Source organism: Arvicanthis niloticus, chromosome 27 (assembly GCF_011762505.2).
Source record: "Arvicanthis niloticus isolate mArvNil1 chromosome 27, mArvNil1.pat.X, whole genome shotgun sequence".
In the NCBI taxonomy this organism is placed as follows: Eukaryota; Metazoa; Chordata; class Mammalia; order Rodentia; family Muridae; genus Arvicanthis; species Arvicanthis niloticus.
The window spans coordinates 28,060,337-28,618,949 of NC_133435.1; the positions used below are offsets into that span (position 1 = coordinate 28,060,337).

General features: G+C 44.3%; 5 protein-coding genes, 2 long non-coding RNA genes, 1 other non-coding gene and 1 pseudogene across 18 annotated transcripts; 4 read left to right on the forward strand and 5 right to left on the reverse strand.

Annotated features, from left to right (window-relative positions):
* Nucleotides 1–53,225: 53,225 nt before the first annotated feature.
* Nucleotides 53,226–337,696, reverse strand: Shroom3 (shroom family member 3). 6 transcript variants are annotated; one of them, XM_076926480.1, is made up of 11 exons: nucleotides 337,137–337,694; nucleotides 242,508–242,662; nucleotides 97,579–97,710; nucleotides 83,687–83,818; nucleotides 74,940–78,276; nucleotides 71,554–71,627; nucleotides 67,846–68,691; nucleotides 66,123–66,614; nucleotides 63,854–64,004; nucleotides 56,667–56,939; nucleotides 53,226–54,387 (listed from the first exon to the last, which is right to left on the reverse strand). In XM_076926480.1, exons 1-11 carry the CDS (start codon nucleotides 337,299–337,301, stop codon nucleotides 54,019–54,021), a joined length of 6,126 nt encoding a protein of 2,041 aa, XP_076782595.1. In that variant the 5' UTR covers nucleotides 337,302–337,694; the 3' UTR covers nucleotides 53,226–54,018. The 6 variants fall into 6 exon arrangements, with proteins under 6 accessions (XP_076782595.1, XP_076782596.1, XP_076782600.1 ...); XM_076926481.1 differs by lacking the exon at nucleotides 83,687–83,818 and having other exon boundaries at nucleotides 337,137–337,696; XM_076926485.1 differs by lacking the exons at nucleotides 242,508–242,662; nucleotides 337,137–337,694 and adding an exon at nucleotides 201,781–201,980.
* Nucleotides 116,321–136,956, forward strand: LOC143439851 (uncharacterized). Its single transcript, XR_013107873.1, has 3 exons — nucleotides 116,321–116,729; nucleotides 128,123–129,323; nucleotides 131,822–136,956. It is a non-coding gene; the product is annotated as an uncharacterized LOC143439851 (long non-coding RNA).
* On the reverse strand, nucleotides 306,750–306,853 carry LOC143439876 (U6 spliceosomal RNA). The gene has a single exon (XR_013107883.1). It is a non-coding gene; the product is annotated as a U6 spliceosomal RNA (small nuclear RNA).
* A 3,643-nt stretch (nucleotides 337,697–341,339) lies between the features above and the next one.
* Nucleotides 341,340–343,038, forward strand: LOC143439852 (general transcription factor IIF subunit 1 pseudogene; annotated as a pseudogene).
* Nucleotides 343,039–351,986: 8,948 nt separating this feature from the next.
* On the forward strand, nucleotides 351,987–411,030 carry Ccdc158 (coiled-coil domain containing 158). 6 transcript variants are annotated; one of them, XM_076926487.1, is made up of 25 exons: nucleotides 352,132–352,274; nucleotides 362,256–362,322; nucleotides 363,060–363,197; nucleotides 364,820–365,037; nucleotides 368,833–368,942; nucleotides 369,292–369,619; nucleotides 369,900–369,976; nucleotides 371,776–371,886; nucleotides 373,953–374,067; nucleotides 380,825–380,944; nucleotides 381,489–381,686; nucleotides 382,106–382,588; nucleotides 384,475–384,664; nucleotides 386,556–386,708; nucleotides 388,776–388,888; nucleotides 394,377–394,535; nucleotides 396,377–396,469; nucleotides 397,622–397,747; nucleotides 398,336–398,484; nucleotides 400,867–400,926; nucleotides 403,146–403,205; nucleotides 406,440–406,507; nucleotides 407,712–407,873; nucleotides 409,554–409,661; nucleotides 410,789–411,030. In XM_076926487.1, the coding sequence occupies exons 3-25, from the start codon at nucleotides 363,131–363,133 to the stop codon at nucleotides 410,863–410,865; spliced, it is 3,345 nt and encodes a 1,114-aa protein (XP_076782602.1). In that variant the 5' UTR covers nucleotides 352,132–352,274; nucleotides 362,256–362,322; nucleotides 363,060–363,130; the 3' UTR covers nucleotides 410,866–411,030. The 6 variants fall into 6 exon arrangements, with proteins under 6 accessions (XP_076782601.1, XP_076782605.1, XP_076782606.1 ...); XM_076926486.1 differs by lacking the exon at nucleotides 362,256–362,322 and having other exon boundaries at nucleotides 351,987–352,274; nucleotides 409,562–409,661; XM_076926488.1 differs by lacking the exon at nucleotides 362,256–362,322 and having other exon boundaries at nucleotides 352,089–352,274.
* Nucleotides 411,031–412,832: 1,802 nt separating this feature from the next.
* Stbd1 (starch binding domain 1) lies at nucleotides 412,833–416,369 on the reverse strand. The gene is made up of 2 exons (XM_076926492.1): nucleotides 416,081–416,369; nucleotides 412,833–414,556 (listed from the first exon to the last, which is right to left on the reverse strand). Exons 1-2 carry the CDS (start codon nucleotides 416,298–416,300, stop codon nucleotides 413,751–413,753), a joined length of 1,026 nt encoding a protein of 341 aa, XP_076782607.1. The 5' UTR covers nucleotides 416,301–416,369; the 3' UTR covers nucleotides 412,833–413,750.
* A 10,310-nt stretch (nucleotides 416,370–426,679) lies between these two features.
* On the reverse strand, nucleotides 426,680–467,696 carry Fam47e (family with sequence similarity 47 member E). Its single transcript, XM_076926494.1, is given in 11 exon segments — nucleotides 426,680–428,126; nucleotides 430,548–430,625; nucleotides 432,942–433,097; nucleotides 439,066–439,143; nucleotides 439,793–439,894; nucleotides 444,169–444,313; nucleotides 454,789–454,922; nucleotides 458,499–458,602; nucleotides 458,605–458,675; nucleotides 458,677–458,814; nucleotides 467,292–467,696. Coding segments are annotated over 11 exon segments (1,356 nt in total). The 5' UTR covers nucleotides 467,543–467,696; the 3' UTR covers nucleotides 426,680–428,027.
* A 7,247-nt stretch (nucleotides 467,697–474,943) lies between these two features.
* LOC143439857 (uncharacterized) lies at nucleotides 474,944–493,033 on the reverse strand. The gene is made up of 3 exons (XR_013107874.1): nucleotides 492,825–493,033; nucleotides 480,943–481,101; nucleotides 474,944–477,038 (listed from the first exon to the last, which is right to left on the reverse strand). It is a non-coding gene; the product is annotated as an uncharacterized LOC143439857 (long non-coding RNA).
* A 56-nt stretch (nucleotides 493,034–493,089) lies between these two features.
* Scarb2 (scavenger receptor class B member 2) lies at nucleotides 493,090–554,520 on the forward strand. Its single transcript, XM_076926493.1, has 12 exons — nucleotides 493,090–493,564; nucleotides 515,446–515,603; nucleotides 530,904–531,051; nucleotides 532,685–532,873; nucleotides 533,457–533,548; nucleotides 542,767–542,886; nucleotides 543,620–543,789; nucleotides 544,649–544,767; nucleotides 546,153–546,226; nucleotides 547,440–547,491; nucleotides 549,626–549,784; nucleotides 551,554–554,520. The coding sequence occupies exons 1-12, from the start codon at nucleotides 493,448–493,450 to the stop codon at nucleotides 551,590–551,592; spliced, it is 1,437 nt and encodes a 478-aa protein (XP_076782608.1). The 5' UTR covers nucleotides 493,090–493,447; the 3' UTR covers nucleotides 551,593–554,520.
* The last annotated feature ends 4,093 nt before the right edge of the window (nucleotides 554,521–558,613 follow it).

The following is a 558,613-nucleotide window of genomic DNA, read 5'->3' on the forward strand; positions in this document are numbered from 1 at the left end:
GGTGAGGGGAGGACATACTAGCTCTTAAAGTAAGGACTGTTGTAGACTTGTGAACACATTTCAAAACCATCACACACATTACATGTGTCTCTGTGTTTGGTGTGTGTGCGTGTATGCATGGTACACATGTGGAGGTCAGATGGCCATTAGTGGGAGTCAGTTTTTCCCTTTTACCACATAGGTTCTGGGGTCACCAGGTTTGGCAACAATAAGTGCATTTCCTTTACAAAGGTATTTACAAAGGTATTTCATCAACTGAAAGACTTCTGAACACCTCTTCCCATTCTGAATCTTGAATCTTCAAGCTAGTTTAAAATTTTAAATTTAAGCCGGGCGGTGGTGGCGCATGCCTTTAATCCCAACACTTGGGAGGCAGAGGCAGGAGGATTTCTGAGTTCGAGGCCAGCCTGGTCTACAGAGTGAGTTCCAGGACAGCCAGGACTACACAGAGAAACCCTGTCTCGAAAAACCAAAAAAAAAAAAAAAAAAAAATTTAAATTTAAAGTAAAAGAAATCTATTAGTGTCTAGATGGGGAAGCTAAGATGTAGTTTTTACATCTTAGGTTTCAGACTAAATTCCATGGGTTAACAATTATGTTAAATCAATGGGCAGAGCAAGGACAACCAAGTCAAAAGGGTTATGAGTCAAAGCATAAAGTAGTTGTAAAATGGGGGCAATGAGACATAGCTTGAGTAGACGCTGCTCATCCTTACAGGGGAAGGCCAGCTCCCTCCTTCTGTGTGACCTGACCATAGTGACTTCCTTGTAGAAAGCAGAGGACACTTCCTGCCAGCGGTGATGAGTCTCTTTGGTCACGTGTACCTTGGATGATGTAAGAAGAGTGGTACTTGACCTCTGCAGTCTTCCTGCCTGGTACACATAACCCAAGTCTATGCATGATGAAAATATTCGACAATTTCAGTAGAGATCTATCACATGTCTATCCAACACTCCTCAAAATAGTCAGAGTTATCAAAAGTGAATCAGGACAACTGGCTGGTGGTGGCCCATGCCTTTAATCCAAGCACTTGAGAGGCAGAGGCAGGAAGATCTCTGAATTAAAGGCTAGCCTGGTCTACAAAGTAAGTTTGAGAACAGCCAGGGCTACACAGAGAAACCCAGTCTTGGAAAACAACAACAACAAAAATACAAAAAGTGAGCAAAGTTGGAGAAGCTGTCACGGTAAGAAGACTCTAAAAAGAAAAGGACTTTAGTTAATAAAGTATGCTCATATCGGTTGATTAATTATAGCAAATATATTAATTATGATATAAGATGGGCCCCTGTGTGGGTGAGTAGGGAGTATCTGAACACTATATAATACTGTTGCTCAGCTTTTCAGTTAACCTCAAGCATCTTTAAAATGTCTGTTAATAAGGTCTTGGGTGTAGCTCAGTGGTAGAAAGCTTACTTACTGGGTCTACCATGTTCAAAGGCCCTGGGTTCCATTCTTGGCCTATGCATGTCTATGTTCTATTAGTAAATAAAAGAGATAGGAAACACTGAGGAGAGGTGATAAAATGCTAATATTTGAGAAGTGGAAATACAGGCTAAACAGGAGTGCTTTGTAAACTTTGAAGTTACTTCAACATAAGAAGTGCTTTGTTTTTGGTTTGGTTTCTGTTTTAAGTAACGGATTATCCATTTCTTGGACGACACCTAATCTAAATGTCTGCCAAGGTTTGATCCTTTGCTAGACTGAGGCAACACTATTAAATATGTTCTGTCTCAGCCAATGGGGCATCCAAATTACCTGTCCCTAGGCAAAGCATAGGGCTTTGGTTACTTGGAAGGGGACAGCTGATCAACGGTGGTCTTGAGCTAACCATTTGCTAGCCTGCAGAAAGGGTCAAGTAGCGTCCATGATGTCCATCCCAGCAGCCGGTGTGCCCTTCTCCGGTTGTGTGCTGCCCCGTCCTCCCGCTGGTGCTACCCTGAGGCCCTGCTTTCCCCACGGGCTGACAATTATGACATTTTGCCCTAACCACAGCCCTCCTCCACTAACTAGAGGGAGGCGCCCTCTGGGGCAAGGACAGGCGGCTGTCACAGAGGCATCAGTGGCACTTCCGTGTGAAGGAAAAGAAGTTGTGAGGAGTGGAAAGGGAGGAACAGGAATGAGGACCGGAAGAGAGAGAAGGAAGGAGTTACTACGACAGGTAACAGCAGCAGTATGGCCAAGGACGAACTTCTTGAAAAGTTTTCTTCTGACGAAGCTTCCTTTTGGGGTTTGGGAATTGCTAAGGAATCCTAGCTCCGAGAGAAGTGCTACGGAGGTCGAGCTCCGCACTGGGTGCAATGGAATGACGATTCCCTCTAGGAGTAGATGCAGTCTTCCAGCCTGGATTTCCTGTCCTTCCAGCCTAGACTCCACAAGCAACTCCTGATGTGTTTGGCATGTGCTGGGCCTGTGATCACATGGGATGTGTGGGTGTCCTACTTTCTCACCACTATACATTCACGGGCAATATGACCGACCCCCTGCCAGCCAAACAGGGAGGCTCTGCTGGAAATCTGTAAGTTTTTAATTGGTAAAATTACACTGAAGTGCCCATGAGACTTACTGCTTATCCACAGCCTAGGTCTAAACAGGGACAGAATCATAAGGCCTTGGTATTAGGAAGCAGGTTTTTTTTTTTTTTTTTTTTTTAAGCTTGTGTTTTTGACAGGAAGAACTACAAAAGGGGCCACGTTCAAAGGAACAGGTGATAGTCCCCGACCAACCCTTGTACAGTATCCTAAGGTCACAAGACAAATATAAAGCACAAAGGCTGCAGAAGTGGCTCAGTAGTTAAGATCACTGGCAGCGTTTCTGGAGGCCAGGGTTCTCTTCCCAGCTCCCACATGGTGGCTCAGAACCACCTGTAACTCCAGTTCCAGGAAATCACATGTTTTCTTCTAGCCTCTAAGGGCACCAGGCATGCATGTGATACACACATATATGTGCAGGCAAAGTGCACATGCACACACACACACATGCACGCGTACACACATATATATCTATATAATAAAACTTTTGAAAATTTAAATATCAAGCATAGGCACTTTCTGTCTCTATTTTTATTTTTCTATTTTTTTCTTAAGGACAATTAAACTTTTGTGAAGTACTCTATAAAACGCCCAGCTTGGCTGGTGGGGATATAGGATGGTGAGATTTACAGAAAGTATCTTCCGTAAGCATCGTTCGCTACACTGAGGCATGACTTAAAGGCGTGACTGAGAAGTGAGACATATAAAAGGCGAGAGGCAGACAGAAGAGAGACACTTAGTACTTGAGACTTGGAGCAGGTAACTTGTAACTTGGAAGGGTACTTGGAGAAAGGGCTAGGAATTAGACACTTGTACTTGGAAGAGTACTTGAGACTTGAGACTTGAGGCAGGTAACTTGGAACTGGGAAAGAGACTAGCAACTTAGAACTAGGATTAGGACTTGAGACTTGTGCCGAAGCCCAAGACCTGAGACTTGGTACTGTGAACTAGGGACTTGGAGAGAAGAAGAGAGACTGAAGAATAAATGGGACTGAATCACACTCTGTCTGGTCTCCATTCTTTGCGTCTGTCTTGCTGAACCCTGACCGAACCAGAGCACTTGGGGCAGTGTGGGCTCTAACAACTTAGCCCCCAAGGCTTTTGGCAGTACGGGTTCCAATACTGATAGAGCGGTTCTCGACACATATGCTTTTTGAAATTAAGAAGGTAATTACACTTACAATTGAGTAAATGAGCCAGGTATGTTGATATGGATCCGTAATCCCAGAGTATAAACTGGGGCAGCAGGGTCTCCAGATGAGCCTCAGCTGTTGTATGTATGAATGTAGTTTCCATTTTGACAAAGTGGGTGGTCCCCAGATTCATCGATGAACACCAAAAGAAAATGTGTGTGTGTGTGTGTGTGTGTGTCAGACAGTGTCACTGATAGCCAAGATATGGAATCAGCTTAGCTGCCTGTGTCAACAATAGAGCTTTGTTTAGCTATAATGAAGAATGGAATGTCAGAAGGTGGGTGGAACAGGAGTTATGTTTGTTATGTTGTTATGTTATGTCATGTCATGTCGTGTTGTGTCGTGTCATGTTAAGTGAAATTAACCAGACACAGAAGGAATGTGGAACATGTTTTGCTCATATATGGAGGGAGTGGGGGGACATGGCTTGAGAAGAAGGCAGACTTCCAGGGAAGGAAAGGGGGTTACAGGAAATTGGAAAGAGACGGAGCAGCAGAAAGGATGGATATGGTTAAACATGGCACCTGCCTGTGTGGTGAACCAAGTCTGAAACATCCCCTAGGGGCTGAGGTGTTGAACACTTGGTTCCTAGTCAGTGGTGTTGTTTTGAGACATCTGAAAACTTTAGACCAGGCCTGACTGAAGCAAGTAGGTCATGGGTAGGGAGACACGTCTTTGAGGGTTGTACTTGGACTCTAGTTTCTTTTTCCACCATAGAATCCTCTGAAACCATGAACCAAATAAATTATTCCTCCCTTGTGTGTGTGTCATATAAGTAAAGGTTAATATATTTTTTATAATTTTTACACAAACATTGAGTCAATAGAAAAATGACACTAAACTCAACATTACACATTAGAATTCAGTCTAGTTCTAATAATAAAAATATCACACACACACACACACACACACACACACACACACACACACGAGATTGTGAGCATGACTTTATTCCCAGTATCCCAGCAGAGAGTTGGCTGGAACTCTATGAGACTGAGGCCAATCTAGTCTATCTAGAGTTCCAGGAGTAAACAATGAGACCCTGTCTCAATCAGCATATATATATATATATATATATATATATGTGTGTGTGTGTGTGTGTGTGTGTGTGTGTGTGTGTGTGTGCTAAGTATATATGTTTATTTATGTTAAGTATATATTTTCACTAAAATGATCAGCATGAATAATTGTGTTGCATACATAGCTATATGTGTAATATATACCAAATGCTATTCTTCAGGGACTCCATAAATCAATTTACAAAGACTTTGTCTGAAGCAGTGGGATGCTTACTGTTCGAATGTAATGCCTGCTGGGAGCCATTCAGTGTCAGTTTCTCACCAGTGCCTTTCAGATGCTCCTCATTGAGCTATAGAATAAGGCACACACTTCCCTCTCCACAGAACCCTCTGAGCAAGGGGGTAAGCCTGGCAGCTAGAAAGTATCATGGTGGGTATGATATGGTACCCTTCTGCCCCACAGCCCAGGTACATCTGGTTTAGAACTGAAGGTCAGAAAAGATTTCTTAATGTCTGAACAGAAGCCAAAAGAGTGACCGCTTCAAGGTTAGAAATGGCCCATCTGAACTATCTCAGGGGCCATAACATCATCCATGAGAGAGAACTGTTGGGAACTTCCTCATAAAAAATATGGTTGCCATATGAGCCAGCAACCCTGCTAGGTATAAAGCCTGTTATGGTATGGGAATAAAATGGCTGAGAGAATGAACGCCCTACCCTACCAAAAATCCAGGTGTTGAGGCATGGTCTCATGTAGCCCAGGATGCGCCAAACTTGCTATGTAGCCCAGGATGACCCTGAGTTTCTGATCCTCCTACCCCCACCTCCCCCATGGTCTGGACCATGGGCAGATGCCACTGTATCCAACTTCCTATTTTTTTAAAGTTAGAGTTGAGGTTGAATCTAGTGAGAAACTGTCAGAAGCTCTGAGTTGCAAGAAAGCCCAAGACATGTGATGGATGGGGGAAGGGGACAGGACAGTTGGGAGCTCCCATGTGGGTGCTAGAAATCCAACCCAGGTCCCCTGTAAGATCTATTCAGCCCAATTTGGGGGGTGGGGGTGGGGAGGGAGGTATTTTTTGAGATAGGTTCTCATGTAGCCCAGAGTGGCTTCAAACTCCTAGATACCCAAGGACGACCTTGAACTCCTAATCCTCCCCTACGGCCTATGACCTTAGGTTTCAGGCATGAACCACTAGGCCTGAGCAACACACTGGAAGAGGCCATTCTTTTGCCCACTGAGTTGTGTCAGCACCCCGTGAAATCAGTAAACACAGATGTAGCAGTTCATTTCTGGACCTGTCTGTCCTTAGTTTGGGATCCACTGAACTGATTACTGTAGGTGACTATATTTAAAACTGAGAAGTGTACATCAAGTTTTACTTTTCTTTTTCAAAAATGCTTTGGATCTTCAGGGTCTGCCATACTTCTATATAGATCATAGGATGGACTTAAGAAAAAAAGATTTGGGTAGGTGTTGCCCTGATCCTTTCAACAGCTTGGGAAACACATGAGTACAGGATGCTTTCTACTTATTTAAGACGTGCCTGGGCGTGTACAAAGGCCTATCCCTTGCAACCCACAGACTTCCAGAAACATGTTAGAGTGTCGTAAAGTCTCCTCCTCTGGCATTCTTTCCCTAGCTTTCTCAGTTTTCTGGTCAGCTTCTGGCTGTAGTTACTCCCTCAGCCAGCTGTGCTATAGACTGGTTTTGACAACATTTCTAGGGACAGGATGCTTTGAGTCAACTCAAATAAAGACAAAGAGTTTAGAACCCAGTTCTCCAGGGAACTTCATAATTCAGCAAATGATGATTCTCTGAGAGGTATCCTTTTTGGGGTCTCAATCTTACTTTGCTCCTTTCTTAGGCTGCTTGCCTGATGGATTTCCACAGGATTGGCCTCCAGGCTACTGAGCTGGGGAGGCTGGACAGGACGAGGGTGAGTTAAAGTGTTTTGATACTTGGCTGTGACACTTTAGCCAATGTTTCTTGTGCACTTAACTCCCATGTCATCCTGTTCACTCGCTTCATATGAGCAAATTAATGGCTCTGAGTGTCTGTCCATTTGGGGAAAAACTGCAGATTGTAAGCATTCCTCTGAGAACAGTATATAGCACGCCACATACAGGCGGAGCCACTATGCTGTGCAGCTGTTGTGGCTCTGCACATCTGTGTGGAGGCTGGGCTCCTCCAGCTCTTCCAAGTCTGTCCTGGTTCTTTGGCCTATCCTAGGGCATCACTCCATCTTGTGGTTTGTGAAAATATACAAGGTCTACACCAGAAGCCAGCGCCACTCCACACACACAGTACACGGGCTCTACACTTCAGAAACCAACATCACTCCACATACACAGTACAGACTGTCTACACCTCAGAAGCAGATTCCCGAGTACCCCTCCTCTCACTAAGATCAAGCTAGAAAGAGCTAGAATGGCTCCCTTTCTCCCTTTCCTGAAGAATGCAAATAAATCAAGGATCTGAGCAAAGAGCAGAACGGTCACTTGACTATGATTACACAGATGATAACGTACAGACCCGGAGCTGATTCCTGGGTTAATGTTTGCATTCTGTTCTCTGGTGTCTGAGGGCCAGGACCTGGGATGGGAAGAGTTGTGGTAACATGTTTTCATTATGTGTGTCATTCTTACACCGTGGGGAAATGCACTTAATCTATAATTACAGCATTATTAATTCTCACTTAATAAACACAAACAAGGGACCTGTTTGATTTCAAGAAACATCCTGTTTACATTTCTGATCCTCGTTTGGTTTTCTGTTGCTATGATAAGACACTGACCAAAAACAACTTGGGGAAGAGCTTACGTGGCTTACAGGTTAGAGGCTATAATGGAGGGAAGCCAGAGGTGGAACTCCAGACAGAACTGAAGCAGAGGTCTTGGAGGAACGCTTCTTGCTGGCTTGCATGGCTTGCTCAGTTTGTTTTCTTATACAACCCAGGACCACCTTTCCAGGGATGGCATGCTTCCATTGGGCCAGGATCCTGAACATCAACTATTAATCCAGAAAATATGCCACAGGCCAATCTGATGGGACCAATTCCTAGATTAAGGGTCACTCTTCCCGGGGAGCTCTAATTTGTATCAAGTTGACAGTGATTAACCAGTGTTAGTGCTGTGGACTGCAGACAAGACTAAAGCTCTTTTTCAGAAGGACCAGGACATTTCTGCAGAATCCTATTCCACCCTCTCCAAAGATCACTAGTACGTGTGCCCTTTCAAGAACAGCAGCACACAGAGCAGATAATCCATGCACAGTTACTTTGGGAACTAGTGTGAATGGGAGGTTGGTTTATTCGTTGCTTTCAATGTTGACCTCAAAGTCTACTCATGAAAACTTCTCCACTGTTGAGTTGATTTTTGTTGCTGAGTGTCCCTTGGAGTACGTTAGCTTATCATTCATTCTCTCATTCATTCACAGTTTGAGAGATCAAACCCAGGCCGTGTGCTTACTAAGCGTGCACTCTGCTGTTGAGCTGTCCCTCCCTCCCCAGTTCTGGAGTGAGTCTGTCAGGATCAGCTCCACGGTGGTAGAGTCTTCTGGGCTCTTGGACAGCTGGAATTCATTTCTGTTGCTTTCTGGCACAGAACAACTTTGGTGGGCACAGACCCAAAAAAGGCTTTCTCTTTTAAGGTGTACATCACTTCCTCATGTTCACAGAAGCTTCAGAGAACAGCTCTGCATCCATGACAAGAGGGGCTTCACAGAGAGTGGCAGGCCCTAGCTTGAGAGTGTGAGGTGCTCTTGAGAGCACCCACAGACCAAATCTGCTGAGAAACAGTAACTCCAAACAGAGAAGCTGCAGGAAGGATCCTGTTTCTGTGGCAACATGAATAAAGCCTTTGAGTAAATCACCCTCCCTTTGCTGCAATTTCAGGTTCAAAGGTCTCCAAGGATCTGAGGCCTAGTCTCCTGCCCATAATGCAAAGGCATGCAGGCTGGCGCCCCAGTCAGACTCAGGGAAAAGCAGAGTGCAAAGTTCATTAACCCTTGGGAACCCAAGGCCTACAAACACAGTTCAAGTTATAGTCCACACATCCTCAAAACGGTGTAACCAATGCATATGGCCTCCTAAGTAATTGTCACACTGTAGTAACAGAAAGAAGGCTCATATCTCCAAATTGTCACAAGTCCCTTAGGAAGCAGGGACTCCTATAAGCATTCTTCTGTTGTTTTTGTTTGTTTGTTTTGCTTGCTTTTTAAAGACAACATCCCTCTACATAGCCCGAGCTGTCCCAGAACTCACTACGTAGATCAGGCTGCCTCTGCGTCCAGCTCTCGAGTGCTAGGATTAAAGATGTCTATCACCACACCTGGCTTTGTTTGTTTCTTTTTCCTTTTTTCCTTTTTTAGACAGGCTCTCCTACTCCAAGCTGAGCTCGCATTCACTATGTAGCAAGCCTGACCTCCCAGGAACCCCCGCCCTCTTGTCCCCACGTCCCAAATGCAGGTGTGTGTTGCCATACTGGCCTCCTAAGGCAAAGAAAGGACAACTCACGGACTAACATGCACCTACCTCACGGGCAAAAGGCAGGAATGGGAGGGGTCTGAGGTTCAATCCTTATCACTGCAAAGAAGGAAAGATTCAAAGAAAGAATGAATCAAAGAATCAAAGGGGAAAAAAATCAAAGAAGCGGGAGAAAAAAACCCCAAAGAACAAACAAAAAGGCAGATCCCTAGTTTCCACTCTTAGTCTTAGCAGGGGTTGGGTCTGTAAGAAAACCCACTGAGGCTGACACTGAAGAGTATGTGTCTTCCCACCACATACGTATACACACCCACATGCACACACTCACACACACATATGCACACACACTCATACATACATACATACATACATACATACATACATACATACACACACTCTCTCACACACAATACACACTCTCACACACATTCACACTCACATGCACACACTCACACACACCTTCACACACACTCATACTCACATACATACACACTCCTCTCATACACTCACATACTCTCTCTCGTGGACACACAGTTCTATGACTGACTGCTGAGGGTACTGTGGGAAGCCTTCTTTACTGGGCACACTGATGGACAGACGCCCATTTAGACCGTCTGGGAGCTAACTAGAGCATATTTACCTGCCTTCTCCAAGGCTAGTCTTTTCCTTTTCATAGCTTCTTCTGATACGTGTGAACACAGTTCCTTAAATTACACGTGTGTGAGGGAGGTTAGATGACATCATCTCTCAGGTCCCCTGCAGCTCGACAATTCTATGATCCTGTGAGAATTGTTAAAGAGAGGTGTTATGTCTATTAAAAACCTCCCAAATAAAGGACAAAAATATAATGCATTGCTAAGGAGAAAAGGAAGACTCGTGGGTTTTTTTTGTTGTTGTTTTGTTTTTTTTGTTTTGTCTGCGTGGGCACACCTGTACACAGCATTTAGAGGATTAACCCAGAAAAGTTTCTAGCCAGTTAACAGGAAATCCAACTTCCAGCGGCTTAGATGAATAGAGGTTTGTGTTTCCCGCCTCCCAGGAGGTTGGGAGGTCTGGAGCTTCTGGATAGACCTTTGCTGCTTTTCTTTTAATCTATGTGTGCTGTTCACACTCAGAGCCTAAGGAGGCCAGAGGAGGGCATTGGATCCTTCAGTGCTGGAGTTACAGCCAGCGGTGAGCTCCCCTGTGGTTCTGGGTCCTCTGTAAGAAGCACATGCGTGCTTAACCACTGAACATCTCTCTCTGGCCCTCAGCAAACATGACAACCATGGAAATGCATCAGTTACATCTCTGCTACATGATTGACAGCCCCAGCTGTGTGACCCACCACAGCAGTCACACCATGCTCTCCCAGCCAATATCCACACATCTGGGGTTTGGAGCCCTGACCTGCCTGCCCCAGAATGCTCCAGGGGACCTTAGTGGGACAAGGGCCAAAGTCTGAGGGAGAGCGTAGGTTAACATGTGCCAGTCTGTTCATGCTGGAACCTTGATTTCGATGACTCTTCCTTGGTTTATGGGAGTGAAGTCCTGGCTCCTGTGCACCGTGCACGGCAGGCGTAGGGTGATCACACTCTACTCTATAAGGCGCACTCAGGCAGTCCAGGGAAAGCACGCTGGGAGAGACACAGTCTTTAGCTAGAGTACAAGCATCTAGGAAAGCTAATGTAGAGATAAATCTGCCACTTTTCTGTAAGCCCGGATATCTCCAAGCAGAAATGAAACCACAGTGGCTGTGAGTCTGTCCAGTCCTGTGCATAAAAATCAAGGTGCACAAAGTCTGTTGTTAGCAGTTTGCTCTGTCTTGAATTTTATCTCCTTAGGATCACCGAGAACTTTCCATGCTAAGTTACCCAATGTCAACAATTACTCACTGCTCCTAGATGTCCATTAAACAAGCAGAACATTTATTATACGTTTTTCCTTTTCCTTTTCTTTTTTTTGAGGTAAGGTCTCCCTCTGTAGCCCAGGCTGACCTGAAATTCATTCTGTACTGTAGCCCAGGCTGGACTTGTGCTCTGGATAATCTTTCCTGCCTCAGCAGCCTGAGATGCTGGGGTTAGAGGCATGAACCACCACACACTCGTATTCCATAGCAAGCTTTAAATTTACTAGGGGAAGACAACAGGAAGCAGAGCTTGGCACCTCCCCCTTAACCTCTGACTGTAGGAAGCTGCTCCTACATCTGACCTTTAACCCGGCTCCAGACTCTGGGTTCTACCCTTGTTCTTGTCCCTTGGTCTCTGTACTGGTGTGTGTCTTCCTTAGGGTCAGGGACCTAAAGCTCTTCTGCATTAGACTTCCGTTAAGATTGTCCCTTCGTGGGGCTGGAGACATGGCACTGGCTGCTCTTCCAAAGGTCCTGAGTTCAATTCCCAGCCACCACATGGTGGCTCACAACCATCTGTAATAGGATCTGATCCCCTCTTCTGGTGTGTGTGAAGACAACTACAGTGTACTCGTATACATAAGATGATGATGATGATGATGATGATGATGATGATGATGATGATGCTGATGCTGATGATAAAATAATAATAATAGTGAATTGTCCCTTTGCCTTTGGTACCTTGGTTTCCCTTGATAAGATTCTTCTAACCCTGGACCTTGGCATTTGCTGCTCCGCTGACCAAGCCACACTACCCAAGAGAAGCCTCTTTGAGATAGGGTATGCAGCCCAGGTCGGTTTCCAACTTCTGATCCTCCTGCCTCTGGCTCCGATGTGCTGAGGTCTTGTTCCTAGTGAATTCTGAGAATGACTAAAGCATACTCTCCCACAGAAGAAAGGAATCCCTCTTCTCTTGAGGAAGCTGGCACAGATGTCGGAGAGGAAAGTGGCAAACTGCACCTAGGCATTCTGGGAAAACAGGTGGCAGAACAAAGTGGGAATCCTGATCTCAGCTGGTGTAAGACTAAGAAGGAGATCCTGGGGACTCGACACCTTTAAACTGCAGTTAATTATTTTTGCCAAGATGGACGGCACGTTGTAGGTTACAGGCACTAACAGTGTCCTGTGGTTATGACAGCTGCTGCATCCAGTCCTTCAGTAACACAGTCAGTATCAGTCAGTCTGGCAGAGATCCCTTGAAGGAGTTCAGATCAACCTTGAGAGTTGGCTCTTGTTTCCCAGACCTGTCCCCCAAGTGTCCTACTGTGCTATATCTCCTGTCTAGAGTGACTCATACTTTCTAGAAATGCTCTCCCACACTGCTCACTTCTCATAAAAAGCGACCCATTCTTTGAGGGGAGGACATCAAAACACGCATGAAACCATCTCAGCTGGCTCTTCTCCAAGCCGAGCAAACATGTCAATATCTAGACGGATAAAACAGAGATACTGTGGTCTACAGTGGTCCACAGTGATCCTCGCAACTGAGATCTGAGAACCACTGCTTCTTTCAGACCTGGGGTCTCCCACAGCCTTTACCAAAGAGGCAGTTGCTTGCCTGACTTCCTGGCACACCTAATGCCAAGATACAGTTTGTGATGGGTATTATTGTCAACCTGACAGGCTCTAGAATCACCTAGAGGAGACAAGCCTCTAGGCATGCCCTGGAGAGATCTTCCAGATTAGACTCATGGAGGTGGGAAGAGCCAACCTAATTGTGGTGGCTACGTTCCCTGGGCTGGAGTCTTGGATGGAATAAGAAGTAGAAAATGAGCTGTGTGATGGTTTTTATACGATCTGCCCAGGAGCGGCACTATTAGAGGATGTGACCTTGCTGGAGTAGGTGTGGCCTTGCTGGAGTGGGTGTGGCCTTGTTGGAGTGGGTGTGGTCTCTTTGGAGTAGGTGTGGCCTTGTTAAAGTGGGTGTGGCCTTGCTGGAGTAGGTGTGTTATGGTATGGGTTTAAGATCCTCACCCTAGCTTCCTGGAAGCCAGTCTTTCACTAGCAGCTTTCAGATGAAGATGTAGAACTCTCAGCTCTGCCTGAATCATGCCTGCCTGGATGCTGCCATATTCCCACCTTGATGATAATGGACTGAACCTCTGAACCTGTAAGCCAGCCCCAATTAAGTGTTGTTTGTCTAAGAGTTGCATTGGTCATGGTGTCTGTTCACAGCAGTAAAACCCTAACTAAGACAAGCTGGGTACCTGCATTCATCACCTCTGCTTCCTGACTGATGAATCATGTGACTAGTCTCTTCAAAGCTCCTGATTTCACGTCCTTCCTGCCATGTGAGACCTGTGCTTTTCCTTAAAGTTGCTTTTGTCATCATATTTTAGCACAAGAAAAGTAACCAAGGTATACCTGATTCACAAAACCAATGGGTGTACAGGTCTACTCAACTCCTGAATCAATATTCTGTGTGCTGAGTCAAGGCCAAGGGATTGATTCTTTAATCAGCCTTTAAGTGTCTTTTATCATCTGAAAACTGAGCCTACTGCTCCGAAAGCATATGTATCAGAGAGGCTTTTAAAACTAGGTCAGGAGAGCCATTTTTCAAGCCAACAGAAAATATGTGTCATAGGTCAATTGTGGACTGGCCAGCCTTGGATTAAGTGCCATGTTCTAGTTAGATCTGCTGTAACCAGTTAGGACGGACCAGGTTTTATAAACCAGGACAGCAGGCCGGTGGGAAGCAAAGCTCTGATGAGGTGAGGTGTCAGTGGTTTCCAGTTTACTTACCGCAAAAGGAATTGGAACTGGTATATGAGTGAAGCCAGAATGAGAGAACAAAGGCATCAAAACAAACAGACATTGCACACGAGCTTTTGTGAAATCTTTCTGCTTATTCTACCTTGTGCTGTCTTCAGCAGCTCCTTGAGTTTTGCCCTTTCGAAGGTGCTGAAAAACAATGTCTAAGTCCACATGGGAAGCTGTACCAGGTGCTATAAATGAGGTGTCTTGGCTCACTAACAACAGAAAGTTATTTCCCACAATTCCAGAGGCATCGGCAATCAGGAAGCAGAGAGTGACCAATGCTGGCACTCAGCTCGTTTGAAAACGTTTTATTCGATCTAAGACTGGAATCCACAGAATGGTGCCACCCGGTTAGGTGGAAAGTTCTTTCCACATCTACTTAATCTAGAAAAGCCCCCGCCCCCAGGCATGCCCAGAGGCTGTGCTGTCTCCTAGGTGAGTCGAATGCCTGTCCAGGTGACAATCATTATTATCCAACATAAGCTAAATCTTGGCTTTGGGCGTGTTGGGAAGCTCAGTTAGCGGCTGTCTCTTTTGTAAGATCTGTCACTTGATAAGGACCCACTGCCTAGTTTGCAGATCTGTGTCATCTGTGTCCTCATATGGTTGAAGGGTGCGAGAGTTCAGTTCCTTGGGCATACCCATGGTTATATCACATCCACAAAGATCCCGCCTCTTCACACTGGGGATCACAATTTCAACACAGAATTTTTGGAGGGGCATAAACATTCAGATCATTGTGAAGAAATGGAGAGACTATGAAAACTTGATTCCATTTTGCTTTTCTTTCATAAAATTCTTTTAAATGTGGGTGGTGAAGAGATTGCTCAGTGGTTAAGGATGATTCCTGGTTTGGCAGAGGACACTTCCCTTGTCAGCATACACATCACATAGCTCCAAACTGCCTGGAATTTATTTCCAAAGGATCTGACAGCCTCTTCTGGACTCTAAGAATAACATATAACAATATTTATCTCTGGGTATAAGCCTACAATCTTCTGCTTTAATGAATCCACATAACGAATATTTACTAAGCACATAGTATTATATATAATACGTCATGGTTTTTTTTCTTACTTTGGGATACATACACTAAAGGACCAAAATTCAAACTATTTTTCTTTTATGTGTATGAATATTTTGCCTTCATTTATTTATTTATGTGTGCCACCTGTGTGCCTGATACCCAAAGAGGCTGGCCGAGGGCATCTGGCCGAGGGCATCAGATCCTTCCAAGTGTTCTTAACCACTGACCCACTCCCCAGCCCTGCAAAGGATGAAAAGTCTGTCCTTGTGACATTTACCTTCCAGAAGGGTGTAAACTTATGTACCAGTACCAGAATGTCCATGCTGTGGACCATGACCCTGAAGCCACTCCTTGCCCTTCATTCTCTGGATGCTACTGTCCAGTGTTGGACTGACTTGCCATCCTTACACATCTTGACTCTATCTGGGAGAATGAAAGGTGAAATTTTAAGGGAGTTTTAGTTCGGTCCGAAGCCTTCCTGTGTCCTGAGGCTCCTTACTCAGCTAAATGTGGATACTGTGTTGCTAACTGTTTTTGAAAGTCTGGATACTAGAGAAGAACGTAGAAAGGCTCTTCTGAATCCTAGCTCAGCACTTGCTAGGATCCAGTTCTTTGCTCTCATTCCAGACAGGGACTGATGCCACTTTTTCCAGGTCTGTAGTTCACTAGCTGCCTCTGCTGCTGTCAAATAAAATATTCTTGCTTTTAAAGGTGGGAACAAAAGTTAAGTACCCTATCACAAGAGTGGGGATAGGCAGGGTGTGTTTTTGTAAGATAGGAGAAGTGTGTGAAAGAAAGGATGTGTTCTCTGGTTTCATTTTGATTTTCAGCCCCAGGACAAGCTCACTGGCATGGTAGGTGGTCTCTCTTCTTGCATAAAACTTGAGTGGTAGTGGGTGGTGGCGTGTTGGTGTGTCACCTGACCCATCTACCAGGCAAATGTGTGTTTAAGGAATAAGTGCAGTTGGACAGGGTAGTATAATGGTCAGATATGGTATGTGGATGCAAGCTTTCCAGCAAACTTTGTCAACAAATAGCAACCGCTCACCCTTTTTAGTCAAGTAACTGCACTTGTAAGAACGTACCCTGATGCAGTCTTATAGTTACACAAAGAGCTATGCAGATTTTATCTTCCTGCCATTTATGATAAAGAAAAGCAATGCAAATTTGCCTTATCACAGAATCAGTTAATGCACAAAGTGAGACCTGTGCATTAGAATGTGATCCATTAAAGTCATATTTAAAGGGCTGAAGAGATGGCTCAGTAAGAGCACTGACTGCTCTTCCAGAGGTCCTGAGTTCAAATCCCAGCAACCACATGGTGGCTCACAACCATCTGTAATGAGATCTGATGCCCTCTTCTGGTGTGTCTGTAGATAGCTACAGGGTATTCATATAAATAAAATAAATTTTAAAAAATTATATTTAAAGATTAATAATTTTAACCCAAGTGATGAATTCACGGGTTTTGCTATGATATTATTTATATTTGGGGATACAGTTGACATTTTCCACAATGAAAAATAAAAGCATGTTGACCTTAACAATGTTTATATTGAAAGCTGGGCAGTGGTGGCGCACACCTTTAATCTCACCACTCGGGAGGCAGAGGCAGGAGAATCTCTGTGAGTTTGAGGCCAGCCTGGTCTACAGAATTAGTTCCAGGTCAGTCGTGGCTATACAGAGAAACCCTGTCACTAAAGAAAAATGTTCATAAAGCATCACTAAGGAAAAACAGGTTACCTGACTGTAGAAGTCAGTTGGTTCCAATAGAATTCCAAATGTGTAAGACAGACAAACATGTCTGATATAGACACACACAACCACATATGTACATATATACATACATTCCCTTAAAATGTGATTCATATAGTGGCAACTTGAGGGAGAATGGCCTCCATAGGCTTGTGTGTGAATGCTTGGTCCTCTGGGTTTGGAACTGTGTGGGAAGGACTAGGAGGTGTGGCCTCATTGGTAAGGTGTGTAACTGGGGGTGGGCTTTGAGGTTTAAAAAGTCTATGCCTTTCCCAATCAGTTCATGGTTACCTGCTTCCCTGTCTTGAGCTAATAGGTCAAACATAAGTTTTCAGCTGCTATTCCAGCACCGTGCCTGCATATTACTGTGTTCCCTGCCACAATGGTCATGAACTCTACTACCTTCTGGTACCATAAGCCCCAAATTAAATGGCTTCTTGTATGTTGCCCTGGTCATGGTGTCTTATACAGTAGTAGGAAAGGAACTAAGACACATGTATAAAGCATATTCATTTTAAGTACATATATTTCCTGTCTGTTGATTTTATGTACAAGTTATCTTTAACCAGAGAATTTTTATAGTGATTTCTCTTTTTTCTTCGTTAATTAATTGATTCATTCCCGGTCACAACCCCCTCTCTGTCTTCCCATCCCAAACACACCTTTACAAGTCCCTCCCCCTATTTCCTTGACCCCTTCTTCTGAGAGAAGGGGAAGCTCCCTTGGGTACCACCCTGTCCTGAGACATCCAGTTGCTACAGGACCAAGTATATCCTCTCCCACTGAAGCTCAAGCAGGCAGTCCAGCTATGGGAAGTGTATTCGTGGCAGGCAACAGAATCAGCAACAGCCCCCCCCCCCCACACACACACACCTCATGTTAGGGGACCCACATAAAGACTGCCTTAGTTAGGGCTTTACTGCTGTGAACAGACACCATGACCAAGGCAACTCTTAGACAAACAACACTTAATTGGGACTGGCTTACAGGTTCAGAAGTTCAGTCCATTATCATCAATTAGACAAACAACACTTAATTGGGGCTGGCTTACAGGTTCAGAAGTTCAGTCCATTATCATCAAGGTGGGAGTATGGCAGCATCCAGACAGGCATGGTACAGGCAGACCTGAGAGTTTTACATCTTCATTTGAAGGCTTCTATGAGAAGACTGACTTCCAGGCTAGAATGAGTGTCTTAAAACCCACGTCCACAGTGATACACCTACTCTAACAAGGCTGTACCTCCTAATAGTGCCACTCCCTGGGCCAAGCATGTACAGACCATCACAAAGACCAAGCTGCACATTTGCTACAAATGTGAGGGGTGCTAGGTCCAGCCCCTGTCTGCTCTTTGATTGGTGTTCAGTCCCTGTGAGTTAACATAAGTGCAGGTTAGTCAACACTATAGGTCTTCTTGTGTATAAAATCAGAGAAGAAAATTATTTGTTTACAGTGAGAATGAACTTTCATGCCACTTTAAGATTAATGGGGTAAAGGTGTTTCCCCTTAGATACAACTTTAAGGGGAAATTATCATTTGGACTTGTTGAACATTGATCTGGGAAAAAGAACAGCAACGTCTGGCTGAGCAGCAGCAGGTAGAGACCTGCTGGAAATAGATGACTCAGAACCAGGGAGCTGATTCCTACCTGGGCTCAGGTAGATGGCGCCCAACTTTTAACATTTTGATCTTCATGCTTTGGTGACCTTTCCACATTATCAGGGCCATCATTCAGGGACACTGTATTATTTGTGACATTTTTATTAAAATTCTGTGATGTTCTAGTTCTGACTTAAAAATAGCCCCTTGTCCACCATGCAAGTTTGTAGCACTGCCTAATTCTTTTGTGGCACATTAAAATGAAATGGTCCATCCCACTAACTTTTATCACAGTGAAATGTCAGGGGGCTCACAGGCAGTGTTCTTTTGACTATATGGGACACGGGCAATGTGACTCAGAATGGGTGACATTCCTGGGTCTAAAGACTCCATGTTGCTGGTCCCATGGGCTTGCTGCTCTTTGTTTTCAAGTATCACCTGTCGTGTGGTGGCTGCTTCTGGCTCTGTGTGCCCAGTCTCCCAGTTCCAAGTCCAGTTAAGAGGTTTTTTTTTTTTTTTTTTTTTATCAGTACTACAGAAAAATCTTCCATAGTGAAAGATCGTTGGCACAGCTTGGCTTATGCCTCTCCTGGATGATTCACGAGTCCAAGGGAGACCGGATTCATCCTTTGTTTAGACCTTGAAGATACTGCTGTTTCTGAGATCTGGCTTTTGTGTATGGATTGAGAGTGACCAGAAGGCAAAGACTGCTGTCAGAAGAAGCTGTGCAAAGTCCATGTAGGTAAAACCTCTGGAGATTACAGGGGAGGCAAGTTTAGTTCCCTCCTCTCTATGTCTTTGGGGGAATGTGGGCAAGGTCCAGTTATAAGACATGACCAAAGCTGATGATCTGAATGCTGTGGTGTGTATCCACTCCCTCAAGGAGCTCATTCGAAGAGAACACACATGTATTCAGATGCCCTTCGCATGGAGTATGTTGAGTATAATGGAATAATGTAGACATGGAACTTGAGGTCGGAGAACAGAGGGACCCTATTATCTGAAAACACAGAGAAGGCTTCGGGTCGCACACGGCCTTGAAGGGCAGGTAGGGTTTTGATGGGTAGGGATTTAGGACTGGATTAGGGATTTAGTTCCAGCAAATACCCTGTGATTTTTTAAAAGAGAAGGGAGCTGGTGGTAGTGGCACTTACCTATAACCCTGGGCACTCAGGAGGCCGAGTCAGGGGGATTAAAAGCTTGAGACCAGGCTGGGATACATAGTGAGATGAGAGAAAGATTGCCTTGATTGTGTGTGAAGGAAGGAACAGTATTTCCATGTCATTTTGAACAGTGGGCATGTGGTAGCTTTGGGCAGCATACACAGTAGAGGTGTGTGTGTGTATGTGTGTTTATGTGTGTGTATACATGTATGTGTGTGTATGTCTGTGTATATGCACGTGCACTCACTGTGTGTATGTGTGTTTATATGTATGTTTATGTGTGTGTATGTGTGTACATGTATGTATGTGTGTGTTTATGTGTATGTATGTGTGTGTGAGGGCCCTCTGTGGTAGGGAGGCTGGCTGAGTTTTTAGAGCTGTGACAGTCCCTCGGAGCTTTTATTCAGCCTTCTAAAGAGTGGCCTAGGATGCTTTCTAATATCCAGGCTTCTGAACTGGTTCTACAGAATTGGGATCCTTGAAAAATAAATCACTGTACTATTTCTATCTCTGTGTGTTTCTATCTCAGGCTAAGCCAGGCCCATGGTCAGGTTCATTTGCATTTTCAGATTAACTTAAAAACCCTAGATCTCCTCCAGACTAAGACTCTTTGCACTGTTGTGCCTTACCTTATGGCCTGGGATGAAATCAGAGCCCAGAGGTCCCTGCCCCTAGGTTGAGAAGAGCAGAGCTGAGTGTGCAGAAAAAAGCAGGAGTCTCTGATCCACACCATCATTCCTGGACAGCTCTGTATGAGGAGACAGGTAGAAACCAGGAGAGGATTGCTAGCCTTGTTTGGAGGAAGCCAGACTGCATGACACTTGGCAGCAAGTCATCTCCAACTGACAGGCACAGTGAGACAGAGACTGGGGGGCCCACCAAGTCTTCCTAGCACTGAGTGGGTGCATGGTTCAGGTGAAGAAACACTTCAGTTTGATGTTTTCCCCTCAAGACTTGGTTTCTAAGTGTAGCAGCCTCAGCTGTCCTGGAACTTGCTCTGTAGACCAGGCCGGCTTCAAACTCATAGAGATCTGCTTGCCTCTGCCTCCCACAGACTGGAATTAAAGGTGTGCTGCACCACCACCAGGTGACTTTACCTACAATGTTCAGGGCTTATTTACTTGTTTATGCCTTGGCAATAGGGTCTGTGTTGTGCAGTACAACCACTATTACTGAAAACAAGTATTCAGGCCTGGGCACGGGTGTTTACAGTTCTCTGTGCATTTTAGAAATGATGACAGTGGATGTTGCCACTCCTTTTACTGAAATAAATAAATGATAAACTCATTTAAAACTTCTGCAGCTCTATGGGAAACTGAAAAGACAGAGCAGTCCGAGGTTGGGCTTGGAGGGAGGAGGGGACATGAGGTGGGGTGAGGGCATCAGCCTTGTTTTCTTCTCAGCTTATCAGTGTGGATGACTCTTGCCTGAAGCATCTGGTTGGGGTGCACTCTGCAGTTCTCCCATAGCTTCCTGCCTGCCTTCTCCTCAGCTGAGGTACCTGGAATCCTCTTCCTTGAGTAGAGATCCACACGGGTCCGCACTTACCTAGAGCCCAGGTCCCCAGGGCTAGGCTGCTTGAGTCTGCTAGACTGCCTGGGAGACAGGTTTGTGACATCTGAGCTGACCCACTTTGTGTCCCTGCCATTTTTCATGGTCTAACCTTAGGCTGCTTGCTTCGGGACAGGCAGACTCAATCTTTAGCTAACAAGCTGTAGGATTTTATTTAATTGATCATGAAGACTAGACAAATTTCAATCAGATCTCTCTGCACCCCAGGCCAGCTTTGAACTCCCGACCCTCCTGTCTCAGCCTCTCATGTGTGGAGAGCACAGGAGTGTACTACGTCAGCAAGCTATGAATTCACAGGAGTCTGTGCTGCTGTTTGGTTTGGCGGGCTCCACCGGGACGTTAACCTTCCTTGGCACATTTCCACCCCCTTCCTAGGCAAGCAGTTTTCCTTCCTTTGTGGCAGTTTTTGGTTTTGTCTTTTTGTTTTTTGTTTTTTGTTTGTTTTCCCCACTACTGGCTTTCAATCCCCAGGCAGTCAGCAGGCTGATTGACTCTTCCATTGTGGCTTGGTGTGAGCTCTTTCTGCTTCCTGGCTCTGCAGATGTGGCTTTTGGAATTTCTTGGCTTCCTGTCAGAAACACCAGCTCTTCCCCACCTCTGGTTTCTGGGGGCAGTGCCCTGTGCTTTTGTAAACTTTTGGTCATCTGGCTTCAAGTGTCACAGGGAATTTTACTGGCAGTCAGGTTGGCAGTGGAGCCCTGGAGCTAGAAGGTGCTTTAGTCAGGTTTCCATTGTGGACTGCAGTGGACAAAGTTTTTTAAAATGGGCATTTGGAGAAACTCACAAGGTTTCTCGTTGCGTGTTTAAAGAACCACATTCCAGTACCCCGCCTTCGTGTGCTAGCCCGCCTTCAGGTGCTAGCCCGCCTTCTAATGCTTTTCTCCTACCCCGCTGCTGTGCTTCAGCCCCACCAGCTCCTGGATGCTGCCTCCACAGACACACACACACACACACACACACACACACACACACACGTCTGTGTACGGCTGACACCATTTCAGCCTATATCCATAGCATTCATGTGTACTCCAAAAGCATTCTAGATCCTTCTCTAACAGATCTAATCTCTCTTAAAAACCCCCTGCACTGATGTTGTTCTAGTCTTATATCTCCCTTCTAAGAGACATAATTTTTTTGGTTACAATTATATCGAGACACCCTCCCCACTTTAAGTGAACCATTCAATGGCATTTAATATCACCGAAGAGTTGCAAAATCAGCCCACAGTCAGTTCCAGAATATTTGTATTGCCCTACAAGGCAGCCTTGTGCTGGTTAGCTCCCTTACACGCATCTCCGAGCCGAGTAACCATTAAACTACTCTCTGTAGATGTATGCATTCCTTCATAGGAATCCTGTGGGGCTGGATAATGGTTCAGTGGTTAAGAGCACTGGCTGCTCTTCCAAAGGTCCTGAGTTCAATACCCAACAATCACATGATAGCTCACAACCATCTGTAATGGAATCTGGTTTCCTCCTCTGGTGTACACCAAAACGGAGCACTTGCATAATAAAATAAATAAGTAAAATTTAAAAAAATAATCATAAAATAATGGAATCGTGAATGTATGACCAGTAGAGGCTGAGTTCTTTCAGGTGGCACAATTGTTTCCAAGGTGTTGTACACCTATGTTGTAACATGTATTGGCAGGAGTTCCTCACGAGCACCGTTGAAAACATTTTAGCATATCGGATGTAGAGATATGTCTTCAAGTCAGTGATACGCATAGTTTAATTAACAGCGTTTTTTCTCCTCATCATACTTAGAATAAAGCTTTACCTTCCAGTTGTTGATGTCAGAGGCTGAAATGTGCAGATTAAGCAGTAACTTCCCGTTCTTTCCTTCAGGCGGCCCCTCGCAGACTGTGAGATTGAGCACAGGTAGGACTTAGCAGACTGGAGCCTGAGATGGAGCCCTGCATCTGACCGTCCTTTACCAGGACCTTAGTCACAGCTTTGTAAGCTTATTGAAAAGCCAAACCTCCTGAGGGTCTGGAGCCCCTTTATACTCCCCAGCCCTTATCTCAGATCTTATGGGAGCCTTTCCACTGAGCCAATGACAGTTACCCAAAAAATTTATGTCTCTCTTTGTCTCTTAAGAGCTCACAGTGGGGGAGATGGCTCCGTGGTTAAGAGCACTGTCTGCTCTTCCAGAGGTCCTGAGTTCAATTCCCAGCAACCCCTTGGTGGCTCACGACCAACTGTAATGGGATCCAATGCTCTCTTCTCGTGTGTCATTGAGAGTTCACAGTGAAGCTGTAAAGACAAGGCGTTGAAGGATAATTATTCCAGATGACCAAGCAGTATCACTTCTGAGGATATTACCTCCAAAGAACTGAAGGATGGACACTCATATTTGTAAACTGATGTTCATTACAAAATTGTTCATCGTAGCAAAAAAGTGGAAACAAGCCAAATGCTTGAAAACAGATGATTGGGCAAGTTGTATTATACACATGCAACAGAATATTATTCGGCCTTCAGAAGGAATGACATTCTGACTCTAGAACACAGAAGAGGCTTCGGTGTGCAGACTATCCTCTGGGCCACAAGGCTGCCATCTTCAGGAGTTTGCTCTGTTCCCAAAAGATCGCCCCAGCTGGGCTTGTTGCCTGGGAAGAATCATGGGACTGTCACCTGAGTATCCAATTATTTCTCCCAATCAGTCATATGTAATTCTGCCCTAATAACACATGGCCTTGGGGTCTCAGGGAGTGGGTAGAGTATATAGGTGAGGAAGGAGTAGGGGAAGGTGCTCCAGCCACAGCCTTGGGGACATCATCATCCATGCTGGGTGGCTACGTTAAGGCCACTCACACCCCATCCAGAGCCCCTCACCCATGCTGTGTAAATAACCCTAGTAAGCTAATTGCTTCCTCAGGGTAATGTTGGGTGGAATTGAACTTTGTTTGTCCTTGAGATCCTATGAGGAAGGGGAGATGTTGCCTAGTCTCCCCCTCCCCCAAAAGGGTGAAAATTCTCACATCTAACTTGAAGACCACTTATAAGGTGGTTTAAGTGGTCAAATGCACAGAGGCAGGGAATGGAATGCCGCCTCTGCTAGACCAACTGAATGGAACTAGACGGAGTTAATGTTTAAGAGGTACTCAGTTTCAGCCTGCAAGGTGAGAAGGTTCTGGAGATAAGAAATGCTGATATGGGTGAGTAACAAAGTGAATGTATCTGATGCCACCCAACCGCACAGTCATCTCTGTGTGTGAAGTCTCGGGGCTGAGAAATGTATCTCAGTCGGTAGAGCGCCTGCTTAGCATGCACAAAGCTCGAACAAAGCTGATCCCCAGCACCAAAGAAAACTGGGCAGGGTGTGCCCACCTCTAATCCTAGTACTTGTAGGTGCGGACAGAAGGATCAGAAGTTCAAGGTCATTATTAGACACAAAGTAAATTCAAGGTCAGCCTGAGCTACGTGAGACCCTGACTTTAAAGGAAAGAAGTGGATATTTTCCTGTAATACTTAGACTAACCCTACACTCCTAGACTCATGCTATCCTCCTGCCTCAGCCTCCTGAGAGACTGGGACTGGACCACAGGAACACTCAACTTGCTAAGATATATAGTACAATTAAAAATGGTTAACATGACAAATCAGAGATACGGAATTCTCTCTCTCTTCCTCTCTCTCTCTCTCTCTCTCTCTCTCTCTCTCTCTCTTTCACACACACACACACACACACACACACACACGCGCGCGCGCGCGCGCGCACATACATACACACACATACATACACACACACACAGAATGTAGAGACAAAGGTAGCTAAGAGCCTATTAGAGTAGAGGCACATTCTTGGGAAAATTCTGTCTGCTCCTGTTCGGTGGCTGGTATAACCTTTGCATCTCCCCTGGTCCTTATCCTGGTCCTTCTGGATCCTGGGCACTGGGCTGTGTAAGATGCTGGAGGCGGCAGGAATGGGCTTGTTGCTGAGGGCTGTAAAATAGGCAGGCTGCCAAGGTCTGGGCAGGACAAAGTGCAGGCAGTCTGGGGCTCTGGACTGGGGGCCTGGCGAATCCATAGCCATCTAGGTGACGGAGATGAAGAGAGACGATGATGACCTGCATACAACCAAACCCAGTGACCCATGGGAAGAACGACATGAATTTGCTGTACCCACGGAGGCCCCAGGTTTCTGGACTGGGGGACTAGCTGCATGGGAGGAGATGTGGGCCGAGGAGGATGAATGTGCTTACAGGGAGATGATGAATTCCACTTCCTATTTTCAGATCTGCTGAGTCGAAGGGGCTCGCCATATAGCTAAGCAGCCAGCTCCGCGAAGGAAAATATCAGCTTCAATTTTATTCAGTGCCTCTAAAGGAGTCACTAGGAAAGCAGACTGAGATTTGTTTTTTGTTTTTTGTTTTTTGTTTTTTTCTCAAAAGACTTGTTCTTTAGCCTTCCAAAGAGTGTATAGGACCAGATGTGCCACTTGCATAATCCTGGCGGCTCCCTGTGCGCGGCCCACTTCCTGTTTATTTTCATCAAGGGACCCACGCTCCAACTCCTTCCTCTCGGTTCTTATTTGGGAATTCACTGATTGGGACCCAGAGCCAGTTACTTGATCTCCCTGGTAGGAAGCCAAGCTGTTGTCTCAGAGGCTTGAAGGAAGATACTTTAGCTGTAGAGCAGAGGTTCTTAAGCCGTGGGTTACTTTGGGGGTGGAATGACCCTTTCACGGTGGTCGCATATTCTGCATATCGGATATTTACAGTACGATTCATAACAGTAGCAAAATTACAGTTATGAGATAATAACTAAAATAACTTTATGGTGGAGGTCATCACAACATTAGGAACTGTATTAAGGGTCCCAGCATTAAAAGGGATGAGAACCACTGCTGTAGAGATATAAAACACACCCCAGCTTTTCTGTGGTTGAAATAGCCTCTTGATTTTGAAGCTTTGTCTTGCCTTCAGAAGGATTGTCACAGAAGAGACACAGCATTCATTGGCTCTGTTTTTAGATGGTTTGTTTCTCTCCCATTCTGAATCTACTATCTCTGCTGCTGCATTTTTAAGCTGTTACTTGGCAGGGTCTGGCTTAGCTTTATCAGCTGGTCTGTGTATCTCTCCCAGCTCCCAGAGGCTGGAGGATATACCCCATAAATCACCAGGCTCACACCTAAGGCCTTCCTCCTACTGCCTGAATTGGAACAGTCTCTCTCCACAGGCCACGGTTGTTTTCCTTCCTCTTGGAAAATGCAGTGGACAGGACACTGAAGGGTTAGAATTTGGGGGTTTGGTGGCAACTCATTGCTTCTCAGGTCTGTGACAACAAAACCCCAGTGGTCGTTTGCTTGTTGTACACTGTTGCAATAGATCAAGTTCTTCTACATTTGTTCTCATCTCCTCCTGGAACTTAGTTTCTTCATCTGTGAAATGGGGACAGTGTCGTCCATGTGTCTTTCCCACTTCACACACTCCTAAAGATCCTGACTAACATACAAACAGCTCCTGGGAAACCAGTAAATCTGACTTATTAAGATGGGTGGTATTTAACCGATACTCCTGTTTTTGAACCTGTTCCATAACCATGGCTTTTCTTGGAAAGTACTTACCAATCCCTATTTTGACAATCTGGGAGAATTATAGCACTCTCATTTATCAAGACTTACTAGGATACAAAAGGATGCATTAGCAGTCTCCTTGGACAAGGCATGGTGCCCTATGGTAGCACCAGCCAGCACTCTGAAGGTTAAAGAGAGGTGAGGGCATCTGAATTGAGGGCCAACCTGAGTTCTATAACCTACTCTAAGACTTCGTTATAATTAATGACAAAGTGCTTGCTAATCACACACAAAGCCCCAGGCTGGCTCCCAACCAGTACCTCAAAAGGGAGAAAAAAGTCCTCACTTGAGAAGTGGGAATAAATATGCCATTTTTTTTAGATGAGTTACTAGCCCATGGGGGGGTGGAAATGGACAACTTTAATCCACACCATGCAGAAGGGAAGAGGCGGAAACAGGTTTGAAGTGTGGCTCATCGTCTTCGAGCATTTCTTTCCTGATCCTCCTGCCTCTGCCTCCCGAGTGTTCCGATTAAAGGCATGGACCTCCAGTCAACACTGCCACCTCTGCCTGGCAACCCCTAGCACTTCACCGTAAATGAATCCTCTCTTTTTCCTACCTTGCTCCTCCCCACCCCTCTGCAAAAGCTTCTTTATTTGCAGGCTTTAAACAAGTCTGAAAACTACCGAGTAAATAAAGGAAAAGCCTCAGGCCAGTCACTCCGGTGAGAAGAGGAAGTGAGGGACAGAAGGGGCAGCAGGATTAACTAGTCAGAGGAATTCTGGAGTGTATGCTTTACCCCAGGCACCCCAGACGGGGTGACACATGCTGTAGTCTGCTTCCTGTAGAGGAGTGACTCGCCTAGTGACAGTGACATCTTCCACCTTAAAAGTCTTACTTGGCTTGAGGGTTGGAGAGAGAGCTGCAGGGAGAGGGGGCCCAACAGGAAACCGGGAGGGGAGGAGGTCGGGGTGGGGGTGGGAGAAGCATCTGGAATTCATCTCTTGGGGATAAGCCTAGGAGGCCCAGGCTCTGGGAACTCAGCTGGCCTCTGCCACACAGCCTTCTAGTCTTCTTTCTCTCTGTGTAACCACATGAGCCAGCATGCACAGCAGGCATTGAAAATATCCCAGCAGAGACAGAAAGCCTCTCCCTGGGAGAGAAGGGCTGCTTCCAAGGCTTAAAGAACTGTGGGTAAGCAAGTTAGAGAAACGAAACCACCCCTGGGTGTGTGGGACTGACTGGAGGGCAGCATGGCCTGCACATGTGTGGGCTCTTAGCGCTCGAGGGATGGTGTGAACACAGGAGCTGACAGAAGGAGGTCTCTGTTCTCCTGAGGGCCCAGTGAAGGAACGTGAGGTAGAGTGAGGGCACCATCTTAAGGTCTTTAAAGTACTCCAGGCTTGTTTTAGATTTGGAAAAAAAAAAAATTAGTTCTGGACTCATCTTGGGCTGTCCATGAAGTCGGGAGAAGCTGTTTTGGAAATGTGATCGGGTCATGTCATTTCCCTGCTTGGAAAACACCAGAAACTCCTGCTGAAAAGAGTTGTTCTCACTGGCCTTCCTGATAGGTTCCTGCCTGGGCTTCGTATCCAGCTCCCATCTGAAGGCTCCAGCCGTGTTAGCCATTTGGCCCTTCAAGCTTCAGGTTCAGGCTCTTCAAACCTGCTATGGATTTTGCATAGAAAAGTGGTGTTTCCGGTGCCTGGACGAAGCGTGTGAGCTATCTCTATGTACAATGCCATAAGACTTGCCACTTGGCCATAAAAATAATGGGATCTTGTCATTTCCATCAGCATGGGTTGAACTCAGAGGAATTTGTGTATGATAAGAGAAATCCGCCAGGCACAGACAGGCAAGGGTTGAGAGATGACACTCATCTGGAGAATATAAAAATCTGACCTCATTACAGTACAGGACAGTATAGTGGTTCCTAGAAGCTAGCATCAACTTGAAGAGGGTATAGCAGGTATCGATGGGTATAGACTTAAAGCAGATGAAAGAATCAGTTCTGCAAACTATAAGCGGGTGTCAAGACATCACATCTGTGCCCTTCAAATAGGCACACATCAATTAGGAACAAAATTAAGGGTTGGACCTGTTCTGAGCTTAGCACATAACAACAGTCTGTGGGATCAACGTCCGGTACCTCATTAACAAACCAACTAACGTCAGCAAATGGAACTTTCTGGCCTCAGAGGGTGGTTGTGCTCTTAAACTCCAGACTGCAGCTTGTTTTCGAGCTCTGAAGTAATTCAGTGGGACTTGTCTGTAATTGGGATCTTGAATGGGTCCTCAGACACCCGTGTGTTAAAGGCCTAGTCCCTGAGACGGGGCTCTCACGCAGTGATGGACTCTTTAGGAGTGGAGGTCTCACTGGAAGGTGTGGATGTGTCCTACTACCTCATGTCTCTTTCTTTGCTTCCCGGCTGCTGCGACATGAACCGTGTCCCCCACAGGCCTACACCAAAATGCTCTGTTTTACAACAGGCAACAGACCAACTGACTGTGCACCAGAATTTCAAACCTGTAAACCTGAGTGAGCTCTTCCTTTCTGCTGTTTCCCTTGTGATTTTAGGGATTGAGACTGATTTTTCTTTTTTTTTTTAAACCTGATTGGTATTTTGTCACAGTAAAGGGAAACTGCCAGACACAGCTCCTCTTAAGAATTGTATCTCACAGGACTAAAGAGATGGTTCCGTGGTTAGGAGCAATGGCTGCTCTTCCAGAGGTCCTGAGTTCAGTTTCCAGCAACCACATGGTGACTTATCACATCTGTAATGAAATCCAATGCCCTCTTCTGGTGTGTCTGGAGACAGCTACAATACATATATATATATATATATATATATATATTAAATAAATCTTTTAAAAAAACCCAAAACAGTGAATTATGTAGTGAGGGTAGGTATTGCTTTATGTATTCTGAGTGAAGTAAAATTAATTTCTTCAGTTTTGACAGCCCTTGGAGTTGAGGTCAGATAATCAGTCCATTCCCACGTCTCCACTTCGTCCTAATGAGAAGCTACTTTTGACTGAAGCACAGAGGTGCAATTAAGGGTGTTTGATAAAAGTGGATTGCACCTGGCCTCAGGGAGCATGGTGACCAGCGCAGTGAACGTTAAGGGTACCAGTACCAGGATGCACTAGAGTAGGAGGTTGGGGATTTGTGAAATGACCACAAACCCTTAGTTTCCCATCCTCTTCCTGCCCTTCCAGCATGACTGGTGCCTTTTCCTGTGGTAGGATGAAATCTATTTTTCCATCTCAGGGATTTGAACCAGTTTTGTGACTTGCTTTGTTTTTTGTTTTAGAGCCTTTTTTTTTTTTAAGTGTGTGTGTATGTGTGTGTGTATGTGTGTGTGTGTGTGTGTGTGTATGTGTGTGTGTGTGTGTGTGTGTATATGTGTGTGTGTGTATGTGTGTGTGTGTGTATGTGTGTGTGTATGTGTGTATGTGTGTGTGTGTATGTGTGAGTGTGTGTGTGTGTATGTGTGTATGTGTGTGTGTGTATGTGTGTGTGTGTGTGTGTATGTGTGTGTGTGTGTATATGTGTGTGTGTGTATGTGTGTGTGTATGTGTGTGTGTGTGTGTGTGTGTGTGTGTGTGGTTTTGTTTTATCATTGCCTTGTTTTTAGACAGAGTCTTGTTATTTGGTCCAGGTTGGTTTTGAACCTACTATGTAGCAAGGCTGTCCTCAGATTTCCAGTCCTCTTACCTTAGCCTCAAGGCTGAGACTACAGGGGTGTGTGACCATATCTAGCCCTTGTGACTTGCTGTGACTGATGACGTGAGCAGCAAATATGACAGAGACCTTGAAAGCGCCACACATCCGAGCTTGCCTGCTCTTGCTTTTGGGAAGCCTTGACCTTGTTCACAAGCTTGAGCAACTCCTCAGACAAGGAGGGAAGCCTGGCCCTGAGGTCCACTGCCTGACTGACAGCCAGCAGAACCAAAGCAAGCCTCGCTGAGATCAAGGTCAAGCTCAGAAGAGCTAAGCCATTTGACCTGCAAACTTCTGAGCAGAAAGCATGACTGTCGTTCCAAGTCACAGAGGAACATGGGAATAGGACTTGAAGCTTCTTAGGACCTAGGCAGAAGTGGATGTGAGATGAGGTGGATGGGGTGGGGTTGCTCAGTGCTTCTCCTCCTTGGATCTATGGCAGGCTATGTCCCTGGTCCTCTATTCTTGCATTTCAGGATAATACCAGAGTCCTGCTGACTGTACGTAATTTGTTGGGTAAGACGACCCATAAGACTACAAGTTAAGGCTCGGCAGTCGGTTATTGGCTCACAGCCTACGTATTACCTGCTTTCATGGTGTTGTTAGGACAGGGTCCATGGCTAAGAGCTCTATAGCAAGAGGCTGGAGAGACGTCTCTGCAGACGGGAGCACTTGCTGTTCTTGCAGAGGACTTGGCTCCGGTTCACTGTGCCTCCTCTAACCTTCAGTCCCAGAGGACTTCATGCCCTCTCTGGACTCCACAGACACCAGGTGCATATGTGGTACACATACATACATGCAAGCAATCGTTCACACACATAAAATAAAAAGTAAAATAAATCTTTTTAAAAAAAACAGTTTTATGACAAATGCTATTATTTAGCCCATGCAACATATTTATACATTTTACCTCAGAGATTACAAAAGCTAAGTTTTTCATTTCCCAGACTCCTTTGCAGCTAACAATGGCCATTTGGCTCACCACAATGTGATATCCATGGCAGGCTGCTGGATGTTGCCTGAGGAAAGTGATTTTCTAATGAAAGCAACTACTTGTTACTGTCTGTTCTCCTCCTCCTTCCCTTCCTACTTTGAATTCAGTCAACGGCAGCCGTTTTTTCGATAATGAGGCAAAGTCAAACAAACAAACAAACAAGAAACCTCAGAGACCCAGGCTTTGATAACTGGGAGGAGACAGGTATGTGTGTCACACCCTCACCACTGTTCATATGGAAATGGCTGAGGCCAACTTCAGAGTCAGTGGGACTGAGGACGGCACAGGATGTGCACACCAGAAAGTGTGATTCATTAGGGCCACGAATGTGACAATCTACATTTCTTCTTCAAGATACTTCATCTCCCTCAGCTGAAACTTGTTGCAGTCTCATAAGAATAAGTCGCTTGTCATCCGATGAAAGAATTCTGTTGAGTGTGCAAACCTATGATGTCTAACATATGAGTGGTATCTTGGATGTGACACTGTAGTTCAGTGTTGCATGTAGTTTTTGCTCTACCCACCTTTGCTCTGGGAAGTGGCTGAGCTACCAGCCCCCTCCCAGCTTCCCTTGAATCTGAGGATTAAACACACACACACACACACACACACACACACACACACACACACACACGGTTGTTCAATCTCAACTTGACTTCTTTGCACAATTGCTGGGTGCTACTATCGCCTGCCTGGCAAAACTTGCCCTTATCAGTTTCTTACCTCAGTCTCTCCCACCTGACCTAAACTTCAGTTGCTAAACTCATCTGCCCACCTGCCTGTAGGAGCAGCCTATTCGGCCATTCCATTTTGAGATCTTACATGGTTGCCCGGTTCTCCTCTCTCCAAAGCATGGCCAACACTGTTCTCCCTTGTGTCTGCCTCTCTCCTCCCAGGACCCAAAAGTCCTGCCTGTGCCTTTCATAAAGTAATTGGCCCATGGCTTTCTTTACTGACAGATCAAGAGCCAATTGGGGAATGGGACCTTAGCATCAGAACTGCCTCCCCCCCCCCCCCCCCCCCCGAGTTCAGTGCATCATCTGCATAACTGTATAAGGGCAAGTCTTTGTAGCCCACATCTGTTGCCTGTTGAGGTGGGTTCATGTTTTCCTTGTGTCAATGGGACTTCACATCTCATACTCTACCTGGCAGTCTATAAAAACACACCTTTTGGCCCTCTATCTAAATTTCATGTAATGGAACTAAGACCATTCATATGACCTGCCCAAAGTTACTTGCTTTATTAAACAAAGCAGAGTTGAGATGAGAACCCGGGTCTGTTTTCCTCTAAAATACACACTGAGCACAATGACAGAAAGATTTCTGAATCATCTGCATAGCAATCATATAAAGAACCCATTGAACACAGATATCTGGCACCAGCTCAGACTCACTGGCCCAAAGGTGAAGCTTTAGCCCTTACAGGCTATCTCTGTCTGCTCATGCTCCTATATAAGGTACCCTAGACCGGGGCACTTCATAAACAACAGACACTGACTGCTTATAGTTCTGGGGAGACTGGGAAGTCTATGGTCAAAATGCCAGCTGATTTGGTGTCTGGTAGGGTTCACACTGCCTCACAAATGACATTTTGTGTGTCCTGGGTTGGTAGATGTACCATGCTCTCTTTAGTCTCAGATACAGCAGCATAATCCCATTCAGAAGGCTGGAGCCTCACTCACCAAAAGGCCTCACCTCTTAACACCATCACATCCAGACCACAGCATATAGCTTACAAGTTCCCTCCTTATAGTTTTGCCTAGAGTGGTTCCTTCAGCTCTTCCCAGTATCCCTGCTCCCACCCCCAGAAGTGTACATACCACATGCATACCTGGACACACAGCTTTACATACAGGGTTCTGAGCTTACGAATTCCTTCTTGACATATCTCTGCCTCCTCCCACTCCCCAGTCTAGTAAAATTCCTCTTATTCTCCTGGGATTCACTGGAGTTGCATCCTCTGAGAGCCTGCCTTACTGTCTCTCCCCTGGGCTGGATGCTGCTTTTCTGAGCCTTTCTAGGTTGTGTCAGTGTTAGCGTTAACTCTAAACTTAATGAGAAGTCCATAGCTCATTCTCACATCTTGCTTTCTACAGTGTCAGTGAGGCATTAATATTCTCAATTACAAAGGTGATGTCAATGGATTCAAAGCAATATTTTCAATGCAAAAGCAATAATTTAGTGGCTATGTGAGTCTCACTTGACTAAAAAAAACAACAGTCAAACATGTACATAAAGTAAGACTTTTGTTTTTAGAAGACAGGAAATAGAGGGGGCTAAAGGGTTGTTTTCTCAATTTATAAAGAAAAATTTAGAACATTTTATTTTCAACCCTACTATTGAAAGTAAATATAGATTCAAGAACAGTTTATTTGTGTTTCATTTTTTTAATAACAGAAGTACAAACAAACCCAGCAGTAGAAGGGTTGGAATGACTCTGGAGTACTCACCACCTCTCCTGAGTAGTCACCAACGTTCTACTCAATGCTTCCAAAGGCTACAAACACTACAGCACTTTTATTAACTTAAAAATTTGTCAAACATTGTTGTGATGGTTGAAAAACCAGCCACGGGGCTGGACAGATGACACAGTGGTTAAGAGCATTGTCTGTTCTTCCAGAGGTCCTGAGTTCAATTCCCAGCAACCACATGGTGGCTCACAACCATGTGTAATGGGACCTGATGCCTTCTTCTGGTGTGTCTGGAAACAGCTGCAGTGTATTCATATATATAGAAAAAAATAAATAAAATCTTAAGAAAAAAAAAACACAGCTGTAAAAGCAAAACAAGCCCACTTCCTCATCAGGAACCAGGCAAAGGCTGTGGTCCAGGTCCTCTCTGAGAACTTGGGGGTCTCAGCCAGGTGTGGTAGCGTTTACCTGAGGTCCCAGCTCTCAAAAGGCTGAAACAGGAAGGGGTTGGTAGTGAGACTTTCTCTCAAACACAGACAAGGAATAGGTGTGTGGGCTCATTTGTTGAGCACAGGAAGGGGCTGACACCAGCTGTCGGATCATTTTGCCTCACTTCTCAGTATTGCAAGCATCTGGTTGAGGCCAGGTAAGAAACACGATGTAGTCATGAGGTCCTTCAAGGGGCAGTGGACAGACAAGGATTGCAGTTAGACTTTAGACAGCATATCGGGCCAACAGTCCAATTCCATTGGTAATGTGTGTTAAGAAAGGATTCGACTGATGCAAACTTTTCATTGTTCTACAATCTGTGTGACTTAGGGGACATGCTGGTTTTTCTTGTCTCTGTAACAAACAAAAGCAACTTAAAGGATGGAGACTTTGTTTGGGTTCACAGTTTGAAAGAGTGTAGTCCATGGTGGTGGGGAAAGCCATGGTGTGGGGGAATAGATGGCTGGGGAGTCCAGGAAGCAAGAAAAGCTGGCCATAGATAGCACCAATCTATAATCCATGAGGGCCAGCACCTCAAAATCCACCGCCTCTGGCTATGTCCCACCTCTTAAAGGTTCCACGACCTCTCAACCCAGCACCATGGGCTGGAAAACAAGCATTCAAACACATGGCCCTGTGGGGCTTTGTGTGCCTTACAATCATAACAGGGCATCCTTCAACTTTTAAGAATTATCAATATTTATCTGTGTGTTGTGTATTTGTGGGCGGGGTTTTGTGCATACATGAATGTGTACTTGTGTTCAGGAGCCCTCCTCACGAATAACGTCCATGTCCTTTGAGACAGGGCACTTCCTTTCCTTGGCTAGGAGCTCATCAATTAGGCTGGACTGATGACCAGAGAGCCCTGGGGATGCTCCTGCTTCTGTCTTCCCAGCACCTGGACCACACAGGCTTTAAAATGTAGGTTCCAAGGCTTTAACTAGGTCCTTATGACTTCGATATCCACATTTTTCAACTTTAATTAAAAAAAAAAAAATCCATTTCAGAAACTTCAGCAAAGGGCAGTGACCTGAGATGACCTGGCCTTGGAAAGCCTCTGTGGGGGTGGGCTCCACACAAGGCTTCTCTCCCAACTTTCCTCCCTAAAGCAGTTACAGGAGCAACTCCTGAATGGAGCCCACGAAGCAATGTTGAGATTAGACTGAGACAATATGGAGTCAGATGCTTGGAGGGGCAGCAAGGGAATGGAGTCAGAAAGATATTAAAGCAGACATGGGTGACCACATCTGAAGCCTGACACATGGGAATGGGAGGAGGCACATTCTCTTAGGGCCACAGAAGGAAATCTGGACTCTGATTTAAATAATTCATTTTGGGGGCTGGGGTCAGAAAATCAAGGCACAAAAAGCCAGGTTCTTGATGGTTAAAAATTTAAATCTGGCAAGCAGACTCCAAGATGCCTTCTGCATCTTAGAAGCACAGCAGGACCTGTGAGTGAGTGATAACAGGTGTCAGTCTCTTCAAGAAATGGAAACCCTCGATGTATATCTGCCCCATTTCTTCCCCAGTCCCTGTAGGCAGCTCCCATCAGGAAGCCCTTGAAAACCCAGAAGCCGGCTTCCCACTACCCGGCTGCTCTGCGTCATCACAACTAGAAGAAGAAGAATCCAGTGCTTCTCACTAGGTTCACTGACCCAAGAAGCAAGGCCAGGAAGAACTGCTGACTGAATTCCCCCTCCCTCCCAAGGAGCCCAGGGCACTGCAAAGTTGCAGGATCCTGGAGAGAGGGCAGCCTTTGTGCAAAGTGCAGGTTCAGCTGGATGCTTGAGATGACTCTCCAGACCGCCTGGCCTTGGGACTTCTCCAGGACGGATGGAGACACAGTGAGAGAAGGCCTGCACCCAGAGGCTGTTAAGTAACAGCCCTGAGAAGTCGCACAAAGCCGGGAGGCTGGGGAGCCAGATGAGCTCAACCCTTCATGCAGGTTAAATAATGACCAGCATCACAATGACTCAAAAGGGCTTCACCACTGAAGACTAGAGAGCTACTTTATATGCAACCACGATGATTTCCTCTGATTCTGAAGCATGCCAGAGGATGTGCAGGAGACTGGGGGGTATGGGAGGGTGGGGGTGTGAGGGAAATGGGGGGTGGGGGGAAGGGGGGTAGGTGGGGGAAGGGCTTTTGTAGCTGCATCAGTGAGCATGAGCAACTACAGTACATCAGAAATGCATTTCACAGAAATCTAAAAAGAAACTGATTTTTGTCACAGATTGTCGATATAATTATCAATGGTCTTTCTAAGCTATTTCTGACTTGCACAACTTAATTGCTTTGCTTGGTTTTGGCTTCCTAGAAATCTCTGTAACACACAAGCATGTGTTCTGCATGTAAGGAGGGAGCAGAATGCTGGGCCAGAGTCTGAGTTTATGAAACAAGCTGAATTCTTTTGATGTTTTACGCCTGAAGGAATCCACATGTAAATGTGGACCCAGCATGGACTTCTAAGGTTTTACTAAGTACCAAAGGCAGGAAACACTGAAGTTTAGTGGCTTGGGATGGATAATGTTCTTAGCCAGCCAACTTTTTTATTTTTAGTCTTTTGAGACAGGATTCTCTGTGTAGCCCTGCCTCCTCGAACTCAGAGACATGCCTGCCTTTGCCTCCTGAGTGCTGGGGTCAAAGTCATCCAGCTTACTTTTAATTTTTAAAAATTTCTAAGGCAGGTCTTTCTTGCTATATAGCCCTGGCTGCCCTGGTTCTCACTTTGTAGCCCAGGCTGGCCACAACCCTGTGGCAATTTTTTTGTCTCACCCCCTCTCCCCAAAACTTGAGATTACAATCATATATCACTACACCTAGCTTTTGCCAATTTTAAAATTTGCATGTATGTGTATTGCCACAGCTCATGTGTGGAGGTCAGACGACAGATGACCTTTCTGGGTCAGCTCTCCCCCTTCACCAGAATCGAACTCAAGTTGAAAGGCTTGTCAGCAAGTCCCTTTACCCACTGAGCCATCTCACCAGCCCCTTGTCAGCTGTTGTTAAGGCGTTTGGATTCCAGACATGGTAGAGAGGTGGGAAGCAGAAGGCATGAAGGGAGATGGGCTGTAAGAAACATCTTAGGGCTTAGTTAGCAATCCCCTTGCTTCCTGTACCCATGGCTGCCTCCTTGATAGGACTATTTTTGTCTCTGTTCTCCTTATGTCCTTTTTCAACTTTGCTCAGATTGTAGGCAGGCAGTGAGGCGTGAGAGTGAAGTCTCTAAACGGGGCTCCGTATCTCTGGAATCTCCAGTACTTTTCCATGAACTTCGCTCTCTGTGGTATAAGTAGACTCGGTTCTCTCAGCTGCCAGGCCACTTCCGCTTCCTTCCTCCCACATTTTATATATATGACTGGATTCGGGAAAAACGAGGGAAGGCTCAAGAGAGCAACAAAGGAAAGCTTCGATGGCCATTTGCTCTTTCTGCTCTCGGCTCCTTAGAGTGAGCTAACAGATAAGACATGGGTTCAAAACGTCTGAGGATTGGCTATAGGCTGTGGTAGGGGACCCGAAGTGAATGAACAATGGAGAAGTCAAATGGCTTGGGGTGGGTGTCCAGACTAGATCACCACCATAGTTTGTCAATACCACCAATATCGGTCCCTTCTGCTGTCTTCAGGGATTTAGTCAGAGGGCCCAGGTCCAGGGCATCCAGCAGGCAGGAATCAAGAAATAAGTGTGCTGGTTAGTTTTTGTCAACTTGACACAAACTGGAGTCACCTTGTGGTGGTTCAAATAAGAATGGCTCATATTTGAATGCTTGGTCACCAGGGAGTGGCACTGTTTGAAAGGATTTGGGGGTGTGGCTTTGCTGAAGGTAGTGGGTCACTGGAGGTAGGCTTTGAGGTTTCAAAAAGCCCACCCCAAGCCCAGAGCCCCTCTTCCTGCTTCCTGTGGCTCCAGATACAGACGTCTCAGCTACTTCTCCAACGCTATGTCTGCCTGCGTTCCGCCATGTTTCCTGCAAAGATGAAAATGGACTAAACCTCTAAATGCATAAGCAATCTCCAATTCAATGTTTTTTGTTTGTTCTTGTTTTGTTTGTTTTGGGGTTTTGTTTGTTTTTTTATGTTTTGAGGGTTTTTTCTTTCTTTCTTTTCTTTTTTTTTCTTTTCTTTATTTTTTTTTTTTTTTTTTTTTTTTATGAGTTGCTATGGTCATGGTGTCTCTTAACACCAAGACACACCTGGAAAGAAGGACCATCAATTCAGGAATTGCCTCCATCAGATTGGCCTGTAAGCAAGTCTGTGGTACATTTTCTTAATTGCTGATCAATGTGGGAGGGCCCAGATCACTGTGGGCGTTGCCAGCCTGGCAGGTGTTCCTGGGTTGTAAAAGAAAACAGGCCAAAGAAGTCACAGAGAGCAAATCAGTAAGCCGAGTGCTTTGCTTTCCTGACTTCTGCTTCAGTCCCCGACTCCAGGTTCCCGCTGTGAGTTCCTATACTGGCTCTCTTCACTGATGGACCATTCCTCCTCAGGTTGCTTTTGATCAGTGCATATCACAGCAACAAAGAAGCAAACTCCATCAGTGACACACTCAGAGTTGGCCTTCGTGTCTCAAGCACATGTGACTTTGGGAAGGGAGTTACCTAGTACCTAGTAGTGGCTACTAACCTAGTAGTGGCTACTAACCTAGTGGTGGTTACTAACCTAGTGGTGGTTACTAACTTAGTGGTGACTATTAATGTAGCCTGTTTTAGACAGTCCTGAGAATCTTCAGAGTGCAGAGGAGGTTTAGTGTGGCAATATACTTTCACATTTATCATTATTGTTAAAATTTGGGAGGCTCTGGGGACCCAGAAGAGGGCAGAGCCAATTGAGTTTGTGGGTGAGTGTGTGTGTGTGTGTGTGTGTGTGTGTGTGTGTGTGTGTTGCTCTTGGCTCAATTACACTCACCTGGAATAATTCTGAGCAAGAACTGTGGGAGCCCCACTGACTAGATGCTTCCTGCTTTCTTTGCTTAGGGTGGGTTACATCCTGATAAACTCACTGGAAGCTGAGAATGTTACCAGTAGAAATACATTGTATATATTCACAGGCTGGGCACAGTGGTCCATTCCTGGATGTCATGGATACTTGGATAGCTGAGATGGATAGGTCTTTAAGCCCAGGAGTTCCAGCAGCTTGGACAACTCAATCAGGAAGTATATTTGCGACACTTAACCTGCTAAACATTGTTTAGTATCATAGGGCACTGCAGAGCGCTGGCTTTTTCTCTTGTGTTTGTGTATGGCTGCCTTGGAGAACACTATACTGTGTATTACCAGCCCAGGGAAAGGCCAAAGTTGAAGTGTACTTTCTACTGAGCGCATGTTGCATAAAGTCAGGAAGTCGCCAGTCAGGGACCATCTATTGTTTAGTATATGAAATCATTTGCTCTTCAATATAAGCCTGAGTTATTGTACTCATTTCATAGATGGTCTGACTAAGACACAGGATACTGGTAACTTTGGGTTTGAGTGGGCTATCTGGCTACAAACCTGTGTTATAAATAGAGGAGGCATTTTGAAATGGGGGTGAAATGGAGCCTAAAGGCTTCAGAAATCGGGGAGCATTTCCCTTGGGACTTGTGGAATTGTTAGGAACCTTGTGTGGAGCCTGGGGTGGTGTCTTTGCTTTTATTTGCATGTAGTTGAGAGCAGGACATCCTCAAAGTCTGGCTGGTGTTTTGGTCACCATGGTTCAACATGATGCTCAACATGAAACTCAAACCAGAGTTTCAGTTTAGTTGCAGGAATTCTCTCTACTGTCCTCAGGATGCAGATGCTGTGTGTGGACACAAAGGGGCCACCGTGTTCTGGTATCCTTGTTCAGAATCAGATTTGGGTGGGGGCAGAGATGGAGTGCACACTTGGCAAACACACACAGAATGGAGTTGATTAGGCATGGCTTGCCCAAGTGTGATCAACTCCTGGAGTTTCATCATGATTCAGAATTAAAGGAATGACTCTCTAAGGATGGAATTTAAAGCCTGTGAGATGGGTCAGCAGGTGAAGGCACTTGCAACTAAGCCTGACCACATGCATTTGATTCCCCAGTAGGCGAGAGCTCTCCCTTGCAAGGTGCCCCCTCTTGACTTCAGCAAACACTCCCACACATATATATGTATGAGGAAACAAACATTAAATACATTTATGAGATAGATGATTGATAGCTAGATGAGAGATAGAGACAGAGGCAGAGACAGAGGCAGAGACAGAGGCAGAGATAGAGATGAGATGGAAATAGAGAGAATTTGGGTCTGGAGAGATGGCTTAGCAGTAAAGAACACTTGCTGCTTTTGCAGAGGACCCGGGTTCGATTCCAGCACCCACATGGCAGCTGGCAACTGTCCCTAACTCCAGAGGATCTGGTGCCCTCTTCTGGCCTTTGAGGGAATCAGGCATGCACAGAGCGCACATGCACACATGCAGGCAAAACACATAAAATAAATCTTAAAAACAAAAGGTGGACTTCAACTTAGAGGACAAGCAGGCAGGGAGAGAGAATAGCCTCCATTGCCAGTCGATTTCATCCTCTGAGGTTGGCTGTTAACTGTTCCCGGTATTTGTTTTTCCACTTTCTGTATATAAGTGGAGGCCATTTGCCCTTACCAAGGTCTCCACAACATACTAGGAAACATATACCACAAACATGACAAAAGTAACCGGATTTTGTATAAACGCGCACATACTCAGCGTCTAGATTCTCCAGCATTTCATCGTCTTGTTTTAACATTAATACAACAAGGACAGAGATCCTTTACTTGACCGTGAATTGTTTTTAATTATGGATGCACTTCAACAAAATACAGGTTATTTCCTTAATTCCTCAATAGCCTTGGGTTAGCAAAAAAAAAAAAAAAAATTCATTAATTTTTTTAGGGTTTGGTTTTCACATGGCATTTAAATTCAGTAAAAAAGCACACCTCTTGAATGTATGTACTAAAATTTCCCAGAATCATTTCTTGTTTGTTTGTTTGTTTTTGGTTGGTTGGTTTTGGTTTTTCGAGACAGGGTTTCTCTGTGTAGCCCTGGCTGTCCTGGAACTCACTCTGTAGACCAGGCTGGCCTCGAACTCAGAAATCCGCCTGCCTCTGCCTCCCAAGTGCTGGGATTAAAGGCATGCGCCACCACCGCCCGGCTCCTGAATCGTTTCTTATGAAAGAAGTTTCAAATATACATGAAGTTGGAAGTAGTTTTACAACAACTGTATTAATCATAATATAGATGTTTCTCTACATATTTTATTATATTTATAATATACGAATATCCATTCTTCTGTCTACTTAACTTTTTAGTTTAAATGCTTTATCTCTGTGAAATACTTCAGCATGAATGGCATTAGGGGCATTCTTTTGGTTTTCTTTCACATGATACAAAATTTGCAGCTGGGCAGTGGTGGCGCACGCCTTTAATCCCAGCACTTGGGAGGCAGAGGCAGGTGGATTTCTGAGTTCGAGGCCAGCCTGGTCTACAGAGTGAGTTCCAGGACAGCCAGGGCTATACAGAGAAACCCTGTCTCAAAAAACCAAAAAAAAAAAAAAAAAAAAGGCATGCATAATAGTAAAATACACATCGTGTGTTCTTTGAGATATTTGCCCTTGGGGGCTGAACTCAGGGCTCCACTGTGCTAAACAGTTGTTCTCCCATAGCTACATCACAGTTTTTCAGTGAGTTCTGAGGAGTCCCTACCAAGGTGCAGAGCAATCAGTCTCCTCCCCCCACCCCCTGACACACACACAATCAACCCTACAGTGTGTCCCACCCACTCCCTGCCCAGTTGCCCCAGAAATAATTCTGTTTTTTTTTCCTACCATACATTTGGTTTACAAATGACATCATACAGTCTCTTGTGTGCAAGATTTCTCTCAGCATTATTTTCGAAGCACTCTGTGCATGCCTGTTTCCCTCAAAGGCCAGAAGAGGGCGCCAGATCCTGGTAGAAAAAGTTGCCAGCTGCCATGTGGGTGAAGAAATTGAACCCAGGTCCTCTGCAAGAACAGCAAGTGCTCTTTACTGTTAAGCCACCTGTCCAGCCCCAAATTCTTTCTATCTATCTATCTATCTATCTATCTATCTATCTATCTATCTATCATCTATCTATCTATCATTTATCATCAATCTATCTCTATCTATCATCTATCTGTCATCAATCTATCAATCATCTCTATCAATCATTTATCATCAATCTATCTCTATCTATCATCTATCTGTCATCAATCTTTCAATCATCTATCTATGTATCTATCATCTATCTATCAATCATTTATCCCAATTTTATTTAATGTGTGTTTACTCATGCATATAGGTTGTATCAGCAGTCTATGTCTTTTGTCTTGGGAACTGCATCCAGAACCTCATATGTGTCAGACATGTTCTCTGCCACTGGGTTATAGCCCCAGCCCTTATGTCTTTTTCTTATTGAGCCATACTCCATTATAGGATGGACTAAGTGATCTAGTCTCTTGGTGGATACCTGGGCTGTTTCCAGTTTGGGTCTTCTGTTACTCTTCTATCCCCATGACCAAATAGCTGACTGAAATGAGAGAGGAGATGGTTATTTTGACTCCTGGTTCCTAAGAGTTCAGTCCATGGTCTCTCAGCTCCATGGTTTTGTGAAGCAGGACACCATGGTGGAAGGGTTCTTCATGATGGGCAGGAAGCAGAGAAAAGAAAAATGCAGGAAGATGCCAGGGATGTACTGACCTGTGTCCTTCAGTTGGGTCTACTCTCCTACCCTTTTATACTACTAAATAATGCCATTATCTTAGAGTCCACCGATAGATAATGCTGTTATTGTTAGAGTTCATCAAGGGAGTGATGTGTTTGTTAGCTCAGAGCTCTCAAGGTTTACCTGTGTATGGAAATGTCTTTCCGGATATACCCAGAGGAACGCAGCAGTGATTTCCCAGGGACTCTACCAAATGGGTGGTAGATACTGAGTGTCACAGTACAGACTCTCTAAATGGCCTTAGGCAAGTCTTTTGTGGATATGTGCTTTTATTTCTTCTGGGTGAATACCTTGGAGATATATAGGTGGAATATGAATGTGCAATACAGATATGGAATGTGCAGCCTGTAAGGCCTTTGTGTACCCATTAACCCAGCATTGAGTTCTGGTTGTTCATGTAAGATTGTCTGTTGAAGGCAGTGGAGGAATCCCTGATTGAGTGAAGTCCTAAGTTAATGTGCATTGTCGACAGGGGCAAAGTCATGTCAAGAACTCCAAAGCTTTGGAACTATGGGAAACTGGCAAAGCCATTACCCATATGGCCCGGGGTCAAGAGAAAGACCAAAGCTTTCCTTGGGAGTCTGCATGTTCATGGAAGATTACTCAGCGTAGGTAAAGACTAGCAATTAGAGCTTCCCACTCCCAGCTGCTTACAGCCTGAGACTGCTCACCTACAGAGACTCCTACCGAGACCAACTGCCCTCCCTCTGCCGTGTACAGTAAACTCATGGTATTTCAGATTGTGGCAGGTGAGGAAGCTCCCACCCGAATCCCTTTTCTGTAAGTGTTTGTCCTTCCCTCCCCGTCCTAGTCAGGGTTCCATGAGTCAACCTTGACCTTGGCAGCCAGTGTATTTAACTTTAGCCATTTTTGTGGGGTTGTAGTAACCACTCAATTGTGCTTTAAATTTCCATTTCTTTGATGACTAACCACAGTGAGCATTTGTTTGGTTTCGATGACTCCATATTGTGTCTCTGGCTTTGTGACATGTTTACTTAAAGGCCATTTGAAAGATTCTTTGTCTCAACTGTTAGAGCTATTCTTTTCGGTGTTATATGTAACTTGTGAATATTTTCTCCAATTGGTGCCCTCCCTGCCTTGCTATTTTAGTGACAGCTGGTGATGAACAAAAGTTTTACATTTTGGTGAAATGTAATCCCCGTTTTCTGTAACCAGTTTATGAAGCCCTTTTCTTCCTGAGTCACAAACATACTCATGTTTCCCACTAACGCGCCATATGACTACAGCATTTATCACTGTACCGATGATTCATTCAAAATTACTCTGGTGAATGGTATTAAGGACCAGATTTACTTTTTCTCCATATGGACATTGTTTCTTTATTTATAGATCAAACCTTTCTTTCTGTTTAATTGCTTTTGATGCCCTTTTGGAAAAGCAAGTGGGAATTTTAGTACCAGCCTATTTCTGAGTTCTTATCTGTTTCAGAAATCTGCATAAACAACTTTTTGGGAAAATAGAGTATTTACTGTGTGTCTTATTGTTGGCGTTCTCAGCATGAGCTGGAGGCATCAAAGCTGCTCTCTTGGGTCTAGGCACTCTTCCCTTCAGAGGATGCATGTGGTATTCCATCCATCCTGGAAGCACCTTGCCTTGACACTCCTCATGTCCTTTCTCTGTGATTGGCAGGAAAGCCACGGGTGAACTTCTGAAGGTGCAACCTGTGTGCATCTTAATACAATGCATTGCAAATGGTGACAGTTCCTCCATGTCCTGCTTCTGCAGGGAGACCAAAGAGAGGCCAAACCTATTTGTTAATTTTTAAATCAGTAGTAAACTATGTTTTGTGTCCTGGGAGGTGCTTGTTAGGGAAGCGCTTTTCCAGTGAGCTATACATTCATTGAATTGATTTACTCATTCAACTGTGTGTGTGTGTGTGTATGTTTACATTTATTTGTTTGTTTGTTCATTTATTTATTTATTGAAAGAGAGAATATGTGTGTGCAATGGCATGTATATGTAATGGTAGGTGTGTAACGGCATATGTGTAATGGCATGTGTGTGCAATGGGCATATGTGTGCAATGGCATGTGTGTGCAATGGCATGTGTGTGCAATGGGCATATGTGTGCAATGGGCATATGTGTGCAATTGCATGTGTGTGCAATGGGCATATGTGTGCAATGGCATGTGTGTGCAATGGGCATGTGTGCAGTGGCATGTGTGTGCAGTGGCATGTGTGTGCAGTGGCATGTGTGTGCAATGGGAATGTGTGTGCAATGGGAATGTGTGTGCAATGGGAATGTGTGTGCAATGGGAATGTGTGTGCAATGGCATGTGTGTGCAATAGCATGTGTGTGCAGTGGCATGTATGTAGAGGTCAGAGGACACCTTACAGAGGTTGGTTCTTGGTCCGTCCTCTCTCCCTACCTTCTGTAATCTGGGGATGGAACCCAGGTGGTCAGGCCTGGCAGTTCAATTTTACTCAGGGAGCAGTCTTGCCAACTCTGTTCAGTTCTTTTGAGATGGGGCCTTACTAAGTTGCTTGGCTGGCCTTGAACTGGCAGTCCTCCAGCCTCAGACTCTTACCTGCTGGGGTTATAGTCACATGCCACCAGGAGAGTTGCCTCATCCAGTGGCTCAGCACAGTGGCACATATGGGTTAGGCTGAGGTGGGTGGTCTTACTCAAGACCTGTGTGTCCATACTGAGATCTTAGCTATTATGGGTTTTGTTTGTTTGTTTGTTGTCTAATTTTTCTGTAAATCAGTGAAGGAGAAAGATTAAGGTCATAGAATTTGGGACTGAAGAGATGACTTACCAATTAAGAGCACTAACTGCTCTTCCAGAGGTCCTGAGTTCAATTTCCGCCAACCACATGGTGGCTCACAACCATCTGCAATGGGATCCAATGCCCTCTTCTGGTGTGTCTGAAGATAGCTACAGTGTACTCATATACATAAAATAAACACATCTTTTAAAAAATAATAGAGTTTTGTTGTTCTTTTAAAAAAATTGTGTATTTTTAGCACTTTAGTTGGTATGTACATATGATTTTCTGGAGACTCAATACTTTTATCATTGTGAAATATGTTTATGGTAATGGTTTTAATCTAGAAGGCTATATTTTCTAATATTACCATAGTCTCTCCAGTCTTTTCTTTTGTTCTTTTTCCTGAGACAGGGTTTCTCTGTGCAGCCCTGGCTGTCCTGGCGCTTGCTCTGTAAACCAGATTGGCCTCGGACTCACAGGGATCCACTTGCCTCTGCTTCCTAAGTGCTGGGATCAAAGGTGTGCACCACCACCACCTGGAATCTCTCCAGTATTATCCTTACAATAGCATTTGCTCTTTCAATCTACTAGTTATATATACATATTTGAACATATCATAGAAAAACTAGAGTTAAAACTTGCCTCTTAATTTCTTCAGAAAAACTGTCATTAAAATGTAGTGTAATGGGATCAGGGCTGTAGCTCAGCTGGCAGAGTGTTTACCTAGCAGACATGAAGCTCTCGTGTGAAGTCCTGTTCATACATACAGACGGACTGGTGACCCACACCTGTAATCCCAGCACCCAGAAAGTTGAGAGGGAGAATCCTAAGTCTAAGGACACTGAGGGCAGTGTTTGACAACCAGCCTGGGGTACACAAGGCCCTGACTTAAAAAATTCTTTAAGGCTAGAGAGATGACTCGGTAGTTAAAAGCACTCTCAGCTCTTACAGAGGACCTAGGTTCAATTCCCACACCCACATGGTAGTTCAGGCATCTCTAGTTCTAGAGGATCTGGCACCCTCTTCTGGCCTCCTGAAAGAAGTGCACTTCCATATATGTGGGCAAGGCATGCAAATATGTTTGTTTACAAGGTTGGACTTTGGATCGAACTGTGTGTAGCTTCTGTCTGTTCTCTCTGCTATCAACTCTGTCTATTTTCACTGTTTTCTTTGAGTTTGTTGAATGTTTTACCAAATTCCTATTTAAGTTCTAAACTGGTGTTGTACTTGAAACATTCCATTTCTAACTTGGTGGAGATTGCAGTGTCAGACTCTTGATCATATTTTTTCCATATTTTTCCCCCTTCCCTTCTCCCTCTTTCTCACTCTGACCCCTGCTCGCTCCGGCCCAAAGTATACTGTAGCTGTCTTCAGACACTCATAAGAGGGTATCAGATCTTATTACAGATGGTTGTGAGCCACCATGTGGTTGCTGGGATTTGAACTCATGACCTCTGGAAGAGCAGTCAGTGCTCTTAACCGCTGAGTCATCTTGCCAGCTCCAATTTGCTATTCTTAATGTGAAAATAAATACCTCTTTAAGGGTTTTAACTACATAAGGCAGGAATGCCTTGGTGTGGGCAGTTCCCTAAGAGTTTTAATAACATTAAAAACATGGCCAATGGCATGGAACTCAAAAGGAGTCAACAGTATCATCCATGGAAACCCTCTAGACAAGTTACAAACAAAAAATTACAATCATTTTGGGAATGAAGGAGCAAGAGTGACTAGTATAGAAACTGAAATAATGAAAAATTCACAGAGAGATTCAGAAAGCATACACACACACTATAGTCAGGTGAGAGACAAAGATTGACAGATACACAATTTCACATATCAAACTAGACCTCAGTCTTAAAGTTCGTCCGAAAAAAATAAATGGAAAATTAGTGAGAGAGAGAGAGAGAGAGAGAGAGAGAGAGAGAGCCTTGTTCCTTCAAAAATATGGTGTCTACTTGCTAATGCCTTGTTATGATTTTTTATTGTGTAGGAAATTGTTCATAGGGGTTGACAGGTACAGAATTGTATGACTGCAGAAGATACTGTCAAGGTAATGCTAATACCAGAAAGCTAGATTTGCACCAGTTATCAATGTATTGCCTCTCAGTTCAAATAAATGTCCTTTAGGTTAACACAAAATTTTCAGCGTTTTCAATAGAGGGCGCTAGAGCAGCGAGCCAGAAGGACTGCAATTACTCTTTATTAAACTGGAGTGGTGCCCAGAAAACCCATACCAATGAAAAATATGGCTAAGTTAAATGCATTTGATGCACTTAACATCGAAAATCTAAGCCTAACCTGTCTTCACCATGCTCAGGACATTAGCCTGTACTTGGGCAAAGCTGATCTTACACAGTCCTTATTTCCGAGTGTTCAGTTCATGTAGTTTATTGAAGGCTATGTCCAAGGTAAGGGGTAGTATAGTCGTGCAAATATATTTTTGTACCATTATAAAGCCAGAAACTTACCAACTGTGAACCGCTTTGTAAGTTGGAGTCTATCTGCACTCCTGTGCCCTGTGGTCAGTATTGTTGCCGTGAGGACATTTGATGGAGTCTCCAGCTCCAACTGTATCCCACCCATAATGTGGGTTTTCCCCAGCCACCCTGTAGCTTCAGCCTGTTATCTGGGCTTCGTGAATGCGTGCCTGAGCTCTGAAAGATTCTGCTTGCCTGAAACCCAGGGGACGCCCACTTGAATGGCGTGCTTTTCTGTGGACCCTGTTAACTGTGCTGGTAGGCTACATTTGTCTGCAGTGTGAAGGTTTGTTTCCTGCCTGCCTGGGGTGGACAACCTGGTCTAGCTCCTGCAAGTCACCTCCCTGCTATATGAGGTGAATTCAATTCTCCAAGGTCTGAGCATCCTTGGGGCCTGGAGGAAGGAGGGCAGTTTTGGCTTTGTCCTTCCTTGGGTATTTAGGGTGCTTAAGTAATTTCCTAGTATATGGTGGTCATTTGCTCTCCTTACTTAACATGCCCTTAGGTGACACTTTATCTTTCAGACTTGCTTTATACAGCAACACTGGTGGTTTGATGCACAGCTTTCTTCCCACTTATAGAGAGTTTATATATAACCGCAGCACCGGTGAATCAGTTTTTCACTGTTTTTTTTTTTTTTTCTGCCTAGTTTTGATGGGGGGGGGGGAGGGGTTGAAACTGGGTTGGGCTCTCATTCCTCAAAGGAAATGCACACACCCTTTGCTTCAATGGCTAGACAGTCAAGAGTGTAACTCATGTGTGTCGTCAGACTGGAGAGGAAATGAGGATCCCAGGGTCCCTACTGAAGAGGTCAGTGGTCATCCGTTCAGCTGGACAGCACTTCAAGTTACTGAGTGTGTGACAATGAGATTCTTGGGGAAAAAAAAACCCAGTGATGTACCATCTAGTCTTAGTTTGTTTAAATGTAAAATGGGCTGAGAAATGGGCGACTGGAGTGCAGGAGGCCTGTCATCAGTGGGGTTACACTAAAGCAGGGAGGACAAAAACGTAGCCAAACTGAGTAAATATGCCACGACTTTCAACTTCTGTTCACAATAGCCTTGTGATCCTAACAATAGAAACTGTACACATGACCACAGCAGTGGCTCTTACAAGTTAAGGCACACCAAAAAAAGCTAGAGACAGTATTAAGCCCCAGCCTACCCTGGTGTCTTAGTGATAGGCAGTTTTAAGGAGCATCCCAGGGGATGCTGAGGCAGGTGGTATCTTGACCATACTTTTGAGAAACCGGGACTTGGCATCAAGTGAGCTCTTATAAGAAAAGTAAGGTTTTATCAAAAAATCAGAATGAAAGTTATTTATCTACCAGGAAATGAGGCAATTCAAGCCAGATTAGATTATATAACAGATTAGATTATATTAAATATAATTTATTTATTATATTTTATTTTATAATTTTATTTATTATATTTATTGGGAAGTTGCTCTTGAGTGGGTTAGTTCTCTGGCCCCAAGGAAGGAGGCCAGAGGAGTCAGCATGAGAGGGGAGAGATGAGAGAATGAGGAGAGAAAAAGAAAGAGTGTGAGGGGTAGGGTGGGGATAGAGAAAACCAAAGCGTCTGGAGGAGCCTCTGGGGAAGGGCAGTCCAGCCCTTGGGCTGGGAAGTTCAGTGTTGGGAGCAGGGTGTGCCAGCTGGGACTGAGGGATGCTGGGAGAACCTGGAGGCCAGGTCTGTTTTATATGTAAAATATGCACCTCAGTCCCAGGTTCGAAACCAAACACAGGGTAGGTAAATGGTTCATGTATCCACTTACAGTATGAATAGTGGTCTGATGCTTCACCCAGGAATTAAGGCTGTACATCCTTTGCCGTTGATTTCTGTGCAGCAATGTCTTCATGTGGCCCTGATCGTTTTTAGACCTGTTTGATAAGAAGTGACTTCAGAGAGTCCTTTTTCTTCCTAGTAGGAAGGTGAATGAAAAACTAATTTTGAATTAGCAGGCTACAGCTACGTGGTATCGAATTAAAACTAGAGAGCAATGCATTTGGAAACACAAAAATAAAACCGAGTATTTTCTTAAGTATCTAGGGAAACAACTTTAATGCAAGATCCTTGAATACTTCTGCGTGGACAAGAGACGGCCTCCCAAGGCCCCACTCCTAGCGGTGGAGCTGTTGATGGTGGCTGGGTAGGAGGAGTCATTTTTGAGGGTGTGGCCAGTGGCAGGTTGCCCCACCCCCACGCACAGGTGGGTGGCAATTGGATTAAGTGGATGAGAGGGGTCGTGTTGAGAGGGTCCAGGGAGGCTCGGGGCGGTGGGAGGATAAAAGATATAGCTTATGTTTTAAGTTCTTAAATAATGAACTTAAAAAAACAGATCTGTAAGGTTCAATTATAGCATTTAACGCATATATGTCCTTTTTAGACTAAGTGAGTTTCGATCAGATATTAAGAGAGAAACAGGAAAATGGGCGGGACCTGCCTTGCCTTCTCACCTCAATAGTAGCTGCGGGTTTGACCCACGCTGGCCAATTTTTCTGTTTGGAAACCAGCTGTACAAAGTGAAACCTAAAGTGTACCCCAGGGGCAAAGGAAACTGTTGGGTATCTCAAGACATCTGTGGCTCCTCCCTCATTCTTCAGGGTGAGGCAGCTCCCACAAGGAACTGCAGAGGGACAGGCGCTGAGTCAGCCTGTAGGGGCAGGCTGGGACTTCCCAGGTGACCTGGCATGGTCACAGGATGCACTCTTTCCTGGAACTCCCTGGGTTTCTGGTGTATTCTTAGGTCACCGCGACACTACCACACCCACTGTACTGAGAAGCCGGGTTTTGAAGTCGCAGGCTCGAGCACACTGTGCCCTGTTGTGTTCTGAAGCCTCAGGTGAAGGAAGGCGTGGCTGTGTTCTCTGTCTCAGTGGCCGATCCTGTTAGGAGGTTTCTACAGTAAATTTAAAAAAAAAAAAAAAAAAAAAGTGAGAAAAGAGAGCTGGAACGGGAGGAAAACGCAGGCTTTCTAACTGGAGGCATTTAAAATACTTTGAAAGTGTAGTGGTTTCTTCAAAGTTCAGGGGTCAAGTTCAGCACAATGAAGACCACATCCATCTGCAAGCGAATCAGATTTCACAGTTCAGTGGGTACCTCGCTTATTTCATTGTAACCGGATAAGGATATTGATAAAAGCAACAGAACAGATGTCATGCTTTAGAAGGGTCTTCAGTGGTGGCATAATAATCCCGTCACCCTGCTGTTATGTGTCTAAATCAGAAAAGTCATCTTGACTGTGTGGATTGACTCCAGTCATCCTGAAGTGTTTGTACTTGAACACCCGAAGGCTAGGGGGCAACCTGAGGTGTCCTCTCTCAGGCCCTGTTTACCCTGTTTTGGGGCAGGGTCTCTCAATGGTTTGGAATTTACCAAATAAGCTTTGCTGGCTGGCCAGCAGGCCTATGACGTGATTGTGCCCACCTCCCCGGTGCTGGCTTACAAGTGTGCCCTCCCATGCCCTGCCGTTTTTATCTGGGTTCTGATGATTGAACTCCTGCTTGCAATGCACACACTTTCTGTCACCTTCACCTACTGCATGTGTGTGGGTGCACAGTGACAGCGCATACGTGTAGAGGTCAAAGGTCTATTTGCAGGGGGCGGGTTCTCGATTTCTTCTGTGCAGGTTCCGGGGACAGAACTCAAAGTTGTCAAACTTGGCAGCAAACACCTTTACCTGCTGAGCCACCTCACTATCCTTGATGAGCAATTTTAAACAGTGTTGTATCCGGGAGCCCCAGATTTCCTCCAAGGCATTTTACTAAGAGTATTTGTGTAGGCATTTGCTGGGAAAGACAATTACCCACGGGCATGGGTTTCAGGCTTCTGATTGGTCCGCATCTAACGAAATGTCAGTTGGTATACTGTATTGACTTTAAAACCTTGCAGTTCAGTGTGGCTGCTAAACAGGTGCTCTCTCTGGCCTCCTGGGTCAGATGGCCCTTGTGAATGGAGAACCCTGGGGAAGATGCTGGCCTGTCTGGATCAGAGCACTTGCACAGTATATGAGCTCCACAGAACAAAGTAATAGCTTTGGCTGATGGCTGTCAAGAAACTTCTGGGTGGCCTCTAAGTCAACAACAAGCAGAAACAGTTTGTGGTGTGCCACCTGCCCCAAGTATGAGGCTCTTACCTTCTCCAGTAGCTGTACACGCCTGGCTCCTGGGAGAGCTGCAGCCCCACTATCATCCCGATTTGTTTGAGTAGACTTACACCTTGGGACACAGAACCCTCACACGCTCTCATTGAAATTTGGCCACAGAAATCAGTCCTCATGATCTGCAGTCTGACATTTAGGAAAACGGTAGAGTGAAAAATTATAAAGACCATTTTATAAAATATATACAGGCTTTTTCTTTACCCCTAGACCTGAGCAAAAGAATGCAGGTTCCAGAAAGCGGAACTGAATGTAAGATTTCAGGCCTTCACTGCCCCGGATACATTCGAGGAAGAGCAACATTCCTCAAGCCTCAGGGGAAAAAAAACCCACCTATAGGTGGAGAAGGCCCAAAGCAGGAAGACACATCCCTGACCACAGAGAAAGATACAAGTCATCTGGGTGGTTCCAAGAACTAGCTAACTTTCCACTGTTCTTGGTTACCCTTCCCTCCCTTGAGGTCTTCTCAGTGTTACAGCCTGCTGATGTTCAAAATTTGTAAAGCAACCAATCATGTGTAACTGTGTGAAAATTTCTCCCATTCCCCACCCCGTGCTATAAAAAAGCCCCTCAGCTTGCTGGCCTTTTGTCAAATTCTGTTCTTGCGTGGAGGAGCAGTTTGACCGTTGGCTAGCCAACTCTCCCCAATAAACCTCTGCTGATCGCATCCAGGTATGGTGTCTTGTGATTTTTGGGTGGCCGTGATTTCCAGAGACTTGAGTAAGGGTCTCCCGAGTTTGGGGGTCTTCAAAACCAGCTTCTAAAATATATTAAAACATCCTGATAATGTAGCTTAGTTAAGTATATTTCCTGTATGGGATGGCAGCATGGATTTGGTTTTGAACTGGCTTAGACTTATTTCTTAGAGGTTTGAGAACTGTTGTCTTTGTCAATAAACTGGTGAAGAAGGTGGACAGCCCGAGAAGTCACCACTGAGCCGTCCTCCTGCAGAAATGTGGCAAGACCTGAGAACCATGGAAAGTGGGACCTCGCACAACATGACACAAGTGCAGAATGGCCACGGGTCTTTATTAACATCAGACAAGGGCTGGAGAGAGGGCTCAGTGGGTGGAAGGTATGTGACACACAAGCCTGATGAGCCAGGTTCAAGCCTCAAAACCCACACAGTTGTCTAACTCTAGACGCATACTGCGGCACCCCCAGCTACCTAACATCAAATATATACACACAAAATACATTTTAAAAAAAGCAAACGAGCAGAAGAAAAGCCCACAAAAATCTCTATATTCAATTTGACTATCTTTGGAATTCTTCATTAAGGTTTTCACGAAATACAAAGCTCAAACGTAATTGTCTACATCCACCACAAAACAGAATCAAGTAAGTGGTTAGCATACAAACATAATCATCTTTTTCATTTTTAAAAATATAAATAACAAAAATGTTTGGGGGTTTTACAGTTTTCTTAACGTGTGTGTCTTTTTAAGGCTTTGTGTTACAGGCTGGTACTTGTACACTGCCCACCAGCAAGGAAGGCTGCCGTGGATACATTCCTGAGGGTGCCACATGCTCATCTCTGCCACCTCAGCCTGGGGAACCGGCACCAGACACCCTCCATCAAGTCAGTGTCACTGACTTCCCTTCCACAGAGTGGGAAGGCTCTAGCAACGTGCGAGCTCGCAGAAGACCAACCGTAAAAGGCAAGAAAGACTCCTGGATTGTGTCTTCCCTTTACTCAGGAAGCCCCCAATAACCCACAACTCAAACCGCAGTTTGTAGTAAAATATCTTTCATATTAAACAGTGTTGAGCGTGGCATCTTTTGCTCGGGTCTTTCAGGAGAGGTCAGAGAGGAGAGGTCAACGTTGGGAAAATGCCACCCAATACAGAGCCGCCCCCAGGAGTCATATGGCTGGTGAGGGCAGGGGGCAGGGAGATGGCCCCGGCCTTGGGCCTGAAGTTCGAGGGAAGTGACTCCAGCAGACACCTGACCTGCTCCTGGCCCAGCTTTATCTTGTCATCCAGCTTCCGCTGTTCAATGAGGAGTGTGGACTTCATTTTCACAAAGTGTTGGTAGTCCTGGAGCTGCTCATCAGACAGGTAATTGGCCAGGATGTCCAGCACCACGCGCTCCCTCCGGTCCAGGTTCTCCTTGAGCTCCCGGGCATCCTCATGCTGCCCAGCCAGAACCTTCCTTTTCTCATTCAGAGAACTCTGCCAAGGTACAATGAACAGGTAAGTCAGCCATAACACAGTCCTGCCTCTCACCACCACTCTAGTCAACGGTGCTAAGGATGTATGTATGTATGTATGTATGTATGCATGCATGCATGCATGTATGTATGTATGTGTGTATGTATGTATGCATGCATGCATGTATGTATGTGTGTATGTATGTATGCATGTATGTATGTATGCATGCATGCATGCATGTATGTATGTATGTGTGTATGTATGCATGTATGTATGTATGTATGCATGTATGTATGTATGTATGTATGCATGCATGCATGTATGTATGTATGTATGCATGCATGTATGTATGTATGTATGCATGCATGTATGTATGTAAATCATTATTATTATTACTATTTACTATCCTTAGGTTGAACCCTCTGTGGTGGTCAATGCTGTGATAACAACCTGACCTTTTTAGGCCTACACTTACTGAGTCAATCCTCAAGTTCTCTGAGTACTTTGTGTCCCCTCAGTGTCTCTCCATCTACTGAATCAAAAACTCTGCAGGGGGCTGGAGAGATGGCACTTTGGTTCAGAGCACAGACTGACTGTTCTCCCAGAGCACCTGAGTTCAATTCCCACACCCACATGGCAGTAACAATGGCCTCTAACTCAGGACAACCCATGCCCTCTTCTGGCCTCTTCAGGTAATGCACACGGGGCACATATATATTATATTTTATATATATTCTCATACATATAAAATAAAAATAAATAAGCTAAAAAAAAAAAAAAAAAAAAAAAAAAAAAAAACTCTGCAGGCAGGGCTCATTGACTTTTTAGAAATACTTCATGTGTTCCTGCATCAAACATGCCGACACAGTGTAAACACCACAGTAAGTACTTTTTAAAAAATTTAAATTGAATAGTTTTCAGACCTTTCAGACCAAACAACTGAGAAAATGTAAAATGGAATTCAATCATAAAGCACTGTGACTTAAACGCCCCTCAGTACAAATAACCTTATTCAGGATGGCTAAAGGTTCATGTGACTGCCTCACGCCCCCAACTCTGGCTTGTCAGATCTTTTGAGATGGGGTCTCACTATGTATCCCTGGCTGGCCTGGAATGCCATGTAGACCAGGCTGGACTTGAACTCAGCAATCTGCCTGCCTTGGCCTCTGGAAGGGAATAAAGGTGTGTACCTCCACCGCCGCCGCTGCCACCACCATGCCAGGTAGCTCATGAGATTTCTATAGTAATAGATTTTTATAGTATAGTAAAAGTTAACAGGCGAATTGTATCACTATCCCCACTCTCGAAGTTCTTCCCCTAATTCAGTCTGAGGCTTGAATTAAACACTAAGGAGAGGCCTGAGGCCACAGCCTGAGCTCCTAGCACTGTCGGCATCAAAGCTTAACACACTTCTCCCTGTCCCTCAGATGAACACTGTGGCTCTGAAGCCCACGGGCATTCCTCCCCTATCCCAGGTCCCAGCCATGGCACATGAAGACCGGATTTGGTATTGATTGGGTCAGCTGTCCCCTTTCTACTGATAGTTTCAGTTTCCTAGAGAAGCCAAGCACTAATGCAGTATGGTCAGGATTCAGGGTGTGAAGCACGAAGCCCAGTGTCTGTCACAACAGCACTGTCCCTCCAGGGGAGGACAGTAGAGTCATGACAGTGTACCATATCTGGGTCCGTCACACAGATTCCAGGAGGCTCATTTCTACCCTCATACTCCAGTGGTTCTGTGGTCCTTCTCTCTCTTAAATGTCTAATGTGTTTTTACCTCTATGAGGAATCAAGGAAGGAGAGAACCACCTGATTCCTGCGCATCTGCCCTCAGTGTCCACACTGAGTCTTGCCCACCTGGGCCCTGCGCATCTGCCCTCAGTGTCCACACTGAATCTTGCCCACCTGGGTCCTGCGCATCTGCTCTAAGTGTTCATACTGAATCTTGCCCACCTGGGTCCTGTGCATCTGCCCTCAGTGTCCACACTGAATCTTGCCCACCTGGACCCTGTGCATCTGCCCTCAGTGTCCACACTGAATCTTGCCCACCTGGGTCCTGTGCATCTGCCCTAAGTGTCCACACTGAATCTTGCCCACCTGGGCCCTGTGCATCTGCCCTCAGTGTCCACACTGAATCTTGCCCACCTGGGCCCTGTGCATCTGCCCTCAGTGTCCACACTGAATCTTGCCTGGAAGATGCTCTCTCAGCTCCACAGCCATTGTTATCTGGGAGAAGGAACTGCCTCTGATGGCCTCTCTATGGACAGAGGGCTCAGATGGTAACCTGCTAGGCCACATACCCTTTCTTCTTTACTGGCGTCTTCACCAAGACCACTGAGGACGTTCTCCACGCGGGCGAGGCGTCCAGACAGGGAGAGCAGCAGGTTGACCACCTTGTCCAAGTCCCCTATGAACATCTTGTACTTGTCAAACTCGTTTGGTTTGCAGAGCTCACTGATCAGAGCCTCCACCTCTTCTCCCAGGGCATTGTTCAGCTTGATGTCCATGAGCAGAGTCCCCTTTGCTTCCTGGAGGGTCTCGAGCTTGTGGGTGAGGCTTCCAATGAGCTCAGCCTAGAAGACAGAGAGACACACAGAAAAGATGAGCAGAGCTGTCGCTGTGAGGTGATGGATGCTCCTGGCCCCACCTTGCCTTCAAGGCTCAGCTAAAAGCTCCTCAGCTCCTTGAAGACCGATGACTCAAATCAGAACTTTTTTTTTTTTTTTTTTTTTTTTTTGCCTTTCCAACTGTCTACAACTGTCGTTCTTTGAACCTATTCAGTGTTCTCCAGCCCACACCTGATTACACATGGACTGGTCATATTCCCCCACTGTATGCATACAGTTCTGCCTTTCCAACTGGTTTGTTAATGTCTCGAAGTCCTTTCATTCTTACTGGACACAATACCATGAGCAAGAAGGGAGGGGGCAGGGTGAACATCCTTAACTCGCTTGCCTCGTGCAGTTACCATGAGCTACACACTCTGGCTCATCTAGTCCTCCACACACAGTGGGTGAGGGAGAGACTTGAGGAAGGGCTCACATCCTCAGAAGGGCTCTCCTCACATCATCATTACAAACACTGACGTCAGACAGTGGATCAGAAAGCCACTCAGCTTTGCCTTTTAACTAAAAGACCTGCTTGCCATGACTATGTAATCAGACATTTCTGACCTCACAAGAGGAGGCTACACACACACAGCTTGTGTATTCTGTTGTTGTTTATTACAACCTCTGGGGGGTCTTGCTTTACAGCCCAGGTTTGCTTGGAAGAGACTATGTAGGCAACTCCAGCTGTGAACTTGTGGCAATTCTCCTGCCTCTGCCTGTTGAATGCTGAGATTATAGGCATGCAACACTATGTCCAGCCTTGGAAAACAGACTGGAGATGGGGGAAGGAAATGAGTATGAAAAGCTTCTACCACTGTTTTGCTCTGACCCCATCATGGTCAGGCATGCACTCGAGAGGAAAATGTTCTGCATAACCTACCCGCCACACACACCCCGGAAGCCAGAACTTCACGGTTCTTTGGTATCAGCAGGTTTACAAGCCCTTGAAATATCTATGCTCTGGCTTCAACAGTGACATCCTGTTGTCTGTTCAACTTTCCTGATCCTCATAGCTATAGGCAGCTAAAATGACATAAGCTGTCCTTCTAGGGGAAAAGCTGTGCAATGTCTAAGCATTTCCTGAACTGAAGACTCAACCCAGGGTAACACAGCGGGAGGGAATATTACTTAATATTATGTTAATTATGTTCTCTGTTACCCCACCCCCAAAGCATCCTCCGTTGGCACCCATCACTATGGGAGAGCATCACTATGGGAGAGGGCAGCAGACTTCACTACCAAGTTACCCAACAGTGCAGAGCTTGGGTGAGTTTGTGCCTATGAAGAGACAAGCTGAAGACAACTCTGAGGTGGGAAACAACAGCCACTGCCAGGCCACCCAATGCTCCAATGCATGACGATGGCTGACAGCTAGGAGACATCGACCCTGGTCTGTTTTAACCTTGCAGGTATAGCTGCCAGGCTGGGCTCTCTAAACATTAGCAGACAGTACTGTACTCAGCCAGGCTTACTGGTGAACTCCTGCAGTCCTGGCACTTGGAGGAAGGAAAGAATGGCTGCAAGTTCAAGGCTTGGAACATAGTGACTTCCAGGAGAGTTGTGGCTATACATCCAGACCTTTGTTCAGAAAAGCCCAGGGTGGTCAAGGTGGCCCAGCAGGTGGGGGTGCTTGTATAAGCCTTACTAACACTCTGGACCCCGATTCTTCTGCTAGTCTGCTGGAGTCAGCTTGCTGGCTCTCAGGCCCTGCTAAGCAGTCTGCAGGGCTGGCAGGAGGGATGGGAGGCAAGCTGCCTGGTGTATGGGACTCACATGGCACTCTGGGGTCAGGGTCCAGTCTAGTATGCTGGGTCTTTCTGTCCAGACCCAGCTCTGGTTTTTGAAGGCATGGACAGTAGGTAGAGCCACAGGTGCATAGCCTGGAAGCCTGTGCACATTCTGCACTTTACAGTAAGGTAGTGCACGGACTACTGAGCAGAAGCCTCAGTCAGCCCTGCCTCACTGTTACCTATGTGCACTTTACAGTAAGGTAGTGCACGGACTACTGAGCAGACGCCTCAGTCAGCCCTGCCTCACTGTTACCTATGTGCACTTTACAGTAAGGTAGTGCACGGACTACTGAGCAGACGCCTCAGTCAGCCCTGCCTCACTGTTACCTATGTGCACTTTACAGTAAGGTAGTGCACGGACTACTGAGCAGACGCCTCAGTCAGCCCTGCCTCACTGTTACGTATGTGGACAGAATATAGGCTTTTGTTCACCAACTCTTTAACTACAAAGATCTGCACTTGAGAATACAGTGAAGAGGGTCTGAGTAACTGAAGGCATCAAGGGGAAGGGTAGCTGTGCTTCCAACATTTCTTTGTCAGAAAGATCTCTTTTAAAAACAACAAAATCCAACCTTAACAGAATTCACGTAGGACAGGAGATCGGAAGAATTTTAAAAGAAAATGTATCTTTTAACCATGTACCTGCTTGTATGTATGTGCACCACATGTGTACAGATGCCTGTGAAACCAGAAGAGAGTCAGATCCCCTAAAGCTGGAGTTATAGGAACTGACCCTGGGTCCTCTGCAAGAGCACCAAGCACTCTAACGGCCACCATCCCTGGCCCGTGAAATAACATCCTAGTCTCTCACGGGAGTTACTTAACTGTAAGCCACTGACATTTACCCACTTAGCTTCTCACCTGACAAGTCTCACTCAGGCTGTGTGAGACGATATTTATATGGGTTCTTTTTCTAAACATAGTTCAACACACTCTTCTATCGATCCATCTGCACACGAAACATCCTGCTGGGTCTTCTCCCTCACCAGCAGAGGAACACAGACTCCTGAGTCAGAGACCAGCTTGACTTGATCACTGCCAGGTGGTCACTCACTTGTGCCATCAGCAAGAAGACAGCCCACCTGCCTAAAGCTAGCATGTCTTACTGATCTCATACTCTGTGCCAGGCAGAAGCAGCGCCTCATAACTCAATCACTGCTTTGACAACCCAACAACATAGGTGTTATTGTCCCAGCTTCACTGATAAACTGACACAGTGAGGGTATGGAACTTGCCCCAGCCCACACAGTAAGTGGCAGAGCCAAGCTTGTCTGGCTCCAGGGTGCTGACTTCAACCAGTACTTTAGAATTCCTCACAGGAGTGCTATGAGGCTCAAATGTATGCACACTGGAGGACAAACATATGGACACACCTTGTTTTCTGTGCTATCACAAGGTCAGGCCATAGTTCGAAGAAAGTCCAGCACTTGTTGAAGTAGGTGCCTGGGAGGAAATACCCAGCTCCCCATGCAGCAGCACTGCCTGCCCCCCCCCCCCCCCCCCCCCCCCGCTATGAGGCTTGTGCTGCAGCATCCCCCCAAACACCACTACAAACACTCTTAGCTTCTGTTTTCATCTCAAGAAAAATTTAGCACTTCTGGCTGGGGCAGTGTGGAGTTTAGGTGGAGTTTCTGGCTAAACCTGGCCAAACCATTTCTACCTGATGGGTTTGTTTCTTTTGTTGTAAATGCAGGATCCAGGACCTTGAGTGTTAACTGCTGCCTTTGGCTGAGCTTTAGAAAGTTGTGGCAGTTGCAGATGGTGACAAGGCCAGACCTCTATCCCACATCGTGTGATCTAATCCAAGCAGAGGTGGCTGGGCCTGATGTGACGTCAAGCATCTCCAGCACGGCCTCTGCTGAGAATCCTGCCCCCCTTCTCCTCCAGGGGGCTTGACTAGAATGTCACTGTATGTATTTGAGATGGTCTCTTGGTGCCAGTTAAGGTCAGGTAAGATAAGGGATGAAATGAACTTGCAAGGTCAATCATCTTTGCAGACAACACACCTGGAGCTGGGACTCATCCCGACCACCCTTCCTCTCCCACCCTCCACTACTAATCCACTGCCAGCTCCTGCCTGTTCTTAAACAACACAACACAAAAACTCTTGGCATCATGGCTGCACCACCTTGCAGTGACTGCACTTTCCTCCCATCCCACCCAACTCCAGACATAGCTGCCAGAGGGACTCTTCTGAAAAGCCGATCTGCCTGCCTTCTGCCAAGCCCCAGCAGGTGACCTCTGGTGTTGGCCACGATGTCATACCCACCACAGCTCCCCTCTTTTGCATGTTATGATTAAATCCCAGGGTTCTGGGGCATTCTGAGACCAAGAAGAGTGCAGCTTTTCATACCTTAACAACCTCAGGGCAAACTGAGAAAACCTTGTCTGCAGAGCCGGAGGAGGAGGCTTGGGTGAGCTGGTGCAGGAACCTGCACTTTCTCCTCTCCCAGCTCTGTCTCCACTGTGGCTCCACTCAGGTAGGCCCACCCCACAGTGGTGGCACAGATACCCCAGAAATCTTCCTGGGAGCTGGAGTAGGGTACCCTGGGTCTAGAGTGTGAGGGGATCCCCACTCTGCTTCCCTTCGCTTCACTAAGGAACTGCACAGCTGCACAGACTGCAATGACCGAGGGCCTGTCCAGCTTCAGGACTGAGGACAGGAATCTCTGGGAGCCAAAGACTGTGGGAAACCTCTGGAGAGGAGGGAGCTGGGCCAGAAGATGCTTGAAACTTGGCATGAACTCTTGGCGGGGGGGGGGGGGGGGGGGGGTCCTCACTTTTAATAGGCACATGTAGGAAAGACAGAGTACTGCAAAGGCTCTGAGAACTTCAGTGTATCAAAAATGTTACTCAAGTCCCAAACTACAGCCAGAGGGACTCAGTGAGGACAGAGTCACATAACATCACAAAGGCTTCCAAAACAGAATGGGTGCCGAAACCACCATCAAAGGTGAGACAGGAGTTACAGTCTGGGCCTACAGGAACAAGGCCTGCCTCAGTCAGCATTCTACAGAGGGCTGCACCAGGGCCCAGCAGCTGGCAGCACAGAATACAATATACAGTCACTCAGGTGTAGTGGACAGAAAAGGTACTGAACTGGTGCTAGACTGGAGACCAGTCTGACACTAGGATTACCACAGTCTTTAAAATGTTTTCTTCAATAAGCATTCTCTATAATAAGAGAACACACTTGAAGATTCAAGCAAAAAGAAACTAAAAAATGAAAATTTTAGAACTGAAAATGATGATAACCTGAAACACCAACAAAACCACTGGGAGGACTGAGCTAGAAAGTGAACCTGAGGCCAGACTGATACAAACTAACTAGCAGATCTTCCGGGATTCAAGGTATGAGAAACTCTAACACTGAATTGTTCAGCCCCTAAGAGAATTATTATACATAACTGATGTGTAACTAAAAAAAGAACGGTTGAAAATGCCCCATCTATGGACTTTGCATCCAGTGAACTCGTCTTTCAGGAACGAGAATATTCTGGAGACATGCAGTTGAAACCACATCACTGCAGATCTATTCTGAGGGAAATGCTAAAGGAAATCTTTCTCAGGATGAGAGAGGAACCTGGAACTCCAGAAGTGGAGCTCAGCAGAAACAGGAGGTGGTAGCCGAGAAGCCATGGCTGCCTAACAGGACCCACCATCAGCCACAGCTGTGCCCAAGAGCAACAGAGTCGAGTAGTTTGAAATGCTACTGTCATTCATTTCCCTACAAACCATGCCAATATGGGAATTGGTGGAAGTTTATGTTAAAAAAACAAAACAAAACAATACAAAACAAAACAGGGCCCACACAAGGCCCTACAGGCCACACACAAAGCAGAACTCACTAGAGCTACTCCATTTCCTCAGAGAGGACTTAATTCTGTAAATTAAGCAGCTACAACATAAGAGGAGGAAGTGGAGAGGAGGCTCGGTGGTTAAGAGCACTTACTGCTCTTGCATGGGATCCAGGTTCCATTTCTAGCACCCATATGATAGCTTAACCACCTGCAGCTCCAGTTCCAGAGGATCTGATACTCTAGTCTGACCTCCACTGGGCACAGGTATGTATGTGGGGTGTGTGTGTGTGTATACATACATACATACATACATACATACATACAGGCAAATCACCTATACAAATAAAATAAATCTTTTAAAAAATAAAGATGAGAAAATGTAATGTGTACTTTGCTTCACTGCTACTGTAATGCAGAGCTGTCTATATAGAGACAGCAGGACACAGGGAAGTATTTCGTTAAAGATAAGAATATATATATATATACACGTTTCTGTAGTGGCTGTTGCAGCATGCAGCCCTGAGCTCACAGTCTTCAGTCTTCTAACAGGATGCCTCTCAAAGCTTTCCTTGTTTCTGGGGTGTGTGTGTGTGCCTATGTCTTGTGTTTTCACCTAATACATTAGGAAGAGAGCCTGGGACAAGTATGTATAATAAATAGAATCCTGTATGCAAGTCCTCCTGGCATCAATGCCACCAGAGCACACATCCCATGCTTCCCTGAAGCAAGCCACACACGTCCTTTTGCAGAGGGCACGGCTGGGATCTACGGAGGGCTATAGGCAAAGTGGAAGGACACTCTGCCCTGCAGGCACAGCCTGGCCCAGATCTCCACAGTATGTAGGAGGCTGTGGCAACGGTGAGGTCACGTTGACATGTTTGACATTTAGAAGTTCTGTAGGACCACCAGATGCTACGGGTTCCACTTCAGCCCTGTGCTTTAACACTCTTCTCTGAGCACTGCAAGCGCTGGAAGGTGTGTAATCTCTAGTTTTGCTCTTAACATAAGCTCCCACCAGCTGCCGCGAACAGCGTCAGAGCCCCTGGGGTCCAGTCCCAGTTGTGACACCTCTAATAACAAAACCTTTCTAAGCTTTCATTCATCATTTGCAGAACAAGAGTGAGGGCAGTTTTCCTGCTCCATCTGCTCACAGACCTCTGAGAATGCCCAGAGCTTTCGGATGGGACAGGTCCATGTGCTCCCACCCCAGTCCTTAGGGGCTGATAGTTGCAGTCATGAAAAGGGCCTTGGATACCTGTGGGGAAGCAGAGCAAGCGTCCGGCCCTACCTTTTTCTCATTGACGTCCTCCTGCTCCTCCTCCTCCCGCAGCTCCTGTGGCATGTCTTTGATTTTGTTCAGCAGTTCCGCCTTGGCAGCAGAGACACTGTAGTAAGCAGGGCAGTTGACCAGCACACCCGCTGCCTCCTTGTGCTCGCTCCTGAAACACAGCACAAGCTCAGAGCAGCTCTTTGCCATCGGCTGTCTCAGAAACGTGCAAAAAGTTCTACTTAATGTCCCCCCAGAAATAATGACCGGCGAGCAATTTACTGATACTGACTGGGCTCCTAAGACAGGCAAACCCGGGATGCAAAGCTCCTAAGGGCAGTGCTGGAGATGGGATCAAGTATTTGAAACCAACCAAGGCTACTCCATCTCAAGAGAAATTTAAAAAAGAAAAGAAGGAAAAAAAAAGGCGGAGGGAGAAAAGAAAAAGTTTAGAAAGGAAAATCTACCTGCTGATTACACAGGGGGCCTGGGGGCCCAGGGCTTGTCCAAGAAAACCAGGAACTGAAAACCATGGTATCTCATGCTATTTGATTTACCACAGTGGAGCTGCTGTTTCATTTTTGTGAGGAGCTGGGGTGGACCCTGGATCCTCAGGCATGCTCAGTGCGGGTCAGGGCTCAGACACAGCCGATGAATGAGTCATGGAAGCAAGTTCCCTTGGAGACAGAGTTAACTCTTTGATGATACATTATTTAACTCTGACCCTGTGATTTTACTAAAGAGCCAGGAATACAGCATCTTCACTGACCTCCTTTAAGCAGTGCATCCTCCTGTAACCCAGTTGACTAGAAAGCTGGAAAAGCCTTCAGCTTTATCAGCTTCTATCCAGCGTTCCTGTCCTGACTGGGCTGCTCAGGAGTCTGACGAAGCCTCACAGTGCCATTTGCCACAACAGGACATTTACTTTCACCACAAGGTGGCGCGTGTTGTCTTTCTGAAACCCTCAGGAAGGAGCAGGACCATTTTGCCACCAAATTCATGAGGGAATATAAATTCTCAAAGATAATGTTTTTTCTAAGAATACTCTGTGAAACTACTCTGGGCCCTGCTGTCCCCAGTGAACCGCCCTGTATATGCAGTGATGCTTGCTATAGTGTGACTCTGGAGAAGTCACCACACCTAAGATAGTCTCGACTCCCCAAATCTGAAACTGAAGAGACAGGCAAGGAGACTGTGAGCCAGATGTGCTGAGAACATAGCCCACAAATGGCAGAAAACTATGCACGCAGCTCTTTTCTCTCTTCCACCCAAATAAAAATGTGTTCCTGCTACTGATTCAGCTAAAGTCAGCGGGAAGTTTCTAAACTGCAAACCCATATTTGGGTGAACTGTTCTGTTTGTATTTCGTCTGGAAGCAACGTACTGTTGAGTCTCAGTCTGTCAATATTATCACTAAAAACTAAAAAGGAAATAAAACCCACACTACATCTTTCTCCCGATAGTCCTTTAACCAAGTAAGTAAGAAATCTCAGAATATCTCAAGAAACCCACGCACTAGAAAACACAACTGCTCACAGTTCTCCCACTGTGGCTCAGCCCTGGGACAGGGTTTCCAAGCCAAGCTGAAGCCTCGAGAGCCTCCAAAGTGGGGTGGGATGGCTAAATGGCCCCAGCAGATCCAGGAGAGTGTTTCCCACTGAGATGTGCTCAGGATTTGAGCAAATGTTCACCTCAGTGCCTCCAAGTGAATGTCCTATATTATATAGTAAACGCATCTATTTCTGCAGGCCCCTCCCCCTTTCATAAAGACTGGTCCACTTTGTTCTTGTAGACACCCACATCCTGTCTTTGCTCCCTTCTCAGCACTAAGCCTAGGGGAGGTCCCTGAAAGTAACCTATGACAGGACAGACAATCCTGTGTTTACTCAGTTAGGGACACTGGATAGCTGCTGTGAGCTTCCACCCTCATGTGCCAGGGCCTGCTGTGGTGAATAAAGGCGTTAATACGCTTCCATGTTTCTGAGGTGGCTGTCGGCCCTCTCATGGGTGCACTGTGAAGATGGGGTGCAATAACGTTTACATAAGGATGTGTGACGACCAGAAAACGAACACTGGCTATTTATTAATGACAGCGGTTCCTACTGCTCTCATTTTACTGTTGAGCATTTGTCCCGCCTCCCACGCCTCAGACTCACTGCCCTAAAGCTGAGATGGAATGTCATTCTTTGTCAGTGTCCTGTGCTAGGGATACATCACATCCAAAACTATCATCACCCCACAGAAGGAGTTGAGTCGCAAGGCTCTTTGGGGTGGACTACAGGGGACTTACATCTTGGCTTCACATCCGCCATGCCTGGCGGTCATGTCTAAGGCTTTCCTCTTTGCAACACTGTCCTTCAGCACATTGGCATCTCTGGGGAACAAACCCTCCATCAGGTCCATCGTTGTCTTCATTCTGGAGTCCGGATCCAAAATGTCCGCCAGAGACTTGTCTTGGTGGACAATTTCCTTGGCAAGAGCCTCTGTTCGGATATCTTCTGAGGTCTTCTGAGGCTCAGCATGTATTTTCTTTCCTAGATCCTGAGTTCTGTCAACAGGTTCGTAAGTGAGGTTTTGTGTCTGGCTAGGACCGGGCTGCTTGCCAAGAGGACCACTGGGCTGAGGCTGGGCACCCACGCTGGAAGGTGTGTTAGACTCGGCTTCTGAACCTTTGGCTGAAGTTTGGGGTGGTGTGGCAGTCATTATCTGACTATGTTCGGAATGGACTGCCCCAGGCACGTGCCCTTCCCTTGTGACTGTCACCCTGGGAAGCCTGCAGAAACTGTGAAGGGAAGAAAAGAGAGAGTGGTTAAGGGGAGAGTAAAGATGCTGAGGATGATGGCACAGGAGATGTGAGGGAGGCACTTCCTCAAGACTACAGCTTCCCAGAGCAGAGTGGCTGGCATGATATCTATGGTATTCACTCTCCCACAACCACAGGGTTCTAAGGAGTCTTCTCCTGAGCCCAGGGCTGGTCCCTAGATACATTCACGTGGAATTCAGTTTTGACAAATGTTGCTATTGGGCTCCAGAGCTTTCTGGGGGGTACAGACAGGCAGAGGTAGTGGTAGTAAGTGACCTCTGTGGCATCCAGGAGATGATAACCCACAGAGGCTGTTTTGTTTCTGAGACAGGTATCTCTCTCTACATAGTCCTGGCTGTCCTGGAACTCACAGAGATCCACAGAATGTTTTTAACATTTATTTTATTTTTATATATATTTATTTAGGGCAGGCAGCATTGTGCCATAGTATGTGTGTGGAAGTCAGAGGACAGGTTCTCCCCTTCTACCAACTGAGCAAAGATACTGGATCCCAAGAGAGAATTCTGTTATGAGCAAGCGCTAGTCTCAGAAACTGTGTTGGGAAATGCTTGTTCCGTATCAGCCTGGCTTAACATCACCGGGTGTTAGCTCTATCCTGTACCTCTGTGGCGTGGAGTGTCTGCAGACAGGAGGTGACTATCGAAACTCAGCCTCTTTGAGAGGCTGCCTCCAGGCTCTGTGTGTGTGTGTGAAGCATTTCTGTATTTATTTGTTTATTTTAAATGTAGGAGTACTCTGTCTGCATATATTATCTACAGGCCAGAAGAGAGCATCAGATCCCATTACAGATGGTTGTAAGCCACCATGTGGTTGCTGGGAATTGAACTCAGGACCTCTGGAAGAGCAGCCAGTGCTCTTAACCTCTGAGCCATCTCTCCAGCTCCCACTACCCGCATCATATTCCATTTCTTATTTCTTTAACTGATCCAAAACTCAGTCAGACAAGAGGAACTGGGTCTTGGCTCTTTAAATTATCACTTCTCTGCACATATTAAATGCTAGCCCTGCAAGGCAAACGCATGAGCAGCCTCATGAGTGGACCTTGTCCTCATGAGGAATCTCTGTCCTCAGGCTCTCCTGTGAGCATCAGAGAGATGCCCTGGGAGCCTGCCTGCAAACACCTGAGAGTGGTGAAGGATGGCCACTTCCCCACACCAAAGGCTTGCCCCGGCTGCAGCTGCTCACTCACCCACTGCCAGGTTCCTTGGATGCTTCACCATCCAGCAGCACCTCACACATGGCTTGGGGAGGAGGTGGAGGAAAGTCATCTGAGCCGTTTGCTAGAGGTTCCTGGCTCGGTGGAGGAGGTGGCGGTGGTGGTGGGGGAAGAGCTTCAAATGTGGGGCTTGAAGCAACCTTGGGGTGTACGTCCTTCATGAAGACTTCATCATCATAGTCCCCCCGGGGCGGTGGGGATGCTTGAAGGGCTGACTCTGATATCCGGAGAGAGATCCTTCCTGGAGTGTCTGGGTCAGAAGTGCTGCAGGAACTCGGAAGACTCGGCTGCTGTTTACAGTGCTTCTGGCTTGCAAACTCAGGCACTGAGGCATCCTTGGCAAGGCTGTCCTCTTTGACTGCGTGGGCCCACTTCACCCAAGGTGGAGAGGGTCGCTGAGGCAGGGACACCCTCTTCCACATTCCCTCCTCTAGCCCATACGCTGGACTGTTGAGCTCATGGCTTCCTGGGCTGGGAGGCTGGGTCACTGCAGAAGCAGGAGATGGGAGAGGCTGTTGCCCAGTCTGCTGATCCATGGCAGGCTGTGAGCAGTAACTGGAGGGGACCCCTGATGGCAGAGGGGAGCTGAGTGGGGCCACCGAAGCAGCTCTGGCATCTGGGAAGTGGCTGTGTATTCCTGCCGAAAGCGGCCTAGGGCCAGGGGCTCTAAGTTGCTTCAGATGATCTGAGGCTCCAGAAGATTCCATAGGAGCTGAGGAACCCACAGCGGCTTTGCAGGATGAGCCATTCCAGCAAGGCATGGGATGGTACAGGGGTAATGGCAGCTCTTTTGGGCCTCTGTCTGAGCAGCTGAGAGACCTGGAATGGGGCACAGACATGAGGGTCAGAGCTCTGCAGAAAGGACAAGCAGTGAGACATAGCCGAGGACCTTCAACCCAGAGCTAAGTACTCTTCCTGAACCAAGTTAAACTAAGTCCCAGGCAGGCGGAGTCCCCACAGGCAGGGTCAGAGTCCTTTCACTAACCCTCTCTCACAGCCCCCCCCCCCCATCTCCTGCCATGGCACACATATAAAATGGCTTCTGAGGACAGGCTGCAGGACATGAAGAAAAACAACTCCTTTTTTCTTCAGCTCCTTTTTAGACTACTTAGGGGAACAGCTCTGGGCTCTGGGGAGATGGACTGATGCCTCTAAGTCTCTCTGAATCACCCCAGGGGAGGAGTCTGCCTGGAGCATGTGCGGCTGCTGAGTCCAAAGGTTCCTTCAGTAATAGCATTTTCTGTTTTCTAATCTCTTAGTGTTTCCATTTCCTAAGACAAAAATGAACAAATGAACTTTTAAAAAGGGAGGACGTGTCACCTAAGGAGCTAACTCAGTCTCCTCTGCTAACTGCTAACTCAGTTATCCTCAGGAGACTGATGATAATCAGATGATTATACACAGCCTCAAGCAAGTGTCTACACTCACCAAGGAAACCCAACAAGGAAGGAGGGCATGGAGGGAGCGGGGTAGGGAAGAGAAAGCGGCTACAGCACTGCTACCTTGTGCCTACGATGCAACGGTTAACATGAGGATTAAAAAGACAATCTCTAGCAAATCCTGCCATCTGTGAATTAGTCTGCAGCTTTGCAGCTGGCCATGGAAGGGAGAGCCTGGGATGGCGCTGTGACTCTTTCCTACATCCCACAAAACCTGGCACAAAACCTGTGCCACACAAGGATGACACAGCCTACCAGGGGAGACACATGCGGGAGACTCATGCTCTTATTTTTGTTGGATACAGATGGTTGGGTAAAGGGCCTCTCTCAGAGCTTCTCAATCTCAGATGTAGCCCTCCCCCAGGCTTCTCAATCTCAGATGTAGCACACCCCCCCTCCCCATCACAGACTCCTTCACTGAGTCACTTTTTCCACTAGGGACATCTATGGGCTATTCTGTACTTTGTGGTGGATTCAGAGGCAAATCCTTGGAACGCTTTTTATTTCTATGTCATGCATTTTGGGAGCCCTAGCACCAGGCAGAAAGTACCCTGTTAGTTTATGTCTGATGAAAAAGAATGTTGCCAACCACTCTTCAGATTGGAGGATAGGAACTATTTTAAACTTAGCATCTTAGCTGGATGTGGTATGCACACCTGCAATCCCAGGGCTGTGAAGGCTGAGGCAGGCAAGCTAGGTCTCTATAGCAAATCGCTAGACTACAGGGTAAGAATCTTCCCCAAAACAAACAAACAAAACCAACTGACCTAACAAACAACAATACTTAGCTTAGCATCCTCAATGGGCCAGCTAGGATCTGACGGTTCACGACTAACTCGGTGCCTGTAATCACCTATGTCTAGAGGCTGGTAAAGGGGTTATCACTCAATACAAAGTAAGATAACACCCAGTAAGGAGCCAGTCTTATAGATTTAGATGCTTTTAGTTTATGTTTGATCTCAGTTCACCATACTAACATTAAATCCCTTTGAAAGCAGGATTTAAGCTAAATGCTTCATTTGGTTGAGCTTCACAGTGACTGTTTTTTCTGTTTTTCAAAAACAATCTTACTCAAGTCCTTTCATCATGGAGTACTGATCCCAGTCTCCCAGGAAACCTGGTATTCAAGAACGTCAGTTTTTAAGAATTTACTTCATTTTAACTTTTTAACATAACATGTTTTAGATTGCACATGTGTGCGTGCGTGTGTGTGTGTGTGTGTGTGTGTGTGTATGTGGGAGTATGTGCACATGAGTGTGGGTGCCTGAGAAGGCCAGGGGCTGAGGTGGAGCAAGCAACCCCAGGAGCTGGAGTTACAAGCAACTCTGAGCCGCCCACTGTGTTCTCTGAAGGAGGAGCTGCACTACACCCCTGTCAGCCCTGTCAATCAGTGAAATCTGGGATCAACCTTCTCACATCCGGTAGTGGTGGTGACAGGGTCAGGGGGAGAATAAAGCCAGGGCACAGCTCCCTGATCCAGAGTGCTTCTAACTCTTCGCTCGCCTCCCAGAAGAGGGGAGTGTGGCAGGCAGGCACCGCTGCCCATGGCTCCACAGTGTTACACATGTTTGTGGGGTGGGTATAGCTTTGTCACAGCGGGCTTGCCTAGTGTGCAGAAAGGCTCTTGCTCTGTCCACCAGCACCTGAGGGGAAAATTCTCCTTGCTGTAAATTGAACCTCTAGAACGTTTTACATATTGCAAAAGTGAAGCCTACATATCCACTGAAAAACTCCGTTTCTCCCCTCACCACCCTGGGCAGTTACCATTCTACCTTCTGTTTGAGATTTTGGCCAAATGCCTCATGTAGGTGGATGCAGACAGTGTGACCCTTTTCATCTTATTTCATTTAGCTAATAAGGTTCACATTTGGTAGGAGTTCTTCTCTTTCTAAAGCTGGACAGTACTCCACCATGTCCACAGGATCTGTTTGTACAGTCTGGACAGTACTCCACCATGTCCACAGGATCTGTTTGTACAGTCATTCCCTGATGGAGACTTGAAGTCCGTGCCGATTTCTGTCAACAGTGAACGGCACTGCTATGAGCTTCCGCATGCAAGCCTTTCTCAGACTCCACTTTCAGTTCTTTGGGATATATTACTCAGGAGGGTCTCATGAAAGCTCAGTCTTTAACTCTGTTTTCTATATGGCCACCGATTTACAGTCCCACAGTGCACCGGGTTCTGACTTCTCGCCCCTCGCCAACACTTGCTGTTTCTCTATTACCACATGTAAGTACATACCTAGACCCAGGGCCAGCCAAACAACATGGATCCTTCACAAGACCAAAGCCACTGTCTTCCCTCAGGAGCACATCCTATAAGTACAGGAAGAGGGCAACATTAAATAGGTGTTTATATTTACCAGTACTGTGCAGGTAGGAAGAAGGATGGACAGCTGCGTCCTGGAGACCTACTATGGTCAGACACTCTGGTAGCACTCTTACAAAGGCCCGAGAAGTTGGGCTAAAATCACCGCACTGGTGAGGAAACAGGCCCACAGTCAGAAGTGGGAGCAGCATCAGAACTCCCTTCAGTTTCTGCAGGCGTATCCCCTCTCACAAGAGTGTTTGTCAAGTAAGAGAAGTCCGGTAAGAATTGTGGAGTTCATAGTCACCGCAACACATAAGTACTGTGATAATAACTTAAATTCAATGGACCAAACTTTTGAAACAGAAGGAGGCAGCGGGGAGAATGAAACACAACAGGAAAAGTTATAATTCTGAAACCTTTCATGCGTTCTGAGTAGGAATCTAGTCTGTAACCAGGCTACAGTAAACTCCCAAGTCTTACCTTTAAGTGGTGTCAGTAACTCCAGGGAGGGGGTGGCTTTCAGGGTAATTTTTGTTTGTTTTCACTATGGGTAGATATTGGTATCCTGAAAGGGTTAATACTATAATGCTGATGGTAGAGCCTATTTTAGTAACTTATTCACTACTCTTTCTAATGGGATAAATGCTTTTCATGTCCACATTTGTGTTTTTGTTGTCGTAAAAGAGAAACTAATAAGCACTGAAGACTCACATGTTGATGGCTACACAGATAACAAGCAGACCAACTGCTACGGTGGGGCTGCAGTTCAGATCCCTAGAACTGACATAATGCTGGTGGGCATGGTGGGGACCCACCTGGAACTCTAGCACGCAGAAGCCAGGAAAGTTGACTTATTAGTTATACTAGTGAGCTCTGGGTTCAACTGAGAGACCCTTTTAGTCCTCAAAGCCCTGCAAACATATACACAGGTAAACAAAACAGTCGAAGGTTGGATAAAGACACAGTTCAGTGGTAAAATGCTTGCCTGGCATGCATGAGGCTGTAGGTTCAATTCTCAGTACTGTCTCTCCTCTCCACTGCTGCTCCCCAAAAGTCAAAGGTGATTATAGGCAGAAGCAGTAAATGCCCAGATGTTAGTAATCTCACCATTCCCTTATCAGGTATACTACTGTGTGCCAGACACTTTGCTAAGTTTCCTGGGTGGGATACTGTCTGACTGACATTTCCATGGAAACCAGCACGCATCCATGCATGCATGCACATGAGTATGTCACGCATGCTCAAGTATATGTTTGCAGCCCAGAAACATTGCCAATTCTCCACATGCAATTAAATAAACAGAGGAACTAGGATTCAAGCCAGGACTTCTTCCACGACCTTTCTGTGGAATTTCAGAGGGTTAAATGCAGCTGATGGATACCCTGGTTTGAACACTTGAAGATGAATTCCACACACTGAGCCCCTGATTCTCACTGTAGAACGGAAGCTCCTGTTTTCATGACCCCTTCAGCCCTTTAAGTCTCACCCTACCACCCTTCCCTGTTGACACAAACGGACCAGGTTTTGCCAATAGTTAACTGGAACAACCTGATCGCCATCTGAGCTCCTGGCACTCAGTAGAGTTCAATTACATCCTTTGAATTTCAGTATATGAGTGAAGCTAACCTTCTGCATGTGTGTGATCTGGCTCTTGAAATGGTATTTATGTGGGTATGCATTTAAGAGGGTATGGGAGTTAAACCCAGTAATCAGCTATTGAGAGAATTTATCAAGTTTTCTGTTAATCAAGATATCCCTCCTCGATTCCACTACCACCCTCACCCCCAAAGTAATGGGCTTTGTACATGCCAGGCAAGTTCTTTACCACTGAGCCATACATATCCTCAAAAGTCATTGACAGAAGGAAAAAGTCTTCTCAACCTAGTAGAAACCCAAAGAGGATATTCTTCTTGTGTGTCTTCACTGTCAAAGTTTTGTTTTAACCACAAATAAGGTAAGAGATGAAGAGTATGCATGAAGTTAGCCCACAGGCATCTCTCTAGTCAGGCAGGACTAGCTGCTAGGCACAGGAGGCAGCTCAAGAATGTCTCAGAGTGTTGCTGTGAAGCTGAGTATTTCCCGACTATTCCTGCCTTTGCCTCATAGTTCCCAATTAAATATCAATTAAGTGTGGTGTCCCCTTAGTAAAAGGATGCCTAAATACCATTCAATGTTCAGTTACCTTTCTAAAACACGGTTTCTAAATAATACAACCAACTTAATTGGGGTTTGAGGAAACCTCACTGCTTTTCTAAAAAGTCTGCTTGAAGTCTATTTCCCAAGTGACTGGTTTATAAAACACTTAGGGGAAAGCAAAGCATCTAATCCATCTAATCCGCCCAGACAGAATAATGACATGTAACAGGAGATGTGGGTTTGCCTATGCTTTTCTATCTTTTTTTCTTTTTCTTTCGGGACAGGGTCTCTCTACGTAGCCCTGGCTATGCTGGAACTCAGTATGTAGACCATGCTGGCCTTGAACTCACAGAGATGCACCTGCTTCCTGAGTGCTGGGATTAAAAGTGAATAAATCCCCCTCCTTTTTTGTATTATCTTTACAATATCGGGAGAGAAGAAGAAATTCCTTGGTGCTCTATGTCCAAAGCTACTGTTGTACAAAGTAGTTGAAAAATCTTGTACCTACAAATAGGGAGGAAAACAGGACTGTGGGCTTTGAATCATCTCTGGTGGGAGTTACACCACGGAGAGAATATTCCTACATAGTTCTGAAAAGAAACTGCCTGAAGGAATACAGCATATTCTCTCAGAAGGATGTGTATGAGTGGGTCTGTGTATGTACGTGTTTTAACACACTGGGAGATGGGATGTTTCCTAAAATTTCACATACACACACACCCTACACAAAGTATCAAAAGCCAGACCGGGTGGCAAAGGTTTATTTCGACTAGTTGTAATTCTGAGAACGAAGGACTGAAAGGTTCAAGGCTAGCCTAGACAGCTTAGTGAGACCCTATCTCAACAGAAAAAGTAAGAGGCTGGGTGGGTATAGCTCCGTGGTTACAGTACTTGCATGGCAGGCACAGAACCCCGTGTTCAACTGCCAGAACGGTAATCAGCCATAAAACAACTATACATGTAAAAAACCAAAACAACTATATAGAATTTATATATTTTTTTGAATGGAAACCAGGAAAGGTTGAGAGGGAAAATCGCAGAAACAAAAAAATATTACTTTCTCAGATTTAAAATTTAAAAAAAAAAAAAATAACATAAAGGAGAGATTTTGGGAGAGCCCCTCTAAAGCTGTCAGAGTCGGAGGGGGCCAGTCCTAGGCTAGCTGGCTTGGCTGCACCTACCTGACCTTTCTTGTCGGAGGTGGGAGACGACCTGGACCTCACATGCACAGGGACCGCCAGGGAATCCGAGCGCTCCAGCAAATCCTCGGCTGACTTGGACTTCCCCGCCTTCCCGGCCACCATGCCCCAGGAAGGCGGCCCGCCAGGGGTCCTGTCCATCCTCTGGACACCCCTCGGTCCGCTGAGCAGCTGCCTGGGGGCCTGAGGATCCCAGCGTCGTCGCTCCCCGACTAGGCGTCCGCTGGCGAAGGAGCTGCTGCGATCTCGGGGTGCCTGTGGTCCATCTGCGGCGGACTGATGGGGGTGCTCCTTGCGGGGCAGCGCCTCGGGCTCCCGCAGCGAGCTCAGGCTGCAGGCGGAGGCCAGGCCGGGGCCTTCGGGCGCCGCGGGGCCCGCCTGGAGGTAGGCGCTCTGTGCGCGCTCGCGCAGCCCGGGCTCCGGCGTGCAGGCGGCTCCGGAGGGCCGCTTGCCGGTCTTGCGCTGGATGTAGTCGGCCAGGGCACTCTGCTGGAACTGCTTCAGCTCGGGGCCCGACAGGCTGAGCGTGGAGCAGGCCTTGCCGTCGCGCTCGAAGACGCGGCGCCGGTCGGCCACGGTGCTCTCCGAGAAGCGCTGCTGCGCGGGCCTCAGTGGGCCGCGGGGCGCGGGCTCGGCCTCCTCCGAGACCCCCACCTCGTTCATCTTCTCAGGCTCCGAGTAGGAGCGCTTCTTCTGCTCGGCCGTGAGCCGCCGGCGTGGCCCTCTGCGGGCAGCCTGGGGTGCGGGCGGGGTCCCCGCGGCCGGGGTCACACTGTGTCGCTCCCGAGGGGTGTGCGGGGAGGACGAGGGCGCCGCGGCCTCCGGGCTCCGCATCCCCACGTGGGCAGAGGCAGGTCGCGGGCGCCAGGGCCTCGAGGTCGCGGCGGTGCCCGGTTCCAGGTCTCGACGACGAAACGACGTGGCTCCCAGGACGCGGGACTGGGCGTCCTTGATGCTGTTCCTGTAGGCGCGGCTGAAGGGCGCGTCCAGCAGGGGCGACTCGGGGGTGCTGGGCCTGTCCTCCGGCCAGGAGGCTTCTTTCTCCGCCTCGCTGACGAGCTGAAAGGTGCTCTGGCTGCGGAGCAGGCGGGCCTCCGGCCTCGGGGGCTCACTGCCTCGGGCAGGAGGCCCTCGGCCATCTGCAGTGGCCCTCCTCGGCAGCTGGCCGCAGTGCTGCCAGGAGGCCTCTTCCTGCTTAGACTCCCCGTTTGGGGGGTTCTGCTCCCCATTGCGCAGGTGCTCAGTGGACTCAGGGCCATGGACGCTGCTTGCTTTTGGCTCGTCAAGGTCACTGGAGAAAGTACTGGGAGTCGGGCCGGTCCTACTGGGCCTGTAGCTGAGGCCGTGAGCGGAGCTGCCCACACTCAGGGGTCTGTGGCGCCCCTGCTCTCGCTCCTCTATTTTAGAAACCTTCTCCAGCACGGAGCAGTGGGGCTTCCTGTACTGCAGGGCAGACGTGCTGCTGGCGCTCAGGCGCCTCTGGCTCACAGTGGATGGCTGCTGCTGCTGCTGCTGCTGCTGCTGCTGCTGCTGCTGCTGCTGCTGCTGCTGCTGCTGCTGCTGCTGCTGCTGCTGCTGCTGCTGCTGCTGCTGCTGCTGCTGCTGCTGCTGCTGCTGCTGCTGCTGCTGCTGCTGCTGCTGCTGCTGCTGCTGCTGCTGCAGCGGTGGGGCCGGGGGCTCTTCATACCTGGAGTCTGCACTGTGGAAAGATTCTACAGCGTTCATTTTCCCCTCGGGCCTTGGATAGGAAACAGACCTATCCAGGAAGCCTCTGTGGTCGGGCCCTGCTTTCCTTCCAGGGTCCTCCACCTTGGTGGTGGGGGCACAGGTGGACCTGCCACCGGGGTAAACCTCCGGGGCTTCTCCGAGCTCCACGCTGCTTGGTCTTCTTAGACTCTCCGGAATATTCTGGAGAGATGAGAAGGCCGACTTGGTTCTGCCAAAGTTGCCTGACAAGCCCTGGCCTTGGCTTTCCCTCTCTACTTTCTGCCTGAGGTTGGCATTGTGATCTTCCTGAAAGTCTCCATCCCAAGGCTGAAAGAGCCTGGAAGGCTTCCTGTCATCACCCACGAGCATGGCCTGGGCCTGAGGGGATGCGAGACTGTGCTGATTAGAACATGGTCTGCTGCCACCATGAATGTTCTTTCTCTCACTGGGATATGGGCTATTGCCATGGGGAGATGTGACGTGTCTCTTTAGGGAAGAGTCTTCATTTTCAGGCACTGAAGAAAAATGGACTTTGTAGAGGTATTTGGCCGCGGGCTCTGGCTTTTTCTCCACAAGAGTCACTGAGTCCTGTTCTAGGGGCTGACAGAAGGCAAACCCAGGCCTGCTAGCTTCTTTTTGATTTCCGTTCTCATCTAAGGCAGCCATCTTGTTACAAGTTCCCTGAGCAGCTGTGTATCCACTCTCTTTGACTAGTGCAGGGTAGACTGTACCATTACTACTCACAGAGGGCTGGGGCACCTGGGCAAAGTGAGGCTCTGGAGAAGGTACCGGATAGATGCCAGTGGGCAGCAGAGGTTGGCCAGGCTGCGTCTTCCGGGTATAATTATGCTTAGGTTTCACTGGGGGGCTGTTCTCTGGACTCCTCTCTGGGACTGTATGCAGTTGTTCCTCCAGGAATGGGGTTTTCTGGGAGCCTGAAGAGTTTGTCTGAGGCCGGTAGAACCTCTTCTGATCAAGGCTGGACCAGGAGCTGGGACGCTCGCCATGGCGGAAAGCTGCATAACTATCACTGCGGGTTGGGGGCATGGGTGCACCTGCCTTGTGGGGCGGGTTGTCAGTAGCAGTCTCCAGGGAACCAGAACACTGCTGGCTCCAGGACAGGGAAGGCGTTCCCTTGCCCCGAGGAATGCTATGCCATTTAGCACAGCCCTGACTATCGGCTGAGGTGTGGGCATCCCTACCTTGAAGAAGCAAGGCTGAAGGGTTCACCTCATACTCAGAAGATACTCCCCTCCGGGTATCGTAGACTGTCTTGACATAGCGAATGTCTGCCTGCCTCATCCCTTCGAGAAGGCCACCCCGGGCAGAAATCATATCCGTGGAACTTGAACGTTCTCGGGCAGAGCCACCAGGGGGTGGGTACTCAAAGATGCTAGAACTGGTGGAGAAGGAGCTATATGCCGAGTCTCTCTTATTGTGAAGGTGGCCTAGCTGGTCGATGCTGCTCGTGGACTTGGCAGGAGAAAGAAGATGGCAGGGTGGGTATCCGCCACTGGGCTCCAGGCTTTCCATGCTCCCCTGGGAGCTGCACTGGTCAGGGCTCCGCCTCAGATAAGCATGGTCATAGTTGGAGAGGTCACTCGTAGAAGAGCTGGGAGAACAGGAGACAAGGCAGTCAGTCCGCTGAGGGGTTATTTAGTGGGCTCACAGACACAGGACTCGGTTTATAAATCCACTCTTATGCAAGAGGTTCCGTTTTCAGAAGGGTGGGTAAAAAGGGCCTTATTCGGGGCTTGTTCCACTTCCTTGTGTCACCACTAGGACTAATTGCTCAATGCTGTAACCTTATGTGCCTCTAATTAATCACCCAGGCTAACTAGAAGAGGCCGGCCATGGGCAGGGGCAGAACGCTGACACGACTTGCTGTGCTGTGCTGACATTTTGCACATGCCAAGAAACGAAGGGGGGGGGAGGCAAAGAAGGGAAGGGAGAGGGACAGAGGAGAGAGTTTTCTGTCTGTTGTAGGTACTTGTGGGGGAACCGAGAAAAGCTTAGTCAGCAAACAGGCATGTGAAAAGATGGGACTTGGGGAGCACACTCGTAGGACTTTAGTTAGTATCTTTCCTTTTTAAGGAGTCAAAAGCTAGACTCTGGCAACCTTCCTGGAGTCTCGACGATAGTAAGGACAAATTTGTTTGTGGGGAGAAGCTAAACACACAGCTGAATGGAGAAATCCACAGGGAAAAGAAGTTAGAGCCAGAAAAGGCTGGAGAGAGGGAGAGAGAGAGAGAGAGAGAGAGAGAGAGAGAGAGAGAGAGAGAATGAATGAATGAATGGAGTGGGGGTGGGGGTGAAAGCAGGAAGGAGAAAGGTTCAGGCAAGGGAGAGGAAGTCTTAGCCACAGGAGGTCCTTAGGCTGAATTCCACCAACAAAGCCATCCTCAGGAGAGTGTGACCTTTGTATTTCTAAGCTCCTCTGGGTTGGGGAGAGGGAAAGCCTTTCATATTGGCCTTTCATATCCCAGAAATTGGTGTTTAAAAAAAAAAAACCTGTTTTTGTTAATAATAGGAGAGTTTAATTTGCATGTGTGGGGACTGGGGAGTTTGGGACATCTTTGTAGCTTCAATTTTGCTATAAGCTTAAGACTGCTCTAATAATTTACTATAAGGGGCTGGAGAAATGACTCAGCAGTTAACAGGACCAGCTGTTCTTCCAAAGGACTGGGGTTCAATTTAGCACTTACATGGTGGCTCACAACTGTCTGTATCTCAAATCCCAAGAGATCTGGCTTCTTCTTCTGGCCTTGGCAGCCACTATGCATATATGAGGTACAAAGACATACATGCAGACAAAACAACTATACATATCAAGTAAAAATATGAAACATGTTTGGGCGAGGAGCATAGCTCAGTGGTAAAGTCCTTGCCTAGCATATGCAAGGCGCCAAAAAGAAAAAAGGAAAGAAAAAAAGAACTTATATGTCAATGGAGAAGCCATATTGGAATAAATAAAAGTCAATCAACAATCTCCTCATGTTAAACATTGTGATTTACTATTCTCCAAAGAAAGACAAATCTGGAGTTCTTACCTAGGGTTTTCATTTTTATGTGACTAGACATTCGAGTGCATTTAAAATCATGTAGCATATTTCTAGATATCATATAAAAGTCCATGGGGAGAAGTCAGAGCCAGGAGAGGCTGGGGCCTCCCTCCTGTAGTGGACCTCAAGTGGACAGCACCACATGAGGATTCCGGAAGACTACTCTCCTAGCTCAGAGGGCTCTGTCCCTCAAAACTCCTGTTCTCAGGCTGCCTAAGGAATATGAGGCATAATGTTGGCTTCTGAGAATACGTCATCCCACTGTTACCTGGAATACTCGTCTCTCTTAGCCTGGACGTTCCTGATTCTAAGATGAATTACTGGAGGTAAGCTGTGTAACAGTGAGGAACAGAATCTTCAAGCCTGCTGCAGTTTGGGTGCTAACACAGGCAGCCTTACTGTCAAGGAGTGACTTTAGTGGGTCAAAGTTCTTACCATGGTCTGGCTACTTCTCCAGTCTCATGGCCTGCTGCTGTCCTTGCCCAACCCCAGACCCTCCTGGCAATGACTCAAACACATGAGATGCCACATCCATCTAAGCCAGCACCTCAGTCTTTGTTGCTCTACCACATGGAGGACCCTTCGCCTGGCTCACTCCTTCCCTTACTTAAGTCTCCACTTCTAAACATCACCTGACTCTCCTTACATCCTATAAACACTGCTTTTATTTTCCCCACAGTACTTACTACCACTTGTATAGCTTTGTCTGTAAGAAAGCAAGCTCAATTCTATCTACAATGTTTAAAGAATGGAAGCACACACAACAAAATATTTGCTGAATCTGGGGCAGATACAAGTGTTCTATGATATTCTACTTTGCATACTTAAAAGTAATTTTTAGGGGCTGGAGAAATGGTTCAGCAGTTCTTACATCGTTGCTCCTGCAGAGGACCTGGGTTCAGTTCCTAACACCCACCTAATGGTTCACAACCACCATAAATCCAGTTCCAAAGGATCTGGCAACCTCTTTGGACCTGAGGGCACCAGGTATACATGTGGTACACATACATGCATATGAACAAAGCACTCGTATACTCACAAAATAAGATAGTTTTCAAAAAAAACTTGAAATTTTAAATGTTCAAAACATTGTGAAAAGCACACACACACACACACACATACACACACACAATATAAAAATGTCCTGATGTGCACTCACAGAACCTTAACTCCTAAAATGATCGAATCTGTTTTTAAAATACTGGGCTAAAGTTAAACAAGGTTGTTTACCGCCAGACTTCTCAATCCTCCCTAAACTATTATTCATCTGCTGCCTCTAAGGGGGGAAACACAAAGCAGTATTCTAAACTTACATGACTCTAGAAAACTTTCTGCCAAGGAATACTTAACAAACTTTCATTTTGTGGACAACTTTTTGAGAAACAGTATTATAATTTTGTATCTCCTTCAGGGAGTGTGCCCATCACTGAGACCGTCTGAGACACAGGGGTGCTCACATATGTCAGGTGACTGGATCTCAGTGAGTCCGGTACATTAGTGTTTTGGGAGTGCTACTCCAGCCTCTCTTCAGAGACACTATATGACTCCTCAGTATCCTCTAATACTTTAGAACCCATGAGTGGTACCTTTGTTAAGATAGCGGAGAGATAGTGCCAGGGGCCAGGCAGAAAGCAGTTAACATCAAGTTTCAGGGCAATTCCAAATCCAACCTCGCTCACAAGGCAAGTTAAAATCGGACTGGCCTCTCTGCCTCTGTCTTGGCCCTCCTGCTCTTCCCAATCCCTCACATTCTTCTCTGCATGAGAAAGAGATCCTTAAGTTAGACATGAAATTGGGCTTCAGAAACTAAGTTCAAGCCATCAGAAGGAAGCCAGCCAACTGAGCTGGCACATTAGATCACTAGATGCCACTGAGAGGCTAGGGACATACCAGAGGTCCTTTTCTAGCTGCAGCTGCCACTATAAGAATGTGAGGAAACTGGAGGGAGGGGATACCCTGTGACAGAGCTGCAGAGGTGCGCCTGAGCTAAGGTGGGAGAGGACACGAGGACACGTATACTCGAAGTATTCTGGGTAATGTGAGTTTGCCTTTCTCCTAGAGTCACATGGTGCTTTTGTGACAATAACCACATCAACATCAAAGGGGCAGGGGCTAGTCACCGTACCCCTCTAACCCACCTATGGGAGACAGGAGGAAGGGGAGAGGAGCAGCGTGGCCCTCAGAATACTGTACTTTGATGCCAATGTCCCCACTCCTGAGGGCCTATGGAGCCCAGCAGTCACAGCAAGCAGGTGTCCCACACACTGACCACAACAGTCTGAAAGTGAGGGTCTGGGAGGTTCTAAAAATCCCACCATCCAACAGCATTCTATTAAGATGCACCTATACTCATGTGTGTGTTCTGCCTTATGCTAAGTTCTTTAGCAGGCAGGTGTCACTAAATCCCTAGAGCTTCAGCCTGATTATTACAGTTGTCATGTATGGAGTGTTTGTACCGTATACATGCATCTCTCTATTTAATGCTCACAATGACCAGGTAATGTAGGTATCATTAACTTACATTTTAGAGGAGAGAAAGGCAAGATCAGAGAGTGCTCAGGCCCATGAGCAGGCTGGACTGAGAAGGAGCAAGGTCAACCTAAACCCTCAAGCACTCTACTATTCCACACCCCTCTCCCACCTCCCCATCTGTTGGGTACCCACACTTTGCCTTGCAAAGCCCCTGTAATGCAAGGGGGGGCTTGATGTGAGGGGACCGCGGCTCTGGAGCAGATGGCTCAGATGTGGTGAATTGGCCTCCTTAAAGGACTAAAAGAGCTACAACAGGGGAGAGGAAGGTCTACAGGAAGGAAAGTAACCAGGAGCCACTTCTTCCTCTAATATGATGGGAGAATTTTATCCTGTGTCTACCACTGAGAGGTCTGATTTGCCTTTGAGCAAATCATGGTCCTTAAGGGCTCTAATTGAGTCCTATCTTTCCCCAAAGTACAGCCACCATCTGTTAAATAATCCTTCCAAAAGCCTCCTAGTAGCTTAACACGCACGGAAACGCAAACGCCACTACCTGCATCTCATCGAAATGACCTTCCACCTCCCTACCATCGCCTGTCTCCGCATGACTCAAGTGATAATACTGTGTGGAGCCTGAGTCCTCACGGTCAAATGGCTACCTTGTGCACACATCTGCTGTGGGGAATCCCAACTCAGCCTTCTCTTCAGGTTTGGGTCCCCTTTCCCCAGTTCCTCTCAGATGCATGAAGCCCAATTTCTAGAATAGATCCCTTTGCCATACTCGTGGTGGCTCTGTTCATTCTTGAACAACCTTAACTAGCACCAGGGTGACTAAGAAGCAGAAATCTAACCTAGCAGCCATGTACACAAACCATGGCACCTGCCTCAGATCTGTCCTGACTCATATACTGATCAGCTGACCATACTTAGACTAGTTTTTGCCCTTCAACTTCCTGTTCTGCAAGTTGGTGTGAACTTGTGTGTTGTTCAAGTAGTGCTGCATACAGAAAATGAAGGGACCACAGGGGATCAACAAAATCACGTGTCACTGAGAGATCCTCCATCTTAGTCATTTCTGTTGCAGGGCCATGCTAGACAAATCAGTTTGATGGGAGGAGAAAAAAAGTGGAATGTTTAAATATAGAAATATCATCAATTCAGTTGTAAATATGAATAATTTTTTAAACTAGTGCAGACAGGACACTGAGGCACCCAGAAAGCAGTTTTCGGTTTCTCGTATATGGGATTATAATAGGTATTGAGAAACAGCTGACTGTGAATGAGTTCCATAAATATCTCAAACAACCAGCCATGACCACACGATTTCCAGACTCCTGCCAAACCAATCTAGTTTGGGATGTGATGTAAGGATGAATCACCGACATGGTTAGCATTTGAGGAGGATGAAGACAAAGACGTTTTGCGGGTGAAGATGACAGATGACCTTTGAAGGACAGAAACCCTTGGATGCTCGCCGTGGCCACTCACCTGGAATGGTAGCTCTGGTGCCAAGGAGGGCCCACTGTGCCCTGAGATATTTGCATCATGCTGACATCAGGCTGGGTCTCCCCAAGTTTGGTGGTATGCCAGGAGTGAGGGCGAGTGGCAGGTTCACTGCACCTGTGGAAACACAGGACAGGAACCCTTTAGCACCAGCAGCTTCTTAGCCGAGTCCCCTCATGAAGTGAGGTGGCCTGGGTCCCAGGGGATCACAAATGCTTACTTCTCGGAGTACTGTGTCCTTTCCGTCTTACTTCCTATTTCGACATCACATAGGAATGCTGCAAAGTCAGTACAACTTTATTTAGGCTTCCTACATGTTGGCATTTTACACCTTCTGAATATAAGGTCATGGATGCCTGGGTCTTCCTGAACCTCTAGTGTTACAGAAAAACAGGAATGCTAAAATTCCTTCCTATTTCCCCAAGGGGCTTTGCGTAGATGCTTGGTAAAACGTTTCCTGGGGCCTTTCTAGTCCTCTATCAGAGCCTGGGTGGACCTTGCTGCTGTTTCACTGTCTCGGAAGAATGGTATGGAAGTCAGAGACTGACCTGTCCTGACAGCGAACACTACGCCACAGTCTAGAGAACAAAGTGTTCTCTGAAAGGCTTTCTCATTTTGCAAGTTGGTGACTTCAACCTTTAAGCATCCTGCCCTTAAAACACAAAGATCTGATGGAGCCAAGGAGAAATCGTGGGTGTCCTTTAGACTGAACATGAATGAGTTCTACAAGGGGTCAGTGACTACAGAAAGCCAGGGTCACGAGTCAGCTGCTGTGTAGTACTTCTGGCATCAGAGTGAGATGACCATCCAGGCATCTATCTCATGCTGACAGCTGAGACTGCGGGGAGATATTGCTGTAGTTTAGACATACTTTGTGATTCAGGAAATCCCTTGATAAGATGAGGATGAATATATCCCAAGCCCTCACTCTTGCTGTCAATGAGTTGATGGAATGGAGCCTGGGGGGTGGGCAGGACACAAGCCTGTTAGACAGACCTACCCAAAAGGAAGGGCAAAAGGGGAGGAAGAAGTTGAGGATGGATGACGGAGGACATGGGAATGGACAGGAGAAAGTATTGATGGCAACCACTCTTCCAGATCTAAGAAGTATTTCTGAAGTGATTATAAAAATGGGGCGGGGCCAGCCAGATGGCTTAGCTCCCAAAGACACTTCCGTGCAAAGATGACAATCTGAGTTTGATCCCTGGAACCCACATGAGGGTAGAAAGAGAGAATCAACCTTTGACTGAGCCATATGTGCCCCCTCCTATGGAGAGTGCACACATCCACACAAACACAAATAACTATTTTTTTTTTTTAATGTAAAAGGTAATTACACAGAGACTGTTCTCAGAATTAACTGTGGTCAAGGCACACAGGGTCCAGCCATGGTGATGAGACAGGGAGCTACTATGGCTCTGCCTGTGGCCTGAAACCAGAAGGGTAAACACAGGCCAAACAGTGATGAACTAGAAATAGTGGGTGACATTGCAGAAAGCCAAGCCACCCTTGAGAGACTGGCTTGAGGTCACAGCCTGGCTTCTGGGGAACCTGATGTCCAAGGACTAGAAACAAGGGTGTCAAGTACTGAGGTGCTGTACTTCTGGCCTACAGCTCTCCAATACCACCCCCCTCCAAGAGCTGACTCAACACTGAGGAGGTGTGGGGTCTAATGGCTCAGGGGGTCAGAGAGGTCCACGGCAAGCTGGGATACACTTGTTCTGTTCTTGGTCTCTTGTTTTTTTATCCTTCATCTTGTTAGCCCAGATAAAGGAAACTTGGTTTCTACTCTAGTTTCTAAACCTGATACGACCGGTTTTGAGCTTTGGGTTAGGTATATGTTAAGTAAAATTTTTCACCTTGGCTTTCCTTCTGGTTATAATAGGTTACATATACAACACAATACTAATGGGTTAGGGTTATGGTTTGACCGTCAAATGTCTTCCTGAGGCTCACATTTTTGAGAGGCTGTGGGACCTTTAGGTCTAGACAGAGGGAGTGGGTTGTAAGGGGTGGGCCTAAGGGATTCTAATCCAGCCTTACTTCTGGCCCAGGATCTCTGTTCCGTGTCAAACGCCGAGCAACAAGTAGTTCCTTTATGTCCTTACTGCCAAGCAGAGGAGCTGGTCTCCGGGCCGCGCCCCGCTCACCATGATTGGGGTGTGCCCCTCTGCACTGTGAGCCACACTTACTTCTCCATGAAGTTGCTTTTGTTGGAGTATAAGAGGAACATGAAGGTAACTAAGACACTACTCTTCCTCGTTCTCCCTGGACACGAGGTGAGCAGCTGTGCATACACAACCAATGTCACTTACTGCCCTGCCACAGGCCTCAAAAGCAGCAAGGCCACAGACTGGAACTGTCTCTACTGTGAACTGAAATAAACCTATTTGTTTACTTATTATGGAGCCTTGCTAAGTGTCCCAGACTGGCCTGAAGTACCAAGCCTCCCACCCTGGATGCTGAGTACTGGGATTACAGGAAGGTATCAGCATGTCTGTCAGAAGCCTGTTCTTTATAGACTCCCCTTCTCCAGCACCCATTAGAGTGATAAAAGACTGCACAGTATAGCTCTGTAAGAGTTCACCAAGATCAAAGGCTGTGAGATATGGAAGTGAAGGATATTCAGGCAGAAGGAATGGCATAGCCAATATGGGAGAACACAAAACATGGCTCAGACATGGTCCAAGCGGCACATGCAGCTGGTAGGATGATGAGAAAGGAGACAGGAAACTCCTAAGTGTCTTACACTATACCACAATAAAAAGATGGCTGTGGCTCAGTGCCCCAGGCAGGGAGAGACAGGCTCCAATCTGAGTTTTAGGAAGGTACCACCAATAGCACAGTAAATAAATTGAATATTTTGCCAGCCAGGATACGAGACGTTGAGGGCCTGGGACTGAGACAGTGGTAACGAGCTTCAAGGAATCAAAAATCTTTAAAGTTATGGAGGCAGAAGAATCCTCAGTCTCAGTGATCACTTAGACAGTGTGTGCGTGTGCGTGTGTGTGTGTGTGTGTGTGTGTGTGTGTGTGTGCGCGCGTGTGTGCGCCTGTGTGTGTGTGTGTGCCTGTGTGTGCCTGTGCATGTGCATGTGTGTGTGTGTGTGTGTGCGTGCCTGTGTGCATGTGTTATTTAGTAAAGAAGGAACAAAGAATGCCACATCCCTGAGGTGAGAATAAGTTTGGAGTGTTTAAAACAAGAGTGTGGCCAGAGCCACAGAGAGAAGTGCTGATGGTGTGGGATTCAGACCACATGAAAAGCTTTGAGAGCATTCTAGCATAAGCATCAGATGTTTACTTGAATGGGGTCTGAAAGCCAAGGCTCAGAGGTAGTTCAGCTGTGATGACCCTGGAGGATTGTGATGCATCAGAAAAACAAAGAAGGTGACTGTGGTGGTTTGAATATGCTTGGCCCATGGGAAGCGGCACTATTAGGAGGTGTGGCTTTGTTGGAGGAAGTGTGTCATTGTGTAGACGGGCTTTGAGGACTCCTAGTGTCACCCAGTGCGTTAGAGACCCTCCTCCTGGTGACCTGCAGAAGACAATCTCTTGCTGCTGCCTTTGGATCCAGATGTAGAACTCTCAGCTCTCCTGGCACCATGTCTGCCTGCATGCTGCCATGCTCCCTGCATGATGATAATGGATTGAACTTCTGAAACTGTAAGCCTGCCTCAGTTAAATGTTTTCCTCTATCAGAGTGACCTTGGTCATCGTGTCTCTTCACAGCAATGAAACCCTAACTAAGGCCACACCTCCTAATAGTGCCACTTCCCATGGGTGACAGCTTTAGGTTTGAAAATAAGCACCAGAGGACTTCTGTTGCTGACGCTCTCTGAGGAGCCGTTATGACCGGACCTTATGGCCTTCCAGGTGCACTAGCTTTCCAAAACATGTTGGCTGTCAACCAGACAGAAGTCACAAGTATAAGATACAAACAAATTTAAAATAGATGTGAAACAGCTGGATAGAGTAGCATACACCTTGGGACCAAGGCAGGGAAGTCATCTGAACCAGAGTTTGGGGCCAGGTAGGCAACATAGCCAGTCCCATTTTAAGACAATATAAAATAGACAAGGAAGACTGCTGATACTACCAATCAAAGTGACCATATTTCTTAATCCTCTCACTGAGCGGTCTACCTGCCTGTCTACTGTTTAGTGTATCCATGACCACAGAAGACGAAGCCCACCATGATACATACCCACATGCTCCTTACAGAGAAGGAAATGTATCACAGTGATGTGTTAAGTGGTCTGTCAGAACTCGGGCTGAGGGTCTTCAGGCTCCCCTTGCCAACACCACCTGCTCAGCTGGGGATGGAATGCTGACTCTCAGGTTCTGTTTGTGTGTTGCTGGTAATCTTCCTCATCTATTTTGTGTTGTCTTAAAACAGGTCTATATTAAAATGCCACTACATCCGGCTTTTCTTTCATCTGTCTTAAAAATTGACAGGCACAAGAAATGTATTCACATTAATACAAAGACTACCTTATTTATGTATGGACTCATGACCAAACTTAACAAATCATTAGCCCCTCCCCATATTCATTTTAAGTACTCTTTTGAATAGACAATAAATTTACAAGAAAAAAACAAACGCCAATGTATAATTTTGCCCTACAGACCCCATTTCTCCCCCATCCCATTGCTAAATTCTTGTACAGCCTTTCCCAGGATCCCAGAATCCCATTATGTAAACACAAACCCATATAAAGGTGTGAGGGTGTGGCCCACGAGTAAAGAGCTTATCCAGTATGCACAAATCCCTGGATTCTATCTACCCCAACTACCTACCAAACAGCAAAAGACATAGATTGGTGGGAAGAAAGGTATTTATCTGGGGTAATACAACCCCAGAGGAACATACAGTCCTTTCTGGAAGAAGACGTTCTTTTTAAATGTCACATGTTCCCAAAGTATACTGGGGACTTTTGCTTTGCTGACTGAATAATGACAGTGAAGCCTACTAAGAGACGGACAGATAGATGACTAACACCACAGATTAGGAGAAAAGGTAATCCCCTTTCCTTGTACTGGGTTTCACCACACTGGCCCATAATGGTCTACACATCTCTTCGCTACCATGAAGTTTATTTCTCCTCACCCTCCATTTCTGAGACATGTTTATAGACTAACACATAAAAATAGTATAAACAGAGGGATTAGCATTTTTTTTAACTTAGTCAATAGTAAGTGGTGCCAAAATGTCCTTGTTCTCAATATTTCAATCCTGCTCTTTCCCCCTTCAACACACACACACACACACACACACACACACACACACACACACACCCCTCTACTGTGTATGCTGTCCAAACCTCTCTGTCGGCACAACTGGAATAACCCAGAGACTGTCAGTTTGGAAGCTTGGGAGAGCCCAAATAGCAACCAAGATATTCCAAATTCAAGCTAATTAATGTTATACAGTGCTTTATAGATGTTCTTTTTGGAGTAAATCTGATGCACGGTGCATGGTGCCGAGGCTTTCTCTTCATTATATTCTCTCCCCTCCCCCCCCCCATTAAAAGCAGAGAATACAAATAAGAAACTGAAGAGATAAGAAAAAAGATAAATGCCACTCTAAAAATAGTTAAGAAAATCTATTCTTTAAAAATCATACTAAATCTCGAAAACCAAAAAAAAAAAAAAAAAAAATCATACTAAAAAGAAAAACCTGTTCATTAAAATAAAGTTTTGACATAACTGGAACCCCAATAAAAAGAACAGTCTAGATCTGAGGGCAGAGCAGCTGAAAAAGAGGAAACTTCTAGAACATCAGCTCTGATTCCTTCCTTCCGGTTTCTTCCCTACCTAACAATGGTTCCATACTGAATTTTACAACAGGGAGGAGTTCCAACACCACAGCCTGCTAACACAGGACCTGCCATCAGGAGTATAATAAGAGTGATTTCTCAGTCACTTTCCGAGGACAGAATGCCAGATAAGACCTGAAAAACCAGCCCTGTGGTCTCTGGCATCGAGGGTATTTCTGAATGTGTGCACTCCAGAGTTTCTCTTACCATTCATGTGGCACAGCCACAAATAGCAATCACGACGAAATCAATATGCAATATGTCCAGAGCCCTAGGACACTGCCCAGACAGCTCCATTCACCTGTCCTTGGCCACGGCATGCTGCCTGAGCCAAAGCACCCCAGAGACAGGCACTGCACTAAGTGTAACAACTGACACAACCTTAAAATCACAACTTTAGTAGGGCAGAAGCAGGATTGAAAAGTCTGTGGGAAAGGAAAAAGGAAAAAGGAAAGGAAAGGAAAGGAAAGGAAAGGAAAGGAAAGGAAAGGAAAGGAAAGGAAAGGAAAGGAAAGGAAAAGGAAGTAACCATGCTCTCAACAATGCCAGAGTGCAGTCATGCACAGAGGTCCGGCCCAGCCAACACTTCCTTTCATGGACAAAGATGACTTTAAAGCTTAGTGAGAGGGCTGGATCTTTCTCTTAAAATTGAGAAGATACTCAGAGGTTCCCTCCCTTTCTCTCTTCTTACCTTGTATGTAAAAGGGGAGGCGGAGTTCCACATGGGCTGAACCTGCCTGAAGGAAATACCTCCAAACTGTGGACATCTTAACTCTTAAGAGGAAGGGGAAAAAGGTGGGGGTGGGGGGAGCCAGGCACCAAAACCAAAAGCAGAACAGGGCATCCAAGGCCTGAGAGGTCCACAGAAGGTGTAGAGTCCATACTGCAGGAAACTTAGGAGTACAAAAAGAAAAGGGAACTGACTCCAGGAATCTTTGAAGTTATGACTGGGAGAAATTGCAAGGCGATCCCAAATCCATACTCATGCAGGTAAGCCTACTTAAATGCAGTGGGCCACAAATACATACAAAAAAAAAAAAAAGCTGAAAGTAGGAGGGGGCTTTAAAGGAAGGAGACAGGATAATGGAACATGATATGATTAAAGTACATTATATGTACTTTGAAATGCACACAAGTGAAAAAAGAAACTGTAAAGGAGTAAACTTTTTTTTTTAAATTAGCACAACTGAGAGGGGCCTAGAGGAGAGAAATCACCCATGGAAGAGCAAAGGTAAGAATGACACACACCATACCCTCAGAAGCCATGTAGGCTGGAAGGGAGCAGAGTGAGGTATCGATTGTCGAGAGAGGAGGCAGTGGGGGGAGGGGGGGACTGTGGGCAAAAGTATGATGACAGGTATGTATGACATGCTGTGTTACCCAGGTGGTAGTGGCGCATGCCTTTAACGCTAGCACTCAGGAGGTAGACGCGGTCTGATCTCTGAGTTTGAGGTCAGCCTGATCTGTAGAATGAGTTCCTGGACAGCCAGGGCTACGGAGAAACCCTGTCAAAGGAAGAAAAGACAAGACAAGACAGACAGACAGACAGACAGACAGACAGACGATGCTCTAATTAATACCATTATCCTATATGCTCTATAAAAGCATAGTACAAAAAACTGCAAAAAGCAGAGCTCAGAGAAAAACTTAACCTGCCTAGAATTCTAAACCATATGGAGCATCTTCACAGGATTTGAGAAGCCAGGCGTGGGGGCACACTACTGTAATCCCAGCACTTGGGAGACAGGGGCCAGGAAAAACAGGAGTTACGGTTATCCTCTGGTTATACAAAGAGTTTGAGTTCAAGGCTAGCCTGGGTTATGTGCAACCCCGTGAAGGAGAAGGCAGGTGTGGTTACACACAAAATGCCAGCCCTCGGGGAGATGGATGTGAGGGGCCACCATGCACAGTAAAGCCCTTCTTGTGAGAAGTAAAAAAAAAAAAAAAAAAAAAAAAAAAAAAAATTCACTTTCCGATAAGCAGAAACCGGCATCAGAAAAGACAAAAAATGTGCAGGCCAGAAACTCATCTGCATAAAAACAACATCCAAGAAGGAATGGGCAGAAGCAAAATGAGGTTCAAAAACTTCCTTTACTTTATGGGCAGGTTGGCAATGGATCGTCGGGAGGTCTGCCCAGTCCCTCCTCCTGGGAGCACAGTTCTGAACGTTCCAGGGGAGCTGCAGTGGGAACCCGAAGGAGCAGCACAGAGCACTGCCTGATCTGAATGAGATAAGAAGACAGACTAGGCAGATGGATAAGCCCTGAGAAACTGGGTAGCCTTGGCTGTAGACAGTAGAGAGTGGCTGGAAATTCCCAGACAGAAGCACTAACTGCACACTGGACCATGTATGGCTTCTTAACTAGGCTGAAACTTAATGTGTAGTTGCTTATTTTTCTTTAAAAATACATATTCTTGGGAAGCTAGAAAGTAGGACGATTACGGTGAGCTGAGACCAGCCACACTACACAGTGAGTTCCAGGTCAACCTGGGCTACATGGTGAGAACTCTCAGGAAAACAACACAAGAACAAACAAAACAACTAAGACAAACAATAAAACAGCCAACCAACCAAAGAACAACAAAAACAAAAGTTAAAAAAAAAAAAAAAAGAGGCAAGAAAGGAAAACAAAACCCAGATAGAACACACTATGAAAAAGACATCAGAAAAAGGTTCTTGGGTTAGCGCCCTACAATATAAAGGTCCCGAATCTCATTCCAACAGTTTTCACTTACCCTGAGCAAACAGAAACATCCCCACAGGGCAAACCCCCTTCTGCTCCCTTCAGGAGCAGGGCGGAGAGCAAGTCACCCTCGGCTTAGGCTCCACCCACAGAGGCGGGGATCCCCAGCGATTCCCTTCCCAACAGGTGAGCTTGCAGATAAAGGGCAGGACAGCCTGAGCTCAGATCAGAGCAAGTGGGAGGGACTCTACCCCTCAGTCACCTATGTAAATACACCAAGGAGAAAGGGTGGCCCTTAGTACTTTTCCTGGGAAAAGCCAGCACACAGCTCTGAAATGCCAGGCAGCAGGAGGAGGGAAGCCAGGGAAACCTGTCCTGGAGGATGCATCAAAAGTAAAAGCAGGAAGCCTCCTCCCACTGTTTGTGAACTGCCTCAGCTGTTGAAGCATCAGCTCTCCTGCGGTCTCACCGGGGCTCTCTGAGCCATTATCTGGAGATGAGCAGGAGGCAGCTGGGGACCACATTCCTAGCTGAGAGAAAGTGCCAGAGACTGGCACTGGAGCTCTACGGAGGAGCTGACGCTAAGCGGGTCATCCCTTCACCTTGATTTAACCTCGCGGAGCAGAGGCTGTTTGATCACAGACAAGTTATTCTAAGGGTGATGGCGACTGGTAAGACCAGGACTGAGAAGGAGGCACTGGAGTGGAAAACCTTCGGTTGTAAGCTAGCATAACTGGTCTCCATTACCGACTCATTACCAACCACTCTGATCCAAAGCTCCACAGATTTTTTTTTTCTGCGAAGACAGGTCAGATCATAAGGATTCTCTCTTCTTCCCACTGGGTGTGGTGGTTCACATTCGAGATCACAGCAGAGACAGAGGGATCAAAAGTTGTAGGTTGGCCTAGGATACATACCAACACCCTATTTCAAACCAACCAAGGCAAAGTACTTTCCCTCTGTCTCTCTCCCTGCAATGAGACAAAACAAATATGAAGTCCTCAGATATAAATCAGTCACTGAGCCGGGCGGTGGTGGTGCACGCCTTTAGTCCCAGCACTTGGGAGGCAGAAGCAGGCGGATTTCTGAGTTCAAGGCCAGCCTGGTCTACAGAGTGAGTTCCAGGACAGCCAGGGCTATAGAGAGAAACCCTGTCTTGAAAACCAAAATCAATCAATCAATCAAATCAATCAATCAATGGATAAATAGATGGGAAAAAATAATAGTGCTTCCCTACAGAATTCCGATGAATAAATGTAGGAGTGAAAGAAATATGGAGTAGCTTCTAGAACGTTCCAGTTGTCTGAGATGATATCAACAGACTTTAAAGTCAGTGAAAAGAAAGTCTGAAGACAAACAGGGTATACATGTAGCCTCAACATTACTCTCCAGCGCAATTATGAAAAATGCAAAGGGGCACATGGTGGCCCTTACAGTGAGAGACATGGGAACCTCACCATAACCAAGTCACCAAAGTTGCCATCAGCCATAATGAGATGTCAACCTCACGTGGCCTCTGATGCCACAGTTACATCTGCCCTACAGCTCCTAGGAGAGACACAAATCATTAGAGTGGTATTGCCAAAAATACCTGGGCCTCAGCTTCACCACGAGAAAGCAACTGATATCTCTAAATCAAAGGCATTGTGCAAAGTAACGGGCCACTTGCCTTAAAGATATCAAGAACACTGCTGTAGGATGTAACTTTGTGGGAAAGCATTTGACAAGCAGGCAGGCTATCCAAGCTTGAATCCTCAGTAACGACTAAACAACAGCAATCTTGTACCATGGACTGTGGAGCACAGGCAATACTTTAGCGTTGGCAAAATGGCACAGTGGATAAAGGACCGTGTGGCCAAGCCTGGCAACCTGGGTTTGATGTCAGCATCCTGTAGTGAAAGGAGAGAACCAACCCACACAAGTTGTCCTTCGTCTTCTACATAAGTCCAGAGCACAGTGGTGTGTTCCCCTAAAGAAAGAATTGTTTTTTAAAAATGCCAGAGTCACAAAAACCCAGGAGAGATTTTAAAAGTGTCATAAATCAAGATACAGTGAAAGACATGTGAGAACTATAAAGTAGCATTTACAAACAGAAAAGGCTATCGGGGGAGAGGATGGCTAGCTACTCTTCATGAGGTCTGCCGTTTCTAAAGTCTTACATGTCGGTACTATCACCAATTGCTAGGGCCAGTTTTTTTTTTATTATTATTTTGATATTTCTACTGCTTATAAAAGATATAACATTAGAAAAGGCTGGGTAGCAGGTGTTGGGGAAATTAAAAGTACTATGTTTTGAGTCTTCTGTGATTTCAAAATAAGTAAAAGCTAAAACAATTAAGAGTTGGCGTCTGAAACATTTCAGTATTAATGTTCATTTTCATCAGAGACCTGTCTGCTCCGGACAGCTTCCTATATTGAATTCTAAGGAAAAAAAAAAAAAAAAAAGAGTTGGCGTCTGGGTACAGATAAGAGCCACTCCAATTTTTAAGTTCAGTCCTCCTCCCTGTCAGTCTGGGTGGATTCACAATCACCTGGGAGACAGACCTCTGGGCATACCTGTGAATGTTTCCAGAAAAGTCCAACTAAGAAGGGTGAGCTTACCCTGAATATGGGCTACACCAAACTGGGTGAGATTTAAGACTGATTTTAAAAATGGAAAAAAGGAAAGCTGGGGGGGGGGGGGTTGCAGGGGGGAGCACTGACTTCTCTTGGCTCCCTGACTGCAGGTGCAGTGTGAATAGTTGCCTCCCACACCCACTGGCATAGCTATGTAGGGTGGACTGGGCCCTCAAGCTGTGAGCCAAAAGCAAGCTTTTCTTCCTTAAGCTGCTTTGGCAGACACTCTCTCACAGCAACTGACACAGTTGGACGACCTCAGAGGACAGGAAAGAATTAGGAAGTTGATGACCACAAATTCTTATAACTAGAGCTGAGGAGACAAAGCATGCACATATAAAATCCAAGAGCACTGAGTCTGATGTTCTTTAAGACAGGTGCTACCTGTGTCCCAGGCTGGCCTCAAATTCTCTATAAAGCTGAGCATGCTTTTGAACTTCTGATCCTCCTGCCTCTGCATCCTCAGAGCTGGGATTTAAGATACCACTGTGCTCAGTTTATATGATGCTGGAGATGAAACCCAGGCTTCATCATGCTAGACCAGCACCCTACCAAATAAGCTCTGTCTCCCACTCAAAGCTCATGACTTTTTTTTTTTTTTTTAATGCTTCCATGTATTGGATTGACTGATTGATTTAACATATAAGTGCTCTGCTGCATGTACACCTGCATGCCAGAAGAGGGCAACAGATGCCCTTATAGATGATAATGGTTGCCAGCTACCTTGTGGTTGCTGGGAATTGAATTTGGGACCTCTGGAAGAACAATCAGTGCTTACCAGCCCCAAAGTCATGACTCGTAAGGAGGAAATTATCTGTCCACCTGGTCCTGTCTATCCTCTGTCTGTACAGACAGCACTGCTGACTCTGCTGACGTGATAACTGTGACTAGCTTTCTATTCATTTGCTTGCTTGCCTGTGTGAGAGAGGAGTTTGCTGTGTTGCCAGTTAGGTCTTGAACTCCTAGGAGCAAGATAGTCTCTCATTTTAGACTTCCCAAGGAGCTAGAATTACAGGTATGCCAGCATCCCTGGATAGCTTTAAGAATGGTTTATTTATGGTTAGGCTACCAAATGGATATATTTAAGTCTGTTTGCTTCATTCGACTTTTCAAGGGTTGCTTTACATATTATTTTCTGAGTGTTTGTGTTGTTTCATGTGTGTGTGCATATGTACAAACATGAAGGCCAGAGAACAGCAGCAACAGTTGCTCTACCGTCTCCTACAGAGCCCAGCAGCCATGAAACTCACAGATGTCCACCTGTCTCTGCCCTGCTGGCTACTGGGATTAAAGGCATGTGCACCACACCCAGCCTGGCTTCCTACTCTTCACCAGCAGGCGGTCTCTGCTCTTTCTGCTCTCCCAGTGTTGGCCAAGAGCCCTACCCATATCTCTAAGTCCCCCACAGCAGTGTCTCTGGAAACCAAGTGTCCTCTCCTTTCCCATACATGCATCTGCTCTTAACTCTTGTCTCTGTAATCCTTCTGGGATCTGTCCCGTCTCTTGTCCTGTGAGCACTGACTTGGTTCAGGATCTTGACCATTTTCTTCCCGGGTTAAAGCAGCTGTCCCAGTGAATGGCAACTTCCTGATCCCAGGGCTCTGGCAGTGCCACAAGGCTCACCTACACAGTCAGCAGAGGACTTGGTTTGGAGTCTCTGGGCAGTGAGGATACAAGGTGACCAAAGGGAGCAGCGAAGGCCTTGGGACTTCTGCCTGCACCTGTAGCAGGAGCAAGCCTGCAAACAGCTCTGAGCCTGTGCCTGGCCTACCCTACTCCCCAGGCAGTGGCTTCTCTGGCCCTCTAGCATGTTCAAACAACTTTTGAGTATCTTTCTTAAAATGGAATATAATAAAGAATCTTAATATAAACAACTACAACTATTGTTTTGGTACATAAGACATAACATCATTTCATGTATATCTTAAACATGGGAAATACAAACATGCAAATATAGATTCCACAGATCTAACTTCTCCCTCCCCCCCCGCCCTCCCTCCCAGCTTCCTTCCCTCCCAGTCTCCCTTTTTCCCTTCCTCCCTCCTTTCTTCCTTCCCTCCCTTTAAAGACAGGGTCTCACTATGTAACCCTGTCTGGCCTACAACTTGTTATGTAGACCAGGCTAGCCTTCAACTCTTAGAGAGAGTCACTTGCCTCTGCCTTCTGAGCACTGGGATTAAAGGCATATATGCTACTATACCAGTCCAAAATTCAAAAATGTAATGCCTAATAGCACAGTGGTAGAGTACTTGCTATTATCTTTTAAGACTGTGGGTTCAATATATAGGCCTAAAACGAGTAAGATTCCTTCTGCAGGAAGAATGTCTTGTATATTGTATAGATGCATCGTTTGTCAATTAAAAAGCCTGTGGTCTATGGCTCGCGTAGGAAACGGAAGGCAGGAAGATGTAAGGAGTCAGATACATGGTACGTGACCACAGGTAACCAGTCACATGGCAGAATGCATGTTTTAAAATGAATGGGCTATTTTAGTCGTGATATAGTCAGAGTAGAGCCTAGCTACATGGCCAAGATATTTTATAAATATATTTTGAGCTTGAGTCTTATTTCTGGGAGCCTAGAGCTGGGAGAAAGAACTGGGCATAACTTCAACATCCTTCTGAACTTTAACTTAGGCGACCTCCTTGTTGGGCCCCTTCCCTCTCCCACCAACCCCAGGCCTCTAACCATCTTTGCCCCAGTGCCCTCTCCCGAGAGTGGGCCAGTCTTTTCTTCCACACCGTTCAGTGTTAACCTCCTACCTCTGCTTTAGCCGAAGTTTCACGCCTCCTGACCATGTTGCTTTCCGGTGCTGGGGGCTGCAGGTGAGCAGCTCTGAGCTGAGGGAGTTAGAGGTGCCAGGATCTGCATGGCTCGGGGTTGCACACACATCTCTGTGAAAAACAGGAAAACCAACAGCTGAGCGTGACGGGGCTTTGTAGCAGGGAGCGCAAGTGGATCTCACTGGGAAGTACACAGACACGGACTGGAGCCAGAGCAAGCAGCTGAGCTGAGCGAGACTCGGTCTGCACACCCAAGCTCTCTGTCCTAAAGACAGCAAATCTACACAGGGCGTCTACCCTTACTGCCTATGGTGTTGTGGCTAATTAAGTATATCTGTTTATATATTACATCTTTATATATATTATGTTTTGCAGTCCTAGGACTTCGGATGTAGTCCTAGCATCTAACCTAGCATGCACGAGGCCCCAGAACTGCAGTCCTCGAGGTTGAAGCCAGGACTCTGTGCGCACTGGACAAGTAAGCGCCCTACCATCGAGCGGTTCCTCAGCCACATTAACTGTTAGGACCCTGGAAACTGAACTCACTGGTCCAAGCCATTACACTGTTTCTCTGAAGCCAGGTCGCAGATTCTATTTCTGGGCTTCAATGTGAGAAGTGTAGTCTTCAAGAGCAACAGACCCTGCGTTGCACAGTGGGTGGCAGCTCAGGAGGAACCCACGGCAATTCTTGAGCTTCAGCTGTTTCACATTGTTTAGATTCTATCATATTGGAAGGCCTTTTGTGCATCCATTGTGCTCCCGCCTTCCACCCGCAGGCCCGACACCATCCCTACACCATCCCTACAACTCTCTTCCATGCTCCCAGGGAGTTAGAGAAAAGTTTTAAGTCTCACATTGCCAGAGCCTGCTGCCATGGGAAAGGGCATCTTCCTCCTCAGGAGGAGGCTCAGGTCTAGGATGCTTCCCCTTTATCACACTGGCCCTGCTTCCAGCTCTGAAGTGGTTTAAGGTTTTATTTTATAGCATTATTGTGTGGTATAGAAATGTGAATAAGTGTGTGTGTGTGTGTGTCATGGCACACCCATGGATCAAAGGACAACTTTAGTGAGTCAGCTCTTTATCCCTCTGCCCGGCTGCTGCAGTCTCTGTACTGTGTCTTCCTGCTCTGCCATGTGCTCCAGGGTAGCAAGCCCAGGGGACTCTCCTGTCACACAAGAGTGATGGGGTTACAGACATGTACCCCTGCATCTGTCCTTTTGCATGGATTCCTGGGATGAAACTCAGGTGGTTGGGCCTGGGCAGCAAGCGCTTTACCCTCTGAGCCAGCTTGCCACCCCTCCCCCACAAATGGGTTCTGTCACCCTCCTGGTGGTATTTGCAGTTGGTCTTCAAGGGTTTTTCTAAGCCTCTGAGATCCAACTGCTGGACCTATGAGAGGCAGTAAGGCTGCTCCGCCTCTGCCTATGCCTTGGCCAAAAGCGGAGGATTATCAAGCCGCTGTCAAGATTAAGCCTGTCCATCTGGCCTCTTATTTCTTAGAACACAGAATGAAGTCAAAGAATGTTCTTTTTCAAACCCTCAGACGAATAAGAGAGCTCTTTTTGCCCGAAGGTACTGAGGAGGTGCTCCAGGGCTTGGTGGGCTCGGCTGGGTTTTCTATTCTTAGGGTGTAGTGTTTCTCTTTACCTTAGTTGTGGCCCGAAGAGGTCCTAAAGGTGCCTCCAAGGACTCATGGACTCTGTAGAGCAGCAGGACCTTTAAGAGGTGGTAACACATTGAAGGTGGGAGGAAGCATTCATAGCCCCGCCCTTGGAAAAGTGGGCTGTTATATACAGATAAACTCGGCCCTTGAATCATTATCCACCTTCCTGTTTTGCTCTTGATCTGTGCTCCCAGCCACGATGCAATCTGACAGAATATGGTACTGCCTGGAGGGCTCTCGCCAGAGACCAAGCCAAGAAGCCTGTCCCATTGGGACATTTAGCCTCCAGAACTGTGGGCTTAATAAACCAAGCTAGCCTGCCACGGGTATTTCATGATAGTAACAACAACAACAAAAAAGGATATAAGTATACTTTGTTGTATCTATGTGGCCCCACCTCCTTCTATATATTCAGTGTACTTCTAAATTTGAAGTTTAGGGGTTAGTTTAGAGTGTCTCAGTTATGATATTGATAGCACTGGGCTAGAAAACTCTGGGCCTGAGACTCTTAGGCTGTAGGAAAGGCAGAGTAAGGACTGTGCACAAGGGCTCAAAACTTGGCTCTGGAGGAGTCTTGACCATGGGTGACATGGCCCTCAATACACCTCTGCTCTGTCATCTATAAGATGGATACAAAGGAGTCACTCTTTTGTTATAGAAGTGTCTTAAAATAATTAGAACAGAGCCCGGGGCACAGTAAATCAGCATTATTATCACACCTGTCACGGAGCTGTTCGAAGGTCTAGATAGTGTATATGGATTGTCTGGCATATTGTCCACACATGGGATTGGCATATTAGCTCTGTATTTTCATTTCTGCTTTATAGTATCTTCATTTTAGAGCTTCTTTCAGCAGTTACACAAAGTAGCTGCAACTAAAAAAAAGGCCTGATTTATATGGAGAGAATAGAAGAGCGTTGGCCAATGAGAGCAAACAGGTCAAAACCGTTTACAAAATTCATGCACTCCTCACTGAGAAACTCTCACACAAGCCGGGCAGAGCCAATCAGACAAACATTTGGCTCAAGGTGCAAAGTAGACTCAAAGGAGTCTCCCCCATTCCATGCCCTAACGCAGAGATTTCATGAATGTAGACAGCACGCTCCAACAGCCGGCAGATGGAGCAGAGTGTGCCACTGAGCCTGATGACCCGAGCTCCGTTTCCAGGGCACAGATGACAGGAGAGACTCAGCCCCTGCAGAGTGGTCTGTGCTCTCTCACACAAGTAAATGTAATTTTAAAAGGTAAAGTAAAACAAAGAACCCTTCAGGACCACCCACTGGCATCATCCCCTTCTAGGGCAGAGGACTGGACTTTTCCTTTCCAAGTTTCCCCTGGACCTTAGAGTCCTCCCTCTACTGGAGAAAAACAACTGCAGCCAGGCCTTTCAGAGAGCCTTTGTGGCATTTAATAACTTCCTCGTTTTTTTACTTAAACCGCAGTTGTCGGCTCTGTCCTTTCTGTACAGTAGCTGAGGCACAAGCTCAGTCCTTTTCCTTCTCCCATTCCCTATCCCAGACACACCTAGAGATAGAGCCAAGGGCTGTGGATGCCACAGGCTATGGTTGGGCAGGAAGAATAGCCAATGGGAGAAAGATACAAGCACAGGGCACTTGGGATCACCTCATCTTTTAAGGCTTCTTAACGGCCGGAGGCCATTAAATGTAAATTCATATGTTCTAATGAACAGGAATGCTACCGGACACTAGGTGGAAGACAGTTCAAGAAAGAACTTGGGGAGGCCTGTCAGCTCAGCACCCTGGAATTATCTTTTAGTCTTTCTCTGTCTTATCTATACACAAAACCACTTACCTGCAGAGTAAGCCTCTGTCTGAACACTAAGCTCATGTCTCCAGAATGCCATCTCCCCACCCACTGCAAACTACTCTGCTGACTCCTCTCTGCTCTCACAATGGTAATTGACTGTCTGCAGGCACTTTGATCTCCACCAGCAAGTACTAATGGGTACCACATGCCTCAGGCGGACTGACCCAAGTGTTTCGTACAAAAGGATGTGCATGCTTCCCCCATATGTTGTGAGTTATTACCAAAACCCATCATGAAAGAGACAATAAGGGAGGTTTTTTTTTTTTCCCTAAGACCCATTTTCGAGAACACACCGAGACGACGAGGTTGTGTCTTGGCCCAGACCACACACAGAATTATATTCACTTGGGACTGGAATCCCAGAGAACTGCTCATTCTTCTTTCTTTTAATTCAGCAGTTTCAAAAACTTAATGTTTATGCCACTTTCTTTGTAGGCCTTAGGATGACTAACAGACACGAGCATGGTGATGACAAGCCCGCTAATTTAAAGTTACCAGATAGAATTATTTTTACTTAGAGTGTCCTGTGGATGCTTCTGGAGTCAGCAAAGTGAAAATACTGAAGTAACCTGTCTGCCCTCATGGGGCAGTGTCCCCGAAGGCCAATTCCCCACTGGCTGGTGTGGTCCCTCCATCCTCAGCCTGGATATCACTTCTCGAAGGACACCTTTCCCAACACAGTAGGGGTGAGTGAGGTAGGTTGAGTCCACTCTCCCTACTCCTGCCTCCCTACACAGAGCAGCACACACGCCGTGGGTATGCACATCACTTCTGTAGGCCCCACTTTTGCTACTAAGATAAGCAGCCCCACTGTGGAGTCTGTTGAGTGAACAGAGTACTGCCAAATGTCCGACACACCTGTGATGAGACCCAGCTCTGGAGTCGGTGTGTGGCAGCACCAATGAGATACTTCTGGGGTTGGGGGGCTGTTTTTATGTTGTCTCTTACTATTCTCCCGTCTCAGTATTTCAGGATCACAACCATGGGTGATAAACTAGGAATTAAGCCAACTCTGAGAAGGGTGAGCCAGGCTAAGAGTTATTGTGATCTACAACTGAAGTAAGGCATTGTAACATCTTTCTTCCTCATACTTAAGAAACAAGAAATCCAGGTCAACTCTTTCTACTTCCTAGGATGGGTACATTTTAATATTCCCAACTCCTGAACACACAATGACCACTTTACTGTGTGGTATTTTAATAGCACCCATTAACTACTTTCTGAACTGAGTTTCAGCCAATACAAGATAAAGTTCTGGATCATTCTGTTCCCATGGCTTGTATGAACCCTGTAAAAACTACACCAGGACTGTGGAGGCTGACAGAGAAGACACAGGGACCTGAGCCTATTAAAACGGCCTCTCCAGGTCCTCTTAGTTCCTTGCTTACACAGGGGTTAGTTTTTCTGTTTTGTCCTTAAATGGGAAGAAGGCTGGATATGGACTGTTACAACCCGCGGACATTTCCCTGTTGAGAGCAGCCACTCCCTCCCCATCCACTGCTGTCCCTCTAACCTAGTGTCTGTGGCCAACACAAGCTCTAAACACTTGAGGAAGTGTCCCTTAGCTCACACTCACCCTTCCATCCTTCAACCTTTCCAACTTCATCAGGCCCTCGCCTCGCCCAGATCTCAGAGGCCTCCTCAAACCCACTAGGCTCCTTCCTTACCTCATGTTCCATTCCCTTGGAACGTTCTTTCAATTTCTTGCCTGGCTATTTCTTGGCCTTCAGGTTCCAGGTCAAACATCAGCCTTCCTGGGCTGCCTTATCTGATGTAAACATTCTCCTTCCCGGCACCCAGCTTTCCCTTTATTACATTTCTCGCTGCGCAGAATTGCTCACTTGTCCAGCGGCTGCCTTTTGCAAGCAGCATGCACAGCAGGCCAGAGTTCCCATCTGGCTGCTTTTCCTGTACTACTCCTTTTGAATAACACAATCTGGGGTTAGCATATTGGTAGGAGGCCCTTTTCGATACATTGTATCTAAGATGTCCCAAATGAGGCTTTACACCTTAAACTTTCCAAGCCATTGATTGTTCAAAAGGAGCTATGAAGGGCTGGCTCCTCCCTTCCTGTGCTTTCTGCTCAGGCCAAGAGCCCTAGCTTTGGGTGCAGGCTTCCTCGAGAAAGCAGTGGCACTGCTGGAAACTGTGGCCAAGACCTTTGACATGAGGTTGGCAGGCCTTGATCTTCGCTTGGAAGCAACCAGCTTTTAGTAATTAAGTGGGCAGTTGTCTTAGCTAGGGTTTCATGGCTGTGAAGAGACACAGTGGCCAAAGTAACTATTATAAAAGAACATTTCATTGTGGCCAGCTTACAGTTTCACAAGTTGAGTCCATTACCATCATGGCAGTGTCCAGGCCAATATGGTACTGGAGAAGGAGCTGAGAGTTCTTATATCTTAATCCAAAGGCTGCAGCAGGAGACTGTTGGGATCATGTTGACCAGACATAACCATGCACGCACACACAAATGAGACCTCAAAATATCTCTGCCTCCACAGTGACACCCTTCCTCTAACAAGGCTACACCTCCTAATAGTGCCATTTCCCAGGGGCCAAGCATATCCAAACCACCATAGCAGTGTATGCTTATGCAGGGCTAAGTCAGCCCTCAGAACCCCGAGGATTTCCTGAGTGTACGCGAATGCTTGTTTTATGATAGTTTGTCCTCTATGAAATGCCACATTCTTGGTCTTCCAGTCACCTTTTGCTTCTCCTTCTGTTCCATGTCTTGCACGCCTCTCTGGCTGACCATTTGTCTTGAGCTAGCAAGTCCTTAAGCCATTGAAATAAGTTCCCCAGGACTCTCCTTCTTCCCCTCTCTGAGTCTCCAGGAGGCTGACAGGGCCTGGCCTCTTTGGTGTCTGAAGATGTTTTAAGAACTTCTGGGGGCCTGAAGAAATGGCTCAGTGGTTGAGAGCACCGGCTGCTCTTCCAGAGGTCCTGAGTTCAATTCCCAGCAACCAGATGGTGGCTCACAACCATCTGTAATGGGATCTGATGCTCTCTTCTGGTGTGTCTGAAGACAGCTACAATGTACTCATACAAATAAAATAAATAAGAATAACAAATAGATAGATAGATAAATAAATAAATAAATAAATAAAAAGAACTCCTGCCTTCACAGACTTCTGCTCTTAAACAGAGCTTCTCTTCAATTTCTGGCTGCTGACCATGTGACCATGGGTCAAAGGTTCTCCAGACATTCTCAATGCACTGCCCTTTTTCCAAAGGCCCCTTTACTCTTAATGCTGACCCTTGGCTACTTATTGATTGAAGCTTAACCTCTGGGTCTGGGTCACTGTCTCTTTATTACTCTCTCCTTTTTTTTTTTTTTTTTTTTTTCTTTTCTTTTCTAATCATTCCTTGAGATCAGTCTGCATCACCTCTGACTGTATGCTGGCCATAGCTTATCCGGTCCTTTTAATCACAGGCATGATGACATAAAATGTCATGAAGACATAAAATGTCTTCTTTTTTGCTCACCCATCCTGTTCCCACGACTTGCTTAGTGACAGGTGAGCCACACACAATCTCTCCGCCTTGGCTTTAAACATCTCAGGCCTAGGTCCACATGTACCTGTTCTGGCTGCCATCTCTTACTGCTCTGAAACATCAAGTGGACCCATGCTTATAATCTGTATCATTGGCACTTAATATATTTCTGCTTCTTTCTTAATCTATAAGCTTTTCCATTTCTAGATGTTAACCTTGTATAAAGATGGGAACAGGATAAATGGCACAGGGGCTGCGGTGTGACTAGCCTAATATCTTAGCTTCCTAAAAGTATTAACCTACTTTAATTTTTCTTTTTTGAAGTTCTTATTTGTGTGTGTATACGTGCACTGTGTGCCATGGTGTGTGTATTGTGCACACACATGTGCCTGTGCTGAAATTAGAGGGCAGTTGTGGGAGCCCATTTTCTCCTTCTACAATGTGGGTTTTGAACTCACGTCATCAAGCTTGGCAACAGGCACCTTTACCCACTGAGTCATCTCTCCAGCTCTTAACTTCAATCTTTCTACTCAACAAGCCCTCTAGCACATCTAGACTTAAGTAAAGGCTTAAACAACCAAAGGGCCCTAACCAGGGGCTTACAATTAATGAAACCTCTGCTAGGATCTGTCACCTGTAGCTTCAAATGCTCAAAGCTGAGGACTTGAAACAGCCCTGAGAAAAGTGGGGTTCTTGTACGTGTGCGGACAACAGGGATTCCAGAGGCAACATCTTGAGTTCTTAATCCAAATCTATTGCCTGGTAGGTCTTTGACCTTGGGCAAGACACTTAACTTTGTGGTTTACTTCCCTCCCTTACAAAATAGGGTTGACACTAGCCAGTGAATGGAAATAGTTAGAAATAGATTTGATACGTACAAAGCATTTCAAATAATGCCTGTCAATAAATGTTAACTTCTTGAGACTAATGTGTATCAGGCACATGGAGTGTTAGCTTTCTGGCATTAAGTCTGGGGAAATCTATCTAGTTTTTTAAAGGCTTTATTTTTAGCTCATAGTTTTGGAGCGTGGTTGCTTGGCCCTCTTGCTTGGGTTTACTGTAGCAAGCCAGGACAGGAGCACATGGCACTGTAAAACGTGTCAGCTTAAGGGTAGGAAGGAGGAGGGAAGAAAAGAGGAAGGGCTGTGGTCCCACTATGTCCTTCAAGGGTGTGCCCCCAGGGGCTGAAGACCTCTTATTTGAGCTTGCTTTCTCCGGCTTCTGCACCCTACAGCACCCCGTGGGGGCACTGACTTTAGAAGTTCCAGTGGCCACTGGAAATACTTGGAGTTGAAGCAGGATTTCTGGGAAACTAGTGTCACTGCAGAGGGGTGAATGCCTCCTGAGAAGACTCAGTGAAGATCTTCTTTCTCCAGTCTTTGCTCTCCAACAGTCACTGGCAACACACCCATGTCACTACAGCAAACTGATCTTCATGCTAACATCAGGTACAGCACAAGAAGAACTTTTCCAAAATTTCTGCTGGGCCCTCAAAAAGCCAGAAAGTCACACACAGCAGAGCTTATTCATCCCCATTTAAGAACATTACAGAGGGGCAGGTATTTCGCTCAATATCACAACTTGTTAGCTATATAGCTGGCACAGCAGTGTCCTTAGCTCCAATTTTCATGCATTAAAACTCTGAATCTGCACTCTTACTCTCTTACCTCTCTGTCCCTTCTCTCCCCATTCCCTGCCAGCCTCCCCCCCACCCCCGTGTGTGTGTGTGTGTGTCTGTGTGTGTCTGTGTGTGTCTGTGTGTGTGTGTGTACTCCCTTCCCATGCTCTAAATAAACTCTATTCTATACTAAAAATAAACAAACAAAAACCTCTGAATCTCTGTAGCTTAGACTGCCTTTAAACTCTATACTCCCAAAAGTTCTGTGAAAAGAGGTGGCAAGCATTTGATACCCAAAGCCTCTCTGCAGGGAATGCTCAAGAAGAAAGGGTAATGGTACTGAAATTCAAATGGGACTCCTCTCTCCCAAGGCCAACTGTCCCTACTGCTGAAACAATAAGGCCAGCACCAGAAGGGCTCCCTCACTCCTAACCACAGGACTCAAGCTGCATTCCTGCCTTTAGAATACTTCCTAATACTGGGCACACTGCTGAAAATAACTCAACTCGTACTGAGAGAGCTGGGCCATCCTGAGAACCAGAGCCTGGCCACTTCTATACCCAGTTCAACCATCCACTTGACTAATAGTCGCTAAGGGCCAACCATGGAACATATACTGCATCAGGCATTATACCTACAGTGGAGGCAAAAGGATAGGACCCCCTCTGTGCCAATAATTGTTCAATTATACACTTTGTAAACCCTCATACACGTGACAAGACAGCCAGTACTCGAGGGAACAGAGTACAGGAGACTGTGATCAAGCCCTTTCCTCTTCATTTATCCCTGTCTATACATGCTTGCTTCTACCAGTCATGGGGACAGCAGGTGACAGAGCAGCTATCCCGGAAGCTGTAGTTACATTACGGGGTACTTTGAGCCTAGCTGGATACTACCATCTGTCTTAGAGTAGTCACGACCACTCCTCAAGATGACTGTCTTTATGATATCCCTTTTTAGGGATGAAAAAACAAAGACAAAGAGAAGCAAAGGTGGTTGCCTAAGCCCAGTGGGAAAAGAATTCAAGGCTGGCTGACGGCAAGGTCTATGCTCTTAACCACCATGTGATACTCTTGGTCCTATTTGGGGCTCTCATATTTTTTGGCCAGTTATGGTCCTCTTTCTAGAGATGAATACCCAGTAAACGTTTATCTAATAAAAATTCTCTCTGGGCTGGGAGATGACTCAGCTGGTAACGCCTGCCATGCAGGCAGGAGGGTCTGAGTGCCGATCACCAGCACAAGGAGACCCCAGGTGCTGCACCACCAATCTGTAACCCCAGCAGGTAGAGACAGAGACAGGTGGATCCCTTGTGTTGAATGGGTCACCAGACTTGCCCAGGTCGACTGAGTGTTCTGAGCTGTCTTGTCATGTGTTATGTTATATCATGTTAATATGTTGTTATGGATGAGTCTGAGGGTCCCTCTCGATAGCCCATGAATGTAACTGGGGAAGGGGCACACTCGACAAATCCTGATAAATCAATGTCTGCAGCACAACATCATCTCATACTGAGTACTTCACGGGCAGGAGCCAAGGCTCCAAACTGGAGTTTACAGTTTCTGACTTCCCGGTCTCTCTGAAAAGACACACGATTTGGAGCCAGAGACATATGTTCTGGTTTGGGCTCTGCTCAGTCCTGGCCTCTGTTATGTGAGCCTCGGAACTTTGTATAAAAACCGAGTGGGGTACATCTACCATGGTAACTGCTGGAGGACGGAAGCTACTCGCAGTCAGTCAGCGCGGTCTACATAAGACAGATGAATGTGGGCATTCTCCATGCAGGGCAGAGAGCTACTGGAGTCGGGAAACTAGGAATGCCTAATGCATTTGGAGAGCTATAAATAACCCGAGTGATAAGGAGGGGTTTGGCGGTAAAGGACTGGTGATCTGCTGCACTACACAGGCCTCCAGGAAGTGACAGGCAGAGAGGGCAGGCACAGTGGGTGAGAGGAAACTGTCAAGGTCAAGGGTGCAGATTTAGCTTGGAGTCTTTAAATCCAGAGGCCGCAGCTCCAGCCCCGGGCTTCAGGAAGAATGATGAACCAGTGGATACACATTCATGACCATTTAGCGATGTCAGGATTTGGGATTTTCTATCAAGTGCATCCCGCCTCAAACTCTGGGGGAGATCCTCCTTCTCCTGCAGGAGAGCAAGATAGAGGGACCAAGACTCTGGAAGGACCCTGCAGTCCCGGTGCAGTTTATAGGAGCCAAGCTTTCTTCATCCTGTCTACAAGCAAAGAAGTTGTCCCAGCTTTAGGCTTTCCTAAACGAGTGGGGAGGACATTAGAAATATAAATAGAGGGGCTGGAGGGGAGGTGGCTCAGAGGTTAAGAGAGCTGACTGCTCTTGAGGAGGACCTGGGTTTGATTCCCAGCACCTACAGCTCATAACCTGCTGTAACTTTAGTTCCAAAAGATCCAATGCTCTGACTTCTGAGATCTCCTGTACACATATGGTGTACACACACACACACACACATACACACACACACACAGACACCATACCACACACGCCCATAAACACATACATATAAAATAAAAAAAAATTTTAAAACCTAAATGGAGGTTGTCGTTCACAGAGGAGATAGACCCCTTGCTAAGTCAGCATCAGCCATGGAATCTTAGCAACACTGAACTCACTGGCTTGTTTGGGACAGAGCCTAATCCTCATTTTGCCCAAGAGGATTACCAGGTTTTAGGAAGGAGCTCGCAGGCACTGTTTTTAAGCCCACGCCAAACGTGTCTGTTTCCAAGATTCATTTGCTTTTTAGGATGGGAAATAAGCATTCCGTGCTAACCCAACATCTGAAAATATCAAGCCTCAAGGTTTCCCACCTTGCTATTCCCCAAGCTTCTCCCAGCATGCTTCTCTCCCCGCTCAAGTTGTAAGGTAGGTGAGGTGTCTAAATGCAGCCAGAATGCAGGAAACTAACCAACCCACACATTCTCAAGGTGTGACTTTGCTTCTACTTGTCCCCATTATTCTTACTCTTCCTTTCATTACTGTGGATAGTGTAACATGGGTTAGGATGACCTCTGTCTGACCTGTGTGCTCAAATTTTGGGGTCCACTGGCACATACAGGTTGCACATTCTAATTTGAAAATCAAAATGCTCTCAAATCCAAAATTTTGTGACCACAGAGACTCACCTGCCTCTGCCTCCTGTGTGCTAAGGTTAATTGTGTGCCACCATGCCCAACTCCCAGTCATTTTTTTCAAAGATTTATTAAATACAGGTGAGTATGCTGTCGCTATCTTCAGACACACCAGAAGAGGGCATCGGATCCCATTACAGATGGCTATGTGGCCATGTGGTTGCTGGGAACTGAACTCAGAACCTCTGGTAGAGCAGTCAGTGCTCTTAACCACTGAGCCAACTCTCCAGCCCCTGCCCCCTACCCAGTCATTTCTAATAAGGGACATTTGGCCCATATAACACACAGAAGGACAGAAGAATCTGTGGCCTAGCTCTGGCCCAGCATTCTCGAAGTATCATTTGAAAATATTACAGCTGGCACCCGTGTGCGTTACAAAGGCTTTTTGCCCGGCAAGTTTAATCTTTGCAATGATGTAGACAGTGTTAGAGGCAACTGATGTTTAACATAGTTAGGGTCACACAGAGATGGTAGAATACAGAGCCTAAGCTACAGCAAGCCCCCAAGTGTGCTGTAACTACCTTTGCCCACTGGGCCACTGCCCGGGGGCTTCCTCGGGTACCTATAGGGTAGAAAGGTCTCTAAAAAACAGTGTCTTATGCTACATCAGTGGTTCTCAACCCATGGGTCACGACCTCTTTGGGGTCAAATGACCCTTTCACAGAGGTCACATATCAAATATCCTGCATTCAGATATTTATCTATGACTCATAACAGTAGCAAAATTACAGTTATGAAGTAGCAGTGAGATGATTTTATGATTGGGGGTCACCACACCATGAGGGACTGTATTAAAGGGTCACAGCATTAGGAAGGTTGAAAACAACTGTCTTAGAAGAGCCTGCGGATCCCTCTGGCAGAGCTGACGTGGGGTGATCTCTGATTCCTCTGATTCCCCCCCCCCCCCCCCCCCGTCTCTTCAGTATCAACTAAACAGACAGTTCTGGGATATAAAAGTCCACAGAAGAACAGGCAGGGAAGCCAGTGATCATTAGACTGGCTGGGCAGAACAGGGCCGTCCACACACTAGACAGAGGGAGTTGCCTTAGACTAAAGTTACACAGGGTAGTGACAGTCAAGCCAGGCTGGGGCAGGAAATACCCTGGGAGTTGTCTGTCAGTCCATGGCTCTCCTCCCACTGCAACCCTGACATGTCAAGCCTGGGAAAAGTACAGAATCCGGGGCAAAGGGGAGGTACTGGACTGTGACCCCACTTCACGATTCCAGCTGTGGATCGCTGGCCTCTGCCCTGGCCAGACCTGGCTCTGTAGGGGAGACAGCCTCCTCACACCACACATTCCAGCTGCTAGCGAAGAAGGGGTAACCATGGGAACCGACACAAAGGGCTGAATGTTGGAGGAAAAGACTGGAGGCGACTGTGAAGAGGCTGAGAGGGACTTCAGTCTTGCGGTCTCCTAATGGCAGCCAAGCCTACTGTAGTGAGCCGGAGGCTAAGTCAGGGCTTGCCCACAGTTAAGCCCCAAGGCCTCAAGGGTGGCAGGGCAGACTGGTGCTAATCCTGCAGGGCCCTCTTCAACGTTTTTTCCCCCTTTTGGTGTGGAGTGTCCTAAAATGCACCACTGAGATAATACAGTCCATTTGGAACCCCAGAGAAGGTGCACAGTGACATTCCCACCAATACAGAGACACAGACTACATTTTGCAAAAGGCTCCTCCTTCACTATGCAGCTCCTGCCTGCAGTTAGAGCTGCCCGCTGTGCATGCTGGTGGTGTCAAGTAGATACCCCTTAGGTAGTTGAAGTGGCCCTGAGATTCCATGTGTCTAGGGAACTCTACCTTATGAAGGAGAAATGGTAATTCCAAGTACCCAGACAATCAGGATGAGGGCTGCGGGGGTGGCAGTGGGGGGAGGTAGGTAGGTAACAGTGTCCTCTCCTGGTTAGCTTTTGTCAACTTAACGAAAGCTGGCATTACCTAGGAAGAGGGCCCTCGACTGAGGAATTGCCTCCCTTAGGTTGGGCTGTGGGCATGTCTGAGGGAGCATATTCTTGTTGAATGACTGATGTGGGAGGTGCCTGTTATAGGAGGCACCACCCCAGGGCAGGTGATCCTGGGATGTGTGACCAGGCATGCCAAGCAAGCCAGCCGGTGTGCAGCCTTCCTCCACTGTTCCAGTCTTGTCTTCCCATTCTGCTGGAGGATGAAAACTATTTTAGCCTGCACTGTTGATCCTCCACAACGAAGTCTAGGACAAAGGCCTATAGTTTCAGTTCATACTTTGAGGGACTGACTGGCTTACTAGTAGTTACTTGGAGCTCCTCTGCCAAAGTGTGAGGACCCTGTCAGACAGAATCTCTCTCACAAGTGGACTCCAGGGGGCAGAAGAGAAACAATACCTCTTTGCCCGGTGACCATTTAAGAGCACACTCAGAGCCCGGAATGATGGAACACAACTGTAGTCCCAGCTCTGGAGAGGATGAGACAGGAGGATGGAGAATTCAAGGCCAGCCTGGACTATACACCAAGACTGTCTCCAAAAAAAAGTATGTCCGCATGTGTGTGTGTGCACATGTGCATGTGTGCCTGTGTATGCAAGTGTGTGCACACACGTGTGCGCATGCATGTGTGAGCTGTGTGCCCACCTGTGCCTGTGCACACGTGCGTGGCTCTGTGTGTGTGTGTGTGTCTGTGTGTGCATGCGCATGGGTAGCCAGACACTCTCTCCTCCACCAGAGTTCATTTGCATGCAGTACGTGAGGGTGACACAAAGCCACCTATTACTGGTATCACTCTCTTCCTAGGATAACTGCTTCTCCACAGTACTGCCTTAAAGGGAAAGGTAGCCAACATCTGTTATGAGCTCCATCAATTAATTAAGAGAAAGGGTAGATTTGTCTCCATGCATTCTATATGCTACTTGATCTCAGCCATGTCTTGGTTTTACTCACTTTTAAAGGGAGGCAACAGTGCCTACCTTACAAGAGTGTGAGGAAGATCAAGGTGGTCAAGAGAACTGGCAGTTTCAAATGGGGCTGGAGCCTCAGTAAGTGGGTGTTAGCAGGTAAGTAAATGTCAGCAACTAGGCTGGCCAGCAATTTGACATGTATGTTGTCATTTTAATCCCTGTTCCTCCCTAGGTATGATTAGCTCTGCTTCACACAGGCAGAAATGGAGGTGGAAGGATTCCCTGCATCACCAGGAGGCATCCTCACTCAGGTGCAAACCCATGTCTTTCCATGGTCAGAGTCTGTGACCTTTCTCCTACACTCAGTGGCCTTTGTGTAAGACTGTCTTGTTGCTATTTTTAGTAAGGTATAATAAAAGAAAACCAGAGTAAGATCCAGTGTTTGAAGCAGTAACACCAATGAAAGACAACCAGGATCATACATCTTCACTTTAAGCTGGAGGCTTTGTAAGCGAAATGCAATCCTTGAAAAACTAGACTCTCTAAAGACAATGCTCTCAGTTCTGAGAAACGGTCCAGACAGAATGGTGTTCATGATCACATTGGGTCAGAATATCTACAAGCTCTAGAGCACAATGCCCATCCATTCACTGCTGCATTCCTGGAGACTGGTGACTTCTTGGGTCATGTCTGAAAAATGTTTACTAAATTAATTAAACCAATACAACAGCAAAATGCTTCTTTGTAGTTGGCAAAGCATATAACATCTTTCCCAAATACTTGAAATGAAAGAAATAATGGAAACTTATTGGGTTAACTATTGTCCTTCCTTCAAAAATTTTTTTACTGGAAATGCAAGTTAAATAATTCACTGCACACTCCCCTCCCCCCCACCCCCACCCCCAGTAACCCTGGCTGTCCTGGAACTCACTGTGTAGAGCAGGCTAGCCTCAAACTCAGAGATCCATCTGCCTCTGCCTCCCAAGTACTGTGATTAAAGGTGTGTGCCACCACTGCCCGGCTAGTCATCCCTTTAAAAACAAATAAACAAACAAAGACAATATCATATTTGATACAGAAACCTAGAAACTTCCACCTGCATCTCTAGAAAGATCATGGAAGGTGTCTACAGTTAATATGGCTTCCCACAAGATGCTTTTAAGCCATAGTCCAGAAGGAAATCACCTTGATGTACTATCACAAAATCCGTCTTCGATTGTGGACTTTGCCTAACAGACACTTCCTCTCTTTTATGTAGCTTAAAAGACAAGTCAAGTCCATATAATTCTTTTTTATTTTATTAAAACAATTTTTTTCAGTCTGGGCATTGGTGGCACATAAATAGCTTTAGTCTCAGACTCAGGCTAGTTTGAGGCTAGCCTGGTCTCTTGAGCCAGTTCCAAGACAACCATAGCTACATAGAGAAAACCCTGTCTCCGAAGGGGGAAAAAAAAAAAATCATACAATGTGTTTTATCAACTCCCCCAACTTCTTCTAGATCTTCCCAACTTCAATCATCCAGCCTCATATGATTTTCTCTTTCAAAACAAAAACAAACAAAAACCAGTAAAACAAAAATAATAAAACAAACCAAAAGCCCCACCCCCACCCCCTTTAAAAAAACACACACAAAAACCAAACAAACATGGAGTTTAGTTTGGTTTGGCAGGGGGAATGCCCTTGTGTGTGGTTGGCCTACCCAGTGAAACTTCAGAAATAATTGTCTCTTTACTCCTGGGTATCAATTCCAGATAGCATCTTGGTTAGGGGTGGACCCCTGTGACCTTTGGATCAGGCAGGCAAGACCTTTTTGGTGAAATTCTGACCAGACACAAGCAGAGATCTCAACTAACATGAAAAGGCAAGGAGTGCTGGGGGTAGCAGTTATGTTGCCACAAAACCTTCCCAGCCCTAGGAAAATGAAGTGGCTTTAACAAGAACTGTACGTTACTCACTGTACTCACCGCAGTGCACAGAAAGACAAATAAGGTACTGAGCTCAGACCAGGCTCAACACTTAGCCATTTGCTAACTCAGGCCTCCCACAGCCTAAGAAGGAGATGCACCAGCAGGTACTATCCAACATCCCCAGACTGCTCATACCTTGCTAAGGTAATGTTACACACACCTAAAGGCAGAAGTGGAGGGAAGATTGTCCCTGTGTCAACCCAGAATGGGAGTTCCTTTCCCAGTTTAGCTCATGTTGTGTCCCGTTCAACAGGGTTCAGTGACTGCAAACATCTATGTGACACTGAGTACAGAACACCAAACGTCTGTCACCACAGAAAGTTCTTTTTCCTTTCCAGTCTCTTTCCTGGGCAACCACTGGCTTTTGCTGTCATTGGTCAGTCCACAGATTGAGTGGTTAGGCTCAATGACATAGCTCAGGGGTAGAGCCGATGTGAGACGCCCAGATTCTAACCCACTGCACAGTATGTAAATAAACAGCTATATTTATCCTTTTTTTAATCTGACTTCTTTTAATTAAACCACAGCTTCTAAGATTCATCGAGGTTTGAGTATCAGAAACTCATTTTTGTTGACTGAGTAGTATTCCATTATATGGCTGCGTCACACTCTTTATCCATTCACTTGTTTGTGGATGAATGATTGATTATTTCCAGTTTATGTCTATTTGGTTTGTTGTGACATTCGTGAATAAAGCTGCTATGGATACTATAAACAAGTCTTTTTTTTTTTTTTTTTTTTTTAAATAGACATTTGTTTTCATCTGTCTTGGATAAATACCTGGGCATGTATATATTGGGTGGCAAGGTGGTATATATTTAACTTTACAACAAACTTATGTTCTTAACCCCTGAACTCTACTCCTGTAGAATGGCAGTAACTTATTAACATGTTTTATTTTTCATATATGGTGAGTTCCCTGAAGGTTTCTAGGATGCCTCCCACATGGTAAATGTTTGCTAGATAAATAAATGGCCATTGTCCTTTTTCTCGGTTGGTGTTATGATGGCCTAAGAAAATTAATTTGGGCCGTGCAAGGAAAAGCGACAATAAACCGAAGGCTGTGAAGGGGGTGGTGCTGCTCACCCGAGAGACACTGTCTGGTCAGAGACACTGTCGGCTGGTCGCTAGAAAGAGAGGCCCTCTGCGACCTTCCAGGAAGGAAAGCGGCAGCTCCTGGTCAAGTGATACTCAGGAAAGGGAGGAAGGTGTCACTGAGGCTGAGGTCACACCGTGGTTAGAATTACATACTTCTGTCAAACAGGCAGGCAGAGGGAACAGCAGTCCATGAAATTCTACCTTCTGGAAGGAACCAACAAAGCCAAGACAACCACTGGGGTCCTCCAACCCTCATTACACGCCCACTTGGTTCTGGTTAATGTACCATGAGCTCTAAGTGAACATGCAAGGCAGAAATACATTTTGAGAAGGAAACAGTGGTGTTTGGAAACCTAAACTACATGGAAACGATAAATTTCTGATCTGATTTGAACATTATATAGTATATACAGGTAACAAAATATCACACTGCACCCCATAAGTGCGTACAACTTTTACACATCAGTTAAGCACTGGTAATTAAAAACAAGATGTAACCCATATCGAGAATAACAGTCAGTTAAAAAAGAAGAGTGTAAGGGCCAGCACAGTGCTGTTCATCCAGACTCCTTCCCAGCCACTGGGGAAACTGAGGAAGGAGGGGGGCTTGAGTCCAGGATCTGAGGCCAGCATAGATTAGCAGCGATGGGAGAGGGGCTAAGGGCCGGAGGAAGGCTGAGGCAGGAGAAGAATACTTTCAGGCTTGTCCTCCTTAGAGGTTCACCACACAGGACGACACGCACCCTTTCCTACATTTAAGGGAAATCTTTTCTTTCCCATAAAACAATTCCTTTACTTGAAATCACAGAATTGCCTCTGTATTCAACCTACCACTTCCTGGAACAGAATGAAGCCATTGGTGGATTTTCTGTACACTACAGAAAAGACTTGGCAAGTCAAAGTGTTATCTAAAGTCATTCTCAGCAAAATACATTTGTTTGACAAAACAGGGCTTCACCTCGCCTAGACTCAGGTATCTTTTGGTCACCTCGGCTAGACACAGGTATTTTTTGGTAATCTCGCGGTCTTCTGTTCCCAGGGCACTGCAAATGGGAATTTGCTTAGAATCCGTCAACTCTGAGGTTGGGAGAGGTGACCCATCTTATTCAGGCTGCTACACTGAAGCCATCCCAGGCAGACGGATGTTTATCCTATTCTTAAAGTCTCCAGGGAAGTAAATTCTCTACAGCATCCCTTGGTAACCTTCTCCAGGGTTTTATCAAAGGTCTGGTAAGAAGCTCTGATGTAGAAACCAATAAAAATATTAACTTTATGAGCCTAGCTGGAGAGGGGTGTGTGTTTGGCATTCTGCCGTTAATGGTGAAGGGGTGTGTTTACAAAACAGGCTGGACAAACAGAAGCCATTTGCCGGGCAGATGTGGAAAGCTGGTTTAAGAGAAACTGCCACAATAAACTCCATTTCAACCTGGGAACCGTGTGAGTAAGTTACTGTTAGTTATAGCATTTTAAGTAAATTTATTTCCTTGCTAATTCCTACCTTTTTGTAGGAATTAACAAATTCCTAAATTTCTAAAAACAAATTAAGAATGGGGCGGGAGAATATTTACAGCTCTTAAGTTCTCAATTGATTAGGCAGCTATGAAAAGCCAGGTCTTAGGAAACAAATACACATCATTACCTTGGCGGTTTTTCTCTCTTCTATATATCCTTCCCCACAACAATCACATAACACTTTTAAAATCAGGAAATAGAAATGTTAAAAGAGAGAAAGACTTACGTGACCTGGAGAGAAACCAAATCAATAGAGGCCACGTACTTATTAAAAAGAATCACTGAAATTAATCGAAGTCTAGGCCAGCTTCTGGCGAAATTACTTGGAGGAAAGGTTAGCCATCTATCAAAGATGTGTTTTCTATTGGGAACTTAATTCCAGTAGCCTTTAAAGGGTCTTTGGAAGCAGAAAGCAAAGTGTCATGCATACAACTCCAGGGCAGCACAAGGATTGGGTGGGTGGGGGTTGGGGGATAATGCCAAAGGATTAGAGAAGGGAAATACACCCCACCCCTACGGCGAGGAAGTTTTAGGTCTTTCTGGCAACACAGAGCAAAGCAAATGTCAGCTGCAATTTCATTTTCATGCTACCTGACAGCGGAACAGACTCCTGGATATCTGTGCCTTGGAGCTGGAGCCTGTGGGGGAGGGGCACGCGCGCCCCTCAAAGTACTTTGGGGCCTCTCCTCTAGGGACGGCTCCAGTAACATTAAGGAAAGCAAGGCAGCCTAAACTCCCGCAGGGGCCCTGGTGGGAGGTAATTTATCAAAATTAAAGTATTTCACAGATCATTTCTTCTGAAGCGTTTTCACACTGTCAGTCACCAGCAATCCAGTTTGGAGTGGCAGCCCGGCGGACGCCCCCCACTCCCCCCGGTGAGAAAAGACCAGGCCTAGAGTGTCAGCAGCCCCTCGGGGACGCCACCTGCCCGCAGCAGGCAAACTAGGCGACCCGGGAGACCATCTCTAGGCCGGACGCCCCGGGAGAGCATCTCCAGGCTGGGCTTCTGGAAGTCTCCAGCCCGCCCCTGCCCGAGCCCCCGCGCCCCGCACTCACCATCGTCTCCCGGCCCCGCGGGATCCCGGGCTGCCGCCAAGTTCAAACCTCGCGGCCACGGCGCGCGGAGCATAGCCGGCGGCTGCGCGCGCTCGGCAACGGGCAGCGGGCGCGCCCTGCGCCTGGGCGCGCGGCTCGGGCTGCGGCTCCCGCTCCCGCTCCGAATGCGGTGACCGCTGCAGCAGCCGCGGGTCTCCGGCGCGCGGCTCTGTCCGTGCGGGTGTAGCACCGCCACGCCTCCCGGTCGGGGCCGCGCACGGGCCCGCGCTCGCGGCTCGCCGCCACCAGGTAATCCCCCAGGAAGCGTCCGCGATTGGCCGGCGCTCAGCGCCGGATTTGCATGTCAATGGCATGGCACAGAGGGCGCCCGGAGGCTGGAAGACCCGGAGCGCACTGGCCCTCTCCCCGCGGTCCTCGTAGGGTTAAAGTGTCGGGGCCCATGCACACACCCTCTCTCCCTGTCACTTCGCACCCCGCGGTGCCTTCTTTACTCACACCATACACAAGTAGCAACCACCAGGAGCGCGCGCCCGCTGTCTAGGGCCCATCTAGTTAGTAACTGACTAAATGAAGCATGATAAAGCAAGGTAAAAAGTTCTCAGTTTTTTAAAAGCTCACATTACAAGGAAAATAACCATCTTTTTTTTTCCCCCCTCAGTGGGTCTTCTTTTCAGTGGGTCAACCAGACAGATTCAGGTTGTCGGTGATGGGGTCCAGCTGCTGCCCCACCTCCCGCACAAGCCCCTTTTAGTTTCCTTGAGCATCATCTCAGACCAAAAACAAGGGTCGGTTATTTCATCCATATGTTCAGGAGAGATTTGCTTTGGCTTTCCACATTTGGGGCTTTTAAACATAATATACGTTTCTACTGGTACTGCACCCATGGCATGGTTGCTCAGTTAAGCTTCAGGAAAGCCTAGTGTTATTTTCAGTTTTGACTTTCTTTTTTCAATGGAAGCTAAGATCCCTACCCCCCCCCCCCCCGCCCCCAGCTACTTTTAATTGCTTTCACATGTCTCCTCCAGAGATTATAATAACAAGTACAGTTTAAATGGTTTTATTTTTGCTCAAGCAGAGTCCCTATTGCTCAATTTCCAGGTTCCATTTCTCTAGCAATACATCTGTATACCTAATTAGGTAGGAGGCAGCTGGTACCATTTGGCTGGACTGTTTGTTGTATCCTTAGGGGCCGCAGCCACAGACAGGCTGCCCCCAACTCCAAAGGTATTATCTCTGCTAAACCAGTATTTTCTTCTACATGTGGTATCACAAGCAGTTATTACCACATGGTCACAAGGTATCCACACTGTTGCTAGGCATCAGAGGCAGGCGGCCGATGTTGCTGTTTTGTGTTCTAATGACCTAGGGGGACCTAGTGTAGACAGGGGGCTCTATGAACTTAAGCTTGAAGAAGAAATAGTCTACAGATAACAGAGCCTGTTGCTTGGGTGCCGCCATGTTGGGAGAAAGCTTAGACTATATCTTGTTTCCTAAGTCCTCATGGTCTGGGGAAACTCTCCTTTTTTTTAGTTTGTTGGTTTGGTTTGGTTTCGGTGTTGGTTTTTCAAGACAGGGTTTCTCCTGTAGCCCTGTCTGTCCAGGAACTCACTCTAGACCAGGCTGGCCTCAGACTCAAAGTTCTGACTGCACTGCCTCCCCAGTGTTGAGACTTTAGTCCAGTCTCACCACACCAGGCTCAGGAGAACTTTGCTAAGAGTGGAACACAAGACCCCTCGATGCCCGTGTGACACATCCCTTTAAATCCACCATTCAAAACACACTTTGGGTCCAAATCTTAGCACTCACTCAGCCTGTACTGTGCCATGTAATTCATCTCTATGACCAGAGGGTTCCTAGAACAATACTTCTGTCTGCAGTTTAGAGATGCTGGGTATTTTTAGAGATGGAAGGAAAGCAGCCTGTCTCACGGGACCCAAGGTGAGACATGAAATGATGACAACCCGGCAAGAATACAGAATCATGTCAGTGTCTCTCTGCATACACTGAGGGCAAGTTCTCGAATGAGGTGTCTCCGGTCTACAGTGGTCTGCGCCTGCCCTCCAAGCAAAAGGAGCAAAGGGAGTGAGGGAGCAACATCAGTGCCCCTGTGCACATCGCTTACTAGAGATGTTCTCTGTGAAGTCGCACTGGCTTCAGCATCTTTATTAAGACAGCCTATAGAAAGTAGGTTTTACATTCGAATCGAAGCCTGTTCTTTAGAAAATTATAGTACTTTATGAGGAAATAGTAAGAAAAAGACAAAGGCTAGTGTGAAAACTGCTATTTGCACAGTTTTTCTTTAATATATTAATAGAGATAAAATTCATGTGTGTTGAAGTGAAAAACAAAACAAAACAAAAAAAAACAAAAACAAACAAACAAACAAAAAAAAAACCAGGGATATGGCTCAGCGGTTAAGACCACTGACTGCTCTTTCAGAGGTCCTGAGTTCAATTCCCAGCCACCACATGGTGGCTCACAGCCATCTGTAATGAGATCCGATGCCCTCTTCTGGTGTCTAAAGATAACAACAGTGTACTCATATACATAAAATAAATAAATCTTTAAACAAACAAACAAACAAAGCAAGCCATACTTTAAAAAGACCAGAAAAGCTGGGATAACTCCCCATCCAGAAGTGGGGAGCACCAGGTCCCTAAAGGTGCTGAGGGGACAGGAGTTGTAAGTAGGCTCATGGCTGCCAGTCTTGCCACTTCATGCAGTGACAGCTCAGATCACCTTCTGCCATCTCAAACATTCCCACCTACAAACCGTAACTTTCAGTGCAAGGTAAATAAGATAGCCTTTAATAAAATATGTGCAATCACATCACCTCACGGTAGGCTATCTGAGGGTCTAATATGATGTGGAAGGCAGGGTCCTGTAAGATGGCTTAATGGGTAAAGTTCTCCCTGTGCATGTCCGCCAACCTGGGTTCAATCCCCAAGGGTGAAAGGAGAGAACCAACCCTGCCCTCTGCCCTCCACATGTAGGCGGTGGCACAGATACCCCAACCAAAACCCAAAGTCAGATTTTAAAAGGAAGGCTCTAGCGCCTAGTGCACGCAGTTTGTTTTCCCAGTACAGTTGTTAGGTTCTTATCAGAAAGGACAAGCTTGTGAGAATAAGTATCTTTATCAAACAAAAAAGAGTGCTGGTATACATCTCTAAGTTCCAAGTTCAGCAGCGATCTATGAATTATTTCATGTTAATCTAACACATTTAATTAATTATATGTTTAAAGATTAGATACAGAAACCATACATAAGATTTATTTGTCTTTTTGTAATTTTGATAGTATACTTTTCTTTTAAATGTGTATGAGTGTTTTGCCTGCATGTCTGTCTGTGCACCACTTGTGCCTCTGGTGCCCAAAGAACCCAGAAGAGGGCTTTGGATCCCCTGGAACTAAGTTACGTTGTTAGCTGTTGGATGGATGCTTGGAATTGAACCCAGGTCCTTTGGAAAAACAGCTGGTGCTCTTAACCACTGAGCCATCTCCCCAGCCCCAATACTTTTTATAATATATATGTTGTGCCTTCAAAATATTAAGCTATATTTTACGTATAAACAGGCTGTCATTAGTTCTTAAGAACTCAGTGTGGCTTTTTTCCCCATACAAAAGTTATTATGTAAGAAGTATGTTTAAGCATGCTTTTTACACATACACACACACACAAGATAGAACCCTTCTCTTACTACAACAGTGAGATAAATACCTTGGTTCACCTGCATGCTGTTTTGAATGCTTACATTTTGGAAAAAAATCCATATCTGTTGAATATTCTAGGAACTAAGAGTTAATATCAACAGCATAAACCCAAGAAAAAGATTCAAAACTGTGAATTTACTGTTTCATAGAGAAATTTTTAGAAAGATCAGTGATAATGCTGCTTTCTGAAACAGTGTTTGGGTTTTATGTGAGCATGATACAACTTCTGGTATAATAGTCACTCTAATACATGTATATTTTTTAATTTTTTGAGAGACAGCAAAATGTGAAAACCAAACAACTTATTCCAGTGGATTAAATGTCGAAATAGAAGCTTAAAGCAAGGACACACATCTACAGCCACTCCTCATCTAAGAAATGCCTTATTTTACAGGTTGGGAATTTAAAGGGGGAAACAATTATATTTTATAACTTCCAAGAGACACTTTGTTCTCCCCCTCTCCTCCCGGGCCTGCTAGCACGGCCCCCTTCCCTTAAATAATGCTCACACTGAAAGCCTCTGAGCCCACCCCTCCCTTAATTCTCCCTCCTTACTTAAGGCATCTTCAACCCTAGCCAGCTAAATCCTGTTTACAAAGGCACCTCCAGGTGTTCTGTTCTTTGGAGCCCAGGGAACAAGGGCCCACATAAAGGCCTTTATGTAACCCTGGCTGTTACCCAGAAAGCTATGCAGGCTCTTTTAGAGGTCAGAACCCTAAGAAAAGACAGGGAGAGGACTAGGTAGGCAAGGTTCATTGATTACTGGGGCAGCAACAAATGCATTACTGCCATGGTCCCCTGCAGCAAGCATGGTTCGCTGGAGCAGAGCCGGGACCCTCTGTAAACCCCATACTGATTTAAACAGAAGCACAGGGAGGAAAAAACAAACCAGTGCTGATGGAGAAGGGATGATGCAAACTGATAAGAGACAGTTTTAGGTAAGGATGGTCCTTGTCCTCGTAGAAATGACAGGTCATTGTCAACATTATGAAGGTTGTTAATAAGTAACAGTCGCCCAGGGTCAGCGTCCCCAGTAACTAAGGAGACAAGAATTGACAACATTCTTTCTGGGCTGCCTTGGTTCAAAGATCTGAAGTTTATCTTAGAAACTGAAAGCAACCTGAATACTCATGTAAAAATGTACATTAAGGAGTAGATGGAAATAGAACACTGAAAGAGAAAGAGGCTGAGGGCTGGGGTTGCGGTTCAGTTGGGACGGCGCTTGCCTAGCTAGCATGCATGAAGTTAGATGTTTAATCCCTAGCATCCGGTGTGGTACCACATCTATAATCACAGCCCCCAGGAGGTGGAGAAGTACGATCAGAAACTCAAGAGATCCTTAATTATATTACAAGCTTGAGGCCAGCCTTGGATACATGAGATCCTATTTCAAAATTTTAAAGGTGGTATAAGCACGCAAGAGCATGCGCGCGCGCGCACACACACACACACACACAGAGAGAGAGAGAGAGAGAGAGAGAGAGAGAGAGAGAGAGAGAGAGCTGGACAGACAGACAGGCATATCACAGCCTAAGACCTCCAAACTTCACTGACACGCATAGCTTAAATACGTATTTGTGACCTGGTATCTTTGTGTGGAATCCAAAGTTTTGGGTTTATGTCCATTTTCTAGCATCCTGGATGGCAATGTCTAGAAAGCAGATACAATTCCAATAGAACGGCAGTGGCTGATAACAGCTGTCAGCAACTCGGTCGCCGCTCACATAATGCTTACTTACCATGTGTGTCACCAACCACATTGCACACTTCTAGACCCAAGACTTCAGTGCCTAAAATAATCAGACAGTCGAGTTCTAGACTGAGTTATACACTCGAGTGGCATTTCTACTTGTATTTTAGTTGACAGGATATAAGGGGTACTTTGTAGCAAGCCTGGGGGCCAGCCTGGGGGTATTAGATGGCTCCCTACTCAGTGGCAAACTCTGGTCTCTAAAGAAAGTTCTTCTAAGATGTGGGTGTCCATAGTACCAGCCCGAGGCTTTCAAAATGATGCCAGGTTGGCCTCCACAGCTGAAACCCTGTGGATGGAAGGGAAGGAAGATGGGTCTCAGTCCTCCCGAGATCAGCAAGGGAAGCAGTTAAGAACACGGATTATATTCCACAGCTGCAATAGATTGCCAGCTGAGGGCATGGTGAATGGCTCTCACCAAAGCCCAGATTTTCCTTTGTAAAATAAGACTAATTACCCCTCCTGCAGGTTATGATGAAAATTCTATTATTAATCATTGACTAGGTGTGTTTAAGGAAGGAGAGCTAGTGAGGTATCAGTTGTTCCCTTCCCTGTATTGAATTCCTGGTAGCCCCACCCCCCTCCCAGATTGTACCATTCACTGGCAAGGCAGGGATGAACTATCACAATCCATAGAAGTTTTAAAAGAAGCCTGTAGGCCAGTGGTTCGAAACCTATGGGTCATGACCCTTTGAAGACCAAACGCCCCTTTTGCAGGGTTTTGCGCATATTGAATATCCTGCATTTCAGATCTTTATATTATAATTCATAATAGTCACAAAATTACAGTTATGAAGTAGTAATGCAAACAAATAACTTTATGGTTGGGGTTCACCACAACATGAGGAACTGTGTTAAAGAAGCTGCTACATTAAGAAAGTTGAGAACCACTGGTCTGATCAGAGCCATTTTTCCTCCTACATCAAACATTACAGCTTTTTAGAACTAACATAGAAGGGTAAGGAGCGTCTCGGGGGCCAGAGGGACACTAGCAGAGTTCCAGGTCCTGGCTGGAGGCTCTGGTGGACATGAGTGGAAATCAAAGAGATACATGCCTGGGACGCTTGGCCTGAAGAGAGGTTGCCCTGTCCACCAACCTGGCTGCCCAGTGACTTAGAACAGGTACAAAGAAAGGTTTCTGCAAAAGCTAAATGGGCAGAGGCCTGGTCAATATGAGGTGACGGCAGACACCACTATCCTGGTTGGGAGCATGCTCAGATGCTGACACAGGGTGACTGCAACCCAGAGACCAGAGATATACCATCATACTCTCCCTCCAACACACACACACACACACACACACAGAGAGAGAGAGAGAGAGAGAGAGAGAGAGAGAGAGAGATATTGGGTGAGAGACAGAGACAGGGACATCTGGCCTTTGTCCAGGCTCCTTTCAACACAACTGCTAGGGGCTAAAGGAGACCCTAAGCTGGTTGCTAATAAGTCTCTGTCTCCTTCCAGAAAGAGATCTCCCAAAGCAAACTGCTCAGGTTTTTTTAAAGAGAAGAAACACTTATCTCTCTCCTGCTCTGTCAATGGCTCATGATTTGTACCCAGCAAATCATCAAAGGGTTTTCCCAGTGCATCTGTGTGTTGGTAGTAGGTTGGAGACAACGTTTGTGTTAGGGAAAACTTCAGAGGGCTGTTGAAAGGACCTAAGGGATGAGCAAGAGGAAGAAAGTAGGGGTTCAGGGACAAGTCTGAAGGCCCAGAGCATCAGCCAGCATGGGTCAATGGGGTTGTATAAGTAACTCGGGAAAAGGCAAGTAGCACCTAACAGACTCAGAGTGGACGGTGATGGCCTTGCAGGCATGCATCAGTGGGATTTAGATTGTCTGTTGTAGGCGAGGAGAAATCACTAAAACCTTTGTCCCCGTGTCATGGCGTGCCTGTTGTAAAGGTCCTGCTGCTGCATTTGGGGGACAGGCTGAACAGGATATGCTAGACTCACTGACTTTGGCCTTAGGCCTTAGCCACTAAGGCACAATCACATTCCAGCAGAGCCAGCTCAGAATGTACACTCTGGAAACCGCACAGACAATTGGAGCCGTGGATGCAGGCCTTTCTATGTGACCTTAGGCTTGTCAGTTCCCTCCAGGAAGCAGCTCTGCTGAAGTGTGAAACAGGAGCTGAACACTGAATCTGAACCATACAGCTTTTGGGGTCTCAGATCCAACACTTCATGGAGAGGCACTTAGAGAACAGCAATTGGTATAAAACAAATGCATGTTCAATCTTAGTTCCTACCATCACTTAAAATCGCTGAGTTTTGATGGAGGAGAGAATGGTGATTGTGTTGAAGAAGTGTTATATACAAGTCACATTGAATTCACGTAAATGTTCATCCCCATGTAAAATTTCAGGAGGAAAAAAAAAAAAAAAAAAGCCCACCTTGTGATGTCTCTAGCCAGAGGTAGACATCTAACTGCAATTCAGATAACCAGATCTCACCGGCTAGAACAGATTCTGTGGTTTATGCTAGAGAAAGTGGTTTTCAACCTTGAAGCTCTGAGCAGTACTAATGAGGAGAAGCACCTCCCATGAGAGGCAGCAGCCTTCAGGAGGAAGTGAAGTGTGTGTGGTACGTGAAGGGTACTGACTTTGAAGAGGCATGTGATCTAAGTGACAGTGGGGGGGGGGGGGCTATGACCTTGCCAGGTAAGACACCATCAGTGACAGGTCCTTAGTAGCAAGGGTTCAACTGGAGTGCATTCAAATCCTGATATATCCTTGTCAGCAAAGAGTGTGCACTGGGGAGGGGAGACGGGTGTGCAGGCCTGGACAGGACAGAGCCGGACAGTGTTCAGAACCCAAGCCGTCTCTCTCTGCTAGTGAAGATTTTACCAGATGATGCCTAGAAGACTGAAAGACTGGAATATTTTCTGGGATATAACCAAATGTTCTGGTGGGGATTGTAAATTTCTTATTTTTTTTCCCCCCAGAAAAAATATTCAAGTTTTTTAAGGCATAGATAACGAGGCAGATTGATTTGGGAAGGAAAGGCAACAGATTTAGAGGTAGGGTAATGGGGACAACTGTCACTGGATTTCCTTCTGTTTTTTTTTTTTTTTGTTTGTTTGTTTGTTTTTTGTTTTTTTTTTTAGATTTATTTTTATTTATTTGAGTACACTGTAGCTGTCTTCAGACACACCAGGGCATCAGATCTCATTACAGATGGTTGTGAGCCACAATGTGGTTGCTGGGAATTGAGCTCAGGACCTCTGGTAGAGCAGTCAATGCTCTTAACCACTGAGCCAGATCTCTAGCCCGCCCTTCTGTCTTTTAATGGGCATGGTTGTCACTTGGTATCTCTAAGGACAGGCATCTCCTGCCTCCCATCCCTCTGGCAGTCTGAAACTATCTGTGGCTATTGAAGCCTTTGTGTGAAATCCATTGTCTTTGCACATAACCTCCAAGCACCTTCTTTAGACATACTCAGCTCTGTATTCCTCATAATTAGCACCTAATCCTGTGTCCTCTGTGGAATGAGGAGAAACAGAGTGAATGCTGGGTACAGTTGCAACATCACGGGCCTGACTCCAGTTGGCTAATTTGGAGGCTTACTGTTCTGTGTCCCCTAGTGAGCCTGATGACTAGGTGGGGAGACAGTGCAAGAGATGAGAGGAGATAGAAAGAGCCCTGGGCCAGGAGGCCACCTGCATCGGAAGCCACCAGCTTGCCTTGCAGGCAGTAGGGGCAAGGTTTAAAGCCAGGAAGAAGTGTCTGAATCTAATCTCATTTCATAGATAAGAAAGGAGTGGAGGCAGGTGATTCTCTGGTAAGCCAGCCATGATAGATAAAAAAAATGACCTGCAGATAGCTGTGCTAATGACTAAAAGTCTCACGTCCCCCACTGCTTGCAGACCTGTGACTCACTGCTTCCCTGACTCATCAAAGACACCAACAATCACCTCAGAACTACACAAAATAGCAACAGCAAACCAGTTGCTTTTTAAAAGAAACTCAGAGATTTGTTCTGTATCCTTCCATCCTGTCAGGACCCTGGAAGCGGGTTTTTTTTTTTGCCCCCAGGGACTGGGGTGTGTGAGATTGTGGGGGTGTAAGGGGTGTCTGTTGTTACCTTAGCATCAGGACATATCTTACTATGCTTTCTTCCTCAGTCCTGTGTATGAAGCCTTGGCTACCTAGAAATACTTTAAGCTTAAAGGCCACCAGCATTACTGTTCTTTAAGATCAGTACTTTAAGGATACCCCCAGAGTGAAAAGAAGTAACTTCAAGAGAGAGATTGTTATTTAAAAAAAAAGTTTCTGGAGGGTAAAGGATTTGGGGGCTTTAGAGATGCAAGTGACTTTGATGACTGACCACAACTGCAGTGTGGAGCGGAATGTGTACTCGATTTTAAAAGCAGTGACATTGATTTAAAAAAAAACAAACCTACCTCCCTTCATTTGCAAAGTCTAATATTTATGTTTGAATACAAAAAAATGTCCACCAGCAAGCTGGCAGCCACCGAGGAGCTTCTCGAGCTTGAAGGGCTTTCAAAAGCAAAACAGAAGAGTTGAATGCGGCTGCTGCGGTTTCCCAGTCTCCATTTTCCTAACTGACCTTAAGGAACCAAGGCACTGCCCCTTTATTCTTTCAACACCTGCAGACAATGAGCCTCTAAAAGGATTCTAGCTGGGCCTGAGTCTTCCCAGGAGTCATCTTCCAGGGCCCCTTCCGTCTGCCTCATGTCACAGGGCTTTATTTTATACTATTGTGTGCAGATTCCAGCCTGAGGAAGGTCTGTCTTTACGGTCTATTTTATTTGTTTTTAAGCAGGACTTTCTCCTTGTAGGTGTTCAGGAAAGTGTTCTCTTCCAAGCCGGATGTCAGTGTTATTCCACATACCTGAATGCTCTTGCCCGGGAACCGGAAGATAAAACGGGAGAGTTTGTAGCCAGCACACTTGGGAGGCATCCAAAGGGTGCTTGTGTTGGCTAACGTCAAGAAAGTCACAGACAGCTTGAGCAGATACAACTGGCTCTTGATTGGTATTGCCTCATGGGAGAAATCAGGACTTAATCAGGAATTAAGAGACTTGCCCTGAAAGAGCTGAGTGACAGCCTGTATCAACCCAATCTGATCAACCCAAGAAATCTGTCTGCCTGAAAGGTGCTTCTATTTCTAAGGATGACTCTCATGTTTTGAGCAGGGTCTCTGAATGCGCTTTACCTTTTCTGTTTAAACTTCTTTTCCCCCCCAACATTTCTTGGGGGAGAGGTCACCACAGCACGCATACGAAGGTCAGAGGAAATGTGAGGGACTTGTTTCTCTTTCTATCATGTGGCTCCCGGAAATGTAGATAAGGCCATTAATACCTTTATATGATAAGCCATGTTGCTGATCCCAACCCCTCTCAACACTAAGGAACTTCCGGGTCCTCTCACTTTGTCCTCAGTCTGTACCCACCTGCCTGCTCTGCTGCAGTCCACCCTCATGGGCTTCATGCTGCACAGGAAGACCCTTCAGGGACAGGGTCACGTGTGCCTACTTATCTAGAATAGAACTGCAACAAACATTTGATTGGAGTTTTAAAACTACCAACTTTGTCATACAAATAATACTTTAAAATCTATTTGTAATAAAAATCCTATATCACTAATTATCAGTTGAGAACCTTCTCCTATTCAGATAGCAACTACCAGATTATGATTTTTTTTAAGCCAGCATGAGATTCCCATTCTATCTAAAAGGGATATGTCTTGGTCTTTGCTAAGCCTGCCTGTGCCTCCCTCTCACTCCCGGACCATCCCCACTGTGTTTATCTCTGGTCTACATTCATCCTTCTGTCTGAAGACTCTGCTTTGGTCGACAGTCATGCTTGTGTCTGAGGGAGTGCAGGTCTCTTTCCCAAGTGTAGGAATGAAAAAACATGACAGGCCTTGAAGCTTCCCAGAAGGAACTGTGTGAGCCGGTGATTTACATCCCTGGTTTCCTTATTAACTGACTGCCAGACAAGAAACTGGAGCCAACCCAAGTGGGGCCCTTGGCAGCTGGTAAGAGCTGTAGCCCAGAGACCAGTGTGGAGCAGTTGCTGAGAGCAGGGGACAAGGGCTATCGGGGGAGGCTTGGGGTAGGTTGGGGGTGTGTCTGGAAGGAAATGAATTGTTCTGGAATCCTCAGAGGTACTCTAGGTAAACGGGGTGGCTCTGCTTCCATACAGTTAGCAGAGACTTCCATGCAGGCTGTGTTGAAGAGAGACTAGGAGGCTGCTGAAATCCCCATCCTCCCTCAATATTTGAAAATATGTAGGAGACCAAAAAAAAAAAAAAATTAAGCTAGAGAAATATAGTAAGTAATCAATGTTACTGGAAGCAGGTTATCTCTCTCTCTCTCTCTCTCTCTCTCTCTCTCTATATATATATATATACTCACCCATCCCCCACACACATACACACCCATCCCACACACACATACACACTCACCCATCCCACACACACACACTCATCCCACACACACATACACACTCACCCATCCACCACATACATACACACTCACCCATCCACCACACACATACATGCTCACCCATACACACTCACCCATCCCACACACACATACACACTCACTCATTCCACACACATTTAAAAAACAAAGAGCAAGAAATAAAGAAAAAGAAAATGGCCAATTCCTTTATGAGAACCTGCTCCTGGGCTGTTAGGACCCGCCATGCTTCCCTCCCACCCACCCACCTGTCAGCTTTCTAGCCTGGAGCTTAGGAGTTACCCTTAAATATCCTTCTTTTTCTGTGGACAAAGCAGGGGAAATAGAAAGCCATGAGTTTACAGAAGCAGAAGGGGGCCGAGGGGCATCATGTAAGGAATCCTTCAACATTACCCACACAGAGTGAAGGGTAGAGAACCAGGTTTCTGAAACAGAGATTCTAGTCTATATTAAGTCCCTACTGTGTGCTTCCAACTTAAAACTCTGCTGCTAGTGGGAGGGAGGACAGTCACTCCAGCTGATGGCTCAGCAGTTACAAGCACTGGCTGCTCTTCCAGAGGAACTGAGTTCACTTCCCAGCTCCCATGAGGCTGAGAACAACCATCTGTAACTCCAGTTCCAAGGGCTCCTAAGTCCTCTTTTGGCCTCCATGGGCACCATACATTTATGCAGTGCACTGACATACATGTAGGCAAACACTTACACACTTAATTTTAGAAATAAAAAAAATACTATTAAGAAATTTTTAAAAAATATTTTATTTATCTATTTTATGTATATGAGTACACTGTCACTATCTTCAGACATACCAGAATGCCCTCATCAGATCCCATTACAAATGGTTGTGAGCCACCATGTGGTTGCTGGAAATTGAACTCAGGACCTCTGAAAAGTAGCTGGTTCTCTTAATTGCTGAGCCATCTCTCCAGCCCAAGAAATTAATATTAAGAAATTACTGCCGAGCGGTGGTGGCACACGCCTTTAATCCCAGCACTTGGGAGGCAGAGGCAGGCGGATTCCTGAGTTCGAGGCCAGCCTGGTCTACAGAGTGAGTTCCAGGATACCCAGGACTACACAGAGAAACCCTGTCTCGAACCCCCCCCCCCCCAAAAAAAAATTATTATTATTGGTGGTGGTTTCTCTGTGTATTCCTGGCTGTCTTAGAGCTCACTCTGTAGACCAGGCTGGCCTTAAATTCAGAGTAGCTTTTTATAGGAGGGGGTATAAATTTGTGTTACAATGTAGAATGTGCCACATGATTACCCAAATCAGCCGGGGGAACAGGGGAGTCACCCAACTTACAATAATAGAATGATGCAGAGTGAGAGGAACTTAAACTTTAAAAACACACAGCTGGGGGCTAGAGAGATGGCTCACAGGTTAAGGGTGTTTGCAACTCTTCCGGGGAACCCACATTCATTTCCCAGCACCCATGTTGGTCAGCTTACAAACCTGTAACTCCATCTCCAGAGAGAACTGACGCCCTCTTCTGGCCTCCAAGGGCACCTGCACCCATATCAACACACACACTCTCACACACACACACACACACACACATACACACACACACACACACAGAATATACATTTAAAACAAATCAAAATAAATCTTAAAAACACACACAGGCTCCCATACCAACAATAAGAATTTTTTTTTTTTTTAATGTATTATCTTAGGTCCTGCCTTTCTTTTGGTCTGTTGTTGATATTCTGAATCAGTGTCTCTCTGTATAACATAAACTAGCCTCAAACTCATAATCCCCCTGTTGTAACCTCCCAAGTGCTAGGGTCACAGGCATGCAATTCAGATTCATTATTATTTTTGTTGCCTTTAATTTCTCGGTGTAGCTCTGGGTGTATCAGAACTTGCTCTGTAGACCAGGCTGGCCTTGAACTCAGAGGTCCGTTTGCCTCTGCCTCCCAAAGGCATGTAGGGACCAAAGGCATGCACCATCACATCCAGCCACCGGTATGCAAATTTAAATTAATTTTAAATAGTAGTCAAGCCTGACTAGCTCTGGCTATGTCTCTTTGGATATCTGTTTATCTTCCAGGTATGTTTCATTGAGTACTCTGCCAGAGTGCTGTCCTATGCAATCTGTCCAGCAGACTGGAAGAAGGCATCCTTGCCTGGACCTGAATGATACCCAAAGCCGTTACACTGAGATGAGAGACTCAATAGGAGATTGAGGGAAGGCAGCTATGTGGCCCTCAGAAGAGAAGATACCATGGATGAAGGAGGATGGGAAGGAGCTGGTGGCTAAGGGCAACAGACAGTGTCTGGGCACAAAGGCCTGGCAGGCCCTAATTGTGAAGGTCCTACCAGGTCCTAGTTAGGACTTCAACGTTTATCCTAAAGGCAACTGGAAGCCATTGGAAAAGTCTTCAAGCAGAAGGACGGGATTCCTCTCTAGAGGCCATTGGTAGAGATGGGTCAATCGGGACTTGACTCCAGAGTGTAGCCTGGAAATGAAAGTGCCCTTGGGCTTGGAATGTAAGCGCCACCAGGCCAACAATCACTCATCTGGTGTTGACTTTCCTATGGCTTCCACCCTTATGACTAGGCCTCTAGCAATAGGTACCTGGCACCCAGGCGCCTCTCAAAAATATTTGCTGAACAAACAAGAAGAATCGAATGGCTGAGCTCGGCTGAGGCAGGAGATTAGAGGATTGCCATAGAGGAGGAGGAAAGGCAGATAGGTTAAAGGTCATGACCTGCCCATCTGCGGAAAAGTTTTTTAGGTTTCCTGATCGATTTAAACAGCTGTGCCCCATTCTTGTTCTGTTTTTTGTTTTTTGTTTTTTGTTTGTACACAGGGTTTCTCTGTGTAGCCCTGGCTGTCCTGGAACTCACTCTGTAGACCAGGCTGGCCTCGAACTCAGAAATCCGCCTGCCTCTGCCTCCCAAGTGCTGTGATGAAAGGCGTGCGCCACCACCGCCCGGCCCCATTCTTGTTCTTAAGGTGTCTGTATGATTTCAATGTGAAGCATCAAAAATCTTAGAATGCTCTTCTTAAAGTCCACGGATCAATTCTTTTCTTTTCTCTTCTTTTCTTTTTTTCTTTCTCTCTTCCTTTTTTCTTGTAGTGTGTTTTTTCCTTCCTTCTAGCCGTTTGCAGCCATTGTCACCATGTTCCAGCTTTAGGATATTTTCATCACTCTGAAGGCTCCCTCACACCCCCCCCCCTTCCTGCTCCACCTCTAGCCCAGCCTATCCTCCTTTTAGCACTGTGGATTTGTCTTTCTTAGGCACTTTGAGTAAACAGCCGTATAATAAAGACTTTTAAGTGGCTGGCTCTCAATAAGGATGTCTTTGAGATTCATCGGTGTCATAGCAAGCGTCCCCGGTTGTTCCCTTTTATTGTTGAATGGTGCCCCATTGTATAGATGTACAGCACTGGATTTATTTACTTACCAACTGATATATGGCCTGACTTTTGTCTGTTGTGAGTGATGCTGCCTTTTACACTATGTCATTGTCTGTGAGTGTCCAGGCAGAGAGAGCCTGCTGAAGTCGACTGAGAACAGTAGAAAGGGTCAAGGAAGACGGCCGGATTTGAGCTTTAACAACAGAAAGCGTGATGATACCAAGTTCATCGAGACCGGTGTGACAGGGGAAGAGCAGCTGCGGCAGGAAAGATGACATCATTTGACACAAATCACCTGTGACGTGTGCAGGTGGGCACAGGTGCCAGCATGGCCCTGGAACTTTCTGTTAGCTTCCTCAAAACACCTGACAAACTTAGGCCATTATTTTGAGCAGCCAGTTCCACGACATCGTTCCCTCCCTGGGCCCAATTATAGCAATCTCCTGTGGCACGAGCAGGCTCCTCGATGAATCCAACGACAGAAGAAGAAGTTCATATAGTTTCCCATTAAATGCTCATTTGGGTTTGCCTGACAATTATAACATCTGCCACATCTACAGAACCTCCATTTCATAAATCGTGGTAAGTATAAATAACAAGTGTGCCTTGACCACAGCCGCACGAAGTGAGCCTGAGAACTTTCTCTAGCTATAAAAAAAACACTAGGTACCACAGGACTCTTGAATGCTACACATACAATATTAAAAAAAACTGTGCATTTTTGAAGGCCTTTGGAAGAATCCCTTTAAACCACCGAATGCTTCCTAAACATTTTCTCAGAAAATTCTCTTCTTTCCCTATAATCCACAAGGTCACGCCGTGACCTGGTTCTGTTTGGTTTTGCGATAAAAATGTCTGGCTGGGACTTCATCATGCATTTCAAGTTTTCTGTAATACTCAGGGTCAGGCAGGTCAGAGCTGATACTGTGGAATTTCAGGACAGCACTTATCAGAGAAAGAAGGGATGACATGGGGTCAGGATGTCACACCTGATGGCAAAGAGAAAGACTACACCAGCAAGAAACAGGGAGATGTTTTGAATTTTGTGTTACAAAGGAAGGATGTAAGCCATGTCCGAGCATCTCAACCAAAACCTGTTCTTTTTCACAGATGGACAAAGCTGACAGTTCTTAGAAAAATACCAGCAGGGCAATGTATCCATTCTATCAGACTCAGGAAGATTGATAACACACACCAGAAATTAAGATAATAAACCCAGCCAGCTTCAATAACCATAAATATCAGTAAACACAGTTGAACTGTTGAACAAAGCAGAAAATCCATAGAACAGCCCAGGCAAGGCTGAGAAGCTCACTGCTCCTGGGATAGCAATGTACATTTGGGCCTTCCAGCACCTTCTCCAAGTGGCTGGTTTTCCTGACAAGACCATACATAGGTCCAGGGTGCTCCAGGAATGCCACAGCTTCCTGGTATACCTGCCCAGATGCCACACCTGTAACTGGTATGGAAGGTGGGTCAAGAAATTAAACACAAGCTATCAAAGGTAGGGAGATAGGAAATTCAACCGAACTTCCCTGGATCCCTGCCTGGTCATATTGGCTGAGTGTAACATGAATAAGCACCTTCCATGCAGAACTGCTGCCAAGTTGAAGTGATTTCTCCATTTGAGGCCCAGGGCAGAAGACAGTTATTGCTCAAGAACACATGCAGTCCAGTCCTGTGTTGTTATATGGGCAATAAATTTATCCTGCCTAATTTTGAATGGCATTGGCAACTATAGTAATCAAATAACCGTAAAAGCCTAGAATCTGTTTGGGGTGGGGACACTGGTCAAGGGTCTTCAGTTTGGGCTCATTTGAATTGCCTAGCAAGTGGCTTTTAACACATGACTCAGTCAGGATCTGAGGGCTGTGGAAGTAGAGAACCTGTATTGTAGTGTGTATGTAGCTAGAGTTGGTTTTTAGTACACATGACATTGGTGATCCATTCATAATACACAACAATATGAATATACTTTGTTTCTGACGATGCTGGGGATAGAGCCCAAGGTCTTGCACATACCATGTAAATGTTCTATCACTGAGCTACGTTCTTAGTCCTACAGCTGAAAATTAGGTCAGATTAGTAACTAACGTTATATGTATTTGTTCATGTATTTATTTTTAAAACCACAAACAAAAGCAAAGACATAAATTGCACTGGTTTCAAATCAACTGAATTATAGTTCCCAGGAATAGATTCCAGGCATCGCCATTATCACTGATCATTTAATAACAGCACAGACGTCATTCATTATCTTTGAAAGTCCTGTTAGCCTCCTCATGTAGAAGCAAGACAATCAGACTGTTTCGAGCTGGAGAGGTGGATCAAAGGCTATGAGTAATGGTTGCCATTACAGAGAACCTGGGTTTACTTCTCAGCACCCACATGGCAGCTCAAAACCACCTGGAACTCTGGTTCCAGGGCATTCAGTGTCCTCTTCTGGCCTTTGCAGACACCAGCAAGACTACTGAGATAAAAATAAAACCAATAGTGTCTGAAAATAAAAATAAGATTATTTGATCAAAGAATCACAACTATCAGTTAACTATACATTTTGGCTACATAAACTAAAGAATCACCAATTAAAAGTAGTTATAAAGAGGTGATACAAAGGTTTCCACAGTGTTTGGTTCACTGAGCTCTTTAGGTTTTTTATGTTTTGGTTTGGTTTGATTTTCGAAACAGGGTTTCTCTGTACAGCTCTAGCTGTCCTGGAACTCACTCTGCCAGACCAGGCTGGCCTAGAATTCAGAGATCCAACTGCCTCTGCCTCCTGAGTGCTGAGATTAAAGGTGTGCCCCACTACAGTCAGGTGAGCTCTTTAGATGGGAAACTGGCTTTTCCAACTAACCTGACATTATGAGTATAAAATGTTTTCTTTATTTAAGTGCCTAGTTTTCTGAGCTGGTGAGCTGGCTCAGTAGTTAAAAGTACTACCAGGTAAGTAAGCCTCATAGCCAGAGATGGATCCCCAGAACACATGGAGGAAGGAGAGAGCTGACTCCAAAAAGTTATCCTCTGACTCCCTCAAGCATGATCCCCCACACACCTCAGAAACATACACAATAAGAATAATATGGTTTTTTTAGTTCATAAATTTTTGAATAAGCTAGTTTATGAGAAAAGAGGTATTCTCCAAAGTTACACTAATGCTGGTAACTACAAGAATCCCATGTAGTTCACCCACAGTGTACATCTGCCTTACAATCTACTACTGCCAGGAAATGGGATCCAAGCATGCTCGGTGTATATAGGCCAGATAAGAAACTGTTTGGACAGCCAGGCAAGGTGTCTCAAATCAGCACTGGAGGTAGACTACAGAGGAACAGGAGGTACAGGGTAGAAACAAGCCAGGGGGTGATGGTTCTCTGAAATGCCCTCATCCTGTCCAGAGAGGCTCTCTAAGGATCATCGCCTTGTGGAATGTGTGTGTTCCCAACATCTCAGACCAACTTCTTTTTTGTGAGGGATTCTTTTTTTTTTTTTTTTTCTTTTTTCTTTTTTTTGTTCTTTTCGAGACAGGGTTTCTCTGTGTAGCCCTGGCTGTCCTGGAATTCACTCTGTAGACCAGGCTGGCCTTAAACTATAGAGATCCTCCCGCTTCTGCCTCTTGTAGTGCTGGAGTAAAGCTGTGTTTGCCTTGTGTTTTTTGCCTTGTGTACCTTGCCTAGTGTTTGGTTTTTTAATAAACCTTTTAATAGGTTGTCATGTTTCTAGCAAGATTCATGTGACTTGATGAGTGCCTGTGGTGTGTGCAGTCACGTGCACACATGTGTGTATGTGATATGTACTCCAGTGCAGAGGTCAGAGGGGCTCTGTCCACCTCATTCTTTTGAGGCCAGGCCTCTCACTAAACTTGAAGATAGGCTACTGAACACTGAACCTCAATGATCTTCCTGTTTCTGGGAGTGGGGGGTATTCAAAAGAGGAGGGGACAGTGGAGTGAGGTGGAGTGAGGTGGGAGTGGGGGGTATTCAAAAGAGGAGGGGACAGTGGAGTGAGGTGGGAGGAGGACTTGCATGAGGGGTACTGGGAGGAGAGGAAGGGCTGATATTGGGTTGTAAAGTGAATAAATAAATACATTTTTTTTTTTTTAAAAAAGAGGAGGAGAATGGCACAGAGACAGGAGGATCTCAGCAAGTTCTAGGCTAGCCTAGTCTGCATAGAAAGTTCTAAGCCAGCTGGTGCGACATAGTAAGTGAGACCTGCTCTCAAAAAACAAAAACACAGAGGAAGTAAGGAAAGTGGAGGCAGAAGGGGAGGGAAGGAGACTAAACAGGGAAAGGGAGTAAAACAAACAAATAGAACCCACACTGCAGGCCAGTCGGGCCGGTCCCTAGGGAGGGACTACAGTCCCTAGGGAGGGAAGCTGCACTCTCGAATGGCTCGGCAGGATACTTCACAGCCAACTCCTCAGGGATTTTTTCTTGTGAAAATTAAGGCTTATGAAAAGTGTCACAAAGGTCAGGTCTATGATTCTTTACTTCTGAGGGTACGGGGCCTGAGGTCTTCCTGCACAGTCACTCAAAGAATAGAGACTCCAAAGATCTTATCAGCTGATTAGGGCCTGTCACACCCCTCTGCCTCCTTCTGTCCCCGGGTTGGTTCTGAGCTGATCAAAGATAAAACTTTCCTTAGAACAAATATATCCAGTTGGACATTTTTTATTTTGAAACTTGGAAAGACACTGTAATGCACAGGTGACTACCAGTATTTTCTAGATTACCAGAGACTTATAGGTTTTAAGTTAACAACTCATAGGCACCGGAGCATGAAGACAGACATTTTGCAATGCAAGGTCTCCAGAAGACAGCAGTTGATGTTCTAGGCAGGAACCTAAAAACATGGCTTTAAGCATTAACTTCTTGGACCTCACTCGATCGAAGACCTGAGAACTTTTCATCTTTAAGTTCTGTTATTCTGGTTACCAAATGTAAGCTTTTAGAGCCAGACATGGTGGCTCACACCTGTCCTCCCAGAACCCTGGAGGCAGAGGCAGAAGGAGCAGTGTGAGTCATCTTTCCAACCTTTAACTTTAAATAAGGAATTATTAAAGGCAACAAACAAACAAACAAACAAAATGGTAAAGGATTATTCTTGAAACCAAGACATTATGGTTCTTTAGGTAGGAAAATATTCAGATTGGACATTCCTACTCCAAAACTCTGAGATGCTTCAAAATCTAAAACTTTATGACCACCAACATGACACAAGTAGAAAATTTTATACCTAACTTCTTCTTTACTGATTGCAGTCAAAGTACATGCTCACAAAAAAATACTAAATTAAATGATTTTCATGCTACAGATAGAAAGTGTATATGAAACATAAAAGAATTAGTATGTAGACTTAGCCCCTTAAAGTATCTCCTTTATGTGAATCCAAATGTTCCAAAATATGAAACAATTTGAAGCCTGAAACATGCAGGTCCTAAGCACTTTGGACAAGAGACACTCGATTCGGACACAGGCTCGCAAGCTGTAAGAGAACTGGTGGCAAGCATGTTGGTGTTAAAGTTCATGTGTGTGCTGTGGTGCCAAGGAGTTAAAGCACATGTGTGCAGGCTGTGGTGCCAAATTCTAAAGATGGCGCCAAAAATGCTTTTGCAACCCAACACCAATTTAGTTACTACCAAGAAGGGAAATTAGAGACTGGGGATAGAGCCCGGTAGAAGAGTTCTTATTGGCAAAGTGCAAGGGTGAGGGGTGGGGAAGTGGATAGGAGACTTGTCCAGAAGCTCTCTCAGCCAGCTAAGCTTGGAGGACACAGCACAGTGACAGAAACTAGAGAGACCCTCTCTCAGCAAAACAGATGACTCCGGGACATTTTCCTCTGATCTCCACATGCGAACTGTGCCCCTCCTACCGCCACCAAATAAGTAAATAAAAATTAAACAATAACAACAAATGGAAGTAGAGATTGTCTAGGTGGATCTGGGCCTGACTAGGAACACCTTGTGAAAAGCAAACCTCTCCTTTTCTAGCTGGTGGCCGAAGTCAACGGGATACAGAGCAGGAAGGGGCTGGGCATGTCGTCAGGATCAAGGGCAAAGGTGACAGCTGGGGAAAAGATGGAGACTTTATCAGATAACTATAGGATAGGCAATTCAACCAACAACTTGAATGGTTTGGGAAGTGGATATTACTCTAGGCTCTCCAGATAAGAACCCGTTCGATCTACACTCTGATTTCACCTTCAGAACCTGAGCGGAAACACAGCTGAATCCTGATTGCTAACCTAGAGTTGTGAGCGCTTACCTGTATGCTGCCTTCAGATGCTCTGTCTGTGGCAGAATCCTCAGTGATAAAAAACGAGCACAACTGCCAACAGTGGGGAAGGGTATGGGAAAATGGAACCCAGATTGTAAGATGATGTAACCTCTTCAGGCAATAGATATAAGTCTCTTATAATATCAAACCCTATCTGCCCTATGGGTCCCCATTTCAAGAGAAATGAAAATATGTGTCAATAAAAGACTTATTCACTAACACTCACAGCAGTTTCATTCATAATTGCCCAAGACTGGACATAGGTCACACGATTATCAACAGAAATTAAAAACAATGAACTATGAATACTGTGATGGTTTGTATATGCTTGGCTCAGGTGGCACTATTAGAAGGTGTGGCCCTGTTTCAATAGGTGTGGCTTTTTTGAGTAGGCGTGGCACTGTGGGTGTGAGCTTTAAAACCTTCACCCTAGCTGCCTAGAAACCAGTATTCTGCTAGCAGCCTTCGGATGAAGATGTAGAACTCTCAGCTCCTGCACCATGCCTGCCTGGATGCTGCCATGCTCCCACCTTGATGATAATGGACCGAACCGCTGAACCTGTAAGCCAGCCCCCATTAAATGTTGTCCTTATAAGAGTTGTCTTGGTCACAGTGTCTGTTCACAGCAGTAAAACCCTAAGACAAACACAAATATAACTGAAGTCCAAAAATAATGATGAGTGGGAAAATACCGAAGACAGTATGGTGCTCTTTTAGTTAACAATGCTCTAGAGAGGCTGGCCACTGGGTGTGGCTGGGATGCATCCACCAAGACCGGTTCAGTCCCCAGAACTGCACACACCTATCCTCCCAGCACTTGGAGGAGGAAGAGGAGCGGGGAGAAGGAGTTTCTTTTCTAGACTAAGGAAAAGCATTTCTAGGAAGAAATGAACAGGAACAACAGGCACCTCAGGGCCCCCCCATCGGGGGTGATGAACAAGATCTTCATCTTGCCAGCGATCCAGTTACATAGGTGGGTATATCCATTGTTAGTGTTTTCAGAGGCCTCTAATTCAGCTCCTAGCACTCACGCCAGGAGGCTCACACTGCCAGTAACTCAGTTCTGGTGGATCCAATACCCTCTGGTCTCCACAGGTGCCTAGACACACATGGCAGACATACACACAAACACATTCATTGTAAGGAGTAAGGTACACACATTTCGGTTTGTAAGTTATCTGTCAATAAAAATATTTTTAAATAAATTGGGGAAGGGAATTTAACTCCATATGTTTATAGCCTCTCACATGGAAAGCATACACTTTATGGCTAGCCCAGAATTTAATCATTTCTCACATCATAAGCGGCTTCCCAATTCTCAGGAGTCATTGGTTCTCTATTCTGGTATTTATGTAAGGACCCTAAACACAGCCAAGAACTGCTAGTTAAACTCTATTATTTAACACAGTAGTTTCTGGGTTTTTGTTTGTTTGTTTGTTTGTTTGTTTTGTTTGTTTGCTTGCTTGCTTTGGTTTTCCAAGACATGGTTTCTTTATGTAGTCCTGGCTGTCCTGGAACTCGCTTTGTAGATCCACCTGCCTCTGCCTCCCCAGTCAGGGATTAAAGTCATGCACCACCACCATCTGGCTTCAGTGGTAGTTTCTGAACCAAAATAACCATCACAATGACACGTGAGGGTTAAAATGTGGACTCCAGTTTCCCCAAAGTAGCCCAAATAGTTACATGGCAGGAAGGAAAGAATTCCTAGTCCTGACCTGTGGCCACCTATTAGACACTGTCCTCAGAAAGTTCCACACATACACAGGGAGTGGTGCATGGAACCCTCTCCAATGAATTCACATAGATATGCAGTCACCAGGGTGGGTCATGAGTATCTACACCTGAAAAAGAAGGCACACCGGGAAAACTCTCCTGTTAGATGCCAGCCCAGGAGGAAGAAAATGTGAATGAGACTCTTCCATAGATGAGTCATTTTTTTGTTGTTGTTGTTTAATCGGAAAGATTATCCCCAAAACCTTTATTAGCTGAGTCAGTAATGGTACCGGCTCTATGTATCACAAATAGTTACAAATTATTAGTTGTTGCAAATTCTCTAATTGTTTCCAAGAGGGGGTTCATTATAAAATGACTCAATGTGAAGTTGAATCCTTGAGTCTTGTTTCTGTGTGTAAGTGTGATGTGTATGATGTGTCAGGGTTACCACATGCTTGGTTTTGAAATCGAGAGATGATTGATAATTTGGCTTTGTGTTGAACTGAGACTATTCACTAGGTTTATCCTAAGGTGTCCATGTCTAGCTATTACTTGGATCATAACACACAACACACATACAACCACACCACACACAACACACACACACCATGCTGAGGAAAAAGAACAATACTTGTAACAACTGCTCAGCTCTCTAGCCTTCTTTGGACCAGAGGTCTTCTATACATGCTTTGTCTTGTTTGTTTTTAATCTTTTGTTTTAAAATTGCTTTTTAAAATGTGTGTGTGTGTGTGTGTGTGTGTATGTATCTGCCATGTGTACCTAGGCACCTGTGGAGACCAGAGGGTATTGGATCCACCAGAACCATCTCTCCAGCATCTGCCCTTGCTTTCTTGAGTATCCTCATACTTAGTAGGAAAAAGTAAATACTTTTTGCCTTAGTCTTTTCTGATCTGGTTTCTATGGAGATAGAAACGAGTACTATACCTTACTGTCTACCTAAGAAGGAGGAGCCTGCTACTCACTCCCTGGTGGCTCGTCTCCAACCATGAGTCCTCTCTTTGATCTCATCATTCAATCTTCTCCTCAGGGCACCTCTGGAAATGTTGCCCTGTGTCTGTGATGCCTGGGTTCCTTCTAGCTGGGGCGGTGAACATAAGTTACTGAGCTCTGTAGTTTGGTGCTCCATTTCCTGTCCTTAGTTTGATGGGTGTTAAACTCTTACAACAGTTTTTATATGATTGTGGGGATTTATAGTAAGCTCTACAGAAAAGCCATTGGTAGCCATAAAAGCAAATACTGGCATCATCTTTATCACTGTGGAAAGATCCAGAAGAAAAGAGAATTACCTTCTTTAGTGCATTCAATATGTCTATACCAAACCAACGGCCACCTGCAATCCAGAGAAGAGTTTGAGGCCAGATAGGACCGACTCCCACACAACCAGAGAGATGACACAGGTAACATTGGTCTTAATAACACATCAATGGAGAAGGGTCCTGAAGCCAGCCCAGGCTTCAGGGGAGCAGAGGCCGTGCTAGCCACTAGCCTGACTTCCTTAAATTCCCAAGTACTTCCATATCTCTGTATCCGAAAGCCCAAGAGTCAAGCAGCTTTCTTCTCTAATTAGTAAACAGGCCAATGGATGTCACTGTTGTACTGCTGGGACAGAACAGGGACTCCACGGGGACCTTCAGCAGCTGCACACTCAAGCCTTTCACTTTAAGAGAACAGATTCCACTCTGGATGCAAGTGAACAAAGAGGAGACAGTAACCGAGCATCCATACTTAGAACTAGTGAAAACAACTATGTGTGAACACAATGAATAGTTGTACCTAAGCATACATGTCACCAGATGAAAAGAACCAAGCCCGGTCCTTTGGCTTCAAAGACTTCCGAATAGCATGGTTGCATCTCACACAAAATGCTCAAAATTCATTTTTAAATTGTATATATATTATGTTTTGCTGCTACTGAGCCCTCTCTAAAATAGCCCAACATGAATATATACATTTAGCTAAGTGTGGTAGCCCTCACCTTTAATCCCAGCACTGGGAAGATGGGCAGGTGGCTCTGAGAGTTGGAATCTGGACTACTCTATGTATAGAGTTTCAGGCCAGTCTGAGTTACACGGTGAAACCCTATCTCAAAGAAAGGAAGGAAGGAAGGAAGGAAGGAAGGAAGGAAGGAAGGAAGGAAGGAAGAAAAAAGGAAAGAAGAAAGGAAAAAAGAGAGGGAAGAAGAGAAGGAGGGATGGAAGAAGGAGGGAAGGAAGGAAGGAAGGAAGGAAGGAAGGAAGGAAGGAAGGAAGGAAGGAAAAAAGTAAAGCAGGGAGGGAAGGTAGAAAGGGAAGGAAGGAAGCAAGCACGCAGCAAGCAAGCAAATTTCTGTTTCTTCAGTAGGACTATCAAAGGAATAAATGTACCGACCAGGCACATATGGACCAGAAACTGTTATGCTTCTCACAAGTCCTGAAGTAAGAGCTATAATGTCCTTTTTTTTTCTTTTCTTTTCATATGCTATTTAGTTAGTTAGGTTGGTTGGTTGGATGGTTGGTTTTTGTCAACTTGGACCATCTGGGAAGAAGGAACCTAACTGAGAAAATGCTCCCCTCTGATTACCTTGTAGGCAAGTCTCTGATGTATTTTCTTGATTGATGGTTGATGTGTGAGGCCCAGCCCACTGTGGGCAGCTGCCACCCTTGAGCAAGCTGTGCAGAGCAACCAGTAAACAGTGTTCCTGCATGGCATCTGCTTCAGTTCCCACCACCAGATCCCTGCCTTGAGTTCCCTTCATAATGGTCTGTGTAAGCCAAATAAACCCTTTCCTCCCTCCCCAAGTTGCCTTCACTTACTGTCTTCATCGTAGCAGTAGAAAGCAAGCTAGGACATGAGGACACTTTGGCCCAGCCAGAACAAGTGTCTTTTCCATTACACAGCAGTAACATAGTGCCAAGGCCTTATCTTATGGCCTGTCAATCCTCAGGCCCCGAGACTAAATCAGGAATATTTAGAATCATCTAGACATAGGCACACCCCTATCCTGCAGATATCCTCCAAGTGGTATTAGCATTCTTTGACAGCTGTGTCCCTCACTAATCATACTACAGAAATCAGAGGTCCCTTCTGTTCCTAAAGATACTGTGAGATCTTTCCCCGACAGTCATAGTCCAACAGACAGCGATGGACTCAGGACACACTATGCAACTTACTGGGTTATCAGAAATTGCCGAGAGAAGTACCTCAAACAGATCTGTTCTGTGACTAGAATATGGCCAAGGGTAATATTAGTTTAACCTAGAGCGACATTCAGGTTACCTGCAAGTTAAAGTTTAGATAAGATCGTTTTTAAAAGGGTTTTATTATTTTTTAAAAAAATTTAAATTATTTTAAAAATAGAACTGAGTATGAGCAATATGATTAAAGCAAGCTACTGCCCAGTTAGTTTCTAAGGTGGAACTCAGGAGCAAGTCCTGCTTTGGGACCAGTAAGTGGACTCTGGTACCATAGATACACCAGAAACATTCCCATGACTTCCCTGAGGTTAGAACCCAAGCAGAGAAGCAGAGATGGGAGAGGAGGCTTTCTGGTATATTCACTCTTCCCGGAACATAGACTCCAGATCAAGTCCCACCCAATTCTGAAGGTCAAGCACCTCAGCAACATGGTCTGTGTGAGACGGAGCCTCAAATGCACAGCTAACATGTGTAAGCAGCTGTGGGAAACTGGAAGGCACTGAATCTTCCATCCAGACCCAGAGCTGTCTCTTCCCCACAGTGAGATGGAAGGTGATCCTCAGCCATAAACACCAGACATTCCCTGGCTATTCGTACAGGTCCTTTGAGTTGTTCCAAGTCACAGGCTATAATCATTCTTCAGACTTAGCTGGTCTTTTGGGATACTTTCTAAAAATATAAGTAAATACTGCAATATGATATCTTGATTTTTTTTTTTCTAGGAGCTTCGAAGTGAAGATTTGGAGAAGGAAAGGTTAAAGAGCAACCCTAGAGAAAAGTGACAGAGGGAGCTTAGCCACACCCATAAGGGTCTACCTTGAGCCCAGTTTTTTTCTTTCCCTTATTTCTTCCCATGGTCACTCCTGGTTCTAGTCAAATTAGTATCTTTGGACAGCAGAGCTGCATGCCGGCCTGTTGGCCTAAGATTGAATGTTGAGGCTAAAATATTGTATAAATCAGTGAATCATTGACAAGTGTTTATTACAACTTTGCCCTGGGCTCTGCGTCTAGAGAGACAAGGAGAACATTTAAATACAGAAGCAGAACAATGCACAGTAGAGCCTCAAGCCTTTACTTGTTCCTACAGAACATGAGAAGAAGCCGAAGCTGCAGCTCACATGGGTGACATTTGCATATAATGTTTGGAGAGTTATTTGTTCTCCCTGATATAGAAGACAGGAAAAAAGATATGTAAATATATTGGCACCGTTTTCATTAAAATCATGTCTCCCTTCTTGAACGACTGAGCACCTGCCAGGCATAAAAGCCAACTGTCTCCATGTCTACTTCTCTTTCTGAATGGAGCCATCTTCTTGCCAGCTTTCACCACACTCAACCAAAGCAAATAGCATGACAGGCTGGAAGTTGGTGAACAAGCCCCAAGTCCCCTGCCCACTGCTGTCACTGTGCATTGATGATTCTTCTCTGAGCTTCAATTTTCTTATCCATAAAGTGGACGTAGGTTAATATGCTACCATAGACAATATCTCCTCTCTCACTGGATACTTCTCACTGGGCCTGATACCAACCAGGATGGCACTCACCTTAACTTTTTCTCGTTCTCATCTGTAGCACAAGTCCTAATGTCATGCTTTTTTTTAAACACCCACTCTCTGCACACTTAGCTGAGCAGTTGGTTTTAATAAAATCACTCATACTCTCATTTGAATCCCTCCCGTGGTGTCCTGCCATTTAGAATAGCAGTTCTCAATCTGTGAGTCCAGATCCCTTTGGCAAACCTGTCTCCAAAAATATTTATGTTACAATTAATTCATAACAGTAGCAAAACTACAGTTATGAAGTAGTAACAAAAATAAATTCTATGGTTGGGGGTCACCACAGCATGAGAGATTGTATTGCAGGGTCGCAGCGTTAGGAGAGTTGAGAGATACTGCCTAGGATGAAGCACAGAGGAGCACATGATGAAGTCTGTGCCCTTCCCCCCAACTTTCCCCATTCCCTGGAAACCCTTCATGTCCTCAGAAATTGCTCTGAGCAACTCTCTGTCCCTGATCATGAGGAATATAAGTCCCCAGTCCCTCTGTATGTCTCTTTCACCGTATTTACCTCTCCGATTGGTAATTTGTTTCTTTGTAAGTTTCCTTCTCTGTTAGACTCTTCTCTTTCAATAAAAACCATGACTTACTTACTCTTGTATCTCTACCTCCCAGCACTATCCAAGGTATATAAAAAAGTTCAAGAAACAAAACCGGGAATGAAGACAGTAGGAGCTCTGTCTCTGGCTCATGCTTTTTCCGTTGATGACATCCCATCACAAACATTCATGTGTCTCTAAGAGTGGTTTGCAGCCAGGGACAATTTTGTTTCTAAGTGACATTCTGCATGTATCTGGAGACACTTGGCTTGTCAAAGTTGGGATGCTATCAATTACAGAAATCAGGGACACTCCTAAGTAGCTTAAATGCCTGGGGCAGCCCCCGTTCCTAGGCAACAAAGACCTACCTAGCCTACAATATTAATGATGCCCACATGGAAAATTTCACACCAGCCCAGTTTAGTGTTCCATATCCTTAATTCTAACACTCAGGAGGCAGAGAGAGTGGATGTCTGTCAATTCAAGGCCACGGTGGTTTCTATACTGAACTTAAGGACAGCCAGGGCTACATAGTGAGATCCGGTCTCAAGTTCTAAAACAGAGTCTGGCACATGGAAAACCCACAATACAGTGTCCCTAAGCCTGGCAGCTCAGTTGGACAACAGTAGAAATGACAGCCAGACTAAAGAGAAACCAGACAGTATGTCAATGTTTTAGTTTGTTGAACTACTTTGCATAGTATTAGTTCTTTTCCCAGCATCAGAACCAAGGGGGTTCAATCTTACTTTATAAGTAATACTTGAAATAAAAGCCCTATTCAGAATTAGTAGAGTATGACACATGACTCTTTCTTCCGACTTCCTTCTACCCTCGTTCATATGTGAGGTAGGTGAGTGTGTGTGTGTGTGTGTGTGTGTGTGTACCCCATTCCCCAATATTTTGCTCCATGCCCACATCCCAGTACCACCCTCCAGAATGCCCAGACTACATGTGTCAAGAAATTAGTTTATTAGTTGATATTGTCAGATATGCAAAAATATGCAAAGAAAAATCTAATTGTGTTTCACATTCTGTGTAAACTCACATCCTGGTACCCCTCTTCAGGAGGGCCTGGCCTCTTGGGAGCATAGGAAATCACAAAGATGAAAACTGGCAAGCTGTTGGGCAAATTTTATTGGTCACATGACACAGCACAGGTAAGGAAAGCCTGTGGCATGGGACACTGGTTGACCTACTTCTCAAGGACCTCACCATCACAGTAACTCTGTGTCACCTGTAACGTGTTCGTATTCAGCTAGTGTTTTCAAGTATGCATGTTTCCAGGAAGCATGATGAAGGAGGCTGGCCCGATGTCAGAATCAGGATGGAAATCCGAAAGTCACCACAGTGACCCTTGCCTCTAATCAAGCCTCATGACCCTGTCTGAACCTTGCGGTAGATTTATGATCAACGCCTCCTGGTTATCTTTAGCTTTCCCCTGATTACCTTCTTATCCATCCAGCTGTCTCTAGCTCCACGGAGTCACCTTTCTTGTCTGTGAGCCCTGTTTTCTGTTTACCAAGCTCAAATTATTAAAGCCTCAAACCCAAACACCAACACAGCAGGAATTTGTCTTTGCTTACCACATACAGAAGTGGCTGTGTGCCTTTTCATCCTAAAACAGTCAATTCATCCTAGGATCTCCAAGCCGGCATGTGGCATTCTGAGTCCTGTCTGGTAATCCAGAGGCCTGGTATAGGTAGGAATGACCATGACAGACGTTACAAAACATTTTCAATCCTGCAACAACGGCACTGGCCACCTCTACAACCATAACCGGGCAGAAGTTCAGAGACAGCAAAGTGGGAAAGTACGAAGCTGCCTTTGCCAATCAATGCCTGACTAGCTAGGTAGATACCTAGTGTCCCAGAGCTGAAGCCTATGGTGGAAAATGTTCTGGGGCAGCCTGGCTATGAAAGTGACCTTCCGGGGTTCGGGTGAATCTGCAGTGTAGAGGTCTCTGTACTAATGCCCCACGGCTTGGACAATAAACATGTTTACAGACCGAGCAGAAAATGCAGTGCTCCCTCTTAGGTTTCTCCACGTCTGTCAGCTAACCTACTCAAGGGACTTCTATTGACGGGCATGTGTACAGGAAGCTCAGCCCTCTGCCAAGTCCAGGAGTTCTAGACCGACTGCTTTATTATGAGATGGTTTTATTACCTAAATGTTTGGACCCCCCACCCACCAAAAGTATTGAAGCTGTAACTCTCATTCTATGTATATTTGGGGAAAAGAGGCCCTAATAAATAACCAAGGGGCTAGGAAGATAGCTTTAGCACACAAAGACCCGAGTTTGATCCTCAGAGCCCATGTTAAAAAAAAAAAAAGAAAAGAAACCAAAAACTTGGTGATTGAGAACATTTATGACCCCAGAGTTGGGGTGGAGAGCAGAGACAGGGGGATTTGTGAGACTCCGTGGCCAGCAGCCTGACCTACTTTTCAAGGTCCAGACAAATGGAGGCTGCCTCCAAAACAAGAGAAAAAATTTGAATGGCACCTGAGAAGTGGCTCCTGAAGTTGGCCCTCATGTGCATGCACCTCATGTGTACATGCATGTATTTGTGCATGTGTGCATGCATGTATTTGTGCATGTGTGCATGCATGTATTTGTGCATGTGTGCATGCATGTATTTGTGCATGTGTGCATGCATGTATTTGTGCATGTGTGCATGCATGTATTTGTGCATGTGTACATGCATGTATACATGCATGTATTTGTGCATGTGTACATGTACACACAGAGAAGGAGGTTAAATGAGATTGTAAGGTCAGGGCCCTCGTCAGAATGATAAGTGCACTCACAAGAAGAGACACTTAGCCTGTCTACAGCTCACAGCAAGAGCACACTGCCCAGCAAGCAAGCAGGAAAGCACTGGGTTGGATCCCCAGCAACACAAAAGAAATGCAGGAATAAATAAACTACAAAGCTAAGTCCCCATCCCTCCAAGTGCATCTGCCTGGGCAAATGTGAATACATGGTGAGAACCAGCCATCTGTGAGTAAGAAGACAGGCCTCACCAGAAACCAAGTCCTACGGGGGCTCTGCCAACGCCAGAACAAGACGCACTTGGATTTCTCTTGTTTGAACCCCAAGGTCTGTGCTCAAGCAGACGAATACAAATGGCTGTGGCAAGGTGCGCTAAAGACTGTACAGCTTGCCAAGGCGATAATTACAGTCACAGTGACCACCCAACTGACCACCCAGCAACGGCTGCTGTGGGTATCATAGGTTGCCCGGGGACACCCACCCCTGTGTATGAGTGTTTGTACAGGTCCTATGTAGCACTTTTTGTTGCTGACTTTCTAAATGTTTCTATCTGTGTTTTGTTGTTGTTGTTTGTTTTGTTTTAGGATATTAGCTCAGGATTATGCAGTACATTTCTCCCAATAAGTTCAAAGGATTTTGCTCAATTTCTCTCACTGGCATTGGCTGAGGCCTAGGGGTCTGGAAAAATGACTGCTCCCACTGAAAATGGTTCTGCTTTCTCTTGGCATTTGAGAGAGAGCCGCCCTTTGATTTCGGAAATCTTTTTAAAACTGACTTTGTTCTTTTTTAATCTCAACTGCTCCTGGCATCATTATCTCCGTCTGATAGAAGTTTCAATTTCCTTTTATCCCTCTGAGATGAGGGCCAATCCCTCAAAGCACTGCCTTGTAATTGGACAAGAAAAGGTCACCCTTTCTAAGAAGAAATCATATCACACATTTTACAAAGTCAGCGTGGGCCTTGGAGATCAGAAGGGGCAGCTGCTGAGGGTAGATTCATTTTCCCTGGCGAAATGTTTAAGTAGCTGGTGGCATGTGATTATATTTCCAGCATAATTACTATATAATTACACATACCCACTCTCATCCAACACATTCCCTACTATAATTAGCTGGCCTTTATTTCAAAATCATTTGCCTTTAAGATTTTATTCTTTTTTTTTTTTTTTTAATTCAGATTCTGTGATGAATAACAGACACTGTTAGTTTAACAGTGGTTTCCTTACATGTAATAATCTTCTGTAATGGTCTCCTATACAGGTGATTCAATCACACATATGCTTTTTAGAAAATAAAACAAGGTGGGGGGTTGGGGCTGGAGATCTAGCTCACTTAATAGAATGTTTGCCTCACACATACAAGGCTCTTGGTTCAATTCGTAGAACTACATAAAATTATAAAACCGGGTGGGTATAGTGGGGCACCCCTATAATCCAGCGTGTGGGACACAAAGGCAAGAGGATTGGAAGTTCAATGTCATTCTTGGCTATATAGCAAGTTTGAAGCTAACCCAGACCAGAGGAGACTTTACCTTAAAAAAAAAAAAAAAATACAAGCCTGTCAGTGTATTTTCCCTGACTTTCTACATCTCCTGACATAAGCTGGCTTCTCCAAAGAAGTTGTTAAGGGCATAATCAGATCTCACATACACACAGTCAGAATCCTAGCAGAAGAAAGCTTTTGAGGTTATTCCTGCCCCATCAGTTCACTTTCAGTCCTAGAGTTACAGAGCTAATATGGGTCTGCAGTGGGTACCACATCCTGTGCTGTGGAGGAAGAACCGGGCCCTTTCAAGGAGAGAGGTAGAAACGCAATTCCATGAAGGCAACAAGGTCAGGGGCTTCAAAGAGCCACCTGCATAAAGCACACACCACAGTGCCACTTGCACAAAGAATATGTCACAGTGTCACTGGCATAAAGCACACACCACAGTGTTTTATGTCTTTGTCTTTTGAGATACAACCTGGCTTTGGGCACATCATCAGTGTTTTTACTCTGTACTTAGGAAAACATAAACAATATTTTTTTATACATTTCCAATATTACAGATGAGATGAACAGCTAAATACAATTACCAAAAGTGTGTTGGGGACATAGGATGCCACAGCATGCCAAATGAAAAGCCCATGACCTGTTCTTTTCTTCCTGTGTTATAGCTGGGAGAAAACAAAACTAAACACTCCAAAACCTGTTTTTAAAAACAAACTTCTCAAAAAAAAAAAAATCCTTTGGTTTTTCTTGTTTTAAAGAGCTGGTTGAAACCAGGTTAGCACACTTGAAAGAAGGAAACCAGGCAGAACAAGGGGAGTAGCTATCTTCTTCTGTCTCTGATGCCACTGTCTGAGAGCAACAGGAGCAACTCAGACCATACTCAAGGAGGAGAGACCTTAATGGTGGGGACCCTAGTTCATGTGTGAGCAGAAGGATGGTTCTTAACAGCCTGGGACTCTGTGCCATGTAGGAGTAACGGATGAAAGACTCCAACTTGGAAAAGACAACGTTTGGCAGGGAAGCAACGGCCGTCCTCAAAGGTTGGAAGATGATAAAGTGAAAAACCCTGGAGTTTGGCTCAAAGGATGAAAGGAGCAGCATTTTAGGACAGCAGGTGACGGGGTTAATAAGTGCTGCCACAATCCAGCATTGTCTGAGCAGAAAGCATGCAAACAGCCTGCTGCTGATGGACGCTGGTTAGGAATCAAACCCAGGTTTCCTGGAAGAGCAGCAAGTGCTCTCAGCTTCTGAGCCATGTCTTCAGCACTACTGATGTGTGTGTGTATGTGTGTGTGTGTGTGTGTGTGTGTGTGTGTGTGTGTATGTGTGTAATATATATATATATATATATATATATGTCACTCCTGATATACATGTATATATATGATATGTGTGTGTATATATGTGTATGTATATATATGTATACACACATACACACACACACACGTTTCTAAGAAGAGATTTATTTAGTTCCTAGTTTGGGGAACTATAAATATAAGATTAGCCATATGCTTGGTTTCTGGAGGACACATGCTGGGCCACATCCCATCATGGCTGATAGCATCCTGATGGCATCATGGTATGCCTAAGAGGGACAGATTACAAGGAAACAGAAGAAGCAAGGGCCAGTCTTTCCTGTCTGTAACTAGTCAAGCACCACAGGGTCCCAAGAAAACTTAGTTGTTTTCAAGGTCACATGGTTGATGACCTATCCATCTCCCATGAGCCTCCAGAGGATCCAAACACCACTAATCCAACCCACTGAGGACCAAGTCTTCAATAAACTCATAAAGGACATACCATATCCAACCAACCAGGGAATGCGCTATTAGCCTGCAGGATCTGTTGTTAGCCCTGAGTAGCTTGTGTCAGGAGTGAGTTGAGCTGAACGATGCCCGGTTGGTGTCTAGAGAACAGAGAGGGATTTCTTGGTATGGAACAGATCCATACTTGGTATCACAAGTGTTAAGAATACTAAAAACATGTTGCATATTTCAGGAAAAAAAATAATTTGACACAATAGAACTTGGAATAATAAAATAAGGCAAATCTTTGTGGGTTTAGGTACCCAGTAGCGTGGGACTGTGTGTGTGCCTTTGTGTAGTCTCCTCTAGCTACAGCTAAGGGCAGGGTAACTCATGTGGCTCACTTAAATGAATCTGTGTTCTAAATCAGTGTAGCTTAAACAGACAGAAACAAAACAAAAAACCTGAAGGTCTCTTATGGCTGTTTTTACCAAGGCTTGGCTGTTTTAGTGGGCTCTTTGGAGATTTCTGTGTGGGTTTTGCTGGGTGTGGATAGATATAGTCTTTCTGTAGGCATCCTACTGCCCAGTAAGAATGCAAACAACACATGGGCCAGGAACCACCATTCATGGCCTCTCAGAACAACTGGCTGATGCTTACTGAGGTTCAAGGATGAGCAACGGATCAAATTCTAGGCTCAGGCCTTGAGAGGAGGGCAACAGAAAGCAGCAGTAGCAACGGTTCAGACACCTCCCTTCACACACTAGCTGCTGGTATTTGTGAAGTGTGCCGTACAGAGAAGCAATGGAGTTTTATTGACTTTTACTCTACAAGTGACCTCCATATGTTGCTACAGAAACCACTGCATTTAAATCAGTTTAAGGAAGAGACTTGTATGTGCCATAAAGAGACAGGGCGCTCGCTATTAAATACACAGGCTCTCTAGGGTCACTGAAGTGGGTTCATCTCAGGCTTTCTAGACTTTCTGCCATCCCAAGCAAGTAGGTCTCTTAGCTTCTCCAGGCCTCAGTGTTGCTGTCTGAAAGACAGGGCTAGGAATGCTTGCTGCTTTAGAGTTTACTAGATAAACACTAAGCTTCTATTATTTACACAGAAACCAGAAACCCAGTCCCACTGAAGCTGGCTTCTCCTTGAGTCATATCTAAGACACACAAGGAAACAAGAGTTGGTAGCATTGAGGGCGAAATCTGGGTCACATCAGATATATTGCTCTGATGATCAGTAAAGACCAGCATCTAGGCTGGGTACCAGTGATGTGCACATACATCATATGCAACTTTTAAAGGAAATAAAGTCGGACAAAACCGTGTGTGGCAGCACAGCAGAAGGTCTTAGGTTCAACAAAAGCTTCCATTACAGAGTAATGGGATCGTCCTTCGGAAAGGATTACTAGGACATAAACGATGAGACCACACCAGGCTCTCCAAAAGAAAAGAGCCTGAAATTTTTCTACCTCAAGATAGATAATGTGACTTGGGGGCCATGGGGATTAAATGGGACCCCAACTCTATATATCCATTGTGTCTGTAAAATTTGAATTTTATACTGAATATTTCTTTTCTTTTTTTTTTCATAAACCAGTGTTTTAAGAGACAAAAAGGGACCTGGAGAAATGGGTCAGATGGTAAAGTGCTTGTAAGATCCCAGGCACTCAGGTAAAAACCTGACTGCATTGGCACATACTTATAATCTCAGTTCTGGGGAGACAAACATAAGAGGATTCCCTAGGACTTGCTGGACAGCCAGCCTAGTTAAATCAGTGATCCGAAGGTTAAGTAAAAGATCTTGGAGCTATCAGGGAAGACACCTTATGTGGGCTTCTGCCCACATGCACATACACACACACAGTCCACACCCTACACACACACACACACACACACACACACACACACACACACACACACAGTCAAAGGAAAAAGCATATTAACCCATTAGATTTTAAATTCCAGTAGTGCTGATCTCCTTAACTGGAGTAGGCAATTAATAACGATGACAGATAGGCTGGCTACGAATCTCTGATCTCCTCTCTAAGAGATGATAACACACATCACTTTTAACATTGCTTTCATCGTATCGTAAATCTTCCCACAAACCTATTTAAGTGAGCATTTGTGGCTAAGACTTGGAGCCGCACAGCCTTACATCCTGTTCAAATCCAGCTCTACATCTTAAGGACTGTCTGATCCAGCGTAATTTTCTATCTCGCTCAGTGCCTCAGTTGATTTATCTGTCAAATGGGAATAATGGGAGTACTTCAAAGGGGCATTGTGAGGATGACTTAGATGCCACATGTAAAATGCTTAGAACAGAGGCTGCCATATGATGAACACTGGGTAAACACTTAGCTATGGTTATTTTCCTTCTCTCTGGAAGAGAACATTCTAGATACAAAAGATATGTTTATCACAACCTCCCTGGCCTCCTGGAAGCTCTAATTCATTCTGGAATTCCACCACATGGAGTACTGAATGCTGCTGGTTATTCCTTCCAGGTGCTGGCCTGTGGCACCACATGCTGCAACCCATCTTGCCTGGCACTATCAGACTTACTGCTTTTGAACTTTCCTTTTATCTCTTTACGGCTTGATTGAAACAGCTTCAATGGTTTCATTCTGCCAAAACTCTACATCCCTAACATCTCTGTCTGTTTGTACTCTGGACACGTTTCCTGTACATGAGTACTTCAAACATGGGCTCTGCTCTAGCCACATGGCCCGCCCACTGTGCTCCCGGCTCTGAGAGAGCATCCTCAACTCTGAGGTGTTGACTCCAGCAACTGGCCAGCCCACTCCTAATTTCATCCTCTCAGGAGGGCAGACCACCTAGACCCACCTTGTAACAAACCATCTGTCTCTACCTTGATTCCTGGCAGCGTCTCATATGCTAGCCCTGGTTCTCATTTGACACTCATTCATAATCATGCTCTGTGTGTGTGTGTGTGTGTGTGTGTGTGTGTGTGTGTGTGTGTGTGTGTGAGAGAGAGGGAGAGAGAGAGAGAGAGAGAGAGAGAAAGAGAGAGAGAATATGTGTGTGTATGAGAGTATGTGTGTGTGTATGAGAATGTGTGTGGGTGTGGTATGAGTGTGTGTGAGAGTGTATAAGTGTGTATATGAAAGTGTGTGTGTATGAAGGTGTATGTGTGTGAGTGTGTATGCATATGTGAGAATATGTGTAAGTATGTGTGTATGTGTGAGAGTGTGCATGAGTGTGTGTATGCATGCATTGAGTGTGTATGTGTGAGAGTTGTGTGTGTGAGTGTGACCATTAGTAAGTCTTTGGGAATTCAGAGATTAAAAGGCAAAGTTCAAGCTGGCTGTAGCACAGTAGGGAAGTGCTTGCCTACATGTGTACGACCCTGGGTTTGATCCACAGTCCTAGTGTTAATAATGACAGGAAGAGGCTGGGGGCATAGCTCAGAGGGACAGTTCTTCCTTAGAGAATTTAAGGTTTTATCCCTAGCACCACAAAGAAAATAAATGGCAGAAAGCTGATTGATCACCAGACTTGGCGGTCCGTGTACAACCTTGACATCTGAGAGCAGACGTAGGAGGATCACTGAGTTTTAGCTTAAGGCCAGGTTGGTCTACATAACAAGTTCTAGGCCAGTGATCGTTTCATGCATGACCTTATCTAAAACATAAAAAGTCAAGTCAAAAAAGAACCACCTAAGTGAGGGAGAGTCAGAAGACTTGCTAGGCCATGGCTGGCCATTCGTTCTGTTGTTAGAGGTGGACAAAGTACACTGGTGCCTCAGAGATGACAACAATTACAAAGAAACGGACCAACATTGAAAGCATAGAAGGCTGGACTCATCTTTCCCAGCCAAATCCACCCTTCCTTTGGCTGATCAAAAATGCAGAACTGGATCTGAAATATGTTGAGATCCTGTCCTACTTAGGCTCTCAAAATGACCAGCTCTGACCGGTTTTTCCTCCCCAGCACTGGCCTCTCCCTGGAGTATATTTCCACCTTCCTTTCTACCTAATTCACCTCTATCTGCCTATTTGTTTAAAATGTGAACCAACTGGTCAGGTACAGTAATCTAATTCTGCATTTGGTTGGAGGCCAATGCATTGAGAGCATTTCAATAAATAATGGTGCCTGGTGTGTCTTTCCTAGGTTCTGGCTGCTTGCTGCTTGAGACGAAGCTGGGATCTTGGGGGGCAAGCCGGAGAGACTAGGGATGAAGCTACAGAGTGAGTGGGGGCAGATTCCCAGGCATTATACACCTGCTGTTGGGCTGCTTGGGTAAGGCTTACAACATGTACAGGCTTCTCCCATGAGTTGGTGAAGGTGTGCCTTCTTCCTGACAGAATTTTCCCCTGATTCAATCTGGGTAAAAGTGCATGAAGGCTTCCTGCCTATGGGCACACGGTGTTCACTTGCCGTCATTAAGGACATTCTTCTTCCTGTGAGTGGGCAGTCCTGGGAGGAGCAAGACAGGTGTCTTTTGGCTGTATGGGCTGCCCCAAGGGAGGAAGAGCTGGGAAAAAAATCTCGTGGACAACGAACACTCATCAGAACAGAAGACTGACCACTCTATCCATCTACCACGCTGCTCCCAGTGAGGACCCGAAGACAAACGCCACAGGAGAGCTCATGGGAAACACTCAGTGACTTAAACTCATGCTTTCAGCTTTCATTGGCGATCTTTTCCTATGAAGGAGACTCTATATTATCTAAAATACTTTATACCATCATCGAAGGAGACAGTACAGCCTCAATAAGAAAAGTATTCCAACATACTCCTCCATCGCTGGAGTGGACCTCAGATTCTGTTTCCCTTTTTCCCCAGCACCCATTCACATATACATGAAACCCTCTGGGGTTTTATTTTTATTTTTTCATTCCTCCAGGCCTCTGAATGGTAATTTGGGCAACCCTGGGCAGTTGTGAGCTAGCCTATGGCTTGCCCCTTTTGTCAGACAGGAAGAGGTAGGCCACAAGTCCAGGGCTTGGGCTCCAGTTCCAGCTGACCACTGGCTCTGGGGCAACTTGGATATCCTGCTGTTATCACCCACTCTCTATCTGTATAAATGGCCACGGTGCCAACCAGCTCAGACGTGGGGCAAAGGCTAGTGAGCTCACAGCTAGAGAGAGTGACACACCCAAGAATAGCATAATACTATGAGGAGACACTGATTTTTTTTTTTCTGGTCCTTCCACCAGCCTCACAGTTTCTGGCTTTTCTGCCACTGTGGTTTTGTCACATTGCTTTTAGAGCCCTGAGTAGTGAGAATGACTCGTCTCCTCAAACACACACGCGATTTAGAGTGGAGCTGGCACAAACAGTAACTCTGCCTGCAGCTGGTGCCCAGTCAAACACAGCTGGCAAGCGAATGGGAATCATCTGGGAGAAGGACGTCGGAGGTAGGGTTTCTGGAAGCATCGCTCAGAGTGGATTCAGCTCAGCTACAACTTTGGAAATAATTCCACTGCTAAGCAAGAAACAGGACCTCGGGCCTAAAAATGCAGTCTTTTCAGATTACAGCCACAGATAGCAGCCATGAGAAAAATCACAAACACACGAGTGCACACACACACACTCACACATACACTCAACTCACACACACACACTTGCGCACATACACACACACACACACACACACACACACTCACACATACACACATACCCGATGAATTACTCCCCTCCAACCCCCATCGGAGTACATAAATCAAATTCCTTGAGTGTCAACTGTGGGACTCCCAGTAGAAGAAAATTCCCCTTTATGGGTCAACTGTTAAAGAAGTCAGCAGTGTAACACAAGAGAGCAGCTAAACCCAAAGCAAACACGACTGTCCCAAGCAAATGGGAATCAGTGACATCAATTCCTAAAGCACATGACTGGTGATTTTTCAAACATGAGAAAGGACAAGCAGACATTGTTTCTTTAAAAAAAATAGAAACTTCCAGAAATAAGATTCCCTTAGAGAAAAGACCATTACACCTAACATTAGCCCAAAGGTGACGCAAAGGTGCACTCAGTTTTATATAGTGTGCCAAGCCAACCAGCACTTTCTGTCCATGTCTACCTGCCAGAGGAAGCAAGGGCCCTTTCCCAGTGCCCTCAGAAGGATACTGGCTAAACAAAACAGCCCACGAAGCAAGCCCTCACTTACAACTTCTGTTGTCTTCTTGAGTTTTGGGTCCCGAATCTGGGAAGCACGAGAGCCAGGCAGCCCTTGCTCCTCACCATGTCTGGAACACTGCAGTGGCAAGCTCGGTATGAAAGAACATCCAAGGGAGAAGGAAGAGGTGCTTACTCACCTTGCACGGAGTGCTGGCACCTGCTATAAAAACAACACAACTCCCCCGGGGAGGCGCACCTCCCAGTTACCTTGCCTCATCTCCAATTTGCAGCAACAGAGCTGGCTGGCTGGCAGGGGTGGGAGGAAATGGCCAGCAGTCAGACAACAGGCTAGAGACCCCCATGCACTCCTCAGAGAGTCATTTCAAGTGGGCTTGGACACCAGGGCCTGTTTCCTGTAGAGAAGTGAATTTCTCCAGGGCTTGTAAGGTACTCGGTAAAGGGCTTTTAGGGGTTGCTTAGATTGCTCCTCTGTAAGTGCAGCCAGCCAGTGTGGTGTGGATGGGGGTCCAGAGTCACAGGAGGGAGTGGTTAAGTTGTTTCTGGGACTCACCCCCATGATCACGACTACTCAAGCATCCTGCTTCCCAAAAGCATGTGGATAATGGGATTCTCTCTTCTTCCCACATCTTTTAAACATTTAAAAACTTTACTATTATTGTTGTTGTTGCTGTTGTTATTGTTGTGGTGGTGGTGATACTGGTGGTGTGCTTGATATGATGCATGTGCCATAGTCATTCATGGGGAGGTCAAAGGACAACTTTCAAGACTTAATTCTCTCCTTCCATTGTGAGCCGATTCAAACTCAGGCCATCAGATTTGCATAGAAAGTGCTTTTTACCCCCACGGCCACTTCGCTGGGCCTCATTTAACATCTTTTGCAAATATAAACATATAATATCAAACAATTTACTTCTGAATATTTTTATATATTTAAAGTTGTTTAAAAACTTAAGATTGCATAGAAGCAGAGAACCAAGGCCATCTATGTTGCCTCTGCTAACAGGCTGGGCCCAAGCTAACTTCTTCCAGCAAGACATCCTCATATGTGGCCAGCTGCTCCACCTTACCCCAATTCCACCAAGGGTTGGGTGGTGGTGTCTACTTCCCCTGAGCCATCCAGATGCCATTCATTACAGAGATTCATAGTCATTAAATGCTGCCAGACCTGACCTCATGACCTGGGAGGGAAAGACACTCTAAGGAGAGGCTCTGAGCCCAGACTCTCACACCCTCCCTTTCAGGGCATTCTCCTAGGCTTTAGTTCCTAATGCCTAGACTTAATGCCAGGGTGTTACCCCAGTGCAGTCCACTGAGCCATGCTGACTAACAATATTCCTCAAACTCCTGAAGTTTGGTTTTCCTCTGAAAAGCATGCACAGTTTTTTGATGATCTGTAAGATGTTTTTCCACTTTAAAAAGATTGGCCTCAAACTTAGTAAGTGGCTAAGGATGACCTTGAACTTCTGACCCTCCTGTTCCCACCTGCAAAGTGCTGAGATTACAGGCATGTGCCATCATGCTCAGTTTGTGTGCTGCTGGGGTTTAGACCCAGGGGTTCATGGTGTCCGGAAAACCTTCTACCAACTGCTATATCCCCAGTATTATTTTCTAACTTGGTGGCTTGTTTCTCCATCAGTAAGTCTGTCATTGCCAAGTAGAACTAGAGACTGTAAGGTCTCTTCCAGTTTCTAGGAATCCCACGCACAATCTTTCTCAAAAAAATTGTTGAGGAGGCTAAGGATATGGCTCAGTGGTAGGGTACTTGCTTTACATGTATGAAGCTCTGGGTTCAACAGTCAGAACTTCAAAAAACTCCAGCTTCAGGGGAACTAATGCCCTCTTCCGGTAATCCACAGGTACTGCACACACACACACCTATGCATGAATAAAATTAAAATACACCTTTATTCAGTCAATAAAGGGCTTAAAATTCCGAGGGGGGGGGGGACACAGTAATTGTAGGGTTTAAGAGATAGCTCAGTGGTTAAGAACTTGTGTTTTTGCAGAGAACCTGGGTTTGATTCCCGACACCCACATGGGAGCTTACAATTGTCTATAACTTCAGTTGCAGGGGGCCTGATGCTCTTCTGGCCTCCACAGGCACTAGGCATGCATCTGGAACTCAAACATATAAGCAGGCAAACATTTACATACACATACACACACACACACACACACACACACACACACACACACACCAAAAACAAATCTTTAAGAAAATAACAATAATTGTACAAGAAAAGGCATCACATAAAAAAGCCGTGTACATGGAGAAGCATGCCTAAAATTGGAGCACTCCAGGGGTGCAGAGATGGGTTCCCTCAGCAAGTTGGCTAGCTAGACTAGCCCAGTGCATGAGCTCTGGGTTCAGTGAAAGACTCTGCCTCACTAACTAAAGTGTAGAGCCTTTGAGTAAGACTCAATCTCTTGCCTCTGTGCACACACACACACACACACACACACACACACGAATATGCACACTTGCACACTGCACACAAACACACAAACTTAAAAGAAATAATATGTTATAGAACTATCTTTAATATAGGAATAAATTCAATGATTATTACCTTTAGGTAAGTACAGGCAAATGCCAGGTACCTTAGGAAGAGAGATTTAAAGTGAGTGGTTTTTTTTTTTGTTTTTTTTTTTTTGTTTTTTTTTTTAAGCAATTTTAGGGCTGAAGTTCCTAGCTATATTTTATGTAGCGGCAGCCATGAAGAATGTCCATTAAACAGTTATTTGTCCATTAAAGTAGTATTTTTTTCCTCTCAGGTTACTACTTGTTAGGGTATTTGTTAAACCAGTATTACCTTGGTGTTGTGAAGTCCATTGAAGGTTTTTAAATAGCTGTTTTTAAGTAATGTTCCTTCAAATATTCATCACAGGCTGTTTCGAACAAATATAGATAAATTTCGAATGTTAGAATCCCCACAGAAGAAAATGAACGCCCAGTGAAACAGAAGGGATCAACCAACATTGTACACACTTAAGAACTCTGTTCAGAAAAAAAGTGCTCAGATACTACACAGAGAAACCCTGTATAAAAAAAAAAAAAAAAAAAAAAAAATACAACAAAAGTGAGACCATAGTCCCAAGTCTTAGCTGTGAAAGCCTAATATCAAGAGAATTAGTTGGGATCCCAGAAGCATAACTTTCTCAAGACACACCAGGACAAATGTCTACAGGTTACACACAAGGATAAGGGCAGGCATCGCTCGTGCCAGAAGCTCAGGGCTGATCTGAGAGCCCAAAGCAAACAGCAGAGTTCTGGAGTTCTGCTGTGTCTTCTGTTCCTATGGTGGAGAGGCCAGGGAGTGTCTCTGAGCAGCTTAAGTTTATTCAAGGACCTAATAAAACCACAGAGGGAAAAGGTCTTTGGAGGTTTCCAGGGCTGACTCTAAAGAGGACCCAGGGGCAGTGCCTTAAAAGCACAGGCTTCTTTTTTTCTGGAGTTCTTCTAGACCTCCTTTAGGTGAGACAGAAAGAGCATAGGAGAGTCAGGGTCCTTCTTAACTTCCACATTTCGAAAATTCTGTAGTCAGTGATAGGTCTGTGTCTGGGCCGTGCTCTAGAAGTCAATGATTCAACAAGAGATTGGCTACCACTCTTTTCTCTGTGAACAGCTTCTGCCCAGTTCTTCTAATGAAAACAATCGCAACGGGATCCCTAGGAGAGGTTCCATCTTCTCTCTAAGGAGAAGGTGGGTCTCAGTTCCTCTACCATGGCAGATCCACAGTGATTCTTGTGTGATTACAGAACGGCCACCCCAATGAAAAGACAGAGGCAGGACAACCAAGATGGTGCAGGGTGGGCCCTCTTCTGACTCTGTCTACCTTGACTACTCCAAACCTGTGGAGACACAATCTTCCAGGGTATTTTAAAGCCAGGAGTCTTAAGGTTAGAATACCAACTCAATAAGAACGGCTGGGATTTTTGCTAGTGTATTTTCAGCATTAGAATAATTATTGGAATACATAGTGGACTCAACAAAGTTTTTGCAGGCTAAACACTTGTATGCTACAGTTAACAGTTGCCCACGGACATCATCAGGAAAGAGACAACATCAACACAAAAAAGAAATAGCTCAACAACCTCCAACCTAGTGTTTACTTAAGAGCATGCACCCCATCTTGTGCTTCCATAATCCTTTGACTCAACATCATTTAAATTCTCCCGTTCTTACTGTGTTTTTATGTTGCTTTTTTCTTAATTAGAAAAGAAAGTCACCCTTTGAAGAAGTTACCCCTCACACACATGAAGTCTGTTTGGAGATGGTCCCTGACTATTCGGAATTCCGGGGTGCTTTCTCTTTTTGCAACACTGCAGATGGAGAATGTAGAATTTGATAAATTATAAACTTAATGAGGCTTCTTAACTCCTCTAGCCAGTCATTAGCTGCCAGGAAATGATCGCTGTTACTTAATTATAAGATGAAACTAACCATTGAGAAATGCTGAAAAGTGATCTGATTGGCCCGAACACTGAGGACTAAGTCCACAGGCATGCCTCTATGTGCCAATTAAAGCTGCATCACCTACAGTAAAATGCTGCATGTCCCTGGCTAGGATGTATGCTGTCATTTTCAGATTAGGACAACAAAAACAGAGCCAATCTAGAGCACTTCCCAAGCCCCAGTGACAGCCTTTCTAACTCTGTTGCTGAGGTTCCCTCTGACTGGCTTCCTTCCCCAGGAAATATTCTTCCTTCTCACTTGGGCCCCACCTGGAGAGAGAGACAGGCTTAGTCATCCAATGAGTCGCTGGTTTTCATGGCTGACCTTAGGCACATACCAAAGAACTTTCCAGAGAGCAAGTGCATATAAAATCTTCATTTTGATTTTGTGGGGCAGTTCATTAGCAGGTGGGAAGTAGGTAACCTACAGGGCTAGCATTTGGCCAGTGCAGGTTCTGTTGGCATTCAAGGTGTTTTTGTTTTGTACTGTCTTTAAACACAATACTGAGTTTGCAGAATCAGATTTTCAACTGCAACTCAATGTGGCATAATTTTATGCAATTCTGAGCCAGTGCTGACTTGATCAAGTGTTGCCTGCTTTTCCTTTCTGGATCCCCCTTTTCATAAAAAAATAAACGGGCTGATACCAGAGCCTGGAGTTCACAGGCCGTCTAGGTTCTAATTCCAACACTGTCGTTTAAACTTGGTATGAGGGTCAATGAGAGAAATGGCTTATGGGTAGAGATGCTTGTGTACAAGTCCAAAAACCTGACCGGAGAATGTACCCAACACACACACTCTGACATCTGTGCACATGCTCAAATACGTATCACACGCACAAAATAAATAAAATCAATAAATTTTAAAGATAAGCTTAGCACTTGATGTTTGGATACAAGAGACAAGTTAATATTTTTGCTAAATATAAAGACCCCCACCCCTAACTGCAGTACAAGGTGTGTCACAAAATTTTAGTTCTAAATGGATCACCTGGAATTTAGAGGAGGCAGCGGTGACCTTATCAGGAAGAGACTGTACAACCCCCACCCCACCACCACAGGAAAGGCAGAGCCTGAACAGGTGAATCCCAAGATCTCTAGATGATGAGTTAAAATACTGCAGGTAGAGCTGCAGGGAACCAACCCAAGGAAGTGGTGTGAAAGAATGTGGGTGTGGCATGGACAAGCTTCAAGGTGACTGCAAGGAGTCTAAGCTACATAGCTAACAGACAGAACCGACCTATTAAAAGCCAGTGACTAAGTCTAACAAGGCCACTGTCTGCGCCATTGCCAAACACAGGCCTTCAGATTGCCCACACTCGCCTCCTTGTTCTCCACACCTGCACACTTGCCTCCTAGTTGGCAGAGCTTGTTCTCCACACCCCGCCCTTCTCAGTCACTGCCAACTTGCCAAGGTCAAGGATTTGTGTTCACCTCAGCCCTCCCCGGCAGCACCATCATGAACGACTAGGCCTTTCTTCTTGAAAGGGTCTTTGCTTGACTTCCAAGATGCTGCAACCCTCCTGAACATCCTTCTCCCAACTCTGGTTTGTTTAAGTTGGCTGAGCCCACCTGTCTCCAGAGTGTAGAGCCTGGAGCTTGATCTTATTTTCTCTCTTCCCAGCTTCTCCTCTCTCCTCAGATGAGTATCTCTAGTCTAAGGACCTTAAATACTACTTACATGTGTGTGACTCTCAATTTCATCTCCTTGTTCTATACTCTCAAAGGCAGCCACCTACACAATCATTGGATTGTATATTAAACAGATTATATCTAAATAGGAATGCTCCATTCTGTACTGCTCCCCCCCCCCCAAAGCTGGCCTGTTCCAGTTTTCCCTCTGTTTCCCGGTTCCATTATCACCCAGAATGTTTAGCTAAAGCTCAGGTCCCCATTCTTCTCTCCCTTAATCCCGGTACCCAGCTCACCTGCTCATCTCTCCATCTTATCAACCCAAATCTCATCCCTCTAGCCATTTCCACTGCTCCACTGTGCTGTCCCAAGGCAAGCAAACATCACCTCCCTGAGGCAGTGAGATGGCTTCCTAGCTGCTTTCCCTTCCTGCCTCCACTCCTGGCCCCCTACAGACCATCCCTTTCCCAAAGAGAGACCCGAGCTGTTGTTTCACTGAGACCGATTTGATATCACTGTCATTTTTCAAGGGCCCCATGTTATGCTTAGAAATCCCTACATGACAGGGCCCCATGTTTCCCGATCCCAAAGTTTTGGCTCTTCTGGCTTTGGCACTCTAGGACTATTGCCAAATGGCAGCCCCTCTCTTGACCTTTGAGGTCGGTCACACATGCCCCACATCTCCATGTGACTGGCTCCTCTTATTAGAGCTTCAACCCAGTCATTCTCTTCCCCTACCCTATCATTAAGGCAGATCTTGTTCAATCTCTTTTTCTTAAGTCTATCTGAAGTTGTCCTCTTCATTTGTTTATCTGCTTACAAGTCTGCACCTCCAGAGACTGGAAGGCTGCGAAACAAACACCTCCTTATCTTATTTACAGCTCCATTCCCGTGGCCACCAGGCATTGGCTACTCTACCAAGATCTGTTAAAGGATTAATTACCTGTAAGTGTAACTGCAACTTGCAAATTACACATAATGGCCCATTGGAACCCAACAGCTAATCCAGCTAATTCACCAATAGCTGTGAAAGTACTGCAGTCAGGGAGGAATGGAGACAGCTGACTCCACGGAGTTGCCAACATTCTTCTGAAAACCTTATCCCCTTCCTCACGGAGTACAGAATACAAATAGAGAATGCGGTGCTGTGTGGAGTCTCTGCTAGAGTGCAGCTTTTAGAATGTCTACAGAGCTGAAGGCCCAGTGTCCTCAGACGTTAGAGCTAAGTCAGCTGTAGCCTCTGAAGAAATGACTCTTGGGCTGTGACCCACACACAGTTCTAAAGGGTTTGCTTAAGGACCCTCCTTAGCTACTCAAGGGTCCCAGGCTCACCACCCTGTTCTTCCCCAAGAAGCCACCACCCTCCTAAGGCTCCTGGGTCCATTTCCAAGAATTACCTGGAATTGGTAGAAAGTCTGAAGGGAGTTTTCAGCAAACTCCCTGAAATTCCCCTAAAGAGTTTATTTAACTCTAATATTTGCAAACACTAAGGGGTGGCTACATATGGCCCATACACAGAGGCTATGGAATTTATCTTGGATTTTATGGAGACAAAATCTCAGATCAGCATCTTGGTAACTCCTCAGCTTTTGGGATTTATTTGGAAAGACATTTATAACAGCTGAGTTAAAATTCCATAGTTTTAGCCAGGTAGTAGTGGTACATGCCCTTAATCCAAGCACTTGGGGAAGCAGAGGCAGGCCGATCTCTGTGAGTTCAAAGCCAGCCTGGTTTAAAGAGTGAGTTCTAGGACAGCCAGGGCTACAAAGAGAAATCCTGTCTCAAAACAAACAAACAAACAAAAATTCTACAGTTATGCCAATATTTCCTGGGGCCAAATACCCAAGAGTAACCAGGCAATGCTACAGGTGATGGCCCATCAGTCACTGCGTGTCATGGAACTACAAAGTGTGATGTTCTAAAATGATAGAGATATATGCAGTGGAGGAAAAAGAACAAGGGCTTAGGAAAAAATAAAGTTTCTAATCCTGTGTCCACAACTTATTAGATGATCTTGGTCAAGATCTACCTCTCAGTGCCTCAGTTTCCCCCCTATGAAGAGAGAAATCATCATCTGTATAGCTGACCACAGGTGAGACAAATGGAAGAACTGGCAGTGACAGGCTGTGTGGTGACTCTATTAGATAATTTCTGCCTATGCTAAATTAGAATTGTGTCTTTACTCTAGTACTTTCTTAACTAAAAGCTCTGTCATCCGAAGTTTTCTTTTTGTTGTTGTTGTTGTTTTGTTGTTTTTGTTTTTGAGACAAGGTTTCTCTGTGTAGCTGCTCTGGAACTCGTTATGTAGACCAGGCTGGCCTCAAACTCAGAGATCTGTCTGCCTCTGCCTCCCAAGTGCTAGTATTGAAGGTGTGCTCTACCACTGCCCGGCATGAACTTTTTCTTATTCTTAATTTGGGAAAGGCTAGTAAGCAGTGTGTGCCTAGACAGCAGGTACAACTCCTTCAGAATGAACCCTTCGAGGCTTACACCAGACAATGAACATCAAGGCAGATTCAACTTTTCTTTAATGTCATTAAAAATAAGAGGCAAATTTTAAAGTAATTTTTACCTAGCGACAGACGGTCCTCCTACCATTAGCATGTGATGGGGTCAGTTTTCCTTCCTCTGGCTTCCTATCACCGGCCTCAGTGGGTGAGACAGTCTTGTGTATATGCCCAAGAACACAATTCTTTGGTGCTTAGATTTGAAAATGTACATGGTGACATTCACACCTTTATTTCATAAAGACCAGTGTTAAGAAATACCCTAGGACACATTCTGATACACAAACCCCTATCTTTTCCATGGGATTCCCAAGGTTAAGAAGTTTCTCTGCATGTGAAGCAAACCAAATCACAAGTAGACACAAGGGAGTCTCCAGCAAAAATTGACTTCTAGCCAGGCATGGTGGTACACACCTGTAATCCTGACCCTTGAGAGGCTAAGCAGGGGATTACCATGAGTTCAGGACCATGACTGTAATTTTACTACTGATTATGAATTGTAATAAAAATATCTGATACACAACTTTATTAGAATATCAACCCACAGTTGAAAACCACTGCTTTAGAGAATCATTGCTACAAGTCAGCTGGTACCACACAACAAGCCCCTATCTCAAAACAACAATGAGTTACCGTTGTACAGCAGGCTCTGCTAGGTTTTAAAGGCTTCAAAACTGACAGAGACATGGCTGGATCTGGCTCAACTGGTGCAGGGCTTGCCTGGCATAGTTAAGCCCTCAGTTAAGATACTAACTAGCACAGCATAAAATCAGGTGGGGTGGCATCCCAGCACTTGGTAGGTAGAAAGGCAGGAAGATCAGAAATTCAAGGCCAACCTAGGATACCAGAGACCCTTTCTAAAAATAAATATGGACATAAGCTTAGTTCACCAGTTAGAGTAGGAAGGGGAAGAGGGGCAAGGTTGGAATACCTCTAAGAACAGGGCCTTGATGTCATGAGAATGTGCCCAGCCACGAGGAGAATGGTGTGTATTACATTTCAGTTACATAAACACATGAGGAGGAACACTCCCCAAGAACCGCAGGTGGCTTTGACAGAAGGCCTTCACAGTTGGGGAGGGACTAGAAGGGCAAACTTCTTACCCTGGCCATAAGTCTCAGCTACATCTTGATGAAATGCAGATCAATAAAGCCTTTGAGCAAAGTCAGAGAGGAAATACAGAACGGGAGGGAGGGAGTGAGAAAGGGAGGGGAGGAGGGAGAGGAAGAGGAAGAGGAAGAGGAAGAGGAAGAGGAAGAGAGACAGATTGAATGTCAGTGTTAAAATGGATTTATCTTGTATCCCAACCCCCACATTCTCCTACACACACAAGAAGGTTCCCTTCTGTTTCATTTTGACTTAGCTGTATAAAATGAAGTAGCTAGCTATTTGGCTTTAGGTTAAAAAAAATTTTTTTCCCCCAAATGAAACATTGAATTACCAGAAGTTTCTTACCAGGTAGTTTTGCACCATGTTTAATATTTCCTATGAGGACTAACCTGATAAAACCGACTGACAGTGGAACTGGAACTGCAGTGCCGCCATGATTGTGATCTCCATACTGTGTCAGCTTCTTGGGGATACAAAACTATGGATGACTAGCTCACTGGATACAGGAGCTGTATAGAGTAGCAGTCTGACATACAACAGTTCTGGTCTCCTGATACAATTTGAAGCTGACTGAGTTTCCAGCTAAAACCTTTAAAATTCTAGTAATTAATATCATCATGTGTAGGTTAATTAAAAAATAGTAGGCTTATAAGGGCACATATTAGAAACGATATGCTATTTATTCCTTTCAATTCAGAAAATTGTAAGAATTTATGACTGAAATCACATCAAAAGTATTTGGCAGGGCTGGCAAGATGGCTTAGCAAGTAAGGAGCTGCCACCAAGACTGAAAACTCAAGTTTGATTCCCACAACCCTCATGATGGAAAAAAAGAACTGAGTCCAGTAAGGTGTCCCCTGACCCATACTTGTGCACTGCAGTGCATATGCTCCCGACTGCCACCCCTCACACACAAATACATGTAATACAATTATCTTTTTGCAAATATGCTTAGTCTCATCTCGCTATAATTTGAGCAATCTTTCTTCCAGTGTCCTATAATATTAAATCCAAAGGGATCCGCGGCAGCTCTGAAATGCGTGGCATAGACAATTTATAGAAGTTCAGACAGTGACAAATTACTCATGTCCTTCAGTAAATCCTGTTTGGTTGTGTGAAGCCTGATTTTAAAAAGTACCTCAAAAGCCAGAGTTCAGGAAAATGTGACAGAGAATCACGTGGCACGGGTTTTGACGCTGAGTGGTAACTGGCCCTGCTGGCAATTCTCATGCCCCTCACCCACCCTTAGAAACATGAACAACAAAACAGGCCCGAGGGCCTTCTGAAATCACTAAGGCCGGGCAAGTGTTGCACATGCTTCATCTCCCAGGAAACACAGAAACCTTCCAAGAATGAAGAGACAGGCAGAGCAGGCTCCCGGGAGCTGTAATATACTGTCTTTTGCAGACAACAGTGCTTCAGTGTCAAAGCCACAAGACCAAGGGCAGGCACCTATTCCAAAAGAAAACCTCCATCAGCAAGCACACGGCACTGATCACAGCAAGTGGCCCCCAGGAGAGGCCACAAGTGCAGGGGGGTGGGGCTGAAACCCCTGAAGGCAGAGAGCATGCCCGTGGCCATTTCTCATCCTGGCACTTTCCTGAGAGATAGAAGGGGGATGTGAAAGTTTTATGGTCATTTTATTTTATTTTAAATCCTGGGTAACTCTTTTACAGTCGATCTTAGCCAGAAAATGGAGGTGAAATTTGAAATTAGCTAAGTGTAGGCGGGCACAAGTTTTTCTAGGAAGTGTACCTAATTTTTCTTCATATACTGCTTTAGCAAGAAGATGTACATGCCTCAGTCAGAGCTCGATGGATGCCTCCTTTCAGATCACAAGAGTGCCGTTGTAACTGCAGATTTGTGGCTTACACTGCTGAAAACATTTCTGTGTAGGGATCTGAAGCTACCCTGGAAAGGAGGAAGGGGTTGTCTCAACACAGCCATCATGAAAGGGAAAAGGCCCTTATTAGATTTACCATTGAATGGGGAAGAGGGATGCTTTGGACATTTCCCACTGAATACTGACTTATAAAATATCACCTTCTTAGAGGCAATAAGTACACAAAGTTGGGTAAAAACAAACCATAAAATATTCTAACTCCTCAAAGAGCCAGGTCAGGGGTCAGGCAGCCATTCTGACAGTCTGGTCCATTCAGGATTCTAAGCTAAAATCAGAGTGCCTTCCTGGGGTTTTCTGGGGTTGGCTGAGAAGCCAGGAAGCAATTTTATAAACTGTGCCAGGCCCTGGCAGACAAGCTGCCACTGTAAGGTAATGTGTCCAGTTAGACCCTGTATTCTTTGAACTTAGAGGTCGCTTGTGATCCAAGTACCATCAGACATTCTTAAAGGTGGTAGGTACACCGAATGACCAGTTGACAGGGGGGTTCTTGCTTTGCTGTTCAAGGACTTGATATAACTAACCTGAGATCTTTGGGGTGAGGGGAGCAAGAAGAAATTAACCTCCCCTCCCCCCAAGAAACAGCTATCTCAAACATAAGCATCATAAATCAAGCCAAAAGCACAAACTAGGGGCTATACTGGCCTTCTGCCCTAAGATAAACAAATGCATCATTGAGAGCAAACAGAGAGAGTTAAAGTTAACGTCTTATGCCTAATGCATTCTTGGAGTTTCTTTCACAGGACAAGCGCCAAGGAGAGATGGACTTTCAGAAACCCAGTGGACTGGGGGTGGCAGGAAACTGAAGGGAGTTGTTCTGCTTCAAGTGATAAGATCACCCACGACTACCCCAGTAGCGTTAGCAGCTAATGGCCCTTTCTCTAGGCTCTCAAACCATAAACTTCAAGTAGGTTCTTTGAGCAGAATGTCTGAAATTGAGCAGGGGGAAAAAAAAAAAACTTTTGGTGGTTTTAGCCATCATCACAGGCAACTGAGGCAAAGACCAAAAGGGAACAATCAGGGTGATCATGACTGTATGAGTATTATCTCCTTACAAATATCATTACCTTCTGTTTTACCTTCACATACAATGGGTGTGTCCACGTTACCCGATCAATGGAAAACATGCCTTCCATCTCTCTGTCTCTCTTTCTCTCTGTCTCTGTCTGTCTGTCTGTCTGTCTGTCTGTCTCTCTCTCTCTTTCTCTCTCTCTCTCTCTCTCTCTCTCTCTCTCTCTCTGTGTCTCTGTTTCTCTCTCTCTTTCTCTGTCTCTTTGTCTCTCTCTCCCATTCTCCCCCAAAATCAAATTATAAAATTAAAAAATAACAAATTTTTGCCTTCAAAAAGGTTTCTGGAAAGCGAGAACCTTTTTTATCTGCCTATGAGAAATGGAATTAACAGAAAACCAAACAGAAACTCTGGTGAGAATTCTATGGTGAATGGTTAAATATTTACAACATAAGAAGCAGTCCATCTGAAAACAAACGGACAAGTGCCTGGCTTCGTTCCCCGTCTCAGGAATCAAGAATGTTCCCTTGCTGAGAGCTGCCATTTTGTTGACATTCAAGTAAAAGATTTGGCTCCAGGGAGATGTGGCAGTGAGCACATGAAGCCCAGTCTGGAGAACCATTGTCATAACAGATGAGCTCATTCTGCACAGCTATGCCCGAAGACCACAAATGAACAAAGAGACCCCAGAATAGGAAGTGCTTTCTCAGCTCAGCTCTGGGTCCCATCTGCCCAGTGGATGCCTTCACCAACAAAGCCCACCCCTCAAATCATCACGTTGCCCAACAAGATGACCAGGTCACCACACAATTCCACAAGTCACTGGGGTATCAAACATGTTTCATGAGCATTCATAGTTAGTGATCAAACACCTTTTACTGGGTTTGCTGTTATTTTGGTTTGGTCTGTTTGGTTGTTTTAGGTGCTGGGGATAGATCCAGGGCCTTTACATGTTGAGTACATTCAATCTCTGAGCCATATCCCCCTACTTCCTTCTGCGCTCCAAAGCCCACTGTATCTATCCTGTCTTCTCCATCCTGCCCTCATTCAACTTTCCTGTCCCTTTCCCAAAAGTATCACATCATTTGTTTCCCTACCATGCATTCTTCAACATTGTGAAGTCTGATGTTTCTATTAAACTCCCATTTTTATACCAAACTCCTGTTTTTATACTTCTTTGAAAGTAAACAATCATGGGGCTATTTGGTAACTTTGAAGATTTTAGGAATAATCAAATGTTTGCGACTTTCATCATGATGTGAGGAAGTTTGATCAATGGCTTTACTGAACCTCTTTGTGGGAAGTGTGTAACCTTGAGACTAGATGGGGGTGACAGAAACCTTGTGGCCCGGGTCCAAGCCACCAGGCACAGACTACATATATAGCAACATGCTCAGGGTTAGAAAATTCAACAAAGTAAATGATTTTTCAAACATGATACAGACAGCAGGTCATAGAGGTGCAGGTCTGGAATCCAGGTCAGGAGGCTGAGGTAGGAGGATTGCACATTCAAGGCTAGGGAATTCTGGGTAAGTTAGTGAGACCCTGTTTCAAACTACAAAAGTCAGGGAGATGAGGGGTGCACAGCTCAGTGGTAAAGAGTCTGCTCACCACTCACAAGGCTTGAGGTCTGATCCCTTTTATGGCCAAAACAAATAATACAAAACAATGTAGGCCAGAAAGTTAAATTAATAAGTGTTCTCGGTGTCTGTTGAAACAAAGGACAATTTTTTAAAAATGACTCTTGTTTAAGAAAGGGTGTCACTAAACTAAGGCTAAAAAGATGACCATTAAATGTAATACTTGGCTTGGGACTCAATTCTGTTTGTACTAGAAGAAGGAGCAGGGGAAGAGGGAGGGGAGGGGGAAGAAGGAGGAATCGGAAGAGGAGGAAAAAGAAGAGGAAGAGGAAGAGGAGGAGTAGGAAGTTGTTACAAGCAATGTTATTATATAACCTGACAAAAGTTAATTCAGACAACAGATGAGACATAAGTATATTTTAATGTTAATGTTACTAGTGGTGGGGCTAGAGAAATGGCTCAGTGATCACAAGCACTTGCTTCTGTTCCAGAGGATCCAAGTTTGATTCTCAAACCCAATTGTCTGTAGCTAAAGTTTTAGGGGATCCAAGGACCTCTCCTGGCCTCTGTGGGCCCCAAGCATGCACTCGGTGCACATATATACATGCAGGCAAAACACTCATACACAGAAAATTTAAAAAAAAAACAATGAATCTTAAATTACTAGTTGTTAATTATGCTGAGACTATGAAAGAAGTCATCTGTATTGATAGAAAATACCCACGGGAGGGATTAGCTGTAAAAGGGCCACTGCCAATATCAAATATGAGGTTAAGAACTCCTGCACTTAAATAACCTCAGCTCCTACTCAATGTTTTATACACTTATCTAAAACTGAACAGAGTACTCTTTGATCATGTCACCTCATCGAAAGTCCAAGTCCCACAGAATACAAATGTGAGCCACTTCCATGCTATATAGAGTGATTCTGTTCAACCAGTGTGGTCACTGTACCAAGGACAGACACCCCCTTTCCCCTGGACCTGCCATCAACATGATGCTTAGGTCAGTAGGATATACACCATGGCAACTCCTGCTGGCTTCTCCTCTGGACTGTAGTGAAGAGCTCACACTCAATCATGTCTAGAAGTCTTTGTTGTGCAGCAGCTGCTAAGCAGCAGAATGGTTTACTTTCAGCTTCAAGCAGGACCTGTAAACACCATGACAAATGGAGAGAATCCTGAAGCTATGTTTTGCCAAAGGGTCCTCCAGCACACCACACGGCAGGCATAGATCATTCACTTCACATCAGAACTGATCATTCCCAGACCTCCTGTCAGGCATCTTTCCTGTTGATCCCCAGGAGGAAGACAAGTCAGAATAGAATTGACAGCCATGTCCCAAGGAGCCTTTGGGGGAAGGCCGCGTTTACAATAGGAATCGAGTAAGGGGACTTGAGCCCAGCACTAAGACCAGCCCAGGCAACACAGTAATAGCATCTAGAAAAAGATGGTGGTGGTGGTGGCGGTGGTGGGGATGTGGTGATGGCACACACCTTTAATCCCAGAACTCAGGAGGCAGATCTCTATAAGTTCAAGGTCAATCTGGTCTTCATAACCAGTTCAAGGCCAGCCAGAGCTACCTAGTAAGACTCTGTTTTTTTTTTTTTTTTTAAATAAATAAATAAAAAGCAAGAAGGGTGGTGATAGTCTGTTTTATAGTAAAATTTGTGGTACATGTGTCTCAGTACAATTAGAAATGAATAGAAACAAACCTCAGAAAACAAATGAAATGACTGTCCCTGCTCCCTTCCCTGCAGACTCTGTTTGCACATGGACTCAGGTAAGGAAGACCCTTTCTTCCCTTCAGGATAAAGTCAGGCTTGAAGGATGACTTCCATCATACTATCTGATTTTTCTTTTATGTTAACCCACTCTCGTGTGTTACAGTTCTACATATCACAAGCAATATTGTTGTATAACCTGACAAAAATTACCTCAGACCACAGATGAGATGTGACTGTCATTTCCGTGTTACAGTTCCTAGGGCAGGGGCTGTACAAAGTCCAAGCAAAGGATGCTTGGTGCTGATGAGAGAGTAAAACCTTTTTATCCACTGTAACCACAGGGCTCCTTTTGGTTCCTGTGAACTCTGCCACAGCATTAACAGCTTGTGGGAAATCTTTCTGTGGGCTATGCACCTGGGTTCAGACGGTGACAACGTAAAAGAGCCAGGAGTGTCCTCGGCGATGAGTGGGCTCGGTGTTTATTACAGCGAGAGCAGAGGGTTCTTAATTTCAGTTTTCTGATCGTTCTAGTCACTCAGGTGAGGAGGGAGAGGCTGGGCAGATGGATACATGTCTGAAATAGGCACAGAAGAGCCTCTCAAATTGTGCACAGGAATGAGAGGAAACTGGGAAACTGGATGGAAACTGCCACTCCTCCAAACTCCTCCCTTCTCTCTTTGGTCTTCTCTCTTCTGGGGGTTTTGTCTGTCTTTCTTGCTTTGTTTTATATGTGCTCTGGAAGGCCGGTAGCTTTGCATTTACCCTCTTCCAAGGTGCTAGGGTGATTGTCATTACAAGGGTTAGTCTCTACATTGATTGGTTTTTAGGGCACTTGTAACAGGTAACTAGAGCTTACCTGGAATGCCCTTATTTGTCAATTTGGATGTTAGGCCCTCTCCCCCAAAGGCTTGTAGCTGGCTACAGAGGTCTAAGGGGTGGATGTATCCTTTAATAGGGGAGAGTGGGACCTGGTCTTCTCTTCATCTTTTTTGGTAGACTAGGTCTAAGGTGAACAGTTTGCTAAACCATATGCTCACAGGCTCACAGCAGCGAGGCCAACCAACCATAGATTATAGCCTCAAAAGCTGCAATCCAAAATACAGTGTTTGCTCATAGAAGTTGATCATCTCCCACTTTCGATATAGAGATGAAACTCTGACTAACACATTACATTATATATGATCTCTCAACATAGAAGCTCAAATACTAGTAATTGCTATAAAATATGAAAGCCCAGCCAGATAAACTCCCCTTAGGAGCGAGCAACTTAGCATCTCAGGGAATTAATTCCCAGGATTCATTAGCAGTTTCCAGGATGTTAAGGCCAACGGAGCCAAGCAGCCTCCTGTGTTCTGATGTCACGGCCAGGTTCTAAGGACTCCTGTATTGTGGCCACGGAGTCTAATTAGATCTGGCTTTGTACCAATACCATCTTCTTAGCTAGAGGGTGAACCAGCCCTGCCTTAGGGCCAGTAGCTGCAGGCACAGTATCAACAACTCAGAATTCTCCCAGAGAGTCTAGGATAGAGGTATCTATGCTAATGACAGAGGTTGGAGGGGGTGTTGTTTGGATCATAAAGAACTGTCTAAGTCTTTCCTAAGGGAAAATGAATGAACTGTTCCAGGTGTATTCCAAGAGGAAAATGCATTAATTCTACATCAGACTACACACTGGGAGGAGAAAGCTGTAATCATCAGGGTTTTCTCAGTCTCCAGAAGAAGCAGCAGAAGGTGTGGTCTGCCATGAGGCCAAGATAGAGAGAGGCACTGTGATCCATGTAGAGATCATGGCATGCAGGTACCGGAAGTAACAGAAAAGAATGTCAGAAAGAATGTCAGAATGTCAGAAAAGAGTGCTCAGGTGGTGGGAACCTAAGGGCACCATGAACTGAAGTTTTTATCACTAGAAAGCAGCTGGAGAAAAGAGGGAAGGAAGGCATGGGAGGGAGGGGGGATAGAGGAGGGAAGAGAGAGAGGGAGAAGTAGGGGAGAGGGAGGGACAGAGGGACAGTGGGTATACCTGGACATAGTCAACTGGAATGTGGAAACAGAGGCAAGAAGTAATTATGACAACACTCATCATTAAGACTTGCAGGTGGAGGTTGGACGGATGGCTCAGTGATTAAGAGCACTTACCGCTCTCGAATAGGACATAGGTTCAATTCCCAGAACCTGAATGGTGACTGGCATCAGTCTCTAACCCCAGTTCCAGAGGATCTAATGCTCTCTTCTGGCCTTCTTGGGCATTGCACATGGTATATACAAACATGCAGGCAAAACACCCACACACATAACAATAAAAATAAATACATCTTAATAATAATAATAATAATAATAATAATAATAATAATAATAATAATAACAATAATAATAATAACTTGGAGGTGGAGATGAAGGTCGGCTACACAATTTAACAAACTTTAAAATGGTCAATTTATGTTATGCATATTTTACTACTTTCTTCTTCTTTTTAAACAGGGAAAAGATCATCCCCATTCCTTCAAGCCAGTCTCTTCTTCAACTCTCACCCACACAGAGAACAAACAGATTGTGTTCTTAGGCTTCTTACACTTGGACAAAGGCTGTGAACTTAGGTGGAATGAACTTGGTGGAGCCTGCTTCACCAGCTGCCGGAATCTCTGCCCCACAGTCTCCTCCCTGTTTATTAGTGAGGCTTGCACAGAGAGACTCCCCAACCCAACTTTGACTCTGGACCTCTGGGACAGCACAGAGGGGATGTTAAAATTGCCTTTGGAGAGGAGAAACCCTAGAGCCCATCTGCAGGGAAGCCAGTAGAACAATAAAGTGAAGCCCCAGGTAAAGCAAAACACGGGAGGTCCCCTCACTAGGAAGAACCAAGAATCACTGTGACACATGTGACCAAGAACACATTAAAGGAGTGGGGAAAAGTGTTGAAAAGAGGAGTTTAATCCCCAGTCTCATATGAATATGTAAAACGTTATCCCCTCCATTCCTGCTTTGTTTTGCTGTTTGCTTTGTGGATTTAGGAGGAGCATATTTAGTTGTTTGGGTTTTGTTGTTGGTTTTGGTTCCTGTATCTTTATCTTCAAGTGAGAAAAAAAAAAAATGTGTCAAAAATTACTAAAAACCACGTTCAGAGTCTATCACCACCTTTTCGGAAATCCAAGAAAATCACCAAAACCAAACACCTGTGACATTGCTAAGCAAATAAAACTTTTCCAACAATACTGCTGTTGAACTCATAGTGTGCCAGCAAGGGCAGAAGACCACATTTCTTTGCACACATTTCTGCTTTTCCTTGGCTGTGCCAGCACCACACATGTTTGTCTGCGGTTCTGGTTTTACAGTTAGGAACCGCTGGCCTGGCCTGCCGGCTTTGGCTAGACAGATGATGGCCGGGCACTTGAGATGGTATCTCCATTGCCCTTTCAAAGGTAAACAATCAACTTGCTCTCTCCTTTCTCGCCTGGTGGATTCTTTCAAAGCCGGTCACCTTTTGTTCACCAGAAGCTAAATGAAAATATGGCAATCTGGTTGTCAGGTGCCAGGGGTTACCTGGAACAAGTTTACAGAACTTCCTCAAGGCTCAGGAGCACAGACTGAAAGAGCAACTCCTGCTCTTCTGTGAAGTCCAGGCAGGATCTAGAATGGCTTGATAATTCTAGAATTTTTTTTTTATACTTAAGCGCTGGGGTGTTCTTAGATGGGTACAAAGTCTGGCATCTATTCAATTCCTTTTGAAAGTAAACACTCAAGGTTAATTTGTCTTGTTACTTATATATAAAAAAACAAAACAAAACAAACAAACAAACAAAAACAAACAAACAAACAAACAAACAAGACTGGGATCTTAAAGAGTCAGTCCAAGACAGATTCTGGGGATATCCTATAGGGACTGAGAAGGGGACTAAGAACCTGGAAGAATGATCCTGTGGTTTCCAATGAGCAAGATAAAACAGCTGTGCTCCCACAGGCACAGGGAACCAACAAACAAACTTTCCTAAGCTGCACTGGGAGCAGAGGAAGGCTCCTGTTAACCCCAGCTGCACTGCACTCAGGGAGGGACCCTAAATACAACCTGTGTGTTTTCAAAAGTGGGAGGCATACTTGAAACTATGCTGAACACTGCTTTTCTATTTAAGAACTACTGTGTGATAGTAACCACTGTTACCAAGTTAGCAGTTCAAATGGACGGCAACGTCTGTCAGACTCGGGAAGCATCGCACCTTTAAGTAATACCTAAAACTCAGGTTGTGAGTTAGTTCCCGTTCTTAGACTGTGTCTTAGTCCTGAGATGACAAACCAGAAAATGTTCTGGGAGTTGAACTCTCTGCGTTTCATGTAGGCTAGGCAGGCACTCAACCAATTGAGCCATAGCCTCATCCTGTGTGCTGTGTGTGTGTGTATGTGTGTGTGTGTATGTGTGTGTGTATGTGTATGTGTGTGTATGTGTGTGTGTATGTGTGTATGTGTGTGTGTATGTGTGTGTATGTGTGTGTATGTGTGTGTGTATGTGTGTGTATGTGTGTGTGTATGTGTGTGTGTGTATGTGTGTGTGTATGTGTGTGTATGTGTGTGTGTATGTGTGTGTGTGTATGTGTGTATGTGTGTGTGTGTATGTGTGTGTATGTGTGTGTATGTGTGTGTGTGTATGTGTGTGTGTGTGTGTATGTGTGTGTGTATGTGTGTGTATGTGTGTGTGTATGTGTGTGTGTGTATGTGTGTGTGTATGTGTGTATGTGTGTGTGTGTGTATGTGTGTGTGTGTATGTGTGTGTACTGTAGGGCTGAAGAGATGGCTCAGCAACTTGTTGCTCTTTGCAGAAGACTGGGTTCAGTTCCCAGCATCTGCACAGTGGCTTACAACCACCCATAACTTCAGTTCCAGGGAATCAGACACCCTCTCTGACCTCCAGGGGTACCAGGGACACATGTAGTACACATACTTGCATAAAGCAAAATGCATATCAAATTTTTAAACATCTATAAGTATTTAAAATTGATATTTGAGAAATATCTCTGCATTTCCTCTGTTTCTGGACTGATTACTGTTCTACCTGTCTATAGGACCTGGAACTCAATGTATAAACCAGGCTGGCCTCAAATTTACAGAGATCGACTAGCCTCTGCCTCCCCAGTGCTTGGGATTAAAGGTAGACACCACCACACCTGGCTACTTTGGCCATTTTTTAATGAAGTTGTTTTTGTTCCTGTTGAGTTCTAGGACTTCTTCATGGACTATGATTGTGAACATATGATTATATGTGTGTGTATGTGTGTGTGTATGTGTGTGTATGTGTGTGTGTATGTGTGTGTATGTGTGTGTGTGTATGTGTGTGTGTATGTGTGTGTATGTGTGTGTGTATTTATAAATCATCATTAAATAGATGATTTATAAATATGTCCTTTTAGGCCTTGAAGCTCTTCATTTGGGGCCTGGAAATTTGAATTTCTAACAAGTTCACATGTGATGGATGCTACAGGTCCATGATGCAGAATCAATCTCTCTCTCTCTCTCTCTCTCTCTCTCTCTCTCTCTCTCTCTCTCTCCCTTCCTTTCTTTCCCTCCCTCCCTCCTCCCTCTGTGCTGTTGAGCCTAGGGCCTGTGCCTGCTAGGCAAGCGCTCCATCACTGAGGGCTAACTCACACCATCTCACATCACTATTCTTATTTTACCAAGGAAGAAACATTCTCAAAAAGGTGGCCGAACTTGCTCAAAGATACTGCACTCAGAGATAAAGCAGGGGTTTCACTTCAAGCCTTCTGACCTAAGACAAGGCTACCCTACACAGTCTCTGCCCAATGTAAAATAAGGTTCCCAGAGACTATACCAATCAGTCACGTGCACAGAGAGAAAGGGTAGTCTCTTCAAGTTTTGCTTCCCATCCTTTTAATCAAAACTAAAACGTTGGAGCCCTCTCCTGGGATATTACGCTCTGGCTTCATTAAGGTGAACCCACAGTAGACCATGTCTTGCACGCAGAAGGCCCTGGGTTTAAAACCAGGCACTGAAGGAAAATACAAGGTGTTGATGAATGAGCAAATGCTCTAAGCAACAAGGAGAATGATGGTGTACGGAGTCTGACAAGCAGGGGAGGATGGGTCAGTGTAGAAGCTAAATGTTTATCTTTAATAGATTAAGCAGGTGTTGGGCCTTTCTCCCAAGGTTGACTATGTTTGGACAATCCCGATAACAGCTCTATGTGGTCAGGTCCACAGCTGGCCCATCTGGGGCTTCTCTTTGTGTACACAAGAAGAGGCATGTCCCAGGTTGTGTAGTTGGAACTTGAGGTGCCTGCCCAGGCCTGGAACGGGGGTGCAGTCCACACCTGGGCACTGACAGTAGTGAAGAGCCTGCCCATCTAGATAGTCAAGTATTCTAACATGAGCACCTCATGGCCATTGTGGCTACAATTTAACAACCGAGATAAACATTGTTATTGGTCAGATGGAGCCTGAAGTGAACATGGCCTCCTGCTCAAAGGAGAGCTCTGCTCACTCACCCCATGATCAGGATTCTTTTAAAAACTGGGAATTTATCAACTAGAGTATGAACTTCATGCCACTGATGACCAAGTTGTGTTTTATTCTAAATATAAAACTTGGTACTTGGAACTCTTAAATATAAAGATGAAAAGAAACCTACCGACTCACAGAAACTAGGCCCAAATATATTCTCACAGAACCTGGAACTTTGCCTTGGACTTTACAGCTGCAAACTCAAAAACACGGTGATTTGTAGGCAGTCATAAATAGAAGGTGCAGAGGTCCCAGAATGAAGACGAGGGCAGTATTTGTCTATTTGTCTCCAGATAGTGACATCCCCTGAGGCCTCCACAACAAACAGAATTAAGATGCAAAAGGAATTCAGGCCCTTCCTTTGCTATCCAAGCCTGGGAATCTTTTCAAATTTAAATGAATATCTGTCAAACTAATTAAGAGAAGATGTCAAGCTCTTGCTCTGTGCTCATTAGAGAACAACTTACTGGCCATAAATTCCCCAGGGAGTAGGAGTGAACAGTCTCCACGCTTGCTTAAGATTCCTGGCTTTGTTTATTTCCAGTTCAGCCTGTTCACCTCCCCAACCCACAGAAAACCCACAAAATAGGCATTGAAGCAAAATTTTAATTTCATAAAATGAGAAATGATACAAGGTGGTAAGGGATGCTTTTAGACTGGAGAAAACAGCAGTGGTCATTTATATTTGAGAGACATCCCCTCCCTAGATGCTTTACACCAACGAGGGCATTGCAGATCTCACATGTTTCACACACATAGTCATACATGTAAATTGGACACACACACACACACACACACACACACACACACACACGAGTGAGAGGACAGAGAGTTTTCCCTCGCGCTTTTGCAAACTTTGGACCTGAAGCTGACGAAGCTGATTTGGGAGACCTCTAATCATGCCAGGGTTGGCTAGAGTTTAACATCCCAAACCATGTGTTTGTGCTTCTACAGCAGTGACTGACTGAACTCTGTCAGACAGCAGAACAACACTATGCTGTTCCTTACTGTAGCATAACTATAATTAATGCTCCCCGTAACTCTGCAGGCACATGTTCTCACTCTCATAGAAAAAAAAAAAACCAACAGGGCTGGAGAGAGGGCTCAGGGGTTAAAAGCATGAGCTGGCTTCACGAAGGACCTGGTTTCAGTTCCCAGCACCCCTTGATTGATCTCCAAGGGTACTTACATATATGTGGTGCACAAAAACTCACACAAATACATACACATAGATAGAAAATAAAAATAAAGGTTCTTGAGCTGGAGAGATGGCTCAGCAGTTAAGAGCACTGACTGCTGCTGTTCCTGAGGTCCTGAGTTCAATTCCCAGCAACCACAAGGTGACTCACAAACCATCTGTAATTGGGATCTGATGTCCTCTTCTGGTGTGTCTGAAGACAGCTATAGTGTACTCATATAAATAAATAAATCTTTAAAAAATAAATAATTAAAATGGGTTCAGGGCAGTTAACTTCAACACTGAGGTAAGCAGCAAACTCAAATATTTGTATATTTGCATTGTGCCTCTCACGAGTTTTGAAGGTTCTGAAATACGAACATAATTATGGATCTAAAGTTTTATTATTAAAAGCAATATTAACTGTAGTTATTAGAATTTCCAACGAGGATCACATTTCACAAGACATGGGCTTTTATTCACCGATTTAAATGTCAGATGGGGGAGCTGGCTCAGTGACTAAGAGTACCTGCCACTCTTCCAGAGGACTCAGGTTCAATTTCCAGCAACCACAACACAACTTGCAACTGTCTGTAACTCTATATCTAAGGGGTCTAGCACCTTCTGCCAGTATCTCCTGGCATTTGCCGGCAACCCTCACATTTCTTCCTACACACACACACACACACACACACACACACACACACACACACCCCTTAGTACTAATCAATAAATCTTTTGATAATTCCCGTGCTGGAGCACATGTGCCCCTGAAAGGCTTTTCTCCCTTTCCAGAAGCACCGCCACTCCTTTCTCATGGCTGTCACTGAGCTCAGCCGCACGGCGTCTGCACACTAAGGCAATTTTGTTTGGCTGTTTATCGTGTCTTCCTCATGCTATGTACATCTTAAGTAGAATTATAATCACTTGCACTTACCTGTGGAGTACAGTGCACACAGGTTGCAGCACCTGCCAAATTCAAATCAAATTTATTTACTAATCCCTGAGCCTTCTTTCCAGCCCAGTTGTTTTTCTATGAGATGAAAGAGAGAACATGTGTCTATTGATTACAGGTGTCCCACAGTGAGGTGTAGCATAGGATTGAGAATATTTGTTACTTTCCCAACTTTTCTTAGAATTTCTGCAACGAGAACGAACTTCTCCCACTACTGTGTAATCAAATGTCCCTCCAGAAACCTCTGCTGGGCCAGATGTCATCTCACTGTTTCCTGTGTACATTTCTTCTCCATCTCTTCCTTCAGGCTTTGATTGAGGTTCACTCTGCTGCTGCTGAGTGCCAGACCACGTCACCAGAGTGAATCCTCCTCCCAACAGCCTCCCCACACGCTTTCAAACTGATGCTTTTATCATCACGGACACCTTCCTTTTGGAGTCCACATTTGAGTAGTAGAAGAGAGTGCTTAAGTCCAGGTCAGCTTTATGTGTGTGAGTGATATATTGTTCACTACTCTATTAAACTACACCTCCTTTGACCATGGAGGGATTCAATTGGAAAAAAAGCAAAAAACAAAAACACATTAAAGTGAGTCACGCATGGCAGAGACAAACCAAGTCCTACAGATCAACTCCTCCACATTTTGGATTCTAAAGATGAGGAAACTGGTTATTTATTAGAAATCCAACCGAAAAAACTATACTATATATACTATATAATTTCTATACTATATAATTTCTAGAAATTATTTATTTATTTTATATTTCATATGTCTGCACTTATACATATGCATGTGTACCATGTGCGTGCAAGAGCCCGTGAAGGACAAAAGAGGGCCTGGGTCTCCTGGACGTGGACTTACAGGCGTTAGTGACCTGCCAGGTGGGTGCTGGGAACTGAACCCGGGTCCTCTGCAAGATCAGTTAAGTGGTTTTTTGTTGTTGCTTTGTTTTTTGTTTTTTTTTTAAGATTTATTTATTTATGTATATGAATACACTGTTATTCTTTTAGACACATCAGAAGAGGGTATTGGATCCCATTACAGGTGGTTGTGAGTTGTGAGCCACCATGTGGTTGCTGGGAATTGAACTCAGGACCTCTGGAAAAGCAGTCAGTGCTCTTAACCACTGTGCCATCTCTCCAGCCCCAGTAAGTGTTCTTAACTATTAAAAACATTATTTATTTATTTATTTATTTATTTATCTATTTATTTATTTATAGACCTGGTCTCTCTGGCTGTCTTAAAACTCACTATGTTTATTAGGCCAACTTCAAACTAATTCAGCTAGACTGGCTGACCCCAGGGATCCCATCTTACCTCTGCAACATCAGGATTAGATGTACCAGGCTATAATGGATGCTGGGAATTGGAGTGTGTTAGCACCATAGTTCTGTGTTAAGCACTTTACTAAGTCATACTTAGCCCCAGACACCCTAATTCTGACATCTCATTTGAATAGTGAATTTGACTTAAGTATCTAAACCCACAATAACATTTACTATAGTGAACAACCATCTGCTTTCCTCTAAGAGGGATTTAATTTAAAACTATTACATTACATATTAAGATTATTAATTACCAGGCAGTGGTGGTACATGCCTTTAATCCCAGTACTCAGGAGGCAGAGGCAAGGAGGATCACTGTGAGTTCCAGGGTAGCCTGGTCTATACAGGAAGTTCCAGCTAGCCTGGAATACATAGTGAAACCCCCATCTTTAAAAAATAGAAAAGAAAGGAAAAGCAAAGCAAAGAAAAACAGATTATTAACTGCATGCCTTCTGGAAAAAAAAAAAAAAGCAATCTTACAGCCAGTCTGACATTAGCAATGAACTCTCATTGTCCATAGTTAGAATATTTATCACATGTATGTGTTACTGGCAATTTGTGGTGCTTAGCAGGATAAGGATGCTTCAGGGGATGAGAACCAGTTCAGGGGAAGGGAACTGAGAATGATGCAGGGAGAGTGCTCTCCCTCTGCCCTGTCTGCCTGAGAAAGAAGGTGCCCTGGACTGAGGGAGGGAAGGAGCATTCACAATTCTTAACTACATCACCTTCTCTTCCACGCCTTCACTCTTACATTCCCGTATTTCCAGCACACTTGAAACCAGTTTTAGAAGATAAAATTACAAAAAAATAAAAACGTATATTTTAATATCTCACTGGCTTTTTCTAGAATCGTTTCCATGCATATAAAGACTTGCCCACACTGCCTCAGGTAAGAGGGGCCTCCACGGGTTTTTGGAAAATGGGCCCATTTCCAAGCTCGATGACACAAAACCTAAGTTCTCTAACTCTGTTTTGCTTTCATCAGTGCAAACAGTGGTCTCCCATAAACCGTTTTTACAAGCCCACACCCTTTGGCTTTATTTCCTCGGAAAGTAAACAAGACTCTGAATCTACCCTGCCCAATTCTCTCCCTCCTTTCCTTTTCTAATAGCTGTAGCTTCACTGATGTGGCCCAGGCTGGCCTGGAACTTGAGATCTTTCTACCTTGGCTCCTTAGTTAAAGGACATGTCCCATTTAACCTGTTCATTTCTAACCAACGGATTTTCTGCAAGCCATCATATTTTAAAGTTGTAATACAAGCTATGAACTTTTACCCGTCCCCCCCCAAAAAAGATTATTTGCTATAATTAAATTCCATCTTGCCTACTGTGCACTGACATGGCCCACTAATGGAGAACGAGGCTGGGGTAGCTCTCAGAAGGGAAGCAAAACTTTTCTACAGGAAGCTAGACCATGAAAATTAACCTTTGGCTGTGACACCATTCATTATAACATGCATATTCTTAGTTTCTCAATAAAGACAAATGCATGGCAAAGGGTTCACTGTGTGCTCTGTGAGACAACGTCTAGAGGAAAAACACTAGCTAACGTTTCTTCCCTGCTTTGAGGTAAGCTGATATTGACAGGGCTTAATAATTGTCTTCCACCTAGTCTTAAATTCCCTTTTCGTATCATGGATAAAACTAATCACAGGGGTTGGGATGGTAAATACTCGATAAATGACTTGGAAATTCAGTCACGGGAGAGAGAGAAGAAAGAAGGTAGGCAGACTGTGACAGTTGCCTCTGGCTGGCTTCAGGCTTGGCAGGCATTTGAAAAACCAACTTCCCTTTCCATGGAGGACAGTTGAAATGTGCAGGCATTTGCTGGTGGGGCCTCACCTCTGCTGCATTCCCTGATCGGGGCTCTGCTGCATTTCCTGTCAGTAGCTCACTCTGCTTCCTCAGTACCAAGGAGCCACTGTGTGCACAGGGCACTACTGAGAACGCAGGGGGAACCTGAAACAATCTAGTAGGTGTTCTTTCCCCTACAGTCTCCCTAGCACCTGGCTTTATCTGTCAAGCAAGAAAACTTCCCTATACAGTCTGGGGAACATAATTTCAATTATCAGAAAGCAATGGGAGCTACTTTTCTCACCAACAGAGACTGTGTCTGTGTGTGTGTGTGTGTGTGTGTGTGCACGCGCGTGCGAGTGCATGTATGTATGAGTGTGTATATGTGTGTGTGAGTGTGTGTATGGTGTGTATGGCATGTGTGAGAGGGTATCTGGTGTAGTGTGGGGGGTGTATATGTGTGTATGAATGTGGGGAGTATGTGCATGTGGTGTGGTGTGTGTGTGAGTATGTGTATGGTGTATATATTTATGTGTGTGTGTTGTATGGTATGTATATGTATGTGTGGTGTACATGGTGTATATGTGTGTGTGGTGTTTCTGTGTGTGTATGTGTGTGTGGTGTGTGTGTATGAGAGAGAGACACAGAGTGTCTGTAATGAGGATGTATGAGTTCAGGTGTGCCCATATCATAGTACATATGTAGAGGTCAGAGGACAACTTTAGTTGTCAGTCCTTGCCTTCCTCGTTTATGCAGACGCTCTTGGTCTCTGCATATGCCAGATTAGCTAGCCCTTCTTTTGTTACGTTAAGCCATAAAAGCATTTCTAGTTTGTGAAAACATAAACAAGATCCTTTCTAGAAGTGTCTCTGTCATACCTATAAGCAATGAAAACTGGCAGGACCCTGAGGGACATTCCAGAGCAATGACTGAAGTGTACGACAAGGCAGTTTCTTGATAAGAATATTGAAGTGCGTTTTCTTGGTGCTATTAACTATGGGCAGCTGGGCCCAAGTTCACAGTAGTCTGAGTTGACTACTGTTAATTGCTAATGTAGCTTCCGTGGCCTCTAATACTTAGGAAAACACCTTGGTCATGTGAAAACCAACCACCATGTTTTTCTGCCTTTCTTCTAGTGGTTTCTGTACGTTGGAGATCTGCTTTTCCAAGCCAACTGTAATCAGTACAGTCTCTCCCAGCCTATCAGGAGGGAGCATGTGATGCAGGAAACCTGCTCTCTGACTCACGGGGCATGCAACTCCTTCTCCCGGGCCACCACAAAGGCTCTACAGTCACTATCTAGTAGATGTTTATAGCCCAAAGGACTAAGTGAATCAACAATGCAGACCATGCCTTTCTTGATGTCTGAAAATTGCCCTTCATAACAAGAACAGCAACAGTAGTCATTTGTAGCAAGAACAGGGACACTGTCTACACTGACAGTGTTCTGATCACGGCCATCATAATAAGCACATGCTGTCAGGAGGGATGTTGCCGGTTAAGTACAATATCAAACCCAAGATGCTCTCAGAGGGCATGGGAAGGGGTCTGGAACACTCTGTGTTGAGGTAGGTTCTCCCTATGTAGCCCAGGCTGACCTTGAATTCACACTCTTCCTGTCTCAGCCTTCTGTGTAGCTGGGATTAGAGGTAAGCACCACCGTATCTGACAAAATCATAACTTTGAGAGTTTGAGATGAATGCTAAACAGGAGGATTTATTTTTCTTTTGTGGGGTTCTGGGGGTTGAGCCTGAGGTGTAGGGCATACTTGGTAAGTGTTCTGCTTAACCAGACTACATCCCCAGTCTCAGGCTGGGAAGAATAACCAAAGGCCATGAAGCCACTGGGCATTCTGTGCGTCCTACTTCGAATGGCCTGGTTTTACACTAGGGGTTTTGCTCTACTTGCACGAAATCCTAACCCAAAAGACAGCTATGATTTCCTTCCATAACAATTGGTTATTCTCCGAAGGGACAGAGCGCAAGACCAGTGTGTTTTTCCTCTGGTATTGAAGCCCTTGCTTTTAATCTTTAACCACAGCACTTACATAAGGAACTTTTATTGTTCTTATTCAACAGTGAGAACCTGACCACACACTGTGTCAAAGTTCTTGGGTTTATCAGTCCTTGCAGGATTAGGGCAACCTTGCACTGGGCAGCTGACCTAAAACCCTGGGAGTCACATCTGTCCTCTCACTCAAGCAGCTGCCTGTCACCCCATCCCCATAGGCCACCCTGCAGGGAGCAAATGTACTACTGTCCCCTGCCCCGAGTGTAAGTCAGGTCCCCATCATTTCTCACCCAGATCAATCTCTGTGGTTTAACTCCAGACTCGCCCAGCTCAAGTCTACCTTCTAAAGTGAAGCCAGGCATTGGGGATGCTACTCAGTGGTAGGACAATTACCTAAGATGTACATAGCCCTGGGTTCACACCCCATCGCCACAGAAACAAAGCACAATGAAAAAAGGCACAAGATACGGTCAGAGAGGTCTTTACAAACGCAGCTCTGCAGTTGTTTTCAATTGGATTGTTTTTGATCTGGTTACCTCCACCTCCACACTTCCGGATCCTGCTTAGTCCCAGGAGAACCCTCATGCAGATTCCAGAAAGGACAGCTGCACCCAGACAGGCCTACCCTAGCTCATTTGGCACCTGTGCCAATTAGGAAACGGCATCTTTGGACCGGAAAGCAAAGCCCAGGCTGGACTGTAGCAACTACTCCCACTCTCTGGGCAGCCCTATCCTGATCTTTTGTTTTGTTTTGTTTTGAAAGCACATCTCAAATGAACCTTTCGCCTTCATCCCTGGCTTGAGGCTCTCTTCACACATCTCTCTGCTTTTGAACAACCTGTTAACTTAACTCCTATCCGCATTTCCAGAAACCAAGATAGCCATGCTTCTGTAAGAAGCTTTTACTGGAGCTGGGGAGATGGCTCAGTGGTTAAGCACACGCACCATCCTTTCCACTGGAATCGGGTTCAGTTTCCAAGTGTACATGCTGTCTTACAACCATCTATAACCCCAGGACCAGGGCATCTGATGCCCGTTTCTTATCTCTGTGGACCCCAGACATGCATGTGATACACACACACACACACACACACACACACACACACACACACACACAGGCAAAACACTTATATATTTAAAATAAATCTTCAAAAAAAATATTTTTTTTTTTTTTTTGGTTTTTCAAGACAGGGTTTCTCTGTGTAGCCCTGGCTGTCCTAAACTCACTCTGTAGACCAGGCTGGCCTCAAACTCAGAAATCTGCCTGCCTCTGCCTCCCAAGTGTTGGAATTAAGGTGTGTGCCACCACTGCCTGGCCAAAAAATTTTAAAGATTATTATTATTACTGTTTTAATGGTATGGGGGATTGAACCCAGGAACTCATGTGTACTTAAGACATTCTATATCACTGACCTACATCTCCTCCTTTCAGAATTCTGGATGTGTTTTTATTTATTTTATGCTTATGTTCATGTGCACATGGGTGCCTTTGAATATCAGAGATCAACCTGGTTTAGTTTTTTTGATTTTCTTTTTGTTTGTGTGTATGGGTATGCTGAATATATGACAGTACCATGTGTGTGCCTGGTGGCCTGGTACCTGTGAAGGGCAGGAAAAGGCCTCAGATGCTTTGTGACTAGAGTTATAGAAGGCTGCTGGCAATGAATCCAGGAACAAGTAACCACAGAGCTACCTCTTCAGTTTCCACTGTTTTATTATTTGTTTGTTTGTTCTGAGACAGGGTCTCTCCCTGGCCTGGAGCTCTCCCATTAGGCTAGGCTGGGGGAATCAATAAACCCCAGGGACCTACCTGTCTCTGCCTCCCCAGAGGAGAGTTTACAAGTGTGCACTGCTACACATTAGGCGAGTTTTGAATATCAAACACAGGTTCTTATGCTTGCATGGCAAACAGTTTACTGACTGAGCTGTGTCTTCAGGTCTAAGACCATTCTCATTTTTATTCTATTATTTTATTTTCTTTTTGGTGGCTGTTAGAATTATAGGTTTTTCTAATCTATTCCCCACATTAGATACTGAGTTCTCTGAAAGCAGGACCCTTGCCTTCGGGTCTGTGTGCCTGCAGGCCTAGCATGGTACCTAGTTAATTGTAGAAAGAAATTGCTGAATGCCAGATGAACACAGCTTCTTGCCTTCTTAGGCCCATCACGAGTAAGATGCAGGCCTTTCAGTCACCCCCACCCCAGCAATTTGGAGATTAGGACATGAGGTCTGCTTCCTCAAATTACATAATCCCTATTCAAATAGCTAGAAGGCAGGTCTCACTTAGCAATTACTTCATTAACCTATGATTAAGGAGAACAAACATCTTGGATTTCAGCTTCCTGTCCCCTCCTGACAAGTTCACCAGTACAACTGTCACTGACTATGTTGTTTCTTACTAGGGCCTGCTCACTTCTGTCATCTCCTCCTCCCTGGTCTTATTCTATTGAACATGAGTCGTCTCATTAGAGGTAAGGTAATGTATTTGCATAAACTTCAGATGTTTTCTCAGTATGTTTTTAAAAAAAAATTTTTTTTTAAAGCAGTATTTTTGCTGCCCCACATCTGACTCAGCATTTTACATTTCGATTCTTCCTGGGACTCTTTATCATTAATCCAAACAGCCTGCCCCTGATGCCTCCTCCATGAGATCACTAAGCCTTATCAGTTGCTCTTGGATATAAAATTGTCATCTATATCAGTCATCCCTAGAGAATAGTCGGACCAGATTTCAGCTTCTTGTCCAAGGCACTGATGTATCTGAAATCAACTCATTTTTACCTATGAAAACTGTGCTTTCCAATTGGCTGGCCTCCTAAGCAGTTATTTTAGGAAGAGCTGGGAAGACACCATATGTATACAATACAGACAGAAGTCTGTCTCTCACATGGATTGCAGCAGAACATAGTCCCATGAAGCATTTGGTGAAGGGTAGAGGCTGGAACTGTCTTCTTCAGAATTAGGCAGGTGGAAAAGTCAACAGGGTCCCAGGCTGTGAGTCCATATGATGAGACTCCAGAGTTGTAGACTCAGAGAGCCAGAGACATCCACCAGTAAATATGGAAGGACAGGAGATTTTGTTGTTATTGCAAATGACACAAGTAGTATTGAACTCACAGAGATATTTAAGGGGAAAAAATGGACTTAAGTCCAGGAATAGAGAGATCCTCAGGGGATGAAAATATCATCAAATTCTCCCTCAGCCAGTCAATCTGGCACCAGCCCTTGGTCGATGAGGGTCTGTCCCCTAGAGACCTCTCTCCCTCTCCCCATCTCCTGTCTTGTGTGTGTGTGTGTGTGTGTGTGTGACAGAGAGAGAGAGAGAAAGAGAGAGAGAGAGAGAGAGAGATGAAAACAAGGTATACATATGCATCCATTCTTCACTTTTCTCTATAATCAACATAACTCAATGTATGTGTATGTGTGTTTTGTGTGTGTGTGTATGTGTACATACATCCATATATTGGGAATACATATGTATATAAAAAAAAGCAGAGCGAAAGCTTCAAGTTGATCCCATCCTAAAGTCACCACTTCAAAAGGAAGTGACTGTCTTCTCCTAAATTCATAATGTAATCACATAGTCTGGAGAAGTGCTTTGGTTTGCCTGGCCTACACACCCACTCATCTGACACGGGCCCATGTGATTGAATACTCAACTCTCATTGTCCCTTCTTTCCTTGCACATGTAACCCTGATTCTCATGCAATATCAGATGAGCCTGAGCTCAGGATGTTGCTCCTCTTATGACCCCAGGAGAGTCATGCTTCATCTACACCAATCACAGCCATCAGACTCGGTAGTTGCTAGCATAGACATGGGTATGGGACATAATACTAAATAGAAAACCTGATCCAAAGCAGAGCTGACATCGAGGAGGAATGGGAAGATGGACTCCTCATCCTTTGTTTCCTCTTGCTCCAGCACTATGGATAAACCCAGCAGGTCCTCACACATTCTGAACACATTCTGTCTACCACCGAACAACATTCCCTCAAACTATTTCTCCATCTCGACAAAACATACAAAACTGGGACTCTTTCCTTAGGCACGGCTGTATAAGGGCATGGTACCTAGAACTCATGCAAAGGGTTTAGAGAGGAAACTTAGGCAATTCCTCAGCCTCAATGGCCCCACCATGCCATTAACACCAGCATCATGTTTCCAGGAAGCAGGGAGGTAACAGGATTGACAGTCAAAGTCAACTGAAATGAGCAACCACATAATCCACACAAGAGCCCACAGCCTCCTGCTTTCTAAATAATCATAGAGCTAAAGGTAGCTGGACACAGTGATGCATGCCTGTAACCCCAGCACTAAAACGGTTGAGGCAGGGGGATTGCCTCAAATTGGAGGCTACACTTAATATAGATGGTTGGGGGTGACGGGATAATTTATTTAATTCCTATTAGTATCAGGCAATATTTCAAGTGTTTTAAGCAAATTTACCTCATTGAATCCAAACAACGACTCAAGACTTAATAAGATAGGCACTGATTTCTCCCCACTTTTCAGATGGATAAAGAAGGTCCAAGACACAAGAAACTTAACTAACATTATAGATTCATCAACGAGAAGGACTGAGGCTCATACCCAGGCTTCTGAGAACCCTTAATCTCTGGAATAACATTCAGCTGGTGCCTGCTCTCAGATCTGCACAACCCAGAGACTGAGCTGAGCTAGCCAGATTTTCAGGGGTTTTAGTGTGATTTTTTTTTTTTAAATAAAAGATAAAGTTTCTCTGTGTAGCCCTGACTGTCCTGGAGCTCACTCTGTAGACCAGGCTGACCTTAAACTCAGGGCTCTAACTCCCAAGTGTTGGGATTAAAGGCATGAGCCACCAAGCCCAGATGTATTTGTTGTCTTGTTATAGTAATCCAAAGTAAAAGAATAAATAGTACTTGATGGATAGATAATAGATAGATAGATAGATAGACAGACAGACAGACAGACAGACAGATAACATCATTAAACTAGATGCTCAAAACATCCAGTAGAGATTGGCTATAGAAGTCACCTTTAAGGCCTTAAGGCAGTCAGCTGGAGCTCCCACAGAGAAAGTCCCAGTTAGAGCAGAGTGTCCCTTCAGGTGAGAGTTCCAGGCAAAAGAATAAACAGCAAGAGATAGAGGTGACATCAAATCAGGGCTCATGATATCCGGCAGGAACTGCCTGGGTAAGCTGAAGCAGGTAGGTGGAGTTGAGAGGGCCTTTCCCCCCCATCCTCACGGATGAGCTTCCCATGGGTGGGCTTCCCATGGGTGGGCTTCCCATGGGTGGGCTTCCACCTGCCTCTTATTACAGGCACTTGCATCATGGGATGAATAATAGTAACCTCTTGGAAATGGTTGACTTTCTAGCTGTTCTCAAGGACACAATATTTTAATTCTTGGGGTGTTTTGCTGGTCTCAAGGGCCTTGATTTATGGAGACAGGGTTCTTCAAGAATCCCATTTTGTTCCTTTTCCAAATGTCACACAGCAGGTGTTGGTTTGACATCAGGGTCGTTCTGGGGCTGTACGTCCAGTGCTGATGCAGTTAATTCATTACAGTATCAATGAGCATATAATGGAGAATGAAATTGTCAACATTCATTCATGTCTGGTGAGAGTCTCACTCACTGCCTCTTTATGTTGGTTTTTTTCCACCTTAACTTTATAACATGGAGTTTTGCACAATTACATCCTTTAAATGTCTCTGCATCTGGAGACCGAGAGGCATTTCTATGGCCTTAATGCTATTTATAGACGCCACACATTTACTCAATAAATATTTGAGTACCTGCATGTGCCAGGCACCAACCTAGACACTGGGAATCAACCAGCTATGTTCTCTATCCTCACAGAGGTCAATACAAGATAATGATATATCATATGACATTTTTCCTTTTAACCAACAAGAAAGCTATAACAATTATAAAAGGTACATGAGGTTCAGGATGTAGCTCCATGGTAGAACACTTGTCTACCATACATAGTGTTCTGAGTTTGAGTCCCAGAACCACAAAACTGGGTGTGGAAGGCACAGCCATAGACAAAATGCTTTGTGAACAGAATGTGGCATGGCTGTTAAGAGAGCCTACCCACTGGTAGACAGCCTCAGTTCAAATCCTAACTCGGACACATGTGATCTGGATTAAATTCTTACCACATAACTAAATAGTTTAACCTATGGAACTAGAAATCATCATTTTGTCCCATGGCTATGTTGAGAGCTAGCTTTTTTTTTTTTAAAGTCATTCAGAAGACAATAAGTACTACACAAGTGTTAGTTCAGAAAAGAACATGAACTCTACCACTGACCTTAACAAGTAATCGGCAGCCAGCTGTGGTGATACGACCATTCACTGGCCTTGGGAACTACAAAGGCCCACAGCATCATCAAAGGCTCCAGGCAGCTAGACCTGGGTGGCCACTGCAAAAGGATGACTCCCCTGGCCACTAACCTGAAGTAAATCACAGCTGTTCCCCTCGGCAACTTCCTGCTCTCAGAACTAACGTGTGAGCCAGACAACTCCGGGTGACCGTTCCAGAAGAATCTAAGTCTTAAGAAATATATTGTGGGGAAACATGGATTTGGAAGGAACATGGGGGTCAGGTTCTCATCCAAACGTTGGAGAACCCCTTGAGTGACTGAAGTCCTTGCCTCTCTGACAACATTCCCCATGATGAAGGCTTGTGGTTTTACATAGACTCTTGTTACTTACTGAGCATTCATTCCGCCTGGCTCTGGAGTAAGGGTAATTCTGACCAATGATAGTCTTCAGATGCTTGGAAGGAGAAATTTCCTGTCTTCTTGAAGCCTCTTGAGCCAGTCATCACTGGCCATGACTTGGGTAACTTGTTCAAGTTCACAGAAAGAAGTCAATAAAACCAAATCTAGGCATTTAAAGGTGGGGTGTCTGGAAGACCATTCTGAAAGGTCTTCAAACGGTTCTGAGAGGTTTTATGTGGGATGAGAAACACTTTAATTCTTTGTCATTATATCTGCAACAAGGTCCTCCCTATCCATCCTGTGGCCTAGGATCAGTATCAAGACTCAGACACCCTCATGTGAGACCAGAGAAAATCAATGGAATCCAGCAGCTTTTTAGCGGAAATTGGCACCTGATATCTCAAAATATAGCTGTCCCTGAGAATGAGAACTCAGTATTTGTATAAGAACAACAATTTCTCTTCCACTATGGCAGTTCCCTTTCCACCTCCTTTTTTTTTTTTTTACATGTGTTGCACATGTTTGTGTATACATGGGCTGTTTTTGTTTTGTATATGTGTGGGAACATATTGTGGACACCTGAAGTTGATATGAAGACCCATGCTCCATCCTTCTTCTTATTCACTGAGGCGGGGGTCTCTCAATTAAACCCAGAGTTTACTAATAACTATCACTCTCACTAGCTAGCTTGCTTCTATTTCCTGTCTCCACCTTCTGCTGCTGAGACTACAGGTAGGTGGCCACACCCACCTGGCATTTCCGTGGGTTTCTGGGCATCTGAACTCTGACCCTGTAGAGTGAAAAATTATAAAGGCCATCTAATCAAATATGTGTAAATTTTTCGCCTTAGACCTTGGGCAGAAAAGCACCTGCCAGCAGGTTTGGGTCCATCTAATTAGTTACAGAGGAGGGGGGAGTTACAGTACAAAGGCCTGTTAAGAACATCCCAGAAACTGACTGGCCAAGGGAAGAACTACACCCTGCCCCATGGTACGGCCTACTAGTGTTCAAAAAAGGTAAAACAACCAATCCTGTGCACCCGCGCGAAAGTTCGATTTTTCCCTACCCCGCCCATATATAAGCGCTATGCCCCTGAGCCACGAGGTCAGTCCCTCTATCCCCTATGTGAGATATGGGGATATGGGCTGGCCCAGAGCTCTGATTTAATAAACCACCTCATGTGCTTTACAGCAAGACGGTCTCTCGTGTGTCCTTTGGGTGCGTGTTATCCTGTGACTTAAGTGGACCCCTTTTTTGGGGAGTCCCGGACCTTTCAACCCTCATACTTGCACAGCCAATGTTTAACCACTGAGCGATCTCCTGGCTCCAAGCCCGGTCTTTTCTAAATAAGTTTTTTCTTCTATATGTGAGAAGAGAGAGTTGAGACCTGATCAGCCAAGAGACATGAGTAGTAACGAGTCCAAGGCCTGAGCCTAGTCCTCACAGGAAAGCTATGATAGATCTTATACGACAAATTCTCAAGCAAATGCTCCAGCATCCCCCCGGACCATGGGTCAACCAACAGCTTCTCCTGCAACATTTCTGGTGGCAACTGAAGCATCTTCGGACAGACCACAACTCTATGTCATATACTTACTCATTCTGTCTCTGAACCTCAGACACAGCAGCAATAAACAAATGGACAATAGCCAAGCCAGTATAAAGAAGGTTTTCTCAGGGCCAGGTACCAGGAATGACAAACTACCACTGAATCCTTACAACTGCTCTCTGAGGTCAGTCCCCATAGGCACGGACAGAGGCTTCCACATGGCCAGCCTTCTCTAATGTTTTCTCCTGAGGCAGCCAGCTCCCCATTCATTGGTTCATTGGCTGCCTAGCCTCTTCCTCATTGGCTGTCCAGCTCTTCCATCAACACTTCCCTTTGTAGATGCTGTTCTATTCTTCAGGCCAATATATATACATATATACGCAGATAGATAGATAGATAGATAGATAGATAGATAGATAGAGATAGATGTCCACTTATCTTTTCTGCATCTATTTCCCTATATAAATGGCTATTTTCAAACCCATCAGCACAACTGAATGATTTTCTTTTTGGTTCATTATCTGTGATCCTTGACTAAAATGTCCACTTTTGTTCACAACTCTAAACCCAGAATCCAGAAAGACAACTGACACACGGCAGTCACTCCATAAATATTTGCTGTTTAAATTTAACATAAGAGAGAACAGGGCCAGAGCAGCCAAGTGGACATGCCTTTCACAGAGAGCCTGCCTTCGTTAGGGACTCACATTCCAGAAAACAAACTCAGCCAGTGCCTTTTTCCTGGGAATTAGTGGGACTGCCCTAAACCATCAGGGGTGGGACACTGAACCTGAATAAACACACTCTAGGAATCAACTTAGTAATGCATGTGTGCCTGTGTTCAAAATTTGTATACTCAGAGAGCTGGAGAGGTGGCTCAGTGATTAAGAGCAGTAGCTGCTCTTCTGGAGGACCTGGTTTTAATTCTCAACATCCACATGGCAGCTTACAACTGTCTGTGACTCCATTTCCAGGGATCTGACACCATCACACAGACATACATGCAGTCAAATAACCAATGTACATAAAATAAAAATAAATTATTTTAAATATTGTATGCACATAAGTCAAAATCACCTGAAATATTTTGTGCCCCCACTGGGAAATTTTACAAAACGTAGAGATGTCAACATTCTCCTGAAAGTGGTTTCCATAGTAACGTAACAGCAGCGCCCATGCACAGGTGAAACTACAACCATTACTTCTTTTCCCTCCTGAGGTCCACAGTTGCCCAGATTCAAGAAATTCCCTCCTTGGACACATATATTGTCACAATAAAATTAATCTATTTGAAGTTCATTTCATCTACTAAAGGCCCAGGCTAGAAAGCTCACATTATTAAAGGGGGTGGGGATGCATGCAGCTGCTGACCCGACTGTGAAGAACAAATGATAGGAAATCACAACACTATGACCATTTTTTTCTTTTTTTTACTCAAGCAATAATTTTATTTTGCCAATTATTTTGCTCACAGCTTTGAGCAACTAGTTTTCACCTCCCTCCTCCTCCTCCTTCTTCTTTTTTTTTTTTTTTTTTAAACAAAACATTCTACCCCTGGGGAGGAAAAATGAAGACCTCAAAAGCAAGTACAAATTGCTCATTTAAAGAACAGAAATTAAGGATGCGGGGGCTTTTCTTCCTGAAACGCTCATCATTCTGCAGAAAGAATCCGAATCCTGTCCCGATTCTTCTTGGGCAGTGGAGCAATTTTGGGTTTTGTGTTAGTTAATTTTAATTTACAAAGGGGGGGCTCCATTCTTGAGACACCACCGTTGCTATGAGACTTCTAGGCCACAACAGATGGCCACAAGAACAGTTCTCAGGCCAAGCCGGATCTCTGAAGCCCGCCACTCAGGCATACCATTAACATTCCTGGCATGCCTTCAGAGGCAGCTCCCCCAGCCACCTTCAGACTGGCTCTCCCGCAGCTCCTACATTGGCCTCTCTGGTCAAGGGACCTTGGTGGAAATTTGTTATAAATGACAGGATCATACATTTTCAGGGAAAGGGTGCTGCCTCTCTTAGATGTGGCTCCAGGTGGGCACACCTGTGTATACACCCACGGACACACCCACGGTAACCAGTCATTTGTCTCTAAGCTTTGCCTGACACCAGGGCACTTGCATTCTTCTCAACTGAAGCAGATTTAGTGCCAAGACAGAGGGGCTAGGGGAAAGAAAAGTTGAAGGATTTCTAATTTCGGTTTTTAGAGAGAGAGAGAGAGAGAGAGAGAGAGAGAGAGAGAGAGAGAGAGAGCTGGGACCCAGGCTTGTTATCTCAGTACTTTCAGAGGCAAGAGGGTCACCAGTCCAAGGTCATTTTCAGCTACTTATTAAGTTTGGGGACAGCCTGGACTACATGAGGGAGGGAAGGAGGGAGAGAGGGAGGAAGGAAGGGAGGAAGGAAGGGAGGGAGGGAAAGGAGGGAGGGAAGAAGAGAAAGTGGGTGGTATTTTTTATTCCACATTGTTATCATAACTGAACAAATCACTCTGCTTTTGTCCCTTTCTTCCCCCCCCAACTTTTTTTTTCCAAAGTAAGATAATGATCCTGACCTACCTGCTCTCAGATGAAGAAGTCAGTGAGGCATGATTAATGAGCAACTGAGAAATCATGGCCTAAAAGTAAGGTCACTAAACCCTCAGCTGCTGAGAAGCAAAAGATAAGGGCAGAAGCTGGCTGCTTGCCTCCCCTTGATGTCCAGCTGCTGAGCCCACCACCTGTGGGCAGCTGCCCCCAGTGCTGACCCGAAGGCTTCACTGAAGCAAGCCATAAACCCAGTAAAACAACAACAACAAAAAAAAACCAAGGCAAGCCATAGCTTGGGGTGGAGTTCATTTACATTCCACCCCAGAGTTTTCTTGGCCTGCAGTGCAAAAGCAAAGTTGTCCTTGGAGCCTGTTGCCAGGGCTCACCTGACCATTCGGGGACAGCAGAGCAACTCTCAGTTTCCTCTAATGCATCTGGTTGTGGAGGGAGGGCTCTCCTGTCAGTGGTGTTAGCAGATTTACCACAGATACACTGCTGCCCTGGCCTTTGGCTTTCACCCCAGAATCCAGTCTGTCGATCTTACTTAGGTCTTTCGCCTTTCAAAATCTTCCCATCTGAGATGATAGTTTCCCAACTGTCCCAGAATAGAACCATTTGAATTACTGTATGGTTTGTTTGTTTGTTTATAAAAGCATGCCTTTGAAACATTTGGTCTAACCAGATGACAACCAGTGACATTTTAATGAAATCCAGAGGTGGTGGTGGGGATGCTGCCATGTCCAGGGTAGCTGAACCTCAGTTTACCTATCAGATTCCTTGGCTGAATCACACAGAGGACCCTGGCCAACTGTTCAGCTTTTGAACTTATGGTCCTCCCTGGCTCTGAATGACTGGGCACAGAGGCAGAGGCAGAGGCAGAGGCAGAGGCAGAGGCAGAGGCAAAGTGGTTTAAGAGGAAGTATCTGCCAGCTGTAGCCTTCAGTTCATAGGGCTGAACCTTTCAAGCCAGCCAGTGGGGCGCACCATGTGTGGAGGGGGCTGGGCAGGTCTATTGAGCTCCATTGTGTGTAGTCCACAGCACCACACAGCCAAGGAGGGAGTGAGCAGACATTCCACAGCTCCAAGAAGGAGACTTAAAAATGGTCGTCTCCAGGGAAACAATAAATTTAGATACTTAATCCCCACGCCCTCCAATCTAGCCCTCTCAAGATACTGTTCTTGGAATGAAGTAGCTATGTGTCTACCCCAGTTACTACTGACTGGGTTCAGTTATATATTTGTGGCTTCCTCCTACTCAGCACAAACGTACCGGGACTTTCCAAAGCTTTTCAATTGACTTTCTCCTGTCTGCATCTTTTAAAAACACTGAGATTTTTATGGTGACTTTTTTTTTTTTTTTTTTAAAGAGTACCGACTAAAGATTGCATTGATTCCTTCCAATACAAAACTTACGACTCTTATTTCAGGACACTGCTTTTGATTTCTATATTTTCTTGGTCATAATTCATAAGCCAGGGGTGGAATTTCAAAATAAAAACTGATGCTGGATATTCACCATTTACTTCGATTTCAGGGCCTATTTCTTTCCAACGCTTTCCAGCACTTGGTATTATCTGACTACCACCACATCAACCTATATTCCAAACTCTCATCAACCAAACATACCAAACGCACACATATTGTAGTAACATGCCTGTGCGGTGATCACATTTTCCCTGACAAGTGATACCAGGCTGGGGCTTTTACAGGTCAAAGCAATCATATTTAGTGTTCACATTTATTACCTGTATGTCACTGCTATAGGGAAATGTTTTTATAAAGATAGGCTAGCTAACAGCAGAGATGGGAAACTCCAACTGATTAAAATACTGGAGAAGATTCATTTCAGGATGATTAACAGCGTTTCTGCTGGAAGGTTCTCCGAATGCTTATCGCCTTCCTTCTACCTTTATCTGTCTTCCCCACGGTGGTTCACTACTTCTCTCTGGGAACTGGTAAACAACTCCCTTCAGGGAGGTGCTCAATATCAGCCCAGAATCCCTTGACTTTTAAAAGGACCTTTGCCTATTTGTAAACTAATTAAAACTCAAGATTAAACTACCCCTGCTAGTCAGAGCAAGACAGGCAGCACTGGTTTCGAACCCACTAATCTTTTCATTGACTCCTGGATAACAGCTGCCCAAGTGGGCACATAGGATGGTCCTGGAAGGACTTGTCGAACAAATGGGAGTAGGTATAAGCAGAGCCGGGGCCCACCATTCCTAATCTTTACTGCTCCAGTTTAGTCTGGAGTCTAACTTCTGGAACACAGGGAGGGTCACACCCCAGCCCGGTGATACCATCTGATCCCCTCCCTAAAGTAGAATTCGCCTAAGTCACCTGTGCTGAATAAACCTGGAAAGGAGACGTGCCCCTCCCCCCAATCCCGCCACACCAGCTGAAGCTAAAGAGAACTGAAAAACACTCAAATCAGAACAGGAAGCCTGGAGGTCGGACCTCAGAGCCACCAAAGTGCCCAGCCTCACTTTGTATTTTCACAAAAGTCAGTATATAGATCTGTTGGCTTTAATAAAAAATCCCTTTACTCTCACAGAGTGAGTTCTCACCCAGTGGCAGTAAGCGAGTGGCAAGGGTCGCTGCACTCTGTCAGGTCCCTCTCACCCTTTACAGCTCTCATCGTATCATCTTGCTGGCTTATCTGCCAGCTGCATAAGCTGGTTTCTTCATAAAAGCCTTTGTCTCTATTTTCTCCATATTGTCATTTCTATCAAGATCAATGTAGAAGTAACGTAGGGGAGAAATAACCGATTTAAACAGACCTCACCTCACAGAAGTGGAACCGCAGGTATCTCCACTGTCCTCAGTTATCTGCTGGATACTTCTGTCCGGCGTGACACACAGCCAAGCTGGTCCACCCGGCCTTGGAGGCTTGGGCAGGTGGCACAGAGGCCAACTGCACACTGGAGAGCCAGCTCTAGGAAGGCAGGGCTAAGACACAGGTGTCTGACAACCCAGGCACCTCAGCTCCTGGAACCTGTGCTGCCCTGATTAGCTAAGTACAAAGGCAGTTCGAATTACTGCCTCTCCCCAGCCAATCACCTACCTCCCTGGCTGACAGGAGCAGGCTCCTTGATGTCAGGGACATCCACTCACTGGCCAGAGCTAGTTTCTACCAAGCCTGAGGGCAATCCTGCTCCAGGCACCTTAGAGCTGTTTGTCAGGGTAGGAACTCTCTCTACCCGCCCTCGGTGCCGCCCGCCCCAGGGTCCTCAAACACGCTGTGCAATGAAGGCAAGGCCAAGCAAAGGGTGTGTGTGTGTGTGTGTGTGTGTGTGTGCGCACACACACAATTTTTAATTAGCTGTGGCTTTTTGCAAGCGAGACTTCCTTACAGAAACTGGGAGACAAGGAGACATGACTACAAAGAAAGATCTTTTTACAGTCACTGTTCTGAACAATGAAATCCAATATTGGAGGAAAAAAGATCACTTCAGATGTGAAAAATGGATAAAACTACTAAAAAAAGAAAGAGACAAAACACTGCATTTTCAACTCCAGGGAAGTGGCACTGCAGCCCACCTCTGGGCAGAGCTGTCCCAGGCACCCTAAAATGCAGTCAGCTGAAGCCTTTGTATGCCCCTGAACCGGCAATCCTTTGCAGCTGTATGGCTGGGCAGCGCTTGATTCAAGTTTGGTATTTGCCCCAGACTGTAGGGGTCAGCTTAACAGTAACCATAGACACAAAGAAAGAGAGAACAGCGCACACAGAGAATGGGGGCTCCAAGTGTGTCTGAGTCTATGGGTATGTAAACAAATTTTCATTTGTCTGGGATGCTATGGCGTGTGCGTGGAGGGAACATTTAAGATTCACAGACAATTCATGAACTTCCTTAAACAAGAACGGAGATTGATTTCAGATTATTTCTTAGGTGAGGAAAAACTGAGCAAACATGCACAGATATCCTAGCACCTTCACAAAGGACATCCGAAGGCACACTCAGCAGCAAACACGGTCCAAACACCGAGAAAGTCTAAAGTGTCTCCAAGATGTCAGTGTGCTTCAAATATGAGAAGAATTTCTCTTAAAGACTCATTCCCTATAAAGGTTGTCTCTGGTGAACGCTCGGTCCACTCCGCCTCCAGAGCTACCTTTAGCTCTTACTGTGAAATGCAAGAAGTGAGATGCAGGTAGGTTAGAAACAACTTGGGTGGGGGCAACCAGACAATTCTGATAAAACTCTTATCAGAAAAAGAGAACGTCTGGTAGATTTTGCATTATAGATATAGCCTTACTTTGAAAAAGCAGCCTTCTGGAGGGGGGTGTGGGGTGTGTGTGTGTGTGTAGGGATAGCCTAGTGACACAATACTTATTTAGTCAGAGTGAGAAAGGTGGAGTTGGATTCCTAGAAAACACATATGCACACACACACACACACACACACACACACACGCACACGCGCACACACACACACACACACACACAATTCTACTCCTACTTTTCCTTTTAGAAAGGCGAAGTTGTGCTGGGTGCGGTGGCACACGCCTTTAAACTCAGCATTCAGAGGCAGGCAGATCTCTATGAGTTCGAGGACAGCCAGGGCTACACAAAGAAGCCCTGTCAAAACAAAACAAAGATGGCCTTGTTTTCCTGTCTTATGACCCGCCAGATTTCAAGAGCATCCAGGGTACAATTAATCTTGAATATATTTAATTTTACAACTTCCTGCTGTCGACCAAGACCTCATCTCCAACTCCAGGGTGCAGAATGACCAATGGTTATGTCTGACATCTGTCTATCCAGCAGCCTTCTGGTGGGAATGCCATTCCTCAAACAACAATATTCCTGGGGGTTGGTGGGGGTCAATATATATATGGCACATGTTTTTATAGATGCTCTGTTATAGTAATAGAAATCTTGGTGAATTTCTAGGGAAGCTAAAACAGGCAAGAAAAGAACCTCTGTAAACTTAGTTGAATTAAAGGCCTGCCCTTTTACAACTCATGAGTGGAGAAAGTGAACCACTATGGCATCTACAAAGAATTGATGCTGGTGCATGGGGTGTGGCTCGGTGGTTGAGGGCTTGCCTAGCATGTGTGAGGTTCTGGGTTAAGTCTCCAGTGGGTGTGGTGAAGGCGGGTGTGTGGCCCATCACAGAATGAGATTGCAGCATGTGACCTCTGACGCTGGTCCACTACAAAAGCAACAGCAATCACTTGTTGTTAAACCTGTAGTTGTTACCATGCCTGTAGCGACGGGAAGTCATGTTCTTGAATCATCATTTAAACAACAGTAATTATTAGTCCAACCTTACAGATGAGGAGGGTATGAGTAACCTGTTAAGCATTTCATAGTGTGTAGTAAAACAGCTGGGAACAGGCAGGTCTACCTTGTGGTAGATGACCCCAAACCCTACATATCACCCATCATCCCCTGTGATTCAGACTGACGTTCACTAGTGACTCCACACAACCTGCTAAATGCCTTTGTTTCTTTTCCTCTGAAACAAACACCCATCCAATGTGGGGGCTAGGGATGATAATATCAGTAACCCACTCAGCACAATGCCTGGTCCATGGCAGAGCTCTGGGTTCCCCGAGAGAAAGGGCTGTTCTCCCCTCCTTCATCACAACCTGAAGTGAGGCAACAGAGTGTGTCTCTTCACTCTGAGTAGTCATCAGTGGTCAGGTCATCTCTCACAGGCAGGACAGCAAAGCCTGGGGTCCTCCAGTCAGGCAGCAGTGCTGCTGCGGCCCTCACAAAGTGTGTGTCCCTCAGAGCTTGTGTGTCAGACGCTGCCATCGTTGTGATGATGTTGGTAGGAGCGGAGTGTGTGTGTGTGTGTGTGTGTGTGTGTGTGTGCACTCGAGTGCATGCACATTCTTGAGCTTATAACCTTTAGGAAGAGTCTTAGGAAGAGTCTAGTAGACTAAAGTAATGGACTGAGCCACTGGGTGGGAGTCCTACCTTGAAAAGCATTAATGGAGTTCTCAAGAGGGTAATCTCTATCTATCTATCTATCGATCTATCCATCTATCCATTCATAATAATGTATGGATAATAATAATGGATAATAATAATATTAAAGATAATATCACTACTATATTAATCTTTATATATTTATGTTAATATAAATTTTAATGCCAGGCATGGTGACACATATCTTTAATCTCAACACTCAGGAGGCCAAGTGGATCTCTGTATGTTCAAGGTCAGCTTAGTCTCCATAGCAAGTTCCAGGCCATCCAGGGCTACAAAGTGAGACTCTGTCTCAAAAAACAATATGAATTTTTAGGTTACTATGCAGACTGATGTGTTCATCATGACATCCTCATGCATCTATGTCACACACTTTTTTCTCATTCATTCCCTGCCCATTGTCCTCCTCCACGTTCCCTTCCCAACTTCAGGTGGCTTCTCTTCTTCCCTAGTCTGTCCCCTTTCTTCTTTGTGTATTAAACACACCACTTTATAAAGCACCTGGACTGTATTTTGCTATAGCAATGGGAAGTTGTCGAGTACAGATACTCTTCACAGTCACTATAGACGACTTTGATGCAGAGAAGCATCTCACACTGTGATGTATACAAATCCGCTTCATTTAGCAGAGGAACTGGGTACTCAAGACTGCTTGCTTCTCTGTCCAGCATCGCCCATAGCTCAGATAAGACCCTGCCCATGTCTTCCTTATTTCTCGACAGAGTTCCAGGGCACATCTAGGACACGTTCACAAATATCTTCACTCCCCATTTCCTTGCCTAGCTCCTTTGGCAATCAGTGGTGTTGCCCTTGTTAGAAGAGGGATTAACATCCACTCAAAGCAATGGAACCCTCAGACCAGAAGGGTGGGGGCTTGCCTTCTCTTCCTGTTCTGCCATTGATTGGCAAAAGAACTGTGAGCAAGTCACTTAACATGACACACGATGCCTCAGCCTTGGAGGGTCCTGGTCCAGATCATCACCGTGTATCCTCCCATGTCATTTTCTTTCTTTTCTTTTCTTTCTTTCTTTCTTTCTTTCTTTCTTTCTTTTTTTGTGGTGAAGAAGGAATTAAAGACAATATACTAGGCAAGTCTTTGACAGAATATGATGTTTTTATTTTTCCTTTTCCCTAAAAGCCAGTAGCCCCTGGACTGTGGCATACCCCGTTTTCCTAACACCTTTTCAAAAACAAACGCAAAGACTGGAGGGTTTCATGTCACCCTGCAGTCTGTGATGGATAGCCTCAGAGTCTGAAGGATGCCTGTTTACAATTGGAGCTGAAGGTCCGCAGTGGGAAAGCTGCACCAGAAGCCAAAGCCTGGTTCCCTTACTGGCCTTCTACTCTCTGGCTGGACTCAGCACATTTACCTTTCTCTAGGAGTTGGGGGCAGATGGAGATTGTATGTAAGGTGGATTTGGATGCCTGTCAGCTCTCTTGACTGCATATTTGCCACACATTTCCAAAGTTTAAAGACCTTCTCCTCAGTAGGTTTTTGAAAATGAGAAGTTTGTCCTTAATACTCTCAGGAGGAATGTAAGGAATTTTATGAATGGAGGAGACAGAAAAAGCCTCTTGGCTTTTGACCTGCTTTCCTTTTCCTAGAGCACGCGCCAACTTCCAACATGCTGTGTGCACTGTCCGCATGTAACTGTGTGCATGTTGTATGTGCTGTCTGTTGCCTGTGCTCACAAGAATGTCTGCTTGTTTATCATGTCTGAGCCCAGTTACATACAGTTGCTGGCTTGTATTACATGCTCATTCAGTAAATTAGGAATTAAAAAAAAAAAAAAAAAAAAAAAAAAAAATCAAGTAAAAGGTCCAGAAGAAGTGGTACTTTTCACATATCACTTATAGAATTCACAGTCTGTATATGTGTTTGTGTGCGTGTCTGTTCATATGGGTGTGGGTGTGAGTGTATGTGAAAGGGGGAAGGCTATGTCCAGCCAGGTAGTGGTGGTTGTGGCGCACACCTTTGATTCCAGCACGTGGGAGGCAGAGGCAGGCAGATTTCTGAGTTCTAGGACAGCCAGGGCTACACAGAGAAACCCTATCTTGAAAAACAAAAACCAAAACAACCAAATTCTATGTCCAGTTCTTTTCCTTGATCACTCTCAACCTTCCTCGTTTTTAAGATCATGCCTCTCAGTGACCCCCAGATAAGTTCCCAAGGTTATGCATGTCTCTGTCCCCAAACCCCAGCACTGGGTAACAGATGAGTAAGCTTTACATAAGTGTTTAGAATCTGACCTCATGCTTCGGCAACAAGGACTTACTATACCAACTTAGCCACTTCCCCAGCTGGAAGACAGAAGCATTGTCCAGTGGATCACAATAGTGGGAGTGACAATGGCCATGGGGATGAGGATGCGCAGTTGAGAAAAGGCTTCGGTAACAACCACAGTGGCTTTCAGAATTACCTCAGTTGAAGTTCGTGAATGCTCACATGCAGGCTCCAGGTTGAAAGAAACTGACTAGCAAGCTGAGAGAGGAACCTGATGACCTAATTTTGTCTCTTCCAGTCCATTCCCTTTTACGATCATAGGAAACTGTATTTGTTAGAGAACGCCAGAGTGTCTGAAGGCGTCAGGTTTTCCAGGATGCTCGGAGCTGGTGAACTCATTGGCAAGTAAGCCGATGCTGCTTTGAACGTGGCTGAACATTCTGTCTGTCTGTCAATCTCATGGCACCTCAGCACGAACAGGGTTGACGAGATAAAGTGAAGATGCCGGGCAAGGCCAAAGTGTCACTCCTTCCCTGACTGATAATTATAAGACACACTCTACTGATGACACAGAAATCAAAAGGCATGCTTTTCACTGCTGACGTAAGTGATGACAGTCAATAGCCTACTTCATTTCATTCTGCCTCTAGGCTTATGGCCCAAAGTAACCATATCAGTCCTGTTCTTTCTCTCTCTTCATATTCTATAATTCTTTGGGGGAAACCAGGGAACTCTCCCCATAAGAATGAGAGTAGGCAGAAGGTAGCAAAAACCATTGAGCTAGTATCCCCTCAAAGTCTCCAACATCCCAGGTAGGAAAGGTAACTCATAGTCAGTGTTAAGAATTAGGGACAAGGAATTACACTTAGGTTCAGAACTTAGCTCTATGGACAAAAAGGTTCTAGAGAAAAAATAGGCATGCTGGGAGGTGGTGGCTCACGCCTTTAATCCCAGCACTTGGGAGGCAGAGGCAGGAGGATTTCTGAGTTTGAGGCCAGTCTGGTCTACAGAGTGAGTTCCAGGACAGCCAGGGCTACACAGAGAAACCCTGTCTCGAAAAACAAACAAACAAACAAAAAGCAAAACAAAACAAAAACAAAACAAACAAACAAACAAAAAACAAAAAACAAAAAATAGGCAAAGTAAAAAACCCAGCAGAATGGGTTAGCTCCTCTTATATACGTTCTCAGTTGTTCACAGGGTACTTACTGCGTATCAAAGGACACGAAGTACTATATAGACCGTTTGATTCTGTTTTGTGTGAGACAGAGTCTGATAACCTAAGCTGGCCTCTAACTTACTGTACAGCAGACGACGGCTTTGAACCTCTGATCCTTTTGCTTCAGTCTCCACGTACTGCAATCAGACAAGGGCTACTATACACAGTTTGTGTGATGCTGAAGACCAAAACCAGGGTTTTGTGCAAACTAGTAAGGACTCTACCAACTAAGCTACATCTCCAACCAGGAATTTTGTTTTAATGCTATCAGTAACTGTACATGGGGGGCATTTATTATGATTATTATTTCTGTTTTACAACTGAACAGTCTCAGACACAGAACAATGAAAATTTGCCCAATGTCACAATACTAACAAACAGTGCCAACGACACTCAAACCTGGACAGCCTGGTTTTCCCTATATGCTTTGAAAGCACCGATGTGGATGTTGGGTGTACTCTCTAAAACTCAAGGGTGTTGTTGGCTAGTGGAATTCCTCATTTCTGCCTCTCCTAGCCCAGTATCAGCAGAGGAGATCAGCTCTGTGGCGCCAGCCAGCAGTGTGGAGAGAGGTTGTCAAGCAATTAGCTTGATGATAATTTGCTATAATAAATTCTGCTTCAGATCACTGAACCTGACAGGGAAGAACATTTCCCTTCCATTAAGGGGAGGACAGGTGCTGGAGAGACGGCTCAGCACGTAACAGCATTGGGTATTCACCAGAGGACCAGGGTTCGACTCCTCAAATGGCTACTCACTGCCTTCTATAGCGTCAGTTCCAGAGGATCCAATGCCTTCTTCTGGGATCAGAAGGCAGCAGGCATATATGTGGGCAAATCATCCCTATGCATAAAATAATTTTAAAAATGTTTTTTCAAAATAGGAGAGGAGAGACTACCTGAGCTTGAAGACAGCAAGCCCAGAGGAACAGGAACAATCAAAAAGGGACAAAAGATAAAATAATAGTTAAGGTGCCAGTGGGAATTTCAAGACTTATTCAATAGTCAGAAAAGACCAAATTGATGATAGGAGAAGAATATCTTTCTAAAAGCAGAGAAAACATCTAAAATAGAACCACAACAGAAAACTTCTTAGAAAAGGAGATGCCAAAATCAGATACAGGAAGCACATCAGATACCAAAAAGTCAAGACCACAAAATAAAACCTCCCAACTACAATTAAAGCTTCGCATATAAAGAACAAAGGAAGAATATTGACAGCAGAAAAAGAAATCCACTCATGCCCACAACAGACCTGTCAGAGTAGCTGCAGATGATTTAACTGAAACTTTAAATGCCAGAAGAACTTGGAATGATGGCTTCCAAATTCTGAAGGTCAACTTCCAACCCAAACTACTACCCTCAGCAAAGCTGTTACAATTGAAGGGAAGATGAAAACTTTTCATTATAGAGCATAAAACCAGCTCTATGGAAGATACTTGAAGGAATTCTTTGGAGTAAAAAGGAAGACTATGGGAAAGCACAAACCATGCTACAAAGAAGAGTTAAGCAAAAGAGGAAGGGAGAAAGCCAAGCTCCGGCAAATCAACAGAATAACAGGATGCAGAACACACCTTCCTTTAAAAACATTTATTTTGGAGCTGGAGAGACGACTTAATGGTTAAGAGCACTGACTGCTCTCCAGAGGACCTGAGCTCAATTTCTAGCACCCACATGGTGGCTCACCAACCATTTACAACTCCGGTTCCAGGGGACCTGGCACATTTTTTTAGTCTCCAAGGCAGTCACCAGACACACATATGGTATACAGACATACATGCAGACAAAACACCTATACATAAAATAAAAATTTTAATTTATTTTATGTGTATGGGTGTTTTGCACACGTGTGTCTATGTACCACAAGCATGCCTGGTGACCCAGGAAGCCAAAGAGGGCATCAGATCTCCTGGAACTGAAGTTATAGGTGGTTGTGAGCTGCCATGTGGATATGAGGAATCCAACCCAGGTCCTCTAGAAGAGCAGCCAGTGCTCTTAACCACTGAGCCATCTCTCCAGCCCTGTATACACACACTTCAATCACAACCCTGAATATTGTTGGTCTAAATTCCCCAATAAAAGGCACAGATGTATAGATTAGACTAAAAAGCAGAAAGCATCTATTTGCTGACTCCAAGAGATGCACCTCAGATAGATATGCCCTTCTGGTAAGAGGAAGTGGAGGTGGGGGGAACATCCCAAGCAAATGGGCCTAGTAAAAAGCAGGTGTCATAGTTCTCAGATCTGACCAAATAGACTTTAAACCAGAAGGAGTGAGAGGAAGAGGTATAGAAGGTCATCCTATTGGTTCAGGGAACAATCAAAGAATAGACTGTAACTTGCTATGGTTCAAAAAACAATCGATCAGAGAACAGGACAATTCTAAGTATATTCTACATTGTATACACTCTACATGTATACCCTAAGAGGAAATAAAAACAATTCTATAAAACAAATATTATTAGGTGTAAAGCCACAGATCAACCCTAGCACAATAGCAATGTGTGACTTCACTAGCACACTCTCACAAGTTCACAGGTCTTTTTGACAAAAAGTAGAGAAATATATGAATTAAATTATATGCTAGATCAAGCAGACTTAACAGAAATCTACAGAGCACTCCATCTAAACATTGCAGAATACACATTTTTTTTTCCCTCAGCATTCCTTGGAACTTTCTTTAAATTAGATTTTACACTAGGGCACAAAGCAATTTTGAACACTGATGAAATTCATTATATTTTATTTGATCACAATGGAATAAGACTACAAATCTGTGGTAAGAGAAATCCTAGAATGCACACAAACTCCTGGAGTCCAAACAGCACACTGTTGAATGGTAAAGGGATACTTGAAAACCTAATAAGTATACTTTAAAATTCTCAGAATTAAATGAAAATAAAAACACACTATAACAAAACCCATGTGACATAATAAAAACTGATCTTTAAAAGAGCGTTTATAGTTCTGAATGGCTACATTGAGAAATTGCAGATAAACAGCCTAATAATCTATCCTAATCGATTATAAAACCCTGGAAAAGAAAATAAACCAAATCTCAAACAGTAGATGGAAAGAAACCATTAAGATCAGGGCAGAACTTAATGAAATGGAAATGGCGATGACATCATAGTGTTGGAAGGTGCCATGCCTGCTGCTGGAGGAGACAACTAATCACCAATCTTAGCCAGCTGAGAAGTCTGACCTATAATAGCAACCAGCCTGCCAAGATGTGTCCCCTGGTGCAATAGTGGCCAAACATCATGGGCAAAACCAACTACTTTCTGATTGGATTTAAGGCCCACTCCACAAAATGAAACCCATACCTGGCAATGTTATTGAGCAAGAATCTATTGCTAGTCATAGGTGCTAGAGGAGAGCATATTGTTATTCTGATAAATGGGCATGGCATTAAACTTGCAATGACTTACTGTGATGTGATAGATTATCACAACTCTCAACCCTCATCAGAGTAACTTCTCTTTTCAGATGGTGATTAAAAAGAGGCCCCCAACTGATCACGGTGCAGAAACTGGGAGAACATGGGATGCTCAGCCCTCAATGGAACATCTACATCATACCTTCCCTCCCAAGACTCAGGATAGAGAAGTTATAAGAGCCAGAGGTCCTGGCAGACTAAAAAGTAGTGGTATTTTCCAGTCAGGGAAACAGGGCAGTTGTACATATGAACTCACAGCAGTTATGACAGCACACACAAGACCTGCACAAGCTCAAGATAGACACAATCCCAGCATGGAGAGGAGGTGGGTACAAAGTCCCGACGTCGCTTAGGAGTTATTTGCAATCAATAAGTGCTGAGTGAAGAATCTGTTTCCTTTAAGGGTGTGGCACTGTTGGCTGCCCAAGCTCTGGTGGAAAAGCACACATGCAAGTCTATGAGCAGCACAAATACCACTGGGGGGGGGGGCAGATGTAACTGGGTGGGGAGGTGGGGTGGATCTGGGAGGGGTCAAGGTAGGAGAGTGAATATGATCAAAATACATTGTATGAAATTCTTTTTTGTTTTCTTTTGTTTTTCAAGACAGGGTGTGATGGTTGGTATATGCTCAGCCCAGGGAGTGGCACTATCAGGAGATGTGGCCCTGTTGGAGTGAGATCCTCATCCAAATTGCTTGGAAGGTAGTGTTCTGCTAGCAGCCTTCTGTATTCATGAAGATGTAGAACTCTCAGTTCCTGCACCATGCCTGCCTGGATGCTCCCATGTTCCCACCTTGATGATAATGGACTGGACTTCTAAGCCAGCCCCAATTAAATGTTGTCCTTATAAGAGTTCCCTTGGTCATGGTGTCTGTTCACAGCAGTAAAACCCTAACTAAGACACAGGGTTTCTCTGTATAGCTCTGGCTGTCCTGGATTTGCTTTTAGACCAGGTTGGACTTGATAAACTCAGAGTTCCACTTACCAATCAAGTACTGGGGTTAAAAGCACGTGCCACCATGCCCGGGCAGATTGCATGAAATTCTAATGAAGAATTCTAATAAGAAAACAAGAGAACATAAATCTGCTATGACAAAAAAAGAAAGAAAGAAAGAAAGAAAGAAAGGAAGGAAAGAAGGAAGGGAGGGAGGGAGGGAGGGAGGGAGGGAGGGAGGGAGGGAGGGAAAAAACAATCAGGGCTGTCTCTTTGAAAAGATAAACAAGATTGACAAACTTTTAGCCAAACTAACTAAAAGTAATAGAGAGAAGACAACAGAAATGAATAAAAAGAAGAAAAACCATTAAACCATAGAGAAAAAGAAGAGAACCATTACGACATATTCCGATGAAAGAAGAGGGAAGCGGCCTTGGAGAGGGTAGTAGAACACATAAGATGTAAACGTGGGGGAGCGGTGGTAGAACACATAGGATGTAAACACATTGTGTGTATGTGGGTGCTGGGAGGAAAAGGCTTAAGTAGGACGAGGAAAAAGGGAGTGAGAGAGAGGAGAAGGTTGTGGTGGTAGTTAACCCAATCTAAAGATCTATAGATAAACTATACAGGAAGCTACTGCTTTGTAAGATATATATATATATATATATATATATATATATATATATATATATATATATATATATTTGAACACAAGTGCTGCTCTTTCCCCAGGTGATTATTAAATGAAAATCTCAATGCCAGGTGTGGAATGCTTCCTCAGGAGTCATCATTGGTCAGAGAGGTCTCCATGCCCCCTCACTCCCAACAAGCTCTTGCCGTTGCTCTTGACTGTCCAGAATAACTAGATAGTGAGCCCCATTGCCTTAGACACAACACAATTCGGTTGCATCACATAGAGAAGCCATGATGGGACTGAGCACAACACTTCCTCCCTGGTAGCTAAGTGTCATGGTGCAGCCCACTGGAGAAGAAAAGATTTTAAGTCTTATCCATTTAGAGTGGACCCTGAAGGCTGTAATACCAGCCTGCTAGGTAAGGCGCACCCGCTTAACCACTGCATGACTGCAATGGAGTAAATGCTACTGATTGAATATGAGGCTGGCTTGGCAGGAGTGAATTTTATACTAAGTCCTATAAACTTGGCCGATGCTGCATGGCTGGGGACGTCCTGAGTGGAGGACCTAATATTATTGTTTTTCTATACGGACATGTAGAAAAACCTCCTCCTAAATATTTATGTTTGCATCAACAGACTAGTGCTGCTTTCAACCTTTGTTAGAGAAGCTTCTTTTTTAAGTGGACGGCAGTCAGTTGGGAGACTCATAGCTGGTCCAAGTGCTGAAACTAAGACAACTGAGTGCTTAGCCTCACATGGGGTGTCTTTATCGAATTCCCTACAGCACAAGGAACACTGAAGACAATGAGAAAGGATGGAGGATAGGAAGGAAGCCTGTGAAATGTCTTCTGGACATGGCATGATTGTTGAGCTAATGAACCCACACTGGCCTTGGACACTTGCACAAGACTGGTACAAGAACAAGCCAGCCAAAAACTGACAACATGAATGGGTTAGAGGCTCATGGGGCTCTACGCCTAGCAGAGGAGCTATTGGCAATTGATGGCTGTTCAGGGAGGGAAAACCACTTTTTTGGGAGGGTTGGCCATGGTAGATTGACCATGCTCATTCACACAGCACTTATTGGACTCTGGATTATTTTTTTAAAAGAGGACTTGAACATGGAAGGGACAGGTGTGGGGCGTTCTGGGGGAGTAAGATCTGGGAGCTGGGGATAGTCATGATCAAGATAGATTTCATATGTTTGAAGTTCTCAAAGAACAAATAAAATTATTAATAAAAAGAAAAAGGAACTGTGACAAAAAGCAGGCACGGGCAAGCAGGAGGTCCCCCACGCAGGGTTTCTGACTCTCTCAACAACACTATGGGTGCTTGAGATGGCAGTGGGTACTGAAGAGAGATCAAAGGGAATTAGACAGGGTCCCTCCTCTGGATTAGCATCAGGACTGTTCTCAGGCCCTCTGTTGCAAAAGGCAGACATGGCCGGTTGGAGATGGTAGACACAGCATGGAGACCAGTATATGGATCACCAGGCTGGCAAACTCGAATATCTTCTTACCAGGAAGGTACACACAGCAGTGTAGAGGGGATCCCTCTCCTGATTCAGGCTCCTAAAATCCTAACCCACAAACGACAGACTGCTCTCAGTTTATCTCATTTTTCCCAAGTTCAAAAAAATCCATATTATGTAAAACTTCCAAGTTTTTAATGTGGTAAACAGCTAGAAGTCAAAGATTTGTATAAGATGTTACTTTCAATGTCAAATATACAAAGAATATATTATATGTGCTGCATTGAATTTTAATATTAAAATTAGGAGCTGGAGATAAAGCTCAGCAGTTAAGAGCCCTTGCTGCTTTCTGCAGAGGACTCAGGGTCCGTTCCCAGCACTCACATGCCAGTTCACAACCATCTACAATTCTCACTCCAGGGGATCTGATGCCTCTTCTGATTTCCATGGGCACTAGGTACACGCATAGTGCACATACATGCATGCAGAGAGAATATTCAGACACATAAAATAAATAGAACTAATTTTATTGAATAAATGAAATGCAAAATTAGATAAAGAAGACACTGGACAGACGGCTCTATAGGTAATAGTGTGTACTGCTCTTACAGAGAATCTGAGTTCTGTTTCCAGCACCAGGATGGGGGAGGGGATCAAAACCGCTTGCAACTCCAGCTCTAGAGTTTTCCTGAAGTCTCTGGCCTTTGTAGGCACCTATGTCCATGTATACATAGCCCATACTCACACTCAGACAGACAGACAGACAGACAGACACACACACACACACACACACACACACACACTTAATAAATATTTAAGACAAGTTTTTAACTAGTTGTCTCATGATTTTAATCCCAGCATTTGGGAGGCAGAGACAGGAGCATCTCTGTGAGTTCAATGCCAGCCTGGTGTACAGAGTGATTTCCAGTACAGCCAGGGCTACACAGAGAAACCCTGTCTCCAAAAAGCACAAAACAAAACAGAAACCTAACTAACTTTGACCTGGACAGGGAATACTTACTTAGAATGCATGAAGCTATGGGTTCCATCTCTATATAACTTGTGAAAAGTGACTATAACTTTCATGGTAGATTTGTATTTGTAGAAATTTAGGTCCTTAGCTACAGTGTAACCGGACATCGTTTGAAGGTTGAGTTCTGGGAGAATCATTGCCTGATATGTAAGAAGTTCCCAAATTATTCCCTAGCAACAAGCTTGTTTAAAAGTGCTAACGTATAATACAAGCAGAGCATGTGAATTACACGAACTTCTATAAAGAACAAAGTTTACATAGAACATTCCTTGTAGTGACAAGAAACTTCCCAGACTCTGGAGCCTGCTTCTGGCCCTCCACCATCAATTGGGTCACTGCTGCTTCTTGTCTCATACAAACCTTTACCATAAAAAAGCGATCACAGATTTAATATGCTGAAACAAATAAAGCCAGATTTAATAACAAAGGATTCAGGAGAACAGGATAGGTGTCTTAGTTGGGGTTTCTATTGCTGGGGGGAGGGAGAAGCGGGGCGGGGCGGGGGGGGGGAAGCAAGAAACCAGGACAAAAAGCAACTCAGAGAGGAAAGGGTTTTTATTTCAGCTTACAGTTCCACAGCACAGTTCATCAAAGGGAGTCAGGGCAAGAGCTCCAACAGGAGGAACCTGGAGGCAGGAGCTGAGGCTGCAGCCTTGAAGAAGTGCTGCTTCCAGGCTTGCTCTGCCTATTCTTAAATATACACCCTAGGACCACTTGCCCAGTGGGCCCGCTCTCATCAATCACTAAGAAAAAACAAAGTACAGACTTGCCTGCAGGCAAATCTTCATTGGCATTTTCTCGATTGAGTGTCCATCTTTCCGAATGACTCAAGCTTGGGTCAATTGACATAAAATCCAACAAGCACAGTATATAGAAGGGTCTTTAGCATATGCAGATTTGTTTGGAGGGGTAGTGTTTTCCAGAACCAATCCTCTGTGGGCAACTATATCTTTGTAGATACTCCCTCTGAGGGACAATGGTGTTTCTGTATCTCATTTAAAGCATCATGAAACATTCTATGACATATACTCCAGCTGTCAAACGGGAAGCTGAGGCTACGGTAGACAATGCGCCCAGAGCTGAAGGTGGGAGTATTCCAAAGCCCATGTATCTTCCCACTGTCCTATGTCGTCTCCCCACAAAATTATTAAATAATGTACTTTCAAGAGTTTGGTAAACTTCATTTCTTAATCAGGAACAAAAAAGAAACTCATTCTCTTTAGACCCTCTGGTTTATTCACATTGTAAACACTGGTGGTGGAAGGTATTAGCTGTCATTTAATATGTAGCCCCTCCCCCTTTTAAAGCAACTACATGAATGCAGTGTGAGGGGAAGAAAGGTACAAGTGCCTTTATAAGCATAGATCTTTTCAAGCTGCAGTTACCTAAGCTAAGTTCCTGGCTTATGACAACATAATATATTGAGACAAGAAGGAGATCTACATGTCTAAAGGCTTCCTCTTCTCTGGAAATTGGTGTAGCATGGAACAGGGGCTAGAATGGCGGCAGTTGTAAGATCATAAAGGAAGAACAAGCCAATGAGTGGCAGCTGGAACAGTTTTCTAAGGATATGTTTATGCCTGAGGATCTATTTCATTGGGAAGACAAATGATGCCAGAAGTGGTCATGAGGGAGGGAGGAGGTGGCATCCATGTGACAACTAAGTGACTGGAGGAAAAGAGTAATAAGAGATCCATACAACTTCTGTCCAAATCAACAGACGTAGGTAATTGCTAGCCCTTCTCAGTGGCTTACCTTCTGCCCCATGGGAGGAATCACTGACCTCTCAATATGTAGAAGATACAGGGTAGAGACAAGAGTTATGCAAAGTGACATTTAGCCAAAGACAAAGAAACATTCTAAGTGCAGACTACGCGGTGTCTATAAAAACACATTGAGAACAGCTGCCCTATTTAAATTTTAGGATAATTTATATTTGACAAGCATCCTTTTATACATTTGGTAGTTCAGAAACTCAATTATGATTTACTAAAAAGACCCAAATTTACCAGCAGGAGCTGTTGCTGTATTCACATATGACCCTTAGCTGCCAAGGTTGTGTTTTGTGGCTAACAGCTAAGTGATTTTTCTTAAACGGATACCCATTGTCAAGAATTTATGCCATCCTTAACTCACAGGCTTGATGTTGTTTTAACTACCCAAATTCTAGGTTTTTCTCCCTTGTTTGTTTGGTTTTTGTTTTGTTTTTGGTGCCAGGGACTGAACCCCACCCAGGCTAGGCAAATGGCTCACCACTGCAACATGCCTCATGCAAATCTTCAATTGCGTCTTTCTACTTTTATTTTTAAAAGATTTGTTAAAATGAACATAGGTGTTTTGCTTGCATGTATGTCTGTGTGAGGATGCCAGATCCCCTAGAACTGGACTCACAGACAGTTGTGAGCTCCATGTGGGTGCTAGGAATTGAACCAGGGTCCTCTGGAAGAGCAGCCAGTGCTCTTAACCATCGAACCATAGCTTTCCCATTCTCAGTACTCTCTTTATACTGGAGAACTAGAATTCTGTCCCCATTCAACAGTAAGTCCTCTGATCCCCGCTCTGCTCTGTCTCCAGGAATTTTATTATTTAGATATTTGTAGAATTCCTTGTCTTCTATAACCAGTTTATTTCACTAGCACTGGTTTGTCAGTAGCATGTGTAAGAGTGTCCCATATTTATAGGCTGAGACTGCTTTCTGTTTACCGTACATGTCCAGTTTATCTAGTATATAATCAATCAGTTAATTAGATTAAGAAAGTTACCTGGTCTGCAACCCATGAGAGAAGGTGGTAGACAGAAAATTTTGGGAAATCTGTAATGCCCATGGCTCCTGAAGGGCTAAGAGGACCCCAGCTGAACCTTTGTGAACCCTGGGTGCTGGGCTTGAATCCCAGTTTCTGATTCAAGGGGTTTAGAGAATGGTCTAGGAATTTATATTTTCTAAAACTTCCTGGTCCAAGGCCACACTTAAAACACACACACACACACACACACACACACACACACACACACACAAAAACACTGTGTCTTGTCCTAACCCCTACATAGAGAATTCCAATCACTAATTTTTCCCATAGTGCAAAGCTGATGTCCTTCCCACCTAAGACAAGAAGATTACGGTTGGAGGGGAGGGGAAAACAGTAAAAGGAGGGCCACCTTTTCGGATCCTCGTCCTACGTGAGAAGAAATGAGTGAACCATGACAAGGCACACCTAGAACAAAGTTCTCCCTTCCCCTTAGGCCCTTGGAGGGAGGGCAGGTATGGGTGTAAATACAGGAAGTGAGAGCACAGGGTGCTTTGGTTTCAATGCTCCAATTGAGATCCCAGGAGACAGCATGTGCCCACCTCCATGCAAAGGTCCCTAGTAGTATTCAGAGAGGATTCTCTACTATTGGAAGCTAGGGAGCACACTTGTGATGAATTTCCTGTAGGGTTGAGATGAGCTGAGGGTGGCTCAGAACAAGAGATAACTGGGACTTGACTCAGGCTGACCTGCCTGGTCTCATGAGAACAGAGCAGGCTGAATCTGCAAACCAGTCATCTCAGGGACATCACCCAAGACCAAAGTGACCAGAGAGTCAAAGGCTACTAAGTTTTGCCTGGAGGTCAGGAAGACTACACGTAGAGCCTAGGGATCAGGCCCTCAGTGAGCACTGACCTAGACTCAGCACCATCCAAAAGTCCTAAATCCTCACCTCTTTTAACAAGAAAACTGGAGCGCAAGGAAGAAGGCTGACAGGAGAGAGTTAAGCATTATTTTAGAGACAGACTTGAATGCAAGACGTACCCAAATGATCTAGCCGTGGTAGCGTTCTCCCTGACTAACACAAAAGGTGTACTGCTTCATTTATATCTCTAACTAGCAAGAGTGGTCTGTATGGAAGACTAGATTAAATTTAGACAAAGCAAAAAAAAAAAAATCCACATTTCCTTGTTCATTTAGTTTGCTCTGTGTGCTAGATCGCTTCTCATTGTTGGGACAGATTCCAGAGCAAATGGCATGCATATGTGTGATCCCAGCACCTGGGAAGTGCAAGAAGGAAGGTCAAGGCAAGTTTGAGGTCAGCATCTTGACAATAGGATGCAGAGCAGAGATCCTTATCTGTGGCATCCAGGAAGTAGAAAAAGCCATAAAGGGGCCAGGACAAGATATAGCTTCAAGACACACCTCAGTGTCTTGACCTCAGTGACTTACCTCCTCCAACAGATACCACCTCCTAGTGTGTTTTCAGCTATGAATTTATCAATGGTGAAAACCATGGACATTCAATAGCCTCCCTATACAATCACCTATCAATAATGCCATCAACTAGGACTAAGCCCTCAACACAGGAGTCTTCATTACAAACCATAAGAGGATAGGATGGGGGAATAGACATATTTACACACACACACACACACACACACACACACACACACACAGAGCATTCCCTATTTATTGGAAGTTCAAACTGTACTTTTATTTGCCAAATCTGGCAACCTTACTTGTAATCTACAAGTGCATGATTACATGGGATGATGGATTGATCGGCCATTCATTAGGTCTCCCTTCATCCTGCTGTTTACTGTAGCCCAGATCTGAAGGGTGCTGTGGTCTCATCACTGGATTAAATGAGGACAATTACTAGATCTAAACTCAATTGTCATCGGATCTTCGGCCTGTGATAATAGATAATATTTTAGTATGGTTGGGTGGGACAGAAAATGAAGCTCAGGATAGTCCTTCTATGTGACGGTCCACAAAGGTGCCAACCCACACAATGACACAGTTCTGAGCTTGGGAGATGCTGTTCACTGTTCTTCCAAAATGGACAAGACTCAGAGGAACACATTGGAATCATCTCAACTCTCTTAAAGATGATCTCCACAGTTGTGAAATAAGCCCTTACCTCCACTGTCAGGATACCTGAAATCCCATTTATATTTCCAGGAGCCACTAAACTGAACTGAAGCTGACAGCTCTGCCAGAGGGCCTGGGGACATCTGAGTCACACAGCAAGCTCTAGACATTGTTAACACCCAGGTTGACCTGGCCATAGCCAGCCTTCAAGGTCACTTTTGCCCGACTCGAAGGTTGCTTCAATGAAAGAACACACACAGATAACAGGACATACCTTTCTATGTACAGATAACGCCAATAACTTATCACTAAGATTATACTACTGGACACTTACTTCTTTATGGATAAATATTGATCAACTGCAAAATGACATTTAAAAACACAAATAAGCCTAGCTAGGAACGACAAAGGCACAAAGTCCCAGTTCAATCCCTAGGTCTGCTTAAAATGGGCATGTAGCACAGAACCATTATTCTAGTACTTGGGAGGAGAGGCAGGAGGAGCTAAAGTTCAAGGTCATCCTTGGCTACACATTGAGGCGGAGGCCAACCTGGTCTAGTTGAGAACCCCTCTCCCAAGTCTGTGTGTGTGTGTTGTATCCTCACTTTAAGTCAATATAAGATTGTGTTTGTTTTCAAGAGATTTTTTTAATAGAAGAAAGGAGGAAAAGCAAGAAACGGACAGAAGAATTTGGTAGCGAAAACAAGAAAGCAATAGCTATTGAGAAACAAATGGGGAGGCCGCAGAAAGAAAGTGGGGAGGCCCAGAGCTTCCTTGTGGAACTGGTGGTGACCAGCAGCAAAGACAACACCAGTACCTTCAGAAGCAGGGCTGGAGTTGAGCGCAGTCCAGCCTTCCAGATACAGGGGGCTTCTAGGACCAGTGGAGCGCACCAGCAAGTCTGTTTGGGAAATGACAAACATCTCTGGAAGTCTACAATATTCTCTTACAAAACAATGATTATGCCAATATTGAGATACTAAAGGTATTTAATCGCTTTTTTTTTTGGTGGTGGTGGTGGTGGGGTTCCAAGACAGAGTTTCTCTGTATAGCCCTGGCTGTCCTGGAACTCACTCTGTAGACCCAGGCTGGCCTCGAACTCAGAAATCTGCCTGCCTCTGCCTCCCAAGTGCTGTAATGAAAGGCACGCGCCACCACTGCCTGGTTTGTTTGGAACCGGGCTATGAGATTTTGTTTTGCTTTATCATGGAAGTAGGATAGAAAACAATGTGCCCTGCTCATCTCAGTGAGCCACAGAGCTCTGCCCTTCTCCCTTCTGCTGGGCTGCTTCCTCCATTCCTATTTTTATTGGCCTGTAGACTTGTTCCCATTAAACAAGCGAGACCAGATAACAAGGCTAATTTACTTAAGGCGATGCAAGTCAACCCACCTAGGAAAACAAAAGCTCCCAGTGTGTGCTGTTTTCAAAGGAAAACAAAGGAAAGTGCTGTCTGAGCCCAGAGTGTGGGTCAGCCAGACCCTGGAGCTGCTTCAAGGTTGGGCAAGCACAGAAAACCTGCCAGTCAGAACACACACAGGTAGGGCAGTTTAGACTGTCAGACGCCTGAGTTCAAATCCATACTTAGCGGACGATGTCTCCTAAGCTACACTATCCTCTCGAAAGTCTAGAAAGTCCTACTTCTTCAGCTATAATCAGTGTTATCTTAAGATCAGAGTGTGAAAGTTCATTTTGTTTCATTTTGTTCTCTCTCTCTCTCTCTCTCTCTCTCTCTCTCTCTCTCTCTCTCACACACACACACACACACACACACACACACCACACACACAGATAAGGCCTCATTATGTAGACCTGGCTACTGGCTAGTCTGGAACTCACTCTGTAAACCAGGCTGGCTTTGAACTCACAGAGATCCATTTGCCTCTCTGCCTCTCTAGAAGGCTGGGATTAAAGACATCCTCTACCACACCCAGCTCAAAACTCTAAGTTTTGAGTACTTATTAGAATCATGTATTCAGAATGACTGGCTAATATATGAATCAAAATTGATTCCTGTAACCAATATCATAAGTTTGGTCCAAAATAATCTGCTTCTTCAGAAGGTATTTCAAATCTTATGAGTGTGCGTGTGTAGTTGTCCAGTCCAGTAATTTTATGTCTATTTAATGTCAAGTGCCCTTCTTCTATCCCAGTTTAAGTTTAGAATGTCAATCTCAAATTCTAATATGATTTATATAGTCTGCATATTTGGGGACCAGGAAAGCCTAAACACAAATTATTAGATACAAAGAACAAAACCAAAAACCAACCAAACCTCCCTGGGAGAGATGGCTCTGTGATTAAGACCACTCACCCGTTCTTCTAGAGGACTTTGTTAAAAAACAGGTTTCAGAGGGTGTCAGGGAGAGCTCGCAAACGCCTGTAACTCCAGCTGGATCTGAGGTTCTTTTCCAGCCTCCGTGGGCGCGCGCGTGCACGCGCCCACGCACACACACACCTGTACAAATAATTTCTTTTTTTTTTCAATAAAAAGAAAAGACCAATTTTTATTCTTTCCAGGCTCTTCTGAAAATATCATAGCAAAGATAAGTTAGATTTTTTTTCCTGAGTATTTGACGTTGACAGGTAAAGCTGTAGCTAGTGGATGCTTCGTAAGCCCACGAGCATGCAAGAGGGGACGCACAAGATAGGTTACACAAAGTGAAACCTTGTGGCCCTTAAGTTCCTGAAGGTGAGCTCTTTTTTTTTTTTTCTCCTTAGCATCTCATGGGCTGATAAGGAGGCTTTGACGTCCGCCCTGACCTGGAGACAGTGATGGGAAAGATGGATAAGCCAACGGTTAAAAGGGCCTGAATCTAAACAGCACTGCTAGGGTCTGGCTGTTGCCCAGGGATCATAGCCCTCCACCCCGCAGTGAATCTGACCGAGAATTCCCACAACTTCCTGTAGGTCCTCCTGTCTCATCACATAGGCACTGTCCTTGTGAAGGTATCAGAAGCAAATCTGTGTAAACAGACTGAACAGGAGGCCATTCCTGTTCAGTGACCTGTACCAGAAAAGGTCTAATTTTAGAAACTTCTGCGGCTTGACATGCCCTTGGCAAGAGGGCAAGCGACAAACACTTGGTATTTACAGAAAAAATAAAGAGACCAGCATTTGGGTTGTGTTCTCAAATACTCATGGGTAGCCTCAAGAATAAGAAAGCTCCCCGATGTCTGACTGAAGTTCGAAGTTCAGTTTTTGAATTTTGAACTTTCCTTGCACAGCAGGGGCAAGAAGAATCATCACACCAGAAAGCTGAAAATGACTGTGGGGTCACCCATGCAGACAATGATCCCATTCTTTGTGTCTTGTCTAAGCCAGGGAGAGGAGGACAGAGTCCACTACCCTGCAGGCTGCAAGCTTTAAACCCTTCGGCAACTCTGTTAAAAGCAGGCTTCCCAGGCTAGCAGCATGGCTCAGTAGGTGAGGCACCCATCAGCAAGCCTGGTGACCTGAATGAGATCCCCAGAGTGAGTGTAAAGATGGAAGAAGAAAACTAACTCTACAAACATGGTCCTTTGAGCTCCACACATTGCCTTGGCACATGTACCCTCCATCCAACTTCGTATATTGAGATGATGATGATGGTGGTGGCGGTGATGATGTTGATGATGATGATAAGCCAGCTTTCCTGCCAAAGAGTCTGACTTACTGCTGGCACCATAATTGCAATGCTCAATTAGAACTAATGAATTGGGAGCAGGACATTCTGGAGAGACTTTTGTTGTTAATACAATATTTTTCTGTTAATTCTTTGGGGGATATTATACATGTGTACAATGTATTTTGGTTATATTCACCCTTACTCCTTCCCTAATTCCTCCTGGATCAGAACTTCCAACCAACACCTCCCAACTCCCTCACCAAGTTCATGTCTGTTTGTTGTTGCTTTAAATCTTATGGAGTCGAATTGTGCTACTCATAGACTGGTGTGGAGTGTGAGGCCACTTACTGGAGCATGCAATCTACCAGGAGCCTTAAAAAAACTGACTCTCCCTCCCCCAGAAGCCATCAATAGTTCTTCAACTGGGGGTGGGGCCTCATGAGCCCCTCCCCATTATTTGATGGGCTATTGACTAGTTTGGTCTTGCATAGACCTTGGGCAGGCAACCACAGCTGCTGTGAGGCCATGTGACCACATGTGCAGAGGTCCTGTCATGTCTAGAAGACACTGCTTCACCTTAGTCCTCCTAAACCTCTGGCTCTTGAAATCTTTCTGCCTCTTCCAAAATGTTGGTGGAAGGAGCTATGACACACCTGTCCCATTTATGGCTGAGCACTCAGTACTTTGAATAGTGTGAGTCTGCCCCTTTATAGATTCATGTGTTTGAAGGCTTGGCCCATAGGGAGTGGCACTATTAGGAGGTGTGGACATGTTGGAGTAGGTGGGGCTTATTAGAGGAAGTGTGTCACTGTGGAGGCAGGGCTTTAAGGTCTCCTATGTTCAAGCCATGCCCAGTGACACAGTCTCCTGCTGCCTGTGGATCAAGATGTAGAAATCTTGGCTCCTCCAGCATCAAGTCTATCTGCATGATGCCGTGCTTCCCGCCATGATGATGGACTCAACCTCTGAAACTGTAAGCCAGCCCCAATGAAATGTCCTTTATAAGAGTTGCCTTGGTCAAAGTGTCTCTTCACAGCAATGAAACAAGCAGATTTACAGTACCAGCCATTTATTTCTGTCTATAGACCAGGTCTTAAATCTAATCAGAAAGTGTTAAGTGCTCAGTTTGTGCCCCTATACTGCACCCATGTGCATATCACACCAGGTCAGCCATAACTGTAGCTCACAGGGCACACAGCTGGGTAGAACTGAGGACACTCCCACTACCTCCAAGCAGCCTACAGAGCACCTTATGGTATTATAAAGCTAACATTCACACGATTTTTCTTTTAATTTTTTTTTTTTTAAGGTTTAGTGTGGGCAGGAGGGATGGATGGTTCAGTGGTTAAGAACCCTGGTTGTTCTTCCCAGTACCCCCATAGCAGCTTACAACTCTCTGGAATTCCAGTCCCAAGGGAAATGACAGTCTCTTCTGACCTTTAAGAACACTGGGCACTCAATGTAGTAGTACACATACATACTGTCTTAGTTAGGGTTTTGCTGCTGTGAACAGACGCCATGACCAAGGCAACTCTTGTAAGGACAACATTTAATTGGGGCTGGTTTACAGGCTTAGAGGTTCAGTCCATTATCATCAATGCTGGAACATGGCCGCATCCAGGCAGGCATGGTGCTGGAGGAGCTGAGAGTTCTACATCTGAAGGCTGCTAGGAGAAAACTAGCTTCCATATGGTTAGGAGGGTGTTACCTACACCCACAGTAACACACTTCCTCCAACAAGGTTGCACCTACTCCAACAAGGTCACACCTTCAAATAGTGCCATTCCCTGGACCAAGCATATTCAAACCAGCACACGTACATACAGGCAAAATACACATACACATAAAACACAAAATAATTTTTTTTGGTGCCACATGCCTTTAGTTCCAACATTCAGGAGGCAGAGGCAAGTGGATATCTGTGAGTTAGAGGCCAGCCTGGTCTACATATTGAGTTCCAGGACAGCTGAAGAAACATAATAAAGAGACCTTGTCTCAAAAAACAAACAAACAAAAAATAGTGTGTCAGATGTGACAGTACACACTTCTAACCCCAATACTTGGAAGACAGAGACAGATGGATCTCTGTGAGTTCAGGGCCAGTGTGATCTACAGTGAGTTCCAGCCTAGCCAGGGCTACACAGTGACTCTGTCTCAAAAAACAAATAACAAACAAACAAGCAAACAAAAACCAGTGTGTGTGTGTGTGTGTGTGCATGCGTGTGCACTTGTGCACACACATAAAGAAGTCCCCGATCAAAGTCTCAGGGGCCTGTCCTTGATTACTGCTTATCTTTATTCTTTTGAGACACTTTCTCTTAGAGCTTGACTCATCCTTCCCAGTTGGCCGCTTCTTTTTATGTGGGTTTTGGATCTGAACTCAAGTCCTCTTGCTTGCAAAGCAGGCGTTTTGCTGACTGAGCCATCTCCCCAGCCCACAGCTGACTGTGATGCACCACTATCTCAAGTCCACAATGTAAGGAAACGAGAACAGGAGAGAGACTTGGGTGACACATAAGAATCAACCATCACATACAACACATGAGGGCCGGGGGTGCCACTCTCAGTATACCCTGGCCAAAGGCCCTCAATAGGACAGTGAGGCTGAGAGGTGAGGGCTCCAGCTTGGAGCGGGCATACCTAACAGCTGAAGTACATGCTGTTGTTTGGGGTGCTTTTGTGTTCATTCACAAATATTCAGCGAGTATGAATCACAGGCTGGCAGACATACCAAGCTCAAAGAGTGGCACACTAGGTAAGAGCTCAGTCATTTGTAGGTTTGTATCCTAAGGAGAAGAGTATATAACTGTCTCTGGCAGGAAGGAAGGGAGGGGGAGGGAGGAGAGAAAAGGAGAGCTGAAGAGGGCGAGGAACATCCATTGGGATATGTAGGGTATGTAGGAGGTTGCAGTTTGACTGGCTGGGCAAGGAAGGCAAAGGCTCTTGCAAACCCCAAATAACATCAGAACAATCAATCAACATTTAAGTTGGATTAATCAGTGCACCCTGGTGACATGGAACTGCCAGTGGGAAATGCTGCTTGTCTTTCCCTCTTGTTCCTTCGAGTTATGAGGATGGAGGACGAGAGGTTGTGGAAATGGGTACCGGGACAGTCCTGTGGAAGACTGTTTCAGGTGTTCTGGGCTTAGGGACCCTGTCTACTTACAATCAGTAAACAGTGGTGGCTGATTCCTAAAAGACACCTTTGGGGAAACATAGCAAATAATCCTTTTACACTATTTCTCCAAGAACATCAGCCTCCAAGAACACAGTCCAGTACCTTCCCATGGAAACAACAAATACATTGAGTGAACAGGCGTCTCCCCAATACTCTCCTCACCCACTAAGCAACCACAACCTGAATTGAGCATGACAGTAGAATTTGGGGACAGTGGAAGAAAGGTGTGTGCCACTGACACGGAGCTAAGTAGCCCAGTAGCCCAGAGGCGGACCTGTGAGGGCCGCTACATAAGACACAACAGTTTAGCCAATGTTTTGGTACCAGGAAAAACATGGTATAATTTAATTAAGAACTGACTGGGCGCCGGGCGGTGGTGGCGCACGCCTTTAATCCCAGCACTTGGGAGGCAGAGGCAGGCGGATTTCTGAGTTCGAGGCCAGCCTGGTCTACAGAGTGAGCTCCAGGACAGCCAGAGCTTCACAAAGAAACCCTGTCTCGAAAAACCGAAAAAAAAAAAAAAAAAAAAAAAAAAAAAAATAACTGACTGGGGTCTTTAAAGCGGCCTCCTCTGAAGATGACTAAGGCAGATGATCCTGAGGGAACAGACAGTAACAAGCACACAGTTAAGGCAGCTCACTTTAATAAGCCATAGTCACAGAAAGGGACCCTACTGTTCACACCATGTCATATCTGGAGATTTCTCTGCCAACTGACAGTTAAGAGGGGCTCTTAGAAACAGTCAAACTTATTCTTTAAGACTCTTCCCTAAGACCTAAAAAGAACATTTGTCATCTTGAAGGAGTTAAAATGGTCAGGAGAGACTGGGTATGGTGGTATACACTTATAATCCCAGTCCGCAGGAGGCAGGAGGCAGGAGGCAGGAGGCAGGAGGCAGGAGGCAGGAGGCAGGAGGCAGGAGGCAGGAGGCAGGAGGCAGGAGGCAGGAGGCAGGAGGCAGGAGGCAGGAGGCAGGAGGCAGGAGGCAGGAGGCAGGAGGCAGGAGGCAGGAGGCAGGAGGCAGGAGGCAGGAGGCAGGAGGCAGGAGGCAGGAGGCAGGAGGCAGGAGGCAGGAGGCAGGAGAATCAGGAGATCAAGGTCAGGGGCTGGAGGGCAGGTTCAGAGATTAAGAACACTTACTGCTCTTGCATCGGACCAGAGTTTGGTTTCCAGCACATACAGCAGGTAGCTCCCAACTACTGTGTAATTTCAGTTCTTTTTTTTTTATTTTTTTTTATTTTTTGGTTTTTCGAGACAGGGTTTCTCTGTGTAGCCCTGGCTGTCCTGGAACTCACTCTGTAGACCAGGCTAGCCTCGAACTCAGAAATCCACCTGCCTCTGCCTCCCAGTAATTTCAGTTCTGATCTGACTGCCTCTTCTGACCTTCACAAACACACAGTGGTGTATATATTGACAGAAAATGCACATACATAATGCATAAACAGAATAAAAATTAAAAAAGAGTTCAAGGTCAGCCCAGTTACATAGTGTGTTTAAGACCAGTCTGAATTATAGTCTGGGGAAGAAGAAAAAGGCAGGGGAGGGTTGTTAACCACGTGTTCTGACTCCTAAACACCACACTCCATCAATCAGTCAGTCAATCAATCAATCAATCAATCAATCAATCATCAGACATTAATATATATAATCAAGAAGAAAGGGGGTAGGCAGTGAAACAAAGGATTGTCCAGACTAAATCAAAACCAGCAGAACCTCAAAAGATCTGTTTATTTCTACAAAGAACATGAGCGAGGGGTAGATGGTAACCAACACTCCATTCCCAGGAGCCATTATGAAGTCAGGGGCTGATAAGTAAATACCTACACCATAGGAAATCCTGGCTCTGTGTCCTGTCTCTTTGGCCCCTCTGAAATGGTCTTGAATGGTTTGCCCTGTTAGAGGGGACCCTGTGGCACCAAGCCACCTTTCTTGTTTCATGTTACACCAACACGGCAACTGCAGTCAGATGGACTTGGTCTTCTCCCCTGCTCCAAAATGGATGAGGTGAGCTCAGAGCAATGGCGTGTGGTAACGACTGTGGTGAGCCGTTCAGGAAGCTCTGCAAGTGCTTCTCAGTGAAAGCTTTCCTTGTTCCTGTCCGTGTATCATTCCTCATTATATTATATTATTTAAAAATATAAAAAAAGAAGAGCTGGACATGGTGGGTGGATAACTTAGGAAGCAGAAGCAAAGGGATTGCTTGAATCCAGCTCCTTGAGCCCAACCTGGACAACACAGTGAAGACCCTACTTCTTTTAAAAAGATGGGGAGTTGGGGGTGTAACTTAGTTGGTAAAGCACTTGCTTAGTATGCTGAAGCCCTGGCCTCTCTCCTTAGCATCGCCTAAACACTCAAGTTTGATGGCTCATGCCTATAATCTTAGCACTTGACCTCAGAAATCTGTTCAAGGTTATCTATCCTCAGTTACAGAATGAGTTGGAGGCCAACCTGAGCTACATGGAACCATATCTTCCCTACTCCCCTCCCCCCCCCCCAAAGAATTGAGTTATTTAAACCATACCATCATTTAACAATCATAGAAAATAAAGCTCACAGAAAATGCAGGCACACGGGCATCCCTGGAGGAGCCCTCCTAGGCAGCTTCTTCAGGTCCTAGCCAGTTCAGAGTCTCTGGCAACAGGATCCTGTTACACTTTGTGCTCTCTATTACTCCATAAGCAAGGCCTTACCCTCCTCTCAGCCCTCTTGGTGTACAGCCTTGATTCTCAGGCACCTGCCCTCCTTCCATGCCCCACACCCGCCATCTTTCTTGGACTCTACTTTCTTTCTCCTCTCTGCTTCACCTTACAGTGGTTCTCAGACCCCACTGAGAGTCTGGCATGTATGCTGCATTTCAGTGTCCAGCCAATCCAGTGCTTAGACTCCCTGGAAGTTGGAGTTAGGCATTTAATTCTAGAATGCAGAATTCCCAGTATCTGGTTTTCCTTTCTATTGGACCCATCAAATTGTCTGGTTCTAGTATCCATCCATACTTGGAACCGGGATTTGGCCCTGACTTCTGTGTGAGCTCAGAACTCAGCCCTCACGTTCAAAGGCTCAGACAGATATTTGAGGGTCATTCTTTAGCGACCAGGCAACTCCAGTTTGGAATACATTTGTCTGAAATAAAACCATGGTATCCCAGGAATGAAATCAGGTCTTTTATCATCAAGTCTCCTTCTCTGGGAAACAAATAAGGCATTCCTTTGTATGTGGCTAGCATTCGGTGAGCACATGTAACCCCACTGGATAAAAATAGTAGCTACCATTATATGCTTGGGGGGGGGTGAGGGGTGAGGGGGTGGGGAATGCCCCTTTACTCATTACAGTGAGGGAATCTTATTGCATACCTCCCAGGAAACCCAATAACGTGTTACATGAATTTTCCACGGAAAGGAGCAACTGGTGAGGAAATAAAATCCGGACGACTACATCGAAGCCCAGAACTCCAGGGAGGCCAAACATGCTCTGCGTATGGTCCCAGCAGGATTGAAATACCTCCTCAAAGCACACGGTGCAAATTCCCATGATGCCAGGCCTCTTGGAAATGTGCCCGAGGACCAAAGGCCACTACAGCTGCCGCCGCTGCTCTGCCCAACCCCCCGCCCCGCCCCCGCTCGCCCCGGCCCCCAGCAACCACATGCTCAAAGTGGGAAGAAATGTGTAGAGGCTAAGTTACCAGTTCTCAGTTCTACTGACTTTGCCTTGGGAAGTCTAATGCTAGGCCCTAAAATGGGTGCAAGTAGTGCTACAACTCGGGATTTACACTCCTGTCCCAGCCCCTTGTCCAAATTAAGAATTTTAAAGAGCACAGGATCCTGTGGTAGGAGAGCAGATGAAGCAGAGGAGGCACTCATCCACCGGGGAGGCACATGTGACTACTGAGAAGAATCACACGGGAGCTGAAACTGCCCTCGACATAGATGTCTCCAGTGCAGTCTTCCCAGGGCTAGTGTGGACACACCCTCTTCCTTTACGATCCGGGCACTCATTTGCACTGGAGCTTGATGTGTAGCCCAGAATGACCTTGAACCTCTGATCCCCCTGCCTCCACCTCCCAAGTGCTCCAAAGCTACCTAAACTAGTTTTGAGCTGTGGGTTGAAGCTGGGTGGGTTTCATGCATGCTAGCCATCTCTGAAGTTCAACACGCCTTCCCCTCTTCCTATGTGTCTATGGAGGATTTACCTCCATATACCTTGAGAGATGAGGTAGTCGTTAGAACTTTCATGAAGCAAAAGCATTTCTCAATTAACACCTGCATGCAGGTGAGGTAGAGAAGCCATAGTTGTGCACCTTAAAGAGTACTTGAGTTTCAAGAACACACTTGTGGTGCTGTAGAGATAGATGGTTCAGTGGTAAAAAGCACTTACTGATCTTGCAGAAGACCTGGGTTCGATTCCCAGAACCCACATTGTAGCACACACACATCAGTAACTCCAGTTCCAGTGAATCTAATGTTTGTTTTCTGGCCTCTGTGAATACCAGACATGCACACAGGCAAAACACTCACACACATAAAATAAAAATAAATCTTAAAAAAATAGAAACTTTGTAGCTGCCTTTAAAACAAATTCTTTCACCTTTTCTGTTTGTCCTCAGCTCCTACTTGCTAGCCCAGTCAACACTTCTCTCCATACACCTTACTTCCACCAAAGACATCATACTACATGGTCCAAAGGGTACATCTTCAGATTGCCCTGCCTGTGTGTGAATAATCTAACTGGTTTATCCCTCTGATGTATCCTTGGAATCAAAGAGCCCCCAGAAAGCACAGAGCAATTGGTGAGTCCATCTTCTCTTTTTGGAGCTCAGTCTCCTGCCACAAGCTATGACCAGAACTCTCCCAACTCAGGTTCTCCAGAGAAGACTGTCTTTTTGTCAAAAACCCCCCCCCCCCCCATCCCAAAACAGGCCCTTTACAAGTAAGAACCTCTAAGCACAAAGGTTTATAGTTTTTTCAAATCTGCTGTATTTTTATGAATTAGCACTAAACAGTATAGTCTTAAAATATTTTTATGTTATGGCGGTAGTGGTGCACACCTTTGATCCCAGCACTTGAGAGGCAGAGGCAGGTGGATCTCAAAGTTTCAGGCCAACCAGAACTCAGAGTGAGTTCCAGAACAGCCAGGGCTACACAGACAAACCCTGTCTCAAAAAAAAAAACAAAAAAACAAAAAAACAAAAAAACAAAAAAACAAAAAAACAAAAAAACAAAACCACCCAATATATTTATATTTAATATATATATTTATGAGCTCTACAAAAGAAAGTCCTCATGGAACACTGATTGTTTGTTACAGTGAAAGATTTTCATATTCATAACCTATGTCACAGCACCTCAATACAGAAGATGTTATTGCTTTACCCCTCTACTGTAAGGAGAAACGTACAGAGACTAGGTTGTCTTCATGGCATTTATAGCCAGAACCCAGCAGTGCTGAGATCCGAATCTATCTCTGAAGTCTTCCTCATATTGTTGCCATTTTCACCTCGGATACCTGGTACATCCTTGGTATTCCATCTGGTCTGCAGACCTCTATTTATGAGACAAGAGGTCCTGAATCTCAGCTTCAAATTTTCTTGCTTTTAAAATAGGGAGGTTTTAGCTAGGTATGGAGGCACATGCAGGAGGCAGCCTGGTCTACACAGTAAGTTCTAGGACAGCCAGGACTCTGTAGAAAGGCAACAAGAAAGGAGTTTTATTTCAATTTCTTCCTTTGTTGAACTCTTACTGCAAAGTGCTTTAAAAGACTGGTTTTGTTAATGGTTTGGATCTGAACTATCCTCTTAGCTCTCCGAAGGCTGGGTCCCAGTTGCTTGGTCCATTTCAGGAGTGGTGTTTGGGAAGTGACTGTAGCTGGTCTCATAGATGGATTTTTCCCAAAATAAAACTCTCCTTGTTTAAAGCTAATTTTCTCAGGCATTTTGTCACAGTAATGAGAAGCGAACACACTGTTGATCAGAGCAAGTTGCTTTGAGAGGGTCAAGTGCATTTTCAGGAAATGGAGTTAGGCAGGTAGGGGGAGATGAGACTCCCCTGTGAAGGATGAGGGGAGGTATTCAGTCTAAGAAATAATTTCTCTCATAGAATATACCCATGACAAAGAAACAGGTTTGACCAACCCTTCTTTATTAATAGTTAATAGAGTTAATTCTGTATCCATTAAGCCAGACTTCAACAGCATAGCATTCATTGTAAGACATTTATTTCAAGATCGTTGATTTGCAAATCTTGGGCAAGCTGCAATTTCAGAACTTGATCCAGAAATAAAAAGTCAAAGGGAGCAGACACACGGAGGCAACAAATGTTGGAGCCAGTCATTCCGATCCAATAACGTCATCACACTCTTTATATGAAGAATCAATTCCCTAGACCTCAGAAATGTGGGGTGGTCCCTCCGGGAGCGTGTGGGGCCCAGGGCTGCAGTGAAGAAAAAGGGAGCAGCTGCTGGAGCTACTCGGTTTTATTTCAGGGGTTGATGTTGGAATTTAAGTCAGCTGAGTGTCCCGAGCTCCGTCGGGAAATTCAAGATCAGAAGGAAATGTCCTCTTCATTTACAATACTGTCACAGATGAACTAAAAATTAGATTTTCTTTTTGTCTTTTTGTGTTTGTTTTCTAGTTGCTTTTTCCACAACACAAATCTATCAGCTCCTGAAAAAGCAAGTGGTTTCCAGTGAGTTCCTCCACATCTGTGGATGTAGTTCCTTAGTTTATATTTTTAGAGAGCCTGGTCTGGCCTGAATTTGCTGTAGATCTGGCTGGTCTTGAACTCTGCCTTAGCCTCTGTTTGCCAAGTGCTGGGATTAAAGGGGTGCACCACCCCCATAGTCTAGAACTCACAGGACTGAGAGGGACACTTGTGCCTTTCTACACCAAGCAAATCACACAGCCAGAGCGTGTGCACAGGTACACACGTGCAGTGCTTTAACCCTCCAGTCTCTCTCCAGTCTCTCTTCCCAGTGAAATATGAGAAAACCTTCCTAATGCATTTTCAGCTCAGGGTAAAAGCCTCTACTAAGCTTGAAGAGATACGGTTGGGAGGGAAAGATTCCAAACTGGCTTGGAGTCCATGCATACAGCCCCAGGATTTGGGAAGCTGAGGTAGTATCCCTATGAGTTCAAGGCCTACCTGAGATACAGAATGAGACTCCCATCTCAAAAAAATGGGAAATGGGCTATGGATGTGTTGCGGATGGGAGAGTGCTTACCTGGTGTGCACAAGGGCTGACGTGTGTAAACCAGGCAAAACTGCACATGCTGTAACTCTAGCCCCAGGAGGGGTAGGGAAAAAGATCAGATGGTCAAGTCTTCCTCGGTTATATACCGAGTGCCAGGCTAGCCTGGGCTACATGAGATCTTGTCCTCAAAACAAAATAAAAAGCAAAACCTAATAGTAATATTTCACTTCGAAAAGGAATGCTGTCTGCGTGAATGGCCACTGTCTGCCCTGAATGAGGTATGCTCCTTCCTCTGTGGAGAAGGACCTTTTCCTGCTTCTTACCTCAGCCAGGACCCTGGTTTGTACACTGTGGCCTAGCACTAAGGTGGACCTTCTCAAGAATGTAATTTACTTAACAAATACACACTTTATTCTCAGATGATCCGTGCTATACTCACCATACTAAATACTGCAGTCATACATTTCTCTGTTAAGCTGCACAGAGATTGAATGGTTTGCCCAAAATTCCACAGCTAGTACCCTCAGTCCCTCCAATCCAGGCAGCCTCAGCTTGGCCATTGTCTGTGCATCCTAATTCTCACTTATCTAGTATAAGTTTGTTAAAAGCACAAAACTGTGCTTGGTGTGGTAGCATATCTTTAAGTCCAGCATTTGGGAAGCAGAAGCAAGTGGATTTCTGTCAGTTCAAGGCCAGCCTGGTCTATATAGCAAGTTTCAGGCTAGCCAGGGTTACAGAGTGAGACCTTGCCTCACAAACGTAAACAAACAAACAACAAAAACTCAGACAAAACAGTTACTAAAATAAATAAATATAATAAGATAAAAACGGACAACATACCATAAAAACTACTCAGTTTTTTCTTACACACTAAATATAAACTGCTTAACTAACAAGTGTTTGTGTGTTCACCAAGTTTAAGAACAGAATACTAGCCGGGCAGTGGTGGTGCATGCCTTTAGTCCCGGTACTTGGAAGGCAGAGGCAGGCAGATTTCTGAGTTCGAGGCCAGCCTGGTCTACAGAGTGAGTTCCAAGACAGCCAGGGCTACACAGAGAAACCCTATCTCGAAAAACAAAACAAAACAAAACAAAACAAAGCAAAAAAAAAAAAAAAAAAAAAAACCCACAGAATACTATTTGCCAAAATAGTACCTTTTTAAAAAATGAATGTTCGGTATGCATGTATGTATGTATGTATGTGTAGGCCGTGCTTGCATATGTGTGCAGGTGCAGGCTGAGGCCAAAGGTTGACAATAGGAGCTGCTACAGCATGTGTGGAGGTTCTACTGCTGTGTGGATCTTCCTAACCCATCCTTCCTCATTTTTTGAGTCAGAGTTCCTTGCCCGACCTGTTGCTGGTTGACCGTCCAGCAACCCCCAGTGATTCTCCTGTCTCTGACTGTCTAGTTCTGGAAGGGGACTGAACTCATACTCGGACAGCACTGACTGAAGGGTATCAGTCACAGTCTTCAGATACAATTCAGCCTTACAGGTTGGAGGCACAGATCATGCTCTTGGTCCCCAGCACCCACACTGGGTGGCTCACAACCACCTGCAACTCAGTCCAGATGGTCTGATGCCCTCTTCTGGCCTCTCCCATAATGAACATAAACCCCGCCCCCACACACCCACACCCACACCCACACCTACACCTACACATACACATAAATATAATACAATATAAAGTGGACAATAAAATAAATCTTTTGGGGGATTGTTTTAAAAATATCTATTATTTTTACTACTGTTTCTTTGAAACAGTGTCTCTCTATGTGGTCCTGGCTATCCTGGACCTTGCTACATAGACCAGGCTGGCTGCAAACTCACAGAGATCCACCAGCTTCCAGAGTGCTGGGCTTAAAGGCATGCACCACTACAAGAGACAAACCTTATTTATTTTATGCATATGGATGTTTTGTTGCTTGTGTTTCTGTGCGTCATCATGTGCATGCTTGGTGCCTGAGGAGGTCAGAAGAAGGTGTTGAACTCCCTAGGACTGGAGTTACAGATAGCCGTAACCTGTCATATGGGTGCTGGAACATCAACCCAGATCCTCTGGAAGAGCAGCCAGTGCTCTTAACCACTGAGTCACTTCTTTAGACAATTTTTTAAAAAAGCATCTTGCATCATATACAGTTCAATTAAATCTGAAGATCTTTCCCTTTTATCTATCAGTTTCCTTCTGAAGGTCACCTGGCCTTCAGACAAGTATCTTACACATGTCTGCCAAGTAAAGTGTGTGTTGATTTCAGACAGGATTTAGAGTGTTGACTCTCACTGTGTGTCTTACTCAAATTAACACTCTTTGTATGGGCTTTAGATGTTCACATTCCATAAAGGTTTCCCCAGCTGGGAGATGTTTACTTTCCTTTTGCAAGGCCTTTTTTAGTTTATCATATCACCCCCATTATCCACCACCAGCTTAGACTGTGGCCCACGTGCAACACAGGGTTCTCCGCCCCTGAAGGCTCCACACTGCCCTTTTGCTCCCAAGAAAGGCTAAGCTCCGCCCTCTTCATGGGTCAACAGAAATCCCAAGATCTCTGACCCGAGGCTCACTGGGGACTTTGCATGTCTCTTGTCATTGCAGCCTTTTAAGAAGGTGTTTCTACTCCGGCCTGTTCTCAGTCACCCTGAAACTCACACAAACACTGTCACTCTTGGCATTTTTATGTGGATATCCACATAATATTTTTGCAGCTGTTACACTCACTCACCCAGAATAATTTTAAAGGAGGCAGGTAGAGGTGCCAGCAGGTACATAAACTTTGACTATACAAGTTAGTTGTTCTCCATAGACAGCCACTAGCAGTTATATTTCTAGAAAATCATGTAACATGTACTACTAGTAGCAGCAGCAGCAGAAGCAGCATTGGTATTGCTTATGAAGGAAAGCAAACTACTAAATGAATTATCACAAATCATTTTTGTCAAAATGGAAAGGAACAAAATCTCAAGCTGAGGCCAGGATATGAAGGCTGGACTTCAGGATATGAAAGCAGCGCGGAAGTCCAGCACAGGGCCCTGCAGTGGATCTGGAGGTATGGGAGGACAATGCCCTTTCATGTCTCCTGCAGTTTGCCCGTGAGAGGGGTGAGGCAGTGTTAGAGGCGCTTTTGCCTCTAACACTGAGAGTTTACGCTAAACATGGCTGCAAAATGGACAAGCTACAGATCCTCCAGAGACACAATGCTTCCCACACCAGTTGCAGCTAGAGTGAGACTGCCCATAACCTTATCGATTTCATTAACATATCTAAAGAAAGAATGTGCCAGTCAGAGAGGGGATTTGGTGGCAAGGATTGAAACTAGAAAGGGGGACAGTGTGATCCCCTGGGGCCCAGAGGGGAAAGGCCTTGATGTCCAGTGGGTGAGTACAGCATCTGGCCTTCAGAATAGATGGCACCACACACATCAGCTCCTGTAGGCAGACTTCCCCTTAAGTATTCCCGTAGGGATGAAGTATATCAATTCCCATCCATTTAGAAATGTCCATCTTGCCGGGCAGTGGTGGCACACTTTAATCCCAGCACTTGGGAGGCAGAGGCAGGTGGATTTCTGAGTTCGAGGCCAGCCTGGTCTACAGAGTAAGTTCCAGGACAGCCAGGGCTACACAGAGAAACCCTGTCTCAAAACAAACAAACAAACAAACAAACAAAAAACAAAAAGAATAGAAATGTCTATCTTAAAGTGAATTAGCACATGGCCATGGTGGTTAAGGCAAATAGTTGCTTCTGGGTTTATATAATGTGACTTTACATTGCTAAATCCCACAAGTGCTGAGACGTCAGCACCAACTTTAGGCCTATAAGCAGATCACAGTCCCCTAAACCATAATAAATTCACCAAGAGAATGAAACTGGGGCTTCTGGATAAGCAGGCAGCTACATATGAGGCCATATGACAAGGCAATAGTCCCACATGACTCCCTAGCCCAGTTGAGAACAAGCAGGATGGACTACTGCCCATGTTCTATGCACATTACCTTTATCTATCACAGTGAATATAATGTCCTTTTGAGGAAGGAACTATTACTTGTGTTTTATTGAATAAATGAGGTGAGTGAAGTTTAGAGGGTCATAGAACCAATTGGTCAGCAGTACAGATGGAGTTCAATCTTTTATGCCAAGTTAAACCCAACTGGCAAAGATTCCACTAGAAATGGCATGTTATCATTAGACGGCACATCTAGAAACCTGTAGGAACCAGAGTCCTGTCAGACACATCAGGAGTGTGGATTCTATGATCACACATCACCAGCACCAGTGTTGTCAAGCTGGAGGGTCATACAAAGGTGACTTAAACCTCCAACTCTTCTCTGGAAGGAAGAAATGGACCCCATTCCTCTAAGCCTTTCAACTCATCTGAAAACTCAGGCACCATATTTGAAATGTCTATGTGCTTCATTTAAATCTTTTTTTAAAAATTGATTATATTTATTCATGTATTTATTGTGCATGCATACACAGCACAAGATGCTAGAGACCCAGAGGATCACCTGCAGACGTCTATTGTGTACTTCGTCACGTAGGCGGGTAGGTTTAAACTTGAGTTTAAAGTCGGGTTGTAAACCTTGGTTGCAAGTGCTTTTGCCCACTGAGCCATCTCATAGGCACTTAAATATTGACCTAGTAAAATATGCTTATGTATAGAGTCAGACAATAATAATACAAATAGTAGAAGCCTGTCTTGTTACTATGTAGACTATATAGTTTACTCTTGTCAATCACCTTGTAAAATACACTGCCCCGCCCCCCACATTAGTGACTTATAACTAATAAAAGTTGTATAGTGTTGGGGATGTAGCTTTGGAGTAGAGAACACTCTTAATATGAGTGAAGATTAGATTCAATTCTCAGCACTCTCTACTAAGAAACTGTAGATATTCAAGATGGGTGGTGTAATGATCGGATATATGTATGCATCATGTAATGAGCAATCAAAACTAATCAAATGAATCAGTGCACACACTACCGAACACTATTACCCTTGCACCATGTGTATGTGTGTGTGCTAGATGCATCCAGGCTTGCTTGTGGTGAAGAGTTATCTTCCTAAATTGTAAATACATAACACAGTGTCAGTGATAACGATCACCAGGCTACAGAGCATGTCCCTAGAACTTACTTGTCTTAGTTGCTTGGTTGCTTTTTGGAGACAGAGTCCCATTGACCCCAGTTGGCCTTAAACTCTACAGTCAGGCTGGCCTCAAACTTACTGAACTTCCTCCTCCCAACTGTAGGACTCAGGTTTTACCATAACTGGCCTCTTTCACCTTCTAACCGAAGTTTGTGCTCTTTAACCAATATCTTTGCATTTCCCTTGGGCTTCCTCCCAGGCAACTGCTATTCCTCTGCCTCTAGGAATTCTACTAGCTAGGTTCCAACCAGTAGATCAGAGTATGTCTTTTGAACTCTTTCTGTTATGTGGAAAACATTATGTTCTCCAGTTTTGTCTATGTGTATATATATATAATGATATAATATCCCTCTTTTTGGTGCTCTATAATATTTCAGTATATGCATTTATATTGCAAGTTATATGATTTACATATGTGAGTTTGTATGCATACACCACATTTTCTTTATCCACCTCTCATTTGGTGGACACAGATTATTTTCATATCTCGACATAAAGCAGGTATTTTAATCATCATGTAAAGATGAAGAAACTATACCAAGATGCTGTCTGAGAAATATTTGGGCTGGAGAGATGCTTAGTGGTTGAGAGCACATGATGCTCTTGCAGAGGTCTGATGGCTCACAACCATCTGTAACTCCTGTTCCAGAAAATCCAACACCCTCTTCTGGCCTTCTTGGGTACTGCATGCACATGGTGCATATACATGCATGCAGACAAAACTCACACATAAAAAGTAAGAAATCTTAAAACAACAACAACAACTAAAGATGGGCTGGTATTTGCCTATAACCAAGCACTTGGTGGGGGGTAAAGACATGAAGATCAGTTCAAGACTAGCCTTAGCTATATATTGCATTCTAGGTCAGCTATGTGGGACCCTATCTGAAAACAACAACAACAATGAAGAAGAAATCAAATCTCCACTGATGTTAAATAATTACACACAGAAGGCAATGACCTAAGTATTTGGACCTTGCTCTAATCTGACTGGAAACTTTACTTACAGCCACTCTGTACCACTGACAGCCAGAGAAGCAGCTTGAGGCTGATGGTCCTGATGATCCAGCAGACACACCAGCACACTGAGCAAAGTCATCACCATAGAGAGACAGGGGTAGGCAGTTTTTCTGGATTTATGTCTTGTGATTGGGAGGATTCCAACCATGATTCACCAGGGAAATGTCTGCTATGGGGAAATGAGTTGCTGCCAGAGCAGGGAGTCTCATAAGAGACCACATGGGGCAACAGAACGCCACCTTACCTTCTACAGCTTGAAAATGGGGCCTGATCGGTGTCCCCTAAAGTTGTAATGGAAAAGAACATTCTCAAATACTGTAATGCTGGATTCCAAGAGAGGCAGAGGAAACCCTATTAGTAAAGGAATATCCAAGTATACAAAACTTGCAGGCTCATGGCTCAGGAGTCCCTGTGTCACAATGACAAAGGACCAGGCAGTTCAGTCTACTCTACCTTATAGCTTGCCAGCTTTCAGGAACTTATTTTACCACTTGCCTGCAATGTGGAGATAGTGAGGCTACCTCAAGAGGATTTCTTTTAAAATCAATTTAAAGTTGCACTTATTTATTTATTTATTTGTATCTGTGTACACACACATGCTCATGTGCGTGTGTGTGTGTGTGTGTGTGTGTGTGTGTTTGTACTATGGCAGAAGTACAGAGGTCAGATTAGGATCTGGTTGGTTCTTTCCTTTTATCATTTGGGTCCTAGAAATTGAACTCAGGTCATCAGGCTTGGCAGCACACATGTCTACCCACTGAGCCATCTCTCTGGCCTCTTCTCTTGGGGTTCAAGTGTAGGTTAAATGAATAAACATATGAAAAAGACTTCAAATATGCTTTGTTTATAACAGGGATGAATAAACTGAGTCTAATTTCTATATATAATTCTGTTCACCAAGAGTTGGTTCGTAGACATCAAGACCTTGTTACTGTGAGACATTAAAACTGCGAGCAGTGGGCTGAAGAGACAGCTCAGTGGTTAAGAACTCCTGCTGCTTTTGCAGAGGATCTGGGTTTAGTTCCCAGTAGTCACACGTTAGCTCACAACCTGCTGCAACTCTAGTTCATCAAGATGCCCTCTTTCTGGCCTCCTAGGGCTCCTGCATGCACATGGTAAGCATAAACTCATACAAGCACACATGCACACATACCTAGAAATAAAATAATTAACTTAAAAATATTGCAAGCAAGTCTTTCCCACAAAAGGACCCATCACTGCTAAGATGACCAAACAAGAGGAATCCACCAGTCTTTTAGCCCTGTGTTGTAGGCATGGCTAACAAACTATTGTGTAAATTAGCTCCAAGTCTATCACTTTAGGTCCAGAACACAGGGCTGCTTAGAGCTGCAGCCACACCAGGGATGCGTTGGTATTCATCAAACCTAGAATTTAGGAAGTACAGCGAAGCTCCTGTGTAACAAGCCAATACTAACTCTGAAAAACAGGGTTTCAAAAGAGAGACAGTGTCCCCTTCCTGCTCCACACGACAGCATGGGCAAGAAGAAAGAAAAAGAAAAACACGAATAAAGACAGCACCTCTTCCACTAAGACAGCATTAAAGATAAGTTACTTACACACTGTATCAGGCAGGGCAGGAAGGTGACACTGCGGTGTTTAGAAGGGACCGGGTTGGCATGCCAGCCCACTCACCTGCGTACCACCAGCCGGAGGGTCTTGTAAGACCCTTTCACCAGGGAGACAGCCTCTTTCCTGGAACTGCTCAGTGCCACCTCATTGATGTGTGTGACTTCGTCCCCAGCTTGCAGTCCAGAGCTCACCGACTCGGCTTTCCCACCTTCTTCAATCTGCTCAGAGAGATGAGAGAGAGCCATAGTGACCTTGTGTCCAGCCTGAGTCAATTCCTTTGTCCTGAGCCATGTCTGAACAGATGCGGAACATGGCAGACCAGCTGCAGCCATAACCTCGCACCCGGCCAAAGTGTAATCTTTAAGAAGTAAAAAGCCGGTTTCTCTGCTCCATAGTCTCTAGTACCTGTAACTCTGCCCACACACGGCACTCACAAACATTAGCTGAATGGATGAACACAGTTCTGGAGATCACTAATCCAGAGCCCCTGGACACCCCCTTCCTGCTCCAAATCCTCTTGGAACTTCTGCTTATTCCTTTAGAAATTGAGGTGGTTTTGTAGTTGTTTCAATAGGTTGGTCATATATCCCAGGCTGGCCTTTAATCTGCTATGTAACACAAGAATGAACTTGTCACTCTCTGGTTTCCACTTCCTGAGTACTGGGGTCCATGGGTATCCACAACCACTCTCGGTTTGTATCCAAACTGATTGGTTTTATATAACTCACTTCCTACTTTTTGGTTCAAATTATAGCCCACTGGATAAGCAAAGTGGTATGAACAGTGGAATATTATTCAGTATTAAAACAGAAATGAAAATGACAGAGGTGGCAAGAAGGCAATCTCAAAAAGCTACATACTCTAATTATATGACATTCTGAAAGAGGCAAAGCCACAGAGATGGTGGAGGATCTGTGGTCACCAGAGGTTAGTGGAGATAGCACAGAAGCCTTCTGAGTAAATGAGACTATTTGTGTAACACTGTAATGGTGTACTTTGGGTGATATGGTGGTTTGATTATGCTTGGCCCATGGTCTAGTACTATTAGGAACTGTGGCCTTGTTGGAGTAGGTGTAGCCTTGTTAGACTGGGTGTGGCCTTGTTGGAGTAGGTGTGGCCTTGTTGGAGTAGGTGTGGCCTTGTTGGAGGAAATGTGTCATTTTGGGGGTGGGCTTTGAGACTCTCCTCCTAGCTGCCTGGAAGACAGTAGTCTTCTCCTGTTTGCCTTTGGATAAAGATGTAGAACTCTCAGCTCTTCCAGCACCATGCCTACCTGGACACTGCCATGCTTCCTGCCATGATGATAATGGACTGAACCTCTGAACCTATAAGCCAGCCCCAATTAAATGTTGTCCCTTATAAGAGTTGCCTTGGTCCTAGCGTCTGTTCACACAGTGGAAACCCAAGACAGGTAAGAATAGTGTAAATATGTGGATGGAGGAGACTAGGTATATGCAGGTACAGGAGGCATATGGGCAAATGGTACCTCCTACTCAGTTTTAGACTTTAAACTGCTCTCTATATAGTATATTTTTAAATTATTTTAAAAGCCAGGTAGTGGGGACAAGCACATTTAATTCCAAAACTCTGAGACAAGGCCAGGCGGATTTCTGAGTTCAAGGCCAGCCTGGTCTACAAAATGTGACAGCCAAGACTACACAGAGAAACCCTGTCTCAAAACAACAATATATTTTAAGGTCTGGAGATAGCTAAGCAGTTAAGAACTCTTGCTCCAAAATCAGCAGTGCTGAGTCTGGATCCCAGCACCCAAGTAACAAGCCGGCTCTTCCCAGGATGCCTGCAACCCCAGTTCCAAAGCAGTCAGAGACAATCTCTGAGAATGGCTGGATTTCAGTGCAAGCAACAAACAGTAAGCTGAGTTTAGGGAGAGACACCGTGTCAAATGAAAAAAAAAAAAAAAAAAAAAAAAAAGAAAGAGATAGAGGATACCTGATGTTCTCTTCTTGTCTCTGTGCATATATACTTTCCCTCTTTCTCCCTTTCTCTTCTGTCCATCTCTTCTTCCTCCCCCCCTCTTTCTCTCTCTCTTTCACACACACACACACACACACACACACACACACACACACACACTCACTCACAAATAAGTACATCTGTTTTTGTTTGTTTGTTTTCAAGACAGGATTTCTCTGTGTAACCATAGCTGTCCCAGAACTCATACTGTAGACCAGGCTGGCCTTAAGCTCACAGAGACCTGTCTGCCTCTGCCTTTGGGGTGCTGGAATTAAAAGGATGCACCACCACGCTCAGCTGTTCTTCTGTTTTGTCAGTTAGACTGACAGGTGCAGGGAGAAAAACAAGCAATGAGAACATGGAACAGGTCCATGATGCAGCGAGCAGGACACTGACCATGTGTTTTGGGAGCGAGCAGAGGGAAACATTGCTTGGTCCAGCACCCGAGCACCCGAGTGTTGGTGGATGGTAACAGATCAGTCATGATAAAGTGATGCAAAGAGGAAAGCAAAACACACTTAAAAGCAAGGGAACAAGGCCTGAGTTGGGTTTTCCCTTTTTCATCGTTACTCTGAAGAACTGCTTCTATAGCCAAAGACCTCCAAGAGATGTAAGATCTTTAGAACGAACCAAATAGCAATTTGTGTTGCCTTCAAAATTATAAAATAAAGTTGTCGATTTTGGGCTTCCTTCCTTCCTTTTTGAACAACAAGAATAGTATATGCTAAAACCAATGCTTTAGCTAATTTGCTAGTAAACACTTGCATACTTATTATAGTTAGAGGGAGAATCATGCACAAAGGTATAAAGGTATCCACCCTGCTTATTCATATCACACTGAAGAAGTCACTGGAACTCAGAGCCATGAATTCTATGTGCATTTAAAACATTTATTTAACAAAAACGCCGTTCCATTTTACTCCCTCGTCAAGCTTCATGGAGAGGCTTTGCAGGGAGTGGCTGAGATCCTGAGTCACACTGATAACTCTGAGACAGCTTAGTTTTCTGTTCTCTAAGTTTCTGACTGTTCTACACTGTGCACATGCAAGGTAGAGCGGCAAGATCCACCGTGTGAACCGCCAACCGCAGGTGCTGGCATCCTGAGAAATATCAAAAGTGGGAATCATTGTTTTTCATAAGTCATACAGTATGAAGACACTGCGATTCAAAATAGCCCATCGTATGTTATTGGCTGCATGACACTTGAAGGTAGAGATGTCACACACTGTATTTAGTCCTCTTGCATTGATGGCCGTTTTTGCCTATTAAACTTCCCTGCCAGCCTGGATACCCAGTGTGGTCCTTATATACTGAACAGACTACCCAAGGCCTGTGTCAGATGCTCAGGTTTGCCTCTTACCCGGATCTCTCTCCTTTCTCAGCTGGACTGTGGAGCCGTCTCCAAAAGCCACAGTAGACCATGCTGACAACAGCAGAGTCAGACTACATGACCTATTTCTTAGTAGCTATGTGGCTTTGAACGTGTGACTCAACCTCCCTGTGCCTCAGTTTCCCCATCTAAATGATAAACATTTACCACACATACAGTGGGAAATAAATGAGGCCATGCTAGCCCAGGGCTAAAACAGTGTCTGGAGCACAGTGCATACTCAGCAAAGTTCAAACCACTGCTTCAGGCCAAGTTCAAGTTCCATCTCCTCTAAAGCTGTCCCAACTTCTCACCAATACCCACCCCGACTCCTTCACCTCTGTATTTGCCCATGAAGACAGTCCCTCAGGTTGAGAGTGTAGCTATGTAGCAGAGCTCTTGTCCTGCATCCAGAAGGTCCTGGCTTTGGTCCCCAGCACCAAAGAGAGAAGAGCAACAAAAATAATGAACCCCACCCCCTCGCATTTAGAGACCCAATGAACAAAATAATATAGAAATATAATATGACATTCAAACAGTTTACTGCCTTAGCCAACTTTAACATAGAGCTTATTCCCCACATGATCATCAGCAACGTTATTTATATTTTGTCTGTTGCCGGTCCATAGGCTCACCTTCCCCGGCTTGAACTGTGAGCCCTTTGAAGACAGGACTCAATCATGACTCCATCTCTAATTGGGTCAAAATGTAGGACTTCCTGAGAAAGCACAGCTTTGCCGCTGTAACAAAATTCCGAGCAAGCAGATCAGAGATGAAGGTACAGTAATAAACGAAATCAGGCTCTCCTCAAACGCAAGTTGTGGAACCAAGTTCTGACCACGTTACTCACCAACAATTTGAACAAAACGAACCCTAGGAAATGGTCAGTGGTGTATACGAAGACGGAAATCAAGTTATAGAATCAACGGCAGATGAGCAGATAAAGACAATCCGGGCTACACACACAATGGAGTGCCGCTCAGCCATGAAGAAGAACAGGATTACGTCATTCTTCAGGTGACTGGAGGCTATCCTGTTCTAGGCGCAGAAAGATGAATATCACACACTTTTTCTCATGGGGGGGGGAATCTCTCTCTCTCTCTCTCTCTCTCTCTCTCTCTCTTGGTTTTTCGAGACAGGGTTTCTCTGTATAGCCCTGGCTGTCCTGGAACTCACTCTGTCGACCAGGAAATCTCAACTTTTTTAAGTGGCTGTTTTGGAAGACAAGGGAGACCAGTGGGACAGGAAGAAGGGCCAGAGAGGGTAGCAGAGGCTGAATATGATAAAGGTACATACATTACATACATGTGAAAATAATATAAAACAAAGGAGCCAGAGGGATGCTTCACACCTGTAATCCTGTCACTCAGAAAGCAGAGTCAGGAGGAGCACACCAAGTGCAATGCCAACCAGAGCATCCAGCGGTATATACAGAGATTGCCAAAAATCCATATACCTTTATTTTCTATAAGTTAAAAAAGGAAGAGGAAGAGAAGGAAGAGGAGGAGGAGGAGGAGGAGGAAGAGGAGGAGGAGGTTCATTGTAGAGTTTTCTTCCTGTACAATCAAGACTGAGATGAAAGCAAACATTAGGAAGAAAAGTTGGAGACTTTCATGTTGTCCAGTTGTTTTGTCCTTTTTGGTTTTTCTGTGCAGGGATGTGACAGAGGAGTAAGCCACATTCCGAGCCCCCCACTTTCTATATTTACAGAGTCCCCCAAACTCTTCACTTCTTACTGTACTTCTAGGTTTAAACTGCTTACTTTTTATTGTTTACTAAACTTTTTTTTTAATTAATTAACTTATTCATTGAGACAACTTTTAACTAGATAGCTCTGACTGGACTGAAGTTTGATAGACAGCTCAGGCTGGCCTGGAACTCACAGACAGCCACCTGAATCTGCCTCCTCGGTGCTGGGATTAAAGGTGGATTACCACCACACTCCAGAAAAAATATTTCTACTGTTTAATGTTTTTGTGGGGCTAGAACTTACACAGCGCTAGGCAAGTGCTGTTTTAATTCCATCCTTAGCTCAATATGTTTACTTTAATTTTTTTAATTTTAAAAATTTATTTACTATATATATGTATACATATATATATGTGTGTATACACACACACACTATATATATATACATATATATATATATATATATATATATATATATATATATATATATGCACTGTTACTCTCTTCAGACACACCAGAAGAGGGCATCGGATCCCATTACAGATGGTTGTGAGCCACCATGTGGTTGCTGGGAATTGAACTCAGGATCTCTAGAAGGGCAGCCAGTGCTCTTAACTGCTAAGCCATCTCTCCAGACCCCTACTTATTTTATTTTATTTTATTTTATTTTATTTTATGTTTTGAGACAGAATCTCACATATCTCAGGATGTCCTTAGAGTCACTATACAGCTAAGGGTGATACTGAACATTTGATCTTGCCACCCCTACCCCACCAGTGCTAGGATTAGAGGGTGTACCCCCCCCGTGCCAGTTTGTGTGGTGCTGGCACTCAAATGCAAGGCTTCATGCATGACAGACAAGTGCGCTACGAACTGAGCTTCATCTCCAGTCCCCAAATGCTTACCCTAACTGGTTTTTAAATTTTAGGTTTATTTTATTACTTTATGTTTATCACAGTTTTGCCTATGTCTTAGTTAGGGTTTCATTGATGTAAAGGGACCCCAATGACCAAGGCAACTCTTATAAAGGAAAACATTTAATTGGGGCTGGCTTACAGTTTCAGAAGTTTAGCCCATTATCATCATGGTGGGAAGCCTGGCAGCATCCAGGCAGGCATGGTGCTGGAGAAGCCAAGAGTTCTACATCTTGATAGAAGGCAGCAAGTAGGAGACTGGATTCCATAGCGGGTGGAGCTTGAGCATAGGAGACCTCAGAGCCACAGTGACACACTTCCTCCAATAAGGCCACACCTCCTAATCATGTCACTCCCCATGGGCTAGGCTTTCAAACACTTGAGGTATAGGGACCAAACCTATTCAAATCAGCATACCCTGAATGTATATATGTATATTATGTGCATACCTGATGCCTGGAGATATCAGAAGTTTTCAGATTGCCTGAGACTGGAGTTACAGACCATTGTGAGTTACCACATGGGTGTTGGGAATCAAACTTGGGGTCCTTCTCAAGAATAACAAGTGCCCTTAACCTCTGAGCCAATTCTCCAACTCCCGCACATGCTTACTTTTAAAAAGTTAATTAACATATTAATTTATGAAACTGGAGAAGCAGAGGCTGAGATAGTGTTTTGAAATGGTATTTCTAGGCTGGTGAGATGGCTCAGTGGTTAAGAGCACTGACTGCTCTTCCGGAGGTCATGAGTTCAAATCCCAGCAACCACATGGTGGCTCACAACCATCTGTAATGAGATCTGATGCCCTCTTATGGGGTGTCTGAAGACAGCAGTGTACTTACATATAATAAATAAATAGTTTAAAAAAAAAAAAAAGAAATGGTATTTCTGTAAAACATTAGTTGAAGACCTCCTTGGACTTGCCTGCTTTTGTTTTGCATTGCTGGGAGTGAACCCAGAGGCTCATGCCCTGTCACTAGGTTACACCCCCAGCCTCTACTTCCTGCTTTGATTCCTTAACATCCACACACAGTCTCTGGGTGAGTCATGGCGTCTTAGGGGTTTAGTTATCTCCAGAGATATTTTCAGGTCTTTGCTCCAACATGGACCTTTTTGTAAGCCCTGGGCTTTTATTTTCAGCTTCTTGCTCTCTCCTCTTTTGTGTTCCTCCACTATAACAGAGCATTCTTGTCAGCTCAGACAGAGCCTGTCCATCTCTACTTAGACCTCCCATGAGCAGCTCCTGCCTAGCTTGAGACAAGACTTTTTTCTCCATCTTTCTGATCATGCCCCATTTCCAGCACTTAAACTCCTGAGGTCAGAAACTTGAGGTGGGGGGGGGGGGAGAATAAGACTTATCCATCCACCCAGTCCACACATGGTTTTGAACATCTAACATTCTCAGGCATTCTCCTGGATCCAGGAAATAACCTGTATCCTCTCCTCTTTCCTAGAGTTTACATTCTAGCATATTTTTAGTATAGTTCACATCTTTGTCCTTAACTAAAAATGCTGGTGCCAGAGAGGCAGCCTGGTAAAAACAGGCTGGATTTTTTTCTTATCTAAAGGGAACTTCATCTGATCCGTGTAAGCAACTCTCCCAGGAGTCAGACAATTTCCAGGAAATGGAGGAGGACTCTGGGAAGCCTGCTTGGTGTCTAGATCTACCCAGGAATGTATCCCAACATATGTGTCTCACCCAAAAGATCTACCCTAGGTTTTGAATGAAGCTAGTTTCACTAGTGTAGAGCCCCAAAATAACACATTTCAGCCATTTAGGGAAAATAAAGGTTGCTGTTTTGTCTGATAATGCCTTAGGCTGCTCATAGCCCCTCCTCCCACGCTGCTGACAGCCCCTCCCCTGCCTGTTCATTTGCTAGCACAAAGTCAGTTGACACTGTTTGTTGATGGTTTGGTAATTAACCTGGTTGCCAAGCAAGTTGAAGCTACTGACTAGAACAAAGCTGTAACTGACTGTATCAATATTGTCTCTGTTTATCATAACAAATGATAAATTGAACTGTCCAGAAGACAAACTGATAGCAGTCAAGTCAGTTTGTGTGTGTGTGTGTGTGTGTGTGTGTCTGTCTGTCTGTCTGTCTGTCTGTCTGAGTATGGATTTGTGGGCAGAAGAGTGTTGGTGCTGGAGGAGGCTAGAGGTATAAGATTCCCTGTGAGGCTGGAGTTAGAGGTGCCTGTGAACCATGTGACAGGGGTGCTGGGAACTAAACTCTAATCCTCTGGAAGAACAACCTACCCATAGTTGGAACCTCTGAGCCATCTCCCCAACCCCCAAAGCTCATGTGATTATTGACAGTATCCAAAATCATTGTCATGTCTTCAAAAAAAGAATATTTACAATCTTTTTGAACTAGTCATCAAAGAGAATAATTCCCCTAACCCCATGCAATGCTGACAGGGTCTGTCAAGATTCACTGGGGAAAAAGCTTATTGTTTTAACCTTTGGACTGATACAACAGCAGCTGACAAGGTCACCGGCCTTCTTTATCCATCACCTGCATAGAATTGACTAACTCCAGGAATGTGACTGTCAACAGGTTAAAGAGCTTCAGGTAACACCAGGCAATGCTGACTAAGATATCCCTAAGCCAGCAAAGGAGGTGGAGATGCACACAGGAGAGCCCACAATATGGATGTGCTTTTTTTTTCTCCCTCAAGATCTTAAGTTTATCTACACCTATAGAAGTAAGTTGAATTGATTTTAATCATTTTTAAATGGCATTTTATTTATATGTGCAGGTGGGGTGGGAGACATGTGTCAGAGAGATTTTGGGGGTCAGTTCCCTCCTTGTGGTAGACTATGGAAGTATCACTTCAGGGATCTATCTGATGTTAGCTTAGTCAGGGAGGTTTTGTGCCAGGTGACCATATGACTTTATCATTATGTCCAAGCTAGAAAAGGTATTTCCTAGCTAACCGTTTACAGCTAGAGACGGTACCCAAGGGCTTGCACCTGCTATTCAAGTGTCTTACCACTGAGCTACACCACCAGCCACACCCCTTCTAAGTCTTCATCTTCCTTCCCAACGCATTTTCCTCTTAGCACTTAATCCATGAGCAGCACTTAATATGTATGCACATTTTACCCATTTATTCACATAAGCACGTATGTAGGTAGGACATGTGTATGTGGCATAGTGAGTGTGGAGGTCAGACAACTACTTATAGGAACCAGCTCTTCTCTGCTATCATGTGAGATTAATGGCGAGTACCTTTCTTCACCTGTCAATCATCTCATCGGCCCCATGACCTATATATAACTTTTCTTATGTGTATTCCTTATTACCTATTATTAGTCTCTTACTCGAGTATCAGTCTATGAGAAGTCTGGCTGATGCCTGTCTTAATTTGTTTCCAGCACGCAGAACAGTGCAGGAACCAAGATCCAGTGCCCAATAGTAATCATCCAGATGAGCAACAGGACATTGTCACAGTGACCAGGTGTTATTGGGTGGCTCATATTTCAATAACGGAACTATATCAACTGGACTCTCATGAGGTCTTTGTAAGGTTAGTATAGGCGCTAGGTTTATAATAAATCTACATAAATTCTCAGCTATAGAACAGATCACTGATGCTCAGAAGGTGAAACGGCTTGTGCATGGCTGAACATTAGGAAGACGAAAGAGTTGGGGTGGAATTCCAGACAGACTTCACATCTCACACCCTTCAGTCTGCTGCCTCTGAGAACTCCCAAGATCTTTGTCCCAGACTCATACTTCTTCACTTGTCAGTCTAATCCCTCAAGTGCCCAAGAAACCTGACACTTCTGTGCCCTGATCCTTCTCTTTCAGGAGTCCTAAGAACTGGAAATGTAGAGTGAAAAATTATAAAGGCCATCTTATCAAATATGTGTAAATTTTTCGCCTTAGACCTTGGGCAGAAAAGCACCTGCCAGCAGGTTTGGGTCCATCTAATTAGTTACAGAGGAGGGGGGAGTTACAGTACAAAGGCCTGTTAAGAACATCCCAGAAACTGACTGGCCAAGGGAAGAACTACACCCTGCCCCATGGTACGGCCTACTAGTGTTCAAAAAAGGTAAAACAACCAATCCTGTGCACCCGCGCGAAAGTTCGATTTTTCCCTACCCCGCCCATATATAAGCGCTATGCCCCTGAGCCATGAGGTCAGTCCCTCTATCCCCTATGTGAGATATGGGGATATGGGCTGGCCCAGAGCTCTGATATAATAAACCACCTCATGTATTTTACAGCAAGACGGTCTCTCGTGTGTCCTTTGGGTGCGTGTTATCCTGAGACTTAAGTGGACCCCTTTTTGGGGAGTCCCGGACCTTTCAGAAACTGATTACATAGGCTTACAGGTTTAACAGCAGCCACAGATCATCCATGAGAAAACAAGCTGGCATCCGCTGGCCAAGCAGTAGGAGGTGGCTACACAAAACTGAACACATAACACCTTCTGCTTAGTCTCATCTCTATCTGGGGTCTGATTAGAATCCTGCTCATCCTGCAGAGGGCAATCATATCTGAATTTAACCGCGATGTGGTGTCTAAACCTGGGGGATTCCTTTCCTTTTCCTCATAACTCTTTCCTGCGCACTGGCATGGCGAGGCTCCAGGGAGGGATGGGTAGTTCAGTAAAGCTACAGCTCATGCGGTGTAACACGAAGTCTGTTTGCTACTTTCTTGGTGAGTTGAGAACAAGTGTCCTCTGTTAAGAGAAATAACTGCATTAACGTAATAAGCAAAATAAAGAAAGATTAAAACGATAAAGGATTTTGTGTTTTGAATGTGATCGGCTCATGTGTTCAAACACATAGTCCCTAGGTAGTGGTGACATTTTGGAGGGTTGTGTCACTTTTAGGAGGTGGGGCCTCACTTGAGGCAGTGTGTTGCTGGGGGTGGGTCTTCTGGTTTTACAGCCCAGCCCCACTTCCTGTAAACTTTCTGTTTCCTAAGTAGTCACTTTACTGACTTGCTGCCCCTCTTCCCCAACTTGAGGGATGTACCCTCTCAGTTAGCCTAAGGACTGATAAGCCTTTTCCCTCTTTAAATTGCTTCTTGTCAGGTATTTGGTCACGGTAACAAGCAAAGTGATATATAGTATTTAGTAGATAAAAAATAAAGAACCTTTGACTGTTCTGAATGTTACATTCTGTTCTCTGGGAATCACTGTTACTCATAACCCACTGGACAGTCTTGATTTTGAACTGTACGTAAAATATGGACAATGAAATAAATACAAAGTTCCCTCCAAAATCTGTACCTGGCTTTCATGTTCTATGAAATTACACAGCCTTTCAAGGGACCCAGAACTAACTGCTGGGCTATAAACAAACAGAAACGATTCTGTGAACTGAATGGCGTAACAGTGGTCCTGCCCTAATGCCTCCCATTACCTGCCTGCTTCTCTTCCAATGGTGGATAACTAGGATTCTTCCATTGAGGCATCCTCATCCTCTGGGTCATTCAGTGGTATGTCTTGTGAGTCAGGACAGTGGCCTGGGACTCATGAATCCTATGCTTTAATCCCAGCTTTGAACCTCTATTACAGAACCCTGGATGGGCCTCTCATCCATAAACCATGGATAATGTCTCTTCTGTACTGTGGGACAGAGCCTTACATACAGACATGTGTGCCCCATACTATAAAAGTCTACAGCTTTATTTAGATTGGTATACATATGTACTGCTTAGTATGTGTGAGGGTTTGAAAAAGAATGGCTCCCATAGGCTCACAGATGTGCATGGTTCCTCACAAGAGAATGGCACTATTTGAAAAGATTAGGAGGTGTGACCCTGTTGGAGGAAGCACATCACTGGGGGTGGGCTTTGAGGTTTCAAAAACCCCACACCAAGCCTCTTCGTCTCCTGGCCAGTGGATTAGGATGTAGTTCTGCACTACTTTCCCAGCACCTGTCTGCCTGTGTGTTGCCATGTTAATGAACTAAACTTCTGAAACCCTGTCAGCCCTCAATTAAATGCTTTCTTTGATAAGAGTTCACCTTGGTCATCTTGTCCACAGCAATAGAACACTGACTAAGATAGTGTAAAAGACCATGTAAAAACCTGCTTTTGTTATTTTTTTTTTTAAGATAAGAGGTATATTATTCTCTCTTAAGTTTAATCATCTAGATGGGAAGCCAAAGAATGAGGAAGAGGCAGCGTGATGGATAAACAGTAGACTATCCCGGTTTGGACCAGCACAGGACAGATTCTCCCTCCCCACATTGGATGATATGCATCTTTTCTGACCAGGCGCTCCCTTACCTAATATAGGACCACAGGGAACAACACTAAGGTTGTGTGAGGGTCATGTGAATAAAGACATAGGAAACTCTTTCATAGGGCAAAGGTTCCTGAGACATGCTTCATGGACTGCGCAATCCTGGTCAGTCAGTCAGCTTTATGCTTCTCTGACCATTTATATCACAAGAATGTAATGTAGTGTTAGCATCTGGAGAGATCCAGGGCAGGGGCTGATGGAAAGGGCAGAGGTTATTTTATTTAAAGTTCTAGACTGAGCGTTAACTTGATTTATAAATGTACAGAAGGGGGATAGTCTCACTGTCAGAAGGAAGTTTCTGTTTCCCAGAGAGGTCCCAGGATTTGGGGTCACTCAGCACCTCCCACATGGAGCAGCCGACTGATCCGAAGCCTCTGAAAACCCAGCCAGGCCAAAGTCCTTGATTTTCTGCTCACTAAGAGGAAAGATCTAACGACAAAGCAAGCCAATGGCCAAGCTTCACCAGGGCAACCATGCCCACTCAGCTTTCCTCATTTCGAGAAAAGTGCCCAGACTCCAGCTTCTCAAGGTGGTTGATTCCAATAAAACCAGTTTGGGGCAACTAGAAAGTTGAGCAGTCTGTATTGGACGCCATTTGTTTATTCATCCTTCTCAGCTCACAATGGAGTTGAGGTGAGGCCCTCCTTAGCAACATACACAGACAGAGGAAGCAGACCAGGGAATACGAGCAAAATGAAAACCTAATGAAAGAAGAAGCAAGGATACACTCCGTGGGTGGGGGATTTTCATTACCAACCTGGGTATTCATTATTCATGTGCCTACTGGTACATGGTTCTGTAGGGAGGGAGAGTCAGCCTCACTCAAAACTTCGGAAAGCAGCTGTGATCTATCCACTCCACAGCCCCTGGTCTCCAGCTCCATGTCCTGCAGTCCTGCCATGGTCAGCTTGGATGTGGGAGGGCAGACAATTCAACAAGCCCACAGTAGTTAACACAGGATATAATTATCCAACGGTTAGCCAATGCTATAATTATACAATAGTATGGAGTTAACCAATAGCATAGTGAACTTGGATATCTTTCCAAAAAAAAAAAAGAAAGGTGAAATACAAAAGATAAAACATTATCTTAAAAGTATGTAAAGAAGTCAGGGTGGAAAATAGCTATCCTTGTAGAGAGGATATCTTGTGTACTGTATGGATGCACCACCTGTCAATTTAAAAGCCTATGGCAGGAAACGAGAGGTAGAACGTCCGGGAGGAGAAAAAATTCTGGGATAGAGCCAGATGAGAGAGCCACTAGGAAGATATGACAAGATGGACTGAGGGCACCTGAGCACAGGTAACCAGCCACGTGGTAGAATGCAGGCTGGAATAAATGGGATATTTTAAGTTCTATCTAGTCAGAGAAGAGCCTAGTTATATGTCAAGGTATTAGTAAATATATTGTGAGTCTGAGTCTTATTTCTGAAAACATGGGTCTAAGAGGAAGAGCCAGCCAGGGCCTAACTTCAACAATCCTTCTTTATTATTCCAAGCATTAGCCAGGGCTGTAATTGTAACTTCTTCTTCTTCTTCTTCCTCCTCCTCCTCCTCCTCCTCCTCCTCCTCCTCCTCCTCCTCCTCCTCCTCTTCTTCTTCTTCTTCTTCTTCTTCTTCTTCTTCTGAGTAATGTTAAAGATGCTTGTTTTCATAGATGTTTATTTTGATTTTCAACTTTCTATCACTTGAGATCACATTTTGGTCACTGTTTTAAAGCAAGAAAAAAAATGTGCAACCAACTCCCTGGAGTGCCCCATGGCACATATTTGGCTCTAAGCCTCCTGGAGACAAAAATCCCAAAATAAACGTGTATTTACCAAGCAGTGATCACTGTGGGACACAGGGATGCTACATTCAACTTGGCCATTGGGGAAGCCTGGAGCCCCAGGGTCACTAAGACGTCTAAGAAGGCAGAGATGGTCCTTCTCAATTGCCTTTCTTTGCTTTAACAGTATCAAAAACTAGATGTCTGGGCTGGAGGCATGGCTCAGTGGTTAAGAACACTGGCTGCTCTTCTAGAAGTCCTGAATTCAATTCCTAGCAACCACATGGTGACCCATAACCCTCTAAAATAAGATCTGGTGTCCTCTTCTGCCAAGACCAAAAAACTAGATGCCTGATGAACACAGTGGTGTCATTAATGCTGTTCACTGAGAATTCTTGAGGGTAGGTCTGATGGCACAGGTCCAGGATGCCAGCTACTCTGGAAGCTGAGGTAGGAAGATTGCAAGTTGAAGGCTAGGCTGGACCACCTAGTGAGACTCTGTCTTAAAATAAATAAATAAATAAATATTAAGAAACTGGAGTCCTAGATCAGTGACAAAGCAGTTACACAAGCATTCGTGAGACCCTGAATTCAGTTACACAAGCATTTGTGAGACCCTGAATTCAATACCTAATACTTAAAAAAAAAAGTTCCCAGCTTCCCACCTTGGCCACAGTCTGAGGCTAGACACAGTTGTGTGGGTTAAGGAAGCCATTTCTGGGTTTTGAACAGGAAACCATGTTGCCTCTACTTCTCCAGGTGTTCCTTCCTTGGGCACAGTGGCTGACAATGTTGGAATAGACAATAGGGGCTAGTCCCTCTGTCATTAAGGGCTGAGTAGCTAGGTGAGCTGCTGTCCTCAGACATGTCGTGGACATAGAGAATGAGCAAGAAACAGGAGGTGGGAAGATAGCTCAGCAGGTAAGGTGCTTGTTCTGAAAGCATGAGAGCCCAGGTTCAGATCCCAGCATCCACATGACTTCCCTGTGGGCACTGTGGCCTGCTTGTAACTCCAGCACTGAGAAGCTGAGACAGGAGATCCTAGGAGAAAGCTGGACCCTAGACTAGCCCTATTAGTGAGTAATAGGTTCAACTGAGAAAGCCTGCCTCCTGCCTCCTGCCTCCTGCCTCCTGCCTCCTGCCTCCTGCCTCCTGCCTCCTGCCTCCTGCCTCCTGCCTCCTGCCTCCTGCCTCCTGCCTCCTGCCTCCTGCCTCCTGCCTCCTGCCTCCTGCCTCCTGGCTCAGTGAATAAAGCAGACAGCCATCAAGGAAGAAACTGGTTGCCAGCCTTTGGCCTCCGTGTGTGTGTGTGTGTGTGTGTGTGTGTGTGTGTGTGTGTGTTCCTATATACACATATGCTACCACATATATGTGAACATACACACATGTACACATACCACACACAGGCACATAAAAACAAGAAGAAGCAGCAAGGGATAAACTTGTGTTTAAGCTGTAGAGACTCCCACTTCTATTCCAACCAGACAGAAAGCTATGATAAATGTTTTTTTATTTAAAGACATGTATTTTGTAGGAAAAAATATGACTGAGGAACCCAGGGTTCCTCCCGCCATGTTGTGGGTAGTCAGTTGGGTTCCTCCAGCTGGAAGTTGGGCCCGGCTGCTCATTAAAGGCCTCCCCACGGTTCCTCACGGCGCGGGCGCAGCCCCAACAGACGAGGAAGTCCTTGGGTTTCCAAAACCGGTTTATTGTCATGGCGGATGGTGGATGGATCTGGATGCATACCCCCTAAAACCCAGGGCAGACCTGAGTTAAATAGGGAGGGGAGGAGGGGTGAGGGACTGGAAGGATTGTTTAATCGGCTCCACCCTCTGGCAGGCCCCTGTGTACATGACTGAAGGGTGAAGGTGGAATGGAGGTTAGACTTCGCGTTAGGCCCGACAGTATTTCTATTTTATAACCATTTCTGAACAATCCAGGAGTCTTAGCATATTCATTCCATGATCCTAAAAAAGACCTGCATTACCCTAGTTTGTTTACACTTAATGTAAATAATGTTTCCAGTCCATCCCATATGTATCTATCCTCAGACCAGCTATTATTATGTACATAGACAAAATGCATAAGACATGGGAGCCAGACAGGGTAGTATGCACTCCTGTAGTCCCAGCACTCAGGAAACTTGCAGGAGGAACACCATGAGTTTGAGGCAGTCAGGACCAGATTGAGTGCCGTACAGACAGGGTTACATAACCAGACCCTTCTCAAGACAAATCAGCACAAAAGGAAGAGAAGGTCTTACTAGCCATACCGACAGAGTAGGTTCCTTGAGAAGGAGATAAAATGTGTAAATTGCATATGTATTTCATATGTTTTATACGTATGTAAAATGCATTATAAATAAACCTGGCTTTTGTTTTGAGACAAGTTTTCACTATGTAGCCCTAGCTAGCCTGGAACTTACTATACAGACAAGGCTAGCTTCAAACTCACAGATATATACCTGCCTATGCCTCCCCAGTGGATTGTTGAGATTAAAGGTGTGTGCCATCATTCCTGACCATAGTATTGTTTTTAATATTTGTTTGTTTGTTTGTTTTTGTTTTTCGAGATAGGGTTTCTCTGTGTAGCCCTGGCTGTCCTGGAACTCACTCTGTAGACCAGGCTGCCCTCAAACTCAGAAATCCGCCTGCCTCTGCCTCCCAAGTGCTAGGATTAAAGGCATGCACCACCACTGCCCAGCTGTTTTTAATATTAATATTGGTCTCTTTGTTTGTTGGTTTGTTTGTTTGAGTGAGGGTCTCACTACATAGCTTTTGATGCCCTGGAGTGTTCTATGCAGACTAGGTTGGCTTTGAACTCACAGAAATCTGCCCGTCTCTACCTCCAAGTGCTGAGATTAAAGGTGTGTGCCATCACACAAGGCTTAATATTAATATTGGAACTTGGCTTGCAACAGACAGGAATGTCTTGTAACAAGGGTGCCTACTATTACCATTGTCTCCAAGGAAATGGCCTCTTTGTCTCTGCAAAAGAATTCTCAGAAGTGGCTGAGCTACAAGGTAATGTCAAAGATAACAATAGTATTCTATTAGTCACCACCGAGTGCCTCCAATATTTACAAGCTGTGGGAGATTCCAGAGGCCAGAAAGATACCGGAGCACCAACTGGCAAAAGGGTTTCTTCTCTCTGTGGTTCTCAACAATGATTCGTTTACTTACCATCTCTCAGAGGCCATATGGGGTTAAACTTTACAGCCAGATGGTAGGGTTCAAATCCTCCCCCAGGCTGAGAAGTTATGTGACCTTCAACAAGTTATTTGATCTCTCTGACCTATTCCCTTCATATGAGATAAAGCTAGAAGTACTTCACAGAATTGTTAAGAGTATTAAGCCAAGGAATGCATGTAAGCAGGAAAATACGCCCAGCAAACATCAAGAATATTCTGTCATTTGTATTCTCCTTTGTAAATCAGGAATACAAATACTTTTCTGTAGCCTGAAGTAAAAGATCAGAAATGCTTTACAAAGTGCTTGAGGTGTTTTGTTTTACTTTTTGCTAGGCTCCACCACTGAACCACACCTCCAGCCCAATTTAAAACAAAACAAAACAGCCCAAGCCATTGAGAAACTTACAAAGTATAGCCAAGTAAGTGATCACAGTAGCTCAGTTTGGAAATTTTCAATGATGCCTAGAGAGGATGTCTGATCACCCATGGTCCCTGGAAGTGCAGGCAAGTGGAACAGCAGGAGAAGCCACAGAAGTAAGGAAGAAAGAGGAGAAGACATGTGTGTGTGGGGGGGTCCAGCTCACTGTGGCTGATGTATCTGAGTGCTATGTGGGCTGAGCAAGTCAAGGGAAAGAGCATGGGGGCCTGCCTCCAGGTCCTCGTCTGGAGTTCCTGCCTTAGATTCCCTTGTATGAAAGACTACATACAAGCTATAAGCCGAATAGACCCGTTCCTCTCCAAGGTAGTTTTGGTCATGTTTTATCACAGCAATAGAAACTCTAATTAAGACAACGCCCAAGTTGACAGAGTTATAAATAGCAAAGCCAAAATTCAAATTCAGACTTAGACCTGAAGCCAAAGTGCATTATAACCTCCCCAGTATAGTTTAAACAGGCAGCCCAACGGAGCTGCTACTGAGGCAGCTGCTTCCATAGTGTAATTACACAGCGGAGGCCAGTGGTAGGGGGAAAGCCACCCACTGATCACCATAGCCCTCCAGCCACCTCCAGGGCAACATGTCCTGGCAAAACTGCTGGAAATGAAGTCATTATACAGTCTCTGGACACCGAGGCCATCAAAGTCCCCCCACCACCACACCCAGCGTCATCTACCAAGAGGACTCCATGAATAGACAGTAGTGCCAGCGACAGAGCAAACGCATGCCGCATGGATAGGTTAGCGGAGGAAATCAGCATACATTTCAAGTCCTTAAGAATTTCTTTGAAGCCGGGGGTGGTGGCGCACGCCTTTAATCCCAGCACTTGGGAGGCAGAGGCAGGCGGATTTCTGAGTTCGAGGCTAGCCTGGTCTACAGAGTGAGTTCCAGGACAGCCAGGGCTATACAGAGAAACCCTGTCTCGAAAAATCAAAAAAAAAAAAAAAAAAAAAAAAAAAAAAAAGAATTTCTTTGAGTCCTTCAGACCCAAATCCCAGACTACCCTCTAACCACCCCCTGGCTTTGAACTTCCTGTGTTATAAGAATTCCCTTCCACTCCCCACATGCAAGACTTCCTGTGGTATCCACAAGCCCTCAGGTCCTCCTCCTCATTCCATGGGAACTTCTCCTGGATCCAGAATTATTGCCAGGGTGACTCCTGCTACCACTCGTGATGCCCATGACCTATATAACCTCTAGAGCCTGTCTCCCTGGGCTTCCTGCCTAGGCATCTTCCATACTCAATTCCAAGGTCAGGCTCTAGCTCTGGACACCTCCACTATGCCATCCCTGTCTCAACTTCAAAAGTTTCTCTGACTACCTCTGCTTATCTTGGCTTATGTTGGCTGTTGGCAGCTTTACAATGTAATTTAGATGCTGTAAAGTTCACCCTTGTAAAATACACAACCCAGTGGGGCTTTAGTTTATTCATGGAGTTGTAGAAACATCATCATAAATGACTTTAAAAATTCTTTTTAAAGAGTGATTGTCTTTCTCGCTCTTTTTTATTTTTAAGGAATTATTTATTTTATGTATGTGAGTACACTGTAGCTGTCTTCAGACACACCAGAAGAGGGCATCAGATCCCATTACAGTTGGATGTGAGCCACCATGTGGTTGCTGGGAATTAAACTTAGGGCCTCTGGAAGAGCAGTAGGTGGCAGGCCAACTGCAGGAACCTGGGAAGACCGAGGCTTGCACCTCCCAATGGGGGAGGGGAGATCGTGTTGCAGCCAATGTTAGCATGGATTGCTTTAGAATAATTGCATGCTACATTTACCCTCTGCCCTCAGAGTGGTCAGGCTACATTCCTATATAGTTGCACCTCTCCTCACCCTCACGGTCCATCTTCCCTTACATTCTGTCAGAGTTCTGGGAGGACCTTGGCTTTGTTCTACTCTTGGGGTTCTGGTGGCCCTTTGTCTTTACTGGGCATTTTGTCTATATCCAGGTCTTGGCCTCTCTTTTGTGGCCTCCTGCACTTTTCAGAACTTCTGTTCCTTTTTCCCACAATCCTGAGAAGCTTCTTCCATGGACAACACTTAGTCTTTGCCGTCCAAAGATTCCTGGGTTAATAACGTTATTAATAGCAGAGCCAAAATTCAAATCCAGAGTTGAAGTCAAAATCCATCATAACCCTCTCAACTCAACTCTAAAACAGGCAGCCAACAGGCAGCCTTTTACCAAACAGAGGCAGATGTTTGATAATGTAACTACGCAACAAAGGCCAGAACGATGCTTGGCTATCTATCATAGACTAGACTTAGGTGATGCCTTTTGCGAAGTACTAAGGTCAATACTTTCCTATATCAGACTAAGGAGGTAATGATTGATTACCAGACATTCATGGTTGAATCCTTTATTTTTAAAGATTTATCTATTATTTATTTTTATGTTTATGAGTACCCTATCTGTAGTTACTCCTATATGCCAGAAGAAGGCATCAGATCCATTTTATAGATAGTCCTGAGCCACCATGTAGTTGCTGAGAATTGAACTCAGGACCTCTGGAAGATCAGCCAGTGCTCTTAACCGCTGAGCCACCTCTCCAGCCCAAGCCCTTAGGTTTTTGAGACAGTGATTTCACATACCGCATCTACTGGATTCTAAAAGAAACTTAGTTTCCCTATCCACAGCCTGCTAAGGTGGGAGATGCACAGTGTACTAGGTCTTAATACCCCTCACCTCTCTCTCGAACATCTCCAGGCTTGCTTGTTCTCTGCCTAAAATAGAATGCCAGCCTCTACGCCTCCACTGCCCTCTTTGAGACTTCAAACTTTTCATGTGCCTTCGCTAAATGATGTGGATTCTCCAAACTTCTTGAGAGGGAATAGGAGATGTGGTCTTGTTGGATTAGCTGTGGCCTTGCATGAAGTAGGAAGTATGACACTGGGGGCATGGTTTCAAGGTTTCAAGAGCCTAAGTCAGGAGCTGTGACTCTCTTCCTACTCCCTGCAGACCTGGATGTAGAACTTTCAGCTCCTTCTCCAGCACCATGTCTGCCTGCTTGCTGCCATGCTTTCTGCATTGATGACAGTGGACCAAACCTCTGAAACTGTATAAAGCCCCAGTTAAATGCTTTCCTTATTAAGAGTTGTTGTGGTCACAGTGTCTCTTCACAACAATACAACACTGACTAAGTCAGGTGATAAATTTATTTGCTAATGTGACTATGTCTTACAGTATGAAGAAAGGAAATAAAATAAAAGGGAAACAGAAGGGAAAAAAACGCTAGAAAGATGCAAGAATGGAAATGACATGCTTTCAAGCCATGCAAACAAGACTTTGTGTCTAGAGGTCAAGATGGCTGGGTATGTTTCCAGAATGGGAGAGAAAACTGGAAAGCCTAAGCAAGTCACCAAGCCTGAGTAAGTTTTATGAGACATGTGCCAGATGGCACTTGGATATACTAAGCAGGATTTATTTCAAAGTGTCTGCATTTGGGTGCTAGAGAGAGCGAAGAACACTGGATGCTCTTCTAGGAAGCTTGGGGTTCAATTCCCAACATCCACATGGTAGTCTCAAACATCCATAACTCCAGGCACAGGGGATCTGACACCCTCTTCAGCCTCTTCTCGCACTGCAAACGTGGTGTACAAGCATACATTCAGATGATGTATCTACACACATAAAATGAAAAAAAAAAAATTACGTATTTGGGTTTTGCCTAAGCTTTATCTAAATATTACACAGTAACTAAAAGTGCCAGAATGGAGTAGTTGGCCTTCTGGGTGTTCAACAACCATACTTGGAGGCCTATACTAACATGTGCAGAAATTAAAAGAGACAATATTGTGCCCCTTACTTTCCAAGATCAACTAGGTTCCAGAGGACTAAGGGATGTCTCTTAAAATGTCCTATAATCCCTGGTGAGTCACCTGTTCTTTTGTTAAGGGCCATGGAAACTCCGCCAAGTGATCTCTAACCGGTGTCCATTCTACAAAGAGGAAGGTCCACACAGGAAAAATTTCGTCATCATGTTTCCAAGTGAAGCCACACCTTGGCTAGGTTTATATCAACCAGCCGAAAGCTTTAGTCACACGAGAGGATAGAACGTCAACTGAGAAAATGTCTCCATAAGATCAGGCTACAGGCAAGCCTGTAGAACATTTTCTTAATGAGTGACTGACAGGGAAGGGCTAGTCCCTTGTGTGGAGCCACCCTGGGCTGGTCATCCTGGGTTCTATAAGAAAGCAAGCTGAATAAGCCATGAGGAGCAAGACAGTAACCAGCACCCCTCCGTGGCCTCTGCATCAGCTCCTGCTTCCAGGTTCCTGCCCAGTATGAGTTCCAGCCTGGACTTCTGTCTTAGTTAGGTCAGGGCTTTACTGCTGTGAAGAGACACCATGACCAAGGCAAGTCTTATAAAAAACAACATGTAATTGAGGCTGGCTTACAGGTTTAAAGGTTCAGTCTAGTATCATCAAGGCAGGAACATGGTAGCATACAGGCAGACATGGTGCAGGAGTAGCTGAGAGTTCTCCATCTTCATCTGAAGGCTGTTAGCAGAATACTGGTTCCCAGGCAGCTAGGAGGACAGTCTTAAAGCCCATGCCCACAATGACACACCTACTCCATCAAGGCCACACCTACCAATAGTGCCACTCCCTGGGCCAAGCATATACAAACCATCACACTTCCCACAGTGTGATGTGTGTGTGTGTGTGTGTGTGTGTGTGTGTGTATGTGTGTGTGATTAATGATTAATTTTGGCTACTTACATGGTCTTTCCCATTGGGAAACTATTTTTGGATTTTTTTTTTGAATAAATTTTAATAATTTTGGATAATTTTTGGATAAATTTTAATAATGGATAATATAAAGTAAACAATGAGCCCACTGACATGTGAGGTAATTTCAGCCATTCCAGCTATAACAAAATCAAAGGACTCTCGTCCTTTTCCTAGCCATAAGCATATTGCTGTTTGTATATTTATTCCTGATAATTCTGCTTATGTTTCCTTTGCTTTATAATATCTACACATCAGACTAAGGCCATGCTATGTCAGTTCCTTTTCTGGTGCTATGGTAAAATACTATGATTAAGGAAGGCAGTTTACAGAAAAGAGTTGGTTTTGGCTTATGGCTCCAGAGCAATAGGGTTCATAACCAGAGGGACAGCATGGCTTCAGGAGGCAGATATGGTGGCCAGAGCAGGAAGCTGAGAGCTCATGTCTTCAAACCACAGGCAAAAAACAGAGAGGGAGGGAGGGAGGGAGGGAGGGAGAGAGAGAGAAAGAGAGAGACAGAGAGACACAAAGAGAGAGAGAGACTAATAGACAGACAGACAGACAGACAGACAGACAGACAGAGGAAAAAAGAGACAGAGAAAGGCAGAGCTAGGGAGAGCCAGAACAAGGAGGCTTTCATTCTACAGCCTGCCTCCAGTGGTACACTTCCTTCAGCAAGGCTGCACCTCCTAAACCCTCCCAAATCACACCACCAAATGGAGAACAAGTATTCAAATATCTGAACCTATGGGGGACATTCTCATTCAAACCGTTACATATGACAAACGCCACCACCCTCTCATTGCTTAACTGCTGCAAAGCTCAATTTCTGGACCTTCATCAGGAAAGTGTTAAATCTGTTTTAATGTTAACGCTAATGGTGTTAATTTCTGGACCTTGTGAACTCAACTGCTGTCTTAATTTCACCTACTTTTGTTTACAGTTGAGTCATAGTCAGCTGGTCCCAGGACAATCTAATTCTATCGGAGTCCCCTTGATCACTCTCCAGGGCCTGAAAGTCAACTCGAATAGAAACCCTAAACCTCCCTATACCCCCAAAGCTAGCTAGAGCAGTCAGATTAATATTCTAAATGATTTTAGAATCACAACTCCTGAGGGGAGGATGGTAGGTAGCTAGACAGATATTAGCAGGCTTGGAGATCATTGAGGAGAAAACCCCCTTCTTTACAGCGCCCTTACCCTTAAAAATTTCCCATATCAAGAACCTGCTCGTGAGGATGTCAAGTTAGAAATGAGCTAACTCCACTGTGTTCCTTTCTCCCTCTCTGTAGAAACAAAAGTCTAGAACACTAGCCATGACCATATTACTTTGAGAACTTGTTCAATTTTTCTTAGTGACAATTTCCCAAAACCATAGTAGTTAGCATTCTAGAACTAAAGCCTAGATTCCTGCTGTACCCCGCTTGCAGGCCCTGATGATGCTGACTGTAAGATATGTTCGTTGGTCACCAGACATTCTTTTCCTCACACTTCTAGTCTTCTACCCCTAGCAACTGTCAGTCTCAGGTCAGGAAAAGGCAGAAGCTTTTCATTCTTCTTCTTTGTAATCCTTTCTACCTCCTGACTACCTGGGCTTGTAAGTGGAAGACAAGCTCTGGTTTTTACAGATACCATCTGTGTAGCTTTTTTCACCCAAGAAATACCCATACTGTCTTTAAAAAATAAAAATAAAAAGCCTATGAGCCAGAGAAATGCCTCATCCATTGTTTAAGAGCACACACTGTTTCTCTTCTAGAGGAACTGAGTTTGGCTCCCAGCACCAGCATCAAGCAGCTCACACCCGCCTGTAAGGGCAGCCCCAGGGAATCTGACACCTTCTTCTGGTGTCTATGGGCACCTGCACTCAGGTGCACAGACCCACACATCGTCATACAAATATACATGCCATTTAAAAATTTTAATATATCTTAAATTCTAAAATAAAGAAAGAACCATCGAGTGGTTCCTAATCTACTTCAAAGCTCATGAATTTGTTTTACTATGTAGTCCAGCCTGGTCTGGAACACTTAGAATTAAACAATCTTCTCCCATTCCAGCCTCACCCTTTTAATGGCCTCCTGTGCTGACCACCGTCTCCAGTCTGTCCTCTGTCTCGCCATAATGTCTTCTCCAACTCTCCTTGCCCCAGGGTTTCTTCACATTAGCCTCACTTCTCCCCTGACACCCTCCAGAGAGCTGCCATGGTGAGATGAGACAGAGACTGGAATAGCAGGGAGGAAGGAAGAGAGAAAGACATGCAAACTCTGAAGTTCTCCTAAAGCCAAGGACTTGTTACTTTGACTTAATAATTACAACCTAGGAGATAAGGATAATTGCAATTATTTTTACAGATAATAGGGACACAAACTAGGATTAAAGTCATATATTATTTTTTAAAGTCTGTAGTCATTGTCAAATATCCAATGAAAAAATCTAGCCCAGGGCTACAGCGATCGCTCAATGGCTAAGAAATAGAATTTAGGTTCCTGTAGAGAACTGGAGCTTGCTGCCCAGCACCCACATCAGGACGGTTATAACCACCTTCAACTCTAGTGGATCTGACACTCTTTGCTGGCCTCTGAGAGCATTTTTACATATGTGTCAATTCCACATGGGGACACACACACACACACACACACACACATGCACTGAATTTAAATGGTGTCACCATATAATAAGAGAGACAAAACCCCAATTCGACATTCTATGTCATCAACTAGAACCTCCAGTGCAAGGAATGGGTTGCATGTTATTGAGTCATTGGCCAAAAGTTCAATAGATACCTTCTTCCCCTAAACATCACAAGCTATTGCTAAGGGCATTGATTAGTCTCCACAATCTAATGATAAGGCCATGTTGCTGAAGACAACACTTACTTATGTCACAGAAGTGAAAAACCAAGCTGGTGTCCAACTAGAAGCTTCATCCCCTACTGACTAGCATTCATGCTACCAGAAGGTACCCTATACACTATCGGGGGAGAAAAAAATAACCAATAGTACTAAGCTACAAATCCTGTATCCTAACAACATCCAGGGCATACAAGTACAATAGTGGCACAAGTGTTATGGGGATAACCAATCACTTTTTGGTCGGTTTTAAGGCCATCCCATGAGACAAAATCCATATTGTTCAAGTAGTCAAGACCTGAGGCTAGTAAGTTATGGACCTAGAGAAAAATCTAATATTATTATTCTGATAAGGAACATCACAATAAAATGACTCCTATTAACATATTGCTATACTCATAGACGAGTGCATCACTCACTCAGCTCTTCAGTCAGAGAAGCTGCTTCTTGCAGCAGATGGTAATCACCACAGAGACCAATTGGCACTGGACAATGTGCAGAGAGAGAGACTTTATAGCACTCAGTCCTTTCATCAACTCCCTCCCCTCGGGGTCAGGGATCTCTGTAGAAGAGGAAGTGGAAAGATTATAAGAGCCAGAGGTGACAGATGACTCCAAGATTACAGCATCTTTCAGACATAACAGGATTGATATACATATGAACCCAGAGATTGGAACAACACACACAAGATCTGCATAGGTATAAACCACACACAATCCCAGCACTGAGTTGTGGACACCAAGTCTTACCCTAACCATGGAGTTACTTACTATTGACACCTGCTGACAAAGGGGAAAAAAATCAGTTTTCTCCAATGCAGTGGCAGTATGTATATCAACCACATACCAGGGCAGGCCCTATGACCAAGAGAAGTCAGCAAGAGAAAATAAACTTTTTGTCTTGTTTTAGTAATTTTTTATTTTGTTTTTATTTTTTGCTTTCTGTTCTTTTGTTGGTTTTTTGTTTTTGTTTTTTTTGGATAGATTCAGCAAGCATGAACTTGGGTGCTGGGGAAGTGGACAAGCTCTGGAACATAATCAAAATACACTATATGAAATAGTAAATCTACCCTCAAAACCATCCTTGGGCCATTGCTTTACAAAATTTCAACCTCCCATTTGATTGACAGCAAGCTAGGAATGCGTGTCTATTAAACAACTCAAATATTTGCAAAAGTAAGGGAATCAATACAGTTTTTTTGGTTAATTTTGTTTTTCACCAGGACTCTAAAATGAAACCTTTATGTTGTCAGCTGAGTTTAATTAGATTCCAGGGATTCCTGGCATTCTTTCAACTCCTCATCCAGTACTACCTTCTGCAAGATAAAAATCCCATCAAGTGGCCCTCTGTACTGATGCTTGTCAGCAGACGTTTGTAGTCCCATCAAGCAGGCATAGAGAAGGTCTCGCCGTCTAAGGCAATGAAAGGAAAGCAGTTGGTCACTGGCCCCACTTGAGTGCCCTTCCCTAACATTGCACACTGGCGGCCCAAACATTTCTGTGCTCTCCAGCCACCCCTTAACCATGGCATCTCTCGGCTTTCATTTTCAGCTGGTCATTTCTTCCTTCTTTTCTGACCCAGCCTTTTTCCTTGACCCCTGGAAACTCGGGTTGGCTTTTTCCTGGGTGGGATTTATACCCACAACAACTCAATCACTTAAAACGTGGTGCTGTGTGGCGTGTGGCTGTGGGAGCAGTGTATTCCAAGTCACTCTGTCAGGACACTATCTCACCCCTCCCCCATCCCGCACTACTTGACGATAATAGGTTAGCTACTAGACACCCCCGAATCACAGCTGAAGGGCCAGCTTCTATGCTAGCTGGTTTTCTATACATATTAAATCAGCTCAATGAGGGCGCTCCTTGTAAATGTTCTCTGTGATGTTCACTGATAAAGTTTGAGATGAAATGGCCAGGCTACTTACCCACTTAACCACCTCTGGAACCCTCAGTGTTTGTATTCTTCATTTTATTAAATTATATAACCTCTTGAAAAACCTTTCCTTCCAGACTCCCAGTCACTCAAGTTTAGAGACTGGAAACTGGAGGAGCTGGGGGCTCACAGTTCCACATCCTTCCTTTAGGTCTTTATTTTCTCGACCAGACGGAATTCCACTAGGGCAGATACCTCAGTCATTTTTTTGGATACACATTGCCTACCACAGTTTGTGGCTTGTCTGAAATGCTCACTAAATATCACAGGATTCTTTGCTTGTCAGTGTGGGAAGTTCGAGTGGTGTCTATTACCAGACAGAGTAGCTGCAGGAAAACAAATTATTCTCTGGGGCAGACAGAACTGGTTCCATAGCAGGCGAGTGAGCTCACAAACCACAGTGAGAGCTCCACAGCTGGAGGCAGGCAAGCAGGATGCAGTGCCTGGATGGGAAGAGTTCACCAGTACTCACTGAGACTAAGAGAAAGGAGGACTAGAGTGGCTTGGACTGCTCACCTTCCAAACATCTATCTCCTATTGGCCAAAGCCCACCAGTGGTTCATTGCTTCAAAGATGGAGGAGCATAGTCTACAGGGTGAGCTACCTGAGAGCAACAGGAATGGTGCTGGGCATAATTTTAGGGTTTTATTGCCGTGACAAGACACCATGACCAAAGCAACTTTTATAAAGGGCAACATTTAATGGGAGCTGGCTTACAGCTTCAGAGGTTTGGTCTGATATCATGGTGGACTGAACCATGATAATCTATTATCATCCACTAAGCACGGCAGAGTCCAGGCAGACGTGGCACTGGAAAAGGAGCTGAGAGTTTTACATCTTGAATAGAAGGCATCCAGAAAGAGCCTACTGTCCACAGGTATCCAGGAGGAGGGTCCCTTTTGCACTGGATAGAACTTGAGTATTAAGATCCCTTAAAGCTTGCCTATACAGTGACACCCTTCCTCTAACCTCTTAATAGTGCCTTCCCACAGGCCAAGCGTTTTCAAACCATCACTGGCACCAGCATACACTGCATTTTTGTTGTGATAATGATCAGAAACCATGAGCCAGCCAAGCATGCTAACCACCTCCTGGGCTGGGTGACCATAACAGGCATTTGTCGTTTGGTGTCAACTCATTCTGTAGCCTCCATTAGGACATCACTCTTCTGCTAACTTGCAATTCCTTCAGGTCAGTCTAAATTGGATGACACTGCACCCTTCTGGATGTTGCAGTTGCCAATGACAACAATCAACATTTATTGAGAACTGACTTTTGCCTGACATTATGCCTAGCTGAACTGGTGAATCCCAGGCCAGCAAGATGCCTTGTCTCAAAAGAAACCCAAGGTGAATAATAACCAAGGAACAACATCTGAGATTGACTTCTGCCCTCTACACAGACCCTCACACATGTGCACCCCATACACATGTCCAAACTAAGAGAAGAGGAAATATCTGTTTGTTCCTTTTCTTTTCTTTTGAGATGGGGTTTTAATGCATAGCCTTGGCTGGCCTCAAACCCGTGGAGATTCTGCGTCTCCAGTGTGAGATTAAAGGTGTGTGTTACCACATTCAGTTCTACTTGCTATTTTTCATATCCAAAAACATTCAAAGGTATAATTTTATGTATTTATTTTGAATGCTTTAAATACAAAAAAATGCAGGGCAAACTTGTTTTAAACCGTCTCTGTCCAACTAAATCCATCCCCAGCTTTACCACAGCATCATTCTGTAAAATGATGTTGATGTCTGACAGGCTCTGTCTTCTGCCCATAGCCTTGATGCTCATGAGCTACTGGAGCCCCTGGTGCCTAGACAACCAAAGGGAACCACCTGAAAACATGAAAGCACTCCGTCTTACTTTCAGTGACAACCAGCATTGAATGTCTTTTGGGAAGCTACTAAATCATCTTCCTTTTTTTTTTTTTTTTTAAGTGCCCATTCTAATTAAAATTTTAAAAAAAGATTTAAAAAAACTTTAAGTGTATGAGTGTTTTTGCCTACATGTATGTCTATGCACTACATTAATGTCTGGTATCAATAGAGTTCAGCAGAGGGCACTAGATCCCCGAAGCCAGAGTTACAGACGGCTGTTAGCGACATGTGGATGCTAGGAAATGAACGTAGGTCCTCTGGAAAAGCAGCAAGTACTCTTTACCTAGTCCCTGCCAATTTCAATTTAATACACTTGCGCCTCTTGTTAATGGTCTTAACACCCCTCTGACCTTAACGTATGTATCCCCTCGGTATAATCTAGGAAACAAAGTACTGCGAGGTTGCTTATCAAGACAAGGTACATGTATAAAAGTAACCATCTCAACCCAGACTCTTTATTTACATCTGACATGGAGTGTAGTCAGATTTCAAATTTGGGAGTGGGGGTTTTATTATTCTCAAGGGAATGGGGATCTAAAGGTTTGTACTTTTCCAACTACTTACTGCAAAAGGAAGGAAGCCTTTAAGAGTGAGTTGACAGACTGAGCTGGAGTTTGTTCCATATGACGTACATTGAGGATGGCCTGGCCTTCCTGGGGCGAGCACCTTGTTTAATGCTGTTCCTCATGGCTTTTGACATTCCCTTCATGCACTGGTGTGGGAGGTAATTTACATTCTGATATTCTTTTCCCAAGGCAAACTAGATGGTAGGGCTGATGGAGAGCTACATGAACCAGACACCCGGCAATTGGTAAGTGCCACGCCGAATGCCTTGCAGAAATTTGCATTTAATCTCCATGGTGAAAATGTAATTATGGCTGACAAATGAGAAAGCTGGGAGGTTTCAGCTTCTACATATTATAACAGTCATCAAGATGAGTCCTTCAATCTCCCAGCACATCTAAAAACCACTTCACCTTGCACTAAAGGGAGAGCTCTGTACGCAGGGCCAATTTAAAAGGTTTTTTTCCCTTCCCCTCTCTCTCTAGCTCCACCCTCCCCTCACTCCAGAAACACCCCTATCCCCCCCCCCCACACACACACACTCACTACAGCCCCCTCCACTGGGCTCCTTCAGGGTTATGCTGCAAGGTTGCATCAAATTATCTGCAAGCACTTATAAAATCTTTACAAATATTTCCACATGGACATGGCTTTGTGTATCCCACATCAGACTCGTTCTCCCTATCTAGTGAGAGGGTAACCTTGAACTTTTTATCCTCCAAGCCTATTGCTTTGTTTGAGATAAAATCTCTTTCTATGCTGCCCAGACTGATGTTGAACTCCCCAACCATCTCATCCTCCCAAGTAGCTAGGATTATTATAGATGTATTCATTTGTTTGCTTTTTTGATGCAAGATATTGAACAGGGGCTTACAAATGCTAAATCCATGCTCAACTACTGAATTATAGCCTAGGATTGAATTTTCAAATGTCCCACCAAAATTCTTTCAGGGTCAGGGTCACTGTTTGGTTAATGTTTTAATAAAAATCTTGTAGCCAGAAAGTGGTGGCACAAGCCTTCAATCCCAGAACTTAGGAGGCAGAGGCAGGTAGATCTCTGTGAGTTCAAGGTCAGCTTGGTATACAGTGAGAGTTCCAGGACAGCCAGAACTACACACACACAAAAAAACCCTGTTTCTAAAACCAAAAAATATAAAATAGAATATAATCTTATACTGTCATTGTAAAAAAGTATCCAGCATATGTTACATTCAGAATACTGAAACCAGAAATGGCAAAGCTAAGCAAACATTACTGCCATTGGTCACAACTCAGGAAGCAGAGCATCACAGCGTTCCTGACAATATGTCAACATTCCTCACCAAATGTCCCTCTCTTAGATAGCTGAGTCTACTTCCCCTAAACACTACATACTCAGTGCCTGGTCCCCAGAGCACTGTTCATGTGACAGCTCAGGGAGACACTTCTACACTGGGGCACTTGTCAATCTGCTCCTCCTTGCTCCTTGCTCAGTTCCATGGAAGCCTGTATGAGTCAGAAAGCTCCTGTGGCCCGAGACAAATGCTCTCCCTGGATCTCTTTCTCAGTTACACTCTCTACCTTGTGTTTGTAGCTTCTTTATCTGGAGCAGCTGACAAATTGTCTGCCTATAAAAGACAATGGCAGAGACTGAAGGCAGACACACACACACACACACACACACACACACACACACACACACACACATCTTCCTCTGAAGGAACCGCTGCCTGTTTGAGGGAGTTGTCTAAGGAAAGCACCGGACTGAGGCTACAAGCCTATGAAGACAAGATACAGCCTGAAGGATGAAGTCAGGCTGCGCTGTCCACTGACCTTCTAGAAGCCGATGTAGCTTAATGCTACAACCATAACTTGCAGGATATTCATGAAGCCGATGACACAGGAAGAGAGAAACGAACAAGAGTCGTGACTTGACAGCCTCCAAGTGTGTAGCTAGACTTTACCTAACATTTACTCGACACTGTGTTAGTCTGCACCACGTAAGAAACCACAGAAGCCCCCAAAGTTTTTTCCAAATGCCTTCTCGTTTGTCCTGCCAGCAATACTACTTACAGACAGGGCCTTTCTCGTTCTCTTATTTTAATAAGTGCTGAGGACAAAACTCAAGGAATATGTTACACAAACACTTCGGCAATGAGCTAACCTACAAACCTGTCTTCTTTTCACTGTTAAAAATGAGAGCTTCAGTTAGATGTGGTGGTGCACACCTCAGTCCCAGCACTCGGGAGGCAGGGGTAGATAATCTCTATTGTTGGGAGCCGCAGTGCTAAGATGGTGCGGACATCCTGTCCTCCCACTTGTAAACAACTGACTGCGCAGGTGCAAAAGGCAAAAGGCGCGCCAAAGTCACTGCCCATCCCAGGGCGTAATATGGGGTGATGAGTGAACAGCCAATCAGAAGTGAACACGCCACTCTAGGGTATATATAGCCGTGCCATTCCCGGGCTTGGGGTCTTTTCCGCTTTTGCTGTTACAAGAAGTAAAGCCTCGTCTGTAGTGATACCCGATTACTGCCTCCGTGTCCTTATTCGCGGGCGAAGGGGACACAGAAGAGGTGCGCGCAACACTCTATGAGTTCTTTGAGGCCAGACTGGTCTACACAGTGGGTTCCAGGACAGCCAGGGCTACAAAGAAGAACACTGTCTCAGAAAAACAAAACAAAACAACAACGAAGCTACACACACACACAATTAGGACTTCCAGGGAAAAGGAGAAGCCTGCCACTTGCAGAACATGAGGGCTCTCTCTGCTTGGTGCCTGAAGCTTGACTTAGAAGACAGTTCAAACCTGGTATTCTCAATATACCCCAGGGTCACCATCGCGATTTAGGCTCAAATATCCATAATGTCATTAAATATCCATATATCACTTTGTCTGTAGGGATCCTTGAGTAGACAAAGCATGGAGCTTTGAGGGTGAAGCTTGAACTGTGGTGGAGATCACAGGGTGCTGGGAATGTCACGAATGTCGTTTAATGAAGCTGAAGGTGCACCACAGAGCTCGTCCAAGAGAGAGACCTGCTTCACAATGCCTGGTCCCATAGGCTTCTCTCTGGAACCTGAGTGTGAGGCTCCATGATCCCATAATTCCTGCAGTCTCAACGCTACAAAATAGGCACCATGTAGGCAACACAAAGTTTTAATGTCAGCTTGAGATGTAGCTGGGCCTCCTGGACCAGTCTCTAGGTACCCAGCAGCTGAATCTGGTTTTTTTATTTCTATTTAAATATTACTTATTATTTTATGTGTATGAGTGCTTTGCCTGCACATATTTCTGTGTACCACATGTCTGTCTAGTGTCCATGGAAGCCACAGGAGAATGTCAGATCTCTTCTGTGACTAGCACTACAGACAGTTTTGAGCCACATCTGGATGCCAGAGAGTCAAACCTCTGCTGAGCTGAAGCTGGCTTTCTTGAGCAGCCCCTTTCCAGCAGGGTACCACCTTGGCTTTTGTTGGGATAATCTTCTTGTGCAGTGTGTAAAGGTTGTCTTCATATTGTCCTAATGTTGATTTCTGTACCGGCAGAGTTGAATACAGGCTGGACCTTGGTATTATTTTTATGAAGCATCACCTGTTCCAGTGTTTCATAAACATCATTCTTCATCACCTTCTGATTGGTTCAATAAAGCAATGACAGCCTATTGCAGGGCAGGAAAGGTGGGACATCCAGGCAGAGATAAGAACTCTGGGAAAGAATCAGGTGCAGGAGATACACCAGCCAGCTAGACAGGGAGGAAGGAACTGGTGCCAGGATTGAAGGAGAGGTCATGGGCCACGTGGTAGAACTTGGATTAGAACAAATGGGTTATTAAGTTATACATTATAAATTATATCAATGCTCCTCACCAAACTAAATAGAGATTTTTTTTTTTTCAAGACAGGGTTCTTCCATGTAGCTCTGGTTGTCCTGGAACTTGCTCTGTAGACCAGGACCCATCTGCCTCTGTGTCCCAAATGCTGGGATTAAAGGTATTCACTACTCCCGCTGGGCAGAATAATGTCTTATATGTGTGTGTTTGTTGAATCCTTAATGGAGTGGACTAAGTCAAGAAAATAATGAAAGATACTAAAGGAGTCAGCGTGGCTGCTTCCAGGTCCGGATGTCAGGGATGGAAGCAATAGAAACTTCAGTTGGTTTGGGGAATGTCAGAGTAAGATTTGAGGCTCAGCTCCCCACTGGAAATTCTGTAAGGAAGTATTCTCAGAGATCTGTAGGTCAATATAGAGGCAGTTAGAGTAACAGTAGTCATGGACATGTTCAGTGAGAGAGTGCACTAGATAGACAATTCCACCTCATGCTTCTCCCATACCCATCGGTTCCATGGAAGAGCCCCTGAGGTCTCTTTGTGGCTCCCCACATCCTCCTTGTCCATTTGAGTAAGAGTTTGGCTGAGGAAAGGCCGACGGAATGGGGGTGCTCTGACAAATCTTGGACTAGGAGCCAGAAGGAGGGTGAGACTGTGAGCGTTAGCTGGGGGTGGAACTTGGGGCAGAATCCAAAGTGAAAGCTATGTCACAAGAGATGTCCTCACAGGGGGACTTCACAGCCTCTGGTGTTGTGATCTTACACAAGAAACTGCAGAACCATGAATGGGAAGAAAAGGAAATTTTTGAATTGACTAAGAACTTATAAAAGATGGAGTTGTAAGCAAGAAGTAACTGAATTTATCTTCAAACAGAAAAGACACAGTTTTCTGTTAGTAAGTAGAAGTTAGGGCTGATGAGTGAATTTAATTCAATCACAGAGACATAAAATTACTTCTTAGTTCACCTGCCATTTGGCACTGTGCAGCTTTATCCCTGCCTGTGCTCACACGCTTTGGTATAAATTATTTCATTGTTACTTGGATGTTTTTACCTCACGTTTCAGAATGAGTTAAATTCTCTCTTATTAAGCAAATTTTATCTTCAATTTGGAAGGTAGAACTAACCTTTTAGAAGATGTAGTGGTAACATTTCGGTTGTTGTCCTTGTGTCTGCCCTCAAATCCTTCATTGTGAACACTCATGATGTTGAAATCATGAGCAGAGCAATTAATCGCACCGCCCTGCTGCTAGAATCAACTCAGAAAGGCAAGCCTAGGCCAAGCGGCCCTTGACACACCCTGTCTGTACAACTACTCCTGGGCCCTTCAGACAGCCCCTGGACCCTCTTCAGGAGTTGTAAGAAGAAAGGGGATGCTTTTGGGAGATGAACGCTGAGACAATGGAGCAGGCCTCTGATTGAAATTGATACCATATGGGCTGGAGAAATGGCTCAGCAGTTAAAGCACCAATTGCTCCTCCAAAGGACCTGGGTTCAATCCCCAGCACCCACATGGCAGCTCACACTTGTCTGTAACTCCAGTACCAGGGCTTCTGACACCCTCACACAGACATGTGCAGTCAAAACATTAAGTAAAACAACAACAACAAAAAGAAATTGATATCATACAAGGCAAAGCATGTCTGGAAATTTACTAAGTCAAAGCAACCCTGGCCTTTTCACTTCTGAACTGTTTAGAGCTGAATTAATCAAGGTTTAATCAAGGTCTGGTGTTTCCTCACCCAGGCTATTGTTGATTTTTAATTATATGTAGGGGAGAAAAAAAAAAACCAACCTTCAAATGTTATATTTGGAGAAGGCAACTTACTCAGCTCCTAGATCTAAACAGATGATCTCAACTTATAATAATTACATCATCCCTCAGTGCTTTGTTGTAGAAAGGATATCGTAGAAAGGTTGAGGAAATTCAACACTGAAATGAAAGGAAAGTTCTGGGTAGGGTATGAACTCAGCTGGTAGACTGCTTGCCCAGCATGGCTGAAACCCTAGGGTTCCATGCCCAACACCTCATAAAGCAAGTATAATCTCAGCACTCTGGAGCTGGAGGCTGGAGGATCAGACACTGAAAGTGCCATCCCTAGTTACACAGGGAGTTTGAGGCCAGGTGGGGGATATACTGACCCAGTGTTCTAAAGGAAAGAAGAAAATAAGGAAGAGCGAGGGGACTGGAGAAAGGGGTGGGGAGGGAGGAACTGAGGAAGGGTCTTGAAGGGAGGAAACATTCTAGGAAGTGAGAAACCCCGGTTTTGTATTTCCATTCTCCGTATTTATCTTCCAACAGCTTTGTCACACTTCTAATGACCCCTGTACAATGATGGGTCTATCTTTTCTACTCTCTCTGTTCCCGTTTTGTTTTTTTTTTCCCCCTCCCCCCCGCTCAGAGTTAAGAGAGAACAGAAGGAGGAAGCAAGGAAAGAAAGGCATGTAGGCTGGCATCTGCTGTGCTCCCTGCCTCTGCTCAGCTGGGTGGAGCAGTCCTTATTAGTTCTTACATAAAACTAAGAATGTGTGTTCCTATTATTCGGGGGATATTGGGTGACCACAAGAGAACAATCCATTCCACAAATTCCACTGCCCCTCATGACCAGGTGACGCAAGCTCTTGCACACAGGGCAGGCTGATTGTTTGCTCTGTCAAGGATATCTCAGCGGCAGTCCTCGCCCAGATTCCTGCTTCCTGTCACTCCTGGGCTCTTCCGGTAATCTCTCTGACCAGAGTTTAGAATAAGCCAGTGAACAGGGCACTTATCAAGGGCAAACGTTTACTTTATGATGTGGCAGTTAAAAATAACCTTCCAGAGACATTGACTGCCTAAGCAAAGGCTATTGTCCTGGTAGGCAGTACACCTAATACTTCCTCCTGTGGCTGTCTCTCCCACATGTCCATATTTCCTGGTTACCGCTGCAAACTGGTGACATTCAAAGGAGAGCATGATTTTTCAGAAGGCCCTGTTTCTAGAGTCTACTACCATCTTAGTTACTTTTTTTGTTTTTAAATTAATATGATAAGGCATCATGACCAAGGCAACTGGTAAAAGAAACAGCTTATGGAGGCTTACAGTCCCAGAGGGTGAGCCCGTGGCCTTGATGGTAAGGAGTACAGCATCAGGCAGGCAGGCATGGCGCAGAAGCAGTAGCTGAAAGCTTACATACCTATCCTTAAGGAGGAGGCAGAGGGAGCTAACTGGAAATGGTATAGGCCTTTGAAACCTCAAAGCCTACCCCCAGTGACACACCTCCTCCAATAAGGCCACACCCCCTAATCCTTCCGAAACAGTTCCATCAACTTGGGATTTGGTATTCAAATACAAAACATGAGCCTACAGTTGCCATGTTCATTCAAACTACCATATCCTCTTTCCCATTTGCTCAGGATGAGAGAGACATACTCTGGTTAGTACACTAGAGGCAGGGGTGGGGTGGATGCACAGGAACTACCTAGCTTCTATGTTTTACTTCACAATACACGTGGGTCCAGGGGAAGATGTCTAATTTCTGAAGTTTTCATGCAGTTCACACCACATCATGAGGTCCAGAAGAAGCTTAGACACAAGATCCAGGCTGCTCCTGGGTTTCAGGAAATGGCTGAGGAAGCAGGGACTCAGAAAAACTGCACGGTGATACCAGGAGCGCATGACTGTGCAGAATAGTGAGAGGGCTCATATCCATATGGAAGCAATTGCAACCTTGGAATTGACAGTGGACAGTGCTCTGAATGATACTGGGCAAAGTACTTGAAGCTGGAGCATGACCATGACCCCAGCACTCAGGAGACTAAGGCAGCAGCTGCTTTTAAGGTCCACTTGGTCTAGATAGCAAGTTCAAGGCTATCCTGGGCTACACAGTAAGACTTTATCTCAAACAAAACAAGACAAGACAAAATAATTTTCAAACTGCTTTAAGAGAAGAATCAGAGGTGAGGATGATGGCTCAATAAACAGCACTAGTTGCTCTTAACTGGGTGTGGTGGCGCACACCTTTTATCTCAGCACTTGGGAGGCAGAGGCAGGTAGATGTCTGTGAGTTCGAGGCCAGCCTGGTCTACATAGTGAATTCCAGGACAGCCAAGGCTATGTATAGAGACCCTGCCTCAAAACAAACAAACCTACAGACAAAGAAACTGGCTGCTTTTCCAGAGGACCTGGGTTTGATTCCTAGCAACATATGGCAGTTGATAACCATAGGTAACCCCAGTCCCAGGGCATCTACAACGTCTTATGGCTCCTCAGGTGCCAGACATGCACATGGTTCACAGGCATACACACAAACAAATCACTCATACATAAAATAAAACAATCTTAAAAGAAAACAATCCCATTAGAAAATGGGCAAAAGATAAGAAGGGTTTATTATCATAAATACATAAAAACATATTCAACATCATTGGCCGTTAGGAGAATGCAAATTAAAACCACATCAAAATGTCATTACACAGCTGCTAAAATAATTAAAATAAAGATTTTTATCAAATTCTGGCAAATATGGGAGAAACCTAAAATGTGATTGTCAGTCACTTTGGAAATAGTTTGGTAGCTTCTTTGAAAATCAAACATATACTTACCCTATGATCCAGCAAATGTACTTCCAGAGAATTAACTCAGAGAAATGGAAATTCATGCACACACAAAAAAGTTAAATGGTCAAAGAAACTGTTGAACATTCAAGCCATGAACTATTTATTGCTCAGAAATCTAAGGGAATATTTGTATAACATTTTTTAAATAACAAAATTAGAAATAGAAGACATAACAGTGGTGGCCGGGGTTAGGGACAGGGAGGAAGGGAGGCAGGTCGATTGTACCACTATAGTGTCACATACATTTACTGTATGTGACAGTTTTGTGTCCTGGTTGTGCTACATGAAATACATGTGTGCACTGTATCAGCATCAAATCCTTGGCTTTGATACTATTCTATAGTTCTGTAAGATTGAGCCATCAGGTTAAGGGCACAGCAGACTCTGGCAGTGTCATGTCCAACATTCTACATCTACAATTAGTTTTACAGTTTATCTAATTTTATTTTCTGATACAAGGTCTCATATATCCCAGTTTGGCCTCCAACTTGGAATATAGGCAAGGATGACTCTGCATTTCTGATCTCCCCTCCACCTACCAAGTGTTGGGATTACAGGCATGTGTGTCACTGTGCTCTGTTTACCTGGAGAGAAAACCCAGGGCATCATGTATGTGACACAAATACTTTACTAACCTTACATTGTCAGCCTTGAAACTTAAAAAAAAAAAAAAATTTTTTTTAAGTCCTATTGAGGGTTTCTGAACCTAATCCAGATGCTGTGAACTTCTGCGGTTTAGACCCTTTCACACGGAACAACTAATTTCCTGTCAGCTGTGCCCAGGTTTCCATCACTGGGTACTCCTGTCCAGCCAGGGCCAGGATAAGCAGTAACAGTACCCCGACCCTGTCAGTCTGGACGTGTGCTGTGCTGAGGTGCTCGGCTCATCTGGAAGGAGGAAGGCTGGGGAATAACACAAAGCAGCTATGAGTGGCGTTCTTATCTGGGAAGCAGAACTAGGAGGCGGGGAAGGAAGCCAGTGTCAGAGGAAACGGTTTCTGCCTGAGTTCAGTCATGCCAGTCTTTGGATCACTGTTTCTAGAAGCCTCCATGCATGTTAAATTCCACAGCGGGAGCCTGTGGTGGGCCACTCTCACACCGAGGTATTTCAAAGTTAATGTAAGTATGGAGAACGGTTGTTCTCTTTTTTTTCCAAAACCAAGCTCTCAGGAGCCGCCCATGTTCTAGGAATGATGAATGGCATGGACACCCGTTTCCCTGGCGTTCTGGCTATGAAGTTATAGAAGCTGCTCTGGATTTCACCCTGCCTGGCTGATTCCTGCCACTCACTCCCTTGGGTCTTCTGTTTTGTAGGTTTTACCTCATCATCTCCATGAAGAGAAGACGAGGCTCTTCCCACTTAGCCCCGAATCCTGTGTGTCCTAGGACTTGCTTCATCCATCACTGCTGCTCCCTGGTGACCATTCCAACCCTCTGAGGAATTCTTCTCCTGGGTAAACACAGAAGTCTCTCTCTTCAGAGAAAACCAAAAATTTGCCTATAACCCTCTGCTCCCCATTAACGGCTGCCCTCTCTCCCCTTGCTAAGTCTCACTTCTCACCTGGCTTGCTCCTTGTCCCACCAACTTTACAGCTAGTTGTCTCCAGCCTTCTCCATCCCCCTCTAACCTGACACCAACCCTCAAACAACCATTTGTCCAGGTCACAGGTCCCCTGAAGTTCCACTGCCTATTGGTGTTCATGATAAAAGCTCAGTTTCTCTGTAGAATGAATTCTTGCCTGTGTCCAGCCTCCATTCCTGCCGTATGCACCAAACACTCTGGCCATCTGGCACCCGATTCCTCCGTGGCCCTGAAGAGTCTTCCATTTTGTTACTCCTCATGGAAACTCATTCTAAGTTCCTAAGCTGTGCCGGCACTTCTTACCCACTGCAGTCTTGCACAGTCACCACCATAGTGCCTGCCCTAAAACACCCTGAAGGCAAAGGAATGGTTTTTCTTTGTTATTATAATGGGGTTCCCTCCAGTTTTTATTTTGAAAGATTTTTTACTTTAATATTCCAAACCTTTGAAAAGGGAAGGTTCAATAAAAATTTTGGACTCTTCACCGTTTAAGGCTGGGTACATAGCTAAGCGCTACAGCAGTCCCACTGTGCACGTGGCCCTAGGTTTGATCTAACATGGAAAGAAACCACATGTTACTATGCTATGCATCTTCCTTCCCCTTCCTGTCTTTAAAGTAATTATACTGGTGCTCCTAGCCTTACCACAGGGCTATGTCTTGATAAAACCATCGTAAGTGGAAACTAGGCTAAGTCAAAATGCACTCACTACACCTAACCGACTGAACCTCAGCTCAATGATAAAATCAGGACCTACCCTCATCTGTATCCACATTGTTGCAGTTGACAAGACTTTACTCTTTTTATGAATGAACAACAGCTCTTTTATTATCTGTAGAAAGTTTTCTTTATTCATTCATCCACTGAGGAGAGTCTAGGTTGGGTCCATACTTTAGCTATTGTGAATAGTGCTTCAATAAAAATGGGACGTACAAGAATTTTTTTTTTTTTAAGCAAACTTCAGATCTATAGTCAGCAGTAGAATTGATGGAATATATGGTTGTTTTAGTTACAGTTTTCAGTTTTGGAAAGATTTACCTCCATACTATTTTTCATAATCTCTTAATACTTTATATGTTCCAAGAGAAAAGACAGTTTCTCATATAACTACAGTATCACATTGAAAAAGCTTACATGAGTGTTCTACTATCATATATCATAGAGTATACTTTCAAACTTCCCAAGTTATCAAGAATGGCCTTTATAGCTAAAGTGACAAAACAAAACTAGGACCCAATCAAAGATCATTTCTCATATTTAGTTACCATGTTTTTAAAGATTTATTTTTAATTTATAATAAATGCTTGTATTTTTACATATGGGTATGTGTACATGAGTTCAAGTATCAATTGTCCAGAAGAGGGTGTCGGGTGCCTGGAGCTGGAGTTACAGGGACTGTGAGCTGCCTCAAGCCGGTGCTAGGGACTGAACTTAGGTTCTTTGCAGGAAAAATAGGACCTCTTAAGGGGTGAACCATCTCTATAGCCCCTAATTACCAATTTTTCTAAGACTTCTTCTTCGCTGGGCGGTGGTGGCGCACGCCTTTAATCCCAGCACTTGGGAGGCAGAGACAGGCGGATTTCTGAGTTCGAGGCCAGCCTGGTCTACATAGTGAGTTCCAGGACAGCCAGGGCTACACAGAGAAACCCTGTCTTGGAAAAAAAAAAAAAAAAAAAGACTTCTTCTTCACAATAGCCTGACTTTTGTCATATTTTTTCTTTCCAGATATTAACTTTTCCTCTAGACGTTAACTGTTTTATAGAGTTCAGTTGTCGTGTTTGTTTCCACTAAACTTGTGTTTGATTATCATTTCCTCTTGCTTAGATTCAGATTAAACACACACAGCAAAGAACTATGTCTTAGGGTTATCATTGCTGTGATAAAACACCATGACCAAAAGCAACTAGGGGTGGGATGTTATTCGGCTTACACTTCCACATTGTTCACTGAAGAAAGTCAGAACAGTAACTCAAGCACCACCAGGAATCTGGAAGCAGAAGCTGATGTAGAGGCCATGGAAGAATACTGCTTACTGGCTTGCTCCTCATGGCTTGCTCAGCCTTTCTTACAGAACCCAGGACCACCAGCCTAGGGATGGCACCACTTACAATGGGCTGGCCATTCCCCATCAATCACTAATTAAGAAAATGCCCAATAGTTCTGCCTACAACCAGATTTTACGGATGCATTTTCTCAATGGAGGCTCCCTTCTCTCTGATGACTCTAGCTTGAATCAAGTTGACATAAACTAGCCAGCACAAACCACAATGGTGGTTTAAATGAGAATGGCCCCCATGGGCTCAAATAATTGAATGTTTGGTTCCCAGCTGGTGGCCTTGTTGAAGGTGTGTCACTGGGAGTGGGCTTCTAGGTTTCAAAAGCCCACACCAGGCCCAATCAGTCCCTCCCTCTATCTGCTTCCTGCTTGTAAGTCATATATAAGCTCCCAGTACTGTTCCAGAGCCTGCTGTTACCAGGTTCCCTGCCACCATGATGTTTGCAGACTCATCCTCTGAAACTGTAAGCAAGCTCTCAATATAATGTTGGGTTTTTTTGTTTGTTTGTTTGTTTTTGTTTTTTTGTTTTTGTTTTTTTTTTACCAGTTGCCTTGGTCATGGTGTCTGTTCACAGCAATAGAACAGTAACTAAGACATATAGCATCAGGTTAATGGAAGTCTAGATGGTATTAACAGAAATCTACAAAGTAGAAAAATGTAGTTCATGGCCAGACAACACCTGTAGGACGGTATCTACTTCCGAATTTCATTCTGAGAGATATGGAGACTACCAGGCTCACATATCTTTTAGCAATGGTGATAAGAGAGGAGGCCTAGGAGCCAGAGTTCTTGGTTCACAGTTAGACTCTGCTCCTTAAGAGCGGTGTAGCTCTGAGCACCCTGTTTAACTTCTCTAAGCCTCATTTTTTCCCAGAAGTTCGACTTCTATTTTTATATTATTATTATTGTGACGTTCATATAAACACATATTCAAATTAAAATATGACCATATGTTGATTAGGGTAACACCTGATATATCATAGTCTGCAGCATATCCTACTGGTGTGTGCCAAGAACCGGCACCATACCAAATTCTATCCCTGATAAATGTTGGTATCATCGTGATCGTCTTCACCATCAGCAATTTGTAAAAATGAAGCAAGAGAGAAAAAGGAGACCTGGAGAGACATGCTTGGCTCTTCAAAGTCTTGAAACACTGCCAAGAGACAGAGAGATTAGATGGCTTCTCTCTGACCCAGGAAGTAACTATAGTATCAAGGAGTATAAATTATATGAATCTAGATTTGATCTCCATCTATAGAGAACATAACTTATCAGTCAGCATTATCTGTAGATCAAAGGCTTGCTTTGGGTATAGACATCCCAGGCAGCTGGAGTATTCAGTCTCATCTTGGATGGTCCTCTGGGGTTTAAGAACTACCTGGGCAATTGAATTAGACGACCCAATGAGATCTAGTTCTTAATAAACTACATCAATTAGCCCAGAAAGTACACTTTGAGAAATGATTAAAATTTAAGATGCTCAAATAAAAACATCTCTGCTTTCAATGCTGTCATTGCTCCATCATTCCTCATTGCTCCGTTTTCCCCCTGTCCCCTGTAGCCACAAGAAGAAATGAGGTCATTCCAAATGGTGCTCAGATGCATGCATAAAAAGCACCGGACAGCTTATGATCCTAAATTTAGTCACTGTCCAAAATCATACATAAACCAAATGCTCTGGGCGATCTCAGGGAGGTCTCTCTTTGGCACCTGTCGCTCTGTATGTCCAGCCAGCAGTTTCCCTCTAATACTAAACTAGGCCTCCAGTTTAGCAACAGATGAAGGTATTAGGTGGAGCTTAACTAATAAAGTGTGTGTTCTGTGTTCTCTCTCTCTCTTCCTCTCTCTCTCTCTCTCTCTCTCTCTCTCTCTCTCTCTCTCTCTCTCACACACACACACACACTTCTGAAGATGACTTAACTCCCTGGCCCCTGAAAATGTACCCTGCTCATGCAGCAGACTCCCTTCTGGTAGTAGGCATCCATTACTTGACAACTGTGCTTGTCCTTCTGCATCCAGGAGTTCTCAGAGGCTACCAAACAATCCTAGTCCATGACCCAAGCAGAACCAACCAGAGGCTTCTTTCTGGTTTTCTATACTTCCAGATAGACAGAACTTTTTAGTTTCACTATAGTGTGCTGTATCTGGAGCCTTGGAAGCCATGTTCCCAGTCTGTGGGCACAAAATGACAACCAGCTTTGAGAAATTGTGGAGAGACGGACAGTAGGTTTTTAAAAACTTCATCTTTCCCCAGATTCTGTGACCTTCGCTGTTCATGATCTCTTTGCTTCCCATTGTGAATTCACAAACTTGCTTTGTGTTTGAGCGAGTTTGCATCACTTACACCAAAAGGGGTTTTTACTATAGCCCTCAGGCTCTGTCAATGTTCACGAGCGAATGAGAACCCACAGAAATAGACGTGGATGCCTGGGGGTCACGTTCTTGTAGAGCACAGGCTTAGAAACAGTCATTTTCAGACACATCCCCAGAGTACTGCTGAATATACAGAACCAGCCCTGGTCCTCTCAGTCACACAGATGATGTAGTGAAAGGGAGTAGGGGTGCGGTGGGGACAAGAACATGAATGGAAACCCTGGGCTTGAATGAAACCTTTCTGCTCTTTGCTTCCATTTTTGACGTCATTAAAAGCTCCATTCAACCACGGCAAGCACTGGCCAAATGCATATGTTGAGAGAGGGGCTAGTACAAGGTAAACGTATAGATGAATAATTGTGGTCCCGGTTTTCAGAGAGAAAGTCATAAAAGATCTCAGAGGTCGTCAGGTCTAAACATCTCTGCCGTACCTCTCATTTACACCTCAGGATATAGGGTCGTTTGATATTTTGTAATGACTACTGAGAGTTGAGCTCTTACTGCTTATTAGGGACACCCCTCCAGTATAACCCCACAGTTTCTGAGACTCAAGTAGATATTTCATTAGAGCTTGAATATAGTTTAAATAACTCTCCTTTTATTTATTATTAATTTTAAAATTACATGTGTGTGCTGCAGAGCTGTCGTGGAGGTCAAAGGACAACTTGCAGGACTCAGTTCTCTCCTTCCACCATGTAGGTCTGGGGGTTTAACTCTGTGAGGCTTAGGGGCAAGCGCCTTTACCCGCCTTACTATCTTCAGCCCATGAGCTCTCAGTTTAAAAGCTTTTCCTCTGCACTAATAAAATGTGAATTAGCCGGGCAGTGGTGGTGTACGCCTTTAATCCCAGCACTTGGGAGGCAGAGGCAGGCGGATTTCTGATTTCGAGGCCAACCTGGTCTACAGAGTGAGTTCCAGGACAGCCAGGGCTACTCAGAGAAACCCTGTCTCGAAAAACCAAAATTAATTAATTAATTAATTAAAATGTGAATTAAGGAAATTTAGCAAATCTATTCTTTACCTCATAAGGAAGAGTTCCTTGTGTCATTCCTATGTCATTGACTATACCTGGTGTCCCAGTGACCCAGGCTTTGATAAGTGGCTCCTTGTATCTCCTTTACCCAGGCTATGGCCTAGAGCCATCTGGTGACAAGTCCTGGCTCAGGGTCCAAATCTGCAAACACCTGGTCTTTCCCTCTCTCCACTGATAGACATTGGCACTGGAATTAGCAGACCAGAACTCATATTTCAGAAAATTGTAAAATGACAAGCACACAAATGCCCCGAAATAGTACTTCTACAAATCCCCCCTGTAAGTCAACTAAGAGAGGTTCCTCAATTTTAGCACAAATAAGAATTCTGAGTCCTGTGGCTCACTTAGTATATAGAAAGTTGGTAGAGCCCACTTAGTATACAGAAAGTCTTGGGTTTAGTCCTCAGTACTGAAGAGCCCTTAATGTCAGTACTGGGACAGTAGAGGCAGAAGGGTGACAAATTCAAGGTCACATTCATCTACATAGAAAGTTTGAGGCCAGCCCAAAATACATGAGACTAGAAATCAGAGAGAGGGGGCAGGGAGAAGAAGGAGAGGGGAGATACTAAATCATATCCTTCTAGCATATTTTCTAGAAAGAGCTAAGAAGCATATATCCCTGAGAAGCCCCCAGGACAGTTTAAATGGGGAGCTGAGTGTTCACTTGGCCCGCAGGGGGACTCTTCTATCAACTATAATGGGATCAATTATAATGTTGAAGGTGGGGTCTGAGTCTCTGGGGGACATTCTATGTTTAAAAATGGAAGTAATGTGCCTCAACTCATTCAAGGATACCTGAGTACACTGGAGTGACTTGTTAGTCCCCAGGCAAGGAGGATGGGGCACAGGATGGGCCAACACACTGACTATTCCCTTCTGCTCACAGAAGATATTTTCCCCTGAGAGTTTCTTACAGTAGAAATGAGCAGGCAGCTGTCACTCAAAACCTTATCACTGTCCTTGCAAGTGTCCTTTGGGCACCAGAACATTTAAGGTTGTTGATTTAACAGAATCTAGAATTGCCAAAAAAGACAAGGCCTGTCTCTGGGAAGTTTTCTTAGACTGGGTTAATTAAAGTGGAAAGATCCATCATAATGTGGGCAGTACCAACCCATGAGCTGGGGTCCCAGCTGCCTAAAAGAAGATCATGTGAGACTATTATCAACATTCATCTCTGCTTCCTGCATGCAGATGCAGTGGAACCAGCTGCCTCAAACCACAGCTTCCCCCGCATGACACTGTACCCTCCAACTGTGAGCCAAAATAAACTGTTCGTTCCTGAGTTGTTTTTGTCGGTTACTTTGTCACAATAATGATTAAAGTAAGGAAAACAGGGATGAAGCACATAGCCCTTTACATGTCCTCCACTTCTGGGGGACAGCAGCTGGAGACCTGTCTGAAGACAGTTTGAATGTCAGTGCAGAGATGCACAAGGAGGAGGATTGTGTTCTTCCCCCAGCCTTGAGCAGGCCTGAAAGACCTTGTTTACCACAACAGATCAAGTGGTAGGATCTAGGTGGGTTTACCCATCTTGGCTGCCCAGAACTTAGAAGAACTGCCCCTGGGTTTGCCTTGAGATATATCTCCAGACCGAGAACGGATTATCCCACCCATCTCCGGTTTAAACCAGAAAGGGTTTTGGTAGGGCCTTTCCCCTTTTCATTCCCAGCCCCACTTTCAGGTGAACCCAGTTGATCCGGGGCCGCAGGCAGCTACAAGGGATTGCCTTATGTGAGCACACAAGTAACTCCATCTTGAGTTCTAATGTGATCTGAAACTGAAAATATGACTGAGCTTGACTAGCTCAGAAGGAGTTTCCCCTCCTGCCCCCCCCCCCCCCCCCCCCCCGCCCAATCCCAACAGATTTCTGGAGCTGGCACCAGCAATGAACTGTGGGACTACTTCAGGTATTCATCACAGAGGATCTTTCAGCTGTTGGCACAGGCGCAGGGGTGTGGAGGGTGACTCCTGTTTTAGTTTTTTAAAAATTCTACCACCTACCATACATTGTGGGCCAAGTGCTGTCACCCAAGGGTGTCCACTGACATGCTATTCTGAACCCATGTTCCTGCTGGGGACAAAGAAGGTAAAGTCCAATGTCCCTACAATGGAGCCCCGGGGGCAGGAAATAGAAAGGACGCGGGTGGAAGGAGCAGCCTCTTCCAGGAAGGCTCAGGATGCGCGCATCTTTGGCTCTTGGCTACTCCCCACCACTTTACGCTGACCTGAGCTTTCCCAACCTCTCCTTACCTTTGTTTCCTTACGTGAGGCCATTCTCCATTTGTGCATTTGTTTTCTGTAGCAGGCCTATGCCAACACCTTGCAACTTCTACCCATTGGGAGTCTAAGAATAGGTCAAGGCTGATTCGTGCCCAAGACCTGAAATGAATTATTTACCGGGCGGATGTGAATTTTAGAAAAGAAGACCAGCTGCTGAGCTTCTCAATGTGGCTGTAAATAATTGAGTTGTCAATGGAGAACCTACATCTAGACAAGTCCCAGCTTTAGTTAGGTTATGTGGTTTTAAAGATTATTTTTATCGTGTGTGTGTGTGTGTGTGTGTGTGTGTGTGTGTGTGTGTGTGTCTGTGCGCGTGAGTGCGCACGCGCCTGTGTGTGTATTCATGTGAAAGTTAGAGGGAATTGGCAATTTCCTTCTGCTATGTGTGCCCCATGAATCGAGCTCAGGTCCCCAGGCTTGGTGGCCAGCACTTTAACCTATAGAGCTATCTCACCAATCCCATTAATTGGTTTTGAGATGTAAAACCCAACCCCAGTCATTAAATCATGTTCTAAACCCAAAACACTTTATAGTCTCAGCCTACTAATTGCACTGGGAGTTGAGGAGCAAAGCCAAGCAGAGCACAGTGACAGGCCTGGTGGGGAAGGCCAGTCTTCCCAGCTACTCATGGGAGTGAGGCAGGAGGATTGAAAGCATAAGGCCTATCTAGGCTGCCAAGTGAGTTCAATGCCACCCTAAGAAATTGGATTTTTTTTTTTTTTTTTTTTTTAAGTAAAAAGAAGTCAGGTGGAGGCAAAGACAAGCAGATCTTTGAATTTGAGGCCAACCTGGTCTACAGAGAGAGTTCCTGAACAATGAAGACTACACAGAGAAATCCCATCTTAAGGGGGAAAAGTGAAAAGGGCCCTGGGGATGTAGCTCAGTGGGAGAGCATTTATCTAGCACACCTGAAGCCCTAGGCTCAATCCCTAGCAACCTCCACCCCCAAATCCAAACTACTGAGAAGTTTAAGGCCAGCAGGCAATCAAAAACCTAAAAGTAGTGTTCAACTTCTGAATTAAAAGGCAATCAATAGATAATAGCCTTTTGAAAACTGAAGAATTCAGAAAATGAGAGAAATGTTCAGTTATTTTACAAATCATGGAAGCGGCCTCTCTCTTTGTCTTAAAGTATTTCAGTGTTAGCCGGGCAGTGGTGGAGCACACCTTTAGTCCCAGCACTTGGGAGGCAGAGGCAGGTGGATTTCTGAGTTCGAGGCCAGCCTGGTCTACAGAGTTCCAGGACAGCCTGTCTCAGAAACACACAAAAAAACCCAAACAAAAACAAACAAAGTACTTCAGTGTTTTTACTTTGTGTGTGGTGAGGAGGGTCACAGCATGTGTATGGAGGTCACGGGACAACTTATAAGAATCCATTCTCTCCTTCCTCCCCATGGGTCCTAGGTATCCAACTTGGTGGCCGGTACCTTTACCTGCTGACTGGTCCGTCTTACTGCTTTTCTCTATTTATTTTGTATGTGTGTAGGGGTGCCCATGTCTCATGATCTATCTATGTAGATGTCAGACTGGGTTCTTTTCTCCTACCATGTGGGTCCCGGAGATCAAACCTGGACCATCAGGCTTGGTGAGCTGGTCCCCCTTCCTCAGGCTTGGTGAGCTGGTCCCCCTTCCTCAGGCTTGGTGAGCTGGTCCCCCTTCCTCTTCTTTTGCTCTCATTTTCTTTCTTGAGTCACAGAATTGTCCTCTTCCATCTTTTCCTATTGTCTTTTTCTCCATCATCACACTTCACTTATAATTTTAATTGGGAGCCGGAGAGATGGCTCAGAGGTTAAGAGCATTGTCTGCTTTTCCAGAGGTCCTGAGTTCAGTTCCCAGCAACCACATGGTGGCTCATAACCATTTATAATGAGATCTGGTGCCCTCTTTGGTTATACAGGTATACATGCAGGCAGGGTGCTGTATACATAATAAATAAATACATTTTAAAAAATTAATAGTAATTGGACAATTGGATTATGTTTTCCATGGTGTGTGTCTGTGTAGGTGTGTGAGCATATGCTTGTGTGTGCATGCACACATGTGTACACAAGCATGAGAATGCTAGGACCCAGGACCTCCTGCATGTTAAGCTATTCCATGGAGTTGCAACCTCAGACTATAATATTTATCTTGAATAAAATCTCATGCTTCATGTTTTAATGAGATACAACTTGTCAAGCAGTGGTGCATACTTTTAATTCCAGCACTTGGGAGGCAGAGGCAGGCAGATCTCTGAGTTCGAGGCCAGCCTGGTCTACAGAGTGAGTTCCAGGACAATCAGGACTACACAGAGAAACTATGTCTCAAACAAACAAACAAAAACGTAAATTAAATTCATACACCATAGATTCACACTTTTTAAATTGCATGAGTCAAGAGACCTTGGTCTATACCGAGTGGTGTCACAGCTGTCTAATATTCTCAGTTCCCAAAGGCACCGCATTAGCAGTTGTTTCCCAGATTTTCCTTGCATTTAGCCTTTAGCACCACTAGACTCTACTGCCTGTCTCCACAGCTTTGCCTGTCCCACACATTTCACAGAAGTGTGACCATACAATGCATGATGTTTGTCTGTGGCTTCTGATCAAAAAATTTTAATATGATTTATTTTATTTTTATTTATATGTGTGCGTGTGTGCGTGCATGTGTATGTGTGTGCACCTGCATGTCGGTGCTAGAGGGACCAGAGGAGAGCCTGGAGCTGAAGTTACAGATGGTTGTAAGCTGCCTAAGATGGGTGCAGGGAGCCCAATTCAGGTCCCCTGCAAAACCAGCAAACTCTCCTAACAACTGAACCACCTTTCTATCCTCAGCACAGACTTTTAATCCCCTCACATTGTAGGGTATCTTGATTTCATTCTCTTTTCTTTTCTTTCTTTCTTTCTTTCTTTCTTTCTTTCTTTCTTTCAAGATTTATTATGTATACAGCATCCTGCCTGCATGTACACCTGCAGGCCAGAAGAGGGCACCAGATCCCATTATAGATGGTTGTGAGCCACCATGTGGTTGCTGGGAATTGAACTCCGAACCTCTGGAACTGCAGCCAATGCTCTTAACCTCTAAGCCATCTCTCCAGCCCAATTTCATTCTTTCTCTAACAAAATATCCCATTGCTGTGGCTATTCCACACTTTACAGAAATTTTGGAGTCTTTCCAGTTGGGGCCTTTTTGAATTATGCTGCTGTAAACATCCATGCATACACTTGAATGAAAGTATGTTTTCATTTTTTTAGGAATATATCTAGAAGGTTTCCTGTTCACACAGAAAATCTACGTAACTGCATCTTTCTGAGGTATCCCAAAGGGACTTCCAAAGGGGCTTCATAAGGTACGTTGGCTTCCAAATTTTCCCTCAAGCACTCAGCTAGTAAAAGGCTTTTAGAATTTTTTTTTCAATGTGAATTAAGCTATTCTTTGTTTCTCTCTAGTCTTTGATTTTAATGTAGGTCATAGTTCCTCATTCATCCCAAGATGGCTGCCTACTCCAAGCAACAGAACACTTGATGTGATCACTTAATACAGTGTGTGTCACCTTTTAAAGACCAGTGTGTAGCCCAGGTAAGTCAATCCAAGTTTTAAGTCCTTGATTTGTTCTTTACTCTTAATATCGTTCCAGAGCCTATCAGCTAGGCATAGAGCTTTTGTGGGTGTCCACCATATCAAGTATTTTAAACTTTGTGTGTGTGTGTGTGTGTGTGTGTGTGTGTGTGTGATTAAGGATGGGGGTAGGGAGAAAGGAAGGGGAAATGAAGGGAGAGAAAGAAAGCGAGCATAGAAAGAGAGAGAGGAGAAAGAGAGAGAGAGAGAGAGAGAGAGAGAGAGAGAGAGACCCAGAGAGAGAGAGAGGTCTCATGTAACCCATGCCAGCCTCAAATTCTTCCTGCCCCCACCCCCAGATCAGGTCATTTTTCTTTTAAAGGCTTCAGTCATTACTTACATGGTTTCTTTCCCACTCAAAGCCACTTTATCTGTAACTGTGATACTATAGCTTTGTAGCCCAACCCAACCCTCATACAGCTTCCCCATCTCCTACTTCTTTTAAAGATGGGAACTCAATGTCTATCCCAGGCTGGCCTTAACCTCATAACCTTGGTGATCTATGCTGGGGTCAATAGTCATGTACCACTTGGCCAACTCCCACCCCCATCTCCTACAGTCAGCATGAACATCATTTTCTCTCCCGTTCTGAATACACAATCAAAACCTCCTTGAGAGAGCCAGGAAGGGCTTGACCGTGTGATAGTTCTACAGAAGGTCCTCAGAACACAAGGAAAATCAGGAATCAGATGCAAGGTTAATTAATCCCTTACTCTAGTCCTCCTGGCATGCTAAGGTGACTCAGCGTACTTGCTTGCCCGAGGGGATGGTTGCAAGTATTTGATAGGACCTGATAGAGCTTCAGGTAGTTCCACAGCATTGCAAAGGAAGACCATTATAACCCAACCCAGCTTCTTCCTTCCTTGAACTTTAGCAAAATATTAACTAACCATGTTCCACCCTAGTTCCATAAAGCTTTCCACTTTTGAAAAGAATTTGGGTTCACCCAGGCATGGTGGTGCACATCTTTAATCACAGCACTTGGGAGGTAGAGACAGGGACAAGGGCAGAGGCAGGAGCAGGGGCAGAGGCAGGAGCTGAGGCAAGTGGATATCTATGAGTTTGAGGACAGCTTGGTCAGCATAGTGAGTTCTACGACAGACATCCAGAGCAACATCGTGGGATCCTGTCTCAGAAGGAGAATTGAGTTAGCGAGGCACACCTCACTAAGAGACTTTGCGGCACCCTACTGTCTATCATACTAAGTCCCCATACTAAGGATCAGCACAGGCTCCCATTCCTATCTTGGCCTGTTAACCAGCTCAGGAAGCCACAACTTACATAGCACCTACCAAGAAGGCCAAGAACCTCAAGGGAGAATCTATCGCTTTATGCTCTCCAGCTTGCAGAGGGGACAGCTCTAACAGGGGTGTGTGATGCACTGAGGAACTTTGACCCACACTCCAGATCTACTTTCTGCTCTCATTACCCGGCTGGGAGAAGGAAGGAGGTCTGCTCTGGAAACCAGGGCCCTGCTCCTCCCTGCCTTCTGAGATGCCCACTTCCAGATGGTCTTCTTAGGAAATGCCCTGTACAACATGGAGGAGGATGTAAGTACAAGGAGAGGTAAGCTCCCAGGTTGTTCACACGTCAATCTTCTGACACACGCAAACTGTTCAGCACAGTCCTTGAGGTTTTTTTTTTTTTGCCCTTCAGTTCTGTTTCCACTGTGCTGGATGTTCCCAAATTCCCTGGAGAAAAGGGATCTTTTAATGTAGTACTCATGCCAGTTTCCCTCCATGTCATGTTAAGATTCTTCTCTAATGGGCCATCAGCCCACAACCCGGCTTCTTCCTGAAATACCATTAGAATCACCATCTCCAGCTTTGGATGCTGGTCCTGCGTCTGCTTCCCATCTCATTTCGTGCTTGGCTTCTACCTGCTCCTTCCTTCTCGGCCTCACCAGCCTCAACCAAGGACCAGAGCTTCCCAACCTACAGATGATGTCACTTGTAAATGGACCATATCTGAGAAGACTGACAGCATACGGGTATTCTGTGAGATGCATGATGCATTGGGTGAGCGTCACTACGCATCTACAACTCAAATCCTCTCCTATTCGAATGAAAGTTTTCATCTCCCCCTCCTCAGGCCCCTAGCCTGAGGATAAAAAATGGTTATGGGTAAAAAAATGGTTAACCGTGTAAGGTTTTGGGGGGATCGGAAGAACAGGGAAATCCTGGTAATACCATATGCATTATTCTAGGCACATTAAGGCCTCATGGGGACCCCCAAAGCAACAATAAACCAAAGCCATTTGTCATCTTTATTTTATAATATAGTTTAAGTTACAGAATGCCAGATTTCCCTAAGAGGCAAATGGCAGGCCAAGGTCTTGTCTCCTGGTGCCACCTTGTGTTTGTGAGAAGTACGTGTGAATGTTCCTACATTTCAGAGCCGGGATGGAGCTTGGAAATTCTTTAGTCCAACTTTGATTCACAGATAAATGGAAGTTCAGACTGGAACAAAAAACACCCGCTCACCTTTCTCTGCAACGCACACCCATCATCTGCGCACATCTGTCCTCTACAGTTAAGGTTACCGATGTGCCTGCCAGCAAAGGCCAGTGTGCACAATTGCACACACGCGTCTTTCATTCAGTGAAACATACATTCATGTGTGACTGGGCCAGCTCACCAGTGACAATAAGAGCTAGCACAGAGCACTGGCTATGGATTAGGTGCTGTGCTCGGTATTTTTATAACTCGCTGAGTGTTTCCCGTCTCCCTAAAGACAGTAACTATTGTGAGCCCCGTCTTACTTTTAAGGAAACTGAGGTTTAGACGGGCAGAGTAACTTGTCCCAAATCACACGAGTGTATTCTGGCAGAAAGAGAATTCAAGCGAGTCTTCACTGGTTTAGTCTGTGTTCCTCACTGCCGTTATTTTATCACACTGACTTTGCCATATGAAGCTTGGTTTCCACATGGAGGTTTCAAACCAGCAGAGGTCCTGTGAGCCCGTCCATTTATTTATAACCCTTTCCATCTCTATTCCATGCGGCTTCCCTTTTGCCTTTTGGTTCTAGGACCAGCAGCTTCAGCATCAGGACAGATCTGCGGGTGCTTAGATCTCGGACTCACAGCTGCTGTAACTGTGAACAATAAACTCCTGCCAGTTATGAACTTCTCAGTCTAAGCTACTACAGGACAGTAGCAAGAACTAGGAAACATACACTCAGAAAGTTGAAAATATTCAAAGACACTGAAGAAAATACAAATGAAAGGGGATCTGGCTCAGTGGTTAAGAGCACTGACTGCTGTTCCGGAGGTCCTGAGTTCAATTCCCAGCAACCACATGGAGGCTCACAACCATCTGTAATGGGATCCAATGCCCTCTTCTGGTGTGTCTGAAGACAGCAACAGTCAATTTATGTACTCACATTAAATAAATAAATAAATAAATCTTTAAAAAAGGGGGGGAATCTTACATGAATGGATCAAAGGCAATAATGTTAAGATGCTGACATTCCCCAAATGGACCTACAGATCCAGTGCAGCTACCAAAATTCCCATTGTTCCTTTGCAGGAATTGATAAACTGATTATAAAATTTATATGAAAACTCAAGAATATCTGGAAAAGTCCTGAAATAGAAAAAGTTGAAAGAACCATACTTTCTGGCTCAAAATTTAATATTAAGCTGATATTCATGAAGACATTGTCCCAAAGGACAGGCAGACATCAAGGGACTAGGATGCAGAGATAAGAGTGAGTCTTCACATTTATAACCAATCTCTCAGTCCTCTGGGGGGTGCTCCTGAGGGTCCTCCCCATGACTGTGATGAAGAGAGCAGTCTACCCTAACAGCCTACACCAGTCATTCCTCACATAGCTCACTTGGTGTCTCTACAGACACCTTTTCAATTATCTTCATGATGTTGTTACTCAGATGTCTGGGTTACCAGGTGGGCTGCAGAACACAAAGTGGTCCTGCTATATATAATGAAATGCTATCCTCGTTGCACTTTCTCTCATGTCCACATGAGGGCACCAGTGCTCACAGTATTTAAGTCCTATGACCAAAGGATGAAAAAACTATGTAGTGTTAAAGTGATTATATTCAAGAAACGTTGGAAACTCACAAATGTGTATTTCCCATAATGCACCAGCCACATGAAAGAGACACCAGACAAACCACTCCATCTGGCCTCTACAGAGCAGTGGTGATGTGCAGATGCAATGATTCCGTGGTTTTCAACCAGGAGGCAGTGATGGAGCTGAGAAAGATGGATCAGACTTTAGGAATGAGCGTATATTGTGGGTGTAATTTGGAAAAAACAAATGCTAATTCTATATCAAATTTTATATTTGGAAAGTAGTTCAGTGTTTTTATAATGCAAATATTAAACAAAGGCACAAGGTAGATTTCTGTGCTTAGCTAACAGAGATGTGAGTTTGAACTGGTGAGCTCGGCCTCTTCAGTCAGCTTGTGATGAGCAGAATGTTTCAGAGCACCATGGTCTCTAACACTCATCTCTTCTGTCTGTCTTTACTGCCACTTCTCTGTTTCAGGTCCTTGTTTGTCTGGTTTTTATTATATACCGTCTTTATGAATTCAGAAGATAAGAGCAAGGAAAGAACTATTGCATTAGATCCCAGAGCTGAGCCAGAACAGAAGCAGCATCTTGAGAGATGAGGAAGGAGCTGTGATCACAGTCAATGCACACTGAAGGTTTTGGTTTTATTGTTTTATGAGATAGGAATCTCTCACATAGTCCTGTCGTGGAGCTTACTGTGTAGATCAGGCTGGCCTTGAACTCACAAAGATCCATCTGCCTCCACACCCCAAGTTTAGGGATTAAAGGTGTGGGACATAACACCTGGCCACTCGTGGTTTTAAATAAAGTTTTAGTAACTTGGGACAGAAGGACACCCCCTTAACAATAAAGAACATCCACAAAAAGTCTCCTACAAATATTATGCTTTAGAATTTGTAAGATAGGATCATAAGATGACACATGAAAGAATTATTATATATGTATACAATGGCAAAAATAAATACAAAATAAATCAATTTGTTTACTCCAGTAAAGAAAATATCTGAGAATAAATCTAATAAAACATATATAAGACCTTTAGATTGATAACCACAAAGTAATACTGGACAAAATTAAAGAAGACCTATACAAATGCACCAATATTCTTGGGTTGAAATGCTCAATAGTGCTAAGATGATATTTTTTTGCGAATCAACACTCAGACACATCACAACTGTAATAGGATGCAAGCATTCCTTTTGTTGGAAATTGACAAGATGTTTCTAAAATACATATAAAAATGTAAAGGACAAAGAATAGCAGTTGAACCAATTTTTAAAAAGAAAGCCAGAAGACTTACACATACAGACAATTGTTAAACTCACTGTAGCACCTCACACCTTATACAAAGGTTACCCTGAGGTCTGTTTGAATACTGAACACTGCTTGAAGCAAGTGCAGCATTGGCTGATAACTCTAAATTCCAAGATGGCTTGCTTCTATTCTGCATCACTGGCAACAGCAAGGAACCACTTGTGACTATCGTTTACTGAGCACTGGGCCTGAGCATCATATGCATTGGCCTGTGCTTCTTTTGACCAGCCTTTGACATGGGGACAGATGGAGAACGCAGAACTCAGAGAGATATGCTCACTGTCCCGGCCACAGTGGGTAGTAAATGCAGAGCTATGATTTCCACACACACCCTCTCGAAGTCTGTGTTACTACAGCTTTGAGAAATCTGTGTCCACTGAGTCAGGCGTGAGCAAATGCCTCTCGGCTCTATCTGCTTTCTTCATTTGTCTGATGAGGGAGGGCTAGGTGACCTCTCAGACTTCCCCAGATTCAAAATGTATGTATGGCCTTTTGTTTGTTTGTTTTGATGAAGCTGCTCTGACTCTTTATCAAGGGCTTGTGTTGGTTTCTGCTCGGACGTTTCTTTCTCCGGGAAGATGCAGGTGCTCTTGGTTTCCATCACACAAACCCGGGAAGCAAGTCCAGCAAAACTGCTCTCTAAAGGACTCAGGTTTCAGGTCTCCAGTTTCATGGCTTACAGTGGCATCAACAAGAGTATAATTTGTGTTTGCATAAAACCAGAACACAAAAGGAAAGGTCCTGGCATTACTGAGCATTCGGGAAAGAGTATTCCACACCAGGAGCATACAGTTCAGTCTTGTTAGGTTCTCTCATGATCTGCAAATATGCCTCTCACCCACCGCTCTGTCCTACTGCCAGCTCCCTCTAACTTTCTAACTGCTTTTGGGAGAAAAATAAACCCTGATTTCTATTTTGTTAAACAAGAATGTATGTGATGAGAAAGGGGTAGGAATTAAGGAAGCATCCAACCAACTAAACAATTCCAGAATTCCATATCAGCGATTCACAGAAAGAACCCAAAGTACTATATGCTGCCTGACAAAGGAAGATACTCTCCCGTTTCTTTCTCTCTGTCCTTCCCTCCCACTCCATTACCCATCTGCCTGTCCATCTCTTCTCCTATCCATCTGGTCCATCTATCCACCCACCAGACACCCTCCCATCCAGTCTGTCCTTTCTGTCTCCTTATATTTCCTCTTCCCCTGTGATTCAGTCCAGACTGACGATGCAGGTGCACCTATGATCACTGTGATTAGGGCAAAGCAGCCTCCACTATCCATGTGAACATTACCGAACTGCTAAATGCAAACTCTCATTTTACAACTTGGCCAAAGAAGCAACTTCTCTGGTTGCATAAAACTTGATTTTTTTTATCTATCAGCTGAAAAAAAAAAAAAAAAAAAAAAAAACCAAATCTGCATGAACAGAAATGAGAAGTTTCTCTAAGTGAAATTCTTCACAACTAATGGATGATTAGGAGTTCAAGACCAGCCTCAGCTATATAGGGAATTTGACGCCTACCTGGGCTACATGAGACCCTATTCTAAACAAATAGTCAAAAACAAACAAGCAGCAAACAAGAATTTCTGTGAGAACCCTGTTGGTTAGCCCGCAGTACGTCCAGGTGTTTGGCTGGCGTGCTGTAAGTTCAGAAATCACTAATTATCAAAACCAGTAAATAATTCTTTTCCCTAATGAGCTCAAGTGGTTGGTCTGAGGCCATAGCATGGGGTGGGGGTGGGGGGACCAGTCTAGGAAGAGAAGTGGACTTTCTGACTCCCACGCGGATCAATTTGTTCTAGAAACATTTACCGAGCACATTCTTTATGGAAGGCACCACGCCAGGTACTGGGGATACCTACAGGGTCCTTCCCCTTAGAGAGGTTACATTCCGCCACGTGGCACAGACTTGAGCAACAAATTACTCATTTTGTTTGCTTCACTACAACTGTGCTAAGGGACACAGGAGACCAGGGTACACTGAGACTGTATGAAGGGGAGGATTAGGGCAGTGGACCATACCACCAGACAGAAGAACTGGAGGGTTGAAGCAGGTTCAAAACCCCAGGGGATCTCAGAATTGAGAACAATAGGTATGTAACCAGCTCCCTGCCAAGTTCTACCTGTCCTGGAACATGTAACCATGACACCCCCACTGAGAGGACCATGACAACCAGTCATGTAGCTAAAAACCTGGAGTTCTCCATGTAATTAGATAAAGGTATCTAGATAGTCCCGGAGTGTTCAGCCAATGAGCTTCCCTTCCTGGGCACTCCTTCCTGAGAAAGGTATCTAATCCCTGGTTCACAATGAGTAAGACTTAAGCATGAAGAGCCTCACCTAAATCTCCCCAAGAAGGCCTTCTGTCTTCCAGCCCCTCCATACTCTTGGCACTCACTGGGAACCAAACCGGATTCCTCCCTCCCTTCCTGCCTGGTTCATAGGGTAAGTGAAGACCAAGATACCACTCTCTCCCCTCTCCACTCCCTGCAGTCCCCAGCAGCCTTGGGGTACACAGGAGATTGAGAACCAGTGTGTCCCAGACTTCACTGTTTCTGTGTTCTGTCTCCCCTGAGCGGCAGGCATGCCCCCAGCACCCCAGCAGCAGCAAGGCAGATGCACAGCCCAGCAAGATAGTCCTGAGATACTCTGAGGGAAACCAGAAAGAAACCTTTTAGCTCAACCCAAAGGATGAAAGGATGATTTGAATGAGGAAGAGGCTGGAAGATCCCACAGAGGGAAGAGCATGTGTCCTTGGTACCAAGTTGCTTCTCCTGTATTGTCCTTGTTCCCCACACCCTGTCAGCAAGGTGCTCAGGAAATAAGGATAACAAACAGAAACAAAAGTGAGAGTCAACAGGGCTAAGTTCTCCTGAGCAGGAAGTGTTAAAGAATGTTAACTAGTCCGAGAGACTGCGACGCCTTGAGAGCAGAAAGAAGGGGAATGCAGAAGGTGCTAACACGTGTACATTCATAGGAAATCCTGCATCTTCAGTAATTTTTCTGCCCACAGCCATCGTGAACATCGCCTTTGGCCTTAAAGCTTAGATACAGGAACTGACCACAGCTTCCACGCTTGGGGCAGGTAAGAGGGTGGTCCACCCAACTCCCTAACGCTGCAGTACTTTTATCTCTCTACGCCTCACCTGTGCCCACAGCACCTTCTCCACCTGACATGAAATAAACATACTGTTACACTTGTCTGCTTGACTGAAGCAGTATCATGTAGCCCAGGCTGTCCTCAAGTTCACTACAGAGCCAAAGCTTGAATGGTTGGTCTGTCTTCCTCTAACGTTGTCTGAGTGCTGGGGCTATAGCTGTGCACCACGGTATCAGTTTTCCTTGGGGTCAAATCCAGGGCTTTATGAATGCAAGGCAAGCGCTCTACCAACTGAGGTACCTACACTCAAATCTTACACCCTTCTATTCCAAACTCAAAGCGCCCTCTCGCAACACCCTAATCTTGTCGTGCGTTCTCTGCAGTGTGCCATGGCCCACCCACACCACCATTTGCTTTCAAACTGGTCATCCCTTCACAAGATAAAGTCATTTATTCTCATGCCAATCCCTTGACTTCCTGTGGCATCCGTCCATCAGAATGACAACCTTACACCACCTACTCCCAGGTTTTTACGTTTTATTTTAATTCATTTTTTATGTATATGAGTGTTTTGCCTACATGTTTGTCCCTGTGCCACATGCATGGGAAAGCCAGAGAGGGCACCAGATTCCCTGGGACTGGAGTTACAGTTGGTTGTGAGCCACCATGTTGGTACTAGATATCCAACTCGGGTCATCTGTAAGGGCAACCAGTGCTCTTCACTACCGAGCCATCTCACGGCCCCTACTTCCTGCTTTCTACACTCTAGGCTGTGGCCTGCTAGAGAAAATGAAACCACCGTCCAGGCTGGCTCCCCACACGGATATCATGGTCTCTCATCTAGGTTTACAATCAAATACCATTCCCTCTCTCCACATCAGCCACCCAACAGTATCCTTTACCACTGTGTCTGCTGTCCTTCTTCACACCAGGAGACATGAGCCCAAACACCAGAACGCTCTGTACTTCCTGCTCCTACAATGCCAGGCTGGGGTTCTCAGAAGTAGAGCCAGAGCCTGTCACAGGAAGGAGGACATTCTTGGGGAACCCTGGAAGGAAACAGAAGCCAGATGGTCTGGAAGTTGAGCTGAAAGAACATCGGAAACTTGTTCTCAGCCTGTTCCCACAGGGTCTTGGAGACACAAATAGCATATCTGAGGCAAGAGGCCACATTTTAGAAATTAAATTGTTGAAGGGGGTCACTCTGAGAGGAAGGCACCTTTAGACCTTAGAGTGAATGTGAGGGGTGGAGATGGGTGTGGTACATGTGTGTGAGGAGAACACATGAGCCAAGGCACGGCCTGGCATGTGGTAGGCCAAGCTCTATCCCTTGCCCTTTTATTTTGAGACAGGGTGTTGATGAGTTCCCTGGGTTGGCTTGAATTCACTCAATAGCCCCAGTGGCCCTTGAACTTTTGATCCTCTTACGTCAGGCTACCCAGTAGCTGGGATCTAGTCCTGTGCTACCAAGCCTGGCTAAGAGTATACTTTCTCATAGGAGCATAGCCAATAGAGTAGCTGGGGACCTGGGCACACATATCACCAACAGCAGCTCTTTGGACATCTAAGGCCACCACTTCTGCAGCATCCACCCCTTCCCAACACACCAGCTGCAACCTCTTACCTCTGTACTCGGTCCTTCAGTGGTCTGCTACCTTAAGCTTGTGAGGTGCCAGACAGTGCCCATCCTTTCTTCCCAGCGTTTCCAGTATCTAGCCCATGGCATAAAGTCGGCTGAGTGAATACTGTACTCATCGGTGTTTCTAGAAGGAATTTCAAGCCCGGTAGGTCCGAGTGGATTGTCAAGGTTTGGGTGGTCCTTGGGATTGAGTCTAGCACTTCACGCATGTCAGGCAAGTACTTTACCACTGACCTACATCTCCAGCCCAAGCTTCACCGTCTTAAACAGAAGAGTTGTTCTTTTGCACTTTCAATAGGTTGCATGGGTGACAAACTTCAGCAGCCCCCTCAGAACTGACCTTGAGCAATGACCTCCCAATGACCTCTACCTGACAAAGTCCTTATCTCCCATATTGAGCATCAAAGGTCCCAGCCTAATAACCACTCAGTGTGTAACTGTGAGACCCCACAAAGAGCCCCTCCTGCTACTCTCCTTGCACTGAGTACTTCACAAGCCAGGCTTGAGGGAAAGGTACCCGAGCATCAGGCACCTCCCTGAGTGACATCCAAAGGGACTTGAGTGACAGGGCCTTACTTCTCTTAATGCTGCTTTTAGCCGAAGGGCCTGGTGGTCCTGGTTTACCCTCTGGGAGAGATGACCTCCATGCCTTGATCTTAGCCGCTCCCTCTAGTTCCTAGGAAAGCACAGTTGCTCAACCAGAGGTGCTAAGTGATCTTGTTTGACAAACAGGAACAAACTTAGCAGTGTACAACACTGATACCACCCCTGGAGCACCACAGGCAAGCTGCAAACTGGAGTAAGACCCCAGAGCTTGTCTCTTCTGTATCAGTAGAGGAGACTCCCGCTTTCTCCTTCTGTAGAGATGGTCTCCGTGGACAAGCGCTATGCAAAGTACCAAGTGATGAGCTGGAATCAAATCTGAAAAGGCCCAAAAAGCTAGGAAGGAATGTGGGAAATGTGGCAATCACTTTCCTGTTGAGAAACTGTCTGCAGAGCAGGGAATCAATGCAAGTCACTCCGGGCACAGGTCAGTCCAGTCAGAGAAGGAGCAGACACAAAGGGTGAAGACGGTGAAGAAGGGTCAACCTGTCTGCTGCAAACTCCAGAACAAGGACCAAAAATTAAAATAGAAAACAACAAACAAACAAACAAACAAACAACAATAAAGCCAAGACTGAACATCATAAAATGTTAACATTTTCACTTTATGTTAAAGCCAAGAGTGAAAAAAGAGGCGGGTAAAAGAGAGTAGACTGGCTGGCTCTGTGTTGGTAGAGAGGAGAGTGGACTGGCTGGCTCTGTGTTGGTAGAGAGGAGAGTGGACTGGCTGGCTCTGTGCTGGTAGAGAGGAAGAGCCTCCCTTGAGGAAATGCCTCCATGAGATCCAGCTGTAAGGCTTTTTCTCAATTAGTGATTGATGGAGGAGGGTCCAACCTATGGTGGGCGGTGTCATTCCTGGGCTGGTGGTCCTGGGTTCTACAACAAAGCAGGCTGAGCAAACAATGAGGAGCAAACAAGTAAGCAGCACCCTCCATAGCCTCTGCATCAGCTCCTGTCTCCAGGTTCCTGCCCTGCTTGAGTTCTTGTCCTGACCTCTTTCAGTGCTGAACAGCAATGTGGAAGTGTAAGCCAAATAAACCCTTTCCTCCCCAATTTGCTTCTTGGTTATGGTGTTTCGTCGTAGCAATAGAAACCCTTACTAAGACAAGGATATTCAGAAGAAAGACAAATTGTTCTCTCCTCATCTATGTTTCTGAGGATTCTCCTAAGATTCTCCTGGGACATCAGTTATCAAACCTGGAATCCTCCACGGTCCTCCTGCACACCAAATTGAGCAGCTTATGACTGCTACCAGCCATGGCTCCTCCCAGGAGTTCAGGTTGGCAACTTAGCATACGCAATACACGGTGCCCAGTTAAATTTGAAGTTCGGATTAGTAACCAATAATTTCTTTAGTATAAGTATGCTTTATGCAATTTTGGGGACACAACACTAAAAATAAAATAGGGAGCCCCCTGAGGTGTCCCAAACAATACAGGCAATTGCCATTGTTCTTAGTTGCTCACCAGAACTGGACGGTAAGACTGTAGTGTTGAAGACACCACATACTCTGGGTCACAGGATACAGAAAACTTAAGCTGGAATGGGAGAGCACCAAAAGGTGCTCTGTAGGCTGCGGGGAGAAATTGTTGTCAATAGCCCAACCTAGCTATGGACCCTGTGCTATACACACCACTGCTATGACAGGGAAGGGAGCTCACTGGTGTATCAGTGGCATGCCTGTTATGGGTGAGCAACTGACCCATTCCACAGGAAGGAGTTCATATCTGGTATTGTAAACCTGGAAAAACACTAGTGGTTGTAGGTGTCGTAGGCTTTACCGAAAGAAGCTACTGGTGCTGTTTTATTCAAAGGATATGCTATACCTGTCAAATTACCTCCTGAAGAATTAAACTTAAGCCCGAGAAGCATCTTGAGTCTGATTTGCTTCCTTTGCAGTTGGCAGTGATAATTGTACAGATTCATAACTGGTCAGGATAGTGCTTAGCCAAAATGAGAATCTGTATTATCCCCTCCAAGGCTCAGGGAACAGCGGGAGGAGGAGGGTGGGAAGCATTTTAAAGCTAGAAGAAAGGGTGGAATCTTGTGGGATGCTGTCTTCTGGGCCTGGTATGGCCACTGTTGTCTTGAAGTAGCACAGTAGCTATGATTACACACACCAGATCTGCATTAAGACTAGGCTTGTCAATAATCTACCTACCACAGATGGTGGAGGGGCTCACGGGGCAACTAAAAGTTCCTGAGGGATGGGGAGATGCTTGATTTAGTGGTGTAGCCACTAATAAGGTGCCCATGATTCTGTAAATAGCCCCTCATCGGAGCTCCTGTAAGCAACCCTAATGAAAAATATCACTGGGTCACAAAAAAGAAAAAGATGGAGGAAGAGAAGGAAGGAGGAAAGGAGTGAGGGAGGGAAGGAAATGAACACAGAAGGGGAACTAGTTGGGAAAAGGAAGGGAATCAGTAGGAATCGGGGGACACAAAAGAAGAAATGGGAGTAAATATGACCAAATTACATTATATACATGTATGAGAATGTCGCAATCTTCATGCATAATTAATGTACACAAATATAAAACTTAAAAAAATACTTTTAATCTGGAACTCCAACTGAACTGAGTACCCTGTCTTCTACTGAGAATCTCACTACTGAGACTCCCATCAAAGCACCATTGTTCTGTGTGGAGATGCATTCTCTCAAGGGGAACTGTGGGGAAGACCTGCCCAAGCCAGATGTAGGAGTCTCTGTCTTTTTTTTTTTTTTTTTAAATATGGACCGCTTCACGAATTTGCGTGTCATCCTTGCGCAGAGGCCATGCTAATCTCTGTATCGTTCCAATTTTAGTGTATGTGCTGCCGAAGCGAGCACGGGAGTCTCTGTCTTATCTAAGAAACTTTTAAGTTTGTGTGCACAGAATCTTTCACAGGACTCAGTCACTTCTATTGACAAACATAGAAGCTTGGAAAGATTACACCATTTCCCCCCATCTCACCATTTCCCCAAGGCAGCAATTATATATCCAGAATCAGGGTTAGAATTTCTACTAATGCTTGCTTGCCTGCCTTCCTTCCTTCCTTCCTTCCTTCCTTCCTTCCTTCCTTCCTTCGTGTGTGTGTGTGTGTGTGTTTGCTTGCTTGCTTCCTTTCTTTGTGTGTGGGTGTCTGCATCTGTGTATGCTAATAGACACACTGTGTGTGAGCACACCACACTTGCCCCACTCAAACCCAAAACAAACATCACCAGAGTTCAAAAAACCTTTCTCAAGCAGCTTTAGCCCCTGAGCTCAGTTCCTCTCATGGCTCATGCTGTCTCCCCGTTACTATTCCAGAGGTCTCAAATTCACCACGGAGTCCCGTCCCCACTCCAGATCCAAGCAGTGTTTGCCACAGTGCCGGATCCTCTTCCTCCTCATGAGTTTTACAACTCTTTTCCCTTCTGGTTCTTGACCCAATCAGATTCTTGCCTCACAGATGAAACATCGAAAATCTACCCAGCCATAGTGTCCCCAGCCCAAGTTTCCTATTTGGAAAACTTCATTAGTCCCAGGAGACATTCCAAACTGTCACTGGGATCTTTAAGGTCAACACAAAGGGCACAATGAAGACGAAAGTGAGCTTCAGAAATAAAGGGCTGTGTGAGAGATATCTTGTCAATCCAGTTCTAAGATAAAAGTGATAGAGCAGGACTGGGGAGATGGCTCAGTGGTTAAGAGCACTGGTTGCTCTTCCAGAGGTCCTGAGTTCTATTCCCAGCAACCACATGGTGACTCACAACCATGACAGATTTCTGTAATGAAATCTGGTGCCCACTTCTGGTGTGCAGGCAGAACACAGTATACTAAATAAATCTTTTTTTTAAAAAAAATGTGATAAAACAGAGTGTACATGGTAAGTGTCTATAATGATAATTTTGGGAAAGGAGGATAAGAAGGTGACTCAGTCAATAAAATGTGAATCATGAAAACATGAGGAAGTGAGTTTGGATTCCCATCACCCAGGTAAACATCTAGTCAGGTTTCCATGCACTTGTAATCCGAGCGTTGGGAAGGCAGAAACTAGAGAATCACTGGAGCTAGATGGCCAGCCAGTCTAGACAGGTTGGTGAACTCTTGTTCTGAGATAGATCTTGTCTCACAATGAAGGAGGGGAGTGATAGAGGAAGACTCATGACACACATACACATGTGCATGTACACATACATGTACATACACACAATACACATACATGTACATACACACAATACACATACATGTACATACACACAATACACATACATGTACATACACACAATACACATACATGTACATACACACAATACACATACATGCATAATACATACATGCACACGTATACATATGATGCATGTATCACTCATATTAGCAAACTAACAAAATAAATAAATAAATACAGAAGAATTTTGGTTTTGTTGTTATTCTTGTTCTTAAAATGTGTGTTATGATAGGCACATGGGTGATGTATAAAAAATGCCTTTGTCTTCAACCAGCTGGTTGAGTTCCTGCAATAAAATTTCACTTGCACTATGTAAATGTACCTCCAATCTACAGAAGCTATGCCTTTCATAAACAGATCCTGTCCTTGGTGGTACAGTTTCAGCTCAGTAGTAGATCACTTGATAAGCATGTGCAAGACCCTCAGTGCTTTCCCCAACACCACAAAAAGAAAGCCCCACCCCCCTTCATCCTATAACATGGACAGGCATGGTCAGGGGAGGCTAACACAAGATGCTAAGGCTCTTACCAAGTAGACACACCCATTAACATGACTTTAAATACAGGCTGCAGTCACACTGATGTGTATATACCCCGGAAAACAAATATCCACACAGTATACTCTGAAGGCTCCCAGGAAGCAGTATTCATAATAGTGGAAAGTGGAGGCACCTCATTTTATCTTTAGGAAGGCCTTCTCCTGCTGGGACTTCCAAACCTGCCTCGGGACTTGACTGAGCTCTGTGGCATACCATGTTTCAGAGGCAGCTTTGCTTGCCCATCTTCATCAGATGTCTGTACAGCTTCAAACAGCAGAAATGAGAAGGCCTGTGAGGCCGTGGCTTTCTAACACCATAGTTACATCATTTCTTTACATTTTAAGTACCAGAAATCCAAATTCATGGCAGATAATTCAAATGTAATAATACAAATTACTTCTTCCTATTTGGTGATGGTCTTATGATTTAGCATTTAAGACTTAGCTGTTCTTTGTTTTTGTTCATTTGTTTTTCACTGATTTCCACAGCCCAGCCGTGCCACATAAGAATTTTGCATATCTAAGGCACCTTTGACCTCTCAATTTGCCCAAGCAGCAAAAGACAAAACAAAGCCCAGGTTACTGGTTTATGTGGGCAAAGTGCTGGCTAGGAACTAGAAGTCTCTGCATCCTCCGGGCTATGGTTGGGCACCATGGGCAGACATAGAAGCACTTCCAAGTTTCTGAACACAGGTACTAGACCACCCGGGTTCCCATTGTGACTATATGACCTCAAACAAGTTCCAAAGCCCATCTGTACTTCAGTGCCCTCACCCAAACGCTTCTGTGTTCCTGGGATTACTGTGAGAATCTCCTGAGTGTAGGCCTACATGGAGTTAGAGCGGTTCTGACACAGATTGAGAGCTAGGCAAGATTGAGCTCCTGTTATTACTAATACTCTTGTCCAGGGCTTGGCCACCTATCAATAGTCTTGATGGCTTGCTGGAACGCTTCCTGAACATTCCTCACAGTTCTCTATTCAAAACCTTGGGCCAGCCTAAGAATCAAGCAGTTTTATTGTGTAGAAAAGAGTCTAGGGAAAATGGACCTTGGAAGGGGGGATGCTGGCTTCAGTGGGACTAACGCTTCAAATTCCCAAGATCTGCCACTGCCGAGCTTACAGGAGACCCCAAATATTATTCCTCTCTAATGAGACAATGTTTCCTTTAGGAGTCAAACAACATCCCCTCCCACTATCGTGTACGTGTACACTACTAAATGTACATGTCATTAGGAAAGTGTTAACTCCTTCACAGTTTAAACAGACCTTCAAGACCAGACCTCCAAAAGTGAATCAATTCGAAGAGGCCAACTCTAAGATGAAGTTCATGTCACAAATTCATAATCTTAGAACCTGTGTTTAAAGTTAATACGGTGAGCATATTGTCTATTTAAAAAGCTTGACAGTCCTTATTCCTACTTGTTGGCTCGCTCTGTGTGTGTGTGTGTGTGTGTGTGTGTGTGTGTGTGTGAAGTAATTTGCCTCCAAATGATTAGCAATTGCTTTTATCATCCTTAAAATCTAACAACTGTAGCAGAATACTACTAGATGCTGATCCAAAGCAGAAAGAAGTGGGCTGTGGCTTCTTCTTTAGGGTTTCAAGAGAAGCAACACAAGTTTCCAGGGTCATAAAAACCAAGACAACACATATATTCCACATTCTTTTCTTTTCACCCAGAGACTATAAAAATACTTGGCCTGAGTCAGCTGTGTTCTTAGTGCAGTAAGTAGTACTGATGAAAAGCAAAGTGGCCAAAGAAAGAGGGGTGCTAAAAGGAACTAAGAGAGCATGAGCCCTAGAATAATCTGCTGCTGGCTCTAACCATCCTTTGAGAGTCAACTAATGAAAACAGGGAACCTCTGTTTCCAGTCTATAGTCCCAGTCCCGAGTGAATACTGTCTCTGTTTAAAGTGCAGAAGCAAACAATAAATCAGGGTGAATTCAATGTAAGGACAACCCTGTCCAATGAGACCAAATGTTTAGTACAATTCAATTCTCTGTGCTTCATCTACTGGCTCACAACAAGGGTAGGCATGGTGGGAGGAGGCTGGGTGCTAAGGCTCCAGCCAAGCAGACATATACCATTAACAAGATGGCTTTACATATGGAGTGTAATCACATTCCTATGTATCTACTCTAGAAAACAAATATCCACACAATACGTTCTGAGTGTTCACAGTAAGCACATTCATAGCAGGAGAAAAGTGGAGTCAACTCACATGACTACTAACAAATGCCCAGATAAACCGCAGTTCAGCCATACAATGGGATATAACCTGGCAATAAGTAAATGACGTGTGATCGTATCCTCCTTCGCTGTGAATAGATTCAAAACACTGGGCTAAGGAGAAGACGTTGCTCGTAAAGGCCTCATACTGTGTGGTTCTATTCATCTGAAATGTCCAGAATGGGCAAATATATAGAGAACAGAGACCAGACTCGTGGCTGCCAGGAACCAAGGACAAGAGCAAGCAGTATAACATGACTGCTAATAGACGTGGGTTTGGGAGAGAGGGAGGAAAAAGACAAAATTTTAAGTTGATTACAGTAAATTGCACTACTGCACGAACATACTAAAATACTGGTTTGTGCAACTTTAAACTGAGGACGTTAATGACATCAACAAGGCCTTCTTTAAGCTGCTTGTCTCTCCCTTGTTCACCAAACCGATATTTAGAAAGTAGTTAACCCAGAACGGGCTAAAAAGTTAATAGGGAAGTATATAAGATACACAGTAGACCTTTGTCCTTCACAGGGGAAAATTCTGGAAACATTTCCAAATTGGCAAATAAAAGATTACTGCCAGAGCTGAGACATTACATAACTACAGGGGGTGCCGTTCCTTCGAAGTTTGTGCTGAATGGTGCCCCCAGGAGCTGTCGGAGCAAAACATACATGGTCACAGGGAGGTCCTGGCTGCACCCAAGAAACCAGTTCCTCCTCCAACCAAATCCCCTCATGGTTTCACACCCCCTACATGAGAACACGCTACATTTATCTCCCCTCCCCACCTCCACAGGAATGACTGGATATGTGGCACATACTGGGTTTTAACAGTGGCCATCAAGCACTATAGTTCTTCACCACCAGCAACTGCCAGCACTTATGAGGACCTCCAAGGAGAAGCTCTGGGATCAGCCCCACAGACTCACTCTATTACCCAGACAGTTAAGAAAGAGATACATTCTGTCTTGTTATAACGTGTCTCTCTCGTCTACTTATAGATTACCTTTCTCTACCTACAGTAAAATTGTACTATTGCACGAACATACTAAAATACTGGTTTGTACACTTCAGACTGAGGACGCTTATGATGTGAGCTGTGTCAACAAAGCCTTCTTTAAGCTGTTTGTCTCTCTCTTGTTCACCTTTTCTAAATTTAGTAACTTACCTACTATCTGCACTGGCCTTCCTGAACTGTGTCAATTAAATGAACAACTAGAGACACAGGTCAGCAGTTAAGAGCCCCTGATATGCTTCCAGAGGACCCACATTCCATTCCCAGCACCCACACTGAGCAGCTCACAGCCGCCTGCAACTCCAGCTACAGGGAGGTTGGGCATCTGACACCCTCTTCTGGTGCCTGCACTCATGTGCATATATCCACTCATGTGCATGTACACAAATACAAATATAATTAAGTATAATACATAAATACACAAGATAGAACTGTCTGCGCTTTTGAGATAGGTATAAGTAGCAACCCAAGTGTATATGTGTATGAAAAAAAAAACTTGTGTTCATGCCCAGCCTGACCCACAGAGATGGAAGCTGCTGATCCTCAAGCAAAGGTTGCACCACCACCTCCTCCTCCTCTTCCTCCTCCTCCCTCCTCTTCCTCCTCCTCTTCTTCCTCTTCTTCCTCTTCCTCCTTTTTTATTCCTTCCTCCCTCCTTCCTCCTCCTCCCTCTTCTTCTTGGCTTTTTTGAGTCAGGGTCTCTTTATGTAGCCCTGGCTGTACCAGAGCTCACTCTGTAGACCAAGCTGGCAGTGATGGGATTAAAGAAGCAACTAGCCCCATCCAAGAATAATAAATGCAAAAACAAAGGGAAGGAGGGAGAAATTCCATTAATATTTGAATAGGAAATCAAAGGGGGGGGGAGAGGAGAGGAAATGAGCAAACCACGAACCTGTTTGAATCCAATACAGGATTAATTCCTCAAAATAATTTGTTCTATTCAGTTCAGTTGGTTTCTTCCTGGGAAGGGAGTTTAGGGGTAAAGTCAGAGACTTGAATATTAAACACACACTCTAAATCTGGGCTCTGCCCTCTGTCCTTATTTAATAGTGCTTTCATTGTTATTTTTAATAATTACAGGGTATTTCTGACAAGTAGTTAAACACTGAAGCAGCCCACATTGTCTAAGCAATAAATACCAGTGGAGTCCAGGATTCCATCACTCTTTTTTTTAAGTTTCTTTTCAAATGATTTGGGAAAGAACAAAGAGAGGGTGCCTAATGCACTGGTGTTGGGGTGGTGGACACAACTGCAGAGCAGAGCAGGCTCAAGACCAAGCTATCTCTCTCCAAAGTTGCTGCTTCTGTTGTATTAAGGGACTGCCTAGCCCAAGCTAGCCCCGTTTCCCAAGGCCTTGATGGCAGATATCCCAGGTGTTTATCACTCATATCTCTTACATACAAGCATCAGAGCCTCAATAAAAAGATGAACAACAACAACAACAACAACAAGATGTAGGGGAAAGCAAGGGCATGGAGCTAAGGCCACAGGGAAGCTGCTAGATATGGCTGGCCCTCGTTCAACGTCCCCACTACTTAATCTCTGAGAATATAGCATAGAACACCACAGGCATCCACTGTGACCTGAGAAGGGAACGGGTTCCATCATGTGACGTGGCTGTCGCCCCCCACATTGGACTTTACTACTGATACACCTTGGGCGGTTACATTCTGCTGGGCAGACCAGAGGCTACTTTGCAATGGACAGGCCTGGCTGGGCACAGAGGCCTGGACTTTTCAGAGGGAAATGGAGAAAGCTGAGTAGGCCATGGGGAGAGGAGAGAAAATGGCCAGATCTGTCTCTTTTCTCATCTTTTCTCAGGCCCATTCATGGAGGCTCAGAGCTCAGATCCTAATCATGCCTCTCTCTCTCTCTCTCTCTCTCTCTCTCTCTCTCTCTCTCTCTCTCTCTCTCGGTTTGAGGTTTCTGCTAATAGAGGTTGGGTCCCCAACTCAGACTGTCTCAACTACAGTTTTACAGAGTGAAATTCATAGATTTCTATAGGAGGGACAGCAGACAGCTGCCTCTGCCAAGCCGTGATTGGCTCCCTGAGACTTTTGTTTGGCTTTTGTTCTGTGTTGTTTTCAACTTCCTTGTGCAGGACAAGCTTGAGTGTTCCCATAACGTGAAAGAAAATGCTGGCAGAAGCTTATGGACAGAAAGAAAGGCAGCCTGCACAGGCCACCAATTTGTTTTGGGCTTTGAGGTGGAGCTAGCCTCAACTCAATCCTCCTGCTTCAGCTTCCCGAGTGTTTCAGTTACATGTGTGCACTACCAAGCCTGGCTGATTATGTGTTCTTCACCACGTGTATTTGTATCTCACTTATTTCTGAAAACAATTATAGATAACCTGATAAGAAGTATATATGTGTACATAGTTACTCATGTATGCATGTGCGCACATACCAATATACTATATATTTGGTAAAGTAGAAAGAAAAAGCAAGACAATCATGTAAAAGTTTTGAAATGAATACATTGAACTGAGCATTAAGAAAGGCTTCGAGACAGGCATGGTAGCCCGCATCTGGAATCCCAGCCCTCAAGAGGCGGAGATAGGAAAACTGAAGCCAGAGGGAAGGTACAATGAAAATCCGACTCAAGGAAAAAAGAAAAATTACTTTAAACATGCAGACACTCCAAGCAAACTCAGAAAGTGTTTGGTGTTCTGTGTAGTTTGGGAGGGGGGCTACCCGTTAGTCTCTGCACATTAACTTAAACCTAGTCCCATGTAGTTTAGGAACTGTTCCCAGACTCTTGGTCTTACTTCAGCCCTTAGAACTAATGTGGATCTATTTCCTGAACATTCTCTTGTCTCTTTAATCCTCACATATCTCTCTGGACTAACAGGACCTCCAGACTCACAGACACTGTAGGCAACCCTGTCCCAGCTCCCCAACAGGCCCACATGTCACAGAAACCCCACAGCACATTCCTAGAGGCATTATCCTGATGCACAAGGGTTATATACGAAGGATTAAGAGATGAAAGGGCAGGCTACAGATCCTAATTCTTAATCTTCTGCTATGTCTGCTCAGAAAAAAAAAAAAAGGTAAAATTACATACAGAAAGTGTTTAAGAAATGAAAAGAATCATATAGGTTCTCTGTGGGACAGCAAGTGGAACTGACAATCAAATACATCTAGACATTCTTTGTAGCTCTTCTTTAACCAAGAAACCAGAGGGCTCCACTAAAGGAGGAAAAAAAGTCTAGAGGTAAATTAGATTTTGTTGTCACTAAGCTGGTTTATAAGAAATGTAGTAACCTGATGCCCAGGGAGACTAAGTCTCTCAGTAATGGACAGATCCACACCTAAAACACTATGAAAAACATATTTCAGGTCAGAGTTTGGAGGGGGCCACGGACTGAGGCAAATGGCATTCATTGGCTTAGGAAAGGGTGAGAGGTCATCTCTCTCCTATGTACTCAGCATACAAGCTTCTGGGACCTAATTAGGTCACCGAGTCTTTTCAACAGTTTCAATGCTAAGAAATGGCTGCCATCAGATTCAAAGCCTGCTGTCCCCAGCAGACTTTAATTCCTCCCGTCTGCAGCACTCAGCACGCAGCCCAATCCTTAGAGGTATTCCACTGGCCAACTGCCCCCGAACTGTGCTGTACGCCCATGAGAGTCATCAAGGTTCAGTAAGAACACTGAGCATTTGGTACTGGACAACCAAACGGTTTGCTCGTCCCTGGGGAAGACTGTGCTGCCCACTCTCAGCATTCGGTTGCCTGTGTTTTTTTTGTCTCGTGTTGAGACATTATCATATTTTTTATTTCCATATTTAGGAACATACTACACACAAACACACGCACACAACAACAATAATTAAAGATAAAAAAAAAAACTGGTGAAAGAGTGAAGGGGAGAGGTGGGTAACATGGGAGATGTCAGAGGGATAGAAAGGAAGGGGGAAATAACATAATTTCAAAAAAGCAACAACTAATTAAAAAGATAAAATGCTAATATGAGAAGGATTACTTCAGGGGATTTCTACAATAAAAAAATAACTTAGAATAACATTGCTTAGTAGTGATTAAGCCACAAGGACTTCCCAGAATTCTATAGAAAACATCAAAAGAGGCCTGGGGAGCTGAGGCCTAAACAGATGAGGCCTGGAGAGCTGAGGCCTGAAGAGATGAGGCCTGGGGAAATGAGGACTGGGGAGGTGAGGCCTTGGGAGATGAGGCCTGGGGAGATGAGGCCTGGAGAAATGAGGCCTGGAGAGATGAGGCCTTGGGAGATGAGGCCTAGGGAGCTGAGGCTGGGGAGCTGAGACCTGGAGAGATGAGGCCTGTGGAGCTGAGGTCTGGAGAGATGAGGCCTGGGGTGAGGAGGCCTGGGGAGATGAGGAAAGAGGAGTTGAGACCTGGGGAGATGAGGCCTGCAGAGATGAGCCCTGGGGTAAGGAGGCCTTGGGAGATGAGGCCTGGAGAGATGAGGCCTGGAGAGATGAGGTCTGGGGAGAAGAGGCCTGGAGAGATGAGGCCTGGAGAGATGAGGCCTGGGGAGATGAGGAAAGAAGAGTTGAGGCCTGGGGAGATGAGGCCTGGATATATAAGGCCTGAAGAGATGAGGCCTGTGGAGCTAAGGCCTGGGAAGAAGAGGCCTGGAGAGATGAGGCCTGGGTTGATGAGGCCTGGTGAGATAAGGCCTGGAGAGCTGAGACCTGGGGAGCTGAGGCCTGGAGGGACGAGTTCTTGGGATATTAGGCTTGGGGTGTTGAGGTCTGAAGAGAGGAGGCTGGGAGAGATGAGGCCTGGAGAGATGAGGCCTGAGGAGAGGAGACCTGGGGAGACAGTAAAGTTGGTAAAGTGCTTGCTGGATAAGCATGAAGAACCGAGTTCAAAGCCAAGCACCACATTTTAAAAACAAAGCAAACAAGCAAACAGGCGAGTCTGAGATGGGCCAGTTCGTAACTCCTGGCAGCCAGCCAGTCTATTTGGTGAGTTCCAGACCAGTGAAAGACCCTATCAAAATCCAAGAGGCTGAGGAGCAGTTTGGTGGAGGGCTGCACAAAACACTTGATCCCTAGGGCTGCATAAGGTAAAAATGGTCTGTAATTCTAACTCAGGGAAAGTGGAGAAAAGGGATCAGAAGCTCACGGCCATCTTCAGCTGTACAGCTGGAGACCAGCCTGGTGTACAGAAGACGCTGTCTGGGGAAAAAGGAAAAAGAAAGGAAGCTGATGGAATCAGTGAGAAATGACACTGGAGGTTGAATATATATATCCTCCTGAACAGCTCTTAGAGAGCCACACTCCAGGAGAATGCATCTTTAGCATTAACATTTTGTGGTGCTGCCATTCCAGGCAGCCATCACCTGATTCACAGGGTATTTGTCTCTTTTCAGGCACACAAAAGTGAGCATATTAGGTAAATTAATATATATATATATATATATATATATATATATATATATATATATATATATATATATATATATATGCCTAATATGGGTGCTGGGAACCAAACTCAGGTCCTCCACAAGAGCAGAACACACTCTTAACACTGAGCTGTCTCTGCATCCTCCTGACCAGCTCTTAGAGAGCCACACTCCAGGAGAATGCATCTTTAGCATTAACATTTTGTGGTGCTGCCATTCCAGGCAGCCATCACCTGATTCACAGGGTATTTGTCTCTTTTCAGGCACACAAAAGTGAGCATATTAGGTAAATTAAATTCTGGCCCAAATGTGGCATGCTAAATTGCCCATGGTTGGCTTGGTGGCAAGCCCTCGAACAGAATAGCAGATTCAGCCTGAGCTGAGACAACAGATCCTTGGCAAAGGCTTCTGGCATTTGTGGCTTCATTGGCTAAGTGGGGACATGTTTTCTAAGGGCTTCATTAGCAGTTGAAGGTAGGGACAATCTGTTAGGGCATGCCATTGCCTTCCTAGTTAGGCTGATCCTGGTCCACAGACTAGCCTATAAACTGTGGCAATGCATTCTCAACCCCACAGAAAAATCCCACCCGTTAAAATAAATCCACTGAAGAAATGCTCTTGTACCTTCTTTTTTCTTCAACCACTGTTTTTTTTTTTTTTTTTTTTTTCCTCAGCACCATCCAAAAGTGTTCCTCCACAGAGAAGTTGATTTTACTGTAGCTCCAACAGAAGTTTGCTTTCCAAGTTCTGTATTTCAGGAAGTGTCCTGGAGCATAAAAGATAAGGTTCCCTATCTCTTGAGATATTTTCCATCTTGGCTTCCAAGCATCTGGAGTTTTGTGGTGTCTCAAAGAACTTTCACACAAAAACTCTCTTGATTACCACAGAAACCTGTGAGGTAGGTGGTGAGACATTGTATAGCAAGCAGGCCCTACCAGGGGTCAAATCTTCTGGCCTTTAATTCTTCAACTGTAGAGTAGGAAGTATTGCAGGACTCGCTTCATACAAGGCGTCTAAGACAAAATGAGCTGAGGCAAACACAGCAGGAAGTTTAGGCATACACTAAATACGCACTGATTCATATATAATACTTAATGCCTGCTTTTCCCTTTGTCTCATCGCCTAGGCTAAGTCAGCCCAAATCAACCCCAAATCCTTCTCTCTCATTTCCAACATCAATCAGCAGAAAGACGAACTAAGTCCTTGGAAGTCAGACTTATAACCCACTCAGAACCATCTGCGAGCCCAGCCAACTAAAAGTTCAGCAAATCTCACAATTCGTTCTGACCAGGTTTAAGACAGGGTTATACCTCTACATTGAGTCTCCTCCTATCTCCTCACTGAGTCCCCTGAACGATTCTCAAAGCCCCTTGAAGTTGATTGCTCAAGTCTTAGCTTCTGCACAGTGGTCTCAGTGCTAGGCGCACTAATATCTGCCTTATCCTTCATACTGCTCAATTTTTCTATAAAGTCACACACAATTAGACTTTGATCTTAGATAAATCATAATCATATGATTATGAAGACCATGTGATCTCCAGCAGTGCAGAGAACTTTTCACAACTCCAGTGTGGTTGCTGTTAAAATTGAGATGATGCTGGCTGTGGTGGAGCATGTGCCGATAATCAGAGCCATAGTGAATGCAGGATTGGGTGAGAGGCTGCTAACACGTCGAGGAAACAGTGGGTCCTGACTTCTGTACTACATGAGAAGGATGAGGAGAGACTGGCCAGATGCCTGAGGGTTGTAGACACTAGTCAAGGGCCCCAACAATAAAGCTGTCATCCAAATCTCCAGTTCACTAAATGCAATAAATTTTACCCTCCTGAAAATTCACAGTGCAGGTCTGAACACGAAGATGGTTGAACACTTGAGAGCCAGTGCTGTGGGAGAAGAGGAAACCGACTCTGCCTTCCGCTGTTTGGTTAGGCTGTGATAATGCCCAATAATGCCCACTTCGGAACTGTCCATGACTCCTTGCTTAGGTCAGATGACAGTCTGACTCCATCGCTCAGGCAACAAAGGACAAACAATGACATATTCAATTTTAGCTGATCTTTGAAGGGAGGAAAAGTGTTTTTGTTTTTGCTTTTTTTTTTTTTTCCCAAGCAGTCTGCTGAGAGCAGCGCACAAACCCAACATTTTGTCATTTCTGAGGATGCACTGACACTTTATGATATAGAGCAAGAAGCAAAGAGTAAGGCCTGGAGAGCCAAGAGCAACCAATGTGTGCACATCCTGCTCAAGGGGGCGGGGTCTGGCTGCTGCTCCCTGTTTCAGCAGTTTAACCCCTGCTTGGGATCACTTTAAAATGGTATATTTAGTGGCTTGGAGTGAGCTATGAGAAAATAGCTCATGGCAAAGTGACTGAGTGCCACCTCCAGTGTTACCAAAACCCAAAATAAAAATAGAATTAACTGCCTGTTAGAAATTATATTTAAAATGTATATACTCCTACTGAGGGCACAAACATTTTTCTAGGTGAAAAGCTTCAGTCCTATTCAAATGTATGTGCACCATGTATATACCTGGTCAGAAGGTGTTGAATCCCCTGTAACTGGAGTTATGGACAGTTGTGAGCCACTGTGTGCTGGGAACCAAACGCAGGTCCTCTGGAAGAGGAGTCAGTGATCCTAACAACTGAGCCAGCTCTCCAACCCCTAAACAAATCTTACTACTAGACTCATAATTGCCTTTGGCAACTTCGTGTCTGGCTAATTTCACATTTCCCACAAATTAAAGAGCATTTATAAAATCCTGTTAAAGCTTTAAAGATCCAACTGTCATGGACTCCCAATGTGACTATATTTGGAACTGGAGTCTTAAAGAATTAAATTATAATGAGGCCATGAAGTTGGTTCATAATCTGATCTGACTGGCCAGGAAAGTGAATACCCAGAGAGAGATCACAGAGAGAAGCCACCTGAAACCCAAGCAAGAGGACTCCAAGGAAAGCTACCGTGACCTCTCCCTTATCATGGGCTGAATCTTCAAACTGTGAGCCAGAGGGAAGCCTTGCTTCTTTCAGAGCTTTGTCAGGCATGTTGTCTTAGCAACAATAAAAGTAATTAGGCAGTAATCTTGCTGGACGGTGCTGGAGCACGTGTTAGATCCCAGCAATTGGGAGGCAGAGGCAGGTGACTTCTCTGAGTCTGAGGGCAGCAGCCTGGTCAGCAGTGTGAGTTCTAAGACAGTCAGGGATACACAGAGAAACCTTGGCTCAACAGACAAACAAACAACAAAAATAAATAAGTAAACAGATAAAACTGCAACCTACAGCATGTAAGTCGTACTTAAGTGGGCTACTTAAAAGAATTTAACTGGCCAGTGAAAGCACCAAACAAAAGAAAAAATTAAGAGTAGGCCTACCCTAAAGAGAAGAATTTAGTATAAGATGAAGACATGTTTCTTTTCTGTCTCCTCTTCTTCATTAACCCACCCACACACCCACTCAGTACTGAGAACCAAACTCAAACTTCACCCATTCGAGGCAAGTACTCTATCACTGAGACACATCCCCAGACCAATACAACTTTCAGTTTCATTAATGAAGGCACAGATCGGTTTAGATAATTCTGGGACCAGCAAAGATAAAATCTGAGTCCTGTGTGTATGTATGATGTGTATGTATGTATGAAAGTATATGTTCATGGGTACCACTATGCACATGTAGAGGTCAGAGGGCAAACTTGGATGCCCCTCCTTTGTTTCAGACAGGGTCTCTGTTGTTTGCCCCTGTATATGTCAGGTTAGCAGACTTGCAAGCTTCTGGGAATTCTGCCTCCTCCTCCTCCACTCCCCATCTTGCTGTAGAAACTCGGTGATTACAGATACATCAACTGCATCTGGCTCTACACGCGTCCTGGAGGTCTGAACTCTGGTCCTCAGGCTTGTATCTCCCCAGTTCCTCACCCTTTCTTCCTCTTTAAAACTGGCACATGTGCCAGCCATGAAACAGCGTAGGAGGTGAATGCTTTTGAAGAAACTGGAAAAGAAATCATGGGGGGGGGTGTGGTGGGGGGGACAGAAATGGCACCTGCTGGAAATCCATGCAAGTTCAAATCCCGGCTTAGTCCAACTCCTGTGAAAGTTGAGCTAAGCTCTGGAGCAGGAATCCATTCAGAGGTCAACAGCCAGAAAGAGGGTGGAGCCAAAGAGGGCCCTGCCCTGCAGTGATTCACTTGGTAGTTTAAAATTGCCTTTCGTTCTTGTTCCTGTAACTTCTATAGAACCCGTGAGGAATGGGGGTGTTTTCTCTAATGCATGGAATCGTAGTAACAGACCAATGTCTCTTTGAACATAGGCAGTAAAGAAAATGCAGCATCTGTGACTGGATGGAATGGTAACATAATCTCTGGCTGCTGTTTGAATCCTGTTCATTGTAACTGTGTAGCGCTGTACAGTAAGAATGTACTGGGAGGTTTTTAACTCAAGCGTTTTCAACGACTGCGTTCCTCATTAGACCTTCCCCATTAAGCCATGCTTGAGTGATGCTACACAGCTGAATACTTGGGATTTTTTCCCCTCTTGTCACAGTCTGAAGACAAAGGATTCTTCCGCTTGCCAAAGTCCCCCGGAGCCTAGGTTGAGCCGCTGTGACAGCATTCTGGTGGGGAGCGGAGAGCTTTTTATTCAGCCTTCTGTCAGGCCTCATTCACTAAATAGGATCGGGTCGGACCGTATACAAAGAAAAAAAAAAATCAGTGGAGGAAAAAAGTTGCACAAGCAGCGCCTTGCATCCTGTTTTCTTTCAGAGATGCTGAGTCATGATGCACACAAGGCTTAAGGACCAGATTTTTCTGGTTCTAATTTCTTTACAAACCCAGCATCATCAGCAAGTCTGCTATTAGTGCTAGCTGGGAGGATAGCCCTGGATTCAACACCCAGTGTTAAAAGAAAGAAAAAGAGAGAGAGAGAGAGAGAGAGAGAGAGAGAGAGAGAGAGAGAGAGAGAGAGAGGTGAGAGGGAGGGAGGAAGGCGGCGGGGTGGGGGGTGGGGTGGGGGGGGAGAGCCTTGTGTAGGTAGGGATACTATTCCATTCCGGGCTCTACCCCAGTTCCCTCTCTGCCATCTTAGGCCACCATTTGCTTTTTCTGGGTTGCATATTCTTTTGTGCTGGCTTCTTTCATTAAGCATCAAGTCTTCGAGGCCCATCCACCTTGTAACATATCTCACCATATTCAGTTCCTTTTTCTTGACAAGTTGTATTCTGTTATGTTCTATATTGTATTTTGTTTACACAGCTGATGTTCATTAGTATGGAATAGTGAGGTCGTGGGCATTTAAGTCTTTCTATAGATGTATCTTTAAATATAGGTCATTGGTTTTACACTGTAAGGATTACATTACTTTTTAATTTTCATCTATGTGAGTATCGGCATGTATGTATGTCCACGGGTATGCGGAAAGGTGTGATCTGCTGGATGTGGGTGCTGGGAACTGAACTCAGATCCTCTGAAAGAGCAGGATGTACTCCTAACTGCTGAACTATTTTCTATTAGTGTTTATTGTACAGAGTGAAGGGCTTCATCGGGACATCTGCACTGAAGTGTATCATGTACTTGGCCATGTTCACCCCTTCACCTTCTGCTTCCTTTTCCTTAACAGCTCTCTATTACCTTTTGTGTAGTGTGAGAAGAGGGCATCGGATCCCGTTACAGAGGGCTGTGAGCCACCATGTGGTTGCGGGGCATTGAACTCAGGACCTCTGGAAGAGCAGTCAGTGCTCTTAACCTCTGAGCCACCTTTCCAGCCCACCAAGGCAACTCTTATAAGGACATTTAAATGGGGCTGGCTTACAGGTTCAGAGGTTCAGTCCATTATCATCAAGGTGGGAGCATGGCAGCATCCAGGCCGGCATGGTGCAGGAGGAGCTGAGAGTTCTACATCTTGTTCCCAAGGCAAACGGAAGAGTGGCTTCCACATGGCTAGGAAGAGGGTCTCATTGGCTACCCCCACAGTGACACACCTCCTCCACCAAGGCCACACCTCCTAATAGTGCCACTCCCTCCGCCAAGCACACTCAAACCACCACACCCTGTCTCTACCTTCCTCCCTGCCCCTTTCATCTCTATCATAAGAGGCCAGGCTGCTGCAAAAGTACATTAAGTGACATGATTTCATTCAAATATGAATTTAGAAAAGACTAGAATCACATTTAGCTTCTCTTCAACTTCCTGCTTCATATATTCTTTTTTTGTTTGTTTGTTTGTTTTTCGAGACAGGGTTTCTTTGTGTAGCCCTGGCTGTCCTGGAACTCACTCTGTAGACCAGGCTGGTCTCGAACTTGGAAATCTGCCTGCCTCTGTCTCCCAGGTGCTGGGATTAAAGGCGTGCGCCACCACCGCCCGGCACCTGTTTCATATACTTAGTAATGAATTATGTGACAAGGGATCTACTCATTATTCAACCCACTCATGTTTACGTTGAGGCTTAAAGCAGACTAACAGCTGTCCCATGCAGCAACTGTTTGTCAGTCTTCAGTGAACACGACAACAATGAAATAGTGAATTGGGCATAGAGAACTTAGTGAGTTGATTCATACACATGCTGTTGGAAAACCATCCTCAAATCCTCTGAGAGAGTACTTGCTTTTGACAGTTGAGCCAGCTCTTCAGCCCACTGTGAATTAATCTCACAGCTAAGGGAACACCCTGAGCTTAGAAACAAAATTTCCATCGAACCTCAGGTCCTGCTTTTTTCCTTCCCCTTAGTAAGCTTTCTTTTAATGATGGTTGTATTGGGTTTTGTTGGAAGCAGATGTAAAGGTAATTTTTATTTTCTGGTTGTAATTGTTGTCTGGGAGGCTTATTGCCTTAGTTGGCTAACCTAGACCTAGTCTTGAAAGCTTCTAGCCTCTACACAATCTAATGTAGGCCTAGAATGTTTTGAGCCTCTGAGACTTGCTACTGAATAAGCTCACCCTTCCTAGTCCTTTCTGAACTCTAGCTGTTCAACTCAGCTGTGCTGGCTCAAACTCTTCTCCCAGATAACTTATTAAATCTGGCTTTTCTCTTGGCCTCTCAATTGATCTGCTTGGCCTCAAACTAACTCTAGCAACCTTTTCCAATCTTCTGGCTTCTCTTTATTTTCTTGCTCATTCTATCTTTACCTATGTCTATCTTGTTCTCTCTTCAAACTGTCTGTGTAAAACTCTCCCGGTAACACTGCCTCCCATGTAGCTAGGAGGAGGGTCTCAAAGCCCACACCCTGTCTTGTGCCGCTCTACTCTCCCTGTCAACTCTACTGTCCTGCCCCCCACAAACTCCACTGTATCCTGTATTGTACCCTCTTCTTCCTGTACTGTCTTTCCATTAAGTAGCTTCCCTTTCCTCTCTCTTCTCAGGAGAGTTGGGCATATCCTATTCTGTTAAATCTTTCTCTGATTTGTCACTTTTTCTGCCATTCAATTTAGGCATCACTTTCAAACATAGGTGCTTCCTTCTACAAACTAACTTTACCTTCGTTGTTTGGGATTAAAGGTGAGTAATAAGAGTGTGTGTGTATTCCAGCTAGAGGGATTAAAGGTGTGTGCTAAGGGCTGAGCCATACCCTAACTAGAAACAGGTTCAGATATCCTGTAACAAGCAGACCCCGAGACTAGACTCCAAATGCAAGCCATTTGTGGGTAGTAAATAACATTAACGGGGAAGTGGGCTAGGTATGGAAAGGAAGAGTGTTTAACGGGCATAGCGTCAAGCGTCAAGCTAGCTCTAACGATGGACAACTGTTGCTCCTCTGCAAGGAGGCACTCCAGGAGTCAGCACAAAGGTCAGAGCTAGCCTATCTGAGGTGAGCCACAGCAACTACAGTCTACTGTGCATGGAAGCTTGTTCCTGGTGACATTCATTCTGGTGACAAAGGGAAGACAAAATAAAGCCTTTAAGCAAAGAGTTACATGGTGACCATTGGCAGTCCCAAGTGAGGAGTAAGGGAATGTGGGCAGAGTAACAATAGAGAGGAAGCTTCAGTAGGGGAAGATGAAGGGGGAGATCTGTGGTCTATGGTCCATGGACCGCATTCACTGAAAAATAGTTCCCAGGTCATCACACATTTTTACACACTCAGTAATAATTTTTACACACTCAGTAAATAGTGTTCTGACTAAATAGAGTAGTGAGTGAATGAAATGACTCAGCTTTAAATCCTCATTCTATCAGGATCTAGGAGAAAAGCTCTTTCCCTTGCATATAAAAACAAGTCTCATTCTGATACAATAACATCCTAAGACAGTGAGTAGCCTGCGCATGGAAGTCAGTATATATTTCTCCCTTTCTTGTTAGAATTCCTCTGTTTAAGAAGCCAGGCAGCAATAACATTGAGTACCTGGGATCGGGGAAGAGCCACATAGCTCGTCCCACTGGAAAGAGTCTAAACGGACTGTTCTTCTAAAAGGTCACATCCACTGACTCCCATGTGTAGGAGAAAGTGTGACAGGAGTCCTTTTGAGAGAGTGCCAACAGCTTGTCAAATTGTAGACTCTGAGCCAAGAGCATCACCACACAACCATGAATGCAGCCCCGAAGAATATGGCTAATTCTTTTAACCTTCCCCTGCTGTCTTATTCTTAGGTTGATGGCTGCCTTCTTTTTGGCTGGATGCTCATTAGTAAACACTCAAAAGCAAAAATATGAAAAGCAAACAGCACACACAGGCATGAGAGAAAGGGCTGTGCTGTTTCATCTTACCGTTCCCAAAGGGTTATTCACTGTCCCATTTCACAATTATTTATCTCAATACCAACATGTGTATTCATTTCTGGATGCCACCCAGATGCTGGGTCTGAATTCCAGCAGTTCATTTCCCAGTTTCCGTGAGACAAGTCCGAAGACTTCCAACTTTCCAGAGAACACACACACACACACACACAAGGCCAGGAAAGCTTAAATTCTATTCATACATATTTATACAGTAAACGTTTTTAACCTTTCAAGGGAAAGAGAGAGGGCCGAGAGTACAGCTCAGTGGTACTGCAGTTACCTAGCATGAGTGAAGCCCTAACTCCAATCCTATGCAAAAGAAAGAGGACAGAAATTAGTTCTACAGTAAGCAAACGTGTGGCTCAGAACACCATTTCATACCTAAAGTGCTGGTTAGCCCAGTTAATTCCACGTCAGTCTCCTAGCTTGATTAATTGATTGGTTAGTTTTGTTGCTGTATTTTTTTGAGGGGGGGCTATTTATTTATTTAAAAATGTATTCATTTATATGTATATCTGTGTGCCTGCATGAGTTTATGTACACCATGTGTGTGCAAGCACCTGTGGAGGCCAGAAGAGGGTGACAGATCCCTTGGGGTTGAGTTATTGACAGCTGTGAGCTGCCTGATGTGGCTGCTGAGAACAGAACTCAGATACTCTGAAAGAGGGGTGTGTACTCTTCACCACTGAGCCATCACCCCAGCCCCTCCATTTCTATCCCATGCTGCATTCTTTCTTACTTAGCAACCTCCAGACTTTGCTTGATGGGGTGGGGGTGTTAAAGTTTGTTTTTAATTAATTTTTATTTATGTGTTCTATATATAGTTGGGGGCCGTATACATGGTCACATACACATGCATTTATAGAGGCCAAAGAAGGGCTTTGGCTCCCCTGCTCATCCTGTCTTGCGATAGGGCTATCTCACTGATGCTGGAGCTAGACTGGTGCCTACCAAGTCCTCAAGACCCTTGTGTCTCTGTCTTCACTGTGCTGGAGCTCTAAGTCTGTGCAGCCATGCTCACCATTGTATATGGGTGCTTGGGGTTTGAACTCAGGTCCTCGTAGTTGCCAAATAAGTCTTCTTACTTACTAAGCTATCTCCCCACCCACCTGCCTTGCTGTTTCCTTATGTAATGGGACAAGACTTTTATGCCTCCAACTTACAAATTTTACATGTCTGATTCTCCACTTCTTATCCACTAGGTCTTTGTACAAATATAACATTCCCATGATCCTCTCCCCCATGGATACCATCGCTCGAGAACACACTGTATTGGTTTTGTTCTTAATAATCCTGTATTATGAAATTGTCCTGTATAAACGTATCCATCGCCATAGGGCAGGGTATTTGTTCAGTGTTTCCCTTTGAAGTGGCAACTCTAGCCATAATCTGGAAGGCCAGTCAGGTACCATGTTTGTTATATGAATTACAGAAATGGCCTTCTCTGGTTGGACTCTGACCATCCTTCCATCTGTCCATACCTAACGTCTGGAGTAATACTTACCCATCCCACTATCAAATAGTTTAATCCACTGGATGCTTAGCAGGACCACTTTGGGTCAGGATGCTCCAGCTTTAAAGCCAAGAAAACTGCGTTTCAGGAAAGCTGAGTTCCTGAATACCCTCACATGATCAGTGCTTTTCCCCATTTATTATCACTCCAAGCCATCCACCATCTGGGATGTGTATTTTGCTTCTCTTGACAGCCTTACTCCAAATGATGAAAATAACAAAAATTACAAACATACCGAAGAACACTTTTTAAAAATAAAGATTTAGATAAAATCTCAAAGAAAAAAATTCAGTTCAAAAGGGAAAGGGTCACAGCAAACAGGGAGGAGGAATGAAAAATGCAGCTGACATAAATGCAAGTTGAGGCTCCGAGGCCCAGGAGAGAGTATCTATGTACCAGTCTGCCAAGTTACTAGAGCACCCTGGGAAGGCAGGAGAGAGTGTCGCTTCCATTCTGCAGGTCAGATACACCACCGTTTGTTTCTGTGGGAAAAGTCACTAGAAGAGGAGGGGTGGTGTTTGATTTAGCTGAGACTGTCTCCATCATTTTGCTGTACTGAGGAGTGCCTGGGAGGTCAGAGCGTGGGAGATGGATGGACTCCCGGGATGGACAGACAACAACTCTGCAGCCTTCTGGATAAGATGCTCACTGTTTGGAACCACATCAAAGGCAGCAATGTGGAAGACTGTGGGTTAGCTCGGATCCAGAATGTCTTTGAGGTTTTGTTATGTTTTTGTTTTTTCAAGGATTGACAGAAAATCATTATGTGTCTCCAATTGCACTGTGGGCTCACTAAAATGAGATGAATATTTCTTCAATTAAATTGTGTTCTCTATGTAAAAGGGAAAGCTTTGGGGGATGTATTTGCTTTACAACAAAGCAGAGTCCTCACTGATGCTCAGATCTATTTGGCATCTAAGATCAGCATGGTGTTTGTTGAATAAAACCTTTCTCCATCTAACAACAGGGAAGAATGGCAAGCTTACCTTGTTTCTCACAACACATTACACTGTAACCAAAGCTTGGGAAACCCAGTTAACATTAAATAAAAGCATGTGTTTCCCTGTTTTGACTAATTTAATTCAATCTGAGACATTTGCCTAACACTTTATCCGTGTAATATATATATATATATATATATATATATGTAAAAGATATATATATATTTATAATATATATGGTATATATAACAAATATTATATATATGCATGTGTGTAAATATGTATAAGATATATAACTTTTAATCATATATATGTGTATTATGCATATATAGTCCATTTATACATATATACTATGTATTATATCACTCATTTAATATATATAAATATATAGTTATTATGTATATGTACACACATATATATACATATATACATATATACATATATACATATATACATATATACATATATACATATATACATATATACATATATACATATATACATATATACATATATACATATATACATATATACATATATACATATATACATATATACATATATACATATATACATATATATATTTATAGCTCAAGTGTGGGCATGGGTCCTGTTGGGCTGTGTTGTGGTTTTCACATGTCTGCTGTGGCTCAGGGAGGCAGAAGCACAGGAATTTGACTGAGTTCACTCCATGTGGCACCGGACAGACGCTGGGCTATGAGAAGCTGCCGTGCCAGGTAGTGGTGGTGCACGCCTTTAATCCCAGCACTTGGGAGGCAGAGGCAGGCGGATTTCTGAGTTCGAGGCCAGCCTGGTCTACAGAGTGAGTTCCAGGACAGCCAGGGCTACACAGAGAAACCCTGTCTCGAAAAACCAACCAAAAAAAAAGAGAGAGAGAGAGAGAGAGAAGCTGCCGGAGCTCTGCCTGGGCGTGGAGAGGTCTGAGCCTAAAGTCCCACAGGGGCACGGCTCCTGAGTGGGGGTCTCCGGGCTGAGGCAGCTGACCCGGAGGCTGGTGGTCTCTGTTCTTGGGCTTCCAGACACCTCTGGGAGCCACGGAAGAACTGAGACTAGGGGTGTACGGGCTGAACCGGCCTGCAGCTGAGAGGGACGAGAGGGACGAGAGGGACGAGAGAGAGAGAGAGAGAGAGAGAGAGAGAGAGAGAGAGAGAGAGAGAGAGACAGGCCCTGGCAGTGCCCCATGGGTAGAGACTCTTTCGTATCAGTTTTCTAGATGGAGATTAAGCAGCTGCTTGGTAGTCAAAGGCCTTCTCCACGGTTCCCCATGGCAGGGCCCCAAAGACACAAGGAAGTCCGTGGTTTCGAAGGTTTACTGTCATGTTGGAAAGTGGCTAAAGGTGTACACCCCCACAGACACACCCCCCACCCCCGTTTCTCAGGGCAGACCTGAGTTAAATAGGGAGGGAGGAGAAAGGAGGATCTGGGAAGGGATGCTTAATCCTCTATACCTTCAGGTATTTCATTAATATGTTGATCTCTTAAGGCTGAGGCCTGTAGTCATGCCCTCTACCTGTGCTAGGTGACACAAACCTCTCTTTGAGAGGGGCTGTAGGGGCATTGCCCTAAGTGACTGAAAGGCCCGGATCAATGGAAGTCTTAGCCGTGTGTCAGGAGCCTGGAGTCTGGGAGTGTGGTGAAATGTATGCTGTCCCTTGTAGGTATGGATACCTGTTGGGTCTCTGGCCATCTCTAGCCAGTGCTCCACCAGAAACCAAGCTATTTTTTCATGGACACACACGGACACACACACACACACACACACACGCACACACATATGAGTAAAAGTTACCCTGATTGCTTTTTTTTTTTTTTTTTCTGATTGCTTTTTTAATTTTTGATTTTTAGAGATGTTGTTTCATGTAACTCAGGTTGGCCTCAAACTCACTATGTAACCAAAGGAAGACTTCAAACGTCAAACTGTATTTTCTAATATTCCGTTTATAGATATCCTATGAATTTCTATGCAGTGTAAGCTGACCTTTAACTCCTAATACCCCTGCCTCCGTGTCCCAAGTACTATAATCACAGATGTGCGTCACCCCATCCAGATCAATGTTATGGTCTGCTTCGATATTAATCATTTCTTCTGGACTCGTTAGTGCATTTTCATAATTGCTATTTATAATTTCAGCACTATGGATAGCAGGAAAGAAAGACAGGAAAGAAAGAGGGAGAGACAAGAGAAGGAGAAAACTGAAAGATCCTTACCTTGTACACAGCACAGTCTAAAAGGGAGATACAAAAGGGCTCATACAGAAGCAAAAAATGGCCTGAGCAGAAAGCACAGCTGTGCTTTACACACATATGCAGACACCACACAGATACACGCAAATACACACTTTGTCAGCTAAAACAGAAAGCACCTTGGCAAATACACGCACTCTTTGTGCTTCAGCTTTTTTTTTTTTCCTCAGCATAATACGGAAGTTGGGTCACATGACTCCTGAGATTTTTTTTTAAGGCTCTGAAATCCTATAAGCCACTTAAACTGAGAATTTGCTCTGTGTGTGTGGAGGGAGAGGTATTTTGCCAGAAGAGGCAGGATTCACAGGCACAAGCAAAATCTATGGGGCCTTAAGGAGATCACAGTTCACCCACAGGAGGCTAACAGCAAAGGACTGTGAGGCAGAGCAAAAGCAGGAGGAGGGGAATGAAGGAGGGGACACAGCTATTCAAGAGTCGAAGAGGGTGTGTGTGTAAAGGACACAAAGTAGGTGTCAAAGAGAAAAAGAAAGAAAGCCTAGGAGCAAAAAACTGAGAAAGCCTGGACATTTGAAAATGTCAAAATAAGCATGGCGACATGCATCTGCAAATTCAGCACCTAGAAGGCTGAGGCAGGAGGATAGCTAAGGGAATAAGCTCACACTTGTAATACTAGCACTTGGGAGATAAAGAAAGAAGGATTAGGAGGTCCAGGACAGCCGTGGCTCCAAAGCAAATTAAAGGCTAGCCTGGGCTACATGAGACCCTATTTCAAACTAAGATGGGAAAAAGAATAGCAAGCTGATATAACTTAATACTTGAAAGGTGACAAATGTAGATAGCTTTAATGATTCAATTTAACCAGCCCAGAGTTAGAAGGAAATGCTTAAAAATCATTTCAAATGAAATGGCCAGTGGCTGATTGCTGATAAGCAAGATGTGTTTTACTTCAGAAGTGGACCAAGAGAGGAGTATGGCCAAGGCTGTGTGACAAAACCCAGGGGTGCCAAGGAAGTTGGAAAGCTAAAATGGTTAATTCTAGACAGACAGAACGATAATAATTGTCACATGGTCAGCTGGACAACTCTGTTCCTATCCACAGAGGCCTTGGGTCCTAACCTGAGGACTCACTCACCATGTCTCACAGCACAGTAAAACAACTTGTCTCACTTTCAAATGGCAGGATTGTTCTAGACGAGTCTCTACCGATGACATTAGGACAGTGGTTCTCAACCTGTGGGTAGCAACCCCCTTGGGAGTTAAATGACCCTTTCACAGGGGTCACACATCAGACATCCTGCAGATCAGATATCTACATTACAATCCATAGCAGTAGAACAATCCATAGCAGTAATGGCAAATCCTTTCCCTGGGCTGAGGCTCAGAGGGGATGGTGAGACCTCTCTCACTCTGCTCCAGGTGCAATGTTGGCAATGTGTGCAAAAACTAGCAACCTTGGGTCCCTCCTCCTAGATGACTGAAACTTGAGACTGCTCTGAGACAGATACCTGCTAGCCAAACTAACTAACCCCTCCCCACTGTGCTGTACATTAGAAGCACACGGAGGCTCTATCAGAAAGAGCACAGCCCACCCAACCTCAGCTTTTGTGTACATGTGTCTGTCATTTCATCATTCCCTCATCACTGCAGGGAGGTGTCCAGGGCCAAGCCATGGTCCACATTGTAGCTGTATGTAGGGAGAGCTATAGGTGTGTTCCCGGGCCACAATCACTCATATTTCATCCAGGATAGACAATGTCTTTTATTCCTTTAAGGCGAGAGCTATTTCTCTCAACAACACTAGCTACAGAAGCTCCCAAGGGTTACTTAGATTGTGCCCCATTCCTCATGGAGGTTACTGGCACACTAGAGTAACCTTCCTTGTGGGGTCTTGGAATAGAGCACAACCAACTCTTGGTAATGACGGTCTGCTGTTATTGTAGTCATCGTTCAGTTCTGAGCCCTGGGAGCAGGTGCACCCCTGCAGCAGGTGGAATTGCTTTTCCCAGCTCCTGCACTGAGCAAATGGCTCATAATCAAATCAGGCTGCCAACTTCCTGAACTATTGAATTGTGCAAGCATCCGCTTACAACCACCATTTTTTTTTTTTTTAAGATACCCTTTCTATTTGAAGCTCGCAGATTACAGAGGTTCATTTCTCGACCCCGCCTTTCCTTTTCAAGGGCACTAAATCCCAAAGAAAGCAAGTAGAAAGTAATCTTTCATTGCCATTCCTTTGTAGTTTTTTCCCCATTCATTTTCCTGTCTTGTTTTGTACTAAAAGAAAAGAAATACTTCAGGCATTATACTGTCATCTATAGGCTGGCTGCTTATAACTGTGTGCATACGTGTACGTGCCTTTCCTACCACTCAGTATGTACTTCCCTTCCCTTCCCCTGCAATAGGAAACCGCCCTACCTTTGTGAATAGAGGGTACCACTCGGCAGTACGTAAGTCCCTTATGCACTTTTTTCATTGGCTCAGAAAGAAGAAATGAAATCAATCTCAGTGGCTAAGTTTCACTCTAGACCAACAATTATCAACCTGTGGGTTATAACCCCTTTAGGGGTCAAATGATCCTTTCTTAGAGGTGGCATATCAGATATCCTTCATATGAGATATTTGTGCTATGATTCACAACAGTAGCAAGATTACAACTATGATGTAGCAATGAAATAACTTTATAGTTCGGGGTCATCATAACATACGGAACTGTATTACAGGGTCACAGTATTAGGAAGGTTGAGAGCTACTGACTTAGGCTCTTCTGGTTTGGCCTTCACTCTATGAACTGTCACCGATGCTTACACTTCCTGGGGTAGGTGAAATAGCTCCTTCTCTTCCCAGAGGCATCCACTTTGTAATCCCTGGATCTTTTGATTGTGTTAGGCTTTATGGCAAAGGAAGAACCAAATGGAATTACAGCTGTCAATCAGCTGGTTTTAAAACAGGAGCATTACCTTAGTAGGCCCAATGAAATCAACAGGGTCTTTAAAAGCTGACAAAGGGATCAGAGCCAGAGGCACTTGCCTGGCGCGCAAGATGCTGAGTTTGATTCCCAGAACTATAAACAAGGTAACAAGCAGAAGGGAGGCGGAGTCCAAGGGTGGAGTGATAAATGAGACTTAAACTGCTATGGTTGGCTTTGAAGAAAAAAAAGAAACTGTCCCTCCACCCCCAATGTGGTACTTCCAGCCTCTAGAACTGAAAGGGAGAGGAGTTGGAGTCTTTACTGGAGCCCCTAGAAGGAGTATGGCCCTACAGATGCTTTGATTTTGGCCTAGTGAAACTGAGGGTTCTGGCCTACAGAACTAGTGATTGGTAAACTTGCATAGTGTTAAGTCACCAAACTTGGGGAAATTTGTTCTAGCAGTAATAAGAAACGGACACATACCTAAACTCTGGAAATCTGTCTAGCGTTCTCCTTCTCACGGGAGCTCTGCTTCCCTGATGAAACTGCCTACTGCCTGATTTTGCTACTTGACTCAGTAAATGCTAACTATGTCAGGCACTGTACTAAATCCTGATAATTTAAGCAGAATTGGATATAGCTATGCCTTTTCATTTAGTCAACATTTATTTTCAAACAGTAGGCAAAGAGCCTTCCTTGGCTTCTAGAAGGTTAGACCCCTATTACAGGCTCTGGGTTAGACATGTCAAAAATGAAAGAAATACTCCCTGTCCCCAAGTTAATCAACATAAATAAACATCATGATTCAGTGCAATACATATAGGATACAGGAATATAGAAGAGAGACCAAGCAACTCATCACAGGACATCAAGGAACTCTGAGGGGCAGGCGGGAATGGAATGGGCTTTCTTTGCCACTCAAGATAGGGAAAGATGTGCAGAAACCTTGATGTGAGATGACACTTCGAATGTCATTAGTGCAAATGAGAGTCAGAATTTTAAATCTGATTTCATTTTTTTTTTTTTTTTGATGCCTTTCGTTGAAACAAAAATGGCAATGGCTGTTGGCTCTCATATTGGACAAAACAGATTGAACTAGATGGTACTACTGTGGATACTGCCTTCTCTCTCCTGCCTGTTTCTTAACAGCTTTCCAGACACAGAAACAAGTTACCGTTTTTAGACGTGGTAACAAGTTACCTTGATATGCCCAATAGGACATCACTCTGGGATGGAGATAGGAGCCGGCATCCGGCAACATAAAGAGCCACTTTCCAATTCAGCTCATGTTCAGACTGGTGGGAGAAATATCAACGTTGCCATTGTTTATGTAGTTGCAGACAAACTTCCCCCCGCTTCCAGCTGGAATGTGAACTTTCCCAACAGGCTTCTGTATTTGAATACTTGGTCCTCAGCTGTTCTGAAATGTTAAAGAACCTTTGGGACTAGAGCCTAGCTAGAAGAGAGAGGCCTTAATGTTAATTTCAGTTTCTGGTTCTCATCTTCCTGGTCAGTGGAGATGTGTACAAGGCCATGCTGCAAGTCTGTGCCACCACAGAGGGGGGTCTCCCTTGTCTGGATAGATGGTATTCTCGAAACTGTGCACTGAAATAAATCCTTCCTCCCACAAGTTGCGTCTGTCAAATACTTTGTTGTGGAAGCAAGAAAAGTAATTAGCATATAAGTAATTAGCATAGTCTCCCAGGATAATGAAGAGCAGCAGCCATAATCTTTATCATGATTTTAAAAAACTCTTTCTCTGTAGTAGACACAATACTACATTCAACCGACATAGAGTATTATGCCTGTATCCCACAGACACCAGCGGGTTTCAGTAGAAAGGGATTAAACCTCTTTGAGAGCCACCAGTATTCTCATGAATACATGCATAGACTTTATCACTAACAGCCAGGAAGGTCGTGCAATCTGTTTTTAAATGCACACGTTTTCAAACACATTTGTTACCAGCTTTCTCGGTTGTTTATCCAACAGTTAACTCTAACTCATTCATAGAAAGAACTACTTTCCCCACCCCCCCAAATAGTACCAAAGAATCCTTGACTAGGCTAGGACCCTATTCAGAATTCATGAGAGAAACCCTAGCCAGTCTAAACTAGTCATGGTCATTAATTTCCTTTGACTGTCTACAGTATAGCTATACAGTACAGTTCTGGCCAATGAGAAAGAAGTAAAAGTCTAATGAGAAACCAAAACCTCCCACCCTGCCTGGAATGAAGATGTAATGGCAGAGGCACAGCATCCGCCCTACAACCATGAGGACAGAGGACCACAAATAAGAATGCCAAATAAGAGATCTAAGTGGAATTCTTGACTTGATTAAGCTGTTGTCGTGCCCAGCAGCTGACCTCTATCTAGATTTCTTGTAGCTTAAGGAAAACAAGCCTTCATTTACTTAGGGCCCTGGTTTCGGGGCTTTAGTTTTTCAATAAATAAAATCCTTTCTAGTAGATGTCTCCTCTGTTTTCCTTAGGAAAGCACACAGCCTGCAGGATGTCCAGCATACCTGGAGTCAACTGCTGTCACTTCCAATTCCTCCTGGTTCATTCACATTAATGGCTCAGTGGTTAAGAGCACTGACTGTTCTCCCAGAAGTCCTGAGTTCAATTCCCAGCAACCACACGGTGGCTCACAACCATCTGTAATGGGATTTGATTCCCTTTCTGGTGTGCACAAAGACAGATACTCAAATAGATTAAATAAATAAATAAACATTTTTTAAAGCCCTAAAAGATCAATGAGGATTGAGTCATATTGAATAATCACTTGATTTTAAAGTCAGACTTAAATAATATACAGGACAGACGGGGTGTTTTGTCCATACTAAAATCCACTTTAAAACCTTCTGTATATAAAGCAATCAACTCTTCAAAATTATTTGGTTGGTTGGTTTTTGAGACAGAGTCTTGCTAACTTGCTCTGGGCTGGAAATCTTGCCTCTGTGTCCCCACTGCTGAGTTTGGTGGCCTGTGCCACCATACCTAGGCTAATGATCTAAACCTAAAAGAACATTTAAAATAGTTTTAAAGCTGGGTATTCTCTGTTGAAGGGCGAGATTTTTCTGATCCGGACCGTGTACTATGCCATGACCTTTGATGCTGCTGATCTTTAATCTGATTTATAACGGAAGGCTCATGTGGGAACTGATCTTGCATTTCATACACAAAAAGAGAAGATTAGCCATCAATTGAGCACATCTTCCTGGAGATTTCACAGAATAAATGAGCTAGACACACTTTTCTTCCAAACACCAAGCTATCCAAAAACATTTCCAATCAGAAAGGCACAAACAATCAGAAAGGCACAAGTCAACAGACTGTGTGGTTAAGTGCAATTCAGGCAACGAGCGGGATTTTTCTTTTCTTTGAGTTTTTGGCCAATCTGACACGACTTTAAAAGCTGCAAACAAAACACAAGTTGGTTGTAGACAATACTGAGAGCAGAAACTTACCTTGGAAATGATTAACGGTTCTCCATGCTCCAAGCCACCTTTCAGGGTGAAGCCCCAGGGAGCCCCTCCCTTTAGGAGCACTTCCAGATAAACGAATCTCTCCTTGGGGGTCCTGCTGGGGCTTGGCGTGGCGCTAGGCTCCTCCAAGTTCTCGGGGGTCCTCATCGCGCCAGACACATGGTCAAGTCGGCTTCCTTTTAAAGTGCCTGACCCAGATGGAGGCGAGCGGAGCTTCCCTGCCGGGTTAGATCTTACAGCACGCTACCCTCAGGCCAAGAGAAACACAATCGGGCGGCGAAGCCTGCGGTCCCCGGGGATGCTTCTCTCCCACTACACCCGCTGGAATTCGAGGCTCTCGCGGAAGTTCCCAATGGGGTCTGCTCATTGCGTTCACACCGACGTCCTCCAGGGTCCCCGCAGACTGCTTTCGGCTCGCACTCGCGCCAGAGCCTTGTCTGTGTTTTTGTTTTTTTAACCGAGAGCAGGAAAAAGCCTTTCACCCAGGTCTAGGAAGAAAGCGGCAGAGCGGCAAAGGAATACCTCCTTTTTTTTTTTTTTTTTTTTTTTTTTTGATTGATCACCAACCCTTTCTTCCTGAGCGAGTGAAATTTACCATGACAATAGCGTCCGCCCTCCGCAGAAGCTGCCTTTAAAGAAAGCAGGCGCTAGTGGTGCTCCTGTTGCCCTCGGAATTTTCGATCCTGTCCAGGGGTGGGGTGGGGGGAGGAAAGATTGTAGGAAAACTTTTTTTTGTCAAAACCCATTTTTGTCAAGCATTAAGTTCAACATTTGCTTCTCGGGTAGGGAGAGGTTTGCAAGAGGAAAGATGGGGGTTGGAGCGCGGAGATTCTTAGTGTCTAGGGGAAGTCACCCCCAAATCTCAGCGAGGCAATGCGCTTCTTTTCTTTGGCATTTTCAGCGATGGTGGGTCCCTCTGCAACCGCCCGGAGTGGGGGTGCGGGTGGCAGAGGAGCACGCTCTGCGGAATTCAGCCACGAAGTCTGGCAATCAGAGCCGGCCTACAGTCGATAACACGGAGGAAGCTGGAAATGCACTACAGACGGCTAGAAATAGTTACCAGAAGAGCCCCGCCTCTTACTAATTAAAGCAGAACTTCGGGCAAGCTTTGGCATTTTGAAAATCCCTCCAGGTACTTCTGCTGGGCCATCAAGTCTGAGAAGCTGCACCTGAGCAGGTTGGGCGAACTTTCAAGTGTCAAGGGCTTTATTGATTCCATTAGAAGAAAATACCACATGCTACATTAAGATCGGCCTCTCTAGACAAACTGCTTTGCTATTCAAACTGAGGAAGGCTTTTTCTGCCTTTAACTGTGTTCTACCCCAAGATTGCTTGATAGCTGTTAAGTACTAGGCATTCATGGCTCAGTGTTACTCTGACTCTACATTATCGGTGTAACTTTGAAATAATACTATATAACATTTAACATTACTTTCCAGTCAGAGTTTGAGCAGTATATTGGTAGCTATTTGTCTTGCCCAGAATCCTCTGGGATTATTGGAACAAATTAGAGTTCTTCTCAAGGACTATATTTAACCAAAGATTTTCTACTTAAATTTGTAATAAGATGAATTTTATTTTTCAGAACTGGAGCTTAAAATGATAGAAATGTAATAAAATTTTGACTTCTGTCTTTTTTACTTACAATGAAAAGTAGATACTACAGAGCAAGTAAGACTGTGAAACTGGGACTAATACTGGGCCAGCTGAATGACTTAGTAAGTAAAGCACACACACACTGCACAAGCTTGACTACCAGGGTTCAGTTCCAGAGCCCACATAAAAAGCCAGATGCAGGGGTGCCCATCTGTAATCCCAACACCTCTAACATCAAGATGGGAGGCGAAGGCAGAACAATGGCCTGAAAGTCTCATGTCCAGACAGCATAAAGTACACAGCACAGCCCCGGAGACAACAGAAGACCCCACATCAAGAAGGTGGACAGTTAGAACTGAGTCCCCAAAGTTATCTTCGGCATACATGACACAAGTGTGTTCAAAGCACACACCCACATCATACATACACAAGTGCTCGCGCGCGCGCACTAAATAATACATGAGTTACGATGACTGTGGTGCTAAGGCTGGTGTGGAGAGTGTGGCTCAGTTGTTAGTGCGCTTGCCTGGCATACGGAGAATCTCTGCTTAGCATCACAGCAGCAGCAGCGAAGCATGGTCATAAGGGTCAGGGCAGCCGGGGTACAGGAAACCCTACTATTCCTCCCTCCTCAAAAGGCTAACATTTAAGATACAGCACAAGGCCTGTATTGTTTTATTTTATTACTGTTTGCAGTAATAACTTCACCCAAAGGGCCCGATGTCAGGGAAAAATAGCATTTTTATATAATGGTAATCTTCTAATGGAAACATAGATATGCCAAGTGAAAGTGGTAGAGTTGACCCTTAAGGGTAATTTAGGCTATTTTTTTTTTTATTGCTGCTTCCTTTTGCAGCTTAATATGTAAACAAAGACTGAAAGGAAAGCTGGGTGTGGCGGTGAGTGTTTGTAGTCCCACCTAATCTGGAGGCCGAAGCTGTTAGTTCTAAGAGCTCAACCTGAGTATATTATAGCAATATTATGTCTCAAAAAAGAAAAAAAAAGAAAAGAAAAGAAAGAAAGAAATAGCAGGGCGGGCTCAATAGGTTAAGCACTGCTATGCAAGTGAGTTCTAATACCCAGAACCCTTGTAAAAGCCAGCCATAGTGGTACCTGTGTCCGTGATCCCTGTTCTCCCCTGGGAAGACCAAAGATGGTGATGGAGAACCTGGAAGCTAGTAAGTCAGCTAGGAAGCTTACAGGGCAACTAGCCACTTGTATGAAGAAGAGACCCCATCTCAAGCTAGGTAGTAGGCAAGTAGTGATACTTAAGGTTGCCCTCTGACCTCTACATGGAGGTAACTTGACCTGGCAGCCATAGTATGCCTGTGGAGGTCAGAAGACAGACAACTAATGAGAGGGTCTCAGGGATCAAACTCAGGTTGTCTATCAGGTTTGAAGGCAAGGAACTTAACCATCTCTAACCCCATAAACACCAATACTGTCCCCTGACAAACCATCAGGAGTTGGATCCCTGCTATGTACAAAGAAACCCACTCAGCTTCTCGACTTGGAAGAAAGGTCTCAGAAGAAAAGTGTCACCATCTTTTTTTTTTTTTTTCTTCTGATTTCTGCTACATCCCCGTCTTTCTGCCTCTTATTTAGACTTGCCTCTACTTTAGTAATAAAAATTCTTTTTCATAACAGACACATCCCAACGGGTGGCAACTGTTCTTTGAGTGTATATTTGACAAATTCTGTTTCTGATCAAGGTCTTTCTTACAAGTCTCATATTGTGTTCACAGAGGACAAATGTAATCACAACACCCTACACCTCACCGAGTAAGCACTCATACACTCAACTCTTTCAAATGCCATAGTATCTTTCTATTTTTACTAACATTTTCTTCTCTCTCTCTCTCTCTCTCTCTCTCTCTCTCTCTCTCTCTGGAATGGATATATGTGTGTCAGGGATACAACAACCTTGCACATATTCCACACAAAAGCTCTGCCTTAAAGCTACAGCTCCTATTTTTGCTGACATGTCTAATACAAGTTTTATTTATTTTTGTTTTGTTGAGACAAGGTTTCACTATGTAGCCCTAGTTGGCCTGGAGAAAGCTCTGTAGACCAGGCTGGCCACAGACTCACAGAGATCCAGTTGCTTCTGCCTCTCAAATGCTGGGACTAAAGACAGTGCTTCGAATTAATTTTCAAAGCACTGAATTTTGGTTGTTTTTAAACCGCTCATGAATGTCTCTGAAAATGAAGTCAGGGTGACATCTAGTGGTGCTTCTGGGCCACTAATTATTAAAGTCATTGCAGACAAGCTGTTGAAGGTTGAAAAAAATTATGTAGTCTTAGATTGCTTCTGAACAATCTAAAACAAAATTTGGCTTATTTTAAAGTTTGTCCATTTCTCTAGGCAATATTTCATAGAAAAAAAAGAGTTATCTTTTCATGGTCTTCTTAAGATGGCCTTAGGTAGCTGGCATCTCCTTGCCTCCGAAGGCCAAGAAGTGGTTTACACACTGCCCCTGAAAGCAGGTACTTGGAAAGATGTGAGGGCACAGAAGTTAGTTTATTCCAATAGAATCTCCATGCTGGGTCAGGCTGTGACGCATGCGCAGAGAGTTAGGTTTCTTTTTTCTCTTCTTCCAGCATTTTCGGAGATTTAAGGGTTTGGAAATCCAAAGCACAGGATCACACTAACGTGACAACCAAGAAAGGTGCCTTCCCTGGGCCGAGGGACACAACGAAGAGCATCCAGTCAGGCTGACCGGGAGCAGCTTGAGCAGCCGTCACGGCGGCTCTAGGCTACAGCAGCCAGAATGTCACCAAGTACGTCGTCCGAGTCCCCAAGAACACAACCAAAAGATACAATATAATGGCTTTTAATGCAGCCGATAAAGTCAACTTTGCTACCTGGAATCAGGCACGGCTGGAGCGGGATCTGAGCAACAAGAAGATCTACCAGGAATAAGAGATGCCAGAGTCTGGTGCAGGCAGTGAGTTCAACCGCAAGCTCAGGAGGAGGTGCGCCGGAGGAAGTATGGCATCGTGCTGAAGGAGTTCCGGCCTGAGGACCAGCCTTGGCTACTCCGTGTCAATGGCAAATCCGGAAGGAAGTTCAAGGGCATAAAGAAAGGCGGGGTAACAGAAAACATGGCCTACTACATCTTCACACAGTGTGCTGATGGTGCCTTTGAGGCCTTCCCTGTGCAGAACTGGTACAATTTCACACCGCTGGCCCGGCACCGCACACTCACTGCTGAGGAAGCCGAGGAGGAATGGGAGAGGAGGAACAAGGTCCTGAACCACTTCAGCATCATGCAGCAGTGGCGACTCCAGGACCAGGACCAGGATGAAGATGAGGAGGAGAAGGAGAAGCGCAGTCGCAAGAAGCCTAGTGAGCTGCGCATTCATGACCTGGAGGATGACCTGGAAGTGTCCTCTGATGCCAGCGATGCCAGTGGCGATGAGGGCAGCAGAGCCTCCAAGGCTAAAAAAAAGGCCCCAGTGACCAAGGCAGGCAGGAAGAAGAAAAAGAAGAAGGGCTCAGATGATGAGGCTTTTGAGGACAGCGATGATGGGGACTTTGAGGGCCAGGAGGTAGACTACATGTCTGATGGCTCCAGCAGCTCTCCAGATGAGACAGGGGGCAAGCCCAAAGTGCCCCAGCAGGAGGATGGCCCCAAGGGTGTGGACGAGCAGAGTGAGAGCAGCGAGGAGAGCGAGAAGCCCCCAGAGGAGGACAAGGAAGAGGAGGAAGACAAGAAGGCCCCTACCCTACAAGAGAAGAAACGCAGGAAAGACAGCAGTGATGACTCAGACAGCTCAGAAGAGAGCGACATCGACAGTGAGACCTCCTCTGCACTCTTCATGGCGAAGAAGAAGACACCCTCCAAGAGGGAGCAGAAGCCATCAGGGGGAAGTTCCAAGGGTACCAGTCGGCCAGGAACTCCCAGCACAGAAGCAGCAAGCACTTCTTCTACCCTGCGGGCCGCAGCTAGCAAGCTGGAGCAGGGGAAGCGGACAAGTGAGACTCCAGCAGCCAAGCATCTTCGGATGGACACGGGTTCCCAGAGCCTGTCTGGGAAGTCCACACCGAACAGCGGTGACGTCCAGGTGACAGAGGACGCTGTGCGTCGCTACCTGACTCGCAAGCCCATGACCACAAAGGACCTGCTGAAGAAGTTCCAGACCAAGAAGACAGGGCTGAGCAGCGAGCAGACTGTGAACGTGCTGGCGCAGATCCTCAAGCGCCTCAACCCCGAGCGCAAGATGATTGGTGATAAGATGCACTTCTCCCTCAGAGAGTGATGCCAATAAAGAGAGCAGGCCCAGAGTGTGAGTCATTACTGCCCTCCTGGAGCCTGGAGACGTGGGAGCCTCAAAAAAACAAACAAACAAAACAAACAAACAAACAAACAAACAATGTCCATGCTGGAACTTTCCCTTTTCCCTGGAGTGCAGAACCTTATAGAATGTTATGTTGGACACTTCTCCTGTAGCTGGGGTTTAGGGAGAATCGAGAAGGGAACAATGAATAGACCGTGTACAGCACCTGCTCCAAGAGCTACAGTAAGACCCGTGTCACAATAATCACAGAATAGATAATCAAAATCTTTCAGAAAGGTTTTCTAGGTGTCCGTCTGCCACAGTTCATGGACGGCACACAATTTATTCAGAGGGAGTTCTGCCTCCATAATGCTAGATCTTAAAAAGTCAGCCAGCCCTGTGGTGCACACCTGGCATCCCAGTGCTCAGCCCACAGAAGCAGGAGTATTGTCAACTCAAGGACAGCTGGGCTACAGATGACATTCCGGGCCAGTCTGGACTATGTAGGGATATTCTTGTCTCAAAAAGCAAGCAAGCAAGCAAGCAAACAACAACAAAGACAGGCAGGAAGACAAGCCTGGGCCACACAAGACTATGTCTCAAAACAAAGCAAAAGAGGGAAATACATTTGTAGAAACAAACCTTCAAAGTACGTTAACTAAGCCGGACACGTAAAAGCAGACACTGGGGGCTGGAGAGATGGTTCAACAGTTAAGAGTGCTTACTGTTTTCCAGAGGACCCGACCTCAGTTTCCAACACTCATATGGTGGCTCACAACAACCTGTAATGCCAGTTTGAGGGGATTCAATGCCATTTCCTGGCCCCAAGGGCACCAGGCACACATGTAGTATGCCCGTGCAAGACAAACACTCATACAAATAAAATGAACATTTTTTTTTAAAGCTCTATTTGTTGATCCTCACATGCAGTGCCGACAGCAGACAAGGCCATAGACACAGAAACTACAATGATGGTTGCTGGGCTTGGAGAAACTGGAATATAATAAGCACCGAGTTCCAGCTGGGGATGAGCAAAGCTTCAGAGCAGGCTGGTCATGATGGCTGCAAACAGCCATGTGCTTAAAAATAAAAACAATGAAAGAGTGAGTGAGCGAATGCCATTTATAATTAAAATGCCTAAAATGGAGCCATGGGTCAGAGAGATGGCATAATGGGTAAATGTACGTGTAGACAAATCTGACTGACTGCCTTCGATATCTGGGACACACATGGTGGAAGGCAGGAGCCAAGGCCTGCAAGGTGCCCTCTGAATGTTTGTGGGGATGCACACATGTGCTCCACACAAACAAACAAACAAACAAACGAATTTTAACCTTTTGAAAATAGCATTGTTGTTGCCGGGTGGTGGTGGCACACGCCTTTAATCTCAGGACTTGGGAGGTAGAGGCAGGTTAGGTGGATTTCTGAGTTCCAGGCCAGCCTGGTCTACAGAGTGAGTTCCAGGACAGTCAGGGCTACACAGAGAAACCCTGTCTCAAAAAACAAAAAAAAAAAAAAAAAAGAAAAAAAAAAAAGAAATAGCATTGTTGGAGCTGGGATATATATGGGACACACACATATATATGGGATATATATGGGGAATCTGGGATATATATTTAAAATATTGTTCTAAGCAACTATATTACATTACAACGTACATAAAACAACCATGGGATTATGATTGTGGGTGTGTATGTAAATATATATATCCTGTATGTTGGTGTGTGTTTTGCAACTTTTTTTTTTAGCATTTATGGTTGGAATATGATTCCTAGTACAACAGGAAAAAAATAAATGCACAGTACAGGGCTGGAGAGACTCAGTGGTTAAGAGCACTGGCTATTCTTGTAATGAAATGGGATTTGAATCCCAGCACCCACATGACAGCTCACAACTGCCTGTGACTCTAGTCCCAGGGAATACAACACCCTCTTTTTACCTCCTTGGTGCAAAGAGATATGCACAGGAAAGACACCCATACACATAACATTTAAAATTTTTTCTTTTTCTTTTTATTGGATATTTTATTTACATTTCAGATGCCATCCCCTTTCCCCATTTCCCCTCCCTAGAAAACCCCTATCCCATACCCCCTTCTCTTTTTTGCTTTTATACAATTTTTTAAAATGTCAACCAAAGGCTTTATAAGTTTGGTAATGCTCAATATCAATCAGAAGTGTAACCTAATACCCAATCTAGATATATCAACTATCTTTGACTGGCAGAGACATGTGAGCATCCGCCTCCATGTCTGGCCCCCCTCTCTTTCTCTCTCATCACCTAGCTCTTCCTCTCCTTCTCCTCCTCCTCTCCTCACTCCTCCTCTCTGTACTCCTCCCACCTTAGCTCCTCCTACATATCACCCTTCCTGTTAAAATAAAACTTTTCTCTCAAAATACAGTTAGAGCATAACTATACTAATTTATGTCAGTAAGGTGCAAGATAGACCTAATACCCAGTCCATCATTTTGTTGGCTAAGCAGAACCTCTGTCATCTCTCCTAAATAAAAGACTTAGTTCTGAATCTGGCTTTTTTTTTCTTAGCTTTAGAATGAATGTCAGCTGAAAACCATCCTCTCAAATCTTTTCTCTGAAAGTAAATAGCAAGGATTGGCTATGAGACTATAAATTTTCAACCCCATCAGAAATCCAGAATGACTGAGTTAACTGAGATTATGGGAAGCACAAAGCATAGCTTCTAAAACAGCCAATTTATAGAGACCGTTGAACACCTGGACAGCCCCTATACTACAGAACGTTGGAGCATCTGATCTTCAGCCCTCTGGCCCAGGATCATCTGACAGACCTAGTGATGCAGAATTATTAAGGGCTGATTACTCTGTCTTGGCAGATATAATCAGTCGACTATTCTGCAAGTGTGTCCTTTTCTGGACAGTAATTTGTCTGTAGATGGAAAGAGGCAATTCTTGCCTAGTGGCTGTCTCACCACAATTGGAGTAACTCCAAAGATGCTCAATTTCTTCTTAGAATCCAAGATAGGAAGCTGTGAGGAGAAGACAGGTGTCTAATCAAAATGAACATTAATACAGAAATGTTGTAACGTCAATTCTGTGGACTTCTGATGTTTTGAAAACCAACTATCTATGTAAGGCTATCTGGACTGTTGTCTGTTAACTTCTCTCAGCTATTTCTAAAGAAAATATAGAAAACTCTCTAACAATAAACTCAAAGCCATGAATTTGCTATAGGCTTTTTTTTTTTTTTTTGGTTTTTTGAGACAGGGTTTCTCTGTGTAGCCCTGGCTGTCCTGGAACTCACTCTGTAGACCAGGCTGGCCTCAAACTCAGAAATCCGCCTGCCTCTGCCTCCCAAGTGCTGGGATTAAAGGCGGGCGCCACCACCACCCAGCTTGCTATAGGCCCTTAACTCATAGTCTAACCGTCTCAGAGAAGTTAAAAAAGTTAAAGGACTGAGTCTAAGCCTTGTATTCCTAAATGTGTTATACAGGCGCAATGCCTATGATAGTAACAATATTCATCTCACTTTTATATTAATAAGAAGCTCGTACCAATAAAAACCTTAAATTTGAAATCAAAGTAAATTTGGTACCATTTAAGAAATTATAACTTCATCTTAATAACAATTATACATATTTCTACCAGTAGGTTATGGCTATGCAATAAATCCTAGCTAATCCTCCCTGATCCGCCAAAACCACTACTTTTCCCTAGAAAGACAGCCCAATATTAACCACCTCAGTCCCCAAGCCCAGGGAATAGGGGCGCCGACTCTTCATTAACTTCTTCAAGCTGATTATGGGTGTTGAGATATTAGAAGAGGGGTTGGGGGAAGAATAAATTGATAAGCCTCTGACACTGTGTCTTCACTGCATCCAGCTGGAATTCCAGGACATCAGAGGTTCGAGCAGGTGTGCTCAGCTTGCCTGATGAGTAGATACACCAAGGCTATGTATTCTGCAATATACAATTCTCAAAACAAATTTCAGTATCAAGATAATTGTTTGTTTGAATTCTGGAATCTAGTCTTCTAGCTTCCTGCCTCTATCATGTCTAATCCATATAATTCTGGGAATTTCTATGAAGGTGTGCTCCCACCATCCTCCCATTTTCAACTTCCTGCTCTCAAATTCCTCAACACTAGGGAATCCAAACTTCCAGGCACTAAGGTCCTCCACTTCCACTGATGCCTAACCCCTTACCCCCTCCAATTACTATGAGGGTGTGCTCCCACCATCCTCTCATTCCCGCCTCTGTGCTCTTGAAATTCCCCCACACTTGGGAATCCACACATTCAGTCACCAAGGCCCTCTACTTCCACTGATGCCTAATCCCTTACCCCATCTTTCCTCTTCCAATTACTATGAGGGTGTGCTCCCACCATCCTCTTATTCCCACCTCCCTGCTCTTGAAATTCCCCAACACTAGGGAATCCAAACTTTAAGGTACCAAGGCTGTCCACTTCCACTGATGCCTGGCAAGGCCACCCTCAACTACCTATACAGGTGGAGCCGTGAGTGCCCTCCTTTTGTGTTCTCAGGCTGGAGATTTTAGAATGGCTACTCCAGCTTGTTTCTTTGGACCATTTGCTTGAAAAATTGTTTTCCAGCCTTTTACTCTAAGGTAGAGTCTGTCTTTGCACTGAGGTGGGTTTCCTGTATGTAGCAAAATGCTGGGACCCAATTATGTATCCAGTCCATTAGCCTATGTCTTTTAACTTGGGAATTGAGTCCATTGATGTTAAGAGATATTAAGGAACAGTGATTGTTGTCTCCTGTTATTTTTGTTATTAGAGGTGAAGTTATCTTTGTGTGGCTATCTTCTTTTGGATTTCTTGGAAGAGGGTTACTTTTTTGCTCTTTCTAGGGTATAATTTTCCTCCTTGTATTGGAGCTTTCCCGCTATTATCCTTTGTAATGCTGGGTTTGTGGAAAGATATTGTGTAAATTTGGTTTTGTCATGGAATATCTTGGTTTCTCCATCTATGGTAATTGAGAGTTTTGCTGGGTATATTAGCCTGGGCTGGCATTTGTGTTCTCTTAGGGTCTGTATGACATCTGTCCAGCATCTTCTGGCTTTTATAGTATTTGGTGAGAAGTCTGGTGTAATTCTGATAGGTCTGACTTTATATGTCACTTGGCCTTTCTCCCTTACTGCATTTAATATTCTTTCTTTGTTTTGTGCACTTGGTGTTTTGATTATTATGTGACGGGAGATATTTCTTTTCTGGTCTATTTGGTGTTCTATAGGCTTCTTATATGTTTATGGGCATCTTGTTCTTTAGATTAGGGAAGTTTTCTTCTATAATTTAAAAAATTTTTAAATGGAAAAAAACCCTACACAATATGTGTCCTGGCCCAAGCTGCTGCTCCGGTCCACGAGTCAGGGTCTAGCAAGAGAGAGAGTGCGGGGGAGAAGGGGAAGAGACTCGAAGAATGGAGATAAACCAGAGTGTATGACCAAGTCTCGTTTCTCCTTTACTGTCTTGTCTCTTGTAAGGAAATCCTGGGTATTTATAAGCACAAGCAAGGGACCACAGCTGAAGACTCTTTACCACGTGTGCCATGCAGCTGGGGGCACTAACAACAAAACAAGATATGTGGGATAAACAAGATGTTTATCAGAGTGTGCTCAGCTGTTGTAGGCTGTTGAAAACAAGTCTCTTGTCAGGGTATATGGCTCGAGATGGTTGCAAAGTTGATAGCCGATTTCTGCTAGGAGTCAGCTCCCAACAAATATGATACTTATTCTTCACCTAAACATGGTGCCCATCAACATTTGTGCAGTCATGAATGACTGCTTATGGAACTCTGGACTCCTTCCTTCATCTTTAAGCTCTTTGTTCTAAAAAGCAAGGAGGCATTGTTTTTATTCAATTCTTTTAAAAATACCATAAAACAGGGCTTGGAAACCAACTCAGTCAGTGACGTGACTGCCATGCGAGTATGAAGGTTGGGGTTTGGATCCTCAGCACCCACATTTTTAAAAGCTCAGGGAGACAGAGACAGAAAGCTCTCTGGGTCTGCCTGGTGGGTCAGTCCAGCCAATTGGTGAGCTCCAGGCTCAGTAAAAGACCCTATCTCAAGAACTAAGGTGGGACCTGCAGTATGGCTCTACTGGGAAAGGGACTTGCCTGGCAAGCTTAACTTCCTGTATTTGATCCCAGAACTTATATAAAAAGCCAGAGGGAGATCTTTCTATGAGGAAGACACCCCACACTGACCTCTGAGCTCCACTTGCATCCTTACTGTATTGACCCGACCCTTGGGCCTAGGAATTCGTGGACACGAGAAGGACCGCAACCTAAAAGAAGACCGGGCGAGACAGGGAAAAGGACTCAAGGAAGCAAATGCTTGTCAAGAGTCATATATTTGGGCACAAAGCGCTTATTTATAATACATTTTGCAAAGGGAGGGGTAAGAGGGATCCAGGTGATGGGAAAGTACAGAATCTTCTTGGCCTGTGCCCTGAAACAATGGCGGTCTAGCTGCTTTCCTCAAAAGATACGGTACACTGCTTTGAGTCTATAAGTCTATCTGTAACTGTCAAGCAGAATCTTGTGGTTGCCAGGGAGATGAAGCTGCAGGAGACATTGTGCAGGTGGGGAGAAGTAGGGGTGAGGGTGAGAGGCGAGGGTCCTGGCCTCTGACACTGTATTAGTTTAATCTTCTCTAGAAGAACAGAACCCACAGAGTGAATGTATATTCAAGAGAGGCTTTATTAGCTAGCCTTTCACAGTAAGGTCTGTATCCCTCTGAATATGCTGAAAACCCAGTAGCTATTTAGTGCATGAGGCTGGGTGCCTTAGTAGTCCCAGGCTGGCACTGGAGGCCTGAGGAGCTCCTGGTCTTCAGTTCACCTGGGAAGGCTGATGAAACTGGGTTCTGATGGTAACATAGGACAGTGGGGACAACCACAAATCACCCCTTGGAAGGTTTCCTTCCCACTCCCAACTGGGCTGAAACCCACATTTAGGCTGATTCTTCCTACTTCACATTTCCTGATCAAGAGAAGGAAAAAATTTTATTTGGGGTACAAAACACAAAATAAGTCACCAATAAAAGTCACGTGTTAGGTAATTAAAATGTTTTCATGCCATAAGAACACACTTATAGTTGGATAGAAATAAAAAGATTTAAAAGACAGTAATTGGAATTTGTTTTCTGTCTAGTTACAGAAGCTGGCCATTTAACGTTCTGCTTAACGTTTACGATTTAATTTCCTGTGTATGTACTTGACGCTATAATCCTAGGTGTCTCTGAGGCAGTAAACGGTATGATAAAATCTTTAATGGTGTTTCATAAACTGTTACAATTTGTAACTGCATTACATAAGTGTTTGATATTTATAGTCAACTTATACACTGTATATATATATATGTTTTTTGTTTTTTTTTTTTGAGACAGGGTTTCTCTGTGTAGTCCTGGCTGTCCTGGAACTCACTCTGTAGACCAGGCTGGCCTCGAACTCAGAAATCCGCCTGCCTTTGCTTCCCGAGTGCTGGGATTAAAGGCGTGCGCCACCGCCCGGCAGTATATTTGTTGTTGTACTACTTGATAGTTAATAGAATTCAACAGCACAAAGCCAGAGTTGATCTATACACTTCTGTAAGAGCATAGTCTAAGACAGAAGGATCCCAGGTTCGTGGCCAGCCTGGAGTCTCTGTCTTCAAAACAACAACAAATGCTACAGGTTGTATCTCTCATCTTCCACTTCTTTGGAATGCTAATTTGAACAGCATGCAGGAGTCTGAGTGTACCATCTCTTTTTTTAAACTTTTTTTTCCCCCATGAGACAAGGGAGGAGACGCGCGGGAGCGAGCGGGATTCGAACCGGCGGGGTAGAGAGAGAGTGCAGAGGGCCCCGCGCTCTCTACACTGCAGGCGGATGCGCCACCGCCGGTTCGCTGCTGAGTGTACAATCTCAAGCTGTTAAATTCCACATTAAGAGTTAACCACAGAGTAACCGAAGCGCAGCTGAGGAAACAATTCTCCAGAGGCAGAAAGGTCAGCTACCCTGAGAACTTGTCTGAACCTGAAAAAACAGTCCGGACGAAGGTGAAACTTAAAAGCACAGCCTAAGCACAGGCAGGCTGCAAAATGCAAGTTACTCTGTTAGCTTGAACAGGCAGGGGATTAGGGGAGCAGACTGCACGGGTGAATAAGGGTGTCAGCCTGCCTCTCCCTCGGCGTGCAGGTAACAGAGAGGATTTGTGCCATTTAGTAGCTGGGAGGATCTTTGTGGGGCTTCTGTGAGGACGACAGGGGAGTGAGGTTGGGAGCCGAGTTGCAGGGCAGTAAGGAAAAGAGAAGAAAAGTGGCTTGCTGGGCATGCCTGGTTGCCTTGGCGACGGCGTAGGGGCGGGGGAGCAGGTAGAAGTCCGGGGGCGTGGCCTTACATGCGGCCTGCCCCGATCCCTCACGGCCCATGTTCTCTCTCACGCTCCGCCCCTCCTCTGCTGACTCAGCCTCCCGGCTCCTTTCTCGGTCCCGCCCTCCTCCTCACGCCCCGCCCTTCCCTCGCGCCCCGCCTTCCCCCACGCCCCGCCTTCCCCTCACGCCCCGCCTTCCCCTCACGCCCCGCCTTCCCCCACGCCCCGCCCTTTCTCGTGCCTCAGCCTCCCCTGCTTCTCACACACCCCGTCCTCCTCACGCCCCGCCTTCCCCTCACGCCCCGCCCTTCCCCCACGCCCCGCCTTTCCCTCACGCCCCGCCTTCCCCTCACGCCCCGCCCTTCCCCCACGCCCCGCCTTCCCCTCACGCCCCGCCTTCCCCTCACGCCCCGCCTTCCCCCACGCCCCGCCCATTCTCGTGCCTCAGCCTCCCCTGCTTCTCACACACCCCGTCCTCCTCACGCCCCGCCTTCCCCTCACGCCCCGCCCTTCCCTCGCGCCCCGCCTTCCCCCACGCCCCGCCTTCCCCTCACGCCCCGCCTTCCCCTCACGCCCCGCCTTCCCCCACGCCCCGCCTTCCCCCACGCCCCGCCCTTTCTCGTGCCTCAGCCTCCCCGCTTCTCTCACGCCCAGCCCTTTCCTCACACCCGGTCCCTTTTCTCTCTCGGTTCCTTGCCGCCAACCGTCAGACCGAGCTTGCGCTCAGCAGCAGCAGCAGCAGGGAGCTCGAGGCCTCGCGGTGGCCGGTCGGGCGCCGCAGAAAGGCAGCTACGCGGGCCGCGGCCTCGGGGCGCAGTGGGAGCCGGCGGGGTCGCGCAGGTGCGGCCGCGACCCCCGCGGACATGCGGCGGGTCTCGTAGGTGTTGTTAGCAGGTATGGGGACGGAGTATGTCTCGGGGTACAGGGCAGGGTCGCTCTCCTGAGGACCTGGATCAACTCCTGCTCCTTCTGGAACTTTCCATGGCCTTATGTTCACACGTGGTAGCAGCCCAGTAACTTTGTATAGCTGTTTTAGGAGAGATCTCCGGGGACAGTGGCAGGAAAACTGGGTCTTCGTGACTGGGGACGTCAGTTGCAGAATTCCTTGGGCCCAACAGGACTGCCCCCTACTCACTTCTGTTCCAGCCTGGCTCCTGGGAACCTCTGGAAGAGATAGGAAATCGTGGGAACTGACAAGAGGTCTCAGGCTGTCACCAGTATTTCATCCCACATGAAACTGTTTTAACGCTGTGTGACTGGAGCCTCTCCATAACCCACTTGAGGTCCTAGACTTTCCACTTAAGCAACAGCCTCCTTTCCCACAACACTGGCAGAAGTCCCCACTCGAGCTGTCCTAGGCACTGTTCCTGTTAAATGCCAAGTTGGCTTTAAGGTCCTGGGAATGCAGAAGACAAGTGATGTAAGCTGTCCCTCAAGTGTGGTTTGACTGATAACTACATAAGAAAAACGATCCAGAGTTTTGAATCTTCCCAGAAGGGTGAGTTAGACAGGACTGCTAATGTGTGTATACATGTGGTCCATGGGAGTGGGAAAGCTGAGGCAGAGATCTGAAATGCCCATCTCTGTGCCACATTTATAATTTTTTAAAGATGTATTTTTATTTTATGTTAATCTAGTGTTTTGCCTGCCTGTGTGTAAGTACACCATCTGAGTGCCTGATGCCTGTGGTGGCTAGAAGCAATTGTGGGATCCCCTGGAACTGGAGTTACAAAAGGTTTTGAGCAGTCATGTGGGTGCTGGGAAACTGAACGCTGACCCCACTATAAGATCAGCAAGTGCTATTAAGGCCTAGCCATCATTCCAGTCCCATTTTAAAAATTTTAATAGTTACCTATTTATTTTAATTGAGTGTAAAATAGATTTCATGTCATAGTGCTATTTACACTCTAAATGTCGTGGTTAAAGATTTATTTGAGGTATATACAAAGCCTTTGCTTGCTGTTTTAGTTTTGGGCGTTGACTATTCTCCTGTATTAGAGTAAGCCACTTTAAAACTCCAGAATCTAAAGCTGGTGTGGTGGTACACACCTTGAATTCTAAGACTCAGGAGGCAGAGGCAGAGGCAGGCAGATCTCTGTGAGGTTTACATAGAGAGCTCCGGGCCAGCCAGGGCTATTTAGAGAGACCCTTACTCAAAAAAAAAAAAAAAAAAAAAAAAAAAAAAAAAAAAAAAAAAAAAAAAAACCAAACAAACCTATAACACCTATTTAACACGGCTTTTTTCTAAACCACCTGTCTCCAAAGAGCATGGTGTTAACTATACAGCATAATAAGCTGAATAATAGCCATCTAAAAAAATTAGCTCCTAATCCCTGGAGCCTGGAAGTGTTTTGAAAAAAAAAGTTTTTGCATATGTGATTTAAATCAAAGATTTGTTTTTAAATTTTAGATTTATTTTTGTGTATGAGTATTTTGCCTGCATGTACGTATGTGTGCCATGTTAGTGTCTGATTCTCATAGAGGTCAGAAAAGGGCATCAGATTGCCTGCTGTAGTTACTGATGGTTGTACACTATCATGTGGGTGCTGGGAACCTAACCCAGGTCCTCCGAAAGAGTGCTCTTAACTATGGACCACCTCTCTAGCCTCAAAGTCAACAATCTTGAAAGGGAGGGATTAGCATAAGTTATCTATTTGACCTCAGTGTAAACTCGAGGATCTTAGAGAAGCAGAAGGAAGTGGGGAAGGAGGTGAGACTACGAAGACAGACTAGAGTGTGGCTAAGTCTAGGAATGGTAGTGATCAGCATAGATACAAAATGGGTTCAAGGAGAATGGAACGTGCCCATATCTTCCTTTCAAGCTGCTGGAGACTGATACTGAACTATCACCTCCAGAACCACAAAAGAAGAGGTATTTGCTGTTTCTAGCTGCTATGTGTGTGGTAATTTATTACAGTCACTATGGACACTGAGTATACAGAGCAGTGCACCTAAGTCATGTAGAACCCGCCATGAATGAACACTTTAAAACTATAGCCGACGTAGCAGTGGGTATAGTAATGGAGTTACTATATTTTCTTGAATTCTATAAATCTTAAGAGAGTGACTAGGGAGTTCTATAAGGAGGAAGATGGTGGTGTATAATGAGGTCACCGGCCATTTAAGCCAATTTTTAAGACTTCTACTTTTCAGTTGATGCATCACTGTTTATGTTTTCTAAAGAGAGCAAAGGATAAAGTGACACACCACAACAGTGACAAGCATGGCAAGATAACCTAATTGTGTAGTAGTAGCACTCATGTCTTGGGGGTAACCAACAGCAGTCTGTTGGATTTAAGGCCCATTCAATACAAGGGAGCTCATACCTGTTACTGTAAAACCTAGTCAGCTACTCGTGTCTGGTGAGATTGTGGACACTAGGGGAGAACCTACCACTTCCTAAACCAGTATGTTTTCTGTGTTTTAGATGCTTGTTTTTATACTCAGGTAAGTGTAGCTCTCACCCTTCATCAAAAAAGCTGCTTTATGCAGCTGAGACCATTACAAAACGCCATAGATGGTTTAAATGCAGAAAACAACTGACTAAGGTGTCCATTTCCACTCAGCACATCTCCAGTACAACCTCTACTTAAGGCTCAGGGAATATCCGTGAAGAGGCTGTGGAAAGATTGTAATAGCCCGAGAACCAGGACATCTGCTGTAAGATTGTGTCCTTTATATATGACAGAGAAGCTGTATCCATGAAATCTCAAATGTATGGCTGCCTAAACAAGACCTACACAGTGACAACACCAGTTGGCATGCCCATGTGGATGAGAGAAATTTCACAAGGTCCCATCATCATAAATGAAGAGCCACAGGCAATCAAGAGGTGCTTGGAGAGGAAGAACCAGTCTTCTCTAGGGACAAGGCCCCTGAGAGGTTTTCCAGTCCCAAATGGTCAGCCCAAAACACATGCATATACAAGCAACACCAAATGGACTCAGCAGGCTGTATGTATATACACGTGTATATGTGTATGTATATATGTATATGCAATAATATTTAGAGAAGAGTTCATGAATTTGAGAGGAGTTGGGGGAACAAGGGGGAAGTTGTAGGTAGGGAGAGGGAGGGCTGGAAAGTACTTAAATGTAGAAGTCACATGAAATTATCAAAAATACAAAAAATGAAATGTTAAAAATTAACATATACTTCTTAGCCATTATTAGATTTCTGTCAGGTGTCTATTAAAGAAAAGTTGGAGACTCCTGGGTATCCAAGGTCAGAGTGCTTCCATGGGAAGCAACCTGGCTGACTCCAAAGCAATAGGGATGAAGATGTTTTTGTTGTTCCAGGATTCTGAAAAAAGTAGTGCTCAAGTTTAACTGATCCACTTCTGTGACCCAGACAGCTATTTCCCACTTCCCCTCTTCAGTCCTCCTGAGACTGCCTTGTGAGATATAATTTATATATTATATACTTTTACCTATTGTAAGTATACAGCTTAGTAATTTTCAATAAATTACAGAGTTGTGTAATGAGCCACATCATTCAGTTTTAAAATATGTTTGTTACCCAAGGAAGAGTCCTCCTCCCCATTTATAGTTGGCCTCTGACCAGCCCAGCACCAGTCCTGGTCCCTTTTGAGCTTGATCTACTTTAAAGTTAGACTGGTCTACTCTAAATGCCTCCTAACAGGCCTCACACACACTTTTAATACTCTCCACACAGCTGCTGAAGGAGCATGTGCCCCTGGTTACAAATCCTTCAGTGACCGTAGTTACAGCAAGTCCCAAAGCCCTTGATGGAGCCCATGCACCTCAACCCTGCCAGCATCACCAACTTCTTCTCAGGGTATCCAGACAGAGCCGGTGAGATACTGTCCTTTGAGCACATTTGCTCATAATGTCCATGAGCTGGCCTCTCATCTCACAGTCACACTGAAGCCTCACTAATCTTATCACTTTTGTATGTAGTATTTTAAGAAATATCATTCAAATCAAGCACCCCTCAGAAAGGCTTTCCTTCACTGACCTACTCTAACTAGTGTGGTCCTAATCCATCTCATCATATGCTGCTGTTCTGCACTGTTTTCTTCATTTTACCAGTTACTCTCCAAAGTCATACGTATTTTAACTGAAAAATTTTAAGGTTATATTTGTATTTCCATTAGTGTTTCTCTTTCATTGGCAGACCCTTGGTTGGTCTTGATCTAAGACAGCTCTATGCTTGGTAGTAACAGAAACTTTATTTATGTGAACCACCCAAATGCCACAATAATTGTTATTATCAAATGCTTGCTCTTTGCGAGGCTTTATGCAAAATGTTTCATGTGCATGTGGTGTTTTGCATAGGTTTGGCCTTCATAGATTCATATATTTGAATGCATGGCAAAAGGGAGTGGCACTATTAGGAGGTGTGACCTTATTGGAGGAGGTGTGGCCTTATTGGAAGAAGTATGTCACTGTGCAAGTGGGCTTTGAGGCCTCCTATGCTCAAATTCTGCCCGGTGTGAAATCAGAGCCTCCTCCTGGCTGCCTTAGGATCAAGATATAGAACCCTTGGCTTCTCCAGCACTGTGTCTGCTTGCATGCTACCATGGCCATGCTTCCTGCCATAATGATAAGGGACTAAACCTCTGAAACTAAGCTAATCCCAATTAAATGTGTGCCTTTATAAGAGTTGCCTTGGCCATGGTGTCTCTTCAAAGCAATAAAACTCTAACCAAAAGAGAAGTTGCTATCAGGAACTGGGGTACTGCTGTCATAGGCCTGACCATGCTTTTGTTTGGAGAAGTGTGGATTTTTGGACTTTAAAAAGCAGTGGAATGCTTTAAGTGGGGCTTAATGGTTCTATGCTAGTAGAAGCTTGGAAGACAGTGGTGCTAAGGGGATTTGAGCCTGGATTAAGAGGTTTCAGAGGAGAATAATTATAATATGTGGTCTAGAGACTGTTCTTGTGATATTTTAGTGAAGAAAATGTAGCTGCTTTTTGACCCTGTCTGAAGAGTCTGCCTGAGACTAAATTGAAGAGATTTACATTAATTGTATTGACAAAGGAAATCTCAAAAGAGGCTAGCATAGACTCTGTAGTTCACTCATATAAAGAGTGTTCTGATCAAGTGTAGCAAGCTTAGAAAGGAAAAATACAAAATGTATGGTTCAAGGATTAAAGGGGCACCAGGAAGTGGAATGGAGCTAAATCCTGTGTTTAAGGATATTAAATGGAATTAAGGAACAAGATCACACTCAACTAAGCCTATTGTTTATGTGTTTGCCGTTCTACTAGGGATAGTTAAATCATGTTAGGCATTATTATGACCTGGTTATTGTTTTCATTTGGACAAAAGGATTGTGTTGTCAAATTGACATGGATGGATTATGATGGCTATCCTCAGTTGTCAACTTGACTATGTCTGGAATGAACTATAATCCAGAAATAGAGGGCACACCTGTGATTGAGGCTCTCTCTCTTTTTTTTTCTTCAGTTAAGCAAGAATTGTTGAACCCACACTCCCAAGACTGATCCTTCAGGATCACAGCCTAGACTCAGGAACTAAGGCTGGACCTTGAACATTTCTCAGGGTCAGCTTATAAAGGAAAAAAACCACAATGAGCACATGTGAAGGTGCAGGAATTGCTGTCTGGTGGTCAGCTCTGACTTAGCTATTTTGGCTAACTAGACAGAACAGTTCTGACCTTCATTCTGATTAGTCCTAAGTGGAGATTTTGTTTGTCAAATTTCTTAAGATTAATCAACTCAGAACATACAGAACATAACAAGGTATTGTGATCCTTAAGGCAGAAATAAATAAAAGAAAAAAAGGTTCCTGTGTGGCAGTACACACCTTTAATCCCAGCACACAGGAGACAGAGGCATGCTGATCTCTGAGTTCAAGGCCAGTCTACAGAGCAAGTTCCAGGACAGCCAATTTTAGGTAACGAATGAAATAATTGAAAACAGAAAACTGGTGAAGATGTAATAGATCAAGAGGCCATGTTCCAGCCCCAGCAAGTAGCAAAACTTGGCAGCTTTGGCTATGTGGCTTTGGCTTTAGAGTCAAGAATAGAATGGGTTACTGGGAAAATTGATGCTGGTTAGCTGATGCTGAGAAATTAGTGATGATCAAGAAGAGACAAGCATCACTGAGGTGAAATCTTCTGGGAAATGTTTTCTTCGAGCACAAAGAAGCTGTGTTCTAGAGATAGATAGATAGAGATAGATAACTAGAGAAGATAAGGTACTGGCAGCTGGACTTGGTAACATGTAAGAATCACCCAGGTGGTACTGGTTTTGAAGGCATGCAGGGACAGCTGAGGTTTGGTACTGTGAGAAGAAAAGGAAGGCCATTGGTAAAGGTACAGCCTTAGTAGCAGTCAAGGGCCAGGATGAAGGGGTCATACAAAGAAGTTGAGGTTTGGCAACATGAAGAGAGCCTATAAGAAGCTATTGCTGAAAGTGCAGCCTAGTGACAGTGGAAGACCCCAGTGTATTGGAGATGCCACTATTATGTGATGACCCCAAGAACAGCAGCAACAATGGAGTGGAATCAGCCAGCGCCTAGAGTGCTACAGAGAGTAGAGCTGGAGAAGTCACCCAAGCCCTTTGGAGGAGCCCAGAAGATCATGAGTAGATCCCCAGACATTGGAACAAGAAGCTATGAAGTTGAAGTTGCTTTGGAGACCCTAAGATGTTAGAGATGCCAGATACCTGCTGAGGAGTTGGACATCAGACATGGAGATGCAGAATTGGAATTTGCTCAACTGGTTTTTGGTCTTGATTTGGTCTAGAATTCCCCCACGATGACATTTTGGAATAGGAATGTATATCCTGTGATGTTGCAAGTATGTGATATGCTTTTTTTATTTTGATTTTATAGGGGATTACAGTTAAGAGATTGAGTGAATCTCAGAAGAGACTTTGAACTTTGAACTTCGAACTTTTAAACATTGTTGAGACTGTGATGGACTATGGGACTTTTGAAGTTAGACTAATGCCAGCTTCTATATTATATTACAATAGCCCTATTTAGTTAAACCAGATCAATTCTAGTTTTTGTGTGTTCATGGACTTATATAGAGCTTGTATCTTCTTTCTGAATAAATAGAAAGATAAAGTCATTTATTATGGGGCAGTAAGTTGCTGTACACACTCCAAATGATAAAGATGCATTGTAATCCATGTCATTACTACCCTACTAGGTGGTACTGTATGCATGTATTTTGTGGCAGATCCTGTATAGGAGGGCTTATGCATGAGTTCTTTAAGTTAACCTTTGTTCTTGTGAAGTATGCACACCACCTCCATCCATATCATAATCGTACAGATGTCAAATGTTGTCAAGATTACAGAGGTAATGCTTCCTAGATGACAACCACTAGGGAAAAGGAGTGTGATTGAGAATAAAATGCAGGGTGGTCAGTGGTGGCGCATGCCTTTAATCCCAGCACTTGGGAGGCAGAGGCAGGCGGATTTCTGAGTTCGAAGCCAGCCTGGTCTACAGAGTGAGTTCCAGGACAGCCAGGACTACACAGAGAAACCCTGTCTCCAAAAGCCAAGAGAGAGAGAGAGAGAGAGAGAGAGAGAGAGAGAGAGAGAGAGAGAGAGAGAATAAAATGCAGATCAGTGTGATGTTAATAAGCAGTTTGTGATTAATTAAATAAACACTCTGGCGGTAAGTGCTATTCAATATTACTCTCCTTATACCTTCAGTCTACTTTTAGGGGACTATACACCAACCTTGTGAAATCCTCAGTCTTAAGTTTCTATGGAAGATAGAATGGTCCATTACTGTGTGAATCACTAATTGATAAATCTGTGAACCTGAGTAGAGCTACTTTTAAGTAACATAGCCAACCAAAATAGGACTTAACTGTAAATCATCTTGCCTTGGAGATGTTCAATTGCAGTCGGGTCCATCTTTAACAAGGGTCCTATGGAAAGAAGTCAGAGATGAAGACTGTTCACTCTAGGAAAGGAGTTACATATTCTCCATAGCCTTTTGGAGTTCAAGGAGGAGGAGTAAGTACTCAGAAAATGCCTCTGAGCACTTCAGCTCAGCTGAACTAAAACCTACAGATGATCTTCAAAAGGCCTTAATATGTGGGGTTTAATTTCCAAGGCTTTTTCTGCAACATTCCAACCATGATTGCCTTTGTCAGTTTTAAGGCTCTTTTCAGTGTGAACATATGTATAATTTAAAATGATACAGATATGTTTGTAATAGACCTTGGGCAATCCCAGAACAACAAGCCAACACCTTACCTCTGTATTTCACTCAGGTTTGAAGTAGATCCTTGTAGGTCTGGGGATGTAGCTCAGTGACAGTGACAGAGAGTTTGCCTTATGTGTACCATGCTCCCCAGTACCAAATAAATAAATAAATAAATAAAAATAAAGGCATTCATGCTACAAATTTCTGAAAGAAAAAAAAAAAAAGACTTGTAAGTTCATGTTATGATTCTCAAATTATCCAGGTACAGAGCTCAACAATTTTATGGTTTCCTGAGGAAAAATCCTTCAATTCTAGAAATCCTCAATAATCTTACAAACCAGTGCCTACAATTAGAGTATTTCAGTTCTAATGTAAGTGTCACAAGGTGGAGGAACATGAAATCACTGATCGAAATGAGGATATGGTCATTCTGAACTATTACAAACTGAATTGCAGAGAGCTGTTAGTTTTTGGTTTTGTTTTTTGTTTTTTTTTTTTTTTGTTTTGTTTTTTTTGTTTGTTTTTTGCTTTGCTTTATACACTTTTGTTATTCTAAAGTTCACAAAATAATTGGCAACCATTCCAAATAGAGGTACCAAGCATCTTTGTAAAGAAATGGCTGCTGTAAAGTAAAAATACCCCAACCCTATGCTGTTGTCCTTACTCTGAGGGTGGGAGGCTGTATGGTACTGGGTTTATAATCAGGCAGGCTTGTATTTTCCAGGCAGGTACACTACCAACTAAGCTAACTTTTCCACACTTTCTTATTGTGGGGAGCAGGAGTATGACCTGTGCCCACACCTCTGAACTTTAGCCCACAGAAACAGTCTCCATTATGGTACAAGTGCTGTTCAGTAGAAGGCATGGAGCCTGTCCTAAACCCTGAACATCTGCCTGCTGCAATGCTGGCTGTGCAGGGCCTCGGCATGTTGGGCTAGTAAGCCACCGGTCTGCTGTACTCCTAGCCCCCAGAGAGTGTTGTGTGTGGGCCCGTTTGCATATCCTTCAGTGAATAGTAAATGCAGTCTCCTCAAACTTAGGGTCACAACTGCTGTTTAGCTGAAATTCTGACATCTGCTGGTCATGTTTCTGTAGTGTCTGAAATTACTAGGTGTCTTATATTTGCTGTTTATGTGGTATCTTGTCTTTACTTTTTCTTTTAAAATTATTTTGTCATTATGAGGGTGTATATACTTGCTTGAGAATGCTTACTTTGGAGTTTTGTGGAATATCCTTTGGCTTCACATCTGTTGTTTGGTGGAGGAGACTTGACCAGCAGAAAAGATTTTGTATATTATCTGACTTTTGTGTGCATTTTGTATGGAGATGGTCTGCTTTTGTTTGTTCTCTTCATTTCAGAGCAGGGCGCCTGGACTGCACATGCCCTCTTCCTATGTAGTGTTTGTGGTAATGGGGAGGTAGGGGTGGGAGGTGTAGAGGGAAGGTCCAGTGTCTTCTGTTTTGTTCCTACTGGGTCCTTATTTTCACCTCTTCCATCTTCTCTTTCCTTTAGCCTATTGTCTTCAGGAAAAGCTACCTCTTTTGAAGTAAAATTCTCTTCACACTGCTACTCTGAGGCTGGTAGCCATACGCAGCCATGTGGCTGCAGGTTTCGGCTTCTGTAGTCTCGCTGTCTCAGAATGCAGTCGTCTGCACTGGTTTTGGCTCACGTCTGCACCTTTTAAGTTTTTCCATTTGCTTCTCCCATTTCTCCACAGAAGTGGCTCCCAGCAGGATGGTGGAAACTGCCTCAGGAGGGAGAACTGTATTTCTAGATATTTGAAGGTATTCTGTCTTTAGAGTACTGACAATGTGAAACACACATAGTTTTGTTGGTTTTCATCTTGATTTTTTGCTTGTCTGAGTAAAAATAAGAAGTTTGGAATTAGGCTACCATCATTATTTTCCAAACTTAGAAGCATCTTCTTGATCAAATATAAAACTATAAATATTATTTAATATCAAATAAATTTTTCGGCTTTTATTAATGACATCCGATTTGCTGATTTGAGGTCTTTGTTAGGGAGATAATTTCTATTATTTAGCACCGTAATTTTATTAAGACATTTAAAGAATAACTGCCCCCACTCAGATCATTAGTTATCATAATAACTAAAGTATTAATCTTTAAATTTTAGTTTCTTTTTAGTAACCCTTTGAAGGCTGGGCATGGTGGAGCACCCTTAATTCCTGAATGTACAAAGCAGGAGTAGGCAGATCTCTGTGATTCAAGACTAGCTTGGTGTTCATAGTGAATTAATTCTAAGCTAGCCAAGGATACCTTGTTTTATCTAGGTGACTTTGTCCAGACAAAAGTAACAAAAACTCCTTTGGTCTTAAAAGTCAAGTTTTACAATAAAATTTGACTTGCACATTAGTTTTACGTAACAATAAGGTATTTCTGTATTTATAACTATTTTTCTAGAGGAAAATGTCGAAAGCATTAACAAAGCCTGCTCCTGTTTCCCTGTATGCTTTTTCAGTAAGATTGTAATAAAGAGTGAATGCTTTATCTTTCGTAGACAAGAACTGAATGATCATAACAGGGAAGCGCTCACATTTCAAGATCTCTTAAGAAGAGGTAGGAAATAACATGGAATCAAAAACTTGTGAGTCAAAAAATGAAGATCTTTTATCAAGTGGCATCACATCCAAAGGAGGTATGTACCTTTTCTAAAGCATAAACAGGGTGGGGATGCAAATTAAACCATCTTCATAATAACCATCTTAGTGCCTAGTTTTTAGTGTGCTTTATTTTTAACTGTAAGGCACAGGACTTAGTTATGAATGTCTACTGTGCTGTTTATAATTCTGTTTTTGAGATTTCCTAGCTTTGTAACTGAGCAGATCTGGCCTTAGCATGTTTCCACTATCTTTTATTTAAAAATTGTTTCTGTACGGAGGTGATGCTCCTGCCTCCCTCATACCTTCATTTCCTCCAGTGTTTCTTGGTTAAACTCAGCTCATGCAGATTGTCTGTCTTTAGGTATAGCATTGTTTTCTTAACATTTACCTCCTGGCGGCCTAATAAGATCCTAGGGGCACAACTTCTTGACCTCAGAAGTTTTGTTTTCTGTTTAAGATTTGCTTTACTTGTACGAGTGTTTTGCCTACAGGTGTTTGTGCATCATATGTGTGCTTGGTGCCCTCTGAGGTCAAAAGAAGGTATCAGATCTGATGGATCTGGGGTTACAGATGGTTGTGAGCCACCATTTGGGTCCTGGGAACCAAACCTGGATCTTCTGCAAGAGTAACAAGTGCTTTAATTACTGAACCTTCCAGCCCCTTCCCATCCCTACTGACACATCGTAGGAGCAAGTGTTGGACTTCTGTCATCAGTCTCTTACCTCAGCTCTCTACTATATTATTGCTATGGAGCTCCTAGTTTCCTGCCTAATGAAAGTAGTGGCTCTCAACCATGTCATCGCTTCCTAACCTTAGCCTTTCCAGTTTTAAACAGTGAAATGTCTTAGATTCACACTTGGAAATTCTGATTCAGTAGGTCCAGAGTGGGGCTTAGGTACAAGTGTATTATTTTAACGTTTCTCACGTGATCCTGATAGACTGCAAAGCTGGACAACAGCTGTGACAGACTCTGCTGTTTACTCCTGGACTACCACTCTGCTGTGTGCATACCAATCACTCGCCGGTGCCCTTGCTCCTTTATCATTCTGCATCCTCACAGAAGCACAAGTGCCTATCAGTCCTGCTAATATCTCCATATTTGTGCTGAGCTGCTGGAAGATGTTTGCTGTGGATCTCTTACCTAAAGTCTGCCACTCAATAGTCATGGTCTCCTGCCTCAGCGGGGTCCTGATGCCTCTGAGAAGTATTTCCCTTGACCAAGTCTCTTCCTAATTTCAAAACTATGTCATACTAAGTGAGATCCACAGACCAAAGAATGACTACCAGGCTCCTCCTGGTCTTTATTTTCATCCTCCAATGTGGCAGCAGCTTTTCTCCTTCCCAGGCTATCCCATCTGTCTCAAGCCCACTGGTGGTTACTGTGTTGCTTCCATTCTTGAGTGTCTCTCTTCTGTTCTCCAGACTGCTTGCTTGTCACTCCTACAAACTTGAAGGTTCTTTGGTTCCAAGGTCACGTGGTCACCCTCTTCCCTAGCCTGTCCTCTGTGCATCCTGTGTTCTTGGTGCTCTTAGCTGTGCTTTCACTTGCTGTTTTCCCATGAGACCTGTGCTCCTTCAGGGTTTATTAAAGAACCCCTACAGTAGTGTTTGCCTCATAGTGGTTTTATGAATAATTAATGAATTCTCTAATATTTAGGTTCTTCAAGCCCGTTTTTTGTAACATCTACTCATGGTACAATAATTGAAAACGCATCTTCAACTGGGACTTTAACACAAATTCCCTTTTTTCCTAAATATGAAGTGGATCTTGATTCTCCTAGAAAGTCTACCCCTTACCCTGGAAAAGAGCATATTGAACGTGTTTTGGAAGAATATTCACATCAAGTTAAAGATTTGCAGAGAAGACTCAGCGAAGTGAGTTGCATTCTCCTCTAGCCTCTGGCACTATTAGGATAGGAGGCATGTTGTCTTGAAATAAAACTTAACCCCTCTGAAAGAAGACATCAGTCAGCTAAACCTGTTAATTTGATCTCTCTTTCTGTTGGGCTAATGAGATGTTTAATGTCATTTTCTTCCTGGTAATAATAATGTCTCAGTTTCATGCTGTAATTTTAGTAAAATCTGAATGCTTCAAATGTTGTACTTAATGACACTCATCTGCTGTTAATAATTGGTTTAGGCCTGCTGTCCTGCTATTATGATACCTGACTTCTCAAACAGTGGTAGAAAGGAAGATTTTACATGTATGTACATACAGATGATTAAATAGATTTTACAAGTATTGTCTAAAAATGTAAGTGGACCTCATCTAGAATCAAACTGTGTATTAAGTTCAGTAGTCTACTTTGTAAAAGCCAGACTTCTTACTACCACATACAAGATCTTCACGCTAGACTCACTCAGTACCTGTTCTCTCTGTGCCCCCTCTGTCCCAGCAGTGCTAAGCCACTTGCTTATCCTGGATGGACCTTGTAAATCTAGATTTCCATGTCTCCCTACTTGACTACTGGAAGATTCTTATTATCTATCAAGGCTCAGTTGAAGTATTTCCTTCTCTGAAGCCTTTCCTCTAGACAGCATTGTGCGGTATTGTTTGTACATCTGAGTACAGAAACATGCTATTCTGCCTCATCAGACTAGATGAAGACTGTAGATGAGCCTACAATTTTATTAAAAATGTGAAAAATTATGTGCCATTCTATTATACACATAGCATACAAAAATAAATAAGCCAAGGTTCTCTCTCAAAGGAGTTTATAATTTTGGAGATGATCTAGTCATGTAAACAAGTAGTGGTGAGACCTTGTGATAAATACACCAATAAGACATACAGAGACAGAGGAAACACAGTCATACTAATAGAGAAAAGAAACAGTAATTGGGCAGGCAAGATGGCTCAGTGGGGAGAGATGCTAATGCACAAGCCTGACAACCTAAATTCAAACCTTGTATCCTACAAGGTGTCAGGAAAGAATGGATACCAGAGTTGTCCTCCCAAATACAGGAAGGGAGGGCGGGAGGGAGAGAGGAAGAGAGGGAGACAGACGGGCAAGCAGGCAGGCTGGCTGCCTTAATTTATTTTCTATGTCTAATTTATTTCTTGTCATCTGCTAGTAGAGTATGTCACACTTGACTGGTCCCAGTAAAATCAGCACTGTGGCCACTTGTAATATTTATCAAACAGTGCTGTTAATTATATTCCTATGTAACAGAAATGTGCTAGGTACCAGATATGTGAAGATGTGGTATGATCCTCTCTTTCCTTGGGGATCTTCAGCCACAAAGGGTCCACAAGAGGAAAGGTAGCAGAGACAATGAGTGTGTGTGTGTGTGTGTGTGTGTGTGTGTGTGTGTGTGTGTGTGTGTGTGTGTGTGTTCTGCAAGCCCTGTGAATATGTACAGTGAATGATGACACCAGAACCAACTGCGGGGAGGCAGATCAACTTTACTTGGGGTGATTCAAGGCTTACATAATTTTGGGGATGGGAGTCAGAATATATAGGATGGGCAAAGGCTGAAGGCTTTTGTACTGAAATGCCTCATTAGCATGGAGAAGTTCCTTCAGAATTCTGAGGTGCTAGCTGAACTTGTTCTGAAGATAGAAAGGAAGTTGAGCCTGTAATCTTAATCAAGGCTCCATGGCATTATGCAGACAGAGGGGGGCGGGTTTTGTTGAACTCCCCAGACAAGGGCAAAGTAGGGGAAGCTCTGCCATTGAAGGGATTCCTCCATTACATGCCCAGCTCAGAAGACTATCTAAACAATGGTAGAGTTCAACCTTAATTAGCAGGGTTTTCCTACAAATGGGAAAGACATGGTCTCTTCCTCGTAGACTTGTGTTTGAGATATTTAAAGTAGGGGAGACTATTGTGAGAGTTGTGCTAGTGGTGATAGGAAGTTTGGGGAGACTATTGTGAGAGTTGTGCTACAGATGGGATGAATGGTGGTGACAGGAAGTTTGGGGTTGTGATACTTGGTGTTCCTTTTCTAACTTAACTTTGCAACATTTGACACAGTAACATCTCTACCCTCTGATATATAGTGCCAGGTGTCTGCCTAGGGCCTCATGCACACAAGGCAAAGACTCTATTGCTAACTGCTGCTACTTCCCCCCTTTCTTCCTCTCTGTGTCCTTTATCAAACACCTCCTCTCCATCCACATTTCTTCCTCCCTCCCTTCCTCTTCTTGCTCTCCCGTCTTTATTCTCCCTTAAAGAGTTTCACTGTGTAGCCCAGGCTGGAACTCCCCCTGCCTTATCTTCTTAACCTTTGGAAGTTTAGGCATACGCTGCTGTGGCCAGCCTTAGCATCCTAGTCTTTCTATTTTGTTATTGTTTGTTTTCGGGTTGTTTTTGAGATAGGATTTCTCTGTTTAGTCCTGGCCCAGCTGTCCTGGAACTCACTCTGTAGAGTAGGCTGGCCTCAAACTCACATGGCCTCTGCCTCCTGAATGCTGGGATTAAAGGCTTGTACCACCACCAACCACCTGGATCCCCAACTTAATTTTTCTTTTTCCTTCCCTTCCCTTCCCTTCCCTTCCCTTCCCTTCCCTTCCCTTCCCTTCCCTTCCCTTCCCTTCCCTTCTTCCCTCCCCTCCCCTCCCCTCCCCTCCCCTCCCCTCCCCTCCCCTCCCCTCCCCTCCCCTCCCTTCCCCTCCCCTCCCCTCCCTTCCCTTCTTCCTTTTTTTCCTCCATGGCTGTCTCAAAAACTTACTCTGTAGACCAGGATGGCCCCAAACTCAGAGATCTGCCTGTGTGCACCACTACCACCCAGCACCCCATTCTTTATGACTGTAATCTTCATGTATGGAAGTGGAGTCTACATGCTCCATCCCTACATTATCTTTGTTTTGTTTGGTTGGTTTTTTTTTAGATCTTTATTTTTTTCTGTTTGCTTAATTTTAGTCTCTATTTTTGTATTTTAGAATCTTTTCATTTTCAGTGGGTTTTGCTTTTTATTCATACTCAAAAATAAGGTAATAAAAAGCTACTTATTATACACTTGTCATTAGCTGTTAGTAGGGAGAGCTTCAGTGTCTGGATTTGGAAATGTCTGAATTTTTCTGTAGGTGAACACCTTCAGAGTTTTAGTTTTGTGTTTTAAGAGTTTATTTACTTGTATTTTATATGTATAGATGTTCTGACTGCATGGTGTGTATATGCATCATGTCCACGCAGTACATGAGGCCAAAAGAAGGCATCAGATTCCCTGGAACTGAAGTTATAGATGGTTGTCAGCTGCCATATGGGTTCTGGGAATCAAACCCTGGACCTCTGCAAGAGTAGCCAGTCCTCTTCCACAGAACCAACTCACCAGCTTTAGAGTTTTAGATTGTAGTGGCTTTTGCCAAGCATTTAAGTAAGTTGAAGGTAAAGTTTGAGGTTTTTTTTGATACATAATTTCAACCAGTTTTCCAGTTTTAAGGGACAAAACCTTTTCCCATTTTTGCATTGAGCTGGAAGACAGGTTTCAGAAAATGGACCAAAAAAGATCAAATCAGGGGAGCTTGTTGATGTTTTCCACTTATCTAGGTGAGAAATTATTTACTGGGCACTGAATGACAACAGTGAAGGAAGGAGGTTTTATATATATTTAACAATAAATTAATAACACATAACCTTTGGAAAACTATTATCTATAGATCTATATTTTGATGGTTTAATCTCTTTCTCTATATATAGATAGATTAATTTGTGTGCTTTTTTTCAGAGCAATGAATTACATGAGAAACAAAAATTTTACTTAAGACAGTCAGTCATTGATTTGCAAACAAAACTTCAAGAAATGCAAATGGAGAGAGATGCCATGGCTGACATCAGGTGGGGGTTTGTTACCTGAACTTTCCCTCCTCCTCCTGCAGAAGTTCTAGAGCTTGGGCCAGGGTCTGGGCCTGGTAGGCAAGTGTTCTGTCAGTGACATACATCCCAGCCCAGAAACTGCCTTATGGTTTTATTCCGCATACTGGTATAGTCCTATATACTTGTAATCTCAGCACTTGGGTGGCTGAGATAGGAAGATTGCTGTGAGTTTAAGGCCACCCTGGGTTACATAATCAATTTCAAGGCCAGCTTGGGATCTATAGCAAAATTCTGTATACATTTTTTTCTACTCCTTATAGTAAAATTGAATGTTATCAATGTTATTTCTTTTCTTTCATTCATTTCCTAGACGAAGGGAGAGTCAATCCCAGGAGGAGTTACGAAATCAGCTTCAGAATACAGTTCGTGAACTTGAAGCTGCCAAGTGCCTTAAGGAGGATATGTTGAAAGACAGCAGCACACAGATAGAGCAGCTACGAAAAATGATGCTTAGTCATGAAGGCGTGCTTCAAGAAATCCGAGCAATCTTAGTTGACTTTGAAGAAGCCTCAGGCAAGAAAATATGTGAACACGACAGCATGTCTACCTTGCACTTCCGCAGCCTGGGCTCAGCTATTAGTAAAATCCTAAGAGAATTAGACACAGAAATCTCTTTTCTTAAAGGGAGGATATTTCCAGTAAGTGGTGAGAACACTGCTTTATATTACAATGCATTGAGAGATAGTTTGTAAAATCCTTAGAAGTAAGCCAAGTCTTCATATTTTGTTCACAATGCTGTCTCCTGATAGAAAACTAGCTATTTTACCTATATAGCTTAATGGAAGTATAGCCGGTGTGCAAGTCCTATAAAATACAGGCATAGAGCTTCATTTAGTGTTATTTCTATGTATAGCTCCCTAAAACATTCCTTTCATAGAATTACCAACACCCAAATTAATATCTCTATTTTAAAACCAGGTAGAGGATCAGCTTGAAACCCTGAAGTCTGAATCACAGAACAAAATAGAACTATTACTTCAACAGCATCAAGATCGGTAGGTGTGACTGAGACAAAAACTTACAGGGATACTGTATTCTAGTTGTAGTCTCTTGCCTGTAGTTCCAAAGTCTATAAACTCAGAGGTAACTCAACAACAAAAATGGCCTTAGTGACTTTTAGCAAACTCAGTTAGTTTTCTTCTGACAACCATTAAAGCTGTAGGGAAGACTTTATTTAAGCTTCCTTTATTACGGCTTATTAAGCCTAGAGCACTGTAAGTTTTGCTACAGGGGAACAAAATAAGTTCAGCTCCCATCACAATAAGGACAAGTGGAGATTTCCAATGAGGAGGACGGTGAGGGCATTGGTGGACTGAGTGTTACTCACATAGGCTTGATGAGTCTTCCTAAAGGTAGGCCATGGAGATAGATTTTCAAGCTTAAGGGTAAGCAACTTAATCACCTGTCAACAATTGACCGAACAGCAAGACTGAGACTATTCTAGCTATAGTTGGCCTGGCAGAGCCTAGGTAGAAGAGCATAAGTTGATCTAAGAGTGATTTGTCACTTACCTGTTGGTTAGTTAAATGAAGCATTTAATACTCTGTGACTTAGTATAAATATTTGTAAGCTTGTATTCATAATGTGTTTGATTGATAGAACCCTTTCCCAGACTTCCCTGGAGATATAGCGTATAGTAGTCATACCGTGTAACATACATTGCTGTCAGTACTCAGGGTTTATGAAACAGGATCTCACTGTGTCGTCCAATGATCTTCCTGCTTCACCTTCTCAAGTACAGGACCAGAGGCACACACCAGCATGCCTTGTTTGGTTCTCCTAGTTTACTGTCACTGAAATGCAGATTTAGAATTTCTGAAAACCTAGCTGGGATTCTAGGGTTATTATTAAAGGAGCAGCATGCTGGGCATGATGATGCATGCCTTTAGTCCCAACACTCAGAGACAGAGGCAGGTGGATCGTTGTCATTTTGAAGGTAGCCTGGTGTACACAGCAAGTTCCAGGACAATCAGAGCTACATAATAAGAAAGATCCCGTCTTAAAAAGAAACAACTAGGGGAGGGAGGGAGGGAGGGAGGGAGGGAGGGAGGAGAAGAAGAGGAGGAGGAGGAGGAGGAGGAGGAGGAGGAGGAGGAGGAGGAAGAAGAGGAGGAGGAGGATGAAGAAGAAGAGGAGGAGGAAGAGGAGGAGGAGGAAGCAGAAGCAGAAAAAAGAGAAGGAAAGAGAGAAAGGAAGGAAGGAAGGAAGGAAGGAAGGAAGGAAGGAAGGAAGGAATAACATTTTAAAAACCAGGCATGTTAGTACATGTCTGTAATCCCAGCACTACTTAAAAGGCAGAGGCTAGCCAGGACTACACATAGTTAGAGTTTTATTGCCATGACATTTTATAGATACCATGACTAAAGCAACTCTTATAAGGACAACATTTAGTTGGCGCTGGCTTACAGGTTCTGAGGTTCAGTCCATTATCACCAAAGTGGGAGTATGGCAGTGTCCAGGCAAATGTGGGGCTGGAGGAGCTAAGAGTTCTGCCTCTTGTTCCAAAGGCAGCTAAAAGAAGACTGGCTTCCAGGAAGCTAGAGGATGAGGGTCTTAAAGCTTACCCCCACAGTGACACACCTACTCTAACAAGGCCACACCTCCTAATAGTGCCACTCTCTGGGCCAAGTATATACAAACCATTACACTGTCTCAAATAAACAGATGAAAGAATAACATGTATAAAACTGGAATAAATACTAAGTCTGAAGGTGTTGAAAGCATTAACTTTTTAGATAAGACATAGGCAAGAAAGAGCTTTCTGTATCCTAACAGTCGCTTTGTTCTTGCTTAGGATTGAGCAGCTGATAAGTGAACATGAAGTTGAGATAACAGGACTTACGGAGAAAGCCAGCAGTGCTCGAAGCCAAGCCAACAGTGTCCAGAGCCAACTGGAAATCATTCAGTATGTGTGTACTAGTAGTTTGAAATTGGTGCCATTTATTGTAACTTTAAAACTATTATTTTAAGCTGCAGATTTGGCTCAGCAGTTAATAGCATTTGTTGCTCTTGCAGAGGACCTGGGTTTAAGTCCCAGAACTCACCTGGCAGCTCATTACTGTAATCTGTGACTCTAGTCTTGCAAGGGGAAGGGTGTCCCTGCAGGCTTTATGGCTGATAGGGAAATGATTCAGGTGAGGGAAGAATGAAACTTAGTTCAGCCTAACTTAGGTAGGTGGTGCTGGGCCAAACGTCAAAGGTCTGGCACCAGTTGGTTTATTTTAGTCATATTTAAGCAATTTTGGAAAAAAAATTCTAATAATTATCTCAGTCCCATAAGTATAGCAAGATTAAGACATGTTTGCATTGAAATGCTTTACAAAGTACAAAACTGAGTACTGTTGATACAGAGATAGTGGCCAAGATTTAGGGACCAGGGAGAATGACTAAGGAAAATATGCCTGTCAGTGTCAGTTTTGACCTGGTCCTAAGATAACATGGAAGTCACTTAGGCTTCTGTAAAGTACAAGTGACATCTCTCATAAGGATACGTTTTGTGGTCCAGAAGCAATGCTCAAGATTTAGGAGAAAAGGGGCTAGGATAAGCAAAACAGAAATTCTGAGGGATATGAGTGGAGCCTGACTACAGATAGCAAAAGCTAACCAGGCGCCGGGCAGTGGCAGCGCACGCCTTTAATCCCAGCACTTGGGAGGCAGAGGCAGGTGGATTTCTGAGTTCGAGGCCAGCCTGGTTTACAGATTGAGTTCCAGGACAGCCCCGGCTACACAGAGAAACCCTAACCAGGTTGTAAAGTACATTCTTGCCCAGCATTCCAGGAGAACAGATAAGCATCTTCCTTTGAAGAAACAAGCCTGCAACTATTATTCTATTATGCTGTCCTAATACCTTTTTGAAATTGCTTAGTAATTTCCACATGAAAGTGATAAAACTTATGTAACATACTTTTGTGTCACCATGTGTGAAGTACTATTATAAGTATTCAGGCTCCTGGAGTTTGCTGAGTTGTTGCTTTAAATGTCCTTAAAATGATAGGACAGCCAGTTAGTGGTGGCTCACACCTTTAATTCCAGCACTTGGGAGGCAGAGGCAGGCGGATTTCTGAATTCAAGGCCAGCCTGGTCTACAGAGTGAGTTCCAGGACAGCTAGGGCTATACAGAGAAACCCTGTCTCGAAAAACAAACAAAACAAAACAAACAAGCAAAACCAAGAGTGAGAATTGACTCAGCTGTTAAAGGCTAGGCTCATAACCAAAAATATAAAATGATAGGACAAAGCAAATATACCACACATATATTTTCTATATTTGTATATAAATAAATACATGTATATCTATGTGTGTATCTACGAATACAGTTATACATAGGTATATATAGTTCAAGTATATACATAAAATATATATGCGTAAGAAATTTTATAATTTGAACGGATGCATAAAACTGTGCATAGACCTTTTATTTTAAAGGTTTACTGTGTTGGTATGGATATGTATACTTACATATGCAGATACAAGGACCTATGTGCATGTGGGGACCAGAAAGAGCATCAGAGTTCTTAGAGCTGTAGTTGTAGGTATTTTCAGAATGTCCGGCATGTTACATAGATGTTGGAGTCATAAATCTGCTCCTCATGGGTGCATAGTTAACACTCATAATCACTGAGCCATCTCTGTATCCTCCAGTACTGATATTTTTAATTATATGCAGAAATAGAGAATAATGTAATGAATACACACACACACACATACACACACATATACACACCATGAGCTTTAGCAAGTAACTTGTTTTGGGGGCTAGAATTTTACATATAGCACACCTAACTTATATCTCTAAGCTTTGTTCTCAACTGAGCTGTAACTCTGAAGAAACAAGTTTGCATAATGAAAGACAGTTGTTCTAATGACTCCATATAAAGTCATTACTGGTAGCATCTAAGAGATGTGGCCCTTGAGGTAGCATGCATATTCTTAATTTGCTATCTGCTTTTCTATCCTTTCAACACATTTTAGAGAACAGGCAAGGAACCAGAACTCCATGTATATGCGCCAGCTCAGTGACTTGGAGTCTACTGTTTCTCAGCTGCGTTCTGAACTGAGGGAAACCAAGAGGATGTATGAAGATAAGGTCAGTTTAAACATCACTTCCAAGGGCTGTTTTGCATATTGAATCAATAATTACTTTTAATGTTTGAAAATGAAGAATCAAAATAATTTCTAACTAAAGAAATATTTTTAAAATCAGTGTTAGTTGATATACAAACATGCTAAATTATCTATATGCTAATTTATAAACTATTATTTAAGTTGATGTTTAAATTTATTATAAAATGATTGAGAAATATTTTTCAAGTAAATTTCTAAATAATAAATTGAGTAGCACAGCGTGTAGGAAGAGCACTAGTCTAGCATTCCTGAAGCTCTAGAGTAATCTTCACTACACAGAAATAAGTAAAAGTAAAGAGCAGGACTGTGCTGTTTATCCTTTACTAAGGCTTGGCTTTAGCAAGCATAGCCAGCTGTTTATATCCACCACAGTGCTGGGGACCTGGGGACCCAATTCGTCCCTTCAACTTCTACTCATTATAAGATTACTCAAAATAATGAAAGTAAAAATTAGGAAATTTAGTCTTCCTATTTCATCACATAATTTTTCTTAAAAGCAGATAATAATATTTTGGAGGAGGTGGGGCTGGAGAGATGGCTCAGCAGTCAAGATTGCTTTTACAGAGAGACCTGAGTTCCATTACTGTCACCCACAGCATATGGTTCACAGTCCATGGAGCCCACAGCTCCAGCTCCAGGATGTCCGCCATCTCCATAGGCTCTACCATTCACACACACTTTTTCACAACTAGAAAGAAGTTATTTCATATTATTACTAACCATTTATTTAGAACTTAGATTTTTGTTAATTTCGACCATTTGAAAACAGTAAAATTTCTAAAACTAGAAAACCAAGAGTTGCCTTTCAGAGGAGATGATGCTCTTCATCCCTGAGAAGGGTGGTTGGGTTCACTTACTGTACTAGTGTCTTATTCTGTGAAAGCGTGGAGGATAAGTCCACCTGTAGTTTACTATAGAGCATTAGTTCTCAACCTGAGGGTTGCGACCCTTTGGGATCCACTCACCCTTTCACAGAGGTCACATTTCAGGTATCCTGCATATCAGATACTTATATTACACAAAATTACAGTTATGAAGTAACAATGAAATAATTTTATGGTTGGGTCACTACAACATGAGGAACTGTGTTAAAGGGTCACAGCATTAGAAGGAGAACCACTGCTTTAGAGAGCCTTGCAGAGATCATTTAGGTATAGTTTTTACCATCGTGTTTACTCAATTTCCTATACCTCAGTTATTTAGGGTGGTGATTTAGAAGAAATAGAAGGTAATGCAACTCCCTGACCTTTTATAAATGAAAACATTGTGTTAGCTGCAATAGAGGAAGTCTGTGCAGGCTGACTTACTAGACAGACAGTGCAGCACTGTCTTCCTTACATCACTGACTGTCCTGGGCAGCACAGCTTAACTTCCACTGCCATTCCATTGATGACCACAGGAAGGTGCTGTCTTCCTTGGCTCAGTGATGTACCTTATATGTCTACCTTTAACTCTGTGGCAAGAGGAGGAGATGTTGACATGGTTTTCTTAAAGTCAGCAGGGGAGATTAACACGAGCTGTATATTCTTACCACAGCTGTGTCTTTCAGACATTTTGGTCACTACTCACAGGAAGGTAGTCCGTCCAGTAAAAGAACAAACTCTATTAAATGTGATATGCTATTTTCTCTCTTCAGATGTTGACTTGAAGATCATTAAACTGATTTTATGATTGACTGGGGGTTGTAGTTTGAATAACATCCCTCCCTTTTAAACCTCTCTGTATAGCTCTTAGTCTCGGGACAAGATAATTTTAATTACTACTGCCTCAAAGCATCCTTTGGGACCCAAGATGGACCTTACAACTCAACTCAGTAAAGCCAAGAGAAACTCACTTTTGTCTTCCAGTTTCTTTTCTTAGGACAAACCTTGTCTTGATAGAGATTGTCCACTCCCCTGTAGACAAAGCATCCTGTACAGAGGACATGACCTCCCATTCAGAAACCAGAACAGAAGGGTAGTCATGGTTTCAGTACAATATGGCCAGGAGGATGTTACATGATAATCTGACAGACAAAGGAACGCCATTGTGTTATAGTCCAGTGAAAGAGGTGTTATTCATGACTATCCAAACCATTCTGAAAAGAAGATATTTACTGACACAAGACTCTGAAAAATCACAAACTGCTAAATCAAGCTCAAGTCACCTAAGTTTTCTTATGTAATTTGTAATTACTATGGTTCTCTATTATATTGTAGCTTGGGAAAATTATCTCTTCATAAGCTTCATCCAGTTTGCTTATTTGTCTTGTCTAATGTATCATGTTGACATATTAGGACCATTGTCCTAATGTGCTCTAATGTAAACAATGGATCACCAAGACTTTTGATAATCTTTTTTTAAATTATTGCTTTATTTAATGTATATGAATGCTCTATCTGCATATACACCTACATAGCAGAAGAGGACATCAGATCACATTATAGATGGTTGTGAACTACCATCTAGTTGCTGGGAATTGAACTCAGAACCTCTGGAAGAGCAGTCAGTGCTCTTAACCGCTGACCATGTCTCTAGCCCTGACTTCTGACAATCTTAAATAGCAAACACTTAGTAAGGAGGACAGCCAGCACATGGGAGGCTGGCTTAGGAATAGGAAGCTCATGCATTCAGGGCCTGCCTGAGCTACATCTTGAGGCCCCATCTCAAATAAGGGGCTTGTAAGTTTTAATCAGATCTTTGAAGTGTTGATAAAATATATTGTAGTTAACTGAAGAGATTTGGACCTGCTGACGGATGACTAGGCTCTCCAGAGGAAGCAGCTCCTGCTGCCTACTTAGTGTAACTGAGCAACAAAGATCAAGCACATTACACTGAGGATTTGATTTGGAGGAACACTAAATATTGTTATGAAATGTTTTTGTTAGGAAGACTTGGATCCAAGATTTAAAAAGCATATTCTTGTGCACAGTTTGTTTCATTTTCATATATTGTGACTTCACATTGTTAAAATCTTAAGATGCCTGGTCTCCTTGGTCTCCTTTGCTGTTTCAGTACAGATTTTAGTATATAATGTTCAAAAACCAAGAGAAAAAAAAGCAATGAAAAAACACAGCAAGGTTGAGGATAGAGCTCAGTTGGTGGAGTGCCTGCTTAGCATTCTTAGTTCTGAGTCAGCCCCAGTACAGGACCCAGAACATAGCCAGCATGCTGTGTCAGAACACACCTATGATGGTAGGTAGCACATACTGGAGATGTCAGTGATTGGGAAGTAGGGACAGTGTGATCAGAGGTTCATGGTTATCCTTGGCTACACGATGAGTTTAAGACCAGCCTGAGGTATATGAGACTGCCTTAAAAACAAAAGATGTTTTGATAGGCTTGAACAAAACTTTTCTACCTAGAGTGTGGAAATTCAGAGAACAGCTGTTACACAGGATAATTTTTCAGGTTAACAAAAAGTATTTCATATTGGTGAAAATAGACATTGTATTTCTAGGAAAATCTTAGATGTAGCCTTTTTAAAAGCTGACAAAAGTGTTTTACTATAATGCTGTCTTGTATTCTTTTTTTTCCATTTAGGAGAGCCTCCAGAATTCCCCTTTACGAGTCTGGACCAGTAGAAGCTGTCACTATTGGCTCTGTAGATTTGGCTTTACTCTTAACTTTCGCTTTTTTACAACAACAACAAAAAATATATCACTATCTTGATCCTAAGTTTATTCTGTTTTGACAGTAGTTGGTGCTGGATTTCCTAGTCCATAGTGAAGATTTAGTAGCACTGTCTAGAGCTGTCTACTATGCTGGCAGAGTGTGCAGAGGCTTCACAGAGTTCTGTGCAGCTTCAAGCTGAAGCACAGCACTCTCTTGGGCCATGTCTGAGTCTTTTGGAGCACAGAATCAGAGCAAAAACACACCCATAAAAACAAAAAATAAAGCACAGATTTAATATGATTTGATGTGATTGGCCAATACCCCTAAAATCAGTAAAATTTGAATAAAATTCTTGTACTGATTTGTACTGGTCCAACCCAAAAGGTCTGTTCATGGATGGTGAAAAGGGAAAACCAGGCTGCTATGTAGAAAGGAGAAAGCTTTACTGTCTGTCACGTGTCAGTGCTTCTGCACATTTTGAAGGCTTTTCTTTGTAGTTTTCTTTTAAAGCTGTTTGTATCAGCTCGGCTGCTATGTCACTGGTTTCCCCTTTGACTGTCCATTTATGTGTGCGATGGATTAATGCATACAGATGTTTGTCTTCTAAAAAGTGAAAGGTAAAAGCAGAGCTTAGCAGCTGAGTCAGTACTGACAACTACAAAACAGGTCCCTGTGGGCTCTGTGGCCAGGTACCAGAAAAGATGCTTCTCCCCTTCCCCCTCCTTTCTCTTTTTTAGTTTTGGTCTCATCCTACTGTCAGGTTTGATATTATGAAAGAGCCATCCTGATTTTGATTTTTTTTTTGCAGTAAAAACAGCTATTTTTAAAGAACATATACAAATAATTGTTTGCTCAAGGAGCAACGTGGTTCGAGCCCAAGCTGGGGGCAGCGAGTGTTTGCTCTGCTCACAGTGATCCAAGCAAAGACTCGTGTGAGACGTGGGGCCCAAAGAAGAGAACATACAGAATCTAGCTTTTTTGATACTTTTCTTATAAGTCATGAAAAATTTAAATAATAAAAAATATTTTTAAAAAGTAAAGGTACACAATTGGAGGGAACATGAGAGACCATCTAGAACATTTTAAAAAATTGTACCTCAGCAAAATGGAGGCAGGGTGGTTTGTGACCAGAACCCAGCACAGTCTCCCTGACCCTGCTAAGCCGGCAGAATTGCTGTGTGGCAGCAGTACTGAGTATGCTCACTCAGGCTTTCCTCTCGGTGACTGGATTGACAACGTCACCTTAGCTGATGATTCATTTTCTCAGAAGTCACTTATGTTGGAGGTTACATTCTCATCTTTCTCTGTATCTGCCCTGAAAGGGGCATAAGATTCAAGTCTTTTTATTGGTGTGGGCTTTAGTTTTTTTTTTTTTTCTTTTTCTTTTTTGGTACTAGGGATCGAATCTAGCAGGCACTCTTCCACTGAGCTATATCTCCAGTTTAAAGATACTTCTTAAGCCAGGTACAAGCCAGTAATCAATCAATTCCTGTGAAATCATTTTTAATATGCATCTTACAATCAAACACAATGTATAATATCTCATGTGTACTTAATACTTGTGAGAATTAAGCACTATAGCATTATCAAATATAATCAGAATTTAATGCTTTATGTACTTAATTCTCATGAAATACTTTTAATATATAACATGACCACGTAAAGCCAACTTAAACATATATTCTGTGTAAATGTCAAAATTTATGTTCTAAGTTCTATAGGCACTGACACTACATTATAGACAAATGCATAACTGTATGATATTTCTATGTAGCACTCTCTTAAGTTACTTATCTGTCCATTTAAATAGATTTAGAAGCCCTATACATATATGCTTTCTTGTCAAGGAGATAGTTACGTATGTGTATTGTGTATATGTAATGTTATTATTGACTATATATTGGTTTAATAAATGAACATTTTTAAATGAATCTGTTTCAAGTAAAAATAAAAAGTTATTAAGAAAAAGTTTGTCTTGGTCATATGTTTTCCAGCTAAGAAAGTTTGATCACATCCAAACTGTTTTACTCTTGACACAAATTTCCACGCCTATTTAATAATCTTAGAAATGGGAAGAAGTGTGTAGTATTTGTGCAATGTGAAACCTTTTGAGTTCTAGAAAGTGATGATAAAATAGTTGTAACTATGATGAGGTTCCATTACATAACACTAAATATTAACATGTTCTAATGAAATGGTTCATTATCTAATTCTTGATATTGTGTGGCTCCGCTCAGATCAAAACCCATAGTCTCTGTAGTCTGGGATCTCCACCCAGCCTGTGTTGAGGGCTGTAGCAACATTTGCAATCCTGAAGACCTGCTCCTCCTGTAGACTTGCTGTACGCTGAGTTTGTGAAAGGAATCACTCTGTTAACATTGGTTCAGTAAACTAAGTTTCTCTTTATTCAGACAAGTAGCTGTTCTGACTAAAGGAAAAATATATTCATTAAAGTTGACTCTCATTCCTGTTTGTAGTTGAAGAGAATGAAGTTTTAAATGCTTACATTGTCCAACACTGTATTCTCCTGACTTTAAATCTATATAGATATTCATTGTTTTGAAATATGGCACCATGATGACAGCAGGAATACTAGCCTGACTGATTCTTTTGTATTAAGTATCTAATTGAGACTCTGATTGTGTGTGTGTGTTTTCAAGACAAGGTCTCATTGTGAACTCTGGCTATCCTGGAACTCACTCTAGACCAGGCTGGCCTTTAGCTCACAGAGATCCGGCTGCCTCTGTCTCCCACGTGCTCTGTGCTGCCAAGGCATGTACCACTATGCTGAGCTGAGACTCTGATATGCTAAAGCAAAATGGCTCTTCCTGCTATTCCAAGGTTCATTTGTTTGGGGTCTACAACACATTATACCACAAGAAGAGCATGTCTCCACAGAAGATAAATTCTGAGGAGTAAAAACTAGTGTGCTGTACCCAGATACAGCAGTAACAAGTGCTTCATTTTGACTAATACCCATGCTAACGCCTGTGGAGATGTTTGGGTTAGAAAACCCTACATAAGACCTTTCTGCTTCACATCTCAGGGAGACCATCTGTTCTTGTAAAGCTTTGTTTGGATACAGCCAACCTGGCTGCATGTGTTTGATTGGGATTTTCTTCCAGATAGAAGAGCTGGAGAAGCAGTTAGTCCTTGCCAATTCAGAGCTCACGGAGGCACGCACAGAGCGGGACCAGTTCAGTCAGGAGTCAGGAAATCTGGATGACCAACTCCAAAAGCTGTTGGTGAGATTTTGTTCTAATTTGGAATCTGGGGAAATTTTCAGTACAGTTCACAAACTAGTTTACATTATAAAATTATGGTTTTTATAAAATATTTGTGCATACACATGGAATATCATTCTATATACTTTACATGTTTTAAATAAGGTATTATATGCCCTGGGTCTTTTTCCTTAGGCATGGCTGCTACAGTGTTAATACAAGCTTTCAAGTAGCCATAGTTTTTGAGTTAGAATTGCCATCTACTAAATTCAAGTTTCGATGTGTTCATTTTGAAGCAAAATGATGTTCAAAACACAAATTAGGCACTTCCCAAATGTAGAGATTACAGTTGTGAGATGCCACTCAGACTAGCAAAAAATGTTTAAGCAAAATATTAGTATATTTTTCTAGGAATAATCACTCTTAGTCAAGCTGTTGAAAAGCTTCACTTTGAATTATCCAAGGCTTCTCAGATCACACAGCTCCAGACCAGGTGAGGCAAACGTAAGAGTCTGTTCTGATCATGTGACAGTGGATGGAGAAAGAACGTTGTCACTCCTTTTAGGCAGATCTTCACAAGAGGGACAAGGAGCTGAGTCTGGAGAAGGAACAGAACAAGCGTCTGTGGGACCGAGACACAGGCAACAGCATCACCATCGACCATCTGCGGAGGGAGCTGGATGACAGGAACATGGAGGTGCAGCGGCTTGAGGCCCTGCTCAAGGCCATGAAGAGCGAGTGTCAGGGCCAGATGGAGCGGCAGGTGAGAGCATACAAGCTGTGCCATTTCCAGGTGGCTTCTTTGGGGAAGGAAAATGTTCTTTATGTTTGCAGAGCTGCTGCTTTTTTCTTTTTTTTTTTTTTTTTTAAAGAGGGCATCGGATCCAATTACAGATAGTGTGAGCCTCCATATGGTTGCTAAGAATTGAACTCAAGACCTCTGGAAAAAGCAATCAGTGCTTTTAGCCATTGAGTCATCTCTCCAGCCCCCAGAGATTACACACACACACACACACACACACACACACACACACACACACACACAGTCCTGATGATCTGATAGCAAAATGATTTAAGTCAGGCTGTTTAAACTGTTCAGTTCAGGATTTCATGCTTTAAGTTGATTGCCTGCTCCCCACCAAAAAGATAAAAAATAAATTCTGAAATTTTCTTTTACCAAAGATGGCAGCCATTCAGGGCAAGAACGAGAGTCTGGAGAAAGTGTCCTCCCTCACTGCACAGCTGGAGTCCACCAAAGAGATGCTGCGCAAGGTGGTGGAAGAGTTGACAGCCAAGAAGATGAACCTTGAGAGCTCCGAGAGGACAGTGTCTGACCTGACAGCTTCCCTCCAGGAGAAGGAGCGCGCCATCGAGGCCACCAATGCAGAGATCACAAAGCTCCGCTCTCGAGTGGACTTGAAGTTACAGGAGCTTCAACACCTGAAGAATGAGGGAGACCACCTCAGAAACGTGCAGACGGAGTGTGAGGCGCTCAAACTCCAGATGGCAGAAAAGGACAAGGTCATTGAGATTCTGAGGCAGCAGATTGAGAACATGACACAGCTGGTTGGCCAGCATGGCCGAACCGCAGGTGCTATGCAAGTGGAAAAGGCTCAGCTGGAGAAAGAGATTAATGACCGGAGGCTGGAACTGCAGGAGTTTAAGGTCTGAGTGGTGGTTGTGGGTGGGTTAGCTCTCGAATTTTCTGTTCTCAAAGCAGCAATGACCTAATTACTGAGAAGGGTTCTTGAGGCTTATGGCCTACCATAGAAAGTGTCTGAGTTGATATGCATGTGTGTTTTTGAGAAAAGATCTTTACTTTCACTCTGTAAAAGGAATGTGTGGCTCCAAAATAGCTCAGTATCAAAAGGACAATAGCAAGGAGTTCAACCTCTCTGTGGAGTGGCTTCTGAGTCTGGAGTTGGAGGCATTTTTCATAGATGGGAGTTTGACCCCCATGTCCTCCCTCCTAATAACTGTATAACACGGGCCTGTTCACTGACTCTTGGTGCATCTGTCTGTGAAAATACAAGCCAACAGAAAACACAACAACTTTACTGGACTATTGTGAGGCTTAGATAAGAAAATATACATCAAAGACAACCTGGCTTATGTAAATATTAGTCTCTTTCCCCCATTCTGTTATCCTACTCAACTGTCTGTGTGTACTCTGTGTGTTTAAATAGTGAGCCTCCTTACTGTACACTGACTTTCTAAAGCAGGGCACACATCTTAGTTATCTTTGTAATTTTTTTCTCCCCATATCTTCATGATTTTTTTTTTTGGAAGCTAGATCCCATGAAACTCTTTATGGTGGCTCAAGCTGGCCTTAGACTTGCAGTGATTATTCTGCCAAGTTCTGGGATTCCAAGCACAAATCACATAACACAAAATCTGGCTTTTTCTTTTGAGATAGTTTCACTATGTAACCATGGCTGGTCTGGAATTTATTATATAGACCAGTAAGCAGAGTGGACTGGGTGTAACCTTCAGAGGCTTGCCCTAGTGATCTATTTCCATTAAGAAGATACTCAAAGTAGCGCCACCAGCTAGGTAACAAGCATTCAGACCATGAGCCTGTGGAGGGAGCCCTAAATTCACACAATAAGAGTTGGTGAAGGAAAAAGGCAATGTGGTAAAGCCCAGAGAAAACCAGCTTCCAGAAGTCGCTTTATGGCCCACACATACTCAACTCCCCAGCAAGAAACCTTAAGAACTAAAATGCTGCCCACAGAGTTTATCGAGGGCACAGTCCAGGATGTTTTAATGGAGAATGATGAAATATGTGCCTGTTCATGGCAGGGCCCAGTTTCTCATCTCCAGGAAGGGAAGCAGGTGCTCAGCATAACCACACAGAAACAGTTAACACAATGAGCCACTCTTACCACCTAAGTATCAAAAAGGTTTTATGAATTCCTAAATACCAGCCAAAGGCCAGCTTTGTGAGCCATCTTGATGAACAGGAACAGGCAGCCCTTCTTCTCACATCCATCCCCTTCTCTTAAATCCATCTCCTTCTCTTACATCCACTCCCTCCCTCACACCTTTCATTTCCGTTGTTAGTCTCTTTCCTTTACCAACTGTTATGGCTTGAGTTTGGGATGTCCTCCCAGGCTAATGGCTTGAGTGCTTGTTCCCAGGTGTCAGTGATATGTTGGATGGTTGTAAAACCTTTGGGTCTCTGACCTAACCAGCAGAAATGGGTGACTGTAGGCAGGTCTTGAAGGTAATATTTGCTTTGGATTCTGGCCTGAGTTCTCTGGTCTGCCAAGATGTCAGGAAGCCACATAGCACGTCCCTACCACTGGACTGAGATGTCCCAGCTTCCATGCCTTCCTGTCATGATGCATCCTTGGAAACTGGGAGCCAAAGTGCCACCCATACATATACCCTAAGTTGCTTCTCATGGGTATTCTATCACAAGAAAACTATATTAGTGTCCTTAGAAGTACTGACATTAAAAGTAAACAGAGTATCAGTGAAACTGGTTTGTGCTATACATGCACATGTTCTTTTACTTCTTTCACTGGACTTTGTATTTGTCAAACCAGATTTTAAAAGATAAAAAAGATGCAAAGATTCGGGAGCTTGAAGCCAGAGTGAGTGACCTCGAACTGGAGAAGGTGAAGCTGGTGAATGCAGGCTCCGAGCGGCTCCGAGCAGTGAAGGACATCAGACAAGAGAGAGATCATCTGTTAAATGAGGTGAAGACTAGTAGGACTGAGCTAAACAATCTCTCAGGTATGGTACCTAAGTTCCCTCTGTCCTAAATGCTCTGAGGTCCCACGTGGACACCCACACACTTATAAAAGAAGAATGTCTGGTCTCACACTGCAAATGCAGATAGCCAAGCTGCTCCAGTCATGTGATCTGCACAGCACTTCTCACAGTTGTATTGAGGAGCTTGTGCCTTGATGCTTACTAACCTTTACCAGTATTCAGTCCTCAGTTTCAAAAAGTACTGTGAGCCTGAGGGTTGTCTCTACAGCTTTACTTTATGGAAATGGGAACCTCGCAGTGGCAGCAGGAATGGGAGAAGAGCAAAGAATTGACACTTCTTTGGGCAGTGTGGTAGTGCACACCTCTAAACCCAGCAGTGCGGAGGCGGAGGTGGTGGATCTCTGAGTTCAAGACCAGCCTGATCTACACAATGAGTTCCAGGACAGCCAGAGTTATATAGTGAGACCTTTTCTCAAAACAACAACAACAACAACAACAAAAACCACACACACCTCCACATCCCCCCAGTGCCACCCCAAAACAAAGAATAATTTGGAAGGTAGCACAGTAGAATTAGTAACTGGTGCATTTGTTCTGGGATTTTAGTTTGTGGGATTAGGAAACAGTAATAGCAATAACTAAAAAGGGAGGTAGGGAAGAGGCAGCTTTGAGAGCAAAGGGTAAGGCAGAGGCAGTCAGATGAGGCACCGAGGACATGTGGAGCTAGACTTGTGTAAGTAAATCTATATTGTAGCCAAGAGTGATGCGTGACAAAGAGAGTCAGGAGTTTATGCTTATTTTCAGCAATGGATTGAGCTTGAGACAAACCTAACTGCATGAGACCTTGTTTTCTCCTCAAAAATCTATATCATATTCTTAGGTAAATAAAATGTATGGTGGGTGAGTTTGTGCCAACTGCTTGAAACATTGACACACATATGCACTACATGGTCATACCCATTACCCACTACTTCTGTTCCACTCTCCCCGGAACCTCTCCCATCTCTCAACTGTGTGTCTTATTATTATTATTATTAATTATTTCATAGCCCACTAATTTCAATCAATGTTGCTTAAATATGCATGGATTTAGGGCCATCCACCAAAGCCTGGGCAACCTCCAATATCCCTGAAAACAAAATAAAAAACGAAGTTTTCCCCAGCAGCCATCAACTGCCTATCGTTCCACAGCTGAGTGGGGGTCTTGGGAGTCTCTCCCTTCATAAATGCTGGAATATTGACTATGTTCCAGATATTTTGATAGTTACTAGAGATAGATAAATAAATGAAGGGTATAATTTGGTAGTAAAATACTTGCCTGTATAGGCAAGGTTCAGTATATAGTAAGTACCTTAGAGTGGGAGGAAGATGAGACACTTGGAAATCAATTTTAAAAAATAGATTTTGAGATGACATGTGGGAGCCTTAAGTCATTTACTATAGTCATGAAGATGGTCATCCAAGAAGAAGCTGTAAGATAAAAAGACATAAATCCAGCTGTGGTAGGACATGGCCTTAATCCCAACACTTAGGAGGCAGACACATGTGCATCTCTGTGGCTTCTAGGCTAGCCTAGTCTGGAACTACATAGAAATTCCCAGGCCAGCCAGCTACATCATCAGTGAGACCCTGTCTCAAAATCAGTCACTCAATCAATCAACCAATCGATCAGTCAATAAAAGGCTGGGAAGAAAACCCAAGAAGATGGACAGTTGTGAGCTAATTACAAAGACTGGGAGAGAGAGGCCCTGGAAGAAGGTGGGTGAGGGAAGGGATGAGGGAGGACAGGTGAAAAGCAGTGCAGCCGATCCCTGCGCTGTGTGCACAGCTCATGCCTAGAGCGAGTGAGTTTGTTTCCAGCCTCTGAGATGCCATGATCACTGAGTACGGACATTGTCCCCGTGTTATACAGAGGACTATGAAGTCTTAAAGAGGAACTTCCGAAACAAGAGTGAGGAGATGGAGAGCACTACAAACCGACTGAAGATGCAGCTTAAGTCAGCTCAGTCGGAACTGGAGCAAACGAGGAACACGCTCAAGACCATGGAAGGATCTGATGGCCACGGTATGCTCTGCTTCAGCCCCTCTGGTTTTAAACCCATTGCCTATTGTTCAAACACAGTCCTGGATATACTGCTCAGCGCCTCTTCACAGTGCAGGTACTGTGAGAAGTACATACCTAGGTATGGGTGTTGGGGGCACAAATGAGCGTGTCTACTGGTTTAAGGGAGATTGATATGTGCTTTAGTCCCTAATATATCTGAAGACATTTCACTTTTTCTTTCTATGCTATTTCAGTAATTTCCAATAAATCTCACTGTTTCTCCTTATTTTTAAAGCTAGAAATACAAGCCACTGATAATTTTCATCAAACCTCATATTTTTTACATGTACAGTGTCTACATAAACTGTAGCTTGATTCTTAATTGGCAGCTTTTGGCCTCTTCTCTGTGATAACAATGAGATGAGATTTGGCAGTAGGACCTCTAGACTAGTCTTTATCTCATGGAACACTTTACACCTTCTCCTCATGGCTGTACTGATCCATGCAAGTGTTTGTGAGTGAGAGAAACTGCTCCTCTCAGGGCCTTCTGCCCTCTTGGGTATATCTGTATTAGCTAACTATACAAATTTAAGTATAGTTTCTGTATTTTATGATTTCTTTAATATGCGTTTGCATGCAAGTATGTGTGCAGAGGTCAGAGGTTGGCATCAGGCGTCTTCTTCCATTATTCTCCACTTTAGTTTTTGAGGCAATCTTTCTTGTTTGCTGACCTGGAGCTCCTGATTTTGCTTCATTCCTAGCCAGAGAGTACAGGATTGCATGTGGGTGTTCCATGTCAGGCTTTGGTGTGTGTGTGTGTCTGTGTGTGTGTGTGTGTCTATGTGTATGTCTGTGTATGTGTGTGTCTATGTTTGTGTGTGTATGTGTTGATGTGTGTGTCTATGTGTGTGTGTCTATGTGTGTATGTGTCTATGTCTGTGTGTGTCTATGTCTGTGTGTGTCTATGTCTGTGTATGTCTATGTTTGTGTATGTATGTGTTGATGTGTGTGTGTCTGTGTGTGTCTATGTCTCTCTGTGTGTGTGTGTGTGTGTGTGTGTGTGTTGAGGTCAGAGGACAGCTTTCTGGAGCTGGTTGTCTCCTGAGCCATCTTGTTAACTTCTAACTTATAGCGCAACCTGACCCAAAGCAATATTAGTTTCAAACCAGTTTCCTCAACTAACTTGTAATAAAAGATACGGTCTTCTGACTTTACGTTTCTATATAAAGACAAGCTCCCCACATTGCTTCCTTAGCTTACTACACCCTAAGGAGTCTGTGGAGTGTCTCCAGCTAAAACGTTCTCATGAAGGGCTGGAGAGACAGCCTAGTGGATTTGAGCGCCTGTTACTCTTCCAGAGGACCAGGGTTGGATTCCCAGTACTCACATAGGTGGCTCACAACCATCTATAACTCCTGTTCCAGGGGATCTGACTCCTTCTGGCCTTCACAGGCAGCTCAAAACACACATGTGGTATACATACATATATGCAGGCAAAAAAGCTCATCCATATAAAAGAAAATAAATCTTCTAAAAAAATTAAAAATAAAGTAAAACAGTCTCATCTTTTCTCCAAAAACAATCATTTGTATGCTTCTGTGGCATTTTTACTACTGAGACTGTAGTGAGTCCTTGCATAGACAACTTTTGAGAATGAAATGAAATGGCTTGTGACATCCCTGGAATCTTACAAGTCTATTAATAGTAGATGTCTTAAATGATATTTAAAACATGGGTTTCTGAAAAAAAAATCACCTTGGTTAAATATATATGACTATTTATGTGTTTGCTGTATGTGTATAAATTTGTTCAGTGTTATCATTACCAATGAAAACACGAGGCTAACACTAGTCAGTGAAATTAATTCTGATAGCAAAGAAACTACAAAACATCAGCATCTATATTTTATTTAGTTGAGACTGTGGGTGTTTGCTGCAGTTATTATGTAACCCAATACTGTGAACCCTAAAGTCCTTACTTCATTATATTTTAATGGACACTTCCCAGGGACCTTGGTGCATTTCACTTGCTGTCTTGCCATAAATCTCAGTAGGCTCTCAAAGTGTACAGCTTACATCCTTCTCACAGCTATGAAGGTGGCGATGGGCATGCAGAAGCAAATCACAGCCAAGAGAGGCCAGATAGACGCCCTGCAGAGCAAGGTGCAGTTTTTAGAAGAGGCCGTGACAAGTGCCAACAAGGTGAGTCTTTGTCCTGAGAAACCAGCATGGTAGCTCACTCGCTTGCCCACTCACTCATTAAGACAACATAAGGCAGAAGAAGGCACAATGCAGGAAGTATAGTTGAGGAGAAATTTCTGATTGAGAGAATGACGGGAAGTTTCCAAAGGAATATTGCATGAGGAATTTTTAAATTTAATTTAATTTTTAGGGTTTTTTATTTTATGTATATGACCATTTTGCCTGCATATATGTGTGTATGTGTGTATGTATGTGTGTGTGTGTGTGCCACATGCATGCCATAGGTGTACAGAGACAGATGAGTCAGATGCCCTGGCTCTGGAATTGTGAGTGGTTGTGAGCCACCATGCGGATTCTGGGAACCACACCTGAGTCCTCTGCAATAACAAGTGCTCTAAACTGCGGAGTCACCTCCAGGATCCTAAAGAACAGCTAGTGTCAAGTTCAGTAACAGTTAAAGGTCCAATGGTGGCAGGGTTATATTTTGTTTATAAATATAAATACTGTTCTAATGTCTTCCTTAAACTATGTTGTAAAGAATTGTGTACTAAACACTTGAGGGCTTAGATGATCAGTGAGATGTACAGGACACAGAGAAGTAGGAGCCTGAGGACAGGGACACAGCCCTACAGAGGTAGGGTTGTCCAGTGCTGCAGCAGCTAGGGAGCTCAGTGCTATCCTGCTTGCCTGGCAAGTGCAAAGCTCTGGTTTGGTTCCCAGGTAAGAAAATGAAATGTATATGTACATGTGCATGTATGTGTGGTCTTTATTTGAAAAGAAAACTGGATTTTGCTCATGAAATTGTCCATTATTGTGAAGGAATGGAAGACCTAATGTGGCTCATAATGCATCATAAAGTGGGGTAGCTGATACATGCCTTGGGAGAGTATTTGTGTAGGTTTTTTGTGTATTCCTGCACAGCTCTGGCTAGTCACACAGAGTTTCACAGTCATTGACTGAAAAGTGTTCGTAAGCAAACATGAAATTTGTGTAATGTTCAAATGTTCTTTGATACCAGTTTGAAGCAAATTTACATTTTCATATTTATAACAGAACTGACCATGATGAATGTGCAAAAGAAATGGTATAAGTAAAAATAATCAATGTACCCAAATTAATTACTAGCTGATTACCCACAGTGAGCCCTGTGAATCCTTTAGAATGTACATATATTGTATACCCCTTATCTCACATACCTACTGGATTTTCTTTTTCTGCTCTTTCCCGTCTTTCTCTTTTCCTGAACATAATCTTTTCCCTTTCTCCTTATTCCTTCCTTCTGGGAATGTAATGTAGTGCTTCCCCCAGTTGATGGTAATTAGGACTTTGTCAGTTACTGCTTGGTGTCACCCATGCCTGCCTCCACATGAAACAAGTGTTCCTACAGCTCAGAGACACTCTCAGACAAAACAAGAAGATACTTGTGAAACAAACCCATCTTCATTCTAGAGATGTTCCTGCCCAATCCAATCAGAAAAAGGAGGGAAAATACACACACACAGACACACACACAGTGTGTCATGACAGCATTTTCTGATGTGTTTGTAGTGAAGACCCCCATACTCGGGAGACCCTTCCTCAAGTCTCAGGAAATCATGACCACCCAAAGATCACAAGAAACCATACCTGGATGCAATCAGCAGAGGTTTATTAGGGAAAAGAGCTGGCAGCCAGCGGTCTGACCACGTACTCGCGCGGGAATAGGGTCCAACCCCAACATCCAGTCCGTGGAGCATTTTAAAGAGAAAAACCACAAACCCGGGGAGTGGGGCGGGGGTGAGGGGTTGCCAAGGATACATAACATAAGAATAGCGAAACATTCCAGAGAAACCCACCCTGAAAGGTTAATAGCCATAGAAATTATTCAGTATAATCATTTTTCTCAAAAATGTAGTCTTACCAAGTCACTGTCCCCTATACCGTCACTACAAAATATTTCTCACTTCCTCCGGTCACAGCCCCACCTAGACGGCTTGTATTTTTTATGGTCAGGAATGCCTTCCTGCCTTGGGCCTCTTCCACCCGGAATGTGCCCCAGGGAAAGTGAAGGCCTGAAATCTTATTTTCAGTTCCGCGTTCTGGAATCTGCACTTTCCCTTCTCAGGTCTAAGGTGAAAAATCTACACATATTTCATAAAATGGCCTTTATAATTTTTCACTCTACAGTGGCAAACATGTTGATTATGGAAAACAAACAGAAGGAAGCAGACAGATCGTGTGATGCCCATGTCTCTGTCAACAGATGCCACTCTTTGTATTTGTTCCACAGTACTGTTCGAGAGGAGAAAACTAACTTGGAAAACTTTTTAAATATCAAACTCATTATACCAGCTATTTTATTTCCACCACTATCCTGACAGGTGACTTGAAAGCTAGAGCTCTGTCTGTCTCTTTTGTTTCTATGTCATACAACCTGCAGTAGACATTTGTGAAATAAATGCTCAACCATGAAGCAAAATTGAAACTCTTGAGACTATCAAATAAATGCATCTATTTTAACTATGTTATTATTTAAAGTAAATTTCAGTAAAATTTAGTATACCATTATTTAATCCTACTGCACCAATATTCTATTTTTAAAATTTAATTTAATTTTTTTATTTATTCACGTTACATTCCACTCACTATCTCCCTCCAGGTCACCCCTTCCACAGTCCTTCCCCTATCCCCCATCCCCTTCTCTGAGCAGGTGGCCCCCCTGGTATCCCCCAACCCTGGCACTTAAGTCTCTTCAAGGCTAGGCACATCCTCTCCCACTGAGGCCAGACAAAGCAGCCCAGCTAGATAAACATATCCCATGTACAGGCAACAGCTTTCGGGATAGCCCTTGCTCTAGTTGTTTGGGACCCACATAAAGACCAAGCTGCACATTACTACATATGTACAGGGAGTCCAGCCTGTTTATGTAATTTGGTTGTTGGTTCAGACTCTGAGAGCCCCAAGGATCCATGTTCGTTGACTCTGTTGGTCTTTCTGTGTAGTTCCTGTCCCCTTCAGGGCCACAGTCCCTCCTCCTATTATTCCATGAGAGTCCTCAAGCTCCATGCAATGTTTGGCTGTCTCTGTATCTGTCTGAATCAGCTGCTGGGTGGAGCTTCTCAGAGGACAACATGCTATCTGCAAGCATAACAGAGTATCATTAAGAATGTTAGGGATTGGTGCTTGACCATGGGATGGGTCTCAAGTTGGGCCAGATATTGGTTAGCCATTCCCTCAGGCTCTGCTCTGTTTCCCATGTCTGCATTTCCTGTAGACAGGATAAATTTTGAGTTGAAAGTCTTGTAGGTGGGTTGGTGCCTCTTATCACTCCACTGGGGTTCCTGCCTGGCTTCAGGAGGTGGCCTCTTCAAATTCCATATCCCCAGTGTAGTCACAGCTAAGGTCACCCCCATTGATTCTTTGGAGTCTCTCTTATCTCAGGTCTCTCTCTCTTCCTGGAGATGCCCTTCATCTCCTCACCCCAGTCAGTTGCAGATTTCTATTCATATTCATGGCCATCTCTCCTGTCCTTCCCCACACCTGATCCTAAACTCCACATTCCCCTCCCTATTCCCCTTCCAAGTTCCCTCCAACCATCTGCCTTTTATGACTATTTTATTCCCCCTTCTAAGTAAGATTCAGGCTTCTATGCTTTGGCCTTCCTCCTTGTTTAGCTTCTTTGGGTCTGTGGAGTTTAACATGATACCTGTGTTTTAAGGCTAATATCCACTTATAAGTAAGTACATACCATGCATGTTTTGGGGGCTGAGTTACCTCACTCGGGTTGATATTTTCAAGTTCCATCCATTTGCCTGCAAAATTCGTGATGTTTTTGTTTTTAATAGCCAAATGGTAGATATTCCATTTTGTAGACGTATCACATTTTCTTTATTCATTCTTCAGTTGAGAGACATCTACATTGTTTCAAGTTTCTGGGTATTACAAATAAAGCTTCTATGAATATAGTTGAGCAAGTGTCTTTGTGGGATGTTGGAGCATCTTTTAGGTATATGCCCAGGAGTCCAATAGCTGGGTCTTAAAGTAGAACTATTCCCAGTTTTCTGAGAAACCGCCAAATTGATTTCCAAAGTAGTTGTACAAGTTTGCCCTCCTACCATCAATGAAAAAGTGTTCCCCTTGCTCCACATCTTCACCAGCATGTCCCTCCTACCATCAATGAAAAAGTGTTCCCCTTGCTCCACATCTTCACCAGCATGTCCCTCCTACCATCAATGAAAAAGTGTTCCCCTTGCTCCACATCTTCACCAGCATGTGCTGTCTCTTGAGTTTTTGATCTTAGCCATTCTGATAGGTGTAAGATGGAACCTCAGAGTTGTTTTGATTCGCATTTTCCCTGTTGACTAAGGACTTCGAACATTTCTTTAAGTACTTCTTGGCCATTGAAGATTCTTCTGTTTAGTTCTCTACCCCATTTTTAAATTGGTTATTTGGGTTGTTGATGTCTAACTTCTTGAGTCCTTTGTAAATTTTAGATATTAGCCCTCTGTCAGAGGTAGGGTTGGTGACGATCCTTTCCCCATGTGTAGGCTGCCAATTTGTCCTATTGACAGTGTCCTTTGCCTTACAGAAGCTTTGTAGTTTTATGAGATCCCACTTATCAATTGTTAGTCTTAGAGCCTGAGCCATTGGTGTTCAGGAAATTCTCTCCTGTACCAATTTGTTCAAAGGTATTTTCCCTTTTTTCTTCTATTAGATTTAGTGTATATGGTTTTATGTTCAGATCTTTTATCCACTTGGACTTAAGTTTTGTGCATGGTGATAAGTATGGATCTATTTTCACTCTTCTACATGCATGTCCAGCTAGTCAGCACCATTTGTTGAAAGATGCTTTCATGTTTCCATTTTATGGTTTCATCTTCTTTATCAAAAATCAAGTGTCCATAGGTGTGTGGCTTTTGGGTGGGGGGTCTTTGACTTGATTCCATTGAATAATATGTCTGTTTCTATACCAATACCATGGAGCTTTAATCATTATTCCTCTAACCAAACAAGTGAAAGATCTGTATGACAAGAACTTTCAGTCCCTGAAGAAAGAAATTGAAGAAGACTTCAGAAGATAGAAAGATCTCCCATGCTCATGGATAGGTAGGATTAGCATAGTGAAAATGGCCATCTTACCAAAAGTAATCTACAGATTCAATGCAATCCCCATCAAAATTCCAATACAATTCTTATAGACCTTGAAAGAACAATCCTCAACTTCATATGGAAAAACAAAAAAACCCAGGATATCGAAAACAATCCTGAACAGTAAAAGAACTTCAGGATGAAGCACCATCCTTAACCTGAAGCTGGAATACAGAGAATACTGTTTTTTACAATGCATGGCTGCTTCATGCTTTGTAGATGTTACCAAATATCTGAGGACCTAAGAAGCAGTATTAGTAGAGATGAAACTGTATCAGGTCCTTTGACAGAAGTTAGGCTTCAGCATTTACCATGTTTTTATCAACAATTATTCCTGATTCTTTCTCTTCCATAATTGTAGGAGAAACACTTTTTGAAAGAAGAGAAGAGTAAGCTCAGCCAGGAGTTGAGTACCGTAGCAACAGAAAAAAACAAGATGGCTGGGGAGTTAGAAGTGCTACGGTCTCAGGAGCGACGCTTGAAGGAGAAGGTTGCCAACATGGAAGTCGCTCTTGACAAGGTAGTTTATTAGCTGAGGTGATGTGGGAGTTAGCACCTGGACAACAACTGGATAAGATATTCTCAGTGAAGTTCTGTACCACCAACTTGCATCATATCTTAATCTTACAGCACAGAGGCAAGCTGTCACTTACTGAAGAGATGATTTAGAAATCTGCCATTGCATAGTTAGTTGGCCCCTCTGTGTGGGACCCATTGTATCACCAAACTGCCAGGGAAGGACAGGAGAGGCTTGTTTTCAGTCTCGATTTCATGTTTCTCTCAGTACCTCATGTAAGAAAGGTTGCTGTGGAGCTCAGGTAGTAGGAAGAATGGCAGCCACATTTATATGACAGATCAGGAAGCCAAGTGTGAAGCCCGGGTGAAGAAAAGCCTGTCTCTAGGACTGTGGTTCTCAACCTTCCTAATGCTACAACCATTTAACACAGCTCCTCATGTTGTGGTGATCCCCAACCATAAAATTATTTTTGTTGCTACTTCATAACTGTAATTTTGTTACTGTTATGAATAATATAAATATCTGATATTGTTGATGGTCTTAGGTGACCCCTGTGAAAGGGTCATTCATTTAACCCCTAAAGGTTGAGAACTGTTGCTCTATGAGGCTTTTTGTCTGCTGGGCCCCACTTCCTAAAGCTTCCACAGCCTGTGGGAAACAGTTTTGACTCAAGTCATAATAGTGTACTCCCTTTGTGCAAAATAACCATTTTCTGTTGAAGTTAGGGTCTGGTTCTTCCTCTCAGTCCCATGTTCCCAGAAATAAGACTCAGACTCAAAATATATTCATAAATACTTTAGCCATATGGCTAGGTTCTTCTCTGACTAGAATCATAACAAAGTAGCCCATTTATTTTAATCTACATTCTGCTACATGGTTGGTTACCTGTGCTCAGTTACCATGTTTCAGTCTCCTCACATCTTCCTGGGTGGAACTCCCACTTGGCTCTATCCCAGAATTCTTTCTCTTCCCAGATTTCCCACTTTCTATTTCCTGCCTAAGCCATTAGGTCATAGGTTTTTAAATTGACAGTTGATGCATCTATTCAATGGATAATACACAAGATATTCCCCCTACAGTTTTCAAGTCAACACAGTCATAGGAGCAGTAGATATAATATGTCCTTGCTATCCTTACTTACCTGAGTAAACATGCCTCCATGAGCATTGAGCCTACCATCAAAAATTATCTACACTTTAGGTGGAATACCGTCTCTTAAATGTTAATAAAATCATAGTGCTAGTATCTGATGCCTTGTTGTGTCTGGAAAAGTTGGGTAGAAGAAGGCTGAAAGGAGAAGGGCCTAGCACTATTTATCATTGCTACACAGGGATAAATCTGTCTTCATGTTACTTAGAAACCCTGAAAACCTAATGGTATCAAAGCCAATCATTAATTCCTAAGAAGCCAGATCTTTGTGGTTAGATAAAATACTCCATGATCTGACTGTGCCAGCCATGGTTCCTAAAATGTGCTATTCTGAATTCAGTTGTAGTTTTGGATTTTTGAATGTGGTCCCAATCTTGCTATATAGCCCAGGGTGACATTGAACTACTGATCTTTCTGCCTTTGCCTCCTAAGTCCTAGAATTCTAGCCCTGTACCTCTGAGCCCAGATTAAAATTTATGCTTTGATAAAGCTTTTTGGTCATTTCATCCTTAGTTCATTCATTCATACTAATCACTGAGCATGTGCTGAGTGTACACTGCACACGATAGGCCACATGACTGAATGTGACAGATACATGGACCATAGAATACTGAGCTGAAAACTATATTACAGGTTAATAAATTAAAAGTGCATAAAGAATGGGAGATAAACCACTTATGGTTGCTCGATTGTAGGCATCTTTGCAGTTTGCAGAGTGTCAAGATATAATACAGCGCCAGGAACAGGAATCGGTGCGTCTAAAGCTTCAGCACACTTTGGATGTAAAAGTAAGGGTGTTTTCATAATGTATAGTTTAAGCAGAAACAATGTCTGTGCTTGATGTGCTTTGATATTTCTTTACATACATTGTGGGGGGGGAGAGAGAGGGAGGAGGAGGGGGGAGGGAGAGACAGTGAGGGAGGGGGAAGGAAGGGAGATAGGAGGGAGGGAGAGGGAGGGAGGGAGGGAGGGAGGGAGGGAGGGAGAGAGGGAGGGATCATCTTTGTATGTTTTTAAATGATCACTGTAGAGGCAAGAGGTTCATGTTAGGTTCCTTCCTCAGTCACTTCCTTGCAGGATCTCTCACTTAGTCTGGCACTCACTGGTTAGGTCAGGCTGGCCACCCAGCAAGGCCCCAGGATCCCCATGTCTCTGCGGGGGGGGGGGGGGGGAGGTTTACAGATATTTGGCTCATTGTATGAGTACTAGGGTTCAAGACCTTATGTTTGCATACAAGCCCCTTACCATCTGAGCCAACTCCCAGCTCCCTGCATATCTTATATTTAAATGTAGTTTCCGCATCATCTACTGCTAGCATGTAGGAGGTCTGTGGAAGTATTGCTACTCAGGGTGTCTACACTTGTGACTTAAGATGACATCAGAACATCACATTTTAGTCTTACTTGAGAATAAGCAAGTAGAACAAGTGCCTGCCTTGAGAACCTAAGGGGAGAGGTTTACAGGCTCGTGTGCTGAGTGAATCAAAAACCCAAAGCATCAATGTTCAGCTTGTTTGTGGAATAATCTACATGATGAAGCATTTTTTCTTAAAAACAGTGCTTTTATACTGAAATGTGTATATTTTTCAGAAGTATAGTTTATTTGGTTTTTTTTTTGTTTTTTTGTTTTTTTTTTGTTTTTTGTTTTTTGTTTTTTTTGGTTTTTTCGAGACAGGGTTTCTCTGTGTAGCCCTGGCTGTCCTGGAACTCACTCTGTAGACCAGGCTGGCCTCGAACTCAGAAATCCACCTGTCTCTGCCTCCCAAGTGCTGGGATTAAAGGCGTGCGCCACCACCGCCCGGCTGAAGTATAGTTTAAGTTGATTATTATTTTAAAGTTTTAATAATATGTTTGCCTGTGAAATTAAAAAATAATTTTGACTTCACAATTCTTTGTAGCTGTAGGTTGGCATTACTTTGCTCACATCTGCATTATTTGTAGGAACTTCAGGGCCCTGGATACACCTCTAATTCTTCAATGAAACCTCGCCTTCTCCAGCCAGCATCTGTGACTCGGTCTCATTCTAACATACCATCCTCCCAGTCAACGGCCAGCTTCCTGTCTCATGTTAGTAACCAATCATGTAATCCATAAAATGAATGGGAAAAGTCACCTTCAAACGTAATGTTTATAAACAACATTTCAATGACTAGATCTTAGATTTATGCAATTTCTAGGAATCCAGATTAAAAAAAAATATTTTCTTCACTGTTAGTTATTTTCTTGGAAAAGACAAAATGAAATAGTCATTGAGACTAATGATAATAAAATATTAAAGTATATTTTAATTGCATTATATGCAGAACTTTTTATACTTTCAAAAAAGTTCAGGCTTTCTCTGAAGATGCACAAATTGTTTATAATCAGTAGCCAGCTCTAACTCTTAAAAAAGAAAGACTTATTCCATATATCAGTTCTAGTAATTAAACTTTTACTTTTAAAAGTTCTGTTTTTAAAATGGCAACAGGACCATCAGAACCATAGCAAGTACTTTTTAAATAAATGATGGGTGCTAGCCAAATGACTAGTAGTTGAAATGAACCTGTGTACTGCAAAAGAAACTATCATTTAGTCTGCTTTTCCATAATCTCTGTCTAGCAGCTACATTACTTTTATAAAAGAATATAATGTACAGATGTGTGTTGCTTTAATCAGCACTCTATAAAAACCAGCACACTGAAGGAGGACCCGACGAGGGACCTGAAGCAGCTCCTGCAGGAGCTGAGGACCGTGATCAATGAGGAGCCGGCCATGCCCCTGAGCAAGACTGAGGAGGATGGGAGGAATGCGGCTCTTGGAGCATTGTAGGTGACTCTGTAAGACTGCATGCTCCTCCCAGGAGTGTGCCACCATTAAGTTGTCCACATGCTCCTATTGGAAGGTCAAGGATTAAACAACTTTGAAGCAGCATGAAGGTGGAGAGATGAGGCAAAAGCAAAGAGGCCACCCCCCAAGAGCAAAAGAGTTTTCATTCAGTCCAGAGAGTGACCAGCACACGGTGTTAGTCAGTGTTAATTTGGAGTAATTTATGATTCCCAAGAGATTTCACATCTATAAACTTACACACCACCACTTGTGTGAAGGTGGTATTGCTCATAGTTTTTGCTGTCTGTTTTAAGCTCCAGGCCGACTGTGCTACCAGCCCACCCAGGTTCCCTTGGATCTGTGGATGAAACACACACACACACACACACACACACACACAAACTTATTTTTCAACCTGCCTTATTGGCTCAATTGCTGGGTGCTTCTAATCTCCCATGGCGAGCATGACCTTCCCAATACCCTTAGTTCAGCACCCTGAATGTGTCCTCAACTTCAGTTGCTCAGTTACCTTCTCATTCCTCAACAACCCAGAGCTGCCCTCGGCTTTAGTTGCATTGCTAATCTCCTGCCTAGGGAAGTGGCCTATATCTGGTCTGCCAGAGATCTCACATGGCTGGTCACCTTTTGTCTTTCCAAAGCATGGTGAAAAAGCATGACAGTACAAGGGGGGACAGTATGTATTTGTCCCATCGATTTCGATTTGTACAATCGAAAGAAACAAATCCCAAAAGGCTGATTTGTGTGCAACACACAGTGTATTGCAAAGCTAGAACTATGTAGCACTGGGAACTAGGAGCATTCAAGGAATAAGCTAATAGGAAAAGCCCAGGTCTCTGGCTATTCTTGACAGTGGCTTATAAGTTAATAAGTCTCATCCAAAACATTCAGTGAGCTCAGCAGCCCCTCCCTGCCCATGTCTACAGAGATCAGTGAGACTCTTAAGTACCTTTCAAGTACCTTTGCATTGTCATTTAGATAAACCTATATTAATTTAGCATGGTATGCATGTTGGTGTTAATCTTATTTGAGTATCTCTATGTAACTCATCTCCAGTTCCTTAAGATGTTCTGAGAATGTATATTTAATCCGACATTAGCTGAACTTACATAATTACTAGTAATAATGTAAAGCATTAGTAATATATTGGTTATGTATCGTGACACTGTATTACCTCTGGCACATAATGTCAGAGATGTTCTGTTGGCTAGTCCAGCAAAGAGTCCTTTGACTTGCAGAACACTTTCTTTTCTGTGTGTGTGTGGGAACGAGGCAGGGTCACTGTGTAGCCCTGGTTGTGCTGGAATTCACTGTGTAAACCTGGCCTCTGCCTCCTGAGTGCTGGAATTAAAGGGTGTACTACCACAGCTTTTTAAAAAACCAGAGTCTTACCCCAGGCTGGCTTTGAACTCTTGATCCTCCTGCCTCAACATCCAGAGTGTTAGGATTACAAGCATACATGTCCAACCATGCCAAGCTGATGACTTTCATTTTTCTTGTAATACGCCCTCTGTGCGTGGACAGTGATTTGACAGATGAATAAATAGCATAGACTGACTTTCCTCTTATGAAACCAAGAGAATGTCACAAGTCTGGTCTTGAGCACTAATGATGGGGAGGGTTACCATGGCTTCCCCAGTCAGTTTCTATCACTGCTGTCCCCAATGGCCTTGAACTTGGGAGTGCATCAAACAAATGTATTTGGTGATAATTCGGGCGAATTTTCTGTAATCCTCCAAATGGCCTTGTCACTAAAGTCTGACTTCTCCATAATGCCGAAGAAGAGCTGAAGAGTGCCTGGAAGAAAGCCTGTTGTGGCATGCCTGGAATCCTAGCACTTGTGAAGCAGAGGAAGGAGGGTTGTTGCTAGCCTAGTTCACATGCTGAGTTCCAGGCCAGCCAGTGATATACAGCTCCAACCTGTTAAAACAACAACAAACTAAACACCAAAAATAAACCCAGGGAAGAAAGCATTGTCTGAGCTGAAATCCAGGACTACCTGGCTCTTGGTAGATTTGCTTGGATGCCTAAAATATAGTGATGATAAATATCTTAAAGAAAAGTTAAGCATAAGTGAATAGTTTGTTGTTTCTAAAAGATGAATACAGAAATGCACATGTGTTTAATTCAGTTAGCTGAGTTCTCTCTTTCTACACAGAAATGCATGTATATAGTTGACTAAGTTCTGTCTCCACAGAGATGCATGTATGTATGGTTGACTGAGTTCTTTATCCACAGAGATGCATGTGTGTATGGTTGACTGAGTTCTGTCTCCACAGAGATGCATGTGTGTATGGTTGATTGAGTTCTGTCGCCACAGAGATGCATGTGTGTATGGTTGACTGAGTTGTCTGTCTCCACAGAGATGACAGAGTAAGAGACTGCATCACTGAATCAAGCCTGAGATCAGAGCTCTGCCACAGGTAAGAATATCAGACTCTTAGGCTGATTCATTGTGCAGGAATGTCTTCTATGGCCTGGCAAATTGGGAAGTCAGTTTGAATAGTTTTCATGAAACTTGATGTGCATACTGGCCTCAGAGAAGGAAACCTGTTACATTGCTCGACTCTAAAGAGGACTTAAGGTTCTAGGGGGAACTGAAAGCTTTTTCTTTTCTTTCTTATTTTAAATCTTGCTGACTGTGCGCCTCAGCACACTGCCTGAGGGAACGTACAAGAACAAAAGTGGATGTTCACCACGTCTCTGAGGTTCCAGCCTACAGTCAGGCTTTGGGACCCTGTTGAGGGTGTCAGATGGCAATGGTAAAGCTGTGTAAGACCTCACTGCTGAGAAGCAAGAGAGAAAAGGGCTAGAGATCACGGTTCCCTTGGAAGTCACCCATGGGGACACAAGGCCCCACCTCCTGAAGGGTCCACTGCCTTCCAGTGGTTCCAAGCTGGGGACCAAACCTTAAGCCTTCATTTCACTCATAGGACTTAAGAGGACATTCAGTATCCAGATAAAAGCACTGATATTTAGCCATATGAACTATTGATATGGTATGCCATACCAAAGGACATTTACATGTATTTACAGTGTCTTTTGTAACTTTGACAGGTGGTTCAGAAGGAAGTTACAACAGCATTAATGTAAGATTGTAAGACTTGTGCTAAAAATAATCCTGTATTCATCAATTGAATAGCTGAATTCTAAATGAAATCATTTAAAAATGAAGAAAACTTAGAACATTCTATAAAACTCTAAAAAGGACAGTTCCTGAGAGCAATGTGAGCAAAAGAAAAAAGAAAAAAAAATCTAATAGTTCATTATTCAGAGAGGACACAAAACTCGTTGCTTTAAAAATCCTGTCTCATCACTGCCTGTTACAAAGAACACTGATCTCCCAGTATGGCATTAAGAACTCTGACTTGTAGCCACTAGCCTGCGCTGGCTGGTTTAAGCCAAACTAATACAAGCTGGAGTTGCTTGAGAAAAGGAAACTACAGTTGAGAAAGGCCTTCGTAAACCTGGCCTGTAGGCAAGCCGAGGAGGTACTATCGTGATGAATGGCTGCTGTGGGAGGCTGAGCCCACAGGCAGTGGCACCATTTCTAGGCGCGTGGTCCTGAGTTGTTTAAGAAAACAGGCTGAGCGAGCCATAAGGAGCAAGCCAGTACACAGGATTTCTCTATGGCTTCTGCTTCAGTTCCAGTCTCTAGGTTTCTGCCTTGACTTCCTGCCCTGACTTTCTTCAGTGATGAACTGTGATGTGAAAGTATCAGCTAAATAAACCCTTTCCTTCACATTGCTTTTGGTCATGGTGTTTCACCACAGCAACAATAACCATAAATCACACCCTATACTGATGTGCTGTGCTCTAATCTAACTAGATAGCTCCACCATCACCACCACCACCCCTTTTTTTATAATCTTGAGGCCAGGAATGGGTGATCTTGAATAACTCCTGATTCTTCTGCCTCACTGCCCAGTTGCTACGATTACAGCTGATCATGCTGCCCGATTACGTGGTGTTAGTGATCAAACCCAGAGCTTTGTACATGACAGTCAAGCACTATACTAAGCTGTCTTTAGTCCCCAAATGCCACAAGACCATCTGCAGGAGTCTAGTCTCTCCATTTGGGCTCCAGGGATTAAATCCATGTTGTCAGACTTGGCAGCGAGCCTTTCATGGAAAGGTGCTTCACAGCTGCCTTCCTTCTGACTTAGCATTCTCTCCCAGAAGAGTCAGAGCTTCAACATCACTCTTTTCAGTCTGTATCTGCCCAAAATGAACGCTCAAATGAAAATGTGTTTTATCATAAAGCTAACACTCGATGACCTATCTAGCTAGCAAGATAAAAATAAGCTGTCCTTGGGCGCAGCTTGTCCTTACACACAGCCCTGGGTTCAGTTTCAGCGCCCTCCTGCACTAAAGAACAAACTGTTTCTCTTACAAATTTTTATTATATCAATAAGAAAATAACAACCTATCTTTTTCATGGTTTTTGTTTCATTTTGTTTTCAAGACAGGGTCTCACTATGTAGCCCTGGCTGACATACAACTCACTATGTAGGCCAGGCTGTCCTGGAACACCCAGAGACTGGCTTGCCCCTGCCTTCTGAGTTCTGGGATTAAGCACCTGGCTGCTGTGCCCAGCTTTATAACACTGTCTTTTTAATTCCTGCACTTCTCTTACCAACAGAAGCAACAACTCCTTGAGGGAGTCCACGGAAGGCAGCAAATCCAGCGAGACTCTGAGCAGGTAAGAAATGATTTTACTGCCGGCCCCTGCTTATAAAATGTTCTTTTTGTTCAGTTCTCTGACTTCAAAGCCATGAACTCTGTAATGTACCAAATATGCTGTCCTAGGCCCTTGGAACATGTAAGCAGACAGATTTCAATCCTGACCCTTCAGTTGCTTAAAATTATGATGTGTGTGTCTATAAATAACTTATAGAAAATCCTTACTTTAATCTTTTTTGTTTTCATGACCCATAAAAATATAAACCTTTATATCTTTTTTAAGAGTATGAAAATATTTTTGTGGAACTCCTAACAGTGGGAGTGGGGTGTCCCTGACTTGTTCACCTGCTCTTGGGACCCTTTTTCTCCTACTGGGTTGCCTCACCTAGCTCTGATATCGGGGCTTATTACGCCACGTTCATCTGATACCCTGGGAGGCCTGCTCTTTTCTGAAGGGAGATGGAGGAGGAGTGGATCTAGGGGAAAAGAGAGGTAGAGTGGAGACTAGGAGAGGTAGAGTGAGGGAAACTGTGGTTGGAATGTACTGTATGAGAAAAGTATAAAAAAAGATTATGAAAATGATTACATACTCAGAACTACTTAAATTTTATTTATTGTACTGGCTAGTTTTGTCAACTTGACAAAAGCTAGAGTCGTCGGGGGGTGGGGGGAGCCTCAGTTGAGAAAATGACTCCATAAGATCTGGCTATAGTCAAGCCTGTGGGGCATTTCTTAATTAGTGATTGATGGGAGAGGGCCCAGCCTATCGTGGTGGTGTCAACCCTGGGCAGGTGGTCCTGGGTTCTATAAGAAAGCATGCTGAGCAAGCCAGGGGAAGCAAGCCAGAAAGCCTCTGCATCAGCTCCTACTCCAGGTCTCTGCCTTATTTGAGTTCCTGTCCTGCCTGCCTTTGGTGATGAACTGTGGTGTAGAAGGGTAAGCTGAATAAAGTCTTTCCTCCCCAAGTTGCTTTGGTCATGGTGTTCATGGCAGCAGTAGTTACTCTGACTAAGTTATGAGTGAGCTCATTCATCCCCGTGTCCTCAGCAGTTGCACACAGTGCCTACCAAAAAAAAATTCAGTAAATACTTTTTAATGACTGAATCAAGTCAGTATCATAAATACGCTGATTTCGTTTCTTGATCACCATAATCACCATACAATAAATTGAATCTTTCTAACTCTGTCTTTGTTTTCATCTAAACAGAAGTGATGTATTGATTTTCTTCCTTCTTGGATATATAGTACTACACTGTACCTTTGAATAATAACTATAATTCCATCACTTCTGTTTTCTAGTTACTTTAGAGTTATCTCATTTTGTTTATCTAAAGTATGTGGTAGCTATTATCTTCCTCTTTTTAGGCTAGAAATGAAGAAAATCAGATTGTGTAAGCAACTTGCCAAGGGCATTCAGTTTGTAATCTCTGAAGGCTCAAAGCACAAGTGTGCAGCCACTACTGTGTACTGCCCTGAGGACTTACACTGAGCTACCTGGGAAGAAGCCAGTCACAAGCATAGGGCAGAGTTACTTCCCCGCGGTATCAAAAGCTCCACTGCAGAGTTTCTTTGTGATTAGAAAAAGCTGTTTCTTTCAATAATGAAATTGTCAACATTTATTTTATTATAAAAACATCACTGAAAGATATTATTTTACAACTGAATGACTAGCATAGCCAAAGCCACCTGGATTCTCACATCTGCATTTGCATAAAATGTATTGTGATAACCAACTGTCAGTAGAGCTTTTCAAGGATTCCACCGTATGCTTTTCAGAGATGGAGACTTTTTCCTTTAAAAATCTTCACATTTATTGTATGTGTGTGAGTGTGTGCATGCATGTACCAGAGCACATGTGTGGAGGTCAGAGAAACAGCCTGTAGGAGCCAGTTCTCTCCCAGCACTGTGTGATGAGAGACTGAGCTCAGGTCATCAAGGCTAGTACAAGCACTTTTCTCTAATGAGCCTTCTGGGAAGCCGGCATGCCATTTTTCTTTGCTGTACTTACATTCTTATTAATCTTTACCTCTTTTGTTCTCTAGCAACTCACTTTACATCAGTCATCGCTTTAACTTGTATCATGCATAATGATGGCTATGAACAAAGCACTTAACAGCAATGACATAAAGCTAGTAACATCCCTGTGTCACAGCAACAGTCGTCAGCTCAGTCACCCAGAGGACTCAGACTGTAGGTCTCAGAACTGAGCCTGTTTCCACCCACTGATCTGACTGTATCTTAGAGTTTGTAACCTTGTATTATTAATGCTGAGTTCTTGTTAACTCTCTTTGGTTTCTTCTGTTTCCCTTCTGGTCACTTGTTTGTCATGTAGTGCTGGCTGGCCTGGAACTCAGCTCCCCCTGCCTTTGGGAAGCTAAGGTATGTACTACCTGCTGCTTTCCTTATTTTTAAATGAGTGATTAAAAAATAGCAACTTATAGAATATATGAGAAAATGATTTGTACTTATAATTTTTATTATACAAAAAAATAAAATTTCTAACCAAGATTCCATTAATATGATTTTAGTGAGGGCTCAGGGTACATATGTAATAATCCTAGCACTCAGCGGTATGGTCAGGAAGGTCAAAAGTTCAAGGTCTTCAGCTACATGGGGAGCTGTAGAGCAGCCTGTGCTATAGACCCTGTCTCGAAGCAGGGAAATCATTCTTGAGTACTGAATACAAGACTATAGTGTATTTTGGCTTTCCCACTACAGGTGTTTGAGAACATTTACAACTTACAGTTACGATTGGGCATCTTAAGTTTATATTTCAAGCCATCACGTTTGCCTGCATTGGCTTCCATTGGTCCATATATCTTAGTGCTGTGCTTCAGAAAAGAATATTTGCATTGGCATTTACATTAGCTTCTCTGACTCTTATGCCTGAAAGAAACAACAGAAAGGAGAAAAAGATTTTATTTGGGCTTAGGTGGTTCAGGATGTGTTTGGACAGAACTCAGAACAGGAGTATGTGGCAGAGAAAAGCTGTTTATCTTGTGGAAAAGAGGAAACTAGAAAGTGGGGAGAATACTCGAAGGGATCCTCAAAGACAAGTGTCCAGTGGCTGACCTCCCGTGACTAGGCTCCTCCTCCTCCTTCAGCATCATTCATGGAGAGCCTCCATAATCCAGCCATCTCCGGAGACACCAGAGATGCCCTGCCCTAGCTGCATGCCTAGATAATCTCCCATGCGTTTCTCAGCCCAGTCAAATTAGCAAAGTTAACCTGCATACTGTTCTTCCGTTTGCAGAGAGCCAGTTGCATTGCATCCAGGAGACCTGGATGATCCTTCTAGCTGCTTCACGTTCACATCTACAGGTGAGTTTTCAATGGAATCCGTACAGGTGCCTCACTTCCAAGAGAAGAAAGCTAAAGTCACACAGCAGTGTTTAAGCCCCCACTAACTCTCACTTCCTTTAGCTCCATTCAGTTATCCCCACCTTGAACTGTTAATTGAACCTGCTAGGCTGTCTGCCTGTTAGGGCTCTCGCACCTACAGTACCAACACTGTGGATTGGGCATCATGAAGACCAGGCTGACCTCAAACAGAGTTCAACTTGCTTCTGCCTCCCAAGCTCTCAAATTAAAGATGTGTGCCACCACACCTGGCTTAGGACAGATTATTTGTATTTTCCTGTTTAATTAATATTCACTTTGATAATGCTGACATCTTGGTTCTTTGCATTCTAACTGGTATAATTGGTATTTATTGCTTTTAATGTATGTCTGAGGATGGTAAATTTCTCAGTTCCTGAGACTGTGTATTTCATCCTCATTTTGAGGGACTGAGTATAGAATTCCAGGTCAGGATTTTTTCACCACTCTATTAATGTGGGTAGTTTTCCCCACTTAGGGTTTCCGAGTATATAGATGCCTATGTAACTGTAGACTAGCACACATGCTCAGAGGCTGGAGAGCCTGCAAAGGCCATCTGCAAGTTAACAGCAGGGAAGAGCAGCTGCTTAGCCGAAGAATCTTGACAAGAGGGGCAGTGATCCCACCCCACTGAGAGGCTGAGGCCAGGCGCTGGCTAGAGAGTCCCCTGTTGAGTCTGCACTCTAGGGTGAAAATGCTGGCCCTGATGTCTCCAGGTGATGGCAATATCAAAACCAAACTCACCCATGAAGGATGAAACTGTGGATGAGCTTCTGTACCACTTTTTGTTCCAACTGGACTTAGCCCATTGACAGTGCTACCTATGTATAAGGTGTCATCCATAGGTGTCTACCTATGTATAAGGCTCATCCAGTTTGTTGATGTAAATGCCACTTGTTTCCAGAAACTCCCTCCCTCACAAACAACTCAGAAGTGTGCTCTACCTGTTTTCTAGATATTTCTCAATCTAGTTAACTCAATCAAGTTAACTAAGATTAACCCGTCACATAAGGTACAACCATTTTTAGGACATAACTTTTTAAAGTTCTAACCTGAAACTAGGTATTTTCCTCCTATCTCTGTCATTGTGGGTACAGTACACTGTTCTTAACTAATCCTATTTACCTTTGTTCTTATGCAATTTTAGCAAGTCCATCTGTGAAAATTTCAGCTTCTCGTTCATTCAATTCTTCTCCTAAGAAGTCTCCGGTGCACTCCCTCCTGACTAGCTCAGCCGAGGAGTCAGTAGGCTCCACATCACAGTACCGGTCTACCAAGCCTATTCATTCACCACCGGACTCTGCAAAAGGTAAGAGGGAGCTGGTATTGTTGATGGGGTTGGTTGATTTCTTAATCCAGGAAATTGTGGGATTCTGCACACTCCTCCCATATACAGCCTGCACTAGGCGCTATAAGTAATGTGGTGTTTAACTTTAGACAGCTGTTTCATATACACACTCATGCCTTAGAATAATAAAAGCTCAGATATTATATATAAATACATTTTTACTCTTGTGTGACATGAACAGTGAACCTTTTTCTTGTTTTTTTTTTGTTGCTGTTATTTGTTGGTTTTATAGTTTTATAATACCTTGTGTACTGAGACTTTCCACTCTTGCTTAGTTAAAATAGGATTTTCCATTAGCCAACATCTTTTTAAGTGAAAATGTTTGTTATACAAACTTGTTAAAAATTTCATCAAATTTTTAAAGTTTTTTTTTAAAGAAATAAAAAACAATTTGATTTGTACTATAAGTGCCTTAAAATATGTGAGTTACGTGTCAATTAAATTGTGCTTGAAGTCTCTCTCATTCTGTACTGCAGTGACCAAAACCAGCCCATCACTCTGTGAATCATCCCTACTGATAAGAAATAAGCCACCCGAGGGTTGGTGTCATAGTCAAAACATCTTAGTTTTTTGATATTCTATGCCATACATATTTCTAGATCCTAAAAAAGTATAAAATCAGAACCTAATCACAGTTTAGTACATTTTATTATTTACTGTTATATGCATTATATTCTATATCTTTTGTTTCTAAGCTCTTTGTGTCATCATTCAGGACACACAGAAAGGAGGTCTCTAAAGTCCAAGGCCTATTCTTCATAGTAAACCCCAGGCTATCCCTGGCTACATAGTGATGCTCAGTCCATGACAGCACAGTGTTACCCTGTCTGTGGCTACATAGTAATGTCCTGTGTCAAAGAAAGCAAACACAGCACAAGCAAGTACAAGGATCAGCTAAGGGACCTGTCAAGAGTGATCGCTGAGGAGGGCAGTGCCTGTAACTCTGCACAGTGATCTGACATTTCCCCCGTTTTTGTGTCCTCACCAAGCATCATGGTATATATTTTTTTTTCAAAGATTCCTAAGATACTGTCACTCATCCTCTTGAACTGAAAAACATTTAGACAATTATATTTAATACTATATTTACAATGAAAAGGTACTTCAGAATAAAAAGTAAGTCGACAAAAGTGTTTTCAAAATTATTCATCTAGTTGGGGACTGAGATCCACTTGCTAGCCAAATATTTTCAGAAATTGATAGAACTTTGCACACTTAGTACAGACAGCTTTCATGCCTCTGGGCCCTCGTCCGTTGCTGCCTGCCACCTTATTGTAGGGTCACTGTGCTATGTCTGCATGCATACAGCCTTTTCTGCCACATAGACCACCCACACTCAGGTGACAGTCGCACAAGAAGCCCCCAGTTAGACACTACTCAGGTTTGGTGTCTAGTTGACCCTACAGGATATCTATCACTAACTTCTTCTCATGAGTTTAATACTATGTAGTTGAATAATAGTAAATGAAATTTATTTAAAACAAAACCAGTAAGCTGGTATTGCTCTATTTAAGTGGGAAACCTTTTCATTTTAATGTTTTGGATTTTTCATAAGAAAACTTGTTTAACGTATAATTTGAGGATTTATAAAAGAAATATTAAATAGACTTTTAATATCACATCTAAGCAATTTTCTAATAGATTCACAGTCTCCGTCACTAGAAACAACAGGAAAAACATGCCGAAAACTGCAGAGCAGACTGGAAAGTCTGCAAACCCTGGTGGAAGATTTACAGCTGAAGAACCAAGGTACAGCTCACACAGCTGTCCAGGCTGGGGAGTTAGCTCAGCGATAGAGCACTTGCCCAGCTAACAAACCCCTGCTTCAATCCCCAGCAATGGGGAAACTCACAGAAAGACACACGCGCACGCACACACAAGAAATATTTTTCTAACAGAAGACATTTGTACCATAAGCGTTAGCGTGTTACTGATAATACTCAGCGTTATCCATTAACAACTCACTCATGTGCAGCTGGGCCCCTGAACTCACTGTCGCTCTTGTCTTCATGCGGCCTTCACAGCAGCATGGGAGTGTGGGTCCTGACGACACAGTAAGTCCCATGTCACGTAGTGAATAGTACTGAGGCTTGATCCTTGCAATTTCTAATGCTAAAGCCCACATCCTTTAACACACCAAGATTACATCACATTGCAGTTAAAAGAAAATTTCAAGTAAATTATGTTAACCCAGCTCTCTCTGAGCAGTAAGAAAACATTTTGCACTACCCATATTATTGGGAGTCTTTAAAAAAAAAGAACATAGATTGCTTTTGGTCCCACTTACACTGACACTTGCTGAGTTCATCCTGCCTACGCCATCCCAGAGGCATCTATTTGGAAGACATGTGGCATCTGTTTAATAGGAACAGTGCCTCGGTCCAGATGCAATGCCTGGCAAGACGGTGCTTAGAGTTCTGAACAAAGTTTTTTGAAGGTTTTTGGGGAGAATTTATCAAAATTTAAACGACAGGGCTATAGGTAGAGCTTGATGTTAAGAGCTTGCTTAGCACATGCAGGAGCATGGGCTGAGTCCCCAGCACCAGCAGAGGCCCTTTGTGTGTTTCCATTTGTGTGCATGCACACAGGAACACAGAGAAATTCCCCAAACTACTTGTAGTAGTAGTTTGGCTCCAGAGATGGAAGGACAGGAGGCTTTCCTCTGGTACACTCTTGATTTATGCCTCTGTTATCGAGGCCTGCTTCTTGGAGGCTGTTACATTTATTACAGAAGTTAGCTGAGTTGAAGTCTTATGCACCTCAGAGTCAGAGTGGGTCTGTTCTGCAAGCTAACAGCTTATCCTTGAAGATGAGTGTGAAGGGGTTTAAAACCTGAGTTGATTTTACAATCTAACTTTGTTTTATTGATATTTCAGCAATGTCTTCAATGATCAGAAATCAAGAAAAGAGGATTCAGAAAGTGAAAGACCAGGAAAAGATGTTACTAAAATGATGCATTGCTTGCCCACTCTCTACAGAGGGCTGACACCCGATTAATTGTGGTGTTACTTATAATTAGTACCCTGGGAACTTTTTTCTTTTTATGTGAAATTTAATAAAAGATACCCTTTCCTGTACACTCTATTTTGAAATAAACTTTTGAATGCTTTCACAGTAAGACTTGGAGCACTACCAAGTAGATTTGAAAGTCATATTTATAATGTATTAATTTATGCTAATTCTAGCATGTTAGCATAATTGTTTTAAATTGTTTTACTGGTTCTGAGATAGTAGAGTCATTTTTTTTCTACCTTAACAAATTCTGAGTTTCAGGAGTGGGGGAACGTGTTCACCTGGTGTAAAGGGGTACAGAGCCAAGAACAGAAGGACAAACTCCAACATGCTGGACAAACACCAGCCTTTTTTGGTGACCTTGAACTCAGTCTTTGTTCTGTCAATATCAATAATCAACAAAACTTTGGTGCCTCCAATCAAAACTTGGAAATCTCTTCTCTTGCATAAAACTAAAGAAAGAAAATACTTTGTTACTCTTTAACACATGAGTAGATAACTTTAACACTGAATTAATACAGTCTACCTTAATTAAATGTTAATAAACCAAGAGTATTTGTGTGCAAACCAAATATACTGAGGCAAGGACAGACCTACAAGAATTTCACCTGTGCCGAGACATTAGAGACAATGTGGCAGGGGTTAATGCCCCCAAGTACACCGTTGTCATGGAGACACAGCGGCTTAGCTGGAGGCCATGTTGCAGCCCCAAGCCCCTCACCTCTAGGGATGGTCACCTGGCCAGTTCCCACAGTGGAATGAGCATGAACAGAGAACTGTGGGCTGCCTTCAGGTCAGAGTGTTAATACTGAATTTATATGGTTTTCTCAAGTTATTTCCCTCCCACAACCTGGATGCCAAGGATAGGGAGGACCCTCAAGGTGGCACCACAGGCAGAAGGGTGCCTGGGGGACTCTACAAGGAGGGGAGATGCTGCCCAGAAGACCTGACATTGCTGACTGACACAGCAGCCAGCAGGGCCCCCGAGGAGGGTGTACCTGTTCTCTCAGAGGAACCTTGTGCTGCTCTTATCACTCTGAAGCACATGATTACAATCAGTATGCATTTCATTATAAGTGATGTAAGTGTATACACATAGCATCATTTGTTTCTTAAGTCAGTGGGCTTTAATAAAAGGTTAACTTTAATTTCAACAGGTAACTACAAATAGAATTCTAGAGACTTTTATTTAGATTGTTTTACTTAGCTTTGTGAAATAATGGCCAGCGCCTTCTGAGGATCTCGCTGCAAGATTCATAAGCTTCTAGAAGGCATGGATTTTATCTTAAATGTACTGAGAGCCTAAAGCTTCAAACAAACTTTCTAATGCTGCTTTCAGTTGAATCTTGACTTTTGTCAGCACAGCGCATCTTGGACAAACCCCTGCCTTAGCTGATAGGTTATGGACTGTCAACACATTAAAAACTCTTTTCATTTGTGCACTTGGAAGGTGGAAGTAGAAAAATCAGTTGTTGAAGGTCATCCTTACCTAAATAGGGAGTCCCAGGCCAGTCTGGGCTGCCCTGTTTGAAAACAACAAAGCTGGGCTGTGCCACAGTTGTAGAGTGCTTGCATAAAACCGGATATGGTGGCACATGCCTATAATCCCAGTACTTGAAAAATGAAGACAGGAGAATCAGTTTCAAGGGCATCCTTGGCTACGTAGTGAATTTTGGGGTAAGCCTATGCTACAAGAAACTCCGCCTCAAAAATTCCCTTCTAGGCAAAGTTTTTAAAAATATTTAAAACTTTCTCAAAAAAAAATTTAAACTTTCTCCAAGGGAGGGAAAAGACTCTCCATACGGCATCTGCTATAATTTGAGGCTTGCTTTTCTCTATATGTGAAATATAGTTACTTTAAATCTAGGTTACAGAGTAAAAATTGAGACAAATAAGTGAGACACTGAATAAAGATATTAAAACTCAGGATTTGTTTATTCAGTTATAACTTAAAGCTTAATTATTTCTTCTCAGAGCAAAGACATTCTTCTGTATCATGGTCCTATATAGATTTTCACTTGCTGGTATGTAAGGAGAGTAAAGAGTTAACAGATGGAAAAGATGTCTCTGGGGCAGCCCATTTGTTGACACCTAGTAGGAATGAGGTGGAGCAGTGAGCAGAGATGGTCCCACCAGGGCATTGTGGGTAAAGAAGGGATGCACCAGACTCCGACCTGTTATTCCCAGTCCTCAAAGAACTATACCTTTCAAGCCACCTCAGCATCTCACATCTCAGCCCCTCATGCTCTGCTTCCTAAATGTCCAACTCTGAATTAGGCTTTCAACCACTAAGACAAAGACATACCTGCTAATGTCTCATCTATTCTCAGCAGTTAAAACAGAATAAAAACTAACAGGAAGTTTCACTCTGATCCTTACTGGTCACAGTTTCCTATGCTGTTACTACTGAATGTAAACAGTGTTGCTTTAGCTGTGTTTGATGACACTTACTGTAGCCTCCCAGTCTAAGAGCTCCTAAGAGCTCTACCTTGTACCTGTGCAGTTGCTTAGTTTCTCCTTGCCCATGTGTAGTCTATACCTCAGGCAGAGCCAAAGCAACTACCTAGGATGATCAATCCCTCAAGTCATGATGTGGCAGCACAAACCAGTCAATTCAACGAGGGACAAGTGCCAGCTTACAGGAAGCATTATCTGCAGTCATACATCTTCCTACATTTTGGACAAAGGCCACACTAGCAAATCTGAAAGAACCCTGATGGCTACAATTGGAACCACACCACCTTTATTTTAGACTATACAGTGTGCTCTATAGCCTTAGCCTCTTCCACATTCTGCTATAGCCTCTTGGATGCTCTGAAAACTGAGTCAGTGAATCCCCCACCACCCATGAACCACTTTATCCTCATGGCCGGTCTGTAGGAGTCTATTGCTGCATTCTTCCCAGCGAGTAATTTTCTTATTCTCTACCAACACAAACTTCCACTCCACCACTGTGTCTGCAGGCAGGAAGACAGAATGAGACCAGAGTCCGTCCTTGCAGTTATGGAGTGGGATGTACGTGTTCCATCCCCCAAGACTCTCATGGTCTCCAGTTACCGCAATGAACTGCACATCAGTGCTTGTGGTATAGTGCACCTGGAACCGGATGCTGACCTGCTGAGGTTCCAGAGACACCATCTTCCCATCTACTTCCCAGCCTCTTCCTCCCACCAGATTGTTTGTGCTAGCGTCCATTCCCTGATTTAGACTTAACCTAGAAGCCTCAAGACTGCCACCCAAACCAACACTCCCCCAAGATGAGTGCCTAGATACCACTTCCCAGTCCTCATGGCCTACAGGGTCCTGACTGACCAATTGTGCAAGGCTGGCTGTTTTAGCTCTGTCCACGGGCAGGCTGCTGGAGGACAGCTTCTCAGCCACACTGCCAGCTACTTTCACAGCTGTTTCTTGTCCTTTGGGGAGTCGCCATTCTCCTACATGAGATTCTGGGCTTTGATTTCTTGATGCTTCAGAGTTGGCCCTGGAGTGTGTGTCTGGAATCTTTCCAACGGGAACATACTCTCTGGCATTGCCCCAGTCTGCTCCAACATTCTGCAGTCTCTGTGCTTCCGGCAGGCTACCGAGATCTTTGCTCTCAGAAATCAAATGTCCATTGCTTTCTCGAAGATGCTCTAAGAAAGGAGAGTGCAGTAGCATTAGGTGGTTTGTAAAGGAAAACTCAGGAAACTTGTTGCTGTAGTCTTTATTTCTAAGTGCAGTTCAAGGCCCTGTTTAAAAAAAATCAAGTACCTATTTGCACATTCCCAACTCTGTTCTAAGAGCACATACACGTAGAGCCAGTGATCAAAAGCACACTCGGGAGTCTCAGCACACACTGTGAGAGAATTAAGTGGCAAGCTGCAAAGTCTCCTACAGTCCAGACCATGTTGGCAGGTATCCAAAGTTAAGTCACTTGTCATTAAAAAAAAAAAAAAAAAAAAAAAATGTTGTCCAAGGGTTGGGACAGGAGCTTAGCACAAGGCCCAGCTTCACATGGTCTTGGCTTCTGTGGAACGAAGGACTACAAAGCTACCTGAGGGTACACCTGAACTCCTTGGAAGTGAATGCAAGATGTGCCAGCTCCAGCTGACAGGAAGGCATAGCAGTCAGTGTGGGGAACACCAAGAGCGAGACTGAGTATGGGTGGGGTTGGGAGGGCTTGAGGGAAAAGGGAAACATGAGATTGATTCTCCTATCCCACCCTCCCCCTCTTTATAAGTACACACACAGTTATAAAGACTATTCTTAAAATTATACAATCCAAGTCCTCTAAAAACGTAGTTTCTTTCCTGGCTAACTCTCCTATAAGCCTGAACGCTATGGCTGTACATAAATCAGTGGGGGTTGGGAAAACTCTCGCTACATTTTTGGCTCTTTTTAATGATGAGGTTTGAAGTGAGATGTCAGTAAATATCACTCTGGATTCCCAATGTTCTGAAGAAAACAGATGAACTGTTTATTAAAACCCAGCCGTGGGAAAGATTTTCACGTAGCAGCTGCAAATGACCACCACTAAAAATAAGTTCTGCCAGGCAGCTGGTAAAGGGCACAGGAAGGAGGTAAGAGCTTGTGCCAGTGCGCACTGATTGCCGGCTGCAGGGTCTCTAAAATGAAAATTTAAACTTAGGTGACAATTCTCATAAGCTGAATTCTCTAGTAGGCCACCACCTGGGTTGTTTTAAGTGTTTACGCGGCCAGTGCACAGCCTCAACTACAGTGGCCTTCATGACCCAAGTCTAAGCTGAATTTTACTTTCCTGAAAGAACTGTCCAGATGTAGGAAGTGAGTGCTCAATGCGCATAAACCCCAGATCTAAAGAGGGGTGTGGTATGTCAGGGTCTGGGACTCAGAAGATGTCCCTCTCAGCTCCATCAGAAACTGAAGAGTTGTGAGATGTCCCCCAAGCAGCCTAGTGCACTGCGCCAAGCGGCGAAGCCCGTGCCCGCTGAGGCGGCAGGAGCTGGGCGCGGCCTCTGGAGGACCGGCGTGGCTTCTCCAGGACAGGACCGCCCGGGAACGAGATGAGGGCTGAAGAGGGTTCAGTCCCCGGTCGGGGAAGCTGATCCACCAGAACCCACCCGCACGGTTCCTGGTGCCATTCGTTTCCCCTTCCCCGGGGAACTTCAAAACAACTGGCTCGAGGGGAGGAAGAATACCTGCTTTGGAGACCAGCTCCGGATCGGAAGGTTCAGGGCCGCCACTGCCACCACCACCCGGACCGCCTCCCGGGGCCGCAGCCTCCTCTGGAGGTGCGCCCTTCTGCGGCTCCGCACCCCCATCTTTTCCCGGGGCCCCAGAGTCGCCCCGCAGCAGCCACAGGATGAGCGCTCCTGCCAGACCCCCACCGACCAGCAGGGCTGACCAGACGGCGCCCATGGCTGAGAGCCTGCGGGAGACTACGAGCCCCGGTGCAGGGCTCGTTCACCCGCATGGCCACACCCACCCCGCCCGCCCCAGCCTTTTACGGTTCCGTGGCGGCCAGCCCAGCCCTCCGCGGCAGCCGCGAACTTTCCGGGCCCCGCCCCCCGCCCCGCTCGCCCCGCCCCGCAACCCGGAGCTCGCCCACTCCCATCTCCGCTCCCGGTCCTTCCACGCCTGGTCCCGCTCTACTCGATCCCACGCCAAAAGATCCCAATTACGCACAGCGTCGAGGCAGGCTGGGGGGCTCCCGGAGCTCCGAGGCCAGTGAGAGCTCGGTGCCCAGGGTTCTCGCTGGACTATTAGCACAATCAAGGGTGGGGAGGATGAGGGTCGTGGGGGGTGGGTGGTAGAGGCTTAGAGGAAGCGCCACTCCCTTCCCAGCTTTCTCAACCTCTATGTAATGATCTACATAAAGGTCCACTACCTCCACCAATCTTGTCCATCTTTCCTCCTAGAACCTCCTACACTCTTTTTAAAAAAGGTTCCAGACTAGCCTATAAGTCTTTACATATCCCAGGCTGCCTCAAACTAGAGATCCTCATGCATCTCCAGTGGGAACTTACAGGAGTGGATCAACCTGCATTTCCCCTCCAATCTCTTTTTCGCCAAGCGTGGTGCTGCACAATGCACACCCACCCAGCTGAACTGGATATTGCCCAGGTATGGAGCCCCTGCAAGTAAATATTAATAAAGCAGCAGACCATTATCAAAGCATCATATTCTCAAAGTATTTTGTGTATGAACTTAAATTGATCCTCACACAGCAGAAGTCCTGTGAAGGAAGGACCACACCTACTTCAGGGTAAGGAGCCAGGGCTTTTTCTGACCTGGAGTCTTTCCCTTAAACACATACTCACATCCTGTTGCTGAGGCCATAGCTGGAAAGTATATGCCTTGCAATTATCGCTTACCTGGCTCCCTCTGGGGGGAGAGGGGATCAATCACTCAACAGTGTTCCTTGCTGGATCCCTGAGATCACAAGAGATTACACAGCATCTCTTGATAAGGACTTCCTGGTAGGTCGCTCCTCTCTCGGCATCGGCATCGGCATCGGCTGCAACTCCTAAGAGAGTGGGTAGATAGATGGAGAACAGAGCAGTACAACGGCTCCTGCTTTATCATTAAATTAATATTCCAATGGAATACTGATATACCTATAGATCAGAACATCACTCAGCCCTTCTCAGAGAAGCTCAGAACAGAGACCCACAACTGGACCGTGTAGAGAGAGACTTTGGAGCACTCAGTCCTAAATGGGATGGCTTTATTAAATTCCTCCCCTAAAGGCTCACGGATCTAAGTGGAAGAGGAGGTGGAAAGATTCTAAGAGACGACAGTGCCTTGCAGACACAACAGGACTTGATACACTTAGGCACTCACAGAAATTGTGATAGCTTGAACAACACCTTCGCAAGCCCGAACCAGACAGAATCCCAGCACTGAGGGGGATCGGGGAAGTGAATGCCAAGTCCCAGCCCTGACCAAGAAGCCGCTTGCAATTGATGTCCACTGGAAGGGGAAAATCAGTTTTCTCCAACGGAGTCTCACTGGGTGTATCAGCCACTTTTCAGGAGTAGATGGTCCACACACACAGGTTCCAGGTTTTGTTTGGGGCCCGTGTGTGTACTTTTCGTTTTGTTTGATTTTTTTTTTTTTGATCTTACTAATTTTCTTTCTTTTTTTTTAAGTTTGTGTTTTGATATTCATTTTTATTGTTTTCTTTTTTGAGAAAGTGGAGGGGAGAACATGAAGTTGGGTGGGTAAGAAGACAGGGAGAGTCTGGGATGAGCTGACAGAGAGGAAAGAATGTGCTCAAAGTATACTTAAAAATTAATTTAAAAATTTTTTTAAAATTTAAGATCCAAGCCAAGAAGATAGGTAGATAGTCAGAAAGATAGAGATGGAAGAGAGGTGGAGGAGGGAGAGACACACAGATATATAGAGAAGCATAATTAGAAGAGAAAGGGTGAGTTGCATGATAAATACATACACTCCAACTCACCTAGGTGAAGGCATCACTACAGGCTAAACTGAGTCGCAAGCCCCTATGCACTGCCTGTCTTCAAACTAGAGGCTAGTAGATCCAACTGCAACCGTGTCAGGCCTTCACGAAACTCCCCAAAGATTCTACATCTCATTGCAAAAACCTGTCCCCGTGATCTCTCAGGTCCCGCCCTCACTGACCCTTTCCAGTCACAGTGGCTTCCTCAACTTACATAGATCCCCACGTGCCTTCTAGCACAACATACATAGAACTTGATGTGTTCTTTGTCCACTATATTTCATGTCTTTAATTAGAGATTTAACGGTGAACTTGGGTTCACCAAATACAGTTTGGAATATCCAAACTGTAGCATGTACCTTCCATCACAAACCAGTGAGCATAAGCCTACAGTTTCCTTGAGTTCTGTGAATTTACGATTACAAAAAAAGAAGATAGGTAGGTGGATAGTCAGAAAGAAATAGATGAAAGAAATTAAAATAGTATTTCCTTGAATTCTAGCAAATCTTGAAACCCAGGGAAAAGGTTGCTAGATCCCAGAAGTTCATCAGTCAATAGAAACAGGAAACTCGTGGTCTTGTGATTGATTGTTGAAATGGAGAGAATCTTAAACTGAGCCCTTTAAAGTATGAGATCAAAACCGACTTCAGGTAGAGAGTCAGAACTGTGTTAAATGGGACGACATCAAGTTGAACACCAAGCCCATGAGCTGCTTGGTGTGCAAAACCTCTCCCTACTTACCAGCTGTCTCCATCTGGAGAGAAGTTTTCAAGGGTGGGACAGAGTGAAGTCTCCCTTTCCGCTCTCCTTTGTGTTGTTGGTCTCAATGTCTGCACCCTGGTTCAGACCTCATCTGTGTACCTCCGTCTGCTCAGACTGCTGCACTCTACAACGATTCTCTGCTTGACTCTGCTCAAAACCTTTCCTGAAACTTGGTATTGCTTTCCTCAGCTAAGAACTCCATTCAGAACCTACCATGTCTCAGATGGATATGCCATTTTTTTTTTTTACCTGAATTCTGAACATATGAACTTCTTAGCACAAGGTGTGAGGTTTTCTTAGGATGTACTTATTTTTGTAACTTGTCTCCTCCTTTAGCTCACGAATCCCTGGATAGTCGGAGATTTTTGGTTTTTGTTCGTTGTGTTCCCTGGAGTGCCTCCTCTACCATCTAATACGCCCTTGCTTTTATTGTTGCTTTCCACTGAGTGCCTAACTGATGTAACTGATGCTGGCCCCTGGCTAAGTGCTTCCGCAGAATTATCTCATGAATATCTCAACAGAGGAGGATCTGCTCAAGGTCATCCAGGGTTTGGCCAACCAGGAGATTTGATCCCAGATCTCCGAGCCCAGAGGCTCTGGCTATACCAAATCCTGATGATGCTTAAACCATGTTCACATTTCAACGCATACCTTTTAGAAGTAAGTGTGTGAATTTGGATGGGTGACATCATGGTTGCCTTCCGAGAATATTCCAGCATTGCAGACGTGCTGCTGGTTTCCAGTTCCTCTCTCTCCAAGCCCTGGCTCTCTGGGGGATGTACCACAACACCTGTGCATTTCTGTCAAACTCTGCGCCTGTGTCTCCACATGACATTCTCCACAGGCAAACCCTCTCTGCAGCTCAGTCACATTGGAGCCTCCCAGGCTCAGGTTTCGTAGAGACATTTTCTAACTGCAACTGTTTGCAAACCTCTGACTCATCTCGGCACCTGAATGGACTCCAGGCTGAGCTGCTTGGTAATGATGAAACCTTTAGAAATGGAGAATCTGTATTGGAAAAACTAGCTAGTTCATCGTGGGGTAGGAGAGGGCGGGCTGGGGGCGGAGCTAGGTTAGTGGGGGCGGAGCTAAATTAGTTGTACTGCTTTAAACTGTGTTTCAAATGGAATAAAAATCACCAATCCGTGAAAATAGTGAAAGTATAAGGCTAAGAAAAAGAATTCAAGACACTATCACCATTAGAGTACTGGACATAGGAGGCTGTTTTGATATAATTACGTCCAATGGAGGACGCTAAGATAAAGTTACCAGATAGCACCAGGCAAGGGCAGATGTCTGTATTGTCTAGAAGACAAATTACTAATATGCAAATATCCAACAAATTCGCCCACATTGACAAGATAAGGGGAAGGAAAGACACTCTTTTCTTCACATCTGGGCTGAGCTAACCGCAGGTATCCACAGACTGAAGAAACAAACATAGAGTCTCAAAGTCACTGGTAATCAGAAAGGGGCAAATTCAAGGAAGATATCTGCGGCTATCCCAGAAACAAAGCTTGGCAAGAAAATGGTTGGGGAAGCTGGGAAAGTTAACAGGCATAGTCAGAAGCCTTGCATGAAATGACCAGCGCATGGACCCCACCACCTATCCCTCATCAGCATGTGTGGCCTGCAGGAGAAACCTCATTTTTCTTCTGCTCTTACACCATGAACACAGACAACTTCTGTGATCAGATGTATGGGACTTTTCCATATCCACCCAGCAAGTTCTTCTTCAGCAAAATTAGCAAAATATCCTCTTATTCAGCTCAAGTCTGGCAGAATCTACCTGGAGACATTACCAGTTCCACAGATGAGGGGCTTGGTCCCCGAGACTACATCCACTCACCATGCTGGACACCACTCACAAGCCTGGGATAGCTTTACCCGTGTCTGTAACTGATCAGTTGTATTCAGGGCTCCAGGGCTAAGGCCAAGCTCAGTGACCAGCATGGGCTTAACACTGCGAGGCCTGGGTTCTATCCCAATTACCCACAATGGAACTCGAATGTATCACTTCTTCAGCGCTCATATGTGAAGCATTGCCTGAGAAAGGCTGAGTCCCCAGTGCTGACGTGGGAGCATAAAGAAAGATGAAAATGGCTTAAAGTGCCCCAAACTCTCAATCCGTGGGACTATGTCACTCAGTCACTTTAATAAGAATAACTGGGGGTGGGCGTGTCTGGAAGGATGGCTCAGCAGTTAAGAACACTGACTGCTTTTCTTGAGGTTTTGAGTTCAATTCCCAGCAACCACATGGTGGCTCACAACCATCTGTAATGGGATTCAATGCCCTCTTCTGGTGTGTCTGAAGACAGCAACAGTGTACTCATATAAATAAAATAAATCAAAGAAGAAGAAGAAGAAAAAGAAGAGGAGGAGGAAGAAGAAGAAGAAGAGGAGGAGGAGGAAGAAGAAGGAGAAGGAGAAGGAGAAGGAGGAGAAGGAGAAGGAGAAGGAGAAGGAGAAGGAGAAGGAGAAGGAGAAGGAGAAGGAGAAGAAGAAGAAGAAGAAGAAGAAGAAGAAGAAGAAGAAGAAGAAGAAGAAGAAGAAGAAGAAGAAGAAGAAGAAGAAGAAGAAGAAGAAGAAACAGCAGCAGCAGCAGCAGCAGCGGTTCCTGGAGCCAGATGCTTCCATGAATATGGTCCACTGTCACACTGAGGCTGTGCTGCTCACCTGTAGGCTCCTCCTAGCCCAGGACTAAGCATGGCAGGAGTAGCAGGCTGATGGTCCTCCTGGCAATCTCTGGGGTGAGCTTCTGGAACTTCTATCTGCCTCAAGTTGGGGTGGAAGATTTTCTTACCCCAGTCTTGGTTCTCCCCGGAGTCAGACACACATCTTAGCCCCAATGACTTCCCACCATCTTTTTTTTTTTTTTTTGGTATGGAATAGAGTTTATTTAGGGCATGGGAAGTAGAGTTGGGAAGGGAGTAGACACACACACACACACACAGAGAGAGAGAGAGAGAGAGAGAGAGAGAGAGAGAGAGAGAGAGAGAGAGAGAGAGAGAGGCTGACCTGGGAGGGGGAGGGGAGAAAGGAAGAGAAGGGGCAGAGGGTAAGAGAGCTCCACCACCTTTTCATGATGCCCCTGGAATTACTCTCAAGGACATCTAATCCCAGTTTGCTGTTTGCTTCCCAGCCAACTTGAACTGAAGTGTTTTCCTTTACCGAAGACATTTCCCTATCCCCGTGCAGCAAGGCCTCCCCGGCTTCCGTGAGGACTCTGGGCTGAACTTTGTGGAACAGCTTTGGGAAATGGAAGGGAAACTGTTGTCTTTATTCTTCACCCCTAACATGCATCTTAGCCTTGACTCTTAGGATGGCTAAGTGTGCCAGAGACAGGGTAGCAATCCACAAAGCCATTTAGGAACTGAGAGAGCAGGTAGGTGCAAACTCTCATTCCTAACACTCAGACACACGTATCTCAGTTAAGTCAGTGATACGTATAGGCAGCAAGTGAAGACCATCACCTAGTTAAACAACATTATATTAATCTCTATGCTCCCACGTTATTTATAGCTACTTCGTCTGCATGTTGGTTATACTGGATGACTGTAGGCTGCTTATACTTCCACTTGGATTTTGGAAGCCACATTTATACTTGCTCTTATCCCGAGGGCTGTGAAGTGGTCAGGAGGCCTAATTTAGATATGCTACCTCAGCTCATTCATTCAGTGGTCTGAGAAGCTGCCAACTTTGAGCTCAGCATGTCCCTCAAGAAGGCATCCTAGCCCTCCGAGCGCTCGGAGCCAGTGTGCTCAAAGCATTTTCAGCAGGCAGGGCTCTGAATAGAACTTCAACAAGTCCTAGCTCGGGCACTCAGTGTTCTGCAGCCGAGCCACAAATCCGGTGACACAAAACTGTTCCCTTGGTTTCTCGCTGGTCAGTAGTTAAATCCAGCAGGGTGATCCCGAGACAGTTGGTGGCCATGTGACAGGTGCCCATCTTTGACCAGGGGTTAGCTGAGGGTCCCTGTCTGGGTCTCAGCTAACATTTAGTATGTGTGAGTGATGCGCCAGGGTCTGTTCTAAATACTTGTATTGCTTCCCTAATGCTCACACATCACTAGAGATAGAACTGTTGTCATTGCCATCATTCCTACTGGAAACAGGAGGACAAGAGGAGACAGCACAACCAATCTGCCTATGATCATCCAGATGGTAAGTGCCAAAGCCTTTAGAACCCAGGCCCTGTGCCGCAAAGTCCCATGTCTAATTACCTAACCACCTTGCCCTCATGGCCTCCTGGAAGACTTCAGTACAGAATTGGGATGGAGCAGAAGTCGAAGATGTGATCAGTTGCACAGTGCACCTCACCTGCCTTACTGTGATGCCTCCCCCATCCTACTCTTCTCACCTCATGGGATATTCTCTAGGTCCCACCAACTGACTAAGAAGCCAACACAATTTGATGTCAGCAGCTGGACATTACAGCCCAGTTCCAGGGTGGTGCTAAAGATCAAGACAGAAATTTCCTAGCATTTTAACCATTTTAGCCCTTTTATAATTTGGATGTCCTCAATAAGACTTGTTTTTAAATAGGAGCTTTGTTGTAAGGTTTTAAGAAGGGAGAAATACAATCAGACTGGAATTCAGAGGCAGGACGTTTGAGAGTTAAAGGAGACCATGAAACTGCGGTCCTAACCCAATGGTTCCATGGCTTTAGTGCATCTTGGGATTTGGCAGAGCTCTAACTACCAAGAAGGACTTCATGAGATACAGCTACAGGATCTTGGGCTTCCCAGCCTTCGGCTCATGAGCTGAGGCGATTAATTATGATAAAAGCATCTCGAACGTTCTAAGAGACGGGAACTTTTGCTGGACCTCTCATCCAGAGTTAACAATGTGCCTTGAGGTCACTTTAAGGCTGCTGTCCTACTGTGTGCTCAGCCTGTTTGTTTAAACTTCTTTTAAGAGAACAATGTTCCAGCCTTGCCTTACTTGCCTTGGACCTCCCAGCTCCCCACTAAATGCATAGATGCAGTCCTGTGTGTTCTCCCACACCCCTCACCCAGAGCAATGCATGTGTGTTTCCACATGTGCCACTTACTTGCTAAAAACAGCAAGGGAGGTTGAGAGCCATCTTATGAAACGAATATCCACTGTAAGTCTGGAAGACATCATTCGGATACTGCTTGATCAACAATGATCTTTGCAGTACTGTCTGTTTTCTGTGCCACTTGGTGTCAGTTGGAATCCATGACTTAACCTCTTGTAAAACTCTATTAAAGGCTTCTGTAAAGTGTCCTCCATTCCGTCCCCTGTCCAACATTTTCCACCCTGTTCCACAAATACAACCCTGAACACTTGAAGGGGTCGTGGTGGCTGCAGACGGAAGGAGTCTTCAGGAAGAACAGTACCTCATCTTTTTTTTTTCCGGAAGGTTGTTCTGGGCTTAGATTTGCTGACCTTGCTTAATGGACATCCACCCACATCAGCTTTTATAGACTTACTGAATGCTTGTTCACCGCTTTGGCTTTTCACACCATACTGGTTCTCATTGAGAAACCTAATTGATCATCATCACCACTATCATCATCACCACTATCATCATCACCACTATCATCATCACCACTATCATCATCATCATCATCATCATCATCACTTTATAATTCAGAACAGAATAGACCACACTGGCCTAAAATTCCTGGCACTCCTGCCCCAGCCTCTGGAGTGCTAGGATTATAGGCACGAGCTACCATACAAAGTGCAGAAGCTATTTTTACAGCAAAGGTGAGGAGGCAATGCCTACACTACGATGCACATAGACGTTGTATTCCAGACCCCAAGCTCCACTTGGGAGGCAATGTTTACGAAGTGCAGCACCACTGCCCATCCTGTGCCTGCATGTTCTGCACCCTCACAGTTAGACAGAGTTGAAATATTCGAACGCGTTTTGTCCTTACTGAACACGGACAGACAGCTGTTTCTTCCCGTTACTCCCTAAACAGGACAGTGTAACAACCGAATCTTAATTTGCATTGTGCTAGGAATTGAATGTAATGTAGCTATGATTCCAAGTGCAGGGTGGGGCACATGTAGGTCACAAGCAGGCACTTTATCATTTGTGTAAGGGGCTTGAGCACCAGCAGATTTCAGAGAACCCTGGGACCAGTGTCACCCAGAGGCTGAGCAACAGCTGTCTCCAAGGAGCCAACACCCACTCTTTCCTCTGTACTCTCAGTGTGCAGGTCTGAGTGTAAGGGTGACATCAGGAGAAATACCTCCTTAACAACCGTGTAAGAAAGAACTGTTCCTTAGCTCTAGGACTGAACTATGGGTCTAAAAGCCTGAAAAGGCCCACAGCAGCAGAAAACAGCAATGCTTGGATAACTTAGCAGCAATCACCACCAATTGGTCAGTGTAGTCTCCTCATGCTGCTTGAGGATGGAAAAATCCAAGTGGTGGTGGTGCACGCCTTTAATCCCAGCACTGGGGAGGCAGAAGCAAGCAGATCTATGAGTTCGAGGCCAGCCTGGTCTACAGAGTGAGTTCCAGGACAGCCAGGGCTACATGGAGAAACCCTGTCTCAAAACAACAACAACAGGACTGAAAAGAACGCTCTTGGTGTTAGAGTGAGGAGACTTCACTAATGAGGAAAATGATTGAAAAGATAGCAGAGTCCCTTGGAGTTCCACCATGTCTTATAAAAAAAAAAAAACAACCAACCAACCAAAAACAAAACAAAACAAAAAACCAACGTGAGGATCTCTGAGGCTCCGACCTTTGTGGATAAATGTTTGGGCCACTTTCTGGGGATAAGGGTGTGCTCTTCCTTTCGTTCTGGTTTTGTAAGGAACGTTTTGTGAGTACTAGTCACAAAGGTCCTCTCATCTGCAGGTCCACCTTTCTCCAGAGCTGAAGTGCTTTAGTCATAAGGGTTTAACCCTTTCCCTTCTGACTCCCTTTTTGCAGAGCATGTTGAGTTGGCTGCAGACCTTGACTGTAAATCGGCATCTAGGAGTGTTGGCTGGTAAGCTGGGCATCTGAGTCTCTTAGCAATAAAGCAAAAGTGCAACCTTAAAAAAAAAATGTTTGGGCCATTCTATTGACCAACAGATCCCATCAGTCAAATGGTTGGCTAAAAAGAGCAAGCACGTGGAACAGGAAAAGGATGAGGGAAATGGTTTAGAAATTACACCAGGTGTAGAAATGAACACGCTCAGTTGTTACACATTTTCTTCCCTGCCACGTCGTGTACACACAACAAACAGTTCCCAAAAACTTTTCCCAACTACAGGTGTGCTACTGTAACCAAACTTAAAGTGTATTCTGTGGAAGATGATTGAGATGTGAATGGGAGGACCTGAAGAGTGGCGAATGCTTGCTGTGCAGGTATAAGGACCCACATTCGATTCCCTGCATCTATGTAGAAAGCCATGGCAGTGTGGCTTGTGATCCCAATGTGGGAAAGGGGAGCAGGCAGAGAGCTCACCAGGTGGCCAGCTTCGCTGAATTAATGAGCTCAGGTCCAAGTAAGAAACCCTGCCTCAAAAAATGGTTCACGAAGAACAATAGCCTTCCACACCCACGTGTGCACGACCATAAGCACATACACAAAATAATAATTGTTTTGGTTTCTAAAGTCATTTTAATTCAAATATTTATTTACACTTGTACAGCCTGTATACATGTATGTATACCACATGCATGCCTGGTGCCCACAGACACCAGTAGAGAGTGTCAGATTTCCTGAAACTGGAATTCCAGAACATTGTGAGCTGCCATGTGGGTGCTCTGCGAACTGAACCCTAGTTCTCTGGAAGAGCCAGTACTCTTAACCACTGATCCATCCAGCTCTCCAACCCTGCCCCCTGTCCCAGATAATCATTTCTTTACATTGTAAATGTTAGAGAGTTGGCTCAGGGTTTCAGAACGCTTGCTGCTCTTGCAGAGCATCTAAGCTTGGCTCTCATCACCTATATAACACAACATACAACTGCCTGTGACTCCAGCTCCATGGGATCCAACATACTCCTCTGACCTCTGTGGGCACACACACACACACACACACACACACACACAATTTTAATCTTTAAAAAGCAATGAAACATGTTAGCTTGGTTTTCCTTTAAGCTTTTGACCTATGACCTTCCACAGCAAGTACACATTTCTTAGCAAGACTGGGAAGAAAAACACCTCAGTTACTTTAACTTGATGAAAGAAAATAATACTCGAAAGAAAGAAAAGAGGCACTCATTCTGTGTCAGGTTCTCACTCAGAGTAGTAACAATAAAGTAATTGTGACTTTATATATGATTTTCTTTTTACAAAAAAATTAATACACTTATGTAATTTTCATAACATGAAAGTGTGAGAAGAGTGCACATGAATGTTGATCCCACAGTCAGTAAATATACAAAATGTGTGTTTTGTGCATCAGACATGTTGGTACAGAACTGCAACTCTAGCCCCTGAGAGGCTAACACAGGGGGAAGACTAATCAGAGGTTAGCCTGGCCTATATAGCAAGACTCTCCCCGAAGAAGACCAAACACCCAAGCCAAACAAATGAGCAAACAAACCATTTGTCAGTGGAGGCTGGAGAGATGAACCAGTCATTGAGAGAGCTCACTGTTCTAGAGGACCAAGGTTCAATTCCCAGCACCCACATGGTAGCTCACAACTCCCTGTAACTCTAGCTCCAGAGCATTCAATACTTCTGGCTCCTGAAGGCTTCCAAACTTATGTGCACATACCCACATGCAGACATACACAGTATACATATGTAAAAATAATACAAAAATGATCAACTAAAGCATTTAGAAAGCTGTTTAGAAAGACATTTGTGTTGGGTTTTATATTCATGGATGCTGCCAGGTTGAAATTTCCACAGAGGGCACTTGCTTAATAATTATTCTACTTAATAATTAAAACAATGGAGCAGTATCCAGGTACGCTGTCAATAAAAGCTGACTCATCTTCTCCCAGGATTCCTCTCTGTTTGTGTGAGGTTTTTAGGAGTCTTAATATTTTCAGATTTATTTTTCTCCTCCGCATACATCTTCTCAAGGAACTACAGGGTAAAAAGAGAAAGTCTCTTCATTAGAATGCCAACTAAAAACTAAACACTTCACTCGGGCAGATTTCCTTAGGCTAGACGTTTTAAGTGAGTGAGAAGCAGTTGTTCAGTATCATAAATACTCAGACTGAATTCACCCTCGGCCTGTGCCCCAGCTTGGGCCAGCCCAGCTCAGCAAAAGCTTATGCTGTTAGAGGCCTGGGATCTAGCTGGGTCACTGTGGACAATGTACAGACACTGGTATATATCCACACAAGAATATGCTCCCCTGTGATATGATTGATGTGAATGCATATATACACAGAATACATTATGGGTCAGAAAGAATGAATGTTCACATATATATTTAAGTGACAGTATGTAAATATATACATACTGATGTGATTTTGCATATATGTACATTTGTATGTAATTTACATTTGTTTTTTTTTTCATTTTCTTGAGACAGGGGCTCACTCTGTAGCCCAGACTGGCCTTGAACTCACAGCCATCTCCCTGCTGCAGCCTCTTGAGTGCTGGGATTACAAGTGTTTACCACATCTCACTTCATATACTAAGATGAATTCCCTCTTTCACATGAAAGGTTTTCAGTAGGGGAGTAGCTGCAGGATATAAGAAAAAGGGGCAAAATAGTGCCAGAGTCTATGTGACTGTGTTCTCAAGTGTCTCACCTTTATGCAGGGGTACAAACTCTCTGGAGTTTGTGCAGCAGAGAGTACTGCCAGTATGTTAGACATGTTCCCATCTGCCCCTGTCAATCTATGTGTGTATCAACAGGATGAATTACAGCAGCAGGGACAAATCTGAATTGTGGAGCTCTCTTGGTGCCGCTTCAAGGATATTGGCAAAAATTTGACCTTGGGTTAGGACAAGGATGTAGGCTTATCATCTTGATAAGTCCCTGAATACTGCAGGACTTGGTTTGTTGTCTTGTTTGTTCCTTGACTATTTTGCTTATGCTTTGTTTGTTCCTTGACCTAGAACTGACCCTTTACAAGTAATTAGAATGGTGTAAAAGTAGACTGGGAAAAAAATACCAAGGCTCCTCAGTACTGGCTGGGCTCATGTTATACTGTTGTCTACTTGTCTTTTCTTTTCAAACCTTACTCCCTCCTGAGAGACCCTGTTGACTGACTGAGCTGGCTTGGTCACTGAATGAAAGAAGGAAGTTGTAATAGTATAAATATCAAGCATAGTTATATACTCTCTATATAAAGATATACAAGTACACTTAAGTGGGCTTTATATGAAGATCAAGTAGCTACTGTATATATGTCAAACCCAGTATGATAGACTATACAGAGAGTATAAGTAAATATAGTTAGGGGCCTGTCACTGATGCTCTGAGCTGAAGGAGAAACTCCACTGAAATTTATGACGGAGTGTTTCAACACTAAATCTCAGCCTCATGCTTTAAACTTGCCTAAAGCCAGGCTGTTTCTGAGCATGCTCAATATGTTCATTTATTCAACATTAAATACAAGCCACTCTTAGTTCTATCACTCTTGAGAAATAGAGTCCAAGCCAGCTGTGGTACTGTGGTATAAGTCTTGTACTCGGATAGCAGATCACAGAAATCTGAAGTTAGGGGCAGCATCAGGTACATAGCGAGTTTGGGGCTAGCTTGGGCTACACAAGAAGACCCTATCTCAAAACAACAACCATTAAAGAAAGAGAGAGAGAGAGAGAGAGAGAGAGAGAGAGAGAGAGAGGCTCAGTGTCCCGTTTCTAACATCTGAGTGAGTACCTTGGCTATCCCGTCCTCCTGGGAACCTGAGGGACACAGTGGTGGACACATGCATGGACTGTCATTAGCTATGACACCATATGCCTGGGGTCCTGCTGTCTGGGTACACAGCTTGCTGTGGTCTACTCAGCTGATCTCTTGCTATGATCTTTGTGTTGGAGGTGTGTGTGAGCCTGCCCTATGGAAGAAGGCTGGCACACCCTTTCTATATTACAGGCCACGCCTGGATCAGGGAGAGAGCGGACAGAAGCTGAGAGACCCCCAGACATGAACTTTTACTGTGTTTCTGTTTAGACAGAGCTCATGCTGCGTGATACGGATTTTAAGTGCCCACTCCATTTCATGCTGACCCAAGCCATGTAACTGTGTCATTAGACCTGAAAGTTCTGGAGCCCTAAGAAGTTCCTAGAGAGCACATACTGTCTTAGTAACAGGCTCTGCAAGCTCTGCATCTCGACTCCCTTTACTTTGGTCCAGAGGATAGCAGACTTCAAAGCAGTAGGAAGATGGCACCTCTACAGTGGCATTAACCAAAGGGCCCCATCTGGAAAGCAACGCTGAGTTTTTATTTGATGCATCCTTCCTGAGGCTTAGTGGATGCCAGGGAGGGTACTTCTCATCCACAGCTGTCTTCAAAGCTCTCAGCAGGGTTCTGCAAAATAACTCACCCTGGGCATCCTGTAGCCCCTGCTTAGAATGAAGTCTTTAGAGGCTGCTGTCCCACGCAGGTCTACAAGCAGCTGCTCCTGAAAGAGCAGTTTAAAAGAGCCAGTGAAAAATCTGGGGAGAAACTTCCATGAAGCTCCTCCCTGCGAGCGAGCACTTTTCCTTCTCACCATGGGGTTCACCAGTTATGTCAGTTTGCCAGTTACATCAGTATGTCAGTCAGAAGAGGAGAGCTTCTGATTCCATCCTCTTGCCCTTTCTTTCCCCTTACCCTTGTATGAAGAATAAACAAGTAAAACTTTTGACTTGGGATGTCTAGAAACTAACTTATTTGATATTTCTTAATGAGGGAGGCAAGCGAGCTATCACACCGATCAAAACGGGCCTGTTTCAATCCCCTCCTCTGAATATTCAAGCATCTCTTGGAGTTTTCTTAGCATTTATTTGAACTAAAAAAGCGGATGTAGAGCTGGGCGGTGGTGGAGCACGCCTTTAACTTCAGCACTTGGGAGGCAGAGGCAGGCGGATTTCTGAGTTCAAGGCCAGCCTGGTCTGCAGAGTAAGTTCCAGGACAGCCAGAGCTACACAGAGAAACTCTGACAAAAACAAAACAAAACAAAACAAAACAAAACAAAACAAAACAAAAGCGGATGTAGAAATTTGCATACTGCAATTCAACTCTTTAAGGTCATTTCACCTTCCAAACACAGTCAGTCAAGGATAGTGAGAACCCTTGTGTTCTTGGTGAGACTGTCATAATGGCTCACTCACAGTCACACCTTCGGTGCAGAAGTTAAATCTTCCCTTGGGCATTATGAAAATGTGGTTTACCAGCAACACTGTAGGCTGGGCATGGCAGAACATGCTATGATCTTGACCCTTGGGAAGGTGAAGCAAGAGGATCACAAGTCCTAGGCCAGCTTCGACTACGGATGTAAGACTAGGCCTCCACAAAGACAACCACATAGAACAACCCTATTGTCTAGACTTCCCCATGTCTAAATCTCCTGATGAATAATGTTTACTGCCATAGTTATCTCAACCACAACGTCCCATGGAAAAGAAAAGATACTACATCTTCTATAAGCACTCTGACAGATACCATAAATAGCTCTTCTGTCAAAACAAAATATTATGTTATGAGTTAAATTCACATAAATGTAGGCACTCGGAAACCATGCACTCAAAAAAATCTACTAAGGATTATTTATTTTGGAATTTATTCAAGCATGCTGTGCTTATAGAGTCATGGCATACTCAATTTCTTTTTTCTTTTTCTTTTTTTTTTTTTTTTTTCTTTTGGTTTTTCGAGACAGGGTTTCTCTGTGTAGCCCTGGCTGTCCTGGAACTCACTCTGTAGACCAGGCTGGCCTCGAACTCAGAAATCTGCCTGCCTCTGCCTCCCAAGTGCTGGGATTAAAGGCGTGCGCCACCACTGCCCGGCCTTACTCAATTCCTAAAAACAGTCTTTTATACCCAGCACTGGGAAGAAGAAAATGACCTTTCTGGTCTGCCTAGTGGACTGATGGGTGATTACTAATGAAGCATCTGCTACATCTATACAGGGTTTTACCTTCCCATGTGTCTCCCTACGAGTATCCGGAGACACTCTGGTCTGCTGTAAAAGGGAAGAGGTCTACAGATGAGCTTGTCAGAGTCCTGGGAAGCATGTGTCAGCACCTGCCTGTTTTCAGAGCAACGGTGATGACCTTTGCTCCAGAGATTCGTGTACACAGAGACAGGCAGGCACACAGCTTATCTACAGTAGAGCAGGGCCACGTCTTAGTGGTGTGGATTTGCTGCTGGGTCATTTAACCTTTGACCTCTCTCTTAGGGAGACTCTGTAGCGACCGAGTACTGTTAATGAAACTTCCCAGGTGCAGCTTTGAATTCTTTGACAGCCATCTTGTGCTGATAGGAAACAAGTTCCACAGTTAGTCTCCTGAAACTTCACAACGTCACTCCAGTTCGGAACACACTGTGCTGGGCCTAGCTCCTCATCCGCCTTTCAACATTTACTCATGGAACACATTGATCAAGATGGCAGCTGTGGGCTGGGTGGAGGTGCACACCTAAATCCCACCATAAGGAGGCAGGAGGATCTCTGTGAGTGTGAGGCCAGCATGGTCTCTGTATGGAGTGCTAGGATAGCCAAGGCTATGAAGGGAGACCATGTCTCAAACACAGAATGGTAGGAGTAGTGTTCTGTCTTTAGAGATACTGTGTTTACCATGAAGCCAGCATTCAAGTCTTGCTTATTACATGCTCTCCACAACGTTTTGCCTCTCTCATTGCTGAACTGAATACACACGCCCTGAGACTTTGGGGGAACCTTCTTGCCCAACCTGCAGCCACTGTCTGTGCTCAGACAACCGGATCTCAGCATGTGAACACACCTGCTCCTCAAGCTGCTTTTTAAAATTCCAGTCTTGAGCTTTGTGTGAGACCTTGGGGTCAACCAAAGGTTCATCTGCTCTTTGCCTCTTCCACAAATTGGTGTTCAGATACCAGGCTCCGTAGCTCGTCTTCGCCCGCTTTGGCTTCTGGGGATTCTAGAGAAAGTAACATAATCCCAGGGTTGTCGCTGATGCTGCTTACTTATTTATTAGTCACTTGATCATTTCAATAATCTAAAGCTCATCTTATGAAAGGTGCGTTGTGATTTAGAATTTACAGCTAGTTCTTGCCAAAGTGTTTTACCAAGTTTCAGTGTGCTTTGGGTTTTTGTAAAAGAATCATAAAACATTCATAATTAGGAAAACAGAGTCACACCCAGGAACACGGGCGTTGGATGTGCACAGGCTTAATTTCAGTCTTTGTTCTTTCAATAGCTGTGAGTCCACGGGTACACCACTTCAATTATTTGTCAGTGAAGTGGAGATAACAGGGTTTTAATCCTGTAAGAGTGTCTGGAGGATTATAGGAGATGCTATATGCAAAGCAGGTAGAAATCAGGTTTAAAAAATCACATATTTTACCCAAGAGTGATGATCTTGAACAAGACTGGTGAGCCAAACTATTAAAGTTAAACTCACTAAGCTCAGCACTACACTCAGCCTTGGGAGCACTATGCTCAGCCTCGGGAGCACTGTACTATCTTTGATCAAACTGTTTCCTACCCCCTAATCTTCTGCCCCTTTAATGGAGAGAAAAAATATAAAGGAAGAACAGGTCTCACTCTCTTTTCTGATACTTCCATAGTTGTGCACTAAGGAGAACTTCAAGCTGGTTCACAGCCAGATGCTGCGGACACAGCGCTACTGTCTGTAGCTGGATATCTTCCCACTACATTTGTATAAAGTTCAGCGATTGGGCTGTATGAGAGGTAGGTGGAGTGAGGAGTCGGGAGGAGGGAAGAAGAAGGAAGAAAGAGGAGGACCGGTAAGAGAGTGGAGGGACAAGCAGCCATGGAGAATTATGCATGAGTCCAGGATGATCCTGGGTAACAATTTATATCTTAAGGTTAGATATTGGGAAACATCTCTAATTGTGTGGGCATCTTGTTAACTGAGCATTTCCAAATATATAAATATTGGATAATCTTTATATAAGATAAGCATAAGAATCTTCATTCTACTGGGTGCAGTGGGCATGGTGGGTATTCTGGGGTTCAGCCAGAATTGTGGCGACAGCGTGCTGGATTGGCAGAGCCAACCGCCACACTGGTGTCTCATGTGTGTTAGGGCCGGTATTTCAAGCTAGCCAGAGCTGTGGTCTAGAGCCAGAGACGTGGGAAAATGGCGCTGTCTAGTAACAGCCTGGACCGGGCACCCCATTTTTAAACATTACCTGCAACACATGTCATCTTATCACAAACAATGACTCAACTCGTGGGAGGGACACAGAGACATGACATCACAATTCTGTCTCCATCCTTCGAACATTTAATTTTTATTCTATTTATTTATTTATTCTATTTATTTATTTATATTTGGGTTTTGGGCTTTGGGAGACAGGACTTCTCTGTGGAGCCCTGGCTGTCTTGGAACTCACTCTGTAAACCAGGCTGGCCTCAAACTCAGAGATCCACTTGTCTCTGTCTCCCAAGTACTGGGATTAAAGGTGTTTGGCACCACCACTCAGCACACTTTTTTTTAAAAGATTTTTTTTTCTTTTACCTGTATGAGTGTTTGCCCGAATGCATGTAGGGATCACATGTGTACAGGCATGAGCCTGTGGAGGTCAGAAGTCGGTGTTAAATCCCTGGAACTAGAGTTTCACATAGTTGTTAGTCACCCACCATGTGGGTGCTGGGAAGTGAACCCAGGTCCTCTGTAAGAGCCACAAGTGCTTTTAACCACTGAGTCGTTTGTCTAGGCATATATATATGTATCGGGGTGTGGGGAGATGGGAGTTTTGCAAAGGGGAAACTCCGGTCCTCTGGAAGAGCAGTGAGCTTTCTTGACGTCTAAGCCACCTCTGCATTCCTCTTGTCTACATTTAAACTATGTACTAGAAAGTGGGACAGAAGGTCAGGATACTTGGAAGAGCATGCTGAGTCTAGCCCCAGGAGGCACTGCTCCCACCAGCTTCCATATTTGATGTTTTGGACAGGCTGTTTAACTTCAGAATGTTTCACATGTGCATCGATGCCTCCTGGGCTTCCTTCCCACACCTACTTCATACTATTTCTGGTGGTATCCTCCCAACCACCCAGTCTAAAGTCTGCAACCCTCTTACAACATGCTTTCCCTTCTTTCTTTGCCCCATGTTTCTTAGCAGCACTGGCCACTGTCTCATGTGCTGTGTATGCTTCGCTGTCTGTCCACCTGTCTTTGTGCCCTCTGGAATGCAAGCTTGGAAGGCTGTTCTCCACTATGCCTCCCTAGCATCTAGGACACTTAGAATATAGCAGGTGTTATCTATAGATATATGCTGAATTACAGTGCTGTTTCTTAACTCTGCCATTGTTGACATTTGGAGTTTGACCACTCTTGGCTGAGGAGAGGTGACTGACCTCCTCATGGAAGGACATTTATCAAGGTTCCTGGTCTCTGTCTACGAGATGCTAGTGGTACCTGCTGAGGTAGGACAATCCAAGATGCCATCTGCAAACACTGCTACATATCCTTGGGAAGAGGGGGATGGTGCAAAATCTCCCTCAGCTAAGACACCCAACTGAAAGTAGGGAAGCAGAGAATGGGGTAAAAGAGCAAGTGAAAGAATTAGAACCCCAGCGAAGAGAAGAAGTTGGTAACTTATTAGTGATCTTCCATGACTCGGCACAAGCAAGATCTCTTCTCTGAAGCCTTTATCAAAACTGCCCATGTCCTGTATTTGTTGGATGGATCATTTCTTCTTACATGTGTACACACAAGACATCATTCTGTGGCAGTTAATCATTTGCCTGTTGACGTCACTAGAACTGTAAGTTCTGAGTGTAGGAAGTAGCCCTCTGTAGGAGAAAAATGCAGGCATGACCTGACAGACAACCTAAACTGGGCTTCTAAACAAGTGCGGCACGCCATGCCTCAGAGGTCAGAGTGTTGAATTCCGAAGTAGGATGCATAGCCGATAGCGGGCCAGCAGATGAATCTACATTCTCCACTTTAAAGTGCTTCTTCTGCAGAGAGACCCTGGTGGTATGAGTGCTCACTATCCATTCCAGGATAATGGGCTAACCAATGACAGTCGATAGGCTTCTACCATATAAGTGGTCCTCACGTGCAATAGTAGATATTGTTTCCTAAAGCTGTCTCCAGAGTGGTTCATTTCTGCACCCTGTACCAGTCCACAGGCATTGCAGTCTTGTCAGAGGACACCCTAGTAAAGATGGCAGCTCTCCAGTTTCATGTAATTTGCTAGCCACACCTTTGAACAAATCGATGCTCAGAAATGTTTATTGAATGAATAAATAAGTAGATGGATGAATTGGCATACAGAGTGAAGAGGAAAATGGAGAGATGAGGACACACGGTGCTATGAAGGGTGGGAATTAAGGATACAATGATCTCCACCAAGCAACCTAGAAGAAAAAAAACTTCACAGCAAAACTGGCCACATACCCTCATCTAAAAGGAGATAGAGGTCCATGCAGGGAAAGGGGGGCTTCAAACAGAATGCATGAGCAGAGGCATAGTGAGAGGGGAAAACTGTCTTAAAGAACATCAGAGGACAGAATGTAGCAGTGCTGAGAATTCTATGTGGGCAGAAAGCTGAAGATGAGGACTTGCACGTCCAGAATGCAAACTGATTTTTCCTCCCGCTTGCCACATTTGGAACACAGAGAAAAACACTAGCCTGCAAGATGCTGGGCCTCAGTAACCAGGACAGTGATCCCTGGGAGAAAAGGGACAAACAAAGTAAGTGTCATAATTGCATGCCAACTGCAGAAAAAGAGTCTCTAGGGCACACGGAGAGGAGGAGCCCAGAAGCAGCCCAAGGGACTCCTCAACTGAGGAAACAGGAGAATCAAGAATCCAGGGAAAGCCAGGTAGCAGAAGTTCACAGGACAAAGCCCCAGAACAGAGAGAGGGCTCTGTGTGTGGCTGTGATGGGGTGCAGGGCACATGTACAGGAAACCACCCAAGATTCAAGCAAAGAACCAGCTTAATGCCCCAGAGGGAAACTACCTGATAGTCGCACAGGGCTAGGATCAGTAACCTCTTCCTCCCGGAAGACTAAAAGGTTCACAGGACCCTGGGAAGAACACACTTGAGGTCTTGTTCAGTAATGAAATAATTAGCCCAAGACCAAATATTACTTTATTCTTTCTCAAGAAATCTTAAAACCAAGACCCCCGAAAGACCAGGCTTCTTCAAAGAACTTGATTATAGCTCAGAACAAATTTCAAAAATATTTATAAAAGTGTAAAAGTACCCAAAACACCCATTAAGGTAAAATACCCAGTGCCCAGCATCCACTCACAAACCACCAGACATGAAGCCATGCAGGAAAACCTAGCAAACCTCAAGGACAGGGCCTGACACACAGCAGATTCTGACCTGTGATGCAAAGACACCGAAGCAGTTTCTGAGCTTATCTCATATGCTTCCAAAGATGAAGTAGAGACATGGAAGGCAGATAACACACATCAAACACCTAAAAATGAAGACTGGAATTATGAAACAAAGCCACAAACATTTCAGGAAAAGAAATCACAGGGTTTAAGGACCTAGCAACAACAACAACAACAAAAAAACATAAACAAAGAAAGAAAACAGAAGCAGTGAGCTGGGACACAGGGTCAAGACTCCTCAGGAGTAGTTCAAATGCAGGGAGAGGCCTGAGGCCAAAAACAGAGTCAGGAACTAATGGTCAGATTTTTTTTCCCAAAGTTTATGAAAGAAGTACACTGTACATGTGTAAGAAAATGTCAAAATGCCACCTATTACTCTGTACAAGTAATATATACTAATAATTTTCAAAAGCAAAAAAAACCTATGAAATGTATATGTTCATAGGATGAAGATACTCAGTGAACCCCTACATAAGTCGAAAAAAGAAGGGTGTGTGTGTGTGTGTGTGTGTATGTGTGTGAGAAAGAGAGAGAGAGAGAGAGAGAGAGAGAGAGAGAGAGAGAGAGAGAAACAGAGACAAAAAGAAAAATCTAAAAGCATCCAAAGGAAAAAAACACATTCAGAAAAGCTGGTCAATATTTCATAAGAATAATCTGAAATAATTCAATCAAAACAATGGAGCAACAGCTTCATACTACTGAAATGAAAGCTAACACTGTGAACCTAGAACTCTGTACTCACAAAATATTGTATGTGTACATATGTGTGCATGTACATGCCTATCTGCACGTGTATATATACACGTATATGTGAGCACATGTGTACATGTATGTCTGTGTGTGCGTGTGCATGTGTGTTGTGTTGTGTGTGGGGTGTATGCATGTACACACATGTGCAGGTCAGAGGTCACCTCTGAGTGCCAGTTCTTACTTTCTCTTGTTTGAGCAAGGGTCTCTCTGTTCACTGCAGAGATGCCAGGCTGTGAGTGCCTGAGAATTCCCCTCACCCCCATCCCCTGGCTCCACCATCTCCCCATAGGAAAGCTGAGATCTCAGACACATGTTACTGTGTTTGGCTTTAGATACACTCTAGAGATTCAAACTTAGTTCATAATGTTCATGCACCAAGTGCTTTACCGACAGAGCCATTTCCCCATCCGGAGAGAAACCGTTTAAGTTGCACACATTGGATTCTGTTTTTCTCTTTAGAGAAATAAAGCTATGTGGTAAGATGTGTAAAGAAAAAACACAGGTAATTCAGAGCTAATTAGAGATAATGTTCTGTTTTTGACTTTGAGGGAAGACACTCCCCACTCAACACAGGCACTCAAGGCTGCTGTTGACTCACACAGCAAGGCATGTGTGCTTTATTGCACAACAATTGAACGGAAAGTTAAAAAGACTGTATAGAAGCTACCGCCCTTCAAAACACTGATGCAACTCTTCCTTCTCCTCCCACGCTTCCATGTTTGCAGCAACATGTGCTTATGTTAGGCAAGAGTGTGACTGAGAGGGATGCTGTGGGGTAGAGAGATAGATACGCAAAGGTTAAAAGCACTTACTGCTCTTCTGGAGGACGGAGGCTCGCTCCAGCGCCCATGGTGTTCTTGCAGAGGTGGATCGTTGATGCAGAGTTTGTCCTGCAAGGTTGACATGGACTCAACTACCTTTAACAGCAGCTTTAGGGGATTCAATGCCTCTGGCTCCCACAGGCATCTACACTTGTGTGCACATATCCATATACAGACATACATACACACACATAACTAAAAATAATTTTTAAAAATTCTTAACCAAAACAAAAAAGATGTGTGGTTAACTTGATTCAGATAAAAATTCAAGGATTCTTTGGGCATGACATTAATAGTGTTCAGAGTCATTGTTGGATTAGTCTAAGTAATAAGCACTCATTATTAATATAACTAGGTGTTATGGCTTCAATTTAGGAAATACATTAAAAAGTCTGTCTCTAAAAATGAATAGTCACCAACAATTCCAAATGATATGTCCTCTTCAATACAAACCATTACCGTAGATATTAAATATTCATTCTCTTATCAAATATTTATTAAATGTGATAACATTCTGGGAGATCCTCTTTAAAAAGCCAGAGTCCCAGAGAAACAGAATGCAAGAACATTTACAACTTTAAGATAACTCAGTTTTCTTAGATTTTTGGTTAGTTCTGTGGTCACCTTTTCTGGAGCCGCCTCTCATGGTCTGGTTTATAGCACAACTCTGCCTCCTGCGGTTTGCTCAGCCAGTTTTCTTCCTTAACTCTCAACGTACCTGGTTTAGCCTCAGCCTGTGAAGCTCATCACAGCTGCGTCTGGTCTGATAGTCAAGGTCAAACTGCTGCAGAACTACCTCTTCGTCAATGGTGGAACTTCCCTGAAAGAACGCTACAATGTGTGAATGGAAGACAGATGGCCAGGGTCTCCCTGCTTCCTCCCTTCAGCTCAAGAAGTGCTGACCACTCCTGAGAGACAGGGAGTTAGTAGGAAAAGTAGACAATGCTCAGGGAACATTCATTGGTGACAGAAGTACCTGGAGCAGCATGGCTTTTGCAGTCTATGGAGACTGCTTTAGGAGCTACAAGAAGCCATGAGTCCCTGAGGAAATACTGTCTGACCAAACACAATCTTTTCTGACACTTTGTAGCAATGATATTCTTAGAATGCTTTTCAAATGTATCTTTAAAAAAGGAAAAAGTGTTTGTGTATGTTGTTGAAAATCTGTGCCATGTGTGTCCAGGTGTCTCCGCAGGCCAGAAGAGCTAGTCATATGCCCTATAGCAGGAGCTGGGGGGCAGTTGTGAGCTGCGGTGGGTGCTGGGAAATAAACCTAGGTCCTCTCAGCCACTGAGCCATCTGCCCAGGCCCTCTCCATGGCCCAGTTTAAAGAGGCCATTTCAACCTTTTTGTACACAGAATAACACTGTCCTTGCCTGTTCCCTGGACACAGTTGGTAGAAATGGATGCGCTGAGTGGCTCAAGGAGATGACTTTTGGCCTAAACCTGAAAGATACACTCGAGTCAGAAGAATCCCACTTTGGGAGATAACCATTGGGAAACAGAGAGGGCAGGGTGAGTGGGAGATGGATGTGAAGTAGTATTTACGGAGGGTAAATTACCAGGGTCAGAGCCTTAAACTCGTGGAACAGCAACAGAACAAGGCTTGGGATAGTAATGAGAAGAAACACAGCAAGCACAATCAGTGAGGTGCAAGAGTCCATAGTGTAGAAGGAAAAGTGCCCAGTTCATGCTGGAGACTCACACCACAGACTGCTGCGATACAGGAGAATTTGAGGGCCGATAGGACTCTGCTTAGAGAGACTGGAAACACAGCAAGCTGGCAGAACAGCTGAGCCAAAGTCTCGGGGTTGGCATTGTGAGTGTTGTTTTGTTTCGTTTTCTTATTATAAAGAAAATTTTATTGACCTTTGTTTCCTTAAACATTCCCAGGCTTCTCCAGCTTAACTCGCTGCAGAGATGAACTGCGCATAAGCAAACACTGAGGGAGCTGCTGGGGTTATGGAGGTGACTCAGCTGGCAAAGGCCTGCTGGGACATACTTGAGCTAAGTTCCCAGAACCCTGAGAGAAGAGCCAGGCATGCTGGTGTGCCCTTGCAATCCCAGCAGGGGTAAAGGCAGGTGGATTCCTGGGGCTTACTGGCCAGCCAACCTAGCCTAATTAGTGAGCTCCAGGCCAGGGAGAGACCCTGTCCCAAAATTGTGTTTGGCATCTGAAGAGCAACAATTGAAGTTTCCTCTGGCATTCATGAGTAGACATATACACACTCATATACACCACACCACACACACACATACACACACACACCACCACCACCACCACCACCACCACCACCACCACCCCTGCACACATACATGCATGCACACATGCATGCACACAGAACTAAGGAGTTTGTGCTTTAAATATCAGAGTTCTAGATCAGATTCCTAAAAAGACTTTTTAGAGGCAACCACCCCATGAAACTCCCACCACAAACATTGTTTATCTTCTCTAAAAACTCTCTCTCTCTCTCTCTCTCTCTCTCTCTCTCTCTCTCTCTCTCTCTCTGATTGAATTTTATGTGCTTGCATGTGTGCACAGGCATGTTGCATGCCATGGCACGTGTGTGGAGGGCAACTTGCAGGAAGAAGCCACTTCTGTTCTTCCAGCATGTGGGTCCCAGGAATCAAACTCGGGTCACTGGGGTTGGTAGCAAGCACCTTTACTCTCTGAGCCATCTGAGCCATCTAGCCAGTCCTTGGCTTGCTTCATTCTTAAAACCTCATCAAGATGCTTCCTCTCCAGTAGAAAGTGGTATTTTTCCATCCATAGATTGCTCTTTAAATAGAAATAAAGTGTTTTTTTTTTTGGGGGGGGGGGAGGGTGTTGTTTGGTTGGTTGGTTTTTTGTTTGTTCGGTTTTTATCATCTGCCATAGCTGTTCTGTGACCCATCTTCTTCCTTCACCAATGCAAAGGTGCATGTGTGTGAATGTGATGTGTTCCCCTTGGTTTATGGTTTCGTCTTACTAGGGAGCACGTGGGACTACAGAGGAGGAGGGCTGGGGGCTGGTGCTCAGGGTCTGGGTCAGACCTGCTGGCATTCAGCTCTCATTCACCAGTGGGGTGAAGGGGAGACAGCATGGAAGGCTGGAAGCAATGCTAGGCCACTTTTTCCAAAAGGCAGGAGACAGGACCAACAAGATGGCTCAGTGGAGCACACAGCTGACGACCACTTTTAGTGTTTCTCTAAATCCTCATAAAGGTTGGAGGAGAGAAGAGACTCCGTGAGGTTGTCTTCGAACCGCCACATTCTCATTGGGGCACACACACAGCCACACATCCATACCATATACACACTAACAGTAATAATAATAATAGTAATAATTAATAATAATAATAATTTTAAAAGTCAGAAAGAGGCTCCTCCACTATGTAAGGGAAGCTCTATGCAGCCATCTTTAAGATGTCTCCTAAGGGTTCCTAAATGTTCCGCCCAGGCAGAGCCATCTTCAGCAACAGGAATGAGTGAAGCGGTGGGAATCAGACAATCCTGTACAGCCGGAAGAAGAGGAGGAGGAGGAAGAGGAAGAGGAAGAGGAAGAGGAAGAGGAAGAGGAGGAGGAGAATAGGGAGGAGGAGAAGAAGGAGGAGGAGGAAGAGGAGGAGAAGAAGCCTCACCTCACTATGGGTGGGTGGCAGATAATCATGGTGGTTATTCTGGCACAGGCACAAGGCCCATGCAGCAACAGGAAGCCCAGGGTTCTGCCTTGTTGGCAAAGGTTTCTCTCACCCCTCCAGGTTGCTCACAGGTTCAACGATAGCTTAATTAACTTTTGGCACCCGTCTCTTGAGGAAAACTTCGGAGTGAAGTTGACAGAGATGTCAGAAAGACCTGAGGACAGTTCCCAGAAGCAGGTCAGCAGCTACATCTGGCTGTGCTTCGATCTCCTAGAGCTTCCAGGTAAGTCTCCCTTCTTCAAACCCAATGAGTTATGTTTGGGTTTTGAGGACAGTCAAAATGAAATCGTACTAAATGAACACACTGACTAGGGCTGGCAGGATGGCTCAGCTGCTAAAGCTGCTTGCCAACAAGCTAGATAAGCTGAGTTCAATCCTCAGGACCCACATGACAGAAGGAGAGAGCCAACTCTCACAAGTTGTCCTCCGTCACTGTGACCTGTGCCTGTGCGCACACACATACACATATATAAATGTAATGAATATGTGTATAAAATATTTGACTAAAAATTACTAATGCGTTACAAATCTGAGAGGGATGTAACACTGGAAGGCCTTAAATCCAGGAGAATCATCAGGGAATCAAAAACCTCTGCAGAGACATGGAGACTAGAATAAGAACTGAGGTTCTTGAACTAAAGGCTCGGAAAGACCTGATAACCAAGGCAGACATGTCCGCCCTTTAGAAAAGCACCCACAGCCAAGTGTATATAAAAATGTGAAATGCCACAGGAGTGAAGGATAGAGAGGAGATTCCTATTACTAAAGTGGGAATGGAAGCCATAAAGGCCACAGCCATGGTGCAAGATAGAAAAGTGAATATTCAAAACAGCTCTGAGCTTACAAACGTGCAGAAGTTTCTTGTGCCCAAAACTTCCTGTGGTCAATGACTGTGCAGACAGTTTTCATCATGGCTGATAATTTAAAAAAAAATTTTTTTTTTGAGACAGGGTTTCTCTGTGTAGTCTGACTGTCCTGGAACTCACTCTGTAGACCAGACTGGCCTCGAACACAGAAATCTACCTGCCTCTGCCTCCCAAGTGCTGGGATCAATGGCGTGCGCCACCACTGCCCGGCTAAGAATTTGACTCTAATAATGTTTAATAGAAGCAACTTTGAACTTGATGTGTTTCTTCCACACTCGGGACTGAGTCAAGGGCTTCACACGCTGAGCTTGACTCTTTATTTTTAAAGATATATTTATTTATTTTATGTGAATACACTGTCACTGTCTTCAGACACACCAGAAGAGGGCATCAGATCCCTTTACAGATGGTTGTGAGTCACCATGTGGTTGCTGGAAATTGAACTCAGGACCTCTGGAAGGGCATTCAACGTTCTTAACCACTGAGCCATCTCTCCAGCCCCTGAACTTGACTCTTGATGGTAACTTTAGGTATCACTGCTAACTTACTAGATCGGTGGCCCAGCGGCAGAAGTCGCTGACTCCTCTGCGTAAGTCATCATGGAAGAAACTGTCTTTATAGATTGAATCCACTTTGCTTGCCTTTTCTTCACAAAGCCACTGGCCTGATCGTGACGTCAGCATCTTCTTGGTCCTACATGCAATGAGATCATCAAAGAATTGAGCACGAGGCTGGATGAATCCAAGTGGGTCTCAAGCAGTATCACTGGGAAATTCAGTACTCTCAAGGTCTCTACAAGGTCACATGAGCTATAGCTTCAAACACCACATTCCCTCTTCAGTACTAGAAAGGCAAGTGTGTCATGGTGTGTCATACTGATTAAAACTTAACATTAAATCAAGTGTTACGTCAGCTTTGAAAGTTACAAGTACTACTTATTAATTATTACATGTACCAGGTAGAAGTCGCTGCATTTGAAGTTGACCTATAATCTTTAGAAAACCGAGTATCTTTGAAAGTGAGCTCCCTCCCTCCCTCCCTCCCTCCCTCCCTTCCTCCCTCCCTCCCTCCCTCTCTCCCTCCTCTTCCCTTCCCTTCCCTTCCCTTCCCTTCCCTTCCCTTCCCTTCCCTTCCCTTCCCTTCTCTCTCTCTCTCTCTCGCCTCTCTCTCTCTCTCTCTCTCTCTCTGTCTCTCTCTCTCTCTCTCTCTCTGTCTCTCATCTCTGATGTCCGACTCAGGGATGTCTGGTAGATTCTGTCTGTTTCTCTAGACTGCCATGAAAAGTTCTCACTGGTCTTTCTGCATCTTCCTGTCTGTCCACCCAATCACTAATCCTTTATTTGAATTTCAGGCCAAGTGCTCACTGCTAAATATAAGTCTGAGCATGTCAAATGCAGCCACCCATCATCACACTCATAAAGCGCTTATTAAATGCAGACATTTGGGCTGGGGATACAGCTCAGAGGGAAACACTGGCCCAGCACACAGAAAGCACTACAGCCACTTCCAGCATCACGTGAGAAGACGTGATGGTGCACACCTGTAATCCCAGCACTTGAGAAGTAGGAACATTAGGGTCAGGAGGAGTTCAAGGTCATCCTCAGCTACATAGAGAGTTCAAGGCTAACCTGGGCTAACTGAGACCATATCTCAAAAAAAGTTCTTTTAGCAATTAAAGAGTATATGTAGGGGTGATATTTAGAAAAAGGCACCTGGTCCAGCTTGGTCCCGGGCAACCACCATGTTCTCACTGCTCCTCAACTCTGACTGGGGCTCCGGCTAGCTAGATGCACAGGCCCTGGCACCCATGAGAAGCCAGCGTCGGGGATGGCTCTGCCAATCCACCACACTGCATCCACAAAGCTTGGCTGAACCCCAGACAATATCTGCCATCCTTGCAGTACCCAGTAGAAATGAGACTCTTAAAGCTTAATGGTTATCTAAAGGATTCGTATATTTAGAACTGCTCAATCAGCAAGATGCCCACACAATTAGAGTTGTTACCCAATGTCTAACATTTTGATAGAAGTTGCTACCCAGGACAGATTTAGACCCATCCATGGTTTTCCATGACTGATAGTCTCCTTCTTCTCCTCCCCTCCCTCTTTTTCTCCCCTCCCCTTCCTCTTTTCTTCCCCCAGCCCCACCTTCTCTTCTACTGCCTAATTACCAAGCTCCACTGCAAATACAGTGTAGCAGAATAAGTATCCTGCTACAAGTAGGTAATCCAGTAATACATATTCCCAAAGTTATGCAACCAACACAACTATCTCACCCCAAAACCATGAATAGTTCCTCTCTATTTCCACCCTTCTCCACTTCCTGGTAAACATGAGTCTACTTTCAATTACTATGCGTTTGCCTATTCTGTATGTCTCATTTGAATGGAACTATACAATCAAGTTTTTTTAAGTGAGTGACTCTCACTTAGCATAAAACTTGCATGGATCATCTATGAAGACACATTACCAGTAGCTTATCCCTTTGTATAGATGAGTAATATTTCACTCGGTAGCTGTATCACATTTTGTTATCTGCTCACCAGTTGATGGGTATTTCAGTTGTTGCCATACTTTGACTATTAGGATACCACTGTTATGTAGGTTTATGTAAAAGTTTCTGTGTTCAACAGTTCCTCTTCCAATAAAAAGGCTTCACTTTTCGAACAGCCCCTAAGGATCTTCATGGTTGATCCCTCCTTGTGCCTTCAGCTCTTTTCAAAAGGAGGCCCCAAAGCCTTTGTTTTCTGAGCTCTAAACACAGTGACCCCTCTCCATTCATCCTGCTTCCAATACGCAGGAAGTCTTTGCATAGCTGTTCCATTTCACTACAGTGTCTTTCTGACTGCTACATATATTTATAGGTTCTTTGTAAAAGTTAAGTTCTTACATAGCTCAAACTGACTTTGAACCCTCTATGTGGTAGCACAGAGGTTCTCAACTTTCCCTAGGCTGTGGCCCTTTAAAACAGTCCCTCATATTGTGATGAGCCCTCCAACCATAAAATTATTTTTGTTGTTACTGCATAACTATAATTTTGGTACTGTCATGAATTGAAATGTAAATATCTGATATGCAGGATATCTGATCTTCAATTCCCAAAGAGGTTGAGACCCACAGGTTGAGAACTACTTCTCTAGGGGGCTACAGTGTCTCTTTTGGAGGCGTAGAGATGGCAGACTCATTAGGAACAGCAGTACCAGGTTCAGGGGTTGGGGTAGTGATGGTTTTAGCCTGTCTTCATTCCTGGAGATGGGAATTCTGGCTGAGGACATTATTTCTAATACTGCCATTATCTGACACATTTACATGAAAAGAAATAGAGTCCTGAAAGTGTCATTCAATGCCCAAAGGAGTCGTGACCTACAGGTTGGAAACTGCTACAGTAGACATGACTTTGAGCTCCGGATCCTTCCACCTGCACCTCATAAGTACTTAGTTACAAGCAGATTCCACCAATCCTATTTATCTGGTCCCAGAGATTAAACCCAAGATGTTTTGTGCACTAGGCAAGCGCTCTTAACAACTAAGCTATAACCTCAGCCTATATATTGCTTCTTTCGTGAGGCAGTCCACAAGGATAGCCCCTGAACCTACCCTTTCTTCAGATATCCAAATATTAACTTGTCTTCCATGTCCTGTCCAGCAAGGCATTAAACAGGGGTCCGGGGAGATCACCTAAGAGAGTGGTGGCGGCGCGGGGGTAAGCAGGCAAAAACGCAAAGAAACACGGCTTGTCTATAGGCTGATCAAACCATAATTTTTACTTTTTCACACACAGGTTATATAGACAACAAGGCAGGATGTGGGGAAGGGGATGACACAGGAGCGTAGGTGTTCAGGGGGAGTACAGATATCTTCCAGAACAGTGTGTCAGCTGGGTGAAGCTTCAGGGGACAGGACACTATGACTCCGCCTATGATACTTGGGCATCTATAAACTTGTCTCTCTGAAGATAGGTGACCATGGTAGATAGTACCAACTTCAAGGTCTATGACTAAAGTCTGGTAACTAGCTATCAAAGTTGCTTTTTTTTTTTTTTTTTTTTTTTTTTTTTTTTGGTTTGGTTTGGTTTGTATTTTTCGAGACAGGGTTTCTCTGTGTAGCCCTGGCTGTCCTGGAACTCACTCTGTAGACCAGACTGGCCTCAAACACAGAAATCCACTGCCTCTGCCTCCCAAGTGCTGGGATTAAAGGCATGCGCCACCACTGCCCGACAAAGCTGCTTGTTTACAATAGCTTCTAGCCATCTGTTCCAATGTTTTTCCACAGAGACCCAAGACTTTGTGATAGCAGGCATGCATGTTAGGCCTACATGTTCAGGCCTATGGCTGATTCCAGGCCTTCAGTGTATAAACAGAGATGCCCCTGACACTTCCATTCATTTAAGAGAGATCTTTAAGCACCAAGTATGTGCTGGAGATTATGTTTTACTGATTCAACTGTATAGATAGCCAAAATCCCTGTCTTTGCATGGCTTCAGCTACGCAGGATGGGGACATTGAGGCAGACAATCCCATGCCAGACACTCTTGAATGATACAAAGAAACAGTAATGTGGGAAGGGGCTGGAGAGGATGCAAGACAGCATCTAAATTTCTACAGAGAAAGTCTCTCTGCCAAAATGACACTGAGTCCAGGCTCAGAAGAGAAAAGTATTGAACCGCTTAAATACCAAACTAGACTGCAAGGTCAAAGGCTTTGGGGCAGAGTGTACAGCATATGCAGAGTACTGTGGACTTTAGTCTGCATCAGGGAGTACCTGGAGAAGGCTAAGCACAGGAATGGCTGTCAGGTGTGTGAGAGAATCAGTTTATGCTCTGTGTGACAAGCAGGCTTTAGGGAATGCTGGACTACTGAAATAACTCAGCAGCTAAAAGCATCTTTGGCCAAGTTTCAATCCCCAGGACCCCAATGGGAGAAGGAGAGAACCAACTCCTGCACATTGTCCTTTGACCTCCAAGAGCACACTATGGCACACACATAACCTACACAAACTAAAACTAAATTAAGAAGAGGAGAATGGACTGGGGAAATGGCGCCATAGGTAAAGTGTGAAGTTCCAAGTTCAAATCCCCAGAAGCTGTGGAAAGCTAGGCTGGGCAGAGCAAGCCTGTAATCCCACTGCTCTTACATGGAGGGAAGAGGCAGAGACAGGAGACTCCATGAAAACTCATAAGCCAGATGCAAACAACCAAGAGATCCTGCTAGAAACAGGGTAGAAGGTGCAGACCCACACCTGAGATTGTCCTCTGATGGGTATATGTGTGCATTGGTATGCATGGCCACCCCAATTTATCCTCCCCCCATCTCTTGCACACATACACACATAGTGGGGGAGAGGGAGAGGAAGAGGGTATAGGAGGGAGAGAGGAAGGAAGGGAAGAGAGAGAGAGAGAGAGAGAGAGAGAGAGAGAGAGAGAGAGAGAGAGACTGAGATGGGGAGGCAATGAAACCAGTTGTCTGCTATGAAGAAACACCATGACCAAGACAACTCTTATAAAAGTAAGCTTTAATTGAATCTTGCTTACAGTCTCATTGAGCTAGTCCATTATCATTATGATAGGAAGCAGGCTGGCATGGCACTGGAGCCTTACAGACTGCAGTTTTTTCAGCCTTACATCCTGATCCACTGGCAGCAGGCAAAGAGAGACACACAGACTGGTCCTGGTGTGGGCTTTTTAAACGACAAAGCCCATCCCAGTGACACACCTCCTCCAACAAGGCCACACCTCCCAGCCCATCCCATTGACAGCTCCTCCAACAAGGCCACGCCTCCCAGCCCTTCCCAGTGACACCTCCTCCAACAAGGCCACGCCTCCCAGCCCTTCCCAGTAACACCTCCTCCAACAAGGCCACGCCTCCCAGCCCATCCCAGTGACACAGCTCCTCCAACAAGGCCACGCCTCCCAGCCCTTCCCAAGCCCTAGAAACTAAACATTCAAATCTATAAGCCCATGGGGCTCATTCTCATTCAAACCACCACACCATAGTTAATAAGCTATTGTGACAATCCAAACAAGACACAGTGGCTTCCTAGAATAGAGTAATACAGAGTATTTTAGATTACACAAAGTCGTTGCCATTTGTTGGCAGATTGCTGTTGTTCTAGAACCAGCTGATTACTCTTTGTTTACTGAGCTGTGGAAGGCAAGAGAGATACATCTGAGCGAGAAATAAAGAGTGTGGTTTCCAACTGTGAAGTCTGAGATGTTAATTACAGGTCCAAGGACAAATCCTGGAATGCCCATTTGTAGGTGGCCACTTGGGTGTGAATGTACAGAAAAGGTATCAAAAACTGAAGTACTTCAAGGTTTAAAACAAACAAAACAGGACAGCAGGGGCTACATAGGGAGACCCTGTCTCAAAGTAACCAAAACAGACAAATGGAGAAACCAAGGCAAAGGAAACCAAAGAGGGGACCATGAGACAGGAGGAAACCAAGGAAAAAGAATGTTCCAGAAGCTAAAGGAAGAAAGGTTATGAGCTGGGTGTGGTGGTTCACATTTGTACTCCCAGCACTGGGGCGTCAGCAGCAGGAAGACTGCCATGAGGCTAATAGTGAGACCCTATCTTGAAAAAAAAAAAAGTATTGTGGAAAAGATGACATCATCAATTGTGTTAGTTGCCATGGAAACGATAGTGTGTTGGTGTGTTAGGACAGAAATGGATTCCTTGCCGCTCCCAAATGGTAGTGCTGGTGACAATGTCCTAACAGTGATTCTCAACCTGAGTGTCGAGTGACCCTGTCACAGGGCTTGCCTAAAACCATTGGAAAACACAGATGTTTGCATTGCAATTCATAACAGTAGCAAAATTACAGTTATGACGTAGCAATCAAAATACTTTTATGGTTGGGGGCTCACCACATGAGAAACTATGTCAACTGGTTGCAGAATTAGGAAGGTTAAGAACCACTGTCCACAACAGAAAGACTTTGGTCAGGTAAACAGAAGGATTATTGGGTAAACAGAGACCTAAAGTCAGTTTCTTTTTCCCAGGAGCCTCCTTTAAACCACCAGGAACCAACCTCCTTTCCCTTAATCTACCTAGAGGTCTGTCCCTCCAGCAAGGACATCTAGTTCCCAGTCATCCAAACTGCCTGCATCAGTTCAAAGAGCCCATCCTGTCTACAGTCAGAAAATTCACTTGTTTTCCCACTGTTTGCTCTTCTCTCTGCTCCACCCCCCCCCCCCCCGCCCCAACCCAGAGTTTGATTCCCAATTAAACCTTTCTACCCATGGAGCGGTCTGGTCGCATGGTTTCACTGTGCCCTCAATGACAGTGTGGTGGTCAGTGAACACTTGTGTAACTGTTAAAAATTGAATGGGATTTGAACCCCAGAAGCTCAGCTGTTTAATACTTGGTCACCAGCTGGGGCTGTTCAGATTATAGAATTCCTGGAAGGAAGGTGGAAGAAGCTGCTGGGAGCACGGCTTGAGGGTTAGTGCCTGGTCCTGACTCGGGCTCAAGCTCTCTACTTCCTATTGGGCTTTGGGTGATGGTGCAGCTGGTGTTCATTCCTGCTGCCTCAGCTGGGAGTCTGCCCTGCCTATCCCTTCCCTGCCATGATAGACTGTACACTCTTGAACTGGGAGCTAAAGTAAATCCTTTCTCCCTTGCGCGGCTTCTTCTGGGCATTTTCTCACAGCAAAGAGCAAAGTCACTGGTGTGGTAGCACAGGTGTTGATGTGACCTTAGCCAAAGGGAGGTCAGTGGATGTCTTAGGGTTCCTATTCCTGCACAAAACATCACGACCAAGAAGCAAGTTGGGGAGGAAAGGGTTTATTCAGTTTACACTTCCACATTGCTGTTCATCACCAAAGGAAGTCAGGACTGGAACTCAAGCAGGTCAGGAAGCAGGAGCTGATACAGAGACCATGGAGGGATGTTACTTACTGGCTTGCCTCCCCTGGCTTGTTCAGCCTGTTTTCTTATAAAACCCAAGCCTACCAGCCCAGAGATGGCACCACCCCATGGGCCCCCTCCCCTTGATCACTAATTGAGAAAAGGCCTTACAGCTGGATCTCATGGAGGCATTTCCTCCTCAAGAAAGGCTCCTTTCTCTGTGATAACTCCAGCTTGTGTCAAGTTGACACACAAACCCAGCCAGTACAGTAGAGTTCAGTAGGCACTGAAGAGGAAGTTTGGCTGCTATGGAGTCAAGAGAGAAGGGAGTTGGGATGCCTCTTTCAAGGGTTCTTTTCAAAGGAAAGGACAGAATATCTGCCCAAGGGGGCTTGTTTTGGAGAGTGGCAGTGTCACCTCTTGCTCTGGTAGGGTCATAGCAGCCTCTGAAGAGGTCAGGTGCTAATCCCCGGAGCTTGTGCTACTCTACTTTCCAAGAGTCTTTGCAGGTGCTCATATTATTCTGAGCGGGATATTATTCTGGATTATCTTGCTGGGCCATACACGCCATCACAAGTGTCCTTGAAGAAAAAAGGCAGAGGCAGCAAAGCCTGACCCACACCAAGAACAGTCGATGTGAGGACAGCCCAGAGACTGCTGGCCTTGCAGTTTAGAAAGATGTGGTCACAAGTCACAGAAGACCAGCAGCCACCAGAGACTGTAGGAGGCAAGGAACAAATTTCCCTGCAGCCTCTGGAAGGAACACAGCCCCGCTCACCTTTGATGTCAGCACTGTGACAGCCATGTCAGACTGCAGGCCTCAGAGCTACTGTCATTAAATACTGTTAATATTAATTGCATAAAATTTCACAGCGGCCAAAGGAAACAAATGCATATACCAACAGCCAAGGTCACCTCTGTGAAATTCCACATTTTTTTTTTTTTTATGATGTGCTAAGACCATAAAAGAACTGTGAGCTAAAAGTAAATCCTTTCTCCCTTGCACAGCTTCTGCTGGGCATTTTGTCGCAGCAGTGAGCAAAGTCACTGGTGTGGTAGCACAGGTGTCGATGTGACCTTAGCCAAGGGCGAGGTCAGGGGGTGTCTTAGTCGAGGTTTCTATTCCTGCACAAAACATCATGACCAAGAAGCAAGCTGGGGAGGAAAGGGCTTATTCAGTGACACTTTCCAGATAGCTGACTGACTCCCGTTTGTTTACAGTTTCTTGAAAGACAGATCCCATCTGTATCTTCTTACTACATCATAATATATGATAAATTCTATAATATGTAATAATCCTATAGATAATGTTCCTCTCTTCTACACACTGATTCTGAGCAGCTTAAAAGACAATATAAACTGCAAAGACGAGAGCCCAAACATGACTTTTATGACAAGTAACTGCCATGCTGGTGTAGTGAGCCGCTGTTTCAGTGGCTACACATTTGCATTTCCAAGATGGCACTGGCCGCGTGTTTTCTCCAGATGTAAACATTTATCTGCGCAGTTGCTAGGCAGATAGGCGTGCTTAGTCACTGCCAATCCCGAGGCATGTGGTGAGCGAACAGCCAACCAGAAGTGAATACGTCACTCTAGACTGTACTTAAGCCGGACCCCTTCCTCAGCCCTTCCCTTCCGCGTCTCTCCGCGTTTCTCCACGTGGGTGATAAAGATTAAAAAGCCTCGTTTTTGCAGTAACTACCTGATCTCTGCGTCTCGTGATTTCTCCGCGGATGCAAAGCTCAAAGGGGGGCGCGTTAGATCTGGTGCCGAAAACCCGGGTTAAATTCCAGGCACAGGAAAATCCAAGCGTTAGATGCTGGAGGATTCAGTGTTAGGTCCAAGACAACTGCCCATGAAAAGCCATCAACTGGCAGACCCTCCTGCCCAGTCCCTACCAGGCAACTTTCCCTCCAACACAGAGAAGGAGAGGAACTTGTGTACCCATGGGTCCTCTTGCTCTCCAGTGGGAGAAAGACAGAAGTGAGATGAGTTATCATCCCAGATATACCAGAGAGCAAGCAATGCAAGAGTGTCCTTGTCACCTGAGGTCTCTAGGCAAACTTACTCTTCCGTGAGATCATTCAGTTTTCAAAGTAAGTATGTCTCATCTTAAATCTCTTTATACCGATACTTGTGGAAACACCTACATTATTAAATACTGTGGGTTAGGGGGAGCAAAAGCATAATACAAGCATTTCTACTAAGTTTCAGAGAAGTTTGGAAAGTTTCAGAGAAAGTGCATGAAATTATTAGCATTTTTTAAAAATATTTATTTATTTATGTGAGTACACTGTCACTGTCTTTGGACACATCAGAAGAGGGCACCAGATCTCATTACAGATGGTTGTGAGCCACCATGTGGTTGCTGGGAATTGAGCTCAGGACCTCTGGAAGAGTTAACAGTGCTCTTAACCCCTGAGCCATCTCTCTAGCCTGGGGATAGTTTATACAAACATGAGCAGGGTCTCAGAGCAGAAGATCCTATAAATGCCTTAAATGACAAGCGAGCAGCCAGGTGTGGGGTGGTGGCTCAAGCCTGTCACCTCAGCACTCTGAAAGCAGAGGCAGACAGACTAGGAGTTCCAGGCCAGCCTGGGTACATGAAACCCTGTCTCAAAATAGAAAAAGAAAGACTATCAAATGCATCATTGACAATTTCCTGTGTTATACATATGTGCACACGTGTGCTTGGGAGGATTCAACCAACCACTGGCCTGCCATGTTGAACAGAGTTAATTCATCAGGTTTTCATGCCAAATGAAAGCTAGGTGGGAGCTGATGTTTATGCTGCTGCTGGAGAGACCACACCCACAGGAGCCATGTCTTGTCTTCAAGACTTACTGCCACTGCTTCTTTACAAGTATTCTAGATACCAGGGCGTGGTGGCTCAGGCCTAAGATCCCAGCCTTGGGACGTGCAGGCAGGGGTTTCAGGTGTGCTAGGTCATCCTTAGCAACAGAATGAGTTGGAAGTCAGCCTGGGCTAAAAGAAACTCTGCATTATTTTGTTTCTTGGGTTTTTTTTTTGTTGTTGTTGTTTTGGTTTGGTTTGGTTTGGTTTTGGTTTTTCAAGACAGGGTTTCTTTGTGTAGTTCTGGCTGTCCTGGAACTCACTCTGTAGACCAGGCTGGCCTCGAACTCAGAAATCCTCCTGCCTCTGCCTCCCAAGTGCTGGGATTAAAGGCGTGCGCCACCACCGCCTGGCCTTTGTTTTGTTTTTTTAACTAACAAAACGAAAAGCCCAAATGAGCAAAATAATTCTACATATAACAAGGCCATCCTAGGCTGTTCACCAGGGGAAAGACATCAGTAGTACTCACAGGCATACTTTGGAAGAGTGTTTTTCTATAAGCTTTGTGGGTTCCTTCATTAATTTCCTGGTACCCAGGCAGTAAGCCCACAAGTCCTCCAGCTTCCTCTCAGGGTCAAGTATCTCCAGCACCTGCAATAAGAGCTACATAGAGAAAGCAGACTTAGGGTGAGAGGATGATTGGAGGAAAGGGGCCCCAAGTCTATAACAAACACACCAAGTCACTTCTTTGGCGTTCCTTTTCAAACACCATTCCTTAAGCCCTGCAGAGAGCACTGTGCTGGGGGCCACCCATAAACCTCTGCAGCTCTGATGCTCAGGGTCTGTGTTGTGGTCCCATCTCCTCTAGTAGAATGTGCCTTGGGCCCCCAAAGCCCCAGTGCTTGGAGTGTGTCTGTTGGATTTGTGTGGTTCTCGACTACAGGCATCTCAGGTATCTCTCAGGCCTCCTATGAATGCAGCATCTACATTTCCCTTTGAAGATTGATCTCATATTCTGGGGAGACATCGAAGCTAGAAAAGTGCTTGCCAGAATCGAATGAGAACCTGAGTTCGAACCCCCTCGCCCCAAGAACTCGTGTTTTAAAAATATAATTAGGTATGGTGCACACCTGTAATCTAATCTTAGCGCTAAGATAACTACCCTGCTCTGTGAGTTCCAGGCCCGTAGGAGACATTGTCTCAGTAAAATGATGCTCAGTGCCCGAGAGCAACAGATGAGGTCGTCTTCCGCTCTGATTACACAGGCACACTTGTGCACATAGCTCGACACCTGACCCTCCAGGCAAATTGCACCTGAGCCACAATGACTGGTTTAGGAGTGAAAGAGTCTCATGAGTCAAGTGGATCCATGGAAACTAAGCTATAGAGTTGGATTTTCTTGGGATCACACGCACACAAAAAAGAAGTGTTGTTTCTTTGCTGGGGTTGTAAAGTACAGTCTGAACGGGGTGGGGGGAAGGCTTCAGGCAGCCAGCTCAGCACCATGAAGAGACTCTGGCTCAAAACAAAGTTAACCCTGTGGAGGAAGGGAAGGGAAACTTGGAGGGACCAGAGGAATCAAGGACACAACAAGAGCACAGCCAACAAGAATCACCTGACTGGGACTCAAGTGCGCTCACAGGGATCAGGGAGCCTGTATGGGTCCGACCTAGGTCCTCTGCATATATGTTACAGTTGTGTAGCTCAGTGTTCTTGTGGGGTTCCTAACAGAGGAAGCAGGGGCTTCCTCTTGCCTGCCTTTGGGACTCTTTTCCTCCTGTTGGGTTGCCTCATGCAGCTTTGATGTGATCATTTGTGCCTGGTCTTACTGCAGTATTTGGTTGATGTCCCTGGAAGACCTGCTTTTTACTGAGGGGATGTGAAGTGGGGGTAGATCTTAGGGAAAGGGGAGGTGCAGGGGAGATACTGGAGGAGGTGAGAAAGGGGAGGGAGTGGAAACTGCAGTTGGGATGTAATGTCTAAGAGAAGAGTACATAAAAAGGGAAAAAAAACAAGAACAAAAACTAACAAACTTTAAAAAAAAATAACAAAACCTAATTGAGAAAATCAGACAAGGAAATAAAAGCCACACTCCCCTGCCACGGTCATGTGTCATGTGAGATGTGATTTAACCGCCTTTTGTCTGAGACTCAGACCCTCTGGCTTCCGGGACCCAGTGAGGAAAGGCTGTGTAGAAAAATCACTGATTAGAAATTTCAGCTGCTCTTCCCATAGATTTTTCTAGCATGAATCATTCGTTTGTTCATTCACTCAGTGACTGGAGTGCAGTGAGGGAAGAGGAGCTGATTGTGGAGCAGGGAGAGCACCTGATGAGAGGATCCTCATTCGGGCCTCTGAAGAACAGGTTTCACAGGGTGAGGTGTTGAGCAAGGGAATGTGTTAGACCTGAGGAAAAAAACTATTTCCCTGACTGTCTGATTAAAGCAAGCTGCATTTATAAGTGCACAAGGGACTGGCCAAACAGCTGCCACTCTCTGAGTTGGATTTTCAGAGAGCAGCGCTTTTCATGGGGAAGGGTTACAGTTGGTAGAGAATGGCTGTCAGGATCATTGGCTGTTAGTACCTGGACAGAAGACCCAAAACTCTGGCTCAAGGTTACCTGTGGGTAGATGTGGGGAGCTGATAGAAGGCAGCTATCATCCTTGCAGCCATCTTGAGCCATATACCCTGACAAGAGACTTGTTTACAATAGCCTACAACAGCTGAGCACACTCTGATAACATCTTGTTTTAGATACCCAGGATTTTCCTTTGGGTATGTGAGACTTAAAGGTGTGATTTAGAGATAAGACCTAAGGGCGTGACTTAAAGGCGTGACTTAAAGGCGTGGCTTAGAAGTGAGACATAAAAGGCGAGAGGCAGACAGAAGAAATTATTAGACACTCGAGACTTGGAAAGAGAACTAGGGACTAGAGACTTGGAGAAAACTTGGAACTGGGAAAGAGACTAGCAATTTAGAACTGGAATTAGGACCTGAGACTTGGTACTAGGAACTAGGGACTTGGAACTTGGGACTGGGAACTAGGAACTTGGAGAGAAGAAGAGAGATTGAAGAATAAACAGGATTGAATCACACTCTGTCTGGTCTCCATTCTTCTCTCTCTTGCTGAACCCCGACCCGTGGACCAGAGCAGCTTGGGGCAGTGTGGGCTCTAACAATTTAGCCCCCAAGGCTTTTGGCAGTTCAGGTTCCAACATTGATAGAGCGGTCCTCGACATTTTGGCCCCTAAATGTGGGGTAGTTCGGTTCTCGACAGGTAGACAAGCCCAAGAATATATCACATGGACGGAGCCATCTCAGGCTCAGGAGTTTAGTATGGCAAAGGTTTGGGCATACATCCTGGGGTTACAAGTTCAGCATAGGTTGCAGAACATGGTTTGCAGGATGCCTTAGGTTTAGGAAACACACTCGTATTCTTGTAAGGGATGGCAACTTAGTAACAATATATAACAATGTATAACAATGAGCCTCCTGTTTTGCTTTCACAATTGTGGGTCCAGACTTATCTGTTTAGGCCAGGACAGGCTAAACAGGGATGGGGCTGGAGAGCTTCCTGCTCATCCCCTGCCTCAGCCAGTCTGCCTTCCTCAGATTTCATACAGCCTGGGATTTGTTTAAGGATACAGTGGTCAACTAAGAAACCATTTCTAGGCTCTCTAGCAGATGGAGGAGACCAGATGAGGAGCACCGTCCTGGGAAAGCTACCATTTGCTCAATGAAAAGACGGCATTTCTTCCTTTTTGTTGGAAAGTCAAGCTTGGGGCCATTTTCAGATATAAAAACAGGGTAAATGTGCTGAGGGTGATGAGGATGAATTAGGAGCAGACTGGGACATTGGTGACACAAGATTTCCTGCTCAGGCCTGGTTTGGGCGTTGTGGTGAAGTCCCCATGGCCTTCAAATTCTCTTGCCTCTAGCGATCTGTTAGTGAGTTCTTAAGGAGACCTCTTTGGCCCAGGCTAAATAGATGTAAGTAATACTGAGCAACCCTTGTATAGCTTCCTGTACCCACAGAGTCTCAAGGCAAAGCCAGGCAGCAAAGGAAACACCTGCATGCCCCACAGTTTTGTTTCCTCAGTAGAAAAAGGAAGGCTGCTCTGAGCTGGTAAAAAGCCTTCACTGGGGGTAGGATACACCTTTCTTCTTATAACCTGGGCATCTGCAGAGAATTGTTTTGGGCACTCCCAGGAGGCCTTCCCTCAAGCCCAGACAGATCACCTCAGCAGGCAGAGCTTCTTTAAGTTGTGGGTAGAGAGCCAGGGGGTGTGGGGTCACGTTAGCTTTCACATCCTCCAGGAATGCCTTCTCAGCCTTCTGGGCAGTCTGCTTTGCCTCTTCTTGGGGGTAATATTGGGAGCTCCATGATGAGTAAGAGGTAGAAAGGCATCCTTTGGGCCCTGGTGTAGGGGGACAGTCTTTCCTGAAGTCATCCAGCCCCTCTTTCACAAACACCCAGTGTTGGCTGTTCAAGAAACCCGGGAATGTCAGCCTGTTAGGCTTTGTGAAACGCTTGGAAGGCAGGTTCTCGAGGTACCTAGGAGACAATGTATCAGATGATGAGCATCCCAGGACTTGGGTAGGAGGAGGGTGTGAGGAGGCCGGCCCCACCTATTGTGGGGGTGGCTGAGCATTAGAGGCTGCAAGCCCCTGCTTTCTGTGGTCTACCATGTACCTACAAATGGCTCTGTATTGACTGGTTTTGTGTCAACTTGACACAAGCTGGAGTTATCACAGAGAAAGGAGCCTCCCTTGAGGAAATGCCTCCATGAGATCCAGCTGTAAGGCATTTTCTCAATTAGTGATCAAGGGGAGAGGGCCCCTTGTGGGTGGTGCCATCCCTGGGCTGGTAGTCTTAGGTTCTATAAGTGTCTCGAGCCCAGTATGTTATCTGTAGTAAGCAGGTTGTGATAAGGTTTTAGAGTCCCCATGGGGAGAGGAGTGACAGGTCCTCTCCACTCAGGAATCGTATATAGGATTGACTGTGAGATGGTCAGTTCCACAAGAGGGGAGAGAGTATGCCAGAGACAGAGGTTTGATATTTAATTGCTCTTTAGTAATGCACAGCAAACAATATATTCTCACCAATGCTAAAGCTATTGTAACGAGGTATTGCCACATTTCCTATGCATTGCCTCTATCAATATCAATACAATAAACACAAATTGTCGCGTCCCCACTAGATCAGCAAGGAAGACGCGACAAACTGGATCCTTCTCAACAGCCTTTATTGGAAGCGCTCTTTTAGATTTCTGGGAGAGACCTCGAATGCCCAGAATGGGCTGTTTATATACCCTCAGCCCTGGGCGGGGCAGAGCGCATGGAGGTGCTCGATTGGTCAATTTGCAGTGCCTCATATGCATACACCTCAGCATACCCCGCCCAGGAGAGGGTGGTTGGCCAGGTTCATGGTACCCTAGTGGTACCTCATTTGCATGCCCCGTTTGGGAGGGGCTGGAGCCAAATTCCATGCGCAGTGCACTGGTAGTTACTACCAGAGCCTAAGCAGGTGCCATCTTGGATTGCTGCTTCAGAGCGGCTGATGCGCGAATGCCAGTCAAAGCGGCAGCGCTGCTTTACTCAGCTGCCGGATCTGCAGCGCCTTTTCAGTCAGCCGACAGATCTGCGGCTCCGTCAGATCGGCGGCTTACAACAAATAATAAATTGCTAATTACCAAAGAAATAAGTATAGCAGTAAGTACATCATTATTCATGAGTTATACGACCTGCGTCCTTATGACTGTAGTTTCCAGCAGCTCAGGTCCGGAGAGTGCTTGGCCATGAAGGCTGCTGTCTCTCAGCTGCTGCTTTGATGGTCGGGTGCAGAGGAGGCCTGAACAGAGGATCACACTAGCCAGTCATGGCTACCAGTGTGATGAAGTGCTCCGGCCGGGGGCTCCTCTTTTATGCTGAATTTGGGGTTACTTCTGACGTGCACAGAAGATAACCAGATGCTTCTGGTTATCTCTGGGGCTATGACTTCATTACAGCTGGTTATCACACTGATTTAAAACAACTTGTTTTAATGCACAAATATTTTGATTCATAAGGTTTTCAAAACAACTTTTGATTATCAAAACAACTTCTGGTTACCACAGCACTTCAAAACAACTTCACTTCAAACATGTTTTCTTTCCTATTACAAATATGGAGTCGGTCCTGTTAAGGGCCTGCTCCTTACAATAAGAAAGTAAGCTGAGCAAGCCAGGGGAAGCAAGCCAGTAGGTAACATCCCTCCATGGCCTCTGCATCAGCTCCTGCTTCCTGACCTGCTTGAGTTCCAGTCCTGACTTCCTTTGGTGATGAACAGCAATGTGGAAGTGTAAGCTGAATAAACCCTTTCCTCTCCAACTTGCTTCTTGGTCATGATGTTTGTGCAGGAATAGAAAGTCTAAGACAGGCTCCCATCTCCTGCCTAAGCAAAGCCACTGTTCTGCATGTGATCTGTACCTTCTGCCTGCATACATCATTGAAGAGTCCCCCCTCGATATATATGCAGTCTAAATGCATGTGAACAGAAGATGCTTTTTTAAAATTGAATACCCTATTTCAAAGTTTCACCTGTGTCATCCATGTCACTGTATTTTAAAGGGCCACCCACGTCAATCTAAGCATTTGTCATTGTAACGGCTTCTGCCACATTAGAAAAAAAAAATCCTTTCTGTAGCCAGACTTTGGCGATTTTGTAAGTTTTTTCTTTATTTCACCCTTCTCCATCCTTTCAACTTCCTAACACTAGATAGAAGACGGAAAAAAGGATAGAGGGTAAAGGGGTGGCATTATCCTTAGTCTACTTCCTGCTGTTAAGGGCATCAAGTTCCTTGGGGCAAGTTTGATCTTTGACATCAGGATATCTAATTTCTTCTTCCTCTTCTTCTTCCTCTTCGTCGTCTTCTTCTTCTTCTTCTTCTTCTTCTTCTTCTTCTTCTTCTTCTTCTTCTTCTTCTTCTTCTTCTTCTTCTTCTTCTTCCCTTTCTCCCTTCCTCCTTTCCCTTCTTTTCGTACAACTATTTAACAAACCACAACCAAGTAACAACTCAACAACGCTCTCAGGGCCTCAGCATTTATACACCCTTTGAAAACATCCCCAGAATTCCAAGCGTCATGCAATGGCATAAACTATCTGCAGCTGGCAAAATCACACCCCTGCTAGAGGACAAAGCAAATCATAGCTGCCGGGAAGCAGCCCCGTATCCCGCACCCGGGATGAAAACAAAATCACATTCTTATAATATCCCTGTGTTTTCTAAAGAAACCACAATGACAAAATTGTCACTACACATTCAGTTTGTGAAGGATAGTCAGCTTGCTTCCCCTCTCAGAGACTAAAAGTCAATACAGTAGTAGGAAGAACCATGTCCCAGTAACACTGTAGCTCCTCTGATGATAAACTTCACTAAGTGGGCGCCCACACACAGTTTGAGAATGTAGTGTCCATGATGGTAGGGAAGGCAGGGCTGAATTCATGGTGGTGGGTCCCCTAGCTGGAACTCCTCACACAGAGTAGGGAATGCCAGTCCTTCCTCTCCTCAGCCCAGGACTCCAGCCCATAGCATGGTGGTACCCACATTCAGGGTGGCTCTTTTTTCTTCAGCCAACCCTCTCAAGAAACGTCCTCATAGGCATGCCCAGGAATATCTCCTAGGTGACTCCAAGTCTGGTCAGCCTGAGGGGACAGAGGGAGCAGAAGCAGAGAGCAGGGTGCAGCCAGCTGGCCAGCCATGAAACTGCTGCATCGAGACAAACCTACTTCATTGTTTCGCGGATAGGGTATTTAAGGTCTTTTTTAGGCATGCATGTGGAAAGGCCTAATTTGTTATGGCATCAAGCAAGCAGGAAGGGCTGACTGGTTATAATACAGCACCTAATTATCCTTCAGGCCGGAAGCCAGAGTGGGACATGTGTGCTGAGCCATGCAGCCTTGCAGAGAGCTCTGAACAAGGTCACTTTTCAGACAAGGCCAGACAAGGCCAACCACCTGTGTTCAAGAACATTGTCCTGACAAAGACAGGCAGAGACAGTGAAGCCTCACTGAGAAGGGAGTCCTCCATTTTGCACTGAGCTCAGAAAGCAATCTGGTCATGGGGGCCTGCTACCTTAATAGCAAGGTTCCCCAACACCCTGAGCCCAAATAAATCCTACCCCTATGTGTGGGGCATTTTGTCATGGCGACAAGAAGGGGAGCAAATACAGTCCCCTTGTTGCTGAATGAATGGTCTGTTAGATAACCTCAGTGGCTTGGTTTCCTCTTCTCAACTCAGAAGGAAGGCTGTGAAATTATAGTCCATGGGCTATATCAAACCTACAACATGTCATTTAGTGTGTGTGTGTGTTTGTGTATTTGTGTATGTGAAACAAGATCTCACTATGTAGTCTCCGATGGCCCTGAACTCAAGAATTCTCTGTCCTACCGCCTTAGCCTCCCACATAGCCAACCTTCTTTATGTTTTAATAAGAATTGTAAGTACAAGGCCTGACAGATGGCTCAGTGGGCAAAGATGCCTGCCCACAAGCCTAATCCCAGACCCACATGGTGGAAGGAGAGGACTGACTCCCAAAAGTTGTTCTCTGACCTCCACATGCACTTGATAGCCTGTGTGTGCGCACGAACATAAGAATGCACAAACACACACACACATATAAACATGCATGTAAGCATGCACACACATGTGTATACACATTAACACACGCACATATGAATGCAGACACACATGCATAAACATATACATGTAGACACGTACATACATGTGTGCAACACGTGTACACACATCTGCAACATGTTACACACATGTGTACACACATGAACACACACGAGCATGCACATACAAATAGATAATTTTTTTCCTAAAGAGTCATAATAGCTAACACAAATGGAGAACTCCCTACTAAAAAGACAGGAGCTGCTTTAAATGCTTTCTTACATCAGCCTATTTAAATCGCATAACAACTCCGCATCACAACTTATAGCTAAACAATTTATAGCTAAAGGGAGGGACAAAGAAGTGAGAAACAAAACACTTGTCAAAAGCTGCACAGGTGTAACTCACTCCAGGGACTTCACACACACACACACACACTCACATATACACAAACACAAACATGGGGGGTGTAAAAACAGTAAGAATAAATTCTAAAATTAGCTCCATAGCTAAGAGATAATGGAACTGGAATTTTTCATGCAGTTCGGAGAGCTGGTGAACAGTGCTTAGCTGCACACTGGAGCTGATACATTTTTACAATTTCCCACTGAGTAATCTGAAATCTCCGTTCCTCTCAGACAATCAGAAGGCTTTCTAAGTTCTAGATGACTAGACAGATGTTTTCATGGAGCCGCGATGGGATGGTTGGTCTAACGCAGTTTACCTTAGGTGAGCCATAAACCCTCCTTTATTTCCCCTCCCCTTTCTGACTAGCACACAGCCTCTGTCTCTGCTCCCTTCCCCACCAGGCCCCCTCTTTCAGGGAGCAGTCAGGCCGTGGAGGTAAGATGGATGGGACAGATGGCACATGGGAAGGAAGATGATACCAGATCTAGGATAATCGGGCATAACTAATGCCAAAGCCAGGCCTCAGATCCCGAGGCGTCTGATGACCTAACTCATGCCAGCTTGCCTTAGGTATTTTGAGAGCTGGTGTTTTTCCCTGAAGCCTTTTTTGCCTGTAGTCCCTGTCATCCAAAGGCCCTTTATACTAAACCCAGTCTTTGCTGTGATCATCATCAAACATTTTAAAGAGATTCCAGCCTGGTCCCCAGTCGTTTCCAGTGAACACTAGAACTTCTTTGCCATATGTAAGTGGGTGTGTGTGAGCAAGGGGCTTAACTTCACTGCATTACGAAAATCTAGATGAAAGGGGGGGGGGGGAAGAGTTTACAGAAAGCTTCTCCCCAAGCAGCTGAGGGTACAGGCATGCTAGGCCACATCTCATCTTAGAACTGATCACCAATCTGCTCTGCCTATTAGCAGTAACTTAAACACTCAAGAGTTGGGGGTTGGTATGGTGCTGCTATGTATTCAAATGCTAAGTTCTGTACCCCAGGATCTGGTTGCCTCAAGATGAGTGGATTCCCACATACAACAGCTTTGCTTGTGAAATCCTTGCTCCCCAATTTAAAACCATTGGTTAAATAAAGGTGGCTGCAGCCAATTACTGGAGGGAATAGGTAGGCAGGTTTGCAGTTATCCGGCTGGGAGTTGCAGATAGACACCAGGAGGAGAAGAAAGAGAAAGGAGGGAAGAGACAGAAGACTGAGAAGGCCGAAGGTCTCCATGAGATGTGCTGAACCAGCAGCATGTACCTGACTGAAATGCACCCCCATCCTCCCAGGACAGACTGCTGGAACAAAACTAGCCCAGCAAGACCCAAACAGCAAGTATTTTGGGGAGCACAGTTAGGGAAGTATCCAGTCTAGCATTAGAGAATGAGATTGGGGATAACTTACCCCCAGTTATTGCACAGAGCTAAATAATAAACCCCTGGGACTCTGACTCAACTAGGGGGCTGGCCAGGTCATATTAATAGTTAATAGTTAACTAAAAACCATTTTACACCCAAACCCTTCCTAAAAATAGAGACGGTAACAAATGTTTTTGCTTATATACAGCCATATGTCTCAAATGGGAGCTGTCTACTAATTTGACCGAGACTCAGAATTCTGAAACTGGAAGAAAAGATCCAGTCTACCTAGCTCACTTCCGGTTCTGAGGGGTTAGGCATGTAGAGGGTGGGCTTTCCTTTACCCTACTCTGCTTCTCATTGTTAAAACGTTTAACCCTGTATTTTCTTATTTATTTCTTTGTTTATAGATAGATTCGGCCTCCTATAGCCCATGTTACTCTCAAACCAGCCTTGTAGAGGACAACTTTACCTTCAACTTCTGAGCCTCTTGCCTCCACCGTCCCGAACACTGCAATTATAAACATGCACCATCATGTCTAGCTTATAGAATGCTGGGGATTGAGCCCAAAGCTGCATACTAGGTGAGCACTCTGCAAACTGGACTAAACCCCCATCCTCAACTCTCCACGTTTCCTTAAGCCTATGAAGAATCTTGCCTGACTAATAACATAAAACTAAAGGAATTTCTCCTAAAGGTCTACTGTTTCCCACATAATATATATATATATTAACATTTACCCTAGAAAAATGAAAATATATGTTCTTGCAAAAACATGTACATAAAGGTTCACGACAACTTTTTATGTAATAGTCAAAAACTGAAAATAGCCTGGCATATCTTCAAGTGAATAAACAAACCGTAGTATATACACACCACAGAACACACGCCTTAGCAACAAGCCACAGAACACACTCCTTAGCAATGAAATGAACACGTGATGGTCGTGCACATCTTGGGTGGATCTCACAAGCTTTATGGGTGAAAAGGAGCAAATATCAAAATATCAAAAGATGCTATTCTAGCTTGCTTGCATTATTTATTTTTATTCTCTTTTATATGTTTATCACATTCCCTGGACCTGAAGTTACAGGCATGTGCAGGCTCCTGACACCGGCTCTGGGACCCAACTCCAGTCCTCTCGAAAAGCATTGAGCTCTCTTAATTTGCTAAGCCATGTCTCTAGACCTAGCTAATAGTCTTAAAATGCTTAAAATTACAGAACTGGAGAACAGATTTGTGATTGTTGAGGGAAGAAAGACTTAACAATGAAGGTCCCACAAAGCAGTTCCTGTGTGGTGGTTTGGTGTAAAATATCCCCCAAAGGTTCTTGTGTTTAAACACTTAGTTGTTTTGAAGTTACAGGACTTTTAGAATGTGAAGCCTGGTTAGCCTGTGGGGTAATGGTCTGGCTCTGCTTCCCATTCATTTGTGCTGCCAATCTCCTAAGATATGAGCAAGCCATGTCACGAGCTCGCATCCCTGTGGATGGAGCTGCTTGGAATGCCTACCTTCCCCACCAGCATGAACCAATACCTCCCAAAATTATGAGCCAGAACCAGTTCTTGTTTCTTGACAGTGTTCTTCTACAGCAATGAGAAAGGTCATAAAGCAATTGGTATCCTGAAGTACATCTGAACATTTTAGAGAAGACAGCTGATGAAACGCAGAGGTTTTATCTAACCACTATATTGTCCAAAGCTGCTGTCCTGATTTGGTGGCAGGCTACAGATGTGTAAGACAGTGCCATTGGAAACAACTCCCGAAGGCTATATGGAATCTTGGACATTTGCACTGTCTCCTGAGTCTACAATTATTTCAAAGCAAATAAGTTTCAGATGGAAGGACTTTGCAAAGATTTCCAAAGCATTTCATAATCGCTCACTTGCAGAAAGAGCACACTGAGTTCTGTGTATCGCCAGTCCCAAGGCTCCTCGAGAACCTACAGAGCTGACTCACTGATCCGATGCCAATTCATAGTAAGAAAACAAGAGTGCAGGGAGCTGGGTATATACCGGTAGACCTCTAATCCTTGGGCTCTGGAGGCTGAGGCAGGAGACCACCAGCTTAAGGCTAGCCTAGGCTACATACTGAGCCTTTCTGACTCTAGGCTTAGTCACCACACAGAAGAAGCACCTCTTCACCAGCTAAACCGCACTCTCAAGGATCCAGCAAGGGGAAAATAAAAGCCTCTTTCTTTCCCGCCCTACTAACCTTTCAAAATAGCAGCCTGCCTTACCAGGAGGCTAGCTCCTGCTAAGGGTTCTGCTTGATTAGACCTTCCAACTGGAGGGCTAAAGACTCTAGGTGTCATAGATGCCATAAACAGAACACAAGGAACTAGGGGTCCCGGAGTATCTGATGAAAGAGTTGGCTACTCCAAGAAGGGCGCGTCTGTGTAGAAGGCAGGCACTCAAGAGTCCTAGGCTAGGGCAGCCTCTCCCCCTGGGGGTTTGTGGCAAAACCTAAACAAACCGGAAAGGTTGTGTCACTCCAGCACTGGTCCTTTTGCTCTATTACAATAGTGAGGGGACACGGAGTAAAACAACTCCTAGCAGCGAGGTCTATCTCTGCCCCAGCCCAGGGGATCCCGTTCCCTGCAAGAGCATTGTACTTACCACCCGCAGTTCCGGCGGCGCTCCCTCGGCAGTCTCGGAGCCAGAGTCGTGGGCTGGAGGCGCTGCCCACGCTCCACCATGGCACTGCCCGCTGCATAACCACTGCCGAGTCTTGAGTGGCAAGTTCCCCCACAGCTTCCCGAGTCGCTAGGAGACCAGCATAGCCCTGCGCTGCCCGGACCTGCCCAATTTGGCCCGCAGCAACCGAGGCGCCTAGCATTACCCCAACGACATCCGAGCTGGGCTGACATTCTATTGCTAGGGGTATAGAACTGACCTGGGAGAGAAGGATCCAGGCCTCGATTTATTCAGATTTTATCCTGGTGGAAAAGTACTGAAAAAAGTATCCGAGAAATGTACTGGAGACTGAAAGAGGATGTTTATTGTTATTGATCATTTTTTAAACAAATGTTTACTGCAGAGAAGCAACCAAGCAGGAAAGAAAGGGGGGGGGGGGGGGCAAGAGGAGGAAACCAGGGAGCCAGGAGGAGGGGGTGGGGGGACAGGAGCTAGCAGGAAGAGGCTTCCACTCTTGTATTTAGTGACCGATTGGTGTCCAGCCAGCCAGGGTCCCTTTCAGTTCTTGTGTTTTTAAATTCGTCAACTTCAAGCCACTTTGGCGCGCCCGGTTCCTACCATCCTGCTAGCCTGGTCAACAAGGTCTCATGTAAACATCGGTTACTGGAGAATGTGTCTGTTTGATGTTTGCTTGCTACTTCAGAGAGTCCTGATTTTCGTGAAAACTATTTCTTCCAGAAGGTGCCCACTGAAGCCTCTTTTGTAAGTTAGCTGCACGCTAAAATTAGCTAGGAATACACAAATTCTCCCTCAATGAACACTAACGAAGACCCAGATTAAGGGAGAAGGTCACTGTAGAAGGGTTACCAAAAATGCTGACCACAACAAAAAGCTAGACACAAGCCACCTTAAACCACACATAAGCACTGATCATTTATGCCTTTTTCAGAGCCACTGAGTGCTATTATTTAAGTGAGTTTGTGTCCATACGTATATTCCCGCAGAGGCCAGAAGAGGGCACCAGATCCCCTAGAACTTGAATTATGTGTGGTGAACTGCCTGACATGGGTGCTTGGAACAGAACTCCTTTCCTTCAAAACAGCAAGTGCTCTCGTGTAACTTCTGAGAGGCTGGCTAGTCTTTTGGCCTTTCCACCACGAGTTAAAGCAATGTGTGGACCTCACCATGCAGCTACCTACTACTTAAGCTCCGCGGCCTCTAGAACCATGGACTGAAGTAAAGCACTATTCGTTATAAGTTACCAATCTCAGGTATTCTGTTATAACAGAAAAGAACTAAAATGAAAAAATGGTTTTCTTAGTATCATCATACTGGGGGTTAGGATTAGGATCTCAACATAAAGGGAAAGGGTGTAAATAAATACTCAGGTCACAGCACATGGGGACTTTCAAGGAATTCTACAAATGTTGGTGAAATTTGGGTTGGGTTTCTAAGGACTTAGGGAATGGAGCCAGGACAGACAGACATAAGTAAGAGTAAGCCCAGGTCACACACTTGTGCACTGCTGTTCTTTAAGCCATCCCAGGCTTCACTGGGTAGCTGCCCTGTCTAGCCTTTGCCCTCCACCCGCTTACTGCATGATATAAGCATGGTAGGAGGAAGTCAGACACAGTCAGAGTGAAAGAAAACAACAAAATCTTTCCAATGGCTACAGGTCCTGTCTTAAAATAAAACGAAATAAATAAATAAATTTCTTTTAACAATTATAAAATAATTTAAACATTAATAGATCGTGTGACAGGTTTCTGTTGGTTGAGGGCAAGCAACTTCATCTCTCCAAACTACTTCAGGTATGTTCTTCGTTTCAGATGTGGCCACCGGCCCTGAGTCTTGTTTTGGAGCCATGCTGAGGCAGAAAGACATGGAGGGCGAGCTGCTCACCTCCTGGCAGCTAAGGCGCAGACACCAGAAACCTGATCCAGGGAGACACTAACAGTGACCTGGTCCCTCTGTCAGGTCCATTCTACTAGGAACTCATCAATGGATCAATCGCCTGATTGCATCAGAGCCTCCTTTCCACTCTCCGTTCACGAGTGCCACTGTCTGGGAATACATAAGAGCCTTTAGGGGTGGAGGAGGTAATCTATACCAGTCACGGCACCTTTGGACCTAGGGCGGGGGAAAATGGAATCTGTACCTTTCCTCTAGTCTAAAGCCCACGTGGCGGCATCTGGCCATGTTCCCTGGGTGTCTCTGGAACGGTTACCCTCTTGTCTCCTGTGTTGACCCAGATTTGCTCAGTTAACTTAAAAAATTGTTGCTTGGGTACATTTTTAGTTATACCTGTGTCCCACAGTGATGTGCTTATCCAGCATCTGAGGGCTGGGTTTAATCCCCAGCAAAAGAAGCCAAGAAAGAAAGGAAAGGGGAAGGAAGAATGGGCAAGGGAGGGCTCTTGTTTGGTAAAGAAATATGCTCTCCCACTCAGAGGAGGAGGGATGGGGGAAGGATTGTGGGAGGGGGTGACTAGGACGGGAACAATGAGTGGGATGTAAAGTAAATATGTAAAAAAAAAAAAAAGTTAAATTAAAAAAAGAAAGAAAATAAAGAACTATGTTCTTGGCCTCAATGAAGAATGTTCCAGACTCGTAAGGATTGGCAAGTGCCTCAACTACCTTGTGAGCTACCTTGAGCTGGACCACACATATTACTGTGTGTTCTACCTAGCATCAGGTGGGATCCCATGGGAAAAGAACAGAAAAAGTACCTATACCCAAATAAACATTTTCCTCTGTTTGAATTCAGAGTAGAAATCAATTCAAAAGATGCAAATAATTTTAAAGAAACATGGTGCTTTAAAAAGTTAAATACAGTTATGGCATGTCCTGACAATTCACTCCTTTATATACAAGCAAAAAAATAAAAAAATAAAAACAATACATTAAAAATAGCTAAAAGTTAAGTACTTAAAGCCCATATGAAGGAATCCACGTCTAGTGGAATATTATTTAGCAACAGAAGGAAATGAGTGCTGATAGATGCTACAACATGTATGTGTCTTACACACAACATGGATGTGTCTTACACACAACATGTATGTGTCTTACACACAACATGTATGTGTCTTACACACAACATGGATGTGTCTTACACACAACATGGATGTGTCTTACACACAACATGGATGTGTCTTACACACAACATGGATGTGTCTTACACACAACATGGATGTGTCTTACATACAACATGGATGTGTCTTACACACAACATGGATGTATCTTGCATACATGAATGTGTCTTGCATACAACATGGATGTATCTTGTATACAACAAGGATGTGTCTTGCATACAACATGGATGTATCTTACATACAACAAGGATGTATCTTGCATACAACATGGATATATCTTGCATACAGTAACCAATTCAAAGAAGACAGACGCAAAGTTAGCATACCACATGAACTATATAAAATAAGGAAATCTTTGTGGACAGAAAACAGACTGTTGGCTTTCAGAGAGGAGTGACTTAATGGTACATAGTTTCCTCCTTGATGATAATGTATTTTTGTAGAGATGCTGGCTGCACAACATTGAGAATGTACTAGGGGCTACTAAAGGATTCATTTTTAAATGCTTTTATTTCACATTGATACAAATGCAAATCAATGCAAATCTTAGGATAAGTTTAAAGACAGGAGATGGATAAGAAGGAAATGTACAGATATAAATGCTCTGGGGATTTTTTTTTTCCTTTCTCAAATATGATTTCTGTTTTTAGAGATATATTGTCTTATGTGAAAATTCAACTATGTGAAGAGTTTTTGTGTGTTAACCATTACAGGAGCATCTTGTGTTATAGAATAAGCAGGATGCTCAAGCATGGTCTGGTGCTCGCTCACCTGGTGTCAACCAAGACCCCAAGATCAGAGTACTTACACCTGGCCACTCAGCTTCACAGCAGGCAAGCAGCTTCATCCTTGTCTGCACTACTTCTGTATAGGGCAGGAGCTGGAAAACCTGAAGATGTAGGACACTTGGCATTTCTTGTTAAAAAAAAAAAAAACTTGTAAAAAAAAAAAAAAGAATTGTGTGTGTGTATGTGTGTTATTCCATAGCTATGTAATGAACACACACACACACACACACACACAAACATTACTTTATGAACAAGCCACTCTTACATCTGCTTTAAGGAAGACCCATCATGCCATGCTTCAGGGAGCCTCACAGGATCCCATATGTTATAAAATGTTCCAAATGAGCAGTTTGTTTTATAAATGCCTTATAATGAAAGACAGGGAAACTAGAAGAGTCAGAGAAATTAAAAAAAAAAAAATCCTGAGGGATGGTTAGAGCCAGTGAGAACTTGGTTGACAGGGATAGTTACAGCCAGTGACAGCTAGGTTGTTGGCTGACAGTGGTCAAACAGGATTCTGCTCTCAATGTCTCAGAGGCAGAGGCCTTGTTGTTTAGATAGCAGTATTCTAGGGAATGGCTCTCAGTGCTTGAAAAATGCTTCAGAGTTCCAAGACATATATTTACCATACTGAATCCTTTCTAACAAATGCCCAGCACAAGGTTGGGGGTGGGGGGGTGCAGAACACAGATTGTCTGAAGGTTGATGAAACAAAATACAACTGTTCAAAGTCGGTCTGGTCCTCCCCACACCCGCATCCCAGCATCTCTTGCCTTCTCCTTACACTTTTTCTGCCTCCCAGTTTTTGTCCTGGAGAATGCCACATAGTTTCCTATCAACACCAAATGGGGGTTGGGGTCCTTCAGATTCTTTAGGGCTCTAGTACACAAACCCAGACTTTTCTTACTACTGCTAAAATTCTCTCAAGTCCTCTGCCTTCTATTACGAGTTAAATAATTTTTACAATATACCAGTCTCTGCTCCAGGGACTTTATACAGCCACACACACCTAATGGTAGCAATACATTTATTTAGGTACTGTTGTCACTGTACCAACCTTAGAGTAGGTATGCATATAAAGACCACTCAGGCATTGCTGAGCAGAGTGATCTAAAAGGACTTGTCTTACACATGACCTGTCCCTTACTCAGACACTGTCATGTAGTACAAGACTGTTCATGCAAGTGTCGGGTCTGAGTGTGGGAGGAAAACAGCCTCACCCTACCACAGAGGAGTATGCCTCAGCTAAGCATCGAGTAGAGTGAGTCACGAGTTCTAAACTGATGCTCAGAAAAAAGGCAGGTGGGAAAGGGTCCAGGTGAACACTGATGCATGGAAACTGACCATTGAGATATAAGCACCTTCTAGTGTGATCAACTCTAGACAGGTGGGAACATCAGACAACCAATAAACCAAAACTTTTGTACGTCTTTCGAAGCTTATGTGTAACCCTCCAAAGCCATAGCTCTGCTCACCCTGAAAGGTGAGGTTATGTGGGGGCTGAAAGCAGATGCCTAGGTAGCAAAGGTTTGTATGACATGATGGAACTCAGGTCCTCTGAATGGTCCAACAAGCACTTTAGCAACTAAGCTGCCTCCCAGCCCCAAGGTTTAGATTTCCGATAACTGTATATACCATCACTATCTACATCCTGGAGTCAGTATACAAATCTTATACAATCTAGCTTTGGGACCATGTCTATTCTGTCCATTGAGGAGGTCCTATAGTTGAGTTGAAATGACCCTCTACAAAGGCACTGGATTTATTCAACTCGTGGATATCCTGGATCTCTCACCTCTGACCTCCATTTATTCTTCAAATACATGCAGTGCTTGGGAAGAGAGTCTCTGGGAAACAAGTGTCTTTGGTGCATTTCTGGATGATTCTGAGTTCTTTGCATCCCATGGAAGTGGCTGAGAAGCCTACATTCACGTAGTCCCCTTAGTAGTCTAAGGGGAGAGTCTTGAGGAGAATAAATAGGCCATGTGCTGTATCAGGAAGGTATCAGGATTCTGTGTAATCCAGAATTAGTATTCCATCCAGATCCCGAGCAAGGAACACAGCCGGCATCAGCAGTCTGCTCTAGGAGAAGGCAGTGCTGTCTGGTCCCCAGCCCATGCCTGCTTTCTCTTCCTTCTCCTCAATGGTACTCTTATCCTCTATTCCTAACCCTTTGTTACTTAAAATGTATTCCCAAGACACAGAGCATCAGAACTGCCTGGAAGTTTGCTAGAACTTGAGCCCCTGTGTGTGTGTCAACTGCACTCAAGCATGGTTTTGATGGAGAACCGTCTGTGAGCTGGGCATTTAAGTATGAGGAGTTAAACAGGCTGAGGAAGAGACTGGACTTTTCATAAATCTCCGTCAGCAGCTCATGTAGTTGGTGTTTGCTCTGCTCCTAGCCCTGATATTCATACACTTGAAGTTACAGAACAGTGTTACTGGTACACTTTCTCAGATGACTGGTAGGTCGTGGGACATTCAAGCTTGGTCTTTGGACAGATATCTTGCTTTGGAATGTTCTCTTTCCAGATCCTGAAGATGCTGGGGGAAATGTAATTAAAATTAAAAATCTCTGAGGCTAGGGATTTAACTTAGTCTTTAACAACTAGGAGGAAAAGGTCTCCTACTAGTTCAGGAACCCTGGGGCAATGAGAAAGAAAACAGTTTTATTAGCAAATAAGCATTAGACCTATAAGAAGCAATCTGCTTGGGAGCCTTCAAACACAGAAATCCGACCCAAGCAGTAAACTCCCTGCACACATCTCAGGTAACACCTGCCAGCATCATTTGTTACATACTTGGCAATTGTGCTAGCCATCTGTGATAACTAATTATTTTGCTCCAAAGGAACAACAACGAAAGAGAGAGAGAGAGAGAGAGAGAGAGAGAGAGAGAGAGAGAGAGAGAGAGAGATTTCAAAATTAAAGTCATGGTATCTGACAAGTTAGGCTCCCAGTCTCCACAGAAACTGGGAGACAGGACAGTACCTTTTCTCAACATTCTGTGTCACACAGTTGGTTTTCTAGATCCTACAGAAAAGACATTTCTGGGTTGTAAAGTCAGCCAAAAACTTTTCAAAGGCTTTTAAGACTTGTATACACTTTACAGGGTCAAGAAGGCAATTGTGATTGCAGTCTGTTCTTTTTCCTTTTATCCCCCCTTCTCTTCTCCTCCCCTTCCTCCCCCACTTTCTCCATGTGGCCCAGACCGGATTCAAACATGCTTTAATCCCCTGGCTCTCACTTCCTAAGATCAAGGATTATGGGCATGTGCCACCATACCCAGCTGCAAGCTTGCTAAATTAGATGCTCTAAGAAAAGTCAGAAATGGGGAATGGTCATAAAGAAGATTCTCTGTCTCTATGGTACCAGTGTCTTAGTCAGTGTTCTCTTGCTATGAAGAGACACTATGATCATGGCCACACTCTTAGTAAGAATAAAGCATTTAATTAGGGCTAGCTTACGATCGCAGAGGTTTAGCCCATTATCATCATGGCAGGAAGCATGGGGGCATGCAGGCAGACACTGTGCTGAAGAAGGAGCTGAGAGTTCAACATCCAGATCTGCAGGCAGTAGGAAAGAGAGGAAGAGAAAAGGGAAAACTGGGTTCGGCTTGGGATTTTGAAATCTCAAAGCACATCCCCAGTAACACACTTCATCCAACAAGGCCATGACTAAGCCAGGTCAGTCAGTCAACAGGGTCTCAATGGAAGGAGTGAGGATTGAAAAGAAAAAGACAATTAGACATTATAATATGACTTCAGCCAGTTCTAAAGCTGACGCAGGTTTATTTTTTTCCAATCTGCTTTTACATCATTCTAGATACATACAAAGAATATGGTCAGTCCTAAGGCATAAACAAAGTAATCAAGAAACAAACAAAGCAATAAACAAAGTCTTGTGGTCACTGTGTTTAGGAGTTTATCAGGATGACCAAGATACAAGGAATATAACACATTCCTTGGCTGTATCTACCTTGAGCCTACTTGCTTGTCATAGCTCAACATCAGATTCCTGCCAAATTCCTAGAAGCAGTCCCCAAAGCTCTCTACATCTCCCTCTTTTTATTCTATAAACAAGATTGTGCTTGTCTTAGGTTGTTCTGACAAGAATGTCTTCCTTACCTGTCGTGGAATATGCATTATCAAAAGCAATGCATTTCTGCCTTAGGTTGGTAAGGCTCTGTGCAGAATCTTACCCATCATTGGCTAACAGCCTGTTAAATTAATGACTCTGTTTGGGGACCCATTTTTAGTTTGAAGCCATGTATTTTGGCCACCAATATGTTGATGTGGTTAAAGGCAAGTTTTATCACAATGGGCAGGAATAAAAGTATTCCCAGGACAAGAAGGGCCAACATGATCAAGCTATATAAGTCATTTTTGACCAAGATGGAAACACTGACCTTAAGCCACAAGTAATTTTATCAGCAGCATCCACAGCACCAAAGCTGAGCAGAGCAGCATCCTTTAAATTCATAATCTCATTAGACAAAGTTAAAACATCCAGAGAAGTGTTAGAATTATGCCAAACATCCTGCAAATGTCTTTGAATTTTCTCTCAATTATAGTGATTGTCACTGTAAATTTTAGAAGTGACACAAATACATTGGTATTTAGTGTGACACTTGAGATGGCTTCTTACTCTTAAACTCTGAACCTCCTCTCCAATAATTTGAGTAGTATCATAAAGAGCATTAATTCGTTGTTCCAAATGCCTATCTAAATCCTCTTGAATATTCAGAACACTAGTAACATTTTTTGCTAAATGATTAACAAAAGTAGCTGTCTTAACTTCTTGTGTCAAAGTAATTGCAGTGCTAGCTATTAATATAATCAAAGCCACTATCCTGGCAATAATCAAGCCCACTACCCTCCTGCTTCTATGTAAAGCCAGGGTCACTTCTTCCAACATCTGCAAGCTCTTTTCAGAATGCCAAGGTCCTGTCATACTCACAGGCAATAATACAAAAGCTGGTTGATAGACCACCATGACAGACAGGCCAGACTTCAATACACTAACACAACTAGAAAGTACACAATCAACACAACTTACATTAAGTACTATAGAATTAACAAAAGTAAGTTTAACACCACCAATTAATAAAAGATTAGGAGCCTTAACACATATACATTTGATTAGAATTCAGATCTTGTCCCAATTTTGTTTATTGCCAATGTAACTTCATAGAGAGCTGCAACTAACTTTCAGATGTGCCATTGGAAATGTCCAGAACCTGATTGCCAAAGACCTATGAATATTCTTTTTGTACAATGTTTGCTTTCCTGCCCAATCAATAATTCACATATTATTGGAAATATTAAACAACATTGGAGATTGATTATAACATCCTCTCCACTTAACAACTTTGTTAAATGCTTATTCCACATTCTCTGTGGGTTTAGACTCACAAGGTCATATTTCATGAGGATAAAAGGGAGATTCCTCATAATGTTTAGGCATGCCCATCTCTATACGTTTGAGTTACAGTTTGTGAAATGTTTTTCTTCCAAGTTTGTGTAAACACAAAAATACAGCCATCGTTCATACTATTCTTCACAAAGCAAACAGGTATCCCATCACCAAATGCATTGAAAGTTATGATCTTATTATTAGTTGACTCCTTTGTCTAAGGAGATCTAAGAAGTTGAATATTATTACTGGTTATGAGAATCTCTGGTCTGGACCACACTGCTGGATGGATGAGTGGTGGGTCAGGCACGTAGGCCCAGTGCACGTCACCATGTAAGGAACCATCATCATCATCAGTAAGGGAACCAGCAGGGAGGTGGAGTTGTTCCATTTGTCACACCAGCCTCTCTGGCAGCCACCGCGCCCCATTTTCTTCCTGTGAAAAAACACAAATGCTACCTCATCCCCATATGAGTACAGGGTTGGGTCCATGCCATTTGCCTGCCATAGGATCCTTCCATTTCACTGAAGCATGGAGGCGTGAGGGTGCCAAAAAATGCTCAGCAGCTGAACATCCACGAACATCCAAATTTTAAAAATTTAAAATAAAAAGAGCATGATTTAAATAGTTTTGTGGTGTATAGGGCTATAATTTCTCCCTTTTTATTTTATGAAGATATTGTTTTAATGTTCTATGAGCCTGTTCCACTATACCTTGTCTTTGAGGATTATAAAGAATTCCAGTAATATGGGTAATATTAAATTGTTGACAGAGAGTCTCAAACGCTTGATTGCAATAGCCAGTTCCATTATCTGTCATATTCTGATTTGGAATACCCAGCATAGAAAAACAATACAGGCAATGACTAATTATATTTTTAGTTGCTTCTCCTGTTAAAGCAGTTGCAACAAGAAAGTCTGAGAAGGTGTCAATACACAAGAACATATTTAAGTTTTCCAGAATCAGAAATATGAGTAACATCCATTTGCCATAATTGATTAGGTACAAGTCCTTGAAGATTCACACCATTGTGTGGTACAGGAAGAAACTGAGGACCAGTTGATACAATTTGACCTGCACATTCTCTAGAAATACCAAATGTTGTCTCAAGCTATTACTATTTTGATGATGTAAAGAATGTGATTATTTGGCTAATTGTTCGTGTGTAAAGCCCATAATCTGCCTGGTATGCAAACCTGCTGTGGTATTGCCCTCACTAAGGGGTCTGGGCAATCTAGTATGAGCTCTTAAATGTCAAATAAGGTAAGGAACAGTGTATTCTCTTAAATTGAATTGTATTTTAATAAATAATTGCAAAATTTGAGAATTAGCAGTATCTAAAAAAGGAACAGTTTCAAGCAATTGTAACCCATGAGCTATGTATTGGCTATCAGTATACAAATTAAAAGCTTGGTTTTTCAGCATTTCAAAAACAGTGGATATAGCACATAACTCAACTATTTGTGTAAAGCAGGGAGAAACTCAAAAGAATGAACATGTTATCTAATTACATATGCTTCCTTCCCATTAGATGAGCCATCTATAAATACAGTAAGCACATTCTCTATGGACTGCATGTGTAAATTTACAGGAAATACATGTATAGAGGAAAATTGTAACAACTTGTCTTTTAGATAATGATTATCAATTTTGCCTGAAAAGTTGCACATGCAATAGGCCAAATATTAGTATTCTGAAATAACCAATTTAATTGCTGTTTGGAATAAGGAATAAATATTTCATCAGGATCTTTCCCAAAATAACTTTTGTGATTCTATTCTACAATTCTGTATTAACATAGCAACATAATAGCGTGTTAAAGCTTGGAGCTGAAGAAAGATGCTACTTTCTGCTAAACTCTCATCTCTCAACAGTTAATTGTCGAGGGGAATTAGGATTTGCGTCCCCCTTGAGAATATCAAACAGAGGTTTAAGTTCTCCTGTGGTGATCTTAAGATGAGGTCTTAGCCATTTAACATCTCCTAATAGCTTCCAAAAATCATTTAAAGTAAGTAAGTAAGTTATCTTCTCTTATTTGGATTTTATGAGCCACAATTTGTTTAGGATATAACTGATGTTCCAAATATTGAAAAGAATATTGTCTTTGAGTCTTTTCTGGAGCAACAACTAATTCCCAAGATTTTAAAGCTTGTTGCATAAGAGCAAAGGCTTGTAGTAAAACTCCTTCAGACGGCTCAGCTAATAAAATATTATCCATATAATAATGTACACAGAAGGATTCAAGTTCTAGCCTCTTGTAATGAAGCAGCAATAAATTTTTGACATAAAATAGAGCTATTGGTCACTCCTTGAGGCAAAACTTTCCAATGATATCACTTCATGGGTTCTTTAAAATTACAAGCAAGCACACTAAATGCAAACCCTTTACAATTATCAGGATGCAAAGGAATAGTATAAAAACAATCTTTTAAATCTATGATAATTTTTGTATGTATTTTTTGGAATGGCAGGTTGAGTAGGTAAGCCAGGCTGTAATGCTCCCAAAAGTTCAATAGTTTCATTAATCTTTCATTAATCTTGCGATAATCTCCACTTGCCTGATTTTTTTCTTAATAACAAATATAGTTCCAGGGGGAATTAGAAGGGGGAGTTAGAAGCTAGGCTCCTGCACTAGCTGTTGAACGGCCAGAATTTTTTCTGAAGTAAGAGACCACTGATCCACATATACAGAACGTCACTTTTCCAAGTAATCTTATCCACATGGAGTCCTGACTTGTCAATGGTCTCCATTAAAAATACCCCACACCTGTTTTTTCCTTTTCTAGGGGTAACTATAATGGGCTCCAGTTCTCCCTGATTTTGCTTTCCCGACCTTTGATTAGGCAAATAACCACAATCAAACATTTGGTATGTAACTTTGTTATTTGGACTGTATACAAAGACTCCCATGTCCTTCAATATATCTCTTCCCCATAAATTAACAGGCAAATCAGACACAATGTAAGGTTTAAAACATCCTTGGCCTCCCTCATCCTCCCAATGTAAGAGATCACTGCTTTGCTCAGGACTCTGACTTTGACCTGTAATTGAGTAATGGTAGTTGTTTTAGGCCAAGATCCAGGCCAATGAATAGAAGTCATTAAAGATACATCTGCTCCTGTATCCAGCAGCCTTTTTTCCCCATTTATTCTTAAAACTATTCAGGTCTTTCAGCTTTTATCGCCTGGACCCAAGGAGCATCTGAAGAACCAAATCCTTTTGCTCCTCGGAAATTAGCTTTAACCTTATTTTTTGACATAACCAATGGTATAAGGAGTAATTGAGCAATTCTCTGTCCTGATTGAATGACAGAAATATGGGTAGGTGAAAAAGTCCTAATTTTAATTTCCCCAGCATAATGTGCATCTATAACTCCTGGAACAGTCATCACTCCGGCCACAGTGACACTGCTTCTTCCCAGTAAGGATCCCACAGTTTCCGGCAATAGTGGACCACATGTTCCAGTAGGAAGAGCTTGCATCCCCATCTCAGGAGTGTAAGCGGAGGGACTGAGGTCCAGTCCTGCACTGCCTGGGGTGGCTCGGAAGAGATCCTGAAAGGATTGTTTTGCTGAGAAATGAACTGCATTGCCCCCATAACAGTGTCTTGGGGCCTGGAGATGGCCCCACCTCTCCCATTTCCCTGAGAGAGAGGATTTCCTAGGTCATCTCTCTTAGACCTGTATCTAAGACAGAGTCCAGGTTTTCTCTCATTACTATTTTCCTCAGCTTTATTTGGACAATTCCTCACTTGATGCCCTATCCATCCACACCCCAAAACATCCTCCAGGAGGCCCATTAATCCTCAGGGATATCCTTGCCTGTTCCTTTGCAAAGAATTCCTTAAGAGAATCTGGAAAAGGAGGCCAATCCTCATCATACTTAGCAACCTCCTCCAATCCATTTCATCCCCCGGATCAAGAGGCTCACCACTCTTCCCTGCCTTGTCTGAAACCTCAGAAATCAGAGGTGCAGATGGAACAGCTTCGTCTTTCCTTTTGCTTTCACTATCCGCATCTTCTGATATCTAACCTAATTTTACACTTTCCTGTCTAGGATCTAAGGTATCTCTAACTAAGGTCCAGAGGCTAAAAGCATCTCAGGAATTTTTTCAGGACCATGCATTGTACAGTACCCTTTTATCCTCTCTCCCACTTTCTCCCATGTCTAAATTTATCGTGCCTTCCTCAGGGAACCAAGGACAAATTTCTTCTGTAAAAGTGAGAAACTGAGTTAAGCTGTTTTTTTGACTTATCTCTGCTCCTCTAGATTTTGACATATCTTTAAGCACATGTACAAAAAGCATTCTACCCTGTCCCATTCTTACAGGGTTTACTCACCACTGTCCCAAATTTTCCTTTGCATGCACTTCCTTTTCCTGTGGTACTCTTCACTGTAACCTTTGTTGTACTCTGAGACTATGGAGCCACCTGACCAAACCAGCTCAGACCAAACCAGCTCAGTCAATCAACAGGGTCTCAAGGGAGCTTCCTTGAGGACTGAAAAGAAAAAGATGATTAGACAACATTATAACATGACTTCAGCCAGTTCTGAAGCTGAAGCGGGTCTATTTTTTTTTTCCAGTCTGCTTTTATATCATTCTAGGTACATACAAGGAATATGGTCAGTCCTAAGGTCAGTCCTAAGGCATAAACAAAGTAATCGAGGAACTAACAAGGCCATAAACAAAGTCCAGTGGTCACTGTGTCTAGGGCTTTATCGGGATGACCAAGATACAAGGAATACAATACATTCCTTGGCTGTATTTACCTTGAGCCTACTTCCATGTCCTATATTACTTCCGAGTCTCAGCCAGATGTCAAATTCCTAGACACAGCCCCCAACCTCTCCACAAGGCCACATCTCCTAATCTGTCTCAAACAGTGTTGTTTCCTGATGACCGAGCATCCAAACACGGAGCATTCGAGGGCTTCTTCTTCAAACTGCCACAACCAGGTAAACGTTTTTTTTTTTCTTTTTGGATTTGTGTTTACCCTTCCAGTAAACATCCCCCTGCTCCTTCTCTGCTTCTGCCTTCTGCTTGCTCGTCCTCCTAGAACACCATAAAGCTTGCTACTCTACATCAGCAATCCCTCCATCCAGGCTCATAGAGAGAGTGAAAGATGGGTGCAAGCGGTCCATCTGGGCAGGGAGGGGCTGAGAGGCTCATGCAAGTGTGCTCAGTGAGCTTTTGCAGGCTGTGTCCTAAGATGACTCAACTAGCAACTGCTGCATCTGATGGAGAAACAAGTACAGCCTGTGGCAAAGAGTTCATGGCTAGTTTGGGTAAGCAGTGGTTCTCAACCTTTCCAATGCTATGACCCTTTAATATAGGTCCTCATGTGGTGGTGACCGCCCCCCCCCACACACACACACCAGAAAATTATTTCGTTCCCACTTCTTAACTGCAATTTGGTACTGTTATGAATCATACTGTAAATATTTGTGTTTTCTGATGATTTTTGGACAACCCCCATGAAAGGTTCATTCAACTCTCAAAGGGGTCTCAACCTACAGGTTGAGAACCACTGCTTTGAAACTCGACAAGAACTAAACTAGATAGAAGTAGCTGAGCAAAGTAAAAGCTCAACCTAGGAGATAACGTGTGCCTTGAGAGTTATCTGTAAGTTTTATAATAAAAGAGTGTAAAAAAAAAAACTACATATGATTTTTTAATTAAATACTATAAAATTTGTGTTTCAGACAAGGGATTTAAGTATTTTTATCTCCCCTACCTTAAAAGACATGCATGAAAATGTTACACACACACACACACACACACACACACACACACACACACACTACATAAAGGCCCACTGCTGTATTCCAGGATTTGACCGACTGGATCAGCGAACCCTTTGCTCTTCCTCCTCATTGCCTGTTTGCACATTATTTTTAGACTCGCTAACTCCATTCAGACTGTGAGGTTGGAGCCCAGACAGTGGAGAAGAGACTCAGTCACCCCCAGTGTTAGAATAAAAAACAAACACACTTCCTGTTCCTGGGAGGAGGTTGCTGGGTGTGGTGGTGCAAGCCCCTAGTCCCAGCACTTGGGAGGCAGGAGGCAGGTGCCCATCTATGAGTTCAAGACCAGCCAGGTCTACACAGAGAGTTTCTTAGAACTCTCAGAACAGAGCTACTCAGAGAAGTCTTGGGGGGAGGGGGAGAAAGAAGGGAAGGAAGGAAGGAAGGAAGGAAGGAAGGAAGGAAGGAAGGGGAGAGAAAAGAAAGGGAGAGAGAGAAAGAGAGAGAAAAAAGGAGTGTCAGTCCTTTTCTTTACAGCCCAAATGTATCTCTAACAAAAGCAACAGTAACAGATAATAATTGTAAGACAGAGCAGCTCCAGGGATGTCCTGCTCCTGTGAGTTCACATTTTCTCAATACTTTTCTAAGTTTAAGAGGTTTGTTAAAATCCCCCTAAAGGACACTGTACAAATACTTTGCTTTATGGGCTGGTGTAGGACCCCAAAGGGCTGCCATGCCCTGGCTGAGACTTTCCGTGTGCTGCTGTCTACTAAGTAACATTCTGCGGTTCCTCTAAGATCAAAACATCCTGACTAAGGCATGGTGCCCCAGGAAGGGAATTTACACTTGACATTCTATTGCCCCCCAGTTGAGTTTCTGTTTTTCCTGAGTTTGTGTTTTTCCTTCCCTGGCTTGGTGTATATATTGAACCTGCCCAGTAAAGGCATTGGCATTCTCTCATAATGGATGACCTGAGTCTGAGTCTTTCTTTAATGCCCCAGGCCTATGCCCGAGCTCGGTACTATGGGCAGCACTGGAGCTGTCAGGCTGGAAATACAACTCAAGGTACAAGGTACAAGGCTTTCACTGTGTGTGAACACTGTGTATGGGACCTTGGATTTAACCCCCAGTATCTCCAAAACAAAACTGTTAGCAAAACACTGCTTCCCCCCCACTATGGTAATAAGGCCCTCAGGCGACCCCCCCTCCCCCCAAAAAAAACAGTCTTAGGTACTGGGAGCCAGATGTGATTCTAAGAAAATGAGATGGAGATATTATATTTGCTATCTGATCTCCATATAGCTGGAAAAACCATGCCATGCCAAAGAGAATATGGCTATTCTTAATATGTTCGTGTGTGTGTGTGTGTGTGTGTGTGTGTGTGTATAAGGAGCAATTATGTGTTCAAAAGAGATTATGCTTTACTCTGTCTCTGAGCTTGGTGTGGCTCGTTGCTCTGTACTCCCTCTGCACCCAGTCTCATCCATTCAGTGTGCTTCAATAACAAACTCTATACACAGAGCATTAGGGTGAAATATTACCAGATTCATGCTCTGATTTTGGCATGAATTCTGAGAGACACAGATATGTGCTTCCTAGTTTCCTGTGCTCAGGGACACAGTTCAATGGTGCAGAGCAAATGCTTAGAAATGATCACTGCTCTCTCACCTATGGTTTCCCTGCCAACACTTCCTTTGCTAATTTGTTTGACACAAGGTCTTGTGGTGGAGGCCTTGAACTCATTGACTAGCCCAGGCAGGCTTCAAGCTGGTGGCAGTCCTTCTGCCTCAGCTTCCAGAATATATGACAGACTGTTTTAGAGAAAGAAGTTGTGTTTTCAAGTCCTTTGTTTTCTATGTATCTGCCTGCCGGGCTCTCCTTTCTTGGGAGTTGTCCCTTGCTGAGCCACTTTTGCTTCCCTTCTTTGCTCAGCAGTCCAATTTCTAAGGAAAAGCTCCATCTGGGTTGTTACGATGTTAACTGCTAAGTAATCTTTCTTTAGATTTATAAAAATTCACAACTTCTGATCGCCTTCAGATAAAATCAGAGTATGGGATATGCTGGTTGGAAGACGGCCTGGGAACATGAGATTCTTGGTCAGACACAATCAATATTTTGCTTTGCTCTTGTTGGTCTGTGTAAGTCAAGGTCTCACTATGTAGCCTGGGCTGGCCCTAAACTCATGATTACTCAATCACCCTCCAGGGTGCTAGAATGACAAGTGTATGCACCCATTCCAGACAAAAATCCAATACTATCAGTGACTCCTGAAGCCTATTTGTGTTTGAATCATGACTCCATCTCTTAGCGTGGTTCGCCTTCAGTAAGTCATTTAACATCTCTGGGTTTTAACTTCTTCATCTATATAGTGGGAATAATAGTAGTACTTACTTCCTAAAGATTAAATGAGATGAAAATTTGAAAGTGCCCAGCACTAAACAAATGTCAATCACATCACAACCGTTTATTATGACTTGGGTAGAAGTTCCCCCAAAGACTCATGTGTCTAAAACTTGTTCCCAAAGTGGAGGGGCTCTAGAGAGGCGATTGTCTTACAAAGGCTCTGATCCAATTGACAGTTAACTGCTGAGCCATCTCTCCAGCCCCCCATGCTGAAGTCTTGACCCCCACAAAGTGATGGTTCTGGGAGATCGAGCCTTTGGATGGTGATGAGGTCCTGGTGACAGAGGTCATGAAGGAATAGTGACCTTATAATAGTTGTCTTAGAGAGTTAGGTTGCCCCTGCCGCTATGTGGGGGCACAGAAGCATGCACCAGCTATGGACCAGAAACTGGGCCATCGCTGGATTTAAAAACCTGCTGCCACCTTGATCTTAGGACTCCTGGCCTTAGGCACTGCTAGAAATAGATTTTCTGCTGTTTGTAAGATATGTAGCTTAAAGGGTTTTGTTACAGTTCGGACAGACCCAGCCAGGCATTTTCCTATCAAACTTTACAAGGATAAGAAGGCTTAGTCAATTAAAAATATAATTGACTTTTATGCCTTTTGAAAAAACGGGAGAGAAAATACAATGTACAGAATAAGATTGTTACTCAAGGTTATGCTGCCTGACTAGACTCTTGTTCACCTCTACCTCTGCTTATCTTGAAGCCCAGAGTGCCTGGTGGCACACACCTTTAATCAGAAGTTTGGGAGATGGAGACAAAAAAGATCAAATTAAAGCCATATTCGCCTATGTTGTGAGTTTGAGGTCACTTTGGACTCCAGAGAACTCATCTCAGCAAACAATAAGAAAGCTGTTCTCCTGTCTATATCTGCCAACACTTGTTTGATAAATAGCAGTTGCAGCTCAGTTCTCTCAAGCTTGTATGCCCAAGGTTTCTGCCTCACCACGTCTCAGAAGGGAACCAGTGGTCGGACCGGTGGCCTTGGACCTGAAACTGAAACCATGAGCCCATATAAACTTTCCTTTCCTTAGGCTGTTTGTCTTGGTCCATAGCTAATCGCTACATACAATTGACTAACAGAAGTCTCTTAACCCCATCTTGGCTATCTGCCAGTCCCCTGCCATATCCTTATTCTTGCTAAAATAGCCACTGCTCACGTTCTGGGACTAACAAGACTCACTTTGACCCACGACTTTCTTCCTTCATTCTCTTTCTTCCTGTCTCTCCTTCAGAAGAAGAGATGGAACAAACTAAGTCTCATTTCAACGACTTTTCCTGGTGAAATGACTCATTAAAGAGTGAAAACCTGCCTTCTCTTGTTGTTTGTTCGACCTGATGTTGCAATGTCCAGGAAACCAGACAGCTCTGAGATTTTGCAACAAGCTGGCGTTGCCTTGCTGAGTTGAAAAGCCACTCTCAATCAACAACCCAAACCTCATTTGCTTCTACAAAAAACAAAACAAAACAAAAAACAAAAACAAAAAAACCCTTCTGGAGAGAACAGGTTTCATGTCAGAACCTGAGAAACGTTAACAGCCTTGAGAAACGATCTAATGACACAGTGTTTCCAGCAAACCCACCACTTTCCTTTTGTTCCCAATAGATAGGAGAGCCCGAGCCCAAGCCGTGGTCGAGCCTATGTGGTGCCAGGTTTACATCAGTTTCAGTACTAGCTTTGCTTCCGATTGGCCGGATGATGCTGGGTTGCTTTGACAGCTTATCTATATCTGTTTACTCATTTTGAGAATAGGGATGGAACATCATCTTCATAGGGTCATGGAAGGGTTAAATGAAGTACAGCATAGGGAGATTATACTGTACGGATATCTGTTGTTATGCTTTTATTGCCCCTCTTCCACCTTGAGGCATTAAACCCAGGCAGAACATTAGAAGAGTGTTCTGCTATTGAACTACATCCCCAACTCATGTGTTTGTTTGTTTGTTTGTTTCTGGGAACAAAGGAGCTAGAGAAATAGCTCAATGTTTAAGACCACTGGCTGCTCTTCCAGAAGATCTAGGTTCAATTCCTAGCACCAATGTGGCAGCTTATCTATGACTCTAGTTTTAAAGGATCTGATGCCCTCCACAGGAATTAGGCACACACATGGTGCACAGACAGACATACAGACAAAACACTTAGAAACATAAAGTTTTAAAAATGGGGCTGGGTTGGAGAGATGGCTCAGCGATTTGGAGCACTGACTACTCTTCCAGAGGTCCGGAGTTCAATTCCCAGCAACCACATGGTGGCTCACAACCATCTGTAATGGGATCCGATGTCCTCTCCTGGTGTGTCTGAGGACAGTGACAGTGTACTCATATACATAAAATAAACAAATAAATCTTAAAAAAAACAAAACAAAACAAAAACAACAACAACAAAAATGGGGTCACAATATATAGCTTAGGCTGCCCTTGAATTTAAGGTCCTCCTACCTCAGGTTCTGAAGTGCTGAGGCTGCAGGTGTGTGCCGCCACAGCTGCTTTCTTTTCTCTTTTTTTCTCCCCTGCCTCTTCATTCATATCTCCTCCTGTACTCTACCCCCAAACACATGTAAGTTAGAAGTACTAGGCATGCATAAAGCCCTAAGTCTGAGTCCACAACCTAGGACTCACCCAAACCCAGAAATAATGGAACCATTGTGTAGAGAGAACACTGGGTTTATTGCTTCAGGAGAGGAAAGGAACAAGGCAAAACAAAAGAAAAACAGATTGTTTTTCTCTTCCTTGTTTTTTATGTTTTGAAAAAAACCACCCTACATGCTTATGTGGGGTGGAGAGGGAAAAATGAGACCATCTAAAGAAGAATTCTCTCAATATAAAAGAATTCTAGGGGCTGGAGAGATGGCTTAGTGGTTAAGAGCACCGACTGTTTTTCCAAAGGTCCTGAGTTCAATTCCCAGCAACCACATTGCTCAGGGCAGTAGGCATATCACAAACATTTATAAACAATGTATTTAAATTACTAAGTGTTTCAGTTAGGGTTTTACTGCTGTGAACAGGCACCATGACCAAGGCAACTCTTAGAAGGACAGCATTTAACTGGGGCTGGCTTACAGTTTCAGAGGTTCAGTCCATTATCATCAAGGCAAGAGCAAAGCAATGCTTAGGCAGGGATGGAGGTGCAGGAGGAGCTGAGAGTTCAACATCATGTTCAGAAGGCAAACAGGAGACAAATGGCTCCCAGGTGGTTAGGAGGAGTGTCTAATTGGCCACGCCCACAGTGACACACTTCCTCCAACAAGGCCACACCTCCTAATAGTGTCACTCCCTGAGCCAAGCATATTCAAACCACCACACTAAGGTATGATGACACATCCTTAAATTAAACCATAGGAAAATACCTTGGCCCTGAATTTATCATAAACTAAGCCAGTCCCAGAGCTACTTGAAATATTAAAATAACTAAAAATGACAAAACATGATATTTCAATTTTTAAGGTGTGTGTCTGTGTATGAGTGTGTGTGTCCTCTTACACTGCAATGTAGTTTTCCCCTTCCATCATGGGTCTCAGGGGTCAAACCTCAGGTCAGCAGGCTTGCATAGAAATAATTTTTACCTGCTGGGCCAGTTTGCTGACTCTGTGGTGTTTTTCATATTTTATGGTACAAGTCATCCCACATTTAGTAACTTATTACACAGCCACTTATTTATTTGCTGTTCTTCATTGGCCAGAGCTCTACAGGATGCCTGATCACCTCTCTCATGGGGCAAAAAGGCAGACTCACGTGGGAACTGTGCTGGGGCTATGACATCCATGATGGCCTCTTAGTCTCCAGAGTCACGTGACATCTTACCATTCAGTAATCTAAACAAGCTTCTATCATGGCAGTTGGACCCCAAAGTAGGTAATGGAGCTTGTTCCCATCAGGTCTAACAGTGCCAAAACTGTTGGCTGTCAGGCTCCACTGGTAAAGGCAGGCCAAAATACTGGCCCATCTCACAGGGAAGAAAGTTAAACTCCTTTTGATGAGACAATGAGCAGGAATCTTTAAAAAGAGTAGGACTGGCTGGCAGTAACCCTAGAAGCTCCATGGGGTTATTTAAGAGCATGTTGCTTTGCTGGGTATAGCTCTGTGGTTCAATGCTAGTCTAGCCCATGTGAGGCCTTGGGTATATCATAAATGCTTACAGTAAACACATGCCTCCTTTCAACAGCAAGATATACAGTGACTATGTGATTAGCCCTGAGTGTGACGTCAGTCTTTTAAATTTAACCTGGAACCTGAAAGGCTCAAGGATCTTGAGTTCCAGGTCAGCCTGTGCTATCCAGCTATTATCCATCCTCAAGTGTCCTTGTTCTTAGATACGGTTGGTTTTCTGACTTTATGGACAGGGAGGTGTCATCAGGAAACTCTCTGCCTCCTTTCTAGGGCATCAGCCTCCCCATTGTAAGGGTGCTGATTTGACCCAAGCACCTGCCTTTCCTGGGGCTATTTGCCTGCATGTCTGGCAAACCAGGGCCTCACCCTGGAGATGAAGGTGGCATCTCATCTGCAGGTGACATGATTCTATGGCAATTAAAATAATAACTTCATTAGTGGTACAGGCAAGTCCATTCACTAGAAATGAAGAAGTCCCAAGAAGCATTGAAAAACTGATCAGAATCTGGCCAAAAGTTCATGAATGTCACTACCATGTGGTTAGGAGGGAACTGAATAGAAGGGCACCCAGGACAGGTTGTGCCAGGCACCAGTGTAACATGGAAATGACTGTGGGATTATAGTATGTTATTCTGGGAGCACAGGATGCTTTTTAACAACCTGTTGATATTTTCTGTAATTATGACATTCTTCTGTCACTGTGCTCCTCAGTACATTTTTAAAATGCTGGTCTGGTCAGCTGTGCTAAGAGGAACCAAGAATGATTTTTTTTGTCTAGCTAGAGGTTTAAAGGGGAAGTAGACAGAAGAAATAGCAAAAGAGCCTCATTGGGAAGACAAACCAAGGACAAATGAGCAGAAAGCCCATGTGTGGACACTGAGATGCTCTCAAAGCTGCCTCTATCTCTCCATCTCCACAGTCTGTCACTATTCCAGTGGACTCAGATGAAGATAAGAAGGGACCTCAAGTGTCTGATACTGCTGTATACAGCTGTGATCTCAACACAGGGAAGGTCAGTAGTCTGAGTCCAGCTTGGGCTGCACAGTAAGATCATCTCAAACAACAAACAAAACAAAGTGGACCTTAATGAGCTAGGTGTGGGGCTCATACCTGTAATCCCAGCACACAGGAGACTAAGATGGGGTGGGGTTGCTGGGTAAGATAGTTACAGTGAATTCAAGGCCACCAACTGACCTGTCAGCATGGGTGGGAGAAATCTCACAAGGTCCTAACCCTAGATGAAGAGCTACAGGCAATTAATGACTGATGTGAACCATTAATTCCCCAGGGATGATGCCACTAATTGGTTATCTAATACTGTGTGGTCAGCCCTAAAAAGCATATACGTATAAGCAACGCTAAACAGACTCTGGGCTGTGTTTATATAGTTATTCACATATATGTGAGAGTAATTTTAAAAGGCCCATGACTTTGGTGGAAGGGAACAGGAAGGGTTAAGGGGGGAGAGTGAGAGAAATGATACAGAGATATACACATCTATGAAATTGAAGAGGGAGCTAGGCTGGGATTAGGGATCAGGGCTGGAATGGGTGGTAGCTGTCTCTGGAGTTTGTGCTCTGGGATGAACCAGCCAATGGTATCTGATTTAGAAGTCAGAGGTGCAGACAGGAATTCAGTGAGCAACCTGTGAGTGACAAGCATCGAAGGCTACTTAGAAAATCCTTTTCCTAGTTAACCAATGAGAAGACACAGAGATTGTAGCAAACGGGGAAAGGGAGTGCTAGGAGCCTAGCATGTTCCCCTTAAACAAACTGGGGCACAGGGCAGAGCAGTTGATAGGTAGAGGCAGGAGCTTCAGAAGTTCAAGGTCATCCTTCTACATTCAAGTTCCAGGCCAGCCCAGGATACACGAAACTGTTTCAAAAGTTGTTTAAACAGGGAATCTGAAGCAGCTGTTCCATGATGCTGTCATTTCTGCCATATTCTATTGGTCTAACAAATCTCTATATCCATCATAAATCAAAGGGAGAAGAGTCAGTTCCTCTCAATAGAAGTGATAATAAATAATAATAATAATAGAACTATCACCATTCTTATGCCACCCCTCGATCTCACCAAGTCCTCAGCAAAATCTCAATTCTTGTCTCCAGATCCTCAGGAGTCATAGGGTAGAAACGATGAGGGCTTTGTAAGCCAAGGGCCCTGCATCCTGAATCAGTCAAGATCTGCCATTCAGCAATTGTAAAGCCATTCACTGTTTCCCCAGAATCCTTAACAGATTGTGTCTAGGCCTTCTGAAGATGCCCAGATGCCTTATTAGAAAAATGACATAGTAGGGACAGGGGACATACTACAGTAGGCACAGTGTGTGCTTAGCATGCAAGAAGCCCTGGTTTTGACCCCCTAGCACATCATAAACTCAAAATGGCAAACACCCATACTGTCAGCACTGGACAAGTAGAGGAAAGGTCAGAAGTTCATCCTCCTCCTGCATAGCAAGATTGAGGCTAGGCTGGGCTATATGAAGCCCTGTCTTAAAAATTGAAAAAAAAAAAAAAAAAGACAAAAGAAAAAAACCAGCATAGTAAAAACTAAAAGAAAACAAGAGAGAGAGAGAGAGAGAGAGAGAGAGAGAGAGAGAGACAGACAGACATAGAACCTACATGTATCTCTCCTTATTCTTTAGTTTAGGTCATTTATTTTGTTTTTTGTTTTGTTTTGTTTTTCGAGACAGGGTTTCTCTGTGTAGCCCTGGCTGTCCTGGAACTCACTCTGTAGACCAGGCTGGCCTCGAACTCAGAAATCCACTTGCCTCTGCCTCCCAAGTGCTGGGATCAAAGGCGTGCGCCACCACTGCCCGGCTAGTTTAGGTCATTTATAATCCTTAATACAAAGAAACAACATGGACACCACTGTTTGATGACAAAAAGAGGAGGAGGAAGAGGAGGAGGAGGAGGAGGAAAAATCCGTGTAGGTGCAACTGTCCGGAGTCTGGCTATGTAGCACACTAGCGACAGTAACTTTCTTTTAAATTCTTTTCTTTAGTTCCTTGTTTTGTGTGCTTCTTTTTTTGTTTTTCTTTCCTCTTTTGAAACAAGGTCTCCCTACGTGGTGCAGGCTGGCCTCCAGCGCCAAGACTATTTGAATGTTTTCCATCTGGCAGGTTGAATGATAAGGACACCACCGGACTGGCCAAGAAAATGTCCTCCCAGATTTTCCCCTGCAGATGGCGTTAGTGACTGATGGTCCTCTCAGCTGTTGAGCACTAACTGAAATCTATGCCATGGTATTTAACTCCCGAGTTGGTAAAGACTAACTTCTCAAGGTTGCTCCCAGGCCGCTGACTAAGCACAGCAGGGACAGAGTCAAGGCAGGCCTACACCTGAGATATGTCAGAATTTGGGGACATGCCAATTTGCCTCAAGGACTACCCTCTTCCCACGGCTTTGCTGAACTTGTAGTGAGTTTTTCTTTACACCCAGCTTTGACTCATTAACGAAATCACACCCACATCTCCCACATCCCAACTCCAGTTCCTCTTGTTAACCTGTACAGCACTTCTCTCTGCTTCCTAATAGGGCTGCTGTGTGTGCGTGTGCGTGTGCGTGTGCGTGTGTGTGTGCGCGCGCCAGTCACAAAACTAACCCTTATTCAATTAATGATGACCAAAGTAGACAATAAACACCTGCTCTATTTGACTTGCTTCTCTGTTAATGCCCTTCATCAGGAAACAGCCTTTCAAAATCTGATCTCCGAGGACTTGGCACCACAAACACTACAGCAAAAGGCCTACACTACTCAACAGTTAACTCCTTGCCTTCCTGGGTTTTGCCTTCACTCCTACTGCCTTTGCCTGCAGTTCGTGGAACGCCTCCTCCTCACTCTTTCACACAGAGGACACACTGACGTATTCCTGAAGACCCAGTTCAACCCAACAAGGCAAATATCTCTGCTGGCACAGATCAGCAGGCACCTTGTAAAAACATTCGTTACATTGTACTAACATCTTCCGAGGAAAGCCGGAGGTGCTCTGGAGCAAGGAAAACGTGGCGTCCATCCGGAGTTCCCCAGGTCCACAGCGGGCCCTCAGCAGGGATCTGGGGGAGAAGAAAAGAAAAAGAGAGAGAGGCTGGGCGAACTGGGAAGGGAGATTTCAGTTCCCTGGAAGATCGCGCCGCCTGCAGGGAGAGGGTGCAGGCGCATCGCCCGCCGAATCGCAGGGGCTGCTGCGCGGCACATGACTGGAGGCCTCCGCCCGGCCCCTCCCGTTTCCCGGCGCAGTCGCCTGCCGCCACCATCACTGCTGCCGCCGCTTGCTGGCGAGCCCCACCGGCCGGCGTCACCGCTCTGCGCGCTCCCTGCACCTCCCCGGCTGCAGCAGCCCGAGAAAGCGAAAGCGAGGCAGCCCCGGCACCCGGGATCGCGCAGGCTCCGTGCTCCGAGGGCGGTGCTCGCCCGGTGTCTACTCCAGGGTTGTGCGCACCGCGCGGGCGGCGGCTGAACCTGCACCGGGAGGGCACGGGAGCCGCAGGGCCCCGGGGCTTTGGGCGGCTGCTGCGCAGCCTCGGCGGAGGCTCTTTCCAGCTCGCTTTTCGGTCCCCTGCCTGGCCCGTGAGCCGCGCGCAGTATGGGCAGATGCTGCTTCTACACGGCGGGGACACTGTCTCTGCTGCTGCTGGTGACCAGTGTCACTCTGCTAGTGGCTCGAGTCTTTCAGAAGGCGGTAGACCAGACGATCCAGAAGGTGAGGCAGGCTAGACTGTGTGTGGGGGTGGTGGTGGTGGTGGGGGAGTGTCTTTCCAGGCCACCCTCCCATTGCGGACCCTGTGTAGGGAGAGTTGCATTGGCGCCGAGCCTGCAGAATACTGCTCTTGTTTGCCCCCTGTCTCCCAGGGCTGGCAGGATGTGGAGACTTGAGGTGACTCGTCCCTTTAAATAACCTATAGTCTACAGATCTTGACTTTGAAAAGAAAAAAGAAAAAAAAAAAAAAAAAAAAAAAGCCTTGACTTTTCGTTCTATCCTGAGCATTCTCCCCACCGGTCTATGTTGAGCCCTGTTTCCCTCGCACTTCACAAAGAAGTAGAAATGCATAAAAGCACCGCGGAAGAGGCAGGCTTTGTCGGCTTGCCCGCGCGGCCTTTGAAACGGAGTGGGCCTGGGGATGAGAACTGGGTGAGAGATCTATTGTGTTCTTGCTTTCCTGGGCAGGGCAGGGCAGGGCAGGACAGAGCATGGCAGGGCAGGGCAGGGCAGAGGGCAAACAGACCAGGTTTTAGGAATGGGTGACATTTTATCCATTGCATTTTGTGCTTAGCGGCTTTGTGTCCCGAAGACAGCCTCGTCTCTGTCTCATCCTTGCGCTCATCAGCCATTACTTGGGTCATTAAAATTGGGTAATTAAAGAATTTGGACCTGTCTCCAAGGGTGGATGATTGGTGCCTGCAAAGCTGGTCATATGGAAGACTTCTTCATCCTGGAACTGCCCGGGTCATTTCTTTCTTTTACCCTTTCACCCACATTCACCAAACACGGTGGAAAGAGGAACAGGAGAGAGTCACTAGGATCACCCTTTCCTTTAAAACTAAAGCGCTAAATAAATAAGTCACTGGGGCAGCCTCTCTCATTAGCATCAGACTTATGCACAGTGCTCGCTGATCTCAATAGCTGTCACCCAGGTACAAAAGCTTAGGTTTGAGAATCTGCTTGGAGCCACTCTATTCAGGATTAATAAAATTAGTTGCTGCCGGGCAGTGGTGGTGCACACCTTTAATTCCAGCACTTAGGAGGCAGGGGCAGGAGGATTTCTGAGTTCAGGGCCAGCCAGGGCTATACAGAGAAACCCTGTCTCTAAAAACAACAAAACAAAACAAAACAAATTAGTTGCCTTATTCCAAATGCCAATTGATGAGTCCCTAAACAGAGATTTCCAGTAGTAACCAGTTACTTGGAATCTGGCAATTAAAGATTTTTTTTTTTGTTGTTGTTGTTGTTAAGTGTCAAGGCAAAACTTTATTCAATCCTTAATGTGATGGCATTGCAAAGAGAAGACTAAGCCTACTGTGTGAGCTTCTCAAAGACCATTGTTGCCTTGAGCTTGTGTGTTCAAGGAGAAAAACAAACCCTTTCTCTCTTCCCCACATCCAAATTCAAGGCTAGTCTTAAACTCTTGCTTTGGTAGCTTAAGTAAGGAATATGATTTGAGAGTGTGTATGTGTGTGTCTATGTATGTCTCTCTGTGTGTGTCTGTATGTCTGTGTGTCTGTATGTCTGTGTGTGGGTCTGTATGTGTGTGGGTCTATGTGTGTCTCTGTGTGTGTATCTGTATGTCTGTGTGTCTGTATGTCTGTCTGTGTGTGTATATGTGTGTGTGTCTGTATGTCTGTGTGTGTGTCTGTATGTCTGTCTGTGTGTGGGTCTATATGTGTCTGTGTGTGTCTGTGTGTGTGTCTATGTGTGTGTGTGTGGGTCTATATGTGTCTGTGTGTGTGTCTATGTGTGTCTGTGTGTGTGTCTATGTGTGTCTGTGTGTGTGTCTGTATGTCTGTGTGTCTGAGTATGTGTGTTTGGGTGTTTTGGGGGATCTGGTAAGATAAAGGTTTTTTCTAGCCCCTTGGCCATAAACACAGATTCTTGTGATTCAGTTGTATTCAGGGAGGGGGTTCTGTGTGGGAAGTACCAGCACAGGACCTGAATTTCTGTTGGTCACAAGTGCTTTTCTTCTTGGGAAGAACCTGATTGATAAGTTGTAGTACAGGAGACTTACAGAACTGCCCGACTTGAGCTGCAGAGCAGTGAACCACATGAGTCTGATAGGAAGGGAATACGTTCAGTCCATTTCAGCAGATGGAGTGGGGATGTTGTAAGTTAACCAGAGGTTACCAGAGTGCACTTTCCTAGAAACCCTGTAGGGTCATCCCAAACAGAGGGCAAGACCAAGAAGGACTTTACAGGTGAGGAGGGCAGGGAATGAATGTTGGCTCCACACACACCTGCTGAGAGGCCAGGGGCTCCTTGTTGAGATAGAGTGTCATTATGTAGCCCAGGCTGGTCCTTGAACATACAGCTCTTGTCTCAGACTCCCAGGTGCTAGGATTGATCACAAGCATGTACCATGACACCTGGCTCTGTCATCATTTTTGAGGGGAGGTGGCATCTCTTGTAGCTCAGGCTAGCCTCAAACTCACCCTAGAGCTGAGAATGATCCTCCTGCCTCCACATCCTGACTGTTGGGGAGACAAGTGTGCTTCACCACACCTGGTTTATTCAGCATTATGATTGAACTGGGGTTTCTTGCATCTTAGACTTTTCAAACTAGTTTTCCCTCCAGCCTATAATATTTTTTATTCATGTTTCCTTGTCTGTAAGCACTGATAACAATGACCAATGCATTTAGAAAGAAATTTCAAGAAAAAAAAAAAAAAGTATGGTTTCCCTACTGGGCTATAGTCAGCGTTTAATGAAATGATAGCCATTTTGTTTTTTATTAGAAGTTGAAATCTGAATCTAATTTATTAGAAGTGATTCTGAAATCAGGAATCAGACACCTCTGCTCAGATGCTGAGTGTACCTCCATGAAGTGTCAGCCTTGAGCGAGTCGCTTAACTCCTCTAAGCCTCAGTTTCTCTTCTTGTAAAAGTGGGAACGGGAAGTGTGAGCCATCTTGACCACCCAGTTGGGTTTCCATGAGGCTCCTGAGCGTTGGGTCTCTTGCTCGCACAGGTCCTTCCAAAGCCCTGTGTTTAATTTTATGTTCATTTTTTTTTCCTCTTATGATGGGCCCTTCAAATTACAGAAGCCTCAGGATCCATAAAACCTGCATCTTGTGGACTAAGCATAGACTTCACGCTTAAAGGTCTGGGTGATCGATGTGTGACGCCACCATTATTCCCAGTAGTATTTTATGGGGTCATTCATCCGTACGTTGACTTTAATATGATCCACACTGTGATATAGTCCATGCTGAAACTGCCAGTTCTCACTATGTCCCTTTGAAGATTGTCCGTGCCTCAACTTCTGTAACATCAAAGATCGAAACGACGACGAAAAGGTTGACATTCAGATGCTCAGGTTTGGCCAATTTCGGGAAGTGTGATAACATAATTGCTGTACAAATGGATCTCAGAGATAATTTAGTAAAATAAAGTGCTTGCCACACAAGCACGGGGACCTGAGATTAGACCCCCTGAACCCGAGTAAGAAGCTGGATGAAGCAGCATGCACTTGTGACCCCAGCACTCTGGAGACAGAGATAGGAGGCTCTCTGGGGCTTTTGGCCAGCAAGCCTACCAATGGTGAGTTCTAGATTCAGGGAAAGACCCTGTCTCAAATAAATAAACAAGCAAATAACTGAGACGTGGTTGAAGAAGACACTCAGCATTTACCTCTGGAGTCCATGCGCATGTGGATACACGTGCATATGTCGTTACATATATAATAGCCACATCACCCACATGCACATGTCAAAAACAATAACAGAAAAAAAGAAAACATAGCCTCAGAGTGACAAAGTAGGCTGAAGTGAGACTTTTATTTTGGCAGGTAAATATAGTGGATAGTTTTATTTTGGCAGGTAAGTATAGTGGACTGAGTGGTTATTAGAACCAAATGTCCAAGCTGCCTGCTACTTGCCATGACCAAAATTTAGACACAAGCATTGGTAGGAAGTAATCAAGGCTTTCAAGAAATTAGCAGGGCTTCCCAGCTGTCTGCCTTGGGGGACTTTTATGGGAGATGTGAGGTATGGAAGGGACATACCTTTAAGGCTGCGGCTGGGCAGGGTCTTAGAAGACAGAACTTCATGATGATAGATCTTGGATTTTTCTCTTTTTTTTTTTATCTATCTATCTATCTATCTATCTATCTTAATTTTTTTTTTTTTTTTGAGACAGGGTCTCACTCTGTAGCCCTGGATGGCCTGGAACTCATTGAGATCCGTCTCTGCCTCCCACGTGCTGGCATGTGCTGGCATTAAATGCAGGCATTGCAGTCACCCAAACTGGATCTTGGATCTTGACTCCTGTTGCTAAAGAAAGATCTAGCAGTCAGTCATCATGTAGATGGGTGCCACACTAGTGTCGCCTGGGAGGAGGACCCCCAGCATGGGATTTGTCTCCATCAGATTGGTCTGTGAGTGAGTCTGGGACGTGCAGAAAAGGGGAGCTGAGCAACTCAGCGAGCACGGCAACAAGCTATGTTTCTCCATGGCCTCCGCTTCAGTTTCTGCTCCGGGCTCCTGCCTTTTCTTCCCCCAGCTTCCCTCACTGAGGGGTTGCGATGTGGAAACATAAGCCAGATCATCTTTTCTTTGGCCGTCTTGCTTTTGGTCAGAGATTTATGACAGTGACAGACAAGTAACTAGAACAATGAGTTCCTTCAACCAAATGATTACAGAGGCTGGGAGGGCAAAAGTCAGGACCATTTCAAAGGAGCTGCTGTTACTGGACCCAGGAGGGCGTAATGGTTCCCACTAATGACGGCCTCATCCTGGGAAACCCATGTTGTCTTGGTTTGGTTATCATTTGCAGAGGTGTGGAAGCACCTTGCTCCTCTTCAGCGTTCCCCACCCCCACCCCAGTGTCTGTCTGTCTCTCTCTCTCTCTCTCTCTCTCTCTCTCTCTGTCTCTCCTTCTTCGGCTAGCATTTGAGACTTTCTGAAGATAGATTTGCATAGATAGACCTAGCAGACTATGTCCCACTGTGAGGCAGGTGTAATGTTTGTACAGTGTAACCAGAATCTGAGAGGTGGAGCAGGAAGACCAGAGTTTGGGATTACCCCATCCACATAGAGAGTTCCAACCTGGCTGGAGCTGAGTGAGTCCCTGTTTCAAAAAGCAAACAACTTTTTTTTTTTTTTCTCAGAGAGTCTGAAAGGATGAGGTTTGATGTTGTATTTATTCTGTAGCCCAGCCCATCACTTTGATACCTAACACAGTGCCTGCTACATTGTAGGTACATAGTAATTTAATCTTTTCTGGGAAGCAAACCCTGGGGTCCTTGTACAGGATGAACAAGCTGTGGCTCACCTATAGTAACTATGTAATCTCCAAGGACTTTTCCCTGCCACTTGACCTCATTTCCCTAGTTATTTTGATGCAAAGTTAAGAATTAGTGCTTGCTGTGTCTTCAAAACAGGGAGCCTGGGCTATGCTGCTATGACTCAGTGGTAGAATGCTTGATTGGCGTGGTAAATGTCCTAGATTTAATCCTTCAGATCAGGAAGGGGAGAGAGATCATGACTTAGTGCTTAGAGCTACAAATAATAACATACAACAAGAATCTCAGCCAAAAGCCAAGAAGACTTAGACTCTTCATCTAAGATTTTTGTTAAAACAAAACAAAACAACCCCCAACCCCCCACGTTAGAGATCACCTTACTTGTATTCTACTTTTAGGAAACAGAGGCTCAGGATGCTAGGTGGCTTATGGAAAGGCCAGGGCAGCGCTAGGCTTTCAAGCTTGGTCATCTGATGCTGAACCTGTTTTCCCACCTGAGATGATGGCATCTCAGTTCCCAGGACTGCCTTGCCCTGCCTGAGTGTATGTGTGTACTTGCTGATATACGGGTGAGCAGTCTCTCTGTCCAAAAGGCTGCTGGTTTGGATAATGAATACCGTAGCCACCTCTCACCTGACCCCATGCTCTGTGGTCTTCCCATAATTCTATTGTCTGTCATGTCTTAGCATGGGAGGGGGCCCAGTCTTTAAGGAGTACAGACCCCCCTTCATACAAGAAGACCTTTTTCTTTCTTTCTATAAAGCGGAAGAGGAAGATCTTGAGTTAGAAATGGCCCTGTCAGGCCTCCTGAGAGTATGATACAAATGACATGGTCAGCAGGAACCCAGCTCTCCTGTTTACTGACCTGGGGCTTCCCCATGGCCGTGTGACTCCAGCTGCTGCCCCCGGGAAATGTTCACTTTTAGTTTCTCCTTTTCAAATTGATAACAGTGATGTGCTTGGCTCTCCACCCAGGGAGGACTCAGAAAGCTATAAATAGGCACGTGGACAACTTCCTTAAAGGATTCTCCTAAACAGCCTTCTCATCATCTATTCTAAACACGATCTTGTCACAGGACACTCCTATATGCTTCCTTCAACCTCATTGGTCCAAGCTGACAGAAAGTGTCCTTACAACTACCTGTTATGACAGTGGGATAGACCAGAACTTGTCAGTGTTGTCCGCAGACTCTGGGGCAGTGGTTCTCAACCTTCCTAATCCTGCAGCCCCTTAAGTACAGTTTCTCATGGTGTGGTGAGTCCAGACCATACAATTATTTTTGTTGCTACTTCATAACTGTAATTTTGGTACTGTCATGAATTGAAATGTAAATATCTGATATGCAGGATATCTGATATTCGATCCCCAAAGGGGTTGAGACCCACAGGTTGAGAACTATTGCTCTAGGGGGCTACAGTGTCTCTTGTGGAGGCGTAGAGATGGAAGACTCATTAGGAACAGCAGTACCAGATTAAGGGGCTGGGGTAGTGATGGTTTTAGCCTGTCTTCATTCCTGGAGATGGGAATTCTGGCTGAGGACGTTATTCCTAATACTGCCATTATCTGGCACATTTACAGAAGACAGGCTAAAGACAGAAATAGAGGCCTAGGAAGGCTCTTAGCTATGGCAGCCACTTGACTTACTGTTCAGGAAAGTGCAAAATTTCCCTCTGTCGGGCCACAGCCAAAGGGCTATCTGGTCTGCCGGACATTTGCTGCTTCACAGAGAAGAGTTAGCCTGTGGGAACAAACTCATTAATGAAAAGGTGTGATGCTGGCCAAGGGAGGAGCCGCGTGTGACCCATATCATCAAATATATCACACACTCACAGGACTAAGAGAGGGGCTGTTTTTAATCAAAGCTAGTAACCAGTCAGAAGCAACTGAAGCAAAATAAACTGTCCTGGGTTCTAACTCTTCATGTACTCTCTTATTTTTTGAGATAGAATCTCCTGTAGACCAGCTGGCCTTGAACTCTCTGTGTAGGGGAGGATGACCTCAAGCCCTACCTGATCTTTCTGTCGCTTTGTCTCGAGCACTGGCCATACCTAGCAGTTTGCTTTCTCTTTCTAAAAGTGCTTTCAGGATACACTTTGTCCTTCATTGTTTAATTACCGAGTGTTACAAGAATGTGTACTGCTTGCGGGGCAGGGTGCAGGAGGCTGAGAGCTACAAATATTATCATAAAGTAGATGGGGGGGAGGGCAGGGCTGGGCAGAGAATTCCTCTCCTTAGAAAACTGTAATTAAATTCCAGCTTCTTCAGGCCTCTTTCTACTCTTAAAACTGTTAAGGGCTCCAGAGAGCTTTTGTACGTTTGTTTCTGTGAGCTGCACCTCCTGATGCTTACAATAGTAGAATTAAAACCAAAGCTGGAGATGAGAATGATGGCCTCAGTTCACATCCCTAGAACTGAGGTCAAAGCTGGGCATGGTAGTGTTACGCAGGATGGGATGTGTAATCCCAGTGTTGCTACTACAGCAAGATGAGTGGAGGGCACAGCAGAAGCCACGGAGATCCAACAGCCAGAGAGCTTGGCGTGTGCAGCCTGGAAACAAACAACAAAGAGACCCTGTCTCAAACTAGATAGAAGGCAAGGACTGTCACCTGAGGCATGTATTTGCCCATACTCATGTATACACATACACACTATATATATACACACACTATACACACACACACACACACACACACACATATATATATATATATATATATATATTTTTTTTTTTTTTTTAACAATTTGAGAGAATACACCAACACATACTTACTTCAGCAGAGCCAGGACATCTTCATGATCAGGTAAACTTTACTTCGTAGTCACAAAGCCAGAGAGAAAGGAGGGAATGTTGTGTGACTATTGTTACTAAAATTACTTTTGATTTCATGGAGTGCCTGAGAGCATCTCAGGGACTTTTAGGGGTCCAGAGACCATGTTCATCTAGTTTTAATTAAATTAATAATGCTGACTTTCTAGGAATGTTTTAAAAATATAATACATATTATTATTGACACAGATCATTAGCATATTAAATAAATTAACATGTTATAATAATATTAATATAACACATGTATCTTTTATTACAGCATGTACAATATATAATTATAACAATTATAATCTATAGCCATGCTTATTTTTCTGTAAGACCTATTTGGAAACTCTATTACTAATATTTTTGAAGCAGCCAGAGTTTGTTGAGTGTGCTGTTCATTTACTGTATCTTTCTTGTGTGCTCATGAGTTCAGTGTCAAAACAGAGTTTGTGATGGACGATGAATGCCTTGTAACCTCAGGATTTAGAAGGCTAAGGAAGGAGAATTGAGGCCAGCATGGGCTGCAGAGTAAGTTGCAGGCTAGCCTGGGCAAAATGATACTCTGTCTTAATAGATGGGGCGGGGGGGGGGGGGGGGGCAAACCAAACAAAGCCCCAGATTCGGGGCCATTGATGCTTCAGGCTCTGAGAATCTCTTGTCTTTTAATGTTTTCTTTGATAACTCAAGAACATTGGTCTCTCCATAATTCGGTGATTCCCTTCTCTGGTGTCAACCCCACAGACGTTTCCGTTTGTAGTTCACAATTTAGTATTTTAAGCTAGCTTGCACGTCTTTTTTTTTTTTTTAAAGGTAAGGGTCCTGTAATACTTAGTTTTTTATCATCTCCTATTGACTCAATGACTTACACAAAACAAGACAGTCAGGGAAAGGGCACTTAGCTAGCACTCCTGAGGCCCTACATTTAGTCCCTAGCACCATAACAAAGAGGGAAGAGGAGGAGGAAGAAAAGGAAAGAGGAGGAGGGGACGAACAAGATGTCAGTAAGCTTTGGGACGGATGGATTTGGCGTCCACCTTTGGAAGATTTTGTTTGCTTCTTGTGTGGCTTTACGTTTGATCCCACCCTGTAAGACAAGTTGTCACATATTTACCCCTGGAATGGTTTATCCCTTTAAAATCTGGAAACTTGGGCTAGAGAGATGGCTGAGAGGGTCAAGGTGGTTATTGTGCAAGCTGGATGACCTGAGTTCAACACCCAGAACTATGGGAAGGTAGGAGACGAGAGCCAATTCTATAAAGTTGTCCTTTGACCTCCACAGGTACATCCTAGCACATACCCCCTGTTTGATCATACAGGTGCACAACAAACAAACAAACAAATACAGTAAAATTTGAATAGGTTATCTAGTGGCACAGGTTCCTAGCCTTTTCTGGTACACATCAGTGCTGTGCAGTATGAGCCCCACTGAGTCCTGTGTGGCAGCAGCTAATAGAGCAGACAGACCAGTCCTGCTGTGTTAGCCCCAGGGCAAGCCCTGCTGTCTTAGCCCATTTGAGATTCTTTCTTATACCACCAGGCTTCTGAACAACAGAAATACATTTCTCACAGTTCTGAGGGTTGGGGACAGTCAAGGTCCTGACAGATTCAGCACCTGGTAAAGAAACATTGGAACGTAAGGGTTTATTTGGGGGTGGTAGATTGATGGTGCAGACTTTCAGGGCAGGGAGGGCCTGGGAGGAAGAACAGCTGTGTGCTACAGCCTGAGGATGGTGACTGGTCACACTGCCGATACAGCCAGGATATAGAGAGGGATTACCTCAGGTCTCAAAGTCTACTAGTTTCTTTCTGTCCTCCTGGAACTTCAGCCCCTAGGATCCTGTCAATCACATTCAGGGTGGACCGTCCCTTCTCACTCGGAGGGAGCCAAGCTTACAGACACACCCAGTGGAGCATTTTCTAGGTGACTTAAATCCATAATGATAATGAAGATTAGTCATCACAGGCATGAATCCCATTCATAAGGGCTTTGATCTTGTGACAGTCACTTAAGGCCTCACTTCCTGACACTATCACCCTGGAGTTGAGGATTTCAACACCGAAATTTTGAAGAGATGGACACATTCAACGCCCACTGTTCTCACGCCTCCTAATTGTCTAGCCAATGTCCCTCACCCTCAGGCTTGCTCTGTTCTCTTAGAAAAACCTTTCTCTGTGCCTCACCCTCTCTACCAAAAGCAGAAAATGAGAGGTAGCTTGGGGGCTTGCATGTTTAACAGATGTCGGCCAAGGCTCGTTTCTGTGTAGAAGTGAATACTGTTTCCGCTTTGACCCCAGCCTGCTTCTGTCACTAACCCCACATTGCCCCCTTTGCACTGAGTTTTCCATCTCTTCCAGAGACAAGGGATGCTTTTACTACAGTAATGCCATCAGCCACCACAAGTCCTGGTTTTTAAAATGCATTTTTCTAATAGACAATTCAGATTATATTTATTTATGGTTATAATATTATATTGTTGGGTTTTTTGGTTTTTTTGTTTTGTTTTGTTGTTGTTTGTTTTGAGAACAGCCTGGAATGGGTAAATCAAGCTATTTAACACATACCATCTGATATACATATTTGCAGGGGCAGGAGGGGTGGGGGAAGGGGTGAGGGTGGTGGATAGATGAGAGCAGTTTAAAAATCTACTCAGCTGTTTTCAAGTGTGTTGTTTTTTTGTTGTTGTTTTTGTTTTTTTGTTTGTTTGGTTTTTTTTTTTGGTTTTTTTGAGACAGGGTTTCTCTGTGTAGCCCTGGCTGTCCTGGAACTAACTCGGTAGACCAGGCTGGCCTCGAACTCAGAAATCCGCCTGCCTCTGCCTCCCAAGTGCTGGGATTAAAGGCATGCGCCACCACCGCCCGGCAAGTGTGTTGTTGTTAACTACAGTCACTCTGATAGACGGTAGGTCTCTTCAACATATGCTTCTTATCTGGTTGAAATTCACATTTTGACAACATTTCTTCTTACCGTCCATGCTGAAGGGTTCCATTCAAAGGGACACTGTACGTCCGCTAATTACCAGGAATGGGAGCAGAGACAGATAAACAAGCAAGTGAGACTCGAATCACGAGGCACATATGTAAGATATAATCATAACCAAACAGGTTTGGAATAATGAGTCAGGCTGCACAGGTTACACACAGAGCATGCGCATTGTTTCCATGGCTGCACTTTATTTAATCCTGTTTTAAAATCATTTTTCTCACCCACTCGCTGGCTCCCCGCCCACTCTCCCTGCACAAAATATGTTCCCTACTTTTGCCGTGAGAAATGAAGATTGCCATGGTCTGAATGTTCATGTCTTTTCCAAAGTTCTGTGTTGAAACCCTCCCTTACTAGTCTCAGACCTCCCTCTCCTAGTTCCCCTTCCCCTTTAGACCCGCTGCTCTCCGCCTTGGCTGCAGCTTCTGGTCACCCTCGGCCCTTTAGAAATACTTCAGCAGGTGTTTCCTAGAAGGTGTTTCCTGCTTCAGTGTAGCTATTCCACCCTTAAAAACAAAAACAAAACCACCGAACTTGGGTAATTTATAAGACAGAGTAGCAGCTTGCCAGTGAGCCAGCATTTGAAACAGCTGTCAGTTTTCATTAGCTAAACTTGTGACAGTTACAATCACAGCAGAGGGAGTTAAATCACAGTACAGATAATGCCCAAGACCGGAGTATCTGTTTCCAATGTAAAGTCCAGAATCAAGGGGAGAACATTGATGGCACATTTTTTTTTAATGCCACAGAGACTAGCTGGAAGTAGTGAAAATTATTTGAATTACAGTAGTCTGTCTTTCCTTTACTTAATATATGGGAGCAATTTTTCAAAGACAAAAGCAACTGGTGTTTTTGGTATTAGGTGAGTTTTTCTAATCTGGAATCCAAGGAGAGCCATGCATATTCTTTGGCCAGGTTCCCCACGTTGCTGCGTTAAATGTGAGTGAATGGCAATCTGGATGCTTGAGTTGTGTGTTCAGTCATTAAAGAGCATTCTGTTGACCTTGCAGAGTGCTTGCTAGTGCTCCTGAGCCCTGACGGTTTCTTTAAAAGTATTTCTGATTCCTTTCAAACCTGATGCAGTTCCCCAAGTGTTTATTTTTATCATTTGGAAATGGCTTGCCCTGGAACAGCTGGTTCAGTGACTTTACAGCTGTTTCTTTCCCCCAAGACTGACTCAAAGTGCTCAGAAGAGAAGTTAATCCAGCTGTATCTGACCTGGGTCAGGCCTGGCTTAGGTCAATGACTCTTTGTTCCCCTGTTCAGCATAGGGTTGTTGTTCTCACTCCTGACTCCTTCACTGACTTCTTCATGACCTTCACTGACTCAAGGTCATGCTGTTTGTGAAATCTGCCAACTTTGTCTTGTTGAATGAAAGAAAGGAAGGAAGAAAGAAGATACTTTTCTTGTAATTTAAGATGTTATTTTTATACTACTAAACAAAATGTCAAAAAAAAATCTGAAAGCTAGAGCAGCAGAGGGCTGTACTGAGGAATGTACACAGTGGTGATGTTTCTGGAAGTATCTGACAGAATGAGTCCATGAAAACCTTTATCAAATAGTTCCAATGTTAGCAGTCGATTTGAAGAAATTAGTCGGGTTGGTGTGATGGCTCCGTGGGTAAAGGCCCTTACCTCATATGTCTGCCACCTGAGTTTGCTTCTAGAAGGTGGATGGACAGAAATGAGTCCATAAAGCTGTCTTCTGACCTCCATGTCCTCACAGTGACATATGCAACCTCCCTCCCAACTGTGCACAAGCATGCACAGTAATGCTTAATTAATTAAAAAGCAATTAACCAATAACTTAGATGAAGACATTTCAGAACATTCTCTGAATGTTCATTCAGAAATAAGTACATGTCTAAGAGAGAACTATTAGGTAAAGCTGATTGGTCCCTATACAACAGATAAGCACACAGACACATACTGCTTCTAAAACTAAATGACAACAATTTATTTTTTTTTTCAAAATGCACATTTATATGTATAAATTTTAAAATATCGGAAGGAGGGGCTAAAGAGAAGCTTCAGCAGTTAGGAGTAATTGATACTTTTACAGGAACTGGCTTCTGTTCCCAGTACCCACATGGTAACTCACACCTATAACTCAAGTCTCCAGGGGATCGAGTGTATTATTCTGGTTCTGTGAGCACCAGTCACTGTGGGGCATATATAAAAAACATACATACATATGAAATAAAAACAATTGTTTTAAAAGACCAGAAGAAAATATTAATAGTGGTAGTGTGGATTATAAGGGTATAATATTTTCCTTCCTGACACTCTTTGTTTTTCTTGTTTATTTATCTGTATGTGTGTATACACATGTGTATAAGCATGCACGTGCCATGAGGCACACATGTTACGCGTTACTCTTATGTAGCTTGAAGGAGAGGTTTTTTTGTTTGTTTGTTTTGTTTTTTTGTTGGTTTTTTTTTTTTTTTCTCGAGACAGGGTTTCTCTGTGTAGCCCTGGCTGTCCTGAAACTCACTCTGTAGGCCAGGCTGCCCTTGAACTCAGAAATCTGCCTGCCTCTGCCTCCCAAGTGCTGGGATCAAAGGCGTGCGCCACCACCGCCCAGTTGGAGGAGAATTCTTTAGGAGCTGGTCCTCTCCTTCCACACTGTTTTGAGACAGTATCTCTCTTCTTCCTATTGCTGTTCTGATGGTATCCATGTTCGTGGGTTCCAAGAACTGAGCTCAGGTCAGTAGACCTGGCATCCTCCACCTTTACTGACTAAGCTAGCTCCTTGGTCCTTGCAATGTAGCCCAGGCTGACCTTGAACTCCTGATCCTTCTGCCTCTGCCTCCCAAGTGTGATCACTTGGGTATAAGCCACCATGATAGTGGCTTCCTGTTAGGGTTTTTTTTTTTTTAAAATCAAAGCTTTATTAAAAAGACTTTGCAGCCAAGCACGGTGGCGGATGCCTTCAGTCCCAGCACTCAGGAGCCAGAGGCAGGCAGCCTGGGCAAGCCTGGTCTACAAAGTGAATTCCAGGACAGCCAGGGCTGTTACACAGAGAAACCTTTTCTTGAAAAACAAAACAAACAAACAAGCAGCTTTGCAAATAAAAGCTTTTCTAAGGTCAGCACAACGCCCTGGGCAGGGAGAGGACAGAGTACCACTTTCCTGGTTTCAGCAAATGGTAGCATCGTTTAGAAGATGAGAGTAGAAGCTCATGGGATTTCTCCCTGCACACTTGTAGTTTATTTTTAATTTACTGTGTCAATGTCTCTCTTAAATGTGATATTACTAGACACACTTCTTTAGACTGATCATTTTACCCTAGTCAAGAGAGAGACGTGCTTACAATTCTATGTGACATTTGTGTTACTAACTTTTGTCTTAAGAACAAGGCTTCTTCCTGTCACAAGAAGGACTTTACTTTGTACCTTTGGGTTGATGAACAGAAAAGTAAGTTTTTCTGCTTATTAAGTTCACCGCATAGCAAGGGATCTCCCCCAGTCTTTATTTTAGTGATGGTCCACTGTATTGTGTTTGGAAAAACCTATCCCGTTCTATCTGGCTAAAGATTAAAAAGTCATTTGTGAAACTGATGTAGGACCTCATGCTGGTTTTTAATTTGTCCTAAGACAACTCAGCTTTTGGGTGTTTATCTGGGGCTGTCACAGCAGAGCCCTGGGGTATGGGCAGCAGTTCTCTCTATCTGTGGCTTCACCTTAAGAGTGTCACAGGGCAGCTGTGGCAGTGATACTGGCTCCTTGTAGGTGGCAGAATGAAAGATGCCCTGCACTAGGCATCCTCAGGGCTTGAACTTCAGGTCGTTACTTCTTAGTCGGTTAACACCACTTTTGCAGAGCAAGCTCTTTGCAGTGCACACGCAATACCTTGTGTATCTGGCACCAAGCTAGAAGGTTCCATCCATAGGGACCTGCTTTCTGGCATCTTGTGGTACAAGGTTCCTGAGATTTCTCTGAATACATTAGCATAAAAGGGCTGAGTAGCTGTGGGGACTTTGGGCTTCAGTTCTTGTCTCCTTAGGTCCTTGGATGCCAGTGGATGGAGCTCACCATGGCCTCCCAGAGTCTCCCTGCTTTCCTTAAGAGCTCAAAGTGAGTGACTGACTGGGAAGCTGAAGGCCCAGCACATTAAGCTTTCTATGTTGTTTTTATGGTCCCTTTATTATCTAGTGTTACTGGATAATAAAACCATGTTTAATTTACAGCCCAGATAAGCAGCAAAACAATTATTTCAGTGTTTGTGTGTGTGATGTTACCATCCACTTCCAGCTATCAGTTGTTACTGTCTGGCCGTAGCTCTGACACACACGCCCCCTTTTTTGTGGTAATTATTTTTGATATAAGTTGCAGCTATCACAACCCTTTGTCCCCAAATCCTTCAGATGCCTCTGTGAAGACTAAATAATTTTCTGGGCTAAAGAAATAGCTTAGGGGATCTGGGTTTGATTCCCAGCACCCACACGGGAGCTTTCAATCATCTGTGACTCCAGTCCCAGGGAATCCAGTACCCTCTTCTGACCTTGGGTACCAGGCATGCATGTAGTGTAACATGTGGGCAAAACACCAATACAAATGCAATTTTTAGAAATTCAAAATATATATGTATATGTCTATATATATATATATAGACATATACATATATGTATATATATATATATACATGTGTGTGTATATTATATATAATCATTTTCTATGTAGCTTGGATGTAATTATTATCTGGGACATAATTATTATACTTAAAAAAAAATCTTTGTTTCCATGAAACTCAATTGAATTTGCTAAATCTGGTCACTGCACAAGGCTGTGAGGTAAGCAAGCATGGACTTTGTTACACTGCAGACCAGGGCTTGTCCAGACTTGATTTAACATACTGGCTCTGTAACTTGCAGAAGGCTGTGCTCTTGTTTCCTTGTCTACAAAACTGGAGTCTCTTTCCATGGCTCTTTCGGTGCCTGACTTGGATACAAACTGAAAAACTGGAAATTCATATCTTGCAGGACCTACAAGCTCAGAAGCAATGAGGCCTCCAGCACAGCCCCAGAGTCTGGCAGGTACATAGTAGGCAGCCGGCTGTGCTGGCAGTGTGACTGTCCTTTGAGGATAAAAGAACTGCTTTTAGAAATGTTGACAGTTGCATATACAGCTTCCCTCTGCCTTCTTGTTCCTTTTTGGTCACACACAGAACACATATGGATATACACAAACACAGATACACACATTCACAGATACACACAGACAGGCAGACAGACAGACAGACAGACACACACACACACACACACACACACACACACACACACACACACACACACAAGGCCCAAGGTCTCTTCTGGGATTTACAGAGGCCTCCTTGACTAGCCTGCAGCTATGTGAGACACAGCAAACACACATGAACTGTATAGGAACTGGGGGAGGTTTGAGGGCAATAAAAGAACAGGACAGTGTGTTCAGATGGCATCGGTTCTGCCACGTAGTCGGGGCGGAGAAGTGCCATGGGGTCGGGCGGACCACGGGGAGAACAGCAGGGTGTACCAGAGTCTGCTACCAACTATGACGCAGGCAAGCTGTCAAGGACTCTTGGAGTGTTAGCCAGAACTGTTTTCATTTGCTCTGTTTAAGGAGACACAGTTTCTAAAGGTTTATTTTTATCCTAAACCTCAGAGAGACAAGTTTATAGATGCCCAAGTAAGCTAGCTTCCACTCTTTCTGGAAGGAGATCTGCGTTCTTTCTTTCTGGAAAGTCCCCCACTTTGTTTTTTTTATACCTTGGGTGACTGAGCTGGCTGAAACCAAGTGACACAAACCCAGCTGCCTACCCATCTGTTCAGCTCTCCCTTTCGGGAAAGTCTCTCTGGGTTTGTAATCTTGTAGGTGATCTTCTTTAACATAAATGAGATCCCATGTCCTTTCTTCTTTCTACTGTCCCCCCACACACCCCTTCACCCCCATAGCTGGCCTCCAGATGAGGCCCTCTGCTCACTGGCAGATGCTGCCACTCCTAGGCACCCCACTCTTCCTGACACTGTTCTCTAGCCTTGACCACTCCTCCCAGGGAATGAATGAAACTTTTCACCCTTGAGACTCCTGCAAACATCACTGTTAGCTTTTGGCACCAGCAACAATCCCTCGTCTCTTTACAGTAATGCTCTCAAGTAGCCTCTGCTGACCCAAGTCAGATCTGTGTTGTCCACTCCCAACTCCTCCAGCCCTCCAACCTCCAGGAATTGAACTTAGAGCCTTCCACATGCTAGGCAAGGTAAATACTACTTCTGTGCTATATCCCCAGTTTTATTTTATGTTCATGAGTAAAACACTCATGCCTGCCTATATCTGTGTGCCGTGTGTGCATGCCTGGTGCGCACAGAGGACAGAAAAGAGTGTTAGATTTCCTGGAACTGGAGTTACAGACAATTGTGAGCTTCCATGCGGATGCTGGGAACTGAACCTGGGTCCTCTGGAAGAACAAGTGCTCTTAACCAGGAAGCCATGTCTTGAGCTCCTTCAGATCTGCTTTTTATTCAGCCTCTTGACTGTGGTGACTCACTGCCTGCATTGAAGTGACTCTTGAAAGAGGTGCATTTCTATGCTCTTTCTGTCTTGTTTTTATTTATGAGATAGGGTCTTGCTCTGTAGTCCAGGCTAGCCTCAAACTTGTGACAATCTTTCTCTGTCAGCCACCCAGTGCAAGGCTTACATAGGCCAGAGCACAGCTGTAGCCTTTCCTTGCGGGTCCTTGTTGCTGGGACACAGAGAGATCCTCCAAGCTGGAAGTTAGGTGCGGTGGCTGCAGTGGCTCGGCATTAAAGGCCTTTTCCTTGTTTCTGCTCAGCATTTCCTCACGGCACCCCCAGAAGACACGTGGTGTCCATGGTTTTAAGAGATTTATTTTCATGATGGTAGTTGAGTCTGGATGCGCATCCCCCTGAAACTCAGGGCAAACCTGAGTTAAATAGGGAGGGAGAAAGGGGAGAAAGGGGAGAAAGGAGGAAGGGTCTGGGGAAGAATGCTTAATTGGCTACACTCTCCGGCCTTCAGGTATCTCAGTAGTATGTAAATCTCTTGAGGCTGAGTCCTGTAGTTACGCCCTCCCTCTACCTGTGCCCTTTGGGAGGGGCTGCATCCTATGTGATTGAACAGCACAGGTTAATGGAGTTCCATGCCACGCGTTAGGAGCCTGGATTCTGGGAGCCCGGTGGAATAGAAGCTCATCCCTTGCAGGGTCTCCAGGCTACTTCCAGCCAGCGCTTCTACCAAAAACCAAGACCCCTTTCACAGCCCTACATCTCCTCTGTTTTCTTTTTAAAAAATAAGATTAAATAATTTATTTTTAATTTGTGTGTGGGGTATGTGTCCCTCGTATGTGCCTGGTGTGTAGGGTGGGGTACATATACCTTTGTGCCCACCTGCAGAAGCTATGGTAGAAGTGACGGGAGGCTGTTGGGTGTCCTGCTTTTTCGCACTCTGCTTTATTTCCTTGACACAGGGTCTGTCCCTGAGCTGGAAGCTTGCCATTTCATCTAGGTTTTCAGGTATCCAGGTCTTGGGGTCAGACTGTCAGTGTCAGATAACAGGCATGTTGTCCTACGGGTCATAGGAAGTCTAAAGGAACAAAAAAAATAAAACCTATTATTTTTTTGGAGAACAGGATACTCCATTTTAAGAAGCCAGCAACCAACCTAGTAGGTTAAACACTGAAGAGCTGAATTTTCTGTTTTCTTTGCTGACTTCATCTTCTTCTTGTTGATCCCTAATGATTTCCGTAATTAGGTGTTTTCTGTGCTGACCACTCCATTTTTAAGCGATACCTCTGTGCTGTGTCATGGAGTTCAATGGAGAGTGTAGGTTTCTTCCAGTACAGGTTTTCTCAGGGACTGGTGGAAAAGACAAAATTATTGCCCTGCCTTTTTCTAGAAAGTTTTGGACACGAAAAAGTGATCCTTATGGGTCTTTGAAATGCTCTGGAAAATGAAGTAATTATTATTTATGGGCTCTCCATTCTCATAATTCCAACACTGGTTTAAAGAAGCTTAAGTTCCTGGTACAGTTTTTAGGCATTGGATACATAGTTTCTGATAGACTGGGGGGAGGTGTTGGGGGGGCGGATATGTATACAAGAGATGTATAAGAAGAGATGTCCTTGTAACTCAAGTGTATGGAAGAGTGGAGAAAAGCTGCTGAGTTCCAAGTTCAGCTGTGACGCAGGTGTGGAAAGGCTTGTATCCAAATACCCTAGTCTGGTTTCTTCGGTTTACTGCCCCTTCTGCCCTCAGCTAGTTTAGGCTTAAGGTTAGAAAATAAAATAAAGACAGATATTAGCCAGGCCCATAATCCCAGGATTTGCAAAACTAAAACTAGTCTGGGCTGACTCAAGGCTAGCCTGCATAACTTAATGTTTCAAAATAACAATAATAATCAAAACTTTTTTAAGGGCAGGATATGTAGCCCAGTGGTAGAGTGCTTCCCTTGTATCCATGGGACCCTAAATTCAATTCCGAATACCTCATGGGTGAAGGAAAAAAATCACAAAGCATTTAAATATGTGCTTCTATCGTGGACAAAGAGTTCCCGCCTGTGGCAGATGAGACTTGCCAAGCAGATGCTTGAGCCTCTCAGAAGTGGGAGGAGCCAAGGAGTCACATAGTTTGTTTTTGAATTTCTGTTCCATCAGTCAGAGCTCAACTCACTGACTTAGCAAGGTATTGGATAGAAACGATGGCTGGACGACATCCTTTCATGATGATCTCTGTGCCTTAGAGGAGATACCCCGTTTATGCCTGAGCAACCAAAGGTCATGTGTTCGCCTTACTTTGACCAGTAATAAGTCTCTGCAGGTAGCTCTGTCCACTCTTAAGAAGCTTTTCTGACTAAAGCTGATAGCAGCATTATTTTCTGGGCACAGACATAATTATTTAGAAGGCAACTGGATAAGAATATCATGTCCGCTAGCTAAAAAGACACCAGGAGCTTTGGCACTAGGGCCTATACCTCCCAGGCACAGAGTTTTGGCAGGCTTACAGTGCCTGATATGAATTCCCTCTTGTGGAGCAGGTCACACATCTAAAGAAAGTGGTTGGTTATTCCCATAACAAGCTTGCCACCATTACACCAGTAGGCAAATTTTGCCTGGCTAGTCAGTGACACTCGGGGGCCACATCTGAGTAAGACTGTTGGGTAATTCTTCCTCTGAAGTCTGCATTGCACTCTGGCGCTGTTGGCACTAGCTAGCAGTGAAGAATCTTCCAGCTCAATTCCACCTTGATTTTTCCACCCTGTGACCAAAGCACATGTTCTTATTTACTTCTGTTAGGCAACCAAGAGCAGTGGCAGTTGCCTAGATTGTTCTAGGAACCTTGGAGATCTCCCCGACCAACAACTCATAGGGAGGTAGCCCAACCCTGGCACTGGATTTTCATTTAATAACCTATGGTTTATGGGAGCATTTTATTCCTGTCTTTTTGTTCTTAAAAGGAAACTAGTCATGTTGGTTCCCACGTTCATTACCTCATCTAACCTCAGTCACCTCTAAAAAAAAAAAATCCAGTCTTAAATATGCTCACATGCTGAGGTATCGGGAGTTAGGACTTTAAAAATATGAATTCGAGATATGGGGATATTAGCCTATGACTTAAGTAGGAAATAAAAGGATTGTGGGAAAAAGAGATGGTCTACAATAGTCATGAAACTCGGTTTGTGTTTGAGCCTGAGGCAGCCATCTCTACTTTATAGACATATCAGGGGTTGGCTGTAGATGCATGCACAGCTCCTGATGGTGGAGTTACTGGGTGGCAGTGGTTCCGTGTCAAATGGAAGACCAAAGCTGGTGTTAACTTGTCTGTCTGATTCTTAGGCTCAGTGACAGTGAGACCTGCCAATGTCAAATACGACCACATTCTCAAGAGATTGCAAGTGATTGCCCAAGAAGGAATTAAAATAAGCCAGGAGGGCAGACCATGACAGGCACCTGGAGTCTGCTTTTGCTATGAAGGGTGGACTCCTGACTTGGGCCCATGAGATGAGTAAAAGCAGGGTGAGAGCCTTACTCAGATGTGGCCCCCGAGTGTCACTGACTAGCCAGGCAAAATTCGCCTACTGGTGTAATAGTGGCAAGCTTGTTAGCCACTTTGCCCTCCCTTTGTGCCTGCATTTCTTCAGGTTAGACTCTTGCTGGTTCTGCACAGGACAGACATGATCATCCCTGAAGAGTGTCTCTTTGCCCTGTCTAGCTCAACTTCTTCAAGGCTTTCCTACTGGAAGATGAGAACCATTGTGGATGTGTAGCGTGGATCTGAGCTATAGCTCAGAGTGGGTCATTTGGGTGGGACCAGATTGATACTGCAATTAATTTACCAACAGATTGAAGCACGTGGCAGGGTCCGATCTGGGACAAAGATGGGCAGAGCCACTCCAGTTCTTCCTCTATTTAAACTTAAAGTTCACCAGGCATGACAGTGAATGCCTGTAATCACTCAGGGGTTGAGATAGAGGACTGGCTCACAGGGCCAGCCAGGATACATAGTGAGCTTCAGAGGGAAACCAAGCTTGGCTTCAAACCAAGCTAACCCCCCAAACTTCTAAAGCTCTGTCCAGACCCCAGTGATGATCTCAGAGTTGTTGGACTCCTTTGTATGTTCCTCTTCTCAACACATTGCTTATGTCTTTCTCTGCTTTTCACAGTCTTTTCTTTAATTCATGGTTTGGGACACGTTGCCGCTGCAAGCTTCTTGTGGCTTCTGGAACCTGGGCTTCTGCCCCCAAGCTGCAGTTACAGGATAGGAAATGCCTTTCTTTCTATCCCATATTCAGTAGCAGTGCCCTTACATTTCTGTAAACCTGTTTGGTTTTTTTTTTCCCTCCTCAGAACATGGTATTACAAAATGGTACCAAAGTCTTTGATTCCTGGGAGAAGCCCCCTCTACCTGTGTACATGCAGTTCTATTTCTTCAATGTCACCAATCCTGAGGAGATCCTCCAAGGAGAAATCCCCCGACTAGAAGAAGTGGGGCCGTATACCTACAGGTGAGTCCTTCTTCCACTGTTGAAATGTGGTGGGACCCTTGGGCTGTACCAGCACAACTGTGTTAGGACTCGCCTGCGGCCTGGGGACACACTGCTTTGGTTCTGTTCTTTGGTTCGGCAGCTTTGCTGTGATCTGGGGAGATGCTTCAACAGAGCCCTGTGGGCGGGGCTTTGCCCCTGCCTGCCTTACTCAAGAATGCTGCCCCTTTCTGTCCTCCACAGCCGCTCTCAACCTCTTTAAAGGTTCCCCTCAGACTTTGGCGACTTTTAGGGCTTCCTCCAATTTCCTTACACACATACAGTTTTAAACCAGTTTCTAGAATTCACTGCTGATCTGAGATGTTTTCTGATTTCTCATTCATTCATTTTTTTTTTCCTAATGAGACTAGTTCTCTTGTAGCTCAGGGTAGCTTTGAATTCACTATGTATTGAAAGATGACCTTGAACATCTTGATTCTCCTACCTCCTAAACAGGGATTACTGGGACAAGTGCTTACTAGTTAGCCTTTACTTCATGTTGGGTGTGAGACTGGGATTCCTTACATATATTTTACTAACTGAACTGTGTTCCCAGAACTTCTCTGAGACAGGGTTTTACTGTCTTGAAATTTATTCTAGAGCCACAATTGGCCTTGAAGTTGAACTTGTGGTTATCCTCCTGCCTCAGCTCTCTAAGTGCTATGATTTCAAACATAGTACACCACACTCAGTTTGTCCATTCCTTTCTAAGCTGTGTAAGAAATGTGTGTAAGAAATAGCAGGTGGTGACTGGGTTTATGGCAGTGACTGCCAGTTTCAAAGGCTGAGAAGATTGAAGAATGGTATTGATCATTTTTTGTTACATTTATTTGTGTGTGTGTGTGTGTGTGTGTGTGCGCGCGCGCGCGCGCGCACGCGTGTGCACATGGCATGTGTGTAGAGGTCAGAGGTCGACTTGCAGGAGTCAGTTATCTTCTTTCACTGTGTGGATCCCAAGGATCAAACACCTTTTTACCTGTTGAGCCATTTTCCTGGCCCCTTGACAATAGTTTTCAAAGATGAGCCGACTGAGGGAGATGCCTTGGGTCTTACAGTCAGGATACTTTCTGTGCTGCCATAGTCACAGTAGCTCCTCCTTCCCCTGCAGGAACCATGCCAGGAAAGTCTTTCTTTACCAATATTAAACAAACAAACAAACAAACAAACAAGACATCAGTAAAGAAGCAGACAGTCAGTTCTTCTGGACTACCACCTGGTCTCAAAGTCCATTGTTGTAATCAGTTGCCCAGTGTGGGCTATATCATGAGTTCTAGGCCAGCCTGGGCTACACTGAGACCCTGTCTCATAAAAGCAAAAACAGAACGATACCCAAACTAAAAAGAATGTCCAGAAAGGAGTTTGGGAGTATCAATACTGCTCTAATGAGTGTTATCTAATTGTGTCCCTTCCATGTCTCTCTCCACCCCTCCCCCACTGTCTATTTCCTTCCCCCTCCACCCTCTGCCCTCCCTCCTTCTCTGCTTTCTTTTATGTTTTTAAATAATAAGTCCAGTCTGCATGTCAAGGCTCTGGAATCTTCTGTCACATGTGTGGAGATTAGAGGACAGTCTTGGGTGTTATATTTTACCTCATGTGTGTCAGGGTTCCTTACTTGACACTTATGCCCCAAGTTATGCTGGCCTGCAAACTTCTGGGTCTCCTGTCTCTACCTCCCATCTTATTGTTGGAATGCTTGAGTCACAGGCCTGTGTTACTGGGTCAGTTTTTACCTGAGTTCTAAGGACCCTAACTTAGAATTTTCTTCTTTCCTGGCAAAAGCATTACAACTAAGCTGTTTCCCAGCCTCTGATTTTTGTTTGTTTGTGTTTCATTGTTTTGAGACAAGTGCTTACTAGATAGCCTAAGCTAGCCTCGAACTTCTAAACTTGTGCTTCAGCCTCCCTAAGGCTAGAATTAGAGGTCTACACTACTGGCCTGACTCTAAAGCACAGAATTTTTGTTTTTTAAAGACTCTATTCTCTTGTTTATTTTTTGCAACTTTTGTATATGATAAATATTATAGTTACATCCTTCCCCCAACTGCTTCTCAAATGTATGTCCTTTTATTCTTTATTACTGTTATATAATATGTAATACATTTATAAATATAGCCTGCTCTGTTTATTTAGTGTTGCTCCTGTGTCTATGTGTTTAGGGCTGACCTCTTGGGACTAGCTCACCCATCATGGGGCTCTTCTCCGGAAGAGACTGATATCTTCTCCCTCAGTAGTCATGCATTATCTGTAGATCCTTATCTAATGTTGAGACCCCATGGATTTTCCCCATGTATGACGGCATGTCTGTAGGCATTGACATTCTTTCAGGTCTCAGGTCTTGTTGAGATGTCATGGGTGCAGCTTCCCTGTCATATATAGAAGGCACTAAGTCACAGTTCCTGCCCTGGTCCTCATATATAGAAGGCACTAACTCACAGTCCATACCCTGGTCCTGCCTCTGACTCCTACAGTCTTTCCCCCCACTCTTCTGCTATGTTTTCTGAGCCTTTGGTTGTAGGGGTTATATCATAGCTGTATCAGCTGGGGTTGGTCATTTGCTCTATACATTTTGATCAGTTGTGACTTTCGGTATTGATCTCTGCTGCAACAAGAAGCTTCTTTGATGGACGAGAGCTACACTTATCTGTGGGTGGAAGGATATGTATTTGGAATGCAAGTAGGAATTAGGCTGCTTTATAAATGTGGCAGTAAGAGGTTCTCCTAGAAGGGTCACTGTCCTTACCAGCCACAGTTAGTGGTTTACCGTGGAAGACGAGTTCCTTCCTGCTGAGAGGGCCTTGGGTCCAAATGGCTGTTGGCTACCCCAGGAGATAAATGCCACTATTACACCTTTTAGAGCTTCTTGCAGTTCTTGCCCTTTTTATGGTCTGTAGGCATTGCAGCTACTAAGTAGGACTATTGGTTGTTTCCGTCTGTGACTACTTATATACCACCTCCCAATACTTTGAGAGCCTGTCCTTAGGGCTGAGGCCTCCAGGTTGTTTCCACCTTGACTTCTCCAATTGTTCAAAATATGTGGTGTCTTTAGCAATAGGGACTTTGCCTTCAATCTCTGGGAGGCAGAAAACAAGGGCCATTTTGTGTTCTCTTGGACTTCCCAGACCAACAACTTGAAAGGAAGTTTTCTGTGCCTGGCAATGGGGTTTTTATTAGCTAGTCTATGGCTTTTAGAGTGATATAACTTAATCATGTGTGTTGTGCATTTGTGTGTGTGTGTGTGTGTGTGTGTGTGTATATGTATATATATATATGTATATATATATATATATGCAAGCACATGAACACACTTGCATATGTAATTGTAGGCAGATGTAAAAGTGATTTCCTTTTTAACACCCTTAGTGTTATACCTTCCTTCTCTCTCTCTTTTCCTCTGGGTTTTCTTCCTTCTCCCTCCATAGGTAACTCTTCTCCTATGGTTCTTCTCCCTCCATAGGTAACTCTTCTCCTATGGTTCTTCTCCCTCTATAGGTAACTCTTCTCCTATGGTTCTTCTCCCTCTATAGGTAACTCTTCTCCTATGGTTCCCATTTCTCCCTTTATAGCCCACAGTATGCTCTCTGTCTCCATGGGTTTTGCCTCCATCCACATAGTTAACTAGCTGCAAACTGGAAGTACTTGGGAGAAATCTATATTCTTGCTGACGTGTCCTTTACTATGTAGTTGGGCACACAGTAGTTGCTTTTGTATTAAATACATACAGACTTCTCTTGCTTGTTTCCTAAATAGTTTAACCCATAACAGCTGTCCACACAGCACTTGCATTGTATTAGGTACAGTACGAATCTAGAGACCACTGGAAGTCCATGGGAGGAAAGTTCAGTGGTAGAGTTAAAAAGCATTGAGTTTGATCCTCACTGTGGCAGACAGCAAACAAAAAAAGTATGCAGGGAAATGTATGTATCTTATATGTCAACACTGTACCCTTTTATTTAAGGGATTTGAATGTTGAGATTTTGAGGTATGGCAGCTAGCAGCTAGAAGTGATCCCCTGTGAGTTCTGAACTGGTTTCCTGAATGATCTTGGGTAAATAATAAATAAATAAATAGACCTTCTGAATTAAAAAAATTTGAGCTGAACCTAATGGCACAGACTTCTAATCCCAGCTACTCCACAGATTGAGGCAGGGGGATTGCAAATTTAAGGCCTACCTGGGCTGCAAAATGAGTTCAAAGTTAGCCTAGAAAGCTTAGTGAGATCCTGTCTCAAAATAAAAAATCCCAAGTCCCATGAGGATACGGCTCAGCGGGACAGTGCTTCCCGCCCTCCCATGCACAAAGTCCGATATGGCCAACAAAGAGTTAATGTGTGGGAGGATTGAGAGGGTTTACTGTAGACCACTAATAGGAATTTCATAGTGCACAAAAGGTTACAGACCCTCAGAGCATTTCAAAGAAACAGAAAATACAAAAATCAAAACAAGTAAACAAGAACAAGAACAAACTTACAGAAACAAGACAGCACCCCAAGAGCAGATGTGGCCGTTGGAGATGCTGCCAGTGAGCGCTCCTGCCTGCCTGCACTTCCTCTTCCCCTCATGTCCTCTCTCATTGCCAGAGCAGCTTTCCATAGGGCACACAAGACACTTCCTTCCCTTCCCTGCTTGGGGCCGTGATAACTCTCCCTGTGTGATGTGCATGGTTGTACAGGTTTGGTATCTTCTGTGACTAAGCTATTTTATATTTATTTTTGTTTTGGACACTTGTGTTCTTCCATCATTGTATCAAACACTGTAAAGAAACAAAGTTTCTCTGGACTCACACTTTGGGAGGTTTTTGAAAGGACTGCTTAGCCTCATTGCTGCTGGGCGTTGGTGACACAGCCCAAGAGGAAGGGGCTTGGGCTTCATGGTCTCTTCAAAGGCAGGTACAGCCTCACACGTACCTTCCAGATTGAAGTCTTTACTGTCTCCCAGTAGTGCCACTATGGAGAATGAGCCTTAATGGGCCTCTGGGGGACATTTAACCAAATCATAGCCTGGCTCTTAGCTTGGGATTTTACACTCTAAGTCAGGTGTTTCCACACATGCCTGCAGTCCCAGCATTAGGGAGGCGAGGCAGGAGAGTTGCCATTACCAGCCTGGATTACAGGGTGAGACCCTCTCTCAAAGGGTTAAAAAAAAATCTTATTCTCCAACTAGGGCTTTCAATAGAAATTTACCATGAGCCACACACGTGACTTAAGCTTTTGCTAGTATTCACAGGATAAAAAGCTCATATATTTCAGCATGTCAGCATTCAGAATTATTATCTCATGTCTTCTTATTCATACTAAATGTTTCAAGTCCCACGCACATTTTTTTTTCCATTTATATCATACATTTCTTTTTAGGGGTGTGAAGGTGTGGGGGGGAGTGTTTAGGGAGGGGTAGGGTTTGAACCTAGGACTTCATGCATGATATGTAAGTACCCTACCGCTGAGCTGGAACTCCAGCTCCTAAATGTTTTATTTTATTCTAAGCCTGGATTGGCCCCTAGTCACTACCCCCACCCTGCTGGCAATTGGATTTCTGCAGGTTGGGCAAATGCTGTACCCCTGAGACCCACCCTTACCCCCTCTAGCCACTTTTTTTGGAGTGTTTGCTGTTAAGATTGACAAGCAGGGAAAAATCTCAAAAGAGGGAGCACTAACATGTCAGAGTGTAATTGTCTTGTGAGGATAATTTCTTAATTTCTAAAGGACTAAAATAAAAGCTCCCTTCACCTTTCCTCTGCTTTCTGTTTGGTTCTTTGACACCCCTGCTTGACACACCGCTCAGTTAAAATGAACCAGAAGAGCAGCCGTGGGCCTTGGACTGGGCAACAGAGCTAAGGGGTTAACGACACTAAATACGATTAACTATTCTTTCTATGGCTGAGTTAATAAAAGATGAAAGATAAATAAATGTCCTATCGCCCTGGCCCAAAGCTAACAAAAGCTAAACGATAAGTTTCCTTTTCTTCCTTGCCCAGAGCTATCAAAGGCTAAAAGCTAAAGTCAGGATGATAAGTTCAGTTAGCTGTCTTCTGTGATAAACACCTGTGTGAGTCTTGGTGCGCACAGAACAGACTGCAGAACTATAGCTAACAGCAATGAGACACCTTTGTTTCTTTAGCTTGTGGGCTTGGTAGATACAGTATAATTCTCACACTCGGGGCTCATGTTACCCTGTGCAGAATACAGTCAGTTAGCATGCTCATGCCTGTTAAAGTGTCAGTGACAGACTCAAGATAGTAACCCAAGGCAGCTGTTCTTTCTGGAGTCCCTCCCCCTCCCCCCATTCATCCCCTTCCTTGATACTGAGGTTTCGTGAGACTCTCCCTCAGCCTGGATGTGGAAGTTCATGATTGTGATCTCTCCGGACTTGGAAAGCTGAGACAGGAGGACTGTTTTGAGTTCAAGTCAGTCAGTGATACATATCGATGCCCTGTCTCAGCTGGATGCTGGAGAGATGGCTCCATGGTTAAGACCATCATCTGCTCTTGCAGAGGACCCAAGCTGGGTTCCCAGTACCCAGAGGGCGGCACACAAGCATCTGTAACTAGCCCTAGTGGAACCATCATTCTCTTCTGACCCCTGCAGGCACTGCAGGCACTGCATGCACATGGTACACACACGTGCATGCAGACAAAACACTCATGCACATAAAATAAAAATAAATCAATCTTTGAAAATAATTTCTAGGGGACTAAAATAAAAGCTCCCTTCACCTTTTCTCTGGTTTCTGTTTGGTTCTTTCTTTGGGAAGACCGGTTACGTCACTTAAGGGCGGAGGCCATTTTCCAGTTCTCCAAGTGTGGCATGGCTGCCAGATCACAGCTCAGTTCTTGAAGTGCTTTAGTTGACTGTGAGCCCCTCAAACACTGCCGTGCTGGCACACTGCAATGCCTCTGTTGAGAATGAGTACAACTCTGTCCCTCCTGAGACGTGACCTGACCTGAAATGCTCTCCCCATGGAAGTGTGCCCATTGCAACAGTAACGAAGGCATTTTAGTAATTGCTTCAAGGGGCTGATGATGTAGCTCAGGTATTGGGTGCTTGCCTTGCTTCAGACCCCAGTGTTGTATAGAACCAGCACGGTGGTGCACAGCTGTCATCCTAGTACCAGTAAGCTGCAGGCAGGAGGATCAGAGGTTCAGGGTCATCTGAGAAGTGGGATAGTGAGTATGTATGTCACTGGACATGGTCCAGTGAGTAAAGCACTTGCCACACAGGTATGAAGACCAGTGTTCAAATCCTCACCACCCACTCAAACACAGGGCAGGCATAGCAGCCTGTTTGTTATACTGGTGCTGGGGCTAGAGGCAGGGATTCTCTGGAAGGAGCTGACTGACTAGTCTGGCAAGCTTTTGGGTTCAAGTGAGAGACCCTATGCCATGGTTTGAATATGCTTGGCCAAAGAAGTGGTATTATGTAGAGGTGTGGCCTTGTTGGAGTAGGTGTGTCACTGTGGGTGTGGGCTTTAAGACCCTCATCCTAACTGCCTGGAAGCCAGTCTTCCACTAGCAGCCTTCAGATGAAGATGTAGAACTCTCAGCTTCTCCTGCACCATGCCTGCCTGGATGCTGCCATGTTCCCACCTTGATGATAATAGACTGAGCCTCTGAACCTGTAAGCCAGCCCCAATTAAATGTTGTTCTTTATAAGACTTGCCTTGGTTGTGATGTCTGTTCACAGCAGTAAAACCCTAACTAAGACACCCTGCCTTAATGTATAAGGAGAAGAGTAGTTGAAGTTATCCACCAGCAAGCTTTGGACTCTAAAAACACACACATACATACACACACACACACATACATATACATACATTCTCACAAATACACACAGGCATATACTCCACACACATACACATGCACACATATACACACATATACACATACATTCACATACATATACATGGAGACATAAACACACTTCACACACACAAACACATATACACACAGACACACACACATACATACATAATACACACACAGAGGCATACAAACACGTGTAAAACACACACACACAAAGTGGCTATACATATCTGTGGAACAGGAGCAGTGGGATGGGGTGAAGCATGCAGGGAGGTCCTTTAATTTTGAGCATCCAATATCTGTTAGCACGAATGGAAGAAGTGAGTGACATGGTCCCAGCTGTGGTTTAGAACCGGTAGGATACAAGTGGAGGAATTAACTAATGAGTAGCTCAGCCAGAATGGCAGGACTCAGTCAGGGAAAGTCAAGCATAGATTGGAGAAGGACCAGGCTCTGCGAATGGATGGCTGTTATGAAGACGCCACAAACGCAGGTTGGCTGGGCACCCTGAAATCTGGGTTTGTAAATGAATATAGCTTTGCAGGGAACCATCAAACTTCTTAGTGGGTCCTGTTTTGCCTGTACTTGCTTTCTGCAGTCTTCAAGTGGATCTGATGCCGCCTGTTATTTGATTGTGCTATTTTGCAGGGCTGACAGACTGAGCATACCATAGCACCTGTAGCAGCATGTGACAGTTCAGTAAGCTCCTACTGGTCTGCTCATTGTGTAGACCAGGCTGGCCCCTAACACACAGAGATCTGTCTGCTTCTGTCTCCCAAGTGCTAGCATTAAAGGGATGGCCTATTGCTCCCAGCTAGCTCAGCTGACTCTTAGCTGTGGTGTGCCAGGAAGCCTGGGGCACAGTGAGGGAGGACATGGTGACACTACCACCGTTCAGTGTGGAGGGAATAGTGAGGGGACTCTCAGAGGAAGGAAGGCTTCTGGGTTGCAAAGGCCTGGCTCTTCTGATAGTTTGTAGTGGGTTTGTTGCCCCAAGAACTAGCAATGTTGCATACAGAGTTAGGATGTTCCTGGGAGACATGGCAGGTCCGTGTATGAAGAACCAGTCTGACCAGTTCAGTGCTGCATCTGAGTTTTCTGAAGCCCAAGGCTGAGTGGCCAGAACTAACTTGCCCCAGGAGCCTTCTGTTCAGTGAAGCCTTTGATTGAGACTTCTATAGATTTGTGATAGCCTGTGGCTCTCTCAGCCTTTGGAAGACTTACTGTTTTTATCAATTTTTTCTATTACTCACTCTTTCAGAAATCAAAGCTAATTTGTCTATAGCCTGTTCAGTTGATCTTCATACTTTCATTAAGTATTTGTTAAATTTACAATATCCTCCTAATAAGCCTTGGTTTTGTGTTCCTTAGATTTTCCTTCATATTGCTTCTTTCCATGTGTGACTGCTTTGACAGAAGGAAGAAAAATGTGTGGGCTAAATCTTAAGCGGGGTTGTTTCCTTTTGAGAGTGGGTCTCTTGACTAGCCTAGATAGAACCCACTAATTAGGCGCCAGAGTGTCCCAGCGCTGGGGTTACAAACGTGTGCCACCGTGACCTACCTGCCTGTTTATGTGGGTTCAGGAGATGGAAAGGCAAGCACTTTCCTGACTGAGCTGTCTCCCAGCCCTCCTGTCTTTTCTTTTTTAAAGATTTTATTTATTTTATGTATATGGGTACACTGTCACTGTCTTCAGACACACCAGAAGAGGGCATCAGATGGTTGTGAGCCACCATGTGGTTGCTGGGAATTGAACTCAGGACCTCTGGAAGAGCAGGCAGTGCTCTTAACCACTGAGCCATCTCTCCAGCCCCCTCCTATCTTTTCTTATTTTTAAGATTTATTTTGATGTGTGTGTGTGTGTGTGTGTGTGTCTATGTAAGTGAAGGCAGAAGCTGGAAGAGGGCATTGAATCCCCCCTCCCCTGTGTCAGAGATACAGGTAGTTGCAAGTCACGTGGCATGGATATGGAAGCCAAACTAGGTCCACCACTGAGCCATCTCTGCATCCTCTCTTCTACCATATTTTAGCAAAAAAAAAAAAAAAAAAAAAATCTCACTCCTACTTTCCTACTGTTTTGGGGAATGTAAATTAATGGCATTATGGAAAACATATGGAAGCTCCTTTAAAATACTAAAAATAGAGCTACCGTATGATTCATGCATCTTACCGCTGGTATCCAGCCAAAGAAATGAGACCGGCAGGTTGAAGAGTTGTGTGCACTTACACAAACTTAGGTAAACTTAGAACTGTTCATGGTGTCCCGTCTGATATCTAAATGGCAGTCTCCTGTGCCTCAGTGTGGATGCTCTGAAGACAGGAGTCAGGACATAGCATCCCACATCTCCAGAACCTGGCACAGGTGGCGATGCCGCACGGTCATGACTGAGTGTCCCGACACGGACATGACTGAATGTTGTGTGTGCTGCGAGCTTTCCAGGCTTTACATCTATCTCTATGCTTTATTTCTCAGCATCTCCGTGAGATAGGCACATTGCGGTCGCGGCTTTACCTATGAAGAGACAAAGACAGAAGCTGTAGAGAGCAGGCTCACACTGCAATCCCCACTAGAGAGGCCGAGGCAGAGGGATGGCTGAATGCTTTACAGAGTGAGTCTCAGGCTAGCCAAGGCAACATTGTAAGGCCTTATCTTAAAAAAGATAAAGCCAAAGAAACCATGAGTGACTTTTTAGTCCCAGAGCCAAGTGTTACTGTAGACAAGACTGAGCAAAAAACCAGACCTCACCTTCTTCTCTATCTAGTGAGCTGGGTCACTGCTATCAGCCATCACCCTGATAGAACCACAGTGATTTTCGATAGAGAGCTATGAGTGAATCCACATGACTAACCCCGTTTGGGATGCACGTAATGACTGAAGGTCAGGGTGTTGTTGTTTGCTTGCTTTCCTTTTGGTGTTGCTGAGCCCAATGCATGCTGGGAAAATGCTTTTATAGCACTGAGAGGTGTCCCCCATCCCTAACCTAACACATTATATGAACCAATTTACCCAGCATCTCAAAGCAGCTGGAAGCACAGCTGTTGATTTATCCGGTGAATTAAAACTGTTCTTTTTCATTCCATGTATTCCTTCTTCCTATGTAATTCAGTAGTTCTCAGGGTATAACTCAAACATTTCCTTCCTTTGTTTGCTTTAGAGACTCTTGCCCTGCAGCCCAGGCTGATTTGAAATTCACTGTGTATTCTTGGCTGACCTCAAAGCAATCTTACTTCAGCCTCCCAAAGCCAGAGACTGCAGGGGGAAGTCACCATGCCAGGCTTCTTTCTTTCATTTCCTTCTTAACTTGTTTTGTTTCTTACGTTGTTTTTTTAAAGCAGAGTTCGGTGTATGTAAGCTGTGTGGTCCAAGCTGGTCTGAAACGTCTAGATTCTTAGGTTCAAGTAATCTTCCTCCTTCAGGCTCCGTGGTGCTGACATTCCATGTAATACCACCACACCAGGATTTTCATCCAACTCTCTTTCTCTTCCCTTCCTCCCCGCCTCCCTCCCCTTCCTTTCTTTCTGAGAAAAGTCTCACAATCTAGTCCAAGATGTCTTCAAACTTGAAATCTTCTGGCCTCAGCGTCCTCAGAGCATGGACTACAGATGTGGCTTCCCTTCTGTCTGTCTGTCTGTCTGTCTGTCTGTCTGTCTCTCTCTCTCTCTCTCTCTCTCTCTCTCTCTCTCTCTCTCTCTCTCTGCCTCTTTGTGTGTGTCTCTGTGTCTGTTTCTCTTTCTCGCACTCTTTTACTTTCTCTTTTCTCTTTTTTATGTTTAGATCCATCATAGTGTTTAACAAACATTAAACTATAGTCTTAGATTATTATTGTCTACTGAATAACAGGGCAATTATACCAGGCAATTGGAAATACAGTTCCTTGATTCCTTGTCTAGGCCCAAGATGGCTTTTGTTTCTGATTTAATCGGTTGTCTGTGTTTCTAGATAGTTCTTAGGTCTCCTTTAATGTGGTTGACAGTAATCTCATCACTTCTTGCTGTCTGTTTCTTGTTTCCCAGTAACTTCACTGTGTCTAGTTGGCTGTTGTTGATCAGCTGGTAGCTGGCATGCATTCATGTGTACATGGCCATGAGTGTTGCTAACCAGGTTTATTGGTATTGTCATCAAAATCCCTCTCTTTGTTTGTCTATCTGAGCATTGCCAGAGGAAAAATAAATTGTTGGGGGTTTTTTGGGGTTTTTTTGTTTTTTGGTTTTTTTTGGCTGATCGTGCTGTTTTGAGGGGAAAGCTTCCCTCTCCTTCTCTTCCTCAGCAGAGTAGGAAGCCATGTCTTACTGTTTTTTTTTTTTTTTCTGTGTACAGCACTCTGTAAAAGCCAGGAGTCAGTGATGATTTAGGATCAGTGGAGGATTCCAAGTAGCTGAGGGAAGTCATGAGATCAGTTGTGAGTAGCCTGACTGAGTCAGCATCCCATGGGGATACTATCAAAAAACCTTGGCTTTGACTATTGAACTTTATTAAGAAACCAAGTCAGGTTACAGGCCTAAACTGACTGGCATCTTTGTCCTCAATTTATCCTCAGATTTTCACATAGTAAAGAACTTCTTAAAAGTCGTCTCCTCAGTCAGTATTATATACTTAAGAGTAAGTGAAATAGGCCTGGGAGTGATCAGGCATTTAGGTTCATGAACTAAGACTCCGGGGAAGAAAACAGAAGCAAAATATGCTTGGTAAAGACTCTGATTTTGACATTAGGAAACTTGACCATGTTGGCCCCTGGACCTATCTGGGTGACAGGTGCTGCTCCCTGGTCCAGCCTCCTGTGCTTTCAAATTGGTGCTCACCTGGGCCACTTGTTGTGAGTCCTCAGGGGGATGTTGATGACTGTGGTTACTCAGTAACCATTATCTCCAGTTCCTGAAGAAGGTCTGTCCTCCATCTCAATGTGGGGACACTCAGGAGAGGACCTGAGGGAGTGGAGCCTTCTGTGTAGGGGCCAGCTTTGGCTGAGCAAGTGTCTAGCTTGGGAATTTCCTCTCCTTTATCTTCTAATAATCACTTTGAACTAACTTCTGTGACTGAGGTCAAATGACCCAGACTTCAAACCTGTCTGGTCCCCAAATTGTTTTCTCATCCACAAGGACTAGGGTATAATTTCTAGAGGAGGGATGTTTGATCTCAAGAAAGGGAAAGTACCTGTTCTCCGTAGGAGTCAGGAGAGCCTGTTTGAAGGATGTAAAGTAAGTAGTTTACTAGAGACAAAAGGAGCAGCTTAGGAGGTGAGGCAGGCCAGTGGGACAAATCTGGAATCCCAGTACTTAGGAGGCTGAGGCAAGACTGTTGGTTCAAGGACAGCCTGGCCTATGTAGTGAGCCCCTGCCTCAAAGCAGAAAACCAAGCAAACCTAAAAAATAAGCTAAAGATGTAAGTCATAGGAGTGTGTACTTCATCAGATCCCATGAGCTGCACCAGAAGGATGCTGGACCTCATGGGGGGGTCCCAATTGAGAAGTCATAGGAACTGCTACACTCAGGCCCCCAGCACCCTGTATAGTGGTCCAGGACAAAGAAGAAAGGAAATCAGGCTGCCACCAGAAGAAAGGGACCAGAAATCAAATAACAACACAAGTCATTGAAAACCTCTAAAGGTCAAACTTGAGTATTTTTGAACACAGTCATCTGTACTTGGCACATTGTATATTCCTAGAAGACATTCAATTGTTTTCTTTCTTATAATTACTTAAGTCTGGTTTGTATTACAGGCATTCATTGGTTACACCCCACTGACATTGTTAGTCACCTTTTAGGAGGTCTGACCCAGAGGAAGGTCTGCAAAGGTCAGATCTTCATGGGTACTGTGTATAGCTCAGTGCTTAGCGTTACAGAACATTCAGAGGCTTCTCTGTTCTCGTGTGTGCCTGTTTATCACACGTGCCTTTGTTTATTATTTTCTCTTCTATTATTTTAAATCTAGAAAGTATGAGACACAGCAGGCTCAGAGCTGTAATTTGAGTTCTCAGAAGGCAGAGGCAGGAGAGTCACTGCAAGTTTGAGGACAGTCTGGTTTATATAGTGAGTTCTAGGCCAGCCAGAACCGCCTAGCAGGACTTTGTTTAAAAACAAAGACAAAACCAACCCCAAACTAGAGAGAATTTAGGAGGAGTTAAGACAAAATACTCAGGCTTCTGCCCTCGGCTTATTTACCATCTTAACTGGAGGCTGCATGCCAATTCCTTCACTGTCTGAAGGGTTTCACTCAGAAGTTTATAGCTGAGTGCCTACAGCAAGTGCAGTTAGCAGACTTAACAGGTGGACAGCTGGTCAAAACGAAATTAAAAAAACCAAAACAAAAACAAAAACAAAAAAAAAAACCCAGAGTCCCCAGGTCAAAAGGGCCTATGGGGGAAGTGGTTGTGGCCCATCTTCTAACCTGTATGTATGTCTATAAACTCTTAGACTACATTTTGTTAACCATGTATCTAACAAAAGATTTTCTAGATAGATGTAACGGTCCATGCCTGAAATCTTAGCACTTGGGAAGACAGGAGCATTGCCTCCAGTTGGGGGCCAGTGTGGGCTACAAGAGTCTCCCAAGTGCTGGGATCACAGGCACGAGCAGTCACACCCGCCCAGCCCAAGCACTCTGAGAGACGTGTTTCTTAATTGACACAGTAATTTATAGGTTGCAGATGTTTAATGATTTGTTCCAAGTAAATGGACATATCCATCACCTCAGGTACTTATCATTTCTTTGTGTCAGAAGCATTGAGAAACCTTCTCAGCTAACTACTTAGAAATACTTGTCAGTGTAAACAATTGTTACCTATTATACTATTCACCAAGCTCTTTCTAAGGGATTTCTCATGTTTGGGGAACTGATTTGAACTAAGCTGAATTATGCATAGAAACAGGAGTAAGTTCCAACTTACTGTGTTGGTACCAATTCATTTCCTCATCTCTGTGCGTTTCCCCCTCACCCCCTCAATAGAGCTTTGGGCCTCAATTTTTTATTTAAACCTTTGGAGTTAGTTTTGCTACTATGTAGACCAGGCTACCCTCAAACTTGTTAGTGATCCTCCTGCTGGGATTACAGACATGTGCCAATATACCTAGCTGTGGCCTCAACTTTTAAAACAAATTTACAACTAAATTATAGTTGGAATCAGAGGCACCAGTATATAAATTAAAACCAAACCAAGCCTATGAACTGAATTGAAAACATTTCAGGACCAAGTTGTAATTGAGGAAACAGCTCATTTGTCTGGTATTTGTCTGTTTGACGATTGTGTCTTCCTGATTCTGGAAGAAAAAAGTGGCAACTGTAGATTTTGATGTTTTCCTAGGTCTCATCCCCTTTCAGCATCTTGGCTGTAAGCAGTAGTTTTTTGAGGCTGAGTATCAGCAACCTATGTAAATAATCACTTTATTAGAAATGTTATATTGAAAAAAAATGTAACTTTAGTACTGAGTGGAGGAAATGGCTTTGTTTGTTAAACTGATATCTATTTTCAACTAATTTTGTTTGTTTGTTTAGGGAGCACAGGAACAAGGCAAACATTCAGTTTGGAGAAAATGGAACAACCATATCTGCTGTCACCAATAAGGCATATGTTTTTGAACGAAACCAATCTGTTGGAGACCCTAAGGTTGATTTGATTAGAACAATAAATATTCCTCTGCTGGTAAGTATCATTATCACGGGTTTGTGGCAGGAAAAAATGGCAAGATGGTATGATTTAAGAGCTATTATTTCATGATAATAAGTTATATAATTTAAGAGCTATTTTATGATAACATATAGATAATATGGGGGGAGGGGAGCTCATCTTACTTAGCATGACCTCCCTGAATTTAATCCCAGCACCATTAGAAAACAAACATAAAATACAGATGTGCAGAAAGACTGATGTGTGTGTGTGTGTGTGTGTGTGTGTGTGTGTGTGTGTCCCTCCTGGCCTCCAGCTTGGCATTGGTTATTCTTCATTTGCTTAGTGCTTGAATTATAGACATACTCCAGCACCAGTACATAGCGAGCCTTTCACGTGTATGTACTTTTACTAAATATACAGATAGGTTTTTTTCTGAGGTCTGTAAAATAAGGTCATTTCAAAAGTCATTCAGACACTAGGTCTCTGGGAGTTTTTTCCTGTGTTCAGGATTAGCATTTATGCAAATAAGGAAGGACTTTTTTTTTTTTTTTGGTACCTAGAAATTTCAGACATTTGTTCCTTCATTTTGTCTTAGAAGCCTACTAGAATTGGCATGTGGCTTCTTAGATTTTTATTCTAAGTTTAAAATTTTAAGACACATGATTGACATTTCCCTCTCCTTTCAGACCTTTGATTAGACTCTACCGTGTTTTTCTTGGTCTCAAATTATGCTGACAATTCCACCTTATAATACCTGTGTTATACCTGTGCCACACTGAGACTTACGGGCATTCTTTCTTGAAATGGGATCTCTTGTAGCCCAGGCTAGCCTACCACCTTTGTTTGTTCTTTAATGTGGTGCTAGGGATCAAATTAAGAGCTTCCTGCATGGTAGCATCTGGGGGATGGGGCTGCTTCACCCACTGAGCTGAGTCTCTAGTACCAACCTCCCCTGAGACTTCTACTCCAAAGTGACTGCAGCGGAACACTCATGGATCTGAATCTGAACCTTGCTTTGCCTTGCCCTGCTTCTAAAGGTAGAGGGGTTTAAAGGTCCAGCCTCCACTTTGCTCCAGGGGAAATGGAGCCACCTTGTGGCCAAAGATCCCTATGTGTTTATAAGACCTCTGTCACATTGGTATCATTCAGAGCCTGCTAAAGAGAACTTTACATTCACATCTACAGTAAGATGTAATACGAGACTGGTGGTCCAGGCCTGTGACCCCAGCTACTTTCTGTGGCAAAAACTGGAAGATCAAAAAGCCCAGATTAGGCTTCAGAGTGAGTTCAAGGTTAGCCTGGGCAACTTAGTGAGACCCTGCCTCAAAATTTACAAAAAAGGGGCCTGGAGCTTAGGATAGAGGTCAGTGGTAGAGTATTTGTCTATTATGTGCAAGGCCATGAAATCTAGACAGACAGATGGACAGACACACAAAGAGTGGGGGGTGGGGGGGGGGGGAAGAGGGAGAAAGGGAGAGAGTAATATGAGAAAGGGCGGTACCTGAACTCTTACTCCACACAAAGAAAGGAAGGTCACTGGTTGGATTTTCTGTTTAGTCTCAAACATTTACATCTCAGTTTCCGGCCCCTTCTATTGAGGGGCAGGAAGAGAGCCAAGTGGGTGTTTTTTGTGGGGGACACTGGTTAACCTGCCTCTGCCCTGCAGACTGTGGTGGAGCTTGCGCAGCTGCCCCTCCTCAGGGAGATCATCGAGGCCATGCTGAAAGCCTACCAGCAGAAGTTGTTTGTCACTCACACTGCACACGAACTGCTCTGGGGCTACAAAGACGAGATCTTGTCCCTCGTCCATATTTTCAAACCTGACGTCTCCCCTAACTTCGGCCTGTTCCTTGAGGTAAGTTTTCTTCATAGAACCTGTCTTCAGCACGCAGGGGGGAAGAGGGCACACAAGCCAGAGCGCATCTCAAGTCTGGCTTTCCTCCAGGCGAAGACCAAAAGTGCCTGGAGTTCTAAATATTTTTACAAACTCTGTGAAAAAATAAGGCAGTGGCTTTGGAGGGGGAGGGGAAGAAACTGTCGTAAAATGAATAGCTAGTTAGTGGCAAATAAAACTAACCTTCCTTAGGACTGAAGCACTGAGGTAGGGCAAGGCGGTATGCTCACGGTCCAGCCTGTGCCTGTGCAAGGTCTCACTCTCAGTGCTCAGCGCCATAGCATTTCACTTCCTGTCCAGCACAGGAAGTGCTGAGGGTTGAGGTTGAGGGTTGTTCAGACACAATTATAAACAAGTTTAAATATTACTTCTCTGAGAGAATGGGTCCTAAAAGTTGTTTCACTCTGGGAGAGCAGCCCAACAATGTCCTGTCTCACGGAGCTCGGCTCCTGAAGGTTAAAATATCACAGCATCTCAGATGCATTTTGGTATTTTAATGCTTATATTTGATCATTCTTTAATGGTGATGCCCACGTTTTTCCAGAGAAATGGAACTAATGATGGGGAGTATGTTTTTCTGACTGGAGAAGACAATTACCTTAACTTTTCAAAAATTGTGGAGTGGAATGGAAAAACGTAAGTCCTGTGAGAGTTGCTAGTGTAAGGTTTTCCAAGTTTTCATTTAAACAAAATATGCCCTTTGTTTTTTCTGTCCTAATTTAATACTAGGGTTGTTGCTTACTGGCAGAGCCCCTGCCTACCATACACAAAGCTCTGAATTTGATCACAGCAATGGAAAATATGTTGGCATTTGTCTTTTGTATAAAAAAGGTCAGTATTCTTAAAATTATTAGTTTACCAGTCAAGGTGAGGGTAAAAGCACCTTGAGAATAAGTATTGAAGATTTGTATGCTTACAGTGGCCAGGCACGAATTAGAAACCATGGAATTGCCTCGCTGGTTTTCCTTGGTAGTTATAGAATAAATGTGTGGTAGCCACAGTTCAAAGACTTAAACCAGTATTTGTTTGGTGGCTGGGAGGGAGGGAGGTAGGGAGGGAGGGAGGAACCACCTCTTTTCACTTTGTGAGTAAGGCTTGTTCATGTTATTCTTTCCAAAGATGAAATTCATTTTCTTTTTCTTTTTTTTTTTCACTGCTTAGACATATTTTAATATTTGGTAAGTCATGGATTACAAAGAGTAGAATAACATTGTAAATTAGATTATTACCATTTTTATAGGTAGATATTTTTATTTTTAACTATAATAATTTTTCTTTTATAACTATAATTTCCTTTAATAACTATAATTTTTCTTTTTTTATTGGATATTTTATTTACATTTCAGATGCCATCCCCTTTCCCCATTTCTCCTCCCTAGAAAACCCCTATCCCATACCTCCTTCTCCTTTTTGCCTTTATACAATTTTTTAAATGTCAACCAAAGGCTTTATAAGTTTGGTAATGCTCAATATCAATCAGAAGTGTAACCTAATACCCAACCTAGATATATCAACTATCTTTGACTGGCAGAGACATGTGAACATCTGCCTCCATGTCTGGCCCCCCTCTCTCTTTCTCTCTCATCACCTAGCTCCTCCTCTCCTTCTCCTCCTCCTCTCCTTACTCCTCCTCTCCTTACTCCTCCCACCTTAGCTCCTCCTACATATCACCCTGCCTGTTAAAATAAAACTTTTCTCTCAAAATACAGTTAGAGCATAACTATACTAATTTATGTCAATAAGGTGCAAGATAGACCTAATACCCAGTCCATCATTTTGTTGACTAAGCAGAACCTCTGTCATCTCTCCTAAATAAAAGACTTAATTCTGAACCTGTTTTTTTTTTTTTTTTTTTTTTTCCTGGCTTTAGAATGAATGTCAGCTGAAAACCATCCTCTCAAATCTTTTCTCTGAAAGTAAACAGCAAGGATTGCCTATGAGACTATAAGTTTTCAACCCCATCAGAAATCCAGAATGACTGACTTAACTGAAATTATGGGAAGCACAAAGCATAGCTTCTAAAACATAGCCAATTTATAGAGACCGCTGAACACCTGGACAGTCCCTATACTACAGAATGTTGGAGCATCCGATCTTCAGCCTTCTGGCCCAGGATCATCTGACAGACCTAGTGATGCAGAATTATTAAGGGCTGATTACTCTGTCTTGGCAGATATAATCAGTCGACTATTCTGCAAGTGTGTCCTTTTCTGGACAGTATTTTGTCTGTAGATGGAAAGAGGCAATTCTTGCCTAGTGGCTGTCTCACCACAACTGGAGTAACTCCAAAGATACTCAATTTCTTCTTAGAATCCAATTCTTCTTAGAATTTCTTCTTCGAATTCCTGACAGGAAGCTGTCAGGAACAGACAGGTCTCTAATCAAAATGAACATTAATGCAGAAATGTTTGTAATGTCAATTTTGTGGATTTCTGATGTTTTGAAAACCAACTATCCATGTAAGGCTATCTGGACAGTTATCTGTTAACTCCTCTCAGCTATTTCTAAAGAAAATATAGAAAACTCCCTAACAATAAACTCAAAGCCATGAATTTGCTATAGGCCCTTAACTCACAGTCTAACCGCCTCAAATAAGTTAAAAAAGTTAAAGAAGGACTGGGTCTAAGCCTTGTATTCCTAAATGTGTTATACAGGCACAATGCCTATGATAGTAACAATATTCATCTCACTTTTATATTAATAAGAAGCTTGTACCAATAAAAACCTTAAATTTGAAATCAAAGTAAATTTTGTACCACTTAAGAAATTATAACTTCATTTTAATAACAATTATACACATTTCTACCAGTAAGTTATGGCTATGCAATATATCCTAGCTAATCCTCCCTGTTCCACCAAAACCACTACTTTTCCCTAGAAAGACAGCCCAATATTAACCACCTCAGTTCCCAAGCCCAGGGAATAGGGGCGCCGACTCTTCATTAACTTCTTCAAGCTGATTATGGGTGTTGAGATATTAGTAGAGGGGTTGGGGGAAGAATAAATTGATAAGCCTCTGACACTGTGTCTTCACTGCATCTGGCTGGAATTCCAGGACATCAGAGGTTCCAGCAGGTGTGCTCAGCTTGCCTGATGAGTAGATACACCAAGGCTATGTATTCTGCAATATACAATTCTCAAAACAAATTTTAGTATCAAGGTAATTGTTTGTTTGAATTCTGGAATCTAGTCTTCTAGCTTCCTGCCTCTATCATGCCTAGTCCATATAATTCTGGGAATTTCTATGAAGGTGTGCTCCCACCATCCTCCCATTTTCGCCTCCCTGCTCTTGAAATTCTCCAACACTTGGGAATCCAAACTTTCAGGCACCAAGGCTCTCCAATTCCACTGATTTCTAACCCCTTTACCTCCTCCAATTACTATGAGGGTGTGCTCCCACCATCCTCTCATTCCCACCTCCCTGCTCTTGAAATTCCCCAACACTTGGGAATCCACACTTACAGGCACCAAGGCCCTCTACTTCCACTGATGCCTAACTCCTTACCCCATCTTTCCTTCTCCAATTACTATGAGGGTGTGCTCCCACCATCCTCTCATTCCCACCTCCCTGCTCTTGAAATTCCCCAACACTAAGGAATCCAAACTTTCAGGTACCAAGGCTGTCCACTTCCACTGATTCCTGGCAAGGCTACCCTCAACTATCTATACAGGTGGAGCCATGAGTCCCTCCTTTTGTGTTCTTGGGCTAGAGATTTTAGAATGGCTACTCCAGCTTGTTTCTTAGGACCATTTGCTTGAAAAATTGTTTTCCAGCCTTTTACTCTAAGGTAGAGTCTGTCTTTGCACTGAGGTGGGTTTCCTGTATGCAGCAAAATGCTGGGACCCAATTATGTATCCAGTCCATTAGCCTATGTCTTTTAATTGGGGAATTGAGTCCATTGATGTTAAGAGATATTAAGGAACAGTGATTGTTGTCTCCTGTTATTTTTGTTATTAGAGGTGAAGTTATCTTTGTGTGGCTATCTTCTTTTGGATTTGTTGGAAGAGGATTACTTTCTTGCTCTTTCTAGGGTATAATTTTCCGCCTTGTATTGGAGCTTTCCTGCTATTATCCTTTGTAATGCTGGGTTTTTAGAAAGATATTGTGTAAATTTGGTTTTGTCGTGGAATATCTTGGTTTCTCCATCTATGGTAATTGAGACTTTTGCTGGGTATAGTAGCCTGGGTTGGCATTTGTGTTCTCTTAGGGTCTGTATGACATCTGTCCAGCATCTTCTAGCTTTTATAGTATCTGGTGAGAAGTCTGGTGTAATTCTGATAGGTCTGCTTTTATATGTTACTTGGCCTTTCTCCCTTACTGCATTTAATATTCTTTCTTTGTTTTGTGCACTTGGTGTTTTGATTATTATGTGACGGGAGATATTTCTTTTCTGGTCTAGTCTATTTGGCGTTCTATAGGCTTCTTATATGTTTATGGGCATCTCTTTCTTTAGATTAGGGAAGTTTTCTTCTATAATTTTGTTGAAGATATTTATTGGCCCTTTAAGTTGGGAATCTTCACTCTCATCTATACCTATTATCCTTAGGTTTGGTCTTCTCATTGTGTCCTGCATTTCCTGGATGTTTTATGGGAAGAACTTTTTGCATTTTGCATTTTCTTTGACAATATTTGTCAATATTTTCTATGATATCTTCGGCACCGGAGATTCTCTCTTCTATCTCTTGTATTCTGTTGGTGATGCTTGTGTCTATGACACCTGATTTCTTTCCTAGGTTTTCTATCTCCAGGGTAGTCTCCCTTTGTGATTTCTTGATTTTCTCTACTTCCATTTTTATGTCCTGGATGGTTTTGTTCAATTCCTTTACCTGTTTGGTTGTGTTCTCTTACAATTCTTTAAGGGATTTTTGTGTTTCCACTTTAAGGGCTTCTACCTGTTTACCTGTGTTCTCAAATTCTTTTAGAGTGTCATTTATGTCCTTCTTGAAGTCCTCTATCATTATCATTAGAAGTGATTTTAAATCTGAATCTTGCTTTCCTAGTGATATGGGGAATTCAGGACTTTCTTGTGTGGGAGAACTAGGTTCTAAGGATGCCAAGTACCCTGGGTTACTGATGCTTATGTTCTTGCGCTTGCCTTTTGCCATCTGTATCTCCTTAGTGCTACCTGCCCTGTCCCTGACTGGAGACTGTCTTTCCTATTATCTTGGTTGTATCAGAACTTTGTGGGGTGGGTGTAATTGCTGGGGTAAGTGCTGGGGCCCAAAATCTGCTCAGTGCTCAAGCTCAGACAGGATACTGCCCGAGTTAGAGCACCTGGGATCCCGGCTTCCTCTGGGTTCTTAGAGACTGGGGGCAGAGCTGCCACCCAAGATCTGCTCAGTGCTCTGGCCCAGACCGGGGAAATTCATTTTCATTCAGTATTTTATTTCAAATTAAAAACTTTTATTACCTAATTTTTGTTTTATCCCCAAACACTTCTTTTCTCTCCTTTTAATAATACTAAGATTACTTAGTCTTTTAAATTCATAATAAATTATGGGTAAATGTGTGTTGAGGCCCGAGCTGCCCCACTTTGAGCAGCCAAAATGTTGCGGCCCTCTCAGCTCCATGCTGGGGGGCCAAAATGTCCCGGACCACTCTGCTGCTTTGGTCTGCGGGTCAGGGTCTATTGAGAGAGTGGAGATAAAGGGGAAGAGACTCGAAAAATGGAGACAAGACAGAGGTTCTGATCAAGTCTCTTTTATTGAAAGGAAATCTGGGGTATTTATATGGTTTTGCCACGTGCCTTGCAGGTGTGGATATGACGTAAGCCTTACAGGCGTGTATAGCGTGGATAGCACGTGCACCATGGGCCTTGCAGGCGTGGATACCATGTACGCCTTGCAGCATGGGGCACTAAACAGCAAAACAAGCTTTGTGGGATATCAGAGTGTGCTCAGCTATTGTAGGCTGCTGAAAATAAAGTCTCATGTCGGGGTATATGGCTTGAGATGGCTGCGAAGTTGATAACTGCTTTCTAGCCTCTTTCTGCTAAAAGTCGGCTCCCAACAAATGTGTGATATGTTATTTAACATGTTTGAACTTATTTTTAGATTCTTTTCTAGGCTTAGATTTTTATGGTTCATGCTTTTCATTTTTCCTTCCAAATAGGACAATAATTTTAATTTCTTCACATTCACATCCTTGCACCTTGATTTAATTTTGAGACAAGGTCTTACTGTATAGCCCAGGCTGGCCTGGAACTCGCTGTGTAGACCACAGACATCCTCGCTCTGCTTCCTGAGTGCTGGGTTACCACACAAATGTGCGACCATGGGTTTTCTGTTTGATTTTTCTTTTTCTTTCTTTTTTTTTTTGGGGGGGGGTAGTATTACTGGTCTTTAAACTCAGTCCTTGTATGTGCTAAAGCCTCTACCTCTGAGGAATATCCATAGCCCCCTTGGTTTACTTTTGGGAAGAGTCAAACTCTCACTATGTAGCCCAGTCTGGCCCGGAGCTCTGGCCCTGTCTGCTGGCCTCACAGACACTGGAGTTGCAGCTGTGAGCCAACTGTCCTTTGACCTTTAGCGTTTGCCTTTCCTTTGATCTTCTGCATCCAGATTGGGTTTTATGTCATGATTCTGTTTGGCCCTGGGACAGGCACACGTCTAATCTAGGACTTCCATTCTGAGATCTGGGGAAGATTTTGGCTACCATCTAGTCACTTTACTGGCATTTACCTGAGTCTGGCTACATGAGGTTGGTGTTTAGGCCCAGTGATTCCAGACTGTTGGTATCTTATTCAAAGCATTGGAATAAGCACGGGGAGATTTGCACAATAGCACAGAGACTGTCTTCAAAGCAAAGTGGAAGTGTGGATCAGCAGAATGAGATGGTGGTCTCGAGATGCCCAACAGGCCATATGCGTGGGGCCTCAAAAGATCCGATGACTGTCTGGGACTCTCTCAGTGTCCCAAGATAAGAAGTATGATTGCTAAGGATCATAATGTATGTGGTTTTTTTTTTATCTCCCCCCTCTCCTTCCCTTCTCCCTCTTGCTCCAGCCTGGCCCCACTTACTGTGGCCCAAAGGTTTTTATTTATTTATTATATGTAAGTACACTGTAGCTGTCCTCGGTCACCCATAAGAGGGCATCAGATATCATTATGGATGGTTGTGAGCCACCATGTGGTTGCTGGGATTTGAACTCATGACCTTCCGAAGAGCAGTCAGTGCTCTTAACTGCTGAGCCATCTTACCAGTCCGTGGCTTTTTTATTTTGAGTGGCAGATTACTTTATGACTTCCTCTCTCATGTCCCATCCAGAATGAATCTGATTGTAATGATATGCAAGCTCAATTCATAGGCCTAAGACAGTGCAGCCTGATGCAAGGAGGGGTCCTAGGATGCTCACAGGGTGCTTGGTACATTGTATGGAAAAGTGTTGGGTGTGGCCACACCATGTCCAGGCTCCTAAGCTCACCTATGCTTGTGTGCCTCCATATCTAGCCTCCTAGCCCCTGAGTTCCTCTAAAAGTTTATTGGAGCCTCTTTGTCTAGTCTCCGTATCTTGATAAATTTTTCATTTTCTGATCTTGTATTTATGTAAATTCCCTACAACTATCTTCTAATTCATGATTTTTCTCTTCAGCTATGCTGTCTGGAGTTTTATTCCCATTGATTTTTTTTCCAAAACATTTTTTGGCATTTAAGTTTTCTATTTTTTTAAAATTCTTGTAATTTTGTTTTGTCTTTTTGTTTCTTTCAATACCACACCACTTACCTCCAGTTTTGTTTTAGTTTTTTTTTTTAAAAATGGTATTGGAGATCAAACTCAGAACCTCCTGCATGTTAACCAAGGACGTACGCTAAGCTTCATTATCAGGCTCCCACAGTTTCTATGTAAAAAAGGGTTTTTTTTTGTTTGTTTGTTTGTTTGTTTTTTTAAATTTTGTATGTGTGACTATCTTGTCTTTGCATGTGTGCCTATGTACTACATGTGATTCTGATGCCCATGAGAACACAAGGCATTAGATCCTCTGGAATTGGAAGTACAGAGGGTTGTGAGCCAACATATGGATGCTGGGACCCTAACCCGGATCCTTTGCAAGAGCAGCAAGTGTTCTTAACCTCTGAGCCTTGTCTCTGGCCTGGCCTCCATCTCCCTGGCCTGGCCTGTATTATTTTTAAGTTCCACTTTGCGATACTAAGCACACACGTTTATAGAATTAACCTGTTCTATTATTTTAGTTTCTTCTAAAGTGAATTAACTTCTTTGATGACTTTATTTTCTGTATTTTACTATAGGTTTCAATCATAAAAAATGATTTTCACAGTTGTTTTCATTGGGAAGCTAGTTGTGTGTGTGTGTGTGTGTGTGTGTGTGTGTGTGTGTGTGTGTGTATCTGTCTGTCTATCTCTCCTCTCATCCCTCTCAATGTACCAGTCAGCCTCCATATAGTTCAGAACCTAAGCCCAAAGTGGGCCCCCATCATGCCATCAGGCAGCATGGCTCAGGTTTTGCTGTGAGGCTATTTCTGAGTCACCAGCTTTGGACAATATCAAAATGAGCAGCACTGGTAGAAGCTGCTTTCTTTGGCCTCTTTGGATGAGCAGGGAATCTCTGCTCCTTGGACCCTGATTCTAGCCCTAGTGGAACATTCTCTGTCCTTACTAACTTAGGAACTGAACTCCGGTTCTTCCCCTGGGCTCCAGCATGCAGGAGAGCATCACTTCAGCTCTGCCTACCACTGTATACTTACCAGCATTTATGTTTTCAGTGTGGTGTGGACTGTCTGAATGTTTTCCTTTCGTGTTTTAGCAGCCTTGATTTCCTGTTTTCACTTGGTAAACACCCTCAGTGCAGGAACTTAGAGCACCATCTGCACCTGAAACTGGGAGGATTTCTATTTATTTTTTGGTCTTTTCTTCCTTTACTATTTGTACTGTTTTTGTCTGTTCCGAGTATTTTAACAAGTTATCTTAAGCCGTACGACTAATAAAAGGCAGAAGTGTATTCTTCACAGCTCTGATACTGGGAGGGATGTGGTTCTTTACAGAGGCCTCCTTCTTGCTCTAATTTCACACACGCGATGGAAGGGCTATGCTTATCTCTAGGGTCTCCTCTGCAGTCACTAGTCTTATGTCAGAGCATCCTTTCATGACCTGATCACCTGACAGGCAGGATTTCAATACAAAGACCTAGAGGGATCATACCTACCTAGTCCACTACATGAACCATTGTTAAAGCATGCTATCTCAACTGTGCTTTCAGTGACAGCAACACAGTATTAGCATCTTTTCTTATCCTGGGCAAGTCTGTTATTTGGAAGGGAGAACTATTCAGAGAGTAGTTAATGGTCTTCCATGAATATTAAGGACTGGGATATATCTAATACATAGCCCCTCTGTCCTGGGCAAGGCTGCCATTAATGTCTACTTGGGTTTACTGTTTTAAGTAAATCAGTATTTCTATCTCTGTTGTTGTTGCTGCTGCTGTATTTGCATATGATGTAAGATGTAGAGGCAAGTGTGTCACACTGCTTGTAGAAGTCAAAGGACAACACTGTAGCCTTGGTTTTTCTTCTGCACCTTTGCATAGATTCCATAGATTGGAGTCTGGCTGTGAGTTTTACCTAGCCATTGTGCTGTCTTGCTGGCCCTTAAACCACTATTCCTAAACACCAGTGCAGGTGCACTCTTCTGGAAGAAACAGAAATTTGTGGCTGTTATCAAAAGTGATTTTGGTTTGGAGTCTACTTTTTCTTTCCCTGTTGTACTTTCTACCACTTCTGTGCCTATGTATGGGTGACGTACTGCTGTAGCCAGCCCCACTTATACCTGAAAAGGTACTGACCAGTTAGAGATCTTAAGGTCTAGCTGTAAGTCATCTGTATTCTCCCCTGTACTGTAGATCGCTGGACTGGTGGACCACAGACACGTGCAATATGATTAACGGGACAGATGGCGATTCTTATCACCCACTGATAAGCAAGGATGAGGTCCTGTACATCTTTTCATCTGACTTATGCAGGTATTTTAGCTCTTGGACTGTGAGACAGGGTGTGGGATAAACGGAGGCACTCACAACGCATGGGAATGTGCACATCCTGGTACAGGTGCTGGAGGCACACTAAGACATGATGCTGTGCAGTGGCTCATGGCACAGATGCCAGAAGGTAGCTCTTTGATTTGGATCTTAACTCTGCTCGAAGCTCTGTGGCCCTAGGCAAGCTATTTAACCAGTCTACCTTGCTTGCCTTTCCCTCTTCCTCTCTCTTTCCCTCTGCTTTTCCTCCCTCCATCCCTTCCTGTTTCCTCCCCTCCCCCTCCCCTCCTTAATTCTCCACCCCTTCTCTATTTCATATATATACATACACATATGTGTGTATGTATATATATATATATATATACACATGTATATATATACATACATATATATATATGTATATATGTATATATATATATACATGTATATATATACATACACACATATGTGTGTGTATATAATATATATATAATATACACACATATGTGTGTATATATAATGAGACAGGGACTCAGGTGTCTCGGGCTGGCTTCAAACTTGCCAGAGCCTGATGCAGCTGAGGATGGCCTTGAACTTCTTTCTCATTTTCCTCCCTTCACCTCACTAGTGCTACAGTTACGGATGTGAGCTGCCGCACCCTGCTTTTACAGAGCTGGGCAAGCATGCTATCCGCTAAGCCACGTTCTTACACTGACTTTGCATCCTTCCCTCCTCTCAGGTCGGTACATATAACTTTCAGTGGCTTTGAGAATGTAGAAGGACTGCCTGCTTTTCGGTATACTGTGCCTGCAGAAATACTAGCCAACACCTCCGAAAATGCTGGCTTCTGTATACCCGAGGGAAACTGCATGGACTCGGGAGTGTTGAATATCAGCATCTGCAAGAATGGTAAGAAAGTCTAGGGAGGTTATGGTTTACGGGTACCTAGAATGCAGACAGCTCTGAGGGGTGAAACCAGATTTGTCACCATGCTAATATATAGTGCAATTTCAACCTTTCAGGAATAATGTTTTGGCATATGCCTGCAATCCCAGAACCCAGATGGCAGCAGCAGGAAGATAGAGAGTTCAAGGCCAGCCTGGGCTACATAGTATGAGGCATGAGAGTCTAAGCCTATAATCCTAGTACTTGAAAAGCAGAAGCAGGAGGAATTCTGTGAGTTCTGGGCCAGCCTGATCTATGGAATGAGTACCTTCCAGGCCAGCCTGAGCTGCAGAATAAGACCGCCCCCCCCCCCATGTCTGAAACAAATAGCAAAAACCCAAACAAAACAAGAACAGTAAAAACATCATTCCACGAGAGAGAATTGTCATTTAGTAGTACTCTGAGGTGAGACCCTCTCATTAAGGTGGCCCGTTTCCTCCAAAGCCTCCAGCTATGAGACCTTGGGAAATTCTCGTGGTGTTTGGGAACCTCGGCTTCTTCAAATGCAAAGTGAGGATAAGGTTTTTAGTCCTGTAGTGTCCTGGGGTGTTATTTAACATAGATACGTAGACATAGTATACTTGTACGTTCAGTAGCTATGTAAGTATAAATGTGGCCAGGACGCTGGTATAAGGGGTGCAGTATAATAATGGGGCATGCAGCAGGTGGCCAGAAATGCAGTGTGAATGTTGAACGGAGCCTGGCCAAGCTCACTTGGGCATGGCTTCTCTTTTTCCATTGTGAACCAATTTTGCAGTCAGGAACTGTGTATTCTTCTTAGACTTAAACCTAGCCCTGTTCACTTCTATGTCAATCACTGCAGGCGTGCCCATTATTATGTCTTTCCCACACTTTTACCAAGCCGACGAGAAGTTCGTTTCTGCCATAAAAGGCATGCGTCCAAACAAGGAAGAACATGAGACATTTGTGGACATTAATCCTGTGAGTACACGCTTCTTCTTGGTAAAAGAGCATACCTTACTGTGTACACATAGGTTCGCTTTAGTCCAAAGCATTCTTAAGGGACATGCCTTCCTTCTGTGGCCATTCAAGTGGGTGGAAGGGGATCATTGTGGTCCGTAGCCTGTAATGGAATATCTGAACTCTGTGGGTCAAATCTGCAGAAACCAGCAAACCTGCTTTAAAGAGAAATAGAAAGAAAGCAAAGAAAAAACATGGGGTTAGGGATGTGGCTCAGCGGTAGAGTGCTTACCTCGCTTGCATGAGGCCCTAGATTCAATCCAGCATCACAAAAGAAAATGAACTCAACAGTACAAATTCAGTCACGAAACCAGCTGAGGCTGTACCCATATAACCGGCCAGCCTGCTATCAGACAGTGTTGGATTCCACCTTCAGAATTACAGATCGATTTGTATTCTCTGCTTGGAATATGGAGATCTAAGCATAAGTATTAGCATCATTAGTTATTGGCAAACCTTCTATAGGTACTTTGGCCAGTTTCTTATATATTATTCCTGTAGATGGTATCAGACATGTATATACTTTGCTCTTGAGTTCACAAAAAAAAAAATGTTAAAGTGATAGGAGATCCCTTCAGTGCAAGAGTCTCTCTTGTAGAGACTGGCATGTAGAAGCTAAATGAAAAACTCAAAGATCTCACTTAACCTGGCAGCACAGACCCCTGATCCCAGCTACCCAGGAGGTTGAGGCAGGATGATCACAAGTTCAGGGCCAGCCTGGGCTACAGCATGCTTCATGCATGCTCTAGGCAAGCAGTGCAGCAGCTAGGCTGCAGCCTCAGCCCTCAGGTGTGACTGTATGCCTGCTCTGTCAGCCATCAGGTAGTTCCCTTTTGTCAGGGCTTGTCACATTTGGATGGGCAAAATCCCTCAGGGCACATATGTGCTTGTTGCTTTATGCCTCCTATATTCTGGTATGGGGGGCCCTGGATTTGGAAGTCATTCTCTGGCAGGGACTTCCCATCAGCCTCTTAGTTCTGGAAAACTGCCCAGACGTCACATCCAATATGGAATTGGTAGCTTCTGGTGGAGTACTTCCAGACTTTGCACTACCAAGGGACAACGTTGTGGGAACTTAATAGAAATGCCGTTTCTGTGTTCCATCGTGATCTGCCAATCAGAATCTGCATGTTAGCAGATTCCCAGGCATTCGCATCCCTACAAATCCCAAGCCCCCTAGTGCAATCAATACTTGTGGTTCTGCTGTAGAGACCAGTTTCCCCTGTGCACTCTCCCTTGTACACATGGCAGTGGGTTCCCATGGGTCAGAACCACAGTTACACTCTGTTGAAAATGTGGCTGAATAGATCCTTTTTTTTTTTTTTTTTCTCCCTTTTTGTTTGCAGTTGACTGGAATTATTTTAAGAGGGGCCAAGAGATTCCAGATCAACACTTACGTTAAGAAACTGGATGACTTTGTGTAAGTGTCACCTCTTCCTACAGAGGCAGATGCTGGGTTTGCCTTGTGACTTTCGGGTAGGCCTCTATCGGGGGAGTAGAGCCTACTTCCAACCGCTTGACTTGTCTGTCCCCAGTGCGATATGATCTCACTGTTGATTGTGCCTCAGCCTTGGCCTTTATAAGGTGCTGTCCATGCATCAGGTGCTGCTGTTGGCACTTTATATGCATCAGCTATGGCTTTACTGTCTTTTTTATACTTGAGAGAACCAAGACACGAAACTTAAGTGACCTGCTGGCACTCACAATCGTTGAGGACGTGTAGATCTGCAATGGCTTATCCAGTCACCTAGCAATGTCCTCCACCCTTGATACTGGTCTCCATCTCTTTTCTTTGTACTCCCTCTGCTTCTGCTACCACAAGTTCTCATTTGTACACTACCAATAGGCTCTAAGATCCAGCCTTACTCTTCCACATTTCAACCATAAACAACTCCTTACTAAGAATTTCCCTCCCCTCCAAAACAAAACAAAACAAAAACCAAGAATAGCTTCTGCCCACGTTTTTCAGTGGGATTTTTCTTAGATCTGAGAAAATACCTATCAAATAGTCAATGAAAGACAGGATATAAAATCACATGTGTCTATCTATCTCTTTGTCCATCTGTCTGGTCTTTCCATCCATCCATCCATCCATCCATCCATCCATCCACCCACCTATCTATAAACCTTGATGTATTTCCCCTACTGAACTCTTCAGATTTAATTACAATCTTGGTTTCACTGCCAGTTTTCTCTACCCTGTACATAATGAGAACTATAGCATGTGACTATTCTAAGACCCTAATAAAATAAAGCCCCTAAAACACTGATCACAGAGAAGTCAAACAGTGGTTAAGTGGGCCCTTGTTGAAGAGACAGTATGGTGGCCTAGAAACTTCCAGAGTGGCACTTGTGTCCTCTGCTCTGAACAGCGCCTCTTTGATGGGTCTGCATCTGTAGCTTACACTTTGTTAAAATACTGCATGGCTGTGCAGGTTTGGATTGCTGGCTGACAGTATTGCAGTCTTGATTTCTGATTTCTGTATCTATGAAGATAACTAAGAAGTCCATGGCCAGTTCCCAGTAACCGGGTGAATTAAGTGCACTGCAGTCTTTGTTTGGACTTGTCTCTCCAGGTGAGAGATGTTTTCGAGAGGATGTCCATGACATAATGCCATCCTTTGTCTTTGCAGTGAAACTGGAGACATTAGGACTATGGTTTTCCCAGTGATGTATCTCAATGAGGTAAGTCCTGAAAGAGGAGGAAGCCACAGGATGTGTTAACTGTCCAAGTCCGGACTTCCATTATGATGTCTGCTGCTGTAGTGATGTGCCATTTAAGGGAGAAAAGGTGGTTTTTCTGAAACAAAGAGTTTTAACTATGTGTGTTTGTGTGTGCATGTATGGGTGCGAATGCCAGTGCCCAGCGTCCAGAAGAGGGCACCGAGTTACAGCAGTTTGTGAGTTTCCCTATGTGGCTTCTCTGAACTCAGTGCTCTGCAAGAGCAGTGATGCTCTTAACTGCTAAGCCATCTCTCCAGTCTCAGATTATGTTCTAAAATATAAGTAAGCTGCCCTTAGAAAATCTCCCTTTCATAGTGTGGAAGGGGGCTGTGCCTGGGAGCTGATTTGGACATTTCCCTTCTCAAGAACACCAGCTGAATTAAAACTCCCTTCTGAGGGGCTGCTTATGGGAAAGGAGCTGAGCGCTGGAGGAGAAGCACTGCCAAGCTGTCCCATGAAGCCTTTGTCTCTACTGAGACCCAGACAGCTTAAGATACTGTCTGTGAACGTCACATGTCAGGGGCAAAAGAGCTGTCTCAGCAGATAAAGGTCCTCGCTGCTCATACTGGAGAACTTGAGTTTGGTCTCCAGAACCCATCGCCCCTTCCCCCTAGACTAGAGTGTTTCCTTGATTAGGAATTCTCTCCAATCCTTGTTAGCTCCATAACTCTGTTAAGCAGTTTTTTGTTGAGACCAATGTCTTAGGGTTTGTATTCCTGTACAAAACCTCATGACCAAGAAGCAAGCTGGGGAGGAAAGGGTTTACTCAGCTTACACTTCCACATTGATGTTCATCACCAAAGGAAGTCAGGACAGGAACTCACACAGGGTAGGAACTTGGAGGCAGGAGCTGATGCAGAAGCCATGGAGGAGTGCTGCTTACTGGCTTGCTTCCCCTGGCTTGCTCATCTTGCTTTCTTATAGAAACCAACACTACCAGCCCAGGGATGGCACCATCCACAATGCCCCCCCCCCCACACACACACCCTTGATCACTAATTGAGAAAATTCCTTACAGCTGGATCTCGTGGAGGGATTTCCTCAAGGGAAGCTCCTTTCTCTGTGATAACTCCAGCTTGTGTCAAGTTGACACACAAAACCAGCCAGTACAACCAGTGACTGTCATGTGTACTCAGGAAAGAAACAGTACTGTCTGGATACCATTTTTGTAGTGTTTTATCCATTCATCTACTCAGCCAGTATTAATTAAGTACCTGCTGTATACTGGGTGCTCTTCCAGGGGTGCAGGTGGCTGAGCTGTCTTGCTTTCAAGGAACTCACAGTTACTGAACATAAACAGGTTTCAAGGACAATAAATGAGGTTCTAGGGACAGCAACACAAGCTCTTCTATCAGGCCTGAAGTAACCAGAGACACTTCTAAAATGAAGAAATGCTGAGATGAATTTGGAATGACCTATCTGATGCCAAGCAAAGGCTTATTTTTTGTGTCAATGTGACAGAAGCAACTTAAAGGAGAAAGGTTTATAATGGATCACGATTTCAGGACTTCAGTCTATCGTGGCAAGGAGGCCATGTTCATGAGCATGGTTGGTGGCAGGTGCATGTGGCTGGATTCTTCACATCTCAATGGATCAGGAAGCCACTTCTCCAGCCAGCTCTCCCTCTCCTAAAGGCTCCATGGTCTTCCAAAGCAGTGCAGCATGGTGGCATACACCTGTAACCCAGCCCTTCAGAGGCAGTGATGCAGGTTGGAGGCCACCCTGGTCTACATTGTGAGTTCCAGGCTAGCCAAGGGTATAGAATGAGAGCCCATCTCAATATAAAATCCAAATAAACAGACAATCAAACAAAACCAGTCCTACAAGATGATAATCAACATTTAAAACACAAGCCTGTGGGGATATTTCATACTCTAACCTTAACATACATTTTCTCAACATTTTTTAACATCTTTCTCTATTTTCAATCTATGTTGAGTTGTACTTGTTTTCAAGAGAAAATAGATTGAGTAAATGCCTTCTTTGGTTATTCTAGGTGACTTCTCAGTATATCTGGTTTGTTTGAAATAGACACACACACAAACACACATGAGATACCTAGTCCTCAAGATAATACCATTTCTTCCCCATCCAGAATGTTCTCATTGACAAAGAGACCGCAAGTCAACTGAAGTCTGTGATTAACACATCTTTGATTGTCACCAATATACCCTACATCATCATGGCACTGGGCGTATTCTTTGGCTTGGTTTTTACATGGTTGGCGTGTCGAGGACAGGGGTCTATGGATGAGGTAAGTGCTGGCTGGAGGAATTTCTCTCTTGTTGATATGTCTACCCAAGGGATTCCTCAATAATCTATTGAATGGCTGCCAGCTGGCTCCTTTGGATAGATTGGGGGGGGTGGGAGGGGAACACTGATTTTTACAGTTGCAGACAGACTGAGTGGTAGCCAGGACTGGTATGCATTGAGAAAGGCAGGGTGGGTGACAGAATGGTGCCGTTTGGTGTTTGAGGGTCTCTCAGTGGGTTTGGGCACATCCCATAGGAGGTAACTTCACATCTTTGAAAACAATAGCTTGAAACAAGAATATAAAACCTTTGGGCTGGTGAAATGGCTCAGCAGTTAGGAGCACTGACTGTTCTTCCAGAGGTCCTGAGTTCAATAGTGGCTCACAACCATCTGTAATGGGATCCAATGCGCTCTTCTGGTGTCTGAAGACAACAACAGTGTACCCATATAAATAAAATAAATAAATACAAATAAAATAAATAAATACATCTTTTTAAAGAAAATAATATAAAACCTTTAATCCCCTAAGCTTCAGTGCTGGACTGCCTGGGTTCAAATCCCACTATTAAACATCTATATGAGTCTTGAAATGGCTTCAATTTCACCATGTATAAAAGGAGTGATAACAGAGTCTCTTGTGAGTTTCTGGAGAGAATCAGATGATGTAGAAAGCATAGAGGCCTTGGCTTAACGTTTCTCAAGAAGCTTGGTTATTATATACAATAAAAATAATTCCAATGTTGTCCAGCAAAGGGGCCAGAGACCACTTGTTAAGAATCCTTGGTATATCTGGAAGTGTTATGGTTGAGATCCCGTAACAATGGTAAAAGGTGGTTGCAAAATTTCCAGGAGGAATGGGTTGAACTGGCTCAGATTGGCCTCTCAAGTGACCAGGAGTCTCATGGCTCCTATAGAAGCCCTTCTTTTTCTGTGGAACTAGAGGCTGAGGCAAAGGCCTGACAAAAGACAGACAAGCACTCTCCCACTGAGAAACATGCCTCACCCTTAAAAACAAATGCATTTTCAGATGAGATCTCTCTGAGCTGCCTAGGCTGACCTTGAACTTGCTCTGTGGTCTAGCCAGGCTTTGAACTTGGCATCAGCCTTCTCAGTGATAGATGACAGACTTGACCCACCAGGCCTGGCACAGACACCCTTCTTTAGTGCTTGGCAATTTCTGTTTTTAACTGCACTTTTCCCTTCATTTATCCTGCTAAACCGTCTGAGCAGGAGACGAAGCTGGTTGAAACCGTAGCTTGGAAAACCCTGTTGTGTGGCTTTCACTCGTGCTAGCTAGAGTTAGAGATAAGGCAGACTGCTTACCATTGCCACCTATGGATCTGCCAGGCTGTGTCATCAGTGGAATTTTCCTAGGTAGAAGTAGACTACCTAGGAATGCTAATTAGCATCCATAATTAACCATCTTCACATTTTCCAAAAGTGTTAGTGAGTTTCTACAGCCTCCGAGACACTGCTCCCCGGTAGGTTACAAACCAGGAAGGAGGCTGTTTTGGTCCAGGATGCTAAGGGTCATAATCCTGACCATACAGAGGGGAGCTTGCAGATCTGGTATTGGGGCTGGAGGGGAAAAGTTGTCCTCTAACAGGGTAAGGTTAGAGTTTTAAAGAGCAAAGACAGCCAAGAAGAGTGGAGGGAACTGCCTTTCCATCAGCTTCTCTTCCCACCCCTGCCACCTCGCCTCAACCTTTCATGTCAGGACAGAAGTTCCTGACCTGAACATTTAACCTCTGCGTCTTCTGTCTGTCTCAGGGAACTGAAGATGAAAGAGCACCCCTCATACGAACCTAATGGGACTTACCTGTTGCCTGAGCTTGGTGAGAGAATGTGAGAACTGCCCTGCCCTGGACCAGGACAGGGGAAAGCCTGCATCCTCACGGGCTCCTGGCCTGTCAAGAAGGAAGTGAAGCCACAGCACTGGCAATCAAGAAGACCCTCTCGGACAGAGGGAAATGAACAGGGTGACATGGCTGGCAATTCTGCTTTATAAAATCATGTCTCTAAAACTGTGTTCATGTGTCTCGGAAATATTTAATAATCTTGTGTAGAAACCTTTTGTGGTTGGGCTCTGGGAGCTGATGGGATTTTGTGATCCCTGTTGTAGATACAATGTCTGAGTCACTTGTTAATGTTACTTGGCCTGACCTGATTCAGTATACTTCATTCTCCAAACTTTGTATTTAAAATATGTATGTGTCTCTGTTGTTCTCCATCCACCTCCTTACACAAAAAGATGTGGTACCCAGGGTAGAATGATAGCTTCATACAATGTGCCATGCAAATGGGTCTGATATCCTTCTCTAAAACATTAGGTTTTGCATCTTGCTCTAATTTTCAGGAAAATAAGTCAAGTCTTTTGACTGTTTTATAGTGTATAGGAATCAAGTGGGGGAGGGGGTGGGGGGTGGTGTGGTGTCTGTAAGTAGATAGCATTGAGCTCCTGAGGGTTTTTAGTTGTGCTTTTGTGAAGCAAGAGGTTGCACTGGGAACGTTGGTGAGGGTAAGACAGATATTTCATTTAGAATAGAATTCAGTGTTAGTTACGACATCTTAGGCTAACGTCACTTTTAGTCAAAGATGTTTGGATATGGAATGTGCTGCTGAGAGAACAGAATCAATGACTCAATGACTTTTACCCTGTAGGCATTGTTACCACATAGGACAGTGACACAGAATCACAGTGGCTACAACTATTGAGGAGATATTTGTAAAACAATGGAAGTCCGTCTGCCTGTAGCTTATGTTACAGACAGATCCAGGAAGTCTGCACAGGTTAGAGAGGCATTTCTTCTGAGTCCAGCCGGTGTTTTGCGGCTCCCTGTCACTAAGTGCCCTCTGCTTCCTGTGACAATCATTTTTCTGACAGAGCCACAAGTGTTAGACTGCTAGACAGAAGGCACTTCAGATAAGAAGTTGTGAGAAGCTGCCACGCTGGTTCTCTTTGGAAGGCACTGGCTTCCAGTGTAGGACTAAGGACATCAGCAGTGTCACAGCGGTCGGATCTCAGCTATCCTGGAGGGCAGTGTCCATGATTCTCAGAGTCCATGGTTTTGTTTTGGTTTTGGTTTTTTTTTGTTTTTTTGGTTTTTTTTTGTTTGTTTTTTTGTTTTTTTGTTTTTTTGGTTTTGCTTGTTTGGTTTGGTTTTGTTTGGTTTGGTTTTGTGGTTTGGTTTTTGAGACAGGGTTTCTCTGTGTAGACCTGGCTGTCCTGGAACTCGCTCTGTAGACCAGGCTGGCCTTGAACACACAGAGATCTGCCTGCTGAGTGCTGGGATTAAAGGCTTACACCATTGATTTTTTTTTTTTAAGGAACCCTATACATTATCTGGTTAGCTGCTTATAGAATTCCTGAAAAATCGAATTTCAATGTATTTAAATTTTTTAAAAACTGACATACATATTGGAATATTGCCTTAATATACAGGCCCAAATTTTCCTCTCTTGATACAAAAGCAATAAACTATGTTTTTTTTTTTTTTAATTTTGGTATTTTTTGAAACAGGGTCTGTGTAGTCCTGGCTATTCTGGAACTCACTATGTAAACTAGGCTGGCCTTGAACTCAGATCTGACTGCTTCTGTGTCCTGAGTGCTAGGAATCGTGAGCCACTATGCTTGGCTGATGTTTCCCTTCTAGAAGAGACAATTTGTTAAGTTTTCACCTTTCCTACTAATCGAAGTAGAAATAATAGATACCCCAAATCACCAAACTGTGAAACTAAATTGAAAATATCTGACCTTTAGTAATGACAAATATTTTTAGACTTCATCAATATTTAAATAGGTAGTTGGCATATCTTAGTCTTCATTCTCACTCTGCAGCTCAGGCTGGTTTGGAACTCACTGTGTAGCATAGGCTGACCTTGAATTTATGGTGAGCCTATCTCAGCCTCCCAAGTACTGAGATTAGAAGCACGAACTACACACATCTGTCTTGATGCAACTACTTATCCACACTAATAGATTGATAAGCTAGTGCATACTAATTGGTTCGTTCCTATTTTCAGGATATAATCATCTCTGAGGAGATTTTTTTAAACACAGAAATTATAGTGGTTGATGTACATAGTAGACTGACTCACACATAGAAAAGGAGACCAAAACCAGATTAATCCTTTATTAATGCCATGGTTGTGAACAGCAGCGGTTCATTTGGTGTTTTCTTTCTAAAAGGTCCATGACAAACCCACAAGGCACAGTGGGAATTATAGGTTGATCAACAACAAATATATCCATTCGGTGTGGGGCTGAAAATAGCAAGCTGTTCTCTGTGTTCATTCTTTGGAGGGCATTATCCTGGACAGGCCCCAAAGGCTGTGGTCATCAGCATTCTCATGCCAGAGAGTGGCAGGAAACTGGGAGAGCACAGGGTGGCGGATGGGCATCTCCACATAGGCTCTAGGCTCTGCCCAGTAGGCTTTACTTCCCTGTGTTCTACAAAGATCACTAATAGTCAGTCACATGGGACAAGCACTACACAACTAACCCCTATTGGGGTCTTTGCTTAAGGGGGATAATTTTTAACTTGTTGTTTGCAGTGTGAATTCTTCAAGCATTGTTACTGGTATAAATCGCTTGTGCCTGACTTTAAAAAGATTGACCAGAATGTTCTTCATGTAGCTTACAGAGTTGGGTCATTTGTTGTTCTTCTTGACCTGGCTTTATTTCTACCCACAATACAATGAAATGTTTCACTAATTAAAGAAAGTTTCTATAAAGTTTCACTGTGAACTGTCTCTCATTTGAGAAATTTGCCTTGGCCCTAAGTCACACTCTTTGGGCCACATGTAAATTTCTGCTCAGCTGCAAAGGCAAGCCAACCCAAGCAGGCCCTCCACCCTGCTTTCCTTCTCAGGGCTCTTCAGAGACTTGGAAACCTTTGATGGTGGAAGGAGCATTAATAACAAACACCGAAGCAAGCCTAAACTAAGGGGACAGCTTCTCTGATTAGCTGCTCAGCCTCAGGGTCAGAACAGGCTCCTTGTTCTAGAACTGCTCCCTAGCAGGACCTCGGAGGATCTCTCCCCCTCCTCCCTCTCTTTCCCTTCTGCCTCTCTTCCCCTCTTCTTTCTCTCCCCTTCCTGCCTCCCTCTCCTTCCTCCCTCTCCCCTTCCTCCATCTCCCCTCCTCCCTGTTTTCCCCTCCCTCTCCCCCTCCTCCCTCTCTCCCCCTCCTCCTTCCCCAGCTGAGAACTGCTTTCCACAAACCTTTTTTCATCTCCTTGTCTTTCTAGCCAGCCCCTCAGTGTTTTCCCCCTAAGCCCTATCATATCCCTGCACTTACATCTTTACCTTGGGCTGCCTCTAACCAGCTGAAATGCTCGCAGCCCACCAAGAAGGGTGCTAGGAAATCAGACACTACTAGGGGCCTGGTGCTTTTGATTCTGGGGACATTTAGATTGAAGATATTAGTCCTAAAATTCTTATTACCTTTAAAAAGTCCCAGCCCAACACTGCACCTTACTCCTGAAATCAGAGTGGAGCAAAAGCTGTCATAAGGTTTCCCATCAGTGTTACAGATGTTCTCACGTGGGAAGGGACCTCAGTTGCATGTGTCACAAGGGAAGCTCCTCATACTGACTTCTTCTGACCCAAAGCTATACAAAGACATATTAGATTATGTACTATATCTATCTCAAATGTTTCAAGTCTAAGATTATAAGAATCAAAAAATATATTCAAAAGGCCAATAAGGTACTAAAACATATGCCTAGGGACAGTATAAATATAGAATTATAGCCACAAAATACAGAGTACAGAAACATGTACATCAATTTATCAAAAGATAAGAGTCTTATTTCCAGTAATGACTTCATTCCTTCACTTACCAGCTATAAAAAGGATTTTAAACACCTTTAAGATTGCTATACACACTATAAACTTGACTCATTTGACATACGCACTTCAGTGAGCAGTAGACTGAACTGTACATTTTCCCCACCTCAGTGAAATCTGTGCTAGCTTATAGACACACCCCTCCCCATGACTAGCCCCGGCAACTGCTGATCTACAGTCTGTGTAGAGGCTTGCCTTTCTCAGACATTTCCTCTAGATACAATCATACTGTGTGTGATACCACACTGTGCAGTTTCTATGTTGTACCTCTAGTCACAACAGTGTGTTTGTATAAAAAGTACCTACTTGACGCCACACGCTATCCACATAAAAGGGGAACATGGAGATTACAGTCTAGTGGGGAAAGGACTAACTGCCTAGTCATACAGGTAAGGGGAGTCAGCCATCACTTATGATGATGACACACAGCTCTGAGACTGACCAGGAGCTGGCCTTAGGACAGAGGGAGTAGGATGAGCCAGGAGCAGGAGGGAACAGGTGTTGAGGCCCACACTCTGCCTCAACATTTTGGGGGCTAAGTGCTCTGGTCAAGAGAGAGAGTGGGACTGGAAGGGCAAGAGACGCGAAGAATGGAGACAAGACAGGGTATGTGGTCAGGTCTTAATTCTCGTCCCGTCTCTCTCGTCCCTTCTCATCTTTATTCAAAGGAAATCTGGGGTATTTATCAACGAAAGCAGGAGAACACAGGTGAAAACACTTTACCACGTGCACCATACAGCTGAGGTCACTAAACAGCAAAACAAGCTATGTGGGATAAACAATATATTTATCAGAGTGTGCTTCAGCTGTTATAAGCTTTTGACAACCAAGTCTTTAATCAGGGTATATGGTTCCAGATGGCTGCAAAGTTGATCTAGCCGCTTTCTACTAAAGTCGGCTCCCAACAAACAGGTTTACTACATGAGGGGGATTTGAATGATAATGACCCCATAGGCTCTTATGTTTGGATATCTGGTTCCCAGTTAGTAGACTGTTTAAGGACTAGGAGGTGCAGCCTTGTTGGAATAGGTATGTTAGAGGGGGTAGGCTTTGAGGTTTCAAAAGCCCACACTAGGCCCAGCCTGTCTGTTTCTCCCTGTGCTCTGTCTCTACCCACCCACAACCCTACAATTGCCACCCTGACTCCCCACTCTCTCTGCTTGCTGCCTGGGTGTTGCGGCCTGAGCTGCCCCACACTTGGGGGCCAGAAATGCTGAGAACTGCACTACCTCACATTTGGGGGCCAAAATGTCTCGGACCGTTCTGTCAATGTTGGGACCCGCACTGCCAAAAGCCTTGGGGGCTAAACTGTTAGAGCCTGCATTGCCCCAAGCTGCTCCAGTCTGCGGGTCAGGGTTCAGCAAGAGAGAGAGTGAGGACGGACTCGAAGAATGGAGACCAGACAGAGTGTGATTCAATCCCATTTATTCTTCAGTCTCTCTTCTTAGTCCAAGTCCCAAGATTTGAGTTCCTAGTCCCTAGTCCCTAGTCCCTAGTGCCTCCAAGTTCCAAGTTTCCAGAGTTCCAAGTTCTAGTGCCTAATGTCTAAATCCAAGTTCTTCCTCCAAGTGCCAAGTGCCTAATACCTAATAATCCTTCTTCCGAGTTCTCTAGTCCAAGTGTCTTCTACCTCAATGTCTAATTCCTACTCCAAGTTGTACTCTAAGTTGTACTCTCTAACCTAATTCCTAGTTCCAAGTTGTACTGAACTCTTCTGTCTGCCTCTTTTATAAGTCTCACTTCTAAGCCACGCCTCTAAGTCTCGCCTTTAAGTCATGCCCTTAGGCCTTGTCTCTAAATCTGATCTCTAAGTCACACCCTTAAGTCTTGGCTCTAAATCACAGCTTTAAGTCTCACATACCCAAGGGAAGATCCTGGGTATCTAAAGCAAGATGTTATCAGAGCGTGCTCAACTGTTGCAGGCTGATGTAATCAAGTCTCTTATCAGGGTATATGGCTCAAGATGGCTGCAAGGATGATATCCGCCTTCTGTCGGCTCCCCACACCTGGGCATCAGATGCAAACTCTCAACTACTACTCCTATGTCATGCCTGCCTGCCATGACGATAATAGATCAACCCTCAGAAACAGTCAGGGTTTCTTTATTAAATGCTTTCTTATGTAAGTTGCCTTGGTCAGGGTGTTTCTTTAAAGCAATACAAAAGTAACTAAATCACTAGACATGAGCAGGGTATTTGGCTGGGATTCAGGAAGGAAAGACCAGTGGGCAACGAGGCTAGGAAGAAAGCAGGGGCCAAGCTATTATGTTAGGGCTTCTCAGGCCATATTCAAGATTTTGGTGTTTTCCCTTTTATGAAGATCAATCGGAAATGCCTGGAGGTTTTCAACAGACAGGCCTGGGAAGGTGGGTAGGCAACATGCTTGTTTAGGAAGCCTCTAGCTAGCTACAGGGTGAAGAATGACTGGAGAGAGATGATGTAAACCGTGGACTCAGTTACAAGGCTGGCTCAGTCTTCTGTTTTCCTTTTTGGGAGAGTTGTTATTTTACTTTTACTTGGTGAGTTCTTAACTCTTTATATGCCAACTCTTCTGTGAGGTTTTTCATTTCCAGCAACATATTTAAACTTAGAGCACTTTTTTGTTTTAACAGAGAAACAGTAATGCAGTGGGCATTGGGTATCTTTAGCATGCAGGGAGTAGACAGCAGCCCACCATTCACCCATCGACTCAAGCAGCATCCAGGGAGTTTCCTTGTGTCCTTCCTTCTCATGTCTGAAGCCTGACAGTCATCTCCTCATTATGGATCTCTTCAATACCCCTAAAAGCTCTGCTTCCCACAGATATGCAGGCCCCTTTCCATTTCCCCAAGATAATCAGAGGGATCTCATGAAAGTTAATTTGGGTAGGTGTTGGGCAGGTGGCCTGGAACAAGATGGGGTCCAAACCCCAGAGATCTTGTTCTGAGATCGACAGGAGCAGGAATCACTCAGTCCACCCCTACCCCTGGCCTGTTGTGTCC

Coding starts and splice junctions, on each gene's coding strand:
- Stbd1 (XM_076926492.1), bottom strand. CDS start 416,300: ATGGGCGCCGTCTGGTCAGCCCTGCTGGTCGGTGGGGGTCTGGCAGGA. Junction 414,557..416,080: donor GGAGCTGGTCTCCAAAGCAG/GTATTCTTCCTC, acceptor CTCCTTTCTTAG/AGCATCTTCGAGAAAGCAAT.
- Ccdc158 (XM_076926486.1), top strand. CDS start 363,131: ATGGAATCAAAAACTTGTGAGTCAAAAAATGAAGATCTTTTATCAAGT. Junction 374,068..380,824: donor AGAGGATGTATGAAGATAAG/GTCAGTTTAAAC, acceptor ATTTTCTTCCAG/ATAGAAGAGCTGGAGAAGCA. Junction 403,206..406,439: donor TCCAGCGAGACTCTGAGCAG/GTAAGAAATGAT, acceptor TTCCGTTTGCAG/AGAGCCAGTTGCATTGCATC.
- Scarb2 (XM_076926493.1), top strand. CDS start 493,448: ATGGGCAGATGCTGCTTCTACACGGCGGGGACACTGTCTCTGCTGCTG. Junction 532,874..533,456: donor ACTTCGGCCTGTTCCTTGAG/GTAAGTTTTCTT, acceptor ACGTTTTTCCAG/AGAAATGGAACTAATGATGG. Junction 543,790..544,648: donor TATCAGCATCTGCAAGAATG/GTAAGAAAGTCT, acceptor CAATCACTGCAG/GCGTGCCCATTATTATGTCT.
- Shroom3 (XM_076926480.1), bottom strand. CDS start 337,301: ATGAGGACCCCCGAGAACTTGGAGGAGCCTAGCGCCACGCCAAGCCCC. Junction 83,819..97,578: donor AAACTTCGGCTAAAGCAGAG/GTAGGAGGTTAA, acceptor GTGTTTCCACAG/GTGCAGTGAACCTGCCACTC. Junction 66,615..67,845: donor TCCAAGGAACCTGGCAGTGG/GTGAGTGAGCAG, acceptor TTCCCTTCACAG/TTTCTGCAGGCTTCCCAGGG.